This window comes from Tyto alba, unplaced genomic scaffold (assembly GCF_018691265.1).
Source record: "Tyto alba isolate M040663 unplaced genomic scaffold, T.alba_DEE_v4.0 Super-Scaffold_16, whole genome shotgun sequence".
NCBI lineage: Eukaryota > Metazoa > Chordata > Aves > Strigiformes > Tytonidae > Tyto > Tyto alba.
The window spans coordinates 8,709,366-9,202,815 of NW_024881278.1; the positions used below are offsets into that span (position 1 = coordinate 8,709,366).

General features: G+C 44.2%; 6 protein-coding genes across 20 annotated transcripts; 2 read left to right on the forward strand and 4 right to left on the reverse strand.

The window, feature by feature from the left end:
• Nucleotides 1-692: 692 nt before the first annotated feature.
• Nucleotides 693-52,316, reverse strand: KIZ (kizuna centrosomal protein). 9 transcript variants are annotated; one of them, XM_042789680.1, is made up of 15 exons: nucleotides 52,178-52,316; nucleotides 46,617-46,679; nucleotides 44,885-45,038; nucleotides 39,485-39,577; nucleotides 35,026-35,146; nucleotides 34,768-34,941; nucleotides 32,092-32,320; nucleotides 27,593-27,727; nucleotides 26,352-26,516; nucleotides 24,864-25,014; nucleotides 21,135-21,294; nucleotides 20,054-20,119; nucleotides 10,885-10,984; nucleotides 2,756-2,799; nucleotides 693-937 (listed from the first exon to the last, which is right to left on the reverse strand). In XM_042789680.1, exons 1-15 carry the CDS (start codon nucleotides 52,261-52,263, stop codon nucleotides 834-836), a joined length of 1,845 nt encoding a protein of 614 aa, XP_042645614.1. In that variant the 5' UTR covers nucleotides 52,264-52,316; the 3' UTR covers nucleotides 693-833. The 9 variants fall into 9 exon arrangements, 8 of the variants coding, with proteins under 8 accessions (XP_042645614.1, XP_042645611.1, XP_042645612.1 ...); XM_042789677.1 differs by having other exon boundaries at nucleotides 34,768-35,146; XM_042789678.1 differs by lacking the exon at nucleotides 20,054-20,119 and having other exon boundaries at nucleotides 34,768-35,146.
• A 2,950-nt stretch (nucleotides 52,317-55,266) lies between these two features.
• Nucleotides 55,267-61,734, reverse strand: LOC116960791. Of its 4 annotated transcripts, none has more exons than XM_042789389.1 (5): nucleotides 61,543-61,734; nucleotides 61,226-61,302; nucleotides 59,666-59,727; nucleotides 57,878-58,088; nucleotides 55,267-57,233 (listed from the first exon to the last, which is right to left on the reverse strand). In XM_042789389.1, the coding sequence occupies exons 1-5, from the start codon at nucleotides 61,606-61,608 to the stop codon at nucleotides 57,029-57,031; spliced, it is 621 nt and encodes a 206-aa protein (XP_042645323.1). In that variant the 5' UTR covers nucleotides 61,609-61,734; the 3' UTR covers nucleotides 55,267-57,028. The 4 variants fall into 4 exon arrangements, 3 of the variants coding, with proteins under 3 accessions (XP_042645323.1, XP_042645324.1, XP_042645322.1); XM_042789390.1 differs by having other exon boundaries at nucleotides 55,267-57,189; nucleotides 57,878-58,091; XM_042789388.1 differs by having other exon boundaries at nucleotides 57,878-58,091.
• Nucleotides 61,735-161,956: 100,222 nt separating this feature from the next.
• Nucleotides 161,957-328,282, forward strand: RALGAPA2 (Ral GTPase activating protein catalytic subunit alpha 2). Of its 4 annotated transcripts, none has more exons than XM_042789382.1 (41): nucleotides 161,957-162,331; nucleotides 171,150-171,260; nucleotides 171,934-171,983; nucleotides 182,943-183,000; nucleotides 185,972-186,015; nucleotides 186,926-187,100; nucleotides 187,660-187,775; nucleotides 190,057-190,195; nucleotides 191,484-191,683; nucleotides 193,275-193,505; nucleotides 195,636-195,809; nucleotides 196,679-196,816; nucleotides 197,391-197,539; nucleotides 197,969-198,080; nucleotides 198,859-199,096; nucleotides 199,636-199,800; nucleotides 202,589-202,729; nucleotides 205,538-205,675; nucleotides 206,196-206,293; nucleotides 208,278-208,368; nucleotides 208,529-208,702; nucleotides 210,866-211,059; nucleotides 211,571-211,669; nucleotides 211,933-212,088; nucleotides 223,466-223,594; nucleotides 224,993-225,121; nucleotides 226,374-226,432; nucleotides 226,719-226,827; nucleotides 227,391-227,501; nucleotides 227,853-227,921; nucleotides 228,092-228,229; nucleotides 228,739-228,922; nucleotides 230,865-231,636; nucleotides 231,951-232,022; nucleotides 233,013-233,136; nucleotides 234,198-234,353; nucleotides 241,844-242,002; nucleotides 247,266-247,393; nucleotides 281,675-281,796; nucleotides 313,253-313,358; nucleotides 327,966-328,282. In XM_042789382.1, exons 1-40 carry the CDS (start codon nucleotides 162,226-162,228, stop codon nucleotides 313,318-313,320), a joined length of 5,826 nt encoding a protein of 1,941 aa, XP_042645316.1. In that variant the 5' UTR covers nucleotides 161,957-162,225; the 3' UTR covers nucleotides 313,321-313,358; nucleotides 327,966-328,282. The 4 variants fall into 4 exon arrangements, with proteins under 4 accessions (XP_042645316.1, XP_042645318.1, XP_042645314.1 ...); XM_042789384.1 differs by lacking the exons at nucleotides 313,253-313,358; nucleotides 327,966-328,282 and adding exons at nucleotides 291,262-291,301; nucleotides 294,336-294,445; XM_042789380.1 differs by lacking the exons at nucleotides 313,253-313,358; nucleotides 327,966-328,282 and adding an exon at nucleotides 294,336-296,620.
• On the reverse strand, nucleotides 283,683-417,745 carry CFAP61 (cilia and flagella associated protein 61). Its single transcript, XM_042789385.1, has 27 exons — nucleotides 417,652-417,745; nucleotides 415,124-415,274; nucleotides 413,843-413,993; nucleotides 411,514-411,590; nucleotides 410,524-410,591; nucleotides 409,292-409,418; nucleotides 402,437-402,569; nucleotides 400,276-400,429; nucleotides 394,550-394,641; nucleotides 393,240-393,418; nucleotides 390,092-390,131; nucleotides 388,002-388,141; nucleotides 384,334-384,460; nucleotides 383,422-383,499; nucleotides 382,042-382,248; nucleotides 379,269-379,403; nucleotides 362,408-362,535; nucleotides 347,517-347,615; nucleotides 343,287-343,455; nucleotides 341,107-341,278; nucleotides 333,853-334,145; nucleotides 329,171-329,498; nucleotides 328,569-328,660; nucleotides 325,426-325,631; nucleotides 309,255-309,345; nucleotides 306,657-306,822; nucleotides 283,683-284,065 (listed from the first exon to the last, which is right to left on the reverse strand). The coding sequence occupies exons 2-27, from the start codon at nucleotides 415,264-415,266 to the stop codon at nucleotides 283,974-283,976; spliced, it is 3,687 nt and encodes a 1,228-aa protein (XP_042645319.1). The 5' UTR covers nucleotides 415,267-415,274; nucleotides 417,652-417,745; the 3' UTR covers nucleotides 283,683-283,973.
• INSM1 (INSM transcriptional repressor 1) lies at nucleotides 302,838-305,085 on the reverse strand. The gene has a single exon (XM_042789387.1). It carries the CDS (start codon nucleotides 304,995-304,997, stop codon nucleotides 303,666-303,668), a length of 1,332 nt encoding a protein of 443 aa, XP_042645321.1. The 5' UTR covers nucleotides 304,998-305,085; the 3' UTR covers nucleotides 302,838-303,665.
• Nucleotides 417,688-430,078, forward strand: CRNKL1 (crooked neck pre-mRNA splicing factor 1). The gene is made up of 14 exons (XM_042789386.1): nucleotides 417,688-417,910; nucleotides 418,253-418,405; nucleotides 419,984-420,075; nucleotides 420,193-420,351; nucleotides 420,709-420,875; nucleotides 421,376-421,554; nucleotides 422,211-422,381; nucleotides 423,042-423,233; nucleotides 423,997-424,056; nucleotides 425,169-425,249; nucleotides 427,690-427,929; nucleotides 428,355-428,456; nucleotides 429,040-429,288; nucleotides 429,826-430,078. Exons 1-14 carry the CDS (start codon nucleotides 417,863-417,865, stop codon nucleotides 429,991-429,993), a joined length of 2,061 nt encoding a protein of 686 aa, XP_042645320.1. The 5' UTR covers nucleotides 417,688-417,862; the 3' UTR covers nucleotides 429,994-430,078.
• The last annotated feature ends 63,372 nt before the right edge of the window (nucleotides 430,079-493,450 follow it).

The following is a 493,450-nucleotide window of genomic DNA, read 5'->3' on the forward strand; positions in this document are numbered from 1 at the left end:
TAAATGCTGCTCTGTTCCAAAATGTGCCAAATTAGAAATGTACATTTTATGCATTTCTTCTTCTTGATCTGTTGCAGAAGAAGATAAAGATCAGACATGCCAGCCCACCCCAAGGAGCATATGTATGCATACCCAGAATGCTTGCTTGCTTTTTTCAAAACCACATCTAGCTCTGTAGTCAAAATACAAGCAGCAGAAGAGGACGGTCTTCACATTCACAGTGTGACAAAAGCAGGGGCCCAGCTGGCCGGAGGAAGCGGCACTGCCGAGCAGCTTCCAGCCAAAGGGCGGTGAGGCCGAGCCGGCTGCTCAGTACCGCTGCTGAGCCCAGATCCCCCCATCATCCTGCACCTCTCCTCCCGGTGCCGGGCAGGGGACGCTCGCCCAGAGCAGGGGACTGTGGACACACAGCTCCCAGCCCCAGCAACAACGAAACAGGACACTGTGGGGAGGGACCCAGCTCCCTCCCTGGGGAGGAGGTGGTTTTATAGCTAGCCCCCGTCCTCCGAGGTAATAATGCTCAGAGATGAGCACCGTGCAAGCATCTCGGAGCAAGTGGGCATCTCATGACATATCTTCATTTATTCCCCGAAAACAAACAGATCACAAAAAGGCGCAGTCTCATGGGGCAGGATTGCCGTCAGATCAGGAAGACACTTAGCAGTTAAGAGAAAGCATGCATACAAGGAGGCCGTGGATAGTACCGAGTAATATTTATTTTGTATTTATATTTTCTTTGATTATAAAGTGATGAGCTGCACTTTAGATAGCGGCACTTTCAATAAGTACAAGATGATTTTGTTCATTTCTTCCCAAAAGCGAGCAGGGGAATCTTAATCATAGAAGTCATCAAATTCGTCTGCTTCTGTGCTGTGAGCTTGCGGGCGCAAAGCAGCCTCAATCTCGGAGCTGCTGTCGTCGGATTCGCCCCAGAAAGCTGAGGGTGAGGAGAAAAAACAGCACAATTATAAAATCTTTTACGTGTTTATGTCATTTATGTCACAGACATGATAATTTTACGGCTCTCCGGAGGCAGCTAGGCTCCATGGCTTATGGAGAAGGCCGGAGTTTTGAGGACCGCAAGACCTAGGTGTGCGTTTCCGATCCGGCGTGCTGTCAACACGTCGCGTCTCCGCTGCCAGAGCTGCTGTGGCCAAACAGTGGGCTCATTCAGAGGCCCCACTTCATTGTTCCTCAAGGTAGCTTGAGAGAACATTTCCACTCCAAGCAATTTACTTGACCAGCTGCTGCCTGAATTACAGCTTTGTCTATTATGTTCCACGTTCTCCCTCTACTTGACCCTGCGGTGAAGTCACAATCGGACCATGACGTCACAGAGTTGGCATAAAAATGGCAATGACGTCACAAATGAAAAATCACCACTTTGTGACAGGATCAAACACAGGCAAGACTGACTTCAAAGAACTGCATGGCTTTAACAAACAGCTCCGGGAATTGGCAAACAACTTAACTGAAATAAAAAGAATCACATTTAAAGTCGGAGAGCCTGAGAGATTCCTCAATATGTAAATTCATTTGACCTATGGGAAAAAAAAAAAAAAAGTGAAAAGCCTGGCACACGGGGAAGCGCAAGTGGAGGCGCCAGTCGCTCCCAGTGCCGCGCTGTCTGCCTGCTGCCAGCTGAGGGCTGCTCGCTGCCCAAGGCCAGCGCAACGGCCACGACGCCTCAAACGAGCCACGAGGCTCAGAAACGGGGATTCGGGCAGCAGGGGAGAGGAAGGCCACCGTGCCTCATACAGACATTTCAGCTCGTGTGTGACCTAGTGTATTAATGCGTTCCGTGCTTTTGATGGCACAAGCTATATAAACATCTTATCTACAAATGCAGCAGCTGCATCTTTCATCCTATATCCCCGGCCCCCTGGACGGGGGGGGTTGCGCTCGGCTGGGGACATCAGAGCGGCGCTGGCCGCACCCTGCACTCGCTCCTGCGCCGGGCGCCTGGGAAGCGCCTGCACGTGCCGAAAGGCTCCAAAAAATGAAACTCCCCAGCAGAGAAGGAAATGGGTCAGGGAAGTGGCAGCGCCTTCCAAATGGCACCAAAGCAGCCGTTGCTTATGGCGTCCTTAAGTCAGCTCAGGTGCCACACCTCTCAAACGCATTCTGTCCCAGTCAGGACTGCGCAGCGCCTCCAGCTGAGCTCCAGGCAAGGAGCTCCCTGCTCCCAGCGCTGACTTCACTTATGGGAGGCTCCGTTACCAGTGGTCAAAAGAGAAGAATGAAATGCAGGGGAGACTGAAAACATGCAGGGCCCCAGCACCGATTTAAAAGCAAGCCTGCATGCTCATGGAAAAAAAAATGTTCCAGAATTTTTGTTCCAGGTGCACAAGCAACTTTGTGCGCTTACCTAGTGTGACTGCAAACACACGTGCTGCTGCCCACCCGCTTCTGCAACCCGTGTTTCAAAGGGAAGGTCAAGAAAACACCAGGATTTTCTTTCCTTCTTTAGGTTTTCTTCTACCTGCTATTCACTACCATCTGATGTAAACCCTGAAGCAAAGATCACTACTCCGTCCACGCCACATGCACTATGAAGCATGTCCTCTCTGGTCCAGAATTTGTCACTGTCAACTATTTGCTGGCTCCTGTGTCGAGACAGGGCAATTCCATGCTTTCCTATCTACTTAAGCTCATATTTTATATGGTTCCATAATGGAGTCCTTGGAGGTTTTCTACAATGTAAGTTACACTTAGAAAGACAGCAATTTTAAATAGCATAACGTTGGTTTCTTACCTTTGGATTTTATAGCAGCTACCATTCCCTTCCTGGTTTTGGTCCTGCAAAAGAGATTTCAAAAAAATTAGCTCAATGTCACAAAATTAAAAGAATGTAAATCGACTTTTAAAAAAAACCCAAAACTGTGAGATGGTTTAAAAAAACCCAAGCCACCAGTAACACTTGTAACTGCTTTTTTTTAAAAAATAACTACTTTGTCAAGGGTTTCTTCACCTTTATGTCTTCTAAAAGGTGGAGAAATTAGCATGCAGCAGGGACACCGGCCCAGATGTTCAGGCAGCGCGAACTGGAGTCGTTCCTTGGTAACGGCGCCGATTTACACCAGTAGTGAATTAAGGGTACAAAGGATCAGAGCTCCGTCTATCTTTTGCAGCCTTTCAGATAATGCAAAGAAAGTAAAGAAAAAAAAAATGCAAACAAAAATAAAAGCACCCCCCACTGATGCTCACTGAACTTCCTTATTCCCCTTCCTGCCAGCGCACTCTGCCAGCCCGGCTACTGGTTCCCAGAGCATCGTCCGGGCCCTATGTAAATGTGCCATCTCCCAGCTGCCTTTGATCTTACCTTGATGTATATGCAGTTGCGGCTCGGTTCTGTTAAATGACTGCTCTTGTGTCTAGAGCATCACAGGCCCTTTTGAATCTCTCAAACAAGCTGGAATCATTTTGATCTTTTGTGTGTAGTGTGTGTATTGTGTTGGTGCTGTGAAATAATCACACAGGGGCAATGGTGGAGGAGAATTAACAGTCCTGCAGTAAGCTTGAAAAATAAAGCTTCAGCTGATTTTAATAAGGAAGATCAAATAGGAGATATTTGTGACATTACTGTGTGAACTAGTAGAACATAAGCAAACATCAAGCTGCAATTTGGAGCTGTTGTCACAGTCAAAACGGGGCTCAGTCAGCTGTCAGAAATGTCATACAATTTGCTGCATTTCATTTAAAAACATGGCAGCTAATATGTAATTGCTTAAAGCAGGGAGTTAAAAATATTCTAACTACTATTGTGGAGGCATTTGTGAAGGAGATACCAAAAAAAAAAAAAAAAGCAGAGATGATTAATTGCTTGTCTTACACCCCTGTATTCAGTAAGAATTTGGGATTGCAGCGGGCAAGCTAAACTTGAAGCAGTGGGAAGTTTCATTATGTTACAGCTACATGTTACAGAAACTTTTAAGTAAGAGAAAGCTCATACTGTTTATATCATATTCCTTTTCTACAAGCTGTGGATGCCATTAGCACTATTCTTTACAGATACACAAAAAATCCCAGAAATAGAATATTAAACAGCCAAAGTTAAACCAAGACCCCAAACTGAGGCTTCAGTGCTGATAACAAGTAACAGTACTAGCTGAGTATTAATGGTGACATAACTAATTATTAACTTACTATTTCTTTAAGTGAAAAACTTTAAAATGTTGGTCTTCAAATGCTTATCTGATGTTTTGTTAGCACACCATCCCAACGCCTCTCCATTTTACTGAGTCAAACCCTATGCTCTATCACACTTCAACTTCTTGTTCAAATACATTTACTTGACAGCATCTCCAGCAAGGGTTTTAAGTCAGCACCTCTGCGTTGAGTCCTGCAATACGCTGAGCACCCCTCACTGTTGCTCACTTTGGTGAGATTTCGCGACCTCCAGCATTTCCCAGGAGGTGCTCCACGTAGCCCAGGCTCAGCCCATAAAAATGTGCTCAAGACGCTGCAACTCTGGCGGCAGCACCGTTTTTCCCCTGGGTGCAGAGTGAGAAACCACTTGTTGCTGAGCTACAAATTAAGAGGTGACTTCTGTGGCAGACTGCACAAGAACCATTTTATCTGAAGTAGTTTGGTAAAACAAGATCAGGCAGCTACTGCTTCCGCCGCCTGCCGCTCCGTCTCCCGCTGTTGAGAACGGAGGCGCATGGGGCTGCCTGACTCAGCCACGCTGGGAGGCCCCTAACAAGTGATTTTTTTTTTTTTTTTTGCTCCACTTCTCCTTATGGTTCCAGCCCAGCTCAAATGCAAGAGGGTTGGTCATCTGGGCCCAGAGCCCCTGTGGCACTAAGGACCACCACGTGCGAGGCCAGCGGTGGAGGAGAGCCCGGGTCTCGGGCGGCTTGGTCCTTGTGTGCAACTTGAAGCACCGCAAGGTGCTCCAGGTTCAGCTGAAGGCCAGCGGTCTCACGGAGAAGCTGTGGTGGGCAAGGACCACCATGGCTGTGGAAAGGCCTGGAAACCTCTCTTCTGCCCCAGCTTCCCCTGAAAAAAAAGGTCAGTGCTGACCGGAGAGAGGGGGGGAAGGCAGATGGTTTGTATTCTACCAAAACACATCCACTTGCTGGGGTTCATCCTCCCGGGGCCAATCCACTGCACCCCAAGATGTGGGATTCAGTCCCAGAACAGCAGCGCAGCACCCCGGGAGCTGGGTGCAATAGTGTGACACAGCAGTCTGTGTGGAGAGACGGGGAACAGGGTGTTGGCAAAGGCTTGGCACAAAAGCTGTCAGCACACAGTGGAACGCCGGCGCGGAGGGGGAAAATGGAACTGGGACATCAGAAAAGCCAGAGCAGAACCAGCAGCTCTGCCAAACCAAGACTGGAAAATACAGCAAGACAGCTTTGTAGCAGGGAATAAAATTTGTGAATACTAGGTCTGAAGTGTTAGTCAAGGCTGTTAAGATGCAAGAAGACCTCTACACTGCAAAACATTCGTATTCAGAAATCGGCAAAATTCAATCCTGAAAGTTATCATCTGGTATATTGAGCACACAATAACCAGAGACCTCCGCGGAGAAATTTTGGGAGTATAAATGAAGTAAGGCCAGTTTCACTGCCTCGACTAATCCCCCGCCGTGACCCTTCGATACCCATTTACACATTTGCTTCTTCCCTAAAATAATTCCAAACTGAACCCAGGCTCTAACAAAGAAAAAACCCAAACCAGTTTAACTTCAAAGGGCCTTTTAATCTCTCCTTTACTCTGATGAAACAGGCTTTTTGTATTGAAGATGCTGTAACAATAAGTAATGAAAAAGCTCCAAGAAATTATTTTTCTCTCTGTAAAGAAAATTAATATTAAGGGGGAAATAACAGACCAACAAGAGCCAAGTTAACAGAGATAACTCACTGAAAACCAGCAGAATATGTTTACTTTAGCCTGAGTATCTTTTTGCTAAAGCACCTGTTGGACCTTTCTGCTTTAGTGTCAAGTGAAAAAAGACACCCAAATGCCAAGGGAAAAAAGAAAAAAAAGACACCCAATTGCCAAAAAAAAAAAAGACACAAAGAAAACTACCTAACCATCAAGGAGGGGGGGTGGAATCCAAACCAAAACAAACCAGCAAAAAGCTCCCAAGCAGCAAGAGAAAAAACCACCACCCGAATGCCAAGTTTTATCAGAAAAACAAACAGAACGCCAAGTGCAGCAGCCTGAGGAACACCGATGCTCCGGCTAATCCCGACAGAGGCTGGAAGCCTGCGCGCCTCCGTCCTGCACACGCGTTGCTGAGGCGGCACGCCACGGAAAACAAATCGAGCTTTTCATTTTCCCAGGGTGGTGCTTGTTAACCCTCAGTGAGAGAAGCGGTGAGGCTTCTCCCTAGCAATACGTGAGGATGTGGAGTCGCAGATCCATCTTTAAAAACCATTTTTCTTAAAGCATCTAAAAGCCTCTTGGCCGTAGCGAGCCGGGCTGCGCAGTGGCAGTGCCTCCGACGTGACCGCCTCAGCCGGGTAACCCCATGATCCGGTGCCTGCAGGAGCCTGACAGCTCCATCATTTTCTGCTGACCATTTACTAGAAATTGGGCACCACAGAAGTATTCCCCATCCTGGAAAGTCAATATAAACTAAAAGATCTATTATTCATCATGCCAGACCTGGAGTAATAATACTGAATTTAAGTAATTACACTGCAAATAGGATGACCTTTATTTCAGGATACAAAGATCTATATCGAGCTACATTTAAGGCTGTTCTCTGTTTACATATACCACACTGAAGAAAAAAAAAAAAAAGATTCTCGCCTAGAGAAACCTCTAGCACAAAGACTGCATCACAGCGCTGTGATGAAGCTGTGTCGGAAGAGCATAGGGCACCACTGCAAAAATAAACTCTATTTCCTCTGTACTACAAAGGCAACGTATTTAGAGAGATGCTGTTGCCTCTCTCCACAAACCAACCATTCCCCACCAGTATTCGTAGAGCCACTACAACATCGCTATTTCTGCAACAGCTGGATGTTAAGATTTAGGAAACAGAGCTCACAGAAATAGCTGTAACGTCACAAAAACGTGCTTGAATTTACAGCCGGCTTCTTACAGAAGTGATCTGACAACTGAAAGTACGGCAGGAGGACAAAACAATGGGGTAGGGGCTGGTTTCGGGGTGCATCGCTCAGGAGCCTGGAAGCACGCGCAGCCGCTTCCCCTGGCTTTCCTGGTGAACGCATCTCCTGGCCTCTCCCAGCCACAAGCCTTGGGAGTTCTTCCTCAGAGCCTGGGCCAAACCGGGCAGTTCCCCCCCAGCCCAGTCTGCTAAAGCAATGTCAGGGCTGGTTTATGAAGGTGGGGCTGGGGGGAGGATGCAGGGATGCGCAGAGCCCGAGTGCCCTCCCATGGCCAGCCCGCCTCGGCGCCGCGAGCAGCGGCAGCGGGCCCGCTGTTAACTGAGAATAATTAAGAGGATGAATTATAATCTGCCAACTTTTATTTGCATGTCATTACATCTGTGTTTGGTAAAGGCAGCTTTCGACTAAAAAACAGCCTTCAGAGACCAGACCGGATTACTTCCAGAAGACAGATTAATCAAAGTTTAAAATACTTTACACCTGGTTTATGTCCTGACAAATTAAAATTGTTCTTTGGTTCTCAGTCGATAATGCATCTTTAATCTTCAGATTATTTTGAAACGAGACAGCGCAAACAAGTCAAAGAAAAAAAATAAACGGCTCCCATCAAAAATTCGGAATTACCCAGAAAGCTAGTGACCTCCACTGGCTGCATCCATCGCTACAGGACCACGAAATGCCACACACAGCGCCTGCTGCCCGCTCTCGCTGAGAGATTCAGTCCTGACTTCTGGTACCTTTTCCCCCAAGTAATTGTACAATTTAACGTGGACTTTCCTGCTGCAAAACGCTAACTCCTCCAACGAAAGTTGCATCTCCACGCGTGTAAATATTCCCTTGGTAAAATAAATGAAGGCAGGAAAAAGTAGTTTTACAGCTAAACGTAGAGCAGGACAATATTTGCGGGAGAAGAGGAAGCTCTGGCATGCACCTCCAAACAAAAGGGAACAAGTGGTCTTTACTCGGAGAGCAGCTTCCTATTAAGACTCACTCCTTCGTACATTATGCCTTTCATCCCCACTCAACCACAAAATGATTTTGCTGTAGGAAATACAATGGCAGAAAAAGATTTACATTGAAAGAATCTTTAATAATAAACTGTTGCAGATCTGCCTACTTCCCCATGATTTATAATACAATAAACATCGGATTCTATTAAGTCTCATGCACTGAAGACATGCACTGAAAAACCGAATATGAAAGCCCTCAATTCTTCCCGTCTCCAGTACCATAATAGTGAAATGAGCATGTATAAATGTGCTAAGAGTATCTCTTTGCATCTTTTATAGCTTGTGTGTATTAATCTGTAAAGCTTATTAAGAAAGTCATTGCTATGCAAAGCAGCACCCAATCTCTTTCTCTTGCTTTTCAACAGAGTGCAGTGTTTAGCCAATAGGACCGGTCCCCTGCCCCTCATTCCGCATTCATAACATGCAACATTTGCACAATGTATCTCTCAAAGGCTGCTGAATAGAAAGCCTTAATACTCATGTAAACAACTGCAAACCAATTACTTAATGAATCAGGCCCACACATAATGAGGTGCCAGACAAAGAGCTATAAATGCATTTTTGCGCCCGAGCCTCTGCTTTAAAGTAAAATCCCTCAGCTGTAGTTTGGGCTTAACTGGCACATCATAATTATTGTCTGGAGGACATCAGAGGAAGCCATTTTTTTTATTTAGGTCCAGCAGGGTCTTTCGCGAGGTCACTCATCAGCTCAGTGACAAAACGGAGCAAAGAAGAATTTATAAAAAGTACCACAGCAGTGCTACACAGTTATGTTTATTCTCAAGTAGTGGGTTTCGAGACCACTTGTAAAAGCAATAAAGCCCCAGAAGTGACTGCAGTAAGTGGAGCGCTTAAATGTGAGCGGTGAAGAAATCACGCTGCGTCCTGGCCGCGAGCAAGCAGCCGGCCGCCCTTCCCGTTTCTCCGTCCTTCGCCCCGCTCCTGCCGCTCCCCGTCTCTGCAGAGCGGGTGCCCAGTGTCCGACAGCAAGGGCTGCGGACAAACTGCCTGTCTAGAAGGCTGTGTTATTTTTGACTCATTTAGAAAGACTAACTTTAAGCCGTCATAAGAGATTTTTTTTTTTTTTTTTTAATTAAGGCAGTATTATCGTGTATCAGCGCATTGAGTGCAGTTGCTTCTCAGCACTGAAAGGCCTGAAATTACAGGGCAGAGTGAATTATTTTAAAATCTATTGCAAATAAGAATTTGAAAAAACAGCAAAAACCCCTGTATGTCATGAGCAGCGTCTGAAAAACACCCAAGTTGCCAAACGCATTATTAGCAAGCAGCGCAACATCCAAGGAGGAGAAAGCTTAGAGACTTTTTTTCCTAAGGTAAAAAAATTAGATCATTTTAAATGAGACATATTTTATTCAGATGCTTAGCAGTGATCCTGTAAGCGAGTTCTTCAGGGCCCAATCCTTTCTTCCTGCTGTCCTGAGCTTCAGCAAATGGCTAAAATTTAACATTGAAAAATTCATCTATAGGAGCACCCTTGCACTTCATAGCATTAGGTAGTATGAGTTGTAACATCATTCACAAAGTTCCAGAAATTTAAAAAGGAGAAAAAAAAAAAAGAAAAAAGAAAAAAAAAAGAAAAAGGAGGAAAAAAGGGAAAAAATAAATAATAAAAAAAGAGCTTGAACATCAGACTGTAAGAATTAATGCTAAAGAGCATGAATGGCATTCATCAATACTGTATTACGGCTTGTCTTTATTTACTGTACTTGAATCAACACAAAATGCAGAACAACACTTGCAAAATTAGAATTGTCTCCCATATCAAAACCGACCTCATCAGTGGCAGCATAAAAAAAGCCACAGAAAGACAGCGATGCCGTATAAACAGGAGGAGTTAAAAATTCACCAGAACGCTTTGAAGTCTCTTCCCGAGTGCTGCTGCTGGCAGCTTTCAGACCCGGAGCCGCGCAGCAGCAGCAGCACCCACTTGCTGGGCTGTTCTAGTGAGAGCAGATACGGACCTAAGCCCCAGCCAGCGTTCCGTGAGATGGCCAGGTTATATCCTATTTTCTGCTGCTTCTTGACCACTAATGCGACTGCTGCTGTTTGATTACCGTTACATGCCAATGAAGAATACAGGGAACATCCAACAGGACTGCCCAGGACCCAAAGGGAACTGCTGCAGTTAAAAAAAGTCGGCTTGTAGTTTGTTGGGGACTTTTAAAATCTTTTTTCTCTTTTTTTTTTCTTTCATTTCAAAAATAAATTTTTATTAAAAAAACCCCAAAACACCTGTGCCCTTTAAGGTGCATGTAAGGCCATTAATTAAACATACTCAGTTTGAAAGCAAGAAAGGCATGTTATAAATACCCCAGTATCAAATATTTTAAAAGCCCCAAACCCTGAGCCCATGAAAAGCCTTATCCAGTTACAGCTAGTTTACATCTCGAATACACAGAGAAGAAACCCACCACTTTATTTCTTGAAGACTTTATGTTTTATGTCTCCCCCTCTCCTGACAACTCCCATTGTCTGGCCCCTGAGTAGCCCTACTGAGAGCAGCTGTACACGCTAATTTGTGGTTCACTGAGATGTCAATTGAGTCTTAAAATGAGAAAACAACAGCTGCAAAACAATACTTGGCTTTGGCACAAATATTTTCGAAGGTGTACCAAAGTTTAAGATGTTTTATTAGATAAACATAAATACAAACCTTAACCCTAGACCCGGTGAAAAAATAAAATAATCAGACGTTCAGTCATTTTTTGTCAGCGTTTCTCGTTCTACAGAAGCATGTCACATGTTACAGGATTTAACAACTTTACCTTGAGAAGGGAGGACTTCTTTCATTCGATGAAGAATTAGTTTCCGAACGCAATTCTTGGCTTGCTTTTGCTTTGGAATCACCATCATCACTATCCCAACCTGTTAAGTAAAAACATGAAATACAAATTTTCAAATAATGATGGCTGGACCTTACAGCAGAGCGTGCAGTCCCCAGCAGCAACACACTCTTATTTTCAAATAGATGCACGTAATGGCCATACTTTTGGTCTGATGACAAAGTCTTGAGGAGCACGCAATCTGCCTCAAGATTGTTTGCTCATGATTAAGTGGAAATTAGTTAAAACACTGGAAACAAGACTCTCTCGCTACCAATTAAGTTGTCTGATGATGATTTCTTGGGAATAGTGACATTTTTTTTCTAAAATTAGGTAAAACATGCAAAAAGAGCAAACACTGAGATTCTCTTAAGAGCTGTACTGCATCATGGCAACTTTAAGCAAAACTTAAAGGATTTCTGGGGTTTTCTTACTCCTTTTTTCTTTTTTTATCCTGGAGTTCTTGTTTACTGTAGTTAATCAGGAAACAAGGTTATTTTTATTCTCCTTCCCCTTAAATGTATATTATTTTGGTTAGTTACAGTTCTCTTATTTGATACATCAGCATTTTCAACCATTCTCTTGAAATAGAACTGCATTTGGTAAACACAAAGCTTGAGATTTTCATGACTTAAACAGCCAAACACCCAACTATTTCAAAATCTTTTATCCATGCCTTCCTTTCTCTCCTCTCCCCCCGCTCTGTGTATCTCATTTCCATTCTGTAGAGCTTGATTTCAAAAAAGAAAAAAAGAAGAGGTAAATGAATTCATTCACTGGAATCGTACAATTGCTCATCTTTGTACTCATTTCCAAAGAACATGGTGCTCAAGTACAAATCCCACTTTAAAAGGCTATTTTGCATATATATATGTAATACTGAGATTATAAACAAGCCCTGATTGTTACCAACTTCATTCCAGCCCCGGACGATTTAGTATTTCTGTGCATCCTGGACGCTCAAACTGGCTGTGCACGTTACCCGTCCGCCCCAGCGGCTCACACCCCTCTGCACTGGGATTTCTGCAGCACGTCTCCCGCTCGGTCTCGGACACCTCCACTGCAGAGGCACTGATGCCCAGGCGGCACAGGGCTGGGGCACTGCACCGGCAGCAGCGTGCTGCTTGCCAAACAGAGACTGACCGCATCCCAGAGTAAAAAGAAATCAACAGTGAGAAAGATAAAAAAAAAAAAAAAAAAAAAAAAAAAAAAAAAAAAAGAAGGGGAACCTCCCCCCCCTTGCAGTAAAGCACTTAACACAGGTGAAAAGCAGTTTCTGGAAGTTCCGACTTGATTAAATCAGCTTTTTTTTCAGAGGACATCCTGGGTGCAAGACTGCCAGCAGCGCTTTTCAGGGCTCCTCACACACGGCTTCAAACTGCGGCACGCAGCGCAGCCGAGACGACGTGCTCGCTTCCTGCCTGGGGACAGGCCGGCTTTGCGTCAGGAGGGCACCCTCGGCCTCCAGAAAGCCCTGCGCAAGGCCAGAACACCGCAGGCTCTGCAAACACTCCAAATCCAGCTACGTGCCCCTGCAGGCGTGGCTCCCGCGTGCCCGTGCCTTCCTCCTTGCGTGAAGGAGCACGGGAAGCAAACGGCCTCCAAGCAAATCATCACCTCTAACCACCCTTCTTGTCTTGGCCCTGCACAGGCAGAGGGACACATCCGCTTCCTTACAGCGGACTGAACGCTCTTCCTCCTGCCCAGCCACAACAGGCAGAGAGTTTCCAGAGCAGCCGGTAGCTTCAGAGGGTGTGAGCATGCTGGTTAAGCGGCTGCATCTGATGCGTGCCTCTCAGAGCCTTCCCTTTGCTTCAGGGAACCCCCCCGAGCAGGGACCCGACACCTCACTTGCTGTCCATGGGGTCCCCTGCAGCAGGAACTCATCTGCCAACTCAGGGAAGTGCTTCCACCCGGGCACGAGTAACTTCCTCTGTCGCTGCTGCACGCTCTTCCCATTCCCCAGGGCGGTGACACAGAGCCCAGTTGTGATCCAGTCGTACCTGCCACACCTTCTCAGTTGGCACTTCAAAGTCCAGGTCTTTGTCAGCTCTACCAAAACTCAACCTGGGCCACTGTTGTGATGCAGCTCTCCTTACAGCTTCTGCACACGCACCAGCCTCAAAAGACCATTCCCTCAAGCTTCCCATGCCTGCTCTGGCTCCCCTTCCTTCACACATGAAACAATAACTCAATCTACTTGTTCTTCACCTTTAAGACCCTTCCGAGCCCAGCTTTGCCCAACCTGTCAACTATAACACACTGCTAGGCTATCAATCACCACTTCTGCCTCAGTTACACCAGACTGCCTAGCCCATTAGTCCAGTCATTCCCCTTGAGCATGTTTGTGCTGACTAACATCCTACGTACCCTACCAAAATGGAAGATCCTTCTAGGAACTCCTAAGTCCCCCAGCTCACCCCTCTGGGAAGCCTGCCGTGGTGCTTCATCTGGGCTGTAGCACCCCTGAAGCATCTGACAAGACATAAACGCTGACTGTGTTCTGAGCAATCACTTGGCTCTTACCTCCTCTTACCCTGCTCACTCGTTTCATCCCCACACCCCCAACAAGGTGTCCACATTGTAAGTTGGTGAAAAGGAAGAGTTTTGGTTACGGACATGCAGCGCTGACAACAAAAGCAGCCCAGCCTGGGCACACGGCAATGCTTGCTTCACCACTGTGAGAAAGCACAAGCGGTTAGTGCAATGTACAGGGCAGAGAAGATACAAGAGATACACTGCTAGGAGAGAAAACCCTTAGTACTTTGCTCCTAAAAGAACTGCATTGTGCCATAAAGCCCTTACGCAGATCAGTGGATTTCCCTCATAAATACAATCGTGTTTAAGGTTAAACGCAACAGCTCAAAAAGACACTTTTGTTCTTGGGGGTGTGCGTGTTTCTGTTGGTTTGCCAGAAGCGCCTAACTTGCTGTGCTCTAACAGCCAAATGCACCCTCCCTGTCGCAGGCTGGGGACAGCGAAAAGCATGCTGTGCTCAAACACAAATACACGTTTTGCCCTGAGCACACAGCAGAACACGACAGCCCTGGCAAGATAGATGCACCGAGTGGAAAAGAGAAAAAACAAACAAAAAAAGGGTTTAGATCACATCAGCAGCGTGCAGACCGAACCCCCTGGATAAAAGAATTGCCAAGCACCACAAAATCATTCAGTGGGGAGAGTGGCGCTGGGAAGCAGAAGCGGAGGTGAGACGAGGGCTGTGACTGTGCTGCTGGAGAGCAGCAGCTCTTCCCTGACGCTGCCCCGTAACGCCTCCCAGGCCGCACACGCAGGCTTGTAGAGCACCTCTCCCTTCCCATCTGAATTTGGTCTGTTCTTGCTACTCCAGGGAAAAGACGGACACGTCTGCTTGGTCCTCTCTTCCCGCGCAGTTTTTGGAAGGAGCAGCCACAGCACATCACCAGCTCCCCTATTCCAGAGACACCCCAGAAGCAGCGCAGGTGTGCTGCAGGGCTGAAGCTGGCCAACTTGTGCTGCACAGAAACAACTGAACAAGCTTCGTGAAACGCAGTCCTTAAACTGGGATGTTAATAATGGGAAATTCTTAATCCAATCATTCGAGCAATACTGCAGCAGAACGGGACCTGGTGTGTCCCAGACAACACAGCTCTTCATGCGCCTTCCTCCCTATGCATTGTTCCTTCTACTCAGAACTAGCAAAGGATCTGTGATACCACTATTAATTAAAAACATTCCATACTTTTCAACTTTGAATTAATTGTGCAGTTGGCATGGGCCAAAGCAGCTCTCATGACAGCTTTTACAATTTTATTCTGAACAAAATGGGTGTAGTCTTCTTCATTAGCCAACAATTCCAGGAAAAACCCACCATCATTGCATAATGAACCACTATTATTTTGTTCTGCCAAACAGTTAAAAGTGATCTTTAACCCAGAACATACTGTACCAGCACAGAACTGAAATACAGTATTTTCTCCATGTGTTCCACCTATCACTTAGGGTTGCAGCATCTATCAATTTAGAGCCAAACATCTCAGCAGCTACAGAAGTGATGTGATGTAATTTTCTGCAAATGAAGAGATAAGAAAGCTCTTGGCCTCGTACTTGCAACATTTATACCTTGCTAATTGTATTATCTCTGTCACAAAGGAAGAGGCCAATGCTTTTTAAACATCAAAACCAGCATTAAGGCCCTTCACTGCAGCTAGAGTCCCAGCACAGAAGAGTCATCTGCAGATACCAAGTCGTCTTTCTATGAACAATCTCCAAGTGCTTGACTCCACCTGTCTGGAAATGGGAAAGCTAATTCATCAGGTTGCTGGGTTTTAAAATGCAGACTGGGAAAACAGAAATACCACTGTGTTCATGTGTAGCCTGTACAGTTTGTGAGCAAAACCGGAATCTTCAACCTAAGCGACAAAGCACGTAAGCAAGCCATAGAAGTAGTATAGCAGGTGCTGCTCTAGCAGGAGAGGATCAAGAGCACTTTGTGTGCCACTCAAAAGCTTTAAAGAGCTGTCATCCATTATTGCCAATAACAATCAATAATCCTGTATGCAAATGGAGGTAGTCGGAGGGCAAAAACCCCCAGTGCTTTTGCAGACTCAACCCAGACACATTCCTGCACCTTCCTCTCGTACGCAAGTGAAAGCCCACACCAAAAATAACTTTGCTTTTCCTGTGTGCTTTTATCACCAGTGAAGTAATGAGCAGCTCAGGTATTTCATCTGTCACTAGACTCTGAAGTCAATAATGCCCTGAAGGGAGTATTACCAGGATCAGCTGAGCCTGCAAGCTGTGTAGCTTTACAGTTACCCTGGCAATAGTTATTGCACCCACATTCAGAAGTCCTGGTAGGCCTGGGCTGCCATACTGCTAGGTCCTGTACCAAACCAGAAAACTAACAATACTTCCTGCCCAGAGGAACTTTAACTCTGAACAAGCCCCTCTACCACATTAGTGCTAATTACTGCGCTTGCTGATAATCTACAAAGAGAATTAAAGGTGGGCTCTCAGCTGCCGCACCACTGCCAGCACACAAACAGCTGCTGTGCACACCTCTGCCTTGGGACCAGACGTGTGAGTGCCAGCTCTTAGATGCACTGACTTCCCTTGCAATAAAGCAAAAAAAAATGTGTATAGAGAGAAGATAAAGGCTACCTGCAAATCTGATTGAAGGATTTGCTCTTCGGAGAGCAAAGTCTCCAAATTAAAATGTGAGTAGAGCACTGCAGTAACCAGTATCCAGAAGTAGGTCAAATACCAACAAATATCTCACCAATTCCTTTCAATGGAAAAGGATAAATATTCTTCTTATAGTAATATATCAATGTACAATGCTATCCTCTCAAGGGCAGACACTCGGATGACCAGCGGACTCGGGAAATGCCAGTGGAGCAAGCCATCCAGTGAGAATACCTCTAGAAGCTGGTGCCTCTGTTTAAAAATTGAAGAAGAATTTTCACCCAGAATTCATAACTATAAAAGGACTCTCAGATCTTTCTGGAACTTAACTTGAGCAGCATAAAATACCACTGACTGGAGAACGTAATCCAACCTAATTTAGGCAAAACGTATTCTTACGCTGTCCCAACGCGGTTCTGTCATACCACAACAGCAGCAGTGATTAATCACGTACAGATGAACTTTTTTCCTAACAGCAGTTGCGAATGGGTTGATATCAAATGAAGCAAGAAGTTGGGTAGACTTATTAATGCCTTTATTAGTGCACTCCAAGTGGAACCTCGGGAACCTTTTAACTTCAAGCTCAAAGGAGGACCTCACCGGGAAGGACGCGTGGGCGTGGGAAAAGCATTGGCAGGATTATTGGCTCATTAAAGGTGACCTAAAAAGGAAAGCAGAATTGCATTTGTGCTTTTTCATGTTCCCTTATGATATATAAAGAAGGCCTAATTTTTTTTTTCTTCATAAGAGGGTTTTTCCTCTTCATTTCTACATTAGAGATTTTTATACCTGGAGAGTAGCTGGAAGGTGACATTCAAGATGTTGTGAAAATGAAGCCTGATGAGCGGAGAAGTAACGCCATTTTTATTTAAATGCTTTGTATCTTCAACGTCTATTTAAATCAAAGACATAAATGAAAGGTAGAGAGAGAATCTGGTTTTATTAAAGATTTAACAAACCTGCCCCTTCAATAAAATCAGCAGTTTCCTACTCATAAATGAGACTCTTAAACAGTCATCCAGCAAAACAAGAAATAATGGATTTATCCTTTCTTTTTAATCTCTCATTATTCACCTACCTCAGGAACAGCAAAAAAGCCAAACAATTTCTTTTACATGTCTTCCCACGATAAAAAAGCATCCGTGAAGAAAATGAGAACAAGTCTACGTATCCTCCTCTATCATACAACCTGGTATAAAATGAGATTGCTATTAATAGCTAACTCCTCTCTGGGTGAGACCATACACAAAATATAATCCTTTTTAAGTCAATTATCACAACATGGCTTGTCACAAGCTCAGGACAAGGCTCTAAGAAAAAAATACCCATCTTTGTGCTACAAGCTACATTGCCCCCACGCCGCCGGTTGATGATGAGTTTGGGAAGCTCAGGTAGCCTGCCAGGATGGGAACGGCTCAGTAGATGTGTCCGGCCAAGCCTCTGCTTAGAAAAGCCACGGATGAAGTCAGGCCTTGCACAGGCAGCTTCAGGTACCAACACCGGCTGGCCCTAAGGGGCATCCAACACCATGCCAGCTGCAACTCTAAAGCCCTTTTCCCCAAAGCCACACAGCCATTTCCTTCCTCCCCTCTAGGCAATAAAGAAAAAATACAAATATTTCTGGAATATTTAGAGAGTATTAGAATACATAAATGTTTTGCTTCTTTTTTTCCTGTAACAGAATTAAAAGAAAAATAAACCAAAACTACAGAAGCATTCACAAAGTGTCATCACAGAAGACTGCTTGGAAGCACATCCACCCAGCTCTCACAATGAAGTCCACCAAAACCCAAAAGCCCCAAGGCTTCCAGTGTTTCAAACCAACACTTAAAGCCCTTAAAGAATGCAGCATGTACTGAAAAAAAAAAAAATAAAATTTGTATCCCTTAAGGTTAGAAAAAGTTGCACAGCGAAATGATCATGTATAGCATGAACATTAACTATCAGTTCATCTAAAAAACACAAAGCCAAACCCTCAAACAAGTCATTTGAGGCCAAAAAACAACACAGAGAGATGCTGCCTCTATTTTAGGCACAGAACAATTTAAAGCTCCAGGGCCACATTCTACAGCAAATAATGATGAACAAAAAGGAAAAAAGCGACAGGCTGGAAGGACGCGGAGCCAGAAGAGAACAAGAAGACCAGAGAAGATCATGGGCTGAAGATGAATCACATCTGAAAGGAGCAACTTTGCTTTCAAGTGAGATATGAAAAGCCTCACTCCTAGAGACAATGTGACCGCTGGCTACTGGAAACACACTACAACAGACCAGCAAATAAAGCAGACTCAGAAAGAACAAATTTTCAACTGAAGTTACTGGTTTCAGCGTTTAGGTTAGGGAGTTTCTCAGCACTGTCACCAATAGGCAGTCTTAAGGGTTTGCATGCCCAATCAGTAAGAAGGCTATGGGAAAGAAGGGAAAGGGGATGTCCATCACACCTTGGCTTTTGACCAACTGACCTCTAACACAACCACCCGCTGCACAGACCATCAGGGTCCCCAGCAGGAAAATCTGTAAAAGAGAATTCCCTGACAAATCTGTATGCAAAACCATAGCTAAAACCAGTACTGGCAAGTCATAAAATTCAGGGTTGGGAAAAGGAAACCAAAAGCATGGGCAGCTATGGAGATCCAAACTAAAGGGCCTGTGTTCTTCTTAAAAAAATAAAAAAAAATAGTATCAGTGATGGCATTATTTGAAGGGAGTCACCATTCCTGACACTGTTCTTGCTGGCACTCTCTGCTGTTCAGGGAATTTAAACCCCAGTCCTCAAATTAGAATCCTCTTAAATGACAAACAAAATTGAACAAATCTCAAGATTTTCAACATTTCATATTAATTTTCAAATGAGAAGTGTGTTTTGATCAAGAAAAAGATTTAAGTAGCTTTTAGTTCCTCTGAAAATCAATGCAGTTCATGTTTTAAAATATGCTGCCATGTGTGACTGAAGAACATTTTAAGAAGCAGGATAATGGAAAGCATTCTACTCTGTAGAAAAAAAAAATCTAAGTTTTATTGGGCTAACATAGGAATATTATTGCTGCAATATAATTCAGGAATACAAGAAGCACATTTTTATATTTCAGCTGTGAATTAGGCTCAAAAAAACAGCAGAGGAAAACCTCCATAGAGAAATGAATTGCTCTCCGAAAGACAGGCTATTTTGGGGCTGTAAAAGAGCAGAAAAGCAACAGCGAGCGTTGCATAAGCAGATGCCCTCGCACCTTTCTGTCAGAGTACACACCTGCATAAATAAATATTTAGCCAAACATCAAAATTTATAAGGAAGAAGCCCACCACTTTACAAAATCAGGCAAAAGCAAATTGAGACTCATTGCAAAGAGCCCTGCCCTGAATTCTAATGCGTTACTGATACCCCAGGACCGACAGGCTGCGACATCTCGGGATCCTGAGCAAGCCTCAGACATCTGCTGCGAGAGGATCTGAACACGTCTTGATAAAACCTTATTGCTAAAAATTTGGTGTTATCAGGCAGCTTTTGTAACAGAGGCAAAGGCTCGGCTTCCTGGCTAGTGGGGTTTTTCCCTGCGCTTATTCTAATGATACACATTCAATTACTCGAGAAAAGAAAAGAATCAAATCAGAAACATCTGTAGTTTGCCATATAATTACTGGATCTTCCCCATGGAGACTGACCTTTGTAACACTGATACCGGGACCTGAAAGGCTAAATGACAGGATATTCACATGGTTTAAATGTATAACATGATTACAAGGAATTAAATAGGCGCTGTTATTTTCCATCTTGGTTTATGTTAACATAAGCGAGGACTTTATGATCTTATGTTTAATCTTTGTGCTCAGTATGTAGTAGCTGAATTTACTCACTATTAGTGGACCCAGACCACTAACATGCCATGTTTTGATTATATAATAGAGTTGAATACTGGATTCAAGGTTAATATGCAGCCATTACTTTTACCTGTAATAGGAATCTTTTCGACCGTGCTTTCTTCCTTGCTCTCATCTTCACACCAGCTTGTGACTTCTGGATGTGAACACACCATAATGAAACACATTTCAAAGTCGCAGTGATCAGACTGGTTTGTTTGCTTTTAAGCCCTACTCCCTTTAATTTCTCACTTTTGTTATCTCTTGTTTATTGATCTAAACTATCCATTACTGTTCTTAAAAGAGGCGCCTACTGTGAACTTTCCTCACATGCGAGGCTACCCTGCCTCTCTGTAGCTTTCAGAGAAAAGGACACGCTAACCAAATGTCTTAAATTATTTAAGACCCAATGGGATTTGGGAAACAAACAACCCACAGTAACTCTGCGATCTCATCCTGCAGCCCGACAGCAGCAGCGTATATCATACCAACCGCCGAAAAATAGTTTAAATCAAAGTCTCCGTCTCCTCCGTGGATAAAAGTCGCGTGGATTTAGGAGGCCTAAAGCAGTTTGTTTACATTTGCTGTATAAAGAGCATTGCAACCTAATTGCCTGTCTCTTCCGGACTTTGATGTAAGGGATGCTCCGAGAGCAGACCAAGCAAGTTGCCGCTGCCGGTTATTACACCGGACTAATATATTACTTCCTTATCTGAAGAAATTAACTGGGTTTTCACAAATGCATTTACCTTCTAAGAGCTGAAACAGCACCACACACCTTTCTCAACATGAACCCTTTTATTTTTGAAAATTTATGCTGTGGACTGGCTTTATAGTAAAAGGCAACAAATATATCCCACAATTTCTAAGCGGTAGACATTTTTAAAATATGTGCAAACCTATAGATCCCTTTTTAATAACTGCCACAAGGCTTGCTTTTCTACTGCTGCAGAAAAAAACAGTCACAATAGGCACCACTCATTTTAAGAAGCAACAAGAATGACAAACTATACGGAGATATTTAGGAAAATCCCCCCAAGTCCATTACACATATGCATTAATTTGCCAGTCACTACAATACAGTCTCTTGCAGATCTGGATAAAAAATACATCTATATCCAGAGGAGGACAGTAACTTTGAGCGCGCAGCCGGACCTTTTAACACTTGTTACCTTGTTCTCCCGTGCCGGCAAGCCGGGGAGCATGTGTCGCCTGCTTTATTTCCCCGCCGTCATTTGGGATCGATGGCAAGCTGTAAGATGATTCATTACTCTGAATAGATGACCTATCCCCACACTCTTCTGGAAGGACCTCTCTCAACACCGGTAGAGCCTGCAGCATTAAAAAAATAAAAATAGCTGCAGCCCTATTATCCTTCGTCTCGAGCATTTTCCAACATACATTTAGGCTAATCTATACTTCACAATGTAATCTGTTTCCAGGGTGTTTTTGTTAGATGTTAAATTACCTCTGAGTTAAATCACGCTAGCTCAGGAATTTAATTCTGCCTTCAAGTAACACAAACTCTGCAGTCTTCTTTTAATCACTAGGCTTTCTGGAAATTCTCGGTATTCCCTGCCTCATGCATTCAGGGTAAGCACAACAGAAGGTTGTATCAAATACGCTGCAACAGCAACGGACTGAAAAGAAATCTCTCCATTTCAGGCACGCAGCAATAAGGGAAGTTAACCCGCAGCGTTAGCAATAGCTGCAGCTTAAAACACCACCGAGACGGAAGAACCTGAAGGCAGAGACCCCGATGCACAGCTTGCCCGAGCTAGCCCCAGCCAGGCACAGCTCGGATTTTAATCGGTGTTATTCCTGCACATTTGTAAAGTTTGTCCTCTCCTGCCTGCACATGCTGCCCTCTGCAGCAGCACTGTTCAGACCTCCGTAGTTAAATGTATTTTTGATGCAAAAAATTAAGTTGGAAGCCAGTACCTTTACAGGGAGCTGAACGTACCATAAATACAGCTGAGTTAAAAGCAGGTTTAAAATAAAGCAAGCACTTCTTAGGTTACCATTCACCTGGGTTAAAAGGACGGCGTGTGGCTTTGTAAAGCTCTTTCTGAGAGCAGGAAAAATCATCTTTCTTGGCGTTTACTGTTTCACAAAGAGAAGCAAAGGCTTTTGGGGCATCCTTCTTATCTCTTCTTTACTTGTAGAGTGTTCCTCTTGGGTTTATTTTGTAACACAAAGCATGGACTTCAGTCTTTAAAATCTACTAGATTTTCTGCTCTAACTATCTGATTGTTTAATAAAGCAACAAGCCTTCAGTGATGAGGACTAACATCTCTGAGAGAACTCCAAGTTTTTAACTTACTTTACATGTACTGACCTGAGAGTATGGAACAGCTTCAAGCCAAAACATTTTTGGACTCATGAGAAAATTTTCTTCTCCTGCATCTGCCTCATTAATAACCTCATTAATCCATGTTTATTGAGGAGCCCAGAATGGCAACTTCTCAGTCTTAAGCAAATAGCTCACTGAGTTTTTTTTCTTTCTATTACACTTACATATGGAAAGTCTCCATACAAAACCAATGCGAGAAAGCTGCTACTTCATCCCAAAAAATTAGGATTTTAGGTCTCCTTGTAAATGACTGACTTATAATGTAAAGAATGCCTTAAATTACAGGCAGGTTTGGGAAATCTTAAGTACTGAAAGAAATTAATTCCCATGTACCAGTTTATCTCAGTGGGGATTTCTCACACCAGAGGTACTTCATTTACCCCTGTGCAGTATTATTTATCATCCAAATAGGCATGAACCACCACCACCAAATGCAAGAAATGAATGTAAACCATAATTAATCCAGGCAGAAGGAAAGAAGGGTCCCACTAAAGCTCGGCATTCAGAGACACAGGGACCAAGACGACTCCAGGGTGGCCAACACCCCCATCAGGGTCCCCATCAGGCCACGAAGATATCCAACATGCTGCACGAGCCACCCGGGTCTGTTCTTACAGGAGCATAACTTGGCTGAAAAGGGCACTGGAGTGCACAGTTTCCACACCAAGAGACTACCCCAGTGCCCAGAAAAGGTGTTCTACCACAGCAGATCCCTACAGCTGTCCCTTGTCCACAGAACACCACCCAGTTTTCTTAACAGGGGTAACGGGGGAGATCTGTGAGAGACAAGAAAAACTGGTAGTAAGATGCAAGGGAATAGAAGACAGACATAATCTAAGAGATAAAGAGAAAACAGGTAGGTGGACAGCCAGATGCTGTGCACCTCTGGAACGGGTGAGATGCTGAAGGCACTGGAAGAGAAGGTGGACCTGCTGCCAGTCATCACCAAACCTCGAGGACCACAAGCGCCGACAGAGCTGCCAGACTTGACAGGTCTACCCGTACGGTCGGGAGCTCCGGGCTCGCCCTGCACCGCCACCCTGCTGCCTGGCAGCACAGCACCACCGCCCCCAGGGCTCCCCGCAGATCTACCAGCCCCCGGAGAAAGAGGGCATCACCACGGGCCAAAAATTCAAACTTTGGAGTCATAAATATTTAAGATCCTCAGGTGCAGATTGTTTCCGAGTTCATTACTACATTATATACATCTTTATGGTAAAGTAACTGTTCCCGTACACGCACATTGTGTAATTTATATTGATCCTGTTCTGGGCAACTTACATTTATATAAATAAATTTATATTGATCCTGCTTGGAAATAAGGTGTTTCCAAGTAAGGGATGCATCCTGGCATTACATTTAATTGATGGAATCCACTTAATAGTTCGATGCATATGTCTGGACCACAGTAACATGCAGCAATAAACAGATTATTACTGCATATATTCACCCATAAAGCTTGTGTTATTGAGCTTTGACTTTGTAAAAGTTTTTACATGCAATTATAAATTTATGTACGGTATTTGTTTATCTGTCACCAGCGCAATGATACATTCCTTGCTCATCTCTTCTAGTTGCCTGAATGTTTTAAGGACAGAATATAAATTACTTATCCGCACACAGAAACAGAAGGTACCCTGGCTATTATTGAAAGCTTACAAATGACTAAAATATTACATCTTCATTATTTGTTTCAGATGCTATTAAAACTAGAATACAGCGAAGCAGTTCAAACTGCTTTTTAATTTCTCATTAAAAATTAGAGGAAAAATATTTTTTGCAAATATTTTTTTGGAACAGAGCACGGGGCTGACCCGTTACCGGCGGGCTGCCTGGCAGAGCCCCCGGTTCCCCCCGCAGCAGGGGCGGTGCAGAGGCAGCCGGGACATCGCTCCGGTGCCAGAGTCCCAGCTCTGCCGGCACGGCTGCGGCCCGGAGCTGGAGCCCTGCCCGCCCCGCGCGGATGGCTGCTCTGGGTTTGCAGCAAGAGAGATCAGGACACTCGTAGATCTACCAAATACCAACCTTTTTTTTTTTTTTTTTTTTGAAAGACTGACTTTATAACCTTTTGCGTTAACATTTTAAAAATGAGCATGCTACTGTTTGTAAAATGCTCTGCATATTCGGTATACCAAACATAACTCTGTTTTTTTAAAAAAATAAAATACACATCATTCACGATAAAAAGCTACTAAGCAACAGAGAAAGACGGATGATATAAGCCTTGTGATAAATTTGCACCACAGCAAACGTGTGAGCTTGTTTAAATAAATAACTGAAGGGTGAAAAACAGACACCCTCCTGGAGACCTTCAAGAGACTGCTTTCTTTGTGGGATGAAGTGCTGTATGTGTTTGCCCTGAGACAACGGATTCTCTCTTTACCCACCTCCTACCGTCCCCGAGGCTGATTAACGAATGCTGACTGCTTGTTGTTCCCCTTAAAGCCCCCACATGGGATCGCGTCAGCAGCACAGGGCCCGGCTCGCCTTCACCGTGCAAATTAGTCTCTAGGTGTCATCGATTTAGATATTAGCTGCAAGTGCCAACCTGGCTGTCCTGCGCCTCCTTGCTGGAAACCAGCAGGCTCTCAAACATCTCTGCCACTTCTTCTGTGAGCTGAACCTGCTGCTCTTTCAAGAACAAGGCATGGCTGCTCAAGCAGGTCCGCAGCACGTCCACGTCCCACTGCTGCTCTGGCCTGAGAAACAAACCCAAACACCATTAGTGGGACAGCCCGTGTACATGAGAATCACGCAGGCACCACCCCACTCATTCATCCAGAGAAGTGGGTCAATGTGCAGTGGGAAAAGCCGTCACACATTTCGCCCTTAATTCCCACTTTTTTTTTTTTTTTTTTTTTACAATATTCAAAGTGGAAAATGTAAGAATTCACTCATGACTTCTGCAAACATGGGGAGGATGGGCAGGGGTGATCATCATCATGTCTGTTCCCTGAATCTGTCCTAAGTTTTGGGATCAGGAGGCATTAAACCTCTTCTGCAGCCCCTAGTCTCAGCCTTGGGCAGGCCCCACTTACTCCATCAGGCACCCACTTCCCCAGGCTTGTCTTTTTTTTTTTTTTCAGAATTCTTTTTATTATTTTTGAGCAAAAGTGCCTTTTCTTTTAACACAGAAAATATAAATACTGCAATCTTGTTTGCCAAAGATGTTTGTTTTTCCAGTTGCTCCAATGAAGTTTCACAAACAGAGGAGTGAATTCCAATTAACTCCACAAGTGTTTGCCCCTAAGAAACCATTCAGGAAATACAACAACGTATTAGTGCTCACAGGCATATCAGCCTCGAAAGGAGAATCAGGTATAGGTAAATAGACCATTCTTCAGTGCTCACAAGTGCCCCGATCCTGCTAACACTTGAGCATTGCTGAGCCGGTAACAGGGAAGAAGGTCTAGACAGAAGCTGTGTGTGAAAGAATGGAAATTGTTTTCATTGCTGAATTAGAGACCTAAAAAAAAAAAAATGCAAAACAAAACAATTTTCGCTTTCCTGTGCATATGCCACAAGGATAAGGAAAAAAAAAAAAAATCTTGAATAACTGCGGTTTATTGTTTTTAAAGGCTATATACATCTTCTGCTTCACAGAAAAATAATTTGCTTCTCAAAATTACATTCCTCATCCTTACGTGCCTGAGACTCACATTGAAGATCACAGAAATTACTGGCTAAGAGGTCTCTGAAGTTAATACGCTTCCCTCCCTGCCAGAGCAGCCTGGGGTGGGAGATGCTGCAGACTGGGCTAGACGAGGGGACCTGGCCTGAGTGCTGCCCAGCGGAATAAGATTCACCATCAGTGAACGAAAAGGAAAATAAATGAATTTGCTTAATGTTCTCATTTCGAGTCACACGGCTGCTGCCAAGATACATAAAGATCAGCACTCAGACGTCTTTATTTTCCAGCACGATTGGAGGTCTGGCCCTGGCTCTGCTTTCTCTGCACCAGAGAGGCAGAACAGACTCGGGGAGCAAAGCAAAGAATGTTAATCACACCCACACACAAGTTCTGTGCCTGCGATACCTGGTTTGCTTTTCATCCACCGCTCTACCTTTAGCATCGAGTGTTTTCTCAGGTAGGAGGCATCCACTCAGCGTGCTCTGCAATAAAGCCCGAAGCTGATGAAGGACGACTGCTTCGCATGCTTCAAGGTCGTCTTCTTTCAGACTGCCGGCCCGATTACAAAAGCTACAAAATAAAGCTGGTATTACATGCAACGTTTATTTCAAGCCCAGCCAGCCAGCATCAGTTTGGAGGCAAAACCTGTACCACTTCTCCTAGCTAATGGGATAACCCATGGGACAGCCTGGAGGGACAAACGTCCACGATGCTCTCTGCAAAAGGTGTGGAAGAGGACAGGGAGGCCAAGCCCAGTGCTTAGAGAACACCAGGTTTAATTTCACACCTTTGCTTTTTGACAGGGAGAGAGGAACCTGCACACATCTACTTGGGGAAACCGCTTCTTGGCCAGGCAGCCCCGGCCGTGCCATGGCCAAAGCGGTTAGGTCACGGGAACCCACCTCTAGTGGTAGGCTGGAGGGGCCAGGTCGGTTTGGCAACCCTTCCTCCTAATTCCCTGTAAATCCTCTAACCGTCAAGTGCTTACGAGCATCTTAGTTTATAGAGGCTGACATATAATCTGAAATCAAATTACAAAGCCGTTCCCAGTTCTTGTAATTAAGAGCCTGTGCTGTGGAGGAACAGTGAGGGCTCTCTGCCCCTGGTTTTGTTAACACGTGGGGTTTGGTGGCTCTCTGGTTTTTTACCTTGAAGAAGAAATTATTTTTCTGGTTATTGTTGTCTACTTCAGTAAATCGTATTAGCACTACTAGCTAAGGGGATGCTCTCATTCTTGGAAATAAGTATTTACTTCACCTAAGGGATCTGTGGAGCAAGGCTGCAAAAGTGCTACGTTTAGGAAAGAATATTTGTTGGAGTAATTTGTGTATGTGCTTCCAAGTGCCATATTTCAGCTCTCTGATGACATAAACCGGTAGAGGGGCAGGGAGGCCTCTTAGCAACTGGCAATGTTTGTTTGCAGGAGCCCGCTTGCTCTTTGCACTGGCCATTTGTCACCGCAAGAGCAAGGACCCCTGGCCCAAATCTCAACAGGCTCCTGCGAAGCTGCTCGGAAACAGCCTCTCCCCATTGCTCGCCTGAATTCAATTAGAAGCGTGTAAGCAATCAACAACAAAATCATTACCAGCCTTGCGCCTGCTGCACAGCAGCAAGCAAACAAGAACACAGGGGATGGAGTTACGCACCTGAGCAGCTCCCCTGTCCCCACGGTCCCCAGGTGCTGGCCCCGGTAGAGCGCCCGGCTCCGGGGGCTCATCCTCACCGCCGCGTCTTCTATCAACCGCAGGGCAGGGGAGAGTCCCGGCAGCGTCCCGCCGCGCCTGCGGACAGACAGCAAGCAGGGCCTGAGGCGACCCCAGTCGCCACAGGTATTTTAAATGCATTCCCATCACACCAGTAGGAAAAATAAGCACTCATTTTAGCTTTTCAAAGCCAACAGCAGCAAGAACTGCGTTGCTTGAGCTCTGTAAGAAGGAAAAACAAACAAACAAAAAAACTCAATGCGCATGAACAAGCAAACCATCCAGAAATCAGCCAGGGCTTGAGATGCTGCATTGAAATTACCCCTGCCCTGAGTAGTTTAATTCCTTCACCTCCACAATTTAAATAAATCTGGTGACCACCTACAGGTATGGGGACATAACGGGGACCTCAGAGGGGTTTTGATGAAGCTGCACCTCTATAATGATGCAAATTAGGACTTAAACATTGAAACAATACAGCAGGCTAATCCTTGAACAGAGGTGTAAATGGCTATTCAGGTCCAGGCCGGCTGCCTGCTTTGTTGGGGACTTTCTAGGCCAGGTCTCCACCAGCAATGCCCCAGCTGGGCCTTCGCCTACAGAGCCCTGCAGGCAAAATAAAGATTTTTTTTTTTTTTTTTCCCTCCTTTTTTTCTTCCCCATATAGGAGCTGACATATTTATACCGTTATCTTTGGTTTATGCTCCCTCAAGTGAAAAGCTCTGTGCACAAAAACTTGCATCATTTTTGCAGTCATGTTAAGCTGTACCAAAAGTTGTGTTTTCCATTGAACTGTTGGGCAACAGTGAACAATTAAGTGGGAGCTGCCGTGCATTTAGTCGAGTTTCCTAGACATTTAATAAGCAAAACAATACCAGGGAGATCACATAGGCAGTTAAACAGTGCTTTTTCTTTTCCCCCAGTCTTACAAACCCTGTATTTTAGCGGCCAGCTCATTTCCCATTGTTTTCCTCCCGCTGGGTGGTCCTTCCAGGGTGCCACTCGAGAGGGATACAATAATAAAAAGGGAAGGGGAAGGAAGGGACACCAACATAAAGAAAAACAAAATGTATGACAATCTGCAGCAGGCTACGGATCAGAGGTCAGCAAACAAGAGGTCCTTCTCTTTTACAGGTTGCTTCCTGGAAACAGTCTGATTAAGCTGACAGCTTGAATTATGTGTTACATTTTGTAATGCACAATCCATCTGTGCTAAGTCCTCTTCAATGCAGCTGAAGCAGCACAGGCATAAGCTCTGCCTTTTTCCACCCCCTCAGCACAGGCCTTAAAATAGTCATCATCTTTCCCCGCGCTAATTCTCAGAGACCCTCTCCCCCCGCCCGCCCCGCTACTCCCCGGCTTTAAGCCCTTAAAGAAAGGGCTGGGTGCTGTAAGGAATGGTAAGAGGATACGGAGCCTTTCACCTCCGGTTCAGCAGCTCAGACCAGCAACAAGCAGCCAAGGACCAGAGCTATTGGGTGGTTTCACTGGGCGGGAGGGGAGATGGGGTGCCCTTATGGTGCTGCTTAAATAAGCCAGGTAAGCCCCTGCTCGCCAGCGGGCTCCTGGGCTGCAGGACCTGAACGGGGAATACACAGCCCAGGCTCTCACATGGGTCTGAGCAAGCAGGAGGCATCTGAAAATGCATGCGTACAGCCTCCCATCAACACACCCACCCAGCAGTGCTCAGAGACACACAAGTTATTTGAAATTTAAAAAAAAAAAAAAAAAAAAAAATCATCATTTTTAAATAACTACAGTAGCAAAATTGCAGTACCCTACCGTGAGCTGCAACCACGGCAAAAACCTTACGCTAAATCACGTTTCATGGCAACATCACCTTCATTTGGCTAACAACCCAATGATGTTATCATGATAACCATTTTCCGAGCTGGAGAAGGCAGTTTGAGATGAAGCTGAACTTACCCAAAGGCAAAATATGACCTGCAAACACTTACTGCAGGGAAAAAAATCCAAAACTTTTTTAACAAGAGAATGGTATTTCTGCAGTAAGGTAGGAAAGGCATTTTCTCCAAAAACATAAACTTGTGACTTCCCAAGATGCAATAATTTTGTTTTGCCTCTTGAGTAAGCTGTGGTGTCTGTACACGAGAGCTCCTTTCAACTTCACCACTTGCACTAATTTAAAATAATACACCAAAAGTGTATAAATGACCCAAAGATGACAGGTGAGGGCTTGGTACTTTGTTTGAATGTCACAGCAGCAATATTGCTACATTGGGAAGGTCCAAGCTGCAGATATTTAAATTTAAGATGACAAATATGCATAGTTTTGCGTAATTTCAGTGTATTTCTTCAGCCAGTGTAAGAGTTTCATAAGAGAAAAAACACAGAGACTGAAGGGACATCGCAAGACATGTGATATTATTAATTTTATGAATCTGTGGCAGGATATATTCAGACCAGAAAAAGTTGCATTCTCATGGTGTGACTTATACAACTGAAATTTGTGCACTAATAACTTGGAAACTTTTCCTCGAGATTTTCACCTCCTTAATTATTTTGCAAGACTCGATCATGCCTGCTGAATTTCACGTGCATTGGAAAGGCGGACTCGGAAAGCCCACCTGGTTATAAGCACAAAAACCACAAGGCTGCTTATCCCTCCATGGTATCTTCCATGTCTGCCATTTTTTTAAGTTTTTTTTGTATTTTAGTTTTCAAGTAAAACAAAATTTGTATCTTTTCTACAGAAAAAGCTAACAGTGGTGATCCCACTTCCACGGCCTTGAGAAAAACAGAGGTATTCAGCTTGGCATAATGCAAAACGAAACCTCCACATTCTGGTTTCAGTCGTGCTCTGGAGATAATGCAAGCAGTGAAACCTTTCGTATAATTTAGCTGGGCTTCAAGAGCATTGCACAATATTTTCATCAGTTTATGAACACTGAGGCATCACTAGCGTCGACAGGGAGAGAACAAAAGGTTAAATTACCATCGCTCAGCTATGACTTCTCTAGCAAAGGCAGGCACTCTATGCAGCTTCCCTACAAAGTGTTATGATTAACAGGTGTTATACAAAAGAAAAACTGGGTAAAAGCTATTTAGATGTAAATTAGATGATGTTTCCATAGCAAGCAACAGTCTGATGCAAATGTGAAATGATAAAGTTACAGAAGTATATATTGATGGCCACTAGTTTCTGCTCAACTGTCATCTATTAAAATACAAACTAATACTGAAATCAGCACCTAAGACAATGTGGCCATGAATGTGGGAAGAATAGATGTGTTAAGCAGATTAAAAAGCTGCAAACAACCAAAAATGAAAAAAACCAACCCCAACTGGCAAGAGTACTCTTCATTGTCCAGGGGTAAAACCGCTGGTTTCTCTTGAACATGGTCTCTCCCCAGCGTACAGCCACCAGCTGACCACCCTGTACCTAGTTAGCTACTCCAGCTAGGAGCATTTTACATGTGCCTGCACAAACTAGGGAGACCCAAGGGGAGCAGCACCCGTGCCTGCAGAAAAGGCCTGCTTCGATATTTCTGTTGGGACTGTGGGCAGGAAAAGGCTGGTGAGGAGGGAGAAGGGTGTCGAGGACACAGAGGACAAGGAAACGGAAGCGTGTCACTAAGGAAGAGCGAGCGGCAGAAAGGGAGCGGTTGTAGGTCACAGAATTGTGGGGTCAGGCAGCGGTAGGACGGCCAGGGTGAAGGGGGATGTGGACACGAAGCCGTGCAGAGGGAACCGGCGGCGAAGGGACTTTCAGAAGAACTAAGAGAGGAGATAGAGGTGGGAGGGATGATCCCACGACAGGGTGGGGGCCCAGGAAGGGACAACTGCGATTGGCACGGGGCTGATTGAGCGCAGTGAGGGAGCAAAGCCAGCCCTCCCATGTGGCCCGGGCAAAGCCCACGGACCGTCTTGTGGTGGGTGCTGCCCCGCCGGGATGGGGACGCGCTTCCCCGTCTTACGAGGGCATCGCGAGGCCGAAAAACCCAGCTGTGACTAATAGCACAGCTGATGCTCTGGCATTGCAGCTGTGGGCAGTAAGACCCCACCACTTTCATATGGCTGCAAGGGACAAGCCGTGCATCTCTTGCACTTTCCTCATTCTCTCTGCTATTTCCAAGTGAAAAGCTCAAGACACTTATCCAACTGGACATTTTAATCCACACAAAATATGCTGCTTAGGAAGTTATAGGTGCTGTTAAATAAACTTGTTGAAATAAGATGTGCTTACATTTCAGAATGTCTACTGCATTTCAACAACACACACTTACCTTCTCCAGGTCTGACCTGAGTTACCTGAAGCCATGTGAACACTAGCACAGAGGTAGTGAGATACTAAATAAGAAAGAAGTTTGCCCACCTCCGTGTGAGCTTTAGGGCCACGGATCAGCCAAGCTGTGAAAACGGCCTCCAGGGCATATGCTAACGAATGAATACCAGCAGAGAGAAATTACTTAAGGACATACCTGTCTGGTGCTGAGCTGACCACGGGTGGGTTTGGTGGTTGCAGCGGGGAGCTGTCTGCAGCGTGGGCATCCCTGCCCCACTCCCCGCCGGCGGCTGGAGAGGCCGCTCCCCGCAGCACCCCGGGAGTGCTCGGCATCACCTCAGCGCTCGCAGGGACCAGGAGCCCAGTGCTGCTCTCCCAGCTCTCCTCCTCACAAGTCCACCAGTTACTCAAGTGAGGCTTTGGTTCTGTAAAAATAATAATAAAAAAATTATTCTCCAAATGTTAGCAGGGCCAATGAGTAGATGGTAGCGTAGGGAATGAAACTAAGATTACCCATGCTGTTTGTTTACCTCTCACTTAACACATGTGAGCAAGCAGCCTTTTCTCTCCCTTCACTTTGGGTTTCCCTGCCCACAGCCCCGTGTCCTTCTGCGCTCCCCTCACAAGGGGGAGTCCGGGGAGGCTCTGGCCTCCACACTCACACCTTTTGGGTTGGCAGCTCCCGGTGGGTGGGAGACAAACCCGGCACTCCTCAGAAACCACTGTCAGCATGAAGACCAGCTACTTCACTAAATCACCTCTGGAGGAATGATGAAAGAAGAGCTGGAAAAAGGTTTTCTTAGGTGGGAAAACAGTGCACCTGAAGAGGCTACTATCATACACTTTTTTAAACCTTGCAGAAGAAATACATGCCTGGAGGCTTTTAAACTCTGCACGTTAACTGCCTTCTCTAAAAGAGGAGAGTACGGGCCTGAATCAAGCTTCTAAGGCAACAGATACATGCTACTTATCTTTTCATAGAATGCCAAAAGTTAATGGAGCAGCTAGTGCTATAACGAATTAGTATTGCTACAGAAATTTCCAGTTTTCCATAAAATTCACCACGGGTTTAAATTAACCAGCATCCACACACCTGCTAACACTACAGCACCCAGCACTTCTGCTTGTCTCGGTCATGGAGCTGCACTGGAACGGAATCACTTACGGTTTGTGCCAAACAGTAGCTGGTGCCAGGATGAGCTCTCTCAGCCTTGTTTCTAAACTTGTGAGGCGAGTATGTGCGACAGACACGAGCAGCAGGAGAGGCTGGCGAGCGCCACTCTGCACCGAGCCGGCAGCAGAGCCCGGCACGTGCTCGCTCCCGGTGTGGCACAGCCAAGCGCCTTCCTCAGCTCCCATTGTTTGCAGCGTGGAAGGTCAGGCTTAGGAGAGCTGGAACAAGCCAGTCCCCTCCACACGTTCCAGCCTGGACCGCATTAGCCTGTTCACTTCGCAACGCGCATTTGGCAGCAGACAGACACGAAAAGCCCCCCAGGCGATCCGAGGTGATTAACGTGCCATTTGACAAAAAGCTCATTTTGATTTTGAACCCAACTGTACAGTTTTCTCTGAAGGCAGAGATACTGCAGTCCAGAAATTAAATGGGTATTTTTCTTTCCCAGACACGATGCTGGCCACCTCAGCCTTCCCTGCGGGGAGGAACCGGCGCTCTGCAGAGCCGCAGGCAGAGCCTGGGCTGACTAAGCCAGGCTGGACTGGTCCCCTTCCAGCCAGTGAGGACAGGCTTTCATTAAAACAGAGAAGTGGCAGATGCAGCAGACGAAAGAAATAGCGAGGCAAATAAATTCCTTAGAGAAAGAAAAAGGAATGGAAATAAAACCAAAAAAACCTCAAGAAAGAGGATGCCAGAAAAACCCCAAGAAGGAGTACAGAACAGCATCTGATGGGGATGCCAGCTTTCCTCTATGAAGAGACCCACAATCATTACAGGAGAGCAGGAGTCCCCGCATCATTAGCATTGCCACCAGTTTCCATTATAAATAGCTCCATTTTAGCAATTGTTATGGGGCTTGGAAAACTAGTTTAAGTTGAAAATTGCTATGTTAACTGGCAAGGCAGGGGAGAGTATTTCTGCAAGGTCTTAGAGAAAGAATAAACTGTTACTTAGCGACAAACCTTTGTCACTGTGACTTCAAAAACAAGCCCATTAGCTTACTTCAAAGTGACCAACCAAGCCAGTAAAACAGGAGAGAACACATTTTGCCAAGATGGGGAAAAAAAAGAAGAAAGAAAAAAAGGACTGAGAAGTTGGAATGCTGCCTTCGAGGGCAGCGCGCATCTCATCCCAGAGCTAGAGTATCTTGGCTGGGAGGGTGTGCGCTGCCTTTGTCAGGAAAGTCCAGAAGAAGGCAGAGAACCACCACCACCAAGTAGGAGTTAATCCAGCCACATACAGGGACATGCCATTCCTCAGCCTGCATTGCCAAATCTCACTTTTGGAAATGGACGAACTGCTGTGCACAAGAGTCTGAGGGAGAAGGAAACCAACCTGAAACAGAAGTGACGTACTTTTGTAGTGAAGCTGGTTCGCATTAAACCTCATAAAAATGAGGCTCAGGCTACTTCAAGACAACTGTGGGTACAGTAGTGAAGCAATCTTTCCTCACTTCTAATAGTGAACCTGAGCAGGAGCAAGCCCCCAGCAAGCCCTTGCCTGTCCAGAGAAGCAGCCTATGAGGAATTGGAGTTAAAAGAAAGAAAAAAGAAAGGGGGGGAAAAAAAAAGTGTGCCAGCATGCTTCTACCACAGTGCAACAGGTGTAGGAGAAACCAGCAGCCATGGGCATCACTCTGGTTGGGATGAGTGTGCCCCCACACCAGGCAGAGGCAGGCAGGCACGCATCCCACTGTACCTGGGACGCTTCCCTGCAGCTCTTCCTCCTTGGGGGTAGCTGGTTTGGGATCAGACGCTGAGGAGATGAGCTGCTCGGAGCCTTCCTCTCTGGCAGCCAGGTCCCCGCGACTCGCTGCTCCCTCCACTGAAACATCATTCTCCAAATCAGCGCTTCTGCTCTCAGGAACAAATCCTTCAAGTGATGGAGAGCATGAAGGCGGGTCGGGCACCGAGCAGCGCTCTGTGGGCTGGGGGGGTTTCTGACTTGTGCCCAAACCTTCTGCGGCTGAGATGGCCGATGTGTGGCAGCCCATAAAGACCGTGGCCGGCTGATACAGTCCTCTTGGCACAGCTGTCTTGGTGCTGAGTCCTGCCTGTTGTCTTCCAACCCCCAGCATCTGAAAAACACAAGTGGGACATGGATTAAAGAAACAAAGAGGCAGCATGTTGCAAACAGAGCTTCTAGAGGATGGCATGTTGATTTCTGGAGGGAAAAGCATCGCAAAATTCAAGTATTTTCTGTAGTATTATTATAACACAAACAATTGGCATGCATTTCTTTCATCTTAGTGTGAAAAAGAGGGCCTGAACCTCAACTGAAGCTCCGTGAACCAAAACAACCAGTGGCAAAAGCACCCTGCGCCCCCAAAGGGACCGAAATACACGAAGGACTCAAACTAATCTAAATGGTAACTGGTTTTCACAAACAGGTAAACCTTGAAGATTAAATTCCTGCAAAGGCTTTTAAGACCCTGGACCAAAGCACAACATTTAGAGCTACCCACTGAAGTCACTGAAAATGCCTCAAAGTTACTGACTCTGGAGGAACCGTTGTGCTCTACTCGTATATGACGGTGCGGCCGCTGGTGGCGGTGCCTTCGGTACCGCAGCACACCGAAGCCAGGGCATGATCATTAGGACCCCGTTGCAGTGTCCATGGCAGAGCTGGCCTTTCTGGAGCCACCAGCAGCAGCTGCTGAGCAACCTCCTCCTGCTGCTCTTCTCGTGGTCTTCTCTAGAAGGCAGTGGGATGAGGAAGGGTCCCCAGAGGGTCTGAAACATACATCTGCCATCGCTTACTTATCTGTATATCCAGCTTTGCTCACAGCATGTCAACAAAGCAAATAAGAATGAGGGAAAAAAAAAAAAAAAAAACAACCACCAACCCACACTGCGTTCATTGTCTTCCTTCTGCTCTTTCCTGTCTGTCAAATCGCACCAAAGAGGAAGAACGACTACTCAGCTAACACTGCGTAGATGAAATCTCATTTTCGACAAGGCAACTTTGGGCACCGACCAGAAACATTTTAAATGGCACTTTCCTCCAAGAACTGTTGAACTTGCATAAAAATAGTTCCAACAGTATAACCACTCTTCTTCTAAATCCCAGTGTTTTAATACTTGCCTTTTTTTCCTTTGTAAACCTACTCAATCAGAACAATTTAGGAGGAGTGGCTACTGCCACCACTACTATGAAAAGGTCACCTCCAGTTTATGCAAAGCCAAAATTAGCTATCATAATACCATTGTTCATACTAAGCAGGGCTTACTTTTCAGCCCCAAATCACAGCAGGACAATTTACAGTCACCTCCACATCTCTTTCCTCTCTTTCATTGCCTGACCTCTTCCTACCATACAAAGTCAGCTGCCAAGCCCAGCTTAAAGGAAACAAAGGCATCTTGTCTGGTCTGTGACCAAGTTTCATTAAAAAAGCTCAAATTCCACATAACAAGAAGCAGAACAAAAAGCCATGAAGTTATTTTAAGAAGGAGTAAAGGTTTGCTACTCAGATTAAGTTCACAGCTTATTCCATCACCACTGCTCTCGGGTTCCTGCTAATTACTTTTCGGGTCTTGGATTTACTGCTTTAAAATGCATCTAGCAAGTACTTTATGGATTTAGCAGCTCCTGGATGTAGTGTTCCAAAACAAATGCAATTCAAACAGGTATAAGTACTTGGCAGAGTCACAGCAGACACACATCTCTAACAAGCTCCTCTTTGATTGCAGAAAAAAAATAAATCTCTTTACCGCCTTTGCCTTCTCAAAGCAGAAGTATAACAGATAACATTGGTCTAGGTACTGTTTTTACCACAGTCAACAAAATTACTGAACTTCATGTCACTCCAGCTGGGAGTTAAATGAAGTCTCTGCACAAAGCACACTTACAGTCCTCTTTTTGGTTGTGGAGTGCAGGCTCCCCACTTCTTCCTCCACTAACAAATACAATCTTTTTTATTATCATTAAAGTGTTTTGAAGAGAACAAAGATAAGAAAAAAATCCCTTCCATTAAGACTTCCAAAAGGGCCCAGTCTCTCCCCAGCAGTAGATGACCAGGTGAAGGCTGGGGAGGTGAAGTGGAGCCAGAGGCTTGTCTCTTCCAGGCACCAGGCGCTACTGTCACCTGGTGACACCCCCTTTCTCAGGGAAGGGCGCTCGGCCTCCCACACAGGGAGGTGCCCTAAGCCCAGCATCCAGCAGACACGGCAGTGCTAAAACGCACAAGTCCAAAATCTTCAAAAAACTTCAAGAAAGCGCTTTGAAGCTGAAGAAGCCAGACTTAATTTCACAAAGGTTTCAGAAGCCCAGGTTCTACAGCTCTGCCAGCCAAGGACCTCTTCAGTACAGGATCTCTCCTCCAACTTGCAACACCGGACTTCAACGCACCGGTGCGCAAGCCCTTTCCGTGGAGTTTAAGGACTCCCATAAAACAAGGGTGCATATCCTTCCTACGGCTCAGAGAAGTACCAGATATCCACACTAGTCTTTCAGGGGCACTAGGATACTGCCCATCTCTAGAAGATTGAAGTGTCTTGGAGACCAAGAAGGACAATCACACTATCACTGGCATCCTGACCAGCCTGAAGGAAACCATCACGATAGCAGTGCTGGTGAATAAAACCAGTTCCAAGCTGTGGTGATTTGCATCCTGGATATACCACCTGCTAACTGCATGCGCTTGCTACGACTGACTTGGTGCCACCCTGACGAGAACAAACTCTCATATTTTGGACAGAAGATTACACAGATTTTAAGTGAGGTGAAGGTGGCAGGAAATGGGCTCAATCAGTCTGAAAATGAAAAAATGGAGTTACAGAGTAAGACCTGAGACACAGCACACAGACAAGGCAAAAGGATGCACAATTTAGTTGAAGTTACCTTTGCATTTAAGGAGGGAGATGAGAAGGAGAAAGAAGAGGGCAGGGGATGAAAGAGTCCACAATCAAGCTATTAACTGCAATTCAATATAAAGTGACGTATTTGGGTACGCACCAAGTTCTTGCATTGTCCAAAGCCTGCTAACAGTTTTTAAAAATCTAAGTCACACTGTGAGTCTTTCATGTTCTAGTATGTATGTAAACTTTTCCATAGGTTAGAAATCACGTCTCCTACACAGACTGCTTTTGACTGAAGAATCTAGCATTCAAAAATAAACTCACCTTTTCACACAGGTCTGAATTAGAAAACATAATTCGCAGACTGCTGGAGGCCTGCTTATATAGGTCAAGGTTGCTCAGGTTCATTGCTTTGTATATTACAGTTTAAAGAATGCTCTAAATTCAAGGTTTTTAACTTTTTAATCTGTGGGGAAAACTTCCTATAAACTCAGATTAACAACTGCTAATGCACTAAAGAAAGAAAACTGAAAACCTTCCTCCTACTATAAAAACAAAATAGTGTGGCCTCTGTTTCTTTTCTGATAAGAGTCTTAAATACCAAACATTTAACTGCATAATAACATTTACTGGCAGCCAGGCAGCCTGCTTAGCAGATATATAAAGCAGGTAAAAGGAGAAAAAGTTAATTTCTTGGCTGAATGATTCCATCGGTAGCTATAGGGCAAACTAGAAAGTCTTTTAGTAAAGTAGCAGTTGATTCTTCTATCAATCTCCAGCACACATACTCTTCCAAGGAATGCATTAAATATGAAAATCATATCCCGTTATCATCTGTTTCCAGCTTTCAGCCCAGTAAGCTTTTCTTAATGAATGCTGTAGCCTAAGGGACAAGCATGCTGTTGGCTTTTCTGAATAATGGAGTGATGCTACCATTTTTGCTTATTACAATATCGACTAGCTGAGGGGGTTTCACACATAGTCACAAGTGACTACTCTTGCCAGCATGCTCCAAGTTATTACAAGATGTTTTTAGACATTTCATCTAAAAGAGCTTTACTGCTTTTAGTGAAGAAAACAGCTATGGTCTTGAACTGTATCATTTATATGGAGATAGGAGGAGGGATTAGAAGCCTGCATTACTGCAGATATATAGCAGAATATATTTAAGTATTCCTTGTCAGTCTTTTTGTCTGTTACTTAGATATGCAATCTCTTTTTGCTTCTTCTGAGAAAAGGTCAAAATGCACAAAATTATAAATACACCGCATGAATCGACTGCTGCATTTTTAAAAATATCATCCATTAAGAATATTTCCTCCTCAGTCAAGACCATTTTCACATCATTTGGCATAGGAATTAGAAAAACCAACATGAAGATGAATACAAACAGTTAGTGTTGTCCCCCCCTTTTTAATTCTAGTTCTTTGCTTGAAATAATTGCACTTTTTACCCAGGTGATTCTACTTCACTTAGGCACTAAACAATATTTCACACTACAAATGCCACAACAAAAATCCCCGTGCAAAGACTGCTTAGCAATGCCTGCCTCTTCATGCAGCAGCTCAGAGGAAGCACAGTGCAATAAACCACATTTCCCCCCACTTCTTTTGCATTACCTGCTCATTGTATTCTTCTTCCTTGTCATCTTCTGCTGACAAGTTACCCTCTTGAAGTGATAACACACTTTTAATTTCTCTTCCATACCATGCCTAAATGTGAACAAATCCATTACATAAAACTGAAGGCCAAAAAAAGCCCTACCACAAATTAACAAATATTACTTTGCAAATTGTGCACTTTTAAATGTAATGTCCTAGCAGCATTTTTTACTTGGACTATATTTTAAAAGCCAGAAATCCCATTTTCTCCCATTTTTTTCACTCCCTCAAACAAATTACGTGGCCTGTACAAAATCTTCTGCAGGTTTTTAATACACACTTGTTCATTAATGTAATTTAGAATCCCACAAAATACTAATAACTTGTTGACTCAAATTTATTTCATCCCAACTAGTATTCGTAATGCCAAATAATTTCTGCTGTATCCAGACAATGTCTCCACTACTTTGGGAGGAAATGAGCTTTAGAATTTGTTTGTGTTTCACATACATCATCTTGCAACTCACTGAGCTATTATAGGGAAAAATATATGGCAGATGTTATAAAGCGCAACCCAGCATGAAAGGCAACTTGCTGTAGTGTTACTAACAAACAACCGCCTAAACTGTCTTCACCTCCACTACATTGTTTAATTGACCAAATGTAATGCATTCATAGTAGGACTACTGCTTAAAAGCCAAGCACATGCAGCACCTATAATTAATCCTGTTTGTTAGTAATTGTAAACCCCAATAACAAGTTACATCGGTCTTGAATGAAAGCACTTCAATACCTATTTTGCATCAGGTAATATGCATGAAAATAAATCTTTAAAACAATTAACTTAACTAGCTCTGCACTTCACTCCAATGGTGCATTCAGCAAGTCTGCTATTTCTCAGGTAATGGAAGCTGTTCATAAAATTGCAAATATGAATTTCAAGAAATGAAAACTAACCGCATGAGAACTAAAGATGCTCAAAATAAACTCAAATGTAACTACTGGATTTTACTGAAAGCTTAAGTGAATTTACTTATACTCCCCAACATTACTGAACAAATTGCAGACACACAAACACAGGAAAAAAAGTGAATCTTTCAGAAATAAAAGAAGTTTTGTCAGCTACAGCCACATAATAAACTGTGCACATAGTTATGATAAAGCACTCCTAAGGGGTATTCTCTATGAAAAAAAAAAAAAGTAATAATTTCTTTCTGTGTACTTCCATGATAGATTAAATGATTACATGCTACATAATTCTCATGCAATCCACAACAAGGGAGCTTTTCATAACTGCTTTTCATAACTGTTACACAGAGGATATGTAATCTATGCTTTGTTCAACAGCTCAGAAAAATAGTCTAACCTGGAAAAAATAAAATGGATGGCAGAGAAACACCAAAATGGAAGCAGTGAATGAAAACCCTGCATGCAGATCAACCCATGGCACAACTGCGACTTACACCAGTATGTTGTAACAACCTACCACCAGCCAAAGTGATGTGCATTAGGATTGCTCAGGAAAAAAAAAAAAAAAATCCTTAAAAACAACAGGGGAAATCTAGCATCACAACATACCCCTGATCCTGCTCTGCTTTAAATAAAAATTTTAAAAAGTTACTAAGCTGAAGCAAGGAAGAGCTGCTCTGAGAATGCCACCAGACCCAACAGGCTTAAAAGAATTACCAGGCCCTAGCTGGGCTACAGTTGTGTGGGAAATTTATTACTGTGGGTGTGCAACCATGGGATGTCATCCAGCCTGTTGGTTTGTTAGAGTCGAAAGCAGCTGCCACCGTAAGAGCTACATCTTCTCCAGAGAGCTCCTGACCCCCAAAGACAGGGGGATGAGCCACAAGCCCCCCAAATCACCAGCCCTGCACACGGGAGTGAAGGACACCACCTCCCAAACAGGAAAGGGACCTGCAAACCTACTGGCCTTTCGTTAATCAACAGGAACAGGTCTCACCACCCCTTCTCAAATAGCATACATAAGAATCTTCCACAGGAGCAGAGAAAAGAAGAGATTGGGGCTATTTAACACAAACAACGGAAGGCAGGGTTACTGCATTGCAAGTTACAGCTAACAGGGGGAAGAGTTGTCTGGGGGCAGCTGGTTGTTGTTGTTCTTAACAACAAAAGCAAGGAGATTTTCAATGAAATTTTCAATTAAATTGAAGGCAACTAACAAAAACAAAAAACTTGTGGCATGTGTGTGTTTTTCAGCTGCAGTACAAAATTATTGCATAGGGCTTGTTGACACATTACACTGATTTGACAGAAAGCTTATGAAGATTCAAAAAGAACTGGACACTGCGCTAACATCAACATCCATAGTTAATGGACTGAAGATTTTTAGAGAGGACAAAGGCTCACACTTCATGTCATACATTTATCTATTGAAAGGAAGGAACTTTTCTAATGTAAGAACTGCATACAACTGTGGTTTTGCCCTTTACTGTGATGAAGCTAGTGAAAGCCAAATGAGACAGTAAGAAAAAAAAAAATAAAGTACCTTGCTGCTTCTAAATCCCTACTTCAGCCTAAGCTCTAATAATGCTTCCTAGCATGGTGTTTCCAGAGCATATTAAGAGTTTCAAAAAATATTTTAAAGTAAGGTTTGCTTATTTGTTTTCTAACTTCTACATCATTTTACACTTTTTCCCCTTCCACTGCCCCTGTTTTTGTGTTGTAGTCCGATTCTTTCCTCCCATTAGCCATTTTCAGAAGTGCTTATATATTTCTTTGCACACACTTGGTGTACCTGAGCACCTCAGCCACCCCACGCTTTTCTTTCAGTCCTGTACCACTGTCATCCAGGGTTGTTGCTTCATGTTCACATTTTCTGGAACCTGGACTCAGGCTTTTTAGACATCTCCTTTTAAGAGGATCAGTCTGTCTTACTGTTTCAGATCAAGCTGTGTGTGCCCCTGAACAGCAGAGAGAGGGAGGAAAATAGCACAGTCTGAACACTTTCTGTTTTAATTCAAACTGCGGTTCAGAGAAGTAAAAACCAAGCAATCACAGCTGAGTTCTAGACAGCCACACGAAAGTGTTGTGTCAGTGCCACATCACAGGGGCTTAACATGCTTCCACTAATTTGCTTCCTACCCTCCTTGCTTCCAGTGAGTTAAAAAAAAGAGGAGTGGCAGAGGGACAGAAGTAACCCCTGACAAATATTTCTGAATATGGCTACTGCTCTTGGAAAGCAGGTATAAACACACTTCCCTTGCAGATTTTACCTCCCGAAAAAATCTGACTCCATGTATTAGTGGTATGAGCACCTGTCACAATTTAATTTTTTAAAATGTGAGATCACTACCAAGCTGTATCACTTTGCAACATTCCACATTGTTCTTCAGTGAGTAGCAAGACAACATATTAAAAATATGATTCAAAAATCCTCAAAGCTTGGCTTTTTCTTATAGTAACTTATTAAACAGAAAGGACTCAAGTCAAGAGCTAGGATTAAAAAATCCTGCCTATTATATAACCTTAAATACCAATCATGATCTAGTGTGTTTCAAATATTAAGACATGCAGAAATCTCTTTACTAATACAGAAGAGTTTCATCTTTCTGCACTAATTATAAAAAAAAAGCAATATAAACGTAACTCTTCAACCTACAAAGAGCATTACTGGTACTAACCATAAGGAAAAGACTGAAGCCATTTTCCCCAATAGTGCTAAACAGCAAAAGCAAAAAGTCTGTGCACATTTGCAAATGAGGGTCTGAAAGACTGAAAAGTTAAGGGAATCATAAAATTTTACTTCCGTGTAAAAAAAAAAAAAAAAAACAAAAAACAAAAAACAACACAACATCACAACAATTCAGGCCTAGTGGTAACAGGTCTTTTCATCTCAGCAAAAAATAAATTACTATAAATGCTTTTTTTACTTCCGCAACTTTTTTCTCCCATACTATTTTAAGATATTACGGTAGACTGACTACATGCTGGAGGTACAGAAATGCCCATTTCATTATCAGTTCTAGTCATCATGGGGAAAGAGATTCCAGCAGGGCCTTGCCAGAAGACAAATACTTCTCTCCAAAGAGAAAACAGTGCAGAGTCAAGCTGACTTTTGACAACTGTTTCCCCAATGAGAATTACAGACTAAAACAACTGAAACAGGCAGAACAAATAGCAGAGGGTGCCTAATGCAGTTGTTGAATGGTCACTCCCATTTGTCCTCATGAGAGCTTTTATGATTTCTTTTAAAATGTAATGACCATGAACATTTTCTACCTGTTGCAGTAATTTTTAAGAAATTAGTCGTTTAAAACCAGAACAGGCATGTGCTAGTTTGACAGCCCCTTTCATAAGGATAATTCATCCCAGCATGAATTCTCAAACTGATGACATTCAGCAAAGCCAGTAACAAGACCCCTTTTGCAAAGGTAGACCTTTGAGCTGACAGCAGTCAAGGCTGTCTGATGGAGAAATGAAAAGCAGCACTTTCCAGTTGTCTTTTATAACAAAGATGACAGCAATAAGTATATTCTGTTGGGTATTGGCTCTTCTAAAAGTGGTCATTTGGTACCAACACACTCCTATCATATCAGTTAGGATGCACAACTCGAGTATACAAGGTGATGACACGCACCCAGGGCTTTACTTTACCAGCCCAGAAGGAAAATGCAAAGTTTCTAGCTTTGAGGGTACATTAATCAAATCCCTGAGTACATGCAAAAACGTTACCAAAACCAAAGACCTGAGTGATACAGAAGGAGACTGAAGGAAGTAGTTTTTTCCTCTTACCACTGTTCAAGTATTGCTAGTTGACTGTTTAGTAATAGAATTAAGCGCAACCTCATTTGAGCTCAGCTTTAGTCTGTTAAATAACACAGCAATGTGTTTTAACAGAAGTTATTTACTCTTACACTTCTTCTGCCAATAAAGATAGAGCAAGGGGCTACCTTAGGGTGTTCACACCAGCAAAATTAAAAATGTCCTGAAATGACTTCCATGAAGTATATTTGGGTATTATTAAGTAATAAGTCTTACTAAAATACAGTTTTATAACAAAGTTTTTATGAAACTATGACAAGTCTTTTTGTCTAACCTAGATAATTCTGGTTTATTATCTTATCACTAACACTCCAAACACATGATCCATTTCCAGATTTTTTTGATCTCTGTTCTCCCTCACTTTTAAGAGACTCAGAGACCAAATGTAGAGTTCTGTGAAGTGTTGTTGACTACCTCTGCATGAACAGTAGGATCTATTACATCATAGATTAGCAGAGGTTGGACTAATTTCAAATTCCCAAACATTACCACTTTAAGCACTCCAAAACATATGATGAGGTTTTATTAATGTCTGAAGTCTTGATGTGTATAATACTCGGACAAAAATAAGTTAGCAACCCTGCAATAACAGTAAACACTAAGGTATTAAGTCTTAAAGAAAGTTACTTCCATCTTCTGAATCATCTCTAAACTTGAAGTTTTCATATGAGCTTCAAATTGGTTGAATTCTTTTAAAAAGTGCTGGTTTCGCAGAAGAGCTCCTTTTTGTCGTTCGTCTATTTCTTTCAAGTATTTTTTCAGCTTCATGTACTTTAGTTTCATTCTACAGGGAGGAAAGAAACTGTACTTAAGGAGTATGAAAATAAAACAAACACATCTGTTAAAAATCACTTTTCTTCAGACACATACATATTATGTAGCAGTTGCCCCCCCCGTCCCCAAAAAGGAGTAGACATTATTCTGTACAACTGTCCAAAGCCTCATTATATAGCAGATATCCTGTTGCTTGTATAACTTCAGATTTGAACAGAAGGTTTGGTGTTCAAAAGGATATTAAAAACTCTTACAAATTTGTTTTAAATGGATTATGTTTTAGTCACTTGTATCACATTAAATCAAAATGAAAATTGTATTTAGAAGAATGTGCTCTCAAAGTCATACAGATTGTAACAGTAAAACTGCTTTAAGGCAGCCTAAATCCATGCTGCCACCAAAAGGGGCATCTCACTCCAAACCTTTCTTTTTTTGTGCCAATACTATCTGCTATGTGGCCACATGGCAAATTAGGCCAAGAGTAATCCATCTGAAAACCAGCTCTCACACCCCCAAAACACAGATTCATTTTCAGCCAGACCTATTTTCTTATCTGATTACAGGGCAGCCACAGAAGCTTTAATGCCAATGAAGGGAAAATGTGAACCAGAAACAGCCAGGAGCATCTTTTGGTCTCAGTATGCCTACAGGTCTCCTTATATCAGTAGTGAAATTGCAACCTAAATCCCCCAAGCTGCCAATATTTTCAGAGAAACTTCAGTTCAAAAACTGTTAGATTAAAATAAATCAAATAAAACCAGAAAACAAAGTACATGTCACACTTCCCCTCCTGATCAGGCTTTTTTTTTTTTTCTCTTTAATTTACATCTTCATTTTCTAATTGAAAGGCCCTCTTTCAGAAGAAACGTTCCTAAGGGATTGGCCACTATTGCACTTAGCCCTCAGTCCCTTAAGCCAATACAGGAGTCACTCTTATGAGCTTTACAAAACATATCCGAGGAAAGGAATGGAACAGTGAATGAGAAACTTTTCAGCTCTCTTGTTGTGGTTGGTTGGTTGGTTCCTCCCCACCCCCCTTTGATTTGTTACTTAGTGTCTGGGTTTGTTTTTTTTTGTTGTGATTTTTTTTGTTGTTGTTGTTGGTTTGGTGTTTGGTTTTTTTTTTTTTTTTTGGTTTAGTTTGGGGTTTTTTTTGTTTGTTTGTTTTTGTACAGACTAGATATGCAATTTACATTAAATAGATCATGCAGAAACAATTCAAGGAACAGGACTAGAACCTAGAATATCCCCTAGGACTTCCTAAAACTTTCAGACTTTCTAAGACCCTAGGGCTTTCTAGCATGAACTATGCCACAGTGATTTTGTAAAAGTTGGCGTAAAACCAACTTCCACGTTAGTTATTATGAACACGCAACATTTCAGTATTAATGGAGTAAGGTAGTTATGTTATTGATGAAATAACTTCATCAATAACTTATAGGCATGAATCTTGCATTATACTTCACATATATTTATAAATTTGTTGTTACAAAAAAACTTCAAGATAACATTCTAAAAGCATTCCATGAGACCTAAGTCTTTGTAACTGAAATAAAATAACCTATAAGAAGCTTTTAAATAGGCTTACAGGTATGCATCAGACTTCTTGTATTCCATCAGCTTTCTTTCTAATTCCAGCCTTTTGGCTTCACTGAAAGAAAACAAACAACAGAGTAAGATAACACGATTTCACAATTTAAATTCTCAAAATGCAAGAAATAAAGCATTTTACAGAATAAAATTCTCAGAGCTGAGAGCATATTTTTGTTAGATTGGTAGATGTACAGATTGATCTGCCAGCCAAGCTTATCACCAAAAAACCCCAATCCTCAAAGCTTTTACTTTTCTCTTTGTTCCTCATGGGAACAAGAGCTAGGTTGTTTTAATGGGAAAAGAAGCCTGAATATGTGTATATCCACACAAGACCCACCAAAAAGGCAGAGACTTCTGCCCAGCTTCAAATACTGTCTTGAGTCCCTTCCTCCTGCAGCTCCAGGGGGACTGTCATGAGCTCATCTCTCCCTTTCTTCCCTACTCCAAGTCCCAGAGCAGACCACTTCCAGTGCAGGAAATACTTAGCTGAACTTGTTCACATGCACAGCTCCCCAGAACTTCTGATAGGCACATAGCAACACATTAAAGTGGACTGCCAAAAAATCCCAACTCTTTCCCAGCTTACAGACCCAACATGCTAACCCAATACTCTATTTAAATAGTTAAGCTAAAAATCAAGTACATATTTCACACTTGTAAATTAAAGCCAAGTACGCAGAGAGATATGCTAGCACTACCTACCAGAATTTACTGAAGGGTAACTAATATAAGTAATCAACAAAAATATTTATGACTGTGAAAATGCTATGGGGACATCTATATCTGTCAAAAACAATGCAAGGGTATAAGCCCACAGGGATGATCAGACTGCTTAAGAACAAACTCTATACCTCACCTACAATCTATTTCAAAGAGAATCTATTTTCAGGAAAAGAGTAAAGCTAATATTATTTAATTATTAAAAATTGCATCTGAAGATGAGCAACCATCCCATGAACAAAAAAAAAAAAATAATTGATAAGACAGAGGCTTCCAGTAGACTCACATTAGAAACCCTGCAACAATCAAAGCAAGTTCACCAAGTTGCTTATTAAAAAATAAACTCTTACTAGCCAGAATGGCTGTACATGTGCGAGTGACATGTGCAGGTACACGAGACAGCATGTACCTCTATGGCTAAGCATGCTATCTATGGACTTGGGCACTCTTCTACAAACGTGTCTGTCACAGCCACACACATTTGCCTCCTCCCAGTTGCCCTGCACAGAGGAAAGCAAGGGAAAAAAAAACCCTTTCTGCTTCTTAGTCTGAGAGATCAAGGCATCCATTTTACCCATCTGATCCTGCCACTGTCTGAAACAAGATTAGGTTTTCATGTCATGTATGCAATTTAAAAGCCACGCTTCATCTGGGATCTCATCCTTTCAATTTCCTTTTACATGATAGACAGCTAAGCAAAAGCAGATTTCAAGATCTTGTTTTTACACTTCTAGAAGTAATTTTCATGACTCGGTGAAGAACATTGATATCCTGATGGATGTAAAAGCCGATGGACATAAACAGCCATTGGCTCCAATCCTATTTCTCATTCTCCAATACCACAGGTAGCACATCACATTCCTCAGCTCCCAAAAGATCACGCCCTTTCCCCCGGCATGGCTTTTCAGTATCCCATTAATTAATCTGTGCTACAGCTATTTAGACAGCACATGAATATATAAGCAAGGTCTTCTTGAGGCAAGTATAAAAACTTCTCAAAGCAGTATAAAACACCAGGTAAGAGCCTCTCAGCATTTGAGTATCATCACTACAGATGCCTAAAATGGTTACCACGCAGCTTGTGGTGTTTTGCAACACAGCTCTGCCCAAGCACTGAATTAGAGGCAATCAGGACTTGACTTGTAGGTTTGCTTGCCCAGGTCTGGCAAGGAAGGTTCCAGCCCAGTTGCTTTGTGTCAGTAACAGCAGAGAAGCTTGAAGCAGTCCAGGGATCATTCTGGCCACTCCAGTGCACCATCACCTCCTTTTTTACATGAAAAAACAAAGCGCTCTGCCAGAAAATGTTATTTGTTCACGTAGTTTTGCATTAGGTTAAACAGCACAGTTATCAACTTTTCTCTTCAATGGGCAAAAATTGCACACTTCAGCACTTTTTAAGGATCCAGGTGGCCCATTTTCAAAAAACCCTGAATCTTCAGTCTACAGAGTCTTAGTTTGAGGTTTGAGAACAAAATTAAATTCCCTGGTCAGCTACAAGCTCCCTCTAATCTCTGGCATTTCACCAGGCATCGATCTGTAGTAATATTTGATCCTTCACCTCCCATTTAAACCAGCAGGACAACGATGCCTCAATATTTTTTGAGATACCAGGCCTTAGTCTCTTTGTGCTTCAGTTCCGCATCCATAATGTAGGAATAACAGTACTCCTGTCATGATACCCTGTTGAGATAAGTACATAGAAAATTGCGCAACACTTGGGCACAGTGCAATCTTCCCATAAAAGTAAGAAATGTTATTTTTACAGTTCATTTTCTACACCAATCTGACGTTAAATCAACTGTTGAGCGCTGAGCTGCATCCACCTTACTAGCTTGGAGTCTGGCCAGAGCCTGCTCAAGCCTCAGCCAACTGCACTGGTCCCTTGGGCAGGGTGGGTTAGAGGGGGCCTGTTCAGCACCATCTTCTACGTACAACTGACACTAGCAGTTATTTCTGGAACTAGTAATCCTACCTGGTTCACACTCTCTGTTCAGGACATCTCAGTATTTGTACAGGTTTACTGCAAATCGCCCTTAGTGTGAAGCATCTGGCCTCACTGCCTGAAAAGCGAAGCTAATTGCAGCGTTAGTCACAGTGTTAAGTACAGCACTTAACTATATAATTTATTTACTTCATCGCCCACACCACTCAAACACTGCCTTTCTCACCAGCCACCAGTGAAGATTAAGTGCTGAGTAATCACAACATTGTCAAGTCCGTATAAAACACAGAAGGCAAACACTCTGCCCCGTTTCACTTATTACCTTGGTTATCTTAAACCTAATTCTCTGTAATTTTGCACACAATAGATACCACTGACCTGCATACAGAGACCTATGCATGCAGTAATTTTTACATTTAGATTGAATGAAGTACCAGCATTAGGAAATAAAATGTGGCCAGTGAAGTCTAACATGTAATTTATGGTAGAGTTATGTGGGTTTTTGCACAAGTCTCGAGGCAGTCCATGTTGACTGTTTATCAGAAGCTTAATATCTGATGGCTACTTTCTCAAGCACTTCATAATTCAAGTATTTAAAGAAAAAAAAAAAAACCACACAGATTTATGAGAACAGGAGGAAAAGAAATATTCATGAGAACTCCCTTCTGGTTCACCAAGGGTCAGATGGGGGACGGGACATAACCAAGCAGCAGCTTCCTCCACCATATTCAAGCTCTTGCACATACGGCCTCTCAGCAATGGCTCATTGTTTGCTTAAGCGCAACTGCGAGCCCAGAGCAGGACTGCAGTCAGGAGTGAAACTGCTGCCGGGTACTTCAGGCCTTGGAACAGGCGACTTGAAATGAGATCAGTGCAGGAGTCCAAAACGGGACTTAAAAAGCCAAAATGCACCAGTGATTTAACAAAAGGTTTCTATTTTACACTTTAAAAGGTGGTTTAGATAAAAGGTATCACTTTGAGAAAATCTCAAGAGGCAACTGCCCGTGCAGCAACATTCCCAGAGGCAACAGCAGCATACAACCTCGCGGTCTGGCATAAGAATTACTCCTTGTTTGTCAACATCACCAAGTATAAATACATCTTTTATTTTAAAGTACATACAACAGAAGTACACTGAGCAGAAAAGGTCTATTTATTATCACAAAACCTGTTAAACTGTGTCTCCAAAGGAAGCACAACTTATGCAATTATACTAACTGTATTTCCCCTTTCCTAAAAAACTTCTGTATATTTTGGTGCAATTGAATTAGAGGAGCTGGCGTCTGAAATGTACTATGTTCCCAGAGGAGCTGAAGAGGGGTAGTCCATTTGTGCACTAGCTCAGACACCAGAGAAGCTACAACAGAGGTGACCACACTTCATGCAGACCAGGCTCTTGGGAATCATAAGACATCTCTACTCCTAACATGAGGGATATCTGCACACAAAGACATAATTTAAAGCAGCATGCAGTCTAGAACACTCAGATTTTAATCTGCCCTCTCCCTTAATTTTCTAATGCTGCAATTTAGATAAAGTGTCCTCCCTTATCTAGGGCCCACATCTTTAATAATTTCTATACGACAAAAGTATACTTTGTATACTCTTATCCAGTCTTTTAAACAGCAAATTATCCCTGTTTTGTTCGCCACTGGTCTTCCAGACCAGAACAGGATATTGGCAAAGATATACACTGCATTTTTGTCAAAGCAGTATCTAAATGCAAGTTTCGATTCTCACAGCCATGGTGTTATTATTTCTGCTAATACTGTATGTTTGAGATGCTGGCATGAGACCCAGAAATCTAACTCTTGTATATTACATAGAAAACAGGTACTGCTTAAAAAGAAACTTCATAACAGTATACCACAAATGATTTCGAGAGACTTCCTCCGGCCAGAAAAAAAGTGCTAATTGACACCAATTACTGTGGCTATTGCAGCGAGTAACAGCCCGGGAACATCACTAATTGCACACAGCTTCAGTGGAACTGACCAGCGACTGAGATCCCTCAGGCCAAAGCCCCTTCAGAAAGCTTGCATCACCACAGCCTCTTGCTTTTTTCCTGAAGCCAGGTCCCCCTGAAGCACCCATAAATTGAAACACCTAAAATAACTTTTTTTAGAGATGAAAAAGAAGTCTGTAGGAGAAACATCCGTAAGTGCCGTGCCCATTCATCAACTAGCCAGCTCTGAAATAGCAGCATCTATATTGTTTACTTAAAGTAACAAGCAATTTTGTAACTATTGCCTGAAGTGCTTCAGGAGAACTTCTCAGAGCAACAGTAACAGGTCCAGGGCACTTTCAAAAGTCACGCAACGTGCTAACACACTGCCACACGGCACAGCCAGCGCACACACCGGAATCAGGTGTCACCGGTGAGCGAGCTTTCGGCGTTCCCCCGCCCGCCAACACATAATGAGCTGAAAGCAGATGATGCAGCAGAAGGAGGGGGGGCAAAAGCGCCCTCTCCGAGACACTGCTGGGGGGCCCGGGACTATTCCACCCCTAGAAAGCCCCCAGCTGCCAACGCCCCCAGAGCAGCCCACGCCGCTTCTCCCGGCGCGCAGCGCTGCCCCATCCCCGGGCAGGTGGGAACCCGCCTCCCCCGCCGCGGCTGCCGGCACCCGCGTGTCCCCCCCCCCCCCGCTCCGCGGGGCGGAGAGCCGGGGCGAAGACGGCGGTTTGGCCCCTCGCCGCCACGGCAGAGGCGCGGAGAGGGGAGCCCGCGGGTGCCGCCCGCCCCTCACCCCCCCCTCAGGAAGGGGCCCTGATGGACGGGAGGCGGGGGCGGGGGGGGGGGGGTAAGGCCCGCCGGAGGCCGCAGGGGCTTGACCCAACGCGGCCAACTCCCGGTCGGCGGGGCCCGGCGGAGGGGCGTCCGGTGTCCTCACCTGTCGCGGAGGCGCCGCAGGAGGCTGCCGAGCCCCGGGCAGCGGCGCCGGGGGGAGCCGGGGGCCGCCGGGCCCGGCCCGCTCATCCCGCGCTGTTTACGCCGGTGGCCAAAGCGACGGCTCCCGCCGTGCACCGCGGCCGCCCCGCCCCGGAAGCTCCGCCCCCTCCCGCCGCGTTGCCATGGGGACGGGGCGGGCGGGGGGGGTGTTCCGCCATCGTGAGGCGGTCCGGCTTGCCGCCGCCCAGGCTGAGATTAGAAGCGTTTATTCCCAAATTGGCCCCTCATCTGTTAATACAGTGCTATTAAACCTGTTAATTTAGGTGTTCCTACAGCGGTTAAAACGGGTGTGGTGCCCAGTCAAACCTCCAAGACGGGTGTTGAGGAGAGCTGGGCCCCAGCCTGTTGGGTAACCTGGGGCAGGGCAGAAATCGCAGTGCCTCTGGGAAAGGGAGTAAATGGGGACCTGGCGAGGCGCTGGGGCATTCATTCCAAAAATAAATGAGAGCTGCTGAACAGTTACGGAAGCAAACCCTCCCTTCTTTAACAGTTGGTTTTACTGAGTTCATTGTACACTATGATTTTAAGAAAAAACAAAACAAAAACAGAAAATGCAAGTGGCCCCTTTCCATTTGCATAGGAATCAAGCACCTGGATAAAATTCCTGATTTCTTCTCTGAATTGCCACTTTGTCTAGCTGGCAGAGCTTATTAATGCCCTCTCACCAAAATCCTGTCAGTGGAAAAAGCCACACCTCAAGTGAGCACTGGAGCAGCCCTGACAAACCCTGCATTTACATCTCCAGCTGGTAAACAAAGTAGAAAAGGAAAATAACTTTTTTTTTTTTTTTTTTTTTTTTTAATTTTCAGATAAAAATGCAGATCCCTATGAAAGGAATCTTGCAAATTAGTGTTTAGAGGCCAGGACCCCTGTAGAAAAAGTTGAAATACTGCTAGAATATTTGAATTTACGGAGAAGAAATGCTACATTAATAGACAAAATTGCGGATAGCTGTGAAATGCTTAAACATAATTAGAACAGCAATCAGTATACAATTAGTACGAGATCATCATCATAATTACCCTTCATTAGAACTCCTGTCGGACAACTGCCACATGACAGCGCCGGCTGTAGCTGCGCGGTAGCGGCGCCACAGCTGAGGCCACAGCTCGAGCCATGTGCCAGCGCCGGCGGGTTTGGGAGGCTCCAGAGCATCAGGACAAAGTTTTGGGCTCCGGTGGGGCGGCCCCATCCCATGGGTCGGAGTTCCACTGCCAGGTTTTGGTGTCGTGCGACAGCATTCCTGGTGCTTTTTGACACCTTCAGCCTCCAACTTGGATGAACCGAATTTAAATGTAAAGTAAAAAGCTTTGCTGAATTGATGTAGCAGTACTTAAGAGCCCCCAAATTAGCTTCTGTCACTTGAATAACCATAGCTGCTGTCTGGCCTAGCCTTTGCGTATCCACTATAAATAAATGGCTCAATAAGATATGGACGGCTTTAGCTCATGCAAGAGCTTACCTACTCAAGAAAACACATAGGATTTGCAGATTTGGGAGCCTTTTATTACTGAATTCACATAAAACACTCATAATAAAAGATGTACTGTGCTTTCTCACTCCTCTGTTTATTGGAAGCAAAGACGTCTTATGAAGACCTCCATCACAGTGTGAGTTCACATCTTCACAAGAGCCAACAGGTGAAATCTGGGTCTCAGCTTGCCTGAGTTTCTAAAGTTGGGCATTTTTTCCCCAGATCCCAACTTTGGAACCCAGGTCCACCACATCTTGCCATTTCTTTTAAAAGTATGTGGGGGAAAAAAATGGAGCTTGGGCATCTCGGCTGCAGACACAATCCCCCTGCCCTCCTTGAGAGTTAGTTTGAGAGTTAGTTGTAGTACTAAGACTTCTCTGGAGCCTTTGTATCATGGGGGCAGATAAAATGGAAATAAAAAGGTTTTCATAGTTGCTTCATAGTTAAATTGCCTTTTTTTTTTTTCCCCCCCTCAGAAGGTCCCTCATAACAGCTCTGATTGCTAATATCTATGACAAAATAAATAGTCTGCCCTTTGACATGAAAGTGAGATGCTAAAAACTTGTTATTTCAGAATGTCAGCCATGAAACGCGCTCTGTCGGGCTGACACATATTTTGAATGCATCGCTGATTGTCAGTGCAGAAAACTGAGAGGCTCTATGGTGTTTGAACAAGAAAACACTTTCATATACTACAAATTTGTTATTTTTAAAAACATGCAAAGAATCTGGCTTTCTTAAGCCTGTACCAGTGACATACCAGGTTTGGTTCTGGAAGACTAAACTGCTTTCAAAAATATTTGTGCTTGCTAAAATAATATCAAAACTTTCAAGCGCTTCTAGTGTCATCTAAAATTACAAGTAGTCATTATATGTACATACTGGAAAACCTTATTCCCAAACCAAGATTTTCAGGTTTCAGTCGAAAGGCGCTGATCTCCACCTGGGGTAACTGGAGCGGGGGTAAGGCGGTGTAACGCTAATGGGGACAGTGCTAAGCTGGCCTCACCAGTCCCAGCACTGTGGGCAGCACAAAGGAGAGGAAAAAAACTGTAAGGAAAGCAAAAGTAGAAGAAAGAAAAGCAGACAGGGTTAAACACCCTGATGCTTTATTAAACAAAAAATAAGGAAATATGTCACCTTAGCCTGGAACCCCCAGTCCGTTTCCCACTTTGTTCCTCTCGCCCTTCTGGCCTCAGTGCAGGGCATGTGCTCCCCTCTGAGGTACCGATCCCCCACGCTGACACTGAAGGGCTCATAATTGACTCAAGAATAATCTTATTACTCACATCCCTGTTAACTAACATCAGTACCCTATCCCTGAAAGCCTACAAAGAGGAGTGTTTTGTTTGTGTTCTCCCTTCAGTACTTAACACTTCTTTTAGATTGTTTTAATTCAATTTTAATGTAATCTGATAAGAGCTGGAAAATTGTCAAAGAAATATGTCTCCTTCTGTCTTATTAAATACACTTTGAATGAAATGATGTTTTTTTTCCCCAATAGCTTGCAAACGAAAGTATCTCTCGATTCAAATGCAGGGATTGATGTGCACTAATTTTAACAGCTTTACACACTCTTTTTAATTTAGGGAGGAAACCACGTGTGCTTTGAGCACTCTGCTTTCCTCTGGAGGTGTAACAGTATCCTGGAAGGTGCAGAATTCATATCATTGTGATGAGTCTCTGGCCGCAGGGTGCTCACCTGTGGGAGAAAAAAAGGATGGGAGAAAGAGAAGAAAGTAAAAAAAAAAAAAAAAAAAAAAAATTGTAGGGGAAAAAAAGGGGGCGAGGGACTGACAACGCATGCCACCAGAGACAGCCTGTGGCTGGGGGGCCCTGGTGTCACCCCACATCCCACCACTGACAGGCACCACAGGGCTGGGCCCTGCAGCACGTCCGCAGCCGTTGGCGGGGCACCTTCCCCAGGCCAGAGCCTGGAGGATTCTGAGGCGCTGCAAAGGGGCTGCTCCAGCCTGGACCCACATCCATGCAGTCCCAGAAAGATGGGAAACTCTTTACAGAGTGCAGAAATTGTTGGTGTCCTCATGTAGGGTATCTCAGGACAAAGCCTCCCCCACTAGCCTCTGCATAACCCCCCCACCCACACTGCTGCATTAAGGGCCCTCTCTGATTTTAGCTAAGTTTCACCTAACGTGAGATATACAACTAGTGCTCGATGACATCTGGATTACAATAAACCAAATCAAGACTGCAAAAGCATTAAAGAGAAATCATTGATTAAAACCGAAAGGGGTGATTAGCTGCAAGCACCGATGTCTACAGCAGGCACGCAGATGAGATCTGTGAAGGGGCCTGAACATTTCACTGCCACCATTTTGCTGTTTCTGGCAAAACACAGCAGGCTGGCCTGTGTGCGTCGTTTCTCTGGAAAGGGATTTGCAGAAACACAGACTGTGATGTAACGAAAAGAGGTTTTTCCTCTCTGTGCTTATCTGACTTCTGAGAGCGACTGTACATTTTAGCTTGCCCACAAGTCAGGACAGAACAGAATACATTTTCTTGTCTTTTTTTTTTTCCTTTTCAATTACATTCATAATACATGCCCTGGTAGCTATGCAAAAGACATACAAAAAATTTACATAATGCCCATATAAGTCTTTTTGTTAATGAATCAAGTCCCAAATGAAGAGCACTAATAATACATTAGTAATCAAAGAGCAAATAACACCAGTGAACATATCTCAGCAGAGCAGTTGTGTGGACCCATTTCTGACTGTCAGTGTCAATGCATGGAAACAGTAATTAACATGTTGAATTTAATGTTTAAATTTTAATAAATTTAAATGTAATAAAATGCTTTTATTAAATGTTACAGTTCCTTGAAGCCTATTATTACTCGTTTCTGATGCATAAATAGAAAATACATTGTCATACTGAAGAAGGCAGTTTTTGCTGTCGACAGGACAGGTGAAATGAGTTCCTCCAACAAGAACTTGTTAGCACAGAAGCCAAAGATAAAGGCTGATTAAATAAAAAACTTAAGAACAAGTCTACAGCATTTAAAACTATATAATGTTTATTAAGAATGTAAGGGCCTTATCCAAAGCCTGTTGACATAATTGAAAAGTCTCTAGTAATGTCATTGTCAATGAGTTCTGAATTAATCCTGGAGAATTTAGATACAAGCACATGTCACTGTTTACAGCTCCACGTTGTTAATGAGCCACAGAAATGCCATGGCACAGGGAGGGGACCAGTTTAGAGACCGTTTGCTAGGAAGTATCCCTCCTCTCCCACCATCTCAAAGTGCTTTTCGAGTTTCCTACGCGGCGTATGAGGCTCCAAGACCAGAAGGGATCAGGTATGACCTGACTTGGGCTTTTCCAAGGCCAAGGATCTGGAGAGGATGTCGAGGAGATTTCGGGCCTCTCTGCTTTCCCAATAATTCAAGGTCACTTCTGTTTCTGAGATGTAGACAGGAGGAATTAACCAGTCTCCATGTAAGTGTCTGCTGTTGTCTGGAGAGGAAAGAGGAGATTGACGGTGTTGAGTTTCCGTGTCCCTGGAGAAATGAGAACTGAATTTAGGATTTCTGAGATGTGAGACAAGAGGCTGAATTTGAATGAGGCCACTCACAGCAGACTGTCAAAAGACTCTACTCCTGTCTTCTCTGAAATTATCTATGCCTTACACTCCGGAGCACACTGCGCAACCACTACCGTCATTTCTGTTGCTCTATCTGAAACAGTTCTGATGTGACTCTGTGCAGGAAAGGCTATTTTGGACCACTATGGAATGTCTCTTTCAGGCCTGCAGTAACCAAAAAAAAGAAAGCAGAAAACGGCTCAAAAGCAGGCAGCCAAACTCGACGCCAGCGCGGCCCGCGCGGGTCCCGCAGCAGGAGCACTGCTGGGCCGGGCAAGGCTGCAGCTCGACCCAGCGCACCGTGGCCCGGGGCGAGGCAGAGCCCGCCGATCACCGCGGGCCACGGCTGCCCACGGTGCTGCTTCCTTATAAATCGTGGGACGGAGAACGTCCATCACGGGGTTCAAATCTGCCACGATCTCCAGAGGAAAGAGCAACTCTGTGTGCCCGAGCACCTTCTCGGCGCCCGCAGCACACGGCCGTATGCTCATGATGCTGCAGTGGGCCTACAAAATAGAGGTTTTGCACCCCAACATTTTCCTAGATGCACAAGCATCCTACCTCGCCTTCAAAGCGTGGTCCTTTGCACCAAGCCAAGACCATGCCACTTTTTTTACCAGGATTCTCCTTCTGGACAGCAGCTTCATGGCCACGTCACTGCCAGCTCCCCGTCCGCCGTCCGTTCCCCATCTCCAACGAGCAAGGCTGGCAGCGCAACCACGGCTTGGCCAAGCAGCTCCATCCTTCTTGATCTCAGCACTCGCTGCTGCTGCTGTTTAAAGGACAGAGAGCCATCAGGCCCCTTAATTAGTATTTTAACAAATGAGTGGATTAATCTCTGAATGAAATACTGAAAAAGTTTTTCTTCTACAAGTCATAAAAAATTAAAGGGAAAATATAAAATAACCGGGAAAGTCTTTTAACTGAATTAGATAATGTTTTCCTTTTAGCACCGCATTTTATAGTGATCTGTTTTGAAGAGTTGCTTTCTGTGTTGACAGGGACAAGGCATTTACACAAGGTAAAAAGCCTGGAAGATCCAAAACCCCAGACTCAAAGGCAGAGCGTCTGGCCTATTGTCTGTTTTGATTAATGAAGCCTTTTGCATAGTGAGATAATATGATGTTTACTGAGCAGGGAATGTTGCTGCGCAGCAGAAATATCAGAAGTATGAATAATATTCAATATGATAACAACATCAATAAGCTAATCTATGTATTGCGGGATTCTGCTTCAAAATGCCTCAAACGATATTTGTTTATTTCGTAATTGTCAGCCACTTTGATGCACTTGTCGTCAGGTTCAACAAGTGCTCCAAGCTACAAGGGTTTGAAACAAAGGGGAGCACTTGGGCAAGCCTGGCAGTTTAGTGCTGTTTAGGGCAAGGGAAATGAGATCCGAGGGCTGTGCCTAACCAGCGGCACGGGTAGCGAGATGCTGCTCTCTAGACAGCGACAAACAGAGGCTCTCTTGAGAATCCCTTGCTACCCTAAACCAGAATGTTTAAACCCTGTTAAAGATGTTTATATTTCAGCATGAATGTTTGCAAATCATCAGTGACTCTTTAAAACAAAAGCCAGCGAAGCAGCAAAACAGCAGCAGCAACGATGTACGTGGAAAATAAATGCATTCCCCTGAGCTAGAATTATGTGTAAACCTGAACTGATTTCTGGTCACTGTTTGGTTGCGGTCTCCATTTTATTTTTACTTCTGCCTGAGGCTTGGAGCTGAATGTCTGGACCCTACGAAGTGCTGGAAAAGATGGTTTTCTTTTTAGCAGAGCACTGTCTACAGTCAGGCCAAATTTCACATGGGGTAATAACTAGATGCTGCTTCTCTGAATTCTCTAATTTCTTTGAAATCCAGTTTCAAGTGAACACGGTATTTTTCACTTCCTGTCCTAAACCACCATGCTGGTTTTCTGTGATTCATTAAGCATTTTCCCCTCTGTCCTCTGCAGACGATTGTTCTGGTGATGAATGAAAGGATCCATACGTATAAACTGTTCATTCATTTGAAAAGCTTAAGAGTATTCAATTAATTAAACAGTGTCTGCTCAGAGCTTGGTGTCACTGGGCCCTGCCCTCTGCACTCTATTTAGTAGAGGCAACAGTAAATAATTGTGCCAAACAAATAGGAACCTGAAGCAGAAGCCGGCAAAATGGCTTGAGATGGAAAAATATTCCAGCAGTGCATTTAGACAGTGCTTGAAAATTCATTTTGGATCTGCTTTTGAGGAAATCCTCCTGTCGGTGGGGGGATGCAGGTGGGACCTGTGAACAGCAAAGGTCTGGGCTGCCTGACAGGCTCAAGGTCCAAAAGGTTCTGATCCCTTGCAGACACACATACCTCTCTGGGCGCAGGATGGTGGCCCGGAGGGTGCCCTGTTTCCCTTGGGAGAGTACCAGACCCTAGAGGGGGGACACACACACGGAAGGGACACTTGAGCATCCGACCGTGGTCCCAGGCTGCCCCCCCAGTGCCCCCCCGCCCCCCGCAGCAGGGCCAGCCCCGAGTAACCTCGGCTGTAACACACCGAAAGGCGAGCTCTTGCCCCCCTCCCGGCGCAGCGGAGACAATTGCAACCATTCAGTCAGCTTTTTAAGGATTGCTCAATTAAAACACTCTACTCGCCATATACATATATAGGTTTGGTTTTTTTTTTTTTTTTTTTTTTAGATGCAGAAGTGCATTTATTTGCTGCGCCCCGAGGTGCCCGGGGACGCGCTGCCAGCCTGCCCGGCGCTGGCATGAACGCCCGGCCCTTTCCTTGCAATTATGCAGCAATTAGCCAAAGGCCAGGGCGAAATCGGCGACATCTCCGCACCGGGAACCGGGGCCACACCGAGCCCCCGTCACCGCCGCTTTGGCGAAGGGGCTTAAAAAGAAAGGAAGAGAGAAAAAAAACAAAAACAAAAACGCAAGCAACCCAACGCGCCCCCCCCCAGCTCTAAGCAAGCAACCGAAGGACAATCCCCTCCACCCGAAACGCGACGTGGGGGGGAAGCGCCGAGAGGCACGTTGGTGGATGCTGCAAACCCGCCGCTCGCCCCGCGGGTCCGAGGGGAGCGCGGGGGCTGCCGCGGCGGGAGCGGAGCAAGGTAGGTCCCGCTCGCTTTGCTTCTTCCTCCGGCTCACCGCCTTCGTTTCTCTTCCCGCCCCCCCCACCCCCCCCCCCCCCCCGTCGTTTCCCTCTAGTGATTTAACTCTGGCGATTTTATCATTTCGGCAGCGCGGGTACGTAACGGCCGGCGAAAGGGACGCTCGGTCCCGTTCAAAAAAAAATCAAGGTATTTCACAAAATCCAGAGGCAGCGGCGTTCCGGGGGAGCGTTGCCAAACGCTGCCGCTCTCCGGGCTCATCCCCGCCGCTTTTCCAGCGTCTCTGGGCGGCTGGGACCGGCAATAACTATCAATAACGGAAGGCAGCGGCTTTACGCGCCCCGGGGGCTGGCCGTGTGGCTTGAAACTCGAGTGGGCGCGAGGGCAGCGGGGGGGTCAGAGCACCCCGAAAGCTGCTCCGGGGGCGGAGGGACGGGCACGACGCCCGACAGACCGGGCTTTCGTGGCGGGGAAAACGATGCGGTTGGTAACCGGCTGCCCCGATCCGGGAAGGGACCGGATTTTCTTTCCCAGCCCCGTGCGAGGGGCTGCGGCTCCGGCGGGGCGGGGAGGAGGGGGGGGGGGGGGGGGGTCGCGGCACCTCGGCCCTGCCAGCCCCCGCTCACCCCCCTCGCCGAAGCGAACCAGGGGCCGGGACGTTTCGCGGGGGCCACAGCCGGGCGAAGGGCTGGGGGGGGAAGGGGGGGCGGTTTCAAGCCGGGAGGTTTCTCCCGCAGAGTCGCCTCGTCCCCCCCCCCCCCCCCCGGGGCTCCCCCCGCCGCGGGCAGGGTCCTGCCGCGCTCCTTACCTCGGCTCCGGCGCGGCGGCTCCTCCGCGGCCGGCGGGGACGGGGCCCGCCCCGGGCACGGCCAGCAAACCACGGCTCTGCGGGGGCAAGGGGAAACAAAAATTAAAAAAAAAAAAAAAAAAAAAAAAAAAAAAGAAAGAAAGAAAGAAAAAAAAAAAAAGTAGGCTTTTCCCCCAAAGACCGCGGGGCGTTAGTGTCGGGGAGGCTTCCCCCCTTCCCTCCCGGGGCGGGATCCCGCCGTATCGATTTCAGCCCGGCGCTGATAGCATTTAGGCCGGGATTGGGGTATAATGGAAATATCATCAGGAGACAATTACCTTTTCAGAGCATTCACTTCTCCTCCCAGACACTGTTATTTGAGAAATAGGATCATTTGATTTCATATTGCACTAAATAACACCCAGCCGTCTCAAATTGCCAGCTTCTTAAAAGCCACCCATTGGAATAAATTGCAGAGCGACTCTTTTGGCTCTGGCTTCTTTTTTTTTTTTTTTTTTTTTTTTCTCCTCTTCCCCCCCCCCCCCCCCCATTCACCTCCTTCTTCTCCTTTGCAGAACAATATTATGGGAATAAATCGGGAAGACGGGCAGCCGGGGCCCGGTGCTGGCGGATAAACTGTGCTCAGCAAAGCGCCGACTCCCTTCATAAACGCTTGAGCCGCTAAACCCGACCTGTGCGGGTTTTGCTCGTGTTTTTCTCTCCCCCCCACCCCGCCTTTTTTTTTTTTTTTTTTTTTTTTTTTTAAAGCAAGATTTTCCGCCGTTCCCCGCCTGGGCCCCGAGGATGCCAAGGTGCGATGTGCCTTTAAGGCTATCAGTGCGCGCCTGCTAATCTGGTCATCACAGGCTTCATTATATCGGTATTAATGTCATCCGCGGATTACTAATTAGATTTGCGGGGTAAATGAAATTACCCGAATGGGCTGCGTGGGAGGGGGAGCGGAGTCTCCCGGCGCTTCTCGGGATTTATGGGGAGAAAAAAAAAAAAAAAAAAAAAAATCCTTTTATTTCCCCTCCTTTTTATCTGCCCCCCCCGCCCAGCCAGGACGCCCCGAGCCCCCCATCGCCGCGGCCCGGCGGCGGGGCTGGGACTCGCGTCCTAATCGTGCTCTCTCCTCCGACAGACACTAATCAAGTAATTTCCCAATCCCAGCCCCATCAAATTGCTCTTTAGCTGTTGAACTGTGGAGTTTTGCTCCTCTTTTCTCATGCTAATCAAGCCCATTCAGCATCTCTCTGTGAGGCTATTTGTAGTGGAATAAATCTCCTTGTTTGCCTGCTGCATGATTAATTGATATTGTTGTATGGCTTTTGTTTGGGCTGCGGGAGAGCTGAAAGGCAGTGCATATTGGATGTGACGAAAGGAGCTTGAAACATCATTTCGCTGCTGAGGTCTTTCAGAGGTCGAGGGATAGACCGATCGCATTATTCATCCTATTTATTTATCCTTATTAGAAAATATGATGAAAGAATAAGGCCCGGAGTCTTTTTTAAACATTGACTAAACAGTGCATATACAACCCCAATTAAAAAAAGTGCCCAAGATGAGGCCTTTTCTCCATATTAGAAAAATAGCTCTTTTTAACGAGGACCAATTAAATCGTACTTCATTTTACCTGGGATCTCACAATAGACTTGACAACAAATTGCCTTTCTTCTTCACTGTTAATTACCGGCGGATTCAGCCACGCTCCCAGTGACGCAAAACCCTCCCCAGAAAACCCACCCAAACCCCCGGCAGCGGCAGAGCGAGGGGCCCCTTCCCACCCCAGCCCCCCCAAAATCCACCCCGGCTCAGCATAGGCCTCCAGCCGTCTCCCCCTCCAGCCGACCACGGTGTGAGCTGAGCTGGGCCCCTCCGTCCCCTCCGACAGAAGCGTGTGGAGCTATTTCAGCCTGGCCCTGGCCTCCATTCCCAGGCTGCCCCCCCGCTATTTTAAAAACTGCGTCCGGACTCCCAGGGGACATCGCCGCAACCAGGAGATTCAATTAAATAATCCCCCGTCTTTTACTTCTCCCACAAATGGCTTTTTTCTTCCCCCAAATATTTCCTTTTCCAAGTTCCTTTCCAAAAAGAAAAAAAGAAAAGAAAAAAAAAAGAAACAAAAAACCAAACTGAAGAACAACAGGAAAAAAAGAAGAGTGGGGGAAAGAAAAGAAAGAAACTGTTCTCCTTTCTTTTCCCTGTATGCAGGGTAATTGATAGGCTCTATCAGAGGTCAGGATTTGCATAAGAATTAAGAGCAGTAAATTAATTTAATATTCCATGCACATCTCCAATTATTCCTGCAGACCTTTGTCTCCACGGCTGGCAGAGAGAAGGTTCAGCTGCTCTTCAACCAAACAACATCTGTGCAGTTAATAATTTGATAAACAGCTCATACAAATAGTTTCTGAATTATCTGCCAACCCAATGACTATTCAGTTTTGAAACACTTGGCAAGGTCTGCAACGTGCGGTCGGGGCTTTGTAGCCTTGTTCCAGTGATTTAGCTGCCCGGGCAGACATTTTCCCTCCTTATCTCTTAAATATAATCAGCTACTTGCAACAAAAAAACATCAATAACAATATGTAAAATAAGTAATTACCACTGATTAATAAAAGCCTGCCCCCGCCCCCACTGCAGGTGAGGTGTGGGGGTGCCGGTGTGCGGGAGGGGGCTGCCATGTGCTGAGCAAACGGCCGGCTGCAGGCCGGGGGGACTGGGGGACCATCCCCTCTCCCCCCGACTCCAGGGCTCCAGGTCTTCCTCTCCGGTCGATCTGTGGAAGGTTTTGTGGTTAGCGTGGGTGCCCGCACACCCGGGAGACGAAGAGCTCTTGCTGGGTCTCAGCATGGGCCCCTTCCCAGGCTGCAGGGTTTACAGCCCTCGGCTGCTTCCTCTCCTCCGCAACAAACTGGAAAGGGGACAGGCTTTTCTGGAAGTCCTGGCTGTCCCCCTGCCCGGGCCTCAAAGGAGAAATAGCTGACGGTAGCCCTGCTAAATCCAAATTTCAGCTTCAGGAAGGCATCCTGATTTTCACCCATTGGTTTCCAGAGCAAATCCAATCTTACAAAATTGAGGTGGCTCCTTCATCCATCCCAGCGTGGATGTAGAGGTCCAACTCCGTGTTGGCCAACCACCTCATCTTCCCATACAACCCGCGGTGATGAATCAAACGGCTGTGAGAGCGCTTGACTCGCCTGATTTATTTTTAAATGCACACATTTAATGCACAACCAACAACAATAATTACCGGGGTAATACCCAAACACTCTGCTCTCTGCGGCGTAATCGGGACGATAACCTTGCGCAGACACGGACGGCCCTCACTAATTTCCTCTTCTGCATGGCTTGTACTTTCAGTGTTGCTTCTGGTACCTACTAATAAACGTGAGTGAATATGTGTAGAAAGAGAAGGATTTACATAGATATTGGGAACCCACTTGTAGTGAGCTTGGATCCAGTGAAACTGCGTGGCTAATGAAGATGAATGGAAGGGCTAATTTGTTCCAGTGTATTGCAATCTGCTGCCTTCATTTGCCACAGGAGCAGAGCGGGCTGGGCAGCGGCTGCCGGCTGCCCGGCAGGATCCTTCCTGTCCCACCGCTGGTCCTTTAAGCAAATTGACTTCCCAGCGCAGCAGCCACGCTGTGTTTCAGATTGCTAGTCCAGCGCCTGCGTTCACGGGGCTAAATTGAATGTACAGAATGATTACTTTTTCTGGTTAATCATAGAATCGTTTAGGTTGGAAAAGACGTTGAAGATCATTGAGTCCTAATGTTTACCAGCATTGCCAAGTCCACCACTAAACCATGTCCCTAAGCGCTACGTCTACACATCTTTTAAACACCTCCAGGGATGGTGACTTAACTGTTTCCCTGGGCAGCCTGTTCCAGTACTTAACAACCCTTTTGGTGAAGAAATTTTTCCTAATATCCAATCTAAACCTCCCCTGGCACAACTTGAGGCCATTTCCTCTCATCCTATCTCCTGCTACTTGGGAGAAAAGACTGACCCCCACCTCACTACAGCCTCCTTTCAGGTAGTTGTAGAGAGCAATAAGGTCTCCCCTCAGCCTTCTTTTCTCCAGGCTAAACAACCCCAGTTCCCCCAGTCACTCCTCATAAGTCTTGTGCTCTAGACCCTTCACCAGCTTCCTTGCTGCTCTCTGGACATGTTCCAGCACCTCAGTGTCTTTCCTGTAGTTAGGGGTCCAAAACTGAGCACAGTATTTGAGGTGCAGCTTCACCAGTGCTGAGTACAGGGGACGATCCCTGCCCTAGTCCTGCTGGCCACACTATTGCTGATACAAGCCAGGATGCTGTTGGTCACCTTGGCCACCTGGGCACACTGCTGGCTCATATTCAGCCGGTTGTTGCCCAACACCTGCAGGTCCTTCTCTGCCAGGCAGCTTTCCAGCCACTCTTCCCCACGCCTGTAGCATTGCATGGGGATGTTGTGACCCAAGTGCAGGACCCAGCACTCAGCCTCGTTGAACCTCATACAATTGGCCTCAGCCCATCGATCCAGCCTGTCCAGTCCGCTCTGTAGGGCCTTCCTACCCTCCCGTCCAACTTGGTGTTGTCCACAAAATTACTGAGGGTGCACTTGATCCCCTTGTCCAGATCATTGATAAAGATATTAAACAGAACTGGCCCCAGTACTGAGCCCTGGGGAACACCACTTGTGACCAGCCACCAACTGGATTTAGCTCCATTCACCACCGCTCTTTGGCCCTGGCTGTCCAGCCAGTTTGTTACCCAGCGAAGCGTACGCCCGTCCAAGCCATGAGCAGCCAGTTTCTCCAGGAGAATGCTGTGGGAAATGGTGTCAAAGGCTTTAATAAAGTTTAGGCAATGTTTGGACAACATCCACAGCCTCTTCCTCATCCACTAAGCAGGTCACCTTGTCATAGAAGGAGATCAGGTTAGTCAAGCAGGACCTGCCTTTCATAAACCCATGCTGACTGGCCATGATCACCTGTGTGTCCTGTACGTGCTGGGCGATTGCACTCAAGATGTTTTGCTCCATAAGCTTCCCTGGCACCAAGGTCAGGCTGACGGGCCTGTAGTTCCCCAGATCCTCCTTCCAGCCCTTCTTGTAGATGGGCGTCACATTTGCTAACCTTCAGTCAACTGGGACTTCCCCAGTTAGCCATGACTGCAGATAAATGATGGAAAGTGGCTTGGTGAGCACTTCTTCCAGCTCCCTCAGCACCTTTGGGTGGATCCCATCCAGCCCCATAGACTTGTGTGTGTCTAAGTGGTGTACCAGGTTGCTAACCCTTTCCCCTTGGATTATGAGGGCTTCATTCTGCTCCCCATCCCTGTCTTCCAGCTCAGGGGGCTGGGTACCCTGAGAAAAACTGAGGCAAAGAAGGCATTAAGTACCTCAGCCTTTTCCTCAGCCTTTGTCACTAGGTTTCCCCTCACATCCAGTAAAGGACGAAGATTACCCTTAGCCCTCCTTCCGTTGCTAATGAATTTACAGAAACATTCTTTATTGTCTTTTACCGCAGTAGCCAGATTAAGTTCTAGCTGGGGTTTGGCCCTTCTAATTTTCTCCCTGCATAACATTGTGACATCCTTGTAGTCCTCCTGAGTGGCCTGCCCCTTCTTCCAATGGTCGTAAACTCTCTTTTTTTTTGACCTTGAGTTCCAGCAAAAGCTGTCTGTTCAGCCAGGCCAGTCTTCTTCCCTGTTGGCTCGTCTTTCAGCACATGGGGACGGCCTGCTCTTGCACCTTGAAGATTTCCTTCTTGAAGAATGTCCAGCCTTCCTGCACTACTTTGCCCTTCAGGCCTGCCTCCCAAGGGACTCTGGCAACCAGGCTCCTAAACAGGCCACAGTCTGCCCTCCAGAAGTCCAAGGTAGCAGTTCTGCTGACTCCCCTCCCTACTTCTCCAAGAATTAAAGACTATCATTTCATGATCACTGTGCCCAAGATGGCCTCCAACCATCACATCACCCACAAGTCCCCTTCTGTTCACAAACAACAGCTCCGGCAGGCCACCGTCGCTAGCTGGCTCCCTCACCAGTTCTGTCAGGAAGGTCTCTTCCACACAGTCCAGGAACGTCCTCGGTTGTTTTCTCTCTGATGTATCGTATTTCCATCAGACATCTGCTAAATTGAAGTCCCCCACAAGAACAAGGGCTGGTTATGGTGAGACTCCTCCCAGCTGGTTGTAGAATACTTCGTCTGCCTCTTCATCCTGGTCGGGTGGTCTATAGCAGACTCCCACCACGATATCTGCCTTGTTGGCCTTCCCCTCTGATTCCTACCCATAAAGACTCATCCCCATCATCACTATCGTTAAGCTCTAGACAGCCAAAACACTCCCTAACATACAGGGCTACGCCACCACCTCTCCTTCCTTGCCTGTTCCTTCTGAAGAGTTTAGAGCCCTCCATTGCAGTACTCCAGTTGTGTGAGCCACCGCACCATGTTTCCATGAGGGCCACTATCTCATAGTTTTCCTGCTGCACAACGGCTTCCAACTCCTCCTGTTTGTTGCCCATGCTGCGTGCATTGGTGTAGATGCGCTTCACTTGGACTATTGATCCCACCACCTTTTGGGGGGAGAAGCCCTGATTCCTACGTGACCATTCTCAGGCGGTTCCGTGGTTTCTAACACATCAATAACCCCTGTGTCTTGGCTGCTGCATGGATCTCCATCCCCTGCCCCCGCTGAGACAGCAGACCGAAAGACCTCATTAGAACACCATCCCTCAAGCACTGGTGTGCTACCCCCAGGCTTATCTCTAGTGAACTTGGTTTTATCCCTTTCCCCCTTCAAATCTAGTTTAAAGCTCTTTCAGTGAGCCCTGCTAACTCCTGTGCAAAGATCCTTTTCCCCTCTTGAGACGGTGTACCCCATCTGTCACCAGCAGGCCTGGTGTTGTGTAGACCGACCCACGATCAAAAACCCTGAAATTCTGCCGGTGACAGCACAGCAAACGTGCTCAAAACAATTGAAAACCACACCGATGTTTTGAGGAGGCTTGATAAGAAGTGCTAGGCTTGGCGTCCTTGCACTGGGATGAGAGCACCTAGCGTTGATCTTTCAATGCTGCAAACACTCCTCAGCGCGGAGGTGTAACTAGCCGGCTGTGCCGCGGGGCCACGGCGAGCACGGTGCTTCCCGGACGGTGCTGCGAGGGCATCGCAGCAATTAGAGCCTCGTGATTACCTCCCGAAGCCCACGCGTGCTGGTGCAGGATGCTTTTGCTGGGGGAAGAGTCACACTTTGCACACCCTGCGAGTTTGCTTTCTGGCCGGGCGTTGATGACGGGGATTGTCTCCCGGGTTGGATCACGGGGAGCACGTTTCCAGCTCATGCTCCAGGATTTTTACATAGGACAAGACGCCGCGGGACACAGACAGGGAATACAGTTTCCAAACCTCTCCTCAGAGCTACGTATAATCATATTTGCCAGACAAACAACTGACCTTGTCCTTTGTCCCTGCTCTGGGCTGTATGTCCAATTACTCTGCTGGAGTGCAATGAGAAGGAAAATTAACTTTGCACACTGGGCGCTATTAATAAAGCCAGTGGCCACCTAATTTTTCAGCTAACGAGCCTCGGCGCAAGGCTACCAAGGGGTAGTGCTGTGGCATCTCTTGATGTTGCTCAGCTTCTCCCCTCTGCTTCCCTGGCCCCGAGGGAAGCCATCTCCAACCACCCGAGCTGCAGCACCCGCTCCTGAAAACACCACCACGGTAGTGGGGAGAAGCCAAAACCAGCCTAGGCACCGCAGGAGGCACTGATGAGTTTCAAAAGGGCAAAAAACTGCTGAAGGTGGGATGTGGGGGGCTGCAAACTCACCGGTTCAGACCCTGCTGAAGGCACCAGTATGTGACAGGGGAAATGGCCCTACCTGGGCAGTGAGTGGGGCAACACCATGATTCCCCCAGCACTCACCAGCATGCTCAGTTTAGGAATGACCTTAAATTGCACACCTGAGAAGTTGCAGAGGGTTCCCCTGATGATGACACTGCTTCTCACTTCCTTCAGGCATTAAGCATCACTCCAAAATTAATAAAAAGTTGATTTTGAAAAGATTATGAAGTTCTTCAGGCTAAAGGAAAGGTTAATGCTCCTCTCCATAGTCATGCAACTTTTATGTTTGCTGTCATAAAGAGGAGTTGATTTTTCTCTCCTTTTTAAAGAGAAAATTTACACGATGAATAGGAATCCAGAAATAGTGACATAAACAGAAATGAAAGGATCGGGTGCCAAATTTGGATGGATGCCTGGGGCTTGATAAACCCCTGCAGGCTTATCCCAGCATAAATAATGCCAGGCTCAACGTGACACTCACTGGTTGTGAGGGACAGGCCAAATCGTGAGTTACCTGGTACCTCAGCTGGGGGGAGAGAGGCCCCAGCACCACGGAGGGGACCCTGCTTTGGGGTTCGGCAGCTGCGGGGGCAATTCCTGCTGTTGACAACCCACCCTGGGGCACGGGGTCCCCTGAGGGCGGCTCTGCAGTCGCACCAGCACCAACCCCAAAGCTCCTGGTGGTGGATCAGCCCCTTGAATATGCAGCACCTGCGGCTTCAGGGCTGCTCAGACCCAGGATGCTTTTTTTTTCTCCTTATCAAAATTCAGATTCAGATCAATGCACTGTGCTGTCTCCAGAGCCTGAAGCTGTTCTGACCCGAGACTGTGTTTTGCCCCAGCTCTAATTAAAAAACCACAGGCAAACACAGTTTTTATTTTGGAAGCTAAATGGGCCACTTTAAAAAATTCAAATCCCCTTTCTACATCCCCCAAACCCAAACGTTCCATGTGGTTAGGAGAGAACCAGTACCCTAGCAGCTTTCTGTCACCCCAGCAAGGGGCATTCCCCAGCTCCTTGTACACTTGTGATGGCACAGGGAGGGGTTTAAGGCAGCCTCGGGCCTGGCACAGTAGTTTTTAAAATGAGGAAGATGCAATGCTAGGTCTTGAGAGCCAGCACACTGGAGACCCTGAATCTCTGCTGCTGTCGGTTCACCCTTGAAGCTCTTAAGCCCCTTTGGTCCCTCGATTTAACCACAGCAAGAGGATTTCAACACAAACACTTGCCAAGCTGTGTTAGGCAACTTAATTAATGTTTGCGGAGCTTTGAGCAGACAGCGCTATACGTGCATAAATTTTGTCTTATTCCAGCCAGGCCACAAAACCCACAGAAATCCCAGCACTGCCACATCAGCCAGATCTGTGGCTGTATGGATGCACCTCTGCAAGGAGTTTCCTTCAGCATCTTGGGGTGATGCACCCTGGGCACCCGGAGCCAGAGGATGGCAGTGATGCTCGGGTTCCAGGAGCACAACTGCCCCCCCAACACCCCCAGAAACCCCATGGAGAGGCACCAACACACTGGCATCCCCTGCACATCTTCCCCGTTTAAGATCATCAAGCAGAAACCAACTTTGCTCTGCTGGTCAAATGTGCTCCATCATAACCCTTGTACCATAGCTAATTCAAATAGCAAATACTTTTACAGAAAAACAGCTGTAAGGTGTAGATACAAAATAAATAAGCTACCGACCAGCTTCAGGTGCTGTGGGGATTTTTATTTGTGTTTTTTTTTTAACCCAGTCCTCATACCCTATGAAGGCAGGATAAGATGCTGCGGGGACACACCGTGGGATAAGATATGGTGAGGATACGCTGCTCCTCACTCACACATCTCAACCATTCTGCACCAGCTGAAAAAAACCCTAAATCGATGGCAAGGTCACTGCAGGTCTGGTTCAGGAGAGCATCCCCAGGCAGTCAAACACCCAACAGCTCTCTTGAGTGGCTTTGAGTTCACTCTCAAGTATTTCCCCCAAACAGAGACAAATTTAAGCAAATGTCATTTCATTTGTTTTTAAGGTACCAGACCTTATCCCCGGTGTCAGACCTCTGCCTGCTCCCGGTCCCACAGGTCCCTCCCGCGCCCGGGCTCCTCCTGTTTCACACGCACACGAGCCCCTTCACCTTCGCTTCTGGTTGCACGTGGAGATCAAACGTCAAGAAAAACCACCTCCATCGGTGGAGAAGGGCAATCATCCCCAGGCTTTACCCCGCGAGAGACCGGCCTGGGGGTGCAGGAAAACACAGGCACCTCCCGCTCCTTTGCCCAACCGAATGGGAAGCGACTTCCCCGGGGAGCGAGTCCTGGGGGCGGCCCTGCTGGCATCGCGTGCCCTTCGCACCCCCGAGGCTGCTGGCAGCCTGCAGCAGCGGCAGAGAAAAGCAAATCGAGTCTGTGCCGACGATGGGTGCGTGCAAGCCGCCTTCTCAGTGCCACTTTTGGGGGGCAATCTCTCTTTACAGACTGGCTAATCGAGTTGCTGTGCCGCTCTTTTTTTTTTTTTTTTTTTTATTGAGCCATAGAAGTGTCTGTAATGAGAGATTAAAATAGTAGTCGTGACCCGTGATTTATTTTTTAAATTCTTGCGTCTACGCACGTGTAAACTACACCAAGTCACCCGGCTGTAGACTGAGGATAAATAATACATCGCAATATATTAAGCGAATGAGAATGCAAACTGCAGAAAAATATGTAGAAGAAGAAAATGCATTTGCTGGGTGGTAAGTTATTGGACCTTTAGAGGCAGGGAAGGGAGAGGCTGGGGAGGGGGGTGGTTTGCTCCTGCCTTCCCTCCTGCAAATAAATCACTGGCCTCGCAGTGCTTGCGCCTGAATAAAATATGACAGGTCTCTCTTGCGGGGCCGGCACACGGCTCTGTAACAAGTCGCACCGCTCGCCATGCATACTGACTGCAAATCGGGTGGGTTATCAGACGCCGCCATAAAAAATAAACCTCTTCCCCCAACTGATTATGAACCTCATGCATAGCAAATGACAGAGCAATAACGCTCACGCTGCCTGCAGCAGAGGTAAAAAAAAATAAAATATTTACAGACTGACAGGCTAATGGACACTTTCCCAAAGAGCGGTTAGAAAGAAGTAGTAAATGGGCCTGTGCTGATGCAGGGCAGCGGGCCCGGTCAGGGATCAAGACACACAGCACCATATCGGATAACATATAATTGGCAGGTCACATCCAAATGAGTGTAGTCATGCATCATCCGGAAGGCTTTTGCTGGTTATAAAGACACTTGTAAACAATTCAGCCGCTGAACATGGCAATAATATGTTGATCCGGCATGTAATGAGGTGTTCCTGGAATCAATAAACTAGTCATGAAGAGCAGGGAGCAAGGTCAGCGCCTGCCTTTTTGATGACCTTTCCTGGCTGGTAAGGACATCATATACTCTGAAGAGGACTTTTCTCATATTGCAGAAGGCGCCGAGTGTCAGAACTTCCATTCGCAGCAAGCAAATGAACAGCCGGGCTCTGCATGCTAATGAAGTCCAGGCTATTTTCCACCTTTTCATCTGCACATTATGCTCTTGACTTTGGAGAAGGTGGGAATTAGGTTGGACCCTCGTGTCAGACTGCCTGATGGCTCGGCTCCGGAAAACTGGTAATTGAAGCTGATGACTGATGCGGAGGAGGCCTGAATTTGGAAATAAACAGTTTCAAGCACTGCATGTCATTTCTAGAGAGACTGCTGAGTGAATGGAAATGAGCTCTGTTTCTCCAGTCTAATGCAGTTTCTCAGCAGGAAAAACACCGTCTTTGAGACAACAATGCCAGTCATTAAGATTTAAATGTTCTGGCGATAATGTAAGGAATAGCACCTGCCTCGCAAACAGCACTTATGGAAATACCGCCCCACGCCAGGGTCTGTGTTAATCTCCAGCCCCCCAGCACCGGTCCCGGAGGGGCCGGGATGCTCCGAACCCCGCGGCGGGGAGGGCACGCACGGCGCACGGCCGTCTCCACCCGGGTCAAAACACTGGAAGAAATACCAGCGACACCGAAAAAAGCGTGGTTTTGAAGAAGCCAGAGCTAAACCCAACACTCACCACGTTGCATCTGCACCGTTTAATTGCTCTTCCCAAGCGCATTTAGCAGAAAGCCTGCCGGCCTCGTCTCCCACTGCTGCTCACCGGGGTGGCCTTAACTCACGTCAGCCCAGCCGCCGGCCCCCCAAAGATAAAAAATGGAGTTTCTAGACAAGGCACTTAAAGGCCAATATTTTCAGACTCCAGTATGAACGCTCTGCCATCCTAGCTGTTGGGAAATAACATTAAAAACGTTATAAGCCCTTTCAGAATCCTTCCTGGTGTTGTAAAACCGAGCAGAGCAACGCGCCTGCTGAGGCGGAGGCAGCCCGGCAGCCTCGCAGAGGTTTGCCCGGCTGGTGGGACAGGACCGTTAGTTAACGGTCCGTTATCTGAGGCAGGTTAGCAGTGACGTGCATGGGTCTGAACTAACCAGCTAGCCAGTTTTCTGCTGCCAGAGCAAGGATATTTTGGGTCTCGTGTTGAGAAGCGCAGACTCTGCCGGCAGCCGGTTCCGGCTGACAGGGAGCGGCGGAGGATGCTTCAGCGCACACCGCTCCCGCTCGACACCACTGCAGAGCCCTTCCTCCCACCTCCCCGGCATGGTTCATACATGACATGGAAAATAAGGGCTATTTGTGCTCAGAATATTTTCAAAAAAATAGATATTGTTATTTTTTTTCCAAACCCCAGTGTTGCCCCAGATTTGAATATTCTTTTTATTATATATTGTTATCTTTTTTCCAAACCCCAGTGCTGCCCCACCTTTGAATATTTTCTTTTTAATACATATTGTTACTTTTTTTCCAAACCCCAGTGCTGCCCTAGCTTTGAATATTTTTTTTGGTAATATTTTTTTTTCCTTTTTTTTTTCCCCCAAAACCTAGAGCTTCCCCAGCACCAAGCCCCCTCTGCAGATCCACCCCACAAACCAGGGCAGGACGGGCACCCTCAGGCTCCAAGGGCAGAGTGCCCAGAGGTATATGCTGGCAGTGTAAGGTGGGGTGCGCTGCAGGCAGGGGATCCCCAGAAGCCCCTTGGCACCCCATCCAGAGGCCACTGCACTCCACATCCCCCCTGCATCCCCACTGGGGCGGCTGCTTCCCACCCCCCCAAAACTGCGGCCTGCTGCTGAAAGCTGCCTTCTTTCCCCTCGGAGGTGGCTGCACCTCAGGAGTGGGTCTGTTTGTATAATAGTTTGCAACCCTTCAACATGAAAGGATATAGAAGGATGCAAGTTATTATTATGAAAATGAACCAAGCAACAGACAAAAATATTCAGAAGATGTAATCTGCCATCCCTACAATGCACTTGCGGAGAAGAGCACTTGGCAGGCAGAAGAGTAGTCGTCAGATACATTGCCTTTTGTTAAATTGCTTTTGCTCTGACAGTGCCTTTTAAAACCACATGCAATCTTAATTTAAAATACCTAATACCTAAAGGTATAGGGGCCCAATGCTGGTCTCCAGTTTGGGATTTGTCCAAAGCAATTCCACTGGCTTAATACCACGATTCCTCATTTTAATCACACAACAAACACGGGAGGCTGAATTCTGCTTGCAAGAAACTGTAGACTTGATCCAAACATCACTAAAAGTCAATTGAGCAAAGATTTATTTCTTTAAAAAAGCGAGGCCTGCCTGCCACCTCACTTGTGTCCAAACCTCTGTCATGTTCGACTAATGAGAAAGGTCCTCTCCCTTTGTAGTCAGCTTTATCGTGCAAGATGAGGGGAAATGCAAAATTCGGCCTTTTTGGGCTTTTTTCATATTTTTAGAAAATGATTAAAAGTACTGAATTGCTGAATGCAGTAGTGCGAGAAACCATTGCATTTTTATTTTGCCAAAGACTGAGTAGTGGACAAAAAGAACCCAAAATAAACCAAAGAGCACTTTCATGGTCTTTCTCTGTTTCTGCCACAGCAGGCTGCGCGTCGTTCCTAACCATTCGCCCACACACTGAGCCCAGGCTCCCTAGAGGCCAACAGTTTGGGTGCAGGAGCTGGTTCTGCACCCCTTGACTCGGTGCTTAATTAAACAGCGCCTGGACGCCCGCAGCAGCCCCGGGGGTGCCGGTTTTACCCTCCGACCGCCCGAAGGGAGCCGAGAGCTGAAGCGAGCGGCGGCGTGGCCGGCGGTGTTCCGGGGACGGGCAGGTGTGTACCGAGGCAGGGTACAGCAGGGTGACGCCATCCTCGGGCTCACCCCATCCACCAGCGCTCCTCCCGGCCTCCCAGCTTCATTAGCAACCTCCCTCCCCATGCTAATGCCATCAGAAAATTATGCAGACTGTTTATATTTCTTTACAGCCAGAACAGGCTGCTGACACAAATCAGCCATTAGCGATTCACATTGAGGAGTCTCCACTAATTGTGCAGAATGTAATTAGTGATTATGTAATATCTAAGCTCTTGCAACTGTCATTAATGTCCACTATTCACCAGAGATAGTTCTTACTGAATTAGAGAATGATTACCGCATGGTAAATCTACTTAATCCTAAATATGCTAATTAACACTGTATGCACTTTAGACAGTGGTTAAAAGCACTAGTAACCTCAAAAAAGGTTGCAATACACCAGAATCTAAATTGCTTGCAATGGATTTTCCTTCAAAAGGTAAATTTGTTTAATTAAACGGTATAGTAAACCGTTAGGCACAGCTATTGATTAGTGCAACCCAAGCAAGGGTTTTCTGTAACAGATCTAGTGAGGTGCCAGCACAGGGCAGCGATGCTCCTGCGGCATCTCGGCCCTCCCGCAGCATCCCACTCCTCCCGCAGCATCCCACTCCTCCTGCAGCATCCCACTCCTCCCGCAGCATCCCACTCCTGCAGCATCCCACTCCTCCCACAGCATCCCACTCCTGCAGCATCCCACTCCTCCCGCAGCATCCCACTCCTGCAGCATCCCACTCCTCCCGCAGCATCCCACTCCTCCTGCAGCATCCCACTCCTCCCACAGCATCCCACTCCTGCAGCATCCCACTCCTCCTGCAGCATCCCACTCCTCCTGCAGCATCCCTGCCTTCCTGAAGCATCCCGGTCCAGGCCCAGCCTCAGCAGAGCCCCTCGGTGATGGGGGGCTCCGTGTGTGCCCGAACTCATGCAGATACACCCAAACAGGCACGAGGTTGCCCACGGAGCCGTACATAAAGTAGCTTTCCAAAAGCTCTCCCTCTAGGATTAAATACTGTACCCCTTAGGTCATAAACCATAATATCACTACAGGCAGATACAGTAGCTTCCCTCAATAAATTCTTACTTAAATCTTAAGATTTGTGTAAAACAGACTTTAGATATTAAACTCTACCTACTAAATGAATGGAAGAAATAGAGCAATTGTACAGTTTTTGAAACGTCCCTTTCGAATGCTTGGGGTGTTTAATGTATTCTGGTTTTCTGCTAAAAAAAAAAAAAAGATATGGCTGTCATGAACCCTGAGCATAATAGCATTCTGTGATTTATGAAGATTCTTCCTGCTTATATATTTTATATAAATAATACTCCTGTGTGTATCTCTGCACTCATTCATAATCAAAAGCTGCGCAGGCTGTAAAAAGAGTTTGCGTAGTAACATATTTAAAATGAGCTTACAAAAATTGGATAACTAATATATCAGACACAAAATAAGTCATTGTAGCAAGCAGACCAAAAGGAAAATTAACAGCACAATGCAATCCACGATACGCTTTTATCAGCGGACTGACACAACAAAAGAGCACAAAACAAAAACTCCCACAAAAGAAAGTTCCTCAACAAAAAAATAAAAAAGTGAAAGCTACGATAAGAAATTAAGCACACTCTTAATTTACCTGGGCGCATTAAATGCTTGCATCTGATAACGAGATTGCAAGTGCTCTTTGAAAGCTGCGCAATGCAGCGTGTATCAAACCGCCTCCGCTCTGCCGATACTGGGGGGAAAAACCGAGGGGAGAGGGGGGATGCCCCTGGGGTTGGAGCCTGACAACCGTTTCTCCGTGGCGGGGGCCACACACGACACCCCCCAGCGCCTCGGCCACGCAGCCCCCCCCGGCAGGGCCCGGCCTGCCGAGGGCATCGCCCGTGGCACCCGGCTGCGCGGGACGGCGGGAGCACGAGGGGACGTCCCCACAACACCTCCACTGCCCCGGGAAGGGCCCCCCCGAGCCCTCCGCCTGCCAAAGGGGACCCCCCCACACCTCTGCCACACGGCTCCAAAACCATCGCCCTGGGTGTGGGGGGCTTATGGTCCCGCTCACCTGGAGAAAAAAATATCGCTCTAGATTCGAAACCCAGAGCTTTAGGCTGCTACGATGGCTTGAAAGCTGCCGCCTGGCACTCCAGTCATACTTTTGGATTTTCTCACATCCGTCTAATTAAAAACACTTCAAAGCCCAGGCTGACTTTGAGCTGTTGTCATGGCCTTTCTTGGTCCACCTTGGCCCAAAAGCAGCTGGAGGAGGAGGCCGGGCCCTGCGGTGCCGGCTGTGCCCCGGGGTGCCCGGTGGTGGTGAGCTGGGGTAAAGCTGTCATTTAAACAGCCCGGTTGGACAGGTTATGAATGTGTTGAACATTTATATTAATTTTTTAATGAAAGTTTCTGAAAGGTTTAGACTGAGCAGACTCAGTATGCGTGGGTGACAGCCTTATAATCCAGTGACTTAACAGTCCCTATGCATTTACTTTATAAAGGAGATGTTACAGCCCATAGCATTGAAAAGGAGACATCTCTGGTGCCTAAATAAAGATTTACATGGAAGGCCTGACCCTGATACTGACTTAGAGGATTATTTTCAATCAGCATTGTCAATAAAGTGAGACCCTTGCCCGGCAAGCCCTCCCTGCCCTGGACAAGATTTGCAGGATCAGCTCCATGTGTTTTAAATGCCCCTATACATACGGCAGCCTGTAATTATAAGATAAAAATATATGTGCAGAAGTGGGGAAGGAGGAGGGCAGGTTAAGTCTGCGAATTCACACTTGGCATCCCTGAGCCATGGATGGATCTCGTGTGGCTTTCAAAACCTGGCTTGTGTCTGCCCTGCTCCTCCTTCCCAGAGCCGCCTTCCTGAGAGGGGCTCACACAAGCATCCTTTAAATTCTGCTTCCCCCCACCTGCCCCCCGCCCGAGAAATTAGGTTTGTTGGGACGTGGTTGGCTTTCCCAAAATCTCCAGCTGCTGGAGCAGGGCTTCCTGAGAAACTCAGCTTTTCATTCTCTTTTATAAAGGACATTGCTAGCATGTGCAAGGATGCTAAAGCCCTCAACAGCAAGTCAGGCAGCAAATAAAAAAAAAAAAACAGCCTAAGACTTACAAAGTTATTGTTATTTTTAAAAACATCCTAAGCCCCAGCTCCCAAATCCTGGATGTTACCAGGAGAGGAGGCACTTCCCTGTCATTAGCGGCACCCGCAGCAAGTGAAGCAGAGTCCAAAACAGCTCATCCCCTTCACATGTGCTCCCGAGCATCGCCTTCCCCCTCCCCGTGCTGCTGCAGTATCGTCTCATTAACGCAGCCTTCCCGACTGGTAACAGCAACCCTGGCCTTAAATACCTCTGTGTAGCTACATTAATTCCTCAAACAGTGCTCTTACCTTTTAGAATGGTAAGCCACAGAAGACAGTCAATAGATGATGAGATAACGGTTGTTATTTCAGTCCTCCGTACGGCTGACGGGCTTTCTCCGCCACAATGCAGCTCACTCCAAGGCGATAAGGCAAGCCTGTTATCGCAGCATCACCTGCTCCTTACCAGTGCCTGGGGGCTCTGGCTGCTGCCCCCCACCCCATGCTGAGCCCTGGGGATGGATCCAGGACAAGGTTAGCACCACCATCGCCTGGGGAGCCACAAGGGACCCCGAGGGGACATCGGGCCTCCACGTTGCCACCTGCAACAACAGCTTCAGCGTCTGGAGAGGAGGCTAGGCTGGCTGCAGGTGGAGGGCTTTTTTATCTACCCCCTTTCTGGTTTATTTTGCAAAAGTCATGTCTGCATTCGCAATTGCACGTCTCTAGTAGTGGTGGCCAACCTGCTGCTGAGAAGCGCTCTGCAGCGGGGCTGGGTGCAGGCGGGACCCCCCCAGCGCCCAGGGGCAGCAGCTCGAGCAGAGCCTCTAACCAGCACCCAGGGCTCCAACACGTGAGGGACGTGCCCGGCCTCCCCAGCTCGCCCAGCCACGCAGGCACTCGCTGGGCTAAGGAGGAGGGCTTGCCATCCCTCACCCCCGGGGCTACAAACCCTCCTGCCCTTCGCTGGTGCAGCTTCCCAGCACCAGCAGCACCTTCCAGCATGCACAACCTACCCCCTGCCTCCCAAATTCTGCTGGAGCCTCCCAGCGAAAGCACAGCTGGCTTGTTCCCCTACCCAGCATAAAACAGAGCAGCACAGTCCTGCAGCTCAGCAGCCCCCAGGAGTCCTGGACGGGGTCACTCCCAGGAGAGGGGCTCAGGCCAGTGCAGCCCTGCCGCCCAGACTGGCTTAAATGGCTTTGCCCTTTTCACCTGCTGATGCTCACCTGAGCTAGAGACCCTGGAAGGCACGGTGGGGCTGGGGATGCACAGGAGCTTGCCTCTTCCCAGCCCAGGTGAGGGGCTCCACACTGGGCATGGGCTGAGCCAGCGAACGCTGCAACAGGGCCTAAGCTCAGCTCTGCCAAGCCGGCACTTCCCACGGCGCAGCCCAGCAGGTACAGACGGCCGTCAGGCCCCACGTCCCGTCCCCCCCCTGCTCGCTCCAGGGCAATGCATTAATTACGTTTGCTCCTCCACCGACTCAGGGTTTCACTGCAGCCCACCAGAAAAGCTCATCCCTCTACAGTTCTGCCTTCAGGTCCTTCAGCTGGAAGTGTTTCAGCGGGAAGCGGCCAGTTTGCAGCTATGGCAGCATTCCCTCGAAAGGCCGAATAGTGTATTTCAGCCAAAGCTCGTAACCTCTTGGTATTTTTAATTAGCAACCCCTAATTCTTGCCAGAGCAACTTATAACAGAGCTGCGCAGCGGCACAGTTAAAAAATAGAAGGAAGCAGCCCAGCAGCATGGGGCCTGACGCTGGGCAGTGCAGGCGGGGGATGCTCCGAGGAAGGATGCCTCGGCTGGAGCTGGGCGAGCGGGAGGACGCTGGTGGCAAGCGCCCACGGCAGCGGTGGGAGCGTTCAGCGGCAGCTCTCCCACTGTCTCAGCGTGCCCCCAGCTGGCAGGTCCACGGAGGCATGCGGGGAGAAGCCCACGCCACTGGCTGTGGCTGCTGGACGTGGCCTGGGGAGGACGGTGGCACCGCGAGGGGCCAGGGAAGGTGCTGCCACCGGTGCCATCACCTCCCCACCGCGGCGTCCCAGCCGGGTTCACCAAAACCCAGCGCTCACAGAGGCACGCTGCACCACCCTCTGCTGCCAGGGAGGGGTTTCATCCCTCTTTGCAGGGGGCTGGGGGCTGCATGAACACACCCCAGCCCTGGCTCCCGCTGCTCTGGAGCTGGTGATGCCCATCTGCAGGAGCCCTGTGTGTGCAGAGCCCTGGGCAAGTTTCCTCCCTGAAAGTGTCCAGTTTGGCCAACGCTTATTTTTCAGCAAAATAAAATATTTCAGTGAGAAAAATTCAAATAATTTCTGGCTGTAAAGTCAGAGCCAAGGCCTTCTCCCTGGAAAGCTCCCAAAGCCCCGCAGTGCCTGGCTGCCCAGAGGGGACCAGCGTGGGCTCTGGAGCGAGCAGCCCGCACCTCCCCGAAGGAGGCCGGGACGGGTGAGGGACAACACGCTGTCCCAGCCCTCCGGCCAAGCCTCCCCCATCCCCACCAGCCTCTGGAGAGGGAGCAGAGGTTTGGGGCCCAAAGCGAGCAGTCTGCAAGCAAGGAGGGGATCAAATTCAGTGTATGTGCCAGGCCTCGGCGGCTGTCTGCGCTGCCGGCCGCGGTGACAAATACAGAAGTCAACTGGGGAAAGAAATGGAGCCCCTTCCTCCCGAAAAGCTGGCCAGGGGCCAGGCGTGTCCCCAGTGCCGGGGGCTGCAGGGACCTGCAGCAAGCACAGAGCCTGCGCCCGCCCTGGATTCCCCTGCGGCGATCGCGGCGGCGGAGCATGGGGAACCCACCGGTCCTGTGATGCAAGGACACCGTGGACGGACTCACGGACAGGGCTACGCAAGGACGCTGTGGATGGACTCACGGACAGGGCTATGCAAGGACGCTGTGGATGGACTCACGGACAGGGCTAGCCGGCCTCACGGGCCGGGGAACGGGCGGCCGCACGAGCCGCCTCACTCGCTGCAAACCGCAGCCGTGCAAATGTGCGCAGGCACGCACAGAGCCATACGTGTGCGTACACACGCATGGGGGCACACGCGTGTGCTGAGGTGTAAACACAGGCTCTCGGCCAAGGGGACAGCTCGTGAGTCCTGCGTTTTGTAATGACAGTCACCAGTGATGGAAATGAAAGAATTAGCCACACAATAAACCCCTAATTGCCTGGCAACAGCATTTAGGCCCCATTAGGTAGATTTGTAACTGCTTCTAGAGAAATAAACTCCTGTGTCATTAGATAACAAGGAAAGAAATAGGTTATTTCCTTTTTGAAAGGTATGAAAGCTTCCAATTGCCTGATGTATTCGCTTAGTAGATTATTTTCTGTCATCTCAGTTAATTGAATTTTATCCACTGCTCTTAGAATTCCTCCCTTTCGTGTAAGGTTAAAAAGTTCAGAGGAGTCATATTTTTGAACCTCGTCCATTTATCACATAAGCCAACTCCAGCTGCACAAAGTATGCTGGGGAAAATGGAGTAACAAAAAACTATGCAATAATTGCTTTTTAGCATCTGGGTGAGTTGGCATCTGGATAACTATAAAACATGGCTTTTCAAGACAGCAGCCGGTTGGGATGAGTAACTGGAAGACATTTGCTGCTCCGGGCAATGCACTGCCTTTGGGAGGTCCGTGGGACGGCCGGCTGTGCGATGGCCTTCGCCTCCTCCTCTAGAAAACCAAACCTGAGGCCCAGAATTAAATGAATTCTCCCAGTTCCTAAGGGAGGAGACCCCTCCCACCGGCAGCTAGCCCCGGGAGGTGCAGCCCCGGCTCTTCTCGCTGCTGAGCCGAAATAACCACGCCGGGAGGAGTGACACCTTGGCAGCGCTTATCTCCCTGCATTGGCTGAGCGGCAGGTCACCGCCAGCACGCGGGTGCCTGGGGGGGATTTTCTCCTTGCCCTCATTGTTGGCCTCCGTAGGACCAATTTCAGACCCGTCAAAAATGCATTATGGCAAACCTCCCCTGAACAAAACCCGACATCCAGCCCTTCCAGGATGTCTCCTTGACATCCCTCGGCCCTCCCCAGCACACCCCATCACACATCACCCCCGCTCAGCTCTTCATGACAGCATTTCACAGCTCCCTCGCTTCTTTTTCCTTCAGTGGCAACATCAGCAATGCTCAGACTTGCTGTTAAACCCTGTCCTATCTCTTTCCCTCAGGATAACCGAGACTAGAGAAATTACCTGGGCTGGAGATCCCTCTTCCTAGCCAAGGCCTGCCTGCAGGAGCGAGTGCTGCTCTGGACCAGCTCCGGTCCTCCTGCCTGCTGCCCATCCCTCCGCTGCGGAGCCCGGAGCAGTGGGCAGCAGTAAGGCATGCCCCAGAGGAGAGGGGGCTGCTGCTCCCCGCGCAGCTGGGGTCATTTCTGTCCCCTGCAGATCAGGGGAAAGGCCAGGCCTTGTACCTCCAGTGGTGTAAAAGTCCTGGGGAAAAGCAAACGTGCACACAGATGTGCCCCCACAACACACCAGTAATAAGTACGGTATTACATGCCCACCTACGGGGGTACAGACGTGAGATACCAAAGGAGCATGGGCGGGCACGCAGCCCCTTTGTTGCTTTCTTTCCAAAGCAAACCTAGGCAGATGTTCTTCATTTCTGAGTAAAACCATAACAGATGTCATCCCGCTCATCACCACTCAGGTCACTGCTCTTAAACTTCCTCACTTTTCACCCCCTGGTCGCTCCCAGGTACTCCTGCAAGGCACTGGCACCTTCCCAGACCCCAGCCAGCACTTCCTTGCAGGGAGCTGATAAGCAAAGTTAAAGTTTAATGGGGGCAGTGGGGGAGGCAGCTTCATTTTGATCCTATGCAATATTTGCTTTGCAGAATAGCACCACCCTTAATGAGATGGGATGGCTTGGCCACTGAAAGATTACCTAAATAATCGGTTGGTGACTCCAGAGCTGCTTGATTTTAAACATTGCTGAAAAGGCAGCTCCATTTTCTGCTTTGGTGCATACCAATTCCCCGCGCTGGCATATGAGAATAAATCAGCTCCGTCGGTAGGGCATTGTTATCCAGTTCCCAACTATTATGACATAGTTTCTATCAGAGCAGTTTTCTTCTCAGCCAGTCGAGTGGAATGATCCCTGAAAGCAGCGGTTTGTGGCAGAAATGCACTTTGGCTTCCTCCCCCCCCCCAAAGTCTCAGCATCATCATAAATTTGTGACTGCCCACACGCACGCCAGCAGCCGACGGGGCGGCTTAGGAGAGTTCGTGTCCGGATAACAAGGACGTGGTAAAGTGCCTGGAAAGAGAGCGGGGCTTTGAAGTGCTGGGGAGGGAAGAAGCAGCAGAAAACCCAAGGAGGGGAGTTAAAAAAAAAGAAGTAAAGAGAGATAACTAATCTGGAGCAGCCAAGCCCAAGGTAACAAATCTTCCCAGAGGTTTTCTTTAGTCCTGCACACATGCCCGGGAGGCAGCAGGGTGGAGAGGCACCTTCCCTCGCCAGCCTTGACTGCTGGCATCCCACCCTCGGCCTCGTCCCTTTCTCCTGGGCCTGGCGCCCCTGTGCCGAGGCAGGGGGAAACCTCCCAGTTATTACTGGTGCATTTTAAATCTCAGGACATTCAGGGTTCAGAGCCTTGATTTGTCACTGCTTAGGGCTGGTAGGGTGGCAGACATCGCTCCTGGCCCCCAGGGCTGGGCCCTTCAGGCTTGGGAGACCTGTTTTGGAGAGCCGGACCCCAATCTGGTCTCTTCTGCAGCTGCTTTATTAAATCACTGATGGGACAGAAGAGACCCCATGGCACCTCACTTGCGTGGACGTGATCCCATACGTGCATGGGGGGACCTGTTCCCCATTCAGAGAGAACAGGAGGGGGCAGCAGGTCTCAGCTCCTGCTGGGTTGGGGCTGGTGGTCCCCAGAAACCATCCCCTGGGGGTGCTGAAAGGGCAACACAGGAACCAGAGAAGGGGAAAAAGTTGAAGGAAAGAGCAGGGCTGCACTTTTCCATGCCGCCTTTTTATTTTGTTTTTTTTTTTTTTTAATTGCACCCCAGAGCAGTGGGTACCAAGAATCCTTAATTAACGAGGGGAGCGAAGTGCCACAGGTGCTGGGGGAGCGGCGATGGCCGGACCCTGCTCTCCCTGTCCCTGTGGGGTGCGAGGCCGGCGTGGAGCCCACGCCAAGGAAGGCCCCGTCCCCCTTCCAGCAGAGCCCTTCACGGGCATAACCTTGTAATCTACCGAAATCTGGGAATTATTATGGCCATTCCATAAATCAAACGCCGTGCGTCAATAAGGAAAAAACCACTTTTAAAAGAAAAGAAGCTCAAAATTAACCCTGAGAGCACCATTTTAACCCTGATCACCTTGGAAAAAGCAGCAGAGACAATGGTATGCATTCATTCCCTGTCCTTTATCATTTAAATAACGTGGCCTTCATTAGCTTCTGATGGATTGCTTTAAAATTGCTAAAATGGAGGTTTGTTGGTTTTCAATGTGTAGCTGCATTGATTTTTAATTTTTCTTTTCCCCCTCATTTTAATAAAAGGCACTTTATGGACCACCAAAGCGAACCAGGGTAAAACACCCTGCAGCCCCCAGCTTGTGCAACAGCGGGGTGTGCGGAGGGGCAGGCCCACTCGGGCCAGGCGGGAGTGGAACCTGCCCGCACGCAGCCGAGGTCGGGGGCGGTTTGGGGAGGTGACACGGGGTCCCCTGCGGTGAGACCCCCACGTCGGCGGCTGCGCTTTAACCATGCAGCGGGTACCAAAGCTTGGGGGCGGGGGGGGGGGGGTGTCGACACCCTCAGTCAGCCTTCAAACCCGACCCAAGGCTGGCCCAAGCCTAGGGATCGCGGGATACAAACGACTCAGGAAAAACTCACGAATAGAGCCAGCGTGGGACTGTCAACATGGGTGGGAAAAGAGGGACCTGGGGCTTTTCTCCCGGCCGCAGCGCACTGGCCCAAAACCCCCAGGCTTTCCCAAAGCCCACGGCCAATAGCACCTTCCCGCAGTGAAGAAGTGCACCAGAATATTAAAATTCCTTCAAACTCCTTGGCCCAGCCCGGCAGGTCTTTTCGCTAAGGGGTGCTGGAGGCAGCACAAGGCTTTTGCTGGGGTGGTTTCGAGCAGTAAGGAGGCTGCAGCCCGGCTGCCCGCAGGAGCCCGCGGGTTCCTGGCGTAGGTGGAAAACGAGAGAGGCCCCGGGGCCAGCGCCCGCTCCCTGCAACGCCCCGGAAAAACTAAACCTATTGCTGAGCCCAAGGCTGCCTTTCAGGTTTTTATTAAGGAGTGGGCCACACCGTTAGTTACTGGGTGTAGACCTGTGTATGCTTGGTAACACTCACAAAGCCGATAAATTCCCAGGCCTGGCTTGTTTCTGTTCATAAATCTGGACCAGTATTTGTATATAAACAATCTGAAATCTGTACACTGATATATTTTTTTTTTTTGATCTTAAAGGAGAAATCCCAAGTTAGTGTAAAATAATATTTATTTTACAAAAAGCTCAATTTTAAAATCCTACTATATCCTCCTAGTTCATGATAAACAAGCATCTGGCCAGTTTTGGTCTCATTTAGGTGCATGGCAAACTTGCCAGCCCCTTCAAGCCGGTCAGCACCGGGCCCCCAGGGAAGGTTCTCTGGGCTGGTTCTCGCTACCCCCAGTAACGCTCCTTACTTTTTTCCTACATCCATCATTATTCACAACAGAGTGTCTGAAATCCCCACTAAAGACCGCTCTTGCCTCTCGTCTCTCCCCTCCGCCAGCGATCTGTGCTTCGCGAGGGTGAGTGCTAGGAATGGGATGAAGCAGCGATTGAGAGGCCGGGCTGGGCCGGCTCCGGGGCGCGGGGTGACGGTGCCATCCTGCACCCCAACCCCGGCAAACAGCGTCCCCGTGCCGTGCCACCCCGAGGGTGGGGAGGCGAGGGGGGGTCCCTCCTGACCCTGGGCGCCCGCGCCTCCCAATGCCGAAATGCTCTTGCTTCTCCTACCTGCTGCTGGAAGACGTGTGTGGTTAAAGCCAGGGGTGCTGCGGAGCTCGGCTTGGCAGCAGACGCGGCTCAGCTTTGCTACGGGCCCTCCCCGAGCCCCGGGCAGCTCTGCCCTTTGAAACCAGGCGCCTTCGGACTGCGGGCTGCGCACCCGGCTCCGTCTTTCACGTTTATTACCTAAATAAAATAAAATAATCTAAATTAAACTATAATAATAAAATGGAATTTAAGTGAGTAAATAAAATATCACTCTCTAGATTGAAAGTGGGTGTCCCTGCAAGCAGCAAGGGAAGGGCACACGTTGGCCAGGCTGAGCGTTTGCAAGCTGGCCGGGCCTTTGCAATCTGGCTGGGCGTTTGCAAACTGGCCGGGCATTTTCAAATTTGCCAGGCCTTTGCAAACTGGCCAGGCTTTTGCAATCTGGCCAGGCATTTCCAGTCTGACTGGGCGTTTGCAATCTGGCCAGGCCTTTGCAAACCAGCCCGGCATTTGCAAACTGGCCGTCGTTGCTTGCACGGAGCCCGCGGTAGCAGAGGAGCGGGGCTGGGCACCGGCGTGGGCTGGGGAATCCATCAAAGGGAGGGCATGCAACCTGCCTGAGCCACCGAACGCTGCTCAAACAGCATTGCTGCTGGTGATGGACAGATCCTTATTTGTAAGTATTTAATGTTTCTTAGGAAGCACTTCTAAAAGAAATTGGTATGTAATGACAGCACTCACTGGAAAACAGGCCGATTATAAAATGCACTAACTTATCTGGTATTCATTTGAAAAGTAAATGGATGCAAGTAAAGGTGAGAGTTCACTACCAATTCAAATATTTTGCTCTAACAGGCTCTAGCACTCCTACTTTAATTCAAGCAGAAGCACAAGTATGAATAATCAAACTGGATGATGCTCATCAAAACCTTTGTGCCTTGCACCATTTCAAATGGTCATTGAAGCTTAATGGCAAAAAATTTACATTATTCCTTTAATTTGTATTCTGTTCCTTCCTTCTGAGTGATGTGATTGTGATTTTCTGTTGCCGGCTGTATTATTTTGATGCAAATGTTATGTGCTGCTACAGTCCAATTTCCTGCTTTGCCCTCCCCTTTTCTTCCCCCAGTAAAGAAACGACAGCTAAAATAGTTAAAAATTGGGGAGGGATTTTGAAATAGTTCCTTAACTACTGCTCCTAATTAAAGCAAACAATGCAGGGTCTTGAAGCACCCTGAAAAGCTGAAAATTAATTATTAGCTGAAGGGGGAGGGAAGTGGCTTTGCTCCCCAGACCTTCAAAAAAAAAAAAAAAAAAAAAAAAAGAGAGAAAAAAGTGAGGGATCCCGATTCTGCCTACAAAAGAATTAGAAAAGAAAATTTGTAATTCAGTTAAAAACTCCTTTTGCTGGAACATAATCACCTAGGGATGAATGCTTTATTGAGAGGCATGGGGTTGCAAACCAAAGCCTTGCAAACAGGAGGCCCCCGGGGTGCTCACGGCACGTAATATATGCACCGACTAATTTATTGCGCTGTGACTAATTTCCATTCCTTGTGCTTAGAGTTGCCTCGCTAATTACAGGGATGTTTTCTTAACTTGGGTAATTGCGCTGCCCGCGCGCCGCCCCCCACGCGCGCCCCACGCGGGCTTTGATGCGCCCCCACGGGGCGGCTGCGGCAGGGCGCCGCCCTAATTAGATTGGCTGCCTTAATTAAGGGAGATGTGGGGGGGTGGCGGCGCTGAGCCCCCCACTACGCAGGTACGCGTGGGGCTTGTGCATCCCGAGGCTGCCCAGATGTGCGGGGTGAAGCCAGCCCCAAGCCGGGCTCCCCCACACTTGCAAGGATGTAACCGAAACCAGAGGACTCCCATACCCCAAGCACTGACATCCAAGTGTCCGTTCCCCCCCAAACATCCATCCCACCCAAGCGTCTGTCCCACCTCAGCATCCATCCCACCCAGGTGTCCACCTCCCACAAGCATCTGTCCCCCACAAGCATCCACCCCATCTCAGCATCCATCCACCCCAAGCATCCATCCCACCCCAAGCATCCATCCACCCCAAGCATCCATCCCACCACAGCATCCATCCCACCACAGCATCCATCCCACCACAGCATCCATCCACACCAAGCATCCATCTCACCACAGCATCCATCCCACCACAGCATCCATCCCACCACAGCATCCATCCACACCAAGCATCCATCCTACCCCAAGCATCCATCCCACCACAGCATCCATCCCACCACAGCATCCATCCACCCCAAGCATCCATCCACCCCAAGCATCCATCCCACCACAGCATCCGTCCCACCACAGCATCCATCCCACCACAGCATCTGTCCCACCACAGCATCCGTCCCACCACAGCATCTGTCCCACCCAAGCATCCGTCCCACCAACTTCAGCCCCATCAGGCTGAAGGCACAGGACAGGGCTCCTACCAGGAGCATCCCTAAAAAATAAATACTGGAGGAAGCGCCCCAAGCAGTTGTGCCATCGTGCTGCTTGCTGTGTGTTAAGCCTATCTCCAAATCTGTTGCCGTGGACTGCCTTAATTTTCTATGTGGAAGTCACTCATGCATTTAAAATTATTAGACAGATAATCACTTCCTTGAAATAATTTCAGCACTCATCTATAATAAAAAAGATTTCTTTCAAAGGACCCTTAGTTAAATGGGCTCAGTGCTACTTTCTGTATCACGCAGGTCAATTTGATTCTGCTCTATACTCTCTATACAGCTAAACAATTGCTTTTCATAAACTGAAGAGCAGAGTGAAAGCAGCCTGTAATATCCATCCAGAGATGGCCTTGAACACTTTCGTTAATAAAAGCTTGACATCTGAAATTCTACTTCTTTATTCCTCCCTTACCAAAGAGTTGGTCAAGATTTCAGAAAATTAATGTCATATTAATAAATACTAATAACCCGGCAGCGAACGCCAACGGGAAGATGACGAAGGAAAGCCCCTGGCCTGCCGGGTGCAGCACCCCCTTGCCCGGCCCCGGGGGGGCACGGCACCTCGATGCAGGGGACGGCCCGAGAGCTGGGGGAGCCTCGGGTGGAGTGGCGGCAGGGGGGACCGGCCAGAAGCACTGCTTCCAGAACTGGGCAGAATTGGGCCACGTCCGTGTCCCCCACATCCCACAGGATCTTGCCAGAGAGATGCTGGGGACAGACCGTCTGGGAGGCAGCCCCAGCCACGTGGGGAGCCCTCAAATTTTACCAAAACCAGTGGAATTCCAGCCATGGGCCCCAACCAACCCTGCACGTCTCCAAGATGGCTTTAAACCCTTATTTAGTCTGGAGATGCATTCCTATGTGAATTTGGGACCTCCGACAGCTTGAAGAAATGTAGTTTGTTTTTTTTCCTTTTGCATTAAAGGAAACAAACAGAATGTTTCAGCTCATATTTAAAGGCTGGGACGAAGCCTGGTTCCAGAGACTACTGACATCAGACTTGAGAAGGGGAGAAATTCAGTTTCTCTACCACAAAATTAATTGAAGTCGACACACAGGCAGGTATCACACGTGGGACACCCCGCACCTCGTGGGACTCTCTCATCACTCCCCAGCCTGCCCCTGGATGCGTCTCCCTACCACCTCACTTCCCCAGCTATTAACCCATGAGCCGGCTGGAGGGACTAACCAAGTCTTCTAACAGGTTTTGGTGCTCGTTTTTTTAAGATAGACAGACTTTAAGCTCCCTGCAGCCTGTTGCGCAAACACAGAGATTCCCACGTGCATTTTGCATATATTGGGCTGGGCAGAAAGGGCTTTTTCTACCTGGGCACATTTTCTAGTCTTTTCAATTCATGACAAATAGCAGCCTGAGGAGGAGCAAGTTGCTCTGAGCTTGAATTTTTAAGGAACAAGACAGCTTGTTCATGGCTTGCCTGGCTGCTCCTGGGGTGCCCCAAGCCAGCACCCCCACTCCAGCCCTTGCTGCAGTGCTGCTCATCTGCCCTTTGGGCTGGTAAGCAAAGATAAGTCGAAATCAGCACGGCTCCTACCCAGCAACGCAGCGGAAATCCTCTTCAAGGGCTCGGAGGGTTTTCTGAATTCAGCAGCCAGCCCTGCCCTGCCCTGCCCGCTCCCCACGTTACCCAACGAGCCGCCGAGGCCTGAGCCGTGCTTGCAGCACGGTGCTGCCGGGGCCGGGGATGTGCCTGCACCCGTCCTGGAGTAGCCGCCTCGGGACTAGCGCCGGAAAAGCCCCCGGAGCACCGAGGATAATGCAGCGGCCGCAGGGTATGTCGGCCTGGGGGCACCCGGGGGTGCCTGTGCGCACACCTGCCCCAGCACGCCGCTGCCGGGGACCGCGGAGGCGTGCGAGATGCTCACGCGTCTAAAGCATCTTCTCGGGCTCACGCTTTGCTGTGAAAAAGAAAATAAAAAGAGTCTCCCCCCCCCCCCCCCACGAAGCTACCTTCAGCGCCTTCCTTCTAATAACTTGGCATATTCACTTAATACAGCCCGGCTCCTTCCAAGTCGTTAGCGGCGGCAGGAGACACAGCCTGAACGCTGACCTGGTTTGCTTGCCAAGACAGAGCAAAGAGAAACCTTCACATAATCATTTCCAAACATTAAAATGGCTCCATTGTCATTATAGCTGAGAGATTGAATTCGCCTCATCAAAGCGGCGTATGACAGGTGACTCAATAGGATGGTGCCAAGCGCGGAGGCAAGGAGATTAGCAGGGCACTGATATCATTATTTCCGCCTATCACAGATTCGGCAGGGAGGCAATTGTAATTTCTGGGCTTATTAGTCTGCATTCGCAGGAAAAAACCTAGTGATAAACCTCAGTGTGACAGCCAGGCATTTGTGCAGCAAGTGCTGTCATAGTGACACTTAGAAAATGCCAATGTGGATACGTTCTCATAATCCCCCCTAATAGAGGTTAAAGCATGGCACAAAGGCACTCTTATCAATGATCGGGACACTAATAACATTTGCATTTTTAAGTTAAATATAGTAAGTAAAGAGTAAGTCTCCTCTTTGCGGCTTTGGCAATTAACTCGGCATTGGAAGAATAAAAGCAAAGCAGAAACTTCAGCCAGCCCCTATCCCCCCCACGGCGGGCGAGGATCCTCCCCAGGTCAGCGTTCCCGGGACAGCTGCTGGCAGGCGAGGCACCCCGCAGCTCCCGCAGCCCCTCACATCTCCCGCAGCCCCCCGCAGTCACCCACAGCCCCCCACAGTCACCCACAGCCCCCCACAGTCACCCACAGCTCCCCACAGTCACCCACAGCCCCCCACAGTCACCCACAGCTCCCCACAGTCACCCACAGCCCCCTGCAGCTCCCACAGCTTCCCACAGCTCCCCACAGTCACCCACAGCCCCCTGCAGCTCCCACAGCTTCCCACAGCTCCCCACAGTCACCCACAGCTCCCCACAGTCACCCACAGCCCCTCACAGTCACCCACAGCTCCCCACAGTCACCCACAGCCCCCTGCAGCTCCCACAGCTTCCCACAGCTCCCCACAGTCACCCACAGCTCCCCACAGTCACCCACAGCCCCTCACAGTCACCCACAGCTCCCCACAGTCACCCACAGCCCCCTGCAGCTCCCACAGCTCCCCACAGCCCCCCACAGTCCCCTGCAGCTCCCACAGCTCCCCACAGCTCCCCACAGTCACCCACAGCGCCCCCCCAGCTCCTCACAGCTCCCCACAGTTCCCCACAGTCACCCACAGCCCCTGCAGCTCCCACAGCCCTTCCCAGCTCCCCACAGTCACCCACACCCCTCTGCAGCTCCCACAGCTCCCCACAACTCCTACAGCACCCTGCCTTGGCTTTCTGTGCTCAGGAGAGGGCCACGAGGCTGGGGATGGGACCTGGCAGGGGTTGGGGACAGGCACCCCGTGGGGGTCCACACTCAGCAGAGACAAGCAAAGACCCTCGCGTGGTGTGGGGGCTCCCGCGAGCTGGGAGGCAGCTTGCCCCAGGGGCTGCCCTTTTTCCCTGAGGAGTTGAGATTATTTGGGTGCTTTTACAGACTTTTACAAGTGGTCTCACTTCAGAGGGATAAAACTTCGGGGTGGGGTGGGGTGTTTTCTGCTCCACAGTACATGCCAGGCTCTGGTTTTCTGAGATAATTACCGTCCGGACATGACCCTAGCACGCGTGCACACAACACTCACGGTCTCTGCAGGAATTTCTTAAAGAAAAAAAAAAATTTACAGGTGGTAAACTGTTACTTTTCCACATTTAAATAAGAGACCAATTAAGAAGACTATGTAATTCAATTCTTGAGTGAGTGCCACTGAATTCAATTTGTTTCAGGTCAATGAATATAATGTGAAGTTATTAACAAAAAGGTCAGGGACTGCATATAAAATATACACACATGACACAGGCAGGAGTAATTAGTACACATTTCACATGTTCTGTTGCTCAGACATATGGTGTAGAAAATCTTAACAGGATTAGATGTTAATAAATGTTCCTCTCTCCCTCCTCCCCGCTTCCTATTTAAATGGGGTTTAGAGCTATTCCCCCCGGTGTTCCTGGGATCCACTGGAGGTTAAGGACCCGTGGCCAGCACTGGTACTGGGATCCCCGGCCAAGGCAACGCACCCAACCGGCCAAATCCAGGGCTCTTTGGGATCTGCCCCACACACCATCTCCTAGAAGCCAGTTAACGGCATCTCCCACGCTTTGGGGGGGTGAGTGGGGGACACCCGTGGCATCCGCAGGCTGCAGCTCTGCCGATTCCCGTGCAGCCTCCGGGGGCAATATTTCAACATCTGCCCTGCGGCAGAGGGGAAGAGCAGCGCCTCGGCTTCACCAACAGCTCCCGCAGCGCGCCTACCATTTGGCTTTCTAGAAACGCAAGTGGTTTGCCTTGACGGCCCTTCCTCTCCCTCCGCTCGGCACGGCAGGGGATGAAGCCAGGAGGAAGGTTTGCGGGACTGGGATGGGGCCAGGCTGCTCCGCGCAGGCAAATCGCTGGGGGCTGGACCCGGGGAGCGACTGGAGCCCCGTGCCAGCACGTGCCGCGGCAGCGGCAGCGCTCGGGGACCTCGTGCCCCGCGCCACGCTCGTCCCCTGGCTCCCCCGGAGCGACGCTGCTCGCTCGCCCGCCGCCCTCCGCGAGAACTGCAAGGATCACTACGTTTCCCCGTGCATATTTGCTACCGGTCCGTATTCAATTTGAAATTGTTATATAAATAAGAATTATATATTCAATTTATCATATAGACGCTATGTTTAAGCAGTGGTTGAATTGAACAAAAAGCCTGTGATACACAAAAATAAACCCAGAGGGATACAAAGTCCTAAATGCATTTGTGACTCTAAGCCCAAGAATCAAATGCTTAGATCCCCTTGCAGGTAAGGCTGAACTTTAATAGGGGAAGAAAACGAGGACTTGGGCAAAACTCCCCTGGAAGCTATAGGAACAAATCCCAAGATATGAGAACTCTGCTCAGCTTCTGTATCACATAAGGAATTTTAAAAAATTTACAAAGACAGAAAACGCTGGAAAAATTCTGATTTGTGGCAGTCCTGGCCCCAGCGAGGGAGGAATGAGTCCCACTTAGGCGCTGGTAAAGAGTCAACTTCTCTGATTTGCATGAAAAAAGTGTCCTGCCTCCAACCTGCAGCACCTACTCTCAGTTAGTCTTCAGCTAATGTTTTTCCTTGAAAATCTTCAAACAGAAGATAATTTAAAGCCAAGCACTTGAAGGAATAACTGTGTCATTCTTCTTTATGCAAACTCTCCTGTCTGCAGGAACCCAGAGATTTTCCAAACAGCCAAAGCTCGGTGAACCTTTGCGAGCAGGCTGGGTGTGAAGGGCTGCGGGCAGCACTGGGAATGGAAGTGCTGTTTGCCTTGGGAAACACCCTGTGGGACCACACATCTCTGGGTGTCAATTTTTAAAAGTGGATTTTAGAGGCCAGATCTGGTTTCAGACTAATTCAGCGAGATGCTGTCCTAAGCTGTGGCATGGAGCTGAATTTCTTTTTTATCGCTCGTGGCCAAAGTAACATCTTCCTTTGGCGTTGTGCGCGGACCTGGAGAATTGACGTAAGTTTTCTGGATGCTCCTCTGCTGAGGAAGATGTTTATATGGATCACAGATAACAAAGAGCCTTGTTGATAATTTTTCAGATGGATGACGTTGCTGTGTTACATGCCAAGAGCATCCCTTTCCCCCTGCCTGCCGCAGCTCCCCGGGCCGTTGTCCTGTGGGGAAGCCACTGCACGGCGAGTTCCTGCGGGACAGGGCAATGTGCTCGGAGCTGAAGGCTCTTCGCCGCCTTCTTCCTGCCAAGGGACCACACACACATCCCTACAAAAGCCTCTCTAAAAGCCTGCTGAGCCACATCTACGTGCGTCCATATCAATGGCAAAACCACCCCAACGCTGGAGGCCGCCTGGGCCACATGCACACCCCTACAACGCGCACCATGAGAAGCCTTCCCTAGCCGACGGCGTGCTCCCCACGCCCATCAAATACCCCCACGTTATACCATGTATACAATAAGGCACATACGTGCCCTCATTTCTCCCCACTGCATAGATTCCTCCACTTAAGCCAACGTTCATCCTAAGCCACTAAAGTATCTATTTTTCTACTTACAGAGACTTAAATTCCTATTTTTTCACTGGATGCTAGAGGATTAATCCAGGTCTAACTCCAGTATCAGGTTTGGGAAGCAGAACATATTTGGGACTACGGAAACATCTTTACATGTGAATCTCTCCAATGTTTCTGGAATTAGCAGCGAGAGAAATGTTGCAAAGGACAGGTTAACTGATGCCTGGCAGCTTCCTCAGCACTTGCTGTGGGGAGCTAAATCTGATTTATAGAGATGCTCTGGTGTCCATTCAAATCTGCTTGAGATTCTTTACTGGGAAAAGATAATCACGTTAATGAGCCAGATGTGTTTGCTTGCTCTGATGTTTTTCTTCACATCTTCTGTTCAGAATGAAATATGCAACCAATTTCCCAAGTTATACTTTATCTCCAGTGTTGCCTGATGTGTTAAAAGAATTAAGTCATTTGTATATATTGACTAATAATTATCATTTATCGCTGAACTTGTTAACATAATCCTCAACTGGAGATATTTGTTTATTTTGCCCATGTATTGCTGTATTGTTTTTGTATAACTGCAGAAAGCAACAGGAAAATGCATGAGCAAGAAAAGGAGAGCTTTAGTAATGGATAAGAAACAAGCGACCACATGGGTGCAACCCCAAATATATATGGGTTTAAATATCTGTCTGTAAAGAGTGAACTTTAAAGTGGGATTGGCTCATATGGGTTTGAGGGTGAATTAAATCTGAGATGAGTGTGTTAACGAACGTTGCCGTGGCTAGGTACTCAAGACAGGATCCTGCCTCCAGAGCAATCAGCAGAATTCCTTAGGTTTGCTCGGAGGAGTTATATACCATTTTATATATATATAAAAGTTGGTGCTTACGGTGTATTTTGTCCTTAACAGAAAAGGGAGAGGTGCATCCCTAGTTCTGGCACGGCTGAATTTCACTTCTCCCAGCTGCCTCAGCACATCCCACACCGCCACCCGCTCTGCACCAGCCCCTTGGTTTTTGCAGCAGGCTCCTGGGTACCCTTCCCTGGCACTCGTGCCCGGGGGGGCAGGTGTGGGGGGCTGCACACCCTGACCCAGATCAGCAGCTGCCCGCCTTCACCCTGGGACTCGCGCCGTGGCGAGCGTACAAAGTGCAGCCAGGACGGGACACGGTTTTAACAAGTAATTTCTCCCCGCTTCCAAAAATTGCAACATCACATATTCATCTGTAAGAAGAGAAGTGGACAGAGGAAAGGCCGGCTCAGCAGTTTGCTGAATATACCAGGTGGAGAGGCAAAAAAAAAAAAAAAAAAAAAAAGGGGGAAACAAAAAAATAAAAAAAATCTATTTTCTTTTTAATTAAGAAGTGATTACCCCCCTCAAGTGTCCCATTTTCTCTCCCCATGATTTCCTGGTTTTAAAGAAACCTGAAGCAATTTGTTTCTAATTTTACCGTTTGGCTTGCACGTTGGAAGAAGACGAGTAAAAAGAAGGGAAATATCTACATGAAGCCTTTGTTTTTGATTTCTCCCCCCCCCCTTCTCTTTTGCGCTTTCTTTTCCTTTTCCCACTGAAAAACACGACCAGCTTTCCACTAACATACGACTCCCCACACCCCCCCGTGACTCGGGTGAACCCAGAAGGGCACCCCTGACCCTCTCCAACACCCCCACGCCTCCAGCTGGGTTCTTCAGTTCACGCCAACCGGGGTTTGCTCGGCGTTCCCGTGAACGGCCCCCCCTCTGCCAGCCCCCCGCGGCCGGCGGGAGCGGACCCCCCGCGCTCCGGCCAGCGCTGGCCGCCGGCCCGGAGCCCCCCGGGCAGCCCCGCAGCACGTGCGCTGCGATCGGGGGGGTCCGGGGCTGGGAGCATTCCGCTTCCAGCAGCCGCGGGGTCAGCGCCTCCCAGCTCGGCAGCCTCTTACCACTCCTGTTCCCCGGGATTTTCATTAACTGAAGATTGCGAATGGGTCAGCAGATCTATACACTTTTTTGTATTCCCTCTGCTTGGTTTATTTATTTCTTTTTTTTTGCAGGATGCTGAATAACTAACCTTTTCTTCAATAGACAGATTTAAAAAAAATAGGATCCATCACACAGCAGCAGGATAGCCTTGCTCTGTTTTGACCTTTTGGAAATTAATTTCCCAATCTTAGCTTTCAAAATCAGAGATTGAAAAGACCTATTAGATCAGCCAATCCATCTTATCACTAGTACGGCAGCAAGCAGAGACCCCAGCTAAGTGCTCCTCTACATGGGGAAAATATTCTGGAATAACATGGGGTGCAAATTTAAAGTGAAATACCTGTTCCAGAATATTCTGCACATGCACACATACTCTGGAATAACCAATGGCTTTTCCTGAGTTTGCTCAGTTGACACCTGGAGCCAATTACTGTAACAGAGGTGGTGGTGGGGAATATAATCCCATTTTAGAATAAGAATATCTACCTCTGAATCTTTTTTCTGGGGTAGCTACAGGGAATAATTCACCCTGATCCTTTTTACCCACACAAGGCTGTTGCTCACAGGGCAGCGTCCACCCGGGGAGGAGAGGAGTGGGAAGGGTGCTAACCCCACTGCCCCCGGGGAGAGCTGCCTCCAGCCCCTGCAGGCAAAATTAATGATTGACTTAAAGGATTTGGGCCAGAAGGATGAAATTCTAGCCTGCACCTCTCCCAAATTGCAATTTAGCACCTTTGCCAGGTGGCTTGGAGGATCGGTACTTTTCCATCTAGCAAATAACTCGGCACTTCGGGGTAAAACCCCAAAGCTCAAGGGTCTACACAGCACATCCCTGGTGCTGGGGGCCTGACCAGGGAGGCCCCTCGGGGCAGGGGAGGGATCCCAATGCCCCACATCTCTCTCCTTCTATTCCCCTTGGTTTTACTAAACGCCTTGTTGTGCCATTTTTGTGGCATTCCTCATTCTGCAGTTAGTATTGCTCTGTCCTAGCCCGGGGCTCTGGGGGTTGTGTTTTAATGCCAGCGCTGCCGACCCCTGGGAAGTACCCCCGAAATGCAGCTCTGACCTGGCAAGGGCGAGGTCCCACCGGTGAAAGCCCCTGCCAGAACAGGCTGTAAGAGAAAGTGGTAATAGATTTCATAGAGGACAATTATAAAATAAGACACCTGAAGGAGATCTCTGGCTGGTTGACTGCCAGAACAATGAGGTTTTATAATGCTTTTAACCGTATCTAATACAACAATCTAATCCTTTTTAAAAAATCCTACGAAACTCTCCTGCAGTGATACCGTGTGAGCACCACAAGCAAGTCGCCGCTGTACAGAACAGCGTTTTCCTTTAAACCCTCCGACATCGCTGCTTTTCATGGGTCGGGTAGGTTGTTATTTCACGCGTAGGGGTGCCCAGCAGCAGGATCAGGCTGGGAAGGAGGAAAACACAAGACTTGATCTCAGTTGGGCTGGGATGACTTGAAAAAAGTCATCGAGGGGAAAGAACTGTTAGTAGGTCAGTGCTTTCTGGAGAGTCCTCGGCATGAAGGCTGATGCCGTGGGTGGCTTCACCCAGACTGGAGGGAAACCCTTTGGTGTAGAGGGGATCCCTCCCGTGGTCCCGCACTGACCCCGGGCACGGTGTCCCCTCGGCAGAGGGGTGCCACAGAGGTGTGCGCAGGGAGGGGAGCCGCCACTGACACCAAGTTATGCTGCTGGTGGCAAATGGTATCAATGCCCTGACAGGCTTCGGTCTGGGGGAGAGGGGAATGCATTCAAACGTCGCCGAAAATGAGTTTCCTGCTATCGAATTCACTGGGAACGAGCCTCTGCCTACACCTGCAGTAAGTACGTTCACAAAGAAACTGTAAATTTATATATATTTATCAGTTTAAAGCCCTTTTACATATTCTATCAGGCATTGCAGGTTGGTCGACAACTGCAAGTCTTTTTCCATTAAAATGCCTCTATTATGCCTCTGCAGTTACTGCCCTTCTTAAACATCATTACATTGTGAGGAGCTGCCACTATATCCATACAATGGGGAGAATCAAGAGCACACAGATAAACTGGAGCTGCAAACTTTGGGCACTCAACAAGTCCTCTCCGCAGACAATTAGGGCCAAAAGATAAATATTGACACATTAGACTATTTTCCTCAATTTGTTTTTTTGTTGATCGTCTGATCGATCTGATGGGGCAAAATTCCACTTTTCCAGTATCTCGGATTCTTGGCTAATAGAAACAAATAAAGTGAAAGCTTCTGTCCACAATGGGTTAGGAGCATCTATTGTTGGCAGGCACTAATCGGATTAAATTGGCTCCTGGCTCTATTGCTAGGAGGCTAACTCATTCCTAAATTTTTCCCATCTCGAGGGGATGTGTCATTGTTGCCTTTTTTTTTTTTTTTTTTTTTTTTACCATTTAAATCTGACCGATAGAAAGAACTAAGGAAGGACTTGAGCTGACGGCAGTGCCCGCCGCCCTGTGAACAAAGAGCGGGGCTGGCAGAGGCACCGCGGCCGTGGGGTGCGGGGGCTCCCCCAGGCCCCTTCTCCTGCCTGGAGCCCGTCTGGCACCGCCGCTGCCCTCCGGAAACCGCGCTGAAACCCAAACTCTAACGCACCCGGGCAGGGAGAAAACCTGCTTGCCACGCCGGGCTGCGCTCAGGTTGTTTCCCATTAGCATTTTAATCCGTACCCCTGGCATCAGCCCCTTAAAGGCAGCAAACACGTTTATGCAAGCAGCCGAAAAAGACGGCCTTAAATAATGTCGCCTTTGGAGGGAGGCCCGCGAGCCGCGAGGTGCATTTTTGCCCACAGTCTGATAATTTTCAAAGCTATTGGCAACCTGGGAATTTTCCTGCCTTATCACCAGGGCTCAGCTAACTTCACTAACACTAATCAGAGCTGGAATCATTCATTCAAGGATTGCATGATCATGTTTTTCTTTAGCGGTGACAGCTGCCTGAGCCGTATTAGCAATGCAGATGAGTCAGCCTAATAGGTTAATGCAGAACACGCGAAAATTAGGTTTAATCCCCAGTGAAATAATCTAACATTTTCACATTTCTTGATGTTGGGATAGAGACATTGGTGGCGACTCAATTAGGTGTAATGTAGATCAAAGCAAATTTACCTTCTGGCTGAACCTTCCCCATAGTTTAGATAGAAGAATATAAGGGTTCTTTACTAATTGGCCAATGGCTGTGGGGAAAATCATATTAAAAGCGTGTGTACCGCAAGAATTGCGTTTCAGATTTGAACCAAGTAATGGCTGGGCTTTGCAAACACCCAAGCACGTCGTTTTTCCAGAAACCAGTGTTTTGTGCACAGCACCTTCCAACTTGCAGCTCTCTTCAAAGCAACGCTTACAAATGAAGATGTTTAGGGGTTTGGGTTTTTTTTTTGTTTTTTTTTTTTTTTTTTTTTTACTCTATTCATTTTTAATGTCCCATACTGAAATATCCCCACTGAGGTTTGAAAGAGCTTGTATTATAAAAGAAGCATAAAGGAAAAAAAAAAAAAAAAGCCAAAACAACAAACCACCACCCACCAGTGTGTGTCTATCTAATGTTTTCATTCTTGGGGAATAACATATCAAACAGCCATCGCTTTCAGTCATAAAGGGAAGGAAACAAAAAATTACATGCCCTCAGTTGCCAAATTATTTTTTTGCCTTGACATCTTAATTCTTAATCCTTGTGTGTGGTCAAATCAGTCTACTATAGACAACCAATCAAGCAATTATTCCTAAATTATATTTGCCCAACTCACATTGATTGGTTATTCTTTTCTTATTGGGTAAGCTCATTAATTCTGAGCAGCTTGCTTATTATGCTTTCCACATCATTTTCTTTCTGAGCCTATCTACTCACACCAGCCTGCTGATGTTTCAAGATGCCATACAGAAAAAAAAGGCCGAGTGATCTATTGCATTGTCTCTTCCAGCAATTACAATTCACATTGCTGATTAACTTTGATGTGAAAACTAATGAGATAAGGCAAGTTATCAAGGCGGACCTGATCGTCATCTCATTTATAGAGCATTTGCCATCAGTGAATGACAAAAACTAATGAAGATGTATCTGACAGCAGGCTGAGCCGAGGCAGAATTTCGTTTCTCATCAGCAAGTGCTCTGCTTCGAACTCATCAGTCTATCTGAAACATGTGGAAATTAGCTTAATAATGAAAACACTTCATCCAAATAGACAAATGTTTACATTAAAATAGTTACATGATAAATAGATGTTAAAGATTTTATGCCTTCTTGAGTCTAAACAATGGAGCACAAAATATGTTCTCATATTCACTAAATCATCCCTATAAACCTCCACACGTGCTGCCGTACCTGCAAGTTCCCTGCTTTATGGCTCAAAAATATTTCTGGGCTACGGTTCATCCTTTTGGAAGCGTACGGTTTGGGCTGTAATTAATTAACGCCTGTGCAATGGTAGCTGGCAGGAAAAAGACAGAAGGACCCGGCGGTGACGGCGCAGGGTAATTGTCCCTGTTTGGTAGGGACCAGGATGAGATGTGGGTGCCCAGAGCTCCCAAAAGCAGATTTTAAACAGCACCACAAGAGAGGCAAAAGATGCTGATGTACGTTGTGCCTCAGGAACAAATTTACTCAATGTATAGAAGGGATTATTTTTTTTTTCCCCAGACAAAAATATAGAGTACAGATATAATTCACGTAAATACATCAATATTTCTTGCCTGTGCCATAGCTGCCAAAAAGTCTCCTGCAATATCAAGTCTAGTTTAGAAATGTTCCTGATAAAAGGGGAGGCGGGCAGAGCTACTCCCATTTTTAATACTGTGGCTTCAGTATCTTTATTTATGAGAGACTATTTCATATTTGTTGTGCATTATTTCACATGCTTATGCTATGTCCAAACACATACCCAATATGTTTTTGTATCTGGAATAAAATATTCATTAATCATCTGGGATCAAAAAAACCTATTTTTAATAATAAAAAAAAAAGACATGCATCTGTAAGGCAGAATGGTGAAACTCTCGCTTTAAAAATTGTTTTTAATTTTGTTTATACTTCAATTAAAATAAACAGTTGGTAAAAGATACTTTTCCATTATCATAATTTTTTTTTCCCCTGTCTGTGGAAAAAAAAAAAAAAAAAAGGACAGCCTATACCAATGCCTCCTCCAGGAAAAAAATAAAACAAACCATGCTACTACCAGCACAAGAAGAATTTTAAAATTTACTTAAAAAATTATTATCCAAGTGGACTGATAAAAAAAAAAAAATCACAGCCTTTCCAGAAAAGCTGCAGGAGCTCCTATGAATTACGTACGCCGACAGCTCCACGAACGCACGTGCGAAAAGCTCGGATCCTGCCCCATTTCCGAACACAACGCCCGAGCGATAGGAATCGCGGCGGTGCCGGCGCTTCCCGAGCCGCCGATGGGTGCAGCCCCCCCCGAGCCCCCCCCAGCGCCGCTGCCAGACGATTCCCACCTTACCATTCCGATCCTAACGCGCTCGCCAACTTTCATTCCTCGCGTTTTGAGGACATCTGAGGTCCGAACCCGAGATACCCCGAGCAGATTGGCATTGTGTGTCGCAGATTAGCCCGCACAAAGAGCCCGCATCCCGGGAAAGTTAAAAGAAAAGCCTGTTATAAAGCACTAGCAACAAATTACTACTTCAACGCTGGATTAAATTTAAAAGCTCTTCACAGAGCTGCAGATAAATCCTATATATTAGAAGAAACCATAAAAGTACTTGTTCAAGAGCTAAAGGCACAAGTGGAAAGTTGACCCCAAAGATTTTTTTTAATAGCCTGCTAAGTTTATAAAATTTCTCAAGATGTAGAGAGAGGGTTACGTTACTTCTGTAATACTCAACAGCACAAAGCTAACACGTGCTGGTTTGGCCAATTAATGAAGTTAGACAAATCTGCAGCAATCAGTGCAATTCATTAAATAAAATGACAGCAAGGTTTGCTTTTTGTTTTTGTGAGGTTTTTTTGTTTGCTTGGGTTTTTCTGGAGGGTTTTGTTTTCTTTTTCTTTTACCCAGCAATGGTACAGGATAGCTTCTCTTTCACCACTTGTGCACACAGTGGGAAAAACATCGATCCCATCCTTATTTTCCTTTTCACATTGAGCCATAAGTGCAGGTACATAACCACATTCCTCCCAAGCTGGTGCTCAGCATTTACATGAAAATCCCCAGCAGCTATCCTGAAGGGTGAGGATGCTCTCTAAGTGGTCAAGATGCACTGTTTTCATTTTGGTTCATTAAAACAAAACAAAACAAACAAAAAAAAAAAAGTGAGATCTGAAATTTTATCTTTCTTTTCTGTCCACCAATTATTTTGTATTTCTAGAATAGAGGGCTTGGACACTGCAGTCACTCCGCTTGATCACTGGATATGTATACATACATATATCTGCATGGAGGGATGTACAGAGAAAGGAATGCTGCTCCTCCCTCCCCCTCCCCGTCCTTTATCCCGGTAGCCTATTTTAATAAATAATTATAGGCAGCTAAAGGATTTGTTCATTCCAAAAGGTCTCCCCTTCACATTTCTCAGAGGTTCAGCTCAAGGAGACACCATGATAATAAGGCTGACTTGGGATCCCTACTTCACAATGTCATTATGAGCTAGCATTTAAAATGAAAAAAATATGTATATTATACCTAAAAGCATTACAAGGTTACAGTCTCGTCTCCGAGAATATTTAATGCTGCTGGGAAAGCAGTGCTGTCACACTGAGGAGAAGGTAAAGTGGGGGAAAAAAACCAAGAGAAAAATCCTTTTTGAAATACAAGCTTAGAAAAAAGATGTTGGGAGCAAGCATGGAGTTCATTTGCATTTCCAATGACTAGGACTAATCCTCCACTACCACGTTTATATTTTCTTATTACTTTTCCTAATTATCTTCTATTTTTGCTCACAGCTTTTTCTCCTCTCTCTGCGCCCCGCTCCTCCCTGTTTCCAAATACCCAGCACGTTATTGCCTGGCAGGGGGCTGGGCAACCAAGGGCTAATGGTGGCCCGTCTGCGCCGGTCCACACAGCCCCTCAAAAAAGTGGGTTCCTCCCCCCGTGCCGCTGCCCCCCAGCCTCTCGGAGCCCGTGGCAGCGGGCTGCTTCTCTCTCGGCTCCGTTCAGAAACGTTCCTGGGGTTGAGGGAGAGCAGAGGATTTTTTTTGCCGGGTCCTTGGGGCATGGTCGGGCCCCATCCTGGTGTGGTGGTGGGGTTCCCCCCCCGCAGCACCCCCGAGAGAGGGGTACCCAGGGCTCAGGGACCTCCCAGGGGTGGGGGAGGATGCACCCACCCCACAGCTCCTCATCACCCCCCCCAAAAGCCGTCACTGTCCCGGGAGCTGCCCCGGTAACTGCAGGTGGCACCACTGACTGAGGCTGGAAAACAAAATAAAACAAACCAAATCCCGTCACAAGAGAGGCAGCCACCCAACGTGGCTATTATTGAAAATTTTAGCTTTATCGTCATATTGAGACCTTGCTAAAAACGAACGCAGTTTAATCTTTAAAGCCCTATTAAAAATGGCACTTAGCTAAGAGCTAGACATGAAACTGGAGCTATATCTTAACGTTAATATACATCCTCTATCTTTGACAAGTAAATTACATTACTAAATGCCTGTTTGAGTCTAGCTACTAAACTGCTATTTCAATATTATCCTAAAATTTGTTAATAGCAGCTCTTTCAAATAAATTATTAAGTGATAATGAAAAAAAGTCCCGCTTTGAATTTATATATATTTCAGCAGAGAAGAATGTTTTATTTAAAATAGTTACAGTGCGCCTTTTGATTTAGAGTTTAAAGTAAATAATATTTGTACATCTAAAACATACTCAAGACAAATGAAAAGCCTCTAGATGCTTTTGTATGAGATGCTGAAGAGCTCTACAAACTTAAAAGCACAACCTCAATTAAGCCCATCTTCATCTGGAAAAAAAATTAGCAACTGAAAGCTGAATATATTAGATAATGCACACTTGCAGAAGAGCATTCTCTTAGCAAAAAATTCTTGATAACCAACCTAAAGCTGGCCTTAGAGTTGCTCAATGCTAATTTTGTTTGAAACTGTTTAACTAACTATGAATAGATATCCATATTCAACAAAGACATAATTAATGGCAACCTTTTCTTCTGCTTAGAAGACATCATAACAAGCAGAAAAGTACAAAAAGATTTTTATAGTAACTAATTTAAGGACAAAGGGTTGACCTCTAGCATTTCATTAAATAAACTGAGCGAATAAAAGAAGAGTGACAGTATTCATCCTTGTTCAATTCAAGCAGCCAATTTCAAAATGCAAATCATAATCTGCAGATGTTGGAGCCTGATATATTTTTTTAAAATATCATTTGTTCAATTTAAGAACATCAGACATTTGAATTTTAAATAAAAATCAAACCCAATTCCCAGCCTCAGTTTTAGGCGTGGCATGACCGTGCGCGTGGTGCGGCAGGGGTCTGCGGGTGAGCTGGGGCTCCTCTCCCTCCCCAGCCGTTTGAACCGCGCTGGGTGAACCATTCATTTTATATATTACTTCCAAAACCTTTTAATGGAGGAGTTCTATTAAGCCGAGCGTTATTTCTGATTAGCATGGCCGGTAAGAGCTGCTGCACTTACAGCCCAGGCACGGAGGATGGAGAAGAGCCACGAGCTGAGCCCACTGAGCTCCTCCACCCTTCCCCGCCGCAGGCACCCGCCCCCCCAGCCCAGGTAGCACCCACCAGCCTGCGACGCAGAGCGAGACGGATGCAGCCCCCCACGGATGCTCTGCCTGCGGAGAAGAGCATCCCTGTTCTGAGCCCCAAGGGCAACAGGAGCCCAGAGCCTCGAGCCCCGGCCTGGGGAGGTGCTGCACCCTGACCAGCGCACGGGTGGGCAAAAAAACAACAGGAGGTGAATATACTCTGAACTCAGCAACACAACCCCAAATCTCAGCAGCCTGGCTTTTCTCCTGAGTGCTGGGGGGGAGGCGGCGTGCTGGGAAGGAAGAAGATTTTGGTTGGACTGTGGGTGATCTGCAATCTTTTACCTTGAGAGGAAATAAGTCTCCATCTGGGTCAATGCTTGGCACACGCGTGCCTTCTACATGGATTTCGGGGAAGTCAAACATGTGCCAAAGCGTGCCGCTCAGATGGGAGCACCAAGGGGAGGCAGCTCCAGTTTCGTATGCGTCACGCACCTCACCGGCTATGGAACCACAGTTTAAGGTCTCTCGCATCTATTGAGGGTTTACTTCTTCATTTCCATGCTCTAATAAGACTATTTTAGCATTTCTTGCCTTACCAAACTGAAGAGATGCTAAGAGATGCTTTCAATACGTCTAGGGAGACCAGAAGACACCTTGCTGCATGTGACACAATGGAAACGTGTTTCTCCCTCTCCCATTTCTACATCAAACGCAACAGCTGTTTACAAGTTTGTGGAGGATAACCCACAGGGCATGGCATCACATGAGCCTGCAAAAACATAGAATTTCTCTTAGGAAATTGCTTTGGGGGAGGCAAGAGATTTTGTTTGTTTATTTAAATACATAGACCCGGCATATGAGTTTCTGGCTTCACTGAACGTAGCCATAGGCTACAGTGGACCAACACTGAAGTCTCCCCACTGAGTAATTTCCTTCCTTCTTTAATAAAGGGAAAATATCCCAGACACCCGTCACACGGACCTTAGTTACTGCTAAGTTACAACAAAGAACAACATCTGTAAAAGCATGTATATTAATTAAATTGCTGTTGATTAGAACGCATCGGTGATTCAGGGTGCATTGAGAAGAACTGAAATAAAGGGCCAGGAGCATCCCTCGGGAGAAGCGAGCAGCATCACACCGCGGCTGGCAGTCGGTGCTGTTTCACCCCAAGCAGAGCAGAGTCATTTCTAACCGGGAAGGGGCCGTTTTCTTAGAAGACCCTTCCAAAAGCACGTTCGGGAGCGGCTGGCCCGCCCCGGCCCCGGGCACCGGGAGCGAGGAAGGGCCGGGGTCTTGCCAAGTGCCTGCAGCCCTCCTACACAAACAGACCCTGCAGCTGTCGTGGGGTGAAATAAATGACTTCCGGAGGTTACGGAGAATAAATGAATTCATTCATGCAAAAGTGAAGGGGACATTGTTTTCCTCCTCGAAGAAAAAAAAAAAAAAATCCCCAACAACCTATATATTAAGGTATCAATGAACAACAAATTCATTCTGTTATGACACAGGAAATCTAAAACAGAATAGGCTGCAAAACAAACTTGATTTATCTTTGCCACACATGCAAAAGAAAAAATTTCTCTTGTTAGCTGTTCTGATTAGAGCGTTCTTTGACTGGCGGTTTTGGCTCACATGCCTCTTGACTAGCACTTAGAATTCAAGCCACACATGGAGAATTTTTTGCCAGTGCTTTAGCAGTTAATGCTAACTTCTTAGATTAAGATTATTTCCTTAGGTTTATCCTCTTCAGTGAAAATGTGTGTACAATACACCTTTAGAGCATATTTTAAATCAGGCTGCAGATGCATATAATCTCTGTCTTCCTGCATTACAAGCAGGAGACATGGAGGTTTGCTTTTTTTTTATTTTTAAGAGGGAGAGGAATGACTCGTTCAAAGAAAAACCAGGCCTTCCGTTTTCACTTTGTCAACCTTTGTTTTTATATTAAGAAAAAGAAAAGGCAAAACTGAAACTGGAAACATAGGCTCAAACCAGACCCTACTACTCAAAATAAAGCCAAGGGCGAGCCAGAGGCCAAGGCACTTCCACCAGCCCCCTGCCCTTCCCTCCCATGGGCCAGGGGGACTGGAAGCCTCCGGCATCCCTCAGCTCCATCCCTTCCCCATCCCACGCCAACAACCCCAAGCCTGCCCGGGGGATCCCCATCAGCTCTGTAACACATCGGGGCACACATTTAGCCCGAGGGGACATGGTATCCCAGGAAGGACAGAGGTGCAGTAGGTGCTTCTGGCCCAGCAACTTTTGATTCCACGTCCCGGTAACAAACGGCACCCGTTGGGTCGTGTCGCAGCAGCACAAGGGGCACAGGAGGGGACAAGCCACGGGAACCAGGTGAGACCTTCGCCCCGGCGCTTGCTGTCACAAAGCCCTGTTGCCTTACGCTCCTGATAGCGGCAGGGTTAGATTCCAGCACGGCAGCTTTCCATCCCACCCCGCTGCCTTGCAGGCCTGTTCCCTCCTGCCCTTCCACGTGCCCCCGCAGCACTGCGATGGACCTGCTTTTTACCTGCTTTTCTGAACCCCTCTGATTTTTCTTCTCAACACTACAAACCCAAAGCGTGGCCAAGAAGCGGATCCCACATTGCACTTATTTCTAAAACATTTATGCTTAGTTATTTTCCCCGAGTAATATTTAAAAAAAAAATCTCTTAAAAATGAGTGTAACAGGTTGATCCTGCTATAGAAGTGGAATTTGTACGCAGCTGCAAGAAGCACTCTGCTTGCAGGGGAATAATCCAAAAGGTTTTAATTAGGGAAAGCAACAATAAATGAAAGAACACGAGCTTGGATGAGAACACTTGAAAGTAAAAATAGCTGGGAAAGATGAGACACGTCTGTGCTCGGAGGGGAGAGCTCCCCTCCAGAAGGGCAGACATGAGCGTTTTCTGCCCTGCCCAGCAACCCCAAAAGAGGGCACAAAGCATTCCCCGGTGCGCCGGCCAGCCTTCACATATCAAAGGGGCTCTTTAGGAGAAGGAGCCCAGGCGATGCCCGGCGCATTAATGCGGAGCACATCCCCGCACCCGCGTGCAGCCGAGCCCGGAGCCCACCCCTTCCGTCAGCTGGTGACTTCCGAAGCATCCCGGACAGCTGCGCGTCTGTCTGCGGCGCCCCAAGACGCCTCGTCCTGCCCGGATTTCTTGGGACTGCCGGCTCCAAAGGGGGTCCCCGACAAAGGCAGGATGCGACCCCGGCGCTGCGCCAGGATGCGGCCGAGCTCGGGGGGCCGGGGCCAGGCAGCGCAGTCCTCCCCGGCCGCTTCTTTAAACCCATGTCACGCTCCCACGACAACTGCTTCTCTGTGCTTGTTTGAACTGTCCCTCCCAATTAGCGGTAATAAGTGACTCTGTAAAGATGAGCAAACACAGCGCATTCATTAGCCCCCGGCCCCCTCCCTCCCTCCCGGCCTGGCAGCCCCAGGAGATCCCCAGGGCACCGCTCGGCCGGCGCCCGGAGGATGCTGAGCACATCTCGCCTGGCCTCAACGAGCGCCGGCAAAAGGCAAATTAATGACAAGTCGTTCGAAGAGTTTGCCTGAAGTTATTTTATTCTGCCCATCTACCCAACAATTGATTACTCTCGGCCTGAAAATATGTCCAAATCAATACGCTAAAGCTAAGAGCAAAAAAGACATGCTCTAGCCCCATTTATTTAACCCACTTTTTTGAGGAATGGCACATAATTTACCAGGTAGGAATTGCTAAGCCTTTCCAGAACAAGGACTAATGACAAGCTGTGGGAAACCTGTGTCTCCATCCATCTCCCGGCCAAGCCGCGGGTCCCTGCGCCCGCTGATGACGACCTCAGTGGCAGCAAAGATCCCCATGGTGCCAGGACGTGCCCTCCGGCCATCTCGCCGTCTTTACTGGGCAGATGGGTAAGGAGGCAAAGCAGATCGCTCAGGGTGCCAACCAAGGAAACAATTTCAAACTTCCCCTTTAGATAAATATTACTGAAAGAAGAATAACAAACCCACCAGAAAGGATGACTGGCTGCCCAGATGGTATACCCCAGTTTACTCATATTTGTGCATCTCGGACCATTTTCTACAGATAACTTGGCCTCCGTACAGATACTCACTCCAGACTGTTGAAGCACAAAATAAATATCCAAAATTCACCTAGAAACAGCCTCACATGCTGTTTTACGGCAGCAAACATTTGGGAAAAGAGCAACCTGCATGCACAGGTAGGGGCAAGCATCCCACTCCCACTTGAGATAACTCCCATCAGGCATCCAAAAACTGAGGTACGTTTTCAGAATAGCAGGAGTGCACACCAGCATTAAAATGGTATGAAATGAATGCCCAGGAGAGACATCGGGCTCTGCGACAGGGCCAGCTGTGAAGGCAGCCACCTTCTTGCAACTAGGACAAGGATGAATTTGTGGAGGGAACAGGCAGCATGCAGGCAGGGTTGTTGGCTTTCCCTGCAGACCTGGCTCTTATATGGTAAGCTAAAACAAATTTGAAGTAAGCGCTAGTGAGGGGGTGAGCTAAAAAGAAGGCTGAATGTATACAACAGGAACCCTGAAATTACTTAAGCAACATTTGTGGCTGGACTCATCATTAGCAAGAAAATACATGCACTCCCCAGAGTGCCTGCAACCAGCTCCCATAAATAAATAGCACGAAGGACACGTGGCAGGACAACGATGTGACAACCTTGTCACGGGGCTGGGACCCAGGTCTGGAGCAATTTCAGCACCACGTGTTGCTTTCCGTAGAAAATGCTCAAAACCCACCCTGCAGATGACACCCAACCCGCTCAGGGACAGGCGGAGCAGCATCCACAACGCACCCCACTTGCGAATCCTCTGCACACTCCACAGGGTGCTGGATTTTCCAGGGCATTAAACTCTTTTCCCCCCCACCTTAAAAAGCTTCACGGCAGCTGTCATCCTCCTTGAGGGGGGTGGTTGGATGGGCTTCTCACCGGAGACCATCAGTGTCACTCCGGAGCCATCGGTGAGTGCAGGATGAGGCGGCGCTGCCGGCCCCAGCACCCCCCCATGCCCCAGAGGGCACAGCAGCGACTGGGGAGCACTGCCAGCCTGAAATGGATCGGTTGGTCTGGCTCTAACGTGGTGGTACGGCAGCACACCTCTACGTACTCACACCTTTATGGACGTACAGCGTGGCTTCCCATGCACTGCCATAGGAAGGTTCAAGGAAAGGACAATTCAGGCTGCTTTAAAACAAGTGACCTCAAGCCTTCCTACTCACTGCAATCCCTTAAAGCGAACATCTTTATGTCAAACAAGGAATTAAAGCAGCAGAGCATTGCCAAAATCAAAATCCAGGATTTGCTGGCTTCTCCTGCCAGCTCATAACGGGACAAACCCGCTCCCGGCCGTGCCCGTGCCGCCAGGCTGTCCCTGCTCGGCTGGCACCACTCTCGCCGGGGACAGCCGTCACTGCGACGGCAGCATCCCGCTGGCATCGAGGGCTGGGGGTGCCAGGGCCCTGCAGTGCGCACCCAGCTACGGCTCCCCTCAGCCTCTGGGCAGGAGCAGCAGGGAAGGAAATTCCCCTTTTGGTCAGAAAACCCCGGACGAGGACCCCTGGCTGCTCAAGGGCATGACGGTGGCCAGCCCACGGCAAGCCCGGGCTGGGAGAGAATTACTGCTGGCCCCATTTCACAGATGAGAGAGTCTGACCTGGGGAGATGCCAGGGCAGGAGAGGGAGCCCAAGGAAAGAGCAAAACAAAACGGGGCGTGAAGCAAGACTTGTTGAACTCCAGCCCAGCTCCTCTGAGGCGGAGGAGGGAAAAAAAAAAAAAAAAAAAAAAAAAAAAAAAAAAAAAGCAACACTTTGTATTCCAGAAGTGCTCTGCATTTCTGGCACCGCAGGGAGGCCAGGGCCACCTCAGCCAGGGATCACGTACGAGGGCTCGGCGGAGCCGGAAAAAGGGCTCCTCGCAGGGTGGCTGCAGCCCAGCTGATGCCCTGCCTTCAGTTGCAGTTGGCTTCACTTAGAGGGGATTTTTCGAGATTAAAAATGCTGGTTCTCTCCCATTGAGAAAGGGAACATTCATGAAAAGGGGTCATTCACGATAAATTTGTGAGCGCTGGGTGAAAAAGAAAAAAAACTCAGCCCAGAAAACAACATGGCCTTTATTTTTCGGCACTGGCTGCTGAAGCCCCCAGGAGCTCCTGGCAGGCATCGCAGGTCCTGCAGCAGCCTGAGCAAGGGCTCGGCGTGGCCCAGCCCGCAGCCAGCCACCTCCACACAGCGCCCCAGGCACCGGGCAAGGAGGCCAGAGCCATCCAGTGAAAAATGGGGGGGGCCAGGGTACCCATTTCTTCACTCATCTCCCTTACATATTAACAGGCACAAATCCCCATATGTGGCAGCAATGTAAACTAGTTTTATTACTCAATAAAATATTTGAAACAAAATAAATGGTTTTGTCAAACACTATATCTCCTCAAATAATAATGCACCAGTTTAAAAAGAAAAACAACCGACATTCATATTCTATTGCAAAGTTTTATTTCCCCTCCCAGAGGAGAGGGAAACAGGCATTTCAATTTTGAATTCAGATACTGTATAGGAATACAGTAACTATAGTTCTCAGAGGGTTTGGTGCAAATGCCAGCAAAACAAACCCCAAATCAAATTTATTAGCTGGTAGAGATCTCTAACAATTTTACACAGTGACTGATAAAGCCGTCTGGGAATTCCTTTCAACATTAAGTGATTTAAAGCCCCTACAGAAACTTCATTGTCTGTTACAATATATAAAGAGTTTCTCAGTACCAAGTAATGCTAGAACAGCAGCAATTGGGTTGTTTGTTATTGCCAATGTATGTTTTCTTTAATCGGGAAATCTTACTAGGAATCCTAATATCCAGAGTCCTGCGGAGGACTATAAAGGGAGGAAGTGAAAATTAATTAAGGACGACAGTCTGTGTTTTAAAGGAACTATCTGTATTTTGATTGCAAGGTTGAGATGCTCACTTCTGCTGTAAGTGTGCTTGCAGAAAATGATACATATCTTATTCCCCCATTAGGATCAGCCATTAAACACCCACAATCTGTTCAGCACAGGGCACATATGCACCAAAGAGGACTCCCAGCCCCGCAGACCCTGTGATTTTTGGACACAGCCAACTCCCACCAAAATAAACGGGTGCCAGAATGAGGCCGGTGGCGTGCTGCTACGGTACCAACCCGCTTTATTGGGGAAAGCAACCATGAATGCAGCCTGGGTCTCGCTGCAGCAAGAGAAATGCCCCCCCCTGAGGATTCATGAGGGCAAGAAGGTGGAGGCACAGACAATGCCTCCAGCACCCCACACTCGGGTGGGGAGCAGCCACGTCCACACTGCTCTGCCCAGCTCCTTCATAACCAGTTTTAAAAGCAAAACCAGAAACGCATAACTAATTGCCAGATTTTTAGCACGCACATTCATAACACTGTCATTTGCATTTTACTTGTTAAAATATCAGGGGGTGTTGTGTTATTTAATCAATCATCACAGCTTACAAAGTCCTAAGTAAGAGAATATTTTTTGATTGTCTCTGCTCATATCTAAACATTTCACAAACCCGACAGACAGTTCTTCATTTCAATTAGGAGAATGCTGATCGTTAGCTAACTAATAAGGACCAATTTTCTGTCACAACTATTTCCTAATTAAATTCAAAACAGAGATTTCTAACCCAGATGGTCAGTGATGCTACAGATTTGTTTAAATTTGGTATCACAGTAACAAACTACTAATTAGGGTTTGTAAATACACCAATTCCCTTATGACTTAGTTGTTAGTAATGCATACAACCAGTTTATTAAAGCACTAATTGTGTCTGGCTTTACTTGGGCCTAACACATAATCCACTTATCACATACTGGTACCAACTCATTTTGAAGGGATTATGAATGAAATCATAAATGAGGTCTCGCATCCAGTTCCCCAGTATTGTTAATAAAGGTTTGGTGTCATATTTAGATGATTTTTCCGCATCTGATGAAGAACGGCCCGGCAGTGATGCTGGTCCCCCATTCTCCAAAGGGCATTTAATGAAAAAAGTTCTGGATAACACTCCAGTCCCTAGAAACTGGGGTTTCTGCCCCAGTTCTGCTAGTCAGCAAATCATCACGTCAGGCAGGCTCCTCAAAAGAAGCTCCACTGTCTCCCAGAGAAAGCATTAAATCAACAACTAATCTCTGTTTATTTCCTACTAAAGTCAAGCTTAGCACCTGCACAGGTCTGGATCTTGCACCAGTGGCTCGGGAGACCCCCAGCCCTTTGCCTGAAGACCAGAGACCTTCACGAGCACAAGCCTCGATCCCCCTCTCGCAGAGGGAGGGCAGAGATTTCCTGGTGCCACCAAGCCCCACGTGTCTCCGGAGCTGGGCCTCCTCTCGCACCCTTGTAGAAGGGCAGCCCCCCAACCTCCAAAAAGGCACCTCGAGTTGGAAACATTTGTTATGAAGAACACAAATCAGCAACACATCGCTGCCGGATCACGCAAGCTGAAGGCCCCTCGGCTGCCTTGGCTTTATCGAGTGTGTGTAAAGTAGGAAATAAATGATAGATAACTGTGAATTGCAAGGTTATGTAAACATGGAGGGGGTTTTAGAAGAATCCTATTAAACCATAAAAGAAAAGCATGGATGGTTTATCACATCACTAAGACCCAAGAATGCATTAATAAATAGAATAATAGATAATGAACCATGGAGTACAAGGCTAAACTATCAGCTATTGTGAGGATCCTGTGACAGTATAAACAATGAAGAGGAAGAAAAAGCTTTGTTGGTCTGTCACCAGAACCTTGTAGTGTATCTTTTATAGCCTATTTTTAATGAATTCACAGCACCTATCAGTTATTCTCTGCCCAAATCCCTCATTTTCCTCCCTCTTGAATGTAAATTCCCATGCTCTGCTCTTCCTTCACCATGACTTCCTATGTTAAACTTTGGGTTTCTGAGGGTTTCAATAGCCTTTCAGCCACAGCAAAAACAGATTTCTGCTTCTGCCTTCATATTTCCAAAGGGTAACTAGGATGTTAACAAAAGTGTTTTTTAATGCAAAGTAGGAGTACCTCTCAGCCCTGTTACATCCCTTGCTGCTTCTATATCAGGAGCACGAATAATCAGACAGGTCTCATTCAGCCCTAAGTGATGATGCCCACAGACATGCCTGCAAGAAAAAGAAAAAAATGCATCAAAGCTGCTGCTACTCTTATTGTTTTCCAACCTTCTGCAAATATCACTGAAAATTGTTGGAGGGGACTTAAAATTAATTCAAGAGATAGTACCCTCTTTGTAGACACTACTGAGACTCACTAACACTTTATTTTCATTGCACTGAGGTGTTCTTATCATGAAACGGGTACCCAGGATACATTTACTGTAGATTTTATTTTTACTACAGCATCGTAAGGTACAGAGGACTACAGATACAGGGGTGACCACAACAAATTCAACCGCAGTAAATACCCTCGGTCTTGCCTCCACTAGAATCTGAAATATCGATATGATTGCCATGCAAAAAATGCAAAGACTTTTTGCTGTTATGCTGACAGCTTCATGGTACCTGGTGCTGCACCGACATCTTAAACAGTCTCAACAAACAAAGCTGTCAGAAGGAGAAGATGAACCATATTAAAGATGGGGGAACTGGACCCAGCAAAACAAGTGCCCAAAAATCCTAAATTGTTGAGGTGGCAAACCCCACCAGAAGCAGAAGGTCACTCAAGGAGCCTGCATGGGGCCCAGGCTTTGAAGCGCATGTTGGCAACTACTTTTAACTCATTGCTCTTCACATTTCAGAAAGATGCTGCAAGTAGCCATGAAAAGCCAGACAGCTGATGGTTTGCTCCTTACATTAAAAAAAGTGAATTTGAGACTTGAACAAAACCCAAGCAGCAATCAGTAATTTGCATTCACTTTTTTTTTTTTTGACTATTGTCACTCAGGTTCATAGCACCATTTGCTGCCTGTCCCAAACGCATCCCTATGTGCTGACAGGGTCCCCTGCAGCAGAGGGTCATTGTCCCAAGGGACGGGACGGGTGACCACCTCTCCTCTCCTCTGTTGGGTGCCAGAGGCAAGGCACAGGCAGGGAGGCAGCTGCCCTGGCTCACGGGCTGGAGCTCCTGGAGGAGCCTTCCTCCTGCCCATGGAGGAGGCAGAGAGCAGGCAGCTGCTCTGCTGGGAACACACTTCACACTGGTGAGGAGCACAGCCATGTGCTCAACAGGCTCTGGAAATAAGTGGAAGTCAAATAAGTTTGCCACTCTTTGTCCCCGCTTTCAATATCTAGCTTTGATCAAAATCCTTGGACACTCAAGTGGTTGTTGACTTAATGTAGTAATGAGACATAGCCTTAAGTGAAGCTATTTCCGTGCCCATTCAGCCTCTCCGAGAGCAAGAGATGCAGGAGGAAAAACCTCTCCTGGTCTCTGCAAGCTGGAGAGAGCGCAGCAGAGCCCTGAGCAGAGGCCTGGCTCCAACTACCATGAGATGCAGCAGGAAGATCTCCGTGGCCACAGCTACACAAGACGCGCTTAACTCATCTTCTTTATGCCAGACAGATTTACTACAACGGTGCTGAATTATATCAAGAAAGCAACTAAAAATGCCTCCTCAGAAAACTGCACCATGCTGTTCATCCCCAGAGCACCTCCAGAAATGGCCTAGGAGGAACCCGTTCAGAAACCAAGCCGATTTCTTCCAGATCTCACACACGACAGCACGCCGTCCCTTGCGGGAGCTGTGTACTGCAGGATCTGGGCAGTGAGGGTGCCTGGGCTGAGGCCAGGGCTGTGGGCTTCTGCCAGCACGTGCGGTGTGAAGGAAGTCATGCAACACCAGCCTTTCACCGGTGAAAGCCAGTACGTCCAGTTTCAGCAGAGCTGGGGGTTGAGTGAAGCCCCGAACATGCATCGATGAGTAGTGCTGCACACCAGTGAGGTACCACCGCACAAGAGCAAGCTTCAGTTTGGGCTGTGGCGCTCTGGGCAACACACAGAAACTGCCCTTTCAGCGTGTACCTACAAGTGTTCCTTGGCGGAGGGGACGACCCCAGGGCTTTGTCCCCTGCGTGCTCTGGGCCACAAGAGCAGTGCCTGCTCAGCAGCACAGCCCTTCGCACACTGCCTCAGAAGCAGCCCACGGCAAGGTTTTTAGATCTAGAGTTTTGAAATTCAAGTTCATTTTCTCCTTCCATGTATACAGCAGGGAAAAAGGAAGCAGAAAGCAGAGAGCGCAGGTGAGGTTTCTCCGGGGAGGGATTTAATGAGCCAGGTTTATCGAAAGGAAAGCTATTACGGTGCCTTCGGAGCGCTGTGACTTGCAGCACAGAGTGGGACTGATGCTTCAATCAGACTTTGTCTTCCAGCACAGATCCTTTTCCTATCTTCTTAATACAGCAAACAAGCTCTAGCTTTATGCTGGCTGTGGGAAGCCAAGCAAAGTTTATTCTGTAAGGGAGAGCGTATTGCAGTCTATGTAAGGGCGTTTAACAGTGCTGCTGCAAGGGACGTGCCCACTGCTCTGGGAGGTGACCCATGAAGTGGCTCTGCACCCCACACCTGTCTCTTATTCCCATCCCTTGCAAGGCAACCAACCCCAAGTGCCAGCCAAACTCCAGCTGGGGGGGGGGTCTGGATGCCAGACACCACAGACACCATTGCTTCCTCCTTGAGACCACCAGTGAAGAGGGTGGCATCATTCCAAGGAGATGGGTACCTGATTTTCTACCTGTTTACATCTTGGGCCCATAAACCACAGGGAAGTAGAAAAGCAAGGTAAGGAGGGAGGGAAGAGTCCAGGAGCCTTCATAAAAACATCAAGCCTGGAGAAAAGTAAAAATTCTCAAACTCACAGGGAGCAGCTCAGCCAATTAGGTTTTTAATTCCTCTTGTTATGCACAGTCGGTCAATAAATTCTGCACCAAGCAGCTGCTCTAATTCTTAAGCCCATTAAGCCCTACATCTGATAGGCGGGAGGGAGGGGCTGCCGGGGGGCACATACGGCACTCCTTGAGATATGAAACATTTCCTCTTGTGCATCTGGGTCGCCCCCACCCAGCCCCACTCCTAACGGGTATTTTATGAAGCCGGCGAATAAGAATTTATATAAATATACATGCCAGAGACACACGCAACACATATGGAGAGAATAAATAGGTAACTGAATCAGATGCAAGGAGGGATTTTTGTCGGTGCTATACTAAAGCGAGAGAACAGAGCCAGAGGGCTCAGGGGTGTCCATCCAGCCCCCGCAGCACCCACACCCCGGGAGGTGCCAGCGGAGGGAGCAGGGTGGCTCCAGCACCCTTAGTGCCCTCAGCCCTGGGAGTGAGCTGCAGAGATCAGCACCCACGCCAGCCTCCCGCTGTCAGCGCCAGGAGAGATGTTTTTAGCGTATGACCGACCTGACCTGAGCCGTGGCCTGGAAGAACTCATTTCCATCCTTGCCACAGAGCCGGGCAGGGGGGGTAAGCCAGCACCCACAGCCATGTCAGCAGTGGTATGTTTGGACAAAGTCCTACCCAACGTGTCCCGTGTGGTCCCCACTCTACCTGCTGCAGCCTCCCATGGCCAGGGGTCATCTTGGGTGTGCTTGCACAACAATGCTGCCCACCACGAGCAGGTATCTTGAGAGACCACCTGAAGACCCCCTTTGTCAGCCTTGCTTGTGCCTGTGACTCAGAGACCCCCCTCCACTGCTATCAGAGGGCAGAAGGACATGGCCATACCCATCTTCAGTTCCTTCCCATGCTTCAACCCAAGTTTCAGTGAAGCCATCATTCAGCCTGGGCTGCAGATGAGGCTTTTGCATCCCCACTGCAATACACAGCCTTTTGGGGACAGGACAGTTAACCTGTCCTCTTGTTCCCCAGCCCAGCTCCATTGAAGCAAAGCCACCATCCCTTCTCAGCAACACAGAAATTTCCTCCTCATCTCCCCAACAAACCCGCACAAGAGTCAGCCACCACCTGGCCTACTAGAGAAATATCCTCAAAGAACTACTGGTGCCTTTAGAGCAACAGAAGAAAAAAAACCAAACCACAAGACCTATCTCACAAGCACCAACAAAGCATGGGAGACTGCTTAGAAAGTCAGTAAGAGGAAGGACTGGGATGGGGCAATAGGATTTTGGTGTCTGAAGTAGAGGGAAAGGATCCCAAAGAGCTAGACAGGCACCCAAGAGTAAAGAAAAACAGGATCAGAGATGAAGGGAGGAAGAAAATCACAAAGCAGTGAAGCAAGCCCAAAGAGGGTTGGATCTGATGCAGTAAGGGACCAGGAGCTATGACAGCAATTCCCAGAGTGAAGGGGCAGATGGCTTTAGCGGTGGTATCCGACTGACTGCAGAGATGAAAGGCGAGAGAGAAAAAGGGAATATACTGGGAGTGGAAAAGCATTCAGCAGCCCAGACAATTTTGCTTGTTAATTGGCAACCAGATAACACATTAATTACAAAGTTACTGTATGGTCAAGAAAAAAATTGGCAGCAGAACAATTTGTATTCCTTCTGAAACGTGCTCCTTGCTGAACAGACCTTGCTTTTGAAACTGCTGCTTCTGCTGCCATTAACATTCAGCACTTGAAGCGCCCAAAGTCTTGGGAGTCATCACAAAATGCAAATATGACAGCAGCCGCATCCAAGCAAACCTGATGAGCAGTTTGAGCCGTGGACTTCCCCTCTTCCATGCTCTGGATTAAGCTGTGGCCATCAAAAGCCTTCAACAAAAACACATCTTTTTATGAACAGGGGGTTGCCATGCCAGCCCCCCATCATCCCTTAGACATTCTTGGCTACAGTAAACCTGACCACAGCCGCTCGGGCAGCCTGGCTCCTGGCAGGGCTTCGCCTGACGATGACAGATTTTGTTATATGGCAAGAAACACGCTTGCTAGACCGTTTGCTAAATACTTAAGACCCAGACTCTTGCAAACATTTTCACACTCGGCACCCATTTATAGGGATGGGGACCTAAATATTTTCAGAGTTCAGACCTGGCTTCTGGGATTAAAAGAAGTGGTCACAGTTTTTAGCTGTTGAGCCTTTACTAATCTCACAGATTAGTTTGAAAGATTAATTGCAGGACATGTGCATCTAGATAAAAATTTATTCTTTAAGATAAAAATATGAAAATAAGCTACTCCCTGTAAATTGCATACCCACTGCACGCAGGAAAACAACAGTCCCTCTGCATCGGTCTTCTTTCCCTATCAGCACGAAAAGGCACTAGAGGAGTAAGCAGTGACAAGCCCTTAAGCTTTAGTCAAGGCAAAGAGCATAAATGAAAGTTTGCTCGACTTCTGTGAAAATACAGCCTGCAAAGAGGCTGTTACTATAATCCTATCCAGCCTAAAAATGTAATTTCCTCACTTCGAAGGCGGGTTGGAGCTGCTATTCATGTTTCAGCCCCCAGCCAAAGCCCGATCTCTCGCCAAAGGCGGTTTCTAGACTGGAAGTCAAAGACGGGTTTTATTGTCAGGAATCAAATGGAGCCATCGGCATGTGCTGAAAGTTGTGGCAATCAAAGCCTTCCCGCAGCGCCACGCTATCTCGCACCCGCCACACGGCTCTTGAAAGGCACAAACACGATGTTGGTTTGAATCAAAACACCAAGTCAGGGGCCTGGAAGTCTGGCCAGCTGCAGTGAAGCCCTCGGACCTTCTCCAGGCCGCATTACACATCAAGCATGGCCCTCTCTGCCCCTCCAAACCTGCTAACAGCCAAAGGGAAAGCAAGGCAAAACTCCAGTTTGATAGACAACTGCTATCAGCAGTGCCCTCCATTTATCTCAAATGAAAGAATATTTCAAGTTTCCCTGAACTTTCCAGCAGTCGGAGTCTGTTAGTGTACTTTGTTTTTGGTTAAAAATCTAGTTCTTGCCACTGTCTTCCTAAAACTCCCTCAAGTTTTAGGAATGCTGAAATAACTCGATTTTTTTCTTTTTTTTTGGACTGCTTAAGAACAAGACTCAGAAATGGACCTCTGACCTTCCGCTTTGCTTTCCACCCCAAGGAAGGTGATTTACAGCAGGCACCTCAGAAAGCTGCCAGGCAGGGTGGGAGCAGTGGCAGACCCCCATCCCAATAAGCCAGCAGTTTAATGTAGACACAGTAAAACACCCTGTTGAGGAATCAGTGTTATAACAGGGCTCCTGGCCCCTCTGCACATGTAAGGCTCTTTCCCATCAGGAGATACAGAACAGAGAATTACTTGAAATAAAATATTTACGTGTTGGAGCTTTGATTTACCCTTTCCCTCCTGCACGATTAGCATAGTCACTGTACAATGGAAAGGATCCTAACAACTCTTCAGCGTTGATGACAGCCTCATTTGGAGGCACCTCCTTTCACTGAGCTTTGGAGAGGGACGCTATAAGGGTTACCCTCTGCTGCAGGGAAAGGCAAAGGGGGTGCTGCTGCAGGTTGGGGGACTCCAAGGGTCTCCAGTGGCCTCCGCACTGGCACAGCTGTCGGGGAGGTGATTTCAAGTGGCTGTGAGCACCAGCACGTTTTGCAGGCAGCAGTTTGGGAATGGCAGCAAAATAATCTCAGATTCATTGTAGATGCAACACCGATGTTACTAGTAGATGTTTGGCCTTAAGTTTTATTTGTTCTTCAGGAAGGGGAGATTGCTATAGGAGCACACAGATTTCACCCAACAGGACAATCATAGTTTTAAATCTTCACCACTGAACATCAGAATGTGCTAAAAGGGACCATGTAAATTAACACCAAGTCTGTTGCCCTGGGAAATCAAGATTTCCTGATGATCATTACCAGTGCGGAGGCACTAGGTCTACATCAGCAGCCAGCCACAGGAAAGCCACTCTCCAACACACTCCACCCAGTTAATGAGATTCACTGTAATTAGCTCTGTAAGAGATGTGAAACTAATAAATGGAACTAGCCACTGAATCAGTAAATAATTATTTTTATGCTTTCTTCCTTTTGGTTCTCATATTGCTGGAGTAAGCATCGATTTTATGCTTGAAATGAAATGGCATACATCTGCCTTGGGAACGCGTGGGGCTGCGAGCAAGCAGCCCGACAGCCCGTGCACGGCAGAGGTGTTGAGGTGGGTTATGCAGGACCCTGAAAGCCTCAGAAAAGAGCTTGTGGGTTCAAAGCTCCTCACAATATTTTGCACTTGGCTGGTAAATTTACTGCCCGAATGTGTTAAAGGATGAATCCATCTTACAAATTACAGATGCGGTAATTATGGGGCAGGTGAGTCAACCCATCGCACACGGAATGGGCAGCCCCTATAGCTCCTCAGTCAAGGCAGGCATGCACCAGCCTCTCGGAGCTGATGTCTGGCTGGGGATGAGGATGCTGCAGAAATCCCTTCCTGGGAGGGGGTCCCACCGCCGAGGGGGGAGCAGCTGCCCAGGCAGTACTGAGCTCTGGGGCTTTCGATGGGGATCACACCGCATGTGGCAGGGAGCTCCCAGCCTCTGCTCCAGCAGGCACCGTGTGGGCAGGTTTTTCCATATTTCTTACAACTCTTCTAAACAGCATAAGCTCACTAATAATAGTACAGATCAGCAGTGGCTGCTCCAAGTAAATTTCTTAGAAATGGCATTACTGTAATCAGATTAGTTGCCATTCCTCCACCGCATAGATTGAGACAGATTTTGCTACAAATCTTGCCAGGTTTGCCCACTCCATTTTCCAAACTCCATCAGAAACACCCTCTGTGAAGTTTGTACAGAAAGGAGGATCTGCAGTGCTGGGTACGTATTCAGGATGAGTAGGAAATGGTATTAAAACCTTAGCAAGTTTGTCAAGGCCAGTTTATTCAATGTAATTAACCTGTCATTTTAAGAGCTGCCCCAGCTCACCTAAGACGCTCCCCAGAGGTCTCTGCCCCTTCAGAGGAGGGTCACACACAACTGAGCTGGTGCTCAACGCAGTGCAGGGACAGGACACGAGCAAGCCTGAGGGACCGAAGCCCTTGGAGGCAGTCGCTCCAGCGAGATTGGGCATTTGCCAGGGGACAGATTCTGCTTTGGTGCTTTCCCTTCCCTGGCTGCACATTGCCACCTACCCTCCCCGCGGCACCAAGAGGAGGTGGAAGCCTTCATGACCAGGGGCAGGACCATTTTTCTTTAAAAAGCTGCACTACAAGAGTTAATTACAAAAAGTTAACAAGTGCGAAGTTAACAAGTCTCCTCCCTTGCTTTACCTATTTCCTCCACGTATCAGCTGCCAATACAATCGCTCCTGCAGAGACATCTCCAAATTGCTGGCCCCAAGAACACAAGACTCAGGGATCAGTCAGCCTTTCCCCTCCCAAACCATTGCAGCAGCTGAAAATTAATGATTATACAGGTTGGTTTTCTCACTTGCCTTCTGGGGTTTGAACTTGAAGCTCTCAATTTCTTCTCAACTGTGAGAATCAGGAATTAAGTGAAAGTTTGAATTCAAGAGAAAGTTCACTTGACACTACAAATCTGAAAAATATACCTCAGCAGACCTATGGCTGTAGTTACAAGAGTCAATACTTCAAATCTTTAATTGTAATAATCATTACATTTTCCATTTCACTTTTGGTAGCGACACCTATTTGGGCACAGAAATATCCCTATCACTTCAGATTATTGAAGTTCATAATTTATCAGGAAATCGGGTTCCTGGTGGCTGTTCTCATTAAATATTCGGAAATGCCCCACCCCTGGGTAGTGAATAAAGATGCTGTGATACTCTGTCAGTGAATCGCTTGGTGTATCTGCCCGTCAATTAGCCATCTGCAGCAGAGAGCATTTTAATTAAATGGAACCAAAACACTCTTTTGAAGTTCTAAGAAAATAGCCAGGAAACAATTGTTGAGGACAGTTCAAATGCATCTGTGCACTCACTGTATAATATTCATGCAGTATTACACTGTTGTTGATTATGATAAGCAAAGCTACAGATCAAAAGGAACAATAGTCTGTAATCAAGGATATCTGCATAACAGTTTTCCTGAAGGATGTTTGTGCAGGTGAGAAAGCAGTAAAGCATTGTTTCATCAAATGGTAATTTCCTTATATCTCCGAGAATGAATCCCATTTGCTAGTCGGGGCATAATTCAATTAAAGGGGAGAGTCCTATGAGAGGGAATGGAATCTATCTGACTGGGATGCTGCAAATCACACCAAGAAAGAAAATGGCATTTGGTCCTGACATTATGATTTATTTCCTACTCAGTATCTTATAATTCCTACAAGATAAGCCAAGACTAGAAATTATCATGTGTACATGGGGGTTGTGTCTGATCCTCTTTATTTTCTCTTCTCAACTGCAGGAACTGCATGTTTCAACCTTATCTTTTAAGAGGCCAGTAAAATAAATGGTAATATTTTCACAGAGGCAAAGCAACTCTTGCTCTGCACCCAAGGCGAGCTGAGATGGTGTAAGCCCACCCCATGGGCTCAGTGGGGATTACAGGGCTGCTCACAGCCGTGCCGAGATCCTGCCCCAGCGCTGACTGCCCTGCACATCCCACTGCTCGGGGCACCCGGGGAGCTCTGCTAGCTTCACCCTGGCCTCCTCATGCCTGCTTGTTCCAGCAGTCCCTCTGGAAACAGCAACCCTGGGCCAGACCCCAGGCTCCCGAGCTTTGGGCTGAGCAGCACCTTCCTCTGAGGAAGACCTTCCTCCCTAGACGTTGGCAGCTCACCAGCAGCGCTGCTGGGTTTGGACATGAGCATCCACCAGCACAGCTTTGACCCTGCTCACAGCTTGCACCCATTCAAGGGCTGCTCCGAGACAACGGACAAACTCCTCTGCTTCTCTCCGCTTTTCAGATGTCTCAAACATTTGGTCAGGTCCAGCGTGGGACCAGAGGGCCCCACCGCCAGGTCCTGATCCCAAGCTGGGCTCTCCTCCCTGTCCACCCCACTCTCCACACAGCCCCTTTCCACAAGAGGATAGAGATACACCAAAGGAGCATTTTGCTCTATGAAGATGTCTCTCCTACTATAAGCAACAAGTCCCCAGCGGGAAATCCCAGATGATTTTTCTCTCCGAGTTTGCTATTGCCACCAGATGTGCTCAGCAGCAATGACCGAAGGCTCCCATAGCCTTGAGCTCTGCAGATTTTCCTGGTGTTTCCAGCATTCTCCAAAGGCAAAACACCCATGAGGCAGGCCTAAGCTGCTTCATTCCAGCTTGTGTGGGAGTTGTGTTACTTCTCTGCACAAGGCTGCACCGAACACCCCGAATTCCTGTGAGTAATTTGAACAGTTAGGGATCACTAGGTGCAGTCGAGTGCGAGACTCCAACCCAGTGTCCAAAATTCGAACACTGATTGGGAACAGCCCTGCTTCTGCTCTTGCAGTGGATGAGCAGTGAGTCTGAAATTTGTGTTTACAGCAGAAACCTCATTTTTTGCCACAATTCATAAATTCACTGATAACAGAGTATGCCACACTCTCACCAACCCTCCTGCTCCTAAACCCATATGGGTGGAAGCCAAGCAGAAGTGAAGATAGCCAACCTGAGCTCCATTAAAAAATAAGTTAAAGTGAATATTTGCCAACTCAGAGCAAGGCAAGATTCCTACAGCCGGGACAGGACCGCGTCCACTTGAGGACTTTGCCCATCAGAACTGGAGCTTGCTGAGCTCTCTGAGGCTGAAGAGTAAAGATCAGCAGTAAAACTCCAACAAACACTGCCACTGACTTGAGGCCACCATCAACCACTGAGGTTCCAAAAGGACACATTATCCTCAGGCTTTCCAGAACAGCACTTGTCTCAGGTGGGCTTGGGTAAGAAATTAAAGCCTCCAAGTAATGACTATGAACACATTATGGATTTGTAAAGCAGCGTGCCCTGTGAGGCTGGGTAGCTGAGGCCATGCCCTCAGCCTTGCAGAGACCTGCACATGAGGAGGAGGAGGAGGACGGAAGGAGGTACATGGGGTGCCAGCCACCCCATCCCACTGTGCCACGCTGCACAGCACCCAGCAGGTCCCGAGACCTGGCACTGTGATCCGATGGGCTGGGGGGGCTGCACAGAGACAGCACCTCCAGAACCACCTGCAGCAAACGCCCATTCCTGCTAAAAAGAGAAAAGGAAAAGCGTACCTCCTTCCAAGGCTTCCCTGCCCCTCCTCCAGCACAGCCCGCCAGCCCCAGCGGGGCTCCCCAGGGTGCCCCGCACAGGAAAATCCTCAGCGGCTAGGAAAGCTCAAGAGAAGGCTGTCAGTCATCCTCACGGGACAAAACCCGGGCTCAGGAGCCCTGCCTCGGTGGAGCACCATTGTCTGCCAGCCCAGGGACGCTGCCCATGCCGGCGGCCACGCTCGGCCCACGTCGCCTGCCCGCATTTTTCTCTCCTCCCTCGGCACCAGCCTTTAAGGGAACCTCGGCTCATCTCCTTGGCCACCAGCAGGAATGCCCGGGAGGGGGGATGTGTTTTGATGCCTTTGCCCTCCTCGGTAAGGATGTCAGGCACCCCTAGTCTGCTAACAATTTGCGAATTCATTAGTCTGGCTAATGTAGCTCATCTCTTTTGCTGTTTATTTCACAGCCGCCTTTTTCTCGGCAGTGGGGAGAAGCCATGCACAGTATTCCCAGCAACACTTGGTTACCTTTGGAGAGATTTTTAGTTAATTGACTCGCCTCCTCCCCCCAATTTGCTTTAAATCTTAAAATCTCCCCCTTCTTGCCATCGGGGGAGCATCTCTTCCTCTCCAGGCCCTTGCTCACACGCCATATTCCCAAGCACAGGTGAACAGACATTTATTCTGGCCTCTCAGCAGGCAAGAAAAGCTAATTAAAATATCTGTAGCGCTGCTGTATGGTATTGGAATTCTCTGCAATTGGATCAGAAAGCCATTTGGCCAAAAATAAGTTGTATTTGAATTTATTAGATTTTTATTTTATGCAGTTGTCTATACTGTTACTCCCCATAACATCTCTAATTATCATAAAAATGTCACTGCTCCACATAAGTCTCCTTCCTCATTGCCTTAGACTTTCCTGAGGAGTTGTGTGTCCATACAAACTGCCTGATTTGCAAAGCCCTCTTGTTGAAGCCTGTTTCCTCCTAAGTGCACTAAGAAATTTATTAAACGGTGCTTCCAAGCTCTGCTTGGTGTGAACAGACAGGCAGCGGAAAAGCCACCCCAACACGAATCAGAGGAGAAGATAATTTTGAAAATCATCTTGTGCTTCACATTTCAACCCCGCGCCGTTATCTGCCGGCGTCGTCCCCCTCAATCGCTGTGTAAAGGAGCACTTCCAGGAGGTCAGCGGCAATGAACTACAAACCTGCGTTCTGCGCGGTACGCCGGGAGACGCGGGCGTACCAAGTTACTTGAAGTTTTACCGCTGAACCGAAAGTTAATCTAAATTCGAGAACAAAAGCATTCCTATTTGTCCTTGCATGTCAAGGATTACGACTATTGAAAGTGTTTTCTATTATCGGCTTGTCACTTTCTCAGCTTCTTAATCTCCTTCTCCCTGCTGTTCGCTGCCACCCTCTCGCCGGCTCTCCCACCGCCCCCCGGGGATGCTCGGCCCAGCAGCGAGGCGCTCCCCCTGGGGATGCACCGGGCAGCCGGTGGTCCATTCAGCTCCCTAACGAGATCATTACCGTGGGCTAAACACCAGCCTGACCCCGCTGCCCTGCGGGAAATGAGGCAGGACCGGCACAAGGCGTTCACACGCCACCCGGCACCACCGGGACCACCGGGCAGGTCACCGGGACCCCCCGGGTGAGGCAGCGCTGGGGCCCTGCCCCTGGGTGGGGGGGGACACACACGGGAGGAGCTGCCTGTGGAGCTGGAAGAAGACACTGTGTTTCCCTTTGGAAACAGCCAACAGCCATCTCATCCCGCCCGGGGAGAAATCCCATCCTCCAAAATGCCATCCTGCTCCCACAGCGCCTCACGTCCCCGCCCCGCAGCCAGAGGCAGGACCTTCTCCTTCCTGAATCCTGCCGGGGGAAGCAACACCCACCAAAATGAATTAAAATACCAGAAACCTTTTACTAACAGGCTTTTGACAAACATGGATATCTAGCAACACAAGCAAATGCGAGTGCTGCAGATCAAACACACATTGCTTCAGCCATCCCCTTGTGATCTGCAAACACCTTTCTGTAATTAAAGCTTCCCTTTTCACAGAATTTATAACATTCACCTGCTGATAGAATATGGCAAAACTCGTGAACAGCCAGTTTTACAACACCCCAAGTGTTTTGGGAACTTAGGCCCCCGTGTCACACACGCTTGTAGCTGGTGACAACCAAGTGTGGTCGCATTGGTCAGCACTACAGCAAACGAGCATTATTTGCCCATCAGCCCCTGAACACCATCACCTTGACCTGGGAAAGAGACAGGAGACATTTAACACATGGTATGGATGAAGTCACCATCGAGCATCGTTATCTTGGAGTGAGAGAAAAACAGTTAATTTTTGAAACCTTCAGCAGAGGAATTCAGTGTTATCTTCTGGCTGACACAAGGAAATCTTAAAGCAGCTATTATCTGAGAGCAAACTGATTTTGTAGTTTGCAAAATTAATAGTATTTAGCCCGCTAGTTTCCGTAGTAACCAGCCCAGCCAGCCATCCCTGCCTGCCTGCGACAAGGTCTCTTAAGCATTTCACATAGTACTTATCCATTTTCTTGCTCTCACCTCGCTCTCACCTTTACTTTCAGCACAGAATGCAACACAATCCACTGCCACTAAAGACTAGGCTGAGAGTCAGATTAAAATTATCCCTGTTTGCCCTGACCTCTTTTCTCTGCAGGTGAGAGTGTCCCCATTCAGCAGCTAAATGAAGCAGAAATGATGGAGTGTTTGTTTTCCCTGACTTTTCCTCAGCTTGCCAGTAAATTTACAGCCACGAATATGAAGTGTTAATTTAATGTTCCCACTGAGCATCTCATTGTCAACAAAGGCTTCAAACCATAAGAGAGGAAAAGGTTAGCTCATGCAGAAAATGACCCTTATGGTTTGATTGTCTTCTGGTCCAGACTAGCAGCCAGCAAAAAGCTAAGGGCTTTGACTTCCAGCTTAATGCATTTGATGGCAATAAATGGAACCTCTCTACCTCCACGCAAAGAAAGAATCACCTGTAATGCTCACTTATTTGTCTGTGCAGGCAATCTCCGCAAAACCAAAAGGGAAGAGGGCCTCTCTTCTCGCTCCCACAACTAATTTGACAGAACCGAAAAGTTAAACCCTTCATTATCCCAAACTTAAACAGAAGGTGCTTGCTTGCTGGAGATTACAACAGAACATTAATGGTGGCATGAAGCATGAAATTGCTTTCTTCACCTGGTGCTTCAAAACTTTAGGGCCTCAGCTCCAGCAACATGCAAAAAAGTTCTTCCAGTGAGAAGACACGGAAAGAAGAAAAAAATTAAGGTTTAAATAATCAAAAGCTGGTTTTGGAATTTTTGTGGCAGAATTATACATGCAGAAGGCTTTATTCCCAGCATATTTAGTTCCTTTATCTGGTAAAAGGAGCTTAATACTTGCTGTAAGTAATGTTTACAGAACTAATTTACAGACCAACCAGACGATGAGCAAGAGAGCCACAGTATGCCTTTACTAAGCTAACTCTGTTTAGTATCTTTAGGAGAAAAATGAAACCCTGATAGTGGTGTGGAATAGTATAAAAATTAAGTCTTGAATATCGGAATTTTTTTTCTGGCAGCGAAATCTAAGCTTGGAAGCAAGATGGAGATAATGCGTGCTTACAGATACAGAGATGGACTATTCAATGAGAAGACAAGCTAATTCAGCAACTTTTTTTGTACCCTTGCAAAACCCACTAATTAAATTGGCAGTTTCACAGCCTGCTTGCATTCATTCTGCGTATGACCACGCTGGTGTTTTTCAAAACAATAACAATTATTTTAATCTATCAAAGCCTTTTGTCCCATTAACTGGTCGTTTGCTTGTGATTGACCTGTGCCCTCTGTGTTACTGGGAGGAAGGCTCTGTGCTGGGTCCTGCCAAGGCGGATCCGGTGCTGGGCACCGGCACGCTGCGGCACCTCCCAGCGGCGCCGCGGGACCCCGGCTGTTTGATGCACCAGGCACTTTAATGCATTTTAACACGTCCAAAGCATCGCAGTTGACTGAACCAGAAAAGCCTGAAAGCAAATTGGAGCGTACAGTAACGAAGCTGTCTGCTTTTTGTTCTCCCCGATCACACAGCGTGCCCACTCATTCAGTAAACCCTCCCCTGTTAACATCAGGTGTGGGCCCGAACCAGAACACCAAGATGTCACAGGATCTGCGTGCAAAACCAAGACCCAAATGGGATGGGACAATGGGACCAACCAAATGGGGTCTGGGCAAACCCTCCAGGCCCAAACTGACTAGCTTCTAAATCCAGATGATGCACTGCCACGGCCTGATTTCTGAGAATACGTTCCTTTCTAAAAAGAAGCCAGCTCTGCAACATCTGTGTTTCTAAAAGTAAGCAAAAACCTCTATTAGTAGCCAAAATGTAAAAATATAAACATCCCAACCCCACACAGAAATTATTCATTAAAATCCACAAAATTTAGTTTCCGTGAGCACAGAACACAGGTACATTTTGAAAGTATCAAGAGATGACTTAATCTGTGTTAAAATCTTTTGAATTGCTATCATTTTGACTTCCAGATCCTACTTGTATTCAAACATTCAAGTAGAAGAAAATTTCACAAAATGTCAGAACTGTTTCCAGCCCATCACTTACCTGTACCAAGACAGACAGATATTTCAGAGGCCAGAGCTGAAGCACTGGGGTCTCATAACGGCCCTAAATTACCTAAATGAGTTTCTTTAACTCATCCGACTGATTGCTCAGCTATTGAGAAGCAGCTCTTCGTGCCCCATATGAACCTCACCAAAATCACTGCTCCAGGAAAGCCAAGCTGCTTAGAAACATGTGAAGCTGATGGGTCTTATAGGGACAGATATTCACAAACAGTGAAAACTGAATTCAAATATTCCCTTTTAATGGTATTTCCTTCAGTAATAAGCAGACACAGAATTAAGCATATTGAATGTGTCCCTTTTTTTTTACAGTGCCTGGAAGAAATATTGGTATGTTTGAAGAGAGACGGTTGCTTTCAGTTAAAAATGTATTATTCAGTGTGTGCTGAGACATGTTTGGAAACACCATGACAGAATTCATGAACATTATACACAAACCCACCCTGCCTTTGGTAACCATTTGCCGGTCACATTGTCAGTTAACAGTAGTCATTTTGAAAGCAGCAATTCATTCTCTACAGTCCTTTCTTAACACAATTTTCAGCCTGCAATTTAGATGATAGGAAAATTACAACCCTGCTGCACTATATTATGTGATATAAATGTTATTGCAATTAAGCCAACGAGGAAAAATCCCAGAAAACAAGGATGTTTAGTTCATGCTTTCTCCTTATTCTTTCCCCAGAACTCAAGCAGTTGTCAAAGGGTAGAAAAGAAGTGTTTCCATTAGTAGAAGGCACCTGCAAACAGCAGGAGCTCAAAAGCAACACAAACCCATAGCTGACATGTTAGTTTTTCTCCCAACTCCCTAACGAGTTATTTGCCTAGAGCATACATGAGTGAGAACAGGCATTATTTGAATAAAGAGGTATAGCCAAAAGCGGTCCAGATATCCAGGCTTCCTTCTGGCGCTGGAATAAGACATGCTAGGATAGCCCAATGGGGACTTCCCACCAACTGCACTGGGGATGTTCACTTCTCGCATTCTCTGCATCCACCCGGCATTTTCTTCTTACAGCCACAGCTCCAAATGCCTCTGAACTTTGTGTACTGGAGGGTTTTTATGGATCTGGAACCATAAAAACCCTTTTAAGCCCTGGTAGCAAGGCAACACCTCCATGTGCAGAGCAGGGAAATGGTACATATATGTCAGGAGTAGAGGCACATAGCAGCTAAACCTCATTTTCCATTTTGGCTCACTTGTTTCTTCCCACCCCCAAGTCATAGATGAATAGGATGCATGTTCTTGTTACACGCCTTCCACATTAAAGTCAGTCAACTATTTTTAACCATTCCTGGCCAACATGCTGCCTGTCACCAGTCACTGAGTGAAATCTTGCAAGGAAAAGATACCTTCAAATTATTTTGCTACTTCTAAAGTCATGACAGATATAAGCACAGTAGTTTTTATAACAGCTAGGTTAAGAGTCTAATATAATACTAAACTATATATGGGGACAATTGCCATAGCAGCCCAGACAAGTGAGTTGGATTGCTCTGAGACCACACAAGAATGGACAAGTTTTGGATTTAAAATGCTTGTCTGAAGAAGCCACAAGTTTGTGCTGAAATATGGATGTCTAATTGGCCCCAAAAGGCTGAAATATCCCAACTGGCATCAGCAGCCAGTGGTCATGGAATCCAGAAAAACCAATGTTTTCTTCCAGGCTCCAGCTATTTGGACAAGGCACCAGGGATGCAAGGATGTTACACTCCAAGCTTCACAAAACCCCACCTAAAATTAATAGAAGTCTCACTGAAACTTCCTTACTGATAAGAGTGCTAAGGAACAAATTAACATATCCCAGACAAATTTCTTCCCCCAGACCATTACCATGACGCAACACAATTAGAAATAAGGCCTACACGGTCCCATGGTTAGACAACAGCCCCTCGGTTTCACATGTAACATATGGGCAGTGCTGCTGATTTGGACAGACTCAGGGAAAAAAGGTTGTTTGTGACACAAGGTTTGCTTTGCAAACACCTTTGCACCTTCTCTTTAATGATCCCAGCTGAGTGTCAAGCAAATGCTTAGGTACAGAAGTGTCAGCCATATTAAACCACTTCAATTTTACTGTTTTGGAAGAGGAAAAAATAGGAAAAAAAATAAGAGTCTTACCATTCATCATTTACTCCAAGGTGCTGTAACCAGGTGGAAGCTTGTCTTTTATATGCTGAACTGTGTCCATGAAAACACATTATCTTTAAGTGGGCACTGGAGGAGCCACACACAACATTGACTTCTTCATGCCATCACTAAGACTGGATACTTCAATCATTTGAAGATTTAAGTGGAGATTAGCAGAGACCTCACCTGCATCTCTCTCTGCCAGTTCAGTGTGGTTTGGACATGCTCTGCAGCAGCAGAGCTCCTTAAAGGCAAAGCCATGAAGAAGCCCTGATGTCTTTATAGTTTTGTTCTATTATATAAGAGCGAGGACAGGCAGTTGCTTGTGCCCTCTGTGAGACCAGAGCAGCTGCTCAGAGGTTCCCAGTGGACCAAAAGTCACCAGTGGAGGCACCCCAGGAAGCCTGCTTCTTTCCTGTTGGAGGGAACAGACCACCTGCTGAGGGTTTACCCTGGGTGTACCCCTGAAAATGCAGCAACATCAGCTGAGCTTTCTAGGAAACAGAGCATGACCTGTGCAGGCTAGTCTATATTATCATTATCCACACCATCACACACAGTGACATGCCAAGGTGGGATTTCTCCCACTTTGTAGTCTCAAGCCCACACCAAGACTTTTGCAGAAGCTGGTTCTCAGTCCACAACCCACCTGTCCTCCACCTCAACATGCTACAGACCACCTCATATTTGTGCTTAGATTTCTTATCATATACCTCAGCACACTTTGCAGAAAGATGTCTGTCATAGCCCCCATCCTGGACAAAATCAGAGGCCCGGGGTACGTGGCAGATCCCGGGGCAGAGCCGCAGATGCTCAAGTGGCTTCCAAAGGGCACCAAGCTCTTCCCCCCCTCGACTGCAGATGCAAAGCCTGGCCAGTACCTGAGCAGATCTATTTCCTCAGCAGTCAACAAGCTCAAATGCTTTAAGGAATATGCTGAGCAACTCTGCCATGCAGGAGACCTGAGAAGACGGTTATTTCTTCCTTTTTGTTCTTTAAGAAATATCCTGAGCAACTCTGCCATACAGGAGACCTGAGAAGACAGTTATTTCTTCCTTTTTGTTCTTTCTTTTTTTGGCTCCCAGGCCTAGACACTGGAGGATTTCAGAGCGATTGGATACAATCCATGGCTTCCCTGACCTTCCCTGAGCATCCCAAAAGGCACAGACGCCTGTGGAAACCATTGGCCACAGTTCATTTTGGGTGACAGGCCTGCGGAAGGTCTCCACAACTCCAGTCACTCAGGAGGTGGAGAAAGCCTCCTGCAGAAGCTGTGTGGGAAGACCGGGTGCTCCCCAGCCCTTCAGAAGACCGTTTTCTTCCTCCCCCTGCCCTGGCAGTGAGGGCAGACCGGTGGGCGACGACGCAGCTGCCCGCGGTGCCTGGGCACACCGCGCCGCAGCCACGTCCCTAATGGCTCTCCCCGATGTGCCGCCACGTTCGGCTGATTAGTTGTGGGTGATCTGAAATGTCAAACTATTAGCCCTGACAACTACTGCCAAGGTTACTATCGGCTGAAAATATCTTTTTAATAATGTAACTGTTTGTAAGTGGAAAAGGTGATGCTTAAAATACAAAGCAGTAATAAGTATGAATTACCGAAACAAAACAGAAATAGCCTTTTGTTTTCAGTCAGCCTTTCCGAGGCGTGTCCTGCCTGGTTCTTGAAGGGATCATGTCCTTGCAAGGCAATCTGCAATATCGTAATTAAGACAGCAGAACCACTAAAGACAATAAAAAGCCTCCTACTAGAATGTCCTCCCCTCACACCTTTAACACAGGTACCCGCACGCCTGTCCTGCTACGGGTGTGTAACCCCTACTCGTACACATTCCCAGCCTCACCTCGGGGTGGGAACACCGGGAAGGAAAATATCTCCTCTTGTGGAAGGAAAGGGGGACAGGGCTCTTCACAGCATCTGCAGCCAGCACAGCACTGAAAGAAATACCTGACCTGATTCAGGACAGGACAAAAGCAATCAGCTCTTCCTCGGATGCATTTTATCCGAGCAGCATTTTCTGAAACACAGCTATTTGCTAAGATGGGTACGCTGCTTCTCACTATTAGTGGTTCTGGAACAATTTGAAAATATTCCCAGGCAAAAAGAAGCCCACGTGATGCTGCATTTAGCTACTGCTATGCTTGACATCTCTTACAACTTCTTGGAAAAACATTAATTTGAAACATTTTTATACATCATGCCAGTGCCACAGCAGGCAATAATCATCACATTTCAAGCTCAGAGCAAGACTCAGATACAGGAAAAAATTAAACAAGGATAAGAGTAAGAAACTGTTAATGGTCAAAAACATTTTACTGCAGGTTCAACAACAAAGTCTGGAGGAGATAAGTCCGTGTGTGTACTAACATTATATAAAAAGTGATTATTCAGCCATTCATGTGAACAGAGCTATTGATTCAAGTAACAAAGGACACTATATAAACTGCAGTGGTTTTGCTCTTTTTAGCCTGGGAAAATTGATTTGCTTAAACTTTCCCTTGAACCTGCAGTAGGGTTTAAACTGAACCTAAAGGAGCCTTTTAAGAACTCCCATAAATTAAAAATATATCTCTTTTTTTTTGCACGTTTTTGGTTCCTGCTGTTACAGCAGAAGCCCGAGAAACATTGAAGAAAGAGGTGGGAGGAAACGATAACTGCATTCTGTTACAGCGTTACCAGTACATGATTGTTTACATACATTAAAAATAAATAATAAATAAACACATAAATATTGAATGTAAGTGAAGCAAAACATGACAGCTTAATACTACAGCCAGACTTCGAGACTGAAATCGAGCAGGAAAAGGGAAAGATAAAAGCTGTAAGAGTACAGTAGATAAGAGGCTCATCACAAATGCTCCGTGGGCAAACAAGACGCAGAACTTCCCAAGAGCCATCCTTCCATCCTCCGGGCACTCTTTGCTCCGCAGAGCGGGCAGGAGAAGGTGCCCACGCCACTCCAACCCCTTCTATTTTGCCTTGCTCCAAACAGGCTGCTGATGGAAGCAGCACCCAGAGTGGAGGGGTTACACTGAGCTCAATCCTACCAGAGGAACAACAGGCAATGGCAGAAACTAGATACGGGCTTGAGGCTACCCTGGCTCTCTGCTCCCACCCGGCTGGAAGCCCATCCCCAGGGATCCCCTCCAGTGTGACCCCCCGGGCCCGAGCAGGGTGTCAGGAGGGGACTTGCACCCAGACAGTGGGAAGAGGCAGGTGTTAAAGGGGAATATCTAGGGTGGCAAATACCATCTGCTTTAGCAGTCATCAATACCAAGTCTCAGCCAGAGCATTTAAGGATGAGTCTTGGTAAGTGTGCAGGTTAAATGTTGGAAGAGCATGTGGAGGGTGGCTTTGGTTAGACCACCGGTACATCACTGCCCCAGTGACAGCCAATCTGACCAGGGTGTTCAAGACCTGTGTCATTCTAGCCCGAGGCTTTCAAGGGACCATCCATCTTTGGAACCACTGGCACTTACAGGCGAGATGGTTGCCCAGCCTGACCACAACCAACCTCTGTTTTTGCAAGTTACCGTATGAGTTCGGTTGTTGTCAGCATGCCCTCTTGGGAGCGAGTGCCCGAATAACCTTGTTCTGAGCCTGGTCCTGCAGGATGCTCGTGCCCTGGATCACCAGCCTCATGCTTACCTCTGGGCATACGCCACCTCCCAGTGCCAGCGGCATCTGCGCCTTGCTAATCAGAGACCAGGCACTCAGCACCAGCTAGACCTGAGCCCCCCTGCAGCAAGAGAAGCCAGGCACAGCGATGCCGGCACCAAAGCCCTCCTGTTCCCAGCTCTCCCTCACTCCGCTTTCCCCTCCAGGGCACTGCTACGTGCGGGGTCTGCACAGGACCAGGATGGGATGCCCATGGTCTGCTCCCCTGCTCTCCCCTCTCTGGGGTGCTGAGCACCCTGTGCATCCCTGCAGTGCTGGGTCCCGTGAAGCTGCTGAGCATTCTGTGCATCCCACCTGTCTCTGGGGTTCTGGGTCCCATGAAGGTCCTGAGCTCCCCACGCATCCCACTCAGCACCCACAGCTCACAGCCGAGTGTCCACGCGTGGTCAGCTGGGGCTGTTTACAGCTCCTGCACACCACCTCCTTTGTGGACCCACTGAAAAACCCCAGTGTGCAGCGCACCACTGTACATTTACATTGTTGTTTTTCCCCTCAATAAGGCAGTAAATGACCTTTTATTCAAACAATCCCTAAAACAAAAACAAAACCCACCACCATCAGAAGATCTGTGAGCAGAGCAGGGTGATTTGTTATTGAAGGAGCAGCCAGCCCTGTGTGCTATGCAAACAAAACCCACACTCTGTGTTCTCACAAGCCTCCTGCTGACTTTGCAACTAATTTTGTTAGCAAGGAGAACACGCTGCGCTGACATCAATGCATCAATGAGACCAGAGACGTTTGTTCGTAACTTTGTAACAAACATTGATCAATTGATTTTTGCTAGTGTGAGGAGGGAAAAGCCCACAAACAGAACAAAACACATATGAGGAGAATTTTTTAATGGCAAAGGGCAATTAAGCATCCAACCTTCCAGTGAAATTAGGTTCCTTACGGTTCTCTGTGCATTTAAAAGTCTTCCCCTTATGCTCAATGGAAACAAAATCTACTGTTAAGATGCCAAAGAAGGAAAAAAGATCAGCTGCAATCAATAGAATAGTTATTGGGCCTGCAAACAGCATTTCTGAAAGCAGCAGAACAAGAGAGACAGGTAAAGGCTCCTTTTGAAGTAAAGGAAACCCTATCCCATGTGAACTGTCTTTTGTAGCATGTATTTTATTAGAGTGAAAATGTCAAAACTGAGAAAACACTAATCAGCTATCAAAAATAATTAAGTGTTCTGTAAATAGTGGAACACATGTTTATTTACTCGGATACCTCTCCTTAACGGTAATGCCTGTTCCCTGAGCTGTTAGCACCACAGCAATATTGTCAGGCCACATCTGAGATCTTGCAGGGCACAATATGGACTACTGAGGAGAGGCAGACCATGCCCCAAGGGGACTGAAGTCTAACTACACAAGTTAAAAAGGCACAGGGTAAACAGAAAGGAATTGTTCAGGGTGAACTGTGCAATAGCAAACCCCCCCCAAGGAACAGCACTCAAGTCATGGTTCGAAGCCCAACATTCAATCCAGAGGCTGAGGTCATGTCAGTCCTGTCCCCGTGCACCAGCCCAGTGGGATGAGCTGCACAGGGGAAGCCGGGCCACTCTTCAGATGTTTGCAGAACAGAAATTCTCATTTAAAAAGCTCACTAGTTCACTGCCAGAACCAGCCACCAAGGGATGACTTCACACCACCCCCAAAAGCCTCTTTTGGAAGCACAGTCTAGAAAAGCGTCACAGAGGGTCAGTGACCATGTCCTGCACTGTAGCTCAGGCTGGGCCTGTGGTCCCTTCTCACCACCACAGTTTATTTTCTATAAAGTAACATACATATGCATTTCAGATGTGAAATATCTATGCCAGGGTTGGAATTTCAAGCTGTTGAGATGGCAGCTACTAACAATGTACTCACTGCTGCACTGGGACTCCCAGGCATGATTGTCCCCAGAGAACTTCCCCTGAAAACCCCTTCATCTCACTGCCTTGTAAAAAAAGATAGGGAAGTTGCAAATCCAGTCATGGACCCCAAGTCTTCCAGCTAGTTCTTTCCAACACCTTGTAAAATAGAGAAATCTGGTGCTTGGGTCCTTCGTAGTTAGCTGACTGTGCTATAGAGAAATGTTACATATTAGTCCAACACATACACACAAAATGCAGTCTGTGGAAGCTAACAAATGCAAAGTTCAGTGGAAGGAAGAATTGCACAGCTAATGTAAGAGGGTATAGAAATAGCTCATCTGAGTATGGGGAAAAGTGTATTTTTATTCAGTAAGAACTGACCTATATTCCTCTTTTGGGCTGTGGAACAAATATACTATTTTAAAATGTATTTACTTAACATACAGCTAGGTGGCAGAACAGCACAGAGGAAATACCTGAGCTACCTCACCTACCTGAGGCAGGACAGGTTATTCCACAGCAAAATTCACCATGGCACAGCTGATTCAACTTCCATTGCTTGTGAGGCAAACATGCCCTTAGGTGTGTGAAACAAGTTTCTCACTCACAGCAGACTCCCAGCTACTGCCTTTGTGGTTATGTTCAATGGGAGCTACAGGACATATTTTGATCACAGGTCAAAGCAAAATTTTATCTAGTTACGTTTCACCTGAGCTCCAGCCTTCAGCTTGTGCCCGCAATGCGATATTTAATTTCCATGTGCAGAACTGCTATTGACTGCAGGCTGCTCCCTGGGAGTCTGCCTGCCCTTTGCCTAATGAGTTCATCAACACTTTGGAGACAGATTCCCTAAACCATATGCCTGCACAGCACCTTGCTCTGTCTGCAGTGTAGTTGTCCTGACATCTTTAGATCCAAGGATGCTGCAAACCAAACCATCTTTAAGGTGAACTTACATGAGGTCTGTTGACCTCTTCAGTATGAAAACAGCTGTAAAGCAGAACAGCTCAAACACAGTGTGACCCAGGAAAAGCACCCCTGTACAGAAGAGGCTAGGACTGCCAGAAATAACCCCAAGACAGACGTCATTTTGATTCAGGAGCTATACAACAACAGTCAAATGGAGAAGAGAGATGAAGCACATCTTCCAAAGTTTACTCTTGCAGCCTAACTAATAGTTCATAACCATGTTTACTTGGCAAGTATTTGTGACCTTATTTTTCCTGTGGAAAGGGAGTGCATCTGCACTGAAACAGATGATCACCTGCTCATTAGCTGGCTCCCTGAGCTGGGAAATGCCACTGTCTAGCTGCTCCCCACGCACAGCAACCCGCTCAGAGAAGGTGCTCTGCCTGGGCTGCGTCCCTCCTGCAGCCGGGTGACATTTCACGGTGTCTGTAAGCCCCAGAGCTAGTGAACATCTTGCTGTCAATCTCCCACAACCGCATCTCTGGGGGCTTGCAAAAGCCAAGCTCACAGCGGCCGTCCCCTCCGCAGTCACTAACCATCTCCCTCAGCTGCCTATTTCCACAAAAATAACAGAGCTCCTTCGCTTTGGGACCAGCTCTGCTGCCAACTTTGCCTGAACTGGCAGGAGGACAATGAGGCAGAGGCACTGGCTGCAGGCAGAGCAGGATTTTAAAGTCCTTCTTGATAAAAATCAGTTCTCCTAGCAGTTTTGAGCATTTATATAATTATAAATATTTGCAATTTTTATTTATAAGAATCAGCATAGCTGAAAAAAATACCTGAAGGGAGATGACAAGAAAAAACAGTAATGTTTCCTAGATTAGATAAGTACTTGCATCCCGTCTTGATTACAGTATCAGGTGCTCAGCTCCAGTAAACCAGCATATCCACAGGACTGACACTAGGGCTATTCTGGTTTGCACAGGCTGAGGATCCAGTCAATGAAGCACTAAGCAATATCATTCATCATAAAATGAGGGTCTTTGGGAGCCCTATATATGCATTTACTCCAGAGCTCCTCGCTTCAGACAGAGGCAGCACAGTTCATGCAGTCATCTGGCCCCCACCCAGCCTGGCTGTTTAGCAGGAGTACAATATGTATTCTCCCCTTATGCTATTTACTCACAGCTACAGATGTTGACATAACAAAGAGCTAAAGACAGACAGAAGGGGAACAGTGTTGCAGTGCAGACACTAAGGGCTCTATTCTTCAGAAAAGAGCCTCTGACTTCCCCACCCAGCCCTGCAATTCATTTGAAAATCATCTGGGCTGGTGAAGCTTGCTTTCCTCTCTTGCAGGACACAGATGAATGTAAGTGAACATCATCTTTGCTGTTTGTTTCTGTGCTGAACTGAGCCCTTATAAATCCACAGAAAAAACAATTGTTTCAAATCAAGTGGCTAAAGCTCGTGGATGTATTGGGCAGTGTGCAACTTCGCCTCCTGTTGACCTGCCCCTACCAGGGAGCTGTGCTGGGAAGAGCTCGCTTTTTACTAATAGTATCTTTAGAAAGCCAGATTTAGAGGGCTGACTTTTCCATAGAAAAAAAAAAAAAAACAAAACAAAAAAAAACCCAAAACAAACAAACAAAAAAAACCCCAAAACAACAAAAAAACAAAAAACAAACCTTAAATGCTTTCTGGGTGACAACACTTTGCATTTCCAAAACAGCAAAACAAAATAAACATTTTGAAAAACATCCCCAGAAAAACTGGGAAAGATAAGAGAAGGGGCTAGCCTGGGGCTCAGCAGGATGGGTTTTGGTGGCCTGTTCTGCTGTCAGGCTACCCAGCACAGCAGTAGTGTGCCCTGGCCCCAGGCTCTGCATCTTCCCTTGCACTGCCAGGAGATGGCTGCAGCAGGGTGGGTGCTGGGGTTAAGGACTCAGAACCCAGAGGTGGCTTTGTGAGCATTTTCCAGCAGATTTGGAGAGAGCTTTTTGGAACTGGCCAGTGGTATTTTAGCTGCAGGTCCCCAACATGATGCCTACATAATGGTCAGAAGGGTAGAAACAGCCACAGAAGCTGGCCAGTGCTGGATGTGAAAGTTATGTCAGCAAGGCTTTGCAACGTTGGTCAAAGCTTTGTAAAAACTGTGCTCAGTGCTGCTCTGAGGTGTTTGGTCCTGCTTTCCAAGAAGTATTACAAGGTCTTTAAAGCCCTGTGTGTTTCGTGCCATGACATAGGCAGTGACCCTGACATTAAGTCCATTTAGGAAAGCCCCAGACCCACACCAAGCCCCACCAGGTTCAGGGAATGTACACTCAGGCATGGTCTCTGTTCATGCAGTCAGTTTCGAAGCCTTGCACTGCAAACCAGCTCTCCCCCAAGCACCATACAAGCTAGAAAAGGGATTCTGTTTTTTCAACAGTTGCTTTTTTAAGCTTCTCATGCAAACTGAAGTTCAGATCCCTCACAACTGGTGGGAAAAGATATTATTGCCTGGAACCATGCCCAGAAAAACTCAAAGCTGAGCTTCTTTCTGAGTCTGCTTGATTGCTGGCTCCCACCACTCAGACGTGATGCCATCTGGTGTTTACAGGCAGTAAAACCCACCACTTCCCCGGCAGCGTCAGGGCAAAGAGTTCAGGAGATATTCAGGGGGAATAAGCAGCCCCTAGATTAGCAAACACACAGTAATTCACAGCATTTGTTCTGCTACAGGATTAACATTCCCTTTGCACTGCAATGACTCACAACCCATCGATGTGTCTTAATGCCTTAGGTTAGGCTCCAAGGAGAATGTGGGTAACAGTTAAATTTAATTTTGCTAGTGTCTCCATTGGATGGGGATTTGCAGTTTTGGACTGCAGACATCCCTGCTGCTGAAGAGCTGTCCTGGCACAGCATGCAGCACCGGAGCAGCCTCCCATCCCAGAGCCACACGCTGCTGGTCCTGAAGGGGCTGTAAAGAGTCTTTTCAAAGAGCAAATAAATGAGTTGACTTCATTACAAAAAAAAAAAAAAAAAAAAAAAAAAAGAAGCAGGGAACCAAGTATCCTTCCCTCAGAGAAATAAGACTGAGTATGAAATAGGTCTGCTTTGAAAGAATTGAAAACAGTGGTTTTGTGGGCACTGTTTCCCTAACAAAACCATCTCTCCTACTAGGAAAGTGCTCATTGACCTTTCATCTCAAAATTTCCTGCAGTCCACATCTACGTTCCAGCAAGCCGAAGCCAGGAAAGCTTTGCTCTGTTTCTCACCAGTGATGATGGATCATGAGACAAGTCTGACTCTTCCCCACTGACAGATGAGGACTCCCCGTTTAATGAGGAGTCGTGTTTCCTAAAACCAGCCGGAGCCCCGTTTCCCCACCCCTGGGAGCCCAGCCAGCCCTGAAGGCTGGCAGCACCTCGCTCAGCTTCCAGCTCCTGGGCGCTGCCTTGGGAGCGGGATGGGGAATTCGCCTTCCCATGCCAGACACTCTGACTGCCCCTCTGACCTGCCGCTGCCCTTGAACCCTCCCTATTTTTAGCCCACCTTGGCACATCAGGCCCAGCAGGCACCAGACAGAGCTCCAGAGCAGCAGCCGTGGCTAGTGCAGGGGATGGCCACTGGCCAGCAGACCCTGTGCAAGGGAGGACTCGCCCCATCACCCCACCGAAATCCCGCAGCATTGCACATATCTCTCCCTGGCTTCCCAGCGGTGCAGAAGCCACAGCCGGGCACACACTGGTCCTGTGATGCCAGTGTAACCCTCAAAATTGGTTTTGAGCTACATTCCCTTGATTTTAGCCAGTTTTGCCCTCCCCAAAGTAATACAACAGGCAACAAACTCAGCACTCCTTAGGAGGAAACATCATTCGAGATTGTTTCCCAGAATCCCCAGGGATAATTCGGATCTGCAAATTGATTTACACTGGCTAAATCCAGTTTGTCTCAATCATCAGTACACCACTGCTTAAACAGAGTGTATCGGCAGGTCCTGCTGCACCCCAGAAATGTAGTCCTTCCTCAGCCACGGGTTCCAGTCTGGAGACATTCCCCACCAAGCGCAAGGGAAGGTGAAGGGGAGGGGTTGTTGGGTCAAAACCTGCAAAACGCTCTTTTCCACATCCCACTCCCAGATGGAGCACCAGCCATGCCAGAGGTACATAAACAGGCTGTGTTGGAACAGATCTCCAAATAAGAAACAGCAACACAAGAAAACATGTTTTCCAAATAATCCATGGGGAACACTTGAATCTAAAGCTAACATACAAATTTACTGAAAGACCCACCAGCATGAAACAAAGAATTAAGTAGAAATGTTCACCCTTACAGGATTTTTTTTTGTCTCGGAAAAACCAATTTACATTCTTACACTTGTAAAATCTTCCTAAAATTAAAAGATGCTTGAAATCCTATACTAATTCCTGTAACAGGACAAGTGTCAAGATAGTTGAATCTCAAGACTGAATAATTTGACCTTCGAGGAGTGCTGGGGCTTTCAGGCAGATTTGAGAGCATTTTTATTTCCTTGTGCACATTGCCACCTTGTGGTTCTCCTTACAGTTTCTAGAAGAGGCATCAAAATTCACAGATGCAGACAGAACACCTGTGGAGTTATTTGGAAGTACTTTCACTTACTTGAACAGAACCTGCAGCTAGAGAAATAACAGGCTATGAAATAACACTGCATATAGTCACACAGTCCAGTGTAGCAACATTTTCCCTGGTTCCAGTTCATACTTTACAAGATTGTGGTTGTGAATGACATCAGGGAACTAAAGAATTTTGCACATGGGATTATTTATAAAAAGCAGCAACTGCATTTCTTACATTTCTCCTGTTTCTCTGCTAATTACTGTTCAAGTTAAACAGGTATTTTAGCTGCATAATTATTTGTTTGCAGATGAGGTTGATGCTGGTTTAGAGCACAACCAACCACATAATTCCTCTGTAGCTACATGGTAATTATTACACTATTATAGAGTAATTAAACATTCAAATAAACATTAAAACAAGGATTCTGTGGGGGAGCTGCCAACAACCATAGGACAGAAAACCAAATAGTAATTCAAATTATAGTGTACTATAGTGGCACCAGCTAGATCAGGTAGTTAAGAGACTATCATCTTTTACACTACAATTTTTGTAGCTTTTCTGGCTGCACAAGCGTCTGGCCTAATGAGCAAGGACAGATCTAATTTTGCAAGTTCTCTATGTGGGTTAATCATTGTGCCACCCAGTTACGCCTCTCCTTTTCCTCATGACAGAAGCAAATACATCTTTAATCCTAAAAGCAGTACAAACACTTGAGACATGTCCTGTGGAAGACGTTTCCCAGTAGATGTCTTGTTCCTCTGCCCAGCAAAGCCAGAGCTGCTGCTGCTGCCACCCAAGTTGGGATGCAGCAGCCCCGTGCTACAGGCAGCGTCGCCCCTGCCACGCCGGATCCAGGCCAGGCTCCTCAAGCCCTGTTCCTGCACGGCTCTGCTTCCCGCTTCACACATCTGGGTTTCGCTGGGTATATCAAGACCAAATCTATTCTGTGTTCATGTTCTATTTCATCTAGTTCCTGCTTAAACCTAGCAAAATTCCCACATTCCCTCTAATACTGGAATTTGGCAGAATGCTTCTTTTAACATTTTAACTTTGCACACAGAAATCAGAGCCGCATCCTACTACTTCAGCAACATGTTTGTTGATGCTACACAAGCAAAATAGCCCAGCTTTGCCCGAGTTTATTTCTTTTAGAGACAAACCAAAATATTAGCATACTCTTGTCCAACTGTTAGTTAACTGTCCTAAGTGAAGCCCAAACATAAAGTACTTTGGCATGTAACAAAGGCAAGCTTAAAAACAACGTTTAAGCTCATACCATGAAGTGACACCTCAGGGCAGCATGTATCAGGATAGGACCAAACTCAAAACTCAGATTTTTTTTTTTTTTTTTTTTTTTTTTCCCTCCCCAGAGACTTTCCCAATGCATTCTTTACTTTTTTTGATGCTGCAGTGAAGACCCTTGATAAGAACACAGTTCTGTTCAGGAGCAGCACGCGTACTGCAGCTCCTGCCAAGGGCCACGGGTGAGCCCTGACACAGCCCTCCTGTCTCCTTCCCCTGGAGCAGCGCGGGCCTGAGCACACGAACTGCCACGGGCACGGCCTGGGTCGTGCCATCTCTCCGAGCAAACATCAGGCTACAGAAAGTAAAGGCATGGAGCGATTTCATTCAGCTCCATTGCTGGTGATGGATGCAACTTAAACACCCCCCACTCATCCCTGAAGATCTTCTGGAACCTGAACCTCAAGCAATCACTGCGATCTGTGAGATGAACTATTGTTCATCCTATAGTGTAAGGTATCTACTTGGTTGAAATATTCTTCATCGTAACAAGTGAACTTGACAAGTAGGTAGGAAATTCTGTACTGTATGAAGCAAAGATCCTGTTATTGATTAGGGAGGTGTGTTCAAGAACAACCCGTCCCTTCTGTGAAAGCTTCCTTAAAACTGTGTGAATGTGTATAAAGGAGCAAACTCCAGTTAGCTGGGGAATGAGGGGATCACAAACAAGCAGGAAGAGAGGGGTTGTAGTGAAGTCTGTAGGGGTAGCAGGAACTGCATGTGACAGCACAAACCTGTAGCTTCAGGAGAGCAATGTACACGTTAGGATGCAGAGAAGCTTTGACAAGTTATATTTTCACTCTGAGGTTGCATCCAAACCAGTGAACCAGCCTGGCTCAGAAGGACCTACACCTTTACCCCCCCCCCCCCCAGTGATGGCTATACCATGCGGTACAGCTACAAGGGAACTATAAGGGATGTCTGCCCTGTCAGGCTTATTGAAAGGAATACTGGCCCCAAAATAGCACCTCACTTAATTTAGTCAGCAACTTTAACTGCAGAAGCATTTCTGTTATGTCCTGGCTTCTTATGATGACATGACTTTCACACTAATCAAAAAAGATGCACAAAAAACTGATTTGGGGCAAGTTTGCATTATTTGTGGCAAAAGCATTTTCCATAACCCTTTAACGCTCACACAGCACTTCTCCAGCCATGGATCTTCACATGTGATGAAAACTAGTATCATTAAACCAAAGGTCATACTGTAAATCACTGAAGACTAGGACCCAGACACCAGATTTCCACTTCTTCCTCAGTGTCTCCAGCAAGCACTTTGCACAGGCTTGGTCCCGCGCCCACCGTGGTCGGAGGGAAGCTCTGCCTCTGTCTTGGGGGAGGCCAGACCAGGACCCATGTGCTCAGTGGAAAGGCACAGATTAACAAAAAAAAATAGGCACAGATTAACAAAAGTGATTTCACTTGCACTGCCTGCAAACCCAGCAATTAACTGCTCTTTATAACAGTTCCCCCTTCTGATCACATGCTGCTATTACCGAAGCACATGCATCCACATAAACCTTGCAGAGAAAAATCCCCCTGCGTATTTATAGAGGGGGAATAACCTTCCTAGTGACCAACAGAAATAAACACATTTATTTTGACCACGGACAGATTACTTCCAAAATGCATACCAAGTCTTTGCTGACCCTTGGCTCCCTTACTCTGTTTACAAACAAAGCAATCCTTGTGACATTAGGAAGCTGCATAGTTTTAAAACTATAATTTTGTTACCTTTAACGCATGTATTTGTTGAAATAGCAACAATAATCACAGCTACTGTTACACTTTTCTGGCTCTGCCCCCTCACTTAGTAAACAGTTTGAGTGTTTCCAGCCTTGTTCTTGGTTTGCCAAGGAACCTATTTCTGTTCCTTGAATTTAATTTCCTAGTAGAGTTTAATTTATATTTTGTTGCTTTATGGTTGTCATGAAAACCTTCCTTTCCATGCTAATTACAAGGTATGCTGAAATCTCCTCCTCCCAGTCAGCAGATCACCAGCTGTCGAGGGGGCTGGGACACTACCTCCACCCCTGTGACTGGTGAGGACTCCTTACTTATAAATATATATGCAAAAATTAACATCTTTCCAGATTTTGTTCATTGGCATCTTGGAAGAGACTTGCTTCTCAGCAGAAGGGAATTTTTCTGCCTCTACACTGAAGATAAATCAATACAATGAAGTCAAAACTCCCTGTAGAGGGAGCAGGCTCACCATCCCATCACACCCAGGAAGCTGTAGTCCTTTCACTAGATGTGAGTGGGAAGAACACCGTTCAGGTAAGTATGGGGCATCTATCATCTATCTTACTTGCTAAACCTTGCCAGCTCTGTCAAGGTAGCTTGCTCTTTGAATTAAACAGAATTTCTGACTCAGGGCTCAAGGTTTCCTTAGTCAGCATCATGAAGCACACCTGCAGATGTGTCCCAGCATACAGAATTGGGAAGTAACTTTCCCACACCATTAAGGTTTTCTAGAATACTGGCCAAGTAGAGCTGGAAAGAAGAACATCAGGCCAAGGGACTCCGGGGGAGTGTGGCAGGCTACCTCAACACCCCTCCAAGGGCATCCTGCAGAAGAACACGCTGATTCACTTGGATACCCCCAAAAAAGGAGAAAGCTCCCTCAAAACAGGTAATTATTTTACACTTTACACCCTTCCCACAGAACCAGGAACCCCGAGAGAGTACAGCATTGCAGACACCTCTCACCAAGCCTCACCACGCTGCAGATACGGGTGAGGGTCACTTGCACTGTGCTCTCCAGAGCTCATGAGGCTCCGCTTCCAGATAAAGGCGAGGCCACGCCAGGAGCATCATAATTGATGCCAAGCAGGTATCAAAAGGATTTATACCTTGAGCTGCCAGAAGTCAAGCACAACACCTCTGTAATATGAGCGCAGACTCATCAGCACAAGCCACAAACAAGCAGTCACAGCCAGCACTGCAGATAGGAACAACTTGCACAAGGGGGTACAAATGCACATATTCAAAACCTACTTTTAAACACCAAAAAAACACCTCCAAGAGGCTCCTGAGGAGCTCTTGGGGGCCTTCTCCAGCCAGCCTAGACCCGCCTGCTGCTCTGTGGTGCTTTAGGACCCTGCAAAGCACCAAAACCTGCCTGTGCATTCTCTGTGATGGAATTACAGGGGGGTTACATCATCTGGCAGGTCTGGGGGCCACACTCGCTCCCAGCCAGCACACACGAGAAAGAACACACAGCTCACAGTAAGCCCAAGGTACAAGCAGGGTACCCCCACCCCACTGGAGTTAGTGGCACCACTGAGTAAAGGGCTGTTTGCATATACACATGCAGGGAACACACAAGAGGGGAGAAGAAGCAGAAGGCACCCACAGCACCCAAGCAGGGCCAAGGTGGCAGGCCAAGTCCAGCCCAAGGACCAAGTGAGGAGCTACTTGCAGGAGGGTCCAAGATCCAGCCAGAAGTGGTGAAGGAGCCAGCAGCAGCACTGAGTACAGCAACACCCCAACACAGCTCAACCAAAGGGAAGAGGGGAAGCTTGGCTCTGAGCTTAAATGGAGCTCCCAAACCACTGGGCAGGGGCTGCATGGGAGGGGGCCCAGGTGATGCTCATCAGGGCAACTCGGGCTTATCAGTGCCCACAGTGCTTCCCCCACCTCCTTTCACTCCGGGCTTCACAAATCTCTGTCTTCTCTCCATACAACACAACATGCTGATAAAGTTGGTGGAGGGGAGAAATGTAGCCTTCCCCTCTAAAATACAGCTTTCCCTGTATTAGGTGTAGTTGGGAAGTATATGCTAATAAATTGCCAGGCACTGAACTGAAATTGTGGATAAGAATCATGCTTTTTGTCTGGAAAATTGAAAATGAAATAGTGTCTAAAACTGTAGCTATTACACAACATATTATCTTGAAGGGTTTTGGTATAATTTAGATAAAACGCCGTATCTCTTATTTCAGAAATGTCAACATCATTCTAAATGTACATGTGCTTTTCCATCGGTTTTCTATGAAGACTTACAACTCTATGAGCCTCTTTCTCTTGTTCTCTCTATTTTCTTTTTAAATTGGCAAATGACTATTCAATCTTTCAAAATTTCAGGTACATTTTTATATGTGGGAAAAGTGCCTGTTCAGAGGTGCCCCTGAATGGCTCCATTATGTATGTTATCAGCTGTGACACACTACCAGAAATAAAATCTACGCATCTGGATGAAATAGAAAAAAATAATACCGAGCTCCAGAACAAGGATGAAATGTTTCACTTCCCTCCTTTGCTCCTGGTATTTATGTTGTGCTTCTTCCCCACTGCTCTGTACATGGTACAATGGAGAGGCAGGATGTGAATTAGTGCCCCAGGCATGGGTCCTAGACTGAAACACGAATTCCCCCCAAAAAACTTCAGTGCAGGCAGGCAATGTGACCAAACGAATGAGCTGGGTGCAGCTGGGCTGTCAATGTACTTCAGGAAAGGGCTGGGGTGCAGGAATCCCCCCTGAAGAGGCGCCTGCCGTCAAGGCTGTCTCCTTGCTTTGCACCAGGCTCCTGGCTGGGCTCAGTGCATCCCCAAGGACCCTCTGTGCATGCCCAGGGCTACATGGACACCTCAGGGCCTCCATCTGGGGCTCCGGCAGGGAGCAGGACAAGCAGGAGTTTGGCACCAGAGCCCTCAGACCTTTAGCCCCCAGCACATCAAAAACCTGAGCGTGCTGAGAGCTGGAGACCATTCTCCCTACAGTAGCTGCAGTGGTGCAGCACAGGTCCACGCACATCCGCACCCACGGACACCCAGGAAGGACAGACCGGCGCAGGAGCAGACGGCTTCTTGTCCTGTGTCAGCCAACCTAAACCCTGCTTCTCACAGGGGCTGAGTCTCCCAGCCCGCTCCCAGACACCTCTGCCCCTCGGCCAGCCCCAACTTTTGCTCTCTCCACCTCTCTTCAAGCACAGCTCCCCAAGGTAAACCCAGCCCTATCCACAGGAAAAGACCTGGCTAGTGGCAAAAGGAGCATAGTTACCCGCCACATCTCATACACCAATTGCTCCCTTAGCTGCTTTTGATTTTGGGAGAGGCTCTCCCCAAGAGCCTGGGATACCCCCATTACCCTTCCTTCTGTCACCACAATTTTTTCTTCAAACCCTGGGAAAGAGGAAAATGGACAAACAGAATACAGGAAATACCAGTTAACCACACAAAAGCCCTTTTTTTTGGTGGTCAAACACTGGCCCAGGTTGTCTGGAGGGGCTGTGCAGTCTCCATCCTTGGACATACTCAAAAGGCAACCAGGCGCAGTCCTGGGCAACCTGCCCTGCTTCAGCAGGGCTTGGACTAGATGATCTCCAGAGGTGCCTGCCAACATCAACTACAGTGGAGGTCTCTGTTTCACTGTTAGTTTATAGGAAAATGGGTACAATTAACATGATTTTTACCTGTGTTTTGCCATCTCCAACCTCTGATCAGGTTTCAGGAGTGTTTCAGACTCCCTGCTAATTGCCTTTCCATCGTTTCACACTGCTCTCCCAGGAGAAAAAGCTCTCCTGCAATGGGAAGGGGAAAAAACAGGGTGTTGGCACAAAATACCATGGGGATGAGCCTCCTGGCAAATGCTGGCAAGCCAAGAAAGAGGGAGGAAGGGTCACACAAGCAGGGCTTTGTTGAAGCTGCATCAGTCTGCCTGGGTACCTGCTCCCCAGGGTGAAATGCCCGTGTGTGCCCGCAGCCGGGTGCGCAGCCGCTGTCCCAGCTGGGGGACTCATGGCATGGCCAGGCCTGGCTCTGTTTGCTTTGTACCCGAACCGGCAGTTGGACAAAAAGAACATGTTTTTCCCCCCAGGACATTTGTGTTTTCATTTACTTCTATGCAGGCTCCCCCTTCCCTAGCCTGGGAGCTGAAGTGCATCGCTTGCAGCCCACCGCTGGCAGAAACCACCAAGTGCTATGGAGGAAGGTCGTGGTAGCCATTTATCCTAATTAAAATGCCCCTTAGAGTGTATAAAGGTGCAGATTTACATGACTTGGCTGTTTGCTGTCATGAGCAAAGATGCAGTCACACATCAACACCCACTCTGAAGCACCTGTGATTGTCTAGCGCTCTTAACGGCGTATTAAATGAATAAATACAGAATTTTCTAATTAGATTAAGACTGATCAAAAATACATAATGAGTCACCATTCTTCTTTTCTACAAAGCCAAATATCTTGCGAGACGAATGCCATCCTGGTTTAAACCTTCAGCTTAGCGTTCAGGAACTCCCCACATGAACCGCTGCCATTTCCCACCTCCGAAGTGCCGGCGCCAGCTCTGGGCACTGTGAGGCCATCGCCAGCCCGCAGGCAGACACAGCCGCGGTCCTGGTGAGGCAAGGGCAGCCCCATCTCGTAACGCTGCCTTGCTGCATGCCCGACATCCCCCTCTTCACCCTCCCTGCTCCCCGGCGCTCGCTTTTCTCCTCTTGATTTCGACTCGGCTTACGGCCCCTGTTTGCGTTCCCGTGGAGTTGGGCCAGGCTGTGCGTATGGAGAGAGCAGCCGCCAACGCTGTCGCCTTCTGCGCCCGCTCCCGCAGCGCACGCCATGAGCACCGATGTGCCACCCGTGTCCCCAAAGTGACCGAGAAGCAGCCCACGCGGGTGGCACTGGCACCGGCACCCCCCACGCACGCCAGCAGCCTCTGCCCACCGCTTCTGCGTGCACAGCCAGAATCGAACGAGGGGGATGTTTATAGGGATGCCAGTCTGCAGCTGCAATTTACAAGTTCATTAACAGTGTCCCTGCAAAGATCATTTTTTTTTTTTTTAATTGGAGTCCTAATTAGCAATGAATTCTCATTATTTTTCATTGAAATCCCCAAGCAGCTTTGGCACATTCTCTTTGTTCTTTTGTAGACGGGGAAGTGGAGAAGCCTAGGGGAGATAAAGAAGCAGCTAACGATATACTAGGGGGGTTGTTTTCCCCTCAAGCCATTCCTTCAGTTTAATACATTTGGCAGCAATTTTACTTAATATTTATGATTTGAAGAAATAAGTATTTCCATAAACAAACATTAACTTCATCACGGTTGACTGCTACTCTCTGTCCTTCTCAGAAAGACATGCCACTAGGATATGGCACACCCTGTAATAACGCTGGGTTCTTCTTTCACTCAGGCAAAATCTCCACTGACTTCAAGAGGAATTTTACAAGTGTGGGGGCAGAAATCCAGAAAGCGGCGATGAGAAAATGCCTGCCTGAGAAACTGCAAAACAGCCCCCACAATTACAGCGCAGCGGCTCTGAACAGGGAAATGTTAATCAGATGGAAGGGTTTGCCAAAACCTTCATTAGCACCAAGCAGGTCAAGTCCCAGAGTGAGCATCTGGCGCCAGGAACTGACCTTGGCACCTTGGGGTTGTTTAACGTGAGCCGTGAGGAGCGGCTGCCCACAAAAGCTGAGGCACGGGCTATTCCTAAAGCGGTGGGCGAGATGCTTGGCATCACCGGGGGCACCCGGCCCTCCCCAGGGATAAAGCCTCTTTTGCAGAGGGTCAGCTTGCCAGCCGGAGCAGCCGGTACCCAGGGCCATGCCGGCTGCTGTGGAGAGCAGAGGCTGAACTGGCAGAGAGGGGCTTCCCTGCAGCCTGGGCATACGGGGTCCCAAAAAGCCTCCAAGCGTTGGCTTGACTCATTAAAATGAGTGTTCGAATGCAGCAGTGGTGCCAGGCGGCAGAATGAAATCTTTACATCATCTCGGAACTGATGTTTTGGTGTCACCTGGGTAAAATGAGGTTTTCCCTTCCTATGGAAAACCAGCGATTTATCTACACTGAGAAGTCAGCACCCCTTGCTAGTGAGAGACACGCTGAGACTGGTTTTGCTCAAATGAGGAAATACACGGGCTGAGGGGTTATTTAACAGCAAGGCAGCAGCACCCACCTCCTCAGGCAGAGGAGCTGCTGTTCCCTGAGGATTCATCACGTCTTTCGCCAGGTCTATCGCAGATGACTACTTTTACTTTCCTACAGCTACGTCGGCCTCTCTGGCACACAAACACAGCTCTTGCAGGCTGAGCTGTGCCTTCCTCCTGAGTAAGGCCCCCACATTTACTAGACTGTGCTTATCTGATCCTCACTTTGCTAATTCTTCAAGAGATGTAAAAGTGAAAAGGAGCCCTTTGAGCAAGTATAAATGTAATTTTTCCTTGGTTTTGGCTCCTCTTCATGGCCTGAGTGACTTGGAAGGGCCACGCTAGAGACAAGAATCAGCTCCAGCGGAGTGAATCACTCAATTTTATTGCAGCTCATCTCACCCCAACCCTGCTAACAAGCAAATACTGAAAGAAAAAGAGGTTAGTTTTCCCAGTGGCACCTCTCCCTCCCCCCTGACCCGCCGAGAAGCTCGCTCCCGGCGGGAGGTGCGCCCTGCTCCCCACTGCGCAGCGGCACTGGGGTGGCCCTGGCCGCTGCTGCCGGCCAGGGGACCACGGGAGAGAAGCGGTTCAAAACATGGGTGACCTACACACACGCCGGTAACAGACGGACTCGGCGCTGGCAGAGAGGAGCCCGGCTGCTCAACCCTACTGGTATCTGCTCCAAACCCAGAAATGCTTCGGGCTCTTGGTAAATTTTGAGATTTTTTTTCAGAGGGGCAGATAATCATCACACTATTTCCACAGTCCTTCTACAAATTATTTTGATAATAAAGGACCTACTGTGACATCAAGTACATTTTAATTACAACATTGTCTGTAATGCATATATCTAATTGCAAATAATTATTTTATCATATTTTGTCTGTATGCCTGTTATATGCATCAGATATTATCTTCTGACTCAGCAGTACAGGTTAATTAAAATTTCTCTTTTAATATCGTTTCAAAGCTAACCACATAATTTCATCTGAACACCAGCTGTGTTGGTAAAAATTATTTTTTGTTATTTTTTGTCATGCTTGTCCATGGAGGAAAACCTGAGCTATTTCTGAAGGCTATAATTACTGCACTGCTTTCTGCAGTCGTTTATTTGCAAAAGAAGAAAAGAAGGCAGAATCTGTGTAACATCAGTGGCCAGCAGTTGCTTTGTGTGTTTCTGGATTAATTTGAAGGTTTTTTTGTTCTCTTCCTTACACACAAGAGAATTTGAGATCCTACTTCCAGAAGCGGAATTTAACATATTACATAGCCATTAGATAAAGTCTGGTTTGTCGGTACAAATTGCACTCAGGGTTAAGACAATCTGCCTGGTCATTCTTGATGTTAACAAAGCTCAGCTTAAGGGTGATCCTAGTCAACTCTTTCCTTCCTCATTTATTGTTCCTTAAAGTGATAAAGAGCAAATAGAAGGTGAGAGAAAAACGAATATATGAACATACTGTTGAGTCAAAAAGAGAGCTTAGGTTAAATATATGGCAATATAAAAACCAAAACAAGAAAGCTGAGCAGAGGACAAGAGGAAAAAGCAGACTCTTATTTCATATGGGAGAACACTTCATCTGTAACTTGTACTAAAAAATGACCTCTGCTTCTTACCCTCTGAGCATTATTTCCCAGGACCAGAAGTATTTCTGTAAGTCCGACTGCCAGCACCTCACTGCTATTTAAGACCATACTGCTGACGTTCTCTGCCTGTCTGTCCAGAGTCAGCTCCGGGGGAGGCTGAGGGGCAGAGGCCAGCAGGGAGAGGGTTAACACGTGTCCCCAGAAGCCAGCATACAGCGGGCAGAGGTGAATGCTGCCAGGAGGAAACTGCTGGAGCTCTACTGAGACCACGAGTGACCTTTCCTCCTGGAGCGGGGTGAAGTAAACAACACTTATCTTGGATTTAGTGCGGTGGAGACGAGCAGCACTTTATCTTTGTACCGCCACACTCGGAGCAGGGGAGCAGAATAGTGATCCTCCCACTTTTACGGTGTAAGCCAGCTTTGCTTTCTTAGTCCGGTCTCAAGTTGAGCTGTAACACCGCCTCATGGAAAGAACTTGGCCAGGGCAGTAGCTTATGGGCTTTCACAACTTGCCATAAACCTCTGCAAGCAGTTCAACCTTTTGCAAGCGTAGTCTGATCTCTCCTTAGTGGGTGGATATTTTTACTCCATGAAATTTCCTCATTCTCCGCGCTGTTTCCTTTTGGAAGGCATCAAGGGACATGCAATCCATGTTCCCTCTATTTTAGTTTTTTTTTCCGTCCATAGACATAAATTCTTCTCCTCCCCTTTATATACAGTTCGAAATTCTGGCAGATGGAAAACTGATGTCTTTCTTCAACAGTGTTTTTTTCCTGTCTTTCACTTTTACTATATGAATGCCATTTTAATGCCTCATACGCTGCAATGGCTGGGATTTTTCCATCAGATTTTTCCTAAGTAGCCCAGCACCCAGAAGCTCCATCCCCCTTTACTGCCAGATTTCCAGGGTTAGGAACTTCTGAAAACCCAGTTCCCTTCCGCTGCCCCGCTTAGGGACACTCCTGCTTCCAGCTTTACGCGTGGTTTATTTCACCATAATTTATTTCAGCGCTATCACCTGCTGCTTGCCATCCTGCAGCCCACGGGAAGCTGTGCTCCAACCAGGGCCAGGGCCAGATCCTGCCATCTCTCTGAAGGGCCACTGACCTTCACCCTGCCGTGCCAGCCTCCAAGCCTTGTGCCTCGCTTGCCGTGTGTGGAGGCTCACACCTGATGCTGTAGCTGCGGCTGGATGGGAAATTTTGCAGCTGTGCACTCAAACATCTGGCTATTTGATTCCTCCACTGTATTCTAGTCTCCAGCCCACACACTAACCTAGACCTGCGTGTTGCAGCACAGACTGCTTTCCACTTAAGCCAGAAATAAATGCCTCCAAGGAGGATGTACTTCTGTATAACGAATAGTCCTGTCTGCTTTTCCTAAAGTAAATATTCAACTCCTATGTAGTAAGTTTTAAATAAGTAACTCATGCTAAATAATTAACTGTTTTCTGGGAAGGCTGTGGGCTGTCATGTGCTCATCTGAGAAGTCAGCATGCTTCTCCAGGAGACATCCTCCGCAGACACTGTGCACCTCTGAACTGCTCTTCTCCACCCACCAGATAAGCTGGGCACTGGTCCCACCTCTCCTGACTCCCTTTGCATTGCCAGCCCCTGGGACACCTCAGCCTCTGTGTCATTCATTAATTCATCTGCAACAGGCAAAGGGACAATAAGGAACTCTTTGGTTGCTGAATGAGAGGCACTGGGGGACATCCTCAGCGAGTGTAAATGGATTAGGTGCCCTTGCTTTCATAAACCCAGCAAAACTCCAAACCTTTGCAGAAGTTGATCCATGGAAAGCAGTTTGCAGGGTCCAGACTTAAGTCAGGTGTGTATTAGAAATAAAGCACTTAACATATGGCTTTGAGTCTAAAACAGCACCTCGTAGGTGTCGGGATCCACACCTGTGTACCCTGTAGGAACACTGTTAGGAAAATAAACCCATCAAACTCAGAGCCAGCTGGAAAAATCTTTTACACACACTTAGTCATATCAAGACAGAGAGCACAGTCTCATTTCCATATGCAGCACACTGGCACGGTACCAAAGCTCTGCCAAGCAACTGCACGCTGCACCTAAGTCAGGAAGGATCAAGTGAGTTGATTCAAATGCAGGAATAAGAAGCTAGTGTGCCTTAATAGATGTGTCAGACTGAGGATATACCACAGAACACAAAAAATAACCTTCTAAATACAATTTGAAGCATTTGGTTTGAAGGACAACTAATTAATACCGGCATCCCAATGCTAAGGAAATTATTATCTCACCTGTAAGTTATTTAGGAAGCAAGTCTCTTTTATTTACTTTTCCCCTGCCCTATTTTCTGGACTCATTATCAAGTGTTATATTGACACGAGTAAACAGAGAAGTTCCGTAATTTAATCTCTGTCGTTAAAATTTCAGACTCAACAGGAAAAGTAACCTTGCCTGTTCATCAAGTCCAGTGAAATTCAGGCGGCCGTATTTACAGCTGCAGCGGCGGGTTTCACCTTTCCACAAACTCTGCAGCAAGAGACAGTTTCTTACCACCGCCCACCCTTGCTTACAGCAGGTAAGAAAATGAGACAGAGATTCCACCCTACTGTGGCTAAAGAGCTTAATACATTACAAGAGCACAGAATTGCAGTCCAACTCCTGCTTCTCCTGGCCCACCAAAGTCAAAAGATTAAAACAAATGAGGCACATCCTGGATTTTTATTACTTTGACTATGGTTCTGTTTGATACATCTTGTTATACACTATGGTAAGTCACAACTCTCTGACCATCAAAACATCATTTGTGCCATCTTTCTGATGTGAAATTTAGAAAGTAAGCGTGTCTTTAAGATGCTGATAAGCAAACCCCTGAGACCCATAGCTAGCCTTCACTCCTCGGGACTGCTACGCTCTCACACAACGCATCAGAAAGAAATTTAGAAATTGAATGAGGATGATGGGGGATGTGTACTCGTACCCTCACGTCTGGGGTCAATCATCCATGGCGAGGTGAGTGCCTAAAGCACAAGGACCGGCAGGCTGTGGCCTCCAGGAGCCAGCACCGGGCCAGCGCCTGCTGCCGTGGAGTGGCCCCTAACAGGATGGCGAGAGGCGCTGCCCTGCTCTCTCGCGAGGTCACTCTCCACCCGCAGCAAACGGATGGCCCTGGTGCAGGAGAGCCGTCCTTGCGCAGGCACGCGGCTCTGTTGGGGCTTGAGACCTTGCTCAGCTTTTCCTCTGTCCTTTGACGGTGCTCAGGCCTTGGGACGCCCGGCATCGGGAAGGGGCGCGAGCAAGCAGACGCGCGCGGCGTGGGAAACATCCCTCCTCGGAGGGTGCAGCAGCGGACCTGCAGCTTTTGTGTCTCGAGGAATTTCAGGAAGCCTTTTCCTTTCCAAAGTAAAGCTCTCTGAGGACAGGACTGCTTAGCGTCCTCCCCTTCACGCGACTTGAGCCCCAGCAACTGGCTCCAGCTCAAAATCCACCGGGGGATGTGTCCCGCCACTCCTCCGTGGGCTCCCGTTAGCTGACAGCCCGCGCCCGGGCAGCTGGCAGCCCAGAAGCAAGCGCAGAAAACACGACCGAAGCCCAATACTGCGCACTGTGCTCCAGCTCCCCTGCCCGCTGCGTCCCTCACAGCGTCCCAGAGGTGGGAAGGCAGGCGCGGGGCACCAGCGGCAGGGACCGGCTGCAAGAAGCAGCAGGGACAATGCCTGCCACGGTCATGGGCTGCGCAACCCAGGGATAGCGCGCCCGCCGGTAGAGTAAGTGCGTATTAATAATTTAGGCTATTCTATTTTAGACTGGCAATGTGCTGCCCCTCACCTGTATTGCTTATGTGCAGGGGGTGCCTGAAATAGCAGCTTCTCTAACAGCTCTCCACAGCGCCAAGCCGTGCGCAGCCAAGAGAGGGGCTGTGACTGGCAGGGAGGCTTTCCTCCTCGGCCCAGACACTGCAGGGGCATTATTTTCGAGGTCATCATTTTCTCTTTTGTCTGTGGGGGTCTTGGCTGCGCTACGACTTCCCGGAAATCTCCCCCGTACAGATGTGATGCTAGTCTTCCTCCGCTGGAGCCAGGCGGAGTGAGGGTCTGCCCACCGTATCATCCAAACCCACACAGAGCTGGAAAGGCAGATTCCTGCACAAGGGAGTGACTTATCTAAATGAATACTGAACCCATTCACACCACCGCCACGCTTTCGTTTATACGTTCAGCTCACTTAGGATGTCGCATTGGGCTGTGACCTTCAAAAATTCAATTCTGTGATAAGTGATTACTGCTTTGTCCCCCTAAGTGACTGCTTTATATAGATTTTACTTCAGATCCTGAAAGCTGAATGACCAAATCTCTTTCAGGAAATTGTTCTACCTTAACCACCAACTTTCGGAAATGCATCATCTGGCTTTCTGGGAAATTGCAATTGTGATATTGTTAGAAAACACAAGTCATAGCATTTTACAAGTGGTTTCCCTACACAGGCTGAAATACTGCAAGTTTACTGTGATTTCTGGTTTGCATTATGCTGCATCAACTCATAAATGATTCATTTGAGAAGCTGTATTTTATGATGTATTAACAAATAGGTGAAAGGTCAGATGCATATAATTCTGAGCTCCTAAAGGTTATACTCATTTGGATGTATTTGCTTACCTAAAACTCACAAGAAAAAACTGTTAAATGGGTTTTCACCTTGCTGCTATACTGACTGCTTGTTCTTAATAAAAGAGAAAGGATTTTTACGCTGAGAAGATTAGCCAACATATGGTGATGCATTTACTAGCATAACAAAATACCGTCCTATGTTATATGACACGACATCCAGAACAAACTGTGAGTTAGAACATCAATGGTTTATCATTCAGTTTTGTACCATGATGATTCAGCTAATGCAAAGACATATCAAAAATAAACAGGAAAATCATCAGAGATCTTTAGGATAACTTGCATTTTTAAAGGCTTTTATTACACTGTGTATTTCTAAATAACGTGTGCTCTGAAAACTAGAAGAAGCTTTTGAGAAACAAAGTGTCTCATCACACCCCATACAGAAGTGTCTTAATTTCTGGGAGCTTTGAACTTCTCGTTGCAGCCAAGTGGCCAAAACCCCTTCTCACAGGAACCCACTGAACTATGTCAGTGTTCGTCCCTTTAGCAGCCTCCTTATTTCTTATTTCAGAAGACCCACTAGTGATGCAGAGATCAGTTTGAGTCCTCATTTAGGCAGAGAGCACATTAATACACAAACTGTAATGGCAGTAGGGTTGAATTTGGTCCATGAGCCCTGCACCAGGCTTTTCAATGCTGCTGGAAACAAGGTGGTGGTCTTCAGACCTCCCCTGGGTATCACGACGTGTTCACCCACCAGCATCAACCCTCCAGCCTCGGGGTATGAACACCCTGCCCCACAGTGAATTAACTCCCCACCATCTACGTATGTACAGCATCAGGGGCACTTTTTAATCTCTGCAGCTCACTGATGCACAAGAGGCAAGTTCAAATAACCTTAACTCTGTAATTAAAGCACACAAGATAAAAACCACCCAAACCATTCTAATTATGCTAATGTTAAACGATGCTGACTCACTGAGCTCTTCACATGACCACACTTTCCAGGACCTAATAGGGAGAGAAAGGACTGCCCTCCTAGAGCACTAAGATTCAAGTCAGGGATCTATATTCTGTGGAGCTTTTCATGAGAAGAATTTCTGGCAAACTTTAAAACACTTAGAGCCTAAAGCTATACAGTTAGGTGCTAAGCACCAAAATGCTTTCCTAGTTGTCACAAAAGTTATCAGACATTAGAGCAGCCATATAATCACAACTGCTTTATCTGCAATAACGATATTTTTTTTTAACAAAGCAGAAAAAGACAAAAACAGGGAACGATCAGAAATTGCCAGAAGAGACAAACTGAAAGGTGTTGTTTTTCTAAGTCAATTACAATAAAAGGGAAGGAAAAAAAAAAAAGAAAAAAGAAAAGAGTAAGCCAAGATTTTAGCCATGTGCTTCCTCAGCCAATTGCATATATTCATTTGTGGCAATGAAAGGGAAAAGCTGGAATGACCCAATTCACTCTTCTCAGGAAGCTGCAGATACTCAATTTGCAACGTGACCAAAAATTTTAGACAACTGTTGAAGATTTATAACATTTCTAGAATGAGACATTGTGTACCAGCATTATGGGAAGAATATGCAATATGAATTACTGTAAGCCTTAAACGGGCTCCAAAACAACAGACAATCAGGCGACAATAAATTCTCTATGTCTGATTCCAAGGTCATGTGTTCAAACTTTTTTGTGTAAGAAAAAGGATTAATTAAAAAAAAAAAAAAAGCTGTATATCGGCACTATTTATCTTCCTGTGGCTCCAGGAAGTGGGTCGTTAAAGAGCAGCAGGAATACCACAAGGTTTGGTGACCCTACAGGGTGGCACCATGAGGCACAGCCAGTCTTTGCTCTCCACCTTCCTGAACCCGGCTGCTGCGCCATGGTCGTGCAACCAGCAGTGCCCACAAGCACTGACTGCAGCCTCCTCCCACCACAAACTCCTGCTGCTTATTTATTTGTTTATTTTGACAGGTTAATTTTCACCCAGACCAGTTCCATGATCTCGCTTGCCATGTGGCCACCCCAGGGGTGGTGTCCCTGCAGCGCAGAAGCTGTGACTGTCCTTTCACCAGCAGGACATGTTTAGGGCTTGTTGACATGTTGCTTTGGTGACTCCTGGCCTTCATGGAAGAAACGATCCCTGAGAGGGCTCAGAGGAAGCGAGATGCGGCAGTGACATGCTTTCCGGTCCTAACAATAATAATTCTTGTGATATTTTTCTACAATGATTCATGGCTGAAAACCAGTCTCTGTATGACGTGAATTAATTTGTGAGTAGTTTTGTTAAAAACTAAGAAGTACATGCGCGACTTATTTCTCTGAAACACACTGCTTTCTTTTTTAGGAACTCATCCTACCTTGGAACTTATTAAAACTTACTTTCCTACCCAGGATTTTTGTTGAGAGGATCTGAGAGCATTTAACTGAAACCCTGCTGGTTTCTAACGGTGGGGCAAATCCTGCTTTTGTTGTCCAGCTGTGAACCTGCTCAGCTTTTTACCTTTCCTGTGTGTCGTGGCAGTAAAGATAGCACTTACTAGTTACACATTTACAGCACAAGCAGCCACGCAAAACCGGAAAGCTTTCCCCAGGACTGAACCACAGCGTAGCCAGGTGCCAGTTCCCAACGGCGCACCCATCGCCAACGAATCAGCGCACCGCCCTGACATCGGGGATTGTAGCAGCTCACCCCGGAAAGCCTGCCCCTGGCCACTGCTGGCCCGAGCCCCACACAAAGCCGGACCTTCCACGGCCTTGGCACCGCCACTTGTGGTGCTCTCACTGACCAAGGAGGGTTGTGGCCTCTCTGCCCGGAGAGGAACGACCCCGCTTGCGAAACTAGAGGCCGGAGAACCGGGTGCTGGGCCTGTGGGGAGCGCCCGCGCCCCGTGGGGACGAGGCCAGGCAGGTGCCCGCTTTGCCAGCCCCCTCCTCCGAAGTGCCACCGGGGTTGGCCCACCCTGCCGCCACCGAGGCGTGACGTCAGGGCGACGCCACAGTGACGTCAAAGGCGATGGCGAGGCGCGGCGCCTCCAGCTCCCAGCGTGCCCCGCGGCGGAGCCGCCCGCCGCGGGGCACGCCGGGGGTTGTAGTTTTCCCGCCGCGGCGGGGGCGGGCGGCGGCGGCGACGCGGCTGCGCAGTGCGGCGGGGCCGGGCGGGGGGCGGTCAGCCGGCGGCGGGGCCGGCCCGTTCCCTACTGGCACGCCCATCCGGGCGGCGGCGGCGGCGGCGAGCTCGGTGGTGGCGGTGGCTGCGGCGGGGACGCTCCCATCCGCTGCCCTTCCTCCCTCCCTTCCTCTCTCTCCGCAGCCCGGGGCGGTGCGGCCGTAGCGGGCGGGGCTGTGGGCGCCCGTCCCCTCCCGCACCTGCCGGGCCCTCAGCCCCCCTCCGTGGACAACAGCCGTGCGCGGGCCGCGGCTCCGTCGTGAGTCGGGGGGGGGTGGGGGACAGCCCCTTCCCCTCAGCCGCCGGGTGCCGCTCCCAGCCGGGATGTTCTCCAGGAAGGGCCACGCCGATGTCAGGAAATCCACCCAGAAAGCGCTGGACCCCAAGCGGGACGTACTCACCCGTCTCAAGCACCTCCGGGCGCTGCTGGGTGAGTGGGGGGCGGCCGGCGGGGCGCTGACCCGTTTCCCGCCTCGCCGTGTGAGGGGGGCGCGGGGAGGGGGCGGGGAGTCTCCCCTAACCCTCCCCCCCCCCCCAACCTCCTGGTTCCCCTCAGGGCTTCTCCGCGCTTTGGCAGCTCCCCACGTCCATCCGCAGCCCCGGCGGCCGGGCGGACCCCGGGCAGGGCAGCGGCCGGGGCGTGGGCGGGAGCCGCTGCCCCACTCCGCGGGGAGGAGGTGGTGGCGGTGCCCGCTGGTCGCCAGGGCAGACCCCGCAGCCGCGGACACGCTCACCCTCCAGCGCGCCTCGGGCCATTTTGTACCGCCGTTTGAGGTGGCTAGGTAAGAGCTGTCCTCAAGGCAGGAGTAACACTGGGCGATAAAAACGTCTCCTGCGCAACCCTTGCTGGAGAGACCCCTTTCTGCCTTGGGTTTCATCAGCTTTCTTCAAGCCCCCTTTGCAGTTTTGGGTCGCTCTGCGAGCTCTCCTGGTTATGGCTGCGGAAAGGTAGCAGCGCGAGTCCTTTCAAAGTTACAGGAGCTGTGTTAGGGAAAGTTACCGGTGCGTTTTGCTGCTCCAGGCTTTGCAAACTTGTGTTGCCCAGTGTCAAAATATTTGTGATGTAGCCCTGTTGTTTGTGTACAAACTAGGACATAAATGTATTAATGTATTTCCTGCAGGGTTCTTCGGAAGATGCATTCATAGCAACTCTGCTCTTGTTGACAAGACTAATTTTTTTTTTTTTTTTTTTTTTTTTTTTTTAAAGTTTGAAGGGGGTCATGCAATAGTATTTAGTTACGCCCTTCCCTTTTCTGTGGCAAGGTTGAACCTCTTTCTCTAATGTCGCCTTACAGTTGCAGCCTTAACCCTGGTCATTTTTATTCTGAACACTGAAGCTAGTTGATGCGTTTCGGCTTTGAGCTATGGTTTGCGACAATTTGGGTGGTGTCGTGTTCTTTGTTAGTCAGCAAACTGCAGCAGCAAAATGCTCTTTTAAGAGCTTTTGTGCACTGTCCCAATTCAGAAGAATCAGCGACAGTGTTAGTACTTGTTTATCTTTAGATTGTTCTCCTGAGAAACAAGGAGGGGAAAATGATCTGATTTGTGCTTCTTGTGTACTCTAATCATTTTTTTAGTCTACCATTTCCATCAAGTTTGGCAGGTATGTAGGAGCCTCAAAAACATTGTGTGATGAGCTGTGAGAGATAAATAACTGGCTGGAGGAGAGGGCCTGGGGTTAGTGTGGCTCATTAAGAGAGAGCAGACATTGGCTGATGTATCCTCTGCTGAGGAGGAGTTCCCTGGTCCTTTAGCATTCTTGTTGCTCCCCTTGGACCCCCTATGTGCTTGCTGTGGATGGTGTGAAGGGTGTGTGGAGCCGGAGTTGCTGCCCAGGGAGGAGCTCAGGCCTCGTAGAGCCAAGGTTTTCCCCTTCAGTGCTCCGCCTGGTACGTGCACGAGGCTGCAAGACTTGCACTGAGGAACCTCGCTGTGGTTTGGAGCGTGGGCTCGTCAGTGGTGCTCGAGATTGAGTTTGAGATTAAAAGCTTTTTCCTGTCACGTTATGCTGGTGGGATGAAAAGGTACAGAAGAAGTTTTGAATGTACTGTAGCAAGGCAAGGAGCTTTTGTGGTGAGGACGCTGAGTATGATCCTGAGGGAGGAGAGTAGCAATTAGTCTCCCTCGGGATGGTCCCCCCTGAGGAAGTTGTACTCTGAGAGCGTGGAAATGAATGAGTAAAGAGTCTGTGATAGCTTAGCTTGTTATGGGCACCTTGCTGTTTTTTGGGAGATGTGTTTCTTACAGGTGTGAGTAATCGTCACTGTGATTTAAAGACTTAATTTCTCTGTGATCTACTGCATTTAAATAGCTAATCTGAAAAAGAGATTTTTGCGCATAACTGCTTAGTGGACAAAGTGCTGAACAAATACGTAAGTGGTCTTGTGTCACCCTCTAAAAGTGAACTGGTCTTGCTCGTCTTTTGAGCAACAATACATGTAAGTTCAGTATCCCCAATCCATAGATATTTAAGCTTCATGATTTGGACTCACAGGAGTTCTGACCACTGTGCCTGGCGGTGGGAGACAAAAGGCTTGCGTGTCAGAGGCCCTCAGCACCTGCAGTCTGCATGTTTTTTTGTGAGCAGTATTGACCCTTTGCTTTTGAGTTAGCTGTGACTGAGGGGTATGTGACTGCCCTGGGAATAAATTTCTCCTATTCTGTAAGTTTATGTAAAAAAAATCTCCATAGTTGGCAATCTGGTGGTCACCTTTGTGTTAATCTCCCTCTGGGGACCAAATGTGTACATTTCTTGTACTGGAGGTATATAAAATACTTTGTTTTGTTGGCTTTGTGGTTTGGCTTTTTTTTTTTTTAATATCATCCCATGAATCTAAGTGCCTAAGGGCAGGAATTTGAAAAGACAGAAGATACCTTACCTGCATTATGATATGCCTTTTAACTATATATGTCTTATTGCTCATGTGCTATACAAACAATATTAAAATAATGTCAAATTTCATTGTAAAAAAATTTTGCGAAATTCTTTGTTTATGAGATGAGGTTTAAAATGTTTTGTGAAACTATTCTGAGAAAGACTGGTCTAAGAGACTGTAGTGCGAGCTCACAGCTTTACATTTCTTCCTTTTCCACCAGCCTCACTAAAATGAATGGACGTGAAGGAATAAGAAGTATAGGAACTTTCTGTGAATGTTCCCCTTTCAGCCTCTCAGAAGGACGTGCCTGAAACCAAGACATGGCTGGTTTAAGATGAAATACTGGGCTTGCTATGGCTCTTGGTTATATCCCTCTTACGGGAGTGTTGTGTTTTTGTGTGCCTGGGCGGTAGGGAGGAGGTTGTCAGGCTTCTGTGACAGACCTGATGGGTGGAACAAATGGCAAAATATGCCCATTAGCATGACAAAATTAATTTATGTCCTAAAGCAGATGGTACAGAAGGTAGTGTTGTCTGATGGTTTTCTGTAAAGATGCTTATTACCCAGTTGGCAAGGGGAGGAAAAAATACACCTGTCAGTTCTCAGGAAATATCTTTTCTTCCAAGTGTCTGTTACATTTGAAGATAGTGACCTGATTTTTTTGATCAAACTTATTATTGAGCATTGGTTTTAAGTGAAAATTGTTATCAGTGCCGGCGGGCTGGGTAGCATATTAGTGACTTATTGGCTGAAGTGCTGTGATATGACAGCTGGCTGTCTTTTGGTAGATATGTTTTATTGCAGGGACTATGTCAAAGCAGGCTCTGGTTCTGATCCTGAGATGTCTGCTTTTGAGAATGTCAACGTAAACATTTTAGATAATACAGGAGTGGCTTTTTGAAGATAATATCTTCATAGATATTGTTGGAAGTACGTGTTTTATGGTCTTATTCAGTACAGAAGATGAAACAACACATAGTAAGAACTTACCCTGTATTTAAGAAAAACAAAGCTTTTGGTATAAAGGCTCAAAAATAGTTGGATTTTTCTTTCCACAACCCGCTCCCCCCCCTTCTTTTTATGCCCCTGCTCCAGTGTGACACTGCTTGTGCTGGCCAGGGGTAGGAATGTGCATGTCTTCGTGTTCTTCTCACCCCAGTCATTTTACTCCCTGTTTCCAACTACTTCATTCAGGCCGTAGTGGCACATGTTCTCAAAATAACTTCTGTTCTTATGTTTCCTTAGGAGATGCCATCTTTCCTTCCTTTGTTAGTTTTAAATCACAGGAATTAAATTGTAAACAAAATGACAGTTGCTCTTCTGAGATCCTACTGATGTAGGAGGATAAAAATCAGAGAAAATATGATAATAGGGGAGGGGTGAGGGAAAGGAACATGTATTTCTGTAAATAAGGGGTTGTGGGAGCACCAGGATCAATAACACCCAGTTTCTGATTGCTTCAAGTCTCCTAGCTACCATCTCTGTAAGTTTGTCCAATACCCAAACTGAAATAAAAGATTCCTTATAAGTTTTTGTTGCTTGTAACATCTTCCAAGTCTCTACAGCCCTTTAGCATCTGAGTTTCTCTTTCTGTGGGGTACTCTGCCAGTATGACAATACAAAACACTAACCAGAATAACAAAATTGTTTTAAGGTGGATGTTTGCTTGTTAGGTAAACGACCAGAGAATTTCTTTTATTTCTTTTATTGCTATAAAGATGCTAACCTTCAGAACTTTTGTAAAGTCAGTAGGAACTTTTTTCCAAATACAGGGTGTGAAAGTGTCAACAGCATGGCCTTCTTTTAGGATAGACTTGAAAAATAATGGTCTTATAAGTGGTGGTGGCGACATACAAGTTTGGCTCTTTCACACTGGCCATAAATTAAGCACTCTACACAGTTTCCCAGAGCAGTTTGTAAGGGATTTTTTTCAGCATAAAAATGTATCTCTGCTCTTTAAGACTTTATTTCTGTGGCTGTTCTTGGGTAAAAATATTATGTTCAAAACTGAAACATGTCTTTCAGTGTTTCCTCCTCAGATACAATTGAAAGGTTTATTTTAACATCTTTGCATGGTGTAGTGTATTTCCCTTGAATTCTTCTTCATGTTTCAAGAATTGCTCTGTCATGACACAGTGATTTTTATGAATAATGGTGCAATAGGAACAACAGCTACTGTCTGCTCTGTAATCTAGATGATGTCACTCTGCTCATGCATAAAACGGGGTGAAGTACTGATACTTTCAGGTTTTTGTTTCGTGAAGGTGATGAGCCTTTTTTTCATGGTGATGGTGTTCTTATTAACTTTGAGTGTGATTTGACTGAGAACTTTGTTTGTTTAAGGCTGGAAATTACAGAGTTGGTCTACAGGTAGTCTCTATGAACAATCTCTGGTGATTTAAGTTGGCCACTACCATTCACATTACACTTAGAAGGAAGAAAAAGTGGGAGCTTACCCATAGCTGCTATTGAATGCACTGAGCTGCCTGGAAGATGGTGACAACTATTGAGTTAAGGGTCTGGATTTTTAATTTTTTAATACTGAATAATCTTAAGGATGGTAACCTTGTTTGGAAAGTAGTGCTGATTTGGTGCAGTTGCCAAACCCAACTTGTTTTACAGATTTGTGGGTTGTGTGGATCCTGAACCTTGGTATTTGCTGAGGTGGGTCGTTAGACCATGTATGTGCTCACCCTTGGTTTTGAGCGTACTGATGGACTAAATTGTGCATCAGGAGACTGGGTGCAGGGTGGTGTTTGAATTAATAACATGCACTTCAGAGCCTGTGCTGTGGCACTTCACTCCTGGATGCACGCATAAAAGCCGAGCTGTTTCCAGAGTTACAGTACTTTATGTGTATTTCAACCACATTGTTGGAGAATCTGCTATTTAAATCCTGAGCTGGAAAATGGCAATGTTTTGTACATTGGTGTATGTGTTAGGAGTACTGCTGCTAACAGATGTGGAGTGCTGCTCATGTCCATTGCTTTTATCCTTTTCTCTGTTGAGCAGCGGACAGTAGATTGGATACTGCTACACACAGACTACAGTTTAGATTAAATGTGAAATTTGTTAGGTTGCTAAGTGCAATCCTTAATCTTTTTCTTTAAAACATACAAATTAAGAAAACCCATGTTTTTAATTTAACTCCCTCAATCAAAAATGAGATAATAAAGTAGAGCAGTGGGTTTTTTTTACTTATGGCACTGTCTTGGTTTGCACAGCTCTGTAAAGCTAGGTTAATACAGGCTTAGTGGAAATTTTCATTTGGAGACATTCAAAAGTGACTGCTTCCAAACTGAATTTAGAACAGCTGTTGTTCCTTGGATTTCATGTGAAATTTGAGGTGTTAAAGTTATTTTAGAAACTATTTTAATTGAAGGGTGTTTTTTGGTAATGGTATGTTTCCATGCTGATGTTCCTTTGAAGAAATCAAGGAAAATTATATTTTGGGCTTTTATTTAGCATGTAAAGCTCTAATCTGAAAAAGTGGGAGTTTTTTGGGGTTTGGTTTTTGTGTGTGTGTTCTGTTGTTTTGTTTTGTTTTTTTTTTTTGGTTGGTTGTTTTGGTTTTGTTTTTGTTTTTTTTTTTAAAGGTGAGTAAAAATTGTATGTAGTTTCTGGGGTGAGTCTACTAATAATAAAAGTTTATCATCAACCAGGGTATGACTGCAAGGTTGTCTCTTCATCTCCTTTAATTTTTTAAGTACTTGAGATAAAGAAAACCCCTCAGGATTGAGAGAACTTTGTGTAAGTAACATAAAACCAAGGGACTTTGGAAGTTCATGAAATTAAGGCAGGACTTGTAACTACTTAAATGACTGCAATAATGTTTGGTAGTTAAAAATAAAAGGAAAGTTGGTACGTTAAAGACACAATTATTGTCCCCTCTAGATTTTTTTTATATGAGGAAGAGTAATGAGAGCTTGGCAATAAACTCAGATTCTTATTAAATGATACCTGAGTAGATTGTTTCCCTAAATTTTAAACTGTAGTAAGGCAAGTAAGGGTGATTTGCAGTTACCTAATGAGCCAACTGTTTCATCTTCTATATAGACGAGTTGTCATGTGTACCCTCATGAATGTCTTGCTATTTCCTGTATGTTGCTGTAAAAGCTGTAAAGTGTTAATTAATCAGGAGCGTTAGCCAGTGGATCACCTATCCTTGCTTGGGCAACGGAGTTACAATATACATGTTTTTGGAAGGCCATGGCTGATAACGTTTGCCAGCTTGCCTTCGATTTCAGTGCTCAGATTTTTGAATTTGCTAGGTGGTGTTTACAACAGCAGTAACCCGAGAGCTATTTGTGAGTAAATGTAAAAATATAAATATAAAAATATAACCGAATACCTGCAATTCAACCCGTACCTTGCCATTTATAAATACTTCTTCAGTCAATGTGATTTGCCGGAAGTCATTTTTTTATTTTATCTGAAATGATGAACAGTGCGTGAAACGTTCCCCGAGGAGAACAGAAGAATGAGCCTTACCCTGCCACAAGTTAAACAAATATCTATATAGCAGTGATGCCAGTTACTGCGCCGGGCTACCTGCCAGCTCCTGGTAAGCCCCCTGGAGAAGCAGCCTTGCCCGCCGGCGCGGCGGGCGGCAGAAGCTGGGTTCCGGGGCGAGCAGTGGAGGAGGGTGGGGGACGCGGGCACGCTGGCGGCGGAGGGGCTGTGCCTGCCACCACCCCCGGGTCGGGCACGTCGCCTGCCTCCCCGGTGCCCGGAGGAGCGTGGGGGAGCCGCTGTGGTCGGCGCCGCTTTCCACTGCTCCTCACCGGGAACACGTACGCGGCGAAGGAGTAGAGAAATGGCGGTGTCGAAACGTATGCAGAAAATTAAGGAATTTGGAAGTGAAATGTCCAAGCAAGCTGTGTGTCTGACCGAGCAATGGAATTGTTGGGTGTGTGGCGTATTCATTACATTTCGGATTTATTTATTTATTTTTTTAAGCGAAATGGGCAGTGGTATAAGGATGACAATTCACATGCAGAATCGCAAGAAATTCGTACTTTCTGAATGAATGTCTACTCTTAGGGCAGTAAATGGGAATATTGTTATTGGCCTCTTGGGGTTAGAAAGTGTTCTCCTATGTATCTTGCTAAGGAATATAAGGAACAAAATAGTTCAATAGGAAAAGGATGTAGCTGTAAGAATGCATGCTTACATCAGAGTAACAGATGAGTCACCACTGAAATGCCACATTTATAGAAAAAGAGAATTTACTTTTTTTGATGAGGCAGTTCCTTTCTCCTCTTTCACAATTTAAAGGGAAAGTTTCCTTTTTGTGTAGATTTTAATGACCTCATTCCTTCGTATGAAATCCCTGTAAATGAAAGCCTTGTTTTCTCCTACAGTTGTGTTTAACAGAACGCATTCAGAGAGGAGTAATTGCACTTAGCTTGCAAATTCAAGACCAGTAGTTTGTAGGAAACAAATATCATGTAGAAGAGTTTCCATGCACTACTTGTTTCCATAGTATAAGCAACCAAACAAAGCCTTACTATCGAAAAGGTATTAATTTTTTATTTAAAAAAAAAAAAACCCAACCCCAAACCACTGTCCAAGGCTAAAGACATTCTTTCTTCTGTAGTTGTGTGATATTATTGGGTCATCTTGTTGTAGTCAGCTTCGTTGTCTTGATTAATTAATAGGTTTCTTGAGAGGTGAAACTTCAATGAGAAGACGTGTTGTTAATAATTCTTGCCCTTTATCCTCTTAATTTTGGGTGGAATCATCTATCTTTTCTTGACCAAATCAGTTACAATAAAGAGCAAACAGATGAAGTTAAAGTGTGTTTTTGCAAATATCAGGTTTAGAAAACGTTGGGTTTTTCTCCTTCTTAAAAAGTAAATTTATTTCAAATTTTAGACCTGAGTTAAGGCTTAGGGATGTTATGCATGCTTGGGTTTCCATTCTTCTGCTAAATGAATTGCAAATATTATATGTTCTGAATTGATCTGCTTGTCAGATAAATTTAATAACTGGATTTACAATTTGCGTATAGAAATCATTGCTGGCGTTTGTTTTTTCCAACAGTACCTGCTTGTTTTGATGATATAGAAGCCACTGAAGCCACTTAGATATCTAAGACACATCCCATTGACGTTTTTATTTTGGTTTGGTTTTGTTTTTTTTTTTTTAATGAATAAACCTAAGCCACACTGCAAACTTTCCTAATTTAAGTGGAAATGGAAATTTCCCTATTTTACTTGCAAGGATGGAATCATAATTTAGTATAGAATATTTAATGATGTCACTAAAATTGTTTTGGATTGCATTTATTTCGTACTCTAAACTTTCATGAAGACAACAATTTTCAGCTTTCTCATGTTGTGTAATAACTCCCTTTGTTCCTTCTTTCAGATATTGTGGATGGAAGTGACCTGAAGCAATTTTTTGAGAACAATTATTCTCAAATTTATTTTATATTCTATGAAAACTTCATAACACTGGAAAATAGCTTGAAACAAAAAGGTAAGTTTTAGAGTTTCGGCAGTGATTGGTGAGTCATTTTCCCCTGTCTGTTCTCAAAAGCATTCTAGTAGAGATTATCTAATGATTATATAGTCTGTAATTATCTATATTTGCATTAATAGTTTCATGTATTATTAATTAGTATGGATATTTGATTTTTATGGTATCAGAAGAGATGAGCATGGGAAATTGCTCTCTGAATGTCATAAGTAACTGAAAAGAATTCAAAATACATTTTTATAGCTAAATGTTATTTCAGCACAAAAATCAGGTCTTGTGCATTTATACATGTATCCTCTCATCTTGTTTTGAAGTATTGAAGGCCTTCATCCTACAGTTACACATAGGTCTGTTGAACTGAAACATCGCCAGAGACCCACAGAACAAATCTCAGTGTTGAAGATACGTTGGTAGAAATAGCTGTTTTCTTGGAGATGAGCACAGTGGCAATGCTTTGCAGATCTGGGACTCTACATGTCCCTCATTCATAATCACAAGAGAGACAGACACGGAAGTTTGGCAACTTCTTGCTCTCTTGATATTAGATAAGGATGAAGAAAAAAAAAAAAACCTGAGTGCAGCATCTTAGACTTCAGTTGAATAACAACAGTAATTTTGTTGTCTGCGTCATACTGTATATTTATGGCAAACAATATTATTTTCTGTTTCGCAGGGAATAAATCGCAAAGGGAGGAGCTGGACTCCATTCTCTTTCTTTTTGAAGTAAGTTTTCCATACAATGAAACTAATTTTTATTTTAAATCCCTTTGTCATTATGTGCTTACTTAGACCTTTACAATGAGAGGTGAAACCAGGTCTAAATCCAAATGACAGTAGGTGTCCATGACTATTCAAGGTGAAAGGCAGAAAAGAACTAGAGTGTGCATTAAGTTTTCAGCTACAACAACAAAAAGTTTACAATGCAGTGGGAATGTTGGTTGAATGAATATCTAGAATTAAGAGATTTTCTCAAAGTGACTTGAAAATCATACAGTAATATATCTGTCTTAGGGAATTGAAGAGCAACTCTTTGAAAATGCCCTGGTTTTTTTTTGAGTAGAATTTGGGAGCAAGCGATCAATAGTTTCATAGCCTCTGTTAGGCTAAAGCTTTCAAAACAGACTTTTTTATTTTCTCTCTCTCTTTTTTTTTTTTTTTTTTAAATTAACTGAGTTATTGCTTCTGTATTTTATGGAGGGCTAGTTGAAAACAACAGTACTTTTTTTGCTACACTTTGTCAGTATCAAGTTCAGTGTTGTGTTTATTCTGAATGTGTCCCAGCAGGAGTTTGGGCTCTACTCCTTTCAGACAGAGGCATCTATTATGACTGCAGTATTTGGCCTTGCAGCACAAGGAAATAAAAGGATGAGAGTTGTCAACTACTGCTTATCACTTTGATCAGTGTGTGAAATGTTAATTTGTTTAACTTTTTTTTTTTTTATTTATTATTATTTTATTCAGTGGAGCATCTTTTACTTCCAGAAGTATATCCTTCACAGCACTGGTAGTCATAGTATTTGCAGTGTCTAGGGAGGAAATGTTAACTAGCTAACTTTTGCATAATCAAATTAGGGTGCCTTTAAATTAAAGAAGAATAGACTGTGATAGATCATTTTCCAAGCCTCCTCTTTAATTAGAGATACTACCTAAATATATTTGGATGTGAGAAAAATATCACTGGACCAGATGAAAGCCTAACATATAAAAAAGTTTTTATAATACACACCAGAAGTCTTGGTGTAATCTCTACCTGTCTCTGAAGTCAGAGATCAGTGGCACCTTTAGTTTTGTGGTTTTTTTTTTTTTTTTAACAATTCATTAGGTAAATAATTGGCCTGATTTCTCTCTGAAGGATAAATACACACATTTGTTGATTTCTCTTTGTTAATCCAGCTACTAACTTTTTACTTGAGTATTGCATCACAGAAATCTTAAATTAGTTTATATTTTGGGTTATTTTTTGGTAGGTGTAGTAAAAAAAAAGCCCCAAACTGTAAATGGGACACTAGAAGTTAAAATGAAGGTTAAGTGTTTTCAACTCTTATCCCTCCATCTAAAAATGGAAAAAAAACTAAACCCAAAACAACCCAAACTAAAAAACTCAGAAATACATGGCTTCATTTTTTTTTCACTGATGTGTAGTTTGTAATTAAAATAATATTTACACTGACATTAAAAACAATGCTCTTTAGCCTAATATGCCAGTAAGATAAAAAATGGCCATTAAAATGATAACATGAAATGCTGGGATTTTTGTGGTCTCATCTTCTGACTTTGATGTAGCAAGTTCATCTCCGTTTTCCTCTTCTCCTTTGCTCCTTTAATTACAAGACTACATTTTCAGACTGAAATCTGAAAATCTAAGTGTTTTCTGCTACTTAGGTTATTAGTAAAAGTCTGCTGTAGGATTTTTGCATGAGTCAGTGTCAGAGAAGATGAGCTCATACATCTGCTAGGAACATATTTGGGGCAGAGAAATTCTTCTTCCTCCTCCCTCCCCACCCCCGGTGAAGAAGGTATCACCACAGTTACTGAGCAAGGCTGTGCAATTTAATGGCAGCTCATTAATACGCTTACTCTGTGGTCTTGAATAGGTAATTAAATTTCTGTGGCTATGTCATTGAATGGAAAATAGCTAATGCTTATTCACCCGGTTAAAGTGAATAAATATGCATTCCTCTGTCTTGAAAATGGGTGGCTAATAACAGCTTGGTTAACACTGCTTAGAACATCAGGCGAACATCCTGTATGAAGAAGGAAAAAATACATAGTTATGTATGAACAAAGTGTTGCTTTGGGTCCCAATTGAGGAAAATTCTATTATAGCCTAGTCATCAACGGCTTTGAGGAGGAAGAAATCATTTAAGATATTTGTGTTCAATTTGGAGCTATCTGCTTTGTGATGTTTATCTACTGGAAGTAAGTTGCAATCCATTTCACATTGTAGGAAAACAGCTTTTTATAGGGCCTTTTAATGCACAGACCGAGAATGTATCAGTCTGAACACAGGACAAGAAAAAATGTAAATGCCGAATAATTAAACATTCATATTGTAAGCCACAGGAAACAAAACTAATTGATTGTTAAGCTTGTCATATTTAATCTGATGTCATTGTGAGCCAGAGGGTTCCTAGAGTTTCCTTCTAATTAGCTAAATAGGTAATTATTTAGGATTAACAAATCCTGAATCCAGGTGCTGGAGGTTAACAGGTTAAAAATCAATAAAAATATTTATTAGAGGAACTGACTTGGGCCTTTTCTGGTATAGTTTTGCTGCTGTTCTTGAGTGACACCTAGTGTGTGTATTAAGCAAAAGTAACAAATGCCTTTTCCACAAATCCTTTGGAAGCTAAGTTGACTGAGTTGTAATTTATTGAAGCCTTAATTTTATGCATCAGCAACATAGCTTGGCCACTCAGCAATATCAAACAATGTATTAGTCAAAGAAAAAATATTAATCTAAAGAGAGTAATATGAAAGGTAACAGTTCATTTTGTAAAGTGCTTTTTTTACAAGTAATGCTACGAAGTTCCTGGATCTAATTTTATATTCTCTGAAGTGCTTTGGCCTTGTCTTTTTCCAAGTAGATATTAATGAAATTACGCAGCAACTGTAATTCTTATCTGTATTATTTTTCCCTGTTTCAACTAAAAGGCCAAAATGATGTGAAAACCAAATTTGTTTCTTCTCTGGTAAGGCTTTATTATCTCCAGATTTGTAGTGTATTTTCAGAACATGTTAATGTTGTTTCTTACACTGCTGTTCTCTCTGATTTGAGGATGTTGTTTGTTTTAGCTGTCAGCAGAGCACTGTGTGTCACAAAACTCACAAAAGATACACTACATTTATGTAAGTTTTCTAGGTCCCATAAAAGTATTATGCCATACTTTGATTGTGAATGCTTGGATTTTTTTAATAATAAAAGTATTTTTCTTGCAGCATTGGATACCGATTCCTCTGTCACTGCATTTTTTTTTTATTGCATCTATAATGAAATAAGAGCAGACTGATGGCTTTGATATAATACATAGATCAGTTTCTTTCCATTGTCTATAATTATGCTTTATTAGTTAAGAACAGCCACATCTCTTATGCTGATGCAGTCATAAAATTCATTACACTGGCATAACATGCTCGCTGTATGAGATATTTTATGACAATTTTTCAGATACTCTTTCCAATATAGTAAAGCTTCCTAAAGTCACTTACAGTAGCTGCTGTTTTTTCTAGAAGTTTTTCAGATGCTGTCAGTGTAGTTTGGGTCTCACTGCAGCATTGTAGGTAGCTGACAGGATGGGTTAGGTACTTCCACCTCCCGCAGGTGATACACATGCTGAAAGCTTCTCAGTATGGATTTCTTGTTCGCTTATTTTTTACCAGTACACATTAATATAACATGAAGTGCCCTTGTGTTCCACAGGTTCTTATTTATAAAAGCATACTGTGTTTTTCATATAGCTTATACAAAAAGGTTTGTTTATGCAAGCCCATGTTTTCTATGGAACTTCTGGTTTCTTGAACCTGGTGAAACGTGAGCGGTATGAGTCCCTGAGTCAGGATACTGATTAAGCACAATTTTTACATTTTTTTAAAGAATCTACAGAATTGTAACTCTGGAAAGGTATCTAATGTAGTTCATACTGACCTTGCTGTGATTATGCTTCTAGACCCTTTTATCTGTCAAGCCAAGCCTTCCCCTGTATGCCTCTTGCCCTGCTGGAATGAGGAGAGGCTAGCTGTGGTTATAAACAGGAATAGACAGGGCAGTCTGGTTTGACCTTCCTTAGAAGTTCAGCAGCAAAATTCTAATGTATTATTCCTGGATCTGATTTGGAGTATCCCGAGTTACGTACACAGCAGGTGGATTTAAATATTAAGTGGATATAAAATAGAACATAAATGTGCTAATAGCCTTTGCAGTATTATACACTCTCAAACTCACAGCTTGCTTTGGCTTTTGTATAGCGCTTAGTGTTTTTCCAGAGATGATAATCAGTAAACTGTTAGAACTTGCCTGAGCTTACTTCATTTTGCAGCAGTAGCTACTGATTTTAGTACAGTCTTGTTGTCCTCAGAAGCACATCTAAATATAAACTACAAATGGCCACATACTCAGAAGATTAAGATGTGGTATAAATCCACTGAAACATGGATCGGTCTCCTATCAGAATGTGAATGTAACGATTACAGAAGCAGCTGTATAGCCTAGATTTATTACTGCAGATGTGCACAAGTTAGTTGTTCTGCAAATGCTAATGATAATTCAGTATAGGTTTATAATTGGCTATAGTCTGTGAGCAGCCCTTTTGAAAAGTAGATTACAGACCATACGCAGTAAATACACTGCATCTGTCAGAGGAACACCTGCTGTGATGGTGGGTGACCAGATAGCTCTATGCTCTGATGCAGCCTAGGAATATATGCTGCTTTCTTAGTACTGCCTAGTAATGCACATAAATGTAATTTTAAAAATATATAACTTTAGTTCATCCTGGACTAAGATTGCTGTGGGTATTTTAAATACTTAATTCTTCCACTACATTGTAGGTCTACTTTACATAGACTACTATGTGAATTAGCAGTATTGGGTAAGCAGTTTAAAACAAATCTCAAAGCCAGTGGTGACTTTTAGCAGGTCATTTTCAATTTCATAAAAACCTGCATCGTGAAACTTTCAGTAGTTTTTGATTCATAACTCTTCTACAGGACCTTAGTGCTGTGTTGCTGTTTTTATGAATGTGCAAAAGGATGTTCTATATCTGTAGCATTGTCTTAGGGTGGTTTGTTTACCTTAGGATGTCTTTCCTAATTACTTGATATATTTTGAATAAAACTGAATAAAATTGAATTCTGCAGAAATACATTGTGTATTGAATGGCCAATGTGAAGAGTATTTGTAAAATTCTTTACAAGGAATAATCAAGTTAAATTATTGTTGTGTTCTTATTGCTACAGGTCCTGGTTTCTCATTTCTTGGGGTTATCCCCTTTATTTAACTTTTTTTTACTATTTGCTTTTTTTCTCATGCCTGTACAGATCAGTGGCTTAATTTCCCCATCTGCAGGTTATCTTACACTTGAAATCAAATTACCATTAAGAGTCACAGCTTTAAATTCAGGTTGTAGGTTCTGTTACAGCTTTTCAATTGGTTCCCTGTGCCTACTGTGATTACGGCTTCTACTATTTAACCTGAAGTCTGTCACACACACTTGGATGACTGATTCTCATGCTCAGTAGAGTAAAAAGGGATTATTTGTTTATAACAATAAAATTGTTTATAGCCCTTCTTTCCTACACATAGGAAATTACTTTTTGAACCATCTACAGTTTGTTCTGCTGTAATTGTGATCAGTTGATCTATTATTGTTCTTAAAATAACACTGATGCTATTCTTACAGCATTCTGTTGTAAATTTTAACTGTATGTTGCATATGTTTGACTTTAGAGATCTTACTTATTCTTGCCCTAGGCATAACATTAAACAGTATCTTGCAGGCTGTGGGCAGACATTTTCCTCTCAATGAGTAACTGTAAATAATTTATTGATGCAATAAATGGACTATCCCTTTATTTAGATGCAAGTGCTGCAGGCATAGTAACTTCATCGGGCTCCTGGCTTCACCTAAATTGGTGAATAATAGCTGGAAAATTTCTAAATTACTGCAGATTTTAGTAGTTGAACACTCTGAAACTCCTGTGGAGATACCACCGAACAGTACTTGAACATAGAGGCATAGGAGAACTATTCTACATTTGACTTGGCTTAAAGTAGATCCACCTGCCACTGACTAATAGAAGCTCCTTATCATGTGCAGGTTGTATTGAAAAAGCAATTTTTTTCCTCAGAATCCATTCTCCTGGAATGAACATTATTCTGAACTTGTCATTGACATTGCCTCTGAGAGCATGTTCAATCAGCAAGAACACATTTGTTTTTGTTGTGCTTAATAAGAGACTCTGCATGGCGTGTTACAGAACAGCTTCTTGCAGCTCTGGAAGGCAGAACAACAATGCTTATCATCTCACTTTTGTGTAAGTTAAGCTGGAAAACATTCAGGCCGTAGGGATCTTCGGTGTAAGGTTTGATAACAGCCTTAGCTTTCTCTACATTCTGCAACAGGGTAGCGCAGCACGCGATAATAGGCACAAAGCTGCCAGTCGTGATATGATTCAACAAAGTTGGCAAAATAAAAGACTTTTAAAAAGAAATTTCAGTATTGCTTAAGTCAAAGTGAATCTGTTGACATACAAACCTCGGTATTTTTTATTTTACTTTGATAAAAGAGACAGATATATCTTTCAAAAAACAGCATCCTGTGTAAACTAAGATTTAAACTTAACATTATTCCTAGTCATGCAGGAAGTCTAGAAGAAAAAGAACTATGGATAATCAGTTAAAAGAACTGACAGATACCCTGATGTGTTGATCAGTAGTAATACCTAATTTCTATTTCAAGTGTGCTATAATGGATTACCATATAGATGCAGCAAAGCACTAAGCATTAAATAGATCTATGTGTTTTCTGAAAAAGCAATATTATTTCGCACTGTGGGGTTTCTTAAAATATTTCTTATTAGTGTACTGTGAAACTAGAAGCAAGATGTCAATAGGCAGTTTGGATTCACAGTGGTATTGCTAAAAGTCTAGGCTGGAGTGGAAGAAACTATAATTTGTTTTATAGGAATAGCAGTATGTGTTTTTTAGAACACCAGGGGTTGGGAGAGTGTAGAAAATGTTCTTGGAAATGCTAAGTTGAAAGGAGAACAACTGGAGCTTGTTCATGATTTAGGCAATCTTATGTTATACTGTAAGTGCACACATGTGAAAATTACTAGTTAAAAGCATTCTAGCTATAACTTGGAATTAACTTGTAATGTTCGGAAGTTTTTGTTTAATAGTGTAGACTTTTAACCAATAATAACTTACTTTTGCATTGCAGGAGCAAATACAGACTCGGAATTTAGATAATTTATATTCATTCTAATCTGCTGCAAAGCTTTCATATCTTCAGTAGATAGCTGTGATGCTAGCAGTCTGATGTGCTTTTTAAAACAGTATTTCTGTTTACTCTTTGGTAGTACTATGCAGGTGATTAATCACACTTTTATATTTTTTCGAAGTGCATCCATATACATATATATATATTATTTTTTTTTTTTCCTGATTTTGAGATGCCAAAAAGGAGAATGGCATGAGAAGTTACTTCAGTGTCCTAATTTTTGCTATATGAAAAGATTTTGGGATATGGAAGCTTACCTTAGATAGGAATTTCTGTCCTCTTACTACTTATTTCAACCCTTGATTTTTATTTTTTTTTTTTCAGTCACCCGACAAGAGTGTTTGACTCTGTTTTTTAAAGGAAAAAATCTGTAAGAATGTTCTTTCCTTCCCCAGCTCTTCCAGCTTCATGCAGTTTAAAGGTTAAGCTTGCTTTTCCCAGTGGTGGTTGTATTCAACAGCATTTGTTTTCCAGGTTTTTCTCTGGGTATAACCTAAAAGTCACAAACACTTGGATGCAACAGTTGTTATTAAGTTCTTTTTCAAAATGGGTCTTTATTATTCAGCGTTACCACTTTATCAGCTTATGCAGCTTACACCTTATCATAGTTCAGTTTCTGGAAGTGAACTTTGTGCTTCAGTTTAGGTGAAATTGTGTAAAATGTAAGATACTGCCTTCACTGCGTGCCATTGTGCCTCTGGCCTTTCCCAAATCACAGTTAACGCGCTTTGCATCTTGCAGAGGGCATAGTAAAACCCAGCTTCCTTCAATGCTTTATTGTGTTTTGAAACAACTAACAAGTGGTGGTTATTTATTTTGATCCTGAATCAATTGGGATGTGTAAACTGTAAAATTACTCTAAGAACGTTGCCGAAGCTCTTAAGAAATAATGTATTGTTTCTTTCAGCAACTAAGGAAAAATTACTTGTACATCCTCAGATTACTTGCATGAACTTTCATTCATAGTACATGAGTATGCCATGTCTGGTGTTTGTACATCAGACTTCTAGTGAAGTAGACATATATTTTCTAAATATAATTTTTGTTTTACAATAAAGAATTCTACTGTATCATCTGAAATATACTAAGGCATTTCCAATAGTAGTATTAACAAATTTTGACAAATTTTTAATAAAACATTCTGATACAAGAGTGTCACTTGATTTTTTGGAATTTTAATACAATTGGTTCTCAAAAGTTAGTGATTTGAAACAAATGTGAGAGAATTTATATCCAAAGACAAGCTGAAGGTATCTTGCTAGTGTGGCCTGTAGAAGGAAATTAGTTTTCTTCTGACGATCTACTGTACTTCTTACCATGACTTAAGCGGTGGAAATAAAATACATGTTTTTGTCTGGTTGTCCTTAATAAACATAAAGATGTTTGAAGGTTCCTCCCTGCAGTGTATTCTGATACTTAAATTCAGACCATTTGTTGTTGCCAGTTTGTGTTAGGGTTTTGTTTAATGGAGCCTTTCCTCATGTGCCTGGGGCATGCGGTATGGGATCAGTCTGACCTGTGCCTGGGTACAGTGATCTGGACTGGAAGGGTTCATGGTTTAGGTTAGAAGCTCCTTTCTGCCCTGTGCCAAGTTCGGTCAAGATTAATGTCAGAAGTAGTCTTGAAAAGTGGTGAGCTGCTATAATTTAATATTTAGATGGATAATGATAATTCTTTCTCTGTGGATCCTGCAATCTGATTGGCAGAAACGTGGTCCTTAGCTAACAGGTAAAGCCCAAATGTGAATCATGGCCTCATTTTTAGCCAGTCAGATCCTTCATCCCAAGTGCGTTCCTCCTGCCCGTGGACAGGGAGCTAGACCTCTGGCCACCAGCTGCCGGCTCCTTGGGTCCCTGCTGCCATGGTGTCAAGGGAGGGAGCTGTGAGAGGAATGCTGAGACAAAATACGAGAACGTAGAAGGGATATGCCCAACTTACATTTTTATTTTAGGTAAACTTTTAGAAATGCCAAATACTATGTGGAGAGCATGTGCTATGGTGAAGATGTGAAGGAAGACCAGTCTGTGTGACCTGAGGTCTAGTTCCCTAAGTCGGTGAACTTTTCATGACTTCCATCTTCTGCCACGGAGAAAGGAATGTTCCATTTTCAAAGACTCTATTTTGAGTGTTGTATATAATTTATGAAGCACTTCGTTGTCAAAAGTAAAAAAAAGTCTTATTCCACCTCTCGAGCATACTGTTTTTAACAGCAATAATGATTAATGTGTTGGCCATCTGAAGGGTTGCCGAAAATGCCAATTCTTGCTTTCTTGGCTGTGACGCTTTATTTCCTCTTGTGAGCTTTTATGTGCAAAAGACCAACAAATGGGTCACCGTTGCTTAAATGACTTGTCATTCATTTTGCATCCTGCATGTAATATTTCTGAAAACATAATGGCGCTTTGTGTGCAGAAGTTTGTTCCAGTGATTTTGTTTGATAATTACAAGGAACTCTGACTGTTAGTCATTTATAACATTGTTTAATTTAATTTTATTTCCAAAAGTAGATGCTGAAAACTAGTTTCCCATTTCAGTATATATTCTTAATTTCATATTTCAGTGACTGAAAAGTTGTAAGATCCAGACATGTTTTTCTGTGAAATCTACATGAAATCATGTCTGTTCTGTCATCTTTTTTGAGAGACTGAGCCGTGATAAGTTAGCTGTCCTGTACTACTAATGCACCTACTTGCTGAGCCCTAGCCTATACTGCCGTAGTTTAAAAAACAAGAAAAATGGAAAAAAAAAGAAGGTGTCTTGGAGCCTGTTAACTTAAAGTCCTTTTAAAAGCCATATTTACCCAAGTAATACCCCCAAATAGTTTTGATTTATCCAGATTATTTAATAGCATTACCATCCACTAAACTGACAAAGAAAAACATTTGGTAGCCCCAACTGTTCTTTGCAACTAAGATTATAAGACTCCATTCAGGAAACCATTTAAGCATATGCTTAAATTGCTTTGCTTTGTTGGTGCCCTGTAGTGTAACAAAACTAAGGGGGAATGGGTTTGACCACAACCTTTTTCTTTGTTTGATCTGCCTCTGTTAGGATCAGTCCGAAACTACAGAGGCAAGCCACTACATATTATTCCACATAAGTGCTTTATTAACTGCATGTGCTGTGAATTAAATTAGTCTAGCTTTGTGTAATTTGGCTCGGTTTCACTCACCAGCTGAAAATACAGGTAAATCATCTCACAGTAAAAATAACTGCACCGCTGTTCATCTCTGCCTCAGCTGGGGGATCAGACCCCATTAGTTGATGAAAAGACAGGCCTAAGCCACAGAAGCTCCAAATCTGAACTGTATCAGTCTAACAGTAGTCATTACCAGGCACTTCAGAAAAATGTAACCCAAAGTGAGCTTCTTAGAAATCTCTAACTTCTTCATTAGAAATCAGTTTATATTCTGGAATACTAGGGCTTTGCAAGACAGTGGGAAAGGGAAAGCGGTTCATGATAGTGTCATGGTATTTATTCAGGAGCATTCCTAGTATCTTTCTCGGTAACAAGAGTAAAGTGACGGGCAAGAGTCTTTCTTATGATAGGTATTTGCTTTCTATTGTGTTCTCTATGTATATATTACCATTTCATTTATGTCTTGTGTATTAGTTCCTCTGTATCCTCTGAATGAGCCAGTTTATTACAGAAAATTTGACTATTTAGTTTTGTTTCCTGCAGAAAATATTGCAGCTACTACCTGAGAGGATTTTTTATCGATGGCATTTTCGCAGTATAGGTAAGAAGGAATGCTTTAAAAATGTTCTAGTACAAATAAAATCAATGTTTTCTGTAGTCATTTCCCTGGTTCTGCAAGTCCTGTTAACCACAGAATCCCTTAGTATTGTCCATATACCAATAGTAGTTACTTATGAGACTTGCAGCTGAAAATTCTCAAAACATATGGAAAATCTTTTTACCTGCTGTAACAGCTCTGTGTGTTCCTTGTTTTGTGTGGTTTGGTTGCCTGCTTCATTTTTATTTTGCACAAATGCTTTCTAAATTTTTGTGTTCTTGGATTTACTTGAGTCATCTTCCCTTTCTTCTCTTCCATGCGCATCATGATGATGATGGTTATAAACCAACACACCTTTTTCTAATTGGGTCTCCCTTTGTATTCACAGAATAACACCAAAAATTAAGATTGAGGAGGGTTGTGGAATCTGTATGTGACTCTCTTGCAAATTTGCATTATGATAGTCTTTTGCAAGTGATCCTATACGAGATGCCCATAAAAATTCATAGCACTAAATATTGTTCTTTACCTCAACCCTTGCCGCCTCCTGGAAATTTATTCCGTAAGGTTTATGCTGTGAATAGGTGGCTGTTTGGTAGTTGAGCAAAGGTTGTGTTAAAGTGTATGCAAACCATTGGACTGCTGCAGTGAATAGGAGCTTAATTTTTTCTCTCATATTTCTGCACTCGCTGTGCAGTTCATGAATATTTGTGAAACACTCAGTTGTCACATTGTTTGTGGGAATTAAATAAGGAATTTCTGGTTTAGAGCTGGGATAGTGTAAGAAAGAGATTAGAGACAAAAATAAAAACTTTTTAGTAGCTATTTTTGACCAATTTTTCTTTTAATGAGTGGTTCACAATTTTACTGGCCTTTATGAGTGGATTTATGAATACACAGTATTCCTGCAAGTTTAGCCCCAGCTGTCTTTCACTGATTCTCATATAATAGAGGATTTACTAAGCATCAAGTTAGAATATGACATTGGCCATGACAGACAAGATACCTATGGATGGCATTCACTTGGTCAAATTGTTCTTTCCTCATGCTCCTATGGTATTTACTATACATACTCTGGCTTGTGGAGCAAGGGAAGAAATAGAAGACTGGTGAGAGAAGTCTTGGAGTTGGTAAAGCTCTGCTTTTTTTTCCCCTTAGTCTCTTGTCCGTTCTGCATGCTTTGTGGGGCACGTGTTCTGCAGAAAAAGGCTTCATAAACATGGAACTGAAGATTGTGTTGCAATATGTGCATGAAAAAGAACAAAGTAAAGTTGCTAACTTAGGGCACATACTTGGGTTGCTTGGCTTAAAGCACTTAATGTTCTTCCACTATAGTTGTCTTCTCTTGAGCATAAAGGTAATAGATATCTAACAGGCTTGGTTTAGTCACTCATGAACTTTGGAAATATAAGTAAGAAAAGCAGGATTAATTTTTCTGAACAACTACCAAGTTGTTTTAGAAGTTTTCATATTGTTTGTATAGGACTTTCAACTAGATTTTAAAGTTAGATTTGAATGCTGTGGGGAAAAAAAAAAAAGCTTTATTGTCTTTAGTTTGAAGATAGTTAACTTTTTAATGATTTAAATACTCCCTGTGGCCTATAGTGCATATAAAGTGAATCTTCTGACTCTGTAATCATGTACAGGAGTCAGAAAGCAAAATTTATTCCTCTCCTTATTTGACCAGATTGAATAAAGCTAGAGCCCAATGAGCGCAGAAATATTACAAAGTGAAATTTTGCTAGTCAAAGCACCCTGAAATCCAATACAGTAGTTTAACTTGATAATTTTCTCCAAATTAAATATCTTTGATTCATCACTACATTGAAAATTCTGCTTCTGAGTGCTACCAGAGTGGTTGCAGTGTTTTGTTTTGTTGTTTATTAAAGTAAATTTTTTGCTGCTTGGAGGGGGAAGGAGTTATATTTATTCTAAGCAGTACTTTTTTTGTTGTTGTTCGGTTTGGTTTCCATCATTATTTCATCAGCTGCTATGGTTTTCATCAGAACAATGAATTTGCTGTTGCAGAAGAGATAATGAGTGGAAGTTAAAGGTCAAGGAAAGGGCTTTTTGTCACATTTCCAGTTAGCACTGACAAAAATAAAAGGAGACATCTGCTTGACCACTTTACTACCATTTCATCTGAATTAGTCCAGAACAAATTGGGTTTAGTCAGTTGTTTTATAGTTAATATATTCTTTATATTTATGCTTCTCTTGAATACTCATATTTGGATAATTTTTTAGCTGTGTCCAATAAATAAGCTACAAAATTTGGCAGTGCAGTTCTTTACAGCTGTACCTTGTGATTTGATTTTTTGCTTAACATTCACATGCATTAATATATATTTGCTATAAATGTTAATAATTTCCACTTAATACTGTGAAATGGTGAGATCTTGAGAGAAGGATCATGTCTAAGGAATGTACATAATTCACAAATCCAGGAAAAATAACATTTGAAGTTAAGGACAGTTAGCCTGATATTTCTAAAACCAGAATCGAAATATGTTGCTCTTTTAATAGTTGTGTTTTATAGACATGAATGTAGTGTAGATTGCTAGCATCTTTTTCTTATCATTATTGTGAATTTGGTATATGTGAATGCATTAATCCTACAAGTTGGACTGCCTGATTTCTCCAAATATAGTAAGTAAAAATTTCCCCTAGATAACTTATTTTTAATGAATATAATTTGACAAATTTTCATCTGACTAAAACCAAAGTACCTCACTGTAAAGATACAGTATATTGAATCTTAGAACTCTGATGATGATGTTTGTAACTGGATTCACTTTGGGTTTTTTTCACCCCATAATTTTCTTAATCACCAGCACAGTAGCCACATAGTACATGGCATTAAACTAGCCTTTTCCATAGTATTAGAAAAAAAAAAAAAAAAAAATACAACAAATTCTGGTGGAAAGTGACCATCTTAGTATCTGATATGTGCTTGTTCCATTTCTCTAATCCAGGGTCAATTCTGAAGAAGCTTTTGCACACTGGAAATTCTCTCAAGGTATTTCTCTTTCATGTATTCATATTTCTTTTCACTTTAATTCTTATGAAACATATTACTTTACAATTTTTCATTATCAGTGTTTTTCAGATTGTTAGGCTTTGAAATTTTACTTACCTATTAATCATAAATTTTATTATTGTAATCCTAGATTATTTTAACATTTATATTCAGTCATTTTGCTGTTCTAATGACCTTTGTAAAGTTACCCGGAGAAGGTATCAATATATTTTGCTTAAAACTTTATTTTTTCAGATCCCTCTAGCATTAAGTATACTGTATGGGTTTCTTGTTTGCCAGAGAGTTTTAAATCCATTTCTCTTTTTCTAAATATAGGGCTAAAATTAAAATTGTATCTTGTTAATGAAAAAAAGTAGTAAATAAACTTAGTGAACTTCCTGAATATGCTGCCTTGGGTGGTTTTGTTGCTTCTCAGTTTTCACATGGATCTTTGGACACCAGTGGTGTGGAGGACAGTAGCTTGCTTTGACCTCTGTGCGGCCAAGATTTCAGACTTTGCAGGTTACAGAGTACTGGCAGCTCCCCAGCTGCGCGTTACATTTGCTGTTGTGCTTTCAGAGCCCCTTTTATGTTTGAGCCTTGGGACTAGCCAAGATGCATTTGGCTCTCGGACCTGGGGGAGCGGAACGTGAACTTTTTTGCCTCTGATTGACGTTGGAGTGGCAATGCTCTCTGCTTGGAGTGCCACTGCCTTGGGTACAGCTTGCTCCCACTTTTTTCTGCTCATGATTAAATTAATCATGTGATTACTCTTGGTATGATGGAAAGACTCGCTAGCACATAGCTGGGATGAAAGTACTTGTCTTGCATTTTCTTACCTATTTAACTGTGGTGCTGTACTTTTAAAAATTGTTTTAATATCTTTTTCTACAAAATCATCCCCTTGTAGATAAGATGTGAAGGAATCCGACTGTTTCTTCTCTGGCTTCAAGCGCTTCAGACTAACTGTGCAGAAGAGCAGATATTAATATTTGCATGCCTTGTGCCTGGCTTTCCACCCTTTATGTCCTCACGAGGTCCCTGTACACTAGATAACCTTATTAGTCCTCCTAATTCGCCAGACGGTGAGTAAATGAACCGGATTTCCATGACGGATGTATTCCCTCCCCCTTGCTCTGAGGTTGTTGTGGAGCTATAGAGTTTCTTGTGGGAAGGAGGTCACATGGATGGTACTATTTGTCTTTATAATTCAGAGATGTGCTGAATTTGTCAAGCTGTAGGATTTGTTGCAACTGTATAACCTGATCTTGTCATTCTGAGTTCAGAACAGCTGGGTTTTGGTGGGGTTTGTGTGTGTTTTTTTTTTTTTTAATTGAGGTGCAGCTATATGAGCATGGTACGGCAAAATCAGTGGGTGTTTAGATTTACAACTTATTGGTTAATCTACAGTGACTGCTTGTGTTAGCCCTTCCAAACGGCAGTAAATCAGAGGTTGGTGCCACACTCCATTGTATGCGGTAGGACTTGTGGAAATATGGGAAGCCCAATCAGTTACTGGACTTAGACTTTGTACAACTTAGTAGTGCATTAATGATTATTTTCAAATTAATCTTTTAATAGAAAATATATTTTACTTAACTAGTTTAAGTTTTTTATATTTAAAACATTTTATTTTTATTTTAGCTAAGATTTTTCCAGAAGAAATAACGCCACTTTTGCCAGCTGTCTCTGGAGAGAAAATTGCTGAAGACCAAACCTGCTATTTTCTTCAGCTACTGTTAAAATATATGGTAATTCAGGTGCGGAGGATATATGTTTTTAACTGTTCATATTTGGAGGAATGTACTTGTAGAAAGCTAAGTCTAAACTACATCTATAGAGAGCGCCCCAGGAAAAAGTGGTCTTCTGCACTTTCTTATACTTTTTTTTAAAAGGAAAATAATCCCAAAGGTAATTCCTTGTGCCATTTTTGGTGAAAATAAGCTTTTCATATTTGTGATGAGAATTAATGAATGTTATCTAACATTGCAGGATAACTGACTATTTTATGTGCTTGTGGTTGCATTTAGAAAATGGATATGTTGTAAAAATGCAGTTTGTTCTCTTTGGACACATACAGAGCTGGGAAGACATGTAAAGGACCACTGGAGAAAGAGATAAAAAAGGAGAGATGGCTTCTGAGTTTTATTTTTTTTTTCTTAAAGAATGCAAGTAACATGTACATCAAAAATTTTAATTATAAATAGATCAGATTAATCTGGACAGGAAAGAAATTAAGATAATGTATATATTTAAAAAGAACAAATTAAGCAACATTTTAAATACAGTGGAAACTGTGTAGACAACATTAAAGAACTCAATATTAAAAAAAAAGATAAAAGATAATTAAATACTTTGAGATACATCTTTTTTAATATCTATATCAAAAGGCAAGATCAAAATGATATTTGGAAAGGGTTTTGTCATCTTGAATAAATGCTTTAATTTGAAAAGTGGCTGTATGAAATTATCAACTTCCTACACAGCACTCTTTGTTTTACATATCAGAGTCTCACAACACCTCAGTAAAAAATTTTCACTGTTCTTTTTATATTCTTATTACATGTTTGGGATGTTAAAAAGCTGACTACACTATAAATCCAATTGCACTGTGGTTCATCAACATTCATTTATTTGTGTTGCTCAGTAGAGAAGAGCACAGTTGGGCAGTAACCTTGCTACAGGCAAGAGATGAGATTAAAATAATCTGATGCAAGTGCAGAATGATTGCTCAGAGACAGAACATAGAGCAAATCTACATCCTCAAGAAAATGTATGTCTGGGACTGGATAGAATTTAATATGAGTCAGTTTATTTACATAACAAAATTATACAAAAGTTCAGTGGTCTTGTTTCCAAGCTCTACATGTGTATTTTGTAAAAGTAGGACATTACAAGTTCCACAATTTTTAGAGATTTGGAAGAAGATCTAGTGCAGATTAAAGTAAGAAAATGTGTTTAAAAATAAATAAATAATTAAATCTTACATGACTGATGTAAACAAGTCAGTTTTTCTTTAACTTAATAAATTATCATCTTGGATACGGATTCAGTGAACTTGTTATCTGCTATATGCAGTTGGACAGGCTTTCCTAAGAGCTTTACCACAAAACCAAGATTTAAGAATCCTGTAGTCTTTTGATGTTGCCTAAAAAAAAAAAAAAAAAAAGACAAGATAAAAGAGGTGGGCCTGAATTTAGAGTATATGTCAAAAGATAAACACTTTTAGTGCTCATTTGAGTTTCACATAAAGAGAAGTGATGTAAGAGACTAAAACCCAGGTAGGTTTAAGTCATCAGTGGAAAAACTGCTTAATTGTAGACATGTCTACTTCTAGTTTCTTATTTGAAATTGTACTGGATTTTCTTATACAAAAAAAGATAACACTCATATAGGTTTTGTGCAACTTCAAATTGAAGGTGTTTCAATATGAAAAGAGCAACTTTTTGTCAGAATTTGGCACGGTATTTCAAGGAGTTATAGGTAAAAACTGTTGGTAAAGAGCAACTTTAAAGTATAGGTATGACTGGTGTTGATCTATGCAATAACGGAAAAATACCTTTAAAAACAAACTTAGATGTCAGCCTCTTCTTTGTCAGTGGAAATTACTTGTGCCTTGAGTCAAATTTTGCGAATGAGTATTGCATGTCTATGTGCAACTGTATTAAGTGTGGGCATTGAGTGTGTTTCTGATGAAAAACATATTTGTGATAAAAGTATAGCCCGAAGTGTACCTTCGTCTAAACTTACAGGTAAGAAGCAAATTTGTTAAAAACATTAATACAACATTTTCTGTGCTTCACTGGATTAGAACAGTGCAAATATGCTGGCTTCTAATGAGTTCGCTTTCTTTGATACGCTAAAGCCCTCATGGTAATATCTTATATTCTTACTGCAGTTTATAAAGTTTTTTGGGACAGTGCAATTTTTTTTATATCTTGATAAAGTGCAATTGTTTATCGTTTGTATTCAATGTGGAATGATTGTCAGTCTAACACATTAACTTGAAGCTTTTTGTTTCTCTTTAACTCCATGACAAAGGCTGCAAGTTTAGAGTGGAAGAATAAGGAGAACCACGACACGGGTTTTAAATTTCTCTTTACCTTGTTTAGAAAATACTATCTTCCTCACTTGTTTCCGTCTTTTACAAAGCTAACCAACCTCTACAAACCTGTTCTTGGTAAGTAGTGAATTTTGCCTTTTAGATGGAAAAAGCAGTAATGGTGACTATTCTCAGTAGCATCTCTGTAACCTGCTGGTGTATCACTACAGTTCTGTTGAATGAGGATTTTTCCTCCCTTGTCTCATGTCTTGATTTTTTCCTAGCACAACTTTTGTTTTTCTGAGATAGTCCAGGAAGCTGCTGCTGCTCATCACTGCATAAGGACTGGTCTGATTCTCCTTTCCAAAGGACATTTCCACTGGTGTAGCATTTAGATCGAGTGAGTGAGGACTCTGTAACTGTGATATGTAATGAAGACAGAATATGCTCTCTCAGTTTTCTAAAGAATCAACAAGTTGCCCCTGTATGAGGGAGTAGCAACCTTAGTTACTCTTATTTTACTACTTGTTTCCTTGAAGAGAAAATGAACATGAAGGGCCAGAGGAAAGGGAATGGAGATGTACATCTACAGTTTCAGGGTTAAAAGCGTGTTATTTCAGAAACACATTTTTCGTAATTTCATACTGACTCATGTACTAGAGTCCATAGGAGCAGTGGTGTTAGTACCTGATGTACTGCAGCCTCTTTTTCATCATCCTTCCCCTCACTCCTCTGACTTTTAACTCCTGTCCTTTGCAGTCTAATATGTAGTATCTAAAATCACATCAGTACTACTTCAGCTGTGCTGTTCACAGCTAGAGCCCAGGCCTTCCATCTTTTTCAACTGGCTACAAGTGAGTTTTTCCTAAATCTAAGCATATGAATGAATTATGACCCAACCTATCTCCCTTTGGTAATCTTCCACTTCTTCCCATGTGTTTTCTTTCTTTTATTTCAGCTTGTGCAGTGCGCTCTGCATCTGAGCTAACTTTTCTTTCCAATGCACTAAGTATCCTTTTTCTTCTTAATCTTTACACTATTGAGTGTTCCAGAGCCATCTTCTCTTTTCTACTCTACTTAATTGATAAAACTGTGAAACTTTTAACTTAAATGTAGTAGGAATAGTTTGTTTCAGATTTTGCTCTTCTTTTTGCAGCCCTTCTCTTTTACTTTCCTTTGTTTTGTGTGATGCAATTTATAACCTTCAGGAAAGAGCTGTGCTTTTGTGTTCTTGCTTCTCTTTAGGAGTAATAAAATTATGATAGAATAGCATTAATATAATAAAAGCAGTCAGTCATTGCATCTGCTATTTCATTTGGAAAAAATGTTGTTGGTGACATGTTCAATACATTTAGCCAGTGTCTGGAAGCAATTACAGTTTTTTAAGATTAGATTTTCTTCATATCTCCTCTTTTTATCTCACCAGATATTCCTGATATAAGACCAAGACCAGTGTACATTACTGCAACACGAAACAATGAAAATGTCTATAGCACAAAAATCCCATATATGGCAGCTCGAGTTGTTTTTATTAAGTGGCTTGTAACCTTCTTTCTTGAAAAGAAATATTTAACTGCTGTTCAGAATACAAAGAATGGAGGAGAAATGCTCCCTAAAATTATTCAGGTGTGCTTTAAAGTTTACCTCTCTTTTCTTATGTACATGCTAACCTTGCTCATGATCACAATACACTGACAACTGAAACAAGAAAGAAATGCTACCCTTAAGTGAATAAACGATGTATTTGATTATTTATTTTTTTTTTTTCCTTGGATGAAGGAGGGAATATAAGGGAAACCATTTAGTAGTTTACTAGAATTTTTTTTTCTCATAGCTGTTTGCCGTACCAGCTTCATCAGTGTTATGTTTAGACTTTGGGAATTTAATCTGTAAACTGTCATACTTACTTGTGCCATGGACCATTTCCCAGCAACATCAATAGCTGCTTTGCTTTCCTTTTGATTATAGCAGCTGTTGACAATGAGGTATTAGAAAAATATTTCTAATTTCAAACTGTTGGTTGAGACTTCTCTAGGATTAGGGACTTCACAATGAATTTTATAGCAACAGATATTCTTTCTTTTAAGAGACTCCAGCTTCCTGTTAAAAATTTGGTATCAATGTCAATTTACGGTCTTCTCTTGAATCATATGTCAGTGTCAAATCTGGATTCAGTGGAAAAGCATACATTAACAATTACAGTAGAACTGAGTATTTTTCATGTCAATTGTTTTTTTGAGTTCTTCATTGTAGAGGTTGGAAGCCCTGAGCCAGCTAAATGTAGCTTACCTAATGAAAGTGCGTTTTTTAATTGATCTTTCTCATTGGAAATTCTACTTTTTACATAAACTTCTGTGCCATTCCAACAGATATTGCCTAGAAAAAGTTTTTTTTTTTTTTCTTTTGACTGAATTTTATAGACAGCTGATACCAAATAAATATTTAAGTTGCATAAAGGTATTGCTGCACTCAAAATGGAAACTGGTCAAGAGTTATCACTTAGCTGAAGCTGTGTGCCAGCTTTTGGCATGTGTTGACTTAGTGGTTTTGTGCCTCGCTAGTGTGGCTGAATCTTACCAAACAAGTTCATTGTGAAAAGCAGTAGAGATGTTACTGCTGCTGTTACTGCTCATTTGGTCAAACAGAGGGCAGCTTTATAAATGTAAACATAAAGCAGAGCTGTATTTGGGTGTTACTTTGATTTAGTGTAAGTTGGAGTTCTTTTTCTAGTAACTCAAAAGCAGTTTTTTTAGTCCTCTGTCTTCTGACTGGATCATTCTAGCTGGACATGGTTTGAGATGTTGCAAAACTAATGCAATGCTAGGACAAAACCTGACAAAGAGTTGTCAGGAATAATAATATGCAGTAGTATGAGGCATGTGTAGTGGTATGATCCATCTTTTCCCAAAAATCAAGGGACTTGGGGATTCCTCTCCACTGCACCTGTGCCTTCCTCCCACCACTGCATCCCTCCTTCTTTGTCTTACGGAGTGGACAAGTCAGCTGTTCTGGGCTCGGGGAGGGGCACAGGCAGTGTACATCATGCAGAGTATAAAACCAAATTCCTTCTCGGATCAAGTAGTAGACTGAAAGTTACACTTCCTGACTGTTGGGATTCCAGTGTGTTCCGTGAAAAAGAGCACTTGAGTTCTGCATAAGGATTTTTGGTGTAAACTATTTCTGTTACTTAATTAGGTGTGTGTTTTATTCTGTGTAGACTGTTGGTGTTGTAAACCAGGATAAAAACGCAGAGCTGGAAACCAGTATGTCTTATGCGAGTGAGCAGGAGAGAAGCCATTCTAACAGCAGCACTTTGTCTGACAGAAGGCTCAGTAATTCCAGCCTCTGCAGCATCGAAGAGCAGCACCGAACTGTCTATGAGATGGTGCAGAGAATCCTTTTATCCACTCGAGGATATGTTAACTTTGTTAATGAAGTGTTTCGACAAGTAAGTGTGTATGTTTAATTGCTACTGTATGTTTTTGTTATAAGGAAATGTCATGGTTATGAGAACGAACACTGAGAAGGCTGTTGGTCAGGTAACTGTTCAAACTTGATGCAGATCTCACCAGTACCCTTTTAGATTAGAGTCCTTCCTAGGTCTAGTTTTAATGATAAAATTACGAAATTTTTATAGGAACTGAATCTTGTTCCTGGTGCCAGATGGCAACGTGTCTTATTTGAATGGGCCAATTTGTTCTTGGTATTGTGATGTAATTTAAAGGTGTGTAAAGAGCTACTAGCTTGCAACTTTATTATTTGAATTAGTAAGACTTTTTCCTTGATCAATGTCAGTATTTAATGTCTATTTGAACATTGATTGCTTCTACTAGTATTTTTCAGTAATTTGACATCTTTTCAATTGTTTGGGATAAAAATACAAGAGTGCCAATTTTTATATTTATTTTTCTTGTCTGGTACCAAAGTAGAAGTTGGTTGAAGCAGCAGTTCCAGGGTCACATAAACGTGCAGAAGATACTCTCCAGCAGCTGAGTGAGCACACATGCTTTACTATGAAGTATCTTATGTGACATGGCTTGGGAACTCCTTGTACCAGTGCTTTTCAGTGGGACAGATAGCATTTTGACAGGAAGGAGTACTTCTCTGTGTGTTAAGAACTGCTGTGGCATGCTGCCCTCTCCTGGTGTTTGTTCAGAGTATGTAAGGTTAGACCAGCTTCAAGGAACAAAGGCTAACGTGGTGCAGTACCTTTATCTTTACTAAATGTGATCAGTGTTCAGTAATTGAAACAGATAATGGTATTTGGACACCTTTTTGTGTTTATCTCTTCCTTACAGGAATCTTACTAGTCACTGTGAATTTCTTCTCTTTCTTGCTTGCTTTTTTTCTTTTTACCCTGCTGCTTAGCCTTTCTGAAAGCATTCCATGCTGTGCCCATTCATCCCACCAATGAACTGTTATTTCTCTGATACTCTAGCAGTTGGCTTCTGGCTTTTTCAGTTTCTGCATCCTTAATAAGTTGACAGTGTCTGTAAAGACATACTCAGAAATTTCATATACTTCCTGTATGACATATTTGAACTTGCTTTAGCTAAGCCTTCAATTTCTGTTGAAATCAGCTGTTGGATGTTGCACTTCACGCTAACTAGAGACAAGGAAGTATAGTATGGGATGCAAAGATTTCCATTGACCTGAGCAAGATACCTTTGTAATGATTTTGCAGCTAAACTAGGTGTAGGAAATACTATAGGTTTGACCCTATTAATCATGGAAAGTGGGTAATCTCTTCACAGGTGAAAGAACCTATTTTTTAGTATGAAAAATATATTTTCATCTTTCAGTGGTTTTATAATATAATGCATATTGATACCAACATGTTTTTTTTGTTGTCAAGATACGCATTTTTTTTGTACCAGATGACATTTTCAGACATTGATTTCTGTGCCTGCTCACTGCAGCGCAATGGTTTTCTGTCACTGTATTTTTTTCAGTCTCCGAAAACCTCCAGAATTGTGGGGAAGCAGCCAGTCTAGCCTTCATTAGCTTTTGGAGAGGACATCTTTACAGAATGCTTCCCAAATACAGATACGGAGTAGCACGTTGAAAATAAATTTATTGTGTACTTCCAAAACTGTAGTAAGAAAGGATGGAATGCCAGCCACTGTTATCCTCATCACAACTTACTGTTCTGTCCCTACCTACACTTGCATTTCTCATCGTATACTGCTGATGTAATTCGAAGTCATCTTCTCCAGGAAGTGCAACATAGTACCTGAGTTTGGCCTGCCAGATGTCTGTGGCTAGTAATGGCCTGTAAGATGAATGCACGTTCATTTACAGACTTGCAAGAGGAAAAAACAACCTTTGTGGTTTTGTCCAAACAAATACAACATGGAAGTAATTTGGAATTAGTAGTTACAGAATTGTGGCTGATGTAGATATATGCATAGGTTGTTGATTGATCACAACTCCTTCCAGTACAGACGTAAAATTAAGAACTATGTATCCTTTCTGTTTTGAGCTGTATTATTTATGGGTGGTGGTATATGGGTGTGCTTATACATACATGCACATCTATGTCCTATATATAGTAAAATTAGTTAACTTTTCAATTTAGGCTTTTTTATTGCCACCTTCTGATATATCTGCAACACGAAAAGTGGTTAAGGTATATCGGAAGTGGATATTGCAAGAGAAACCTGTATTCATGGAGGAGCCAGACAAAAAGGAAGACATTCAGGATACTGTTGTCAACTTGGAAGATTCATCAGTGCAAACTGATGGTAAACATGTATGGTATCACTGTTACTTACTTTATTCTGTTTGCCTACAATATATGATTTAAGTTTTAAACTCGCTTTGGAAATGAGTAACAATTTTTAAAATGTGTGGAAAATCACGATTAAAGGTCCAGAAATTTAAAGTAGTATTGAGTGTTCAGTAGCCTTTACTGAGCGCAGGGAAAGATTGCTGCTATTTTGACCAATGTAATTTGTTGATTATTGCTTCTCTCTACGATAGCAAGAACTTAATGGGAGAAATTGCTAATATGTTCTGCAGTGTTAAAATTTACACTGTATGTTGGCCTAGTGCATGTAGGTCTATTTCCTTTTGGTGGTAGTTAATTAGATTTTGAAAATATCTCCTAATTTGTATATACTGGGTGAAATACTTGGATTCAGACATCTTAATCTACAAAATCAAAGTGTAGATACAAATTCTGTGCATCATCTTTTTAGTAACCTGTATTGAACCATCAGTAAAAGTTGACTTTGACACTATTGACACAGTGAAGCTGTTTAAAGGGATGTTTTGTTGTACTGAGAAAGAGGGTCAAGTTCTAAAAACATAATGAGAATTACACGATTATTTTTTGTAGGGGATTTATAGTTTTGCCAGGCTTATTCAACTATTGCTGCAATCGGTGACTACAAAATGTGATATAAGATATTTTAAATAACATAGCTCTTAAAACTTTTATAAGCCCTTAAATTCCACGTTTGTTCAGAGATTAAGAAATAATAGACATGAATTCCTTGCTGAAATTAATGTAGGACATGACAGCTCCCCCTTTTTTGCTTTTGACATTTTAAATGATTTTGAATAAATGTGGACATACTCCTTTCTGCTTTGTCACTAACTGAACCATGTTTTTGAAAGCTTTCCTCTGACCATTCAGGACATAAGCGCTCATCCAGCTGGGGAAGAACATACTCCTTTACCAGTGCTGTTAACAGAGGATGTATATTAGAAGATGAGGACAAAAATGTGAAAGCTGGTGCTCAAGCTGCATTACAGGTGTGGTGTCTAGAAGGGGTACAGGGCTCTGACATAATAATGTAATTTTACACTACAAATTATAATACAGTCTCTGAGATTAAGGAAGACTGTTGTTGATATTTTAAGATACAATTTGGACTTAATTTATAACTTTATTAAAATTAATACTAAGCTACATGACCATGTCTTGGGGCAAGATGTCTATATTTTGAGACAGAAAGTTCAATTTTTTTCTACTGTGGATACTAGGAATTGATCAGAACTGTACATTTGCTCGTACTGAACCTCATTTATTTGAAATATTGGTGGATGCATGAGCATATAAAGCCAGGAAATGAGTAGCTGGAGGAACGGTACCCTTGCCTGCCTGAATAGAAGAGATACCTACAAAGCCCATACTGTGCAATGCATGCCTCTGCTGGGTCTGAAATGCCACCTGACTTTTTGCTAGAATGATACAGAAAAGTAAAATGAAACATGCAACTTGCTGTAGAGAAAGTGAAGGGTTTGACTGGAGAAGTATTTTATTGTAAGTCTTGACCTTTTTTATTCCTGACACTACATTAATTGACTCTAAATGCCTTTCTTGAAGGTATTCTTGACAAACTCTGCGAATGTTTTCTTACTGGAACCATGCACTGAAGTCCCTGTGCTTCTAAAGGAGCAAGTTGATGCTTGCAAAGCAGTTCTGAGTATCTTTAGGCGCATGATAATGGAACTATCAATGAATAAAAAGACTTGGTGAGCTTAATACATTCTGCATCATTTAAGAGAAAATTACCATCTTTTAAACTGTGTGGGAGAATCATTGGGTAGGGAAAAGACTGGCTGTCTCAGGAGTAGACCGTACTACTTAAGTCACACATGTGGCTGGCCTCTGACTTGATTTGTGAGACTGCAGGCTCTGCTGAGTCTGCACCATGATACTGTTTGACTTCAAGGCTCTGGCTGGTATTTCCATTCCTGACTTCACCTTCTCAAAAATCAATTTTTACAGTCCACAACCAACTACTGTTATTTTGCAAATGATCTGTGAAGTTTTGAGTGTGATCACATACTCGATATGTAAGGCTTACTGGAGGCATTAAGAGGGGGTTTTGGTACATGAAAATTAACAAGTACAATTAATGGAACATGTGAACAAAAAGTACAATTTTGTTTTGGAACCAGGGAACAGATGTTACAAATACTCCTTAGAATAACAGAAGCTGTGATGCAGAAGCCAAAAGAAAACCAAATGAAGGATACATTTGCTCAAAGCATGTCAGGATTACTTTTCCGAGTGAGTGTTGGGTTTGCTTTTTTTATGTTGATTTTTCAAGATTATTACCTGTAGTTTTAGGTAAGTCCTATTGCACCGTACTATGAAACCTACTCATAAAACATGAAAAAATTTTCCTTTGCAGTAATACAAGTAATTATTTTGTAAACTGTTCCTAATTGAGGGAGACAGATTCCAGGTGGAACAAACAGTTGATTTGATCTGTTAGTCAGGGCTCTATTACAAACTGTGGCAGAACAGGCAGGAACACAGTCTCTTTGTAGGATGTCTTCAGTGAGTATCTCTAAGGTGTATGCTTGATGTAACTGTGTTCCTAGAAGTTCTGCTGGCAAGTCAAAACTGAGTCACACTGAGTGAGATGAAAACAATTATATGTGGTAATGTGCTTTGCATGCTCAGCTACAGGCTCTAGGTCAGAGTGTCACTGCCGTAGCTCAATCACTGCAATTATTCTGTAGGTATAGGAGACAGTTCTTCAATCTGTTATTATTATACCCAGCGTATGTTTTCAGTTTACCAGATAACATATAGACCATCTGAAACATTGGTTCTGGAATTTTTAGACTACCGTAGTCAATAACTCTCACAATTATTTACCCACCAATTTCTGGGAATATTTTTTTAATGAAAAATATCTATGCATAATATCTATGCATCACAAATAGTCAATGCTAATATGCAGGTTGGTGTTGACTTCATCGATGTGTGGGTTGGTTTTGGTGTGCCAGATTCAACTTGACAGAAATGCATGAACTGTCACTTGTTTTTTTTCTTCGAGACCCTCATTGTGGCATGGATCAGAGCAAACCTGAGCGTTTACATTTCTCGGGAGCTGTGGGATGAGCTGCTCAGTGTTCTGTCCGCCTTGACAGACTGGGAGGATCTCATAAATGAGTGGGCCAACATCATGGACTCTCTAACAGCAGTGCTAGCAAGAACTGTGTATGGGGTGGAAATGACAAACCTACCCTTGGATAAGCTCAGTGAACAAAAAGAAAAAAAGCAGAGAGGAAAAGGTTAGTCTGTGTGCTTCAGTGCTTTTTGCATCAAACAAGTTAAATATTTAAGTTTAATAATTAATCTGACATTAAATACTACTTAATCTAGTGTAAGAACCTGTTTAATCAAATGTGAAGTGCTTTGGATTTATGTATTCTCATACTTCCCTGTGGGAGGAAAGGTAATTGGGGTCAATAGAAGATAGCTATTTAGCAGTTCTTGGTATGCGCACAAAATCAGTGTCTTTTGTGTAATGGAAATGAAATGTGGTTTCCTGTGCTGTAGTCTGGCATAGTCATCAGTGTAAAAATTATTTTCCATGTATTTTTATTAACTTTATTAATTACAATATTTTAGCTATGTTTATGTGCCACCTTGCAATTGATGAACATAGCTGAAGTAGTGATTTTTATTTTAGTAATAGTCAAAATTCATTTGTGTTGTTGAAAAGATTAATATTTTTCATGTCTGAGTGCTTGTAAGTTCATTTGTACTTTAAGAAGAATATATGTAAAAGCATACAATGCCCAAGAATTTTGTTTTTTTCATCTCTAAGGTGGTATTTTAGAGCCTCAGAAGACAGCTGTAGTAGGACGATCCTTTTCATTAAGCTGGAAGAGTCATCCTGAAGTTGTGGAGCCAATGAGGTTCAGAAGTGCTACGACTTCTGGAGCCCCGGGAGTTGAGAAAGCAAGAAATATTGTTCGTCAAAGAGCAACAGGTTAGACCATAACTTAATGCTTATGTTCCCAAACGCTCAGTAACACTCAAGTTAAATCTGCCTTTGAGTTGTGGCTGCTTCCAAAAGTCATGCGACTTAATAATTAAATGCCTAAACAGAGATATTGTGTACCTGTGTCTGGATGTCTTGACCACTATCAGTATGAATAAAGAATCAAAATATTTTTGAAAATTCTAAATACATGCTTTTAAATACATTACATTTCATTACAAGCTAGTCATGTTCAAGTTGTGGCTTTTGTAAAGTACAGTACATTCCTATTTTTATCAATTCATAAGAAAGCATTTAACATCAGTCAGCTAATATATTTTGCTTCAGTACTTTCATACAGCTAGCTATTTGCTGTGAGCACAAGGTAAACCAGATATTTACCAAACAATTCCAACCTTTCTTATTTGCTTTATTTGCTTGCTTTTTAGTAGCCTGATGAGGTGTAGCATCTGCTTTTCCTTTTTTCCTCTCATGTTTATTTCTGGAAAGAGGAAAACAGGAGAAGAGAGAATGGGGTTGATGAAGGAATGTGAGACCTCAGGCATTGAACAGAGACCTGATTTTTCAAGCATTTCAGCAGCCTGAATTTTAGCTCCTTTTAATTCAACAGAACATGTTTCTGTGTTGCAATTCAATGGGCTATGGCTTAAAACTCTCCATAGAAAATCTCCTTTTGAATAGGAGATATTTTGCTGCACAGCTTCCTTTCTCATTCACAAGAGATTAGTTGTGTTTCTTACCAAGAGAATTTGAAGGTGATTTAGTATGTTTTTGTGGTTACAGGCTTCATAACTAAGCCACAGTCTTCAGCTTAGACCACAAAACATTTTGGCAATGAAGTCAATTCATTCCTTGTGTCTGTTTTATTTTTAAATTCATCAAGTTCCTATTTGTGCTCCAATAGAGAATTACTTCTGCTACTTCCTTCTCCCCTAGACTTCTCACCAGAATGGTAGAGAGAACCTGGAAGTATTGATCATCAAGGACTTTACTTGGTTGTGTGCATTCAAATTAAAGGAACTTTCTACCTTTAGTAAGAAAAGCTTATTTGGTAGGGAGCATGTAGGTTGTCGGGTAGGAGGATGAACTTCATGTGTAAAAAGCCCTTGGTTTCGTTTTCTGTCTCATGGTCATATAAAGAGAATTATTCTGTCTTTTGTGGGATTTGTGATGATCGATGGCTCCCAAATCAACAGGTGCAAAAAAGTTTTATATTTAAACATGTGGTTATAACAAATAATCATTCCAAATATATAAAATGTATATTCCACAAAACTCAGCTACTGAGTCTCTAGAGGTGTCATCTTTCAGAATGAAATGTAGCATTCCCTGAGGTGAATACAGAAGCCAGAGCTGTTCATGGGACGACTTTCTTTAGCAGAGTGGACACTTTGGTAAAAGTGTCTCCTACTGGGGGCTTTTTAAAAATCCCTAGTATTTTCCCTTTTCCATTTAAAAACAACAAAAAAACCCCAAAGCCAATATACAAATAGAAGAGCATCTCCTGCTTCCATGTGAGACTTTCTTTTGATGTACTGCTTGTATCTGGAGTTACAAGAGTAAGAGCAGAGTATTTCTGCAGCAGCAGAAAATCTTTTGCCTGCTACCCTGCTTGAGTATTTTTGCTTCCTCCTTCCTCCCCTCACTCTTCTTAGTGTCAGCATTGACCTTGCGGTATGCAAAAAGGGAAGCTGTACCGTGAATAAGAGGTTTGGGGTTTTTTTTCTCCAATAAATATCTGTTAGAGACTTCTGTAATGCAGCATAATTTTAGTAATATGACTGATGATAAATTGCTGTTTTTCTCTAAAGGAGACTTCAAGCTTATGACAATTGGATATTAATCCATAAGATATCAAGTTCTTAATAATGTTAGCATCTAGAGCATTAGCCACCTTGGAAAGTGTTTTTCTGGTGGCCTTTCTTTTTCTAAGAAACAGTAGACCCATTTAACTGCTGCTATTTTGAAGAGACATTCAGTAAGATACACATTCAGACTGCACTTGTCTTCTACCTTCCTTTGTGGGGACTTAACAGCTCCAAAAACTTTCACGTAACTTAAGTCCCTTTCATCATCCTGTTCAGAAATGCAGAAAGCAGGGCTCAGTACCCCAAAACCAGAGTCCACAGGATAAATCAGGGTGTAAGGAGCTTCATCAGGGTGTAAGGAACTTCGTGCTCAAAGCAGGGTCAGCTGTCCATCAGCCCATGGTGCTCAGGGCCTTACCCAGTCTGGAGCTGGGATCCCTAGTTTTAAAAGCAAAACCAGAGGCAGCTGTATCTTTAGGTCAGTTTTGGAGAAGAACACTATCCCACTTATCAGGTGAAAATGGATTGTTTTCAGCGGAGATGAATGAACTTACTGGCTTTTTCCAGGGGGGATTGTTGCTAGTAGAAGGGAATTTGATGAAGTTTTCCATTCTTTATTTTTGAGCTGTATGTGCTGCTACATATACTTCAGTTAAAATAAAAAAGGGTAAGTTGAATTAGCCCAAACATAGGAATCAAACACTGACAAAATGAAAAATTCCACATTGTAGAACTGCTGTCATGCAGAAATCACTGATTTACCGCACTTTCAATGTGTAACATACAGTTGCACATTATTAACCTCCAGCTTATAGGAAATACTTCTGGGATTAATGTAAAACTGTTGTGGTTCTTTTTTGTTTGTTTTTTCCCCAAAAGCTTTGTGTTTGGTTGTATCATGACATTCAGAACCCCAAGTATTTCGTTATTTTTTCTGACATAATTATTGCTTTATTTTTTCCTGGAAGCTAAGCGAAGCCAGTCTATCAGCAACTGTGTTCATCTTTATGAGGGTTTGCCAGCTACTAAAAGTGTACCTCTTCTGCTTCACACTGTGAGCTCTCTCTTACCTGGTATCTCTTACACTTCTTGCTCTCACAGACTGTCAGGTACTGTACTTTAAAGTCATCTTTTATATAAATGTTCTTTATATTTTTAAACTGCTGTCTGTCTACTCCCTTTCTGTCCAGTTGATTAGTACTGTGGAATGAGATGTTTTGCACTAGTTCTGTTTCCCATGTCTCAGATGTGTTCAAAACATGGTGTTAAGTAATACTGGTTGCCATTAAGTGATGATCAAGTTTAATGGGAGCTTATCTTGTCCCTTTTCCTTGTTACAAAGGGCGACAAAAAGTGGCTACTTCTAATGCTTTTTTTGTTATTCTGTCACTGGGTTCATTGTCAACATAAGTAACCTTTTCAGGGAAAAGGAGAGCAGTATCTTTTCAAGGAACTACTGTAGAAACTAGTTGAATGCTTGAATGTATGAGCTAGTGCAAGCAAAATATGAAGTCAGAGAAATGCAACTGGTCGAGCTGCTTGGTTTAAAAGAAAAATCTTGTTCAGTCTGTTACACTCAGTTACAAATCAGTGCTTACAAATGTGATTTTTTTTTTCCTTCTAAAGAATTCTTCCTGTAATTATTGGTTCCAGAAGCAAATCTAAAAGATTCATCTGTGCCTCTTAGTTCTCAGATAGTGTTTGATTTCTCTCAAAATGTTTGTAGTACTGCAATCAATGCAGTTTTTATTAATTTGAATATTAGATTGCTATGAGTTACAATTAGATTAATATTCCCTAGTAACTGAAGCTATTTCTTAATAAAGAAATCCTTTTATTTATGTTTATACTTTCAATTACTTGATTTATTAAAGGCTTCCAAACAGTCGTTAAAGTTTTAATATAGTGCAGACCAAAGAGACTAAAGATTAGGAAAGTAAAAACTAAAGGCAGCAATCCACATGAGTGCATCTTAGGGGTTATTTAGACTCAAGTGTGTGTATTTTTGCTCAAAAGTGTAGTAAACTTTTTTCCTGCTTTCAATACAGTTTTGTCCCATGGAACTTGCTGTTGTGATAAATAAACCTTGAACAAAACCTAAGCATACAACTTCTGAACAGAATTCTGTGCTGGTACCCAGACACAGATGTGAAAAACAGATATAACAGCCTGAGAATACAAAGCTACTTTGGTGTAGGGCATTCATCCTGTCAACTAGCCAAGATGGGCTGGTGGAAGCAGTGAGATTTCTCTATCACGTTAGCAGACTTTATTTTAATTTTGTTTCCAGCAAGTAAGTGTCTGAAAATACGACTTTGTCACCTCCCACGTTTCACTTCCTTGGAGGGATTTCTGGCTCTTGAGCCCTGACCACAGTCGTTAGCTGCTATAGCAAGACAAGTTAAATTTTGTATGTGGTACATTATGGCTCTCTAGGGATTCCTGTTCTGTGAAACATCTTTAGTGTTTTTTCATCTCAAGTTATCTTCAGTCATAACACTGAAATTGTTCTAGCTAGGGAATGTAATTTCTTACTTTATTTTATTGCTTTCTGTAAAACATTTAAGGAGTCAACAGTGATACTCTGAGGTCAGTAAATACCAGAACAGTTAGTTTTTGTACATGTGTATTTGTGAGAATTTTCTGGAATACATACAGTGTTTAGGAAGTATTGAAGTATTATTTAAACTTACTCGGTAGTGTAGGCTGAATGAACTAAGCAGACAGCCTTCGTCCTGCAGGCTGCTGCTGCAGTCGGTGTGTATTGGTCTGCAGCCCCATATCCTGAGGGGCACAACTTCTTGCTCTGTGTAAGTGCAGGCTCAGTGTCAGTGCCTGCAGAGCAGAGGAAAGGAGACCCGAGGAGAATGGAAAGCTGGTGGAAAGGTCACTTTTATTTAATGTGCGTATTATGTAAGAATATCCTGAAAGAAATCTAGAAGACTTAATTCAGCCCATATTCTTCAGTGAAACAAAGAAGTTTGAGGGCTCTCATAAGAGTTGCTACAGCAGCATTTTTAATAATCTTTTTAAAAGGCGGAAATAGCATTGGCTGTGCAGATAGAACACATTGAACAGCCTGCTGGTGGTTCTGTTGCACCAGCTCTGATGGGCTGTGTGGCCCACCTCTTCGACTGCTTTCCAGGGAAAGAGTTAGCAATTCGCTTAAGTATGGTAGGTGGCATGAATCAGTGTCATGGCTGTATCTAAAAGCATCGCTACTGAACGGGATCATACTTGATCCAAGTGTTACTGTCTTTCCCCCCACCCAGTGCTAAGAGAAATGTATTTCTGAAAGCACTGTATTGCAAGCTCACCTCAAGAGTTCCTGTTGCTCCTTCCCCAGTGTGTAAATTGACTTCCTCACTTGAATTTTCATGTCTGCCTCTCGTTTCTTTTTATTTCTCATTTGCAGTTACACCAAAAAAGCTGCATGATTCAGTTTGTCCTGGCAAACTAAGCCCAAATCATATGTAGCTCAGATCTCTTTTTTACTGTTTGAATTGTTGCCTTTTTTATTCTCCCCCTCCCCTCTTTATGGAGATGTCAGTAAGCACAGACATCTTTTCTGCACTCTGCATTTGTCTCTAGCACCAAAAAACATAGCTTTGTTCACATGATATCCTCCCACTCTTCTTTGTGCACTCCAAACCTCCAAAGTAATTTCTGTCCTTTTTCTAGACTTCTTACCACTTAAACTGCTCATATATCTCTCTCTAAACTTTACATTTTTTCTAAAGACATTTTATAAAACTTGAATTATAACTTCTATAAATAGGAGTTACATTCTAGCTTTGTAACTTGGGAATTTAAAAATATTTGAATGGATCACTTTTTCATGTAGCTTTCTTAGGAGTTCACACGTGTGCATAATTCTGAGGTCGTGCAAATACTTTGTATTTCAATTAAATCAACAGAAGTTGAAGAATCTCAACAGCTGGAAAATTCAACAGGGACAGAAGCTACGGGCCTATATGTAGACCAAGAACAGCAGATAACTCGAAGTAGCAGCACTTCAGATATTACAGATCAGTTCCCATCTGATTTTTTTCAAGGTAATTTTGATAAAATACAGCTTTCCTGTGCTTCTGAAGAAAAAGTGTTGAGCGTCATAAATGCTGCTCTTGAGCTAATTTGGTTTCCAATTCTGTTCTAAAATGGTTTCTGTCTCATTTTTCAGTAAATATATTGTTGGTATCTTGTTGAAGGAACTGTTTTTAAGAAGTTACAGACCACAGATGCAGAACATGACCTTTTATAAAGCAGGGCAGTGTAAATGAAACCTGTGAATGTATGCATTTTGTATGTAACTCTTAAACATTTTTTTTATCTGTTTTGCATTTTAATTTGAGCATTCAGGCTAACAGTTCTACCTCTGTTCCTGTAGTGTAAGTATGTTACACTTATGAAACATTTCTCAAAACAACTTGTATTCCATTTTAATCTTGTATTACTCCACTTAGCTGCAAATATTAGAAGCATATATGTAAAGGTAACTGAAATTTCCTTATGATTTGCTATGTACTCTGGTCCCACAAATGTCGACATTCCTTGTTTACTTTCTAAAATTTCTAGGTAAAAAGGCTGGAAGTTCTCATAATTTAACTTCTTCAGACTCCAAATCAGTTCAGGAAAATAAGGGATATACAAAGAAGGAACATGAAGCTGAGCAAGTAAGGCAAAACAGAAAGTGATTATTGATAAGATTCTAACAATGTTTTATTTCTAATCAGATGCCTTTTTAGTATTTAGAAACTCTAGCAACTGATAATGTGAAAAATCATCGCATTTTTAGTATGGAATCTGGAATTGAGCTGTAGCTGTATGTTGTGCTATGTGAGATCTTGTCAGCTGCTTATGCAGTTATATGTAGTTGGCTATATTCTAGTCTTGTATAAGACTTTTGTGCTTTTTAAATATTAAATATGAACAAGAAGTTCATAACTTCTAAAATATAAATATTTCATGGCTGTTATAGAGCTACAGTGCACTGGAATAAATGTTTGATGGTTTAAAGTACTGGGGGAAATGCTTTCCTTCAGCACAATTTGTATCACAGCTATGTATTGCAGATGTTTGTATAAGTTAACATTAGGACAGGCATGCTTTGTAAATTTTTAATGCAACTTTTGGATAAACAGTAGAAATAATAAATGACTGAGGCTGATCATCTTTATGGAACTAAAATGCAATACAGCATGGAGGACTTCAAGCTGAATTTCGCCTTTGGACCTTGACTCTCCCATACATTTAGACTTGAAAATAGCATTAACACTTGTCTCCTGTCCTTTCTAGAGCTATTTTCTGCAGAGTGCTTTCATTAGTTGCGTCAGGAATAACTGTCTCAAAAAGGAAGGAAAACCTAGTTTGCTTTGCAGGGTGGAAGGGAGGGGAGAGGGAGAGAAGTAAGCTATAGTTGGGGGCATTAAAAATTAACCTGCTCCCCATTCTGTTCTAGTAGCATGTTTTATAAAATATTCACAAGTATATGCTGCCAGGCTGCTACCAGTATTGCACTTTCACCCTTTTTGCAAGTGGACGCTGGAGTTTGGCCATATATTCACTGCATAACTTGCTAATGTACCACGTGAACCAGACTGACTTCATATCACAACCCACTGAAATATTGTCATCACTGCTCACCAAAAGCAGGATTCGCCAGGGAAAACAGAGGACTGCAGTCTATCAGGCAGCACAAGCAAACATGTATTTCTTAGGAATTAATGTCAATTCTCTCCAGTTTGGAGGGGGGGGTAAGAAAAAAAAGCTACCTTGTTAGATAATAATAATTTCTACAAGCCAGTTGTCTCTTTGTTGGCAATAATTTGCTTTCTCAGATATATGCAGAAAGAACAAATGGATTAATGTCCAGCCAGTGTATCAGAAATCACTTCAAGAAATTTATTTAAAAACAGTAACACTGATAATTGTAAATATCAAAATGGAATTTCAGAAATGTTAACTGAATTGAGGAGTTTGAGAGTAGAGATTCTTTCAGCAGTTAGATCTAGTATGCTCCTAGAGGTAAGGCATTGGGGCTTTTTGTTACAAATTTGCAATGGAAAACGTGATACTCTGTTTTTCTGGCAGAGATTAAATTTTGATAGTACAGATGACGTGGAGTTGCAAGAAAAGTGAATTTGAAGGTGATCTGACAGATGTAAAAAAAAAAACAGTCATGTTTAGGGATGGAGCAGTATCATCTAGAAGCAGAAAGTTGTCTGAAGGGTTTTCAGCCAAGTAGGCTATAAATCCATTTGGTGAAGAAGGAGGAGGTAAACAAAAGTTCAGGTGCCTTTGCTTGGGTAGTTTTGCAATAGAATAATGCCCCGACATAAGAGATGACTACTGATGTTGTCCTGAAAGATTTTTTTGGATACTTTAAAAAGTATTGGATGGTTTTAGATTTGTGGAAAATAGTAAGTAAGAAGTCTGGCTTGTTGGTATGAAAACTGAGTTTAAGGGAGGATAAAGACAGAAACTGAAAGTATGATGGTTTCCTTAACACATTTAAAGATATTTAGGTAGTCTAAACATTAACGAAGATATCTTGACTGAGTTGTAATTAATTTCTAATAGTTGCGTATCTCAAATTTGCTAAAATATTATGTAGTTCTCAAAACTGTAATAAGCAGAGATTATTTTTTTTTTCTGAAGGTACTAGTACGAAGAAGCAGTAGTACAGCTGAATTAGATTTGAAAGCAGACTTGCATCAATCACATGGAAATTACAGAGAGAGAGAAAAAAGTGAGTTCCAAGAAATACAGTATTTTTCTTAAGTGTAGCAACTGAAATCAGTGTTGTAGTTTTGTCTTGTTACACATATAGTAGATGATGTTCTCATGCTTTGCTAATGTAGCCTTTTAAAACAGGTTTGTGATCTTTATAAACCCCCTTCTTGCTTTAGGTGAAAGCGTTAGCAGTGACACATCCATTGGCTACAATAATGAAGTAGAGATCGCACTTATCCCCTGGCAAGCTTCTGAAGACCATGAAGTTAATGCGTCAGCAGACGTTTGTGTGGATCCCGATGCACCTCGCTGGCTTCAGCTCAGTCCTTCAGATACTGCAAATTTAACAGGTATTGTAGTCCAGAAAATGTATTTACTACTTCAGATTTTTTTTTTTTTATCTGAAAAAGTAGTTTATACAGTTTGGTTTGCTTATAAAAAGTATGTTTCACTTGGCATTTATCACCAAGTTTTGTTCATAATGTTCATTCGAAAATGGGATTTGGATGTCAGCATTTAAGGAATTTGGATAACCACACGGAAGCTGACATAGGTTCTGATGAATTGTGATCCAGAAAATGATCACACAGTTGAAAATCATTGGGTTGCTTACTGTGTCAAATTAATACTAATCAACTGAGATGTGATAGCTGATCACTTGTGCTGTGTCAGCTTGCCCATTGTTCAAGTAAAATAAATAAATTTATATTTTAACTTAATAGGTTTTATTTCATAGCAGAATGGTCTAAAGAAATTCCTTGCTATATATTTTGACTCTTGGAAAATAACTGATTAATCCATAATAACTTCTCTCATCTTAATACTGTAAACCTCCATATTTATACTTTAAAGTACACAATGCCTATACTCCAGTAAGGTGCGGTAAGTGGCATTCTCAGAAGAGTTAATTTGGATGTAGAAGTCCTTTACCATTTTATTTATAGTATCTTTAACATATACAACACTCATGATTATTTATTGAAATATTTTAATTCTTTGCAATTTGTAAAGGTACCTTCCCATCTAATAATGTGAGTCAGAGATATTATTTCAGTAACAGTGCAGTAACACATGGAACTATCTTATAGGCTGGTTTTGCTAGCAGGTATAGTTTCAAAGATATTTTTTTCATATTCACTTTTTTTTTTAAATATCTCTAATTTAATGAACCAGCACACCTACTTCAGCAGTTCAGACTGTCATTGTACAAAAGGTAGCATGTAATACAGTACATGGTAAGCATTATTATCTTTGATAAGTTCATTGCTTTCTTTATGTCTGTGATGCAAGACACTGCTCCTTTGTGTGTACGAAGAAAAAGAATTAAGTGAAATAACCGCAAAGGTGATGTAGGCTAAAAAGAAAAATGGGGTAACAAATGTGTAATTGCCCAACAGAGCCAATGTGCCCTTACTGCATTTCTGGTTCTCACCCAAGTCACAAAACTTTGTTTTGCTGTGGAAATCTCTATGGTGTAAGGAAAAAAAATACTGTGGTGGCACCACTGAAGAGCATAGGTGCAATTGCCCTGACAATAGATCTGTTGAAGATCATTCTAATGTGCTTAATAACATCTTTTTTAACACCTGGTGAACTTATAATGCTACAACCAACAACACAAAGCCAAAATAAAAATTCCGAAAGGTTTTTTAAAAATACGTTAAAGCAAACATAAAAACATCTAGAATTGCTTTTCTTTTGCTAATCTTCTTTGGGTCCTGGGAGGACACAAGCTATTTCCTGCTGCCTGGGTAAAAGTTTCCTGAAGCTTTCCTCAAAACATTGGCAGCTGAGCGCTGCAGCGAGCCGCGCCAGACCATAGGTCTGATTCTGCTTGCAGACAGGCAGCTACACCACTTTCCCTGGTCTGGTAGAAGATGATGTAACAGCTCTTGTTGAAATTTGCACTTCAGTATGGAATGTTGCTTTTACTGTTTTAAGCATATTATTTCTATTATCCTGACAGGCTTCACAAACCCCTGCTTTCCTTCTTGGTTTGCATACTGCTATCTCAAGAACTGCTTCTGTAGCAGTGATAATGCCTGAGCATATTCTTCATCACTAGTAGTGCATACTTTTTAGTTCCTTTGTTTAGTTCCACTTCCAGGTCATTTTATACTGATCTTATAAAAGAAAGAACTTTTAGCAGTACAAATATAACCTGTAAAAGCCAGTTATTGATTGAATCAATCTCTCTGAGTACATGAATGTTCCATTTAACTGCATTTGCCTCCCTGCTAAAAAAAACCCAAAACCTCGAGTGGGGACACTCTGATGCAAAACTGATCTATAGCAGTGTCACTTCTATCTGGAAGGCCCTCTAGCCTACATTTTCTGCCATTTTTTTTCTGACTCATGTGCTAGCCTGAGCAGAGAAAAAGAGAGATGATTCGGTGGGAGAGAATACTTTTGAGATGGAAGATGGTTAGGAGTAATGTTCCTATTTTATTGACCAAATTTATACTTGCACTGCATTTCTAATACATGGAAATTGAACTCTTTAAAATTTACAGACAGTAGTGAATTCCTTGCTGATGACTGCAGTATAATTGCTGGTGGAAGCCTTATTGGTTGGCATCCTGATTCTGCTGCTGTGTTATGGAGAAGGATCTTGGGAATTCTTGGAGATGTGAACAATATACACTCACCAAAAATCCACGCAAAAGTTTTTGGGTATCTTTATGAGTTGTGGTATAAGCTTGCAAAGGTATTGTATATGATGCTTACATCTAATGATAATTATTTTTCTTTCGTGTTAAGAATTATTATTAAATTTGATTTAGTATTAACATCTGGAACATAAGCGTGAGTTTTGGAGGATTCCGTCACAAAGAAAGCTAATCTTGTTTGATTTCCAGTAGGTATCCTCAATAGATAATGTTCCTGTTTAGTGACAAGAGAATTTAGAATAGTGAATTTAAATGGGGTGATGAAACAGTAATAAAAATAATAGAGGTATAGAATAGAATACTGCATATGTTGGTATTCAGTGTAAAAGCCCATGGTATGACCTAAAATGGTAATATTTGCTAAGACCATGGGGAAGCGCTATAGAACAAGCTTTCCTGGTAGTTTTGGCTTAAGTGGGAACTCTGTATAGCACAGAGTGTAGTGCCTTAATGTACGTAAAATTAAATTAAAAAGTAATAACATGAACTAAAGAATACTAATGAAGTAAGCTATTAGTTTTAATAACTCTCTTCTTTTAAAAACGTTAGATACGGGACAACCTTGCTATAAGTGTGGACAATCAGTCTACTCCCTCTCCTCCTGTCTTAATTCCCCCTCTCAGAATATTTGCATCATGGTTATTCAAGGTAAGTTATTTCTAAAATTTTCACACATTAATATTTTCTTCTATATCAGTACTAAATTTGTGTATGTTTGGTTGTGTTATTTCTAGTTTGTACAGTCACAGCTGGTGAAGATGGCAAATACCCTCCAAAGGCTATTTGGACTTGAATATATTTTAATAAATACATGGAACAGAATTGCTTTATGGAAAATCCGCTGAAGATGGTTTTACGTTAGGTGGCTACTAGGAAAAAAAGTAATAATACAAGGTTTTTGCTCTTTTCAGGCAACCACCCTGCCAAATGAATATAAGGAAGGCAAACTTCAGGCATACAGGCTAATCTGTGCTATGATGACTAGGCGTCAAGATGTTTTGCCAAATTCTGATTTCCTGCTTCATTTTTATTTTGTGATGCACCTTGGCTTAACAAGTGAAGACCAGGTACAAGCTTTGCTTGATAAAATAATTGATTTATTACTGTGTGCTGATGGAAGTGTCTGTGTTTTCATATTTGAACATCTGAAGCCAAAAGGAAGCAATGCGTTGCAACAGTTGTTGTATGAAATGAATCCAGTCTGTACTTCTCTTCAGATTAGGTAGTCCTAACTTTTCTCACTGCTCTCCCACTTATAAATTTTTAAACAACAACGACTTATTTGTGGCTTACTGTCACAACTGCATCACAGATGCTTGTTGATGTTTCTTTCTCAGTTTCCTGCCATTTCTGAGGAATAATCTCACTGATGAGTTTCTGTCCATCTGCATTGCATGGTTAGAAGCTGGGTCAAGCTGGTCATGTTAAAAATGTTCAAAGACCTAGTCGGTATTAAGTCTTGAGCTACACTGTGTGCTTGACCAGTACGTTCAACCTTGGGCTCTGCCAAAGCGGGAGCCTTGTGTCTCCAACGGCCGTACCGCGGTCCTGTACGAACTGTGATGCCCTGAAGTCAGTGCTGCCAGAGGAGCTGCTGGACTTGGTCTGTTGTTCACATGATTTACAACTTCAGGGAGACAGCGGTTACTTCCAGCTCATGTTACTGATGTTTTTACCTTCTATCACGAGATAAAATGTTAGACATGATCTTGAGCAAAGGAGGGGCTGCGAAGAGCTTTATGTTAATTTATGAGCAGTGTCTGCTCTCAGCCTGACCCTCTGAATGCCCTATGTCATTGCTTGGAAGGACATCCTCAAAAATTTGAATTAATGTTGTCCTCTCCAGACTCTTCCCCTTCAAGATTTAGTCCTTCAGGGGACGTTTGAAACTGTCATATGTGTTCTTTTTAACTGGTGCAAAGGGGACAGAAGGGAGAACTGAGACAGAATGTTACCTTTTCACTGTAACCAGGAGGTGCTGCCAAAACATTCTGTTTATGTGGATAAATGTTATTTCTAGGTCCCTGTGTGCTGGGTTGGCCTAATTAATAAAGTATTCTGTGGGAGATAAGGAAAATACTTAATCTGTTGAGATGTAAGATTACTGGGCCACAGAAACAGCTAAATACTCATAAAAACTGTAAGAAATACTCTTCAGACAAAATACAGAATATCTGAAAATACTGGCATGTTTATATAGCTGTAGGACTGAGTTTTCTTCCCTCAAATAAATAGTCCAGAGCTGTGCTGGGGATGCCAGCAGAGGGCACACAGACCCCTTCAAAAATCCTGTAGTAGTCGCTTCTGCTGCTTCCGAGTTATTTCTGGGGCCTTTATTAAGCTCCCAGGAAGAGAACTGCACAGATTTGGTTATTTCTGAGATGAAAGAGAGAAATAATAAATTGTTACCAGGCTCTTGCCCTCTGAATCTCAGTTCCCCTCCTGAAAAGTTAGAGCATTTGGAAAATCTTCCTTTTATTAGATAACAGGGGAAAAAAGTGAATAGAAAGGGTTTTTTTTCTGGAAAAGACCTGAGAGTCCTGTCTGCTGCTGAAACTTAGAAAAAAACATAAACATCTGCCATTTATAAAGCACAAATGGGGAAAAATAAAAGTGTAGTGAGAACTCCCATTTTTGCCACTCTCAATATGTTACCTGAGAATAATGAAGAGCTCGTTATCCTTTCATTTCACTGATGCCATTTAGATTTCAGACAGTTATGTACTGCTTGGCATAGAGTAACTTCATTCCCCTACAAAGGGACTGTGTGATAACATCCACTATGATCAGACTCCCTAAATTTTAAAAGCCACACAGCATTAAATCCTCTCACATGAAACACACAACTCAAGGCTTTAAAGCCTGATGTAGACCAGATTAAAAAAAAAAAAAAAATCACTTTTTTTTCAAATATCAAAGACCCTTAAATCAGTATAGCAGCTACTGCCAACACAGGGCCATAGGGATGGAAAATATAAGTAATTTTAAGACTTAAGTTGTTTTCATCTACACATTGCCATGAAATGGCCAGATTGTCAGAGGTGCTCAGCTGGCAACAGTTCCTTTTTTTGAATCTAAAGGGTGCTCTGTTTTTTGAAATATGACCACTTCCTGGAGAACCAAGTCCTGCATAGAAGCTGTGAGATTTTTAAAATGTGGAGTTGGTTGTTGTTGAGCTGTGTTTTACCCTGTTTATTGTGTTTTGGTGTTAATAACAGTTCCATGGATTTTAATCTTCCTGCTGCTGCGCACGCTGGATTTCACCCCTAGTGCAGAGTTAAAATCCAGAAGTTAAAGGTGATGAAGACTGTGTACCGAAGGCAGGCCCCACATTGCGCTTCATTCCAGGGTTTCCCAGATACTTTGCCTGCTGCTGCTGCTCTTTTGTTCTAACTTGCCTCACTCAGTTTTGCTTTTTCTGCCTCTTGGTGGTACACTCGACCACAAGTTTTCTCACGTGTTACTGTCCTTCCAGTTCTGCTTTCCTTAGCTGTGGAACCGGCTGAGGCATCAACTCATGGTGCTTTGGAGCTTGGATTCTCATGCAGCGTGTTGATATGAAGCACGGTCCTTATAGCTATTTCTGTGTTTCCAGTACTATTGCCGTCAAGATGTTGAGACTAGTCAGACACTTCGTATGCTGAGGGTAACTACAAATGCAGGAATGCATTGTATGAGGCAGAAGCACCTCTTCTTGATACATAAAGCCTGTGTTGCAAAGCACTTTGCTGTCATAGGGTCTCACAGCTTCCTGTAAGAAACAGGTTGACGTACAATGACGGTGACATGGTACCGGTACACTCGTTTTGTGATTTTTGTACTTCTCAGTGATTTTTGGTATATGCTCTTACCTGATAAGCTACTTACAAGAGAGGGTGTGATATTGTGGGGCACAAGGATCACTGGAACATGGATCCTGGTTCTTCGTAGCACTGCAGAATCTCTCCCCACCACACCATGGTTTCTAGGATTCAAGTTACTACATACCAAAGTAAACGTTGGCGCAGATTTTTTTAAGCACGGATTGTTTCTGTTCACTAAGCACAAGCATGAATTTTTCTCTCTTCAGGAACATTAACAGGAAAAAGGGGCAGGGGGGGTCTTATGGAGGAATTTTACTTCTGTATGTATGACTAGCGCAATTTTAAAATTTATGGGGGGAAGCAACAGGGAGGTAGACCAAGTCCAGGAAATCATGCTGGCTACTTTAGAAGGGCTTTTTAGGTGGCTACGTAATTTTAAAAAACTAATCAGAAATCTCTTTAACCTGAATGTGATTATCAGTATTTTAGCATCAAAATGTTTCTTTTTGAAATACATTTATCTTTCCACTCGTCCCTTAAGGATACGAGTATACAAAATTTCTGCTGTAATGTGTAGATTTTGGTGTTGATAGAAAGACAAAATACTACATTTCTGAATATGGTTATAAATTAATACAGTATTATTCCCAGCAAGTGCAACCTAACTTTGCAGACTTTTCTCCTGGAGTATATAAAAGAGCAATGTGAGGGTGTATTTTATAGAAGACTCCCATGGCACTCTGAGTTCAAGATGTAGCAATTAGCTTAGCAGATGAGAAAGGAGATAGCGAGGTAATGAGCTGCATCTAATTTGCCCATGTGGAAGTGTCTTAACAACAAACATCTCTGAAGAAGTGAACAATTCTCTGCAAGAATTGCATCACCTTTTCAGGTGGGAGAAGTCACTGCGGAGACGGCAGTACGGAGTGAGTCGCGGTCTGGCGTTGTAATTGCTTCCAGCTTGTGAAAGGGGCCTGAGGTCAGGGGGCAAGTGACCGTCTGCGGGATGGCAACTCTCCTCCTGTACCACTCAAGTCAGTCATCATTTTCTGGTGCTGTAGTGAGCCTGGAGTTTTTTCCTGGTGTTTTTTAGTGAATTAAGTTCACTGAGGCTCACCATTTCCCCTCCCTGACCTCCAGTGTAAAGGAAAGTGAATGTGGACGTTCATTCCATTAGTAGAGGTAGTTCACCTATGGTTGCTCAGATTCCTCATCTAGATTATGGAGAATCATGAAATGTTCTCAGGGTGTGATTTTTAGGGTGTGCCATGGGATAGCTTGTTGCAGTTTGGATAGGCATAGCCGCCTTACACTGCTAGGTGAGACTGGTTGAAAAAATCCCCATTCCAGCGATTGCAACTAAACATGTCCTTTGATTTGGACAATAAATACAGCTTTTTAAATTAAATCAAAGTCTAATACTGCAATGCACAAATTTTACAAATACCTGAACTGGGAAAGGAAATGCATTTTATTATTGCTACTGGTTGCATGCTCTAGCAGTAATTTTTACTTCACGAGGTTGAAAATGTACACAAGCATCTCCTTGCTTCATAGTTTCCTTGGTTTTGCTGAAGAACAAAAGTACCAAAACACAATTGCAAAATATTACTAACCCTAATCAGTCACTTCTCAGAAAAGCAACTGTTGAGATAATTCTGATTCCTCAGTTGTGTTACTTTTGGTATTAGAATCATCCTTCTATCTTACTGGTGTGTTTCTCCTAAAACTTGTGTGGATTTTTCTGACACTCTTATTTCTGTCTAAATTTGTACTTAGTTTGAGAAGAGAATGCAGAACAAGTTAGGTGCTTACCTTGTAGTCACACTGTAAAATAGGCAGGTTTTCATTATTTTTCAAGTTTCAAACCCCCAGCTGTTTAGTGTAATTGTTTTAGATAGAGCCCTGGTAGTAGGGTGAGACTATCATCAGTTAACGTGTTCGGTGTAACCTATTGACAACATGTGCCACCGTGGTATTGCCTGGTAGTCAGAGGTTATCTGAAAAGTGAGCTAGCCCGTTAGTTATATTCTTGACTTTTGAAGTGAGTTTTAACAAATAAGTTGTACAGTTATACTGTCTTGCCAGAGTATTTTTGGAATAGAGTGCTCATATATATAAGAAGATATTAAGGGACATAATAAAAAGTATAGACTTCAGAAATTCTCTGTGGAAAGGACAACTAATAGACAAGGGAAGAGACTCTGTTGATGGCATTTTCTAGTTTAGTGGTTTTAAGGGCAGAACAAACATTAAATATGGGGGGGAAAAAAAAAAACAAAAACCCAAACCGAAAAAAACAAGAAAAAACCCAAACCAAAACAAAAAACCTCAAATCCAAATGAGTTGACAGATGTCCTTGGTGATTAAATTTCAGCACATGCAGACTGGGCTACCCACAGAACACAGCCCAGCTGTAGACAGAGAAGTTAACAGTGATGTTTTTAGCTCAATTCCTTTTAGTAGTAAAGGATGACTTAGATGAAATAATCTATCAATAAAGATGGTAATATACTAATGTACGTTCTGCTTGTTTTATAAGCCTTTTAATTTGTTTAAAATATACCATTGCTAATTATGGAAAGGAAGCTATACCAGTTATGTAGTAAACTTATGTAGAAACACTGACTATAGCTCTTTGCATGAGAGATGGCTGATTTATAATACGCAGCAATTTTCAGTAGAGTTGCTACTAGAGAAGCCATAGTAATTACCTATTTCTATTAAGGTTAATCTGAAGTTTAAAAAAAGAAAGTGCTCGTGAGCTTTTATATCTTTCTGTTAAGTTCCTATTCAATGCTGAGGAGCAGTGTACAACTTGCAGACCATTCGGCCATTAGTGCTGTTCGCTGGGATGTGTATTAGCCGGGTAGAGCATTGTCTTCTAAAGGTACAATAAATGAGCAGCTTTGCTTTTGTATGCTGTGGAATAAGTACTTCTTGCCTGGATTTCTGCCTGCTAATGTTGCACATGAGGACCCTTAGTTGTACAGCGTTTCAGAAACCATAACGCATTTTAGATTCCTTTCCAGACTGCCATTTAAAAGAAAATAATAATAATGTAGTCTATTAAGGGTTAGAGTCCCATATTCTAGTTTCTTGTGACTTTCTTGAAATGGTTGCCATGATTTTCTACCTCTTTTAATCTCCCCCATATCTTACTTTCTGTAGAAAATTTGCCTGCATGCCCTCATTATGTGCTTTGAATGCTTTGAAAAAGTGTTAACAGACAGCACATTTCCAGAGAAAAAATAGAGACAAAAATACAAATGCCAAGGTGTCACAGGAAATCCTGCATGCCCCTCTGCTCACCCATAGAGTTAGGGAGTAGTTGGAAGTGTGGGAGAAACACAGTTCCTAGGATTGACTAGAAGAAAGGGAGAACCAGGTAATGCCGATAGTACGAGCTGTGCATTTTGGAGCAATTTTGGTAGTTTTGTTTTTTTTTTTTTTTTTAATACTTTTGCTCTTTCTGAATTGCTTCCATCCCACCCAAATTTCTGTTTTGTAGTTGGTGTTCTGCCTGTCCTTTCTGTTTCCCAGCAGTATCTTGCTGGAGTGTCTGCTGCTTGTAAACTCTTTTGAGAGGATGTTCTGAACTCTGTCCAGAATAGAAACAGTTTTTGAAATAGAGGCAACATCTCTCCCTTCTGTTTTTCTCACACCTTCCTTCTACCTCTCCAGTCATCGTTGTATCTTTGGGATCTCCTGAAGTAAGTTTCTTTGCTAACATGCCCCTGCAATGCTGTTTCATCATCCATCATCCTTAGTTCTCTGCCTGACTTTCCCCTTTCCCTCTGCTTATTTCAGCCACGCTGCATCTTCAGGATCCTTCTGTTTCTCTGTGCGCAGTTGTGCTTCTCTGCCTCAGATGTGTTTTACTGCAACTTCTTGCCTGGCTGTTATCTTAATTTTTTAAGCAAGGCTATGTGATAAATTCTGACTATTTTAAGCAAAATAAGGTTTAGCATATTTGCCATTTTTGGGGATGTTCTCATAAAAATGTGCAAAACAGTCCCTTATCCTCTGCATGTGTTCATCCATCTTGAAAACTGATACAGCATGCAGGTGAGAGTGAAAAGTGTTAAGAGTGCTGCTAATTGCCACCCAAGGTGCAGGACCTGCCTTGGTGCTGTGCGCCGCAGGAAGCTCCTTTATCTGCCCTCTGAGGTGTGCTCATCTTCCCTTCCCTAAAACCACCTTCCCTCCAAGCAGGTATCTTGCTGATCTACAGGTACTTCAGCACTGCCACATTAGTTTCTTACAGTCCGAGACTTGGAAGTGGTCCTGCCACAGGCATTTGGGAGAAATCCGTACAGTGACAGTCGTCTTGACATTTCAAGTGGTGCCGTGGACTAGTAACCATGTTCTTGGTACCCATGTATGCACCTTTAGCAAATGGGTATTCAGATATTTCCCTCTCGTTGTGCATGAACTTAAAATACTTCTTCCAATTTGAAGCGTTTCCTTAATCCCAGTGGTCTCCTAGGTTGTGAAAATACCAAATGTACTCAAAAAGGGGAGAAATTTTAAAAATTCTGTTAGCTTCATATTTTTGTCTGATCTCTATTCATAGGGCATCTGAGCACCTCTGTCAGCACAAGGGCTTTGGGATGGGGTTTTTGTTATTAATATGACTGTAAAAGAGCTTTCTTGTGTGGTTCAGAGGGAAAGGAGCAATTACCAGCAGGTGATTTATGCAGTAATCTGTCATCTTCAGCACTTATGAATAACCTTATCCATGTTTTACAAATGCAGTGTTACTCTGGTTTTTAATCTCTCTCCTTATTGTGTTCCGGTCACAAGATACTTTAGCAAATGTAACTTTTTGGGAGGTTAGATTTAAATGACAGATTGAAATAGATTTTTCTGACAAGCTAATCCTGTGTTGAAATGCTTCATAAATTTTTATTGGAACTCAGTTTTGACAAGTTAACTTTTACCTAAAATCTAATGATAGCTAGGAGAACTTGGAATAAATAAATGGAATTGTTTGTTCCTTCAAAATAAAAAATGAAGCATTTACTACTTAAGTCTTGTGTAAATTAATAATCTTTCCCATGCTGTAAATTTCAGCCCCTAATGAGGTATCTCTCAGTGAAGAACAGAGTGAACTTTAAGTGAAAAATCCATGTTGTTCCTGTTGAGGGACAATTGGAAACGTGATGAAGGCAGATGGCAGGCTATTTGGTTACACCTGTAATCTGCAAAAGCTTGAACAAAAATTAGGTGAAGAATATTTTTGTAATTGACCTTTCAGTGAACTTGCAAAAATTTTTTTCACTTACTCAGTGAATGTTTGTGACCTTTCTATTTGGATTGCTAGATTAACCTATACTGAAATATTATGCCATTTATAGGGTTAATGCATTTGAGAAGGACATGCATGTGATTGCCCCCTTCTCTCCCCTCCTCCCCATTTTTAACACTACAGAGCATCATTTTGAATTGAAATAGTCCATAATGGTCCTTTTTTTCACTTTTCTTTAACAACATGAACAGTAAATTATAGCTGTGCAATTATGTAAACAATGGAAATGCTTCCAGAATGAATACTTCCTTTTAAATTTTCATTTTGTGTAATTGCTGAAAGGTTTGGAACCATAATAAACTAAAATTATTTTACACATTTATCGTTCTAAAGGTCAATTATGAAAGAAGTAAAGAAACAACACTGTACAGAATGAGTAAACCAATTTCTATTGCCATCACCATATGTTTTTCTTATTGCTTGTGTTTTTCCAGTTACTGTGTACATAGCATTCAATTAAAGTGATTCATTTACTAGGCTGTAAGCTGCTGAACAGAGTTTACATTTATAGAACAGCGCTTTGAAGGGAAGGAAACAACTTGCCTCTGTTTGAATTACCTGATTTTTGCAATATCACTGATAGGACATATGTTCTCACTTGGTCGCTTTCTCATAAGCCCAAATCTTCTGATAAGCTCACAATGCTACTGAATTACTGCGTGAAATCACGCATTTATTGTTAGCTGGGTTATGCATGAAAGTGTGCTAATTGGGAAATGGGAGAAAAACTGTAAAATTTTACCTGTAAGCACCTTCCCGGGGTGTGGTTTCTTTCCTGTCCTTTTTGTCCAGGGTAAGCTCAAGTAGAACAGTATTATAGACAGGACATATTCTGCCTTGTATTAACTGAAATTAAGTCACCGAACCGATCACAAATTAATACTGAAATGCCTGAGATGAAAAATGACAGTGGGAACTAAATGGAAAGCTAGGCTGGAAGTGTTTTTGTTTGGGCTCTTACGCACTTGTACATTGCTCACTTTTGACAAAGTTCTGTGTGTAGTATCACTGCAGCATGTGGTCTGTGCTGTGGATTCATCATTTTGAAGCTACACAACAAAAAAGAGGAAGAGTGTTTCATTAGCTTTTCAAAATAAAATTATCAAAAGTTTCTTACTATGAAAAAATGTGTATTTTATTTTCTTTTTAGTGCTGGTACATCTCAAATAGCAAGTAGATCCATGCAGCCACATTCTTGCAGCTTTTTGGAATGTGTGTGTTGTCACAGCATTTGTTAAAGTTGAATTAGTTACGCTGTGCTGTAAAATCACAGGTATTAATGTATTAATGGTTTTGCAATTATATTTTTATTCTCATTTTCTAAGTGTTCTATGCAATGATGGTAGTTCAGAGCTGGTGAAGCTGGGTGATCGTTACAGTGGTATTTAACAGATGGGATTGATGGAGTGAGGACAGGACTTAACGCAGTTGTTTGTAGCAGGTCTTTGTACTTCCGACGTTCTGTTACCTTTCAGGCCAGGTTAGCACAGGCTCTTTTATTGTGGCATATGTCAACAGAAGTGTACTCCCATCTGCTGCTCTATCGTTTGATGCCCAATTATTCAGAGACCAAACACATCACAGTACCTGGCTCTGTTCATAATTACAGGTGCGTTGTGTTGTGAGGAGCCCGGTGCATTAATCAGACCCTTAATTAGAAAAAGGTGGGTCTTTTGTTCTGCTCGGAGTGTGAGCTTACCACCCACTTTATAAGCTGCTGCATCCATCTGCTCCCTCTCTTTGAATGTTTGCATTGACTGATATTGACTTTAAAATGTATCAAAGGAAGTGATTAAAACTAGTTTAAACATTAACTGGAGTGGCATTTTAGCTTATTCAGGAAAGTGAAAGCATTATCTGCTACTATGTTAAAAACGAATATTATTTATTTAAAATATATAACACAGTTATTTCATAGGAAGTTACTTTTGGAAATACGTAGCAGAACCCTAAACAGGATCTGTCCAGGTGTTCAGCAGTGGTTTGAGAAAATACTATCTGGTGTTAAAGCATATCTTCATATAGAGAGAAATGAGTTTGACTGCTTTAGCTTCTGATATAGAAATTGAACATATGGACACATTCTGGGACTAAATTTAAGTTCAAGCCTTCTTTAACACATCATAAAACCGGTAAAGATGGACATGGAAAATGGTTTTCCTTTGCAACTCTTCTTTGAAATTTTACTGAGACCAAAAATAATCTTCTACTCTGTAGAAATAGGTTTATCTAATTCTTCAGCAAATATAATGTTGCAGGTAAGGATTATATAGATTTTGCACCTAATTTTAAACCTGCTGAAATCTTGTAGGAAAGAAATCTTAACTCAAATACAGGAACTTTGCTCTGATATGGAGAGATGGTGAAGAATTGAAATGTGGAAGGAAGAAGGTTGAAATGCTTATCCTGAATGTGTTCTGTGTCACAGGGTGATGATGAGAGCAAAGCTGTGGTTGGTGGTCTATTCTTACACATACAGTGCTACCTCTTAAAAAAACCAAAACAAAACAAAAAAACCCCTCTGTTTCTTCAGAAGTTCAGGAAAACTCTCTTCTCCCCAAGGTTTATCGATATTGGCTGTCTTAATTATTTGGAAGAAGAGTGTCTTAGAATAATCTAGTTAGCATAGATTTATCTGTGTTGCCATGCTATGTTTGATCACTTCTTGCATTTGACATTTGCTGTATTTCTCAACGAGTCCAGAGGAGCTAAAAAATCCCGTATGTGCTGGAGCAGCCTAACAGTAGTGATCTGCCTGCTGCCAGCTACTGCCTTGAACTCCTTCAGGGCAAAGGCATCAGTCATTTGTGTCTTCTCATGTTTTTATGGCTACAGAATTTTGAGTAATGTGATTTTTAGGCAATACTTCATTTAGAGTGGTGTAATGTTTCATGCTTAAATTGACTAATGGTTTAAGTATTTTGAATCCAAAGTCTTATTTAACAGGAGAGCAGTTATGCTTAGATACGAGGAGGCATGGCTATTTGTTCTTTGGTTGTTTTTTTTCCTTTTTTTTAAACAGGAATGTAAGAGTACAAATTTCACTGAAATACAAAATGCATTTTTCCTACTAAATGCATCTGCAGCAGAAAGTAGTGGCTGTTAGGTGACTATCAGTTATACAGAGCTGTGTGGCTCTCTCGGTTATCACCTTGATTAGTGTGCAACTGGTGAATTGCAAAGTTAAATCCTTCTCAAACTGTCCCCTTTGGTTTTGATCTTTTCGGTGTTTTGTTTTGGTGTTTTTGGGGTTGGTGTTTTGTTTTGTTTTTTTTGTTTGGTTGGTTTTTTTTCGCTTATTTCTTCTCAAACAGGTAACTTCTCTTTCAGGATATCTTACATACTGTCATAAAGCACTGCCCACCTTGGTTTTTCTTCCTGGGTTTACCTGGCTTTACGATGCTGATAGGAGACTTCATTACAGCAGCAGCCAGGGTCCTGAGCACAGACATGCTGGAGGTGAGTATGGCAATGCCCAGGGCCCCTGTCCCCCAAGAGCGTGTGCTGGCTAACGAGGTTCGGATGTCTCCACTCTAACAGGTGTTGACTCATTAGCACAATGCGAAATGGGGCTCTTGGGGCAGATACCATGGCAGCTGATGTGTGAAATTGTGGGATAAGGTGACATACTAGTATTGCCAAGGTGTTTCATCAAAAGGCCAAAGTGTGAGAAATTGTATCCTCGCTAATATTGCAGCACGACTGTGTCTAAAAGCAGGACTTGGATTTCAGAATCTCATTAGCTTTTTTCAGTGAGCAAATATTGAAAATATGGAGCTCTTTTGGTAATACAGAATTTTTTACTAAATATCAACACTAATAGGAATGTGCCTCTAAAGGATTAAATTAGTGAGGGATAGGTAAAACAGTAAATCAGTGATGGGATGCCAAAATAAGGATAAAGGTCTGGCAATCCTGGGAAAACCAGGCCAGCTTTGTTAGACATGAACCACCAGTTCAGGGGAGACAGTTCTGTCTGTTTTGGCCAAGTGCTATTACTGCTGCTCTTGACATTTTTGCAGCAGAGCGGATGACCCTGCACAGGGACAGAGCCCTCTTGTATTTCAGCAAAACTGAAATGGTGAGCCTAGCCACGTTCTTTCCATTGTCCCTCAAAGAGTTTACAGCCATTAATTTTCTGACATCTCTTTAAAAAAATCTGATCAGCCCGGTCATTGATCCAATGCTTAAAGTGCTAATAAGAAATGAATACTCAACTTTCCATGGATAAATAACCCCAAAACAAACCAACACCACCTTCCATTTCTCTTAAAAGTATAAAACTTAGCCTGCATTGCATTTTGAACATTACACAAGATTATATAGCAGTAGTTAATGCTTTTATAGCCTCATGCCATGTTGCTTTTGATAGTTTTATTGCAGTAGGAATCTCTCTACACATTTTTACTATGTATACAGTCAGTTTGAGTGCATTGTGCTGTCCTTTGTGTCACGTGATCAGCTAACAGTAGTGCTGCATTAGTGCTTAAAACTTTCAGCTTTTCTTTAGGTTGTTCTGTATATTTTATTGGCACTGAATTGCTGAGGAGGTATTAAAACTGTAGAATGTGCTTAGGAGTGGGGCCAGGTCCCTGCTGGGGGAGAAAAAGAGCAGAGCAGCACAGCACCAAAAAGCACGGGCAGGTAACTGTGTGTTAGTCACTGCTTTAATGCAGTTCTTGCTGTAGTTGTAAAGAAAAAGCTATCGGGACATGTTCCTTAGGACCCTTTAAATGTTGCATTGTGAATATGGCACACTTAGTATCTATAGTGATATACATTAGCCTCAAAGCTTATGTCATTTTCATAACTTCATGAAGTTTTTATCAATGTTTTTGTTTACTTTTCCTTCATTAGGCTCCCCGTTCAGAAGCTCACACCATCCTTGGTTCTCTTGTTTGCTTTCCAAATATCTACCAAGAAATCCCACTATTGCGGCCCATTTCAGAAGCCGGCGAGATCATCGCGGGGACTGCAGATGTGAAGGTAAAGTCACATTTCATTAGTCAATCCTTAGGTAAGCTAACATTTTTACTATTCAGTCACTTCATTCTAACTGTATGCTTTTGTTTAAAAAATAAACACCTCCTTCTCCCCAAAACCCCACATCTGCAGACATTCTATGTACTTATTTGATAAGCATTGCTTTGTTTAACATGTACCATAAAATTAACAAACCTTAGATACTGCAAATTACATTTTATTTTCAAGGAGAGTGAACTGGCAATGATCAAATGCAATGTTTTCCAGCCAGATGCCTGTCAGGTCAATTCATTAAATGATGTTGCTGGTATTATTTAAAGTGTCCGTTTATTGTATCTGTGTATATTAGCTTGTCCTATAAGAGATGAGGGCTGTGCATAAGGGGGGATATTTTTTGCCTTACTGGTATTACAATAATACGTTAAGAAAATTCCACTATTAGAACCATTATCTTATGTGAATGATTTTTCCCTGAGAATTAATTTCAGTGAGACACCTTGAGATGTGAATTGTTTCATGGGATGGAAAGCTTTGTAATTTAATGACCTTCACAATAATAATCTTGTAGGGTTAAAATCACACATACCCTCCCCGAAAGACCCAGCAAAGGTGACCTGGAACATGACTTGCAGTTGAAACCTGCCCAAATGGTTACCCTCACACAAGCCTCCATTGCTTTTCGATAAAACTGATGCACCATGGTGATCCACTGCACAAAGCTAGGTATAGCTGGAGGGGAATATCTGAATTCCTCATGCAGCCCGAGAAAGTAGAACAGGAGAGAATGCAAAACCCTTAGCATGCTTGGTTCCCATTCTTGCTTGCTTCATCAGACCTCAGGGTCATTGGAGGTCTGTTAAAACAGCCTTGATTTTAAAAGTGTCTTTTCTGTACTAAAAAATGCACTACATTTTTCATAACATGGCTTGCTTAGAACCGTAATACCATAGTTTGTATTATCAAGTGTTTACCATTCATCATTAGTAAATACCCATCAACTCTGAAAACTAATTGATTTCCATCTTGCTGCGTGTACATGATTTTTAGGTCAATTTAGATTTATCCACAAGGGCCTGTATATTTGAGTTGTCAGTATTTCTCCCTTGACAAACTAAAATTGACATGAAGTAAAAATGCTTTAAGAATAGACTGAGAATTAAAGTTACTTCACTTGTAACTATGTCAAAATTAAACAACTTTGAATAAAGTGAATGTATGAAAAAGGTGCTTATTCTAATCTATTTTATTATTTTAGTGTTACCTCATAAATATTTTATTGAAGAATGCTACAGAGGAGCCAAGTGAAGTTGCAAGGTAAAATACTGAGTAAAAGAAATGGGAAAATGGGAAGGTCTTTCTTGCTACTTACTTTTGGTGCTTGTACAGCTGAGTTGTTACTATTGCCTTGTGGTTTGATCCTGTCTAGATGAGTTTTTCACTTTAGCCCTACTAAGATGAGGTCCAGTGTGTGCCGTGAAGGTGTTGACCTGTTGTATGAGGGGAAAGAGAGGTCACATCTGTGCATTTCTTCTTTTTTTTTTTCTCCTTCCTAAATATTCTTCTAAAACTTCTGACAAAAATACTTTTTCTTTTAAAAAAGATGCATAGCCATTTGTGGCCTTGGAGTTTGGATATGTGAAGAACTAACACAGTGCACGAACCATCCCCAAGTGAAGGAAGCAATCAATGTCATAGGTGTGACACTGAAGGTATTACTATGATGGTCTCTAATCAATAGGCCTTGTGTAAAAAAGGTATTTTCATTTTCTTAAATAGTTCCTGATGATACAGAGCGCAGCCTGCTGTTTTGTCTTCTCATTGCTTTAAAGCACTGACAGGATGCTGCTGACACACAGCTGCTCGGGAGTTTTTGCACAGTGTTAGTGATACGACGTTAGCTGTCTTCAAAAAGATGTGTCCCAGTTCTGAACCTTTGCATGCAGATAATAGCTCATTATCTTCAGTGAGCATGATTCAGCATACACGCACAGTTCTTCAGTGTGGCCAAGGTGGTATCCTACACAAAAGTGCAAAATATTTGCAAAATTAGGATGTGATTATATACCTGAAGACCCTTTTCGTAACAGACCAAGTTAAGATCACGTATATAATGTCAAGCCTGCTGTTTCCTAATGCTGACAATGTGATTTTGAAACATCAACATTTTAAAATGTTTGTATAGATGCAAAATAATTTAGAACTTAGAAAAACTGAATGCACTGTATTGTATCTGGATATTTTATTTGGCTTTTAATCACTTTTTCTCTTCCAGTTTTCTAATAAACTGGTAGCTCAGGTAGCCTGTGATGTTCTTCAGCTGCTGGTTTCTTACTGGCAGAAACTTCAGAAGTACGAATCCTCTCTGTCCAGAAAAATTACTGAAGTACGTAAGTTTCTTTAAAATCTTTGTATGGAAATCATATGTGAAGTTGTCTTCATTCCTTACTTGAGCTACTATAACTGTAACTTTGTTAACTTTTTCTTTCTTCTGGGATTATGTTAGGAGATGTACTCGCTGTACTTCTAGAACCAATATACTTCTCTCATTTGTAGTGATTTATTTGCGAAATGCTCAATAAAACTTCTTATTTCACTTGGACATTGATTTACAAGGGCAGTTAGATGCTCCTAACAGAATTTAACCTTTTTCATGCCCTGTTAAAGTGAAGTTTGTGCTCTCTTTATACAGAAAGAAGGTCAATGTCTTTCTGGAATTTTGTTTATTTTAATGTAGATCCTTGTGGCCACTATTGCATTTCTTTTGCCGAGTGCTGAATACTCCTCTGTGGAAGCAGATAAAAAGGTATGTCTCAGAAAAGAGCAGTCTCTGTTCTTTCTTTGTGCTGTTCCAGTCGTTATTAAATGAAGTCCCTTTGGACCAGAGTCATATTTTAAACTTTCAAACTCATAGCTTTAAGTTTGGATTAATTTAATAGAATATACCTAATTACTGTGTTACATGTTTTTGTGTAGTTTATAGTTTCACTGCTGCTTTGCCTGTTGGATTGGTGTATGGCGTTGCCCATGAAAATGCTACTGGAGCCGGTGTCTGCTGGTGTTCTTGAAGATCAACATGCATCCAAAGCTCCTTTACTGGACTATATTTATAGAGTGAGTATGAGGAATGAGCGTGATTTATTGTGTCTAGATGTTTAAAGATGCCTTTCATAGATCCTGTTAGGCACGGAAGCATTTTTAGCAAACTGGAGAAGATCATGAATTCTCGCAGTGTGGGCAGAAGTTGTATGGATGAGAAATTAAGAATGCAAAATGTTAAGATGATAAGATAGGAGATGTAGAACAGAGGATGGTGAAGAGAGGAAGATAAAATGCTTAAAACAACGAGTAGGGGAAAATAATTTTTGCAGAAATATTTAAATCATTTGAAATGGGCTGTTAAAATACAAAATAAGTCCTGAACTGAGTTGTTAAAGCACAAAATAAGTGCTGATGAAGAGCGTTATTTTAAAAATACTGCCTTTAGACATAGATGGTTTTTGTAGCATGTCCTGGCTTCACCATGTAAAAATTACGGTGGGTCCTTCTTACTGAGTGTGTTTCAGGGAGTCCTGAACTGTGCGCTTCATTACTTCCTCAGGGTCGTGCCTGTCTCCTTGCAGGTTCTGCACTGTTGTGTGAACGGCTCCAGCACGTATACTCAGCAAAGCCATTACGTGCTGAGTCTGGCGGATCTCTCCTCCAGTGATTACGACCCGTTTTTGCCACTGGGGAATGTGAAGAGCTCGGAGCCAGCTCAGTGCCACTCCTCCACTGATTTGGGCAACCTGCTCACTGTCGCTGAGGGTAAGAGAGTTCATGGAGTGTGGTGGGGACCAGCACGTCAACATTCAGCAGCTAGGAAATAAAGCTTTCCAGGTTACATCCCTTCCTTAAAAATTTGCTTTTCCTTACTGTACGTAGCAGCTATTTCTTGAAAACTGGGCAGCACCCTTTTTTCATGAACTTCAGTTGCCTCTGTAATGGGATATTTGAGTTTGTTGCTGACAGTACTCTTTATGAAAATCACAGGAGAAAGAGAATTACATAAGGTGTTGTATAGCGAGAACCTTGTGTAGAGAGAGGATAGGTGGAGAAGCTGGTTTTGCCGTTGGCACTACTTACAATTTAGTATATAGAATTAAATTCAACAAATAAGATAAGCCTCAAATCAAACTTCTTTCAGAAGCATGCAGCTGTCCTTGAATTTTTCAGTAGAAATGACTCCGTTGTCAGGTAATTTGCTTGTTCTGAGTGATTTGAAAAGAACACATACAATTTGGACCAAATTCTACAGCTGCATAAATGTGCCATTCCTGCTGATTCACAATCTACCCATGTCTAAAGTGAAAAGAGATTATTTGGATCTAGGTACATTGTTACTAACTTTTTACGGTCACCTTAAAAGTATGCATCCAAACACAGGAAATAATTTATCTTTAAGTGATTTATCATAGAGATCATCTTTAGTTCAAACAGTTGTTAAAATAACCTTTAAAACAATGGCTGTTCAACTATGAATTATGTCCATTTTAAGTAATTTCATATACTAATATGCAATAACGTATTTCTGCAAAAGAAGCGAAAGAACAGATGCAATATGAAGTTGTGCGAGATAATGTTTGATTCGCAGTGATGCTTTAAAGTAGTATTTTCAGGTTTTGATACTGTACTATTTTTTCAATCGTACAGCTTGTTTTTGTTGGTTTTGTGTATATACTTTTAATGAAAGGGTTAAAAGCATTAAAACCTATTCTACATAGTTTTCTTACTGAGTAGGACATGCTGCAAATAGCAGAAAGAGGAAGTTACGTGTCAGATACATCTACCGGTTTAGGTAAAAGGAAATTTTTTTCATTTTGCATATTTTAGTGCCCTACAAGTTCTTTGGTCTGCTTGTTTTTGAAAAAATATTCAGAGATTTCCTACTAAGGGATTCAGGAGAAGAACAGAGAGCCTTATTTATGAGAGGAGGTTGAAGAATTTGGCTTTTTGGGTCTAGCAAAATGCTGAAGAGGGATATGCCTGTTATTTAAAAGGGCATTAAAAGGTACAAATATCAAGGAAAGAGGAAAATAAACTGAAGAAAAACGGTTTTACACTAATATGAAGAAAAACTGGAGATTAGAAGGCTTCTTGCTATAAAAGGGGTAATATTCTGGAATAACATTCCAGTAGGAGAAGTGGAGGCACAGCGTAACTCGGAGCATGATCGATTTATGAAATAACTGATGTATTTGCCTGCACTGAGGGGGACATCTTGGGATCCAGAAGGTTCCTTCCTGCCTCATACAACCACCTTTGCCACAACGCTGCTAAAGATCGAGAAGCATTGGTTTTTAGTTGCAACTCTGGTTTACCTTTTTCTTTTTGTGCTCTGCCCCTCTCTGGCTACGATTGCTGTGGGGGTGACTGAGGGAGTGGAGGCAGTAAGGAGAAACACCTTACCCTGCCAGATGAAACTGTAATGACGACAGGCCGTGTGGGATTGGTGTGCAGGACTCTGCCGGTTGTGTGGAGACCTGGCTGTCACAGTAGGCTAAATGTCAACGGGCGTGTGGTAAAATGAAGTAAAAATGTGTGACAGGTAGAATTTCTTGAAGTGATTGTAAATAGTTTCTTGGACAGGAAGGGTTGGGAGGACAACTAAGGCAAGCTTCTGAAGTATGACAGAAATTTGGATGTGCTCTTTTTTTAATTGCCTCTTGCTGCTCTTATTGATCTATTATCTTTTCATTGATCACTTCAGAAAAAAGGAGGAGGAATTTAGAATTGATACCTTTAACGGCGCGGATGGTTATGACTCACCTGGTGAATCACCTGAGCCACTACCCGCTCAGCGGAGGCCCTGCCATTCTCCACAGTCTCCTTAGTGAGAACCACGACAACTCCTACGTCGAGTCCTCCGAGCTGTCCTCAGAAGTCTTCCGGAGTCCCAACCTGCAACTCTTTGTGTTTAACGACAGTACTCTCATATCTTACCTCCAAATCCCCGCAGAGAAGACGACAGACACTGAGCCAGCAGCCACCCCCTCGGACGTAAGGGTAATTGTCCGAGATATCTCAGGGAAGTACTCTTGGGATGGCAGAATATTGTACGGACCTTTAGAGGGCTGCCTTCCGCGGCAGAGCGCAACGAGTGCGTTTGTCATCTCAGGCAACCCTGAGCACCACTTTATTTCCCAGAAAGACATTTCTCAGGTGGAAGAAGGAGAAGATGCTCTTGACCAATTGCTGGAGAAGATTGGTAACAGCAGTCCTGAGTGCCTTTTACATCCCCAGCGAAAGCTGAATGAGCCATCGCCACCACCCTTTGGTATGAGCTACGACCAAGAGAACGCAATCACCGAGGCCCTGATGAGGCAGAGCGCCCAGGAAAAAGAGCATATATTTAAATGCAACTCGGACTTCAGTATGAAGGTGGCCCGTCAAGAACCACCACGTCCTGCTGAGCCTCAAGCGTCTTTTTATTTCTGTCGGCTGTTGCTGAATGACTTGGGAATGAACTCCTGGGACAGAAGGTAGGAAGAGAGGATTCAGAACATGTTTACAGTACTCTTGCTCTTCTCACTTCTACCCCCAAACGTGTACACACTTAACAAAGCGAGCTGGGTGGTAGTCAGAGCATAAGAGCATACTTTTGAACTTTTACATATACCCGCTTCAGTGATTATTTTAAATAGACGTCTGCAGATTGTTTATAATAATCATAATTAAAAAATCATTTGAATCATGCTAATTTGATTCCCTTCTCTTAGGTATTTGAATGAGAAAATACTGCATCTATACTGTATTGCATTTTTCCTTCAAATCTTTTTTTTTAATACGTTTGTAGAAAAAGCTTTCATCTTCTTAAGAAAAATTCAAAATTACTACGAGAACTGAAAAATCTGGATTCCCGCCAATGGTAGGTAATGTTTACTAAACACACCATTGATAGGGTTAGTATTCCCAAAGAAAGAATAAGTACATCACCAAAACCAAAAATTAATTAAAAATGCATGTGCTAGCAATACAAATATTGGTGTGAAAAATGGATTGTTTGTTTCTGAAGAGTTCTGGGGCCTGAATGGACAAGCAGTTTTCGTTGCACTATATGCATAGAGTTCAAAGTCAGTAGCAAATTGGAAGAAGACACAGCAGCCTCTTTCCTGTTTCCTTTAGCTGAGAGGGGAGGGAAGAAGTCCCAAAATTTTTCATGATCTTGGCTTAACTCACATAAAGGACTATTTTCTGCAGCACAATCCCTGTGTCAAGAGCAGTATTTTAAGGAGTAATCTCTATACAACTACTCCACAGCCAGATAGTGGCAGAACAGAGTTCTAAACATTATGTTTTATTTTTCATCACTTGACATTTCGAATAGCTATATGTCTGCAGCATTGCAGAGTCCTGATTTTCTTGTGTCCCAGCAATTTTCATACCAAATCCACTAAGCTTGTTTTCAAAGAAGCCAACTGTCACTGTCAGCTTATGCAAAACTCAACTCAGGACCTGAAAGTCAATAATATTTTTCCTTTCTTATGTATCATCACCCTATAATTAAAATTCTGTAGGTCAAATTATGCTCCCATTAACACCTGTGCAATCTTACTGTCTTTGGCAAGGTTGCACAGATGTAAGTGATTAACCAGGTAATTGAACTTGGTCATCAGTTCTTTTGCTGATGCAAGCAGGGAATAGACAGCTCTGCTCCCTGAACTGTGTTGTCTGCAGTGTGGTCATGGGGGAAAAAATGGTGAAAATACATTTCTGTGACTGAAATTGAGTGATGTATTTGCATAAAAGAAGTGGACAAGTTGAACATGGTCACCTGTTCATAGATTTTGCGTGCAGGTGATCTAAAAAATAATTGTGAGCTGAAACTTCTTTAACTTTTGTTTCTATCAAATTACAGCCGTGAAACTCACAAGATTGCAGTGTTTTACATTGCAGAAGGACAGGAGGACAAGTGTTCAATACTGTCCAATGCAAGGGGAAGCCAGGCATATGAAGATTTTGTTGCTGGACTGGGCTGGGAGGTAATACTCATAAATTTAGGCAAGCTAACATACTTGAAGACCTGCGAAAATCAATGTAAGCTGGTTAAAATAGGTAAATGGAAAACAAACTGCTTCTATCACTGCATATTTTTTAATTATCAAAACAAAAGAGATAAATTTTAATGCACACTGATATTTAGCAGTACTTAAAAGATCGCCTTTTTAGCAGAATTCTGTAAATCCACATGCTACTTCTGGATGAATGTAACCTTCCTGTTCCTGTTGGACGGGTTGTGCTGCAGTGGCCATTCCTGCTTTCTGCATTATTAAGAGCTATAGCATAATTTTACCTTAATTTTATGTGGTCTGACCACTTACCCAATCACAGGACTGCATTGTGAAGGACAAAAATGATTGGTTTTTAGCTTGCATTATTGAAATGGTGTGTCAGTAACCTAAATGACATGAATATTTATGTTTATTAGAAATATATAATAGTTGCGTTTCGTGTTTGAAGATTTAAATGGCACAAGGTCTACAGGGAGAGTTAGCATCCTCAGTTTCACTGATGCAGTTGGGAAAACAAACGAGCTTTTGGATGCAGGCTTGTCTTCAGAGAGGCATTTCTTCTAAATAATCTTCTAGAATAATTTCTTTTAAGGTTTTTCTTTTTGTACATATCTTCAATTCCGTTTGCAATTTTTCTGATTGTTTGTATTTTCTCTGTACTTTATTGTTATTTCTTATGGTGTATGCTATGAGTGGGCTTGTTAAGCCACGCACAGCCCTTAGAGCAGCTGTGCACGACAGAATGCTTTTGCTTCCTTGCTGCTGTTTGCTGGAAGGAAGGTAAAATAGCCACGTAGATGGCGACCCAGTACCTAGCTGAGAGATGTTTATTTTTAGTAAATGTCAAGTACAGGAATGGGAAACACAGATCTGATGCAAAGATCACAAACCGGCAGGGGAAGACTTCTCTTTCTCTGAGATGGCTACAGAATTCTAGAGTGGTAAATTCACCAGGTCTTGATATATAAATAAATACCGATTATTCATCAGTCTCTTAAAGTTATTTCTAATTATGACTTTCAATCAATCAGGTTGATCTTTCGACACATGGTGGGTTTATGGGCGGCCTGCAGCGCAATGGCAGCACAGGACAAACAGCACCCTATTATGCTACATCTACTGTGGAAATCATTTTTCATGTGTCTACAAGAATGCCATCAGATTCAGATGATTCACTGACCAAAAAGGTACATAAATTGCTGTGTATTTCAAAACGTTGTCTGTAGTCTTCAAGTGCTTAAATTAAACTTTAAACTGAAAACAGATTGTGCTAACTGGTCTTAACAGGCCATCTTTGCTGTGCCACATGGTGCTCTGCAGCTAGATTATCTGAATTAAATGGCAGCTAAATTCTGGATTCTGAAACACAATTAACATTTCCATGGTAGCCTCAAATACCACCATTAGTAATAATATTAGCAATAATTTCATTTGTATGTTGTCTGCCTGCCAAAACTGTTGTAGTTTGGTAGAACAAAACAACCAAATGCAGCATAATAAAACCTTACAAATAATTTGTCCAGTGTGTAACAGAAAAGAAGTGAAAGAGAAGTGACAAGCATAGTACCAAAAGCAGCCAGCTGATACTTGAAGCCATTATCCAGTTATTCACAATTCTGACAAGCAGACTCTGCTTCAAAGATGGCCAGATCCCAGCCCAAAATTTTATTGGTATCAGTACTTAATCATTTGCCTTTCCTGATGAGGAATGATTTGAGACTATGGTGCTTGCCAACTGCTGCTTAGAGTCAAAGAATATTTTAGGTGCATACCAAAGATTTGCCTTTTTAATCAGCATTGGCATCTTGTCCTACATAAATTGTTAATGTGTGTTAATAATGCTACTACGGCTGTCCAGTCTACCATGTGATGCTATTGTGCTCTGAAATTTATCTATTAAAATGTCACTGGGTGATTGTATTTGTTGTCCAGTTAGTTTCAAAATAACATGTGCTGCTGCTTGAAATAAAAGGGTGGAATTTCTCATTACCGGTCCTGAAAACTTGCCTGGCATTTAATAGTAAAGCTAGATCCCTTCTTTTTTTATTGTGATATGTAATTTGAAAAAGTAGTCAACAAAATTATGTGTTTCTCTTCATGTATGCAACTTATTATCTTCATATTACTGGATTTACATGGCTATGGAAAAAAAGTAATCTGAGTACTTTAGGGTAAAGAAGTGGGGCTGTGGTACATATTAAGAGGCTGTGTAGTCTCTATCACTTTACCAAGGTAGGACTCTTTGTATTTTCCTTGTTCCTGGCCAGTATTTATCTAGCTGCTAGTTAAAAACTCCACTGATGAATGCTTTACAGTTTTCCTAGGGAACATATTCCAATGGTCCACTTTCTGCACCATGAGACAATTTGTTGTAGCATCTACTTTGCTTCAATTTAAGCCCATTTATTCTTCTCCATATCCATGTGGAATAGGGTAACAGATCATTTTGCAGCAGACTTACTAATGTTTGAGAACTGCTACCATGTCTTTCCCATTCTTATTTCTCCTACACAAATTGTCGTTTAGTCTAATCTTCCCTTGTAAGTCAAAGCTCCTGGGTTTTATGGAAGCCTAGCAAAGGTAGTGAAATACCTTCTAGCTGTTGAGTAATACATCACCTCAGAGAGAAGAGAGCGCAGTCTGACAGAGCTACCACAAGGGGAAAAATGGGTTTCAATTGCAAACGGTCTATTGTACTAATTCTTCTAATTCCCACCCACGTTAGGGATTAACACAGACATGGAGAGAGTCTGGTTATTCTATTTAATTGTCTTCCCTACGTTTGCTTTAAGAGTATTTCTTTGTGAGAAAGAAAAAGCAAAAGCATTTAGTAGTTGCCAGCCTCCAAGTCTTGAAGCGCTAGGAAACAAGGCCAGCCCCAGTACATATTATCTACAGAAAATACTGCAAACCAATTGCTTTAAGACTTTAAAAAAACCTCTTAATTCTGCTATAGGAACGGAACCTTGCAGGGATCAAACTGTATATTCCTGTAAAGGAGGCCAGAGCTCTGAGCAACCTAATGGAACTCGGGAGCTGGCTCCGCTGTAAGCGGTGGGTTGGCCCAGGTGACTTCCAGAGGTCTTTTTAAACGTATAATCTTCCATGGTTCCGTGCTTCTGCACAAAACAATTTAATTTAATTTGTCACAGCTCTTCTGTAAACAAGCAAGTATTTCTGTGCAAATTAGCATAGACTTCTTCACAAATTTTACAAAATAGCAGCTAAGAGTGGAGGCAAGATGTATTTCAGAAGTGCTGTAAAATTTCTGGAAGATTGATAGTTCTCTCATTCTTTGAAAACGCTGATGGATGAACTGGCCTGCATTTGAAGCCACTGTTTTAAGCATGAGCATAAATCCTCACCATTTCTAAAGACAACATTAATCATCCTGCAAGAACTCTCGTAAGACAAAATGTGTCAGCTTCTTCAGACGTCACTCGCGCACCTTAGCTGCAGGAGCCCTGTGCTGGAATACCGGATGGCAAGTACATCCCTGCTTCAGTGAGAAGCTTCTCAGGCCACATATGTCCCACGTCGATTTTGGCAGCCTTTGCGTGTGCAGACCACAAGTGGTGTGTGAGCTGGAAAAGAAACATGTGCCTGTCTGCGACACACTCTTAACCAAGAGGGAAATCTATTTATTTTCCCTCCCCGGCCAATACGGTGCTTGGGAATTCTGCAACACCTGGTTAGCGGTTATGATCAAATGCATTGTTGCTTCCGAGACCATGGCAACGCTCAAGATCATCGCAAGTGTTTTAATATTTCCACTTGCTCACTGAACAGTTAGTACGTGCTGGACCAAAGTCCTCACCTCAGATTATTGGGACAGTATGTCCGGGTTAAAAAGATTATATTTATTACTGCTTTCCATTAAAGCTGCATTTTCAGAGCAGTGTGTGAGAGGAATGCACATTGCGATGTTGTCATTCAGTACCTGCTCTGCTTTCATTTTTGCTGCGACAGAGCATTATGTGGTGATAGAGGCCAATATTGCTGGGAAGGCAAAATTTTATCCTGTTGCCACTCCAGATGCAGTGGGAGCCACAACTTTTTTCTTGCTTTCCCCTTGCTTCTATCAGATAGTGATGCATTGATACTACCTGGGATCTAAGGTCCCCCTTACCTCTGAAATCTTTGTCATTTCTGTGGTTTCTTCTCTGCTTATTTTGCCTACAGACAGGCAAAAAGAATTCAATACCAATCAGCGTGCTTGGCTCGCAAGCTCTGGAGCTGAACAGAAGGTCTTACCACCTGCTGGCCAAGGAAGTAGTACAGCAGGCCATAAATCCTGTGGGCTGGGGAATTAAGCAGATGCAGTAATTTTACTTAAATATGTTATTATGGTTCTTTATTTTTACTGAACGCAAGAGGATGAATTAATTTCTGGTATGAATTCACAAGAATAAGTGCACTTCCACTGAGGATGAACTTGGCCCCTTATTTTTGTGCAGTACAGTTGTAATTTGCAGTTTGTATTCTTGTGTTTGACATATATGCTGACATATTATATTGTTCATACAGGGAGAAAAAAGAAAGAAATAAACCTCTCCAAATAAGTCTTAGCCCTGCAAGAAATCTTTTTTTAGTGGAATAATCAAAATTCAGCTGGTATCTTTTGCTGCTGTAAGGTTTAGCATCATTGGTTCTAAACTTTTTTTTATCTGACTGTCTTGTGACAAGAATGAAAATCAATCATAGTAACAGCATCCTACCGTCCCCTGTCTTGTTCTGCCTAAATTGTAGCTAGCGGTTTCAAAATGAGCTGCAAAATTTTTAAGTGATTTATTCCATCTTCTCTATTGTCCTAGCAGAACTTTTTCAATTCAGCAATCTGGTTGCAACCCCATACTGAACTCTTGCTCCTTCGCTGCAGAAATTTGTTAGCTAGAGCTAGATTAGATTTTTAGCAGCTAATCTAACTGCTGTAGGGGTTTGCAAAGTGGGGACAGAGCTGTGCTATTGGATTTGTCCAATTCATTTGACTCCAGGACTATAATTGCACTTATGTCTTACAAGGCTTTTATAGCCTAGGGCTGGCGAGCAGCAGAAAAACAAATTGGCAGTGATACAGTAAGAGTGAAAGGGAATGAAAGGCGCACATTATCAGTCTCCAGGCAGCACTGTTCTGGCAGGAAGTTTCTTGGTTAATTTACAAATAAAACTTAGATTTTAGGATGGGTACACTGTCAGGCAGACAATGGGGATGTCAGGCCCGACTGTTACTTAGCAAAAGTAGCAGCCATGCCTCCCCAAAAGCAGAAATTCTTCCGTCAAACAGACGACCCCTCTCTGGAGCCAGCTGGCTGTGTAATGCAATTAGCAGGGAAAGGAGGTCAGGCCACGAGGTGTGTACCGTGACCAGTGCCGGGGCGGCGTGTTGCCTGGCAGGCAGCGCGCAGCCCACCCCGCGCGGGGACCCTGGAAAACTTACTTGCTCAAGCGAAGGGCGGCGGCGGGGCCGGGCCGGGCGGCCTGGGGGGTGCCGGCCGCGCTCCGAGGCCCGGGTTGGGGCTGAGGAGGCGCAGGGCGGACACGGTTAAGGGCGGCGTGGCGCGCCTCGGGAGCCATCCACTGCCCCCGCTCCCGGGCGCCGGGCGCTCAGCGTAGCTGCGACACCAGGCCGTGGCTGCGTCTCAGCGCGTGCGGCTGGGGATGTCTGTATTTTGGTCCTGTTAGCAAAACTGCTCTCCTTAGGTGCCGGCTCAAGATTCATGCGCTCGCAGCTCACTCGGGGAGGAGAAGCAATTGCGATTTCAAGAGCTGCCTTCCCTGAACAGTTGTAGAGATCATGCAAGTCAGCAAGAAACCTAAAAAAATCTGACTGCTTGCAGTTGACTTGTTCCATTGTTTGTGTTTCCTTTATAATATTCATCTTATTTCCTGGCTGCTTTGGGATTTTTTTTTAATGCAGTATTTTTTTTTTTTTTTTCCTTCCCCCACCCCTAACTGTATGGAGAGCTTAGCATGGGACTCTGGCTCCAAATGCATCGTCTGTGTTGCTTTGGACGTTTAGGCAAAACTTGCAGATGCCCTTCAGGCTGCTGAGTCTACCCCACAGCTTGTCTTTTGAATGAGCGATACAGGAAAATAACAGCTGGTTTATTGTCACTGAGAAGATTATAATAACGTTTTTTATCAATGAAATGGATCTTTCAAGAACAAATGTGTTTGATTAGTACCAATTTTGTATTTGTAACATTATACCTTATAAATGCAATGAATGTATGACTTCAAAACAATGACAGGTAGTAACTCAAGCTTTAAAATTAGTTACTAGCATGCGATGAGGATTGTTGCAAAGGTAGTAATTTATTATCTCACGATGTTTGCAAGATTTTGAGCTCATAGCCATCACTTCCTGTCTGAAACAAGCACAGCAAGCCTCAGTTGGTCTAAATTCTCCCTGTTTACTGAATTTTGATCTGTTGGATGTGTTATGTGTTTTGGGATTCTTCAGTATGAAAAGTATTTTAATATTATCCAAGTAGTTCCTTGTGATTTAAAAAGGGTCTCTTAAGCGGTATTTGGACATATTTTGATTGCCATTTTTATAGCTGTACGTGCTATTTATCACTCCAAAAGCAATAGGAGGCAAGGCAGGACAGAGCCTTTTCTTCACGGTTTGTTTTTGTAGAAAGAGCTGTGTTCAGTTTGTGAATTGCCCTGTGCAACTGGACAATTAATTGTGTCACCTTACAGAATTGTTTCCGTATTTATTTGTTGGGCTTTTTAAAGCAGAGGTTGCTAAATACTGCCGTTGTGAGCTTTCTCTGTGCTGCAAAGCCAGTGCCAGCACTCACTCTAGTATCAGGATGAGCTGGGTTCAGCCTGATAAATCGTGGGCGCTGTGTACAAATGCATCGCCGTTGGGCTGCTCTGAATACAGCTGGTGTGAGCTGGGTCCTCCCTTCGCTCAGCTTTCAGAGAAAATGACAGCTCGGCTTCGACTGTGTGCAGAGTAGCCCTGCCAAACACTTAGATCCTTGGTGTGTATAACCTGTTGTGCGTCAAGTCTGGTAGCCAGACGGATTTGGGGGGTTTTTAAGGCTAAACTTTGCATCTTGCTCTCAGTCACTTTTATGGTGACCTAGCTGCATCTGTTGCCAGAAAGTGAAATCAGGATTCTGTCATACAGTGAATGGCTGTGTGGTTTTGTATGAATCAGTCCGCACTGTGATATTATTAACATAAGTATTTTCTTGGATGTTACTTTATTATTACTGAGCAATTAAGAAAATACAAGGGAGTGCACAGAAATCGGGACGACCATGAGAACAGTAATTTGTACTGATTTTTGTACATGTGAGAAGCTGTAGTAATAGCATTTTGTTAACGTTTTCATGTTGTTATAAAACATAGGTGGTTTGTACTTTCTTCAAACAGAATTAAAAATGTCTTTTATTGGTAGGTGTAAATAAAATACAACTCCGTCTTCTCAGTTTGTTTTAAATGAAACAGAATCTAAGTATGAATTTAGCTTTATTTTACTCTGCTAGAGTATAAACTGTAAGCAAAGTTCATAGTTTAAACTTCTTGATTCTCATAATGCATTATGTTTTTGCCATGTTTCTCTTAGAACTAGGGTACAGGTTGCCACCCAATATGTAGAAGTGAAAGTCTTTAGTTGTAAAGGTGCTCCCTGGCTCTGAAGAGAGAAAATGCAGTGGTACAATATAGGCTGATACAAGGCATGTTGAGATCACTTGGTTGTTATTTACCAATGAAAATCGCTACCTCTATTTTTTTTCTTTCTTTTTACTTCTTTTTCTTTTCCCCCTGCACAGAGACAGCGAAGAAGGCAGAGCTACGTTTTGGTTTCTTTGTTAGGTCTATTGTGCACATTGTTCTAGGGGCTAGCACCAAATTGGGCGGGGGGGGAGTGTTTTAAGCTTTAAGTGGGACTTAAATTCTCTTTATGCTTTGGGCTGGCATTCTGCATGTGGATTAAATTTTAACTTTAAAGCTTACAGTTGAAACTATTGTGTGTAGCTTGTACATGATTGCCAAATACTTTTTGCCATCTGTTAGATCACCTCCAGTTCCTCCAATAACAAAGCAAACACAGAGGCTTTCAGATGCATTTTGTATATGTCACATTTAAATTTTATCCATATTTTGTGCAGCTCTGCTCCAAATAAAAAATTAACTCCCATAGTATTTCCCATTCTCTAATTCACGTTGCCCATATATTTTGCTTACGATTTCAAACAAAAGTACTCTCCAGACGGGGTCAGCAAGGACATATTTGTAATATAATAAATTCAGGAATAGTGGTTCACGGTGGAAAGTTTCTTGACACTTTGAGTCAAGGCATTTCTTATTTCTGTGACAGCTACCTCATTTTACCTAGAATATGATGTTCTCTTGGATAATGTTTTGTTCTAGTAATTCAGATTTCCATCTTAAATTATTGTAGGTAATGTACATTTACATATTGTGCTAATGGCTAGTTTGATAATTACTTAATTAAGCCATCAGACAACAATGAGTTCTGAATGAAGCAAATTATTTAGCTGATCTTTTCATGAGCAACTGGATAAAAACAATATTTTAACTTTTTCGGTAATGAAATATTTCTACTATTGAGCATTGTAATTCAATTTGTAAGCCATGACCCCTCATAAACTGTTGTTATCACTCTGATTAATAAAGAGCCAATTTGTTGTTGCAGCTTCGTCACTTGGGAAATGATGAGGTTCACATCGTCTGGTCTGAACACACCAGGAACTACCGCAGAGGCATTATACCAACAGATTTTGGAGATGTTTTAATTGTTATTTATCCAATGAAGAACCACATGTTTTTCATAGAGATAATGAAGAAACCGGAGGTATGTTTTGACTGCTTTATTGGATCTATGGTACGTGTTATGCAAGTGACCAACAGTTTTGTTGCTTAAAGAAAGCTCAGTGGCTTAGAGCTTGGGGTTTGTTTTGGTTTGTTTGTTTTTTGTTTTTTTGTTTTTTTGGTTTTTTTTTCCAGCAAATACAAAATATAGTCTATCCATGTCAGTTTAAAAGTATGCTGAGCAATGAGCTTTTATTTTAAAACTGGAATTATTAATTGCAATCAAAACGGCCACTAATTAATTTTATATTCATGTTTAGCGCTTAAAGAAATATTTCAGAATTCTCAACCTATAGGAGTTACTGTACAAAAAACAGTATTTAAAATCATTGTGAATTTCCAATGTGAGGCAATAAAAGCAAAATAATAAAGGTAGAAGTTCCTCATTTGCTATTAATTTGCCTCATACAGCTTGGTTACTGTTGTACATATGGTACGGTGTATAACCTCATGTGTTTTTGAGACCGTCATCATAATCTGACTCGGTGGGATGATGTAGGCATTGGATATCCTTACATCAAACAAAATATTTGAGGTTTAGTATTTTCTGTTTAAATCATTGTTATGCAACCACGTTTTAGACATTTTTTGGAAAGAATGGATTTTTTTTTCGCACAATGTCAGGGGTGTGTGCATGTCCATGTGTGCACATGTATAAAAAAGCTGCTTTGCTAAATGCTTCTCTGGTACATTATGGATGCAAAAATGTATATGAGCTGTACTTTAAGAAAGTAATCAGTGTGATAAATACCATTTCCCCTATAAGAGGGACAGTATTTGTCCAAAAGAATAACCAGCTGTGGAAAAATGCATACATCAGATGACATGTTTACCAGCTGTTTACAATATTTTTTGAGTTGTGAATGACGGAGCTATTGTGCCTTAACAGCCAGTGGTTTGGCAGCAGACATTTCAAACTTGAAATTTTTTTATAGACCAAAATAGTGTGTGTTTTCCTACACTTGAGTTTGAGCTCTGCAATTTACTACTTGGGAATTTTAGCTTTTACTGTTCCATCAGGAAAATCAGAATTCAGTGTTATGAACATGCTTGAAAATTCTGTGAACCAATAGAGAAAAGCTATGTCATCTTACATATTAGTCAAAAATACCCAACGGGCAGAAAGAATAATAGCTAACTGGAAATTTAGTGTTATCCCTACATTTAAAGTACAAACCATTACAATGTAATAAAATTAATCCAGACATTTCCAGGGCAAGTGTGGCTGACCTTTTGTTCACCAGCTACTGACCTCAGGGTGAATGAAAGAGGCTTGCAGAGAGAAATGTCTGTTGTTTGGCTTCAGTCCCTGGTATTTAAATTGCATTCCCTAATCAAATGAAAAGGCTGTCCTCTCTATCAGGTTACAGAATCCATGGCAACATTTGGCCTTTTATATACATAATGTTAGCCTTTTTGTTTGCATCTAAGTAGAGACACCTGGAGCAATGTTAACATTAACCGATTTAGCATTAATAGCTTCATTATATAAGAATTTCTGATCAGATAGCTGTTACTTTTGTTATATTGCTTCAGCTTGTATTGTTTTCATTTTTTATCTCCCTGCTTGGCAACCGGGCAATGATTTGCAAATTTTTTTTGTCTTGATTAATTAAGCAATATAATTATCAGGAACCGTGATGCAGTCTTTGCTCGACAAAGCTTCTGAGAGAAGACAATAGTAAGTCTGTTAGTGTGAATGCATTCCACGCGTCACAGATGCATGAGGATATTCTGAACAATGAGACGAAAAGCTGCCTGCAAAAGAGGACAAAGAATGCCAGGCAGACTCTACACACTGCACATACCGCCAGGGACATACTGCGGGTTCCCTGGGACACAGATGCCTCGTTAGATTGCAGCTAGTCATCAGAGATTAATTCTCAGCCATTTGGTACAATAATTTACCCATTCCCCACTCTTTTAACTAGTGCTGCTTGCTATAGAGGGGAAGTCTTTGTGCTCAAAAGGTTTATTTAACCTTGCCTACTTTTACTGCGTGCAACAGAAACAATTATTTTTTTCTTGGAAATTGTAATGAAGCAGGTGTTTGCAGTGGGCTGAATATTAATTTTTGTTTCATGGATAACTTGCGTTGACGTTTGAAGCACCCAAGGAAGCGGATATTTACCTCTGCTATTTTATTTTTTCTTTTTTAATTGTCAAAGCGTCGTGTCTTTTTTGTAACCGCTCAAAACCGTGTTTTCCTCCAACGCGTATTTAATAGCAACTTACAGAAAAGTACTGAGCAGGGAGCACGTCCCCGCGTGCTCCGTCGCTCTCCCCCCTCGAACTCCTCGTTCAGGCAGAGCCCCCGACACAGATGGAAGCTGACGATATGCGAGTTCCATTGACTTTAATGACCCTCGGCACGGCCGGTAGGTCTGCTCGGGAATTAAGAATTCCGAGCTTTGTGTCCACGCGGGGGCCCGGCCCGGCCCGGCCCGGCCCGGCTGCACACCCCCCATACCGCCCGGCGGGGAGCAGCGAGGCCGGGCAGCGACGCCTTCCCTGCTCTCCGGAGGGTTTGGGGCGGTGGGGAGCCGGGCTGGGGCAGCGCTGCGCTTGGGCGCGGTTGCGCTTGGTTTTCTATGGTAACGTGAAATCAGTCGCTCTCGTACAAAGCCATCCTTTGCATTATTTTCTTTTTTTTTTTTTTTTCTCCCCATCTGCCGCTGCGTACCGACTTTGGATTGTGACAAACGTGTGCGTTTTGACAAAACATGTGCCTAGGACGCAGTTCAGGGAATGATCTGTTTGGTTATTTGAAACACGCTTGAAAAAAGCGTGTTTCCCAATTGCATGGAAGTCACGCCGAAGAGCCCTCACTGCACTCCTATCTCTACGGCACGGAGACAGCTCCGGGATGCTACAGCAAGCTCTCAGTTTTCAGGGCTCACCTTCATTAGCCTACTTTGCTGCTTAAAAGGAGTTTGAGAGGAAAGTGTGGTTAATTGGAATTTGGCTATTAAACTTTCATAGAAAACAATTATCAAACTTTTTGTTTTAAAATGTCAGACAGATTGGAGATTTTTGTTGGTTAATTTTATGGAGAGGGCCCACTGAAAGATTTTTTTTTTTTTAAATGTGAGCGTATGTATATATGTGTATGTATTTAAACACATATAAGGTGTATAAAATATACACCCCTTGACTATATTTTGAGTATATACATTCTATAATAGTGTGTTAAGCAAACCTACCACACTATCTGGACTCCAGGTGGTTTTGAAACAGTGAAACAAAGTCATGTAAGCAAAAACTGCTTGTCCAAAAGCCTGACAATTAATTTCCCTGTACAGCAGCATATGTAAGTGCTAATCTGACTTGGAATATCTGCTATTAGTATGTTGACATAATTTTAATACTAGTAGGTACTTAACCTCCTTATTTGTACTTATATAAAAATAGTTTTACATTTTTTTTCCTCCGTTTGTCAATACTTGTAAACAGAGTATGTGTTTAAAATTTCACTTAGAAATGTTATCACTTAGAAGGAAAAAAGTGATGATCTACAAGATTATCACTTTGGTGGCATAGATTTTCTTCCTGTTACCTTTCTTTCCAGCTGCCTAGATAGAAATGCCAGCATAAAAAAAAAAAAAAAACAAAAAAAAAAAACAAACAGGCATAAACCACTGTGGAAACATTGTACACTAATCTGTTTTTGGGGGGGTGGGTAATTTATTTTAAGTAAAGGAATGACAAAATAACTGTGTGAAAAGACAGCTGTCATTTGCAGATGTTATATTAAAACCAAATTTCTTCTGTAATTCATTGCCACTTCTAATTAGAGGAATTCCCTAGATACAGGGGATTTATATTATTCCCTTTGTCCATTTATTGAATGACTGTCACAGTCACCCACAAGCAGTTGCGGAAGAATAATAGAGGGTATTTATTTATGTGATAAGCCTCTGTACAGATGGAAAAAATCCATAGCTTAAATATTGATAATTGCTGCTAGCTTCTGTTTAGGGTTTTGGTTGGGGTTTTTTTTCATTTTGAGTTTCTGAAAGGGAAAAGAATTTGACTACTCTAAATACGAAAATTTATTATATGTTTAAACATTTTGACATGGCAAAGTCTGTTATGTGTATGAAATTCTGGACTATTTTCACTTTTTATATAGTGTCTCTTTTACCCTGTCTAGCCTTTATCTGAGGAGCCGTAGGTCACCAAATGACATTATGTGGTGGTTTCCTCTGGAGGTAACCCTGAAGGAGCAGCGTTTTAACACCTTGACATGCTGTGCCGGGATAGACCTGTTCGCGCCTGTCCCAGCCGCGTTTGCGGGGGGCTGCCTCTGAGAGGTGGTGGTTTTCCACCATCTCCTCTGCTTTTCCATAGACCTCGTTATCTCAGATCAGGGATCAGCACAATGTTTTGTCTTGGTTTTACTTTTTTCATTCAGTGAAGTCCATGGAAGGAGTTTACAGAGGATTATTTGAAACAAATACTTCTTTGCAAAAACTCCTGACAGTGTCAGATTCAGCCAGTGAATTAGGATGTCCTGTTGGGTTGCAAGACAGAAAACAGCTCTTAATATCTACTCAAAATGGAATATGGATTTCAAATTGATAGATGAATTTGCTTCATATGTATAGCAAGCTCACGTTTACCCAGTTGAATATTCTGTGAAATGTGCACATACATGTAAAGTATAATGATACCAGTTACGGAAAATTTTAAAAACTTGAAGGGAAGAATAGGGGAATAATATCACACTGAAGGTTTCGGTGTGGAAAACAATGTGGTCATACTGTTTTATGGCAAAACAATGTACTGGTCTTCTGTAATGGGTCTGATGGTTATTATTGCAAATGTCAGTAACGTAGTGCAAGGTACAGACTGTTGTGCTAGCAAGGCTACCGCCCGACCGACCGTGCTGACCTGGCTGGTGGCAGCCCCGCCGCTACAGCCCGGGGAGGTGCTCTGTGTCTGTGTTCTTCTGCTGTACTTGGGGGACTCTCTTTGTGCCCATGATCTCGAGAGGAGGCCCTAGGGCAAGCTAACGCTTGTAACAGAGTAACTCCACTGTCTAGAGCAGGGCAGTGTGAAACATGCCTCCTCTTGCCTCCTTGGCGCCTTCCTCGAGCAGTAGATGCCTTGCTGTGAAAATCCCCCAGGAGTTGGGCATGTTGTTTTGGTCTGGGATTTTGGAAGTTGCTCCCGTGCTCTACACTAACCTTTCAGCTTCTGTTGGTTCAGCTTTACAAGCGTTGTTTTTATTTTGGGGTCCACAGGTGCCATTTTTCGGTCCTCTCTTCGATGGAGCAATCGTGACTGCAAAGCTGCTGCCAAGCCTCATATGTGCCACGTGCATCAATGCCAGCAGAGCCGTCAAGTCGCTCATCCCACTCTACCAGAGCTTGTATCCTTTCCTTCCACTGGGACGAGGCTCCCCTGGGTAGGGTTCTTAATTCTCGGTGTTCTTCTGCAGAGAGGTAAGCTTTAGTGAAAATCCTTCCTGCTTGGCTTTATTGGACAACATCAAAGCTTTCTTCACATCAGGCCCAGTGTTTTCAGTTGTTCACACCCAGTGGCCATCCAGTGTTTTCAAAATAAGATCATAACATCGCAAGAGTGTTCTCACCAGCAGCTTCAGTCTTGCTGGTGGTGGATTTGGGCCTGATGCTTTGAACTGTAAGTAACGCTAATACTCCATTTTCTTTCACGCTAATAGGAGTTACCTACAGTGTGTATTAGGCTAACACGCAGAGCTCAGTTGTATTGTTATCTTATTCAAAGAAGTAGTTCAATTGACTTTATTGGGACTCATTACATTAATAAGACAGATGGGATTTGGCCTCAGATACGGGTGTTGAATTCCAGTTTTATTCCAGCCATGTCTGTATTTGAGCATCTTCAGAACATATTTTCTAGCAGTTGCTGGAAGATACCTAGTTGGTATGCTTCTCTGTGATAGGAACTGTAGCACAGACTTTTTTTTATTCTTGTGTGATATACAGGCTAACAGCATTATTACTGGTTTTCACTTATCCTAGGATTTTCTCATAATGCCATAATTATGCTAGAAACACTTCATAGTTTTTGTTGATCATATCACTTCAGGACCAACACTCACTGCACTTAATTTTCTCTGGGTAGCTTTTGTTTTGAGTATTTTTCTAACCATATGACTTTGAGGAAGAGTTTGTAAATGAAAAGTTTTGATCTTCGAAAGGATGTTGATTAGGTAGGTTGAGTTGCACATATTTAAAACACAAAATATCCTCAAAATACTGGGGGGTTTTTTTTGTTTGTTTTTTGTATTTTTGGGGGTTTGTTTAAAGGCTAAATTTTATCTTTGCAAAAGTCATCAGAAATTAAAAGTAGCACTGTGGTTAAATAAATTTTTATTTTATTATCTTCATTGTGCACTCGCTTTAAAACAAAGACAGTTGGTGGTTATTGCGTAAGCAGTTGAATGCAGTACATCAGCTGCAAAACCGTGGCAGTACCTAACAGATGATTCAAAACTTGCCAGGTTTTCTACTTTTGTCTCATGAGAGAAATCTAGCTAATTACTGAAATTCTTCTATGCAGAATTTAGCTTAATCCATCTGCTTCTGTAGTCAATGTATAATAATAAAATAGCAATGCAGTAAAATTAAGGTAAGCATCAGAGGTTACAAGAGCAAAGAGACGGTGTTGCCTCTTACCGCCATCCCAGCGCCTCACCCTGTTGAGTGCATACACCAGAGTGCTCTGCCTCCCAGTCCTGCTCATCTTCTGGCTTTTGACATTTTGTGAGCAAACAGCCCTCACCAGCCTGCTGTGCTCCTGCTTTCCACCGGGGTCTCTCTCCGGGTCCCTCTTGTCCCCGGGGAAACATGAGCAGCACAAATATGATAGCACATGCCACTTCTCAGCATATGTTTGAGGTCTAGCTGAAACAGCATCTGTCCCCGGATTCTTTTCTTCTTTTTCTGTGCCTGTTTTTGCACCAACGATATCTGTAGTGAATCAACTGCCACTTGTCTGTTCGATAAATGGAAGTAGACTGAGAAACTTCTGAAACTGGACAAACATAATGTGGTGGGAAGATCCCCTCAGGATGAAACTGGAGTGGGAGAGAAAGCTATCCATAACTTTTATTATAGATAATGAAACACTTCAAGATATACTAAAATTCTTAATGAGCCAGAAATTGGAATGTAACTGTATAGATGTGTAAAGGTGGTGCTGGAACCTGTCCAATGCAGTAACACTGCTGTGTAGCTCCCAAAGGGTGCACACGCCGTGCGTGGCTTTGCTCTGGCGTCTGCTTTGCTAGCTGCTATGAGGAGACAGGAGTAAAGCAGACCCAGCAATTTAAACAGTAAGTGAAAGAGTTTAGTAACTTTGTAACAGTGGAGATGAAAATAAAGGTGAAATACCTCAAAAAATTTCACTAGAAAGGAGAAATAAAAAGCAATAATCCCAGAAGAGTAACAGGTGATGTTTGGCAGAACATCATCCATAACCTCACAGTTTGAGTGAGAAAAGCTTGTGTAAGGCAGAGCTGGGGAGTGGTCTGCCACTTCTGTTTGGGTCATGTTAAAAGTCAGCATCCGTAAGAAGGGTCGGTACCTAAAAATTGTCTCAATTCAAGTGTGGTCAGAGATCGACTGAACGCTTCATCTGGTGTAAATGGTGACGAGGCACTGAGTCTGTGGTGCTGGTGTTGGGGCAGCAGCAGGGTGTGAAATACTGACTGCTCCTTGCTCCTGGGGGGCAGAGCCCCCATGCTGGCTCTGAGGGGAGCAGACCCCCTGCTCCTTGCTCCCAGGGTGGGGCAGAGCCCCCATGCTGGCTCTGAGGGGAGCAGACCCCCTGCTCCTTGCTCCCGGGGGGCAGAGCCCCCATGCTGGCTCTGAGGGGAGCAGACCCCCTGCTCCTTGCTCCCAGGGTGGGGCAGAGCCCCCATCCTCGCTCTGAGGGGAGCAGACCCCCTGCTCCTTGCTCCCGGGGGGCAGAGCCCCCATGCTGGCTCTGAGGGGAGCAGACTCCCTGCTCCTTGCTCCCAGGGGGGGCAGAGCCCCCATGCTGGCTCTGAGGGGAGCAGACCCCCTGCTCCTTGCTCCCGGGGGGCAGAGCCCCCATGCTGGCTCTGAGGGGAGCAGACCCCCTGCTCCTTGCTCCCAGGGGGGGCAGAGCCCCCATGCTGGCTCTGAGGGGAGCAGACCCCCTGCTCCTTGCTCCCAGGGGGGGCAGAGCCCCCATGCTGGCTCTGAGGGGAGCAGACCCCCTGCTCCTTGCTCCCAGGGTGGGGCAGAGCCCCCATGCTGGCTCTGAGGGGAGCAGACCCCTGCTCCTTGCTCCCCGGGGGGCAGAGCCCCCATCCTGGCTTCCTCCTCGCAGGGTGTGAGGCAGGGAGCCGGCTGTGGTGCCCGGGGAAGCGGTGCCTGTGCGGGGTCGCGTGCCGGGGAGCTGGGGCAGCATCGTGCCAGCAGTGACAGCTGAAGTCACTTGTTGGGAAGTCTGTAAACTCCGGTTACAGCTGCACTTGTCAGGGGCTTTAAGGGAAGTGTAATCAGCCACAGAGATTAATTTGCATCTCAATTAGGAAGGAGTCAGGAGGAAGCATAGGGTCTGTTGCTGGAAGGTTGTGGAAGAAATCTCATCAGGCACAAAAGGCTCCCAAGTCTCGGTGCTCCAGCGAGTGGAGGACAATATCCGAGTCCAGTTTCCATGGGGACCAGGACCACAGAGCCGCGGGAGAATCTCGCTGTGCGCTGTAATCGCTTGGTCATGATGACATAAATTCCACTGTCGTACCCAAATACATTTTTCTGTTGGAAATCTCTGAAAACAAGGAAGGTAACTATGGCAGAGCACATCGGATTTTTTTTTTTTTTTGTAATCTGTTTTTTCTGTTTATGTAACTGTTACTGTTTTAAAGAATTCATTAGGGCAAGAGACACATTCATTAAAAAATAATTAACTATATTTAGTTTGAAGCCATTCTGGCTACAAGTTCTTCATATACATGTATGTATGCGATGGCATTACACAGGAACAAAACCAGGGTAGTTAACACATACTTCAGTTGCCTTTTGAATGGTTGAAGCTCCGTTGTCTCTGTAGCTGCTGCAATGTTTACATGGTCATGGGTGATTATACATTAGTATATGTTCAAAATAACCATTTTTTCAGGAGTGCATTCATTCTTGGTGCAATGAAGCATTGAGACTGAGAGGCTGCAGACTGTACTAATTGGTGCTCTCGCCATCCTTAAGTAACTGTTGAGTGCGAGGTAATGTGTTTTCAGCAGCCTCACCAGCCTGCTTTTTCAGGCAATAATTTTTTTTTTAAAGTATGCCTGTGTATTTTATGGAAATAATACACAATAAGAAGGCTTAAATTATATAAAACCAAGGAAGAAGAATATCTGAACTTACTAAAATTGTTGTATGAAAATGTATATATGCAAGTTTTTGAGAGCATTAAAGCCACCTTTTTATGTGCTGGGGAAAGGAAGGAGCAACTAATCTCACAGATGAGTAATTATGTGTCAAAACTGAAACTCCTTTTAAGTAAGCCCAGTTAAAGCAGAGGTTGCTAACTGTCCGCATTTGAGTAACAGGAGTTCATAAGCGGGATGCCTTAGGAGATGAGGGCAGGGATGAAAACAGTGCACTTGTAATCCGGTGCTTTGGTGCAGCACTTTGGTAACTGTCATTGGGTTGAGCAGGACCCTGAAGCAAGGGTCTGTTCTGGTTCCAGTAATATTAAGTATTTCAAAAAGTGGTAGGGGTTATGATATAAAACTGCATCTTTGTGGTCTCTTCCAGCTCACGTTAAATGAGTTGTGTGCTGGAAAGGATTTTTGAACACTTGTATGTTCTGGAGGCCCAGTCACCCTAAACTGCAGTAGTGCACATCTTTGGGAGCTGGTCTTACCTGTAAAGAGAAATACTGGGGATGAGGGAGAGACAGGGTTTGTGTTTCAGTCTTTATTATGGGTCTGATTTGCAGCTGATGTTTAAGCTGACAGTTTTAAGCTCAGGTGCTAGTAAACCTCCAATTATGAAAATATAACCAAGTCTGCAGGTGTCAGGCACTTCGGTTGGTCCATAATTTACTGTTGGTCTCCAAAAAGACTTCGGGATTTGGGGATAGTGATGTCTGAGCAAAAAGCTCTCTTTAGAATGCATAGGGAAATGCAGTTTTGATTACCCAGAATCCAGATTGTCTTTCAAAATGGTATAATTTCCTTGATTCTTGAATTAAATTGTTCATGTATAGGGATTTGTAAGCTGGTTTCAGGTTTTACCTATGAAATTTCATAACCAGGATGTATGTTCTTTCTCATCTCACATGTTTCATAAAAACAACCGAGGTAAACATTCTGGGTTCTTATATCTTTTATTATCTTTTTTTTTTTTTTTTTTTTTCCCTAAAAAAAAGGTAGTGCAAAATTATCTTGGCAATTAAGACAGCTGTTCATTAAATTGCCCTGGCTGAAAGGTTGTACCAGACCTGGTTTGTTTCAGAAATATGTATAAGGGTAAGGTGGAGCAGTGCTTTTTGAGCCTTTTCACCTGCTTCTCAGAGTGTAAAAAATGGCCACAGTGATGAAGACATGAATTGCTGTTGTGATCTGATGCTTGTGAAGTGGCCCCATCTCACTGACTGTAAATGCCTGTATCTCTGTGTTTCTACTCTTCTACTGAAAAAAGCTTCTTATTAATCGAAAAATTATTTTGATGTTATTTGTAGTATTTTACCACCTTTTTTTTTTTTTTTTCCTTCCACCATTACGTAGGAGAAACTCTGACATGTCTGAAATGTTACCTTAGCCTCGACCAGCTTTTTGTAAGCAACCTACTGGAGAGTGTACAATGTCCCTGTGTGCAGGCACCAGTTGGCTTCTTTCTTGTGTTCTTCATAGTCTTGGAATTATTTTCTGAGCGATTCAGGCTACATGCCTATTCCTGTGAATGAGTAAATAGGGAGTTAGTTCCTGTTTGGGTTTACTGAAAATTAACATATTTATTATAAAATTATCCTTTTAAGCTATCTCACTTATAGGATGAATTGGTTTGGTCTTATGGAAAGAAAAGAGGGTTGTTCTTATTTTGCCTGTTGATTCCTGCATGTTTTTTGTACTCTTCTACAGCGTCTTGGTTAGAGTACAGTGCTGCGTTACTCTACAGGGGACGAAGAAATAACTGATGGGGTGGGCATGCAGAGCCATGTCTGTCAGCCACTATTTTTGCCATTGAAACTATCCATTTCAGGTGGCTGTGCAAGCGTTCTTGGAGATGTAATCCTAACAAAGCCCTGATACAAGCTGTGCTGCTTCTGCCTTTTTCATTAATATAAACAGAATTATATAACGGCTGACCTAAATATTCTTAGTCTGGTAAGAAGGAAAAAATTTACCACAGTGGCAGGTTGTGGTAGTGTTTCCGAAGTTGTTTGCGTTATTTGTTGTTCATTCAAGGAGAAAACCTGATGGTAAGAGTTTTAAATGAAGTTTATTGTGGATGTTGATAGTACTTCGTTGCAATGTAATGCCTCTGTGCATTAGAAGCTGAAGGTGTCTGTGTGTTAGAACAAAAAAAAAGAGCATGGTAAGGATGCATACGCTTTACATAGTATCTGAGCACTGGATGTCACCATTTCCCTGCTAACGATTTGCAATCCTGTTTGTGGGCCAGAAGAAAACACACCCCTCTGGAGAAGTAATTTGATACATGAATAACTCTTAAAGATTTATCCACTGTAATGAATATGGTATGCCTACTTAACCATACTAAACAAGTAGTTCATTAGGATAAAATCAAAAGACTGTCTAAATACTTAACAAAAATGATATCCACACCTTTAATTCATTATACTGCATCCAGGTATTAACACATCTACTATATATTGGTATGTCATATCTGGTATCAAGAAGATTATGCGAAGGACATCAACTTTGAATTCTGAATTAATTCCTCTTGTCGGCTTAAGCCAATTTCTGATTAACTTAAGGTGGAGCAACTGATCTGCTTACCTGCTTTATCATAGACTAAAGAAAAGAAAGGTATTTTCTATGATGGACTTAACTGTGTGAATGGCTGTCATATATTTTGTAGGTGCACGTAATGTCAGATGCCTGAAAACACATTTTGCATACTTTCCAAACTGTGCTCCGTTGAGCTTGCATTTAGAACTCTGGTTATAAAGGGGTGTTTGGTCGTACCATGAAAATAGAGCAGAAAGCCTGTTAGTCTTTTTAGAGAAGGGTTCACAATTTGTTCCCTTTATTTCATCCAAAGAAGTTATGCCCTCAAGCTGTGTGGATGCTGTTAGAAATTACTATGAAATTCTAAAGCATGTGTCACAGGAGCTGTGACAATTTATATGACATGGCATCTGACAGTTCTCTGCCGAAGCGATCGGTTCTGGCTCCCAGGAGTGTCTGTCTGTGGTCAGTCCTCCGCCGCTTTGTCTGTGGAGAGCAGCAGGTTCGACGTGCGGCCCTTCGCTCCTCCGGCGTTGCTGCAGCCAGCCCTGGCGCGAGGCTCTGAGCTCCCGACAGAAGTACCTGGTCCCGTCGCAGCAGTCTCTGGGGGATGCTGCCGAAGGCGGCGCTGGCTGCGCGAGGTGCTGTGAAGCAGCGCTGACCCTTCATTGTGCAGCGCGGCTCCCCGCTGCAGCGGATCGATGGCCGGGCTGCCTGCCTCCGCGGCTGCCTTCTCTCCTCCCAGCGAGAACCTTCTCCAGGCAGCGATCGATGCCTCTAATCTGCTCCAGCCTGTAATAAGTCATGCGAGGCAAAGCTTTTAGGTGGCATTACATGGGATTGTGGAGGCGGCTCTTCAGCTCTTATTCATAGTGCTCTTCATAGACTTGCAGAGAAATCTACTGCATCCTGCTTGTGAATATATAAAGAGTATATAACGCTCCTGCGGATTTAAACTACGCATGCTGCTCAATGATGTACGGACACAGCAGTTTCAAATTTCTGTGGGTTTGTGCAGGCATCTGTATGTGCCCGTCCCTGTTCACAGCCCCTTGTTAGGCACACGTCTTGTATATGCGTTGCTGCGAACTGCTGGTGAGCGTCACCGTTTCACACAAGGCAAGAGAAGCAGCAGTGAAGTTTGCATGTGAACGATACGGTTTATTTTTCTGCTGTAAGACGGGGCATCATTATTCTTCTCCATAGCTGGAGGCTGTAAAGATCACTGAGGGTTGTTGAGAAAGTCCCAAGCTGATTCTGGAGTGGAGTTCTAAATGGTCCTGACCGCTGCCCCTCCTGATCATGATCTCTGTGCAGCAACTCTGTACGCTTCAGTAAGAGTAAATAAACCCCAACAGTTATAAAGGCTTTTATTTACGAAGTCTTTCAATGGGTAGTTCCAAAAATGAACCTGGCAATAAGTGGCATCATGAATGTAATGGGGTTTTTTAAATGAAAAGTGAATTCACTGTGTGATATGTCAGAAATAGGGGGGGAAAAAAAAACAAACCCAAACTCAATTTAGGATTTGTTCAATGAGGTACACGTGCACTGATTGAAAACATGCTTTCTAAAATGCACAGTCATACCTCTTTAGCCCCTACTAAGGACTGGAAAGTCACAATCTTGCGGGAAATAGTGTAGTACATAAAGTGTAAGCAGCAGATCAGGATTGGAAGTTGGGAATTTGAATCCTAACTCTCCTCTGCCATGGAGAAGCTGCTGCTTTGAATGAAACACTTGGTTTCTTTATTCCATTTTTTCATCGGTAATATTTTATTTGTTCAGGAATCATTTTGCAGGAAAGTGGGGTTTTTGTTTGAGTGCTACTTGAAACTTGTGTCCTAGCTCTGAATCAAACCTGAGCTGTGCCAAAGGGTTCGTGTGCCACTGCTGCTCGTAAGATTGCTGGGAGTAATGTTACCCAGTTTGAATCTGTAAAAGTACAGTGTAGTTCTTCATATATTCACAAGCAAAACGCAGTGGATTTCTCTGCTGTGCTGAAGAGGGAAGTGTACTGATTCTGAGCTTTGCACCCGGTAGGTATTCACGGGTGCCTATAGCAGCCTGGCGCTGGCTGCATTTCTAGATTACCTGGCCACTCATCTCATGTGCAGTCCGCTGGCCTCGGTGGCATTGCTCATGAAATACCTACAGTTTGAACCAGCTGACGGGGATCAGAGCGCTTCTGTTGTTCTCTGTAAAAACCAAACAAGTTTCTTAAAGATGCGGTTTTGTTAGTGTAATCGTGCCCTACCCAGCGGGCTTCCGGGAGGTCTGTGACAGAGGTCTGCCTTCGCTTTTAACTTGCAGTATCAAGTCAGTGTGGTAGAAGTTTTTGGTTTGTAACAGAGTAGTAAATGTACCTTTCACAGTAAGGTGTGAACTCAAGCTCCTACTCTCCTCCACTAAGCTGTACAGTGGTCCAAACACCTATCACTCGATGTTTTATCTGTCATATTAGACAAAGAGCCTCTAACTTGTGTTTAAAGAGAGGCTCTCTTTAAAGTTTGACAGAAGCGAAATTGATATATTCAGGCTACTACTAAGTACTTTGTTCAGCCTTACAGGCTTTTTTTTGGTGGGGTGGCTTTTTCCCTTATACACCAGAGGGAAAATGAAAGGGGTTTGCGTTCTTTGTATTTTCAAAGTGATTTGTGTAGCTAGAAAACCTCCGTGGCATCTTTTGGAAACTTGCTTCTGAACGCTCACTTCTGCTTGGGATTCCCTCGGGTTATTTTCGTTTGGCTTTTGTCACAACGGGGTGGAAAACCCAAGAAAGCGGCGCTCTCTCTGACCGGGCTGCGCCATCCTCGCACGGGCAGGACGCGCCTCGCCTGCGCCGGCAGCTCCTCGGGCCTGCGGGTTGGCCCGCTCGCCGCGGGGCTACCGGCCACCTCCGTGGGCGAGCAGCCCGGCCCCGAGCCCTGGGGGGAGGCCAGCGGCCTTGGGCAGCCCCGGGGTCGAGCCCCTGGGCGGCAGGCTTTGTGCGCCCTCGCCGTCTCATTAGCATGCTGGCCGGCCGCCGCCGCGGCGCGCTGGCTCTGGCCCCGCTGGCCCCGCTAGCCCCGCTAGCCCTGCGAGCCCTGCGAGCTCTGCTAGCTTACCAGCTGTTCCTGCTGCTCCCGACAATGTCCAGCGTGTTCGGATCACCGGGTTCCTGCGCTCGCCCCGCGCGCAGACAGCCTTTCCGCTGGGGATGCCCACGTGGCCGCCCGGCAGCCGCCGCACCGCATAAAGTAGCAGGCCCTCGCATGGCATATGGTGTCTGGATTCATACAAGATGCAAAACTATTCTGCCGCTAATGCACAATGACTCATAGCATTGCTAATTTTTCTAACAAAAGCCCACTTCCACACCCACACTTTTAACCCCTCAGGCTAAAAAGCCTCTTCTTTAGTTTCAAAGCCTTGGAAATGTAAGGAGGTGGCTTCTGGATCAATATATGAAACCCTATCTTTATTTAAAGCATATGCAAGTTCTAACACTTATGTTAAATTTCAGTAAAACGCAGTCTTCAATCACTGTTCTAACATCCAGTAATTTATTTTTTTGTTCCAAAGTAGGTCCATTGTCAAACGTTGGGAATTTTTAATTTTGTTGGTAGTTATGTATTACAAAAATAGTCAGAAATCAGCATAGATCATAAAAAGTTATTTAGAGAGAATCAAAGCAATGTAGCTAGCAGATCTACAACCGTGGTATATTACAGCATGAGTTACCAAGCTGCTTATTGTAAGAAGCTTGTAATATCTGGCTATCTTTCCCACATAGTAGCTCTTCAGGGAGAAAAATAATACCGTTTCCAACTAGAGGGAGCTGCTGGTATCCCTGATGCTAATTCTTAACCTTCCAGTCTAATTCCTTTGTGCAGAACGTACAGCGATCGTTTCCATGTTTTAATAAAATTAAGTTAAATTACCCCGAGTAATTTGGATTAAAGGGATGCGTCTTAATTTTTCCAGTGTAATCCTCAAATTAAACTGCAAAATTTGGAGAAAACTAAAGCACACCCTGAACGCACGGCGCACGGGTACTCTGCATGAATGTGGAATTATATAGGTCATGAAAGGACTGGTTAGAAGAGAGAGTGAAAAGCTGAGGCTCGCTCACTGTTGTTACGAGACAAAAAGCATAAGGGAAGTATGAGCAGTGGGGAGCGGAGCAGGCGGCGCGGCAGGAAGCTCCCCGCTCCCTCGGTCGCAGGGACAAAGGAACAAAGGGACCTGCGGTGAGGGATGAAGGTGGCCGAGCCCGGCGGTTCGGGCTCCCGCTCAGCAACTTGTTACAGGGAACCCCCGCGGGCCGTGCTTCAGCAAGGTTACTGCTCCTGCGGGGAATGCTTTTAGGGAGAAGTCCTGGCTTCAGAAAGTCTTTACTGGGGGGCAGTGGGAGAGCTTGTGTGGGGCCGGTGCCTCCCCACCGGCTGCGGCGCGATGCGCCGGGGCCGAGCCCGGGTGCCGACCGCGGGAAGGGCGGTTTCGGTCCAGCGAAGCGGTTCCTGCGTCCCCGAGACCCCGCGTTCGCCTCTCCACGGGTGGCGAGAAGGCAGAAAGATGCAGAAGACCAGCTAGATGTGCCCGTGGGCGTTTTCGTGTGCACGTCGCCAGCGATCCGGGCGCTTGTGTTAATGCAAATGCGTAACCGCCAATATAGGTTTACATACTTTTCCAAACTTCCCTTGTTTTTTTTTTCTTTTAAAGAAAACCTCACTTCGGTATGTGTTTTTCAAGAGCCATACGTGCTGCGGTCACTTCATTCAAAAGTTAATCACTTTCCAAAGAGGGAAAATGTTTTTAGGTTTAGCTTTGTATTTTCTTAATTGCTTTGGGTTTTTTTCAGTAAAAATGAGCTTCTGAATTCAGTGTTGGCCGTGCTTTGAGGAGGGGAGGCTAGATCACCTCCTGCCATCCCTCTAACCTGACCAGTTCTATGCATCTGACACAAAGAGGATGAGGCGCACAGTTGTTGTGCCTGTTATATAAAAGCTACTTCAGTGGGCAGCGCCATCATCTCGTATAATTCTTTAAAGAGGAGAGGCCTTCCCTCTACATGTGCTTGGAAAACTTTTAAAGCCATCCTGTTACTGGGGACTCTTTTATTAGATTGGGGATATAAATGTGGAGAGAGCAAGAGAGGAATAGTAGAAAGCTACTTTTTCGTAGTGGTTTTATTGGCTGGCATATTTAATTTGTATTTTTTCTTTCTTCGGTATCATACTTTTGTGTGTATTTCACAGTAAGATTAACTGTCACGGTTCTAGTGTATAAACAGGAGCAGATGGCTTTTAATGATTTCTTAAATCTAATGCTAAGTAACAATCTAGTACATGTACAGCATTTTCTGTTAAAAAAAAAAAAAAATCCCAGTTAATTTTCTGCTTTTAATACTTCCTCTGAATGGGCCTGGGTCAGGTTTTTTTTGAGAACCTGTAACGATACCTTCTGCTGAACAGCTAGATTTATTGTACCTATTTTGGATTATCCATCTCGTTCATTTTCTTTTGTGTAACAAATCTCATAAAACCTTGTTAGTCTGCAGTTTGTTGTCTTTAAATAAGAGGTGTTCTCCTGCTCGCCTTTCAGCTGGGCAAAGTAGTGTTGTTCAAGTAGCAGTTACTTCACTTTGAAATCTTAATGTTACCACTGTAACAAACCAACCTGGGCTTAGCTCAGTTTTTCATTACTGCAAAGTCTTGATACCAAAAATGCAGCATTATGAAAGTGGAGTCATAAAAATTTAGAAAATAACCTCAAGCTAGTGTGTATTTTTCTTTTCTCTTGTTCCTGGAAACTCTGACTGTAATTTGTGCTGTACTTGTGACTCTAATTAACCTCGTGGTACTGCAGGTTGACTTCTGTTAAGGGCTGTGTCTGCCAGACTAACACCGTTAAGGCAATCGAAGTGTAGCCATACAGAGAAGATGATAAAAGTATTGAGCCATTACTTTGGGAAACGAAGGCTGAAGCTGATGTTGACATCCCATATCCTAAGTGAAGTCCTCCCCTTGCTATTAATTTCTGTCTCCCTCTTGCCACTTCCCTCTCCTGGCTGCCAGCATCTCTTACAGCTGAGAAATTCGAGGCTCTGAAAGCACTGTTTCCCACAAGCGGCTCCAGTGGTAAGAGATGGAAGTGGCTGGGGTATTCTTCTGTCCTTAATTTTTAAATAAAACTCCATGTTGTTTAAAGGTTTGGAGTTGTAGGAATAGCAGTTTCACCCACGGACATCAGTCACACCACACAATCATCAACCACACAATTTCCCACACAGCTGCATTTCCTAATTGTACTGGTTTTAAACAGCCTCTGTGCCTGATGTTTGACATCTCCATTTCACAGGGAAGATAAAAAGAAACATCGGTGTCTTTATTTTCAACAACGTATTTAATGTGCAACAAAGGGTTCCCATTCTCTTCATTTCCATAACTGCTTATTTTTCAGATCATTGCCTTGTTTGCTCTGCTGTTGCTAACCCTTTAGGTTAGTGCCCTGCACTCTCCTCTGGCTAATCAATCCTCCAGGATGTCAGAGAGGGACAGTGCCACCCTTACAGTTAAATCACCGGGTGTTTTTATGGGGCTGGCAGTAGAGAGGAATCATTCCAATCCAGAAGAACTGGTTTAATTGGGAAACATTTTCTTTATAGGCTTTCTCAGAGCCTGTTGGGTTTTGTGCTCCCATGTTTTATGACTTGTTGCCATGATAATTCAGCTCATCTTACAGGTTTCTCTAATTGTGATTGATGTGTAATCATTCATTTTATTGAACCTCATTAAGGTCTGTGAACCTCTGTACCAACTTACAGTAATTAGAGCCCAGATAGCCATTCCATCTGTTCACAAGCACTGTTTAATTAATGAACTTTTAACGTGTTCTTTGCCTTGTAAAAGCCCTTAGTATTCTCAAGTTGTTGAATAGGATTTGCATGCCAGCATTTCCGTTTTGTTTTTGTTTTTTTTTTTTTTTTTTTTAAATACCACAGCAACATGCATTTTGGAATCCCAAAAGTCAACATACAAGTAGGGGGATCTCAGAAAGAAAAGTGAAGGGATTTTACTTCTAGTTTCAATTTCTCATGTCAGTTACAATATCTGTAAAACTGGTGATTACAAATAAAAGGCTCACATGGACTTCAGTATTTATTTTAATGCCCAAAACAACAATTTTTTAAGCTTCCATGGATCATTGAAGAAGATATACAGAGACCAGTAAGCAAAATGTTTCATTTTAGCACTCACTGGGAGAACATGAGAAATGGGATGCATGCAGACACACGTTTTCCTCCCCTTGTATTTCATCTTTTTGTTACATTTAGAACATCAGGACTGAGACAGCTTTGTTGTTTTTTTTTTTTTTTTTTTTTATAGTGTTCAGTATAATGAGATTTTAGGATGGACTGGAATCTGCCAGTGCTGCTGGAGTTATCATAGAGAATATTGTAGTAATGGCCCCAGATTGCGAGGAAGCAGTAGGACAGAAGTTCCTAAATATGTTGAGTGTTTCTGCTGCTTTACCTCTGTGCATTTTGACTGTGCAGTAACATGCTGAGTCAGTGATTTATGCAGAATGAATAAATAGTTGTATTTTTTTTTAAATGAAAGTAAACTACTGTTCTCTTACCGGGCAGAAGAGGCAATATTTCAAGAGTGTCAGGATGTTTAAAAAAGACTTCTGTGTATTAAGAATGTAGAGTCAAATAGCTGTGCTGAATGTGAATGTCAGATTACTATTGTGACTGACACTGGAGCTAGAGAGATTAGTACAGGAGAAAAAGGACACTTTTTCCTAGGGCAATTTTGAATTCGTGATCTGTTGCTGGTTTTTATATATGGCAGAGTATTGTAGTACTGTAGTTGTGCTTTACCTAATTTGGATTGATCTGTGTTTACCTTAAATATTCAGGACAAGAATTAAGTCATACTACTCAACTGCCTCAAAATCCTTTTCAGCATCCAAAGGCAGACCATCTGTCCGATCCAGTTATTCTTTCCTCCCCCAGTATGTGTTTTAGCCGGTGCTTTGAGTAAGGCTGTATCCTAGAAAAGCAAAATATGAAGTGAAATAAAAGTCTTGGGTGTGGGGCTGAACCCACTGTGTTTAGAAGAGCGAACCCTCTTGCCTGCCTTCTAAATTTCAGACATTATTTGCAAAATGAGTATAACGAGCCCCTGGTTTTTGTTGCACCTTCAGTGTGCTGTTCTGTCACATTGTGGATGTCTGAGGTCAGGCACAGGCAAATTTTATTATGTCGTGACAGTTCTCGGCCACATTAATCTTTTGTCATGGGTTCCCTCGTGCCACTGTCCTCTTTTGGACCAATTCTAACATAAATGTTGAATGTTTTTATTGCCCTAAAAGAGTCATTTCCAGAACAGTTATTTTTACTACTTTTTCCGATATTTACATATCCTCTCACCACTGACCCCACGCTTTAACAGTCCAGTTAGGTGGATCTGCCTGTGGTCCACTGCTCCTTTTTGGAACTGAAGTAGTCTAACTTTCAGGTTGCTGACGCGTCTGCAAGAAAAAAAAATGTTCTTCTCAAGTATTTTGGGAAGTGCATATTTTTTGTTGGGGAATGTACCAGTTTGTGCAAATTATCAGGTGTGTGAGGCTCAGCTTTGGTGCCTCTGGCTTCCAGAATATCACCAGTGGAGAAAGCAAAGACTGTGATCTTACTTGAGTTCTTCTGAGATGTCATTCCACTGGCTGTGATTGAGTTATAACCAAATTAATCAGACTTTTTTTAGGAGCAAATTCATTCAGCATGTGCATTTAATAAGGCTTGTTTATAAAATCATGCTATTACTTTACAAGCTGATGGTTATAAGGATGCAGTTCTGTTTACCTGAAGAAAACTGTGGGATGTTGTTTCAGTGTGCTCCCTCTCCATCTCTCCGCAAGCATTTAGACTCAACAGTTTAACACGTTGTCAGCAGAAAACAAATGTACAGACAATCCTGGTGAAATTTTAGCAGCAAACACAGCATCTTGATGAAGGAATGAGATGAGAAATATCTTGCCCTTCACTCGTTTTCCCTTTCCCCCGCATTCCTCCGCAGGCAGGTGCAGCTCCATCTGGATGAGTGGCTGTGAGCAACTATCTTGCAGCAGTCCTCCAAAGCTGCTGTACCATCTTCTAGATGTGTGTCTGCTGCAGAAATGCACTTTAAGAGTTCTGATTACCTGTACTCACCTTGTAGCTGCTTCTTTAAAGGAACAGAATAAAAGTAAAGTTTACCTAAGTGGAAGAGGGGTAATCAAAGTCATCCCGTCTGCCGTGTTCTGCAGCAAGAAGTCATGATTTGATGGAAAGGGCAGAGAGAGGAACTGTATTGCAGCGGCGTCCTTGCAGCGTTTGCTAATGCCGTGCTGTTGGCCTGGGCTCTGGTTTTCTGGCAGTGCCTCCCTATACGCTTTGCTGAGCAGAGCACTGTCTAGATCAGAGAAGCTCCGAAGTGCTTGCTTCTCCAGGCTGGTTGACACAAGTCTTCTGCAGTGCAAGAAGATCTATGTGCAGAAATCTCTGCACTTCCTACAGCAGAATGAGCATGATTAATATATGTTGAACATGCATTTTAGTAATACTTTCTTTTAAGCCTATGTGCACAGATTCCATTCTACTCTTAGCTAAATAGAAGTGCTAATTAAGTGAATTACACTTAAGGCTGTTCTATAATGGGTAACTGACTTTAAATAATAGACATTTCCATGAAGATCTTAATATTGACTATTTGGTTTACTACACTTTCTTAATTTCTTAATTTATTTTTTTATTATAAGATTAAAATATTTATAACAGCTTTTGAATATGGTGCTTGTAAAAGGTGTTTTATGTTATTTGGCTTTATTAAGAGAGATAAGGAGGATGTCGTTCTGTCAGTTGTTAAATATTATTGCACGTTAATCCATATTTTAAAAGTTCAAAGTCTGCGCTAGCACATCTTTCTCTGTTCCTTTTGCTGTTGGTAAAGATGTCCTCGTATCAAGCATTCACATTTGTGTGAAAAATAGAATTGAGTTCAATCCATGCATAGATTGTCAGAAAGATTAAAGTGTGCATCATGCAATTTCTCTTCTTTCAGAAAGGGGCCTTTGATGTGCTAATGTTCACTTTCTCTCTTTTCATTCAGAAGTGCTGGTCATTGTTTTGAGCTGCAGAACAGTATCTGCTTCATATAGGCAGATTCTAATACCCTGGTAGCTCAACGTTGCTCAAGGTAGCATAATATAAATATGCAATAATATTAATGGCATTATACAGTGGGATCAGATAACAGTGTGCCTGCACAGATGAATACCACGGCAAAGCCAAGGCATTTATTGAAAATAGATGTTACAAAAAAGCCAAATATTTAATTTTAAATAATCCACTTACATGTGTCAGCGTTACTGCTGTTATACCAAGTCACATGATTCAGTTTGAAACGAGAGAGAAAGCTTGGCGGTGCAATAAGCACTGTAGTCTGTTAAAATGACTCTTGAAGAGAAGGCTGTAATGTATTTCCAAAGTTAATTAGCAAGTGAAATTATTTGGATGGCCTCATCTTGTGTTGCAGTGGATATTTTCCAGGAAATGGATGAAATTTTGCAGGCTGCTCACAGGACCAACTCGCAGCTCTCGGAGCAGGTGACTGATGTAGGTCATGACACAGTGGCAGTAACAAATTTGCATGGAGAAGGGCTGTTCAGAGCTACGCTTACTTTTGCCAAAGACACCGATTCTCCTTTTGTTACTGACTGCAAAGAAATAGTTTGCTAAATACGGAAGGTGTTAGTGTGTGGCTGTCCAGGAGTTATTTCTGTGTTGAGTACCTTCTGTAGAAGACAGAATAGTTGACAATGGAGTGATAAAAACCCTTCCTTTTTAAAATGGGGTGAAATTTGGTGGTTGAGTTTGGAGAGAGTAAGTTAAATAACTGTAAACCAGCCTCTGGTGGTGGATAGTGTAGGAAAGGGTCATCTAGTATGCTGAACAGCTTTCTGCTCAAAATTCAGAAAATTTGCCTATTGTGTTTCTCAAGAAGTAGAAAACTATAGCTTTCACAAAGCTGTCATTATAAAAACAGTAAGTTGCAAATTAAACAATAAAATAGGACATGTTCAAAACTGTTTCTCACCTAGTTTCTTATTTTAATTAAAAATTAAATCTTAATTCAAGATGTTAGTTCAGAAAGCTTATAGGTGGACAGGTATTTAATTGATAAGCTTAAGACTTAACAAAAATTGGAAGAAATCTTGAATGAAAAACAAAATCTTACAGAAGCCTGCGCTTGAAATATTTTCTAGTGAGGTGCGATGGCAGCAGCATGCAGCATCACTGCTGTGTAGCTTGTTCCCTAGGTCGCTGTCCCTACACATTCTCCTTCTCTGTTTGTTTCCACCAGCTTTGATGCTTCATTAAAAATTCATGTTCTGCTCGCCCCATGATCTCCTTTTATATCTGAAATGACTCAGCAGTTAAGAACTTGAGAAATTCAGCTTAAAGGGCACCGTCTTCAAGAAGGAGTGTTAACACTAAGGGAATGATGCGTTTCAGTGGAAGCCGAGACAGTGACTCCCCGTGTCCTGGAACCACTCGAGCAGCCTGGCCGTGGGTGCTGGGCGTCCCGCGGCGGCTCGCGCGGCACACGCGTTCCGTTAGCATCCTTCTTCCAACCGGTAAAGCTGGAGATGGTGCTTCAAGGCACGTGCTGGGGAAGGGGCAGCCCAGTCGGTGGTTTGAGGTCACCTTCAAGGCAGCACAAAGGAGCGTTTCTGTGCTGCCTGGAGCAGGAGATGTGTCGGAAGGGTCTGGTGGGAAGCAGCTGGAAAGGGCTGCGCAGAGCAGAGCTGCTCTCCTCTTTTCACTGGGGGCTCTGACGTGGGGTTTTTTGCTGACCTTGGAGAAAGGGACCAGAGCTGCCCAGTTGTCACCCGTTGTCCTGTACTTCTCCTGCCTGCTGTTGGCCCACAGGGAGCACGAGCAGACGTTGCTTCTGACTCTCGTGTAGGATTTCCACTCTGCATTGCAGCTTTCTCTACGGCAGCGCGAGCTCACTCATTTGCCTTCTCAAATCAGATTATTTTTCCGTTTTAACGGAGTGCTGCCATTCTGAAAATCGGCCGTAATCTCATCGCGGTGGCAGTGCAGACTCCGTAACCCAGACACCTGGGTGATGGGCAGGAGCCTGAAGCCTTTGCCAATGCCCTACTGGTTGCGCAGCAGAATCGCTCACTGCCGCTCTCCCCAGTGTATTTGTGCGACCCCGATCTTCTGAGGCTTCGGAGGTCTCCACGGGGATGGGTCGTTCCACCTCTTCCCCCGGCGACCTGCAGCTTCCCCAGCCCGACTCCACCCTGTCTCTAGCGCTGCTCCACGCTTTTATAGCTTTGCATTTGAAAACACAGGCTAAATGCCCTGATCTGGAGGAAAGGGCTCTGGTGGCACTTCATCTGGTCTTTCTGACCACCTTGCTGGTTTTTCAAATCCCTTCACATAGTTTCTATAATCTAATTTCTTCCTATATGCAGAAGTAGTTTTTCTTTTGTACTCTCTTGGGGCAGTTTTCAGCGCTTCCGTTCTTGTTCCTCTGTGCATTATATTACCTGTATACAATAGTCTGTTTTCTGATTGTGTCGTCTTCTCACATTTTTTTAAAAAGTTAGTTTAAAACTGACTAGTCCAGGGCATTAAGACAGTGACTGTCAACTAGGGCTGTGTAGCCAGCCAGCCCTTCGGCATCCTGCCTCGTACACTCTCTCCAGTTTCAGGGTAACTTTTCTTGTGCTTGAATTTTGAACAGTGTATCACACGCCTCAGTCCTTAACTCACGTCTTGGCCCATAATTAAATGTGATGATAAGACTCTATGGCCAGCTTGAGCTACTTAAAACCAATAGGGAAATTCTCTTAGAGTAGGACATTTAGAAGTTAACAGCAGTGAAACTATCGCATTAACTTGCCTTTTCGTGAAGGAGTCACTTTAATTTTTTGCTTCCTCCCCTCCCCACATACCCCCCACCCCTACTTTATAAGTAAGAAAAGCAGATTTCATAAATGTGCACCAGAATTTCAATTTACTCTTTTGGGGTTGGGGAAATGGAGAGACATCACAGCATGCACACTGCCTGAGCTATGCAATGAAAGGGGAATCCATTCCCCCTACTGAGAGGTCACTTCCAGGGAAAAAAAAATGTTATTTTAAATGCTGACTTAATCATCTGCTTTTGGGGATCAAATTTTCCTGAAAGGGCTGTGTGCCCGCGACAATGCTGCGTGAGCAGCGAGTGGTGGGTACGCGCTGCTGTACCTGTTGCAGGCTGCGTGCTTGAAAGAGTATTTTAATTTAATGGATTTTAAGCAACATTATTCAAAGATCAACAAAAGGCATACTGTGTTATATGAATAAAAGATTTCCTCTGGATACTTGTTAACCCTACAAGGCCTAGCTAATGTAATTGAAGTGCAACCACCTGGCAGGGAGATTTCACAGTCAGCTGCCAAGGAGGGCCCCGGACCGCAGTACCAGGTGTTGTGCTGCGCCTGCCCGATTGTTGCGGAGGAACAAACAGCCTGAGCGCGGGGGGGCGAGGGGCCGGGGGCGGCCGCGGGCAGGGACCCCGTGCCGGGGCTCCCCGCGGGGCTCAGGTAGGGCGGCGGGCCGGGGGCTCGGGCGGGAGGCAGGGCAGGATTGCCTTGGAATTAAGTGCCCCACAGGGCCCTCGCGGCTCACAAAATCAGGCCCGAGAAGGGGTGTTTTCGATGTGCTGTCTGTTCCGCACAGGCCCGGGAGAGCCCTCGCTCAGTCCCCAGGTCTGCTCTGCTTTGGAATATCTGCGACAGTTGCGAATAGCTCAGATGATCATTTTAAGCCTCCCCCCCTATTGTGTTTTGGTTTTTTTTTTTTTTCTGTTTTAATTTAAAGCTGCGACAGCCCCACTGATCTCTTGGTGGTCTTTTTCCAATTTGTTCTTCCTTCCTATCCTCTAATGTAGAGCAATTTCCCAGCCTGTATCACTGCAGCAACAAGTACATTTAGTGTCGAGCATCTTGCAAATGGTGTCACTCCTAATGGATGTGATAATAAGCCCCACGGTTACCTATCCCTGATTGTAATGAATGTAAATTATCAAGTATAATAGACCTGAAACTGAGCCATTTAGTGTTAGTCCCAGAAATAATGAGAAGATCTGTAATAAACTAGAAGGGGGAAAATTATTTGGTGTAATTATATTTTGTTCTGGTTGTAGCTGCCTGATCCTTATACTCTTATCGAACTGACAGTAATGGTTTTTTAACTGTTAGTAGGTGGAAAAAATAGGATTATTAATTAATCTGAAAACATTTGCCCTTAACCAAAGAATGAGAATTTGAAGGAGAGATTGCCAGTCCATCGGTTATATCCAGGGCACAAAGGTGACCTTTGTACGTGTGAGATGGGAGGCGAAATCCCGCACCAGTAAATTCCAGGAATCCCGTATGTCCGTGTGCGGCTCCTCAGCAACTCAGCGCGGCCGGTCCCGCGCGCACACAAAGCACTCCAGCCTCGGGACTGTGTGTGCCCTTAGAAGTCAGTGTTGCTTCACTCGTTTCGGGTGGGGGGCCAGGAATCATACATGATTAAAGGTATTTCAACTTATTTTTTTCTAGACTATGCGTTAAGATCGTTTACGGGCCATCCTCTTTCAGAAATAAATAATAAATATCCGTAAACATTTATAACTGCCTCACAGTTTTTAAGCTCTTCTCTTTTCAGAGAAAGTAAGCTTGCCAAGGATTTGCATTTGGAAAACATTTAATTTTGAAGAGCTGGGAAAATTACTGCTGAATATCCAGAAATCAAACATACCTGAGTGACTGATACACTGAGTATTATATTTTACTAAGCTATGGAGTAGTTCATTCATTATCTCTCATCACACTTACAGTACTTTTTGCTCCTTCATTTAAGGCATAGATCCTCCCATCAACATGTGTGTGTGATGCAGGTTGGTTTAGCAGATGGCTTGCTACTCTCATTGCAGGCAAAAAGACTGATTCAAAACTAACTCACATCACAATTTTTGTTTCAATTTATTTAAAATCAAGGAAGTCAATTGCTTTTGTTCATGTCCATGTAGGTAACACCGATCTCCTGACTTGTGCTTGGCATATATGCACCATTTAAATAACACTTGTAGCATCTTGCTCAGAAACTTGAAACACAGGCTTTTACGAGCAAATTTGTAGACAAATGTAATCTCAGCCGATTTATGAGTCCGCAATTGCCAGCCCATCCTCCCTGCCCCTGAAAGTTATATCTACAAGTACACAGTTAAGTGTGGGCTCTTCGCTGTTTAACACAGATTTTCTAGGTAATTTTATCACCATCTCATCTCGCCGTTCTGTAGGGCTGCATGTTCAGCTGTCCAGTAAATCAGCAGGCATTTTGGAGCGTTGTGGCAAGCGTGTGTTACACATTAATCGCGCGCTGGCCGCGCTGCGCTGCGAGGAGCGCTGCCGTCTCACAAAACCGCAGCCCGTAGTGCCGGCGCTTCCCGGGTAAGGCAGTTTCGATGCTGTTTGAGAGAAAAAGCTTGCTAGTTTGCGGGGTAAAGTCCTGTGCTTTCGAAAGGTGCTTCGGGTCGAGATTGCTTGAAGACCTCCTCCTGTTGTGGACGGTCTGGCGGGGGCGGTTTGGGGGGGTGACACACGGCGCAGGAGCCGTCTCGGCACCCCCAGCCCACGGGGACCCCTCTGCCAGCCGGCTGCCCCCAGGGCTCGGTGTGCTCGACCTCAGGCAGTGCGCTGGTGCACAGCTAGGTGAACCAGATTCCTCTCTTCAGTTATGTCAGCTATTTTGCAAGTGTTTTCCTGCCTTTGCACTGCTTGTCGTCTCTAAGCTGTCAGTAATTATCCCTTTTTCAACTTCCAAATCGTCCACGTTTCTGAAGTGAACACACAGGGAAGTATTTTGGTAATTTCTGCTTGCTTTCCCTTATCATTTAAAGGTAATGTTGAGACAAAAGTTGACTTCCGATTTGCTGCAGCAAAATTATCTTGCAAGTTAGTTAATTGTCTTTTAAGTCTGATGAACGGTTCTCAAGAATTCTGAATTACGAATCTGTCATTATATCTCTCTTCCCCTGTCTCTGGTTGTTTAATTTTCAAAGCTGAGAATGACTTCGGTTATTGGTGGTACATTCAGTTCTTGACTGGTTTTGAGTAGGGCATTATCCTGCAAGATTCTTAACTGTATATTCACTTTGATACTGCTGTGATGGAGGTTGAAAATACGGACTCTGAGGCAGTGTGGTGATTTGTACCCTTTCTTAAGGTGCACTATAAAACAGAGTGGGCTAAGGAGTAGAGATAATGTGGTATTTGAATTTTTTAAGAGGCAGTGTACCAGTTTGGTGGCATTTCTGACTTCAGGTGAATATGCTTGCATTTGGAGAATGTGACGGCAATAAGTGTAGTAATGTTAAAATACACTTAGAAGTTTAAATATACTGAGTGTTTAGAGACACACGTGCCTAGAAGTCCATAGGTATATATTTGTGTGTTTGTGTATTTTCATATGTGTAATGAGCAAAGTAGAGCAACACATTTTTTTAAAAACTTTATAAGACTCTTTCTTACGCCCTTATAGTTTTTTTCTTACTACAAAATTTTAAGATACAAGTGACTACCAACAGCATTTTGTCATCAGCGGATATCATTAACAACATAAACTCACAGACCTTGCAGGCAAGTCTGCGCCTTTCCTGAAAGTCTGAGTAGGAAGATGTGGTCTAGCCAGCTGAGCATCCCCCCGCCAGCAGCTCCTCCGCGCTCGGCCCAGCCCACGCTCGCTGCGGAGCATCCCCACGAGGAGTACCCTGGCTGCCCGCACTGCTCCACCTTAGCGTTTGGAGCTTTGCAGGGTCCCTCCGAGCTCCACCGGGGATTTCACCCCGGGGAGGCAGTCTGGATCCTGGCTGAGTGGCTAGCTGCGCTCCCAACATGGGTTCTTCCTTGATAAGCAGGCAGCTGCATTCTGTATCAGCTTGATTTTTGAGTGCCCTGAGGGTAAAGGACATTACAGCAATCTAATCATGAGGTACAGAGGCATAACTCACTGAAGCAAGGTCCAGAGGAAAGAGAAAAGATTCTCCTTCCCTCCTGTGTAGACTCGGAAAGTAATTGCTGTGGCTGCGTAAACCTCCAGGAACAGCCCGGCGTTTAACGAGAAGGCGCAAGGCTTTCACTCACTTACCCATGCTGCTGCCTTTATTTTCTGGTTACGGCTCCTAGTAAACATTCCACTATCTGCTGTGCGTGTTTTAGGACCAAATCGTATTATCTGACTTGTCCAGAGGAAGTTGCAGCCATATAGGAGAGCCATGTGATAAACAGCTCTTCTAATTCCTGCCTGCCTGCCTCACTTATCTCCATCAAGACTATTAATATTTCCAGCATGTAAGCAGTTTCCAACAGCTGTCAAATGCAAACAATAAGCTACCAGAAAAACCATTCCTGCTTCTCCCCCAAACTTGATTCCCCAGTCAGTAGATGTACGTGGCCCAAAGCTAAAGGTGCTGAAGTCCAAAACCTAGCCAAAGGTTTGTATATTTTGCAGTCTGTTGCTGCTACCAAAAATGGATGCTTCATCTTGGAGGAGAGAGAGAATTTCTAGCTTTGCAAAAATGAAACGAGTTCTACTTAAGATTTTAAAACTACAGATCTTCTAGTCATAAAAAAAAAAATAATTAAATTCACTTTTATGTTTCTAAAACATATCAGCTAGCAGAATTGTTTTTAAAATATATCATTTACATTCTTTGAAATTATTACAATATGAGAGACAGGAAATCTGTTAAGGAAAATAAAGATTGAGACCTGAGTTACTCTCTAGTTCCTTAACCACAGGATCATCCCTTGTAACTTCTAAATACATTTTTCAGTCTCCGTACCCATGTCCTCTGTAAAATGAAGGTAATAATACTCCCTACACATACGGCTTTCTGACTTTTTAAGTGTAAAATATTTGGACACAGCTGTCCTGGTTTGGAAACTAAAAAAAAAAAAAAAAAAAAAAAAAAATCACCTGGATGCAAGGTGCTCCATACAAAATAGGTGAAGTGCCGGAGCATTCCTCAGCGTATTTAATTTATTTGTGTGGATATAGCATATTTGTTTCTCACTTAGCATACTCTGGTCCTTTAGTTTCCTTTAGGTCATCCAACCTGCAGGGAGGGTCTCGCACTTGGAATACGCTGAATAATACCCATGTGGCTTGGCCATCTGTAAGTGGTGAATTAATCACAAACACTGGTGGACAATGTCTTTATGTTGCACATTCAGATAAGCTACATTGTGCGATAGCACACACCAGGTCTGACTTTAATTAAATATTTGGTCCACACATGCTGCAAAAATTAGTGAGTTAACAATTTTCTCCTTAGCCCGACCCGGGCAGTGCAATCTGCAGGCTCCGAGAGAGCGCCCACGTTAAGCAGAAGGCAGATGCACAGCGTTCAAACCCCGCTAGTAGTGGTTTGTGGCTTTCGGGTTTGTAGCTCCCAAAGAGCACTGCCGTCTCCTAAACAGTCTCTTCTCCCAAGGGCTCAGTCATTCGCTCGCTTTTTTTTGTCCGAAGAATGAGAATTACAAAAGCTGACCACCTCGTGCAAACACATCTATTGTTTTTTTTTCTCCACGAAGTTTTGGGGAGGCTTTTAATGCAGTACAGCATGCGTCTTCGTAAGCCGTCGCTTCTGCAGCCACTTGAACGATGCCTCTGAAGTGATTGCGCGTTGGTGAAGGACATTGATTCACTGTCTTGCGTCTGGCTTTGTATTAGTTGGGTTTTATTGCTGTTATTACAGGGTTGAGGTTTTCAAAAGTTCTCAAGAGTTGCCTGATAAAAGCTGTCAGGAGTTTTACCATCCCTCCGAAAGGGTGGTGTGGGCGACTTCTAACGGTTCTGAAAATCCTACTGCTGCTGTTCACAAACAAAAAACTATTAGAATACTGTTTTAGCGGAAAAATACTCGAGCTTTCAAAAGAAGCCTCCCCTTCCCTGTAACACACATATGCTGCAACAAAGAGGATAATAAAAGGGAATAGTATTGCTGGTATGCGGCTAACAATAGTGGCTCGAGGATGGTATATTATCCCTGTGTGTTCAAGCAGCCAATTTGAAGGAACTGGAAGGCATAAGTAAATGACAAATAATTGAACCTTTGTACCTTTGCCCTTTTTCGAAGATGTCCAAAAGTAGCAGCTCATTAGTGGAATTACTGAAATAGGTGCATTTTGTTAGTGTTTGAATAAAATTAAGACTGCGACAAAGCACAGGGGAAGCATTGCTCGGTAACATGTGACCTTTCCTCCAGCTGTTTGTCCCTTGATGATCACCCCGTTTGTGGAACAAGCCAGATAATTGCAGAACACGAGCACCGGCAGCTGTACATACACTGATAAAATGGGACAGCTACGGTGTTACAATGATCTCTCTGAAAATACGACCTAGGGATTTGTCTTCTGCAGTCGGCGCGCGGCTTTTCCTCTAGGCGGGGCGGCGCAGGCTCTGCGCGACGGCAGCTCCCGTCCCGAAGCCCCCGCTCAGCACAAAGGCAAAGCACGGCCAGGCTCTGCTCTGAGCGAGGGTCTTCTGATGGTCCATCTCTTCCCACGGCCTGCGCTGCTGCGGGGAGGCTGGCGGGTCTTTATTTTGCAGTCTTCAGGTTATTTCCCCGGGTGAATAGGTACTTTGCCGGAAGACAACTCGTTCCACCGCCCTCAGGAGTGGCAACCTCTGCATCTCTCTGCTCTGGGGCACTGGGAAGGTGACTTTCAGTTAGACTGGAGCAGCTTCTGTCCCTTTGGGGTGTCTCTCAGAACGGGATAGGGACCTATATGGATAGTTCTAGGGAAAATATATAGTGGGAGAATCGTGCCCCACTAATTTGCTGGCCAAAAACTTGCATAACCAAGGTCACGATAGTTCTTGTAATACAGAACTCTTTCAGAAATAGCTTCTTGATGGTTAAATCTTTGTGTGCCTTGCGGAATGATTTACAAGTTAGGGCTTCTGCTGCCCTAACTGATAATAGGCAATTATGTCGTAATTTTAATCAATTTAAATGTTTTAATCAAAGCCTTATCAGCATGGTGAAGCATGGAGTACAGCTCCTAAATGGATTGGATATGCAGAGGGCTGACTGCACAGGGCAAAATGTACAGTGCCATTTTTCTAGGCACGTTGTTTGGTAGTTTTGCCACTGGTTTGGGGTGGTTTTGCCACTGGTTTGTGCACCACTGTGGTGTTTCATTTCTGCTGCGTTAGGAACAATCTCAATAAGAACAAAGCTAATAAAGGAGATGAGGTGCGCTTCTAACATCTTTTTTTTTTTTTTTTTGCAACAGAACAGGTATCTGTACAAACAGAAATACCTGATAGGAGATCACCACAAGTACTCTGTGTTAGAGTAAGAAAAAACTTCAGGTAGGGATAAACGAGTGCCGTGAAAGTACAGGATTGTATTATATCAGGAAAGTAACCCATTGTTCCTTCACTCCTACTGTGAAATGACTGGTCTGTAATGGTACGATGTATCAGCTCCCAGGGGCTTCCCGCAAGGTGGAGCAGTAGTAAATTAAGATGAAAGCTTGTTTTCTGCCTTATTCATAATAAATGCAAAATTCTTCCCTGGAGCACTTGGCATGACTAATGTGCCACATATTCTTGCTATCCCAGAGCGGCGGGCGAGTGCTTCTGCCAGGCTGGTGGTTCGCAGCACACCTTGGGCACCCAGCAAGCGACGGGAGCCAAGAGCAGGGCTCCGCACAGAGGAGCAGGAACCGGAGCGCTTTGCCTCGGGGCACCTGCAGTGTGATTTTGCCATGTTACTTTACTTGATTTCTGCAGAGATGGGGTTTGAAACCCCGCGAAACGTGGTTTTGTTGTTGTTTTGTTTCACTTTTCCTGTTTAAATCAGTTGCCGACAACCGTCTGTGAGGAAGCAAATGTATTGCGCAGTGCGTCTTGGAAAAAGCTGTAGCAGCCTGCCCTGTTCCTTGGAGCAATTGCAGGTTGTTTTTTATTCTGTGTTACGGCAGTATCTGGAAGCCCCATCGCCATCAGTCAGGACTGAGGTTTTTTTAGTAATCCTGTGCAAAGCCCCAGGCCCCGCTCTGGGTTGGGGGGGGGGGTGGGGGGTGTGAGATGGCAGAGCTCCAGACACAGTGCCGAGGCACTGGGCAAACACTCCACGAACGAGAAATCCGTTTGAAAACCTCTCCATACCTGTCGGTTTCAGTGAGAGTCACGTCTCTTGTACACCAGGGTGTTCTGGGCTCCAGGCATCGCCTGTGACTGGAAACCCTCCCCCCACCCCCGTGCCCCCCCCCCCCCCAGCACAGTAGTAAAAGAGGGCTGCCTGTCTGTGCGATTCTGCGCTGAGGGGTGGCAAAGCAGAGGAAAATTATGCTGCGGGGAGGATGAGCTCTTGGTTTTGGCAGCAGAGGATCATCTGCCCGTTCTGGATAAGGAAGAGGAACAGCAGCCCTGGCACTAGCCGGCCCCGCTCCGCCGAGGGAGAGCATCGAGCCGTGCCTCCCCCGGCTGCAGCACAGACAGATGGCCTTCCCGGGGGCTGGCCAGGGGGCCAGGCGCCCTCCCCTCGCGCACAAAACCCTCGGTCGGAGTTGGACAGTTGTACCGCCTCAGCCTCGTCTGATACATGTCTTACACGTTCCGCTGAGCAATTTAAGACATGCATCACTCGGAAAAGTTTCAATCTCGGATGCTTTGGTTTAAAAAAAGCGCATAAATCTGAAGTTGTTGACAGGTATAGTTTAATTGCACCTGTTCAATGAAGGATATACGTTACTGAAATTCCCCCAAAAGTTTTCAGTTAAATTTATGCAGTAGTGACAGTCACCAGACCATAAACAATGGCAAGCCCAATCAAGCATATTGAGTTTCACACTGAAATTGCCTATCACAACATTTCGAAAAGCACAGTAACTCTGTCCTGTTTCAAGCTTAGGGAGGACAATTAGGTGCGTAAAGGTCATCTACCGATACATTTATGTTAACCTCAATTTTATGGTCCCTGCTTTATTCTACTTTGGTAAGTCCCAAACATTTATGATCTTGTTTGTTTTCAAAACCGCTATTACGGCGTCAGGAGCAAACCCTTTTTGTGGAACCATCTTTGGTTCTTATGATACAAATTAGGAGGATACTGAAATACGTGTAATGTTCAGAAATGATTTATCAGGAGTTCTTTGGTACCAAAATCTTGAAAGGGCAATCATAAAATAAAAGTTCACCACAGCCCTGTATTTCCTCTGCCTTAGCATCTGTCAAGCCTGCCCAAGGAACCAGCTATTTGCAAACCAGGTTTTCCATCTCCTGTCGACATAATACCGGCGTGATCACTTGTATAAGCGCCGGTGAGGCTGGAAAGCTCGCGCATAGATTTGGGAAACATGCTTTCTTGCTTTGAACAATAAGTTCAGAGATTTTTCTCTTTCTTAAAGTCTCCCTCGTCGGGTGGGAGAAGGAATTGGCATGGCGACACGTAGACAGCCTTGATGTCCGATGGGCTGGAAAGAGCTGTCTACCTCTATACTTTCCGCTTTTCCACTGGCCAGATGCCCCGAAAGCCCTTCTCAGGGTGGGATTCACATCACAGATGGGAATTGCAATAGGTTCATGCCAGCAGTCCGCATTAACTTCCTTGGCAGTCCCTCTGGAGCCGGAGGAACAGTCGTCTCAGTGTGTGCTCTCCGTGGAGCCGAGCGGTTGGGTTCCAGTCCCGGGACTAGAGCCCCTTGGCGTTGGCACGCTACAAACAGCGAGCCGTGGAGAGTAGCCAGCCAGTTCTCTCCTTGCCTGTTCACAAACCCACAAATAATTTTGTCTTTTATTTGCATGAAGAGGTGCTGTGTCAACAAAATACGCAGTTGTTTCCATATATTGGTGAGAGTATATAAATGTTGCCTTTTTTTTTTTTTTTTTTTTTTTCCCCTAGAAAAAGCATGGGGAAGGAATTGATGGCCGTTAGCATCAGCAGTGATGAGTAGCTGATATTTTTTCTTGAGGTCAGCACAGAGTGAAGGTTAATAAGCAAAAATTCTTACTTTTCAGGATAAGTTTGAATAATTGTCTTCTGTATTCGCCTTGTTTCTAAATATGTAGTTATTTATGATTTAACGTGTGTGCGTGCAGAGAGTGAAATCTTGGACAGATCTTGACCCCAGGACAGCTCAGTTCACCTGCAGAACCCAGCTGATGAGGACTTGGAAGGCTTTTCAGAGTCTTTACGTTTTCGATCGTGTGTCTGAAACTGGTTCTAAGTTGCAGAGTTTAAATGTGGAAGCGATGCTCGTAGGTCAGAGCCGTGCACTGGCTGGTACCCACGTCTCTGGTGAATTTTCAGAAAATTCTAGCTTTTGTCCTTGTTTGGATTCTCCATCGGGAAGGAGGTCCTGCATGTGTTTCACCACAGAACTTCACAGATCATCCTGCTGATTGCAATAGGATGACATGGTTTGCTGTCAATAGGTAATCTTAGCATTTTAATGTTTTTTTCCAACAACTTACGTTATAGCCTTGAATTTTTATTTTAATAGTTAATTTATAAACTGATAAAACAGTTATAAAAGCTCATAATAGTCAAATACTGAGATTTGAGTGCTGTATTCAAATTGGAGCTAAATTCCTGCTCTCCCACATTGATACATATTCCTGGTCAATAATTCACACCTTGTCATGGCTCTCTACATCATTTAATACATGAAATAAATAAAAATGTTTGCAGCCATTGAAAACATTTTGCTCTGGAGTTTTGCCTCGGTGGAAGCGAAATGTAAAATAATGCAGTCGTTGAAGAGGTGGGTCAAATTGCCATACATATTAAAAGAGGCTGCTTTTGATCAGCTCCTCCGAATGTCTCGTATAACTCCATTTATCTGAAGATCTCAGGGGACGCCCAAAACCTCCAGATAAATGGGGGCTTAGTTAATCAGGGAAGCCAGCTGTCCAGCTTCTTCACCGGGGTAGGGTTCAAGATCATAACCCATCCTCTCCGCAGCCAGGCCGTCTTCAGAGAATGATTTGCATGCTTCACTTCAGCAATCTAGCCTGGAGGCTTCTGCAGAAACGCCAGCCAGGCACTTCAGGCTTTCTCCTGGCCCCGCTCGAGCCAGAGCGCGGCAGCGAGCCGGGAGCGGGCGGTTGCTGATGTATGTGTTGCATTTTTAAAAAAGCAGTAGTTCGCATGGTACTCTGTGCCTACTGACCTGATCTAAATAATGCAACGAGGCTTAGCATTTGTGGGCATCTTTGTGTCAGATATGCTGTGCTGAAAGCTCGCGGGAGAGAGGTGACGCAAGTTTCATATTAAAAAGATTCAGCTTAACGTTCTAACGTGTCAGTAAAACAGCATCCCTGGTTCCTAAGGATGAGGGCACAGCACACTTAGGAGGGCTGCGACTTTGACCGATGGAGCCTTGCACTAGTGATTATCTGGATGAAAACGTTATGAACATGGTGATAAATACAAAGTTTCTTGAGGCTGCAGTTGAAAATTACTGCTTCAGACTGCTCCTCTACAAACGGTGTTGAAATGCTGAGTCTTCTCCTCCAGCCCCCCAGCCCCCTGATATTATTGTTCTTCGGGTATGGTATGTTCTCTCAGATCCTCAAAATACATTACTTGGGACTCCAGGGTGTCTGACAGATGACTATTGTAGTGATGCCTACAGAACATTCTGACGGAAACACAATTAAGTAGAAAACCGGTGGGTTTGTTTGCATACGAGAAGCGCAACTTGAACAAGTTACAGAACAAAGATTTTGCGCGAGAGATCGGATGGTGTTTGTGATGCCATGCTGCTTTCTTGGCCTGTATTTACAAGCTGGGGCTGGTTTTCAGAACGTTCACTACAGCTTGTTTGTTATGTTCCTAATGCCTCCGTTAAAATTCTTAACCTTTGGTAAAACTTTAGTTGACTTTTTTTTTTTTTTTTTTAATGAATCCTAATAGTTTTCCCTGAATGTGTACGTATTAAATTAGAGATAGCAGAGAGTTTAATTTTCCTGCAGTGACTTCATGCTTTTTAGATTCGGCTGTAAGTGAAAATTCACAGGAGCACCTCACCCGGAGCCGCTGTGCTGCTGTCGTCGTGCTTCGGGGGGACGTGGGGAGGGTAGTGGCGGAGCACCGCCGGTTTCTGCAGAGGTCTTCCTCGCCAAGCCCGTGGTATCTGCACCTACTGCTTTCAGCTTTTTTTAATCTGCAAGAGCGGCCCTGAATTGGGGTCTTCCTCGTGCGCCTCTAAAGCCGCTGATCGATCTGCACAGCGCTCTGGGCCGTGGCTTAAACTCAGCTCAGTGTGTTATATTTCAGATGCCTCTCCTCTAGCTGCCCAGCTGTTGGGCCGAGTGGGTTTTTTTCCCAGTCTTTTGTGTGGTTAGGAGCATCTCCCATCTCATAAATAAGGACTTTACGAGACGTAAAGCTAACCTACTCCAAACCTCCTCACTCTCTTTCTCCGTGCAATATTTAGCAAAATCGGAACAAACTTCTGGTGTGTTAGCAGTTGTTCTGCGCATTGTATGCTTATGTGTTCGATGTGCAAGGCCTTTCATTAAACAGCAGGATATTATTAGGCATAGCATGAAAAGCCTTTCTAGCCTCCCCGCCTTGTTTAAAGCGGGCCCACAAGCAGACCGCAGCCTAAAAGGCTGCGCAGCGAATCGAGCGCTGATGGCCGGCTCGCAGGCTCAGGTGGCCGTCAGCCGCAAGTTTCGCCGAGCCCTTTCAGTAATTTGTCACGCCTGGGTCTGTTCCCGCTGCGCCAGCACGTGCCAGCTCCGTGTCGGAGGGGCTGTTCGCCAGACGGCCGCGCAGCCCCCGCGTCCCGCTGTCAGCGGGGCCGGCGCTCGCCCGGCCGCCCGCTCCCCGCCGGCCCTGGCAACAGCCGAGCGCGCCGCGGAATAAGCATCTTCATAATGAGAAGTGAATGGCATCCGTCAGTCCCTTTAGAATAGGGCCCGGGCGTGTGCCTCCTCTCCTAGGAAGTTTGGCAGCCTATTCATTAACAAGAGTCATCAGGAGTTCAGCCCATAATAGGGAGGCAGCCCCAAACGCAGGCGGGCTGATGCTTGCGCTGGCAGGAATGCGTTCTCCTGGGCTTGGGGAAAGAGAGAGGAAAACTAAGCAAATAACGCTGTCAGCAGGTGCAAACTCTGAGATGCTATGTATTGATTTTCTTTCTTCAAGCTTCCGCGGGAAGTTTATAAGAAGATTTATCACGTATCAATCATCCTCTGCTAGCCTTAAAAGCAAAATTCTTTTTTTTTTTTTTTTTTTTTTTGCCACCATGCCTATAGAAACCGGCATACAATTAAGTCGCGCTTTGCTCATTCCCCTTGAGGTAGAACACTAGACCACCGTGTCCCGTTTTTAAGTACCGCTTTACTCACTTTTTGTTTTTTTTTCCTCAAGTATTCTGTCAGAATGGTTTTGCTAACGTAAGGAAAGTCACAAATGGCACTTCAATATTAATTAGTAATGCTTTTCAATTTCAAATACCCTCACCTGCATTATGTTGTCACTGGTGTTATTCTCGCCGCTCCTAATTTCTAAATTTAAATTGGCCTTTGCTCTTGCAGAACAGCCTTGCAGAGTTAGAATGCATTTCCCCGTAACAGAAACACAGTGAGGATCTGAAAACTTTTTTGTTTTAAATGAGGCAACAGAGAATGAGATGTCATCCTGGCTTCTGCAAGCGTTAATTCATAAAGTCATACGTGAGGTTCTTCAGCCCATTGTAGGTTTGTTTCAGACGTTATGCTGTTATTGGAAGTGTATGATTCACCTTCTGAGAAAACAGAAGCTGCACACAAAAGGAAAAGATTTGCTTTCTCCGCTGTGAAAAGCTGCCGCAAGCAGGGGTCCTATTAAGACAGCTGGAAAGTTGCTTCAGCTTGTTACGCTTGTAAGTTTTATTGGTGACTGGTTTTTGATTACACATTTGAATGCTGTGTGTTCCAGGTTGACGAGTTTTAATTAAAAGGCAATAGTCTTGATTTTAGATTGCTTTGTTGTCTGCATTATGCAGACTATAATGCATGCAAGTTGGGGGGTGAATTTTTCTGACGTGCATCACTTATTTAGGATATATAAGATTATACCTTCTAGCACCTGCCTTAAATCTAAACTTCACGCCTTCAGCAATTGTGTTTATTATGGTTAATTTCTTTTAAGTAGTACACTGATCAAATAAATTTGTGGGGGTTTTTCTCCTCTGTCCTGTACCTTGTTTCTCCAGTCTAATCACTGTTCTAGCCTGACAGGGTCATTGCAATAGGGATGTCGTGTACCAGAAACTTTCCGTAATGCCACAGCTCGTCTGTTAAAGTTGGGTTTCGGTTTAAAAAAGCCTGCAGCCCTGGGGGGTTTGGTTCTGCCCTCCGTAACTTCAGCAATCTGTCCCATCTACTGAGTCGCTGCTTTTCATTCATGAAGCTGAAAGGTTTTACCCCTCACTTCAAGCCGTTAAGCGTGTTCCCTCCTCCTTGCTCGCGTCCAGAACCGCTAAGCAGCACTGGGCAGTTTGGGTCCCCCCTCGTCCGTGCCCGTGTAGAGCCCGGGAAGTGTTGCTGTGGGTCTGAAGCGCTGGTGTTCGTGGACAGTGTGTAACAGCATTTAATTCTGCTCACGCATTTCCTTAACCTGGTCGTTGCAGTTATGAGGAAAGAGCTCTGTACCTCGAAGCAATAATCCAGAACCATAAAGAAGTAATGACATTTGAGGATTTTGCTGCTCAGGTCTTTTCTCCCTCTCCCAGCTACTCCCTCGGTGGAACTGGTGAGTCTCTGCACGTTATTCTTCTCTTTAGCACTAAGAAGCACTTGAGCAGCAGATGTACACCTGTTTTTTGTAGATAAATGCTTGCAAATTTAAGAAGACCATTCTTCCCCTGAATCAACTAATGAATATCAAAAGGAATGATGACATTCATTTTAATTTGTTTTGCATCAGAGCTATTCACTCTGCTCCTTTCTTCAGCTATCCTGTTAACCCCCGAATCCAGCAAGGTTAATGAACTTTCTCTCAGTAATGTGCTCTGGTTCATTCAGGAGTGTGGGTTTCTTGCTGAGCTGGGAATATGTTGTTCAAAAGCTATGCCTGAATCGGTGCTTACTTATTGAAAAATAGTTCCTCACAGTAGAGGCCGTTGCTACTAATGCTAAATGGGGATTATGCTGCTGAGATACCAGGGTCAGGGATTAATGCAAAAGAAATGTAAGAACGGTGTTCTGTTAGAAAATCATAGCAGTGTGCAGTATGCTAACATTTCCCTTAAATATAGATGAGGAAGTTTCAGGCTTCCTTCCAACACCTCGCCTGGAACCTGTTTGGTTTTTTTTTGTTTTGTTTTGTTTTTTGTTTTTTGTTTTTTTTTAATATATGTATGGATACGCGTAGGGGGGTGTGTGTATGTGTATATATACACGCACAGTAATGTTGATTATCACTCATCAGCCCTACTGAAAGATGAAAACGTAATGCTGAACTCTGTGAATTCATTCCTTATGTGCCCTATCGGGACTTTAAATTAGCTTGCAGTCAGTAAGATAGGAGCCGCTACTCTGCTGTTTTAATTGAGTTTAAATAAACGTCTCCTGAACAGAAGCTCTGACTCTGAAATGCAGATTTCTAGTACCCTCAGGATTTGTTTTTCCAGCCTCCAAAAAGTGTACGGTCACCGTGTGTTTGTTGGACTCTTTAACAAAGATTCCTTAATCTCTTTTTTACACTCATTGGGTGAAACTGGCACTTCCCAATTGTTCCCTGCTACTCTTTCGGATTGTTTAATAGATTATTTCAAACCTATATAAATGTTGCAGGACATCTGCTCTACTTCTCTTTAGCCTGACTTGTTAGCGAATATCTTCCATCTAAACTGAAAAAAATTGAAGGAAGAAATTAAATTTACTAAAATAAATCACTTACAAATAAAATCAGCCGTGCATCATTGTTTAACGTTACTGGCTCCAATCCTCGAGCTTTCAGAGCTTTGTTAGGAGATAAGAGGTGTATGCATGTCCCTGCATTGGTCGCCAGTAGCAGCAGGCAGAAGGCTTTGGAGATAAGCAAGCTGGCAGAAGTAAAGGGGAACCGGTGCTATTTACATAATCGCGCCTCTGCTTCCTGGAGAGGCGTCAAGAAACACAGGGATGGCCTCTATTGATCTTTGTTGAACTGGAATACTAAACAACATTAGAAAAGCTTATAACTTAAAGCTTTGATTAATGTTTTCTACATTAAAAAGTAGAACAGCTGTGAATTAAATTCTTTTATACACTCTGCCAAAAGTCTGAGACAAAAAAAATTATCAGTTTCAATGGAAATGTAGATTTCATGCCCGGTGTTGTTAGCACTTTGAATCATTTATCTGCTGACTTATCAGCAAATAAAAATGTAGATGTATTGATATATTTTAAATGTTTTGCTCTATGCACAATTGTATTTTGTTTTCACGCTCTTCTTACAGCACACAGTGATCTTATTATATACAAATTTAGGTTGACAAGCAAGGACAGATTCATTTGATGATATCGTAGTCACATACCGTAGTCACGCTCTCTAAAGTCTGTGGTGTATTTTGTATGCCAAAAATATTTAAATTGCTTCGTAATACCTACTTAAGTTTTTCAGAAAGCTGTTAAATCATTAGTACCTGGATGCGCTTTTATGATTTCATTACTTCATTTATTTTTTTTTAAGAGTAAAGCCTGACACGCTCGGGTCCCCGTTTTCAAACTTCTGAACACCAGAATTCCTTTCACGCTCACAAAGAAACCAGAGGCCGGTCGTGACTTCTGGCGTCAAAAAAAACCTTTGCTTCAGCGAGTCTCCTCACGTTGCCTGCCATCCCCTGGCGCGTTTGGCCGCGCGTGACCGGGAGCCGTGTCCCTCGCTGCCACTGGGACGCGTTCCCATCCCGCCTCGGCCGGGCCCCTTCCCCAGCTGACCCAGGCTCAGGCCAGCGGGCTGCTGCGGGTGCGCTCGGGGATAAAGAACGAGCCGGCTCGGGGGCGGTTTGAGTGAGTTTGCAGCCATCTCTGCGTGCCTGTAAACGAGAAAGGGATGACGAGCCGTTGCGGAGCGCTGTCAGCGTGGGTCGGGGTGAGCTCTGTGCTCCCCAGCCCCCGCTCTCGCCCCGCGGGCCGTTACGCCTCCTCCGAGCTCACCTTCACCTGCCCCGCGCCCGCCAAACCCCCGTCTGCCGCGAAAGAGAGAGGGAGGGATGGCGCTTTCCCTCGCGTAAAAGGGGAATTTCTGTTCTGAAAGAGGGAAATTGAATCACGGAGCTGACACAGGTCTGTGTTTCCCCTTCTCAAGTAGCAAGGCGGCCGATGCTACTAACCCTGCCCAGCTCCAACTTTCCAGGTGAATTTTAGATTAATTCCCCCTGATGTTATTCTTAATCCCACCCAACTGTACTCCTGTCACCGCTGCGCATTCATGTGCACAACAGAAAGGGTCAATGAGTAAGTGAGCATTTTACTACAACTGAGATTGGGTTTAGTAGCTAACACAGTGTAAGAAGCAAATCAAGAGCATTAAACAAACCCAATATGTAGCTGTTAATGACACACTTTGTTGGTGTATTATCAACGGTGATCTATTTATTGGAACTAAATATATTTGTATGTTTTCTGATACTGCCTCTAGGGATGCTTCCCCTCGATTCAGATGGGATACGGGGTTCTTGAAGTGCACCCTGGCTCACTCTCCCCTGTCACAAATAGTCTTGCAGGTGCCACATTTTACGCGTGAAAATCGTCCAATTGACCTCTTTCACTGTTTGGAGAAGTAGAGCCTTCAGCTCCCTACGTGTATCGTGGATTGCCCTGCATATCTTAAACACTGAAAACGCAGCCTGGTAGGCAGAATGGACATCCCTGAACTCATTTAGGGGATGTGCAGATTAGGAACAAAAGATGAGAATACGGTCCTTTGTTGTTAAACTGGTACATTACATGCTGTATTTTAATTAGGCTGGGTATGAGAGTCAGCCCAGGAAATCCTCAGTAATCCAACACTATTGAATTATTCTTATCCTTTCCCTCTACAGATTTCTCTCGTTTTAGAGGATGGGGTTTTAAGCTGCTGTCTTTTTCTGTTCTTGCTTCCTCGGCCAAAAAAGAAAAGCAGTTATTCAACAAAATATTTGTGTGTTCTTTAAAAAAAAAAAAAAGTCATCAAAATGGAACAGGCACAAATAGATACAGAAGCGTTCCAACTTTAATTACCTCTGCTGACTAAAACGCGTTTGTTGTTTTTTTTGTTTTGTTTTGTTTTGTTTTTTGTTTTTTTTCATTTAAGATCAGAAGCCAGAATCGTGTTAACCCTTAGAAAATGGAAGTAGTTGGGTATTCTAGGAAGGAAAAGATACAACTTTTCCAGCAGAGAAAGATTTATGTTTGAGGGGTTTATAGTTACATGGGTAGATTTCTACTTTCAAGAGAACCTACAAACCTGCTTTTCAGCAGCGCAGACTTGCAGTTAGTGCTTCAAAGGGTTAATTGAAATGGGCACACTTGACTGCTGAGAGGACTGATCTAATCACTGCCATATCCAAGTGCATCTGTTCACCATGAGGTCATTCTTGTGCATGCTAATGATTTGGAAAATAAAGCATAATGCTTGACGTTATCAGAAAGGATATAGTGTAAATCTTTGCTTCTTTAGTTGCTAATAGCTATTGTGGAATGAAACAGCAGGCGAAAGCATCTCGGATTATTGCTTTCCATTTTAAATTTTTTAAAGCATCGTTTTCAGCGGAGTGTTAGGAAAACTGCGCTGGAAAACTCTGACATGTGGTATCTGTTGATAAATGGATTCTTTAATGAATATTATAGCATTGCCCAGGAGCAACACTTGAGTTGAGGAACTATAGACGTTTTCAGCGTTCCCTGGTTTTAAAGCCTTTGGAAGCTGTGCCTGCTTATTTACATAAAACTGAGATTTTGCAGCCTTTTTGTTGAAAAGGTGACACATGCTTTTCTTTTGTCTCCGGACATTTACATGCATAATTTTCTTGTAGAAAATACTTGGATGTACAACAAACAAGATTTGGTTTATTTTGCAGCACTTTTCGCTGGGTGCTGAGCTTTACCACTTTAAAGCAAAAGGAGTATTTCAAACGGCCACGTAATTTTAAAATATATTTTTGACAGAAACTAACCAAAACCCTAAGTAACTATTGTCTTAAGCAGACTTACGGTCTTTTTAATGCTAACTGAGCAATGATTCCTTTTGGGTTTGTTTGGTTTGGTTTTCCTGGGTTTTTAACTTCTTTGTCTGTGCATTTTCCTTGAAAATCCGTAGGACGTTTTCTCAGTTCTGCGTACTAGGTGGAGGAAAAGTCTCTCCAGGTTCTGTATGATATTTTTGCATATTTTTAGGGGAGCCGGGCGGAACTGAATATCAAAAAAAACCCCACACATCTGAAAATCAGTAGCTGTGCCATGATGCTACAGCGTAACGCAGCACGTGCCAAGTGTGGGGCTTGATGAATATGACAGTGTTGCCCGAAACTGAAAAATCGGTTTCTAGTAACTGGGGCTTAGAAGATTCCAGGCTCCGCCGGCAGCCGGGAGCTCCCTGCTCAGCCGGGGCCGCCGCGAGCAGAGGCGGTGCCGAAACCATCTGGCAGTCGCTGCCGGCCGGCGGCGCCTGGGCCTCCGGGCCGAATCCTTCCTCCTCCAGCACAGGCCTTGCCCTTACGCCTGGAGGTTAAACCATCAGCGCGGAGCTTGTTGCCAGGTCTGCGGGAACTTTGTTCTCAGCGGGTGAGAAGGAAAATCTGCCGTCGTAGGTGCCCGGCGTTGCGATTGTAGAGGTTGTCCAGGCAGTAAACAAAGAGGAGAAGCGTAGGGAGGTGGAGCAGAGGAGTGGGAAGAGTTACCGAAGGAGGCAGGGCTCGAGGTGTTTCTTTATTTTCCTTCTTTTTTTATTTTTTTCTTTCCCCCCTTCCTTGTGAAGAATATTCAGGAGGAGGTGCAGCGCCCTGGCCTGCTTCCCCTCCCTGTTTAATCCAGGTAGTTCTTAGGGCTGATCTTCAGCAAAGTGAGCAGCTTTCACTGCTGGGCCAGCTGCTCGGGCTGCCTTTAGAGGGCTCCTGAAGCTGCTCAGGCGGCTCCCAGAGTTGCTCCTTACCCCGTGTTCTTGGTTATTATGACCCCTGCGCGGGTTGTGGGCCCCGCCACCCCCTGCCTGGGCTTCCAGCGCCACCGGACGGTGCCGTGCCCAGCACGCCGACGCTCCCGACCTGTGACCATCACCTCCGTCACTGCCAGCCCCAAAGCCCTCGGCTGGGGAACACGAGGTCTCCCACCGCTGCGTTCCTCCCGCGGTGAGCAAGGACCCACGCGAGGAGTCGCGGCGGCTCCGCCTGCATCCCAGCGGCGCGACGAGGCAGAGCCCAGGGGCGCCGGGGTGAAGTGGGCCCTTCGCCCGCGGTAGCTGCTTGGTAGCAGAGAGTGAAAAGGTGCCAAGTGGAATTCTCAAGTGGATCAAGCATGATCACCTGATTTAATGAAGGAGGAAAGCGAGGATGCTCTGCAGAAACCCCAGATTTACCCTTTCTCCCCAGAGATGCCTTTCAGCGAGATGAACAGAATAAATCCATTTCGCATCTTCCGTTACCTCCTTCCTTCCTTCGCACTTGGACAAACCCCCATGAGCATATTCAAATAGCATGATGCAGCAGTGCTGATCCATCCTCCGGATCTTTTAATGACAAAAACTGAGAAATCACAATGATTTCTATGATGACGCGTGGATGCTATAAACAAAATCGCAATTTTGCTGAATGATGCAGCAATGACCGAGTGGAAGTGCATCCCTCCTCCCACAGGAGCACTTGTTAACGTCACAGAGACAACACTAGAAATCAGAAACACCTCTTCTCCTCTTTCAGACTCGGGCAGTGACTGATAAATCTTTTCCAGGCTGTTGGTGTCTTCCTTAATCCTACTCATCTGCTCGTGCATTTAATAGTGTGAAGAGTTTAAGCACCTTGCTGGCGGTTGGATGCAGAGGAATAAAAAGGAAGCTCCTACCGTGGATCGTTGGGTGGCATCAGCTCTGTGCCCCCTACAGCTCCTCTGCCTTGAACACTCTGATGGAAATGTCCACCGGGAGGAGCAGACCCGGTGCAGAGCAGTAAGGAAGCCGCGTGGTTCCTCGGCAGGTCCCCACAGAGCGGTTGCGGAGCGCTTTGGGTGCCGGGGGGGGTTCTTCCCTTCGCCCACCACCCGTGAGGGCGTGCGGCCCGGACCTGCCCACGAGGCCGCGTAGGGGCTGGGCCGCGAGAGCAGCACCAGGGCTCGCAGCCCGGGCCCTTCCTGTCTTCCATTTGGTTGATGGTCTCGGAGGGAGCCCTCCAGGCTACGATCTCCAGGAGGGGAGATGGCAAGGGAGGGCTTCCTCCCGCGCAGTCGGCGCCGGGCTGGGAAAAAATAACCTGGCTTGACGAGCCACTCTGTTCTGCCGGGTGACAGCTCCAGCTGCTCGAGCTGTCAGCTCGCGAGAAGGCTCCGGGCGCCGCGGCCCCTTCGCGCTCCCGCCCTGCGCTGGCGCACGGCGGCCCCGCGGCCCCGCGGCGAGAGCTGGGGGCTGGCGGCCGCGCTGCCTGCTGCACGCAGCCGAGAGGCCCCGCCGGCGCGGGCTGCGCTCCCTCTGGCCGCCCTGCCCAGAAGTAATTAGCGGCTGCTCCGAGTCACGGCTAATTAGAACTCTGATGGGTACATTTAGGGTGTATTTCCACATCTCTGCAACAATCGAGGCTGGGTACGTGGTGGGGTCAAGTACTCGTCGCCTGTGCTGGGAGCAGTGTGGTTTTTAGGGTTGTTTCTGCCCCGATGAACATGCAGTTTCAGATTCTTCTTCCTGCTTCAGTTACAGCTTTTCAGGGTACCCCCGCTTTTTATTTTTTGTAACCCCACAACAGCGGAGCAAACCTCATTCACCGTTTCGGCTGCTGCAGCGCCTCGCTCAGGGTGCCATCTGGTCAGGGCAAGCGGGTACCAAAGCTGCCCTTGGCTTCTGGGGGCCCTGCAAGCACGGCCTGGCCTCCGCTGCCCCCCCCGCCGCCTTCCACTGAGTGGCCTTCGCCCCCCTCCGGCCCGAGGCTCCGCTGCTGCCGCCGGCTTGGGACAGCCGGCTCCATCCTCCTTTCTCCTGCAGCCTTCCCGGGGGCTTGGCGGGGGGGAAAAGGGTCTGTGTAAGTTCAGCCGATAGAAAGTCTCTCCAAATACAAGTGACAAGGGGCGTTCCGCGCCGTTGCCCGGCTGCCGGCCTTCGGCGGCTCCCAGCCAGAACGCCCGCTCGTCCCGGGGAGCCCCTCGGTCGCCGCGAGGCCGAAGCGCGGCGCCCTTGGGGTTTGCCCAAAGGCGGAAGATAAACGGAAGAGCTCAGCGCAGCTTTAAAACAGCTGCCGCTCGCTCGTAACAAAACGTGAAAGATTTTAACGGCTCATACCAAACGCGACAACTCACCAAAGGGCCACGTGGTGCAAATGCAGCTCCAGTTACTTGAGCTCCTGCGTCCTTAACGCAGTTGGTTCCTGTATCTGCATTTCAGACCACTGAACGTGTGTGGTTTTGCATGAACACAGCCACTGCTTTATTTAATGATGATTTCTTCAAAATACACTCCCCTGAACGTGCAGGCTTAGGATGCTGCTTATAGTGTACTTTCAGCCTGTCCTTGTGAGTGGAAAGCAGAGCATGTCAAAATGCTAAGCGGATTTACTGCTAGGATTCTCTCTGGAATTTTATTACCTTCACGTTTACTGTGAAAGAAAACAAAGATTTTCACAGACCTGTCATGGCTGATAGGTTAATTACCGGGGGAGATAGGTCATGGCCTGTGTGAAAACTTCATGGGTCTTCTCAAGTATAAAGCTTCAAAATCCTTAATGATCACGCGTGATGCTGTAATCTGGTTTTACATACTTGGGTCGCACACCGAGACCCACCTTTCTCGTCTTTTTCTCATACAGTAGAAACGTTTACCAAGCACGAGCAAGAGCCCTGGGCCTTGCTTGCCAAATCAGCTCCTCCGGGGCTAGCAGGGGCAGTGAGAGGGCAAAGGTGGTCGGTGTGGGGGACCGAAAAAACCCTTCACATTACCTGCGAGGGAGCTGATGGAGAGGATGCTTTTAGTTCCAGTTTTCTGCCTGTGGTGTCCCTGAGGGTGGCTCAGCCGGTTCTGGCGAGGAGTTGGACCCCCAGGCAGTGCCACTGCCTGGCGACAGGGCTGGGTGGCTCTTGCCCTGGAAGAGGTCCTGCCCGTTTTCTCCAGAGGAGCTCCAAGAAGATGCTTCACCACCATCCGTACCAGTAGTGCTGTGCCTGTGCCTGTGCTGAAGGGCGGGGAGAGGGAGTTACTTCGCTTTCAGGAGCGTTCGTCTGCTTCACGAGGAGAAGAAAAATTGCTAAAAGATCTTCTTTCCCTAGAGCACATTCCCTGGGTGCGTATGAGAAACCGGGTTCGTTCTGTTCAGCAGATTTAAAATAGAATTAAGCTATCTATCTCTAGCTTTCCAAAAGGTAACTCTTCATTCAGAGTGTGTTTTCATATGTATTACTAACTGTATTTTAATCCCCTCCTGCAAGGAACATATTTTAAAGGCTTACACCTCATCACCGTGAAGCATTTGTGCCCGTGAGGCGCCCACGCCGTCACTCGGTGCGTCTCCTTCGCGCGCAGGCCTGCGGCTGCCCGTGACGTGGTTTTGCACAAGCACGTGGCTGTTGGCGGGAGGTTGTTGTGGCCCAGTGAGGTGTATGTTGTTCCCTTTGCTGTTTTGTTTGGGTTTGTTTTGTTTTTAACCTCCCTACAGTGCACCAGTGGTTTAGGTCTCTGCGAGGCCTCAAATTTTACCCAGTTTGAAATTGCATGACCACTACCAAGCGGTGGGACTGTAGCTGAAGTAAGTGGCTGCTGAAGTCCCACGGCACCGTATCAGCCAGTTTGGCAAAAGTTGAAGGGAGGTGACTGACTGTAAGTTCCAACTTCTGCCAACATTTCCTCCCTCTGTGTTTTCAATCAGCAGCCTGACAGGGGCCAGGAGGAGCCTGCGGGCCCCCATTTCTCTCCAGGTCCCGAGGGGGCTGAGGTGAACTTTCTCTCGGGAGTTGCCCTTACAGCTGGTGCCCACCATTTGCCGCGATGCCCCCAGCCTGACCATCACGCGAGCGCAACGGGTGTGCTGTTCCTGTATTTATATGATTTTGTGTTCTCTCCCTTTAGATTAGAATATGTAATGGTCTCGTTACGGTAATTCCCACAGGTAAGAGCGATGCTTCCCGCAGGCCCCACGGCGTTGTGCTTCATCACTGTCAGCTCTCCTTCTCCACCTCCTTCTGCTTCTCCTTCTGCTCCTCTTCCTCCTCCCCTTCCTGTGCTCGGCGCGCGGCCGCGGCGGCTCTGGGGCTCTCTGGGTCTGTCTCTGCCTGTCGCTGTTGCCACAGCCCCGTGTCCTCCCGCTGCCGGCGCACAGAGCCCCGGGGGTGCCCAGTGCCCGGCCGGGCGGCTCCCTCTGCTCCCCCCGGCCGTGCTGGGAAGCGTTCGGGGCATGGCTGGGCCCCACGGCCCGTGTGTTTGTGGCCGGGGCACCACGGGATGGGATCGGGGCAGCAAAATTTCACATGTTCCCTGAGTTGTAAATTTTAAGCACTCCCGCTGGTCCACCCGCGAGTCAGAAACTAGTATTTTTTTATCTACTACATCACAGTGGAGCTCCTGCTTCGTTTTTAAAACAAACCCTCCTCCACATCACTGCAAAAAGAAGGAGAGCCAAGCCTCTCACCAGCATCTTGACACCCGTGCAGCCATGATGCTGCCGCTTGTCCCGGGCACGTGCCGGTGGGCGCGCGGGGCCCAGCCCGGCTTCTCTCCCCGGCGCGGCCGAGCGCGCGGAGCCTCGCCCCCCAGCAAAGCCGCAGGCTCCCCTTGCAAGACGGCCAAGTCATTAGAGTTCGTGGCAGACGGCTTGCAGGTGGGATTATCATATTTGTATGAGAGAGCCTTTATCTTCGGTGGCGATCGCTTGCTCGCTCCGCAGCTGCCATCTCCCTCTCAATCACGGCGGTTTCGGGGGAGCTCCGAGGCTGAGGGCGTAGCGGAGGGCTCGCCGGAGGGAAGTCGGGACTGAAGGAATGTGCCGGCTCCCGAGGCGGGCGGGCGCTGCGGGTGCCCCCGGCGCGAGGGGTCCCCGGCCCGCGCCCCCGCCTGCCCCCGCCGCCCCGCTTTCCATATGCGCAGGCGATGCGTTGTTCAGCGCTTGCATGAATATTGCTCGAGCTTGTCCATTTGGTGAAAACTGTATTATTTTGACCATCTGCCGTTCTGCTTAACTGCAGGAATGTAAAGTACGACACCTCCCTCACCGCCCTTCCCTCCCCCACGCTTTTCTCCCCGCAAACAGCACCGCAGGTTTTGTTTTTAATCCAAAACTGACAGCTCCACATTTTTTCACAGAAAATGCCTTTACACGCTAAGTCACATTTTTCACCTTTTTTTTAATGCGATAGTTCCCCTTCAGTCAATTGTCTTGAAGTAGAAATCTGGTAAGTAAAGACTCTCTTTGAAATGCAAACGCCGGTTTGCAAACTGGCTGAGGGATTTCAGAGGAGGTGATTTGGGTTGAGCTGCAGCTTCGCTCCTTTGAGTCACTGAAAATATCTAGAGTCCTAAAGGAGGAGGACAGAGTTTTAACCCTTGTAGCGAGGAAAGAGAACGCGATGCTGCCTGTGCCCAGCAAACTCTGTGGAGTTTCCGAGCGTTATTCCCGAGAAGTGACGGGACCGACGCAAGCTGTGGGAACGCACAGAGCGGGGCCGCTGTAGCCCCTCGTGCTGGGCCGAGGTAGGCTGCAGTGTTTGCAGTGGGGTTTAAAACACCAGGAATCACTCGAGCCGCGTGTTGAAAACGCAGCCGAGTCACCCGGGGGCTTTGCCCTCGGGAGGTAAACCGGGCGCCCGCCGGGCCCCGCGCTGGGGCCTTGCTAAACCAGAGGCCTCCGGCCGCGCTTCACGGCGCAAGGCTGGGCCCGGGCCCGAGCGAGGCTCTCCCTGCTCCCCGGCGCCTGGGCTCACGAAGGGCGTGTTAAAGACATCCCTGTAATCACCCCTCACCTCAACTAACGGCAAATAAGAGGCGCGGCTTGAAAATCGAGCTTTGTGTTGGAATTGGGTCGGTGGTCGCAGGGCTGCCGCTCCGGCCAGCCTTCGGCGTGGGCTGGGCGCCCCCCTCCCTCCTCCCCGGCGGGCTCGCGAGCGCCAGGCTGTCCCTCCGCCCCCCCTCTAACCAAAACCTTTGCGGGAAGGCTGGCGGAGGCCTGGAAACGGCGTTTAGAAATGCCAGGGGAGCTGATGAAACGACTCCCGCAGCGCCCTGGGACGGGCCAGAACCGCGGCAGCAAGAGCAAGGCTGGGTTGCAGCATGTGTGTCCCTGTTCCCCCCGGCACCGCCGCAGCCACGCGGGAGGGGCAGGACCAGCACACGCGCCTATTTAGTCCCAGCCTCTAGTTGTAATCACCTGTGGGAGATAACTACGGTGGAACCTAATGTTGTTGAACAACAAAGCGTAAACACATGCAGACAGCTGCCCAGGTTCCCCAGCCCACAGATAAACTTCCTGAATGGCGGCCGTGAGCGCGCCGAGAACGATGGGTCTTAGTGTCCCGTTTAACTAGTGGAACTAATTAGAAAAAATTAGGACTTTTTGTTTTGTTTCTTAATCATCAGAGCCTAAGACACCTTCCAGGGAGAGTTTCATGAGAGCATTTGCACAATGGAAACTCGTTTTGAGCTCTCTGTAGTAGATTAAATACAGAAGAGCCGTTTAGTGACACATGGCAAAAAATAACTTTATAAAACACACACTTGAAAGAAAAATTTTTTGAGTTGCAGCCTGCGGGCTTTGTTGGAGCTTGGAGAGAGCGGGATGGGTGCATCCACCCCCCCGGTGCGGGGCTGCGGCAGTACCTTGGGCACCGGGCTGCGGGTGGCTGCTGGCCCAAGTGGGGCCACTGCTGGCCCAAGTGGGGCCACAGCCACTGGGGCTCCCGCTTGGGCACTGCCAACTGCTCCCAGCCCGGCTGCCCCTCGCTTCTTAGGGAAGCTGGCAAAGAGAAATTCCTTATTTCCCCCGGAAAGCACAGTAGGGCAGTTCCTCAGCTGCCTGGGCCAAATTTCTGCTACGAATGTCCAGACCCGAGATTAATTTGGAAGGGGAGGTGCAGAGGGGGCTGGTGCGAAGGCAGGCGGGCTGTTTCTCTCCTCATGGTGTTTTTTTGCCCTCTGCCCGTCCTGTTTTCCAGGCTGCCTCACCACAAGCGCAAGCGCTGACCTCACTGTCGCCGTAGGACTAGAGCTCGAGCAGACCTCGCCCGCGCTACCACGTGCCTCCAAGAGCAGAGTCTCCGGGAAGCTCCGCCGCTCCGCCAGCGCCCTCAGCAAGTCTTCCAACTGAGGCGCTGCGGGAGCACAGCTCCGGCCCGGGGGCCCCGAGGGGCCCTAAAACGGAGAAATTATTTACGGCCTCGGTAGAGCTTGCGGTTTGGGGCGAGCGCGCGTTGAAGGGGACGGGCGAGGGGTTTGCTCTGGCAAATTGCGGTTCTGGCATTCGGTCAGGTGGCACCTGCGTGCGTTACCGTCGCGCGGTTCCCTCGGTCGCCAGGAGCCGGCGGGAACGGCAGCTCCCGCCGCCCGTGTGGCGCCCGGCGAGAGGCCACGGACCAGCACCGAGACCGGTTGTTTAATGTGACTTCAGAGCGTTGCTTTTAGTCATTCCGGTCGACACCGAATTGCGTATTAGGGAATTTTGTCTCTAAGGAGAGTTTTCCCGTAGGACTGGCCACCTAACAGGCGCTCCCCTCCTCTGGAGCGTGGCTGACTGACGGCGGTGCCTTCCGGTCGGTGTCCACCTCCGCTCCCCCTCTGGTGTCCGCGGCCGTCCGAGGAGGTCGCTCACCTGCCGTTCGGGTTTCACGAAGTGGCAGCACCTGCGCCAAAATCCGTTTAACCCTGGCCCATCTTGCTCGAGGCCGCCCGCCCCTACCCACCGTGTGACATCCTGAGGCCGAAGGTGCCCCGGCCGCCGCTCGGTGCCCAGCAGGGGCTGCCTGAGGTGCCGCTCCCTTGGCAGCTGCGGCGCCCGCCGGGCCCAGCCACAAACCATCGCGTTTATTTTCCACAGAAACCCTCTTTCCCGGCGCTGGCTTTGGCTCTGGGATCGCTCTGTCGGCTGCCGTGGCGCACGCCAGGGCTGCGTGCTGTCCGCTGCTCGCTAGACAAGTAACTGACTTCCCCCTTCGAGGAGCGAATGGCGCACGTTTGCCACGCCGCCGGCTCACCCGCGGCTGGAGTAATGGGGCAGGACACCTCCCGGGCATCCGCCTCGCCCCGCGGCAGCGCTCTGCCACCCGACGCATCCCCCGGTAGAGTAAAATCAATCGGAAAGCTCCCGAGGACGCGCAGCGTCCTCCTGGCACTTTGTAGTAAGCAAATCTTGTCTTTTCAGTAGGAAGCGTATTTCAGTCTGCGCGTGTCGTAGCTTTCTAGGGGTGATAATTTTTATAGCTAAACAACCTCGTGTTGTAAAAACGAAGGAGCGCTGGGGGGGACCCCGTGGCCACGGGGCGGGAGCGAGGCTGCCCAGACCGAGGGCAGGAATCTGCCAACGCGCGAGGGGAGGGGGTGGCCATAAAGCGAATAATACTCTCTTAACGTTATTTTTTTGATGTTTCGAACGTGGGTGTCAGCCCCCCCCAGCCCCCGCCCGGGCTCTGGGGCGCGTTGTTGCTTTCTGTTCTGGTTTGCTTTGTTTTGCTCCTCGGCATTCAAACGCGCACCCCTGGGCTCGATGTGATTTGGTTTAAGTGAAGGGGATTTGGGTTTTGGTGAAGCAAAATGCACCGTTGGGCCACCGTTTTTTTTTTTTTAGTTTGTTTTTTTTTGTTTGGTTGGTTGGTTTTTTTCCACTTCTTAGGTGTGAACGTCTGCCTCCCTGCGCGTCGGCCTCCAGCCCCGTGACCTCCCTGTGAATACGGGACAGTATTTTATAAATACTGCCGGTGACACGGCGGCAGCCCGGCGCTTTGCGGGGGGCTCTGCGGCGCGAGGTGCCGCCGCGCGCCCTCGCTGCCCCGGCTGGAGCCTGGCTCACGCAGCCCCCCTCGTCGGCGAGGGGGTTCCACTGCCACGTGGGTTTTCTGCCTCACGTTCGGGTTTTGCTTTCTACTGATGGCGTGTCGGTAAAGGAAATTAGAAAATGAAATGTGTATTTTTAATTTATTTTGTTTTCAGGACTGGATAGGCGAGGCTGTCTTGTTCTTAGTTAGCCAATAAATGGTCTGAAATAATTTCAAAGGCAGTCTTCTGCCTAAAAGGAGACTTTTCTCGTTAGAGCAATACGCATCTCTCATTCAGGGAAGAATTAAAACACCGATGAAAATAGTATTTTCCTGATGTCAAAAAACTAAAAATATTAACTTGTCAAAATTCAGCTGTGGTTTTGTACCATGACCTGGCTAACAAAACTGTTCTCTTACACCCCACGCAAACCTAATAAATCTTTGCTCACAATAAAATTCTTGCAAGAGCACTAAGGAGGTGTGTGCCTGCGTGCTGGGGGGGTGCGGCCGCGGGGCTCTGGTGGGGCGGCAGGTGGGAGCGCGGAGCCACGGGCGCGCTGGGGACTGCGGGCGGGCGCCACACCATGACTGAAACGTGGGCACACCCCCACCCCCCCCCCCCAAAAAAAAAAAAATTCACGCCTCGCACTCGCCTCTGTATTGGGAATTTGGGGGGTGTGGGGGGGAGCCCAGAACCTCAGCGATGCCGTTCGCGACCCAGCGCCCGGCTCCCAGCCCTGTGGGGCAACGGGGCCGGCCCGGCCCTCGCTGGGACACGCGGGCCGGAAGGGAACGCACGGCCGGGTCGGCCGTTGCTGATAATAATTCCAGAAACCCCACAGGACGTTATTTATAGACTATTCAGGACAAGGAACGCGTGATGCCGGGGCTTCCCGCTCCAGGCCCTGTAAGCGCCTTCTTGCTGAGCCACCTGCATCAGCACCACGGCCAGGACGCTTCCAGCGGCGATTTTCCACCCTCCGGAGCCATCACTGAGGGGAAGGAGCGGGGTCTGTGCTCTCAGTCACAGTTACGTCGGGGCGCTTCCACGTTACCCCCCGCTTATTGCCGGTGGGACGGCGGGGCCGTTATTTGGCGGTAGGAAAGGACGCTCGGAGATGCCAGCTCCTTCGCTGAGGAGAGCCGGCCGAGTTCCCCCTTACATTGCTTTCAGGTGCTTGAGCTGGGAATGGAGAATGACTCCGGGCGGCTCCAGCTGAAGCCCTGCACTGCTCCCCGCCCAGCAGGGGCGCGGGGATGGGGATTTGCACAAACGCCCCTGCCCTGACACCCCCACACCCCCCCCCCCCCCACACACACACACCACCCCCCCTGCCCCCAGCCCCAGCAGCCGCCCCCAGCAGGCAGGAGCACGGCCACAGCCACACACAGGGAAAATAAAAAATTGAATTAAATTAAATTAAATTAAACTATAGCACTTATACATAAAAACGCCTCATATTTTTTATGTCTTATCATATCTATTAATATGTTCTAGATTATATCATTTTATAACCCTTATGTGTATCATATTTATCATAGTATATCTAATTATACATCTCATATTTTATGTACATCTTTATATTAGATATAGTCTATATTATAGCTATTAAATATACACTGATATCTATATAATGTTATAATAGACATACTACACATAATCTGATCATCTATGGATTATCTAATGTATATCATATGATGTAAATTATATAACTTTGTATTATACTATATATGTACTATATAGTATATTATCCATACATTAATATTTAACAAAATTATGATTATTTTATCAAAATATGGGCTATGGGCTACAAATATACTATATATTACATATACATTATATATGTATATCTATATATGCACACATACCTAGTGTAACTTTATAGATATATGTATACATTACTATATAAACTATAACATTGCTATATAAAGTATAATATTGTATGCATAATATATATATGCACTATACTTGTATTTTCTAATCTAAGGGAATTATAGTTATATAATCTCAGCAATGTATGAATAATATCTCTGATAGATTATATCACGCATATATAATACATTCTATCTTCCATAATGCATATATAATATACATCATAGAATATTCAATGCACTGTGTAGAATACAGTATATAGTACTGTAATTACAGATTATGCATAACATGTATGTATGTTATGTATGCATACATATGGGCACCTACACCTGTACCTATCTATATATGTATGTATACATGTACATACACAACAGTGCCTTATATAATGCATACTCTGTACTCCGTAGCTTTGGATATTATTGGTTGTTATTATTATTATTATTATTATTATTATTATTATTATTATTATTATTATTATTATTATTATTATTATATGGATATTATATGGCTATTCCATAGCCATAATATACAAATTATGGCTACAATGCTAATAAATTCTGTAAGATGTTATTATTTCATTACATGAATCTTGATAATTATCAATAATGATCTATAATGCATATATATTATGTGCTGTATATAAGGTATTACAAATACGCACTATATATTAGGCTACATATCACTTCTAATATACATATTATATGTTATAATTTATATTGTCATATAATAGGTATTACCTATTAGATATGATCTATTATTTGTAATATATACTGTACTACATACTAGGAAGTATACTTACAGGGATAGTATAGATAAAATATGCTAGTGTAAAAAAGGCATATAATTTTTGTATTTATTTTACGTAGAATTAGGATTTATTATGCATAATAAATGCTGTATTTCTTGTGTGTGCATGTAGCTAACAGCAGCCGTTCAGGTCGGCATCCCGTGCCGCTGCCTGCCCTCCTCCCCAGGTTTCTCCTTCCAGCTGCTGGCACAGTACGGCTGATTTACGTATGAAAACCTGCAAAATCAGGCAATAAACCGGCAGCGTGGCTCCTGCCCCGCCGCTGAGCGGAGTCTCTCCCCCAGGCCCCGGCACGGCGTCGTCTCAAACACCGGCTGCCATCCCCTTCCCCAGCACGCGGGACGAGGCTGAAACAGTTTGTCTAGAACCGAGCGTGGGTAAAAGGCACGCGGGGCGCAGAGCTGCGAGGGCCTGTCATTATCATTTCAAAATAATGATTTTTTCCTCAAAAGTAACAGGTGATTTAACCGGAGCTGGCGGACGGCCGTTGAAAGTGACACCCAAGCTACCGAAAAGCGCCGGTGCCCCCTCTCCCCGTGCCACCACCCCGCCACAGCCTCTCCCTGCCCGTCCCGATGACAGCGGCTCACAATAACACCGGGACGTTTGTGCCGTTGCTAGACCCCACGTACCGTTCCGGCCACGCGCTTAGATTAAATCCCATTTCCTCAAAAAGAGCCTGCCCCGTGTCCCGCCCCGGCGCCTCGATCCGTGGGACAGCCCAGTCCTTCCGCGAGGCCTGGCGTGCCCAGCGCTTCCACCAGGCAGCCTTCTGTTACGCGGAGCGTAAACGAAATTTAAGGAAACTATTTAAAGCCTTAACGAGGCTTTTTATCTGCACGGAAGGCGTTGAGATGTTCCCATGCCACGTGCAAAATGCAAACAGCCCGGCAACCCACGTCCTTCACCCAGGGGACTCGGCCCTGTCCCGCCGGGACCCAGCACCCTCGCAGGCGGGTGGTGGGACGGGAGGTGTCGGTCCCCCACAGCACCCCACAGCACCCCGCTGAGGATGGACGGGCAGAAACACCCACAGCTCCCTGAGCTGTTTTTCCTTCCTGCTAGCTCACCAAAAGGCAACAGAGGTTTTTTGAACGGGTTAGTGCACAGGAAAGGTCTGGGATCCCAAGAAAAGCCCCGTCCCTGGCCCGTTCCTGGGGACACCCCCCCGGAGCCGCAGCAGAAGACACCCGGCGAGGCCAGGCCGCCACACGCACAGCCAACCCCCCCAAACCTCTGGCTGTGCCCTGCCGCGCTTCCCCAGGACTCCCCCAGGCAAGGCGGCCGACAGACGCACCTACTGCGTCCTGACGACGTTACCGGCCCCAAAAGTTGCTAAAAAATTAACACTCGAGCAGCATCACCACCGAGGGCATTCCTCTGGCGGCGGCCACGCTGGCGGGGACCCCACCGGCAGGGAAAGCTCTTCCCAGCCTCTCGCTAGCACGGCGCCCGCGGCTCAGTGACGGTGTGCGAGCCGCATTTTTCAGGACCCTGAAGGTTCCTGTAATTAATCTCCCCGGTTCCTTTCAGTTTGCAAACAATCCCTTTCAGACCATGTGTTCAGCTCTTTGTGTGCGAGGAGAGGAGAGGAAGGCTCCGGCGGTTTGCAAACGCCTCTGCCCGTGCGCGCGGAGCGCCAGCAGCCTCCCAGAACGGGAACCCGCGACACGTTTTGGGTAGGATCGGCATTTTCCGCGGTGCCCGAACCTGTTCCCGCTGCATGCGTGGAGAGTCGGCAGGCAAATTGATTTGTTAGCTGACAGCAGGAGGCTTTGTTTGCACAGCGCCGGCCGGCCTGCGCTGCCGGATGGCGAGAACATGGCACCGAAACGGCAGCACCTGCATTCCCAGAGCCGAGGAGAGGAGGGACGCTGACCGAGCCGCCCGGCAGCTCGCTCTGCCAAGGCTGCTGCAGCCCCGCAGTGCCAACAGCCATCCCTCTCCCCCCCTCCCCCCCGCAGTTCTACAGAAGGAGGGGGCGAACGGAGCCCAGTTACCAAAGTACTCCAGACTCCCCTCTCCTTACTCCAACCAAAAATATGAGCCTCCACTACTCACGCTTTCCCGTGCAATGCGTGTTTCCGTCAGCACAAGATGCCAAAGCGGGGGTGCTGACGGCTACCCTGACCGTTCCCCGCAAACCTGGGGCATTCTTCTGACCCCAGCAGATTTTATCTGACCCCTACCGAGGCAGGCACCCATTTACTTCACTACTGGGAAATCGATACGGCCACAAAGCAGTTGCTTCGCGGCCTGTCAGTGCCACTGCGCTCAGAGCCAAGATTTCAGCCGGGGCGCGGCTGCGAGGATGCGCATGGAGCCTCTCCCCGGGATGCGCTGGCCCGTCGGTCCCGAAACGGTGTCGGGCGGCGCGAGCGGAGGGTCCCGGTGCCCGGGGCAGCTCCCGTCGGGCAGCTCCCGCCGCGCACGGGCGGGCTGCCGGGCCCACGGAGTGCTGCCACGCACCGGGTTCTGCCAGCCCACCTCCCGGGGCTTTCCCGGGCCGGGGAAGCCGGGAAAAGCCAAACCACACTTCTCGCCAAGCATGTTTTGCTGCCTGTATCTCTCTGTCAGGCTGTTGAGGCCACGTTCTCTTTTTCAGTGTATCAATTTACAGCGAAAACCACAGCTTCGCCTAGACCTGAAGTCAGTCCTGGGATAACGAAGTTGGTTTCCTAGGAATCAAGGCAGGAGGAGCGTACTGGCTCTGGTGCTTTTTAGCCTGACTGAGCAAGAAGGAAAAAAAAAAAAACAAAACCTTTCTCTAGAAAGATTTTTTTTTTTTCTAGAAGCTTTTCTAGATCAAAAAAAAATATTCAGATGTTTCCTGGGAAGCTTCCCTGCGGGACGCTCCGGGAGGTCACCTGCCTCTCCCACGGCGCAGCAGCCGCGTCTCAGACAAGAGCCTTTAGGGGAGCGAACGTGGCAGGAACAGGTTGGAAACCTCTTCCAGTGAGCAAAAGCCTCAAAGGCGTTCTCGTCCCCGGGACGGAGCGCAGCGGAACGGCCGAGCCGAGACCCCTCAGCCCAGCCTGAGCCCTGGGCGCACCAGGATGTGACCAGGTACTTGCACTGGGGGCTGCCAAGCGGACCTGCCCGCCTTGAGGTTGGCTCCGTGGCTTCTCCTGCTGGCCAAGGCAGAGGTGGTGCAGCTGTGCTGCAGCACCAGTGAGAGGGGGTTCACTGACACCCCCCCACCCCATACACCTTCCCCGCTTCCAACGCTATCCTAACGATTTTTGCTAAAAAGAAAAAAAAAAAATAAAGACACTGCTTTTTGACCAAACTCGTACAGACGCGATTCCTGGGTACAGGCGCACGCCCTGGCGCATCCGCGCACCCCGGGGCTGGTGACCCCGCACCGCTGCCGCTTCAAACGCTCCCAGGACCCGGCGTGCCCCCCACAGAGCCCCGCCACGGGCTGGGGGACACCTCCGTGCCCCCCCCGGGGTGAACCGGGGAGCTTCCCACCATGCTGTCCCCCTGCCCCAGCCACTGCCCTGGGAGTTTTTTCTTGCCGCTCTCGCTGTCTTCCCGCCTCGCGGAGGGGAGTTGGAGCAGGACGCAGCTTTTCTCCAGAGCCCCTTGCCCCCCCCCACCTCAGGGCGCCAGCGAGAGCCACCCAAACAAACAGCACACCCCCTCCCAGGCAAGGATTTCTCCCAAGTTTTCCGCTTCTCCCTCCAAGGCGCTCCCCCTCTCCTCGCATTTTCCCTGCAACACCTTCCAGAGAAGGTCCCTGGAAGCTCCTCCGAGGCTCCCCGGTGCCCGGGGACAGGGGCAGCGGCCCCGGCAGCCTTCCCCCAGGGTCAGACACACACCTCACCCCGCTCCTCTCCCCCCCTTTAATTCCTTTTTAATTAATCTCATCAAAAGGTGCGGAGGGGGGGCTGGTGCCTACCAGGGCACCCTGCCAGCTGAAGCCCGGCGCCTGGCCCCAGCCCCCAAGTTCCCCCCTCCCCAAGCCCCCCCCAGGGAGAAGCAGGAGGCAGCAGGGGCACGCTTGAATTTGAAAATATTTTATTTGAATAGTAAATAATTATACAGTTGAAACAGTTCTATCGAAGCACTCTATAAATAGCTAACAGTTAAGAAAATAATGTGTGTAGAAAAAGAGATTGCATCTAAAAGTAAGAGCTGTCAGTTGCACAGGATAAAATGGTTAAGATCATGTGTTATTCTAGGTATAAAAGTTAAAACCTTTTTAGCAGATCCCTTTAGAAAAAAAAGATCCTTCTAAAATGCACAGTGAAATGGCAGGCAGGGGAGACAAAAAAAGCGCATTAGAATATCTGCGATCAAATAATATCAATCTTCATAATTAATATAAATAAATAACGAATAAATAACATAATTACTCAAACCAACATATACAGATAGTCAACTCATGAGCTACCTTAGTAAGGGCAGAACGAACAAAACCAGAAACTTGGCGTGTCACAGTTAAGGCAGTTTCTACAGCATTTTCTGGAGACCATCAACAGCAGAGTCAAGGCATTTGTGGCTATACTAAAGGAAATTCTCATTTCTCCTCAAGCGGTTTGATCTGTTCACATTTATAAAAACCGAAACGAATGGGGGAGGGGGGAAATGGGGAAGGACAAAAAAAAAAAAAAAAAAAAAAAAAAAAAAAAAAAGACCAAACAAACCGAAAACCCCAAACGAAAAAAAGCCCCCGGGAAGGTAAACGTAAAGCCAGATTCCAGCAGTTCACAAGCCATATTAAAGCTAATCGTGGGGCGAGTCCGAAGCGCAGCCTGCGGGACGCGCTCGGCCGCGGCGCCGGGCCCGGCGGGGAGCGGGGCCGGGCCCCGGGAAGGCACGGGCGGCTCTAGCAGGCGGGGCGCAGCGGCACCTGGAGCAGGATGACCTGCCTGTTCTCGGAGGGGTGGCACTTGTTGATGTGCCGGGTGAGGCCGGGCGAGCTGTAGAAGGTGGCCGGGCAGTACTTGCAGGGGAAGACCTGGGCGGCGTGCAGCAGGCGGAGGTGCCGCTCCTGGCTGCTCTTGCTGGGGAAGGTCTCCCCGCAGACGGGGCAGAGGCGGCACTCGGCGGGCGGCGGGGCGGGCGGCTCCTCGGCGGCGGGCTCCGGGGGGGCGGCGGGGCCCGGGGCCGGGCCCGGGGCCGGGTGGCCCAGCAGGTGCTTGCGGAGGTAGGCCTGCCGCCGGAACCGCTTGGCGCAGCGCGGGCACTCGAAGAGCCCCTCCTCGGAGCCCGCCTCCGAGGCGCCGCCGGGGCTCGGCGTGTCCCGCTCGCTGCCGCTGCCGCCGCCGCCGCCGCCGCCCGGTTCCTTCGGCGGCTCCTCCGCCGGCGCCCTGCCCGCCTCGGGGCCGCCCTTGGCGGCGGGCGGGCGCGGCTTGTGCCAGCGGCGGTGCGAGGCCAGGTTGGCGGGGCAGGAGAAGACCTTGTCGCACTCGGGGCAGCGGTACTCCACCCGCACGATGCGGGAGCAGCGGTGCTGCGCCAGCGCGAAGGGGTCCCCGTACTCCTCCTTGCAGAGCTGGCAGATGAACTCGCCCAGCGGCCGGGCGCAGCCGCCCCGCGCCTTGGCCGGCGCCTCCACCGGGCCCTCCTTGATGCGCAGCCCCAGCACGGGCGACGTGGTCACCTCGTCCTCGAAGGTCAGCTTGCGGATCGCCTTCGCCTTCTTGCCCGACGGGGCTTTCTGCCGGCCGGGCTCCGCGGCGCCCGGCGGGCGCTTGGCGGGCGGCGGGCGGCCCGAGGCGGGCGGCGCGGCCGGGGCGGGCGGCGCGGGGGCTGCACCGGCAGCGGGACCGGCGGCGGGCGGCTCGGCGTGGCCGGCGGCCGCCCACAGCTTGAGCTCGGCCGGGGCGAAGAGGAGCGGGTCCATGGTGGCGGGCACGGCCGGGGCGGGGAAGGACTCGGCCGAGACGGGCGAGCCCAGGCTGAAGCCGCGCTCCAGGTACTTGTCCCTGCTGACGGGCCGCGTGGGGCTGTACAGCGCCTGCACGGCGGCATCGGGCGTCCCGAACGGCACCGGCACCGGCGGCGAGTCCCGCGGCGGCGGGGCGGCGGGGCAGGCGGGCGGCGGGGCCCCGCCGGCGGGGAGCGGCGGGCCGGCGGCGGCTTCGCGGCAGCAGCGCGCCCGGTAGGACGCGGGGGTGGGCCGCCGGCTGCGCTTCACCAGGAAGCCCCGGGGCATCTTCGCGCCGCCTCCGCGCCGGCGGCGCACGCTGCTCGCTCTGCCCGCGGCGCGGCCGCCGCCGCCTTTAAGCGGGCCGGGGCCATTGTTCGGGCCGGCGGCCGCGGGACGGGCCAATCAGCGCCGGCGCGGCGGGCGGAGCGGGTGCACCTGAGCCCCCCCCCCCCCCCCCCCAATTCCACCCCCCCACCCCCCCCCGGCGGCGGCACACGCCCGGCCCCGCCCCCCGCACGCTCCGCGGCCCGCACCGGCACGCGCGCGCCTTTGTGTGCCGCCCCCCCCCCCCCCCCTCCCCTTCCCGGTGCCGGCACCGGGGTGCGGGGAGAAGGAAACTCGGCGCAGCAGCGGGACGAGGATGAGGAGGAGGGAAAGTCGCTTTGGGGGGGCGGGGGGGGGTGTTTCCACGGCGGGTGGGTTCTGCCCGCCGCCGGTATCAGGTGCTGCCAGAGCGAGCGGGAGAGGAATAAACCCAGCGGGGAACGAGCACCCCCACCCGTGCTGCCACGGGCGAGCCCACCGGCGGTAACCTGTTACGCGGAGTGGCCCCCCTCACCACCCCCACGGGCCGTCCGGCGGCGCTTCCCGCGTGGATGGGGACGGCGGCACGGCTCTCGCGTTTCCGTCGGGGACGTGAAGCGTCCGGTGCGAGGCGAAGCGGCTGACACGCGGGGGACATACACCCCCCACCCCCCCCCCTTCCTCCACGGTACCGTATAAAAGCAGCATCGGTCGGACCCGCCGAGAGGCCGAGGATGCGCCCAGCACTGCCCCGCGCGGCCGTGGCGGGCGCCGCTGGGGGGCTCATCGCCCGCTCCCGCGTGTGCGTGGGGGCCGCGGCAGGTGCTGCCGCCGGCGCCCGCGGCGGGGCCGAACACCCCCCCTTAACCCTTTGTCCGAGCACCCCGCTTAACCCGGCCCACGCGGGAATTTGCGCGGGGAGCTCCGCGCTGCGCCACGCGGCGGGGGGGAAGTATCTACGCGTCGCAGGTGGTGGTACGAAACTGGAGGGGGGGGGGGGGAGCGGGTTGACCCCCGCTGCGAGCAGCCGGCCGGCCCCGGGGGTGCGTGAGAGGGCAGCGCCTCCCCCCCCCCCCCCCCCCCCTCCAATCCATCCCCCCCCCCGGCGTCTTTGTGGGGGGGCGGTGGGGCACGCGGGCGGCACGCGAGCGAGCGGCGGGCCCCCCCCCCCCCCCCCTTTCCGCGGCCCCGCTCGCCGCCTTTGTGCGCCTCATTAGCATAAAGCTGCGCGACCCTCCCGGCGGGCGGCACAAAGGGGCGCGCAAAGCCCGGGGCGGGGGGGGGGGGAAGCACCGGGGACCGCCGCCGCCCTCCCGGGCTCCCCGTCAGCGGGCATGGCCGCGGGGGGGGGTAGGGGGGGGGGTGTGTGTGGTGTATGGGGGGGGAGCCCGCCCTACCCGCGCACCCCCCCCCCCCCCCCCCGCGCGGTGGGACAGGCGTGCGGCGGGGCGGGGCGGCCCGCTGTGCATTAGCATACAGCTGCGGGCCCGCCGGGCACGCGCCGCCGGGCCCCCCCCCCCCCCGTCGGGGCTGCACACCGAGACCACCCCCCCCCCACACACCCCATCCTCCTCCGTTCACCCCGGCGCGGCTTTAGGGAAGGGGGGGGACGGGGGGGGGGGGCTGTCGCTGCCGTCTCACCTGCGGTCGGCGGGGTCCCGGCGGTCCCGGTCGGGGCGTACACGGGCAGGTGGGAGCGGTGCCGGCGCAGGTAGCGGAGGACGGGGTCCCGCAGCGCCGGGGGGCAGGGGCTCCGCTCCGCCTCGTCCTCCGGGAGCGGCTCGGCGGCGGGGGGCAGCCCGGGCACCTGCAGGAAGCAGAGCCGTCAGCGCCCCGGGGAGCGCGCTTGGCCGCGGGATGCGCGCCCCGAGACCTCGGGGGTGGCGGGGGGGGGGAACGGGAACGGCCAGAAAAGGCGTCGGGCCGAGACGTGCGCGGCCGGGGTCACGGCGGCTTCGTGGGCTCAGGCCCGACTTTGTCAGCCGCGGCGCTGCCCGAGGCCCGTTCCTTTCCCCCCCCCCCCCCCCCCCCCCCGATGCCCAATTCACTGGCTGCTTTGCACCGACTTCCCAGAGCAAGCCCAGCTGCAACGTGAGACTCGGACCATTCTTTCTGACTGAGGACAAGTGCCTTTTCTAGAAAATCTCACGCTGCACATGTGTGCCCTCAGCTTGCTGTAATACTTCAACAGCTGATGGAGGTGCAAAAACCCAGCCCCGCCATCTGCATGTTTGCATAGCTGGAGCTCGGCATGTTGGAATAAACACATGTTTGTGATCCTGCGAAAGGGTAAACAGCGCCCGTGCCATCGCTCGGCTTCCAGCGAGGGGCAGGAGCATCCCCAGCAAGAGGCAGGCACACACCGCCTGCCGTGTCGGGGTGCCCCTTTCAAGGCACAGGCTAAAAACAGAGCCCTCGCCCCAGCCATAACTGCCTTCCCTGCACATATATTACTTACTGCTAGCCAACGCTTCCGTAAATATTACCCCTAAGCGTGTGAGACTGAGTTACAGTTTCTGTGGAAACTAACCAGAACTGTCTGACTTCTGTGGATTTACACTCACAGTTCTTGAACGTCTCTTTCAAAGGTGTACTCTTCCCCCATTTTTACATTTCATTACTAGTTTATCTGAGCGCTGAAGTGAGCGGGAATATGAGCAACAGGAAGCCAAGACAGCAGATCTCTTGCTCCATACAGAAACACAGCCAGTCCCGAGGCATTTAAGATACATTCCGTAAGGGCATAGTACCTACTATGTATTTAGCAATGTGCCTGTGAAGCAACACCCAAGGAAAACATATCAACGTGACATGTAGTAAATATAGTTAAAATCATGGTAAAGAAAATCCAAATAAAAGTACAAAATGATAAATCTGCCTTCAGATGCAGATACTGTCATTTGTGTTCACGGAAGCAATTCTGGCGCACAGAGGTGCTCGGGGTGCGTTCAGTGAGGCTATTTTGTGTGTCAGGACTACTGTAACAAGAAAAGGCTAAGGCAAGTGAGTCTGTAATTCGTAGGACGCCAATTCCCCTTTCTGCAAAGCTGTTCACACTTGCAGCATGCAAAAGAAAGTGGCTGAACGATGGCAAGAAAAACACTTCTCATCAGGCCTCCCATTCTGCACAGGATTTCATTTCGTGTGCTTTTACAGATGTCTTCCCAGAGAATCTAAAAATCAAACTGCACGGAGGCACTTTATGTATCGTGACAATAGGAGGAAGATTGCATCTGGCCCTTCCTGGGAGGAGGCAGGGGTCGAGCGTGTGTGTGGCTACAGCTGTGACACGCGACAGCACGCCAGACTGGGCCACAGTCCATGCAACGTCCCTTCCTTTTGCCGCCCGGCTTCCATTTACACTTGATTCTGTTTGTTTTCGTCACAGTTAAAACCTCGTGTGAGCGAATACTTAGAAAATACAGCCGTCGCACGGAATTCCCTGGTGTGCAACAAAAGCAAAAGCAGCCATGAGGAGAGAGAGGGTAAATTGGTCCCAAGTAGTGGGTTGGAAGTACCAAGATCCAGACTGCAAATTATGTTTGAGATCAGCCAGAAATCCATTGGGGGGTGGAGGAGGCAGCCGTCGGGGTTGCTGGCAATCTGCAGTTAGCAGTTCTTTTCGTGGAGTGCAGTGGGGTTTGGATTTTGAGCAGGCAGAGCTACAGGCTGCTGAGACTTTATGCCTCGGTCCACGGTACTAAGGCCAGAGCTGTCAACATCATTAGCAAACGTTTTAATTTCATCCTTATTCAGGAAATACACTCATCACTGAAAAAGCCAGTCGCTTTCACTCTTTCGGCTATAAAAGCCATTCCCCGCACGTAGATGTTGAAAAACATCTCATAGGCTCAGCTGAGACAGGTTTAGGATGGCCTGTAGTGTATTTGTATTAGGAAACATTAATAAAAAAAAGAGGATAACCGAACGAATAAGCCTCCAAATTCTGCTGGGTAGCTGTACTAAACTGCACGTGTCATGCAAAAATGCTGCGAAGGAAAACAAAGCAGCTTAAAGTTCTCCTGGCAAATTTAACAAGATGCCCCAATAATGAAACTGAACAACACGCTGCACTCGGTGAACCCCCTCTGTGAGGCACAGGATCTGCTCAGGTTTCCCAGAGGACATAGCTAAACAGAAACATAAAGCTTCAGGAGAAAGATGGGAGCAGAAACCGAAGTGAACAACACTAACAAATTGCCTAAATAATAAAATGTACTCGCCAGTCATTTTTCTTACCTGTTCCGACATCAGGATTTGGCGCAGCTCCCTCTTGAGATCGATAAACCGATCGTGATAGATGGCCATGGACCAAGGTTCCCTGAAGTAGCTGGTTAAAAAAGAAGAAATTTAGTTATCTTGTGAACCTCTCATTAACGGCTAATAAAGTATTTACCTGCTTTTTTGCCTTTATAAATTACAGTTCTGGACCCATCATGATCGTTTGTTCATAAAATGCCTCCCATAACAGCATGGTCAATCAATTCTTTTAATGGATGTTCCTGATGTACAGCCAGCTTCAGTAATTACATTTAAAGTGGCTTAATTCAGAGCTGTGGCAAGACCCAGTGAAGAATCCTGATTTTATCAGAATTTAAAAGCCTGAAGACCTGTAAAGAACGGTGTCTCCATTATCTGTCCTCATTTGAGAAAAGCAGATTGCAGGATTAACTGAACTGCTGCATAAACAAATTAAATTTGTGTAGACAATGACACAAATGTTGTTCATCATTAAGGTTTCTGGATTAATAAAGGCCAGAAAAACAGGCCACCACAGTGTTGCAATATGTTCTTTGCACTAGGACGCTGAAGCTAAATCGAACCTATTCTAGGAGGAAGCTCTTGTAACTTTTTCTTTCAGTGACAGCATTCACGACAGCATTCTTTTGTGAAAAAGGAGTAAAAGGAAGGAGAGGACATGACTCGATGTAGAACCTCGAGGCTGTAAATATAACCGGAGGCAGCTAGGTTACAAAGCTGTGATTTATTTCTCTTTCCTCTAGAATGAAAAATAATTTTTAGAGCTTCAGTGAGATGCTCTGCGTGTAGTTCTTGTTAACTGGAGTCAGGAGGGGCGCCGCGTTCACCCCAGCAGTGACGGAACAGATGTCAGCAGGGTCACCCGGGGAAGTGTTAAGACGGGCGGCGCTTGCGTGGCTGCGCCCACCGGGTTCTCGTCTTCGGGACGGCGGCGGCGCGCTCGGCATGGCTGTCGGGAGCGCGCACCCGCGGCCGCTTGGGTCAGTTGCCTAGTCTTTAAATGAACGTCCGCATAAAGCAACTTACAAAGCGCTACACAAATTTAACAGTTCCGACACACCCGTCTACGGAAAACTAATGTGCCATTTCCTTTTTGCAGAAGATTTTTTTTTTTTTTTTTTTTTTTTTCATTAATGTCAAATGGCCCGATTCCCCCCGCTCTCACTCTTTGAATGAAACTTCAGCTCTCGCTAACGCCCTGCACAATTAATAACACTTGGAGCACCTGGCGGAACTTTGCCCGTGTTTTCACATGCTCATCCCATCATCAGCTCTCTCCCCGCTTCCCACTGTGCCCCTCCATCTGCGTTTCTCTTTATAGCGCAGGCTGGCTGGGGCTGCCTCTCCCAGGCGTGCAGAGTGTCCGGCACAGTGGGGCTCCCTCCCGTAGATGTTTTCACAGTATAAATATTTATTGACGCTATTACAAATACCGTGTTCTTGCTGTGGTGAGTGCTGCCCAGCCTAGGAGTCTCTGGTAGCACGTTACCGCGACTGACACTACCTATCCCTTCAGACGTGAAATGCTAGAAAAGATGAGCTCAGCTTCAGGTAGCTTTATTTAAGAAATTACATACCTATAGCGTGCGCAGGGAGCTTGAGAAGAACGGGATAGTCCCCAAATACTTAAAACCCCTCCAGTTTCAGAAGAAAAACCCCACCCAACACAAACCTTTACCTCAATGTTGATATTAGATAGCAAAGCAGGGAAAAGGGGGGGTGTTATGCAAGCATACATTAAGATAATTAAAGGCTCTCTAATATTACTGATGTGCCCTGCTAAAAGCCATGTTCCACTGGCCAAACATTTTGTTTTCAAGCTGGCATCTTAATTTTAATTCTAACGCCGATAAGGTGATTTCATCTCTTGATTGAGGCACGTCTTCCAACTGCCTTACCTTGGTTAAGCTGCTCACCCCCCTCACTGAGACACTGCCTTAAATGCTGATTATAAAATGTTTCAGGGATGCTACTAGTGCTACTGTTACCAGCTCGGTCCAAAAATGCATTTTTAACTGCTCCTGTCCATATTCACAGATTCGGAGCTCAAAACCTGAAATGTGTCACCCAGTTTGCAATATTTGATGCAAATAAAAGGCCCTTTTGTGAGGAATGGAGTATGTCTTGTATTTTCTAGCTAGGCTGCCAAGAGGAGCTACCAGTAAACAACATTTACTCCTAGATTCCCTTTACTTCCCTTCATCTGAAGAAATGTAACCACCAAAGGCAATTTAAAGATATGCTTCACAGGAACAATTCACTTTCTTCGCTGGCTCTGCGTTTTTATCTATTTATCTTTGCAGTTAGAATCACCTTCCTAAAGTGGCACATGGCGTTTTTGAGAAAGCAGATCTACATATGGCTGCTAAAGGGAAGTTTAATAATGAAAAAACCCATTTGAAGCCAAACCAACAAGTTGACTTTCTGAGGCTCATTCTGAATTTTATTACCACTTCAGCAGCAGTCCCTCAGGGCAAGCTGTAGAAGGCTTGAAAGTATAATGCTCTTCAGTATACAAGATGAAGCTGGCATGCTACCAACAGAGGCTCAAAGGCTCCTCAACTATCATGAGAACGGCATCTGCCACATGTGTTTGCACCATTTAGTCTTTCATAACCTGCCAGAGTGATCAGGCTAAATATGTACAAGATGACAATGTTTGCCAGGAGCATAACGGGTTTTCAAACTTGGTCACTTCCTAATGGGGATCCCCTGCTGGCAGACTTTTATATCGACAGAAGCTATCATGGGAAGGCATTTGTAACGAGATGGGATGAAATGGTCTCCTTTTGAAGACAATAAGCGACATCCTTTTTGTTGCTAGGAAGCTGGTCTCGCCTTTCATTGACAAACAATATTTAAAGTCTGTTCTGCCTCATTTGTGATGTGTAGCCTACATTAGATGAAAGGGAAGAAGGAGGAAAATATTTAGTGGCGTCCTGTACAAAAGACATGGAATCTTTCCCTTTTCAAGAGATACAGCATTAAATAAAATGGACAAAGTTGGCCACGGCTAGCAAGCAAAAATGGAGCATGCATGCTCATGGCTTTCCGTCTCAGAGCTAGCTGTATTTATTCTCCATTTCATTTGCCACTACACACTGCTTTTGGGGAACAAGGCTTCTGCCTCCGTGAGAGTTAACTCTGACGCTGCCGTATGTCTGTGGTGTGTCCTGGTGCTCTAAAGCAGAGGCAGCGAGGACCCAAGCCCGGCCCCTGGCAGCGTTTCTGCCGTCTCGGTCAGGGCTGATGGCACAAGAGGTATCACTGACAGCCAGAAAAATCTTAAAAATTGAATGAAAAACCTTCTGAATAACACACTCGGTTTGTACAACAACAAAACAAAAAGCAAGCTATAAAGTTCAAAAAAAAACACCAATAATTGAAGTTTTCATAAATAATTTTAACTCCCGTGACAAGAAAGTAATGGAGGAAAGATGAAGACCAGCTCTGTAGAGTGATCTTACCTACTCTGGCAGACCTAATCTTTGATCGTTTGCAAGCCTGGCGTAACTGTAATACTCATACAGACCAGTTTTATCACACCACTGCAGTGTTCTCCAAACTTCTGCAAGTTGGGCTTCCCTTCAGGAAAATGAAGCAAAGCAAAGCCTGAATAATTTCCACTTATACTATTAGAGATGGGCTTGTGAGGATCATTGTTGATTTTGTCTTTACGCATTTCGCATTGGGTGCTTTTCTTGGAAAATCTCAGCTGCAATCCTCGCCAAAAAAAAAAAAAAAATCACTGGTGGAAAGAGAAACTGAAAGCAGTGCTATGAATTTATCTAACACGGCAAAAAAAAAACAAAAACCAATTTTTAAAAAAGGTTTGATTCTCTCGTTGCTCTTAATGTGAAAGTAAATCTCCTTGTTACAGCCTGAAAAATAGAGGTGTTCTTTTTAATGTGAGGATTATAATATGCTTTTAATTACTTCCATTCCTTTTCTTGCTGCTTCCGTGTGCCTGATGACAGCAGAGATAAGCGGTGCCACTGCGGACAGGCCTGTGGGCACACCTTATGCCCTGCCAACGCAGACCTGATGGATCATTAAACTACGTGGAATAATCCCTCCCTGCAGGTGAGTTTATCAAATTACCCAGGCGCGTGTTCACGCCGCACAGAATCCAGTTAAGGGAATTTAAACTGCGGCCCCAAGCAGCCGGCACTGGCTGCTGCCTCACCCGTGTGCCCGGGGACTTCTCTGAGACCGGGACAAGGTGGGGGATTCTCAGAAGCTCAAAGGGCAGGAGGGCACCCGTTGCTTGTGATGATGCCTTTGAAAAATCCCTCTGCAGACTACTGGTATGTTATTAGCTACAAATTTTGAGGACGCTGTGTCTGTCGGTGCTCTTTTGCTACTCAAAGCTTTTATGGAAACAACAACAAAACCAAATTCAACTCCCTGCATCCCTGCTATCCCCATGCTTTCACCGACACACATAAACTCTGAGGAAACAACTAAGTTGAGAAACTCAATCCGTGAAGTGGTTTGAATCTGTTTGCAACTTTTGTTAACTGTCTCTAAATAATCATTAATACAGATCTCTTGAAATCCCATTAATTTCTTCACGAAGCAGCCTACAATTCACTAGTGACCTGCCTTACGTCCCATTAACTCCGTGGGACTCCGCTCAGAGTTGTATCTTCCATCGTCCAGCACTGTAAGCATATGCAGAGCAGCACACATTTTTTTTTTAGTACCCAATATAAAGCAGAGTGATTGATAAACATAATCTCCTGTCATGTAGAATCTTTAAGTCATGTAGAGTCTCCTTTCCTCTCTGTAGCTTCCCCCACTTAGCACAACATGCTCAATTTTCAAGCTGGATGTCCATTTTCTGGGTGTAAATTTATTTTTTTTAAGAAGAAAGGTCATGCTTGAAATGCAAAATCTCCAGGCCCTATCAGCTATATCTGGAAGATACTCTATCAGTTCTCAAATACTCAGACCTCAGAATATTCAAAGTCATTCCTTAGCACATTTGGATTCTTTAAACTTGAATGACTTTGGCAGTTTATAGAAGTTGAGTTCCTTTGTGCGTTTGCCACCATCTCGTCAGTAAGAAGCAAGCTCCTGCTATTACAACCACCATGAACCAACGCAGGACAAACCCATGAAACTGGAGCAGCTGGTCAGCTGACAGGGGCTCAAGTGTAATACAATTATGCCAGGAGTCCCTAGGAAGAGCAGGGAATCCCCCTTCCCAGGAGCAGGGAGAGGAGAGTACTCTGGTGGGTTGGGATGCAATGATAATTTAATTCCCAGGTCATTCTGACACGGCTTCCCCAACACAGTTTGCAGATTAGCAAAAGTCTTTTCTCCATCACAAGTGCACGTAAGAAGAAACATCCCATCTTGCCAGGAAAAGAGACGATGTGTTGTTTTGTGGTCAATATATGGAGGTTTTTAAGACTCTTAATTACAAAGATACTGTGATTCCAGTAAAAGATAGAGTATTTCCAGATATACCTTGCATGGCTGGGCCAGGAATCATAAAGTGTAAATTTAAAGACAGTATAAATAAAACCACTGAACATTTCCTGCTAAGTATCGTATGACCAATAATTTTGAAAGACAGCTTGATTATGGAGGTAAAAAGCAAGACTAATTTGTGTAAAATCCCATAAAGCACCACCTGAAAGGATTGTTCTTAATCACAGAGAATATAAAACGTTCCCTGGTTTGCGATTTCTTAAAATTCTCTTACAACTGCTGAACAATCAAGCGAATTTTGAACCAACAGCATGGTTACAGCAAGAAAGGTATTTAACTCCTTGATCTATAGTTCTGCTCACTGAACGCCCCTTTGTCCATGCATTTTAGTTACTTCTGTTAAAATTCATTAATTTAGGACTCTCTGTCACTGCTCTGACCCAGTAATTAGTGAAATCAGTAGTCTTACGGACAACGAATCGGTGATTTACTTCATGGGTCAGATTTTACAAAATAATGATAGTGCTCACTAATTTGTAGGCTGACGTTTCTTTTGTACTTTTTGATGAGTAAATCATAGAAAGGAAACCTGTGCTTTTTTTACCACTTTTAAGAAAACCATAACCAAACCCATGATGTCTTTTCTTTGGAAGACAAACCTGTGCAATAGCAAAACATAGTGCAGTGCAACTGATCTTGCAGTTCTTGCTCAAGGAAAATGGCCACTGAATCCAGACCTCGTAGAGGACAACACTGATCCCACCGGCCCAGTCCAGAACCTCACTGGGGCAACTGCACAGACCTGCTGACTTTGGGGGGGGGAGGGGGGGTCATGGTTTAGGCTATGCATTGTTTGCCAGCATCGTCAGTTTGCGAATGCTGGTTATCCATCGTGACTGATAAATCATTTCTGGTTTCTGCATTTTTAATATCCTGGAAATGTTACATTAAAGTGCCATTACCTGGAGGCACCATCAGAAAGCAGATCTTAGCAATACTTGCTTCACGTTGAGATACTGCAGTCCTTTCCTAAGTATCCTCGAGAGATATTCTCCATTATTGCAGCAGTGGAATTTGGTAAAGTTTAGATACTTTACTAGATAGTAGAAGTTACTGTGCAGCTGATTCCCAGTGAGCTGCTCTTTAAACTTTCTAAACCCTCTGCTTTTCAAAACTGATACAAAAACATTGCTGTCTGCTCTTTTTATGAGGAAATTATGGCTGATCCTGAAATAAGGTTTATTGCATTTTTTCACATGGTCCTATTTCACATGTAATGTATTATGAAAAACAATTAAAAGGAAATTAAATCTGACGCACAAATATGCTGTGTGCAGTGGCATGATTGCTCTTCTGCAATTAATGTTTATGAATTCAGAGTTCAGTCGTTCATAGTGGTTTGCATAATTACTAATATGAATCAGCAAGGTTCGACTGCAAATTGATGCAGTAAGAGTCCATTGACCAGCCTTTGCTTCCTAATTCGGACATGGGGATTCTTAGTAATGTCACTCATCATTAGCAAGTTAGCTACTCCTTAAAAACTACACAGATACAGAAATCTAAAGCCACCTAAAGGGGTCTACCATTTATATGGATTTGCTATGTAAGTACAGCTTTACCAGTGCACCTCAGGGCTAGCATTTAATTCTGGTAGGGAAAAAGCTGTTAGTGCTTTGATATCCCTTCACGTGTTCCTCTCTCCTTATCCTGTCTCTCTCTTCATAAAAAGCACACAAATTTTCCTCTAATTAGGCTGTAAAGTGTACTGAGTAGCATTAGTCCCTCTCAGCCATGCTCACTACCTGCCACATTTCCTTTCTGGTTTTTTTCATCCCTGCAGAAAACAAGTCTCACCGTCTGCATGATGAACAAAAGCCCAAGGTGGAATCCTTTAAATGTAATCATGGTGCGCTAATGGTGTGGGGTCCGGCAAATTCCAGACAGCAGTGCATTCTAGTATTTCTCTTAATGAACAATCACTCTTCATTTTTGAAAGTCTGGTTTAAAAGCAGCTTTTCTATGTAGCATGCATTTCATATTTAAATAGTCGCTGATTATCCAAGATATAAGTAATACATTTACATCTTCGTTTAAAAATATTACTGGAAACAGCAAACGTTCTTCTTTTTCATAATTTCTTTGTTATACTGTAAGATTATTATTAGAGTTCCATCAGTAAACAGTCCAGTGTGGTGCTTCTGCTTAAAACTCTCGTTAAATGACAGTACTATGATGTGTGAATTGAACTTAAGTAGAAAAAAAATCTAAACAATTACTTTAAAATAAGTAAATGTTGTTCATACCACTCAAAATATTTTTGAGCATTTAGCTTGTACAGCTAATATAAAAAGTGTAATGTGAGCATGAATGACAGCGTTTGAAGAGGAAACATCCGGTAATATTATTCACTTGTGTAGTTTCTGGGTGGAATTTTCCAAAGCAGCTTAGTGAAAGGGAGTTTGACTCCCCCTTCATGCATTTCTGTTTCATGTCTGGCAGGCTCGTCTCCTACTGTACATCAGTACCTGTTGCTGCTGAAGCTGTGCCACTCTGTGTAGAGTATCCCTTATTTTTTTCAGGGTGCTCAGCCTCTTGGACAGCAACACCCACCAGGCCAGGCTGCATGCAGACCTTCTACCAGGCACCTGGGGTGGATCACCACACATCTCTGCACGTGCAGGTTGTTTGTTCCCTTCACACGTGAGCACTGAATCCTATCTGCTATACTGGCACTGGGAACAAAATTCCTTTGTCACTACATTTCAGCAGCATCCCCTGTACTTTTTGTGCCATGCATAGTTCCTGCCGGAGCCACAGGCCACCCTCCCACTCCTACTTGCCGAAGAGCCTCTGGTTAATGTCTGCCAATGGGGGCTTCTCCCTACGGACCTGGCCCCTCGTACCTCCAGTCCCCACGCTGGCCTTTGCAGCTTGGTGGACATCTAAAACCCAACTCTGGAGAAACCCAAGGCTTGCAATGGAGACGGGGCACGCAGAGTGCACCTGCACCTTGCTGCAAATAGCTTTGCTATCACGTGATGGACATATGCTCCTCACGGTGCTACTTGAGACCACTGTGCTGGGCAAACAAATTGTCAGTGAGCTAGGCAAGTCCTTAAAACGCCAGAAACCATGTTCTTAGAGAGGAAAGCAAAAAAAAAAAAAAAAAGTAACAAAGTCTTTTTGAGCTCAGCTTGGATGAGTTTGCCTGTAAGGTTTTTCTGCTAATCGTCTCTTAAAATACACCCTGCCTTCTTGGACTCCTTCACGGGACTGACCCTGTAACATTGCTCAGCTCTCAGCTAAAAAGCCTACATATATATACAGCAAAATCTGAACATCCAGGCTGCGCACACCAAGATGGCTCCATGATGCCAACTGAAGTGTAGTAAGTACTGGTGACACATTTCTGGTAACAGAAAGCACAGTTCTGGTAACAACTAAATATAAACACAATATAAATAGAGCACTTAGTACACCATGTTATGTGTTATTCAAAGCACTTCCATCGCTACACCATGCATTACTCTATCAGCATGCTTTACAAATTGTTAAATACCAGAAGTGCTTGACATACAGCATCTTACTAACTTCAGCATTACACGGAGAGTAAGCTTGGTGAATAGGTACGAGAAGAAACTTGAGAAGGGGATGGCTGAGCAACACGTTGCAGAGAGTGCCTTTTAGAAACTGATTGACGTCATGAAGTTGCCTCTGACGGGACACTTCATCACTGTCAGCCCAATCCTGTGCCTCTCCTCCAGCAATGCTGCCTTTGCTGCACTCGCTATCGTGCAGCAGTATTGCTGCCACGTTAATGTGATGCAACCAGCATCTTCTGTAGGTCATGACAGGTTCATTAATACAGTATTACAAAAGCCCAAGTAAAAAACCACTCACACCTAATTTGATAAATAAACTACTTAAGTATTTTAGAAACTAGTGGGTCAGATTTTTATGCACTATGTTAGTAGATTTGGTTTTCATTAATGCCAGATGAAGCCTACATGAAGCACTTCTATCTCATATTAAAGGCATGATGCCAGTGAGAATCCATTTGGTTGCCAAGCATCAGGAGACCCCTCTAATTATCTGGTTTGTACTTAAGACGCAACAGAGGGAGATTCCACCGCTCTGTGGACACGTTCCATAACTTGGCAACTGCCTTACAGTTGCCTTCATCTCGGGAGAACACAAAAGGGTGTAACTGGCTGGTTACATTCCTCCTTTGTGAAACAGTATGGAGCACTGACGACCAGTAACAAATCTATAACCTTAAAAATAAAAGAAAAAATATTTTGGAGCTCTCTCCCCACCACCTTCTTTTATCTGCTGCTATGGCAATGGAAAGAATCTGAAGGCTTTCAAGCGAGCACCGGAAACCTCCAAGGGAAGGAGTGTAGTACAGGGGACACTTCATATGAAACCTACTGGAATTTGCTTTTTCCTTCACGAGAAATCTTCCCTGTTGGAAAGAGCCTCAATCTTGGGTGCTCAAGTCTTTCTGAGATGCAACCTTATGGGAAATTAACAAAAACTGCAGAAACTCCTTCTGAAAGTGGATTCCAAACCTAGGGACTAATGCTGTTAAATTTCCAGGTGACATAAAAGGTTTGTATACAAAATCCTCGGCTTTAGGATACTGTGTCTTTGGTTCCTGCGGTTTTGCCTGCCCTGACATTGGACGACTGCATCATACGACCTCTCTGCTCAGGACCATAATGGCTGAAGGCCCAGGAGTGAGTACACCTACCATGGTGGCATGAGGCAGATGGAAGGGTGGCCACTGCTGATGGCAGCGGTGCCACCTTCCTGTAGCACAATGACAAATGAGGATGAGACTTTTCTTGGTCAGTAAATATTGCCTGTCCAAGGCCCTGGCAATTTGCCCAGTAGGACTTGGTATCCTGTAAAACAGTCAGAGGGATGAAGTGCATCCCACTGTGGTGCAGTCAGAGGAGACAGCTGTCTGACTGGATGTGGTCATCTTCTGGCTTAACAGCCTGTTTCCTCAGCTGTTGTTTGCATAGGTAGAAACAAAAACATTGGCTCTTGAATTTGTGTTTAGCTAAGTAATGAACTGAGCCCACTCAAGCGCTGCTCTGTGTTAAGCTGGAGTCCCTAACACCAATGAGAATCAGGCCCAAATATGGCTGCAGAAGCTTAACTATAGGCAATTACTTTTGAAAAAGACTAATATCTGCTGTTACCACATTAGTATCTGTATCACTGGGATGACAGCTAAGGCAGCTAGGCATTCTGAGGGGCATCTATTTTAACTGTTCCATTGTAGAGTTGCACTGAGACCACTGTTAAAAATGTCCATAGTACCTGCCTGCTAAACAAGGAGAAAGGAGAAGAAATTTAAAACTCTTTAGTTCCATCAGATACAGTATTGTTTCCCTGAAAAAAAAAAACAAAATTAACTAAAACACTTTTGAGGCTTTCAGTGAGCTGTGAAAATACTGTAGTACAGAGGAGGGGTACCTGACTCACTAAGTGCTTACACTCTCAAGCAGCCCTGGCATTCTGTAGCCAAGTGGCTGTGGCACTACGGTCAGATGATTTTACGCTGGCTTTTTCAGTTACTGCTTGCTAGGCTGATAAATTTATGAACTTAGTGTCTTGAAGAGCAGCAGCCTGAATACACATAATCAGTATTAGTGGGACTGGGGGCATGGGACTGTTGGTCCTGCAAATCTAGGGGTGGAGGGGCTTCCTCCCCTGGCACAGGGCTGGGCTGGGAGAGCCCCTCTGAGCTGCACCGGGGCGGGGGCGATGCATGCCCACCACCCTGGCTAGCTTCCTCCACCAAGGCCATTTACTGCAGGGGAAGGGAGGGGGTGAGAGAAGGGATTTCAGTCTTTCATTTGGTTGTGGGTCAAGTCCTACAGCTTTTAATCATGTTGAGATTTCATACTGAGATCCATGGAACTTTTCTCTCAACAAAAGGAAATGTTATTTATCTCATTATTTCCATTAGGTGCAGTTTCACGCGCACAACCGGAAGGGGTTACTTTTTCAAGTTAGCTGAATCTTGAGGGCCTGTTGTTAATGCTAATTTGAAAATGGCACTGGCACATTATGGTCAGGAAATCCGGTATCATGGGGTTAACTTTCAGCCCTTATACCGAACGCAAATCAGCGAGGAAATTCATTGCTAGGTGCAGTCTCTAATTATTTAAAAGATAATTTGCATGCTACACAGAAATAAATTAGCTCCCAGGTGACAGCTGTTCCACTGTGTCCATTCCTGGAACTGGATGCCATGCTGGGAAATCTAAATGCAGACCAAAAGATTAAAACACTGTACTTTCTTGCCTTATAGGAAGGCCCTCCCCAGAACAGAGGCATAAAGAAGGAAGGAGGGGAATGAATGTTTCAAACCAGCAAGTTTAGGAGCTTAACTAAGAAACCACATTTTCACAGTCTACATTTTCTTTTCACTAAGGGCACTTCACATCTTGCTAGAAGATACTTCAAGTGGATGGAAGTGTAACCTGTACTAGTTTAAAAGGATTTTTTTTCAATGTCAGAGAGAAATTCAGTCCTAACATCAGGTTTGCATTCACATGGTCATGTGGCATCATTATAGACCATGTGAGCACCACCCAAAACAGTTTTAATTCTATCACACACATAAAAATCAATAAATGCATTTTCATATTCCTTGCCAAAAGAAGACCAGACGTCACTTTTTATCCCCATAAAAGCCTGAGGACAGTCTTCATCTCACAAGAGATGCTAAAACATTTTTCAATGTAATGGTTTTTTAATAGATAATCTTCTTATGGCTAGGTTTTAACACTGTATGTTGTTGTACATAGTACATATATATATATGTAGATTTTATATAGCATTGTCTTATGTGGATGTATATGTACTGTATATATGACATGGTATTACACATTATGAGACTACATTATATTGCCAGCCTTTTTCCATTGCTCTACCTCCTCCTGAAAGAAGCCATTTCTTGTGCCAGTTTGCTTTGTGCTGGGACCATTACGTGGAGATTACAGGCAGTTTGCTTCCTCCTCTCACTGTGTCTTCTCACCAGTCCGTCCTCTCTCTCTGCCTTGGCTGACTGCAAAGGGCTTTCCCTTTACTGTGGTGGGTTGCTCTCCTGTCTCCCACCTCTTAAACTAGCTAGAGTAGCTAGAGAATCTATCCTCCTTGTCCTATAGACATTTGTAGCAGAAATACCAAGACTGATATGAATGGAAATGTGCGTGTGTGTGTGTGTGTGTGTGTGTGAAAGCACCGGAAGAAACAAGTGAGCAGGGATTAAAGAACTGTGTATGTTAATTGCTACAGAGCAACATAGGTAATTTCATTCAAATGACCAAATACAAGAAGACAAGGAACAAACCTATCTAAAAATAAGGTATAAAGAAGATGAAAAACAGGACTGAAGGCAATAAAATAATCAGATAAGAAAAACCTGGCAACTGTAATTCAGGAATTTTGCCATGGGCTAATGAGAGGTGAGATGAAATAATGAGGCAAAAGATCCCAAACAACATCCACATCTAACGGCTGTAGAAGACAAGTCCAAAACTAGTTCATCATCACTAATTAAGAGGAGGCTGAAGAGATGTGATGAGGACCCGGTAAGTGGCGTCCCTCCGTGTGGCACACTAGTGATGCTGGCCAGGCCCCCCGGACATGCAGGTTGGGGTGCCCACGAGTGGGTGGCTGTGAGAGAACCCTGACCGTGCACAGCTTCAGGGCCCAGTAAGCAAAGACCCCTTCAGATACAAGCAGTTTGCCAGAGCTGATGGCTCCTCCAGTGAGTGTACACGCTGCCATCAGATAAAGCTGCGCTTCTTGCTCTTACAATGTTGACTGGCCTGACTCATCCTATTAACAGATCATCACTGGGATCCTCATTTCTCCTGAGATTTTTAAAACCTCTGTAGATGTTCAGAACTCGATCTTCCTTGTAATCCCCTGATCAGCTTGTGCACTGTGTGGGTATCCTATCACAATCATGAGAGCAAGGGAGGCTAATACATTCTTAATTTCTCCCATGAAGAAATAAGCTGTCCTTTCAGAAAGTTAAGGTCTTATCTCTTCAAAATCTGTGTGCGTAGCTATCAAGGGTGCAGGTAAGTGCAGCTGCACTGAGGCCTTTGGGCTGGGCTACATGGCCAACATGCAGCAGCAGAGAGAAAGGGAACAAGTGATGGTTTTGTCAAGATCAGGAAAAAACAGCGACCTGTGTTTCAGGCAGAAATCCCAATGCAAGATAATTTATTCTTCCAGATGTTGATAGTGGTGTGAAACTTGCTAGTACATACAACTGACACTGTAACCCCATCTGCGCAAACAACAAAGGCCTAAGTGTCTGGCAACATTTGTGGTTCGTAAGAAAGATTAGGTCGCCGCTGTGTTTGCATATTGTATCACCATGAAAAAGACTGATGATACCTTGCCACAACCTGAATATTGAGTTTCTTCCAGTGCTCAAAATGTATTAGCTGATCAGCATCAGCTGTGACAAGAAAATTACTTGCTGTCTTAGCCCATATCTCATACAATTGTGTCATCCTCCTTCAGTTTCTACTTAACACCTATTGACAATATACTGTTTATGTGAACTTTACATTCGCTGTGCGCCATTCCTCTCTCGTAAAACAAACCCAACATTTTCTATAAATCAAAATCAATCCCTGTAGCAGCAATAATTCACAAGTTTCACACTCCTCTCAGTAGAGGCATACTAAGGCCTCCTGAAGTAAAATCTGTAAAGATGCATTTTTGTCCAAGAAACTTTTAAACCTCACAGTTGAAGTTTGGGTTCATCCTGTCTCTTAGCACAAGATGAAAATTAAAAGATGAGGGGCTGGACTCTGTAATATTTACGATGAGGAGAGAGTGCAGGAAGAGGACTGCAAAATGCATTAGAAGAATTGTGGGAGCTGCACATCCAGGCCTGGTGAAGCCCTGAGTCCATTTCAGGGGAGTTCACCCTTCTAGACGGCAGCTGATATCGCTATTCTCAAAATACGGCACACAAACCAATCTTGTGTCATTAACTGAAGGGCTTGGCTGGATCCCCCCTCCTCCCTGATTTCAGCAGACATTCTCATTTCCCTGTCCTTAGCAGTGTACAGATGCCCTATCCATATTCTGGAGAACCTTTCTGAGACTGAACCAGCAGAAGTGGAAAGGCTACAGAAAGATGTACAGGAATTCAGAGGCTCTTAAGTCCCTGTCTCAAGGTATCAAGTCCTTCATTCCTACAGATTTTTTTGAACCACTGGATCGTTATTATCATGCAAAGTTTCTTTTGCACATCATTTACAGCAAACTTTTACAAACTGTTACCTAAATAACATTGTTTAATCTGAAAATTTTGCTACCTTTTACACCCTTCTTCAAATCAGTTATAAATATAAACAAATCATCCCTGGAGATTTTTAAGACACCACTATCAGCTTTGTATCATGATAAAAAATTTGTATTTGTTCCTGTGATTTGCTTTCTGTCTCCAAACCCACTTATGTAATGTGGTACTTCATTCCTCTATCTCTGACAATTTAGGTTCCCAAGCCACCACTTGTGGGGGATTTTCTAAAATGAAAATCAAAATAAGATGTATTGGCAAGTTGTTCTTTACCAGCCTGTTTCAATTACATGGCTCAAAGAATTCTACCCTGTGAACAAAACTCAAGGCTGTTTTGTTTTGTTTTGCCTTTTTTAATCAAGCCTGACCTCAAAAGCACTTGTTTTCACTGAAGCATAAGGAATAAAACAAGTTCAAGTTTTTAGGCCAGGTAATTTAAGATATGAAATGCTGGAGAAGTAGCAGAAGATTAAAGATATGGTAAATCTCATTTTTTTCAGATAGTCCTCTCACCACAATAATTTCCTTAATTAAGTTTGCATTTCTGAAAGCAATGAAAAATTCTCTCAGAGGAAACAGCACATCAATCTTGGCTAGAAACAGGCAGGCTCTGCAGGCTCTGCCACCACTTGAGAGACTTGCCTTGGAACACCCAGTCCCCAGGACTGCCCTGCACTTCCTTGGGCAGAGGGGAGCACCTCAGAAAAATCTGCAGGACCTGTTTCATTGCTCCAAAGTGCTGTGGTGGGAGAGGTCCTGCAAGTTGGATGGGGAACCTCCACTGAAGATGCAGAGTCCTGACATAGGTTCCAGCTATACAATTAAGTTAAAATAAATCCCTTGCATAGAGAACACAGTCTATAGAGTAAACTTCAGGGTTTTATCACCAGATAAGCAGACAAGTTGTTGAGTGTGACTATCATCGTGAGTGATTTAAAATCTCCTTAGAAACCTGTGGCTTAAAAATTCGATTAGAAGTGACAAAAATACTGACGTTTAAAAGTGATTTCTGAATATGAATCTTCAGTAAAAAAGGATTGTTCAGGTTCAGCTTAATGAGTTAAACCTACTGAATATTCTAAGCAAAAGCTATAAAGATACTGAAATACTCTTTCAGATGAAAGATGGTCAAGTAAACCACTGGTCCTTCTCTAAATAAATCTCAGACAAACAGCTCTTTCCAGGAAGGTCTTCAGGGCTTGTGTTACCACTGATAATTTTGCCAAATAATAGAAAATATTTTTTTAAACCTATCTTTTGTTCTAAGGGAAAACAGCCAGAAGATAAACCGTAATGAAATAAAACTAAAATTCTGCCAGAATGTAGATTTTATGAACAATGTTGAGTTTATCTCACCTGTAAAGATCTGTGATCTGCCCTTCATTCCAGCGATAACAAAGATCATTAAGAAGCCGCTCATGCTGTCCATACAAGCAAATGTAGTTGGAGACAGGAAAGGGTTCCTTTGAAAAGCAGGTGATACAATCTACTGTACTGTATTTGTTGATATGCATCCTGAAATAATTCCCGTGTCTTGCCTCTCCAGTTATAATCTCCATCCCCTGGAACAGAAAATGTAATGAAAGCTGTGGAGATGGAATGAACACCTGACTATGTACAGGATCAGCTAGGGTTTCCTAGCTGAGTATTTACCATTTCTTAAAATCCAACGCCCTTTTTTTTTTTTAATCAAGAATATCTGTTCTTGGTGACATGGTTTATACAACAAGGCACTTTGCTACTGTTTAGACCTCGGTTAACTGCACACACAACGGTGCAGCGTACAACTGCACGCGCAGCCCGGGCTCTGGCTGCCCAGTCCCAAGTGCCATTCCAGACACCTGAGGGTGCTGGGGCCGGCCAAACTGCGCTGGCAGTTATGACACAGGATCCACGGGAGACCTGTGACCTCCTGGAGCAGCAGCTGTCGGGCAGGAGGGATGCCCTGGGGCATCCCAAACAACACCGGACGCCTCTGTTAAGGCAACTGAATTGAACTCTATTCATCCTAATTCATTATACAGCGTCCATATTATTGCATACATATGGCATATCGTAATTTACCATAGCATACCATCCTGATGAATGAAGAACACACTGGAATACTTCTACTCTCTCTCCAGATTTGTAACTATACATATATATTTTTATTTACATATATACAAACAGTATATGTAGGGAGTCCAAATTTACGGCACATCACAGAAGCTACATGATTGTAGGCAGAGGGTTGATACTACCACATTAATCAGTTACAAACAAACTTCAGTGTTACAACTCAAAGGTTCATCACATACCAATTAAGCATTTTTGGCTTTGTGTAGAAGTTTTCCAGCAGCTGGAGGTGTGATGTGCTGGAACAGCCTTCCAACAAGGAAAGAAATACCAAGAAGGACCCTGTTCAGTTCTAAACAAACTTCAAAATTTTATAAATGGCACTATGTACTAGATGGTTGCCTGCAACTGCAGGAGGCTGGGCTTGATCTCTTAAAACTTTTCCTTCAGGCTACGTTCTAGACTTTTAAATGGTGAATTACTATTGCCTTTAAAAAATACAGATGCATACACATTTTATGCATATATGCATAAAAAAAAATTTAGAATTTCTCTCAGTGATTCCCTCTCGCTAATTTGAACAGGGGCTGCTGCCAAGTGTTGCTAACACCAACTCTGCTATCAATAAAAGAATAATAATGTTGGATGTTGATGCTCAAACGGTAGCATTTAGTTTCAGCTAGTTAAATCAATCACTTAAGAGACAAAAAAGTAAAAATTTCTTTCAAACTTCACATTGCAGTGGGATGATCAAATAGCTTGAAGCTATTTTTTAAAGCTGTATTCATGTTCCAGTTTTATATATTTCTAAAACCCGTTGCTAGGCTACAGCAACCTTTGTTACTTCCACATCTCTCAGCTAATACATTTCAGTAGCTTCTCTTACTTCTCTCTTAGGAAATTCTTTTAGGATTTACATGAAGTTTCTGGAGTGGCTTTAAAGATGTTCCCTTTTCAGACAGCAGGTAATCAAAGCTGCAGCAAAAGAATTCTAATCATGTTCTAGCAATTTGGAGTGACAAAACCAATTTTTCTCTCTGTTAGTCCTTTCTGCTTCCCAGTACATGCCACTTTAGACAGCTTGTCCTGGATCTACAAAGCTGGAAAACAAGGCGAGCCATTCCTCCTGCCAAAGCATGGATTCCTTTTAAAAAAAAAAAAAAAACTAACTTATGGACCATTGCTGTCTGAGTTTTAAAATCAGCACTGAAGTAGTCTTTTAAAAGCCACTCTTTACATCGAGTACAAGAATGGGCTTGATGTGGAAATCCCTGAGGAAAAAGATATAATCTGTATGAAACAGGAGCTTGCCCAGGTGGACGGTCCTCTCTGGCTTTAAAATACACGAGTCTAGGCCTTTTCTTGTTTCACAAGTCAGGTCATCCTGCGAGAGGATCATCTCCACATTTGTACCATGGGGCAATCTCCTGTGTAGCCCAACTGTGTGCAGTGCTTCCCTCTTTCCTGCTCAAAGATGACTCTCATGGTTGCAGCACTAGCTATTTTCTAGCAACCAAACACGGAGCACATTTTAGTGAAATCCAGCTAATAGTATCCTATGACCTCTTTATAGAAATCATGCATCTTTTGAGAAAGCCAAATATCAGTAAGTATGGAAATGAACATCTAAGAGGCTCAGTTAGTTATGTATTTCATACGTGTTCCCCAGCTGTACCCGAGTTATATGATGCACCCAGGCTTTGCTGACTGCATTTGTTCTTATGCAAATCCGATGACAAATACCACCACTACCTTGATGTGCTGTGTATTAAATATGTGCTAGGAACTTGGAAAGCAATGTATTCCATAGGACTGAGAAAATAACTTGTCTCTCTTTACAGAATCAAGCAAAAAGAAAGCCTTTCTGAAAAAGAGAGTACTGAGGAAAAAACAACGTGATAACCTCCCAGCCTGTGCTGAGACAAATGGCTCAGGAACCAGGTACAGTGCTGAGCCACCAACTGGAAAAACAGGTCAAGGAGTTGAGCTGTAGTGCCCCATTAGGGAGCTATTCAAACCCAAAGTGCTACAAATAGTAAGGAAGAGTTCAGGGCATTAGGGTTTGACAAGTATTTCCTGCCTTCAAGGACCAAAAACCCCTTTGGTTTCAGTTGATTTCATGGCAAAGGAATTAAGAAATGCAGTAAAGAAGTTAATCAGATAATCTTATTTATATGTATTCCACATTTACGACAGTGAATTTACATTAAAATAAATATTTTCAAATAATCGTAGAGATTTGGTTTTATCTGGTTTGTTCCATTCCAGAGTTGACTGCTAAGTCCCAGCCCTGGAAGGTCTCTAAATACATACTTACACCATGCTTACTCAAGATATTTTTTTTTAAGATGCATGGTACTTATGCATGTATCTGTGCTATCCTAAACAAGATCATCTTTCCAAATGGAGAACAAAACAAAGGAAAGTTAAATAATGTAACTTACATCATCACACAGTGCAAGTTCTAAGTCTAAGCGGATGGGGACTTCTGGTTTGGAAATATGCAAGTAATTATAACCTCCAGGAAGAACACCTCCTGCCATAAATGAAAATATGAGATGTATTAAATCATAAAAAAAGAAGGAAATAAAGTAACTGTTTGCCCTCCTTCTCCCACACTTTTTTGTTGCTGTTGTTTACTAAATGGCTCTAAAATGAAAATAAGGAACTTGTTTCGTTTTGGTGGACTTCACATTATAAATTTTTTTTTGGTACTCTTATACATGCCGGTGCAGTAGCCACACATTGAAAAATTCTGATTATAGTTTTATTGATCTTGAACTCAGAATAAAGACACTGAATTTCACTGGAAACACTCTGTATTTACGGCAATATAAATGAAAACACAACTTGGTCCGATTATTATCAAAAAACTACAGCATAAGCTTTTGTTGTAACTCACCTCTCTCCACTGACTAGACAAGGAGCTTTGAGGACTTTACTGCCCTTAGATGGCACCTTAGGTGAGAGGGACCTACTCTTATTATATAACAGCAAAAACACCAAAGAGGGTGTGAAAGTATGACAGAAATCCATTTGGACATACCTTTAATTTTACACCCTTTGTACATGGGGATGAGTCTATCTGTGCCTGCTGGTGGCTTCGAAAAGGGCTTAGAGGTTGGATCAAAGAGATGCAGCATAGACACAGCAAGCTCAAAGCCAATCTCTTTGGAGTTGAAGTTGCTGTGTGTCCATTCATCTATGTAGTATCTCCTGGAGTACTTCGTTAAAGGGCCTGCAGCCCTGATACTGGCATCGTTAGTACAGAACTCGGTATCGATCACAAGCCTTCCATCAAAAACAAGGCAAGCATCATTAATTGCCTTAAAGGTTTCATAATCCACTGTCCTGCAGGCAAAGCTAAAAAAGGCCTAATGAAAAAAAAAAAAGAGATATAAATAAGTGTTGGTTATTATATATTAGTTACTGGCTAATTTAATAAATCAAAAGCTACACTTCATTCTGAACGGTGTTTTAAAAAACAAGAACACGAAATAACCTGTGATTTTGTATACACATATAAATCCTTCTAATCCAGTATTTACAGCTACTAAAATTAAAACAAAGACAGCAGAGAGGAGAATTACTAGATTCATCTACTTCTGGATATTAGATGGGTTTTATTTTAAAAATTCCACTATTAACAACGTCACATCGCCTGAGTGGATATGCATATTTTCTGTGTCAGTATGAGCATGTGAAATACAAATGAACCCCTTAGGAAGTTGGTTTTCTTCTTTCAAATGCTCAAGCCAAACTGAAAAACTAAGAAAAGTGCAATGTACTTTGCATTTTAGCAGGGTATCTGTATATTACAAATATTTTTCCAACTGTTGTGCCTGTTTACCAACAAACTACGTTACTATGGCTACCAGCACAGGGATAGTCAATGAAATGGAAAGATGGGAAACTGAAATTGTTCAGAGGAAATGTCATCCTCATTCAAATTACAGCAGCAGAATTTAAGCCAGTGGAAGCTGTGGAGTCCAAGAAGTTTGTGAGAGGTACAAAAGGACTGAATATTTGCATGAAAAGGAAAGCATTCAGCTTTATTACACTTGATAGAGATGTCTGTTTTGGAAGGCATATCCAAACTCTGTCAGGACTGAAACACATCTCTATTCCAGGTAACACTTGCTTTAGGAGGCAGACTAATCTGCACCTCCCTAGGGCTGGGGACTACCGTGCCTGCAGCGGCTGGAGCTGGCGGCTCTCGGAGACAGGGCACAGCTCTCCATGGGCATCCCATCCATCTCGATCGTCCAGGTCAGCCCCGAGGAGGCTGTGTCTAAGGAAAGGTCTTGGTGCATTGGGCAGTTGGTTACTGAATCTGGTAACGAGCACGGCAGACACCTATTCACTACGCTTTGGTTTGTGGGACTGAAAAAAGATGTGACTCCTGTTCTTTGAAAACTGCCTGTGCTGTCTTACGGCTCCTTATAGAACTGGTCCTGAGGTAGGGATTTATCTTGGGACCAGCATCTACTGAAGCCCTGAGCTCATCTTCCCCACAAGAAGATGTCAGGGGCGTTGAAAGAAAATCACCCTAAATCCTTAAATTCTTCCTCTGAGCCTCAAAGAAAAAAGCGAGGGATAACTGCTTCTTTCATCTTCTTGTGGCACCTGCACAGTCCCTCTCCTGGGACACGAGGAAGCAGATCAGACCTTGTCTCCCCCAAACAGAAGTGGAAACAGCAGCACCGCGACAAGCGCTGCAAAGCAGGCGGTGCTGGAAGCAGCCACCGATGCGTCCTCCGCGTTCAGCATCGGTGTGGAACAGATGTGCACACAGCACGTCATGAAAAATGTGTTGGATGCCTGAAGTGCCGCTTTGAAATCCAGCGCAGCACGAGAGCGAGGACTGCAGGGTCCCGCCACAGCCCTCGCCTTTTGTCTGCACGCTCCGCACAAGCTCTGCGCATTGATTAGCAGAGAGGAGCTTTCAAATCGATTCAGAAGCATGCACGTCTGACATTTCTCTTGATATGTGTCTCATCTGGTTTTCTACATTGCCTAAAAGTAACTTTAAAGAGGCAAAAGCCCATCTGAAGCCTGGAACCAAAACTGTGCTCACTAAGGACAAAAGTGCCTATTCAGATGAGCTGAGGAGAGAGGCGCAGGGGGAAGGTAAAACCTCCGTCACCTGGAGGCATCTCAGTTCTGAAACATGAGAAATGAGGAGCGGGTGAGCAAGGCTGGGTCACTCCAGCTTGGAACCAGGGGGCACAGGCACCAAACACTCCCTGCCCCAGGCTCTCACCTCTGTCAGAAGCGGGAGAAGCTACAACTACAAGCAACGTCTTCACACTTGTCTCTTACAAAAGATAAACGGAAAGCTGGCAGAACAGAAGTCCCCAAAATAGCGCAAAACATGAGTGCACACTGGACTATGAGGGTTAAAAGTAGTTACGATGACAAGGTTGAGCGATGTTTTAAACAAGATCATGGCCTGCAAAAGGTACAGATGAAGACTGACTGTCTCATTGCTACAATATAGTTTGTGAAGCTCCAGAGCCTTTATAAAGAGCTTTCCCTTTCATCAGTGCCCTCAGCTTTTAAAATAATTAGATGACAAGTTGAATGTTGCTGCCCACCATCAAGAAATATTACTGTACAGTCCGAGGAAAGGGCAAAAAATCATCAGACAAGCACGTGTTATCTTGCTGCCTTCATCTCAAACAGTCCGAGACATAACTGTACCAGGGCAAACCAGCATCAGTAACATGTCCTTCCCTTAGTGTCCGCCTCAGGGAGGACACGGTTGTGACCTGGGTAAAGGTATTACCCAATTATACCACCAAAGAGCCTTCCTGTGGACTAAGGGCAAGCGTCAGATGCTCACAACTGGCTGGATGAGCCAGCCAGAAGAAAAGGCACAGGAGAGGGAAGCAAAGGGAGCTGGAAATTTTAGCAGCAGTGGGACAGCAGAGATGCGGCAGCAGAGGAGCCAGAGCCTCTGGGCTTGCTCGTATATAAAACAAGTAACGAACTACACACAGTTAAGGGCGTTCTAACCATCTAGTAGATCCAAAATCAGGGGAACTCTGGCTGTGAGGGCAAGGGGACCACACAGCCCCACGTCCTGCCGGCTGACAGGCAGGATGGTGACACCGGAGGGGAGGGGAGGGGACGGCTGCAACCTCCAGGCTGGGAGCCATCTGTCAGCCCGGGAGGGGAGGGAGGGAGGCTGCCGCTTTAGGGAAAGAGGAGATTTTCTCCCGTTGTTTTTATCCTGCAGGACTCAACAAATTAAGCCCCCAAGAACTGCCAATCAACAGTTGATATTGGCTCAAATCCCAAAAGGCCGAGAGCTGCTGCAGTGCCGATTCCTGCACAGCCTGCTCCCTTGCGAACGCAGCTGCCTTCCTGGCGGAGGCTGCTCTCCGGAGCCCGTCCTCTCAGGCAGCTAAAAGCAGATACAGGAGCCCTGCAAGACAGCTGAACCCGTTTTGGAGAATAAAAAGCCCCTGACATCACAAGCAATTGTGTGTCTCTCATCTTAGAGGCTGGCTAAGAGAGACTTCGAGAGGGAAGAACCATGGCTGGAGGGAGGACGGGCACGGGGCACAAAAGGGCAAGAGAAACAAAGCACATGGAAAGGGGGTCTTGAAGGAACGGCACAGGGCGCACAGGCAAGGTGATGGGGAAAAGAGGGAGGGCTGATGGGGAGGTGGTGAATGGATATTAAGTTACAGGAACAAGAAACACACTGAGATCTCTGGAGAAGAAGGATAAAAATAGAAGGATTTCAGGGAAAGAGGAGAGAAACTGAAGGGCTGTCTAAGAGGAGAGAATAGAAGGAACATCACTGGTGATATGGAGACCAAAGTCAGGAGACTGCTAGAGGATGAAAGTGATGCCAGCTCTTCACCTCCATCAGGAAGGGCTTAACAATCCATGTGTTAAGAAGAAAAGGTTAGCAAAAGCCAATGATTTCGAGCTTTCCAGTGCAGGGGAGCCAGCAGGGACCACCAACCCCTGGGCTGCTCTCCAGGGGAGGCACACAACTCTTCCTTTCCAGAATTACAAGACTTGCTGCGCAAAGCAGCGTGCACACAGTGCGTGTGTCAAGAGGGCCATACGGCTTCCTATGGATGCACGTGTTGAAGTGACTCTACCAGAAGGTGCTCACTCTCGTGGCTTAGCTCAATAAAGAAAAACGGAACTGTTCTGCCCTTAGGAAAGGCTAAAACCTGTCCTGGATCTCACAGTGGGGCCATACTTGTGACTGTGCGTATGAATGTCTTAGATAAGATATTGATATTGTAGATGAAGAAAAATGCAGTCATTAATGCAGAGGGAGAAAAATCTGTTTCAAATATATTTTCATTAAGTTACATAGTAGGCCTCTCTATCCTAACATTTTTGGTTTCTGCTATGACTTAATCACATGCACATAGCTATAGACAGGAGTCACTGTACGCATTTAAATAATAAAAGGATTTCTAGAATTATTTAGAAAATGAATTAAAAGTATTTGTCACTCAGCAGTGAACAACTATTTGTGAGTCAGGTGACTTTAATACATTTTAATCTAAATCAGTCAGGGCATGAACAATGGGTCTATTTGGATTTTTTAAAAACCAGTCCTTTAGACAAACAAGTGAATGTTCAATCTTCTCGAGACAATGAGAAAATAGATAAACCAACGAGGGACTATCTAAATTTGATGGTCTTTGTCTTAAAAAACAGACTGAAGGAAATACAGTGAAAGCATATACTTACCGAACACTGCAATTTAAATGGTTTTGTATCAGTAGTGAAAGCAGCACATGTGATAGGGTCTGGGTCGTCGCCTTCGTTCCACTGTGCCAGGATACTGTCATAATAAACAGACACGCCAGCCTTTGACAGAGCCTCCTGAACAGCGCTTTCGATTTCGCTGTTGTTAAGGCAAGTAACATTTGAGCTGAGTGGAGGCTGTACGAGATGTATGCGAGAACCATTAATTCCAAGAGATAAGAGGGTTTCTACCGTGGTGTAAATGTCAATTGTATTCCCATAGACAATGACGTTCCCTAAGGGAAAAAAAAAAAAGGGGGAAAATTTCTAAGACGTACAATGAAAACCTTATTAGTATAACTCAGATGATAATAACACGAAATTGCTCTCTTTGACCCTCTTATTTCTCTGATGCTATGAAGCAAACAATGTTACCTAGCAACAGTAGCTAAGATAATTTAGTGAAGAATCTGTTCAAAACATCCCACAAAGTAGGCAAGTACTTAACATAGAAGTATGACATTCATTCTGACCTGATAATTTGAAATTACATTGATTGAAAATCCTCTAGGGGGAAAAAAACCCACCCGTTTTTATTTTGTTCTCCCCTCCCTTCACGATTTTTTTAATACAAAGGACTTATTTGGGCGGGGTGGGGGGAAACAGTAGAAAATTCAATACATCATGTAGAAAAATACCCCCGCGAACTATGGAAAGACCAAGTTAGAGAAAACAAGCCATTGTGCAATACGGGAGGTCACCAGTGCTGCCGCTTCCTTCCGCACAAGCCTAATCTGCAGACAATGGAGCCGGCCCTGCAGCCGTACCCCGGTGCCTGCTGGCTCCCACGCGGGGGTTCTCCTGCCCCAACTGCCCCGCCGAGGGGCACGGCCGGCCGGGGGGCAGCGGGGGGCTCCGCTCTGCTCCCTGAAGACAGCTGCCTCCCCTCCTGCGCACGTCGGAGAACGCCCCAAACTGAAATCCCTCAAGGACGTGCTCCCAGGCAGCCGGCCTCCTGCCCTGCATGCTGCCTAGAAATCAGCTGGCTTGAGACAGACATTTCTGATCAGCTGTAAAAACACCGCTCGGCTATTGCTGCTCCTTCCGCAGCGCGCTGCCTCCAGAGGAGAAACCGCTATTTAAACCAGCTCCATCTTTCCACTCGCTGGGTGAAGGGAGCTCCGATTCAATTCCCCATCTCCCACCTTCCCGGGGAGCGCCCTTAACCACAAAGCTGCAGGCAACATGGTCAGAACTTGCAAGTCCTCTTACTGAACTGGTGCCACTTCCAACTGCGTAGTTGGAGCCGAGAGCGAATACATGAGGATGGGAGGCAGGCAGGTTCTGCATGAACGCCGTGTGACTCTCCAGCCTAATGGCTGAAGCCCTCCTGGCAAAGAGGGAGGCAGAGCTGGGACGCGTTGGAGCATCTGCGTGTTTTATCTAAGTATGGCTTAATTCAAAGCACAAACATTCCTCTGAGCGGGGACCAAAGCGTGCTCCTCTCCTGCCTCCCTGCTCCAGAAGAGGAACCCTTCTCCTGCTCCGTGACCCACTAAGTCTTCAAGGAATCCATGCAAGATGGCACAGCTCTCACAGGACAGACTGGGAAGTCCTTTCCCGGGGGCTAAGGACCTGTTGCTATGAGGACCATGGCCAGGCTGCTGCCCCAGCAAAGGAGGGCTGTGTTCCATGGCCCCGGCAGCCGGCCCAAGCAGTGAGGCCGAGGAGGATGGACGTGAAGTCTGATGGGTGTTTCGGTACACCAAGAATCTGATCTTGCACAAGGATGCATCAAATGCACATTCCCAGTACATTTAATCTCCCATACCTGGGAAGCACTGATGGTCAGCAGGTGTTTTTATTGCTTTCTGGGAAATCCTTGGCAGAAATAGGAAATAACTGAGCCTACATGTAAACATCCTTGCAAGAGAGGACATCCCAGCACGGAGCTTGGAGAAAGGAAACTGCAGAAAAGCTAACACCCCCGAGAGTTGCTTTTCCAGGTAACGTGTGTTAACCAGAAGAAATCCAGTGCACAAATCCCACGCCATCCTGGGCTTGTCCAGCCTCAGACTGAAGCTGAGGGATCACAGAGGGGATATAGGGCCTCATATGAGAAGACTGATGCTATGGCAGAAGCTCCTCTACAAGCTGTACGAAAATAACTTGCAGTCTGGCATTGAAGAAAAAGCGTACGCTGGAATGTACTAAAGAAAAACCAGTGTTGAAACATATGAGGTGTTTCACGAATGGCCTTTAATTGACATAAACAGCAGCTGGCACAGGCTCCCCACAGATACACAGCAGTAACTGCAATCAGAATTTGGACAAAGAGCAGACTCACCTACCTAACTGGTATCATCCTGACTTTTGGCAGCATTTGTTTTCCTACATGGCACTGCAGTAAGCAGTGGCGAGCAGGTAAGTCCATGCCTCATGCAACCAACATGCACGTTTATCTCAGCATTGGCATTTATGTCTCACTACAAGTGATAGCATCCCCTACAACCTAAATTTTATTATTTCATAGGCTAAACTAATTTCACTGGAACCATGTTTTACTGCATGAGACAGAGCAATACTAAACAGAACATTCAAAGCCCCAGCTCCCAAGAATATTAATGATAAAAATTGTTAACAGATGTTCTATTATTCCCCTTTGACTACAAGGTTATTTTATTTGTCCGTAGCAGTTTGGCTACTTGTAGCTGACAAATAAACGTATCTCTTCATAACTGTCAGAGGAAAGAACTGCCCCGTGATTATACATGCTCAGAAGTGATGGAAAGCATATTTTAACTTTCACATCAATGACCAGTGGGGCAGAACAATTTTACCTGCAAACGTATTCATCTGAAATCATAAGGAAGAGATCTTACTACTTTCATAAATACAATACAGAATAGATATAATGTGTGATAATGGGAATTCTGTCCAATGTGTACATTGCTAAGCTGACTTTCCAAGCTCATGCCTGCCAGGACGCCTAGCTGTAGGCAGTACTGCCCTCATGAGAGACCCAAAAAAGAAGGAAGATGTAAGACTGATCCATTTTTTTCACTGCTGCAGTAGGGTGTAATGCAAGAAGTAAACAAGCAGCACTAGTGGTGAAATACAAACTTTGATCTGTTCACTTTTAGCAATTTAATGTGCTAATAGTTCAGGTAAGAACGTGACACATGGATGCTGACAGCCTCATATTGCATTTACACATTTTCAATTAGCAAGGGGTGAAAACCATAAGCAGCTCAAGAGGATGCTGTGGCTGGGAAAGGGGAATGAGAAGTGCTTACCAAAGGCACAGCCCAGCAAAGTTTTATTCTGACTCCAAGGCAAGCAAGTCTGGGCAACTGAGAGAGCCTCACCATTTGGCAGAACTAGTCTCTTTGGAGGGAAGTTCCGTTATTGCATTATATGTTGGCATTTTTGTATATATGAAATCATAGTCTAGCCCTGCATTTCTCAAGGAAAATTAAAATTCTGTTTTATATGGTAATATTAAATACAACTAATATTAGATCAAGGAAAGCAATGCTCCTTTACTGACCTCTTATAAATTAACAATTTATGGTTTTTGCTTATTACAATATTAGTGGCTTTTTAGATTACAGCGCTAGTAGTCTAGGAACTACAGATATTCATTATGGACTGAAATTATGTTCACTGGACAGAAAGCAGTTCCTCAGGATGCTTTTATTATTTAACTACATGAAAATGTATCTATCTGTGAGTAAACATAATAATCATCCACAGAAAAAAGCAGTCATAAATAAAGACTGTTAGAGTAGTTTTATCATTTATTACTAGAATGTCAGCGTTCTGCGGCAGAGCAGGCTCATTCATTTTCCACAAGTGGAAGCACAAGATTTCAGTGACCCTAGCATGACCTGAATCTTTCTACTTGCAAAAGCTAAAGGAGAAAACCAGTATTAGCTAAAGCATCAGTGGCTCCGGTTGGTGATTCATGCACTGGAATTTTAATGCGATAGTATTCCTACAAACACGCTTTTAATAAGGCAGTAAACTATGTTTAGGTAAAGAGAAAAAATAATTGCTCCATTTTGGGCCATTAGAGCAGTTTTGTTCTTTACTTTACTCCCATCCTACTTTTTGTTTTCATGGAAAGTGCAGGGCTAATAGGAGATGAATTTCAATTAGTCACAATTACAGTTATAATAGGTTACATGCATTAGGCGGCTGGGTTTCATCAGAGAAGCCGCAGTGGCAGCCCTGGGGGCTGGTGCTCGCCCCTCTCCCGGGCCCTGGGCGGCGGGAGGCCCTTCCAGAGCCCCCAGCACAACCGGCCGGGGGCAAAATATGCCCGTGGCCCCGGGCCGGGACACCCCTCGCAGCCGGCTGAGGAGCTGGCAGCGGCCGACGTGGCTCGCTGCTTCTCCCATGGGCTCCTCGAGCCACGTGTGCTGCCGAGAGCCGGCCAGCTTCTCCCATCACCTCTCCTCGCCTGAGGTGAGGAGGAGCCCCAGGGAGGAAGGCCACGGCAACCAGGCTGCTGCCCATCCTTGGTGGCAGAGGCACTGCCGGGAGCACTCGGCCAGCACGCGCTGCCGGGGTCACCCTGCTCTGCTTATGGCTCGCGAAAAAGCACCCACCAGTATCATCCACACTGAAGTGGTACCCAGCGCTCACAGAGGGAAGAAACGCAATTAAAAAACCCTACCTTAACTCTTAATTAAAAGCTGCTCTCAAAATCAGTGCCACCAAAGTAAGATTTCATCCAATTAGGCGAATAAAGACTCACATTGTGAAGCTCAGTGATTAACACTTGCCTTTAAAAAACCTCCAGAACTACAGGTGGTCTTAAAGGCGCGTTCGCCCTCCCTCATCCGGGGCTTTTCCTCCCCGAGCCGCGCAGCTCCGTGCACTCACCCTGCTGGGAGCTGCTCCCTGCCCGAGCCCCCGGGCTGGCTGCTGGGACCCCGGGGGGCTCATCCAGCGGCCGAGCCAGGAGAACGGGGCTCGGCACAGCAGGCTCCAGACTGCTTTTGAAAACACAGCAAATGGCTGAATAAGAAGAGCACAAAATAGAAGAAAGTTGTGTGGAGAAAACACAGAGTATAAGCTGAGAAGAATTATTATTGTATCCGAAGTAGGAGGATGAAATGTCCATTTCCATGGAGCTGCAATAGCCAGACACTTCATTTTCTTTAAACATAAGCAAATCCTGGTTTTTTAACATTTTGAATTCTAGCATGTTTAAAGCAGGTTAGTAGGGATTTGACAAACAATACTTCACAGTTTTGATGAGATGAAATATATGAGATGTAATAGTAATATTTATAGAAGGCAAACCTAAGATTAAAAGTAAACCCAAACATAAAATTTTGGCCATCCCAGTAAAGCGGTAGCATGGCCTGCAGAGAGCTGACAGACATCCAAATCAATTGCTGGACTCCACAGGAGCCTTGCCTCTGCACCTCTGGGAGCCCGTCACCTAATGGACTGTCTTCAGAATAGGCCAGGGGCTGAAAAATAGACACATCTTCGGGAAGAGTAGGGATCTTGGATGCAGCTATGATCAAGTCTAAAAGAACAACGTTTGTAAGAAATGTATCTGGGAAAAGAGGCAGGGTGAGGAAGAACAGAAACAGAGATAGGTGGAGAAAGACTTCTCCAGCTGGGCACTCTTCATAACTTACATCATCTATGGGACGTATAGCTTACATTGTGGGAAGAGCAACGAAAGGGAACCGAAGCCAGAGGCAAGGTGGGAGAAGGAGGCATTACATCTCCCACAGACCATGTTTCCAAAAAGTCCCTCCAGACCAGCCTTGTCAGGAGTTGTGGATTTAGCTTAGATTTAGCTTATAACTGAAGACAGGATAGTGCCTAATTAAGAGATCCAGTTTTACACCGCAACAACAGTCAGCAGTAATAATGCAATTATGCTTAATATAGTATTAATTTAGTATCAATAACAGAGGTGCCTCTGTCTGGAGCAGAGGAGGTGCAGTACGAGTGCCTTTCACCCCGAGCGCGATGCCGCCGGGCGCCCTGCCTCCCCGCCCGCGGCTAGCTGCGGGCCAGCGTTTCTGCACAGTGTCCTGGGGCGCATCCCAGGACTGGGCACGCACGGATTTACGTGGAAGGCTACCAGCAGCAAAGAGGGAAAACTAACAACCTCATCTGTTTATACAACCGCAGCTGTGCGTATCAGCTGGACAGCAGGTAGAACGGCGCGGGCAGGGGATGGTATCAGCTGGAAAACAGGCGGAGGGGGACTGCTGAAGGGGCTCTCTTTACATGCCTGAGGCCAGGAAGCTGTTTGAGGAAGATGTAAGAGGAAACATTATCACGTTTATTGTCTCCTGTCCTGATCACAGCAAGACTTGAAGGATGATAAAGAAACATCCAGTGTCTTGAGCGCTTCTCTAAAGGTCTGCCAAGCAAGGATTTGAACCTTGTAGACCACAACAAATAACTACCAATTTTCATGATGTTCTCTACGAAAGAACCAGGTAAACTACATCTTTTGGAAATGCCTGTTGTTGCACTCTGTCAGCAGGAACTTTCCACAAGGACAGCTTTCCCACTCTGACCTCTGTCCTACCTCAGATCCCGCACGCCGAACTGACATCACATGAACTCATTTACTGGTTGGTCTCTCTTTCTGTAGTTGGACGTTTAACTCGGAAGCCTGGATGATCCCAGGTATTTTCAATAGCATATGCATTCAGTGAATGAACTAATGAATATATGACCAATGCGCACATGGACAGGCTGAGGAGGTACAGGTATAGTGGACATCGGCACAAATGTGTGATTTTAAGGCTTGAAAAGAAAATACGGGGAAGCCTGCAGTTCCATGTGAAAATCTGTAATCTGTGTAACCTGTGTAACAAAGATGTCTGAAAAAAACCACTTCCTAATTTAGACCTGTTTTCTTTGTGTTATGCCTCAAATCTAGATATTATTCTATACAACAGAAAAACACATCCACTAATTAAATTATTATTTAATTGGCTAATTAATGACTCCAGCCAGATTTGCATTTGGGACTCATTTTGTTTTATATAATAATTATAGATAATGAATCTATCTCAAGCCTTTCTTTCCTAGCTAAATATGCTGGGTATCAAAAATGACAACAAATTGTAAATTAATCTGGAAAACAAAGCACAGCAGATGAAAGACTTTGTTAGAATTAATCAGGCACCAATTATACCATGGAATTAAAGAAACAATAAGCCTAGAAAACATTTCTGTAAATATGCGTGCATTAACGAAAGCCCTTACCTTCCGAGTTGACGCTTTCTTTCAGCCAGTGCATTGCCTTTAAGCAGTCCTGATCATCATTGAGAGTAAAGTGATTGGAAGGAACTTTCCCCGTGTATCTTTGTGGCCACTTACTTATGACTTCGCTGTTAGTTGGGAGTTTACTGATATCTGCTCCAGTGGGAGACAGGACCTGGAAAAAATGAATAAATGAGTGAATGAATATATGGCGTGTATCTTGGAGAGCCATTAAGAAAGATTTTAAAAAACAATTACACCAGCCATTTGACTACCTAAGGGGCTGCTATCCTTGCACATCCTAACTCTTCTTAACATTCAGCAGTAGCAAACACATCAGTGGCCACAGAGAAAATAGCTTCACGCTAGTCTGAGTACACACGTGTGTGTATGTATTCCATATTTTCTATGGGACATGGGTGACCAGTTTAAACAGCAGTGCTAGAACAAGTGAATAAAAATACAGGCAAAATGCAAATGAAAGGGACTACACAGCAGGCAGCAGAAATGCAGAAATACACAGTTGAAGAATCTCTGCAGTTACTTGAAGAACATATACCTGTAAATGACACTTGAAAATTCTTTGCGCAGCAAGACTGCCTCCATCTTTTGTCAGCAAAAATCAACTTTCTAAAATATGATAGATTTTGTCCCAGAAAAAGGGACTAAAACCTGCTTGATGGTTAAAATGAAAAGTTTCAGTAAAGTGTTAATTGTACGATGCTATGTTACAGTCACAAATTCAATCTGAATTATACAGAGCAAAAAAAGGGAATTTCATCTATGACTTTTATAGCACGAGTGATTAACATCCTGAACAATGTTCTCACTGCCAACTGGGTCAACAGAAATACTATTCGGTCATGTAAAAACAGACATGACATCAAAAGATTTTACTTACCCAACAAGGAAATCCTGTTAATCATAATGAATAGTGTTTTACTAGGCATTAATTTGACTGATTACCAAATAAGGAACAATTTATAAAAAGGATGGACTACAGCTCTATGTAATAAAACAAACCAGACGATAAAAACAGTTTTTTCCTATTTTTTGTAGAGCTTAAATGTGAGAACAGATGATGTTAGGTTTTTTTCATGAAGGCAGATAAAACCTGAGTTTTCCCTTGCTTTCTTTATCTTTCTTTCTCCTCCAGTGTAGTTCCTTCTCATAACTTATTTTGCAAGTCAGAGTCACCTCCAAACTTCTTTTTCCAGGATCACAAGTTATTGAGACCATACTTCAACTTTTGTGCCATCCCTGTTGAACAGCAAATATGGACTGCTGTTTAAAGTGTGACTCTACTCTGAAAAGTGATTACAGAAAAACTGGGGCTTTCTTGCTCCACAAATCTGCTGCACACATGCAGTCCAGATTTCATTATGGGGCTGAATATACCCCATATTCATGTTTGTGACTTATGGCCAAGAACACTGAAAAAACCTGGAGACACATGCTCAGTTTGATCTCCTGATTTTAAAGGCAAAATCCCTTGCTCGTGATTCCTACCCAAAACCAATCAGTAAGGCAAAAATCACTGGAAGCAGTGTGGCTGTACAAAAGATAGCCATTTGGTTTACATATCTGGAAGGCCATGTGATGATACACAAGAAAGAACAAACCCTGCCCAGGATGTCTGAGTCAAAGCTGAGCCTGTACAGCTGGCGATGAGCTTGATTCCACATTTCACATGTAACTGAGGGTCTGCTTCAATCTCACAGGCCACTTAACTGTGTGCTACAACAACATTCAGCACCACGTATGTGTCTAGGCATGGTCATCATGTGAGATGAGTAATTAATTTGATAAGGAATTCTCTCCGTTGCCAAAACTAGGTCAAATGGTGTTAGACCAGCTGGAGTTAACTCTCCTGAGGCTGGGGCCACATGTCAATTGGGCCTACTCTTCAGCAGGTTTAATGGTCATGGTGGCAAAAATACTGGCAGCTTTGCTCAACATCTGACACTGAGCAGTGACACTGCTGGTAAAAATATTTGTGAGAGCTCTCGTCTCCTCCAAATTCTATAGCCACACTGACATAGCACAACCTGCTACACTGAAGGGCTGCAAACTTTCTGGTTATACACTTGCTAAGGACTACTCTACTGCCTTGCTAATCACAGAAACCCTATTGACTGTAAAAACTGAATATATTATGTTTCTTACTCTGCACGCAATGTTACCTGGTATTTCTGTCCTGTACAGAGAACAAGGTAGTCATATGGTACTTTCTTCTCCTTGGAAACAACTACGTATTTGGCAGCGCGATTTATGCCAGTCATTTTACCAACTACAACGTTAACCCAGGAACAAAGTGACATCTGTGCATAATCTTCATCATTAAAACAGTGGCTGTGAAGAAAGAATATCTGTAAGTGACATTTCGGCAGCTGACAGCAGGCATTAATTAGACATCTGGTGAGTTAGCCACAGTCCCCCAGCGGCTCAAGCCTGTTCTCTCGCTGGGAGCTTAGGGCAGTCTATAGGAAAAGATTAGTCATTATGAAATACTCTGTTACAAATTGACAACTTTCTGCTAAAACCAAACAATCCCTCCCAGCACTGGCCCTTACAACCACATAATTTAAAAATAAAGTCGGAAATATATGCTTTGCTCTGCTTTTGCTTTCCAGGCTGACACAAGGAGGAGACTTTCACTCTTGCAAAGAAAATATTTTAACAGTCTAATTCTTTCTCTTATACAGGATTCCCTTATTAAGTTGTTTTGTTTTTTGTTTTCTTTTGCTTCATTTGGTATCCAGCTTCACCAGTAGTGGCTATGGTGAGACATAAATGCAATGAAGGTACCACTGGTATTTTAACATCCGTGTTCCAAAGTATTAGTCTGAAAAGTTTAAAAATAAATAGAAAGGTAGGTGAATTGCTGCCAGATCTAGAAGTAAAAGGCAGATATCTCAAGTTTTCTCTTGGCGACCCCTTTCCAAACAAACTTTTCCAAAGTGCAAGAATGAAAAATTCTGAAAACATACTAAACTGGCTGTAGACCCCTAAACTTTCAAAAGTCTCTAAGATGTAACTGAATTCCTCTGCAGGATGAACTGAATATTAACAGGAATAAAGAAAAAATTACCACATAGGCTGTCCAAAAGAAAACAAAATTAGAAGGTAAATGAGGCATAAACCATGCGGATATGAAAAATATTAATCTTCACTAATTTGTAACTGAACAACAACTTATTCTTAATGAAAGTGGTGAAGCAACTTCTATATTTTCAAAGCAATTACCTTCAGGGCTAGGTAACAAACAGTATAAAGGTCTGTCTGTTTCAAGAAGCTGAACCTTGTTCCATAGAGTAGTTACTGTTTCCAGAGCTTTTTGTCCCCAAACATCTTATGGATTAAGGGTTGCCCAAATGAGATACCTTGACAGAAATCTGATTTTCAGGATGCGTATGGTGCGTACATTCTGAGCGCCATGCTCTGGTAGCGTTAATTCAATATTGGTTCTAAAAAACTAAGGAACCTAAAAATCACTTGTCAATTTTGAAAATCTCAGGCAAGGTTTACATTTATTTCAGCAGTGTTACAGCCTGTTTTCAGTGTAAAGTATCCTATATATCCCTATGTGTGATGGAAGTATCAAAGAACTGGAAGCTGCTATTTAAAAAGCCAATTTTGAAGCAAAACCCACATGGAACAAAACTTCCTTTAATGCCACAGTAATGAAAATTAGAATTATTTCCACAGGTCTTTTATGACTCAGAGTATGCCTCCCACCCTGTCCGACTAAGCAAATACCAAGATACTTTTTTATTATTGCATTTGTACCTCCCTACCTAACAGACTTCTGGAAAGACAAAGATTCCTGAAGATAAAATACTTCAATACAGATGTACAATGGACACATCATTACAAAATGCGTGGAGGACCAGAGAGGTAACACTTTCAACGAGGTCTGTTATGACTCTCAAACACCACTGAGTCTTACAATAGCCCATTATGAAAATACACAGTGTGTTGCTGGTTATTCTGCAAGTCCAGCTAGAATCAACTTCAATACCTTCCTGATACTGAAAACTTAAACCAGGTAAAATTCTGTTAAATTAAGTTCTTTCAGTAGATTTGAAGATTAATGCTAATCCCAAACCTCTTTATAGCTTTGTAGAGGGAAGAACCTGCAGGATCTAGTGAAAAAGAATGCAGTGGGTTTTAAACTAGCAAAAAAGATGAATGACTGGTGTTACACAGATGTCTGGCTTGTGAGATCACAGTGACATGGCAAGAAGATTGAACTTGCACATCTTGTGTGAAAGGAAGCTGAGCCTCACCCCTGCCAGTACTTCATGCCTATGAGACAAGATAGGAGTGGCCAATAAAGAAATCCTGGGCTTCACTCAGTCTGTGATCTGGAGTCACTGCAGAAAAAAATATTCCATCTACCAAATAAAGCTCAAGGCCATTCAGAGGCTCAAGAACTTTACCTTCTATTGATATTGAGTGATGAAAAACATTCCATTTTCTTCCACAGGACTAAATGTAATGTTATTAAACAGAAGGGGATTCAGCTCATGTTCAAGAGTTTGATGCCTTTATATCATACCAGTGACTGCAGCAGAGAGAGACTCAGCACCAACAGCTGTTATTTTTCCATGAGTACCAGAATATACATTCTAAACCAGAGCTGACTGCTACACATTAATTGTCATACACGATGCCACAGAAACAAATAAAGTTGCTTTCATGACCTGAAGAATTTTAGGACTGAGTGACCAGTCTTTCTGAGGTGCTCTACATCCTCTGTACTCACAAATACCAGAGGCAAATAAATAAGGGAAGAAAACCACTGACAATTCTAAACTGTAATCATGCAGAAATCTATAAATAAAATGGACATCAAGGACAGATGAGGGTTTTCAAAAGCACCTTTATAATTGAGGTGCACAGCTCCCAGGAGACTGACACTCCAAAATCACAGGGATGCTTTCAAAAACCATACCCTGCAGAGTTCAATTTTCACTCTTAATCTGCTTTCAAATTTCAACAGCTAATTCTGGTGAGGCAGCTATGAACTGCAACTTTCCATCAGGAAGGATGTTTTCTTATTACAACTCTTTTTTACAGCATACTTAGGAAAAAGAGCACATGCATTTATGTAAGCATATAATCCCTTCATTTACTGGATTTGTACATAAACATACCCCTTTCTACAATAAAAAATTAATTCAGGTAACTACTTATAAAGAATTCCTTAACAGGGAAAAATTCCAAACAAGATAAGGTGGTTTTAAACAGGTCCACATCACACCATTTTCATGTCTTCGTAGAGATTTCATTTTTAAGGTTCAGCAAGCAGATACTGAGTTGGTTTTGTCACTTGAAGAGCTGGCTCTTTAGTGCATTGCCACTTACTGAATAAAAGATTTGGTAATAAACAATGTGCAGGTTCCAAAGAGTCACATGCCAAATCTTAATAAATTAGACTAAGTTCACTCCCCAGCTATTCAAAATAACAGATTCATTTTAATTCTGTGCTTCTCAATGTCCAGAACAATCACGTTCTGGTCTATAGCAAGGATTCCTAGTCACTGTTCCAAAATAAAAAATAAAACCATCAAAACAGATATACTAAATTTAAGTGAGAATTATGCACTGTGAATTTTAATGGGGTAAGATTTTATCCTACTAAATGAAAGATATTTTACTTATCAGCAAACAAGAAAACTCATGAAATGTCTGACCACTCACTAGACACGAGCATAGCTATCTTTTGCAATCGTCCCTTCAGCTGTTTTGCACCAGAGCCCTGGTGCTGCCGGCCCAGGGGAGGTAAGTGTAAGGGACAGCACTCTGGCTGGGACTGCAGACAGACTTCCACAGTCCAGTGACTGGCACACAAGTAGTTCACAAGCTGCAGAACTGATGCAGCATGGTTCTTCCAAATTTATCAACAGCAATAGTCCTAAACTTTCCCCTGTCGATTCAGCAAAATTCCCACTATCATCAGTGGGGTCTGCATCTCACCATGTGGCTGCTCTAAGTAGATCACTGGTCACATCGCTCATATTATTTCTTACACATTCTTTTGTTCAGCATTATTTGGAACGAAACCCACGGAAGATAAAAACTAAGTAGTATTTAAAAATCAAACATACATCATCTGTCATTTTTCAACCTGGAGATCTAAACAATCTAAAAAGTATGGGAAAGCAGAGCCAGTGTCCTGGTATAATACAGTGGATTGCTGTCCCGAAGTTACTGCTTTGGCAGTATTTCCCTAGTAACAATTACATTCAACTCATTTCACAGGTGAATGCATGTTGTATAGACAGATTGGATTATTTTGAGGCTATCTGTCTAGGTACCTATCTAAAATTTAGGACAAGTTCACAAAGAATTAAGAAGTGTTATGTTTTCTTTTGAAGATATGGAAGTGTTTAGATATTAAATCAAACCTGTTAATTAAAAATCTTCTATGTTTGGAGCCTAGTAGGTCTTTTCCTGGAAGCCCATGACTTGAAATCAAGGTCAGATTGTTGAACTTCCGACGTGGACTGTGGAAAGAAAAACAAAATGCCACAGTTCAACCAGTGTAAGTTTGCCAAGGCTCCGTTTGGTACAAGCATAATGTGAGTGCATTTCACCGTATGGTTATATCCAGTGTTTACAGCTTCGGTTCCCAGTCCATCACCACAATTTTCAAGCTGCACCATCCAGCACAGCATTGTCTCAATCCTGACAGAGATATCCAGATTCTATCGTGTAACGACCAAGCTCTGTTCCTAAGAACTTATGGCAGGACTTACCTTCCACGACTACAAAAGGTATTGTAAGACCACCGAGTGTGCACAGACATCTTTGCTGGTGGTAGCTCATGTTCTGTAAGCTTCAGAAAGGAAAAAAAAATTCCTGACAACTGGTAATTTGTCTGCTTCCTGCAACAGGTCTACTGAAATTAGGAGGGCATAGCAGAGGAACAGCACGGATTTTAATTCCATATGCAGGAGCAAATAGAAAGTAATTCCTTTACACAGGGCAGGTACAAAGTGTTTCGTTATTTTGCTAAGATGCGTGTGTATTTGGATACAAAAAGAAGAATACTTTCCACCACCGTTTCATTAATGCCAGAGTATGGGGGGGAACAAGACTGACAGTATGTTGAACTAAATGTGATCTGACATTTAAAAACAAATAAATATTATGAGTGATTAAGCCTTCTAATCTTCAAGGCTTTCTGTAAGTTAAGTATGGATTGATGCAAATGGTACAAAGGAATCAGAATGTTTTTTATCAACCAATGTTAATTTGTTATTCATACGTTTAAAAAATATATTCAAACAAAGTTAAAGGTCATACTTAAACCAAGGAATTTCAAGGTTATGGCTGCCTCTCTCAAAATGCATATTAATAGTTTAATTCTGGATTATGGATTATCTATGGTAAATCTCCATGCATACTCAGGCTGAGTGCAATGTAATAAATAACCTTAATGTAACAGAGTGCATATATTTATACAGATTATGGGCCTGATTCTCATTTAAATTAAGGTCACACTGCAGAGGTGGGTGTAAATAGAATTTGCTCTTCATTTATGGCCACATTATGCTGGCTGAGTGACACAAAGTAGTCTTCATGTAAATGAGAGTTAGCCCAATACATTAAGCTGAATTTAAAGTGTACAGAATGCCATCTGCACTCATGAAGCACTCCTAGTGGGGTACAAATGTGAACAATAACTTTACACATCTAAATAGTACAAATCCTTGGCATTTAGTTTACATGTCATCATGAGGAAAATTACTACAACAGTACACAAACAACCTACACGTTCTCCCCTCCTGCCTGCTCTTACAGCAATGAAGTTCCTTTTCAGCTTAGAGCTGAAATCATAGCTCTGAAATCATACCTCTATACTTGCTCTGCGTGGCCTCTTGCCAATAGGTCTCCAAATCCAGCTGCTACAATAACATTAAGTTTAAATTAAATTAACAATATTTAGGATGAAAACGTAACAAGCAAGCATCAGAAAAATGGCAGAATGAAGGTCCTAGGCAACATTAATATGCCTCTTGTGCACGACTGCACTATGATGCACCTTATTGATCTGGTTACATACTACTTTCTTCTGCAGATGCTCTACTTCTATTTAGTCCATAAGCAGCCATCCAGTATTTCCACAGTCATATGGTATTTGTTCAGTTCTTCCCCATTGAGCGTGAGGCTTCAATTCAGACCTTTCACTCAGTACGATTTACTAACTAATGATTTACTTCTACCTCAGTGCTCCCATGGCATTCCCATATGCCCCAAACATTAATTCATGTTTCCCATTCATTAATCTTGCAGGCATCAAAATGTTGATTAGCATTCTCCTTAGAACACTGTGATGAAATGAGTCATATCTTTGATTCCCATTTTACATTGAGAAAAATCAAGGCACAAAGAAAATGGGATTAAAGCTATGAAAAAGGCGCGCTGATGTTGGAGGCAGACCTGAAGAGACCCAGGGGCTGGTAGCTGGCACTGCCCTGTGCTCAGAGTGTGGGCACACTGCCCACCCAGGTCCAGGGGGCCGTGGGGCTCCCTGCACAACTTCATGCAAACGATGGTCACGTTTTCAAACAGAGAGGTAACATTTTTCTTCAGCTAAGAACCAAAATTTGCTAAGCGTTTAAGTACGGGCTGGCATTTCTGAAAATTATCAGAATTGTTAAATAAGTAAAATAACCTACTATCTTTTATTACAAAAGCTTGATTTAAGAACTCTAGCTGCTATGCCTAACCTTAGAATTTAAATATATATACAGGCACTTAAATACAAGCCTGAAACTGACGGTGCTTCACCACAGTTACTGCCAGGAGCTAGCACACAGAGTTACAGTGAGGTAACAGGTTTGAGCATTTTGACCAGTGACTGTTACACTCATCACCACACCCTGTATCACTCCCCTCTTTCCTCTGCATGGCATGATTATTTCTAGGCTAACAACACGATGGTTTATTTATTATGGCTTTTGATTCCTTACTGCTGCCTAAAAGCTCTTAACTGAAAAACAACAAAGGCTCTGAGAAACAGGTACTGTATGTTAGGAGAGTGAATGTCTTACGTGCTTCTAATATATATATAAGAATGCCTAATACAAAGTAAGGTAAAAGCAGAGGGGTTCCCATTTGGTGAAAAAGTCTTCCAGTTAAGAGCCTGAACCAATGCAACATTAAACAAGTGCACCTGCATTTTAGAAGCAAATAATTCCAGCAGGGATTCACGTTGCTGTGGATACAAAGGGAAGAACAGCTCAAAGATACTGGTAAAGCAGGGAGGGATTAGAGTATCTAGGGAAATAAGTAAAAGGTATTGGATTTCATTGCACAGTTCTAGAGGACAGCTACAAAAAAAGTCTAAACACACTTGTCCTCAAATAGAATAGGACTGCCAATTTACTGTGAGCATAATCAAAGGAACAAACAAAAAAAGTTTTAGTACATATTCGTATGTATCCTGGCATTTGTGAATCTGTTACAATATTCCTTTCTAGGTTTTCTGGATTTTTTTGCCTGTCGTCTTGCTACCTTTTTTTTCTTGTGTGCACAGTGTAATGATGGAGGCTTAGATGGAGGAAACTGCCTGAACAAATGATTTAATTAATTGCTTTCATTAAACCCCTCATTATCACAAATAATAAGTCAAATCACTTTTGTTACAAAAAATAAAGTGCAGTTAAGTAGTCTACATGAACTTAAGCATTTCAATTTGAAACAAAGCACCGCACTTTTTAAAATTTTTTCTTGTAATTAATACAAACTAAAATAAAAAAAGGGTGACAGAAGATAATGCTTTATCTGGCTACCAAAACTGGTAACTACGTGCACTATTCTCCTGTATGCATAATCTTTAAACAATAACTTTAATATCTGGAATTATAATCTATCGAAAAGTAAAGTTTTAATTATACTGTATCTTCAACTTTGCTGCAGCAGAACACTTGCAAAAATGGCAGCTCTAGATCATTCTAAAACCGGTAACAAAAAGTCTGTTTTCAGCACTAGATGCTGAAAACTTAGATGTGATAAGTTCTTGCATTAATGAAACTCTGCAAGCAGAGAAATCTCTGTCCTGCAACAAAAAAAGGACCTTAAGATTTTGTGGGAAGGAAGGAGCCCAGAATGAGAGATGATGATCAAAGAGAATCCCAGCAGGCAATAACCTGATCTTCAAGGCACAGAAACACAAAGTGCCCAGGTGTAAGTGCCACTGTGGAAGGTGGATATAGACATTAGTTCTCCTTTTCTCAGATAATGTAACAATTTATCCAAAGTAGGACTTTTTTTTTTTTTTAAAAAAAAAAAAAAGAAAGATCAGCACCCCAAACATTTCAAGAACCAAGTAATCAGGACATGACTTAGAGAATAGACTTCTCCAAAAGGAAAATATTTTCTAACAAGTTTTGCAGCTCTACACAAAACTACAAATAGAAATGTTCATCTTACCAAAGGGTACTAATATTAATAACACAGAAAATCCCACTCATTCATATTTTCACTGAAGGATAAATATGTTAATTAGCACTATAGACTTTCTTTGCGTAATTTTACAAGTAATGTGTTTTCATACCACCACTATACTAAATTGCTTTTGTTTTCTTGAACAAAGCCCATGGCTCTCACTGGCAGAGCTGTAGAAGCCTTTACCCTTCTCTGCACTTCCTCCCACTCTCTGGGCAGCTGTATTTGACTCAGAAAATTAAGAATCAACACAAAATCAAGTATGAAGATATGGGAAAACATAGCAAAACCGTTTCCCCATATGATGCTACATGATGCCATTCTAGCAGTATGAAGGCTCTGCAACTGATCCTACAGCACTTGGTTATTAAGCTTTTAGTAAGAGAGTCAGTAACAGAAGCAGCAGAAAGGGTTTATTGTTTGTATCAACAATTACCAAAAGCGTCTGTTCTCAAGAACCTTATGTAAGTGCATCAATTACAGGCCTCAGAACAGGATTTCAGCTTAACTGCTGACCAACAGATGTCCATCTAGAAGTTATCCCTCTTTAATTACAAGTAAACAAAGATAAGCCAGTTCTCCATTGGATCAACCTTAGGAAAAAGTGTTAAGATTGTGAATGAATTTGCTCAATGAAAGAAGGGATAACAATACAGTCTTTACTGGGACACTTTTCAATGCAAGGGTCAACAAAGGGGTTTTCCACATACTCGTTTGTTCTATAAACTGCACCCAGGATAACTCTTCCTCCCAAAACCAGGGATAGATGTATCATGAACACCACCAACTGAAATAAAAAGATAAGTGAATCTAATTGTCAGCAACCTCACATTCAATTTGACTGCCACTTTCAACACCAGGGGATAGATAAGTCAGTTGCTTGCTTCAGTGGGAGAACTCACATCTTTTTCTTCCCAAACACGACTATTTCCATTCCAAGACACGCCACAACATTGGATAAATTCACCATCCTTTTTCAGTTCAGAAAACACTCCTCTAAATTGTTCAGAACAGATTAAAATGAAAAGGTTTGGTTCTGATTTTGATTTAAAAAAAAATTCAAGATTTAGTTTCTTTAAAAACAAAAGAGCTGTTTATCTTAAATGATACCTCAGCAAAATATTTAATCATGACCCAATTACTTCCTCCTAATATCAAAACATTATTTTCCCTTCAAAAACAGATTTTGATGGAACAATGGATTTTACTAAAGTACTTTTTTTTCAGAAACTTCCCACCAGGTTTACTGGTGATTTATTTTATCAGATGCTGTACTCCAAAGAAGAGCAGCCTGCAAGCCCAGGCTGTGAAAGCCACTGTTGTCACCACTTTTGACATCTTAGCAAAAATCCATTAAAAAGCTAAGTAATATTTACTTTGACTTTTGACTAACACCCTTCAAGGATGCTGAGAGTGTTTCTCTCTCCCCAGCTGGCAGCTCTTCCTCATTGGGTCTCTCTCCAAACATTGCATTTGATGGTTTGATTCTATACAGGATTTGGAGGCATCTCTTTGGTGTTGAAGTCTAGTGCCCATTATCACAAGACCACACACAAAAAAAAATTTCACAAACTTTCCATAAACCTTACAAGCAACATTTTGAAGATAACTATATTTTTTGCCCCCATTGTACCTACTGGAAGATGTTATCTTTTCCACTGTGATAATTCTCTTTAACTTCTGGCCCATAATTGTCAGGCACCAATTTATATCTACTTGAACTGGATAAGGACATCAATCACAAACTTAAATAGTTGTTTTTTTTTTTTTCATGTTTAAGATAGGCTTATTCTTGAAAAGCGTCTGTTGCTCCTGGAATTGTAACTTTACTTCCTTTTTTTCAACAAATATTTACTGCTTCCTTCTTTGCTCTCACTAAAATCTGTGTCCTCTCTCTGACCCTACCTCACGTGGTGTCCCTTCCCTGTAGTGGTCAATCCTTCTTCAACACCCCATCTCAAAAGCTGTTCGTCTCCAGTTAAATTTTGATTCCTCTGCTAGAGTAGGTCAATTAGTCCTCTTGCTGTTTTTTGTTGTTTTTTTTTTTTTTCCCCTTTCAGTGGTTAGTCCTAGATTCCCTTTCATCTTGTAATTTTAATGCTCGCCTCCCTCATCCTCTGTGCTGACCCTTTTCCTAGACAATATAATTAAGAACATTAGCAACTCTGACTCTGCTGCTTTTCAATTATTTTACTAATTTCTCATTTCTTAGGTAGCTTTACATCAACCCACTATCTTGATTTCTCCCTGAACATTACCAAACATGTTTTTCTCCAGTTTTGTCCTTCAAACTCCCAACCATATCATAATTCATTTTTCCGAAACAACTCAGCCACCCTTCTGTCACCATCTCTGCTTTTTTTCCCTTCTAAACACTTCTCATTTCCCAGCAACTGTTTTTGCTTTCCTCACCTATGTCAACTCAGCCTTCTCTATTCTTTTTGTACCATTCTTCGCTAGTGATTGTGGCTCTTTACTGTAATTCAGTTGAGTCTCTTTTCCTTTGTTAGATTAATTCTCTTCCACACTCTGCTTCTCAACCCATATTGACCTTTGAAATTTTACCACAAAGTGCTCTCCCTTCCTTAACCACCTCTCCTTAAGCTTCCTTCTCATGCATCTTTGACTCTGCAGCCTGGCAGCACTTGCAAGGTGTATACCAGGCTTTGAACCTGCGTATCAATTAACACATGTAACAGACAAAAACAGCATTTAACAGCAAACTTCTAAGGCAACTTAAAACTACGTCCTAAGTACTTGTTTATTTACATATTTGCCTATTTACTCCTTTAGTGTAATATCACTTCAGTCTCAAATGCGAACTGCCTTAACATTCTGCACTGAGAAACACTGCAAGCACAAACTGAATTTTTGTAGCAAAGTATAAACCAAATCAAGACTCATCTGACAACGCAGCTACAGATTTCTTGGGAGGCTCTTTCAAAAACTGTAATATTCACTCAAGATCTGTGCTATTGCCAGGATCTAGTTTACTAAAATCAGCATGGCAAAGTCCTTACAGTATGAATTGTTATGTGACAGAACAGGAAAATAAAGAGCTCTGTCCTTGGGCCATACAAAATACAGGGCTGAATCAGACACATCCATATCCTTATGTGGGAACATCCATAGCTACAAAGTTTACAAGATTAGCCCTACCATCCCAAATGTAAACTGGCTTTGAATTTGACCAAATCAAATTACCATCCAAGCATTGCTTTAGTGAGAGCATTTTCTTATTAAAATTTCAATTTCCATTCCATAAATGTTTCAGCATATCACCCTGTTCAAAACAGGGCGATTATTTTTCTAGACAGAAAATGAGGGATACCTGATGATGGCCTTGGTAGTTACAGTCTCTAACTGTTTAAATCTAATCACCTGGCAGATTGAAAATCACAGTTGAGAGACATCAACACCATTTTCCACAAATAAAGATACCATAAATTGGGCAGTAAAACTAGAGTGTGGTTGAAATTTTGCTGTTTTGTCTGCTCCTGCGTGCCTGTTTCAGTGAACAACATACAGTGCAAATTCCATCTTGTTAATAGGACATTTTTATTATTACTGGCCAATTACCCATGTTAAAACTAAGGTGGTGGGTTTATTTTTTTTTAAGGCTTACTTACCAGAGCCAAATTTTCCATATTATTGCAGAATAGATTCATATTTTGACTCTGTGATGTTGCTTGGTGCAGATTTGGCAATGCTGCCTTCACAGAAATGAAAAAGTATGCCCCCTAGAAAATCCCACAGATGTCAAAAGAACATCAAAACTACCCTGAAAGGCTTGAGATTTGTACTGGTTTTGTCCTAGCTTATGGCCAAGGACCATACATCCTCCTCCTGACAGCAAGAGCACACAGAAAGGGAAGATGCTCATAAAAGTTGCATGTTCTGAGGCACCACCCCAGCGGCACGTCCTCTTGACAGGAAGCTGGCAGCCCAGGAAGGACAGGGACATGGCTGGTGGAGGAGTTAGCTGGGCCAAAATTCCTGATCTCAAACATCTGCATGTAGCAGCTGCGGATCCGGGCCTCGCAGCACCTCCAGCCCTGGCAGCCTGATGAGCACAGCTGCCTCACTGATATTGCCTCCCTTAACGTCAAACAGCTCCAAGAGGTGCAGCACCACATCGCCACGTAATGCCCATCTCTTCACCAGGGCAACACCACCCTTCTCCAGCAGCTCCTTCCCAAATGGCACATGCCCTGCAGCTCACGTGCAACTGAAATTACGCCTGGTTAACGCAGAGATGCTGCTGCCCGCCGCGCTCCCAGGGAAGCGAACCACGCGGCGTGAGGAGCTCCAGTTCTCACCCCAACGCAGGGCGGTAACGTGGCTTCTGGGAGCAGTGGAGCTCCAGCGCCACGGAGCTCCGCTAACCGAACCAACCCACGTTACAAGCTTGGGGAAGCTAGGTAACACGGATGCAGAAAAGATTCACCACCTCACTACCATGTCTTACGTACTCCCAACTCTCGTTTCAATGTCAACAGCATTCAGGTTGGTCTCCTTCCTGGGATCTGGAGGATAATCACAACAATCCAGAAAAGGAACCTTAACATTTCAGCTTATCAAGTGTTGAGAAAAAACAAGCAAGTACCTTCAAATAGGGATCTTCATTTGTCACAACCCCTCCCTCTGCTCAGAGTGAAAACATACATATGAACATATCAAATCTACACTAATCACTAGAGGAAAGGATCACAACTTAACCAGCCAACTAGTTTTTTCTCCACTGTAGTAGTGCGAACAGTCTTCTGTGCTTCAAAACCAACCCCCAAGCAGTTTATAGACTGCTTTGAAGAACCGAGTAGTTGCACCTCCACAGCAGCTCTGGGAAACAAACTTCAAATGATGAAAAATAAATATGAACAGAAGAGAAAGTCCATCTCCTCCATTGCTTCAGCAGAGAACTGGAAAACCTAAATGCAGTGTTTGCACTTGGAATGCTTCTTTATTTGCTTTGAACTGCATTGATCAGCCACCAGATGCTTCGGGTAGTCAGGTTACCAAGCTCTGTACAGAGCTGCTGAAACAGCCATGCTAATGTCAACCTTAGTCATCAGGAGAGGTATGATAAATACAAAATATAATACTATAAAAAGTTTTTGTGACTCATTTCAATTTTGAAACAGGTCTTTTATGAGAAAACTACTATTTCCAAGATGAGTTTTAACATGCAACAAGAAGTTATGGATATTCATATATAAATAGTAGCAAAAGAACATCTAAAAATACTTACAAATTTACACTGTGAAATAATAGTTTGGGCTCAAACAAATGTTCGCGTGTGTTCGAAGGGCAAGTACTTGAAGCTGAAATAATCTTATTTAAAACTGAAAACTGTCTCTAAAGCAAGAATGTAACTATAAAATAACCACATAACAATGCTAATTGAGTATCATTTTTTGGCAGAGGCATGTCAAATGGCTGTTGGGAAGGCTGATCTTGACCCATATCCTCTCCCCTAGTTTATGTCTGGTATCAGTCACTGACAGTGCTCATTGTGATCCTGACTGCGCAACAAGGCGAGATATGACCCATCTTATTTATCTCTGTCACAACTTGATCTCTATTCATCAGAAATGATGGAAGGCAACAATGTCTGAAGGATGCAGGCCCGCTGACACTGAACACATGGTCGACTACAACATTGTTCTGGATTTGCCTTGGTATGAAAAAAAGGCGGTCAAAAGGAAGCACATGTATATCAATTCATGTGGCAAAGATAGATAGTATAAAACAATGAAGATCACTAAACCATTCATTACATGTTAGCTCTGTGATCAGCAAGTAAGCACTAACTATTTAATTAGTCAACTAATTAGTGACAGGCAACATGGAAGGCTTCAGATGTTCTCAGACAAATGCAAAGATAAAAAGCCTAATTAAACAGCAAGCATTATGCTAACTATTGCCAAACAGGACAGATGTGCAGGATATTGTATAATACTGTGCTGCCAGATAACGGCAGTTGTAGCTGTTCTGTCAGAAACGATGTTTTAAAAATCCCTGCCATTTCTAAGCTTATCTTAGATACCTCTAACTCACAAAGGGAGAACCGTCCTGCAGACAAAAACTCACAGATTTACTGTGTTAGATTCTAATTCTACTTTAAGAAAAAAGTGCAGGGCATTGAAAAAACTGTTCTTTAATCCATTTGCTTTTTAAATGCAGGAATTATTTTAATACACCCACTTGGTAAGGGAAATACATTTCACAACATTTTTATACAAAATATTGTGATTTTAGCCACCATTCATTTATTGCTATTTTGTATTGCACATTATGTATATTTCCAACGTCCTCTGAGAATAAGTCATTGTTTACACCAGAGGTTGGATTAAGGAGGTTTTCAAAATCATGGATTAAAAAGGGTTTTCCCTATAATCAGAAGACAATAACGCTTTCCACAGCTATATGCAAAGAGGTGGATAAAAAGCTAATTGGTTCACTACACTGGAACCAATGACAAGATACTGCTGTGAGCAAGCTTTTTGCGTTCTTGCAGCCAAACTTCAATCACCTGCTGTCAGGGCATACTAGTTAGCATGCTGTTCCATGAATCATCCACCAGAATAAACTGAAAATGCTATTTTTTTTTTAAATGGTACGTTCCTCCGGCCTAATGCTGCTGCCATGACCATCATTCTTAAGTTATCAAAGAAAACAAGAAGAAACAAAAAACCCTGCCCTCCTGGTAAATTAGTATTTAGCAATGAGGTTATTTTTTAAAGCATCTCAGTACTTGGGAAGATGAAAAGATTAAAATGCTGGGCTATAGTTTACATTAATCAGGATATACACTTAGGGGAACGCTGCTTTAACTGAGGACTATGCAAACTCAGTATCCCCAATTCTAGCTGTTCACAGGTTTTAAAATAAATTATTTAACTGCAGTTGGTATTTCTCCTGCTGAACCTCACCTCCAAGAACTGGTATTTGCAGAACACTGCCCTGAACTCACTACTTTTTTTCTTGTATTCATAGGTACTGATATTCCGTATTCATGAAAACAGATTTTACACTTGCAAATCGTTTTCAGATACAATTTTCATAGAACACTTGCAGGTTGAGTATTTAAAACAGCTTTTTCATTTATATATTTAGTATACACATACTTGATCTCAGTGGGGATGACAAAAAAGGGGTAAGTTTTTAAAAACTTCCTGTAGTGTTAAATCAGACTCCTTTTTAGGGTCTTCATTCGTGATAATCTGCCAGTGTTAGTGGCTCACAGTAAGTGGGGGGACACACATATTTACCAAAATGTCTGATAAAACTCTTTTCCTTGTATTTTTTTTCCACCTCCACCCCCTCACTCCCAGGCCAATTGACTCAAGGGAAACTAAAAATAAATAAAACTTGCATTTTAACTTAACCTCTTTTTAGAGTTTCTTTGACTTGATTCACTCCGACGCTGAAAGGGCTTTCTCCCCACATCCTACAACAAAGGGGAGGCAGGAGCGCCAGGCAGCGCTAACAGTTTGGAGGGCAGAGAACAATAGAGGCTGAGACTCCGTGTTGCTGGGCTGAGCTGCTTTTTCACAAGGCGGGTATTTGTTCAGTTGCTACTTCTCCTTTAGGACTGGACATTGCCCAGAGTTTACATCGCTTTAATAAACTGTCTGATGCTGCTGTAATTTATATAAGCCTTGTCTTAGTGCTAGAGAGTGACCTAAGTCCTGGCTTTGTGCAAGGGGAAGCATATAATTGCACTGCCCAGGAGCCTTATGCAGGAATTGTGGTAATCGCGATTCCTCCCCTGCTTGCCACGCTCCTGCAGGGAAGTTAATTACTGCAGCAATTTATGATGCAGCTCACTCTCCCCCTTCCACAGCATCTCAGCTCTGCTGCCCAGCTCACTGCAGCTCCTCACGCAGCCTCCAGAGCCGCCTTCGCACCTGTACCCACCGCCGCCTCCAGCGCTCGCCTGCTCCTTGAATAAAAAAATTCAGACGCGTCCTAAAGAAATGTACCCCTACAGCTGAAAACGCGTGCCTGCATGTGATCACAGTCAGAGTTAAAAATAAATAAAAAAATCGGCAGGTGTTACTTGTTTGAATGGTGAACCATGAATAATGAGATCACCTTCGCTGACCTAGCGTTAGATTTAGCACAACTGACGCAATTCTCCAGGGCTTGGAGCACCCTGGGCATTAGGAAGAAGCCTCCCCTACTAGGAGGTCATTCCATATACTCACTTGCAGCATTTCTACACTGCCCTTTGAAATAACGGCCACCGATTAGGGTGCACAAGTGCTGCGATCTCTGCGGCCATCTCCATTTCCAGAAAGTCCACCAGCAAGGTAGCGAGCCGCAGCGAAGGACTGGGGCAGCATTCCGTCAGGGACCAGCCGGCAGCACGTGCTCCCCCCTCTGCAGCACGGACTGCGAAGCTCATTTTTGGTCCAGGTGGCTAGGAGGCGGTGGCCAGGGGTGCTCTGTGGCACGGCTCGAGGAGCGACAGCGCTGAGCTTCCCCGGGAGCGCTGTGCCACTGCCCCGGCGCGGCGGGAGCGAGGGCGGCTGGCCACCGCTCTCACCCAGGACAGGCAGTTCTCGTGGCTACCTCCCTGCTCAGTGAAAAGTCTATTTCTTCAGCCTCAAAGAAGTTGAAAACACTTGTAAAAATCTACTTCTAGCAATTGCCGTGTAGGTAAGTGAATTACATTTGTGTGTTTCCATGGTGACTGATAAGGTAAAATAATTAAGTATGAAGAATAATGAGGAGAAAACTACTTCCTCTTTTTAAGGATTAGCGGCTTATAAATTGATTCAATCTAGCTATTTTTAGTGCATGTAACCTTTGCAAAATATATTAGAAAATTATGAGTAAATTAAACTAAATTGTATTAGAAGGCCTTCACATTGATCAGGAGACTTTATCTACTGCTGATGTGAAAATTAACAAAAAACCCCACCTCCTTACACTTATACATGTATTAATATAAGTTCTGTGACATTTTGCACCAAGTGCTGACTGCTTGCTTTTTGCAGTCTCAGAGCAATACTCAGTTTCTCTTAGGCAGGAGCACTCCATTGGCGCAGCGCTCAAGACAAGCACTCTGCTATCTACAAGAAGGAAATGTTCTGCAAAAACTCTCTGCTAGAATATGGTTCAAACAAAACTTCTGGCTGAGTAAATGTCTTGGTTGAGGTATCTCAGAGGAGGATACCCATAAAGGATTGCCCCACAGACATAATGCTATCTGTGTCTCCTGTTCACTACAGAAAGGCTTTGCTTCTGACTGACAGACTTGGAGCATCAATATGCTTTGGTTTTCCCTCCCAGTATTTTATACTGAAAGCATAGTAATAAACAGGACAAGATAGATAACAAGAAACTGGCTAATAGCTCTAAAGCGCATTTTAAACTGAATTTGGAGGGGAACTGAAAGCCTAAAAGGTGCTGAGAACTGGAGGATGAGAGGAAAATGAGTTTACCCCTAAGAGAGGATGCTCTACATGAAATCAAGAACTAAGAACAAAAAGAGAAGCAGCAGAGTTTTTTTCTTCACCGCTCCAGCAATATAACAACAACCATAAAGCACTTCAACTTTTTCTTCTCTTGCCATATTGATATTTTCATTTGTGATGTTGTTAATGGTTGTTGTAGAAATACAAACTCTTGGCTTAACTGAAAAAATAGGCAAACTTTTCAATTCTCTGCCAACCAAAAAAAGGCCAGCCTCACTTCATTTCAGTAATGAATATTTTGTTCTAACAATCATATTTATAATTTGAATTTTACATTCATTTCTGCAAGTCTTTCAAGACACTTCTAGTACATACGTTTAATCTATGGGGAAAACAACAGTTGCATAAAAGGAACTCCATTCTCACATACACAGTCTGACTTCCTGATAACCCCCTAAAACTGGTATGGAGGGGGTACTGGCATAGAAGGTACAAGCAGGGGGATATCAGTGACAGGGCACCCCTGTTCTAACTTTGGAAAGTCAGTAAAACATTAGAACTTGTCCACAGGTTTACTCTGGCTTAGACAGTGGAAGGTATAAAAACAGTTGCATACATTTATTCCCCTTTTCAACCAGTTTATACAGTTTATTTACTCCAATTTTGACAACTTAAGGTAACCACAGCCATTCGATTTGCAGTTTTACTGCTGAAAAAGTCCTTAGTGTATGCTAACAGCCTGTGCTTTTGGTGGGCCACCCAGCAGGCCGAGACTGCCCGATAATGGTGTCCTCTGCTAGACCTCTTCCACATCCACTCTAGGGTCTACAGAAAAAATGGCAGAAGGGCCAGAAGTGACAATTTTCTTGTTCCTGAACAGTCCCAAGCATCAAAAGCCTCATCAGACTCAAAGGTATCAAAAGGTGTTATCAGAATCAAAAGAATCACAGCGAGATTACAACTCAACAAGCTTACATCATACATTTCTGCACAGCTCTGAAAACACAGCATCACGAGATAAGAGAAGGGAGGGATTCAGACAGTGATTTGTAATCCCCCTGGGCACAACTAGCTTTAAAGATCAATACTGCTTTGGAGCACACACGAAGGGTTATAGACTTAACCTCCACCTATAGTATTTTTGTGTAAGAACAACGGTCAAAGAGATTTTAAGTATGTGGAATACTCATTTGCAGTGTGCCTTCACCTTGAGTATCTACACGGAATCTGTCAGCACTTCTGAGTTCCAGAGGCAGCCAGGATGCAAGTACCCGTCTCTTCACATCCACAGACACTCAGACCTTTAACATCTAGTACTCAGATACAGACTCAAAGCACGCTTCTGAATGGAAAAAACAAGCCCCTTCAAACAAAAGGCAACGTATTCTTCTCAGTAAAGGAAACCAAATTAAACTCACCAAAAAATGAGCGTTTCCAGAAAAGAGATTCCAACATCAGATGCACCAACCACCACAATTCTAGTGTTGATAGACACTTTAGATTCCAATACCAGCTTTCGATTTATGTGGTTCAAAGAATAACTCATCTGTAAAAAATATGTAAAATGACATAGAAATGCATTAAAAGAATGAGCAAAAGTCTGCTAAGAATCATTAAGCCATCAGTAACGCATTACCTTGCATTCGTACAAAACTTCAGGCTCACTTGACACGACTACTACTATGATTTTTCTGTGCACAGCACAAGATAACACAGTAGATAAATGGTACTAAAATGCTGAAATATGTGCATGTTTAATAGGTCACAGAAAATCAGCAGAGCTTAATGGCCTGGCTTCTCCTGGAAAAGATGCTGTGGAGTCCTTGTAAGAGAGAAAAAACCACTACCTCGTCTGTAATTTACTACCATTTAGGTAACACCTGGGGAACATATGTTTACATAATATTAAAGCCATTTTTCTACCTTCTAGTGTAGTTTTTACCCTGTTGTTTTATTTATGGAAATGGTTTTACTTATAAATTAATTAGGAATGTATATCTTGAGTGCCTTTGTGTGTTTAATTGAAAACTCTTTTCCAAAATGAGAGAATTAACCTTCTTTTCCCTTAAATACAGAGCCGCTACACTGAAAGCCGGGATTTCAAGTGAGCTATATCTCAATGCCAGAGATGACAACACTCCGGCCAAAGATATTTTATATCTTTGTTTTTAAGTACTATCTTCTCAGGTTCTATTCTTCTTAATTCATACACTGGTTAAGACAATAAACTCCATGTTTGGGGTTTTTATTTTTTAAAATTTGTGTCTCTAGGTCTCACTAGCTAACAGTTCTCAAAACAAATATGCAAGAAAGGACCAAGAGATAATATTGCATTTGACAGTTTTTTCTGCCCTGAGCTACATTTAGTTTTCAAATTTCTGGTGAAAGACAGGGAAATACTTTCCATCTTGTACTACAACACACTTCACATTTTTCTTATTGCTTTGGTTTGTACACATTCCCCTTTCACGGAATGCATAATTGCAGATTCATAAATGCACTGAAGAGACAAATAGAAAACAGAGCTACTTTTATTATGTCAGACACTTCTATATATTTCTGCTGTGTCACTTAAGCAGGAAGCAATCTAAGGACTTCTAACAGGTTTTCCTCTATTACAAATAGGAGACAGAGGGTTAATAAAATTAAGTCCTCTAAATTCCTCCTAGGAAATTAGAGTAGAAATATATTCTCTATACATTAGTTGACAGAGTAACTCAATATATGAAGAACAAGTATTTTATTTTAACAGTAAGGTAATGACATTGGCCTTCTCAAGAAGTACATGGCAGACTGAGATCCCCAAAAGATCTTTTATACCATGTCTTTGCAATGGTGGAGACCCACAGCTGAGATTTCAGCATAGCCTCACTAGAGAAGGTGGAGAATTGTCAGCGTAACACACTTGAGTGCTGTCATACCTTAAGGAAGGATTATGGACCCTTAACTTGCAAACTGTCATCACTGTATAGCAAGTGATATAAAATGTGGCAAAAGTAAATGTTGTCTTTGATCAGGTGTTGTTATTTTTTACTGCCAGATAAATGTTCTCCCTGTTGCAGTTCACCACAGTGCAATGATGACATCCAGTGGTGAGCCAGATTCATCTCAGGTACCAGACTTCACTGAGAAAATTCCAGAAGATATCTTAAAAAGTGTACTAGCCTGAAATGGCTGCTTAACGGAGGGAAATGTGTGAAAGCCAGCACACACCCTCAGTGTCACAGGCAGCCCTGTGACTTGACTAGCCCAGGGAGGACCCTAATTCTGTCCAAAGTGGTGTGATAAAAGGCATCTGTAAGTCTCTACGAACAAGTCTAACAGTCTACTCCGAAGCCAGTGCTTTCTGACATGGTTGAACACTTCTCACAGCAGGATTTGCCACTAGAAAGGGCTCTGATCATAAATGAAAATATAAGTAACACATTTGGACATTTCAGAAACTGAAAAAACCTTTTATATTTCACTGAAAATGTACATCACTGGAAGAGAATTTAAGAAATGAGAAGAGCCAATGCCACTTATTAAAGGCATCCCCCAATGCTTAAAATAAAACTTGGACTATGTTTTTTATAACATACTAGATGTTTACACCCCAACTACAATTGACATTGTTCTGCAGGTGCTGACACTTGCAGAGATCTCGTGGTGCCACAACAAACAGGCGCTGAGGACACTGTGCTCAAGGCCCTAATCACAGTATTCAAATTCTTTGGGTTTGAGAACACTGCCAGGCTTTTTTCGCTGCACAGAGCACTGCAACTTTCTAGAAAAGCAACGCCTTCCAGAGGAAAAATTATTAGTGATGTTTCTGCTGAAATGTGGCTGTTAACAAAACTAATAAAATGGTAAAAAGAACATGAAGAGAAACTACTTGCAATGTACCTAAGTCAACCAAAATAACTAGATGGGAATGTCAGCAGGTAATAGGATAAACCCAATAGACCTTACAGCAATACCAAATTCAAGCATCCCCTTCTACTGCAGTGCTGTGTTGGGTTTTGGTTTGTTTGTTTAGTTGTTTTTTTTTTTTTTTTTTTAATTTTCTCCAACAACGAAATACAAAGCAGTAATACCATTTCCTAGGGAAGAGTTGTATCTAATTTATGAAATGGCTTCTGTATCAATGATACAAAGGCAGCATTTCAGTAGAATACAACCGTTTTTGTTCACCATACAATGGCCCCAACACCAACAGCTGTCATGCTTCAGAAATCACCTTTCTAACAGCTAAGTACACTAAATGGCCCCAGGGAGTAAGGAATTAGGTGGATTGGTCCCATAATGCCACCTTATTTTAACAAAATGTCAGGACAAATGACTACATATGTTCCCCAGAGGAGTAATCAGACATCATAATTGATAGGTCAATAGCAAACTCTAACTTGTTTATTCTGTATCCAATTTATTAAATAAAACAGCAATCATTAACTAATGTAAGGCAAAAAGCGGTAATTGCCATTGTTAGAAAAGGCACACATAGCTCAGAAAAAAAAAGTGTTGCCTTCAATTATCAAAAAGATTATTTTCCCTCCTTTCCACTGTGGTACCTGACAGCCTCCGTCACCGCACCGGCTGTCACGCTGCTTCCGCCCGGGTGGGCAGAGGCCCCTCCACACCCCCCATGCCGACCGCTCACAAAGGTGACCCCTCTTGATTAAACCACTGGGGATATTTTGTCCTGGGGACAGCCCGTGCCATCCACTTAGAGGCCTTCGAACTTTACCTCCATTAAAAATTCTCATGCATTTCTCAGAATACTCCACTGAAAACACAAACCCCGCAAGTAAATCGTGGCTTTCACTTCTGATCTCACAGCACAATATGTGCCAGAGTGGGATTAATTTACAGCATTAAAAATCCACACATCCTTCTACCCTAAGTAACCAATGGATGAAGATACGTGAAATAACGACTTGGTTTTAGCAAACACATCTGTATGCATTTTCTCCTTTGCACTTCCAAACCACGTAAAGCATCGCACGTCCACTGTGTGTGCCCAGGCTCTCATGTGGGTGGCCACTCAGTCTGCCTGGGAATGTATTCATTGTAGTTATTCAGCAATATACATTGGTGGCACAAACTCAGAGAGAGAGTATTTTGTAGCTCCTTTTAGTTCTGTTTTTAAACATTGGACCGCTTGGGCTATTTGCAGGATTTCTAAAAATATTTATTGTAATTGTTCTACAATAGGTCTGGGTTTACAGCAAATGCTATCTTCATTTAAACATAAAAAATGGTAACTGAACATCCAAAAATGAAAAAAGAAGTCGGACAGAGGATTTCAACTTTGACAGAAAAGGAGCAGCGCTATGTTCTTAACTGGGTATTGGATAAATACATCCTAGTAAAACATGAGCAGCGTGTCAGAGCTGTTACACTCATTGCTGGGACTACTCATGCAAAGACTCCAGAACGCAACATAATTTAGATTTGATTTTATTACACACTGAGGACTTGGGCCTCATGCAGCTAAACACACTTAAGTGCCTGCTAAATTTTAAGTATGTTAAAGTGCCCCTGAATTCAGAAGGATTGCTCAGGGTACTGCAAGATAAACATGGGACTGACTCATTTATTATGTACTCAGCATCTTCACAGATCCCTCATTACTACATGAAGTAACAGGGAACCACTCGGAGGGACCCTCCCAGCCCCACCTTGGGGGGATTCTATGCCTGTCTACAATGCTTTTGTTTTAATTTAGCACTTGTTACTGAGAAACCTGAGTGATAGTTACTGCTGTATAGGATCTGCATAATTTGAACTCTGTTATTGTAAAAACAATCAGGAGGAGTAAAAATAATTAACAAACCTGCTCCTAGATTAGTGCTGAAGTCAGCAGTAGTGGCAGGCAAACAAGGTGAACAAACAGAGCTATTTTAATTTCAAGCTCCATTTGAATCACAAGGAAAAAAAACCTCGGTGTTTACTAAGGAGATATGAACAAAAATTATTGGAAAATACATCCCTTTTCAGCCTACATTATTCTTTTTTTTTCCTAAATACTAGCTACATTCCAAAAAGTATCATTAGGAACGTCTGTAAACATGTTTTCAGAAGCTGTTTCCAAGCATTTACAGATTCACCCAAACACCAGAAGCAGAATGAAAAGGAAAAAGAAATACAACTGTGATGAAGACTGCAGCTTTAATCATTTTGTTTTCTTTGTCAGAGGAACCCTTCTGTAGTATCTGTGGCTCTATAAAACCAGTTTACACAGATAACACCTAGCTTTTATATAATATTTTTCATCCATAGACCACAAAGGCCTTTATGAACGAAGTCACTATTATTATACCAATCTTCATATGGGTAAATGCTGATCTCCAGCTTCTGGAAAAACAGCCTATATATTCATGACCAATCCTATGCCAATGCTTATGACTCCCTATTAAACCAGGGATTTCCTGTGAAACTCCAAAAAGCAGCAAAGGAAAGCCGAGCACGGACACATATATTTAATTTCCTTGCAGAACCACTGTTACCATGGTAAGAAACTGCTCTTTTTTCCTTTCAACCTTCACATTTGGATTCCCAGCCCAAAGGGGGCTGGACAGTTCACACTTGCATAAAGATCTCATGATTGTTTGCTGCTCAGCTTAGAAAGACAAACAGCTAAACCCTAAATGGTTCTATTTGCAAAGAGTTCAGTTCTCTCACATCTTTCAGGGGAAAAAAGTAACGTACAGGAAAGCACAGGAACTTGATTAAAGCCACCTAAGCTGGCAAGAGGGTAAAGCACATGGCTGGCTCTCAGGGTTAGTTTCCCCAGATTTTAAGATAAAGGAACCTGCTTTATGTAGCTCAGTTCTCACCGTTAAGAAAGTCACTAACCCTCTGACAGCAGTCTATGCTTCATGATTCATCTTCATCTGTTGTTTATTTCTACCCCACAAGATATTCTTGGAAGGGGGGAATGTAGCAACAGCTAGAAACTTCAGCCTGAAATACCTTCCAGCTATTACCTAGCTGGACTCCCAACATGAATGTGGAAGGAAACACAGCAGAGGTTGGGCTGGATGGCTTTCAATTATGTATGCCAAGTTTACATAAACCATCATAGGTCTATGTCTGACATCAAGAAGTTTGACTGACTTACTTAAGAGATAACCTGGCTGTGCCTGAAGGCACAACACCAAAACTGGAGCTTGCAATAACCATACAGTGTCTATTGAGGCAATGCCAAAAGGTTCTCTCACTGTACCGCCCTTCCGAAGTCCTTGCAAAGCACTGACCTCCGTAAGCTCCAAGTCTGCGCAAGAGAAACACATCTGGGTGGTCACTGGGTTAAAGCAATCCTGCGAGAACACTGACTGTGCACAGGTCACACCAAAACAGCCGACCAAGGAAAAGGCTAGCAGTTTGTGTTAGTCTCTGGAAATAGCAACTGGAACAGACAGTGATCCAATCTGTAGAGGCAGGTAAGCCCATAGGCACACTGCTCACCAGCGACGTTAGCTGATCCCGAAGACTCACTGCACATGGTACCAACGATCACCCAGTCGTCCGACTACAAGAATGACCGATGCCTCCACCTTGCGCCCAAACCCACCACCTATCAAGGTCCACTGTGCTGACAGCAGCCCAGCAGACAGCACTTTTAATTGACAGCGTTTCCCCACCAGCGGAAGCACAACCGAACGCGCGATTACGCATCCGAACGCTGGATGGAATCCCTCCAAGCTGGTGACCACGCACGGGTCCGCGGAGCCCTGCCTGGCAGCCCACCCCCACCAAGGTGCCACTGAGACCGACTGCTCAGGGCTCCCCGTCCCCAAACCGCTGCCGGGGAGCATGACGCGGGCAGGCAGGCGATGCCAGGAGGCTGCAAACCTGGCCAAGGAGGACAGGGCTGGTGCTGAGCCCTCGCCGCCTGTGCCGCCCTGAGCCTATCCACAGGGAGATGGGTCTGCTCGGGAGAGGCAGAGGTGCCTTGGGAAAGCTGTCACAGAAACCATTCCGCTGGCATAGCTCTCTGGCACTCTCACTGGTTCTGGCAGTTGCAGTGAGGACCAACCAGCAGCATCCTAGCGTATGGTTTTGTGCCGCCGTCCATGGTGTCAGTGATTACCCAGCAGTAAGGCTCTGCAGCACAGGGGCTGGGTGGTTCAAAGAAGCAAACTTCCACTCACATTCTCCCTGTACCACCTGTGTGCTTCCTGGTGAGGGTAGGAGCAGCTACACCCTCGCTACACAGCTCTGCTTCTCCACATACCAGCCGCACCAATAGTACCAGCTCCTCTCCATGACATGCCTTCTCCCAGAGAAGGCCATCCACCCAAGACAGGTTAACAGCCTTCTTGGCAAGGAAGAATAGCCATAGTTTCTGTGTTTCTACAATTTAGTGTAACAGCTTCTCCAGGCAAAACTGCAGGAAAACTAAGCATCCTTTAGATTTGTTGGTGACTGCACCAACAATTCAATGGGTGGCAACTGCCCTGGAAACTGGGCAACCAGGAGCTCCTGCTTCATTGCACTCTTGAAACAGCAAACCTAGAAAAGGATTGTAACCCATACCTTTAAAGCAGACATATGTTAAAGGCTGAAGAATTCTTTAAACAGCCTGCTAGGACTGCCATAAAAAGCTAATTAAGTAACATGAAAAAAATGTGCAAAGTAATTTAGAAGTTGAAAACTACCAAAATTAATGGTTTGTACTAACCACATAATTTACACAATTAATTTTGCTAACTCTCATCTTTAAACAGGTTATTTGAGCAAATTTCTAAGACATGTGAACAATGTTATATCAATAGCCAACCGAGCCTCCACTGTTGGCCACACAACCCTCCATGTCTCAGCACATGCTTTACCACGCGCTTCCAGAAGGCAGAGCGAGCAGGTCCCAGGTCTGGGTCCAGCAAGTGGGTGCAGGCAGCTTGGTCCCTGTCACTGGTCAGTGCCAAGATCAGAGTCATGGCACTCCGCACTCCTGCAGAGAGAAGGCTGGAGCCTGAGGGGTCAGAAGAGCATCTAAATGCTTCCCAAGTATCAGGGCTGAGAGAGAATTCTTTAAATCCTGCTTTTAGTGGCATAATTATTAACACACTATTAAGTCATTCCAACTAGGTGAGTAGACTACAAATTGCATCATTTAAAAATCAAAGCTCATTCTTTACTGACAATTTCACAAGAGAAGTTAGGATCTAACAGTCTGAACCAAAGCCATTAAAAATGAATGGCAAAACACTAATTTATTCTAACAGTCTCTGAATATAAATGGATATGGAAAATACTTTCCTGCACTAGGGCCAGGGTCTGAGCAGCCAGCCAAAGACCATCATTAACTTAAACAATGTCTCCTTCACCTCTCAGGTTTATTTTACAGAGTTCTTGTGCCATCAGAGTACACATTGATTATACTACCCTCATGTAGAATAAACAAAATAAAATTAAGAATTACCTATAAACATCAAAATTATATGTAACTGAAAATACCACTAGCATTTCCAGACATTAATGTATTTTCTTCCACAATGATCGAGAGGACTTCCTTAAGCTTTGATTTTAAGCAAGTCCTGCTTCACCTACCTGGTCCATCTCCAGAAGGCACTACGAAAAAACCTCAACATCCTTGATGAGACTTAACTGGACAAATCTCTCAATTCTTGCTGGCTCAATAAAGTTTCCCTCTGAGGACTTCTCCTGAGAGAAGACATCACCACAACACATCACAGCTACCCCAATACCCAAACCAAAACAGGACTGTGTACGCTCTGGAAAGGGAGAAGACAGAAGCATCTCCGTCCATGGTACCTACTCTGCATACAGACTCATGGCAACAGAGGTAGCATTTTCTAAATACACTGAATTAATTGAAAAATGTGAGAAGTATAAAAGTAAAAGCTTTAAAAATTAAAATGCAAAAAACATCATCTTACTTCATGCTGAAAATAATGAACACAAGGTAACTAAATAACAGTACAAGGATACAAAGGGAGATTGATTTGCAGGTTACTATAGTCATATTTTAGTGACAGCAGCTGTGGTTCTCCATTTTGTAATAGTGAACATTACCTTTCTGTGGAAAATATATGTGCCCTCCTTACAAGCTGGAATTATGCTACTTCCAAAGTCAATCTACAGAATGCTTTGAAAAAGCTTTAAAACAAGTCTGACCTGTTTTTAAGCAGCAATGACTATTTGAGTTTGCTGCAAATGTCATTAACACCTGTATAGTACTGACACCATGCTTTCAAAATAAAGATAGGTCATCTTACTTTTAATTTCACACATGCACATAAGTGGTAAACATTCAGAGCATTCCTGTTAATGATGCCATCTGGTGCCTCCCATAATTGTGTGATATTCTGCCTTCCAAACAAGATGTAATGGCAGCAACACACAAAACCCACTGACATTTACAGTAAGGAAATTTATTACCAGCCATCAGTTCAGAATGACTGTGTTTGCATGACTAGTGGTGCTATAAAATCATCACCTTTACCAACCAAGTGGAGGTACAATAAATAATGGATTTTAACCCATGCACATACTACAAAAGCATTAAAAATTCATTACTCAAGCACAATAGCATCTTAAGCAACAGTTACTTCTTTAAAAATTAATACTACTTTCCTGGTTAAGTGAAAACTATACACAACAGGCCTTTGTTTGTAATACCAATGTGTTCATACAGAAATTATAACACGTAGGAATGCTTCTGTTTTACTCTGATACAGGGATCTTAATATTTAAAAAGCAGGGAATACTCTTGCCCATCATACATAAGTTCTCTTTGCTGTATTTATTCTCTTAGTAGAGGCTCAATGATTTAAAAAAAAAAAAAAAGAAAAAAATCAAATCCATCAAACCCCTTTCACATTTCAGCCACTTTCAGTACATTCCAGTGCCTCAAGTGAATTCATACAGAACTGAAACTGAGTCAAAATGAAACCTCCTATTACTACAGATTTTCAACATAGTCAGAATACACTTTGCTATAAAGCAGACAGCTATAAAGTAAAATAACACCAGCAGCTTTTCTTAACCACTTTGAGTAATTCAGTGCACTTTCACCTTTTATTACGGAGTACAGCTGGAAAGAAGGCATCTACAGAGGCACGGCTAACTGTTTCTGTGGTCATACATACAGACCGTGATGGAGAATGGATATTTCCCAGTAACTGCAGCTCAAAGTGGCACTGAGATGTGCTCTTACACACATCTGCACTTCAGGTGGGCATGCTCTCCAAAGCAAAGGCTTTGTTGCTTTATAGTACTTGTATCTGTACCTGTCCACCTTCCTGACATGTCTCTTTGGATTCCCAAGATGAAACCCCTTGCTCCCTGAGTTTCTCTTAACTGTTTAGTTAGCAACAAACTTTGCTTGTTCAAAAAGATGTTTCTGTTGTACACTGCCTCTCCTACCATGTCTTAAAATCTGCTTATTTTATCTCCCTGGTTTTATTATCTTTTAAACACAACTGAGCTAAAATTTTCTAGCTGAGTCTCCAGACTAGCTGGGGCTTGCAGTCATGTGTTGCAAACAAGCCTTCCTTTTCCTCTGCTTTCCTCCACCTTGGCAGCAAGGTGTTAACTGTCACTATATCAATTCTGAGTCCTTTCTACTCCTCTTCCTTGGTAGGTCAGGGTAGTGGATTACGCTCAGTTTGAGCTGTTGATCATTCAAGATCCTCTTCAATTTTTTTCATGAAGAAGCACTGAGGAAGGTGTAGTCAGGTACGTCCCAACTACACTGAGACACTACCATACAAGTGACGAGTTAGGGCAACTTTTATTTAGCTGGCCTAAACATAAGAAAGTAGAAGCTACATAGAGTGAAATGCCCCCAGAATTTGCTGGGGGAGACACTGTCATCTATAAGTTTCCTAACCAAACACTCATATGTATCTGTTTCATTTTTTAAACAAGCTGCTTGAGAAGTGAATTTCTGTCAAGATTGAAAATGTTTTGATTTTTCTAGTTTTACCTGATAGCTGAATTTTTTTTAGAAACCATGACAAACATGCTGGACATATTAATTCTGTTTTAAAGCCTTGCAACTTCACAACAGACATAAAAAAAGTTCATTTAATACGGAATAGTCCAGGACAGTACTTATACTTGCAAGTCATTTGAGTATCTTCTGTCAAAGAATATGCATTAACCTATACTTCAATGGCACAAGTCATACGATTGCACTAAAAATTATGTATTGCCTAAAAAATTTTATAAATATTAAGTATTTTCTCTCATTTTACTTTATTTATTTATTTATTATTTGAAACTGTTTTCAGGCCATTTATTCATAGCACTTACCATAAGCATCAGTGTGGAATCAAGTAAACATGCAAAAATACATTCATACTGGCACTGAAAACTGTAAAGTTATCAGTGCCTTGTATTCCAATTTCTCCTTGAATCTTACATTAACATTTACCATTTCTTCTGTGGTTAAGCTTCCATTATTCCCAGACTACAAACGGGAGGACAAGTTTTCAGCTTTCTCTCATGTTCTGGCCCCAAACCATTTCGTGTGGTAGCGCAGAACTACACAGCGACAATGTAAGAATATGAACAATGGGTCTGCTTTTCCTAGCTTCTTGGTTTTGCAAACCCCTTCCAGATGCTCCTCCAGAAGGTCAGTATACACCAGTGATAACGTGACAGTGAAAGATCTACGACTATTTTGAGGGGAAAAGAGGACACTGAATGTTTTGCACAAAATGGAAAAATTCTCTTTTGAAGGAAAAAGGCTAGTGCTATTAGTAAGACTAACTCAATATGTATAAGTTAAGCAGACTTCACCATTCTAGGGACAATAGTTCAATTCACATAACCTGTAATGCAATGCAAGTAAGAAGGAGCATAAGGATACCACCTCCTGCAGCTGACACCACTGCTCAGAACAAAAAGTGGCACATTTTCATGCACTGCATTACCGAATTCCATGTACATGAGGTCTTTTCTTCAGATTCAAAACAGTATTTATCCAGAGAAGGTCCTCTGTGTGCTTTTCAGTCAGGTAAACCAACTTCCAACTAATTTTCTAGATGAAAACGTATAGTCTCCAGGAGCAGACTAAAGGATGTAACATGAAAGTTATTTTTGTTTGGAGGGCTGTTTTTAAATAAAGGCCTGCTGAGAAAGCACACTGATTAATCAGACAGAAATGAAATCAGGGCCACTGAAGGAGTACAGCACTCACTGCTGTACTGGCACTCTCCCCCCGAGTCGCTTCCTGGACATCTATCAGCCACCCCAGCAACACTCAACTCCTGAACAAGTTTCAAGTCGACTAGCTCAGAGAACACAAAGCTGGGCTGAGCCTCTGACTACAGATTTTTTGCTTGACTTCTTATATCAATTTAAACATTTCCTGTAATGTGCATGTAGCATCACTTGAGAAGTACAAAATTAACTGAAAAAGCGTTGGTTCTGTTTGTTTGGGTTTTTTTGTGGGTTGGTTTTTGTTTTGTTTTGGTTTTTTTTTTTTCCCAAAGTAAATTTGTACGACACTGTATGGGTTTCTGCAATGCTTTAATAACTGTTCTGTCTTCTTTTTATGAGCTATATCAGAAAAAACAGTTCTGAACTATGCAATAAAACCCAACAGCTTGAACGCTGCCATGAAATAAATAAATAAAAAACCCAATAGCATGAATAATAATGAAAGGGCAGAAACAAGAAAATAATTCAACAGATGTGTGACATTTTTGTTCTTCATTGTGGATCAGTTATTCTTGTTAATTATATCACCTATTCTTCCCTTTTATTGATAATTACATGAAGCAGATGGATAACAGAATGTTCCCAGATGGTGAGAAAGCAAACAAGTTTATAAATTGTTTATTTATGAAGAGATCATTAAAAATTATTTAATTATCTATAGTTTTCTACTCCACCAATAATTACATGCACTGTAAAGGCCAGCAGCAGTTTACAAGATATTTAGTATTCTGCTGTAACCAACTGCTTTTTAACGTAACATGACTGAAATGACTGACAGATGTGCAAAACACAATAATAATCTAATCTGTTTTAACACTGTGGGAATTAAGATTTGGAATCTTTGGATCTTCTGCCAATTGGCTCTTCAATAATGGTTACTGATTCAGAATACAAAAATCAGAGATTTCCTTTTGATTTGGAACAGCTGTAGAAAGTGTTTGATCTAATGAGCAGACAGGAGCTTTTTCAGGTCTGTGTCCTGAAACCCTAGAGCATGGCAGATGTATGGCCTCATGCAATTTTGAGCTAATATGTGGAACCTCTGATATGCTTGCTGCAGAGGCACAGGCTGAACAGGCATCTCTAAGTCTGGGCATTTCCAGGACCAAATGCAAATAAGATCGTTAGCATCTGTGCCATTCCAGAGGGCTGCAATGGGAGACAGGGGAGTTTAATGCCTCCCCTCTGTGCCTTCTCAGTCAATCCTTACCCAATTTATCCAAATCTCTTCAGTAGAGCAATGGAAGACAGAGTTTTGTAGAAACAGACAGAAAATCAGCAGCAAAATGTACTTGCCCATCTCAAGGAGTGGGGTAAAAAACATACTCTGTCATTAGTCACTGAAGATACTACTATGTTCATAAGAATTTGCAGCCCTTAAGGAAGTGGAGAGACACTGCTTGGTGACAGGTGACAGGTCTTCTGATGCCAAGATGAAGCACCACAGAGTTGTGGTTTAAGAGAGTGAAAAAACTTGTGATTGCCTTAAAACCTATGCAAAACTTTAATAAAAAGACCAGGCAACAGAGAGGAGGAACAGATAGAATTCTTAAACTCTGCATTTCTTTGGAGAAGTCATTTCATAGTCATTTTAATGATAAGCAAAGAGGCAACAGAAACCAAGTGCCTAGCTCAAACTAGAAACAATATTGAACCAAGGGAAATGCCACAAGGATACAAAGAGAACAAGGTGGCTGGAAAACTGCAGTTACATTGTCATTCAGGTAATGGTAAATTATGTTTTTATGTGACCAATTTCTGGATTTTAAATCTCTCTATCTTATATCTAGCTCTCCCAGAGAGACTGCAAGAAGAAGGACCTATGCTTTCTTAGTCATCACAAAATGCAATTTATGTTGCCTGCTAGAAGCAGGGGTGAGCAGGCCAGGAACCCATGGCAGGGCAGCGCATGGCATTTCCCTCCTTTTGTTTTTTCCAGACGCTGCAGTAGAATAGAGAGATCTGATAGAGGGACGATGAGAACAAGTTACCACAGACTTAATTTCTGGTGCTCATCTGCTGTGACAACCGATCCAGACCTGCAGGAAAACCACCTCTCCAACACAGCCGAGATCCATCTGGACTGGCAACGCATGGGAATTAGCTTAGGGCAAAGCTTTTCTGATTTAGATTGCTGCTTTTCTTTCTGGCTTTGGAGGAAGGAAACAGGAAAGAGTCCTTGTGGGTCTTGGTTGAGTTATCTGTACTGGGTCAATATTTATGAGTGAATCTCTTCATGCTCACAGGCAGGCTGGAACGTATTAGAGATGTACAAACTGATTGAGCCCCAGGGCTCCCAGTGTGCCACTAATGGCCTACAGAGATATATATGCTCAAATCAAGAGCTGTGCTTAGACACTGAATGGCTGAGCTGCTGAGCCCCAAGCTGTTACTGGTGAAAAATAAATTCTGCAGCAAGACAAGGAGAGAGAGAGCTCAAAAAAGGCTGGAACGAGAGGAAGGCAGCTGAAAAAGCAGTAGATGAGAAGCAGATGTTGATGGCTAGATATCAAGGGGCATCTTGTGGGTATCAAAGCAAGAATTTCATTATAATTATCTACATCATAAGCGACAGATACTCAAGCAATTAATTAGGACAGGCAGTCAAATGAAAATTTTACATTTCTGAAATTGACTTGCATTTACAGTCTTTGTACTGTAGTTTATGTGCAAAAATCCTGCCATCATTGCAGAGCTATCTAAACCAAGAACTACAATGATAACCCACCCTTCAGCTTTCAGGAACAAAACAGCCATGGGTTAATGTCAGAAAGAACAGCTTTCTAATACAAGAAGGCAAAGCCCTCTCAGCTAAAACAAGCTTGGTGAGCTAGAATAGAGGTGTGATAAAGAAATGAGGAGTGGTCTCAACTACCTGGAATCCCTGCTTGCCCAAAGCTTTTAAGATCCTGCAAGATCCTGCCCCTATCTTGTCTAAAACCACCATAGCGAAGGTGACAGCAGGTGTTTTCTCGTTACTGCTATCCAGGTGCTTGCCTCAGACAACCTGCCACTAATTCCTGCTCCAGCCTCTCTGTCTTTCACTCTTCTCCCTCTCTTCTCCACACTTTCCTTATGACACTTTTTCCATTTCCCTCTTACCTCACTTCCTAGCCTGTTACCACCTTCTACGACCAAAACATGTCTCACCTTGTCTCACAGTATCTTTTAAGGTGACAATTCTCAGACTTTCCATTTTGCAGAGTTATCACATTTAACTCCTTGGTGGAATATTTTGCTCTCTGCAACACAAATTGTGTTTTTCTGTTTACAGAGTGTCTGACCAGGCCTTTTGATCACTACGAAAAGGTACAAGTATAATCATTTTGTGTCTACTGAAATTTGATTATATTAATTTTATAAAATAGACCTCATCTTATTTGCAACTTAGCTGAAACACTTCGCAGGGAAGTGCAAAGTTGTTGACGGAGATCAATCGTCCTTTCTGAAACATTAAAGAGAGGGCAAATGCCTTATGCCTCGCTACTATCAGAGCTAACAAAACATCCACGATCTAAAAGCAGCACCAGCTTCTTACTTTTACGAGCACACTGAGTCCCCTATGGTAGGTTACCTGTTCAGTTATAAAGCTTTCCCAGCGTGTGGTGGACAAAGGTCATTTCATTCACTCAACAGAAGAGTCACTTTAGCTTTATATGGTTTCAAATTCTTGGTATTTCAGAAAACTACAGGCAGCAGTAGCGGACTAGCTTTATCCTCAAGTTACCACCTAGGGATCAACCCCAGATGTCAGTTTTGATAGAACACAGTCTGTTAAAAATCTATAATTAATGTTGGTGCATATGCATGGATACTTAGAGTGGCTAGCCTTTTTTTTTTTTTCATCAAAACTTTGTTAGTGAAAATCTCACACATTTTATTAAAGTCATTAAACTTTCAAGATTTTAAAAAATTATCTTACTGTCTGCAACTCTCAGAAATCCTCAGGAAGATCCTGGGAACAGAGCAGACAACAGATTTGCAAATCTCTCAAACACAGAAGTCTGATTTTCCAGCTCCAACAAAAATGCGAAGATGAGCTCTTTCAGTCAGAGAGCAACAGATCACTTTAAAGATAAAATAGGAAGTAGTTTAAAGAAAAGCATCAGGTAGTTTATTCTGCAGAGAAGAGGAAGGCAGGGATGTGCACGTTGAGCGAAGGCTGTTCAACAAAGCCAAACTCAGACCAATGGCCTCAGCTATGCTCTGGATTTTGCTTTACCAACTGCTGCCTAATTAAGAGTTTGGAATGCCAAAAAAGTACTGACTAACTGTGAAAAGGACAGCACTAAAAGTATTATATGAGAGCCGATCTCAGCCAACTGGAAGTCAGTAGACAGACGTAAACCTCCCTAATTATGTTTCTTTAGGAAATTACAGCTACCTACTGAGAGTATCCATCACTAATGGTGTTTTTGCTAGTAGTTCAGCTTTTCTAGTTACTCTTATGAGGAATCACCTTCACATCACATTTTAGCTACTTAAAAATGTAAGACAGAATAAAGTGTAAGTTATTTAAAAAGTTAATTTTTAAGAGACTTTTAGTTTAGAACCTCCAGACTGCATGAGTGCTATGCAAATAAGAACTGTTTGGTTGTGAAAACAGTTTTTTCCTTTAATGTTAAATCATTCTTGATGTTTTGAAGGGCATCATAGAAGAAACCTGACTGCAGGACTGAAAAATAAAACTTACTTAAGCTATTTCTGGAGAAATATTTAGAAGCATCACATTGGCTTTTTTCCACTTGCAGAGCATAAAACCTAAATAAACTTACCAGGAAGAAGGGCTAAACAGTAAGTCAGAGCATTTTAAATGTGTTGGGAATTTGAAAGTAACATCACGTAAAAATACTGTGAAAATGTAAGCATTTAGTATGTAAATGTTATAGTTCAGTGATTGCTGTTTGTCACGCATTTGAAATTCAAACTTCGAAGCAGCGATGGTCGTGCAGAAGCAAATCTGGGATTGTAGGGGTATGGACACCATGTTCAATGTAATTAAGAAGCAACCTATCAGCACTAAGATGGTAATGCTATCCCATCTGCCAAACCCTGCATTAGCTGGCACTATGCCTCTTGCCTGCTGCTGCTTCTGTTACCCACCTGATCCTTGGAGACCTGCTCTGATGGAGCGTTTATGCCAAGCTCTTCCAGAGGATAGACAATCTGTCGTCTTGGTCGCACGGGAACCATGTAATGAAGGGCAGATGTCAGGGAATGGGCACAGGGATTCTGAAACTGAAAGACAGCGATCTATATTTCAGCAGAGAGAATGTCAGAACAGTGCTTCACAGATGTCTGTTGTATGGCTTTGCAAATACAAAATTCTTAGCTCTGTTGGCTAAATCTGAGAGAAAAATCAGCAAATAAACAAACATACTCAGAGCAGAGGAATGAATTGCAGATAATTCCTGACACTAATGAAGATAATTATGAGAGTAATTACATTACTATCTCTGTGGGAATGACAGATAAACAAGTGGTTTGGTTTATGGGATTTTTCAGCACAAGTATTTTCCCCAGGAGGATATTTTTCTCTGTAGTGATCATGAATCAGCTTGATTTGACCTCATTAAGCTATGTTATCTGCTTACTGCTAACCTTTGCTTGTTTGGCAAAGAATGGTTATGAATTTATATAGAAATTCTATACCGACTAAAATGTCAATTTCATTCAAGTGATAAATGTTAATAAACTGGCATAAACTTGAAGTGAACAAAAACCCTAATGATAATGTGAATAGCATGGATCATTAGAAATAGCTGTATTCCATTTACTACAGCATGACTAGCTCTGTCATAATTTACAACATGAAAAGGGGAAAAAAAATTATTACAGGAAATACAGAATTAACATTAACACAAACTAAACTACACCGAAGTACCGTTTCATCCACAAATGTTGAAAAAACTTGATGTTACTATGTTAAGAACTGAGTAAAATATCACATTTACCACTTATTAGAAAGCAATGATAAGCTAAGGTAACTTAAAGGAACTCAGTAGCCTGGAAATAGACCAAACTGAATCATTAGTAAGATTTAACTTTTCTCTTACATCCACTGCCATTAAACTGCATTTTTGTAAGTGCCTCTTAAGAACCTGAGAACCTGATGCTGCGTGAGGACATTGGTTCCTCAAGAGAACACTTAATAAAACTCCACAGAAGTGCACAGGAAAAAACACCCTTCTGAAAACGTATCTATGTCTAACCTGTCAAAATTCCCATGTTAAAACGGTGGTGATTTCAAAAACATCTAAGTCACTGAGGACAGAATCCATCTCAGTCAGGATCTAAAAGCTAGGTGCTTACTTTAGCTAGCCATGCAGACACCCCCCAGAGTTAGAGATGAGCACGTCCAGAGGGCAATTCTTTCCACCCTAAGATAGGTAGTTATGATGGATGGATGAACTGCCCTCTGGATGCACTGTGTTTTCTCCATTAACGCGGGCAGGAACCTAGGTGGTTAGGCTGGGCCAGATAGTAGCTCTAGATGGCTACACATCAATGGCTTGACATGTTTGAAAATTTTACCTTGTGTTCCCTTTTCTGACATGAGACTGAGAACAAGACACATACGTGAGTATTTTTGAAGGAATCTTTCATTTTGCTTCCACAATTTATGTTCTTCTCAGAAACGGGTTTTCTCACACAGCTTTAGATTCTTACGGTTCTCCTGTGACACTTACAGAAACACAAGTCACATTTTCAGTGACAATAAGCTGCCTAGGTCCCACTGATTTTTGGTGAAAGACAGTCTAGAGTACCTAAATCACTTCTGTAGAGTTCTCATAGGCCACCTGGATGTGTTTTTAATATTATTCTCTTGAATTTACTCATGCTACGTTATGGCCAGTGACATCATTCTTTCTTTCTTCTCTGCCCTCCACTTTGTCCTGAATCTAAAAAAACACTGGTACCTCTCAAAATTAATTATGCAGCTGAGTGGCAGCATGTGGGACAGTACAGCCTGATCCGGGTCTATTATTAAACTATGTCAGGAAATAGAAATCATTGTTAAATATGAAGATGGGGTATGTGCTTTATACCTTGTCATTTAAAACCTGGTTGGTAACTGATTTGCAAGTGACAGAGTTATACCAGGTGTATTAGCGTGTTAAAAACAACTAAATAAAAACTACTACATTGGTCTTCTCAGTTGATGAGTTGTGAGTTTCTTGTTTCTCCACCTATACACCTAACACGAGGGCAAGAAACCACGTCAAACCCAAACTACAGCTTGTAACTCAGACACAGGGTCTTAACTTAGGCAGGAGTGGGAATACTGGATGCTTGCTACTTCATCCTAGAATCAACCTATTAGGAATGGATAAGAAAGGACTGAAACTTGACTCTCAGTAGCACAGCACATTTATGGAGGGGGCTGACACAACACACAGGACAGCAGTGATACACAAACCTATGTGGGTAAGAAACAGATAAACTTCTCCCAGAAACATGTAAGGAGGTAACAAACAAACTACTCCTGTATTGTACTATTCCTAGGGCAACATACTAATGTGTCCAACTTCAGACATCTGACTACGTTTAGAGAACAGTTGCCCTGGGATTCTCTAAATTCAACCGAGAAGCAGACATTTGCAAAGATTTGCAAAAATTTTCTGCTCCTCCACACGTCTTGAAGATACTGGGTGAGTCTGGACTCAGGTGCACTACCAAGCGCTCTATGGACTAACCCTACTATGCAACAGCTGTGTCTGTGAATGCAGACTGTATCATGCAAGAAGAAAATACAATTTGCTGCAAGTTGCTAAGAAAATTCCTGTTTACAAACATTCACAGAAGCAAACAGAAAAAGAAAGCAAGCAAAGGTGACAATATTTAATATAAGAAATATAAATAGCTTTCTCCTTACCTTGCCTTCCACATACTGTGGATAAATAGGATAGTAAAGGGAAGATTTGTGGGCCAAGCGAAGAATCTCCTTTATAAAGTGTTTTGTATAGCGATGAAATATAGGATTTAAGACAAAGTGGTAAAGATGTCCATGCTCCTCTTGCTGGTGGTGATTAAAATTAATAAAATCTTCAATGTTGTAATGTGATCGAACATACTCAATATCCTGGAAAATAAGAATTTGGAAGTCAGCAGTGATGAAACAGCAACATTTACAGTATTTTAGCAAGTGCCAAGGAGCTGTTTTCTATCAATTAAGGAACTAAATGTGAACGCTGAAATTATGTGTCTTTGAGAGTTGTTCTCAATTAAAGCATGCTGATTTAACATATTTTTCTTTAAAATCTTTCCATTGTATAAAAATCTATTCTTGCAGCTTGCCCACCTTTATTTACTGGGAATGCATTTTTGACTTCTTTCAGAATGATATCTGATAGAGGTTAACAGACATTCATGGAGGAAAAAAGCAAGAAAAAGAACTCTGTTTTGCTGATTTTAAAATTGAGAAGCCTAGACTGCCTTCTCAAAACTTAAATGGAAAAAGGGGAATTCTACAGAGAAGAGCTATGTAAGAAATGCCCTCTAACAAGTCTTCCCTGTTGAAGTGATAAGCTGAGATTTTTGCATTTATACACTCAAAAAAAATTGTTATATTCTCTTATCTCAATGTTCTTAATATAATTAAGAGCTATTTTCAAAACCAGGAGTGACTGTTTACAAAACTGAGCTTTTTACCTGCTGAACAATCTAAAATCTGCCTTTTCAGTCATAGCAGAATGCCAGAAAACTAAGTGTTAAAGAACTTTTATTTTTCAAGAAGAATGTGCAACATTGGGGGTTTTTTTGTACTCCATTAGAGCATATACTTTTTGTTTGAGGTTAAGTGTGTGATTTGTAATCACTTAGAATCTACTGTTGGAGAAAAAAGAAAGCAAATCCGGAAGGACAGCTACTACTCTTTGCAGTACATGTGGCAAAACTGCTTACTGACTTTGGAAATTAGGGGGCAAAATAGGTGATTATAAACATTTATAATCAGAGGTAGAATGCTTTGTGCTAAAGAACCAAAAAGGTGGAGGAAGCATACTTGGAAAACACATCAGCAGCTTCTTTCAAATAACAGGATGATTTTTTTTTTTTTTTCATCTGTGTGTCAGTCATCAGCTATGAGAAAGGAAATAGACTACATAGTCAGGAAAGAGAGGAAAAGAGCTTATAGAAGCAGTATCTTTTACATACACTTTCTGTTAGGTACATGAATAGTAGCAAGCACAAAATTCAGCCTTTAGTGTTGAGGGATAAGCCTGCAGTTTTCATACAACACAGAAATAGAATTTACCATTTCATCTCTAATGGCAGAAATGCCTACAAGTTGATCCAGAACTTCAGCTACGAAAGCCTGTACTGGGGTCCCATCCTGCAAAGCAAAAGTAGTAGATGCACATTTCCTATCTCGTTAGTAATCTTTCTTTTTAATCGTAACTGTGTATTTCACCACACGATCACAGTCAAAACACTTTCCTCCCAAGTATACATTCTACACGCTACACCAATTTAATGGCTCTTCCTTAACTCAAGGCACAATGCTTAAAGCATGTATATGGCTGGACTCTTGACCATGCAGAACTGTAATGAACTAAAGTTTCTCTTAGAATCTAGCTGCTACAGGAGTGCTATAAGCTCAGACACTAATGTAGTACTGATCTTAGGAAAGAATATTAGTTAAAAGCAGATATTCTCCAGCAATAGTTGTATAAAATGGATTTCCCTACAGCTGCATGATTGGTAATGGTAGTGCTTGTTTTTTTGTCTGTGCAGCATTTTTCATCATGGAACAAAAATGCAGATGCTCCCTGCTGTCTGATGGGCACATGTCTGGCCACATTATGGGAAGGAGAAGGAGGCCCCCATCACGTGACAAAACACAAGTACGTGTTCATCACACAACCAGATGTGCACATGAGAAAAAGCAACCATGGAAATCGGGCTGTGGGTGGCCAAAAAAATGCATCCAGCCTGCTTCTGTCCCTGCATTTGAGGAGTCTCCAAAGAAGAGGGTAGTTGGTATAGGCCACAGGTTAGATTAACTATCAAGACAGGCTGAATACAGCCTATACTGACTTGTGGTACTGACTTGAGTACCTATATATTATGTATATAGTATACTAGTTCAGAGTAACGTAATAAATTCTGGATGTTTTATCCAGTGTTTATCCATTCTCTTGTGAGTATATTTGCAACAAATACTCACTGGATCCCTGCGAGCCAGAGTATATATCTTTAAGTCATTCAATATACTTTCATTCAAGCTAAGGGTTTTAATGAGCATTTTGACACCAAGTAGGTCATTGGTTGTTGCCCGTCTCACTTTAAATGACCTGGAAAAAAAAAAAAAAAAGGAAAAAAAGGAGTAGAAGTTCACTCTGTGACAAATTAAATGCAATTCCCATGCTTAAGACAACACGCCTTCCACAAGCATCAAACACACCTTTTAGAAGCTGAAATTGATTGCTCAATGACTATGGTTCCAAATGCATATATTAAGTTATTGTGCAATAGCATAAAAAAAATCACACAACTACGTAAGGCAACTCAAGAATGCTGCTTTAACTGCTACTGAATACTCAGGCTTTCTGCACCTACAGCCCAATCCCACAAAGCAATGACTAGCTATAACCACAGATATCACCTAATCTTCATGTGAGCAACTGGCAGCAGAGAAAGGAGGCCAAGAATCTTTAAAAAGGGAAGTAGAATCCTGCACTGTCACACACGGGGAAAAAAGAAATAAAGGAATCCGAGAAAGTTAAGAAAAGAAAAAGAAAAAAGGAGAAAAAAAATACAACAAATCAACAGAACCTACTGTCATCCCTGGATATAGTACAAAAGAAAGGCAGTAACGCCACTTTCTCCAACAAGAACTAACTACTTGCACTTGTGGTAGACCTCAGTTCTTCAAATAGTAATACACGACGATAAACTTACACGAATAAAATGCTTCTGATAAAGACTGACAATTAGTAATCACACAACAGTGACATGGTATAGAAATGTCTGTGCAATATATACAACCAGCACTGTTAACTACAGATAGTAATATCCTGGCACTTATCTAGCTTACACGCTCTGTTATAAAACATCTTCCTACCCACTAATTATGAAAAAAGTTTATTTCACAGTGACAGTCTATAGCAGCTGAGGAACTCTCTTGTGTTGTCTGTTAAAGGCATCGACCCATCCTGGTTAAAGAAGGCTTATATAATAAAGACTTCCAGAGTACTGTTCAAGGAACTGAAATACAACTTAATTTCCAAGAATTAAGTTCTTTCACCCACAGTTAAACTTATGATTCATGTAGTATAATTTCCATTCCTGTTCTTATTGTTTTCAATTTAAACTTGTATGTGCTATTCTTCAGTCTAAGTCACAGTCACATAGAGATGGTTTTCATGAATAGCACTAGTACCTTAAAAAGCCAAACCTACCAAATATCTGATATGTTATGGGAAACTTCACAGCTCAATCTCACTGATCATTTACAACTTGATTATCTGAGTGCTCAGAAGCAGACATTTGATTACTAAATTACAAATTAATCCTGAATTTCTAAGTGAGCATCAGCTTAGTTTCCACATTTGTTAACACATTTCCACAGATAGTTAGTTGCAAGATCAAACAAGTGATGAGGGTGATGGTCAGACCAGCAACGTGGTCCACTCTGCAACCCACGAATGTGCTATCTTCCTGCCACTCTACTGAGCCCAGCACGTGAGTCTTTCTCTGAACTCATGTCTAAGAGAAGGCAGTTGTGCTATTAATGAACTACATTTTTAATACGATAAAAACCAGAACATGCAAAAAATTGAAACAATTTTTTTAGAAAAATAAACAAACCCACCAGATCCGCTGCAAGTATAAACCAGTAGGAAGGTCCAACCAAAGCCTGTGCCCATTTCTCTTCCAGCAGTGAATTAACTCATTCTAGATGCCCAATTCCTTTGACTGCTCAGAGACCAAGATGCTATTATTATTATTATGCTTTTTAGTGAAAATTGAGGGAAAGTATCCATTAAGCATTTCAGCCTATGCCTTGTCATCTGTTATCTTTTTCTCCCTCACTGTTAAGTAGCACACCTATACTTCCATTTGCTGCACTCTTGCTTTTTGTGTACTTAACACTTTTTCTTATTCCTTTTACAACCTTTACTAATCAGTATCTCATTTTGTGCCTGTGCCTCTTCTGATTTTGCCCTTTCATGTCTTCATATTCCCATCTTCTTACCCCTGTTTTTCTTTTAATCCATTTTCTGTGACTTTCTTTTCATTCACATGCCTTTCGAAAGCCCCTGGTGTAAGTACAATATATTGATCTTTTACTTTTTCATATTTTGGTTTTATCTAAGAGAATATCTGCTGTTGCGCACTGAGTTTTTTGCTCTTCAGAAACTTTCCAAAATCTTCATCTGGTTTCTTACATAGCTTTTCTGATCCTGAACCTCAATGAGAGGCTATTTTTCCTTACTTTCCTGTGTAGCTGCAGGGAGGGGTTGGAAAATGCTGCTAATGACCCTATTCTGTTTTCATGGAAGGGCTGGTATCATTTGGAATATGCACAATTTAATCAGAATTGTAAGGGTTTTTTTTAAAAACCTTGATAACAAGTTTAATTTTGACCACAATCGCAAGAGGACGTATGACTACCAACCCTACTGGTGGATTACTGAGCAGCTGTGACTGAGATTAACAGGAATTACTCCAGTGGCTTTCTCTTCAGCCAGCTGGATTCTTACACAGTACACAGAAGCCCAATTTCATCCCGTGGTAAAAAGCTTCTGCACAGGTCCAAATGTAGCTGGCCAGTTCCTGCATGAGCTATTTGTATACCACCAAAGGTGATTAAGTATGCAATTAAAACAGAAGTACTTCTCTGAAACCACACAGTATTTTGCTACATTAAGACAAAAAAAAAAAAAAGGAAAATCTCTGACTGGGCCACAATTTAAGCTTGGTGTTTGGGCCAGTATAGGCTTGTTATACAAACAAAGCATTGGAAAACTCACACCATGTAGCAGAAGTTATAGCAAGAGAGGTTTTGTGTCCCAGTTCACCAGTATTTCAGACTACAGAAGTGTTCAGAGTATCACAGGTATAAATTCTATAAAATAGATAACCCAACAATAAGGTTACTGCTGTGTTCTGCAGGTTCCAGAAATGCATTACTGCATTTCTCTTATGAGAGTTATACTATGTTTCCAAGAATTAAATCTACAGCAGGCTTTCAAGTATCAATGCTACACAACTTGACCCACATCCAAAGGGCCAAGCACTGCACCATGTTTCTCTGTTGGCCTTGGTCCATAATGAGGTAACCTGAAGAAGCCACTTGTCCATGTTCATCTTCATTAAGTTAGTACTATATATACAAGTTTTAAATGAATCCTCATATTGAACTTTGGTTTTACTTAAAGGAAACTATATGTAAATACTGGCGGTCAGAAGACTGCTTGCTTTTACATTTTTCTCATTTTTTGTTTCATTAAAAACCGTTTCTTTAACTACTTTACTTCACTGAAATTAGAAGGCTATTTCTACATTGTCTAGTATAGCATTGTGTGGAGATACACCTGAGTGGACTTAGGATTCACTCCAGAACAGGTGGCAAGACAGCTGCAGCAACACTGCTAAAGACTAAGTTATTCAGCTCTGCTCCTAACTGCTGCAGGCACAGTCCTGCACTATTCAACTAACACTGTTCTGGGGACTCAAGCTACTATTTTTGCAAGATGTTGTGCTACACTTTGCAGAATACCAGCTTGGTCTGAGGCAGCAGAGGAATACCCATCTGGCAATAGATAGGATGATACAAGTATATTCCATAAAAGTAGTTCAGAGTACATCATTTGGTGTCACATGACTCACTTGAGCAATCCCGCACGGTGGAACACGTAAAGCTCATAACCAAATCTGGAAGTACAGAAAGGCACAATCCGAACAAAACTCTGGATCAGGTGGAATTCTGGTACATGATGCGGCACGAGGGTGACACAGAAGTCTCTGTCCTGAAAAAGATTTGCAGTCAATAAAGGCTCTTAGTGATCTCAATGTAAGCTTTACACAAAAGCTTCTGACTAAAGGGGACAGAAGGAAAACAAACTGAAAGCAGTGCTTACAATGTGTACAGTGAGTGCTTACGCACTCCAAGCGTTGCTCTACCTAGATGGCTTGATATCTGGGCAGCACAAAGGAACCGATGAGCTCAACCTGAACTTGGCTCACAGAAATGGGTCTTTTAGCTCCCATAGTAAAGACTTATTAGTTAATATCCTGATATTCCTTAACAGTTCTTTTCTTCCATGTATCCCTCCCCTTTTCTTCTTCAATAGAATAGAACATTTCAGCTGGAAGGGACCTACAACCATCATCTAGTCCCACTGCCTAGTAGGAACATCATGTCTATGCCTAGACCTTTACAGCTGACATTTTCCCTGAAAAGGTCCTTTTTTTCTACCTTACTGTTCTTCCACAGTGACATATCAAGACAATGTATGTCTGTCTGGGATCTTTCGCATGTTTGCAGCCAAGTGAGACCATCAACTAGAGCAGCATGTCCCAAAATCCTGAACAAACAGACAGTGTGTACCCTCAGATTAACTTTACACTGCATGCACAGTAGACTTGACAAATGCAAGTTTGTATATGCGCTGCAATATCCAGCTTGTCCTGAATTTGGCACACTGCTGGCATGCATGTGCTACCGGGTATACATGCATACAATGACACACTGTATTGGCAGACAATGTAATTGTTCAGAGACCTGTGCTGTGAAGGCTGCAGAGGTGCAAAGGAATACAGGATTCTCCAATGAATGCTCTCAGATGAAAGAGAGCATACTCTGGAGATAAAACTGAATGTCACAAATAACTTTATCCATTCAAACTGTTCAAGCACTCTCATCTACCAGTCTCTCCCATCCCTTTTTATTGAATACATATTTTAAGATAATCTCACTACACACAGGTATGTTGGAGAACTCTGACAATTCAGAAAAACGCTTCACGCAGAATGATATGTGTTGAGAGACCCCCAAGTAGCACAGATCTGGAAGATGTTTAATCGGTTTACTCCGGCTGATTACTCTAGGATATTTTTTTCAGTAGAAAGGTATTTTCTTCTCTTTAAGCACACTATGTGATTAATTTTTCTTACTACACCTGGTGATTCCATGATGACATTTTGTTTCAAGGAATGATGGATGCAATGTTGGATGGACAAATTACTTAGAGATTGGTAATGTTTTTTGTGTTCACTTTCTCTGGAAACTTTCTTTGGTGGTAAGCAGCATTTCTGAACATGCTGATACTTAGGGCCAAATCTGTATCTCTGGTCACCAGGACCTGTCCCTAAGGGATGCTACCATGCAGGAATTTGTAGTGTGAATTTACAACACACTGTAGTATGCATTACAAATGTCTCATAAAGTGAACTTTGTTATCTCAGATAAAGATCAATCACAGAGGGCATCGGTGTGAAACAGCTACTGCACTGTAAATTCACATCCTTATTTACTGCACGTTAGTTTTGTCCTAAACATACACCTTCAGTGCCACTATTTAGGCTATGTGTAAATGCTATTGATTTCCTTAATACTACCATTTTCTAGACTTTAACTCCATCTTTTTAGCGTATTTTCCCTGATTGTATTTTTAATTTAGCTATAGTATGGATCTATACATGATTTTAAATGAGTTTGAAACGTTTGCTTTCTAAATCTGCATCTCAGAAAAGTCCCTACGGAACATAAACAAAGGACTTACGTATGCAATACATAAAGTCCAAAAGTAGCCAAGGACAGGAGTCAAACTCCCCAGGATGTATCAGACCAGGGTAACTAGCCACAGCATACTCCTGTGAGTCACGGATTACTCAGGCACCGTATCTAAATACTCTGGCTGACAACTGCACTATTGTCCCATCATGCATACAAACTGTAAAACTTTAGTCATACGTACTGGAAAAAGCTTGAAAACATAATGCAAAAAATCCAGCGATCTGCAACCAAGAGTAAACATTGTTAAATAAAGCACATATCAGACAGATCTTATACATTTTGATATTTACATCCCTATAAGTGCAGGGAACATTTGTTCACAGCATTAATCAGGCAGTCCTGCTAGTTCATCATTAACCAACTGCAGATGTTGCTTGCTGCACATCAGTTGCTGACTTTAGTGCTTAAAGCATCACTGCTAACAGGAATAAACCTGAATGTCTGAAATAATATTGAAATGTTAGGCTTTTTACTGAAAGGAAAAAAAAAAAAATTGACTCTCATGTTGTTGACTCAAACATTTTTCAGAAGTCATTTATGGACTGTCAGAACAGCATTAGTATACAGTAAACATTAACTGAGATTACAAACAGTTGTTCCTACGTTCCACAGTATTTTCATCCAGTACCAAGAGTTCTGTCACTATCCACTTGATAAACCTATCCAATGTACTTTATCAGACTAACAGGAACATCAATACTTTGAAATTGTTTTTGAACACTTCTTTCCACTTCTCACCTACTGGTTTAGAGTAATTCCACTCTTTTCCATGGTGACAGTGAAATGTGACATTTGAGTTTAAAAAGACATGAGAAGTCTAACAAATTCTTCCTGCTTCTCCTATGTGTAAAGATATCAGAGAGTTCTAAACCTGTCAAATAGTTATGCTGAAGCTTTACAAAATATTTTTCTACCATACAAAGTAAGTCTTTTGAAGAAATTCAATACTGATATGTATTACCTAAAATTATTAATAAAACCTCTCCTCCCTCCAGACCTGTTATTAAGTTCTCCTTAATTACTTCACCAATAATATTACTGAATGAAAATAGAAATTATTTCTAATTAAAATATCTAGGAATGAATGAAAACTGAAAAAAAAAAGCTGCAAACACATCTGGACTGGGGTACCATATATTCACCTATATAATACATGACTACTTAGTTGAATATCTAAGTGAAGGGAAAGGAAAATGCCATTGCAATGTAGTTTTCTATTCTCTGGTATCCAGTACCTTCTTGGCAGCAAGAAACACAAGAACGGAGATGCATTTTTCAGGGCACTTAAGGAGGTATCAAATACCTGCAGATAAACTAGCAATTTAGTTCCTTTACATTTCACTTTCTATGCACTAACAAGTCACTTAACAGCTCTAGATTTAAGAGATGGAAACATTCAGCAAATTTACCAGGCAACACAAATTCCCCAGTAGTAAAATTCCCTTGAGGGCTAAGATGCAATTATACCTACATTTCAACTGAACTACTATTTCTGGATACATGCTGAGCAGGGTCAGCAGTAACTCCTTCAGGACAAGATTCTGAGATACAGTCAGGATTACCTCATGCTATCCTTTCAACGTATTCGCTTTTCTAATGGTTTTTTTTACAAGCAGGTGGATCAAGCAAATACAAGCTAGGAAAGCATACAGGCAAAATATATGAGAACACCAAGATCTACAGATTCCTCAGCTCTGAGAAGAGGAACTTGTATGAGTTAGTCTCAGGAGAAGTCTTCAGAAATGAATGCTATCTTCTCCACAGATACCCATCTTGGAATCCAAACTGTTCCAGCGATGTCTCCAGGGAAAAAAGAATGGGACTGAAGCACTGAACGATAAACACAGTGAAAATATCTTGAACAGAAACAACTGTGGTGCATACAAAGGACAGGAAAAAAAAAAAGAAGTGACAGATCCTTATCCCAAGCAGGGTGCTATAAGCAGAGAACAGAGAGATTATTTCCTGACGTAAGTCTAGATCCCTGCTTTGAATTCCTATTTCAGTATAACAGAGTCAATCCAGAGCAAGTCTCTCAACTTAGTATTATTTTAAAATATGTTATTTTATTCTGGAGGAGTTATCTTGCTTGAATTTTAACTATTCTGGAATGGACTCTCTGCGGTGTGATTTTACTATCGCATGTATGTCGATCAGAGTTTGTAAGTATACCCCTGACTTCTAGCACTTCATTTCTCTTTCTTCCTAACAAATTTACACTATATTGCTCAGTAAATATGTACCAAGTAGGCTATGTGTTTGCTTTGGTCACTTAGGATATTTGCATTTGTAGCAGATTTAGTGTTTAATCCCTTTGGGTAGGCCCCCTCCTTAATCAAGACACAGCTTAATAAACTGAATTAGGTTTCAGTAAATTCTGATTTTTCTTCTTAATTAAATTTATTCCTGAATTTCCTTTAAGCCCGATAAATTCAGCAGTTGTCAGTTACCAATGACCACTTGTATTACAAGTAGAAAGATGTTCTTTAAATGGTACTACAGTTGTCAAACTCATTATTGATAAAGTCCTTGCTACTGATACCTTGAGTCTATAAAAATTACATGCCTTTAAAAGCACAGAAGACCTTGGGTGTGCTCAGCCTCTTTCTCCTTTTTGTAGGTATCTACACATTTTGCATTTCTAGGATCTATAAACAAGAGCAGGCCTCATTTATTATCAGAAATGTTTCTGGAGACCCTTTGCTGGTGTGGTTGAATATAGATTCACTCTTCAAGGGTGCAGAGAAATTTGGGAAAAAAGTGTCTAAACCACAGTTATAGATCTATTCTACTCCACCAGGATCTAAGAGTCCAAGGTCAGCAGAAGCAATCATTTTAAGCTAAAAAGCCTTTGTCTTCCCCTTAATGTAGTAGATTCTAGAAAACTGAATCATTTCTCTGAGTGATGGGAGACACTGTTTAGAAATGAGAACATTTAACTGCAGAGTTTAAAAACAGCTTTATTGCCCCATGAAATTAAATGACCAGTACTGTAACATTTAGCTCTTTTTGCAGTTAGCCAGCTTTGGAATTAATTTTTCTTTCAGAGGAAGAAGTGGCCTTCTTCCACAATTCCAACTAGTGTTTTTCCAATAAAAGTAAATTCTTAACTTTTTGTCTGCACAGTCCTACCAAAGATGGGAAGCTGCAGCTGAAGGTTGAAAATTTCAGTAAATTATTAGTGAAGGTAAAAGAAATGGAAAATATGAGGTCAGAAAAAACCCAGCCTAACTGCAGCAGGTGCTATCACTTTCAGATATGTCCTAAAAATGTAACATTGAAAACTGTTATTAAGATTGGGAAAGCAGTAACTATTCATCCATACTTACCTAGTTTTATGCTTCTCATCAATACAAAACAGACGGATGCAGAAAGCATTCGAAGCTCCTCGGTACACTGGATGAAAAGCACCTTCTTCAGTCTCAAGGAGAAGTGTTGATGAGGCTTTGATATCTTTGGTGTCATCTAATGGAAGTTCAGTATGGGAAATAGTAATGGCTCCGTTTTTCTGCAATTATAATAGACAAGTGATCGTGTACAACATTTCAGAAAATAGTTTCGTTTTTAAATTAAAAGGTCTTGCATCATTCCTGTCTTATAGCATTCCAAGCAGACACACACAAGGATGTACTTATTACTTGTCATATTTTGAAAAACACAGAAGTTCAAGTTAATGTGATATCCATCTGTTTCTGAAACACTAGATAGATATGGCCTTTAAAAATATATACATTCTTGCTGAATAGCAATATAGTCACAAACTAACAGTTACCATTAGAGTCCTTTTGTGAGGCACTAAAATATTTATCTTTCAGAAATGTTTCTATATAAAAACTCTTGTTTCCAGATGCGCATTGAAAATATGTGAAAACTAAAAACATGTTGTTACAGAGAGTGGGATCAGCGGAGATTAAAATATTGTGGAAATGGAAATGAACAATAACAGGTAGAAAACCAGAGTAGATTTTATGCAATATGGAGACTGAAAGACAGATGCAACAATTCAAAATTTCTTGGGATAAACTCTCTGCTGATTTATGCTGCACCAAAAAATTTCATAGTAATGATCTTTCATCAAGTTGAGCTTCACTCAACACAAGAGGCACAGATAGAACATGTGCCCTTTAACTTCTTCTAATTACAGGGGAAAACTGAAGCTATATTGATGCTTTTCAGCTTTGGTAGATTTCTGTCAGTAGCAGATTTTTAGCTCTGTAACAGTCACATCAAAATCTCAAGACACACGGATCTTCAGAGTAAGACAGCTCTTGCCCTGTCTGCTACAGGAAAGCTCTCTCACATCTGCAGAGGAGCCCACTCAAAGCTGTGCTTCCACATGCCTTTGCCTGGCAGCAGATCTGCACAAACAGCCCCCATCCTTTTTCTCCTCTCAGTGCCACTTTATTCCCACCCCTGTGCTGTCTGGCTGTTCATGTGGAACTGGATGGTAAAACTCATCTGATTAATAACTACAGCCACCTACATCCAGATCCTAGCTAGAGCAGCTTCTGATCTACACACAGCAGCAAAGTGTGGGCCCATGCAGAGGACGATGCAGGAGTGGAAATAATAAGCATTGCTTGTCCTAGTAGCCTCCACCTTTGCCTCATATCAGCATTACTGTGTACAGTGGTATTACCTGCACAGCTGCATCCTGATCATGAATATGTTCAAAGTTTTGAGATGAAACAGACTCTGTTCCTTGACTTGTTTGGTCGCTTCTATCTTCATCTGAGTAATGAAAAAAAATAAATGCATCAGGCTTAAAAATTCAAGCTTAACCCCCAGAATCACAGCAGTAACTAGAATGTGACAGACTACCTCTACTGAGAAGTAGATTTTATTTATTTTTAACAACCACAGTTAAAATAGACTCTTCTAGTTACTTGGCTAGAACTGCATTAGGTCATTTAATTTCAAGGTAAACAAATCAGAGAATTGGTTATAAAATTAACTTGAACAAGACACATTTGGAAGCTATTCTTAATTTGTGTATTATAGGTAATAAATTTTTACCCTACCTGAAGAGAAAAATATGAGTCATTAGTGTACTGACTGGTAAACCCTGTGCCTGTGATGATCACAAGGGTTAGCAAGGGCTCCTGATTCTCAGATTAGATTTCCTAAAAGAACTGAAATTCAGAATAAATCCTACTCAAACCAGAACTCCTACTTACTGGCACAAGCAGAGACAAAAAACAGGGATTTTTAAAAAACCAGATACTTGTTGAACCACACAAGGAATGCCCACGGTAGTAGTGAGCACAGGCTTTGGTAAGCTTTTTAGACATCAGCAATGTGAAAAAGAGTAGGACTCCATCAAAAGGAAAGGCACTTTACAAACAAAGTAACAGAAACCAGGTTTAAATCTGCATGCCAGGTCACCCTACCATCCTCAGTGACACTACAGTAACATTCTAGACTAGTTCATCCCAACTTGAGTGATAATATTTTTGCGGGCAAACAGATAACTAAGATGATAAAATGACAATACTTGTAGCCAACCGATGAATCAATATTTAAACACTGACTGTCATGATGCATACATATATGATGTTATATATATACTTTTATATACAGATGTATACACACACAGCATGTATATACAGCATCTCTGGTCAAGTGCTTAAACCAATTAAAGCAAGCATCTATATGCTGGGGAGTTTATTTAAATATCGCTATACACATTTTTTTTGTTCTTCAATCCCCTGGGCGAGGGCCAAATCCCAAGTGGATATTTAAAATATTAAGAAACCACAATAAAAAGGTCCAAAGCCAATCTGGAACATATATGATGCATTCTGTTTCATTTCAATTACCTAACCATTGTGTTAAGACAGATCGCAGCAGTTTACACAGCAACACAAAACTGTTCTATAGAACCCTCCTGCTACCTGACACCAGCATGACAGAACCAACTATAAACTTCTGTAACAATGTGATGCTTGCCAGACAGCAAGCAATCACCATTCCAGCAGATGTTACATACTTTGGGGAAAGCAGTTCCTAAATCTGTGTGGTGATGGATTATTGGGTCTAAAGTCAATGGAAGGTGAGGGTATTCGGAATGAGAGATCATCTGATAATGCATCATAAAGGTCACATTGGAAGTTCATGTTACAGACCAAAGTTACTTTAATCATGAACTTAGAAAACAAATGTTGAAGTACTAGGGAATCCTACATATTATTCCAAATAACCACCGAAATTACTAAAGCAATGAGTCAGCAGCTGTATTTTTAGCACCTGAACATATCTTCCAATAGTTCTGCCATTCCTTAAATTGACACTTCCCTAATTGTACAGATATGTTCATTTTGGTTTCATATTTAAAAACAAAGCCTGAAAATAAGTTTTAACTATTAAACTCTTGAGGCGTGGGTATTGCTGCTGCAGAAAACACATCAGGCCAGGCCACCTTGCATTTGAAAGCTCCCATAACACAAGGAAGTAAAAATTTCTGAGCTCCAGGAGAAAGAAAAGAAAATAATTCAGAAAACCCAACACAAAAGAATTCTTCACTCCTCTCTGAACTTTACCTTGGGAAATCCATCTAAGCTACATTCACTGACCTAAGCATTTCTTCATACAATAATAATCTTTAAAAAAAAAAAAAACAAAAACAAAAAACAAACAAAAAACAAAAAACCAAACAAACCTCAAAGGTTTAAAATAATTTAGCCACAAGTATTCTTGAAAATCTGTTACCTGAAAATCTGTTTCTCTGTTAGCAGAAAATAATGCAGATGCAATGTGCAGGGCAAGAAGAAACACAGGGGTTAGAAATCACGGTTTCTCCAGGGGTATCACAGATGTGAGATTTCACAGAAATGATCAAATGTCGTCTTGATTAACCCAGCTACATTTCTCATTATAAACAGCCTTGCAGGTGTCACAAGTTAATTAATACAAGGCTCCTGTTGTCATGTAAATATTGATATGTTGTTTTTGACTTTATACTAAAACGAAACCCCTTAATGGCTCCACCATCTACCACTGTCAAATGTAGCTGCATCACTCTTTACATATATGCTGTACACAAGTGACTGGGAAGAACATAAATATTGTTGCACTAAATGAAGTAAGGAACATGAACAAAGGGAAAATTAAAATAATTCAGTGATTGCTGGGTTGTTAACAGAGGTAACAGTCAGCAGGATCAAGAAGCCAGTTCACCATGAAGCCTGATGAAAAGCCCTTGAATCATTCCCACTGCATCATAATGTTTTCTAGCTACTAATTCATGACACCATATAGAGTAACAACCAAATTACTGTAATTACCGTGAAACGTAAGTGGCATATCAATATTGTGTTAAAGACAGATTTTTTTATACTCTTTCATTACTATTCAGCATTACATTTTGAAAGGAAAAATAATATCAACCTGTGGTCTCTACTTACAAGCTAAAGAGCTTGAAAAAAATGTCTTTATGGTTTGGAATTTTTTTTTTTTTTAATGTAGGAACATAAAATTACTCTACAAAGGAATGCAGCTTGTATTTTCAGTTCTCAGCCTTCAAATTCATTAATAGAATGTTCACATCCTCTATTGATGTAAGGTGTCTAGTGAACTTTCACTGCCTTTACATCAAGTGACCATTTGGGAGCAAATTTCCAGTACAGTAGCCTGAAGAGAGTGTAATCATTAAAACAGCATTCATATAATCATGCAGGCGTTATGCTATATAAATAAACCATGTGTGTCTGACACTACAATAAATTCCAAGGATATAGGTTGGCCCTTATACTGGAAAGGCTTAACAATGGACTACCAGGATGCAACTCACATGCGCTTTTTCAGAAAAAAAACAAACCAACCAACCAACCAACGACCAAACCACAAAAAAAAAAAACAAAACCCACAACAAAAAAACACCAACCAAACAGAAAAAAAAAAAACACAACCAACCAAAAAACCCAAACAAGAAAAATTTTCTTTTCAACTTACATTTTTAATAAAATGAAGTCAGAGAGGAAGGCAACTGTGCTATGAGTTGGTTGGGGTTTTTTTGCTGTAAACTTCTTGATTAAAACAGTGGATTTTTTCTTTCCTTTCTTAGTTAAAAAAAAAAAAAAGAAAAATACCGCTTTTCCTATAAATTTTCATGAATGAATACCAAAATGAATTTTGAGTCATATCTCACACAATAATGAAACCCTAATTGCTCAGAGGGCATGGGCTTTTCTTTCAAACTGCTCAAAAACCATGGACTTCTTATCTATAGTCATAAACCAAATGTGTAACAAGTAGTAAAAAGAAAAGCTGTCAAATATTTATCATATAAAGCATGTATTTTCAATAAACCATAACAAACTTGTGTAAATTGTGACAAGCTAATGCCTTATTGAACTGGTATTAGAAATTAGAGTAATAATAGTATACATTTGATTTTTTTTCCTCTTTTTCCTTTCTCTGAAATTCAACTACCACAGCCTTTAGTTTCATCTCTCTCTTTTTGGCCACACTGGGCAAGTATGAACAACAGCTTACAATGTTTCAGGACAACCAACACTTCTTAAAGTGTTATAATTGTTTGTTAAAATGTGCAAAGCTACAATAATAATTTTAATTATTTAGTGATAACAGAATTAATATTCCTAAGCAGTGTATAGCCATGAGCTAACTCTAATTTTACTATTAAATTTCTAGTGGCTCTTTCTCTCTAGGAATAGTATCAGAGTCATGCTCTTAAGTTCTTTCTCAGGTGTCCGAGACCATCAGTGATTTGTGCTCAAGCTATCTGAAAAAGTCTACAAAAAATTCTCACTTTCCCTAGATCTGCCCTTGTCGTTCCAAACAGAGGGATACTACTACTTTTAAAAATCTTACCTGAAGGAAATGCACAGGATTGCAAAATAGTATCAACCATCAAAACTAACATAGTTTTTAAATGGAAAGGGAAAAGCAGAGAGGTAACACATGAGACTGATAACCATGTTGCGTAATAAACTCAGATGCTAGATTGATGAGAATCATGTAAGAACCTTAACAGTAGTTTACGCTAAGTTTTCACATTTAGAGCAAGCTTTCCTAAATGTTAAAAAATGTGTAACAGCTGTATGGTTAAAACCTATAACCACATACTCATTAAAAAACTCAGTAGCAGAGAATTTGCCACAAACTGTGGGCCTACAGCTTTGCAGTCCCTGGACAAGGGAAGCACACCGAAGTGTCTAAGGGTTTTACCAGGACCGGGTAACAGTCACAAAATGGTTAAGGTTGGAAGGGACCACCGGAGGTCATCTTGTCCAAGCCCTCTGCTCAAGCAGCATCACCTAGAGCAGACTGCCCATGACTGTGTTCCAACTAGTTTTCAGAAGAAACTATTGTGAGCGATCTTTCTTCCTCCCCCAGTCCCATTTATGTTTCTACGTATGTTTGTCACCTATTTTGAAATAATACTCCTGAAGCTCCAGGAGCATAGAATGATACAGGAGGAGATAGCCAGCTTCCTTCATCTCTTATTTTCAAGATGCTTATTTGCAGCGGAGGTGAAGTCCATAGGAGCAGCTATAAGACTTCTTTTCGTTCCCTTTCTGTTCCATGACTGTCAGCTCTGAGATACCAGCTGGTGACTGCTCTGTAGCTCCCTAGTTGCCTTTTTGCCTGCTGCTTTTTGTTCAGACAAGCAGATACGTAACAACCTAATGGTGTTTTTTTTGATTCTATTACTGATAATTAGTAGATAACACAATGTTGCCCTTCTGTACAAAAAGCCCTTTGACAGTGAAAAATACGGATGACAACTGTAAATGATTTACATGACACTTCTGTTCTACAAACAGGTGACATTCATGTTACTGTTTTTTATCATTTGCAGTAAGGTGTCTTGTAGATGCGTTGTTGTATCATGCCCAGTATAAAAACAGAATAAAGAGACAGTCTCTCACCTGACAAAATCGTGCAACCTAGAATAATGCAACTAATAAGCAGAGAACAGAATTTGGACAAGAATATAAGGCTATGCAAGTCAATGGAACAACATAATAGCCACAGTTAACCAGCTGCTTAGCTACTGACAGACATTAGAACCAGATTTTGCAATTAAGTCTTCAATTAACAACTGTAAGTAACTAATAGAAAATATACCTGATGCTTCAGATTTCTGAAACTTGAAACCTAGGTTTATCTTATACCTGGTACAGAGCAGCTCCCCACAAACAACAATCACTTCTGAGTCACAGACCAGGGTTATCAAAATTTCTATCCTGAATTCATCAGGCAACTGTCTCCAAAATAGATATATTAATTTGTCTTTTCTTGCTAGTAAACCTATATCCTCTTCTAACCTGTTGCAAAACCTACTCAGAAGCTAGAGATAGATGCACCCTGAATCTATTTAGCATTTTGGAATATAGATACCTTCTGGAATGCTTGGCTTCTGTGGCATTTTGAGAATATCTTCAGGATGTGGTTTACAGAGTCCATGGAAAGGCCCTAAGTCAAAACACTCTTGAAACAAGGAAACATTTACTTGAGAACATAAGCTCATGAATCCTACTGCAATGTCACCATCCTGAAATATAAAAGCAATGTCACACATATGTAAAAGTTGAGCACGTGATTCTAGGTCAGGACAAAAAAATTGAATAAAAAAACTTCTGAAACATAGAAGTTGCAATGTCCCATCTCTGGCTATGCATCATAGAAAAGTATAAAGAAACAACTTCAGCAAAAGGTAAAGATCTTTTTTTTTCTTATAATATGTATATTAGGACCTCTATATTAGATGGTACAATTCTTTTACTAGCTATGACTTGCAAGAGCATTAGTTATATATATATGGACCAAATAACGACCTATTGTTTCAATAAAACATGTTATAATAAATAAAAACCCTACCTTTTAACTACATACCTTCGAAAAGGTATCATTTTTCTTTAAAGTGCAGCTAAAGTAAAAATCTGGATTTAGCTACCCATAATGGCTGACTAATTAGTAGACACCGCGTTGTAAATAAAATTGTGCTCAAACTGAAAAGTATATTTAATGAACCCTACAAAAATTATTAACTCAAGAAGCAATTATATAGTATATAAACAGTATTTAATACAGTATAAGGTATGTATTATTTGTAGGAATTATAAGTGCTAAATATTTTCAAATTCTGAACAAATCTAAGAACTAGTCTTTTAAAAAAAAAAAATGCCCTGGCAAGTATGGAAATTACAAGATCCTTGCAATGCTGAAATGGCCCATTATGCTGTATGTTTGTGTATTACTGAAAGTTTCCAGAAAGTTGCAATCTTTAGAAAGAAATACACTCCGAAAAATGAGAACTGGCATGCTGGAGATTTTTCAGCTTTAAGCTAAGATGAGTCTAGAAGGAGGAAGCTCTTCAATTTTTAGTACTATATGCAACTTTCTGGTGAAATATACATAATCAACGTTTTTTTTTTCCTTAATGCACATAATGAAAGCCTCCTTTATAAACATAATGAAAACTCAATGGCTAGATTTGTATAGCTGTTTTATCAGGCCATCAGCACTCCAATAAAAATAAAAAAAAAAAATTTTTTTTCCCCTCAAACAACAAGTGATTGTTTGTTTGCCTTGTTTGCGTAACCGAACAAAAGCTGGGTCGCTGCAGTTGTCTGGCTGCTATGTAATTTTAGGCCCAAGGCTCAGCAGAGGCTGATTAACCAATCCATCTACCATATGTGCAAAAAGAGGTTGCCAGCTTCATTCTCTGCAGGGAAAATTGGCATCTATCTTGGTTTGCATGGAGGTGCTTTTCCAATCTGCGGCAGCAGCGGCAAGTATAAACTACGAGGGCCTTGAAACACCTTTTGCTGGTACCATATTGAGCTATAAATGTACAACTGAAATGTATTATTTATAAAGATCGCCATTTGTAATGTGCTATTACACTAATGGTTTATTGTTTCCCATTTGGCTTCCAATGGTAGTGATTACATGTTATGGTTTTATAAAATCATTTGCTATAGAAAGCAGACTTCTGGAATTAAGTAGGTTATGTGGCCTATCAGCTTACAATACAATGTGCAATTACTAACACATGAAAATCCTTACAGGAATTTCCAGCAGGATAACTACTACCACCTCTTCTTTACTTAAATTAATTCCTGGGTTTCTGTCTTCAATTCAGCAAAAATGTGACTGCCTAAGCCAAGAGATGGAAAAAATCTACAGCATTTTTAACTATGAAAGTAGTACTGACTACTAATTTTCACATGCAGTATTAGTTTTCATCAGGAATGAAAACTGGTCATCCATAATGCGACTATCTAAAATGGCAACGTGATTTCTTCAAGATGATCTGCTCCAATTACTTGAAAAGAATCTACATAATTACTGGGAATTGCTGTTTCATTTACTTAACAGGAGACACCACTCCTAAAGACAGGAAAAACACAAAATATGTGGTGGAGGGCACTGCCTCTGTGCAGATCCACAGATGGGCTTGTTCTTTTTAGTCACTGAGCTGCAGTGTGAACTGTCACTCACATGTGACATCACTAATGTTATGACTAGACAAAACCAGAGCTCATGGCAGACTGACCTCACAAACAACTGCCTGATTTTCTTCATCCTGACATTCTATGAGATCATCAAGGGAATATTCACCATAGATTTCTTTCAGAGTCTCACTCTGATGTGTCCAGATTGACAGGAGATCATCATAATCTTCCAACCTACAGAAAAGAGATTAGGTAATGTCCTAAAGTTCTGCCAATAATATGTCCCAATATGGACAAATATTACGAATACCTGATCCAAAGCCTCCACCCACAAAGAAATAATTTCACCTAGGACATGTTCCCAACTCACATTAAACCAGGAGCCCCAGCACCAGAGGAGAGACAGAACCACTTCAAAAAGACAGCACAACCCACCTAAAATCTGGATTGCCCAACAGATACGCTTATCTTTCCTTAACAAAATATGAAGGCAGCCCAGTTCAGAATTCTCTTGCCTAAGGCATCCCCGGCCAGGTGGACCTGGGCTTGAGGCCTCATTTAAAATAATTATATTTAGTGAGCCCCATCATCAGCTGGTTCGAGTTGGCAGAGATCTCAAAAAGCAACATCAGTGCAATTTAGAAAATCAGTTCTTAAAAAAAAAAAAAAATAGTGCCTTCCTGTATGGGAGAAACAGTGCTGAGTATTGGCTAGATTACTGTTATTACACACAGCAGTGTGGGAGTCACCTGTCAGAAATCAAGCCATTACGCCTTTGTAAGGTCAAGTTAATGCTCCACCATTGAAAAAGATACAAAGGCCAAAGTGCAATTATTCTATCCCTCTGCCTCATGAAAGGCTTTCTGCATAGGTGGGAACCTGCTGCATCAAGGCTTTAACTGCCTCTACTACTCCAGCCCGTTCTCTATAATGCTGGTGCAAAAGCTGCCTGAGCCAATTTCCAATCCATCCAGGTTTCAATGTTAAGACTCATACAGGCCCCATAATGCACAGATTTTTATTTAAATTGGCAACAGAGTCTCTTTCCCATTAAATCGCCTTTTTAAAATGTTAATTCTTAACCAGGATCAATGTAAGTCTTAACAAGAAGTTTCAGTGCTTTCACCAATGTATTGAAGGAATTCATTACTCATATGTGCTACAACCATGGCAAAAAGGCCAATGGCAAACAAGCTCCAACAGAGAACTGCTTTCAATGAGAAGATGAAACCACTTTTTTATTTATCTAGTGGAAAAATGCAAGAATTATAGAATGGTTTGGGTTGGAAGGAACCTTAAAGATCATCTAGTTCCAACCCCCCTGCCACGGGCAGGGCCCCCTTCCCCCAGACCAGGCTGCTCAAAGCCCCGTCCAACCTGGCCTTGAACCCTCCCAGGGAGGGGGCAGCCACAGCTGCTCTGGGCAACCTGGGCAAGGGTCTCAACACTCTCACAGCAAAGAACTTCTTTCTCAAATCTATTCTAAATCTGCCCTCTTTCAGTTTAAAACCATTATCCCTTATGCTAACCCCACACTCCCTGACAAAGAGTCCCTCCCCACCTTTCCTGTAGCCCCCTTTAAGCACTGGAAGGCCACTGTAAGGTCTTCCTGAAGCCTTCTCTTCTCCAGGATGAACACCCCCAACTCTCTCAGCCTGTCCTCACAAGGGAGGTGCTCTTGCTCCCCGATCATCTTCGTGGCCTCCTCTGGACCCCCTCAAGCAGGTCCGTGTCCTTCTGATGTTGGGGGGCCCCAGAGCTGGACACAGCACTGCAGGGGAAGGTCTCACCAGAGCAGAGGGGGAGAATCCCCTCCCTCAACCTGCTGGCCACACTTCTCTTGATGCACCCCATTAATTTTTCCAACCAACCATTCTGCAACTAAAAAAGCGGTGAGAAAATTTGGGCTGTGATGGGCCACTAGAAGGAATGACTTTTGCTACACAACTGTGGAATTAAGAAAAGCCTTTCTCCTCAGGGCCATAAGTAGACTGCTACTGAGCATGCTTTTGTTTCTCTCAGTTATGACACAAACACACAAGGAGAAAGACACGCCCCACAGGATAAAGGAATTAAATCAAGAGGAGTAAACAATGCACTTCATCAAACACAGGAATACATTAATGTTTGCTGACAGAAACAGAGACCACCACAATTGGCTCCTCTGAAACACCACGTTTCAGTTACAGAGCGCTCGGGAGACCGACCGGTGATGGACAACTGCCTTGGGAGAGTCAGCGTGAGCCCATCACCGCTGCGCTCTGCAAATGGCAGCCTGCACATCATCTCGGTTACACGTGTAACGCTCCGAGCCTGACCTTTCTAAAAAGCCTTCCGAGCCCCCCTTCCCTTTCGTGTGCCTGCGCCGGGCAGCTGGAGCAGCAGGCAGACGCACTGCCGCTGCCTCGGGCTGAGGGAGCCGCGGTGCCCAACCGCCGCCCGGGCCCGGCTTCCCGCGCTCCCGCCGGCGGGACGCGCCTGACCCCTGGCGGCCGCGGGCTGAGGGGCCGCCGGCTCCCGGCCCTTCCCTTCCCGGGACCCCGAGGCTCCCGGGCCTCCCCTTCCCTTCCCCTCCCGGGACCCCGCGGCTCCCGGCCCGTTAGACCGAGACGTGGCGGTGGTTAGTCCCGTGTCCCAACATTGCCGTGGCTGATCCTTCACCACATCCCTACAGCTTTACATAACCATTCGTCTCTGACTGGGACACCTTTTCTGCCTCTCCTCAAAATAAGATGTCAACATAAAAATATTAAACTATTAACACTTAAAAACTTAAACTACTGACACTTAAATATTAACACTTTAAAAGTGTTACATATTGTGGAAACACATTTCTGACGGTAATTATCAGGAATGATCATTAACACTTCTGCTTTAGGAAAACTTGTGTTTTGCTTCAGGCTCTCACTGCTCAAGTTTGGATGTACTTGCACCTGTAATCTGGAAATCTTAGCTCTGTATATGCAGCAGTCCAGAAAACCAAAATAAACTGATTCTTGTTCCCACTCTCTGCATGTGTCTGGATTTGGAAGAAGCCTGAAAGTTAACACAACTGGGCCAAAAAATTTTATTTCTAATTTTATCAAACACAGTCTTAGTTTCTAAGTACTGACCGACTCTAACGTAACAGTGAAGGCCTATTTAGGTGGTAGCTGAATTGTTTTTGCTGGTCCTACACACCAGAATGAATGTGACCTTCTGCGTAAGATTACCTTTCTACTAGGGGCCAGTGACCCCTTTTATTTTGATGTTGTTTCTACTGTTTTATTCTCGGGCCATCTGTCCGAAAGCTCTCCTCTCGCCCCGGTTGCTCCCCGGGCTCAGCACAGCCCGGAGGCGAGGGCTCGGACACCCCTCCAGCCCTGACCCCTCTGTGCGGGGGTCAGTCCCGCGGGCTGTTGGGCAGGATGGTCAGTCGGGGAGACGCTGTAGCCCGGGGTGAGCATCGCTCTGCTAACGGCCTTTTTAGCGGGGTGAATAAATGCTTAACTTGTGACCTTTAGGATGTCCCAAGTCACAGTACTACTCCATCTGCCAGGAGTTTTAAATAACTTGTCTTCTGAAGGGCAGTCGACAGATTCTTTCATACAGTTTTTAAGTTAAGAAAGCCAACCTGAGGAAACAGTAGAGATGAAGATCAACGCTGCCCACCCAAAGCTGAAAACAGCTGCCAGGGGTGACAAATTTCCAAGAACCACACTTTTTTTTTCCACTAAGTGAGAGTCTTCATTGTAATAAATAATATAGAGGAAGAAAAAAGTACAGAAAATATAACACACCATCAATTGCTTGTCTGTAGAATTACTTCAAAAGATGCAACTAAAATGAAATTCAAGAACAACGAAACCCTGTTAAAATTTAGTCATTTACATTCTTTTTATCTCAAACCAAAATAGTCTTATTCCTCTTTTTGAGAGGCAGTATCTCAAGGAAAAAGCTGCAGTAAGGTTTTCTATTATCAGAACTTCACTACTTCAACAAAATTAATTAGTACAGAAAATCTGATAGTGTATTACGAAACCTCCAACTAATTTAGAGGTAAAGGAATGAGACTGTAATCGAAACGTGTTGTTTTGCTGGGCTAGATAATACACACACACCACCTCCAAACTGAATGTTCCAAGACCCTTACAGCATTTCTCTCTGTAAGACACAACATGAGAAAAGGCCACACATCAAGATGCAGATAGCAATTCTGCCAGCTCATGGTATATGGAGAGACTGACCTCCCAATAAATAGTAAATGAAGCTCTGCATAAACCCATTCATTTCCCTGCGCACTAGAAACTGTAGGAACAGAATTATTTTTGTTTTGGTTTGGTTTTTAGTATCTCCCACCAGCACTATAGTCTTTAAAAAAAACAAAAACAAAAAAACCCCTACCCAATAGCTTTTTAATATAAAAATAGTATAGAATTCCTATACTACAAGAACAAGCACAATAAAGGCATTCCACAGAGCTGCAAATTTGGGAGCTGTTATGTATATGGTACAAAACCAAGACTGACAGGATCTAGATGAGAGATCAGCTAGAAATTTAAATATAAAAGCATAGTGAACTGTGTTCTGGCACACTACAGGTTTATTTCACATTATAAAAGTCAGATGGAAAATAACTTCAAAATTAATGGTTAAGCACAGTATTGGTTTACAGCTTCTTTCCCCCCTCCTCTACAAGCAAGGGAAGAGGGAACAGAGATTACCCTAATCTCCTATCATTGACCCAGAACATGTTGCTAGGCAGGTGGCTGGGGACAACTTTCACAGATAAGTCTCTAAAGGGCTCCACTGAACGTTACTATGGATGCCAGTGAAGTACAAAGGTGAATACAGAGGAAAAGGAAAGGCAAAGCGTCTACTGCAAGCAGAATTTAGCTTACTCAGAGAATCTATTGATAGACAATATTAAAATATGAATTTTATATCACCAAATGCTGTGTAATTTAAGAGAAAAAACCCAACCGTTTCCTGGTTAGTTTTCTAATTATAAAAAACCTAATGTAAATAATTTTTATTATTCATAACAAACTACAGAATTTCCAGGCAATATCTCCTATGTGGAATACTGCTATGGCCTACATGACGTTTCCAGTAGCGTCAAAAATATTTCTATGGCTAATAAACAATGGCCATCAAAATAAATAATATGATTCAAATTCAGTAAAAGACAAACATAATAGCTGAAAATAAGACATATGAAAAAACTTTAAATCCTCAGCAATTAATTCACCTACTGACAACTTCTCAGTATTAAGGTTCATTCACTTACTGACAGATGGTAGACAACTCAGGAGATACTCATACCAAGCCTAAAAATTGTTGATCAAGTTAGTATGCAAATAATTTTGTAATATACTGAACTATCCAGACCTATAGCAGGATGGTGTAAAGTGGTCAAGACCAGGCCCCAGTCCATTTTCTTAAAATGCTCAAAAGCCAAGAGATGGGATATTGCAAATCTTTACTAAAACTATAGGATAGAGAGCACAGTCTACAAATTGTTTCAGGCCTATCTGACAAAATTAAATACATGTAAAACATCTCTGAGACAGGCTTCTGTCAGAATCCAGTCCGAGACGTCAGCATGAATTAACCCACAAACAAACAGGTGTGGATTTAGCAGTGCCTAATGTGGCATTGCCATCTGTTAGCCCTGGCTGATACGGACCCACACACACCAGTAGTGTATGATACAGTGTCCCAGGGATGTGCTTGCCCCTAAACTTCAGTTTCCACTACAACCACCAGAAATGCTAATTTAATTGTAATATTGCTACCTAACCCCATAGCAATACTTACATTCAGAACAAATAAAAGCAACTCCAGAATGAATCAGAATCATAATTATTACTTCATAAAACATTGCCCTACATGCACTCTTCCGGCTGTGAAGAAGAAAACAAGTGAACCAAAATGCAATAGATACTAGTTATATTTCAGCCACACAACAGGGAAGCAGCTACACAGCAATGACAACATATGTGGTTCAGCAATCTACACAGAAAAACATAGGACCCCATCGGGTGAGAAACTATATTTCTCATTTACTGTACCCAATGCTGGCACAAGCACAAAAATCTGTGACTTGGCATAGGCAGCAGAATTCAAATGGCAGGAAAAAACAACAGTGGTGATAGTCAATATACAGGTAGATATCAATAGGCAAGGCTGCTAGAGAAACTTGCATCACTGCCTCGTGTACGCTGCAGGCAGCTGAGAAGACAGGAAACAAAAAAATATAATTCAGACTCTAACTTTTAAAATCACATTTATGACTTGAATCTCGAAACAAGAGCAAGACTGTGTTAAAGGCACACTGCATGAGCACATCAAAAGCTTTGCTTCAAAATGTGTCCATTGAAACAGATGACATGATGGAAGGAAAAAAATGTTACCCCGTTATTTTCTTATGCTCTCTCAGCAACACTGAGGAGGTCTGCTCCCCTCAAACACTGTGAGAGTGAGTGTATGAAGTGCTTACGCAGAAGAAACTGTACAAAAGAGAAAAGAGGATTATTCTCCATGTCTGAAGGACTACTGGAACTAGGGATTCTTTCCTCTGATTTAGTTCTTTTAGATAATAGGCCTTCCTATTTAAACTTTGATCAACTGGTCAGAATATGACATAAAACAACATTAAAAATAAGTTCAAGATGCTGCAAGAGATGTGGAAACGACATACACTCACTAAAATACACAACAATGCAATTCAGCAGCAGATTCACAGAATAAATATCACTGACAAAAAAGTGTTCCTTCTAGATAGCAAACTAGTTTTACAAAAAATATAACTGATTTTGTGATGAAGCAGAATAAAAAGAGCATAATCATAGAACTACTTAATTAGATTATCAAGGAAAATTATAGCAGTTTAAAGAAGACGCTGGAAATCAAGAAAGAAAATTCTTCAAATTAACCCAGATGGATCTGATCATACAAGGGGGAAGTTACATTACCTTGCTTTGCGAACGTACAGCTGTGGGTGATACCGATGTCTGAGGCACACAAGCAAGGTAAAGTTTCTATCTACCACTGAACCTGGAGCGGTTGTCATCTTTTCAAAGACATTTCCCATGTCTGGCACTGCGAATGACAAAAATCTGTTAGGAGCAACAGAGAAATTTTATTATGTAAGCTTTTAAATTATCAGAAAAACTGTTGGAGGAAAATGGAGTTTTGAACCAAAACCACAAATGACATAATTCTCTAAATCTTAAATTAAGCAATGAAGCTGAAATGACAGTAGTATATGAAAGAACTGTTACTGGATTAAATTTCTTAATTAATCCAGCATCACATACCTGAACAAGCTTCAAAGCAACCAGCAATTGGTAGGAACAAATCCCTTCAGAAATACTAGTCCTGTAACCAATACTATATGCACAGGAGAATCTGTCAGGATTTGTTATATGCTGAAGGAAAGTTGACATTTGTTGCTAGGGTAGGTTTGACAAAAGCCTTTATTCAGGTACTGTTTTCTGTAGTTGACACAACAATACAGAGTTTTTTAGCATGACTTGGAACTGAGATGTCTAGAAATTGGCATATCAGAAAAGGTTCCAGTTCACTTCAAGGAAAGCTCCAAGCAAAGGATCAGTCATTAAGCAGACACACTGTTTATTAGTCTGAATTCAGGGCTGCAATTCCCAGTCAGGTGCTGTTCTCCGATTAAGGTGTGCATTCTCTGTCCTTGCACCTCTGATCTAAAAGAAATAATCCTCATTTTCTTTCATGCATCCAGCACCCCTTCTGAGCCTCACCAAACTATCATCACCCCATCTGGCACTCACTTGGCTAAATAAGAGAAAGTACCCGATTTCCATCTCTTGACTCTATTCAGCCAGAAAACTTCACAAAACTTGTAGAGATTTATTTCTGAGATCTTTACTCCTGTTTGAAGTGCTATCTGTTTCTAGCATATCTAAAGACTGCAGGAAATTGATAGACTGATGAATGGACTGCTGGAGCGAACATGTAACCACATAAACCTCTGTTCAAACTATGTCCATCAGAGGATACTTTAAAATTGTGTTTTCTGCATGTTCAGAAAATGATAGCTGTTCTCAATATTTAAAAAAAAAAAAAAAAAAAAAAAAATCAAAAGAAGTCCACCACCACAGTGCATACTAACAATAAAGATATTTGAGATTGTTCTCATTATTTTAAGAATAAAACATTAAATTCTTACCTAAATTTTCATCAGCTGGTAGGAAGAGAAGTATAAAATGCAGTTCTGGTACTGTGATAAAAGCTCTCCTGGAAATAACATAACTTCATTCAGTCTTTCATCACTACACCCATCAGTCAGATACAGCAGCTAGTCTAATACATGACATTTTTTCTCCAGTGTCTCTAATCTTCTTTCATGACTCCACATGGCTCAAAAATTAAAACGTTTATGACAAGTAAGATCATATTAAATTAATCTGGGCATTTTTTATTGTTTTTTCTACCTTACTTCTCTCTTTATTTCCTAATCCTTTGATTCCAAACATCCTCCTTTTTATATCGGTTCCCCAGTGGTGAAAAAATTAAAGATGCCAGATCTCCTCTGGCAGATCTTTGACCTGGCATCTGGATGAGCTGGCTTGATGTGACAAAATAACTGTAAATTCAACAGCACCAAGCGCAATTCACTGTTTATGTAAGTAGATTTTGAACTATACTAAATAACCTGAGGAATGGTTATATTTGAGTACTGAACTAACACAGTAATGTATTGTGCTGTTCGTACTGTATCGGTTGCAGTTTTTCCATAGAATCTGTCACTAACAAACTATCAACAGAATACCTGGGAACATTAAAATATTCCAGAAACATCTATAGCTTCCTAAACTTCCTGCTCAGTCATTCACTTTGATTTTTACAAGTGGAAAGTTAGGAAAAAGAAAACTCAGATCTGTCTTGCAACTGCAGTACTATTTCTGTGGAAAATCACAGCAAAGATACAGCTAACACTGCTTGGGAAGCATACTTGGAACTAGAACAGCTTGGTTTCAAAGCCAACAGTGCACATTTTATTAATACAAGGTTATGTGTTATTACCTTCCGAGACCATTTAGAGAGAGATTTAATTTTGATCCAGTTCACCTTAAGGCATTTTTAAATTCTATAGCCTCTCCAAATAACGGTAGGAGAATGCACATGCTTCACTACATAAAGTTACATATGAACTCACCTAACAATTTCTTGGGAACATCCAGCTACATATTCTTCTTTTGCCACAAAAAGATGCATGAACAATGTATTCAAAGGCTACAAAATGAGGAATGAAAATCTGAACACCATGCAGCTAATATTAAGTCAACACAAGTATTAATATGCACATTTATTTCCAGTACATATGATCTGCACTCAAAATGAGTAGGGCAGACTAAAAGGCATCTTTACAGTACACGTATTTCCAGTTAACCTGAAAAACACTAGCAAAGGAAAACCCCTGTGCTGGAACGGAAAGTTCTATTAATTCAGCTGTCTTCTCTTGCATATTAATTTCAAATGCTGAGTCAATGAAGGTCTAGCTGTAGATGAAATATTTCTACAAAAAAATATTTTAAATGGGAAAACTTGAGGTCTTCTGAATAGCTTAATATTCAACAAAAATGTTATGGCTAGAGTCACCAATAAACTTCAGCAACTTTAGAGAAAGAATGATTTTAATAGAAATCGCAGTATATGGACCAGCACAAAACCAACAGGCTATTTTAATGAACACACACCAAAAGCCATTTCTAAAAATCAGACTTTCTTTTTTGTTTGTTTTTCTAAATGCAAAAGAAAAAGGAACAAGAAAATAATGTTTTGTTCTTGAGGTCCAAGAGGAGGCAAGATTTGGCCTGTAACTTTCTGAACAGTGATAGTAACCAGGCAATCCTGTAAAGCATCTTCACTAATTATATTCTGCACAAGTCAGTTCTTAATTTAGACCATTAAGATTTCTTATAATTTCTGGGGAAAAAGACTTGTCAACTAGACTTAAAAAATTCTATTTTCAGAAGCACATCTGTTGTAAAGCACATCTGTATGGATTTAACCTGCAGTTATCCACATATATGTCATCTAATTATAACTCAGAAGAGGTTCAGTTGTTTTGTCAAAGCAGAAGCATAAAACACATATTGAATGTTCTGTATGTATTTTAGAAAATAATCTCCATTCCATAAAAAGAAGAGTCATTCTCCTTGTCAGTGTTCCAAAGTACCTTTCACTCCTGTTTACGAGTAGCAACTCCTAATGTGCTCAAGGCTCTTTTTTTTTTTTTTTTTGTCTTTTCTCTTTGTATGCCCCTGCACTCTAAAGTCAGCTGCAGCTTTGCTGCAATGGATATTGTCAAGCAGGCCGCCTGAGGAAGAGCTTGCAGAACTGACAGCACAGCATAACCCAAGAGGGGCAGCTGCAGCTGCACAGTGAATGAAGTGGTTGTGCCTGCAATATGCCTGTACACAAAGTACTGTTCAAGTGACAAAGAAAACAGATTACAAGAAAATTACATGTTTTTTTTTTTCTATACTCCCTTTGGCTGTAATAATTTTGTTTCTTTTAGCGGGACACAGCATTTTCAAATACAATTGCTGTATTTGTCAGTTTTTGTGCAAGCCATTGCTTAATGTCTCCCAGAACAACATTGGAAAGCTGATGAACAAACTGTCTAGAGATAATTTTAGTACTGCCAATACCTTATTATGGCATGTGCTGTCTAGTTTTTGAATGTTTATGGTTAGTATCTTCCATCTTTTCTCAACAGTCGCAGGATCTAGTTCCTAGCTGGACTGAACGATGGACAGCATTTAAATCCTAAACTCTTAAGTGCCTGTTTCTACTCCTTAATTCCTAGGAGTAATTTGTGAACTTGAACAAGGAGTCTGTACAAAAACTGCCACCACACAGAACAGAGTGCAGGAATCTCAACACGAGCACAAAACAAGCTTACTCTAGAACCAAAACACTCATGTCAGCATGGTCCTCCACCCAGTGCAAATCACTATCCGTCAAGCAGGGGTACACTCCCTGTCCCTTATTCTTTCTCTAAAGCCATTACATTTGCATGCAGTCATGTAAAATAGCAAAACTTTGTTCCAAAAGGTGAGAAATGAGGATTCCAGTTCCCTTACAGTGAGAAGGACTTTAGACCAAGGATTCCACCTCCCAGGTAAATGTTCTGTTAGCTAACACCAGAGCTGGACAGGTTTTTGAATGAAGAATTATTGGTGACAGCTATAATTCACGCTGCTCTCAGTGCTAGCACGGTGCATCAGACATGTTCTGCATGTCTGGCAGGGAAGGAACTTACATTCCCTAACCTTACAGATACCTTCAGTTACTGGAGTGCAAAAGCACAGGTACTCATGAACTTCTGAGCATCTGAAGGTTTCATAAGGAATCCGATGATCACCTTCTTCAGCCTGAATACCTCAAATCTACCTAAAAATAGATTCTAGATGCCTATGCATATTTTTCATACCTGAGTCTTAAATGAAAACTCAACTAAAATCACACAATTTACTTACAGTACATTCATTGTTAATGTAGTTCTCATGCAGGAATGATTCCCAATCAGACTGCTCAGTGACATTCCAATTTGGATAGTCCAGAAAGACAGCATGGGCTATAACTTCATTCTTCTCACTGCAGAGCGTCAAGGCAAGATTTGATTTTTCTCTGTGAAAACAATTTGATTTTGCAGAAGTTGAAGAAACTACACAAAGAAAAGTGACTGACAATGCAGCCAGTGAGAATAGCAAAATTAACCATGTTCAACAGTGTTCCCAGGATCAGGTCTTGATAAAACTTTATTACCCACATCCTAACTTGACATTATCGTTTCAGTTCCAAATATTTAGTGTATTCTGACATTATAACAACTCACGTGATTTTTCAAATCCTCAATTACTATTCATTTGATAAGCAAGACTTAAATGCTCCCTCTTCTTTGTATTTTCTTCACACATCTATTTTTTCCCCAAATAGCTAGTACCCAAGACATTTGCCATTAAGTGGAAAAAAAAAACTTAAGAGACCCATCAGCATTTCATACAGTCTGTCTCTGTCTGCCATTTATCACTGCACAGAAAGATGAAGCGCAGAAGGTTCATCACTATCTCCAGTGAGTACAATATGTTAATCAAAGACTTCTACAACCACCCATTTCCTCTAAGGACACTGCCATGCAAGCAGCTAGGATACAGATGTCAAAACATGGAAAATATTAAGCATCTTGGGGACATGAAAAGAAGAGGCAAATTCAAACATATTTTAAGACAGATAGAGGCTGTCTCCCACGGTGGAATAAAGAGAGGCAAAAAATAACCAATTCCTTTCATTAAAGGGAAACTGGAAGAGAAGGAAAAGATTTAGACATACACAGGAAAAGAAAACAACGGTCATGGCCACACAGTGATAAAAACCCCTAGTTCCTGCCCTTCTGCTTCCATCACTCTCCAACAGGCAAAAGGATTCTGTTAGACGGAGCAGACAGCAGACATTGGAAACTGATCATTCCATCGGGTATTATTCAAAAGTATTTCTTCTGAACTTTCATAAAAAGGAAGCTAGAATAGAGTCAAATCTTGGCCACCATGCTGGCAGCAGTGATCTAAGTTTGCAGTCACACGTGTGACACAGAAGAAATGGAAGCAGATTTTCTTTCCTTTTTTATGAATAGCATAAGAAGTCATTATGCCACACCATGTAAAGGCTCATAATGTTTTTTGCCATTGTAAACGTAGCTAAATTTCTTGAAGTTTCCTGCAAGAAAAGTAATACAATGTCCCTAAAATACTGTTACTTACAAAAGGTACATGACATCAATCTTTCCAAAAACTGCTTCTGTAAAATGGCTGAAGAGGCCGATAATATCTGAAACATCATATGATTCTGTTCTTCTGGCACTGACCACTTCTGTATTTCCTGTTGAAGAAGTTATCGTCGTCATCTTACAGCCTGCAGCAAGCAAGGAAGAAAACATTGCTGTTCTGGCAGATCCTGCCGCACTCCGTTGTTCGATGTAGTTACTTGAAATGGATTTTTATAAAAACTATGAAGAAGTGCAGTGTGGATGAATTTAAGTGCCTAGTTCCTGTAAACCTCTGCATAAATACATGCTGCATGCATATACTTACACTGCGCAAACAGTGCACATGCAGAAATACAGCAGGCAGTCATCCCTCCTGTATGCATTCTACATGCTACACAGGAAATAAATGTTTTTCATAAGCTTCAAATTACTTTTACATTTATTCATTTATAGGCATTTGCATGCTATCTATAAGAACAGTGCCCTTCATTAGTAATTTCAAACTTAATAGCCTTAAGGCTACAGGATTGGGACCGTCAGCGGCAAACAATCAGGATAAGAATGTCCTGGTAACATGAAATAGTAATTTCACGTGAGTTAAATGTATTTTGTCCAAAGCAGCTCCTCAAATTTCTTTTTAAGTCAACAGCGATGCTTAATTTTCATAAGGAATTGAAAGCTCCATAGCTTTTCTGCCCAGAAGAAAAAAAGTTTCTGTGGTTCCACATTCACAGAATTTTCCAGGTCCAAGTGATTTACTGACATGCCTAGCAAGTTCAGAACATATAGGGGCAACAGGCATTCAGACCACCTGTGACTATCAACTAACAGTTCATTTATCTTTCAGTTGTTGTGCTACTCAATATTGTAGCCTGTTGTGATATAATCAAGAATTAGGCACGTAAAGCATAAACTGACAAAACACATCAGCTCTCTATAATTTCTTAAATATACTGTTACAAAATACAGCATTACTAACTCAAAAAAAAAGCCTAGATACCAACATACCTAGAGTAGTAGAACACGTTCACCAATCTACCAAACACAACAGCCACTTCTAACACTGGCTCTAAATCAAGATGTGATGCCCAATTATTAGGCCCCACAGATGCCAATTAAAATGGGATAACAAAGAAAACCCTGAATTTTATACCTTTTAAATATAGGGAAAATCATGTGTATAGCTATACCTTTTCCACACAATCAAGACACTGTTACAGGTGACAGCACAGGTCTCAGTCATGCCAACATACATTTTCAAAAGTGTCCCGGAACAAACCCAAGGCAAAATGTTCTCTGCAGGTTTTAACACATGTGTTTAGCAAACAGAATTGTGGTTATATAGAAAGAACTAGCCAGGCTAGAGTGTACTTATTACTGAGTTTAACAATAACACCTACAAGTCAAGAATTATACTAGCTTGTGTAAGCAACTTCTTAAACATCTTAAGTTGTAAGATAGATATATTCTTCCCAGTAGAGTGGAAGGCTAAATGACAGGGGCTAAATGACAGGTGATTCTTAAAATGAGCAAAGAAAATGGCCACATAATTCACTTACACATTTGATTAAGTAACTGCAAACTGTGAGACTACTAAAATACTTGGCTATTTTTTATTAATGTCAACTCCATATATCAAAATAAACACGAATTTTATAATGTTGTTAAAGAACTTGAGTCTAGCATTACTTCAACTGAGGAAACTGGTTTGCCACATTTCTGTATTCAATTGTTTAACTTAATACATTGAAAAAAATATCACGCCCTTCTCTACTAGCTCCCTTTAAAGGCCCTAAACACTCGCGCAACCACGAGTGACAGAAAACAGCGCTTACGTGTGAAAAATGCACCGTTCCTACAGCAACTTCTGCATTTCTACTAGAGAGCGGCATGCCGTAGGTGAGCGACCTAGCAAAACGAGCACTGAGGATAGTTTCCTCTCTGCCTCCTTAAACAAATACTCTCCTTTGAAGCACAAGCGAGATTCCCGTGCGGTATGTTTTTTTTCTGTTTCGGACTCAAAACACACCGGGCGCGTACGGGCCGTGGGGTGCGAGTCCGAGACCTCCGTGGGATACCTGACCGCCCGTGGCGATGGCGGCCCGCCCCCCCTCGCCCCGTGCCACGCCGAGAACCAACCGCTTGCCTCAGCGGCGGGAAGAAGCGTGTCGACCACCCACCCCCAAAAGGCACAGGGGGACGGAGCCAGACCCAAATTTTAAAGCCCAGCCGGCCCGGAGGCTACCGGGTCTAGGGACTGGGCTGAGCGCGCTCACCTGACAGGAGTGAAAGAGAAGCATGGGCAGCTCGGGCGGGACAGGAGTTTAAGGCCCGCTCTCTTAACACCTGCCGGGCCACGCGTGGGCCCTGCCACGCCGTGAACGCCCCGCTAATCGCATTAACGGCGGGCGCTCGCCACGGGCACCCGCCCGCAGCCCCCCCCGCACCCGCCGGGCGAAGCCCGCCGAGCCGCCAGGGGGCGCCGTCGGGGCCGTGGGACCTCCCGCTGCGGCGGGCACTCACCTGCCTCCCGCTGAGGCGGGGAGCGCCTTTCCTCGGCTCCGCCAAGGACGGACAGATCGACGGACGGACCGACCGACCAGCCCCTTTGCTCCGCTCCCCGCCTCAGTGCCGGCGTCGGGACGCGCCGCCGTTACCCCGGCAACGACGCACACCGGCGCCGCGTGAGGTCAGAGGTGACCGGGGCGAGGCTAGCAAGGGAAGAGGCGGCAAGATGGCGTCTACGGCGGCCGGGAAGCAGCGGATCCCGAAAGTGGCGAAGGTGCTGGGGAGGAGGCGGCGGGCCCGCGGCCGGAGCGGCCCGGGGAGAGGCTCCACCGCCGCGCAGCGATGCCGAGGGACGGCCGGCTGCCGAGGCCCCCGCTCCCGGCGGCCTCGGGGAGCTTTGCCTCCCCTCACGCTCTGGGGAGCAGCCGCCTAGGGTCGGGCTAGGGGCCCTGCCCGTCTTGGGGGGGGGGGTGTGTGTGGGGTGTGTGTGTGTCTCTGCATCTTTCTTCGGTAAATACTGAGTGTAGTAAGCCACCACTGCAAATTAGTCATGGGGGGGATTTCTTAGTTTTGCATGAGAAAGAGAAAATGTGAATCGAGCCCCCTTACTTTACAGGTGAAAAATAAAGCACCTGCAGAAGTTCAGATCACAGCAGAACAGCTTTTAAGAGAAGCAAAAGAGAGAGAACTTGAACTTCTTCCACCGCCTCCACAACAGAAGATCACAGATGTTGAAGAGCTAAATGACTATAAACTCCGGAAAAGGAAGGTAAGGGAAAAAAACCCTAATTGTGATGATGGTATAAAGCAATACAATTTTACTACTTTTTAACTTAAGCAAGATGTAGTCTATATTACTTGTGGACTTTCCAGATGAATGGCAATTCCTAAAAATCCTAATATTTTCATAGAAAATGCTCCTTTTGTTCAACATTTGCAAGTTAAACATGGTGTTTAACATAAAATCTGATAATACACAACTCACATATTACCCTATTCAGTATGTTCAGAACATTGCAAGGGTAATTATGTACATGGTTTATGCATTTTTTTTTTTTTTTTAATCACCACTAGTATCTGGCCAGTCACCATGACAGAACATTAGCAAGCTTTATAGTCATGTCACTGTTTTTTTCCACCTAAACTGTTTAAAAAAAGCATTTGCGAGTGATATTTCTGTCTGTAAAATTATGATATGACTTAGTACATTTCAGATCACAACTGTCTACATTAGTTACGGTTACGTTTGATGATTGTCTTGAAATTTGTCCATTTTATGTGTGAGGTTTCAGGTATAATTTGTTCTCCTTCATTTAAAAGAATTGTTTTGCTTGTTCAAACTTGCTGATGGTTTTGTGTTGCTTTTTCATTTGATAATTGCTGTCCTGGATCAGCAAAGCAAGCATATCCCTACTGGTGAACTTTCAATGTTTTCAGCACTTGGCATTTTTTTTTAGATACAGACAGCACAAACTAGGGCTATCATTCCCTGAAGCATATATGCATATATTCAGGACTGGTGGCTGTTGCAGCACAACAGCATCCCTGGACTCAGCCCTGAGGGGCTTTCATTTCCCTCCCTACCACAGTGGCTAGGACCCCTTGTGAAGTCTTTGGGCCTTACTGTGCTGGCGTACCTCACTCAGGCACGTGCTGAGCAACCAGAGTCAGATGATCAACACCACAGCACTGCAAAAACTATATTTGAAGTTAACTTTTTCATCTCTCGTATGGATGGCAGTAACAAGCCATCACATTAATGGTGTTAAACCATGTCTAGCCACATCTTAAATACCAATAGCATTGATCCTGACAATATCTAAACGTGAGCCTGAAGATGTCCTCACTGTTGCACTAAGCAGTGACATTTGTCTAGTACATTTGATGCCAGCATATTAAATCCAGAGAACAAGAATAAGGCATCTTGTTATAAAGAAGAGTTTAGAGCAATGATACATACAGGTCAAAGTGAATAAATTCATATTGGTGCATCCAGGTATATTCACAGGGTTGACTGCAATGACTGGATTCTATCTGTCCAGGTAATGTTCCTGTTGAAACATTAAGCAGGCGATTAAAAAAAGAAAGATTTCAGTGATTATTCAATCAGTATTTCAAGTATCAGGTTGTAGGAACTTGAGTTTAGTCCTATTCTGTATGATGACCTACACTACTGACTTCTGTTATGCAGTTTTTAGAAAGCATTGTATTGAGTATGATTTGTTACTACATCTGCATAGGCACAAGACATTTGGAATTCATTCCAATAATAGTAATATTCCATAAGCCACTTATTACAAGATGGCCTGCACAGAGGGATTTCTTACAGAAATAATTTTCTCCTCAGACTTTTGAAGATAACATAAGAAAAAACAGGACTGTTATCAGCAACTGGATAAAGTACGCACAATGGGAGGAAAGCCTAAAAGAAATACAGAGGTAATTATGACGCAGCTACAGAAGTCTCTTATAAACCTTTTAAGACACGTGTTGACAAACACTATCAAAGTCTTGGAGGCGTGTTACCTACACAACTGACTTCTCTTTGCCTTCCAGAGCCCGTTCCATTTACGAGCGTGCTTTAGATGTAGACTACAGAAATGTCACCCTCTGGCTGAAATATGCAGAAATGGAAATGAAGAACCGCCAAGTTAATCATGCCCGAAACATTTGGGATCGAGCCATTACCACCCTCCCCAGGGTGAACCAGTTCTGGTATGTTTGCAGAGAATGGAGCATTGCTTCTACCCCCCAAAGATTACAGATTACTTTTTTATTTTTGTATCATGTGAAAGCACATGGTTTTCTGTTTCTCCAAGTCTTCAGGCTAGTCTGAAAAAAAGAGGAAGTACAAAACCTTTCCAAAACTTAAGTGGTAAGGATATTGTGAGAGAAGGATGTTTGCGTGCCTGCATGCTGCCAATCACAACAGTATCTATATGTATTTCTGGGGTGCAGGTGGGGAATAGGTAAAGAGCTCTCAGTAATGTTCTTACTAAGCACTCAAAAAAAAATCATTGTGTTTCATGTATTTACTAAGTGATTAATAATAACTTGATCTCATTTTCTAAGGTATAAATATACCTACATGGAAGAGATGTTGGGGAATGTTGCTGGATCACGTCAGGTGTTTGAACGTTGGATGGAGTGGCAACCAGAGGAGCAAGCTTGGCATTCCTATATTAACTTTGAGCTGAGATACAAGGAGGTGGACAGGGCACGTACCATTTATGAGAGATATATCCTTTTTAGTGTATTGTGACTCCTGCCCAAGTTCAGGCCTGAATTCTTCATTTCTTTCTTACCTGCTCTCCCTTCAGCTATATCTCTCTGCTGCTTTTTACTGTGGTGTGTGGGAAGTAAGCCACCACACCAAGAGCCAGGAGGAGGTCTTAGAAGCATGTTTAGTATATGCCTTCAAATTCAGTTAAGTGAATGCACATCCAGCCAGAGCAGTGTTTATGCTTCTAGCTTTTTTGCAGTCGTTACTTGTTTCAGATTTCTCTTCCTTAAAATTCTCCCTGGCCCTTGTCAGATTTTTATACCTTTTTAAAGGTTCTTTAAGTTCTCAGTAAGGCACAAAGCCTTTGCATTGTTGGAGCAGTTTTGTGTCTTCTTCCCTGTTGCATATGCCATCTTTGGGAGTTGCTTCATCTAGTCCATGACCCCATAGTCACTGGAAAGAACACAATTTGAAATATCCAGTTCAACCACCACAGTTTCTTTAACGTAGCTCTACTTGTCATTGTTCATCCGGATGTTAAGAACTGGATCAAGTATGCCCGCTTTGAAGAGAAGCACAGTTATTTTGCTCATGCAAGGAAAGTATATGAGAGGGCAGTGGAGTTCTTCGGAGAAGAGCATATGGATGAGCACTTGTATGTTGCTTTTGCAAAGTTTGAGGAGAACCAGAAAGAAGTAAGATCTTCCTGTTAATATATCACACTAATACTAACCACCCCCACAAGACTTCTTCTTGAATATCAAACTCATGACCACTTAACATTCACTCCAATACTTGTGTTTTTCAGCACCATATGAGATACCATTATTGTAATCTGAGTTAAGGAGACAATTTTTTGCTTAGCTTCTATTTGCCTTTTGGTGACATCAAGGAAATATGTTCTAAGAAAGGTGGGCACCAAATCTGTTAAGTCCAAGAATAGTGTCATCAGATCAAGTACATATCCTCAGGATTTGTAAGTTTGAGAGGTTGTAGGCCTGCATGATAAGCAGAATTAGCCATGTTTTTCCCAGACAGTCTTTTTCAATTCTTTAATGGTCTGGGCACTTTAAAACATTCTGTGGACCCAAAACCATAATGTCTTAATATTTTAAATATTCCAAACCTGTAACTGAATAAGACATGGTGAGTTTTAGTATATACAGAATTCATTTTTTCTCCCCAAGGTTTACTGTTTGGGGAGATCTATGTTAGCAGTGTCTTAAAACAGTCATTTACATAGAGTATCTCAATGATTCTATATTTTGTTAAATTTTGCCAAAAGCTCATGGAGAATTTGTGGAGAATAAAAGCTACTTTTAAGTACTAAAGTGATATTTAATATTTTCAGTTTGAAAGAGTAAGAGTGATCTACAAGTATGCCTTGGATAGAATTCCAAAACAGGAGGCCCAAAATCTCTTCAAGAATTACACCATCTTTGAGAAGAAGTTTGGAGACAGAAGGGGAATTGAAGACATTATTGTCAGCAAGAGAAGATTCCAGTATGAAGAGGAAGTGAAGGTATGTAGTGCAAATACCCTCTGGGCTCATCCATACATCCACCTGCTGCTTAAGGGAACTGAGCATCTCATGATATAAAGACAGAGAAGTTTTATGTTACCCTTGATACTCATGCCAAGAGAACAGTTCTTTTTGAAGGCAAAATTCCATCTGGGGGAGAGGATGATACTTTGGTTCACTACTTTTTTTGTTTCTGCATCCTAATGTAGATTGCAGAGTCAACATTTTTGAGCTCAGAGCTTGGTACCCTTCACAGTCATCTTAAGGAGTAATGCAGTTTAGCTTGTAACTTTGCTTCTGTTACTATGTAACTTACAGGACACCTCACCCATGTGTAAATACTTTGGTGAAACAGGTGTGCCACACCTATCTACTATTCACTGAATACTGAGTATTTCATAGTTTCCTCCTCCCTTCTGACAGTTTAGTTTGCCTTCACTTAAAGAATGTTTGTAGGCAAAATAAAAACAAAGTAGTAAGTGTACTTTAAACCAAAAGCTCTAGTTCAAGTATACTGGAGAACGGCAGTTTATATTAATATTCTGATGATCTATTTTAAAAGATAAATTCTGAGTAAAAACTGTATGTAAAGAAATGGGGTCTGTTAACTGTAGTTACTGAAGTTTCTTTCCCATTTCCCTGCTCCCATCTTTCTGGAAGGCAAATCCACATAATTATGATGCATGGTTTGACTACCTGAGGTTGGTTGAAAGTGATGCGGATGCTGAGACTGTCCGAGAAGTGTATGAAAGAGCCATCGCCAATGTCCCACCAATTCAAGAGAAAAGACACTGGAAAAGATACATCTATCTGTGGATTAACTATGCATTATATGAAGAGCTGGAGGCAAAGGCAAGTAGTAAGAAGTCAGGTTTTCTTCTTTCCTTCCCAAGAATTTTCCTTATATTAAAAAGCTACAGATATTTTAAGAAAACTGAGAACAGAAAATACAATGTCTTACTTGTTTTGTTTATCTAGTTACAGGATTTGCTATTTAATTACGGTGGGTTTTTTTTTTCCACTCCCTTGCATCGGGAGGGGAAAAAAAAATACTTGTTTCACCCCAATTCATCCAAAAACATACCAATCGTAAAAAGCAGAAGTAGGTCTTTCTAGCCCCATCTGAATTGCCTGTTCCAGGCTGTTACCTGAACTTGTGAAATAGTTTTCGAATTTACAAAACTATTTCTGAAGTCATTCTGTGAAGCAGTCAAAGTTCTGCTACAGTGGCCTTTTGAGACTGTGTAAGTATTTCTTCTGTTATCAGTTATGTACCATTACAGCTGCTCTTTATTTCATAAAATTGTAGTGCAGGATACCAACTCCGTGTTTGTTAAAGGAACAAAGATTTTTTTTTTTTTTTCCTCCCTAAAGTGGGGATGTTCCTCATTTTACTGCCTAATTCTTAGTGTTGAATCTTGTTTTGACAAGATGACTCTGATTTTTAGAGGTTACTATTTTAATTGTGCACACTAAGTAGTATATTTATATCTTAAGTATACAGGATTCTACACAACTTAAAAATATCATTCTGCAGTTTTGTAATCATTGTACAATTCAACATATAGCAGTTTTAGCAGTGAACAAAAGTATTTAGCTTTGTTTGTTCTTACAGGATGCAGAGCGAACCAGACAGGTTTATCAGGCATGTGTTGAGCTCCTTCCCCACAAGAAGGTACGTCTCCTCCAGCAATTTGTATTGGGATTTGGATTAAAATTCATAAGATAAAGTTCTTTAGTTTTCTTTCCCCCAAGAATGAATCATGTAAACAGCTCTAAACGGCTACTAACACACTTATGAAGACTCTGTTCAGAGCTTTAAATATCCCTTCTACTTTCTCATGATGTCCATCTTCCAAAATTAATAGGCTGTTTTTTTCAATCTTAGGAGTTAGATGGCTGTCATTTGTCTCATCAATAGAAAATAGCAGCCACAACACTGATGTCAGACTTTTCTCATACAGATGCAATGTAAAGGCTTCTCCAGTATTTTCAAATTACTAAGTATGCTCTGAAAAGCCGAAATAACACATATTCAGAGGATAGCACAGTGTTATTAAGCAGCAGGAAAGAACTCTTTACTTACTTGTTTTCTTCCTCAGGCTGGTCCTTTTATGGTTGTACTCAGCCTAGTTGCCAATAATCTCTACAGAGTACTTGCTAGTCTGTTTTATATGGGGTTACTGCCTTTTATAGCAGCTGTTGCTGATTGTCTGCCCAGTCCCAGCTGAGGGAGGTGCATTTGATAAACCACCTTTCAGGTGTGTCTTAATTGGTCTTCATGACTGTTTTTTTGGATTTTTTGCCAGAGAGCTTTAATTAAAATATCCATGTGGCCAAACCCTTAAAACAATTAATAGCATTGCCTTGGAATGTTAAGAAATCTTGGTTCATGTACTTCCTTTTCTAGTTTGTCATTAATCATGTCATCCAAGTATCAACTATGTAGATTGGGATTAATCTGTAATTATTAAATTGATTAGCTGTTAATTGATTCAGTGATGTCTGATATTTTAGCAATCAATTGATTGGTCAATGAACCATTTTCTTTGAGAAGATTTCTGTCCTGATCATGTTTGTGTTCATCTCTGATGTAGTATATTGTTCTGTTGTAGAGGAATTGTTTTGGATTATGATCTCTCAACTTCTCAGCAGGAAAACACAGATTAAATGTAATTAAATGCAGTAGTGTCTTGTATAGGTAGAGTGTTTATTATTTTAAAGAACATATGCAATATTATTTACTAAGTTTCCAGCCTAAGCATCACCTTGTTCTTTTTCTTTTAGTTTACGTTTGCCAAAATATGGCTGCTGTATGCACAATTTGAAATACGCCAGAAAAATCTTCCACTTGCCAGAAGAGCTTTGGTAAGCTTTTGTTAATTCCATAATTGACTTTACTAACTAATAATATCAAGGGATCAGCATGAAAAGATCCTAAATTGTCTTTAATAAATTGCTGGTTTAATCCACTTAAGTAAAGCATCTGAGAAGTCTGGAGAGACCAGTATTTACTGTCATGTATGATTTTAAAAAGAAGCACAGCTTGATATGATGAATTGGCCATGGGCAGAAATGAATGCAGCTTTCATGTTTCAGCTGACAAAACACACAACTGAATGCAAGAGTACCCAGATCAGCTTAGTGTACTTGGAAGTTTTTAACTGCTGTCAATTTGTTTAAATTATGTCAATAGCATTTTAAAAAGCATTTTAAATAAATAGGGAGTTTTTGACTCTCAGAAATAAAGATGTGCTAGATAGAGTGTTTGTGACCCCGGTACCAGGTTGCTGATAGAAGCAATCATGGGGACTTTAGGCAGGCTCAAGGGCTTCTGTGCAAATTCACTATGTGAACATCAGAGAACAATGGAGTGCATTTTGGCAGCAAAACCTTTTGAAATTAAAAACTTACTTTACTTTCGGTTTAGGTATTTTAAATAAGCTTAGTGATAGCATTAGGAATTTTGGGAGAAAGCTAATGTTGGTAACAGTTGAGGTGTTTGACTTTAAAGAGAAAACTGATGGGGTTTACACCAAACCCATGACACAGCAGTGATAAGAACATAAATGTGAATGGCCTTCTGTAGCTGACACTGGACCAGGTCTGCCCGCAATGTGCTGGTAAAGCTTTGTCTCTTGAGCTGAACTCCTGCCTGTGACCAGAAAAAAATGAAGCGGAGGGCTTAAGACCCCATGAGACTGTTACTGTCTCCCTGCAGAAGAAGAGCCATCGGTCCTGAAGCATGTTGCTGTTTTGGCTTGGCTTAGTCTACCACTGCTCAACGTGACCATAGTCACCAGCCAGTACCCTGCTTCTGGCTGCCTGTGGTCTTAGGGGTGAATGTTGTGGTAGATTCTGGAAAGGGTCCTTTGACCTATCTAGAAATACAGAGTTTACTCAGTTTCTTTTAGGCTTTTCTCTTGCTGGTCTTTTCCCCTGTTGCTCTTTAATTTCTTTGACAGGCTTTTTCTCAGTACGTCCCCTTTTTCTTATTTTGGAAACCAGATTTTGCTGTTGTAGCCATAATACTTTTTTGGACTGGACCCAGATTTGGCCAATAGTTTCTTTCTTTATTTTGCAACGAGTTGACTTTGAACCACCTCTTGGCCAGAAGTCTTGCTCCTGTCCTGAGGTGAGGGTCCCACACTGTCACCGTGCAGAAGAGGAGGTCCAGCTCCTGATGCTGAAGCTCTCATCAGCATGCAGACAACACCTTGCTTTGCTTTATTTTCACTGGCTGTAGATGGTGTGTGGATTCTTTGTTTTCCCAGGGTCTGAGAGATGCTGGGACTTGGAGACATGAGATCAGCTGGAGCCTATTCTGCTTAAGAAAATAGTAATGAGGGGTGTGGGTGGAAGAATTGACCATAATTTGAAGCAGAAAAGGCATTTGTAGAGCTGGAGGGCCATAATGGTGACCAAACCCATATCCCCAAGTGGTGGTTTCCTCCATTTTTAATACGTACCAAGACAATCAATGTGTAGGAGAATTGTAGTAAAGGAATTTGATCTCAAATTACTTAATTCACATTAGCTTGAGGGGACAGAGACTGCAGTGCAGATAATACCTGTCTACAGAAGTGACTTAAAGGGTGAAGCTCACTACATAGCTGTCTCAAATGTGCCCATTCTTAACTCTTGCTTTAAAAGATTCCCAAATTAAGAATCAGAAACTCCTTTCTCAAAGCTTGGCCCTATGGCTTAGGACAGACAGTTTTCTTCAGATCCTGAAGCATACCAAAAAGGAAATATTTTTTCAAAACTTTATCCTCCATCTATCTACTACTGTAAGTCAGCAGGCAGGGAGCGTGGATAATTATCTGTGCAATGATGAATAGCAGTGGTGGTCCAGGAGACAGTTCCTCTTGATATAATTTGTTTTATAAGATACTTGGGAACTGCTTACCTGGAAGACTGGTACAGACTGGTACTGTGCTTTCTTCAGCTTTTGATGCAAGTTGAAGTGTTCATTTGATGTGCCAGGGTGAGTTTCAGTGGATACTTCGTGGGGAATCCATGTTACCTAGAAATATAATGTTAGGTTTTCTGCTTTCAGAGTTTTTGTTGATGTTTGTGGATGCACATTCATTTGGCAAACATTGGTAGGATTTCATACTGGCCCTGACCAGAGTCTTAAAAAACAAACTCTGCTCAAAAAACAAGCTCTGCTCAAAAATTAATTTGAGTTCAAATACTGGAGAGTAAACAGATGTTTAGAAAGTAGAGTGTTTTTTTTTTTTCCTTGCAAGATCTTTAAGTGTGTTTGTTTTGGTGTTTTTGGTGGTTTTTTATTTTCGCTTAACAGGGGACATCCATAGGTAAATGTCCAAAAAACAAACTGTTTAAAGGTTATATTGAATTGGAGCTACAGCTGCGAGAATTTGATCGCTGCCGAAAGCTGTACGAAAAATTCCTGGAGTTTGCACCAGAAAACTGCACATCGTGGATTAAATTTGCTGAACTAGAGACCATTCTTGGAGATATCGATAGAGCCCGTGCAATATATGAATTGGCTATTGGCCAGCCCCGTCTAGACATGCCAGAGGTAAGGGGTTAGATGAACTTCAAAAACTTTGCAGTTGGCATAATTTTAAGGTATTTATTACACAGTGTGGCTAATTAAAATGGAAATAATCTACCAGCTTGAACAGAACTGCTTACCGTAGTGGCTTAGCCCGTGTCTCATTAATTTAACATCTGTTTCTAAGGGGGGTATGCAGGACTATAAAACCCATAATAAAACACGGAGGGAGAAACGTGCCTACAGAAACAAGCTAAATGGTTTATGTGCAGAAGATTTGATATTGCTTGGTCATAATCCTGGTTTGTGCAGTCAATAAATATTTAGATCTCTGAAACTTTTTCAGAGAAATTTCACATTTATCCATGCTCCTCCTCTTTTTTTATTTCTATATTTTTTCCCATTATCTCAGTGTGCTATGAAGATAGTGAGAGACTTCTCTTTTGCAGGTTCTTTGGAAATCCTACATTGACTTTGAAATTGAGCAAGAAGAGTATGAGAAAACAAGAAATCTTTACCGCAGACTACTTCAGCGGACACAGCACGTTAAGGTACGTTTGGGTACCTGGAATGCAGCATTGGTCTCGAATCTGGTCCATGGTGGATGGAAGCCCTTGACTGCTTTGATTGTGTGGATTTTTCGAATCAACAGTGAACCCAAGTTCAACACCGTGTCTGTGCTCTGAAAAGGGGAAAGACATTTCTAGATTACATATAACAACAGGCATATCTTATATGAAAGAAGGCTTTGCAGAAGGTTTCCAAGCAGCCTTCTTCCTGCTGAGTAGCTTTGGAATTTTAGTTGCAAAAACACTGCAAGGAAAAAGTAGTTGTGATTTTTCCAATGTAGTTTGGTGCTGTCATCTGACTAAATTCAGACGGATTTATCATGACCTGAAACAACTGCCAGAAGTTTGTCAACGTAGCTTACGTGAGTATTCTGTCTTGCCAAAATAAGGCAAATCTCACACGTGTGAAACAAACATGAATTTTTTAGATAACTGCTTATGAAGAAGTACTTTAGACTTGCATTGACATTTGCTTCTTTGGCGGCTGTATTTTTTAAAATTATTGCTTAGCTAGCAGACTTGAGAATGGAGGTTTCAGCTTGGTTTTGATTTGCTTTCACCATAGGTATGGATCAGCTTTGCCCAGTTTGAGCTGACTGCAGGAAGGGACGAGAGTTTGTCAAGATGCCGGCAGATTTATGAAGAGGCTAATAAGGCAATGCGAAACTGTGAGGAGAAAGAGGAGAGAGTCATGCTTCTGGAATCCTGGAGAACCTTTGAAGAGGAGTTTGGAACCGATACTACTAAAGAGAGAATAGATAAACTTATGCCTGAAAAAATAAAGAAGAGGAGAAAACTGCAGGCTGAAGATGGGGTAAGAGGAAAAACTATGCAAGTAGTCACTTTGAATCCGTGGTGGCTTTATGCTGAGGTCTGGCACACAGAATGGTCAGCTATGGTGGATGCTATAACTGCATGCCAATTTTACTGCAGTAAGTGGGGAAAGAAGCAAGCGCTGTCCTGAAACACGTGCTGCTGAGCTCCTTTCTCTTCAGCAGGTTAGGTGGGCAGTTGATTTGGAGTAAAATACTCTTACCAAATGCTCAAGCTACCTTTACTTTAAACTCCTACCACAAACCGATCAAAACAGCTTTAGGTAGTACTATGCAGATAGTGCCTGCTTCTTAACTTTGTTTGGGAAACTATCACCAGGCTGTTGATCAAATCTGCCTGCTCATCATGCGCAGCAGAGGTAGTGCTGTGTCACACCCACACATTTTATGGGTTTCAGCTGTTACAGATGGTCTAACAAACTTGGATTTTAATTTTATCTCACTGTTACTAGAAGCACCTTCTAATAGCTAACATGAACATGCAAATTAAACTTGCTTTGTGGTATTTTTTTCCCTAGTCTGATGCTGGCTGGGAGGAATACTATGATTATATTTTCCCAGAAGATACTGCCAATCAGCCTAATCTCAAACTACTTGCCATGGCTAAACTCTGGAAGAAACAGCAACAGGAGATCGAAGCTGCAGAGATGGATCCAGACAAAGACATTGATGAAAGCCAGTCTTAATCCATTGCCTTTCCCTGACCCTTTTCTTGGGTACTGTACAGTATTTTCATTGGTGACAAATAAATGTATTTGAAGAGTTTTACTATTACTGACTTGAGACATTCTTTTTGTTTGGAGAAAAAGCACCATATTGGTGTTGATTCCCTTAAATAGTCTGTTGATTTCCAGCAAATAAAAGGAAAGGTCATGGGGCAAGTGCAGGAGTCTGGGGCTATTACCAGTGCTCTGAGAACTGGAAGAACAGGATGGGAGCTTTGTTTTTAGCACAAGACCCACTGTGCTAAGGCTCCTACAAACTATCACAGTACTGTTAAAAGATATTAACATGCCAAAACAGTAGATCTACTTTCTTTAATGAGAGAGATGTCTCTAACCATTCCTGATTTATTTTTCCAGTAATTCTGTAAAATACATATTCATCATGAAGGTAGTTGAAAACAATAAATCCTACTGACTGAAACCTCTTCAGCTTCCTATCCAAGCAAGCTTTTAACCCAGAAAACTGTTCAGGATGAACAATAATAGAAGTTAAATATAGTGAAACTAGCCCCTAGAAGACAGACTGTGTGATACTAATTTCTACAGATTTGTTTTAATATTTTAATGTCTTGGCAGCATATTTTGTAGTAAATAATCTATTGGGAGGTAAAGTAGAAGCAGTATTTAAGGGGGAACAAATATTGAGCCTAAACTTTCTCAAGAATGAATTCTTGGGAGGAAGGAGGGCAGCCTGCCCTTGCCAGGGGGAGGACAGGGATCACTGCCCTGGGGCTCTGTCCTTTGGCTGGAGACCTCACCTGCCACAAAGACTGGTGATTTATAAAAAAAAAAACAAACAGTTGAAGTGTGCCATAATAGCCTCCAGAGCTATGAGTCAGGCCATTAACCAGAGCTGCTGTTGGCTGAAGCCTGTGCAGTCACCACTGCCACATCTGGCCTGTCCAGCTGTGAACTGGGGTTGCCCCTCACACCAGCCAGGCCTGCCTGCGCCTGGGAACACCTCCTCCCCTGTGCACCCCTGGGGTCAGAAACCAGACCCTCAGTCTTTCACTGTCTCTACCACCACTGTCATCCTCCTCGGGCTGATGCTTTCACACTTTACCCTTTTACCTGGCGTGGGGAAGGGTGGCTGTGCGGGGGATGCAGCACAGCACTGCTGGGGGAGATGTGGGAGGGTTGGGGGGGGGGGGGGGGACGTTGTGACCCTGGGGGGTGGTCAAGGGCCCAGGGGCTTGGGTGGTTTTCCCCTTGATGCTCCCAGCAAGGGAAAGGGGTTGCGAAGGAGTAGAGGGAGCTGCAGGTCAGAGCCTGTTTGCACAGGTGGCACCAGTAAGTGCGATTGGGCTTTTACCACCTGAGCCCTCTTGGGTGGGAGAGGTGGGATGGGACCCACCTGGCCAAGGAGAGCAAAAAGGGGCTGGGCAAGCCGGGGAGTGGGCTTTAAATTGGGAATGAGTGGGCAGGAGGTGGTGGCTGAAGGTGAGGGAGGGAGCAGTGGGCTAGGACAGGGCTATAGGGAGCTGTGGTTAAGGGGTGTTAAAGTTGGGGAAGGAAACCTCTACACCAAGGGCGGCCCTGCGAGTAGGGCAGTGGTATGGAGGGAGCTCTCACCCTGCTCCTGGGAAAGCTGTGAGAGTGGGTGCCTGTCTGGAGTGCTGGGGCCAGCCCTGCGTGTGCAATCTTCTGCTCAGTTTGGTAAATCCTTCCTGCTCTCTTTTGTCCTATGTTTATTCGTATTGTCAAATTGGCTGGCTGAGAGGCAAGCAAGAATTACTTTACTGGTGAAGACTGTCTTTGATCACTTGCTAACCATTGTTCTTCCAAGTTAAGAAAACAAACATTTGAATTTTCAAGCCAGCTATGTAAGTTTATATCTTCTATTTTAAAGCTTGATTTGTTGTGTGGGATTTTTTTCATGACAGTAGTGCAACTGGTGGCTGTAATAGGGCTGCATGTTTGCACCAATTATTCTTTCTTCCTAAAATCCCCTAAAACCTTGCATGGCAAAGCAGTGCTATTTCATTATAGCAACCGAGAGCAGCATATTGATAGGATAAAAACCTAGTTTACTTAAGTTTATAGTGGCTCTTATGCCTTCTGGGATTTAATTTTGCCAGCATCTTGGTGATTTGGGGAGGGGAGTTTGTGGTGCTGTTGTTGATGAGGGGGGTTTTGTTTTGTTTGTTTTGTTTTGTTTTGTTTGCTTTTTTGTGTGTGTGGGGTTTTTTGTTTGGTTGGTTTTGGTTTTTGCTTGGTTTTTTATTTTTTAATGGGAGGACACAGTTGCGGTCCTGCTGCATCTCAGCAAGGCTGCAGGGAGCCCCTATCTGCTCCTTGGTTTTTGTCAGCAGTTTGGGGACCTTGTGCATCCTGGGGCTTCCATGTACCTTGGAGCATCCTGCGAAGCCTGTTTGTGGTCTGATGGGAGCAGCTGAAGAGATCTCTGTTTTGCAGCTGTTTTTCCTTAAAATTCTGAGATGCTGCACGCTACCAGAAAAATGAAGGTGTATACATTAAAAGGGAGACCGGAAGGGAGAGGGTCCACAGAGCAGTGGCAGACAAAAATTAAATACAGCAGTGCTATAGTGACAGCAGATTTACCTTGAGCTGTCTTTGCTGAAAGTCGGGGTGATGTTTGATTTGATGTTAAAAACAAAAGTGGAAATTGAATGAGGAACATCTGATAAAAATAGGAGTAAGGTGATCTTCACGTTAATGTCACCAATAAAGCATTGGGTATTTGTAATCATTTGGACCTGTAGGTATGTATTGGACTCCTCAATGTCTGAAAAAATCCTGGAAGAACACAGAAATTTGCTTATGCTGGAGGAGGCATCAGGGAAAAGTGGTAGAGAAGAAGGGTTGGGGGATAACTGTCATGGGACTGTTTTTAGCACAAGAATCTTAACTGGTTTGTGGGGATTCCTGTTTCTTTCCCGTATTTCCAAGGTTAAAGAGATGTTTCTGTGAAGCACGGTACCTGGATGCGCTGGCACCTGCTGCACAGCACAAGTCCCTGCTTACAGTCCTTTGCTCCATCTCACTAATGCAGAAGTTGCCAAAATCGTGAGACCTGTCTGAGCCTTCTCCCCGCTACCCATCCCCTTGTTTGCCCTGGAATGGCAAACCTTTCAGCATCTCCATCTTCCCATCTGGGTTTTCCAGGGCTATCCTGCATTTAGCTGCTCTAAATTTGGATCTTTGAGACCTGTTTTTGTCTGTTTAAATCCTGAAACACCTGTGATAAGTGGTTTGGACTGACAAACTGAACGCTATATCTCTAGTAGTAAAACTGTTCCACCCTTCAGAGCACTAATGAGACGTACGGGTTTAATTGATTTCTCAGGTCAGAGCCATGTTTCCACCTCATTTCTCTCCCTCCTCTACCCATTGTAAGCTCATCTTGGAAAAGGCAAGCAGGAGGTTTTTATTCTCTAACAAGCTAAGCAAAAATTACCTGCTAATGTAACTTTTGTACAGCCAAATGCTGCCATGGTCAAAGCATGTGCTTTTGTCTCTCTGTGACATTGTGCACAAACATAGGGATGAATGTGTTTATATATAACTTCTCGCAAGTTTTATTAGAAATTGCTTTAAGATGTTCTCTATGTGTAAACTCAGTGTTTGTACAAATGGCTTGATTACAGCAGGTTTTGACATCTCCCAAGGTTTGATTACATCTAAGGTGGTGGAAGAATGTGAAACGTGTGGGCTGCTACACCAAGCCTGCGCAGTCACAGATGTACAGCTGCAGCGGGCTGCCCCTGGCACCAGCATTGGCCTTTTTAGTCTTTTTTTTTCCCACTAAATCTCCCAAAGCTTTGGGCAGGGTCCCCGTGGGTTTTTTCCCCGTGGGTCTGACACAGCGCTGGTCCCACTGGGAAGTGTGGGTGCAGTGGTGGCCCCGTGCTCTCAGTTCTGCAGCCACCCCCGCAGAGCTCCGAGCGATCCCCTGGGGTGATGGAAATGCCCCGAGTGGGGATGTGTGTGGGCATCTTGCCACAGCCGTGCCTGCGTCCAGGCCCCCAGCCAGCATCTCCTGCCCCCCCTGCCAGCACCCTTGGTCTCCCTCCTGGCAATCTCACGCAGGAATGAGAGGCCCAGAGCCCCCAGGGAGGGGGAAGGGGCTCTCTTACTTCTGGAGTAGGAAGGGGACACAGATTTCTTTCCCGTTTCCCCTGGGAAAACGTGAGGCACTTCTAAAGTGGATATTCTGTGCCACAGATATCCAAGAGTGCTTGGCCAGACTTACCCTTCTGTTGCACTGAGAACACATCTCAAGTATTTTTTCAAGAATTTCAGTATTAATCTTTTCAAAAAGGGGATTTAATATCTTCAAAAAGGGGTTACCAAGCTTGGTAAGGCTCAGTCTTCCAAGTATCGAAGTGATAGGTTTTTTCTTCCTTCACATTTTTCACTGCTGAAATGGGATTGAATGTGGTCTGCCAGCATCTTTGCAGGCCTTGAAGTAGACCCCGGTTTAAGGAGTAGGAAAAGGCATCTGGTGGGCATGCCCTTAAGAGAAAGCAGCTGAGAAACCTCCCATCCATGGGGAGAGGGAGATGGTGAAAGGAGCTCTTTTTAGGGCTTGGCCTTCAGGATTTCAGGCTGGACACAGAGCGAAACAGAATTGTGGGCACCAGTAATTTGCTTTTTCTTGCCATTACAGCAAGCAGCTGAGGACGGTGCTGGTGCCTCCAGTGCTCTCCTGGCAGGCACTGGGCTGCGGGCGAGTCCGTCAGCAGCAGTGCCAAACCAACTCTGCTTCCAGCCTGAGATAACACGGTGCTTTTGGAGACTGCAGAGTGCCTGTGCCTTTACACCTTATCCTGTGGAGGAAAAGCAAAAAAGGCAGCACTTCTGTATTTAATAGCAACTCTTTTGTTGTTTCACTGCACATCTGTATAAGACATTCTGATATATTTAAATTAAATTTGTCTGCTAGATATGAGGAGAAATGCAAAAATTCACACGCTTGTTGAATAATTGAGAATTGATGATGTAGTGCTGTTCAGCATCCTTTATTTTAATCCATCCAGCTGATACATTAGTATGTCTCTTCATTCTGTCCTTATAAACTGAAGTCCTTGAAGTTCTGTTTGCATCTTAATAAGCCATAACCCTGGTAATTGCAAGTTATAGTCGGCAAGGATTATTCCTTTTTGTTACATGTAAACAGCTGTGCGCAAGCAAAGAATCTGGCTGTACCTGTTCAATCAGGCATGTGTTCAGTTAACTTAAGGAGAAAACCAACACTTCAGCTGCACCAAATGAAAGATAATTTAGGGGGGACTGATACCATCTTTGAAGTTTCATAAGCTCCAGTGGATGTTGGCTCTAGAAGTGGAAAAACTGATTTGCATGTGTGATTTAAACTTTGCTTTGTGAAGTTCTATTTTTTTTTTTCCCTCTCAAACAAGTAAGAGTAGGTGGTTGATTTGGGGAAGAATGCTAAAAACTACAAATCTTTGAGTTAAACTTTTATCAAAAAAGCAGCACAGCTGACTTGTGCTGTGGTGGTTATCAAGGAGTTAAGTCTGGGATCTTGGTCAGTGCAGTAACTGGGAAGATCCTTGTGGGGCCAGGTCCCCCTGGGCATGGGCCACAGCAAACTCAGAGCTGGACAATGCTCAGCTGGTGATGTTGAGGCAAGATGTTTCTTGTCAATTAGTGATGCTGCATCTTCTGGATTGTAAATCTCCCACACACACCCCCCTTTTTTTTTTTTTTTTTTTTTTAAGCAGTACAGAAGTCAGCTTTGCCAGCAGGTGCTGCTCACGGCAGTGTTAGTGCTGACTGCTGTGGATGCTGTTGTGCTTTTACCCCTGTCCTGGACTTCCTGCCTTCTGTAGGTTTTTTGAGATGCAGTGGACAAAAGTGAACATGCTATTCCAGGTTTTACTTATGTTTGGCACTGGCTCTTCCAGCTCTGCTCCTGCCAGAGGAACACCAAGCAGGCTGCTGGGTGCTTTGCTGTGCTTTGAAGGATGAGGCTGAAACCAAATGTTAACGTGCACATCAGAACGTGGTGTTGAATTAAATTAGAGTGCACATCAGGAAGGGGAGGACCTGGTTCTGGTAGGGGCTATGATGTCCACTGCCTTCTCCCCGGTGGCGAGGGATGCGGCCGGCAGCGTTGTCCCCTGCTCTCCTGGAGCATTGCCACCTCCTGCAATGCCCCTGAGCACTGGCCCCCGCACACACAACCCCCTGCATGCACGGAACCCTCCCCTTCACCCACCCAGATGCAGCCACAGCTGGCCCCGGGGGTTCTTGGGGATGGCCAGGGCTGACTGAAAGAGGACAGGCTTTGGCAGATGCCTTCGGGGTGCCTCAGGTGCCCTCTACCTCTGTCCTGGGTTGGGTCAGCAAAGTTTTAAATCGCCATTAATGCTGCAGTGCAGGAAAGTGGTTTGATTTCTTTTCCTCTGCCTTCCTCGGGGACAGTAGTCAAGGAAACCTGTTAATTTTACATACCTGAATTTGGGGCAGGTTTCTGTCAATACCTGACTATTTACGTGACTTCTCGAAGTGGTTTTCATGTCACTGTTGGGAAGTACTCTTCCATGCATGGCAAAGACCATTTAAAAATTTATTCTTCATTATTATTTTTTTACTTCAGTTTTAACTTTTGCAAACTTGTTAGGGTGCAACTTGGTGATAATGAATCCTTAAGAGAATCTGCTGAAAAACCAGCCACACAGCGCACTGAAGAACTACCCCAACCCCAATTACAATTTTATTAAGTACTTCCTAGTGGTGTTCTGGATATCAGATAGGATTAAACCACCACTAGATTGTCAGAACAGATGTATAAGTGATGTTTGTGGGGATATGACACATGCCATCTCTAGAAAGCAGTCAGATGGTCCGAGAAAAGCTTTTCATTCAAATGCTGGACTTTTATCATAAAATTGGCTGTTATTCTTTCCCATGCCATACTAAGTATAGCTAAAACCCACATCAGAAAATGTGCTGCAGAAGGTCACAAGTTCATAAAAATCCATGTTCTTTTAAAAGTGGTTTCAAACACTGTATTTTTCAAACTAATGAAAATATATTTTCCTGTCAGCTCTGCAGACAATCAAGGAGACAAACTTGCTAGCTATTCTATTGCTGGAATTAAGTTTTGGACAGAACCCCTCTCTGGGGAGGTGTTATACCCTGGTCTTGTTGTTAATTTGAAAAAAAAAAAAAAGGCAAAGTCTCTCAGTTGAGCTGCCACAGTGGATAGATTTTACCCCAGTCTGCATCCTGCACTTGGATTCTCTGATGTCTGATAAGTAATAAACTCCTTTGGTACCTTTCCTTTGGAGGGAGGGTATCTCCCTTCTTGTTCTCCTGGTAAGTTGGTAACTGAGCATCCCTGGTTGGGGGATTCTTCAGTTGGAAGTGGCCAGAGGAAAACTGGTGGGTCAGCGAAAGGGTGCAGAAGCTGCGTAAGCTCTGCTTCCTGAGCAGTGTGGGCTAAAAATACATGATTGTTTCTCTCAGAGGGAAGGGCAGCGCTTCTGAAAGCAGGACCGTGTGTTTAACTCTAATATGGCAAATAAGCGAAGGAGGAAGGCGAGCCGTACCAGATCTATGGCAGAGGTGGAATAGTGTGGTATCTCCGTACAGACAGGCTCTGCTCTGAGGAAATGGTGAACTGCTGTTGCAGCACGGTCTTAGCAGCAGGAGGAGTGGGGATAGGCAGAGATCAAGTAATTTCTGGTATTTTTAGCCCCATCTTAATTTGGCTCTGTAATCACCTTTGCAGCCTGCTTGTGCAGGACACTGTGCAAGCTGGTGCTTGCAGCGCCTCGTCTTTGCATTGCGGCGCTGGGGGTACTGGGACCCACAGATGTACCAGCACTTGGCCTCTCCCCTTCCTCAGCCAAGGAAGGGACCTGCTGGGAAAGACCACTGGGAGCTGGGTGTGCTCGGCATGAAATCCATCCTCAGAGATGCCGAGGCGTTTGATCCTGTACAGAGCTGTGCTGCTGCTCAGGCTGTTCCCCTCTCAAATAGTGCTGGCTGGCTTCTATCCGGGGGTGCCCAGCCAGCCAGCTTACTTCCTAAAACAATGGATTATTTTCCTGGTTCTATCAAAGTTGCCACACAAGCTAACCCTTGCTTGCTGGGCAAGACACTGAGAAGCTAGTGGTTTCTGCAACCCGAGTGAAGCGATAGGCTGGGTAACCTGGGAGCAGCCTGCAGAGATTTAGGGACAGGGGGTGTAACATTTGCTGAGCTCCTGGTGCTTTTGGAGGGTGTATCGGCTGCAGGCACCAGCCAGTGGCTGGTTCTGTGCTTTGATCTAATGAAAAATGGCACACATTCAGAATATGAAGAACTATTTCTCTCTTTGCCAGGTGCATTTTCTGAATAAGTAAGTATATGAAGCTTTGGGTATATCATATAAAATACTTATAACTGTGTGTTATATAATTAATACTAAATATATCATTAATGTACTTAACATAATGTCCAGACTAGTGGTAACGTATATTTTTGGCAAATTAACTACAGATCTGGAGACGTGATGTATTATTTAGATGCTGTCATGTGCCAACTCTCAGCCATTCCCTTATCCAAAGGACACTGTAGCATGTGAGCTCCTCCCAGGTATTAAAAAAAAAAAAAAAAAAAGAAAAAAAGAAAAAAATTATCATCTCTTCCTTTTTTTTTTTCTCTATAGGAAGGATAGTTTGATTATTTTTATTACGATGTTTTTCCTTTTTGCACTCATTTTATGGGTGTAATGTGTTTTCCTGTTTGGGAGTTATTTATTTGCTTGAAATGACTTCAAGCAAATAAGTTTTGGAGTTATCAGGGAGAGCTGGAAGCTCCTTGGGTGGCGGTTCTGCTTGGTGGGGGATGAGTTGGCAGCGGTGGCCCCACTGCATCCTACACCCCGTGTCCTTGGTCCAGTGCACCCTCCCCACGCGAAGGCTGCGCGCAGGGAGCTGGTTTCTGACGTTTATAGGCAGCCTGGTGGGGATGGAGGCTGTGGAGTATTAGCACAACAGCCATGACCTGAATGTCACCAGCTGGTACAGCAAGGACAGAAGGCAGAGGAGCAATGTGGCACATTTGCAGGATTTTGGCTGCTCCAATAGGCTGTTACTGGTTACACCTTCAGGACTTTTTTTCAGGGAAGTATTTCTAGATTAATCATAACAAGCTGCAGATCACAGCAAAGGGAGTAACAGATCTGCCTCAAAAACATCAGGTTAGCATGTAGGAATGGCAAAGTTGTTTTTTTAATCAACCTCTGCTTAAAATCTGCTACCTGAACTTGTCTCTGAGGACTCAAATGTGATACCAGGATCTTTCTTTTTATTTCTGTATGAAAAGGCTTGCTTTGTGTGTCTGTATCTGGCACAAGAGTTTTGTTTAAGGGAGCTGAGGGTGCCCAGCTCACCTGGCAGCTAACTGTTGTTTAAGAAGCCCTGATGCCTTGCTGTTGTGACTGACGCTTGGTGACCACCATCCGCACCCTGTAGCAAGAGGGGAGCTGCGGCAGATGCGTCACCTCCGGCCATGTACCCGGAGCTGTTCTGATAACAGGTTGAGCGAGATCCCCAGCTGTAGCAGGAATCCCGGGATGGGATGGGATGACCTATATAGGACCACCATTTCCATGGCAGCTTCAGACCATGCGAGATGCCCTGTTTTGGGTGGGACAGGAACATCCAGCCAGAAGGTCCTGTATCTTCCTGACTGGCCATGGGAGATGACAATGCCAGTGGTCAGCCAGGACCAGCTGTACCTACTGGAAAAGTAACATGACAAAGTACCTTAGGCTACCCTACATTTGATTTAAACCTATAGTTCAGTTTTAGGTGTGAGAGGGGGAGATGTCTCTAGCAGACCCTGGACCCCCTGAGCAGCACACTCATGGCTGGCAGGCCGGCCTCAAGCCGTGCTGTCTCCAGAGCATCGTTCCTCACAGCGTTTCAGCTCTTGGCTGTGAGGGCGAGAGATTCTTCTGCTGTCTCTTACACAAGTGCTTTGTGCTCTGCTGTGCGACTCTCGGTAGCCTTTGTTGTCTCTGGGACTCGTGTTTTGGAATAGGTGTTGAAATATCTGTGACCATTTGGTTTATGTCTGTTTACTTCATTTCTGCAGAACTGCAGGATGTAATGTTTAAGTTATGAAACCCCAGTACCCTCCCGGCTTGTGCCTGGCCTGCCTGGATTTATCACCAGACTGTATGGAAAAGAAACATTCCTGCTGGAAAAGTTTCTGGCAGCGGAGAGGAGAGGGGGGAACACCCCACTGGGTAAATAATCCCCTGCTGTCCTGGGGTCAGGCAGGAGCCCCTGCGGTGCTGCCTGTGAGGTGGAGGAGCCTGGAGCAGGGGTGACCCTGCCAGGGTGAGGAGGGGATGGGACATCCCCCTGGGGGTACAGGCTCTGTCCCTTGTCCCTCTGCACGGACCATGTCGTCCCCACTCCTTGCCCCTTCCTGCTTGGCTCTGCAATGAAACAGGCATTCTGCAACTGTCTGTCCCCTCTCTTGCTGCTGATCCAAGGTCTTCAGACCTATTTCAGCCGGGTGTGGTGGTTTAGGGACTTTTGGGGTGTTACATGCCTTTAAATCTTGCAAAACTCAGATTCTCAGGTAGGAGAGGGAATACCGAGCAGCGGGTTCATACAGTGGAAAAAAATCATCAGCTCGCCTTTTATCTCTCAGAGGAGGACCCACAAGGAGGGCAATGGGAAGACTTTGGGAATTAGGATGTATTTATTCTGCAACAGCTATTATAAAACAGTCTTGCCCATGGAATTGCTGGTTTAAGAGGGCTGACTCCATCATTAAGTCAGGGATAAATATATTTTATACTCTGGAGCTTGTTGTGTGGCACAACTTAAATTTTCTTTCGCTGCCTTGCTAGACTTCTCAATTTAGCAACAATTGCTGTTATATCAGTATCTGAAAATTATTGAAGTTCACAGGCTACAGTCTGCTTTTTGTTTTTTAGAGAATGTTTTTTTTTATTTCCCGACTTAATTTTGCATGTTATCTTTCTTGAAGCTGCCTTTTTACCTGCTTTTATAAAAATACCCCTCTTCATGCGGGATTTATGATATTTGTGCTTTCGTTCCACTTCTGTAGATACAATCAGTCAATAAAACACTGCTCTTGAAAGAAGATAAACATTTGTCTATGCTCGTAAGTTCTGTTTTATTAATGGATAGTTTATCTGTCGTTACAAGAGCTCAAAAGCAAGATAAAACCAAGGACCACATACTGAAAATATCCTTCTGTGGTCCTAGCCGAGTGCTGTACGAGTGGGAAGACGAGGGGCTGCTGGCCATAAGGGTTTAGTTTCTGTGGAGCAGTGTTTTGGTGAAGAGGAGGCAATTTAATGTGCTGCTCCCTAGATGTGGCAGGCGCGCTTTCCCAAGACTTGCTGTTGTCCCCACAAGGGTCCCCGAAAGCTCTGAAGTGTGCTGGCTGTGGTGGGCAGCTCCTCCAGTGCTGCTGGGGTGTGCTGGCTCCCCCGAGGTGCCCCTAAAACCAGCTCTGTGTGACTCGGGGTGGGTAGGCTTGACTTGGTGCCTAGTCAGGGCTGTGCTCAGGCATCGGGTGGCTGCCTCTCCCTCTGCTACACAGTTGGGAAAGCGGCTTGGAGACAGTTTTGTCATAACTGATCTGGTCAGGGGAAGGTGGCTTTAGTAGGGCAGTGTAAAAGTGATTTTGCTGAAACTTTTGAGCTTGTGGGTGGGCTAGAGACTTGTCTGCGGTGCGAAGCTTGCCACAGGTGGGCAGGGCTTGCCGGTCCCTCAGCAGCATAGCACAGGGCAAAGGGCTGTGCCTACAAACTCTATTTTCTTCCGTGCTTCCCTACATCCACATCCCATCAGATGGCTGGGATTCATAATGGTAACCTTGAATAATACTACTATGAGCTCCCTTTCCTGATGGAAACATCAGTAAAAGTTTGAAAAAGCAAAACTTGTCAGAATTGCCTTCAAACCCCCCAAAAGTTCATTGGTAATGTTTTAAAAAAAAAAAAAAAAAAAAAAACAAAAAAACCCAAAAAAACCTGATGCTTATCATCAGGCAGACTAACCTTGCTAACAGAGAGCATACAACTAAAGCATCTAAGGTTAGAACACATTGGAATTAAAACTGTATAAACTAACAAGCTGTAAACAGCATGTGGCCTTAAATAGAAAAGGTATTTGGTTTTGGAGCTGGTTTCCCTTTACCTCCAAATTCTGTTCTGTATCCTTCCATACTCTTACCCAACCCCCCCTCAATAGCATGGCATCCATCAGACATGCTCCCATTCTCACTCTCTGTACCTTTGTTAGCACAGGGAGTCTTCAGCTCAGATCGTGTGTAATCAGCAGCAGTGTTAGCCCCATCCTCAAGATGAGGGCACTCTGCAGGTTTGAGCACTCGCATCCCTGTTTGGGGGAACAGAGCTGGTGCCCAGTTTGCCCAGAAAGCAGTGCCTGGGGAAAGCTGGACGGCGGAGGAGCAGAGCACTCCGCTCTCCCCTCTGAACACTGCATCAACCCTTGGAGGGGGCATGAACCACTGTTTTCAGATGCCACATCCAAGGGATGGTTTTGCCAAGACCAAGGTCTGGCTGTGTTGCTTGTGACTGAGCTGGGGCTCTGCTCTTGCTGCTCCAACTGCTGGTGGGGTGGGTGAGGACATGCTCCCCCCATGCCACCTAGCAAATGTCCCTTCCCAGGTCTTCCATGCAGGCTCCTTGCGTGGCTCTGCTGCAGGTGTGTGTGGCCACATCCTTCAAAGAGCAGCACTTGCTGTGGCCTGTGGTGAGGGCATCGGGGGGAGGATAATGGCTGCATCTGTCTCCTGCTGCTTGGGACTTTAGAAAGGAGCCCTGTGGTGTCTGGGTCTTGGGCAAATCTGGAGGGACTCCTGCCTTGATGGAGTAGTCCAGTGGAGGCACTAACCCGGGGTGGGTAAATCCCTGGAGGATGGCAAGGGTTCAGTTTAAAAGGCAGAGCACAGAGAGCTTTTACCCCTGCCCTCCTCGTGTGGGTCTGGATATCCCTCACATCAGCAAGGCATCGCCTCTTTTCTGGTGGCAGCTGTGTGGGCAAAAGACTGGGAAAGATGCAGGTTTTCAGCCTTTCCCTTGCTTGGATTTCCCATTTTTTGCAAGTGTTTTAGTCTCTCTTCCTTCTCTTCCTAAACCTCATCCTTCATCAGCAAAGATGGGGCTTTGTGTGCAGAGTGTGCTTAGAGCACTGTCCTGAGGGAAGGTTGCACCAAGTACCTTCTGATGTGGTCTGTGCTCGGGACCTTCTGGATCGGGCAGAGAAGCTGTCTGAGTGTGTTTCAGAGCGACTAGATATGAGAACAACAAAAGCAAAGGCTTACTTTGCCTGCCTTCTGAAATGCATCGTCCACATGATTCGTTTATGTCTCTGAATGTGACATCGAAGTGTTGTGGTTTATTGCAGTTGTTATGTGCGGTTGTAATTGATAATCTGATGTTTATAATTCCTCAGTAGTGATGCCATTAGTGCAATGCCTAAATAAGCCAAATGTATTTTTATATGTTCATTGTGCTACAGAGTTGTAGAGAAATAGTTTTTAAAATTAATCCAGAAAATAAATGTCTTCATGCAATAAAAATTGTAGAGAGAGAATATCCCAGCAATTTATAAAACTTTAGTAAACAGAAGTAGCTACTACAGTTTAAGTTGTGGTTGTAAACTAGGTGTGTCTTATTTAATAGCAAGTAAATGTCTTGGAAATATAAAGTGAAGTAATATTTTTACATCACCAGTACCTGCTGATTGCTGGGCCTCCTCTTCAGAAAAGACTTGTAAATGTATTAGAATTTTTTTTGACATACAAATGAAATAACAGGAGAAGGAGCAGCCGACAATTTACTGAGCTGTCAAAGCACCTTTTCAGTAAGTCTGCTGCACAAAGTTTTATTTGAAAGGCAAAATAAAACCATGGATTAAAAACTGCATAAGGAATAGAAAATATAAAGTCATAAAATGGCAAAGGGTCAGTATAAAGATGCTGCCACTGTGTTCAGACTCGATAATAGTGATAATATTATTTCTCTAGGGAAATAATAGGGGCTTAGCAGTAAGACTGCAGGATTCATACTGATAATAACTTTCTCTTTAATAGAAAACAGAAAAAAATCTGAGCCGTTTCACGGGAACATGAGCAAATTGGCTGAATGTGTAATATCTGTATAGACAAATTTGGTGTAATATGGGTTAGAGTAGGCTTTCAGAGGGTGGATAGATCAGGTATTTCTTTTGGCTCTTGGTTATGATATAGAAAACAAAAGGATTTTTGTTAATGGGCTGCAGCAGCACTGCAGTTTCCAGCCTTAATCTGTGAAGTGGCTTAAATAACTCCTTTTTGGAGTTAGGTATACCCATTTGGATTATATTGGAAAATACTGGTTTTCATGGAGAAAGAAAGGACCCAGAGAAGTCACATCAATAGTTACATCCCTGGTACTGTAACATCTAACAAGAGTTGGGCTGAGAAGAGATTTTGTTCACCCTGCACACACCTACCTTGTAATTTGGGGAAGAGAGGAAGGTTTGTCTGGTTTTCTTGAGCAATGAGCCTTTTAGTTACGCGTGTGTGGCCCCTTCTCCTTCCCTTGATGACATGCAGACGGGCAGGCCAAATTCTACAAAAGGTTGAGGTCTCCAAGGACTGAAGTTTCTACAGGCTCCGTGAAAGGAGGTGCCCCCTTGCATCCCTCAAAAGACGAGGGCATTGGCACGGGAGGATGATGTGGGAAACGAGACCATGCTCGTTCAGCTGTACAGAGGGGGACCTGGGGATAACTCCTTGGCTTCTGGTAGAGATGCTTTGCTCAGTCACGGATACGATAAGGACACTTATCCCTGCCTGGGCAAGAGGTAAAGGTCTTTTTATTGCTTCCCTTTTTTTTTTTTTTTTTGTTTGTTTGGCTTGGTTTGTGGTTGGTTGTGGGTTTTGGTTGGTGGTTGGTTTGTTTGTTTGTTTTTTCCTGCCTTCATACAGAGGCTTAAGGCCGTCTGCCCCCATGACTCTAATACAGAGAGTGCTGCTGCGCTGTGAGGGTCCCCTCTGGGGCTGGGGGCGAAGAGCAGGCTTCCCCGAGCAGCCAAGTACTACGTGATGACTCGAGCAGACCACCGATCCCATGGGTGACACCCTATTTTTGAAAAGCAGCCCTCTGCCATGGAAACGGGTGTGAATCTTGATGCAAGTGCCATCTGAGAGCATGGGCTTTTGCTGTTCATGATGGAACTACCACTTGGCTTAAGCCTTGGTCTGCAGATGTATGTTACCAACACCCTGAGCAAACCGGGGCAGCGGCTATAGGATGAAATCAGGAGTTAGAGGCCAAAGGCAAAGACCGTTGCAAATTTCTCTATCTTCAGGAGGCTTGATGTAGTGCTGAGATAAGGTCATCTATGCCCAGAATGCTTTTTATTTTTCCTCTTTGGGGGAAGCCTGGGGTGGTGGAATTGGTCTGTTTTGTGAGGAATTTGTAGCTAATAAGAAGTGGTCAGACAGAAATGGAGGAGGGAGAGGCTGAGGAATTTGCTTGGGGAAATGATGTGGTGACATCTGAAAAAATAAAAACCTGTGAGAGCGTTATGGATAATTATGGAATTCAAATTGGAAATGTTCTGTGCATTTTTAATACCTCTACTAGGAGGAGTAGATCTGTTTTAATGTTTAATGTCAAGTACAGTAATAGAAGGCTGAACTGATCTCCATGGGCCCATTTGTTCCATTACTGTCCAGAAGGAAATAAATTAAATTCTATTTTAGACCATATTTTGGATCTGGATGCTGCAGAGGGAGAGAGCAGAAGAATGAAAGCGTAAGAAGAGCTCTGTCGCTGGACCTGTCCTTATCTGTCCTGAGAAGCTGGCAGAGATGTGCACATGCTTTGGTACAATACAAGGAACAAGTGACAGTGTGATGGCTCTTGGAAGGATCATTGTCTTGGAGAAGAGAGGATCTTCTCAAGTCAGATATTCAAGTGACATATTTTAAGTGGTAGGAGGATTTTGATTATAGAAAATCAATTTAATTAATTCCAGGTACCCATCACTTATGCTTTAAAAAAAATTCTCATAACAATGCAACCAAGACTGTTTTCTCTTGAATTCGAAGAAACCCCAAATCTAGTATTTTAACCTTTCTAACACTTTTCAGTTAAAAACTTTCAATATAAGATAGCTGAAGACATTTCAGCTCCCCAAAGATGCTTCAGCTTGAACTGTCACGTTATGGCAGTGTGGGGATTGTGTTGGTGTTGTGTGAGCAGGTGAACTATGCTGGTGTTAGTGTAATTACATTTTTAGATTAGTTTAATATTTTAGATTATTTTATCTTGTTTATTTGACTTCTGATTTCTGGTATTTTGTGTGCATGGTATCTCAGAAGTAAGAAGCACACTTACCGTACTTGAAGCTTTATTAATAAAGGATGAGAGTAAGGGAGAGAACTGTCTGCCTCCGGATGTGAAAAGATAGTGATTGCGGTGCTTTGCTGGTGATGCATTAGAAACTTTCGGGGCTGGGTCCATAGGGTCTCACATTCTGGCTCTCAGCTTCCTAGCTCATTTTAAGGAAGGGATTTTCTACATCAGCTCCCTTCCTTGCTTCTCCCCTTACTCTCCTCCTCTTGTCCAGCACTGCCTCTCAGCATTGTGCTGCTACAGCTCATTAAATGCACCCTGTGTAACGATGACGAGGGGGTGCTGGAAAGGCCTGAAGCACGTTTTCTCCAGTTGCTGGCTGGGGTGATCCTGGTGCAGCATCCTCTCCTCTGGGGCTCAGATCCGAGAGCCCCCGGCCCGTGGGATGTGCGGGGCTGGCGGGAGCTCCCAGGGCAGCAGCCGGACCTCGGCCCCGTCACAGGCAGATGTGCTGCTGGTCTGCTCCTTAGCGGCACACCCCTTTAACAGAAGTGCAGATAAGAGAGTAATACACTTACATTTATTTTATGCATATTATATGAAAATAGCATACTTACATATACTTATCATGCACAAAACAATATACTTATTTTACACTTCTCTAACAAATTTTACCGGTGCCGTCCAGCCTGCTGTGTCCATGCTTGTAAATGGTCTGTAGTTTTCTTCGGGCTTCCTGAAGGTTTTCCTTACACTGGTTTTACAATTGAGAAACTTGATTGTGGCTGGAACAGTTCTGCCTGACTAGTTTGTTAATGCCCACACAAGCGCAGCGGTCCCGATCCCGTCAGCAGCCCCCCGCCGTGCTGTGCTTGCTGCAGCTCCTCATCCTCTGATCTCAGCAATTACTCTTTGATGTTCCTCAAAGCTGGAACTGCTCTTAACTTCACTGATGCAGTTTAGTCATTTGACCTCCTGTAGCTCCTCATGTTAGGCTAGGAAGAGTTTGCCTTGTTTAAACAGACTCTGCTCAAGAAAATAAACCTGCAAGCCACATCAGATGCTGGGAGATGATCTGTTATTGACCACCTCCTCCTTCCTAGAGGAGAAAGAGAGATAGATTTTTGATTTGCCTAGCTGAATTGACAACTGGTGTGTTTAAATGTTTGTCTTAGTGGGACAGGTCTGGGTAGTAGCGTTAACAGAACGCACTCAGAGTATAGCTTTGTTAAAAACAAACCACCAAACCCGCGCAACCCAGTCGATACAGATGAACAGTGCTCTCTATCAAGAGTGCAGAGGAGATTTAGGTTGAACTAATACTCAAATTTTAAAGGTTTTTGAGAGGAGACATTTTATTCATAAAGTTATTTTACATTTGATTGAAATAAAATGATGAATCCCCTGCATGTTTAATATCCCAGACCCCGTATGTCCTCTGAGAGCGGGTATGTGGACGTTGTCCTCACAGGATGTCCAGTCATGGGTCCCGTTCTTCTGGAAGGCTCCGCACTGACACCATACCCAAACTAAGCCTGGCTGATGGCTGATTTTGTAAATAAATGCTTCTGTGTAAAAATCCTAGCCAGCAGGCTAACCCTCATTTAAAAACCAAACAACAAAAACCCCACCATAGCAGAAAAAGACCCAGACCACCCCTCCCACCCCAACAATTTCAGTGTGTTCTTTAATGCTTTAGTTATGGCTACTTAGTGGCCATAAATTTTGATGGATTTGGTTATCTTAATTATTTCCAAATCTTTGAAGATTTGTTTTATAAAATTGTGCTATTAGAAAAACAGTCATATTTTGTAAAGTGCTACAGATATTTTTCTTGCATAAGGGGATTGCTGGGAGACTGAGCAAGATATCATGCCTGCTGAATACCTTCTGCAGGACCTTTGAGGTGATCAGGGCAAGGGAACACACACAAGGAAATGAGTGTGTGTAGCTGTGTAACGATCTGATTTTTCATTGCTCTGGGTTGGAATTATTGGGGGGTTAGCAGTGCTTTGCTCACCTTCTGCACTATTTTTTGCGTTGCTTTCTAGGCTGAAGGTTGAAGCTAGCAAAGGATTTAGGGAAAATATAAGATGTCCTTGTGTATGCCAGGCTGGACGTGCCCATGATGTGGCTCAGGGACTGGTCAACTTGACTTAACTGTGTTGTTAGTTCAGGAAACGTAAGCACTGTGGATTTTTTCATTCTCAATCTCCTGTCTTCACAGAGATCTTTCAGCTATGTGAACCTCAGGAGGTCCATGAAAGATGTTGTTTCTGAGTCGGTTTGTTCATCTGCAGCCATGAGCATCTATAAAATACACTGTTTTAAAATACTTGATCTAAAATTCTACAGAACTTTGCCCTGTGTTAACTTCTTACTGAAGAAGCAAACCAGTCCTGCATATCTGTAATATCTGGGGACTCTCTTGCTGCTGTAGAAGGGGCAGGGAGGAAGAGTGAGTCCCCCTTCCACCTCGTGGTCTTCGCTGACAACTGCAAGACAGGTCTTCAAAATGGGAGAAGCTGGGTGAGTCAGGTGTTCCTGGTAAAAACTGAACGAAATGGGGTTTATTTCGGTGTCCTCTTGCTTGCTTTGCCATTCTTTAAGATTATTTTGTTGTTTCTTGGTAGAGCACTAATAGACGGTTTGTGTTTTTCCTGAGTGTTCGGTTGCCTCTCCCAGGGTTCATCTGCGTTCCTAAGCATTTCCTTTGCTTTCTTGGTAGGAGAGCTTTGCGCATTTAGACAAACAACACGTGCCATTACTGAGACAATGTGTGTCTGCTGTTGCTCTCGTGCCTTGGGATTCTATTATGTGACACATGGAGGGGGAAAGACTCTCTTTGGAGTCAACCCCATGATTTCACAGCCCTAACTCATGCCCCTCCTTCCCTTAACTTGCTCCCAGGTCAGTTATTAGGTGTAAAGGAGGATTCATAATCTCTCTGGTGTGGGTGACAGCTGTGGGGGAGTGGGGCTGGTGCCGGAGGCGAGCTGGACCACCCTTGCTTCTCATGACAGTATCTTGACACCTGGAAAGCAGTGTCCTTCCTCCTCCCTCCTCCTCCTCCTCTGGTCTGACTGGGACCACAGCTGGGCTCAGCACTCTGGTCCCTGTCCCACTGCGTGGCCAGCGTGGCTGTTGTCCCAAGGACCCTTGGTCACCAGTGTGGTGGACTTGGAGCGACAGAAAGGGGCTTTTTACTAGGAGAAAGCTGTCTGGCAGCTGTATTGGGTTGAGTGGCACTCTCTTAGTAAAAGAAATAACATTATTGGGGCAACAAGAGTTGCCTATATCTATCTATACACTAAAAAAATCCAATTTATTTACAGATGAATTGGGCAAGGAACTGAATAGGCACATTCAGTGACATTAGATGACTTTGTTTTCAATGCTGCTGACCTTTTCAGTAGAGCTTTCCAGTTTGTACCTGTTTATAAATTTACCTGCCTTCAGATTGTAGATATACAGGATGGATTTGAATCAGCATAATTTTATCCCCAATAATCCCCTCAGCCCATTGTTCTGTTGCCTGGGGTGTCTTTATACTCTGCACTTCTCCTGATTTTTAAAATAACAAGGTAAAGAAGCTTTAAATTACTGAAAGCCTGGATTCTGTGCCCTTCCAGTTGCTTTTGGGAGTACAGTTACTTTAAGGTTTGTGGAACAAACTTGGGTTTTCTTGTTCTGTGCTGCAAGCATTAAATTGAGACTGTTGAGAAGAGCATGCAGAAAATGTCTGTGGAAGTCTGATCTAAGAATGTATGCTGATTTGCATGAATACAAGAAACTGGGAGAGATTTCAGATAGCTTGGCGTATTTTAAAGCATCAGCTTCTGTGCCAATTTTTCTGGCTAGAAAGAGTATCTTCTTTAAGATAAGCAAATCGCCCTTTTACACACATTTGCTTGTTCAATTTTTAATCTTTCTTTTCCAGTTATGTAAATAGTGCAAGAATAATATTAACTGTGTACCACTAGTAAGCTGATTCACTTGCTCCAAGTTATCAGACACAAAAGCACTGCAGGGCTGGTTTGTAAATTGAGTTGGATTTTTTTTTTTTTTACAGCTGTGTTATTCTGAGCTCTTATGTAAACACTTGGAATGCAATTTCTATATATACTCAGCTTGTTATGCAACTACCCTGTGCAGTGATGCCAAAGGGATTTAATTTTCTTATCGGTGGCTTTTAGAAGAAGTGATCAAGCATTCTTTCTGTGGAAAGCACAGAGAAAGATACAGTGAAAAACAATAAAAATGACGGAAAACAAGGACAACTACAAATTTAAAAAGGGGGGGGGTGTGTGTGTGTGAAATTAAAATGTTCCCAAGTTACGAAACTATTTATGGTGGCTTTCACTGAATGCATGATTACTGCTTCAGTACTACTTGACTACATTTGTTCTTTATGGAAATTATTGAATGGTTCAATATATACATCTGTTTTACAACCCGCACTGAATACATTCTTTATGTATTATTGATGAAACACGCTTATTTATAGCAGATGTTGTTTAGCAGGATAGCAATGGAAAGCATTGCTGGAAACGCGTTCCATCAGATCTCCGGGCTGGCGCTTTTGAAAGCGATGATCAGCACATCACAAGAGCAGTTATGGGAATGTGCCGAAATGGCTCCCGCGTTCTCTAGGTGCTCTCTGAAGGAGCAGCTCCCCAGTGACGGGGCTTGGGGCTGGTCCCACTTTACCTCCTGGAAATCATGAAGCTACTTCTAATTTTATTACTACTTTTCTAATTTTACTGCTACTTTCTAATTGAAATGTAATTAATTTTTCAATTAATTAACGTATTATGTACCAAAAAGAAAGCACGGAAGGAAAAACTCAGGCTGCAAAGTCAAGTGTTGTGACTGCTGAAGTTGCTACAGTGAGGTCCCTGTAACCCTCAAGGGCTTTTCTGTAGGTGTCGCAGCCATCCCCGTAGAGCCGGGGGTGAAACCCAGTCGTGGTCCCCGACGGGCTGCACGGGCACAAGGCACGAGCTCTCTCCCCGCGTCCCCCAGTCACTGCTCGCGCGCAGTTCCTCTGCAGCCCGCTGAACCCGAGCGCAGCCGGGCGTCCCGGGTTGGAAGCACCCACGCCGTTTCAGCCAGCGCCCTGCCCACCACCTGACTGGCTCCCCAAAGCCGAGTCTTGCAGCTGCAACCCGAGGGCTTGCAGCTCAGCATCTCCAGAGTTTCAGCCCAAGTGGAGAATCAAAGGTTGAAAATAGTGGTAATTCTAACATAACAAAGAAACTGGTGAATTTCCTTCCTTCTACATCAATATTCCCCCCCCCCCCCTAAATATTTCTTAAAGGATTTTTTTTAAATGCAAACACTCGTGTGATGTACAGAAGCAAGTCTGGAGCGGTGTTGGATCGCTGTTGCTGATCCACTCTGTAACCTGGTGCTTTGGGGAGTGATTTTGGAGGAAGCAGACGATGGAGCTGCTGGGAACCGTGGTTCTGCTGCTGCCGGGCCCCTTTGGAGGGATGTGACGTTTCTCCTGGGGGGGGGGGGAACGGAATGGAGTTGTTATCTCAGCCACCCAAAGCCTTGGCAGCTGAGAGGCGGCGATGGCTCCCGCTTAAGAAGTGGCAGATGTTAGCATCGGCCTTTGAAACAAAGGCTTCGTGTAGTGCCAGAAACCTTTCTGCACGTCAGCATGTTTGGTCTGCAGCGACCCCCACAATGCCAGCGACCAAGATTTCTAGCACGACCTGCGTCGTAGTTGCGTTTGTTGTTGCCCGCGCTCCTCCCGAGCCGAGCTGCTGGGGGCTCGGTGGCTGGTGAGGTCGGTGGCCGGCTGAGCCGCTCCTGGAGCGGCTGGTCGGATCGATGGGGCAGGCAGCACGGAGCTGCTTCCCCTGGGACCTGAACTGCAGCCACTGGACCCATCCGATTTAATACCTGGAGTTGGATTTGCATAGCTTTTGGAGCCGAAAGTCCAACACACTGCCTGCTTAATCCTTCTTGAGTCAAAGGAGACACATACTAAGGGGATTTCAGAAATAAATGTCTGTAGTTTTACACAGTTCTGCTTTCAAAGTAACTGTTGAGGTCAAAGGTTAAACAGTGCTGAAACCCGTATTTCTTTCTCTCTTTGAAAGGATGGTAGGAAGTTAAAACTGCCTTGCTTGTCCTCTGAAAGTGGTCTGGCTTTTTAGTTTGTGGCTTTTCATTTGTTGTTTAGTATCTTGTAAGAGCAGTAGAGCTGAAGGCAAAGGCTTTTTGGTATTAATCATGAAGATTATCTGACAGCTGTTTTATCTTTGTGCAGCTTTGCATCACTGTTCAGAATAATACCATAATACCACATCATCCAATTATACTTTTTTTTTTTTTCCCCTTTTCATTAGGAATGTGCCTTATCTAAATACCTTCGTATAAAGCTGGGGATTTTTAGTTTATAGCTGTGTAGAAACTAGCTTATTTTCTGGTTTGCATAATGTTTTCAGAGTCCCAATATAATCTCCGGACATTTAAGTTGCCATCGGCTGTGGGCAGGAAATAGATCTTTCTGTTTGTTTGTTTGATCTGTCTCATAGCTGTTCTGAATGTAGAAAACTGTGAATTCCATTTAAAGGGAAACTAAAACTGTTTTTTACCTTCATTACTAATATAAGCTTCTACAGTTGAAGAACAAATACATTACCCTTTTGCCACTTAAAACATGCTGCTCTTTCTGCATTTTGTCCTGTTTCAGTAATACAAATAGTTGTATTAATTTAATTTTGTATTGAATTTCTCATGCATGTAATAAAATCCTGTTCCTTTGTTAATCCAGCAATCTCAGCAAACACAATATAGGAGCATTACAGGAGAACACTTAATTCCCTCCTCTTGTTTCTCTCCAACATGTTTTTTGACTTGGTTAAGTGTGAAACGAGAGCATTTCTGCACAGACAAGGTCAGGTATTACCTTTCTGCATTTATTACCTGATTTAAGGTGTTAATGTATTGCTAAACCACATTTGGATTCTGGTGCATGTCTGTACATTTTCTATCTCCGGGTTTGAGGGAAGGGTCGCGGCGGGGAAGGGCCCCCATCCCACGGCATTCTGCAGCCCTCACCGTGGTGCTGAGGCTTTTCCCGGGCGCTGTGCTGGGCTTGGGCGTGAGGGTAGTGCTTCCGAGGAACAGACCTGGAACCAGCACATTCCTTGCCCGACCTCCAGAGCCACAGTGGTGTTTTGGCAACGTGACTCAAAAGGCAAGTTGGAAGAACAGCAAATGGATTTGGTCTTCTTGACCGCTCTTTGGAAAGGGAAGCCTCAAAAACTGGGGGCTCAGCTCATCTTTACAACAAACACAGTCATCATCTCTACAGCAGAAATCACCCCCCGTGTCCACACCCCTCCCGGAGGAGACGTTGGGCATGCTTCTGTGTTTGGGAAACCAAGTACCTGTGAAGGGGGTTGGCACAGGAGAGCTTCAGGCTGGGGGAAAGCTAACTGCATCAGAGCCCCAGAGAATTATTCCTTTTTTGTTTTTCCTTTAAGTTGGGACCACGTATGCCAGTCTGAGTATTTCTACTGAAGACAAATCGATTATGGAAGTGATACGACATCTCTGCCTCTGGAAGACCCCCCTCTCTAAGTGCTGTCAGGCTTCCCCCGGCAACATCCACTCTCCAGGGCTTTGTGTCTGTTGTGTACCACTAAATTGTGTCAGGCTAAAATCTGGCAAAGGAGCTGTCAGGCCAGTGAAAATCCTGACCTTTTCCAAAGCAGCTGTTGCTTGGTCTCTGCTGACCCACTGGGGAGGGAGTGGTGCGTGTCCCCACCAGTACAGATGGTTTTGCTCATCAGCTGGGTGAAACATCTGTATTACGGTGGGTGGGAGAAGTGTCAAGTTGCCTCCTGTGGGCTAAGACCAGACTTCTGACACAGGGGAGGGCTCAGGATGCCTCTGGTCATGCTCCAGCAGGTCAGCAGTTGCACCGGGTCAGCACTGACCCCCAAAGCACAGGTTTTGGCCGCTGGAGAATGAGCGAGTGACTTCTCCAAACAGCTGGCTTGTCTGAGGCTTTTGGGTCGTGGCACAGTGTTATTCTAGGATACAGTGGCTTGAGGTGACCAGGATCTGCATTTGCTACTTTGTCTGAAATTATCTTCCTAGTGAGTTTTCAGGCTTAATCTCTTCTGCCATGCCTGTAGTTAAGACAGCACTGGTCCATGGACCACACTCTGAAATGTTAGCGTCCCTCCAAAATGCCTCAGAATGAGTGAATTTCAGGTAGGAAGCTCAGCCAGTACCTGTACAGGTGTACCAGCAAGCATCGTGGGGCAGTGGCCACAAAGGCTCACAGTGTTTCTGCAGGTGAGACGAGGAGTGTGCAGCACTGTCATCATACAGGCAGCATTCAAGATGTGCTTCATTAAACCAGACTTGTGTCTGAAGTGTTATTCCTTGTAATACCAAGCTTTAACCAATCTTTTTTCAGCTCATGTGCAACTCTGTCTCCCATAACTGAGTATTTTTTTTAAATATCCTTTTAGATTATTTAAGGACTTTGAAAGCCAAGAAAGGAAAAAGAATTGAGAAGTGTGATTCCTTTGTTGCTTGTGTAATACCTGATGAGTGTCTCTTTGAGTACAAATAAATGCAAATTTAATTCCATCATTTACATCTGAACTTTTGTTCATAGGCTGGTATATGCACAGACTGGAAAGCGTACATGTATGTATGTATACACAGAACTTCAAGTTTTAGACAGATGAGAATGTTTCTTTTTTAAGCTTGCCTTTAATTGTGTGTGATAAAGTAAACCAAAATCTAAATCCTGTTACTGATGAAGCAGGAGTTAATACAGTTTTTCCAGTTAACCCCTTCTCTCATCAGAACTGTTTGTGCCATTTTTCGTTGGGGTGCAAGAATAGGGCTACTGGAGAGTGGTCAGTATAGGCATATATTGAGACATTTCCACCTGTTGTCATATTACATATGAACAAATGTGTGTTATGGATGTGGATTCTGTACCCCACAGTGCAAATTTCACAGTCTGAATCCACAAACACTTCCCAAATTTGGGAAATCCAGGGTTTATCACCTTAGGTTAGATCACAGATTTCTCAAAGGAAAAATGTAGCTTGGTTTGGATTATTCCCATCATATGTTATAGGCTTTTCTTTTCATTGAGTAATAAGAAAGAGGAAAAGGGTTAGAGGAGAGTGGGTTTCATGCCATTCTGTAATCACATAATTTGTGGAAACAACTATCTTGAGAGGTACAGAGCTAAGAGGTACACAGAGCAGAAACTACTTTCTGCACCCCTAACAGTGGGAAAGGGTCCCTGCTAGAATTCTGGCTGCTGCAGGAAAAGGGAGGTACAGATGGCAAAGGGAAATAAATTTAAATATCCATAGCTGCTTACAGGTGTGCTGTGACAGGTTTGGCTGGGTGGCACCCTTGTGTTGGGAGGTTCTTGGTAATTGCTGACGGCTACGTTGAGAGTCAGTAATAAATTTTCATCCTGAATACACCGTGCCTGCTAGTATAGTTATTTAAATGCATACAAATCTGCTTTTTGAAACCCAGGAGCTGTGCCTGTTCTCTGAAGCATGCAGCCATGGTAATGTGCCTTTTCTTTTTGGAAATGTTTTTGTACTGTGAAGATCAATGAAATCCTCATTCTGATTTCATAAATGGGAACCAAGGGCGCAGAGGCAGGGGGACTTCTGTTAACCGAGGTAGAATTAGCGCTCTGCAGCTCTCGTTTCCCCCCGTGCAAGAGCTCTGGCTTCCTCGGTTACCCCCCTCACCCGTGGGCTGTGGCCACAGGCGTGCTGGCAGCAGTGGTGTGCGCTGGGTGCGTGGGTGACGGCACTGCCCGCACCCCGCGGGGCTGCGCTCCTTGTGCGCCCACCTCGTCCCACGCGGCTGAGACGAACGGGGTTTACCCTCTGCGACAGCTGGGGTAAGAGCACGCTCTCTGCTACGAGGAGTCATCAGCCCAGGCCCTTGGCAGGGTGGTGGGGATGGGGCTCGGCGCTGCCCCGAGTCCTCCCGTGCTTTATTCGGGGGAATCGGGGTGGAATCACAGTTGGGAAACGCAGTGGGTCACAGAAACTGGCCAAGATGGTAAACTGCCCAAGTGAAGCGTCCGTGGTCACTTAAGAAGCTGCTGAGCTGGGGTGTCCCCGAAGCTTGCTGCAGCCTGCTCCTGAGAAACGGGGAGGGGAGAGGTGACAGCGGCAGCTACCTGCAGCACGCCCCCCCTCCCGCTGAGGCGGAGAGCATCTCCGCTGCAGGGCCGCCTCGCAGAAAGTTGTCCTCCCGCCTGACCCGAAACGGCGGCTCTAAACTCTAGGTGATGCTACGGAACACACCTTTCTCTCTCTCAGGAGAAACTGAATTATTCTTGTTGAAGGTTTTGTATGCTGAATTGCTGATCTTGAGATTGGGGGGTTGACTGGAAACTTTGAAATCTCAAAGCTGCCTCTAAAGAAGCAAAACGGGATGAGGGTTTGGCAGAATTTAGCTCCCCTGTTTTCGTCCTTGTATTTTTGCTTTCCCATACTGGCAGATGGTGTTGGATGGGGAAGCAGCTCTGAAAAGTCCTCTGAATACATGCACTTTTCTTACTCGGGGGATGATCGTGTTTAGGGTAGTTCAGTCTTCTCCAAATATCTGAAAATGCCAGGTATTTTTTGTATTTTATTGATGTATGCATTGTGAATCAGAGTTGCAAATTTTATGCAAACACTAAAATTTACAATTTAAAAAAAAAAATATCTTCTGCAATGATAGTTTTATTTCCTTAAATGTTTTCTCCTTCTCTTTGATTTGTGACTAGCTGGTGAAACCTGAGAAACCATAGCAGGGAAGATCAGAAGGAAGGTGCCCTCTGGCTCAGAGGGAGGAAGAAATGCCGCCTGCTCGCTGTGACAAGGATGACCTCGGCTAAGCAGACACAGATGTGACTTGGGAAGGACACGTCCAAACTGGGCCCCAGGTGTGACTCTCCCCCCTCTTTGCTGAAGCAGCACCTGGAGCCTGTGGAGGATTGTCTGGGAAGTGCCAAAAGGTGAAATTGTGATAATCTGGTTAATTCTGGGCAGCTGGAGGGACTGGGGGCAGGTCACCTCCTCGGTCTGCAGTTTGCTCTGAAGTAACCTGCTGCAGGAGATTATGGCTTTTGGTTTTAGAGATTCAGACAGTGCACAGTCTTTCTTTAAGCTGCTTAGTGGAGCTTGGTTTGGTTGGTTGTTTTTTGTGTGTGTTTTTTTTTTTTTTCTTTTTCCTTCCTCTCCACATTTGCAAGAGGTAAAAAGTTTTGAAGAACATGATGCAGAGAGGAGGGGAAGGGCTTTGCTGACACTGGCTCAAAACTTCCAGGGGTCTGGAGAGGGGGCCTCAGGACTCTGTGCTCCTGGGGGAAGGGGCCAGAAATATATCTGTACATACATCATATTTTAAGGTATCTTCTTAGGCTCATCTAAATATGGAATGGTATAGATCTGAACCTTTTTCTCAAAACAGAACATCTAAATCCAGGCACTCAAAATGTAATTTAAACTTGAAATTTGAAGAACATCCATAATACTACCTAATTTTAGATATTAAACTTTCTCCAACCTGCTTTTCATCATCAGTGGAGATTACGGGGTGCACTCACGTCTGACTAGAGAGCAAGCCTCAGGGTACTCTGCTCCTAACACACCCCTGCAAAAGCAGGTGGCATGGACCTGGGCAGAAAAGCAGATGTGTATTTTCAAGCTTTTTAAAAAATTTATCTCCTTCAAGTTGATGAAAGTAGACTAGTTTATTTCTTCTTTAATTTTTTGCTAATGACACTTGTGTATTTTTACTCATTGGTTCCCTTATTTTGCTTCAATTCTGCCAGATGATTCATGTCAAAAACTCATAAAAACTGGCAGTAAACAAACTCCTGTTCATCAGAGCAATTCAGTAACTTCTGGGAATAAATTTTGGATTGTTTATATTACAGCCCCAGGGATGTTCCAGTGCTGCTGCTTTCAAAAATATTGGAAATCCTTGGGTGCTCTATATTTTTGTTCTTCAAGTGTATAAATATGATGCTTGGAAATGAACAATGACACCCCTTTACTTTTTAAAGAAAATCTTCCATCCAGTATCTGGTATCATTCCGACTCAAACTGTTCACACTCCTTAATGCAGGTGTTTGTACTGGTGTGTACAAAAACAAACAGGCGAGTTTGGCATCTTGAGGGTTGGAGGGTTTTTGCTTAAGCTCACTTCACCCAACCTCACCAGGTGGGTGACCGCTGGCAAACCAAGCACCTACCGATGCCCAGGCACGGCCACCACCACCAGCGAGAGCTGGGAAGCCCCGCGCTGGCCAGGGCCAAGGTGGTCGCATTAAAACTCAACTACTGTCATCACCCAAGACTAATTTAATGGAGGTCCACGCGTTGGTGGGCTCTTTGAGTTAGCAAGAGGAGGTGTGTTGCTGCTCTGTCTGTTTGAACAGAGCAAGGCACTTCCAAGCGGCTTGTCCCTGTGTCATCTGTGGGTGAAGAGAAAGGTTTTTGTGTACTGTGCAGAAGGATGAGTGCTTCTCTTGCTGGCAAAGATCACTTTGCTCTTGCTTTAGTTCATTTAAGCACTTTGTAACACTTACATTTGGGCAGGTATGCCCAGCTTTTTCTTCTCCTTCTCCTGCAAGTCCTCCTAGCTTGTTCTTGATTGCAAAATGACTATATGCTGATGCTGGCTCATGGCATCTCCTGCTCGGCCAGTTGTATAGAAAGACAGAGGTGGTGGCAGAGGGGTGTTTCGTTCCCAAACATCTCTGCACCTACAGACAAGTATCCAAGGTCTGACATCCTTGCCACCTCTGCTGTGCCTCTCCTAAAAGGTGGGTTGGGCTCTGTGGCACGTGGCTGTACAGGTGGGACTTGGCTCTTACCCCGTCAGCCAGGGTCTGCCGCTCGCCCGGCGCCGACCCGTGTACAGCAGCGATGGCTTCTCATGCCCCCAGCCCTGCTTAGGGGTCTGTGCTGGGATCTGTAACTTTATTATCAGGCAGCAACACCTCCTCTGCAGAAAGAATATAAAATTGAGCGGGAGTCTTGCATGCAGCTGTGTTGCCTTACACTGTGCTGCCAACAACCAGAACCTGGGAGTGGGTGAAAACGCCATCCGGCTGCCTGGAGGTGTGTGCCTGTGAGCCTGGCCGTCAGCTCAGCCCAGCAGATGTAAAATTTTGGTCTTGCGATGCAGTGGAGACTCAACTTGGAGCCCTGCCTCGTGCTTTCCAGAGCTGGGGGAGACGGCTGTGTCTCTTCCTGCCGTTCCCGAACAGTCAGGTCACGCCAGAGCAGCCCCGGACATTGCAATACCTAAATAACACATAATCCCCAGGAACTGCAGTGGAAAGCATTGTGAAAGTTGGAGAGGGACCAGAACCGCAGCTTTGCAGGATGCTCTCTGCACTGCCCCACCTGCAGAAGTTCCCCGGTCCCTTCAACCCCCACACCCTTTTAAAAATAGTCCTGATTTTGAACTGCCAAACATACCCGTGTGCCCATATGCAAATAGTGCCCTGGTACTAAGAGAGTAGTATCTCTCTCACCTGGATAATTAATCCCTCAGTTGACAGATTTTAACTTCACCAATCTGTAAATGAAACCCTTGTTTCATATTTTTATATGTGCAGTTCAGTCTGGTTTGTGATTTATACAACCCAATATCAAATACTGCTCAGAAAGCTGCCAGGATTTCTTTCTTCATTTCTCTTTAAATGCACAAATCTTCCTGGCGGTCAGAGATGAGGGGTGATTTCTGTTTTACAGAGTCATATCATCTATATGACATTAATTTGAATGAATTTGCATAAAACGTTGAGTAGATTTCTTGAAATAAGATCATCTGTTCAGGATGGACCTTCAAAAGGAATCACAGAAACTTTCAAGCCTTCATTTCTGTTTTTCCTGGGCTTGTGGAGAGCCTCCTCAGACGTGTGAGACGGTGCTGTTCGTTAACTGGACTGTGGTCAAAATCAGGTGGTTGCGTAATACAGCAACTGGGATCAGATGGATTTCTGCTCCCTCAGGCTTCATGCTCCACAGCAAGTCAGCTCATCAGTGCACCTTTCTGGCTTAGGGTTGGACGCACACAGGTACACCGGGAAGGAGAAGATAACCTCAGAAAACGAAGCAAGAATGCACCGCTACTCAGCAACTGCTGGCCTTGCTGCCACGCTGCTGAAATGCGATGTGTGAGGGTTTCTCCCATTGTTTCTGGGATGTGTGCTGAAAAAAGAAAATTTTGATCAGTCCTGTCTTTTCAACAGCATTAGAAAGTACAGAACCTGAATATTTTAGGAATGTTAAATAAGAATTCAGCACTAATTTTCATGCTGTGACTGTAAGATACTTCTCTTTCCATCATCTGAAAAAAATCCTGATTTTTTCCTGTCTAGAGTAACATTTCTGTCTGTTTGCCTTCAGTAGTTTCTGATGCAAAAACCACAATGGACCCTTGGAGGGTTCACAGGAGACCTGGAAACTCTTCCCCTCAACACCACCCGCCTAGCACTCCAGAAAAGCATGGAAAATGGAAAAGAGAAGTAAGACATGAGAAACTCATGCAGCTGGACGTTGAAATGACCCAAGTGAAGCTGCTGGACTCAGTTGCTTGTGTCTCGTATCAGTAGTAAGAAGTTTGCAGGCAGCTGCTGGGAGAAGGATTCCTGTGGGCAGGCTGAGGCAGAACATTCGCTGTCGGTACATATGCTCCGCTTTAAAAATAAATCAGGGTTTTTCCTTAAACTTACGCTTCAATTCTGAAAATTACCCAAGCATGCTCATGTTCAGAGTCTCGCTCAACAGCGTAGTGTGCTGCCTGTTTCCATGGCTGTCCCTGCATAGTGTGGTTTATCGTTCGACCTTTATGTCACACCGTGTTGGGCAGTCTGCTCCTTCCACATGAATTAAGTGATTAACAGAAAAGGTCAGCTGCCAGTCATTTATCATGTGGAAAACATCCATTTTGTAAGCTTTTTTTAAAAAAAAAAAAAAAAAAAAAACCAAACGGAGAAGAGTCTCATAAACAACCGGTGCTAGGCAAGGGCCTGTTGCGCTTTGCGCATCGTTGCTCAGTCCTGGGGAGGCAGTGGTGTAGGTGGTACGGAGAGTCAGGGTCTGGGGGGACAGGACAGTCCTCGGGAGCTGCAGGCTGATGGCGAAGGCCAAGGAACCTTCAGCCAGGCTGAGAGGAAAGGCTGCCAGAGGTACTTGGGTCGTTGCCTTCCTTCAGTGGTACCTGTTACAAAGAGTGTTTGCCACCGTGGCTGTCTCCTTGCTGTGGTGCTTCCTGCAAAACCAGAACTGCTGCGAGATACCTCGATGCCTCTGTGTGGCTGTGTTTGGCTTGGGGTCTGCGGGGCAGGCCTGGGGGGTGCTGGTTTCTGAGGTCTAAGAGCAGAAGGAGGAGGCGTGTAGTCTTACCGGGGGCACTGGCTGCCCAAAGCCATGGAGCTGCTCAGAGATTCCTCCAGCTCTTTATGATGCACAAAGGGAGATCCCAGCCCCTACTCAGACAAATCCTAAATTCCAGGTTTTGGGGAAGCCAGAAATAAAAAACTGCTCTCAAAAAAATGATGAAACAAATTTGTGGCCTAAAACCGTTGACGGCTGCTTTGCACCAGGTTTGGAGACAACTTCCAGCTCGGGAAATCACCAAGCACTTAGGGCTGGGAAAGGCTGTGGTAGGACAGGTCAGTTGCCAGGCGTACCTCTGTCCTGTTCCCTTCCCTTGCCATCTGTCACTGGCCACCCTCGAGAAGATGCTGATGGCACAGCTGTTACTACCTAGTAATAAGGCTAACTCCTGGATGTTCGCTGCCCTTAATCCAAATGCTCATTATATTTATATTGCTGCAGAGTATGGGACAACTGTGGGTAGGGTGGGGTATTTTTTTCAGGCTTCCCCTTGTAGCTTTTTGCCTATATCTACTTCCTTAGTCAAAGATCATTCATACAGAGACAGGAGGGGTTCACAGTCACGCTGACTTGGCCTTTTAAAATACTGAAATGCAAGTCAAGATTTGGCAGACCACAGCTGGCACGTAAAAAGTGAGTTGTGAGTAGCCAGCTCAGGGTAAAGGGTTTTGTTTAATCTTGCCTTTTAGAATTTACATAATTTCAAATCTGGCCACTGCATGCAATTTAGCTTGCATGAAGTCACATCCCTGTTGCAGCAGGTGATTTTTCACCTCCTCCTTTGGGAAAGAAGGAATTGCTACTCCTCTGGTGCCTGGTCCCTGTAGGAGCATCCCTACCTGGGCGTGCAGCCCTCAGCCTGCTGTCAAATTTGTGCTTGATAAATCACAGAAAGCAAATGCAACCAGGAAGGCAGCAGCAGACCCACCAGCCGGGTTCTGTCCTGGTGCTGAGGAAAAGGGTCTCAGGCTCACCTCGTTTAACTGCGTTCTCCTGCTTGCTCCAGGTTGTTTGAAATCTCCCCGTCTGCTCTGCAGCTTGTTCCTGAGACCACAGTGGCCTGAAAAAGGTCCATCAGGCTCCTTGTGTCCTGAAAGGTAGACTGGCAGTGGCCAAATAAAAACAGAATAATAACTTCAGAAGTAAAGAAAAGTAAATAATGAGGCTCAGAAAGGTGTTTTCTGTCCTGTGGCTCCTCTTGCTTGTAGTGAGCTGTGAGCCAAACTGGGAACCCTTTAACACCTCCCTCTGCTTCCCTGCCCGGTGTGTTTTAGGCTTCACTTGTTTCCCATGCCTCGATGAGGTCTTATAGTCTCCCTGCGGAACAGACTGAGGTTTAGGTCAGAGTAATGTTTCTTGCTCTTTCCTAACACTGCAAATCATCTTATTTAGTGAAAAGGCATGGTTGTGGGTTTTCTCATGTATTTGTAAACACTGAGGGATGAAATTCATGAGTGTTGAGTAAGTTGTGGCTCCCTAAGCCCCTTTTCTGCAGATTCAAACCTTCTTGCTGCCGCTGCTGCTCTGTTTCCTTGCCCTGATTCATGGAGCAGGAGGCTGTGCCAGTGCTGGCTTTGTGATTCATGGTTATGGCCAGAAGATGACTAGCAAAGAGGGTTGTAGGCTGTTTTTATTAGCTGGATACAAAACAGCCCCTTTTCAGAGACGCTGCAGCGTTTCATCTCCAGGCACATGCTGGCTGCCCTCGGGCTGAAGAGCTGTAGGCAGAACATATGGGGCCAGTGTTTTGGGGTCTGTCTTGGTATCAACTGACCTACAGCAGCATCTTGGGGGTCCTGCTCAAGATTTCCAACACCCCCTTGAGTCGGAGCCCTGGTCTAGAGCCAGTCTCTGTGTGCTCCTTGTGCTGCTGTGGTCTTCTTGCCTCCCATCCCGCAAAAGTCATCGCCCTCAGTAAAACAAGGAAGCCTTTGGGTGCGATGGAAATAATAAATACACCAAGCAAGGACGAGCACTGTAGCCCTCAAGCAAAGAAACCTCATTAGTCTGTGGGTTTGGTTATGGTTTTGGTTATTTACAGTTCAACGTATTTTTTGGCAGTCTCTCCACACCTCCAGCGTAGCTGTGCTGTAACAAGCGGTTGTGCATTTACAGCGAACATGCTCATAAAATTACAGCAAATGCTTCTTGGTAGGGTGTCCATGAGCACCCTGTCGCGTTCACGTGTAACAGACAGGCCTGCCAGAAAGGCACGTTGAGTTTTCCTGCTTGAAATGCCCAGCAGGTATTGACACAATATAAATCTGAATGCAAATATTTTCCATATCTTCTGTTTAAAGTACAGGCAAACAATGGAGCGGCTGCAAATTATTATGTATTGAAATTCACACTTGTACTTGAGCAATTTACTGTAGGTCTTATTTAAAAAAAAAAAAAAAAAAAAATTATTTTCTCTCAATAGAAAATTCCCCAAGGAAATCTCCTTGGTAACCAGAAACTATGTTAGAGGTCCTATGAAAATATACTGCTAGTTTTCATTGACTTCTAGAAAAGACAATAATTTTAACAGTAAAAATTCCTAGTCACAGAATGGTTTGGGTTGGAAAGGACCTTAAAGACCACCTATTTCCAACCTCCTGCTATGGGCAGGGACACCTTCCACCAGACCGGGTTGCTCTAAGCCCCGTCCAACCTGGCCTTGAACCCTTCCAGGGAGGGGGCAGCCACAGCTGCTCTGGGCAACCTGTGCCTGTTCCTTACCACCCTCACAGTGAAGAGTTTCTTCCTTATATCTAATCTAAATCAACGCTCTTTCAGTTTAAAGCCATTAGCTTCTGTTTTATCACTACATGTCCTTATAAAAAGTCCCTCCCCAGATTTCTTGTAGGTGCCTTTTAGGTACTGGAAGGCAGCTGTAAGGTGTACAGTCAGTAGGTATCTTGCAAATGTCTCAGTTCAGATGCTGAATTGAAGGGCTATGTTGCTCTAAAAAGTGGAATTGTAAGGGTGGAATAACATGAAGAAATAATGCTACTATGATAGGCAAATGGTATTTGGAAAAATAATTGGAGGGTTTTAATTTGATGTGTAAACACTAATGGATTAAAAGTGAAATAACTTATGACTATTGATGTAAGTGCTCAAAAGGAAAATTCATCTCTGAGTGTCAAAATTAAGGCTGAATGGATGAGCTCGCGGCTTCCAATCTTAGAGGGCACTGTGAGTAACGAATTAAAAATGGTCTGATTTATAGAGATTGCAGTTCTAGAGGATCCCTGTTTGAAACGCTGGCTGCAGCTCTCTATTCCACATTAGTGGCTGCACGATGACAGGTTTCGGCCTTAAAATCATTTACCGCACTTCACTAAAATCCATTTCCACGTAGTTTCCCCATAAAGCAGTGTGGCTTTTAGTCCGTTTTAAAGCACACTGTAATATCATGCTAAAATGAAGTTTTTCAAGGCTGCATAGTGATGCAGAGAAAAACTCTGGCATGCTTTAGGACATGCAATTGAAACAGCAAAGAGGAGCCAGAGCCCCCAGAGCGGACTCGTCCCCTCTTCCCTCACCAGCACTACCTCCTCTCCAGCCTTTGGTCTGCTAGGTTCAATAAACTGATTCCTTCTAATCCTTCCTTTAAAACTGGCCTCCTCTTCTCTTGTTTATCTGGAGAGGTTGTTGGTTTTTTGTTTTGTTGGTTTTTTTTTTTTTTTGCATCTTCTCTGCTGGGAATTTAGATCTGGTGGCAACATTTCTGTCAAAGCTTCTTCCATCAGCGATGGCTCTCAGCCGCATGGGAGTTGTTACTTGGGAACATTTGGCTCGCAGAAATCCTGTCTCAGCTGAGAGTTAAACAAAAATGCTTTTTTTGCACTTGCAAAATGCACTTCCCATTCTGATGACAGATGACTTTCCACTTCCAGACTGCTGTATTTCAGCAAAAAAAGAATGTCAAACACACATGTTCTGTGACAACTGCTTGTTCCAAAATATCTTGTAGGGGAAGCTGTCCCGATTCCTCACAAGAGAGAGTCATTCTAGTCTCCTGCAGTTTGCCTCCGAAGGCAAGCACCAGGTAAGCAGCAGCAGGGCTCCTGCCGCCGGTGCCCGTGCCGTGGTGCCCAGCCTGCCGGCGCTGGTCCCCGAGCGCGCTGCCCTCGCCCCGCTCTGCATCTCTGCTTCGGCACAGCGTAGAGAGGGATGCTGCCATAAGCACCTCAGAGCTGGAGTCTTTTAAAAGGATTTACAGAAAGTCCTAGCAAACTTCGGTGCAAGGAGAGTTATGTAGGGAGGAGAGACTCCGGACCTGAGCTTGCTCAAGGCAAGCTGACGAAGGACTCGGGCCAATTTTCACTGAAGAGCTGACAGCGCAGCTGGCTGCTCCCCTGCCAGTGGCAGGAGGAGAGATGTGCCCGGCCTTGACGTGCTGTGCCCCCAGCCCCCTCGCTCCTGAGGGCTGCCCAGCTGGGGGGATGCAGGGCTCCAGCGAGGAGCTGTTGGCATCACCGACCACCACGGAAACTCAGGATCCTGCCCCACCGTTCCTGGCCGGGTTTATTGACTCAGATGCTATTTGAATGCGGCTTTGTGAAATTAATAGAGACAACTGCAGGGGAATGATTTTGGATGGAGAAAGGTGGATCCTTCAGTGTCGCCTCCGTGAATCTCTGCTGTGCCTCCTTGCCTGTGAATGGCAGCTGTGCAAGATAAAAATAGATAAATACAGCGGTGAGGGAGGACCTCATGGAAGGATGGAGCTATTTCAGGTGATGGACAACACTGGAGCAAGTGAAGGCAAGTGACCCGCAAAGCGTTTAGGCTGGAAATCAGAAGAAGGTTTTTCAGTTTTGAGGCTTTGGGGCTGCCCCTGAAGGGGAAGGGTGGCAAGGTGCCCGCTCACGTGGCAGCTCATCTCTGTCCTCTCGTCTGAGGAGTCTTGTGGCAGGGCTGGGGGCTGGTGAGAGCCCCGCTGCCTCTCGGGAGCAAGGGAAGCACCCCGGCCTGTCACCGCAGTGAATGAACAAGTGACACTAATGTCAAGGAGCTCACAAGGCAGGGTGACATCGGCTCAGCCCCAGCACAGACCATCTGGACACAGCGGGTCGCTCCAGCCAACTGGTGTCCTGTGTGATGTCGGAGCTGGGACGGGAGGCTGAGGGCTCCGGGGAAGCTTGCTGGGACTGCAGCACTTGGGTCACGCAGGAACACCTCTGCGTTGCCTGCTGTGGCTTCTCCTTGGCTGATTCATTGATCGATCCAGATGATGTCCTCTTTAATGTTGTAGAAGGCATTAAACAATGTGAAGGCTGAAACGGGAAGCGGAACGTGTACATCAGGGACATCCTTGGTTTTTGGCGAGATCTGTTCTGGAGCCTGGCTGCTGCAGCCATCCCGTGGAGCTGCCTGGCTCCAGTGCAGGTTCGTTTGCCTTCGCTTCCAGCTTTCTGCTCCACCTCGGGCTGCAGCCAGAGGTGCAGGAGCCAGCGAGAGCGCGGTGCAAAGAGGGAGTTGCCAGGATCGGGCTCGTGCAGTGAAGCCGTGGCCGTGCTCTTAGCAGCACGCCCGTGTCGGCTTCTGTTACCACGCGTCTCCAGTGCCCTTTGGACTCACTTAGAAAAATCTTTTCCCTCCACTGCTGGCGCTTGCCGCATCCCATTTTAGGACTGGGGGGAGCTTCTGATGTTCATTCCCATAATCTCTGCTCCTTTGGTCTCGAGATGCTTATGAGACAGAGCCTGGGCAGTGCGTCAGTCCCACGGCTGGGGGGGCCAAGGGATGTAATATTTACTTCAGGTGTTGGACCTAACTGAGAAACCCTGGACAAGTGGTGCTGCTGCGTGATTTGGAGTTCTCTGCTTGGGAATAAAACGCTCTTTCCTTTGAAGTGCAGCGCTGGGCGGGGGGATGTGGTCTGGTCTGACAGGGTAGAGGAGACTATGCCCGAATCACTAAGCTTCCTCCTTCTCATCCTTTCCTGTGCCTTTTCCTCCAGCCATTCCTAATGCTTCTGGCTCAAATAAAGTCAGCTCGTGTCAAAGCACGAGATGTTTGCAAAGGCAGGAATCCAAATTTTTGTAACAGTTGATCACAAAGTCACAGAATACCAGGAGTAAAGGGACTTTTGGAGGGCTGTGGCGCAACATCAAAACAGGGGCAGCTGAGATCAATTTAAGGACAAGCCACAATATGCTTTTTTTATCTAAATGGGGGCTACAGAGAAGTCTTTAATGTGCCATCCCTGGCCACTCTTGGGGACTGCCCGGCACTGCCCTCACGGTCTTATGGGAAGTGCTGGGGACATCCCGTAAATGCTGTGATTTTTTTCTTGCCTGAAAATGAAACAAAATAGTTGTCATCATTTGCTTATCTGAGGATGAGCTGGGTACGTTCCCAGTCTTTTCTCACTTCCCATACTGTGGATGGGAACATTCACCCCATGTTGGGGCATTCACCTAAGCTGCTGGGGGGACCTGGTCTCTCATGTCAGCAGCAAGGTGGGATACATTTAGTCTTTGAAATGTATGAACAAAATGTCCTTGTGTAGGTTTTTTAAATTGTTGTTGCTTCCCCCTGCTTTTTTTTCTTTTTTTTTTACCTCAAAAGAGCTTTTCTGCTTTTATCCTTGTATTTTTGCTCTCTTGTTCTGAGCTGGTGAAACAGGTTTTTATCTCTGCTGCTGGTGTGGGTGTTGTGGTGTTTAGTACACTTTAACTGAAAAGCTTCACCACCAACAATAAGAGTGTCCTTAACTAGCAATGAATTAATACAATTTTCCTGCTGCACTTGTCAGGGAGCCTGACAGTGGTTTCCAGGCCCAGCGCTGTGTTTTGGGGTGGAAGCACAGCCTGCTTGGCTGCTTGTGGCTCAGCTCGTCCCTGAGCTCAGTGCCAAGGAGAGGATAGGGGGGACTGTGGCTGTGCAGGTCAATGGTAGCTGGGAAGCTGGATAGACAGTAAAGCCCTTCTCGGAATGCTTGTGCCCCTTCCAGACCCCTAAATGCCCCAGATAAACTGCTTGCCTGAGTGACAGTGTACTGGGGGTCGTGAAGATGCACCTCAGAGGCCATGGAGCGGCTGTAATGTGTGTTTGGGCAGCACGGTTCTCCTGGGTACTGTCTTCCTAAGGGAGAATTTTGGGTGAAACTTTGGGGGAGGAGGGGAGTTGGGTGTTTTGGTGTGAATGTTCGGTGGTTGATTTTCCTGAAAGAGACACGAGGAGAAGTTGAGGATACCAGCTGGTGCCTTTTAAAAACCCCACAGGGGAAGGAATCAGAGCAGAACTCTTCAAAAGTGCTGACGTAGTCTTAACTCAGACCAAAATGTTGTCATTCCAAGGGTTTTGCTGCTGATTTGCAGAAGTGTGTGTTTGAATGTGTATCATTTTACCGCGCATTTTTCTAAGGCATCGTTTTAACAGATGTGGCCACACGTCCTGCGAGTATTATTTTCCAAGCAATCTTCCTCATCTCTTAAAAACTGCTTGCACAGTGGCTTTTTTTAATCATTTGGTGTAGGAAAATGAGGTCCAGCTTTTTTTTTTTTTTTTTTGGTGGCCAGGCTACTTCTATAAGATTCAGATTCCTAGCCAGCAGTCGTCCACCCACAGCCTGTGCGTTTTGTCTCTGCTTTTATTAAGTGTTGCTTGGAGCTGATGCCCTCGTGGCCCCGGGACCTGGGGGATGCTCTGGTGGGTGCTGGCCAGGGTGAGTTGGTGGTCACGAGGCTGGTTGCGGGCCAGGACTGATGGCTCTAAGGCTGCTCTGTGGGAGGCTGGGGTCTGTCATCCCCGGGGTGCGTGTGATGGGTGGCGGGGTTCAGTTGGCAGCACAGAAAAGCCCTGGACTGGTACAGGCTGAACTGGGATAAACACTGCAAAAACAGAGAATTGATTTATTTTTCACCAAATGAAAAGTGCCATCTGTCACAAAACAGAGCATTTTGAGCCTCTGTGTTTAAAAATGTATGAAATGAAAATACCTAATTCACATGTTTTTTTCAGTAAAACAAGCAAAATTGTTTGAAGATGTTGTGACAATATAGCTTAACTTTTCAAATATTGCTCAAGGATTTTTTTTGGTTGTGGTTGGTTTTTTTTGCCCCCCACCCCCCTTTTATTTTTTTTCTTTTCTCCCCTCCTACTTTCTTATCTTATTGAACAATTTTATGAAATCAATGATGTCATTGAAACATTTTTGATTGGTTGAATGAGCTTTAAAAGCAGCTTTGGCTAACAACACCTTTCTGAGCAGTCTTGCGTATATATGGCTGGGAAGCAGGAGACTTCTGATAGTGTGATAAATGCTTTCTGTGCCCAAAGAAGTAGTGCTGGTTGGAGATCTATCAGGAAATATTTATTACTTACCAGGGAAAATTTTCCTTAATTTCTCTGCTTTTTGCTAGTGACAGTGAAGACCCAGGTCATCACCTCTAGTTTTTCTTGTACTGATGTGGATTACTGAGGCAGTTTGTTCTTGGGCTAAATCTGATGCAGGACCAATTTGCCCTGCCTGCACGGGCAGCATTCATGCCAGCGACATCCTGAGCCCTGCATGCCTTATCTCCTTGGTTTTGAGATACAGAGAAGGAGCAATTCAAAGCAACGTGCTGATATGCCTCATTTTAGCAGGGGTGCCTCTGTCACATCTCAAAGATTATCTGGTTCCTGTAACACAGAGGAGTTCATACAACGTTCTTGCCTGCTTGCTTACAGAGGAATTAAAGTCAGAAAATGGCCTTCAGCCCAGCTCTTCGCAGCCCTCTGGAGACACTCCCATCATCTCACCCGTGCAAGATGCTTTTGGGGAGCACCCACCTCCCGATCTGAGGGGCCACCCTTGGACCCGCAGGCACCCAACCTGTGGGGTACTCGTTAGACCACAGACTCTGTTAAACTTGCCCTGCCCTCCTCCCGGACACGTCCCTAGCAAACGGAGGCCATGGGCAACCCAGAAGCCGCTCTGGGACGGTGAGGAGCTTTCCCCTTGTGCTAGTGCAAGCCTGGGAAGGACAAGGACGTACCTGCTGCTTGCTGTTCCCATCCAGCATCACCCAAAGGGCATCCAGATTTAGGGACTTGCTGTAGGGCCTGTGGCTTTGTGCCAGGGGTGGCAAGGTGGGAGAGGGCAGAGAAGCTGCAGGGGGTCTCCTGCCCTGCACCTGGTTTTTAGCTCCTCTCTTCCCTGGTGACCTGTCACGGAGGTCTTTGAAGCGAAGAGGAGCAAAACCACAGGTGCCTTTGGGGATAGGGGGTGTCTCAATGTTTGTGTTTCCTCTGTTCTCCCCTCCTCACAAGCCTCAGCACTTCCCCATTTATCCAGACAGGGTGGCCCGCATGAGAAAACAGGAATAAATCTCAGCTGGAACTTTGGATTTTTATACCTCCCATCAGGGCCAGACTTGTTTGGGTCTCTCCTGTGCATTGCATGACTGACTCAAATCAAGGGTTGAAGTCAGGGAAGGATGAACGATCCCCAGGGAACAGGAGTCCAAGCTGGAAACAACTTGATAGCCCTGTGCAGTTTGCTCTTGGTTGCCATTCTCCTGACTCTGCTTGTAAATAAGTGGTGTGGTCTGGGGCACAGAATTCCATTGCAGTGTGGAGATCATCCATAGCCTGTGCTCCGGCCACCGTGGCTGCCCCGGTCCAGGCTTTGCCTGTGGTGGCCCTGGGCTACAATCGCTTATGCAGAGATGAAAGAAACTGCTGGGTTTGTAGAGTATTTCTGAGTCTAGGAGTTGGCAGCTTCCCATCTGAGGAGGAAGGAACCCACCTTTTTGGGCAGATCCTCAGGTAGGAAGGGCAGCAAAGTCTTCTCTTCCTCTTCACTGTTTAGGCTGGCTCTTGCATGTAACAGAGCTCTTTAGCACACTTCTGATAGGAAATGGGCTTGTGCCTTTGACGAGGCTCTTGCATTGCCCTGCTGGATGGGATGTACATCACACACTGTATAAAATTTTTTTTAAAAAACAAAACAAAACAAAACAAAAAAAGCAACCTTGCTGAACTTGATGGCTTGTCGTATCCTGACCTTGGAGCAAGGGAGTGGAGAGAGAAGAGTTTGCCCAGTGATGAAACTGTGCAGTAATTACAATGGGGATCTCCAAAGAGCAGCTACTGCAGTTTTCAGATGCAGTGCTCCCATTGATATTCCTTTGTTTGGTTTCCAGACCTGAACAAATCTCTCAGTAGGCACCTTTGAAGTGGACAAACAAAAATCTCAGGTTGGATCACTTGCGGTATTAGAGAGTATATTTATACTGTGCCAGGAGATAGCAAGGCAGTCTTTCTTCTCACTTGTTGTCCCCACAAGTTCCTCCAGCCCTTTGAAGTGTGAGGTTTATTACAGGTAAATAGCAAAAGCTCTCCAAAGCATGTCCTGTCTTTTTCCTCTGTTAGCAAAAGAAACTGACTCTCCTGAGACCCGATGAATTTAACCTTGCAAGACTCAGGAGAGACCCAGCTTGTGCCCTCACCAAGCTCAAGACTACTTGCCATGGGCAACCCTCCCTCTGGGCTGGAACAAGGCTCAGAGCAATTAACCGCAGGGACCCTGATAAGTGCCAGCCAGGGGGAAAGGGGGTGCTTGATGGTGGGGGGAAGGCCTCCCAGGGCCCCCCAGAGGGAGAGCATCCCACAGAGGCAACACGTGGCTGCAAACCTGTGCTGTTCTGCACTTCCCACCTTCTCAATACCTTATTCTTAACACTCCTCAGCATTGCTTTTGTCTTGTATTTTTCTGTGCTTGCAATAATCACAGGTAAATGCAGTCAAATTAAGCATGGATTACAGTAATTTAGAGGTGAAAGGCTTTTGGATGCTTGCTTCTTTCGTGCGCAAGGAGGGAAAAAACCCCCATCATTTAAACATGGTGCGATAGAAACAAATGTGGCCACGAGAGCTCACGCTGCTGAGGAAGCAGGGTTCTGTGGAAGCAGCCCTGGAAAGCAATCCATTAAATTGGATCCCACTGCTTTTTGCATTCAGTTTAATGGGCAGCACTGGAGCCGTGACTCACCGGACCACCACCATTGTTTAAAAATACCTCGAGAAAACATTTCGGATTGATATTTCAATGAGTCACTCTTCCCAGAAAAAGGGCTTAAGGAAAACTCGGTGCATTGATGGAAATGACTCTCATCTCCTCAAGCGCAGCAGTGATTTGAAGAAGAAAGAGTGATTTTTTTTTTTTTTTTTTTGTTCACGTGTGCAGGCCAGCCGTTTTTAGAAAGCAGCAGGGAGCAGGTGGGACTCGGTCATCCCATCGCATCCGTCCCTGCTGCCTGAGACCGGCTGTCGCCCGGGGACCTCTGTCCCCGCTGCAGTCGGTGCTGTAAGTAGCCAGGCTTTCTCATCAGGTGCCATACTGGGGCTTCGGGGTCACTGGGCAATAGGAGCTCTCGGAACTTCGAAAGCTGTTCCCAAATTTCTGGGGTTAGGAAAAAGTAGTATGTAGGCAGGATGAGGGAAAGCACTAAGTGGCCCATTGTTGCGAGGCACGTTGCTAAAACCCTAATTTAGAGCCAGGGTAGGTTAAACACTGACTGACTCCTCCAATGTCGAGGTGTGAGTCACTGCTCGGGTTCACGCGAGGTCCCAACGCTGCTTTGGGGGATTGCGCTTGTAAAGATGAATATATACAGCTATTAATATTTGTTCTAGGAGCAGGGAAACAAACAAACAAGCCAAATCCAGCAGAAACAATGCTCACCACAGACTCAGCCTCTCCTGCAGTTTTTTTTTTGGTGGAGGGTTTTGAGGCCAGATGATGCCTCCCTGAGTGCAAGCAGCCCGGAGATCACGCTGTCCTCCAGGCAGGGAAGCTCCTGGGACAGCCTGTCCCGGATCTGGAGCAAGGCTCCTCTTGCTGCCTGCTGATGGTTCTCCTCCAAGGGCGAACGGGCATTTAAAGTGGAGGCTTAAACCCTGTTTTATGATGATAAAAAAAAAAAATAACGCTGCTTCCCTGTGCCAAATAATGAATGTCCAGTGATCCCAAGGGAGGCTCCTGACTGGTGCCAAAAAGACCATAAGTTGCTCGTTTTCCCAAAACTCTCCCCATAAGGAACAGCTTTGGGGACAGGCAGGGTAATGCCTACTGAATTCAGGCAACCCCATTTCCTCCTGTTATGTTGGTGTGCCTCCCACTCAGGAGCCCATGGCCTGAAAAAATCTGCTGTTTGAGTGTTAATAATAGCTTTGGGAACAGTAATTTTTCAGTATCGCTTCCAGCTTCCCACAAGGTCTGTTTTTAAGCCTGGTACCTTGATACCGTGCTCAACCTCTGCCCAGCAGAAGCAGTGCTGGCTTAGAAAGCAGCATGCTCCCGCGGTTCAGTTTTGGTCCAGGGTCAGCAGGCAGCTAGAGAAATACCATCTAAGGGATGCGGAGGCTGAAAAGGGTATCTGAGTTATTATCTGTGTCTGCAGAGCTGTGTTTTCTCCCAGCACAAAGGAAAGTGGAAGGCATCCTCCTGGGGCCTTTGGCAGGACTTGGCAATCACCTCCTGTCACCTTCCCTCTGGCTTGAGCTGCAGGGGTTGTTCTTGGCAGCAGGTTCCCCAACTGGAGATGTGGAGCTGTATAACACCAGTAAACAGGGCTGTAATTCTTCAAATTTATGTGCGTATTCTTTCTGTGTGCCTGTGGTGTAAAACATCCTAGACAGCTTTGAAATTAAGAGTATAATTTGTTGTGCTATTCAGGTCACTTTCTGACATTACTTCAGTTCCTTGGAGTTTAATAGGGGTTACATTCCTTTTCAAAATAGTTCCAAAATGAAACACTGCTGTTTTCTATGAATTTTTATTGCGGGTAGGACAAGAATGGGATGGGTTGGGATCTTGCTTGAGGCAGTTTGTTAGGCACAAGGAGAAGGTTTATAAATGAAGGGACAGTGAGGTGCTGGGATAAAGCTTGTGGCAGATTTTAAGAGCAAATTAAGTAATTCTTTGCAAACATGAGGATATAGTTACCCTTGCCTTCAGGCAGGAGGATGGATGGGTCCCATCTCATTCTCTCTTCGGTGACTCCAGCTAGGTGTAGAAAATCCCTGTCTGTATTCATAACCATGCTAGCAAGAAGCCATAGCGGCAGATCTTTTAATTTACGTGCAGAGTTCGGGAAAATTGTGCATCAATTGATGAAATGGTACAAGGCACACATGAGTACCTGCCCTTAAATGAAAACACAAGAGCTGATAAATCTTTTCCTGGTTTACCTGCTAAAAGAGAAGGGAAACAGCAGGCCCTGCTTTTGCACATGGATTTATTCTCCATGCTGACTCTGTCAGCTATTCTAGGTGGACTATCAGCATCCCAGCACAGGTACCAGCATCCTGAGCATGCCGACTGTTTCTAGTATCTGTCTCCGGTGTCTCTTCTCAAATGGGAAGTAGAACTTGTGTTGTCCAAAATACAGAGAGCTCTCTCTGCACCCTTGCGGGTCCTGCAAGGCAATTCCTCCATCCCCTTGAAAGTGCTGTCTGCTGAACAGAGACCTGGACTTGAAGTATTTGGGCTTCTCTGAGTGCCTGGGGACCAAAGCTGCGAGCACAGGTACTGGGAGGGGCTGGGGTCACGGTGCTCCGCTGCTGCTTTGGGGCTCAGGAGTACATGGTGACACCCCTGCACTCCTGCTCCTGTGTCCTGGCAGGCAGAGCAAGTGAATGATCGGAGATGTGTCATGACTGTGGGGGTGAAAAACACATCTCCCTGCCTGCTCTCATTCCTGGAAAATGTCAGCAAAGAAACAAGGGATGCAGGCAGATGAGCCATTTGTGGGTTTGAAAGAACTTTTGGATGAAATTCTGTTGTAGGAACATTGTGGCAAATGCGGAGAAAGAGCAAAGTTTTTGTCCTGAATGAGAAAGGAGGTCGGCGCTTGGCAGCAGCTGTAAGGGGTGACAGCCCTTCAGTGGTGATGAGGCCGAGCTGTTTCTGCTGGGACTGCTGGTTTGTGCCTGTCGCTGCGATGACAGCTTGGCCGCTCCACTGGGTCCTTGCTCAGGAAAATCCTTAGGCAGGTCATCAAGCCTGGTGAGGAGTCTCCATGAGGACAACTTGTGCATGCACAAGTGCTTTCCTGAAGAGGGAAATTTCCCTCCTGTGGATGTTAAAAATCCCTTTTCAGCGAGCCGTGCCTCTCCCAAGAGCTGGGCCGTGGGCAGGCAGCCTGCCAGGACCGGGCTCAGCCTGCGGCTGGCAGGTAGGAACAGGCAGGCAGAGCTTTGCCTGCTTTTGGCAACCAAATGGCCTGAGCCTGAGCAATGCTCTGAGTCTGTTAAACCTCCATTTTTCCAGTGGAAAATCATCCTGCTGAGAAAACTCTTGACCATTGCACATCTCTGTGTAGAAACCGTCTCCCTGCAGAAGGAGGAGGAAGAGCAGCGGGTGGCTGGGGGGCACCAGCTCCCTCCTACTGATGGGCAGAGCCCAAACCTTTGGGGGCTGCCTGGGGATGAGCAGGGAATGGCTTTCAAGGGCAAGGCCGCTGTCGGCTCCGCAGCATTCCTCCGCTGAGCCTGTCCCACCAACGTGAACAGAGGGAGCTGCTGCTCCGTGGCTCCGCTGGGCACACAGGGCTTGCGTTGCAAGTGCTCTGCAAATCCCTGTGGGTGGTGGTGGTGGTGGTGGTGGTGGTGGGCACTGCCCGCACCTGGAAGCCCCCCTGGCAGCTCCCCGTGCCCACGGTGGCTCGGACACTGCCCAGACCCGGCGCAGAGCTGTTGAAAGGGGGAAGAGCAGAACCCCGGCTTGTTTAAGCCATGCCTGCCGAGAAGGGACAGGGGGAGCAGACAGGGAGGCTCCAGCTCCCGAACGGCTTGGCACTCCAGGGTGAAGGATGGGCTCGGCTCGACGTCTGCAAACGGTATCCGCGTCGTCTGCTGCAAACGCTGCCAGCGCTCCCTGCCTGATCCGCCAGATGAAAGGCGGCAAATGCTCCTCTCTGTGGGGCGATTGATGACCAGCCACGAGACCCTGCAAACAGGACGGGCTTCTGCTGGAAGCACGTCTGAGAGCTTTGTCAGAAGAGAGCGTGTTTGGGTGATTCAGGGCAGCCGCGTCACTCGATGCAGCCTCCTGCCCGGCCCTGGTGCTCCTCTGGCTTTGCAGAGACTAAAGTACAAAAGCTCCCCAGCTGCTGATGGTGTGTGCGGCGGTGCCCAGAGCAGCCCTTCCTACAGCTGCTCTCCGTGGCAGGGTGGCAAGCTGCACTGTGAGCCTCCTGCCCAGAGAGAGTGTCAGATGGGGGCCAGAGGCCAAGCATTTTTCTGATGTTAGTTTATCGGGACAGCTCAGAAGTTGCTTCCTGAGTGTCCTTGTATGTTTCAGCCTACGTGTATAGAATTTGTTAGGAGTGATATACATAGATATAGACATATTTGGGGTTTTTTAGCACATGTAAGCACGACGGTTTTGCACAGTGTTTTTCCCAAGTCTGCTGCTCGGGGTCTGAAGTGATCCAACAGAACAACTTTTCTATTGGTCTCTGTTACTTAGCCAAAGCCTGGGGGTTCCTGTACCCACATAAGGACGCAGAGGGGACAGTGGCACAGGCAGGGAAGGGAGGTGGCTGCCCAGGCACAGCCCCGTGCCGCTGAGGCACTCTCCCAGCAGCCTTGGTCCCTGCTCTGGTCCCTTCCCGCCGCTCCCTCTGCCTGGGATCGAAGGGATGAGGCCAGGGAAAACTCCTACACCAGAGTCTTGGGATGGTGTGGCACCTCGGGCATGGCCTGGAGAGATCATTAGGCGTGAAATAAGGGGTCCGCATATACAAATACGGCAACTGTGCAAAATGCATTGGAAATAACCTTATGAGGTAGGCTTGCTTTGGAGCAGAGTTAGCATACGGAGCTGGTTACTTATTTGGCCTGCTCCCTCTGCTCCCAAACAGTAGGAATGTAGTTTGTTCCTTTTAGCAGGGCATAAACATTTATACTCTTTTTTCTGACCCTATCACTTTGATCTCCTCCATATACTTTTCCAGCAATGCCTACTGGCAATGGAAAAATGCATTAGCCTGAGCTAATTTGTTTTTCCTTTATATATAAGTGCATTAAGTCTTGGGAAATGGGACAGTGAAGCGGGATTGTAGAGCTGCAGGGCAAATCAGTGCATCTGTAACACCGTAACGAGGTTTTCGGGGTGAGTTTGTGATGGGAGCTGGTGGAGATTTTGGGTCGTGATACTTCTACTTCTTGAAAGGATTTGCCTTCTCTTCTTTGGTGCTAAACAGTTTTTGCCATCAGCAAAACAAACAAAATAGGTGTGTAATTGCGCTTCCCTTTCTGAAGGCTGTTTTACATGAGTAGAGAACATTAAGAGGGAAAAGAGACTCTTGCAAAAATTTATAAGCATAGTTCACGGGGCCAAACTGTGAGTGAGCATAACTCAATTGCTCCTTTTCTGGTTTCATTTGATCTGTCACTTTTGAGCAGTAAAACTTTTGTCTCATAGCACCTTCTTTTTCCTTTTTATTTTCTTATGTGTATAGTGCCAGAACCTACATTAAGGTGAGCCACAAACTTGCTGTTTCCTTAGTGACTGATGTATTTTGAATGGAAAAAAGGCATTGGGAGGATTTTATTTTTTAAAGTGTGGAAGTCCTGCACTGTCACGGCTACTTGTGCTGCTGACTGGCTGCAGCAAGTAGAGGCTTTCCTTCACACAGAGAGCATGGTCTGAATTCCTGGGAGCAGGACACGCGTTGCACCCGTGACAAATGGGTATGAGTATGCGAGCGGGTGGGTAAGATGGAGTGGGTCCTTGTGCTCAGGAGTTACCGATTCCTGTGCTCATTAAAAGCCTTCCATTTCCTCCAGCTAACTTCAGAGATAATTAAAGTACCCTTCCATCTGCAGCTGCCTTAAGTCCACAGGAAAAACCTGATGTGCAGTATCTGATGGCTGGGGCCGTGCTCAGGCCAGGCGTGTCTGCATCAACACGATTAGCAGAGGAGCCTGTGGCTGTCCTGGGGTGGGACACGCTGCACTGCATGCTGTATTTTACTTCTGAGATGCCTGCACGGGTGTAGGAATTAAAGGCCTATTTCTGCATGCCACTGCCCCATATGTGCAGCTGCCATCATTTGCAGAACAAGAAGTCACAATTTATCATCACACTGAAACACTTCCCAGTAGTGTCCCTGCTCCCCTGAATCATGCTGGAATACAGGGTACAACTAACCCGTGGTGCCCTGTTTCACATGGGATCTGGGCCCCTGGCACCAAAGGGAGCTCAGAGATGCTGTAGCTGCATCTGAAAGCATCAGTTGGCCACCTCTACAGGACAAGGCTCCTTGGAGACCTGTGGAAAAGATACACTCAAACACTATGAAAATACAAGAATATCCTAATACTGAAAATGCTCCAGCAGCTGTAACATTTCAGGACATCTTCTGACCACCTCTCCGCCCTCTCACTGTTCAAATATCCGAAGGGCAACCCACTGTTTCTTTTCTATTCCGTTACAAAAGTAATACAAAACATTTTGGTCCTTGCACTCTTTTTATATCAAGCAACTTGAGGTTGCAGATATGTGATTGCTCACTTGGGACATCGCTCACTGCATTCGAAATACTAAAGGGGGATTCAAATACTATATTCTGGTTTCTGGTTTTGACAGCCATTAAGGTGACGATGATGTTAGGGAGAGTTCCCCACATTCTTCATCTCAACATCCCATATCTAGAAGGGGAATAATCTATTTCTGTTTTGCCACTTCTCAGACTATGAAATCTAAGGCAAAGAATACAGGGCATCTAGAACAGAGCTCAACTAGTACTTTGCAGCCTTTTGATGCTACTAAAAAGCCCTATGGTGGAGTTGCCCAAGAGGTAGCTTGCAGGAGGATTTTGGATTACTGCTGTGCTTGAGAACTTTTTAATATTTTCAGGGCTGAATTGCAATGAGTAGAAAAATATAAATATTTTTTCTTATTTGAGAGTAGGCTCTTTGCTTTACTCCAGTGTTGTAATGTGCTTCACCCAGCCACACTGAGCTTGGGCTGAAACTTCACTTTTAACTGAGCATTGGGTATAGCCCAAAAACCTGCCTGCTGTTCCAAGATCTTTACAACTCCTGGGAAAAGGAATGGAGTTCCAGGCTTCAGTATTAACTATGGACGTTGAGACTTCTGCAGACTTTCTTACTCCTTTTCACCATAAAAATTGAAAAAAAAATAAAAAAAAAAAAAGATTGTGTTGACAATTAGTTAAAACCAATGCATCACTAAAGTAAGCACATACTTTAAAAGTACCTGTAACTGGGTTTTAGAGGTGCTCAAAGCTGTTTCCTATTATCACTGCTACAGATGATGCCTGATCGAGCAGGAAGCAGATGCTCAGTGTTTTATGGGGTGAAAGCAGCCTATGAATTTAAGGTACAGGCAGAAGCCTCCAATTCAAAAGCATAAGCATGAGCCCACAGAGAGCGTGACATCAGGCTGCTGTCTGTGCTGGAGATGCTGAACCACTTCACAGCAGCAACGGGCAGTGGCAGCGGGACACGGCCAGGGTGGAGGAGGAAGGGGCTGTCCTCAGGGGAACCCCATGGAGGAGGAGGAAGGTGGCACGCTCCGGGAAACCCCACCGAGCAGAGGCAGAGCCTGAAATCCCAACTGGAAGCTCGCCCCTCGCTCCGTCCTCTCGCCCAGCCAGAAGCCGCAGGCTTCCCACAACCGCCCCCCCGGTTTTGTGGTGGCACGCTCCCTCTTGGCGGTGAAGACGCACGTCGAAGCCGTCGTGCTTGCTTGGGCGAAGGTGGGCCCTGCGCCGGTGGGCCTGAGGAGGGCTGCCCCACGGAGCCCCTCGCCGCAGAGCCCGGGGATGAGGGGCAGCGGGGCGGCACGCGCCCTGGGGAACCGGCAGCGTGCCGGTGGAGATCCAGAGGCCCGCCGCGTGGTTTTGATTAAAACCCGCTGTTTTCCCAGCACCCCTCCGAGACAGCCGCCGCTGCGGCTCGCAGCCCTTCGCACCGCGTGGGTGAACCAGGGGCTCCATGACTGCAGGCTCGGGGCTGGGTGGCTCCAGCAGCCTCTGCCAGCTCTGGCCACACACCAGTGCAGGCTTAACCCATTAGGGGAGTCTCTGCTCATTAGCAGCGTCGTTAGTGGTTGCAGGCAGCGTGTGCTTTCTCAGAAGGCCACCGCAACACAGCGGGGGCTGGTATATGAGTGTCCTGCCGGCAACAGTGGATGTAGTGTGGATTATCCTGGGCTCCAGCGTGGGAAACCATACGGTGTCCTCTGGCCAGCACCCAGCTCTGCTTCTTGGGATGAGTCTTCCTCCTCCTGTTTGTCCAGCTTCCTTCACAACGGCTGTAAAACACAGCAGTATTTAGATGTGTTAAGTGCATGTTCCTCCTTATAGGTAATTGTAGATATTAGCTTTCTTCTCCAAATCTTATTGTTCCTGCCATCGCACCTTTGTCACTGACAGGCTCTCAGCTGAAGCAGCTGTACCAAGGGTGAAAGGATTAATCATAAAGGGAAGCTTTTTGTCTAAAGTGAAAGGCTTAATCACAATGGGATGGTTTTGCCCCTGATCTCCCTGAGGGCAAGCAACAGTCTGAATTCATCCCTGTTACAGCAGACTGACTTGAGGATTGTTTCCAGTCATAGCATCCTACCATTTGACTTGTAACTGGGATCCACTTGTCCTGTTAAGCTAGGAAATCCTCTGAGCCAGCTGCCCACTTAAAAAAGAGACCAGCAAAGCTTAGCCCGTGCTGGTCACAGGTTACGCTGTGTTAACGTCCTGGCTGTACCTGCTGCTCTTCGCCTCGGTGCTACTTTTCCTTCTTCACAGACCCGGTTCTCTCTTAGCAGAGGATGCGCTCTCAGGTCCCAACTTTGTGCAATAAGAGAATGTGAAGCCTTATTAAAAGCTTCTGCCTTCTTTTCTAATGCAGCTAGCATTGTCTTGGAAAACCAAACCAAGGAAATAGCAAAACCAAAACTATTAAAAGAGCCAAAAGTATTATTAAAACCACTATAGGCAGCTCAGCTGCCTCTCTGTAAATAACAGCTTGCAGATGTGCAAGAATGAAGTAACTCTGGCATTTTGCAATTCAGCTAAACTCCAAATACTGAGCGTTGCTGAGAGGAGAGGGGGCTTGGCAAGTCAGCCCTGCTCTCCTCTGCCCTGGCCAGGTAGAGGAGATCATGCTGCAGATGCAGCTCAATGATATCCTCGCTGATGGCCCCTCTCCAGACCTTCCCAGGGGCTGAGTCTGCCAGCTGTGATACCCTGAGCGGGGTCTGCAGGACACAGTGGCAGAGGCTGGTCTTGGTGCTCAAAAGTAGCACGGGATCTCCCAAGTGCCTGGCCACCAGGTATCCCCAGCTCTTATGGAAACGGTGCCTGTTGCTGCAGCGCTGTTTTTCCTGGCGTTTGCCTCCCCATCCCTGCACTGCCTGCCCTCCGCAATGTCCCTCTGAATTTTATTCACCCGGAGAGGAACGTTTCTGGTTTGCCTGCAAAAAAAAAAAAAAAAAAAAAAAAAAAAAAAAAAAAAAAAAAAGAAGCCACTCTTGTGCAACCTGCTTTGAAGAGTGAAAAGAGAAGGCTGGGACAGTGTTAGCATCGGAGCCGAGGGAATCTCCAGCCGGGTTGTGCAGTCGGTGCCCCCGAGCTGGGCTGGACTTCACTCTGCTGCTGCACCAAAGCGGCTCCCAGGTGAAACAAGCTGTGCTGACCCTCGGCTGCAAACAGCTTCATGCTGCCTGCCGGCAACACCAGCTGATGGGTAGGCGAGGGCAGAGCTGACAGTCTGGAAGCATGGCAACTCCCAGTCTGTAAGCAATTTAATTTGTTTCTCTGCTGCCCTGTGCCCACCACCTCTCCCTGCAGAGAGGTGCAAGGAGATTATTGTTATCTGCCTGCAACCCATGTCGCTCGTTCATGGACCACTTTGCACAGACCAGCTCGAAGCACAACAGAAGACGTTCCGTGCTTCATGTTATAGGCAGAAGGAGAATGCTCAGTGCTAAGCCCTGCTCAGCACTGCATCTGCCCAGCCATGAACGGTGGGTGCTGAGAGAGGACCAGCACATGGCCATCCTCAATCATTTACATCCCCTATCATTTGCATCTCCTATCATTTACATCCCCTATCACTTACATCCCCTGACCAGCCAGTGCTGCTACAAAATCCCCGGCTACCCAAGCCAAAAGATTGAGCACGATGTTCACCTGCCTTTTAAAGAAGGTAATTTCCTATTTTGGACTACAAAGAGATTTTGAAATTGTTGTGCCTATCTCTATCCCCTCCTTCCCCTAGAGCTTGTGAAACAGGAGGAGAGCGCCCTGTTTTGTGAAGTCTCACAGTTCCTAAATCAGCCTCGGGATTTTGGGGGCTTGACTCATAATTTCTGAATAGCTGGGGCTGGCAGGTCTGCATTTGTTGGCTTTCTGCCCAGATGACTAACTATAAAAAGACATGTTTAGATTTCTGCGGCATTCATCATTTATTTCAGAAAATACAGCAGCATGTTTTTAGGCAGACCCAAATATGGTAATTGCAATGACTCTTCTCTATCATCTCCATTTGAGACAAAGGAACGACCCAAATTCCACATTTTTCTTACCCCAACCCACACCTGATATCAGGGATACAGCTATTTAAGACTGTTGAAAACTTTCAAACTCTTACTGTGTTGCTTATGATATTTTAATGCTGTTCTGAAAGTCTCAGCTCTCCTGTGATTAAGGGGAAGTCTCTGCTTTTGTACCTCGAAAGAACTTTTGTTTGTGGAAATAAAAAAAATTGAAGCAAAGAACAACTGAACAGTTGGTAACAGCGGTAATGAGACAAATAAATAGTTGAAAATCAAGAGGTTGGTTTGTCTTCCAGCGTGCTAACACAAGGTATGGCCCCGGTGGCTCCCTGGAGGAGGGCAGACGGTGGCAGGCTCTCCCTCCGGAGAGCACACAGGCTGATGCGAGGCCATTGCCGAGCTGCGACCCTCCGCCTCGGGCTGCCGCAGCGGGAGCAGCTGCCTGTTCTTTTCCAGGCTGCGCCAATGAGCTGCTCGTGGGACACTGTACGCAGCTTTATCCCACTCACATCAAAAGTATGTGGCTGTGGAGAGAAGGAAGAGAGATCCGGGAAGAATTCAAACAGCCTCTCTCCTCGTGCAGCCTGACCCTTAGGTAGCTGATGTTCTCCCCTGAGAAGTCCTTGCTGGAATAAGCTGTTTCACCTGCTAAGGTGAGGACCCGAGGAGCCACCGTGTCTGCCGATGCAATGATGGTTGCTCAGCCCCTGTGTAGCGTAAGAGCCCTTCCAGCCCTCCCAGCTCCGGTGGGCAGCCCTGGGGGAAGGTGGATGCGAGCTGTGTGCCCTTGGGCACGGCGTGGTGGAAATGGGGCAGCTCCACACCCCCGGCCCCGGGGCGGCGGGGGCTCCGCCATGGGTGATGTGACATTTCCCCCCTGCATCTGTTGTCCCCATCACCCCACCAGCCCTTCCATCCCCTGTCAGAGGGATGTTTCAGGGTCTCACCAATTTCCTGTTCTCCCTGTCTTCTGATAAGGGCAGGCCCGGGGCATTGCCAGGGATTTCTGACCTTTCCCTGAAAAACCCCATCCTGTGGCCCAACAAAGAGCTGTTCCATCCTTCCGTGTGGTCTGCCCGTGTGCCCCACCACAGCAGTGCAAGCCAGAGTCTCCTCAGTGTCATCTGCCCAACCTTTTGAGCTATGGCCATGAGAGATGGAGGCTCACTTAACTCCTCTTGACAGGAGTCAAGGCTCTCCTGCCCCTTGGGTCTGTGCTCAGAGCCTGCGACTAAAGGAGGATGGATCCCGTGGGAGATGGGAGCAGCCGCCTGCACTCCGATGAAGTGGCATGGCACTCAGCTGCTATTTGACATGAGACATGTATGCTCCTTCTCCCAGAAAAAGTGCTGTCAGAGACCTCTCTGAGTGCATCCAGAGAAAGCTCTGCCAGCAACGTCTTCGTTAAACAGCATATCCCAGAGGAATGGGTCTGGGCAGGACCAGAAAGGTCTCACTAGCTCTACTTATCTCCATCCCAATAGCTTCCTACAGTTCCCTGGGTCTGGGGCTCCACATTCTCCCAAGGCAATCTCATTTTAGTGTTCTGTTACCTTTCCTGTTGCAAAGCTTTTCCTAATGTCTAGGTAGCACCTCCTTTGCCACTTGTCCCTTTCACCACGGCCATGGAAAACAAATTACTCCTCTTTGAGACAGTCTTTTATGTACTTAAAGCTTGCTATCTCAACCTTCCCTCTCTGTCCCCTCTACTCCTGCACCCCAGACTTCTTCTTGCTGGATGAAGCAGTCCCACCTCCTTCAGCCTCCCCTGGTAGGTCCTGTCTTCTGGGTCTCTGCTCACAAAACCTCAGCGGCGTGAGGCCCGGCACCTGAGGAGTGCACCTCTGCTGGCATCGGTGTGTGCGTTTCCAGGGTGGGAGATGAAAGGATGGCAGACTCATTTTGCATGACAGGCTTTTCTGATCGTCTCCTGGAGTCAAGGTTGAACAACGTGGTGGCATCTGCAGAGAGGACTCTGCCAGGTCTCCACCCTTGGGGAGAAGTGGTCAAGAAACCTGCCATGGATGGTTGTCATGAGGCAAGGGAAGTGGATGTGCATTTTTAGTTTGTGTGTATATATATATGTGTGTGTGTGTATGCATATAAATTAGATCTTGTGCTTTTTTTTTCCTATTAAAATATTCATAGACTTGCTAAATCTTGCATTTCTATCTCATGAGATCCAGGCAGCTTTAAAGTCCAAGTTCTTGTAGTCAAGAGGATTTAAATTCTCTTTTGTCATCTTCTTTTTTTTTTTGCTATTTTCCAGTCATTTCTACCCCTTCTGACTGAAGAGAATAACACTTGAAAATATGACTGACTACATGTTCAAGTGGCAGGAGGCAAAGAAAATAATCCACTTATTCTCTTAAAAGAAAAAAAAAAAAACACAAAACACTTAGTTTTTCAAAGTCAAAGTCATGATTTTACTGTAGCTCAATTCATTACTGCAGAATACTCCAGCTACTGCTGCTACCCAGCCTCGTGGCTGTCAGGATTTACAATTACCTTACTCTCGCCACGCGTAAGGACCTCTGAATAGGTAAAACAAGTTGGAAGAGGCCCGAAGAAGGATAGCGAGGTCGGGCCAGAAAGAACGGAGAGCTGGCACGTGATGGGAGAAAACAGTGTCGGAACAGGCTGCGCTGCTCCGCCCCGGCGCCCCGTTGTGCCCCCCTGGGCTGAAGACCACTTAGCTCGCACCCCTGTTTGGTGGGAATAAGCCCCCAAATGCTCTGCCCGGTCCTGCCTGCCCCCCCAAAGGGCCTGCCTGCCCCACAGAGCCAGCTTGCTCCCCAGGTGGGAGCAGGTATTTTGAGTATTTAGCTGCCAAGGTGTTCCTTGTGTTCAATTAACAGCCCAGCCGCCCTGAGCAGAAAACAAGGGAGCTCTGGGAAAGAGAGGAGGACATTCTGGGGTTGATTTCCACCCTGCACCCCACCCTTACAACAAAGAGAAGGTGCTGGGGTAGGAGAAGGCTCTTGTGCTATGCGGTGTCAGCACTGGGCTTGTTGGGACACAGCTCTATCACCCTAAGCAACTCAGTCTGTGGCTTTCTTATCAGTGGTAAGTAAATATTTTCTCTTTATACTATTGGGCTATGCTGAGCAATGTGTTAGGCTGGGTGACCGCTCTGTCCTCCAATTAATAAATTATTTGCTCATTTGAGAGCTCTCTTGCTGTTTTTTCCTCTGCCTGTGATATTCAAGTGTCATTTTAACCATTGGCAGGTGCGTTGCATTAGGGATCGTTAATTGTTGCAGGACAGTTGTGCTGCTGAGCCCCAAAAGGATCCTGAGCATGTGGAGGAAGATCCAGTCCTGGCCTCGAGCAGTTGCAGGGGGGGAAAAGTGTAATGAGCATGGAGGGGGTTGTGGTGCCTGTCTGAGCAAAGACACAGCAGAGCTGGGAATAGAAACCAGTTCTCCAGGCTCCTCAGCCCTAAACCTGCCTGTCCCTGTCCCTGCGGGGAGGGTTGTCTGTCTGCAGAGTGGGCTGGTGGATCTTTGGGGTTTAAACGCGGGGCGGTTATAGACCTGTCCACCGTGAGTGGAGCGGGTGCAGGTCTGGTCACGCAAGAAGTTCTCCAGGCAGGTCTGATAAAATAACAGAGTGGAGGTGACAAAACCTTGGAGGTGGCTGTCACCGCTGTGTATGCACACCCAGCTGTGTTTCTGAGCTGCCCAGTCCTTGCATGGCTGCAGCATTTTGCAGAACAAGCATTTGGCTTTAGGTTTTTATTAATGCTTACTCCATTTTATTAATATTTTCATCATTTGTTTCATGGCTGTTGGTTTGGTTTTTTTTTAGTTGGTTTGCAGCAGATAGGAGCAGATTAAATTAGTGCATGTACTCTGAGGAAGAAGTTCTGCATAATTAGCATAGGCAGCATTCACTGGGAATAGTAAGTACTTTAATCACTTAATGATTACTGCTTGCCTCTCCTACTGCCATAACAAACTGGCCTGAAACCACTTCCACATATTCTTCCTTTCTCAACCTTTGGCTTTTGAGGGCTGGGAGCGATAACATTTGCTTGGCCAAAAATAAACTGTGCGGTTTGTTAAAAAGCAAAACCTGGTGAGCCGTTGGTTGGACTGTTGGCTCTACAATGCCAGGCAGCCCTTGCCCATTCAGCCAGTCACCTGGAACTCAAGGTGGGCAAAGTACCACACAAAGGGAAATTTCCTTTTTCTATTCAGGCACTTATTTGCCCTACACCCAAATTTCCACTAGCTTTTGTTGACATTACTTGAGGTCAGCAGAGCCTCTCTTGCTGGGGACTCCTGGAAGTGATTTGAAACATCGGTGTGGAAGAAGGATTCCTGCCCAGTGGAGGTGCACAGTTTCCACCTCAGATGCTGTGCTGAGCTGCCTTTGAATAACCATAGCAAAACTGCTGTTTGCTGAAGGGGTCAGGTCATTAGTTCATCACTAGGTGTGGCAATTCCTGGCTGTCAAGGGGGTTTTCAGAGTAACCTAGATGTGGCTTGCTCAAGGTGACCTGCTCTGGGCAGCGTCTGCTCTGAGCCTGTGATTCCACTACTGTATTGACCTGGCAATTTCACTTTAAAATTCAGACATCTTTAGACCTGTGTCAGTTTAAGAGCAGGTACCCCAATATAGATCTAGCAATTTGATTCAAGATGTAGATGAGGTATGTGGATCCGTGTGGTGCTGCTCTATATCTCAAGTGTGCTCTGCTGTGAATGTGCTGTTAAACATCATGGGAAAGCTGTGTAGGTTTGGGGTTTGTTTGTTAACGCGGTGCAGTCAAGGCTATGATGAACCAGTGAAGGGTAGATGCAGCATGCAGCTTCATTTCAAAGCTGCGAAGCAACATAATTGGTGGTACCCCTCTGTGGTGCTAATGTTACAGCCTGTGATAACTCGTGGCTCATCAAAAATAAGCAAAAGTTCTTTCCTTATCTGGAAAGGAAGCATTTGCAGCTCTGCTGTCGGGCTCAAGAAACACCATGCACAACGCCATTCTAGCCCACTGTAAGGCAGGGGAGTTCAGCTGAGTTCACCATAGGCCTTTAGAAACTTGCTGTGAACTTATACCTGAGCATCAAACACTTTTTATATGGAATTAATGTGGGGGAAGTTTTGTTTGTTAGCAGATGGAACCAGTATAGCACAGTGTCTCTGTGAAAGTCGGAATATTACCAAAATATTACAGTATTTTAGACTCAAATTCTAGGTGAGTCATGGTACGATAGCATCTAGGAGCAGGTTCTGCACAAGAAATGGTGCTTTGCGAGCTGCTTGGAGCCATTGACTGTGCTGGAGAGCAGCAGGCTGGTGTGGTGTGCTTGCCTGGGCTTCTTGGGCAAGCTCCCCAGAGAGGTCAGAGCCATCCCCAGGGACAGGAGAGCGCGTTACGCTCAGCATGGGTGGGTGCAGGGAAGCATCCGTGGCTGTGCACGTGTTAAACTCTCATCCCATCGCACGGTCCCAGGGAAAGGAGGTGGCCGCCACTGCGTCGGTTCAATAAATATTCTCTGGGCATTTTTGGATGGCAGTGTTGTACTGAACGGAGATGCTTCTCCAGACAAAGGTCTTGGCAAGATCCAAAAAAGGGAGTGGGAATTCTATGAATAGCAAGGACAAAGTGACTGTAACTGATGACAAAAACACTTTTGACTAGACACTAAAAATCATGAAGTAGGGTTTAAAATAGTCTCTAACTGTGAAAGATTAGGAGAAAATTTAACCTGAGAGAGACTATCTGACTGTAAGAGGTTCTTATTCCTTTTGCCATATGCCATGCTGGCCCAGACTAGGGCTCTGTCTGATTTTTTTTTTTTTTTTTTTTTAAAAAAACCCCAAATGAACTAAATCAAAACACCCCACAACTTTTGTTCGTGCTGCTGTGCTCCCCAACCTTCACAAAGCCAGAGGCTGACCTCCTGGAGGATGTGGTTGGGTCTTTTTTCTCTCACCATATCTCCAATCTTTTGCTGACTTAGAGCTCCACCCTAATGGTTGAGATCTCAGTGCCTGGTTTTAGTAATTGGTTTTCCCTAAATACTAGAAGTAGCATTTAATCTTTGTCTCTTGCAGTGATTTACACTTCTTGAAAATGAAATTTGATCCTAGGTTAACAATAAATAGAAGTTAATTATAGGGAATCACAGTTCAAAACCCTGAGGCTTAAACATGTGCACACGGGTCCGCACGCACGCTCTGCTTTATGTGCACACAAATACAAATCCCTTTGTGTTCTTCGGTGTGCAAGGCAATGGCTAGCCCAGGAATCTCCCCAGTGCCGCTTTTAAGGAGTGCTGAGTGCACTATCCAAACCAAATGGACTCTGTTATTATCATTTGTCTGTGTATTAATGTGCTGCCTGGGGGCAGATCCCATTCAATGGAATTTGCCTCTCTTACTGTGCGAAAGAATAGTCCCCGGTGGGTTTTGATTTTACCCAGATGTGTGTGTTGTTCAACAGTGTCCACTGAGTCATCTCTCCAGAGGGAGACAAAACATCATACGCGATGACAGATAAAGGGAGGGATATAAACCTCCCTGCTCTGTGTGACATCTTGGAGATGGGGAAGTTATCCCCCACCTGCATCTCTGTGGGGTTTCTTCATCTTTTCCTGGTGCTGACCCCATTAAACTAAGCATGTTGTTCTAGACAGGTTTGAAAATGTCTGGCCATTTCTGTTTTTGCATCACCCCGAAGTGGGCTACTTTGGTCCAAGAGGATGGAGATGCTGCCGTTCTCCCTGTCAGCCACCGTGCTGCGTGCTCCCCACGGGTGCTGGGCCGGCAGCCCCACGGGCTCTGCAGGGCCCTGGCCGAGGCAGGGAGGGACACGGCTGCCCCTTCCCGTTCCCACTGGCTCAGGTCATGGCCACCAAGCCTTAGCTCTGCAAGGGCAGCAGCCAAAAAGGAAAGGGCTGAGGCATTGGAGACCGAGCTCCTCCCCTGCTGACAGCATGGGACCTGCCCCCAAACCGGGCTCTGGTGCCCCTCCGCTGACCAAGACGAAGCGCTGAGTGCGGGATACAATACGAGCTGGGTTCATGGGAAGAGCTAAACATCTCTGTGCAGAAAGAGATGAGGAAAGGGAGGGTGTAGTGAGGGCCAGGAGGTGCTCCATGAGCCGGGGTCAGACTGGAGGAATGTGATGTGCAGCCTCTCTGGGGTAAGACGTAAAGACAACAGGGGAGTCATGGAAGCTGCAAGGCAGAGGGTGCTTTTGATATTGCAGAAACAGGCACTGAAAGCCAAATTCTTGAGATTAGATGCGAGCTTATCTTAAAAAAAAAAAAGCAAAAACAAACAAAAAAAAAACAACAACTACTCTCTTTCCCATGCAAGCATGCATAACCCTTCTGCTGTTTTGTTTCACGCTGTCATACATGAGGGTTTTTTTGGGACTTGTGCTCTCAGGAAAAGTGCTGCTAATACAGACAGCAGCTGAGAGGAAGGGGCAGTTGATTTCTGGGCTGTTATCAGTCTGAATGCTGCAACTCCTCTGCTGCTGTGTCTTGTCATAGCCACAGACTCGACCCAAGCTTTCCGTAGGGAACTGTAACGCAAGGTTTCTACCCTGCTTTGTGCACTGTGGAGTGGCTTTACGCTGCTGCCAAACGAGTTGTAAAATGTCGCTGTGCTGGCAGCGTTACTGGTCTAATGTGAACTCCTGTGCTGAGCTAATTTGTGAGCCAGCCGGAATATGGCCCTGGCCCTGGGCCTGCCCAGTCCCATCCTGGCCTGGGCTGACTCCCACAGCTCCGTCCTGCTAACGTGCAGCAAGGACAGAGTGAACTAACCTGATTTTAAAAATGAGAGCAAAGGGAAATGAGACAGAGGAAAATAAGTTCACATTTAATTGAAAAACTCAATGTCTGTAATTGGCTAAGATGTTGTTCCCTGTGCTGGTTTCTTAGGAACAGCTATGTGCATTTCTAGTCTTGCCCATTCCACGTGGTTTGGTGAAGTACAACGTCCAGCTATCGGTGCTCTTATGCGCTCCAGGCGAAGCTAAGCTCTCAAGCATTTGTTAACCACAGTTGCAACCAGATTTTCCCATGTGGATATAAATCTAGAAACTAATTTTTTTAAAAAAACCTGGCGTTAAAATGGCTGGGCGTTGTGAGAGCTGAGCAGTTAGCTGGAAGATTTCAGAAAGTGAGAAGTTTTGCTTGGGGGAGAGGGGAAAAAAAGAACAGTTTGTTTATTGAGCCTGAGATGTCCATTTGATGCACATCAGTTTCAACAAACTTAAGCCAAACAAACAGAAAATTTCCAAGATGACCATATGTATATTCCCCGGGATCTGCGCTCTGGGAACAGTGTAGTCATCAACTCCAAGGCTGCATCTCCCGGCAGTGAAATTCATAGGAACATCAGTGTCACTAAACAGGTCCAAGAAACTTTTGGTTCACAGGAAATTTGAGATTTCAGCCTAAAACCGTGAGGTCAGAATCTCAACCATTCTGATCCTGGATGGCTCTTTTGACCCAGGTTCTCTTAACTGTTTCCAGCACAGGATCTGTTGCAGCTTCTTATTTTCTTTTATTTCTCTTTCCCTCCTGCCCCTTTATGGTCTTACTTCCCTGCATCTCACACAGGTTTCTTCACACTTACACTGCCCAGCCAGATTTCAGTGGCTTTTTTGAGAGGCACTTAGAGGTACCACAGCCAGGATCACCACTTGGTGCTGCTGCTATTCAGTGGTTGCAAAATCAGTGGCTTTCAAGAGAATCATGGCATCAACACTGGATGGAGTTCTTTCATATGTCCTGCTCATTCCAAAGGACCGGTTTTGGGAACTATTTCTCAAAAATCAGAAATATTAGGGAAATTGTTGTAGAGTGGAAATGAAGAATACACAAATGGATATGTAGAAGGTAAAATTTAGTTTGAACGTATAGAATTATCTGAATTTTCATTTAACTAGGACACTTTCTTTTTTCCAAAAAGTGCTTTCTTCATGTAGAAACACCCGTCTTTCCACGACATCTCCCATCTAAGCAGTGACTTTTATCTTGCTCTGCTTGCTTACAAAAACTGCCTTGTAGGTTATAGCGTAGGGATATTAATGCCATTTATAAACAAATATTATTCTGTTCCTCTCCTAAACAGCCATACTTAGGAAGGCGTGTCTGACTGCAAGGAGCTGGCACGACAATATCGCATGTAGAAATGTGGAGGGATGGTGTGCTGGGGCGGCAGTCATCGGCGAGAGGTTATCCCGCCAAGTTTTTGGTGCCAGCTTATTGCACGTTGGGCCCCAGGAGCATGCAGGACTGCGTGCGAGCCCATGCTGAGGAACCTCACGCAGAGCTCATGCAGCCTGCCCCTCGCCCCTCGAATGTGCTGCCCGGGTGGATGTCCCAGGGAAGCGTGTGGACGTGTCTTTACTGTGCTGTGCCGGCGGTCGGTACTGCTGCAGAGGATGAGGTGCCCCTGCCTGCCCCCGGGCCGGGCACGGGGCCACTCCAGAGCCGGGGGGAGCACCGTTCCGTGATCGTGGGGAGCGTCTCCCGACGCAATGCCAGACTGAGAGCTAGATACATCCATGATTGGAGCCCCGCTCGTTTTTATCTTAGTTTGGAATTTGGGTTGAATTGGTGGGTTTACATGGCTTTTTAGAGAGAAAAGGTTTATCCGTGAGAGTTGCTGCCTGTGATGGACAGTGCCCTTCCTATTGGTGGGGTGGTGGCGAAAGCTCTGGGGGAGAGGCAGTCTTGCTGCAATCCAGTGTACTGACCCTCGAAGATGAGCGGAGAGATTGGCAAATAGCTTGTGTTGAGGTTTGGAGCAGTTTGCCCTAGGAACGTACACAGCACAGAGGTGTTCCCCGAGCCCTGGATGGGGCGAGGCTCTTCCCAGGCCCCCCAAAGCAGCGCCCTACTGCTGTGTTCCTTGGTGGGAGCGGGACGGCGGTGCGGAGCTGCGCTTGGTTCAGATTCACTCAAACATGCTCCAAAAACTGCGCGCAACTTCTTGCGTTGTGTGGCTAGAGCTGGAAGCAGGTTGCTCGGCTCCCTCCAGCCAGCACGTGGCCGGAATAAAGCTAGCTCTGTCCCTGTATTAAGTGCTAGTCGGACTGCAATGTGATTGTGTGCTCGGAGGCGATCCGGATCAGATGGGCTGGGCAACCGGGAGGCC

Bases quoted from the DNA above. Each gene is read 5' to 3' on its own strand.
- CRNKL1 (XM_042789386.1), top strand. From the start codon at position 417,863: ATGGCGTCTACGGCGGCCGGGAAGCAGCGGATCCCGAAAGTGGCGAAG. The intron at 427,930-428,354 runs GTAAGGGGTTAG...TCTCTTTTGCAG, and splicing joins CCCGTCTAGACATGCCAGAG to GTTCTTTGGAAATCCTACAT. The intron at 428,457-429,039 runs GTACGTTTGGGT...CTTTCACCATAG, and splicing joins AGCGGACACAGCACGTTAAG to GTATGGATCAGCTTTGCCCA.
- LOC116960791 (XM_042789388.1), bottom strand. From the start codon at position 61,608: ATGAAATCAAATGATCCTATTTCTCAAATAACAGTGTCTGGGAGGAGA. The intron at 61,303-61,542 runs GTAATTGTCTCC...TTGCCCCCGCAG, and splicing joins GAAGTGAATGCTCTGAAAAG to AGCCGTGGTTTGCTGGCCGT. The intron at 57,234-57,877 runs GTAGGATGCTTG...TCATTTCTCCAG, and splicing joins GACCACGCTTTGAAGGCGAG to GGACACGGAAACTCAACACC.
- RALGAPA2 (XM_042789380.1), top strand. From the start codon at position 162,226: ATGTTCTCCAGGAAGGGCCACGCCGATGTCAGGAAATCCACCCAGAAA. The intron at 187,776-190,056 runs GTGCGGAGGATA...TCCATGACAAAG, and splicing joins TAAAATATATGGTAATTCAG to GCTGCAAGTTTAGAGTGGAA. The intron at 225,122-226,373 runs GTAAAGTCACAT...TTATTATTTTAG, and splicing joins CGGGGACTGCAGATGTGAAG to TGTTACCTCATAAATATTTT.
- KIZ (XM_042789677.1), bottom strand. From the start codon at position 52,263: ATGAGCGGGCCGGGCCCGGCGGCCCCCGGCTCCCCCCGGCGCCGCTGC. The intron at 35,147-39,484 runs GTAATGCAAAAG...TGTGTTTTTCAG, and splicing joins AAGAAGAATACAATGAGCAG to ATGCTGGGGGTTGGAAGACA. The intron at 21,295-24,863 runs GTTGGCACTTGC...TTAATGCTGCAG, and splicing joins AGGAGGCGCAGGACAGCCAG to GCTCTACCGGTGTTGAGAGA.
- CFAP61 (XM_042789385.1), bottom strand. From the start codon at position 415,266: ATGACGACGATAACTTCTTCAACAGGAAATACAGAAGTGGTCAGTGCC. The intron at 411,591-413,842 runs GTAAGTAAATTG...CTCATTTTGTAG, and splicing joins ACATTAACAATGAATGTACT to CCTTTGAATACATTGTTCAT. The intron at 328,661-329,170 runs GTATGTCCAAAT...CATTTATGGCAG, and splicing joins CAAAGGGTGTAAAATTAAAG to GAGGTGTTCTTCCTGGAGGT.
- INSM1 (XM_042789387.1), bottom strand. From the start codon at position 304,997: ATGCCCCGGGGCTTCCTGGTGAAGCGCAGCCGGCGGCCCACCCCCGCG.